Source organism: Lagenorhynchus albirostris, chromosome 12 (assembly GCF_949774975.1).
Source record: "Lagenorhynchus albirostris chromosome 12, mLagAlb1.1, whole genome shotgun sequence".
Lineage (NCBI taxonomy): Eukaryota > Metazoa > Chordata > Mammalia > Artiodactyla > Delphinidae > Lagenorhynchus > Lagenorhynchus albirostris.
The window spans coordinates 57,457,295-58,034,010 of NC_083106.1; the positions used below are offsets into that span (position 1 = coordinate 57,457,295).

The 576,716-nt window shown below is 40.6% G+C and overlaps 7 protein-coding genes, 1 long non-coding RNA gene and 1 pseudogene across 39 annotated transcripts; 6 read left to right on the plus strand and 3 right to left on the minus strand.

Annotated features, from left to right (window-relative positions):
* Positions 1-114,601: 114,601 nt before the first annotated feature.
* PRDM13 (PR/SET domain 13) lies at positions 114,602-122,445 on the minus strand. Its single transcript, XM_060168131.1, has 4 exons — positions 122,285-122,445; positions 120,619-120,750; positions 120,205-120,325; positions 114,602-116,526 (listed from the first exon to the last, which is right to left on the minus strand). Exons 1-4 carry the CDS (start codon positions 122,426-122,428, stop codon positions 114,785-114,787), a joined length of 2,139 nt encoding a protein of 712 aa, XP_060024114.1. The 5' UTR covers positions 122,429-122,445; the 3' UTR covers positions 114,602-114,784.
* A 36,385-nt stretch (positions 122,446-158,830) lies between these two features.
* On the plus strand, positions 158,831-182,935 carry CCNC (cyclin C). Of its 2 annotated transcripts, none has more exons than XM_060167501.1 (12): positions 158,831-159,101; positions 164,170-164,276; positions 165,126-165,210; positions 165,412-165,481; positions 168,162-168,213; positions 173,793-173,848; positions 174,743-174,778; positions 175,454-175,545; positions 176,318-176,385; positions 179,172-179,251; positions 180,086-180,204; positions 181,058-181,524. In XM_060167501.1, exons 1-12 carry the CDS (start codon positions 159,070-159,072, stop codon positions 181,107-181,109), a joined length of 849 nt encoding a protein of 282 aa, XP_060023484.1. In that variant the 5' UTR covers positions 158,831-159,069; the 3' UTR covers positions 181,110-181,524. The 2 variants fall into 2 exon arrangements, with proteins under 2 accessions (XP_060023484.1, XP_060023483.1); XM_060167500.1 differs by lacking the exon at positions 181,058-181,524 and adding an exon at positions 181,694-182,935 and having other exon boundaries at positions 158,832-159,101.
* On the minus strand, positions 165,542-190,709 carry TSTD3 (thiosulfate sulfurtransferase like domain containing 3). Of its 2 annotated transcripts, XR_009543770.1 has the most exons (5): positions 190,575-190,709; positions 187,130-187,303; positions 186,874-187,033; positions 186,391-186,578; positions 165,542-165,902 (listed from the first exon to the last, which is right to left on the minus strand). XR_009543770.1 is itself a non-coding variant. In XM_060167502.1 (4 exons), exons 1-4 carry the CDS (start codon positions 190,645-190,647, stop codon positions 186,506-186,508), a joined length of 480 nt encoding a protein of 159 aa, XP_060023485.1. In that variant the 5' UTR covers positions 190,648-190,709; the 3' UTR covers positions 183,761-186,505. The 2 variants fall into 2 exon arrangements, 1 of the variants encoding a protein (XP_060023485.1); XM_060167502.1 differs by lacking the exon at positions 165,542-165,902 and having other exon boundaries at positions 183,761-186,578.
* A 3,949-nt stretch (positions 190,710-194,658) lies between these two features.
* On the plus strand, positions 194,659-258,674 carry USP45 (ubiquitin specific peptidase 45). 12 transcript variants are annotated; one of them, XM_060167858.1, is made up of 19 exons: positions 194,659-194,698; positions 196,416-196,459; positions 199,509-199,618; positions 203,037-203,209; positions 204,460-204,563; positions 207,241-207,341; positions 220,052-220,191; positions 220,630-220,725; positions 226,567-226,697; positions 234,193-234,280; positions 240,440-240,521; positions 242,666-242,757; positions 244,669-244,725; positions 245,433-245,576; positions 246,888-247,560; positions 249,185-249,282; positions 252,591-252,677; positions 255,735-255,888; positions 256,477-258,674. In XM_060167858.1, exons 3-19 carry the CDS (start codon positions 199,519-199,521, stop codon positions 256,605-256,607), a joined length of 2,451 nt encoding a protein of 816 aa, XP_060023841.1. In that variant the 5' UTR covers positions 194,659-194,698; positions 196,416-196,459; positions 199,509-199,518; the 3' UTR covers positions 256,608-258,674. The 12 variants fall into 12 exon arrangements, with proteins under 12 accessions (XP_060023841.1, XP_060023842.1, XP_060023849.1 ...); XM_060167859.1 differs by having other exon boundaries at positions 203,040-203,209; XM_060167860.1 differs by lacking the exons at positions 194,659-194,698; positions 203,037-203,209 and having other exon boundaries at positions 196,415-196,459.
* An 8,167-nt stretch (positions 258,675-266,841) lies between these two features.
* Positions 266,842-291,377, plus strand: PNISR (PNN interacting serine and arginine rich protein). 8 transcript variants are annotated; one of them, XM_060168190.1, is made up of 13 exons: positions 266,842-266,951; positions 273,547-273,627; positions 275,386-275,524; positions 276,977-277,165; positions 278,546-278,769; positions 280,223-280,394; positions 281,739-281,929; positions 284,807-284,944; positions 286,104-286,203; positions 286,932-286,985; positions 288,057-288,227; positions 289,704-290,790; positions 291,037-291,377. In XM_060168190.1, the coding sequence occupies exons 3-13, from the start codon at positions 275,437-275,439 to the stop codon at positions 291,065-291,067; spliced, it is 2,445 nt and encodes an 814-aa protein (XP_060024173.1). In that variant the 5' UTR covers positions 266,842-266,951; positions 273,547-273,627; positions 275,386-275,436; the 3' UTR covers positions 291,068-291,377. The 8 variants fall into 8 exon arrangements, with proteins under 8 accessions (XP_060024173.1, XP_060024170.1, XP_060024176.1 ...); XM_060168187.1 differs by having other exon boundaries at positions 275,406-275,524; XM_060168193.1 differs by having other exon boundaries at positions 275,406-275,524; positions 289,704-290,348.
* A 2,025-nt stretch (positions 291,378-293,402) lies between these two features.
* Positions 293,403-322,621, plus strand: COQ3 (coenzyme Q3, methyltransferase). 5 transcript variants are annotated; one of them, XR_009543890.1, is made up of 9 exons: positions 293,403-294,529; positions 303,655-303,781; positions 306,727-306,879; positions 309,413-309,512; positions 312,801-313,043; positions 316,004-316,163; positions 317,398-317,592; positions 321,365-321,468; positions 321,554-322,621. XR_009543890.1 is itself a non-coding variant. In XM_060168197.1 (8 exons), the coding sequence occupies exons 1-7, from the start codon at positions 294,418-294,420 to the stop codon at positions 317,568-317,570; spliced, it is 1,068 nt and encodes a 355-aa protein (XP_060024180.1). In that variant the 5' UTR covers positions 293,403-294,417; the 3' UTR covers positions 317,571-317,592; positions 321,365-322,620. The 5 variants fall into 5 exon arrangements, 4 of the variants coding, with proteins under 4 accessions (XP_060024180.1, XP_060024183.1, XP_060024179.1 ...); XM_060168197.1 differs by having other exon boundaries at positions 321,365-322,620; XM_060168200.1 differs by lacking the exon at positions 321,365-321,468 and having other exon boundaries at positions 321,554-322,620.
* Positions 322,622-330,058: 7,437 nt separating this feature from the next.
* On the plus strand, positions 330,059-405,932 carry FAXC (failed axon connections homolog, metaxin like GST domain containing). Of its 8 annotated transcripts, none has more exons than XM_060167716.1 (7): positions 330,097-330,182; positions 330,944-331,065; positions 336,335-336,470; positions 353,271-353,467; positions 362,640-362,863; positions 394,754-394,870; positions 404,875-405,932. In XM_060167716.1, the coding sequence occupies exons 2-7, from the start codon at positions 330,959-330,961 to the stop codon at positions 405,162-405,164; spliced, it is 1,071 nt and encodes a 356-aa protein (XP_060023699.1). In that variant the 5' UTR covers positions 330,097-330,182; positions 330,944-330,958; the 3' UTR covers positions 405,165-405,932. The 8 variants fall into 8 exon arrangements, with proteins under 8 accessions (XP_060023697.1, XP_060023699.1, XP_060023703.1 ...); XM_060167717.1 differs by lacking the exon at positions 330,097-330,182 and adding an exon at positions 330,339-330,468; XM_060167714.1 differs by lacking the exon at positions 330,944-331,065 and having other exon boundaries at positions 330,059-330,468.
* On the minus strand, positions 380,250-380,662 carry LOC132530657 (small ribosomal subunit protein eS12-like; annotated as a pseudogene).
* Positions 405,933-415,573: 9,641 nt separating the features above from the next.
* Positions 415,574-446,823, plus strand: LOC132530527 (uncharacterized). Its single transcript, XR_009543806.1, has 4 exons — positions 415,574-415,673; positions 444,164-444,289; positions 446,441-446,522; positions 446,620-446,823. It is a non-coding gene; the product is annotated as an uncharacterized LOC132530527 (long non-coding RNA).
* Positions 446,824-576,716: the final 129,893 nt, after the last annotated feature.

Genomic DNA, 576,716 nt, shown 5'->3' on the forward strand with positions numbered 1-576,716 from the left:
TCCTATGAAAATCCCTTCCTTTTTAAAATTTTTGGGTGGAATTAATTATCCCATTAAAACTAATATTGAAAAAAATATTACTGAGGTTACCATGTAGCCAGAGGGATGAATTGAAATCTTAGCTGTTCCATACAGGATATATAGCTTTGGGGAGTTCAATTCACTTCACTGAGTCTATTTCCTTATCTGTAAAATGGGGATAATTGCCTCCATAGACTCATGAGGATTAAATAAATGCCCACAAAAGCACTTTACACAGCCCCTGCCACATAAGGATTCAATAACTGTCTGGTTCTGTTTCCTCTTCTTTTATAGAAGAGGGATTTTTAACGAAAAAAACAATATAAAGCCAAAATTAGTATTCATGTCACATCCAATTCTGTCCCTAGCATGTGTCCCCATTTGCTTTTCCATGTGTTGGTTCCTCACAATACTAATTAGGTCACATCAAACATGCCATAATTGACCATGGCACTTGTGCAGGTTTACATTTTCACACACAAAAACTGAAAATAAATTAATAACCAGCAATTTTGACAATTATGGTCAATTAAATTGTCAACATAACATTTGACATATATACTTTGTTTAAAAATAAAAAACTGTCTATTAAAATGCAGATTAGCAACCAACGACAAAGCTCTCACTCTTTTCATATGAAAATGGAACTAAAGATAAAAAGCATATATGCAACTGTGACATTATCTAAACTTTTTGCTTTGTTATTTATTTTATTAAACAACATAAAATTAGAAAGAACCTAAACATCAAGTAGTAGGAGTATGTTTATGTATATTATAGCACAGCCATTCTGTTGCATTACTAGCATTAATTACACCTTATAAAGAGTAGGAAGTAACCTAGAAATATTAGGTTTTATATTTTATTTACTGAAAAAGAAACCAGAAACCATATTTTTTATTGAAAAAGAAAAATACAAAAGTGTATATTTGCTTTCATTTCCATTAAATTCATACAGTATATAATACACAGTGGAGAAATGACAACATATAAAGTAAAAAGATTAGGTTACAAGTTAGTATGTACAGTGATCTTAATTTATATTATACTTCATATATGTATTATTTCTTATTTGAACTTTTATTTTCCAAATTTTCTTCAATTAATTTACATTATTTGGAAATCAAAAAATAATAAATTATTTTAAAATATGAATATGAGAAATAATTAGAAGGAAATATTCCCAAAAATACCAGTATTTATTTTAGGGTAATGGGATTAGATTTTTTTTAATATAAATCAATATATAGTGATGATGCTGAATCTCAACAACAGATACAGGTCCCTCTGAGGTCCAACAATCTCCTAAGAGAAGCTGGGGCCCTTCCAACTCTGGCCTACCAAAGCCAGAACAGACTCACTGCACATCCCACTCAGTGGGAAGGCCTGTCTCCCATGTCCAAAGGAGGAGAAGCAAATGCCTCTTCTCATGGCCACCTCACAGGCCCAGATGGAGAAAAGGCTGGGTATGCCTTTAAGAGCTTTCAAACAAGCTAGTCAGTATATTTAATACTAGGAACAATTTTGAAAAATAATGGCAATAAAACATAAGTAAAACATAAAATAATCCAAACAATAGGAAATCATCACATATACGAGCTACTACATGTTTGGTTTAAACACAGCCTCTTGTAAACTGCAGAATTTACTGATGTTGAAAATAAACTCAGTTAATGAATCTCAACAATGACTACTATTTGGTAATAAAAAAATGAAATGAAAAGGACAGACAAACAGATGCTCATATGACCTTTTCCACTGATCTTCATCATATGCATCAGTAGACAACAGTAGCAGCAACAAAACTTTGCCATGAGTTAGCATCAAGCCCCAGGAATAGACCCAACACTCCTATCACAGGTACTTTCAAAAGCACAAGTTTAGTATGACACCATGCAACTCAAACAGAATTGTCATTAGTGCTACCATGCACAAATGACAAAATAATGTTATACAGAATATTTGGTGCAAGCATGTGGAAAGTCTACCTGCATAGTTACTTACTGATTTCATCTTCCAAAACCACTGTGTGTTACTGAATGATACCCTTTTTTTTTTTTTTCAGGTAAGGAAAGTGAGGCTTAAAGAGAGCAGATTAACCAGAATTCAGCTTATGAATGTGGAGCCAGGATTTGAATTCAACCCAGGATATCCAGCTCCAGAGCACTCATTGTCAGCCATAATGATATAGTGTCTTGATTTTTAACTCCAAAATAGCCTGTAATGAAGATCCAGACAGGAAGAACATTGAAATCTAGCCTCAGCACTCATTGAAAGATAGGCTAATAAAGATGAGAGTCTTTATTTGCTGGTATTTATGAATACACATACTTTAGCCATATTGGACTATACACTATCTCCCAAAAATGTGTCTGCTTGTAATGTTTCCTCCATCTGGAACCTCCTTTACCCTTTTCAGCCACATCTGACTAAACCTTACTCATCCCTCAAAGTCATTCTCAAATGTCCCCTTTTCATTAATCCCACCAACTGATAACTTTCTCTATGATATCCTGTAGTATTTTGTTTGTATTCTGCCTTGTATTTTAGTTATGCTTTCTTATTTACTCCACCATATTATTATAGTGGAGCTACACCTCTTCATCTTAGTAAATAACCTTAGAGCACCTGACACCTGCTATCGCTCCTTCATTGACAAGTGGGATCCATGTTCCCACCAAACAAATCTTAAAGGAAAATACAAAAGGGCAAACGTTTTCCAAGTAAATTAACTGTATCCCAAAGCAAAACTCAAGAATATTTATAGGAATGTAAGAGTGTTCAGCACCCAACAAGGTAAAAGCCAGTGTTTGGTACTCAATCAAAAATTGCCAGATATTCAAATGAAGAGAAAAATCAATTAATTGAAACCAACCCAGAGCTGGCACAAATATTGGAATGATCAAACAAGAACATTAAATCAGTTCTTATAACTCTATTCCACACAGGGCCACATTCATGACCATGAGACCTGTGCGGTAACACAGAACCAACCTCATGCTAGAAAGACGCTACCTTTCATTTAATGCTCTGCTGTCACCGTCTTGAACTTTTAATAATTTTGAACAAGGGGACTTACATTTTCACTTTTCACTAGGACCCACAAATTATACAGCTTATATATATGTATATGTTCAAAAAGATTTATAGAAATGGAAGATATTTTCAAAGGCCAAAATTAAAACTTCTAGAAATGAAAAATACAGTGTTTGAGATAAAAAAAAATATATCGAATGGGAATCATGATAAGTTAGACCTTGTAGAAGAAAAGATTAGAGAAGTTGAAGACATAGCAATAAAAATAATCCAAAATGAAACACAAATAGAAAAGGGAATTTTATTTTTTCTTATATATTTATATTTTTATGTATTTTATTTATTTTTTTAATTTACTTTTGGCTGCGTTGGGTCTTTGTTGCTGCGTGCGGGCTTTCTCTAGTTGCGGTGAGTGGGGGCTACTGTTCGTTGCGGCGCGCGGGCTTCTCATTGCGGTGGCTTCTCTTGTTGTGGAACATGGGCTCTAGGCACGTGGGCTTCAGTAGTTGTGGCACACAGGCTCAGTAGCTGTGACGCATGGGCTTAGTTGCTCTGCGGCATGTGGGATCTTCCTGGACCAGGGCTCGAACCCGTGTCCCCTGCATTGGCAGGCAGATTCTTAACCACCATGCCAACAGGGAAGTCCCAAAAAGGGAATTTTTAAAATAAACAAAATATTGGCTAGCTGTGGAAAAGTCAGAATAAATCTAATATATGTGTAATTTAAGACTCCAAAGTGGAAAACATAAAAAATATTTGAAGAACTAGTAGCAAAAATTTTTCCAAATTTGATGAAAACAATAAGCACACATATTCAAAAAGGTCAAAAAACTCAAAGCATAAGAAACATAAGGAAAACTCTACCAAGACACTTCATAATCAAATTGCTCCAACAGCAATAAAGAGAAAATCAGATAGAAGCAATCAGAGATGAAAGACACATTACATACAGAGAAACAAGGATAAAATGACAGTAGATTTCTCATCAGAAGCAATATGTGCAAGAAGTCAGTGGAACAACATCTTTAAAACACTGAAATGGAAAAGCTGTTAACTTAGAATTCTATACCCAATGAAAGTATCTTTCAAAAAATAAGGAAAAAAAATTTTTTGAGACATTCTAAAGCTAAAAGAATTCACTACCAACAGACCCACATTACAAGCAATATTAAAGTAAGTCCTTCAGGAAGAAGGAAAATGATACCAGATGTAAGTATGGGTTTATGCGAAGTAATAAAGAACAGCAGAAATAGCAACCACATGGATAAATGTGAAAGTTTTTTTCTTATTATTCAAATCTCTTCAAAAGATAATTGAATGTTCAAACAAAAATAATAAAGTAGTTTGGGGCATATAAGATTTGTCAAAGTAAAATTATGACAATAGCACAAGAATCAGGAGGGGAAAAATGGAAGTATACTATTACAAGGTTCTTATGCTATACATGATGTGGCATAATATCACTTGAAGGTAGACTATGATAAGTAAAAGATATGTACTGTAAACTCTAAAGCAACCACTAAAATAACAAAAAAAAATAGCTAATAAGCCAACAAAGGAGATAAAACTGAGCCATTTAAAAAATTAATTTAATCCAGAAGAAGACAGTGGAAAAAGGGAAAAGGGAATATATAACACATGGAGCCTCTAAGGAAAAAGAATCTGAAAAAGTTTCATATATATATATATATATATATATATATATATATATATATATATATATCACTTTGCTGTACACCTGAAAGTAACACAACATTGTAAATCAACTATACTTCAATATAAATAAATAAATAAATAAATAAATAAATAAAAGCAAGTGGCAAAATCTTTTTAAAAAAGAAAAAAACACACATGGGGCAAAAGGTAGACTTGACCTGGAGGGTATTATGCTTAGTGAAATAAGTCAGACAAAAAAAGACGAACACTATATGTTTTCACTTATATGTGAAATCTTAAAAAATAAAACAAATGAATAAATACAACAAAATAGAAACAGACCCACACATACAGAGAACAAACTAGTGGTTAACAGTGGGAAAAGCAGTGGGGGGAGAGGCAAGACAGGGATGAGAATCAAGAGGTACAAACTACTAGGTATAAAATAAATAAGACACAAAGATATAATATACAGCACAAGGCATATAGCCAATATTTTATAACTTTATATGGAGTATAATCCATAAAAATTTTGAAACACTATGTTTTACACCTAAACTAATATAATATTGTAAGTCAATTAAACTTAAATTTGTTTAAAAAGATAGATTTAAACCTAACCATATCAATAATTACATTAAATGTAGTCTAAACCCCATTTAAAAGCAGAGATTGTCGAATTACATAAAAACGTAAGACCCAACTATATGCTGCTTACAAGAAACAAACTTAAAATATAAAGACACAGGGCTTCCCTGGTGGCGCAGTGGTTGAGAGTCCGCCTGCCGATGCAGGGGACACAGGTTCGTGCCCCGGTCCGGGAAGATCCCACATGCCGCGGAGCGGCTGGGCCCGTGAGCCATGGCCACTGAGCCTGCACGTCCGGAGCCTGTGCTCCGCAACAGGAGAGGCCACAACAGTGAGAGGCCTGCGTACTGCAAAAATTATATATATATATATAAAGACACAAAAAGGGTAAAAGTAAAAGCATGGAAAAATGATATATCATGATAACACTAATCAAAATAAAGCTAGTGTAGCTATCTTAATATTAGACAAAGTAAATTTCAGGACAAAGAATCTTACCAAAGATAAAGAGGGTCATTTCATAATTATAAAATGGTCAAATGATCAAAAAGATATTAAAAATTCTAAATATTTATACACCTAATTACAGTTTCAAAGTATGAAGCAAAACTGATAAAACTGTATGGAGAAATAGACAAACCAACAATTACTGTCAGAGATTTCAAAACCTTTCTCTCTATAATTGATACAACAAGTAGATAGAAAAATCAGTAAGGTATAGAAGATTTGAAGAATACTAGGAAACAACTTGACCTAACTGACATTCATACACTCCACCCAACAAGAGCAGAATACACATTCTTTTCAAGTGCACTCAGAACTTTTACCAAAATAAATCATATTCAGCGACATCATACCAAGTATTAGAAATATAAAAGGATTCAAATCAAGTAAAGTATGTTCTCTAACAACAATGGAATTAAATTATAAATCAATAGCAGGAAAATGTCTAAACAAATCCCCAAATATATGGAAACTAAATAATATACTAAAGAACCATGGGTCAAAGAAATCAAAAGGGAAATTTTAAAATGTTTTAAACTAAATATAAATGAAAACACAACATTTCTAAATTTATGGATGCTGCTAACATAGTACTTAGGTGAAATTTTAAAGCAATAACCACCTACATTGGAAAAAAGAAGAAAGATCTCATAAGACAGGTTTCTTAAGAAAGGAGAAGAAGAAGGAGAAGGAGAAGAAGAAGAGGAGCAGATTAAATCCAAAGAAAGTGGAAAGGAAATGATAAAAATTGGAGAGAAATCAATAAAATATAAACCAAACAAAAAATAATAATAGAGAAAAATCAATGAAGCCAAAGCTACTTCTTTGAGAATATTTTCTTAATTGATAAACCTCTAGCCAGACTGATCAGTAACAAAAATAGAAAACACAGTAATGAGAGAGGTAAAATCACTACTAATTCTACAGATACTAAAAGGATAATAAGGGAATATTATGAACAACTTTATGCCAATAATTCAACAACATGGACGAAATGGACATATTCCTTATACAACACAAATTACAAGAGCTCACTCAAAAGAAATAGGACATTAGTGGGAATGGAGAAGCAAGGACATCCAAAATTCTCTCCTCTGTAAATGCAACAAGAACACACAAAAATCAACATTTCAGAACTCTGGCAATTAACCAAAGGCTTGTAGCAATCTGCAGAGCAATTATTCAAGACAAATGGCTGAATATCAGTAAGAATGGTGAGCTTTGTGGCATTTTAACTTGCTGTACTTCCCTCCACCTCTCTCCAGTTCCGCAGTAGCCTTGAAAACTAACAGCCCACAATCACACCTGGAAGTCAGTGGAGGGGGACAAAAGAGGTTTGGCGTTCCTCCAAAGCCTCATTCTCAAGAATTATTCTATCTGTCTGGTGGTTCACTGGAAGGCCTCACTCACAGGGATCTTGTCTTCATTTGTCCTGTAACCAGCCTTTTTACCAGGGGTATTTACTGAGAAAAATAAGTGACAATAGTTTGACATCATGGCTGCCTGATGAAGTTAGACTACAGTTGGGCAAGCAATATGTTAATCAAAACACTTAAAAGGGAAAGCTGGGGAATGATGTGTCCATAAGGGATGTTATGAACTGAATTAAGCCCCACCCCCCAAATTCTTATGTTGAAGTCCTAACCCCCAATACCTTAGAACGTACTGTATTTGGACATAAGCCCTTTAAAAAGAGGTAATTAAGGTTAAATGAGTTCATAAGGGTAGGACCCTAATCCAATATGACTGGTGTCCTTATAATAAAAGGAAGAGACACCAGGGATGTGTACACACAGAAAAAAAGGTCATATGAGGACATAGTAAGAAGGTAGGCATCTGCAAGCCAAGGAGAGATGCCCCAGGAGAAATCAAACCTGACAACACCTTGATGTTGGATTTCTAGCCTCTATAACTAAGAGAAATAAATTTCTGTTGTTTAAGAAACTCATTTTATGGTATTTTGTTACAGCAGCCCTAGCAAACTAATACAGGGGGCTTTGGAAAAGCCATGTACATGTATAAAGCTGTGTACATGCCCAGAGCTGTCTACATGCCAGGAAAGACCTGAGAAAACCATAAGCTCTCATCCCTAGTGGCCCTTGAGACTCTGTGCAAGAAGTGAAGGCTAAAGCAGTGTTGTAAATTGCGTGGGTGTTGAAGGTATGCCCCAACATGCACACAGAATCCCTCAAGAAAGACAAAGATTTATTGGTTCCAGGAATTTAAAGAAATCACCATTCAATCACTAGCTGAACACTAAGCTGAGTTGAAATTTCAGTGGTGACACATGACAAAGAATACAGAGTTTACAGAATTAGTTCATAAAAGTCATTAAACAAGCAGCAATAACAAACCCTGATGGCACGGCAGGGGTAAATCTGATTTCCAAAGTTGACACGTTATATTATTTAAGATGTATAATTCTCAATAACAACAACAAATTACAAGACATGCAATAGAAACAAGAAATATTTCACACGGAGGAGGGAAAAAAGCATTGAGTAGAAACTGTCTCTAAGGAAGCCCAGATATTGACCTTCCTAGACAAAGACTTTAAATCAGCTATATTAAAGATGCTCAAATAACTAAATGACATCATGTCTAAAAAAAACTAAAGGAAGTATGAAAATGATGTTTCACCAAAGAAAGAATATCAATAAAAAGGTAGAAATTACTTTTTAAAAGAACTAAATACAAATTCTGTCATTGAAAAGTATACAATAACTGAAATGAGAAACTTACCAAAAGAGCTCAACAGGCAGAAGAATCAATGAATTTGAAGTTACATCAATTGAAATTATACAGTCTAAGGAACAGAAAGAAAAGAGAATGAAGAAAAATGAACAGAGTCTGCTCTGAGACTTGTAGGGCCCAAAAGAAGAAACAATCTAAATGCATATCAATTGATGAATGATAAACAAAATATGGCATATCCATACGATGGAATATTATTCAGATATAAAAAGGAATGAAGTACTGATATATGCTATAACACGAATTAACACTGAAAACATTGTTAAGTAAAAGAATCCAAATACAAAAATGCCACATGTTGTATAATTCCATTTATTTGAAATCTCTAGAATAGGCAAATCCATAGAGACAGAAAGTAAAAGTAAACTAGTTGTCTCCACCAGCTGGAGGGGAAGGGGGAAATAGGAACTAACAGCTAATGGGTATGGGGTTTCTTTTTGGAATAATAACAGTTCTGGATTTAGATAATGATGATGGTTGTATTACTTTGTATATATATTAAAATCCTCTGAACTGTATACTTTAAAAGGGTAAAACTTATAGTATGTGAATTATATATCAGTTAAAAACTTGTATGAGAACAAAATGATTAAAAGATGAAATAGATAACCTGAATAACTTTGTATCTATTAACAAAAGTAAATTTGTAGTTTAAAATATTCCTAAAAAGACAGGGTCCATGGTGAATTCTACCAAACATTTTAAGGAAGAATTCAACACAAACTCTTCCAGAACACTGTTAAAGAAGTAATACTTCCCAATTCATTCTATGAGGCCAACAATATCTTGATATTAAACCCAGACAAAGACGTTTCCAAAAAAGAAAATCACAGACCAATAGCCCTCATCAAATGAGATGTAAAAATTTAGCAAACTGAATTCAACAATATATAATAATGTTAATATATCATGATGAAATGGGGTTTATTCCATGAATGCAAGATTGGTTAGACATTCATAAATTAATAAAATTCATCATATTAATAAACTGTATATAATTACATTAAGATCGAGATATAGATATATATCAATAAATATAGAAAAAGCATTTGACAAAACATCCATTCCTTATTTTTTTTAACTCAAAAAAGTAGGAATAAAAGAGTACTTCCTCAATCTGATAAAGGGCATCCATGAAAAACCTACAGTTTATATCATACTTAATGGTGAAAAACTAAATGTTTATTCCCTAATATAGGAATAACACAAGACATTTTATCTCCCCATTCTATTCAATACTGTACTTGGATGTGTTGGCCAGTACAAAAAGAAAAAAAAAAAAAAAAGAAGGTGAAGGAGGAAGGAAGGGAGGAAGAGATGGAAGGGGGAAAAAGCATCCAGATTGGAAAGAAAAAATTAAAACTGTCTTTATTTGCAGACAATGTGAGTGCCTATATAAGATGGAATCTACAAAAAAGCTGTTAGAACTAATAAGTGAATTTATCAGGGCTGTAGGATACAAGTTCAAGATACAAAAATCAATTGCCTTTCTATACACTAGCAAAAGAACAATAGATAAATTAAATTTTTTCTAAAAAAACAATGTCATTTACAATGCCATCAAAAATATGAAATACTAAAGGATAGATCTAACAAAAGTTGTGCAATACCTGTTCACTGAAAATTATAAACATTGCTCAGAGAGGACCTAGATAAAGAGTTACACCATGTACATAAGTTGAAATACTCAGTATTGTTAAGATGTCAATTTTTCCCAAATTGATCTATAGATTTAATGCAATCCCAGTCAAAATCCAAGAAGGCTTTTTTGTAGAAACTGACAAGCTAATTCTAAAATTCGTATTAATGCAAAACACATAAAATAGCCAAAACAGTTTTGAAAAAGAACAAAATTAGAGAACTAACATGACCTAATTTCAAAATTTACTACAACAATACAATAATCAAGGTAGTACAATGACAGATCAATGGAATGAAATACAGAATCAAAAAACAGACCCACACCACAATTGAGTTTTTACAAGGGTGCAAAGAAATGCAGTGGGAAAGAATAATCTTTTCAACAAATTATAATAGAACAATCAGACATCTATATGCAAAAATGAACTGTAATCCATACCTATCCATACCTCACACCATATAAGAGATTAACTCTGACTGGATTGTTGACCTAAATATAAAACCTTAAACTGTAAAACTTCTGTAAGAAAACATAGAGGGAAAAATCTTTGTGACCTCAGTACAGGCAAAGGTTTCTTAAATAAGGCACCAAAAGCATAATCCATACAAGAAAAAAATGGATAAACTGACCTTCATCAAAATTAAGAACTTCTGGCAATAAATTTCTAGAAACATACAATCTTCCAAGACTGAATCATAAAGAAATAGAATATCTGAACAGACCAATTACTATTAAGGAGATTAAAGCAGTAATCAAAAACCTCCCAACAAACAAAAGTCCAGGACCAAGTGGCTTCACTGATGAATTCCACCACACATTTAAAGATTTAATACCTGTCCTTTTCAAACTCTTCCCAAAAACTGAAGAGGAGGAAATGCTTCCAAACTCACTTATTGAGGGCAGCAATATCATGATACCAAAACCAGACAAGGACTTCACAAAAAATAAAATTACAGGCCAATGTGCCTGATGAACATAAATTCAAAATTCCTAAACAAAGTATTAGCAAATCAAATTCAACAATACATTAAAAAGGATCATACACCAAGATCAACTGGGATTTATTCCAGGGATGCAAGAATGAGTCAACATCCATAAATCAATCGATATGACACACCACATTAACAAAATGAAAGATAAAAATCATATGATCATCTCAATAGATGCAGAAAAAGCATTTAACAAAATTCAACATACATTTATGATAAAACTCTCAACAAGGTGGGTATAGAGAAAACCTACCTCATAATAATAAAGGCCATATGTGACAAGCCCACAGCTAACATCACACTCAGTGGCTAAAAGCTAATGTCCATACCACCCAAAGCAATCTACAAATTCAATGCAATCCCTATCAAAATAGCAATGGCATGTTTCACAGAACTAGAACAAATAACTCTAAAATTTTTATGGGGACTTCTCTGGTGGTCCAGTGGTTAAGAATCCGTCGTGCAATGCAGGGGACACTGGTTCGATCCCTGGTCGGGGAACTAAGATCCCTTGTGCCGTGGGGCCACTACGCCTATGTGCCACAACTAGAGAGCCCATGTACCACAACAAGAGAGAAGCCCATGCACCACAACGAAGATCCCACGTGCCACAACTAAGACTCAATGCAGCCAAAAAATAAATAAATATTTTTAAAAATAATTTAAAAAAATAAAATCTGTATGGAACCACAAAAGACGCTGAAGAGCCAAAGCAATCTTGAGAAAGAACAAAGCTGGAGATATCATGCTCCCTGATTTCAAACTGTACTACAAATCTACAGCAACCGAAACAGTATAATATTGGCATAAAAACAGACACATAGATCAATGGAACATAAATGACAGCCCAGAAATAAACCCAGACATACATGGTCAATTAACTGACAACAAGGGAGCCAAGAAAATACAATGCGGAAAGGACAGCCTCTTCAATAAACAGCATTGGGAAAACTGGACAACCACATGCAAAAGAACAAAACTGGACCACTCTCTTAAACCATATACAAAAATTAACTCAAAATGGATTAAAGACTTGAAAGTAAGACCTGAAACCATTCAAAATCCTATAAGAAAACATAGGCTGTAAGCTCCTTGACGTTGATCTTGGCACTGAATTTTTTGATTTGACTCCAAAAGCAAAGGCAACAAAAGCAAAAACAAACAAGTGGGACTAAATCAAACTAAAAAGCTTCTGCACAGGAAAGGAAACTTTCAACAAAACTAAAAGGCAACCTACTGAACAAGAGAAAATGTTTGCAAATTATATATCTGATAAGGGATTAATATGCAAAATATATAAAGAATTCAATTTAATAGCAAAACAAGCAAACAAATAAACAATCCAATTAAAAAATGGGCAGAGGATCTAAATAGACATTTTTCCAAAGAAGATATGCAGATGGCCAACAGGCACATGAAAAGATGTTTAACATCACTAATTATCAGGGAAATGCAAATCAAAGTACAATGAGATATCATCTCACACCTGTTAGAATGGCTATTATCAAAAAAAGGAAAAGGAAAAGAAATAACAAGTGTTGGAGAAGTTGTGAAGAAAAGGTAACCTTTGTGCATTATTTTTGGGAATGTAAATTGCTGCACCCACTATGGAAGACAATATGGAGGTTCCTCAAAAAATTAAAAATAGAACTACCACATGATCCAGCTATTCCACTTCTGGGTGTTTATCTTAAAAAAACCAAAAACACTAATTTGAAAAGATATACACACACCTATGTTCATTGCAGCATTTACCGCAATAGCCAAGATATGGAAATAACCTAAGTGTCCATTAATGGATGAATGGATAAAGAAGATGTGGTACATATATACTACTACCAAGCCATAAAAAAGAAGGAAATCTTACCATTTGTGATAACATGGATGGACTTTGAGAATATTATTTGAGTGAAATAAGTCAGACAGAGAAAGACAAATGATTTCACAAATATGTAGAATCTAAGAAACAGAACAAAAAAAACCAAAACTCATACATACAGGGAATGTTTACAGCAGACTGCCTTTGGACTGCAACTCTTCCCAGAATCTCCAGCCTGCCAGCCTACTCTATCAGATTCTGGGTTAGCCAAGCCTCCGCAATCATAATATTTTTGGAATTCAAGAATTTAGAGACCTAGGAGGATCGATAAAGGTGGCAGAGTAGGGGACATGGAACTCACCTCCCACCATGAACATATCAAAAATACATCTACATGTAGAACAGGAGGGCTCTAGTCCACATCACATAGATTTATTCAGGGATGTAGGATGAAGGGGCAGCAGCTAGCAAAGAGCAGATGCTTAGTGAATTCATTCCTTCACCAGGCAATATGGGAGATAAGAGCAAGAAACAGCTTGATAAAGTCTATGTACACAACTGGAAGATGATGTGATGGGACCCTAACAGAAATAAAGATCAAGCACTGTCTAAGTCCACTGGAAGGTAAAATAAAACCACACCCATGGTTGTGATAGATGCGGCATTCAAGACAGGCATTAGAGAACAGGTGTGGGGAAGTGGGGCAAAGGTCACTGAAAAAATTAAGAAAGTAAAAAGTGATATAGATCCTTTCATAATATCTCTGGGTGAATGGAACCCAGACATTGTGGCAAAATTCATTACAAAATAAATGCCATTTCACCCGTACGTTTAACAGTTTCTTTCTCTCTCTCTCTCTTTCTTTTTTTTCTTTTTTTTTTTGCATGTAGTAGTAGAAGTAGAAATAGTATCTGGAAAAGTATAAAATCATTATGCTCGATTATTTGAACCAAAGTCAAAATGAGAACTACCATGAACGTTAGCACGTTTTTCAAATTCTATGTGGAATTGGATGTATCGTGCTCCAATGGAATTCTGAAATGAGGTCAACTTCTGGCAGGTCACACGACTAACTTTATTAAGCCACTGTTCTGTGATTGGCTCCATATGCGGCACCCTTCTGCTAGGTAATTTTGTGCTCAGGCTAAAGATGTTATGAAAAATAGCAAAATCTTGGTATATTGTCAAAGTTCACACAGTATTATAAAAATCAAGGTATAAATGTATAATTGGTTCAAAATCTGAGAATAAAACATCACCTCACTTAGAGTTTATCATAAAATTATTTCTTCTCCCAACAAAAATCAAGGGGAAAAAATTCTATTCTTGCAATGCATGAGCCTTGACTGTACCTTGGGTCAGGAAAAATTAAAATAGCTATAAAAGATATTTAGGAGTTAATTGGGAGAAATTTAAATATGAAATAGATTGTTTTACGGAATTACCATTCATTTCTTAAGTTTGATCATGGTTTTAAAGTTACTTAGGAGAATTTCTTTATTCCAAGAAGATGCAAGTGTCATGATGTCTGCAACTTACTTAAAATATATAGAGAGGAGGGTAGAAGGGGGCATAGGGGTAGAGAGAAGGAAGAGAAGAAGAGGGACATAGGCTGAGAGGGAGAGACAGGAGGAGGGAGAAATACAGAAACAGAATGCTCAAATGTAGCCAAATGTTAACAATTGTTGAATTTAGGTGAATACAAGTGTTCATTCTACCATTTTTTCAATTATTCATTATATTTGAAATTTCTCAAAATAAAAACTTAGGGAAATAAAAATATTCTATCTTTATTAAATCTAATTTTAACTCACATAGAATGACAAGATTTACAAGAAATTTCCTGCTTAAAACGACAAACAGAAAGGATTCATGAACAATTCTGGCATGCTTTCTGATAAGTACTACATATGCCTGGTGAAAAAAATTCTGAGGTTAAAAATTTTGTACCTTTTGTCTTCCCTCTGCTGCATTAGTATCACACTGCTATGTGTACATTTGTTGATGGAGTTTGATAACAAATTCCAAACTTGATGTAACCATCTCACTCTGTGCCATGTGCAGTTTTTTGTACTAACATTTTAGTTTTAGTTTTGCTATGAAATTACCATACACTATCTATAATATACTACAAACATTATTCCAACCGAGATCAATTTTTCTAAGAGAAATCAGTATTACTCACAGATATTCTTCAATGAATAGCTTAAAAATTAGGATTAGATCAAACCATGAAACTAAGCAGTTTTATACAACAAATGTCCAGGGGAGAAGAGAGAGATGAGGCATAGTATTCAACCCTGCATCTCTGTCATGCCACAATGCTGGTGCAGCTACACAGCAGTGCAAGAGCCAGTGTGGGGATAGAGATGCGCATATTCCTCAAGGTATGTATTCCCTTTCTGCATAGTAATCAATGCTGCTGGTAAGCAGTACGTACAGATATATTTGCTTTGTATGTACAGTTCTAGCCATAAAGTCGTATTTCAGTTTATTTACTCCAGTTTATTTAAGAATGCAGGGATAAAATTTCTGAATTCTTTTTACTATAGAAAATGAATTTCAATTAAGGGAGTAGACAAACATTAGCCTAAAATAGTCTGTGGCGGAAAGGATATAAAGGTCAGAAAAAAGTATTACAGCATTCTCCACATTCACTGTGAAATGTACAAACATAAAAATTTACGTTTGATAGTCTCACATAAATTTTCAGGCTGATGTGCAATGAATTTGAATTTTGTTTAAAATATCTAAATATACAATGAGTGAGCAAATGTATCATATGCTGTGTTTAAGATATAAATTACTAAAAACAAGATAATGATGCGACTCTCCATATATTAATGTTCACAACCTTTTATTAAATTATCAAAGATAACTCACAAATAACAGCTCGACACTGGAGTCCACAAAAAATGCTATGCCATTTCTACAATTCTGTTCAGAACAATAACTCAGTCTAGATGGAAATCCTTCATGAAGTGTTTGGAAATGGAAATCATGACTGGAAGCCTGATTGCCAGTTGTTTGCATATGTGGCAAATATCACATTCCCTCACCCGGGACCTCCTCTGCCTAGAAATGTCAGTTTCTTGAGACTGCATACTTAACATTTGGATAATTCTGGATTTAGTCAGAAGAATGATAATGATAAGAAGTGCCCCCAAGTACAATGACCTGCATCAGGAAGTTGTGAATTCCCCTTCACAGGCAGTGTTCAAGCAAAGATCAGACAACCCCTTAACTGTAAGTTTGTGGTGGGGATGTAAGCACCAGATGGGGAATTGGATCTCATCCCTTAAAACTCGGTAAATCTGTTGCTCTAAGATTCTTAAAGGTCTAAAGACATGAAAAATAGAATAAAATAAAAAAATAAAGATATGAAAAGGTGAACTTTTGTGGTTTTGAAAGTCTAGATATTTTTCATTTTTAGGAAATGCAAAAGTTGCCTCCATTTTCTAACTTTTCTAGAAAGAAGATAAATCTGAAAATGGTCTTCTCTTTTAAGCTCTTGATATTAATCGGACACATTTGGGGAATAATATAATAAATATGATCTTTTCTCATTTTACAATGATAACATATAATGGTGGTGTCAGAAATACATTAATACACTGTGAGAGCAGACCTCTGACCTGCAGATACTGACCTAAACGAATTTACATGTGAATGAGGTAAATGGTGTGCTATCACACAAGAACAAGTGAAGCCTGCCTCTTTCACTGGTTTTGGAAAGTGATTATTATTGCACCAATGGAGCTTGAACAGAACTGGAATTAATATATCATGTTTCCTTACAAACATGATATATCAGTTTCTGATATATCATTTTAAATAATTATTTCCAAAATTGCTTTGATTACCTAACATCAACTTAGTTCATATAATATGAATGTTTCTATGATTCCACAAATTCTCACATTTTCCAAACTCAACTTTTCACGAAAAAAAGTAAGTCCTGATAGTCAAGATAAAGGATATTTGTATCTACACTAGAAGAAAAGTATGTTGATATAAAGTGAAAAGCATAATCACCTTGGATTCTGACTCCAAAGATCTCAGTTGCTTGAAAATAATTATGATGGAATTTTTCACCTTTCACCTTGTTTACTTACAACCAGGGAAAGGGTAACCACTCAGCCCAGATAGTTTGTTGGCGCACAAGACTGATTCAACTGATCATCCAAAGATTTAATTATTTTTCTAGCTGGCCTTTGAACGTAGGCCACTTCTCCAGAAATTTCTCCCCATGTGAATAATGATTTGGGGATTTTGTTTTCAACATTTCACTTTATAACTTGTCAGTTTCCTCTCTATCACACCTTATTCTCAAACTTTTTTCCTAGAATCATCTCACACATCCAAGTCAAAACTGCTAAATTAATTCTAGTTTGCCATTTTTTACATCTGATAATCCCATGGAAGGGTTAAATCTACCTGAGAGTTTAAGAAAATGTGTTAAAAATCTACTTAGTTCAGCTTTCTATATGCTTATAGGTGGTTTCATTTTTAAACTTATCAATTCATTGGTATTTTTATTTCAAAGACAATTTTCATGAAAATTTTTATTATATCTCATATTTTTATTATGAACTGCTATGAAATGCCAATAACTTCTATATATCACTGTAAGATGTTAGAAATACAAATATACACTTGTATTTTAATATCATGAAATGTTCATTGCACATATATTTATGTCAACAAAAAAACACGTTTATTTCATGTCTCTTTCATACCCATTATTTCTGTTAAGAATTCTTAATAAATAGATGTTGTATCATCTAAAAGCTATATATTTAGATAATCCTGGACATAAATTACTGTATACTAAAGGCACTTAAAATAATTTTCCTATTTTTAGAATTTTAAGCATAAAACCAAGAAGACAATAAGATGATAACGTTCGTATTTAGGAGCAGCATATGAATATGCATTATAATACATTCAGATACTGAGCCTATGTTATTTGAAAATGATTCAATTACCCACTAATACTACCACAGAATTTTTTCCTCTAGAAAGTTGTCAAGAAACTCAGTGACTATTTTTCAAGGCCAGAGCTTACTAAGGAAAAGTGAAAAATTTAGTCACATTCAGATACCAATAGTTAATAATCATTATGTAACAATTTGAATACTTTTTATATTCATCCCTGATTCAAGAATTTACATCTTAGTGAATAAGGCAAAAGATTCAGAACTTTTTATTTCTTTCCTTGCATATTTGAACACCAGTATATAGATTCATAACCTGATGACTTTGGAAAATAATAAATTAAACAATTCTATATTTAAGAAACATTACTCAAGTTATCAATAATCATAAGAATATAAATAAAATTAATTGAAAAACTAACCTCATTAATTTTTATTTATATTTCTCAAGTATTCCATAAGAAGTTATTTTTTCCAAGTACATTTTTAAATATATTATTTAAAGAATAGGATACATGAAACTCAAACATTATCACCCTGAAAAATGTTCTATCATAAGATTATGAGATTGTCTGAGAGCCTAACAATTAAATTTTTATATCGAAGATCTATGTTAGGTTCACACAGTTTGTAATTTTATTTGAAAAAACAATAATAACATACTTTTGATTTGCAGGTTTAAAACAACACTGAATTTGTAAGCAAAAAATAGAATATATGCATAAATATAGACAGCCTTATGTATTTGTATAAAAAATATCTGAACATATAAAAAGTACAAAATTAAATTAGATTTTAAAAACCAATCATACTCAGAACTTGCACAATCGAAATTCTGTTAGCATTACACAAAGTTGTCTGAGGAGGCTGCACTTACTGCAACGATTTGCCATTGCGCTAAATATTTTGGAACATTCTTCCCTCTCTTCAATAGTGGCAAATCTCTGTCTTTGAAAGAGGATTTGGTTTAGAGAAAATCTAAACACATCTTTGACAACCAAGTTGTCAAATCACTAACAAATTTTATACTGAAATAAGATATCATTGATCTTTTGTGTGCTTCCTAAAATTATTTTAAGGCATTTCTAGAAACGTTTTGAGATATTTGCATCACTAGAATAAGTTTTTAGCTTCCTAAAATGGTCACCTTGAAAAGAATATTCATCTGGAATCTTGTCTTGAAATTTCATTACCTTCCATCTCAAACAAATGCATAACACTTTTTTGTTTATATATTAAGGAAGAGGAAAATGAGAAAAACATCCTCTGGTATTTTCTATAACTATGACTTGTTGATTTCCTCAATATTGGAACTTGTTTTCTCACATGAAAGATGAACTACATAAGAGACAGTAGCTGGACCAGCTCACTGTTTCTCAATCTCAATACTATTGACATTTGGGGTTGGATCATTGTGTGCGAGCGGCCCTCTGGATTGTAGGTTGATAGCAATATCCTTGGCTTCTACCCACTGGATGCCAGTAGCAGCCCCTCAGATGTGATCATCGAAAATGTCCCCAGACATTACCAAATGTCCCCCAGGAGACGAAATCATCCCTAAATGAGAACCACTGGATTGGGTAATTGGAATTGTCCTTTCAAACCCAAGAGCCTATGATTCATAAGACAATATAAAATACATAGAGAGAACATTGTTACACATTCTAAATATCTAAAATTAAATCAATAAGTATAAAGAATATTATTATAATTTTTCTAGTTACACACATCTTCAAAGACAACTTTGTAATAAAATGATAGGGTGAACACTTTTAAAATGTATTGTCATAAGGCACAGCCTAGTAATACACTAAAAATATTAAGGTACGTATAATATACACACATTTAGAAATATAACTATAATGATGTTTGTGTAAATCTATAAATCTATGCATACTCATAGCAAAGAATGCCTCAAAACAATATGATCATTTAATTCCTATTTAACAAACTTCTCACGCTAGAATAGTATACATTTTGTTATAATCAATAGATAAATTTAAAATGACCACTCCTAAGGGAAAACTAGATAAAACAAACATGGCAGTCATTTATACAGAACCCTCCTGTGACTTTTAAACTCAATAAATGGTGAAATGTATTACTTGCTTTCTCAGTAACATTCAAATTTCTATAGAAATGCTGTCTTTTTATATCTACCATCACAGTTACTGACAAGAACTAGACTTCAATCAAGTAAGTAATACATTTCCTAAGATTTGAAATTTCTTTCCAGTTACCATTTTTTTCTAAACTTATACTTAACATAAAAATCACTTGTGACAAATTAACATTAAAGCACTACTAAATACCCAACTGAAATAACATTTTGATGAAATAATATAAAATAGAATCATTATGAATAATAGTAGCCCAATATTTTTTTGTTCAAAGCAACTTACCTCACTTCTGATTTAGACAATATAATAAGTCCACAGATTACCTTGCAGGGCATTTCTACTGAGCTAAGACCAATCACGAGGCTCAGTTTAGATCTACTGATTATTGAGCAAACATTACTACTAAAAACCCTTATTATAAATGAATAAAAGATTCCAAATGGTTAGAATTCCCTGTTTACTGGAGAACACCATAAAGCACAAGTTATTAAGAGTATAGTATTACGGATAGTGACTGCCCCTAAATAAACCTGAAAGCTTGTCATAAAGTTGAAATGATATTCTTATAAATTGACAAAATTAATATACAATTTTAAGTCACAACTGTTTAACCATAAAGAGGGCTCATGGGTGTGCTGCTCTTCTTTTAATTCAATTAAAAAGTCTACTCTGTAGTTATTGATGTGTGAACATATTTCCACAGAGAATTATTTAAATGAAGAGAAAAGCATTCAAGTATAGTCAAATGTAATTGTTTAAAGATACTATACATTCATTCATTAGCAGAGTATTCTAATATAAAATCAAAAGTAAAGCATGCCATAGGTAATTATTACTGGCTTAGCTGTCAGTTAGTCAAATCAACTAAAAGGCCAATTATTCTGAGGATACTCAGGGTGGAAAGCTCATGTTGGCATTAGGTCATTTTGAGATAGTTATGGTTCCTTTTTATAGTAAATTAATTTCCCAGCAAAAATATTTGGCATGTAACTGCATATGCTATGACTTAGCCTTGTGTTTTAAATCTTTAACATTTGGAGCAAAATGTAATATTACCTATAAAATGAAAGTAAGATAGTAAAACAAAAACAGATAATAAAAATTTCAGATTAAGTTAGAATATTTCCTTTTTTTCTAGTTTCATCATCAGTATGACTCAAGAAACTCAACATCAAAGGAAAAGTTTTCAACTTAATAATCATATCCATGGTTGACTTCTCAGTATGGATTTGAAGTTGTGTGTATATGTTAAAATAATGCATTAAAAATACTAAAAAAAATTTAGGAAGTGTTTTCAAATTAGAAAAAGCACTAAATTACCACATATTAGAAAGCCTACGATAAGTATCAGAGGTAGAAAATGCTGTGTCTAAAACTGAGATAATATATTTATAAGTATAGTCTTCCTTAATCTCAAAATTTAAATTGTGCAGTGACCCTGGTATATTAAGTTCCTTCCCTAGGCTCTGCCCATATTCAGCATCAGGTTATTGTAAATACTAGCACAATGAGAAATTGTTTTGGATGGTCAGTCCCTCCTGGATACTACCTGGGGTCCCTATTCACTGTCCACCGTGCCACTTAGCACCAGATCGTCACCAACTGCCTTCCTGTCTCCGCGGTGGACTGTATCCCAGACAGCAACGACTGTGACTTACTCATTGCTCTAACTCCAGCACTCCAACTCTTAACACGAGTGTATTTGGGTTAAATGAAATAAACACCTAAAAAACATGATAGTCAATGGTTCTCAAATCTAGCACCATGATAGAATTACCTGGAGAGTTTTTAAAATGTATATGCTCACACCACTTAAATGTGAATCTCTGGGGTGGGAGGCTCTTGGGATCTGTTTTAAAAATCTTCCTAGATAACAGGAGCTGAGGGGAGTGGGAAGGGCGGTTGTAATTTAAGAGGCATAGAGTTTCCGTTTTGCAAGATGAAAAGTTCCGGAGGTCTGTTTCACAGCAATGTAAACATAGTGAACACGACTAAACTGTACACTTAAAAATGGTTAAGATGGTAAAAATTTTATATGTGTTTTCTACAATAAAAAAAAATTTTTTTAATCTTCCCAAGTGATTCTACCGTGAAGCCAGGGTTGGGAACCACTGTTAAGTATTGAATACCGGGAGAAAGTTAGTGTCCCCCACAACCAGTGCTGTTTGTTGAGTGGGAGGGAGGGAGAGAAGAGGAGAGACTTCAGTCTTTTCTAATCAGTTCCCCAACTGTGTACCAAAAACCACTTGTTCCTAAAAGAAGGAGTCTAGGCCTAAATAATTTCAGAAAATCGAAACCCCTTACCCAGAATCAAAAGGCATGTTGGAATACTTAAAAAGTTAGGAAATCCTGCACTCAAGAAGCCTGTTCAACTTACTTGTTTCCAGGACTTATTTGACTATACAGATCTCCCTCAACTTACAATGGGGTTACATCTGGAGAAACCGGTTGTAAATTGAAAATATCGTAGTTTGAAAATGCATTTAAGTCCGCTCACCTACTGAACATCATAGCTTAGCCTAGCCTACCTTAAATGTGCTCAGAACACACACATTCTCCTACAGTTGGGCCAAATCAGCTAAGACAAAGTCCATTTCATATTAAAGCGTTGAATATCTCATGGCATTTACTGAATACTGCACTGAAGGTGAAAAACAGAATGGTTGTATGGGAACAGAATTGTTGTAACTGTACCCACTGTTTACCCCCATGGGAGCAAACTTGTTGTAAGTGTATCGTTGTTTACCTCCCCTCCCCACCTCCTCCCCCAGCCCCCTCCCAGTGATCACATGGCTGACCGGGAGCTGAGGCTCACTGCTGCTGCCCAGCATCACAAGAGAGTATCTCAGTGCATATCACTGGCCTAGGAAAAGATCAAAATTCAAAATTCGAAGCATGGTTTCTACTGAATGCATGGTTTCTACTGAATGCACGCTTTCACACAATCATAAAGTCGAAAAATCGTTAAGTCAAACCATTGTCAGTCAGGGATTATCTGTATGATTATAAAGAACACTTCCCATCAAAATGGCTTCTAATACTTGAAAATGATATGCAGCACAGAGCAAGGCTGACTCAAAGAGCAGGAAAACAAGACAGTAGTGATTACAAACCATCCCTAACGCAACATACTATCTATAGTGTCCAAACATGCATTCACAGTTATTGTACTGTATTACTTTATTCTTTTTGGATGCTGTTGTTTTGTGGTGGAGATACCTACTGCCCTGACCCTCTATCATATATTCACAAGGCAAAGTTCTCACGTGTCCTGATGAACACGGCACTGGCCTGACCCTGAACGATGCTTCTTACCGTTACTCACAGCAAGTTGCATACCACGCTATATTCTGTTTCAATTCAATGCTCCTTCCTTACATATATCACAGGACAGTGTCATACATGAACTCAGCTGTTGAACAATACATTCACATGTTAATCAAAATTTGTGGAGTTTTTTTGGGTTTCTTTCAGTCCTATTTTATGTTTTTATTTTATATTGGAGTATAGTTGATTTACAATGTTGTGTTAGTTTCAGGTGTACAGCAAAGTTATACATATATCTATTCTTTTTTAGATTCCTTTCCCTTATAGGTTATTAGAGAGTATTGAGTAGAGTTCCCTGTGCTAAACAGTAGATCCTTGTTGATTATCTATTTTATATATCATAGTGTGTATATGTTAATCCCAAACTCATAATTTATCCCTCCCCCCCTACCCCACCGTTCCCCTTGTGAGACACAGCTTGAGAACTGCACCAGAGGAGGCTGGACCTGTTTTAGATATGGCTATATCTGCCATGGTGTGTATGTGTATAATACACACTGTGGGTGGTTTGGGGAAACACAGATTTTGCATCTGTCCTTGCTACCCTTAAACCAGCACTTTTGTGACAGTGATTCTACAACAATTTACTTGATTCTATGCCATTTCTCTCAGGAAAGGAAACAGCATCTATATTCTAAAACCAGAAGCAATGTAGTCATGAAAAGGAACCTATTATAATGCTTTACATAAATATTTTATTGCCTTTGAATACAAAAGAGATACAGACACTTTTCAAATTTTATTTGGTCAAGGCATAAATTCGATGAAAACTACACGACAGAGTAATATTATAAAATCTGTGCACTGCTAAATTCTGTGGTGTATTTGAGAGGTGCATAATTGGGTTCCTTCAATCCAGGCTGCAATCCATTGTGTTCTTTCTTTCACAGTGAACTGCACGTGAGAATAGCCACCAAAAAAAAAAAAAAAAAAAAAAAAAAAAAACCATCATGATAACCCTGCTTTTCTGTTATTTTGAAACGTGCCTGATACTGCAGTCAACTTTGCAGCGTGGTTATTTAATAGAAGTGAAATTATAACAGTACAATATAAAAGAGTCCTGACTTGAACCAGGAAAAGCAATCCCAAAACTTAAATCAGTTGAAATTTATAACTCCCCCAACACCACCATAAGTAATGAAGACGTTCATAATATAATATTAAATATTGAACATCTATCTTAGGTAATTTTAATGAGAAATGATACTTTGAAACCTAATTGAGAATAAAATTCAGCGACGGTTTTTTTTTTTGCCACATCTAGATTAATAAGTGGGTTTTACCATTTTTACTGGGTTCACCAGTCAAGTTAGCAGAAAAAGAGAGAGAGACAGAGAGACAGAGAAAGTCTACACACTCATGTATACAAAAAGATCTTAAGCTCATTGTTTATCTAGTTTGACTGTAGACAGAATTTTTTTCACTTATTTGAAACACCCAACTGAGGTTGATGTAGTTTTAACATGTCTTAGTGCTCTTTATGTTTCTAATACTGACACCTTTCTTTTTTCAGATGATATGCAAACCATAGGTAATAGATTAAAACACAATTCATTCATTGAGAAAAGTTAGATAATATTAGAAAATGCAATCATTGTTCATTTTGTTGCTATTGAGGAATTAAAAACACAATCACTTTATTTCATGAGGTTGAGTCGTTGCAAATTTTGTAGATCATCTCTAATTTTTTTAAAAAATACACAATGTTAGAAGCTGAATTAAATAAAGGTTTGGGGGCTTATGTATCTTAACATGTATGCAACACATGTATTTGAGGAGTTTGATTACATCGGTATCTTGATTTCTGAGACCTGTCTTAGAATCTGAAGCTGTTAAATTCAAGTGTTAAAAAATATAAAAACCAAGCAAGGGTCTGTTCTCTTAAGCAATGGCTTTGTTCTTCTTAAGTTATGTTGTTGTATTAAGCTATATTGTCTCTGCATGCAAGTGGAGAAACAGAGATAGCAATTTTCCCTGGAGTATTTAATACCTCCCCCCCTCAAAAAAAAAAAAGTAACAATTTTAAAAGTAAAAGAATAGGAATTCCCTGACAGTCCAGTGGTTAGGACTCAGCACTTTCACTGCCATGGGCCTGGGTTCAATCCCTGGTCGGGGATCTAAGATCCCGCAAGCTGTGTGGCCCCAAAACAAGAAAATAACAATAAAAGGAAAAGAATAGCAGTGGATTCATAAACTAAATATTCTTAAACACATTCACTTACTTGCATTATAAACATTGCTCCAATAAACTAGATCTGATTGACCGAAGAAAACATAAAGTATCCTTATCATTACTGTATTAAAGGGTATTTTTCTTACAGAAAAACACAAATTACAGTTTTATACAATAACCTTAACAAGTTTCACAAACATCGCTCCAAAGTCCATCATCCAATAAGAGAAAAAGTAATTTTCTTTTTCAAGGTGGTGCACATTTCACTCTGGGAGGGGTCAGCAATTTCTGGCTCCAAATACTAAGGCACATTCTGGCTTGTGCCCCAAAAGGCCATGTCATTCTTACACAACTTAATCACCGGCTACACGGAGGAAAGCAACACTGCAATCTTTCTCATCATTTTAATGAGGACCCCTGGCTATTCAGTCATTGAAATATAATTGATTTGCTCCCCTCTTATTTTCATAATAGACACTCCAACCTAGACCACGTTTATTTGGCTATAAGAAATGTCAGGAAGAATTGGAACTTTTCTATGTGTCCCCATTAAAACTGAAAACATGCCACCCTGTCTTTTACATGAGCTGCAATCATTTTGCGTTGGTCTCATTATGCAATTCAAGATGCAAATGTTCCAGTCGCCCTTCTTACCGAACTGCAAGGCCAGGAAAATAAGCACACCAAAAATGTCTAGTTCTATCTGTACCTTTTTCTTCCAGTTTAGTGTTACTTGCTCAATATTTTAGAAAACAGGAAATAGGAATAATAAGTATAAATGTTACCAATGTTACTGATTTTTAGTAATATTGCAAAGTAGGACTGACATTTTTCTTTTTAATAATTAACCTATTTTTATAAAAATGCAAAATTTTCTTCCTCAAAATTACATAACCTAAGGATTAAATAAATGTCATCTGCAAATTAACATTTATGCTGAGAGTCTGAGTTTGCAAAACTGATGTGCAAAATTAATTACTGTAATCTTTAAAACTATGTGAGCCCTGTGAATTATTATTTTATATTGTGGAGCTTTTAAACTTACATCAGTTAAAGCTTAAACAATCAAAAACTATTTGATAATGTAAAACTTTATATAAATACAAATTTACTAGTTAGTCCACCATAGAAAATAAACCCCTATAAAGGAAGCTAAGCATCTTGCCATCAGAAATGTTTTTCTTAACATGGAATGTTCAGAGTTGAGATGTCATCCATCAGATTAAGTAATAATTATTCCATTTAGTTCTATTTCAGTTAAGATAAATTTCTACTCATTATTGGCAAAAGTGTTGGGGGAAAAAGATTGCCATATTGTTACAAAATTTTGGAGGGGAATTTAGTAATATTGGTTATTTTAATGGTCATTCTTTTTTACTCAGCAATTCCACTTCCATGAATATATTCTTGAGCCGAACAACTGCATACACGCATACACACACATATACACAGATGTTTGTATACACAGATACATATACACAGATGTTTGTTGCACCATAGTCCATATTTGCAAAGAAAAACATTGATAACAAACCAAATGTACGGCCACAGATATACTGTTAAGTGAAAGACAACATTGCACAAAGTACATGGAGTGTAGTCTCTTTTCAAAAAATCATGTACAGGTAAATGTATGCATTAAAAATCCAGAGGAATATACAACACATTGTTACCAGTGATTATCTCTATGGGATTAAATTGAAGAGTTCTACTCCATACTGCTTGAACATTTGTGATTCATTCATTCATTCAACCAATATTTATTAAGCACCTACAATGTGCCGAGTAATTTTCTAGGTGCCAGGGATATAACAGTGGACAATACAAAGTCATGAGCTTATGTTACTATTAAAATCAAAAGAAACAATAAAAATAAAGTTTAGGAATTTCAGTTATTACAAGAAAATAAAGGGACTTCCCTGGTTGTCCAGTGGTTAAGAATCCGCCTTCCATTGCGAGTTGCAGGGATGCGGCTTCGATCCCTGGTCAGGGAACAAAGATCCCACATGCCACAGGGCAACTAAGCCCGCGTGCTCTGGAGCTCGCGCGACACAACTAGAGAGAAACCCGCGCATTGCCACGAAAGATTCCAGGTGCCGCAACGAAGGTCCCTCATGCCGCAACTAACACCAGTGCAGCCAAATAAATGAATTTTTAAAATTCTTTAAAAACGAAAATAAAGAAGTAATAAACATTCATCTCATTATTCCTGTTGAAATTCTTTTCCCTTGTCTTTTTGTTGTTCAAAACTTTTTTTCTAATATTAGACTAATTAATGGCCAAACCTTAATAATAGAAGCCATCATTAAAATAATCTCTTCTAGGGACTTCCCTGGTGGCACAGTGGTTAAGAATCCACCTGCCAATGCAAGGGACACGGGTTCGAGCCCTGGTCCGGGAAGATCCCACATGCCGCAACTAAGCCAATGAGCCACAAATGCTGAGCCTGCACTCTAGAGCCTGTGAGCCACAACTACTGAAGCCTGCTTGCCTAGAGCCGGTGCTCTGCAACAAGAGAAGCCACTACAATGGGAAGCCCAGGCACCGCAACAAAGAGTAGCTCCCACCCGCTGCAACAAGAGAAAAGCCCACGCACAGCAACGAAGACCCAACGCAGCCAAAATTAAATAAATAAATAAATAAAATTTATTTTTAAAAATCTCTTCTAGGTCCGACAATTTTATTAAAAAAAGATTGCATAATATTTTATCATCCAAAACTTAAACAGTTTTGTTAGTAAATATCTGAAAATGCAATTATATGAGTAATGAAATACACTTGAGATTTCATTAGAAATACTTTATTTATATGAAAGTGATAGGATAACTAAGATAGACAAATATGACTATGTAACCACACCTGTGAATATTTTAATAAATCTTAAATAATAACCATAGGTATTTTCACCTATATAACCACAAGATAATATTAAGTTTATGGGTCTGTAATATTTCAATACCCCCTTAATTTACCACTAACACACCTTAGAAATTTTTAAGACCGATATTAATATTGCAAGAGTGTAGACAATTTTATAAAAACTATTCTAAGTTTATTGTAAAACATATAAAGGTTAATATTAATTCATATGTTTCAATTTTATTAAAATCTGGTAGGTAGTCCCTCACAATTTTCCTAATGTCATATTTTCCCTCTTAAATTAATATAAAGTATCTAAAGATTTATTCTTATAAGTTATTTGATTTCAGTGAAAACTCATTAAACTTACTAAAGATAAAATTTTTAGAAAGCACCTAGGGTTCATATTCAAGATGTTCTAAGCAAATTATAACCAATCACCACCAGAATGGCCTAACAGACAGATACAACATACATAAAGGGGGAAAATCAAAAAACTCTAAATACCTACTAAGCAACCTTGTAATATAATGCCATGGTCCACTGACAGTGAGACTAATAAATGTGAATGGAAAGGATTTTACACTTAAAACAGCATCTATTCAGCAAGCAGATTCATTTGAATAAGACGAATTACCTAGCCATAAACTCCCCTAAATTCAAATACTTGTGCTGCAGCTAGCTGTAATTGAAAGAATTGTCACTAGATGGCAGTGTGGGTCGAATAGCCAAATGTTTACAAGTTAGCTCTTCAAATTTGGTACCCGACTCAGAGGGTAGACTCTTTGTTATCATCAAAATTAGGTCTCTTTGTGAATAAAAAACACATAACCAAAACATAAGAAAAATAGTATGTAAAAGAGCAAGATTTTAAGGAAAAAAATACTCTACGCAAGTTGGCTGTGCTGTTTGCCTTTCTTAGTGTCTCAAACTTGAGAATGTTTTTGACAGCCCTGAGAAAACTGTTTAAAATTTTCATTTCAAGTCCCTGCTTCTACCCTTGAGATTCCTAATCAGAGGTCTTAGATGTAACAGAGGCTCCATTTTTAAGAACCATTTAAGGCCATTCTAACACAAGTGATCCATGAGAACCACTGCTCTAAAACTTGAATCCCCAAAGAAGTGGCACATTCGCATAATGAGCTCCAATCTAGTCACTCAGGAGGCCACAATCTCCAGCCTCAATCCCTTCCTGCATTGTCTACACATTTGAAATATTGTATTCAAATATCAGCAGACCAGAGAAACGACCCTGAAGGGGTTCTCACTGGCCAAGTTAGAGATAATTTGAACATTAAAATAAATCATGATAGTATGGGATTTTAGCCTTCTAAATAATAAGACATCAAAAGTTCCTACATATTTAAATAAATGAATGAATAAGTTGGAAGTTTGAAGAACAGGATATTTACTTTGGTTCAAAGTACCTCCATACAAATATTTATTAATCACAGAGGGGACGAGAGTAACTTTATAATGGATAAGCCTGGCAAACACCACCATCACTGAGTGATCAAAGAGAATGTCACTGTTGGACAGCAAAGGAAACCATAAACAAAACGAAAAGACAACCTACAGACTGGGAGAAAATATTTGCGAACAATGTGACCAACAAGGGCTTAATTTCCAAAATATACAAACAACTCATACAACTCAATAACAAAAAAAAACAAATAACCCAATCAAAATATGGTCAGAAGACCTAAATAGACATTTATCCAAAGACGACATACAGATGGCCAATACACACATGAAAAGACACTCAATACCACTAATTATTAGAGAAACAGAAATCAAAACTACAATGAGGTATCACATCACACCAGTCAGAATGGCCATCATTAAAAATCTACAAATAACAAATGCTGGAGAGGGTGTGGAGAAAAGGGAACCCTCCTACCCTGTTGGTGGAAATGTAAATTGGTGCAGCCGCTGTGGAAAACAGTATGGAGGTTCCTTAAAAAACTAAAAATAGGGGCTTCCCTGGTGGCGCAGTGGTTGAGAGTCCGCCTGCTGATGCAGGGGACACAGGTTTGTGCCCCGGCCCGGGAGGATCCCACATGCCGCCGAGCAGCTGGGCCCATGAGCCATGGCCGCTGAGCCTGCACGTCTGGAGCCTGTGCTCCGCAATGAGAGAGGCCACAACAGTAAGAGGCCCGCGAACCACAAAAAAAAAAAAAAACTAAACTAAAAATAGAGTTGCCATATGATCCAGCAATCCCACTCCTGGGCATATATCTGGAGAAAATTCTAATTCAAAAAGATACATGCACCCCAATGTTCATAGCAGCACTATTTACAATAGTCAAGACATGGAAGCAACATAAATGTCAATAGACAGATGAATGGATAAAGAAGATGTGGTATATATACACAATGAAATACAACTCAGTCATAAAAAAAGAATGAAATAATGCCACTTGAAGCCACATGGATGGACTTAGAGATTATCACACTAAGTAAAGTAAGCCAGAGAAAGACAACTATCATATGATATGACTTTTATGTGGAATCTAAAATATGATACAAATGAACTTATTTACAAAACAGACTCACAGACACAGAAAACAAATTTATGGTTACCAAAGGGGAAAAGGGGTAGGGGAAGGATAAATTAGGAGTTTGGGATCAGCAGATACAAACTACTATATATAAAATAGATAAACAACAAAGTCCTACTGTATAGTACAGGGAACTATATTCAATGTCCTATAATAAACCATAATGGAAAAGAATATGAAAAAGAATACATACATATATATACATATAACTGAATCACTTTGCTGTACACCAGAAACTAACACAACACTGTAAATCAACTGTAATTCAATTAAAAAAATTTTTAAAGAGCATATCACCAGTGATAATCAAAATTGTGTGTCGCTCAATAATATGCAGTAGGAAGAACACTGTCACCGTTCTTCAAAGAGTATCTTTGATATTCCTGCCAAAGATGCACAACTTGAATCTAATTATGAGGCAACATCAGACAAATCCAAATTGAGGGACATTCTACAAAATAACTGTCCTATAATCCTCAAAAGTTTCAGGTCATGAAAGGAAAGACTGAAAAACTATTACAAACTGAAGAAGACTAAAGATACGACACTAAATGCAACATGTGATTCTGAACCAAAGGTTTTTGCTATAAAAGACATTATTGGGGCAATTGCTAAAACTTGAATATTGTATGAACATTCAATGTTGTTATCTATCGATGTTAATTTTATGATATTGATGGTTGTATAGTGGTTATGTGGGGAAATGCCCTTATTTATAGAAAATACACACTAAAGTATTCAGAAATGATGGGTCATCAGTTTGGCAACTTATTCTCAAATGGTTCAGGACTTTTTTAAAAAGTTATTTTTACTGTATTTCCAACTTTTATAATTTTGTGATTTTTTTCAAAAAAGTAATTCATCAATCTTTTTTTTTCCAAGAAGAAAATTAATACATGCACATTGTAAGCAAAGATGTATAAAGTAAAATTTAATCATCTTCCTTGTTCTTTGTCCCTATGCCCCACAGAAATAATGTTACCATTTTGATATTTATATGAACATATATAAACATTGAGAGAGAATTCTTCTTGAAGAAAAAATCTCCAGATCCCTGGAAGTAGCAGAAATTAAAAGATACACAAAATAATCATCATGTACATATCCTATTTAACAAATAAGATGGGCCTTGAAACCTTGAAATGTATAACAAAATTCTAAAGTCTATCTGTGGTTTCCCTTAGGTTTTCCCATTAAGGGCATTGAATTATGGGCCCAAACACACAGAATGACTGCATGGAAGCTTCTGAGATTTGGAAAGGAGAGAGGGACACACAGACTTCTGAAAATGTGGAAACTGGAATATAAGACATTCTCCCAAATGGGGTCTGGCCAGGGCCGTATGGTAAGGTGCTCTCCTCCCACTTGCTAAAAGTATGTGTATTCCTATTTCTATTAATGCGGTCTTCTGCTACTTTCACTTTTTTCCCAGCTACCTCACCCTGCAGATTCAAAACATACTGATTTCACTAAAATGCCTACTTCTTAGAAATACATGCTGCTACCAAACCACAATACTCAACTCCCATCCTCTAAGCACAATTGGTGCTAAGGGTTGTTTTTTTTTTTTTCCCTGTCATGCTTTTTTTTTTGGATTCTGATTTTGTTATGCCAGTTTTACATCATCTCTGACTTTAATCAGCATGACTTCGTCATGGCAATGACAGAACTACTGAAAAGATGGGTCTGAGGACAGAGTCCTGAGGCTTGCCCCTGGAGACCTCCCTTTAGCGGACAGGTAGTCATCCAGGCATGTAAAAGTCTAATAAATGAAAATGTCCTGCAACCCATATTTCTCTATTTTTGATAGCAATAATTTTTTAAAGATATATTAATGTCAAGTGCCAGGCTAGAAAACAATTAGACTATACCTGCCATATTTTTTCTGACCGATTTGTCTACTAACTCTAAGAAAGGTAAATGAAATAGTCTGCCCCAGCTTATTTTTTTTTATAACTTTTTTTTTTTTTTTTTTTTTTTTTGCGGTGCGCGGGCCTCTCACTGTTGTGGCCTCTCCCGTTGCGGAGCACAGGATCCGGACGCGCAGGCTCAGCAGCCATGGCTCACGGGCCCAGCCGCTCCGTGGCATGTGGGATCTTCCCGGACCGGGGCACGAACCCGCGTCCCTGCATCGGCAGGCGGACTCCCAACCACTGCGCCACCAGGGAAGCCCCCCCGCTTATTTTTAATGCAACGCATTTTCACTGATGCTTCGTAAATCTTGATTCTGTTTCTAAGTGCAACTATGTCAATTTTACAAAAATCTATCGTAAATCTTACCCAATCTTCTTAGTAATGAAAGAAATGTAAATTAGACAAGAAGTGATGGGACTCCCCTGGTGATTCAGTGGTTATGAATCCGCCTGCCAACGCAGGGGGCACGGGTTCAAGCCCTGGTCCAGGAAGATCCAAAATGCCACAGAGCAACTAAGCCCGTGCGCCACAACTACTGAGCCTGCGCTCTACAGTCCGCAAGCCACAACTACTGAGTCCGAGTGCCAGAACTACTAAAGCCTGCGCGCCTAGAGCCCGTGCTCCACAACAAGAGAAGCCACCACAATGAGAAGCCCGCGCACCACAACGAAGAGTAGCCCCCGCTCACCGCAACTAGAGGAAGCCCACGCGCAGCAGTGAAGACCCAACACAGCCAAAAATTGATTAATTTTTTTTAAAAAAGAAAAGAAGTGATAATGCATCTTTCACCTACTAAATGTTCAGTTTGTGGTAAATTTCTAGTGTTGTTGAAAATGTAGGGACATCAGACTTCTGTGCAACTAAAGGTGGCCTCTCTTGATGACAATCTGGCAGAAGTATCTAAAGCCTTGAAAATGTAGATTTGCTTTGTCCCAAAATTTCCTCTTCCCAGAATTTATCCTCAGGTCATCATGGATATGCACAAAGATATAGCTACCAGTACATTTACTCAGCATGTTTAAAATAGGGAATACAGGATAACATGCTAAAAGCCCTAAAACAGAAGATTCGTTAGATGTACGTCTATACAATGGAATACTAGGCAACCACTTAAATTATGTTGTAAAATGCTTAATATCCTAGAAAGGTGGACACAATTGGGGGGGAAATGCAAAACAGAATACCTAATACGATCCTATTTTGTGTGTGGGTGTGTGTATATATGTGTTTGTGTGCATGCACGCACAAGCGACTAAAATGTATGTATCAAAACAGGCAGAGTGTTTGTCTATGGATGATGAAGTTAAAGGAAACTTTTTATTTCATTCCATTTGATTACCTATGTTTTCTAAATATTCAATGCCCATGTATTTTATAAGGAGAAAACGCAATTAACAGCCACTGTCTATTGTAAACACTGTCTATTCCTACAGGCATGGCTGAAACTAATACAGTGCAAGTGACCTGTTCCTCTTTTTCTCCTCTTACTATCCCTTGTATTTTGTTCTAACTTTCTTATAGCCCTTTCACATCCTGCTTCATATATGCCTTAATATGATTTTACTTCCTTCCTAAATAGAAGAGTGTTTGAAGTCTAAAAATGGATTTTACATCTCTTTATATCTCCACCACCATGAAGCATATTATCTTATTATATGAGAGAAGATACATAAATAACTTCTGGAAAAGGGAATGAATAAATGAATACCTACTGAAGTGCAGATTAAATGGGGATAAACACTTTTCCAAAAGAAAAATCCATTGGTAGTGTCTATGGTATCATGGGTGTTTGACATTCAAAACTGTTGAGGGGGCTCAGCTTTCTAGAAAGAAGAGGGTTAAGCAGATCTGAACTAGGGGGCTTCTGGACTGCTAAAGAACAGAGGAAAGGGAAGGGGGCTCTGGCGGTGGGTGTTTTACCTCCAGGGTCTCAATGAGCCTCCCAGCATAACTGCCTGATAATCCACTACAACTCCTGTTTGCAGACAGGTGAGCCACAGACATTGGCCTACTCTTGCCTCAGGTGTTTCCCGAATCATCCCATTGGTAAAGCTATGGACCTGGGATACAACTTCTGTGCATGTGCAGGGAATATCCACACTCTCTTGTTTCATGGCGAGCCCTTGTCAACCCAGGAAAGAGAGCTCCACAGTGAGTATCTTATGATCAAGCACTTCATCTCCCAAAAGACCTCTTTTACTGTAGCTCACCTCTCTTCCAGGTTCCCAGCTCAAATTAAAAAAAAAATTGTAGTTCTTGTTAATCTTTTTCCAGGCACCTTTTTTCTATTTCAGGCATTCTTATAAAAATAAGACTTCAGTTCTAAGGGCAAGCATTTGGTCCTTTCTGGCAGGGACTCCTGCCCTGGGCAAGCACACTTGATGATCACACAGTACATGGTCCCTTCTCTCATGACCATCTGCTAGACTGGCTTTCTGCCCATTTACAAGCTCACTGAATTGTTTCACTAAGACACAGGTGCCAGACTACCATGGGTCTAAACGAGCAGCCCACATAATAGAGCAAAATGTTCCTCTCCCCTTCAGGAAGATCCTTCCCCATGAGAGCCTTAAAGTAGTGTCACCACATGACTTCTGAAGCTTGATTAAAGCCAGAAACATGGGGGAGCCAAAGAAAATATTGTAAGAATCAAACCCTGAGAGACGAAGGGTCACAGAGCAGAGCAACAGTGGCTGTGCCAGCTATGGTGCAGGTAGAGGTATGGGGTGGACAAGAATCCTAGGGCTCTAGAAGGAAAGAAGTCACTCCCACACCCACCCCCGAATTGATTTAAAATCAAGGGAGAAAATATGAATTGTGTGTGTGACTCTGCCTTAACCTACAGCAGAGAGAAGAACAAGTATCATGGGAGTTAAAGCCAAAGACATGAGTATGTGACCCAACTCTGCCCCTTGATGAGACTTTCAGGCAGCCTCTGAATCTCAGTGTTCTTAACATTGCCTTTTATGATCCACCCTTGGAAGTCACATCATGTCACTTCCACATATGCTACAGGTAGAGGTAGTTACAAAGCTCTACCCCACTGACTCATGTTGACTCATGTCAACAATGAATTATAAGAAGAGCATGAGGGATGAGATATAGTTTCTCCATCTTCAGAAAATACAACCTGCCATGCCATACAAGGTGGATATAAGGACTGAATGAAATCATTCACATTCATTTTATAAGCTGTAAAGCACCATATAAATGTTAGTTATTTTTATTACAATAGTAGTAATAAAATGTTATATCTTTTATTTCAGCTTACTACAGGAATTAATTTCTAAAGATGGGGTGAAATGGGCGCAGTGAACTTTAATTAAGAGGGAGCTAAGGCAGGGCTTCCCTGGTGGCACAGTGGTTGAGAGTCCGCCTGCCGATGCAGCGGACACAGGTTTGTGCCCCGGTCCAGGAAGATCCCACATGCCGCGGAGCGGGTGGGCCCGTGAGCCATGGCCGCTGGGCCTGTGCGTCCGGGGCCTGTGCGTCCGGAGCCTGTGCTCCACAACGGGAGAGGCCACAGCAGTGAGGGGCCTGCGTACCACAAAAAAAAAAAAAAAAAAAAAAAAAAAAAAAGAGGGAGCTAAGGCAGTAGTAATAGCACAGGAGGCATCTTTACTCAAAGACCAGTGGGACATTATTTAATACCAAAATTTTAAAAGAAAGGTTAATATTTGTCCCGTTTCCTAAAAAAGAAATCACCTGGCCTTATTTCTATCTTGTCCTTTCCTGCAATTTAGTAGAACCCAAATGCAAGTCTTAGATTTGCTGCTAAATCAACAGGACACGTATGAGGGAGTTGCCTTACTTGGGAGTCCAAATGACCTTTAAAGTTTCTATAAGTTCTAGGAAGTGGAAGAGTCAGTTGGATTCTCCTTGCTTAGTCAATGCATCAAAATTCTAACTATTTATACAGGTCCAAAATTCCAATTTTCTTTTTTTTTTTTTTGGAAGCAGTAGTATAGTAAATCCCCATGAATCCATTAATTAGCTTCAAGAATTATCAACACATGGCCAATCTCATCTCATCTAGATCATTCTCTTATTCCCTTTCCATTTTTTTATACAGTAGGTCCTTGTTGGTTATTTATTTTAAACATAACAGTATGTACATGTCAATCCCAAACTCCGTAACTATCCCTCCCCAGCCCACCCCTGTAACCATAAGTTCATTCTCTAATTCTGTGAATCTGTTTCTGCTTTGTAAATAAGTTCATGTGTATCATTTTTTTAGATTCTTCATAAAAGCGATATCATACTATATTTCTCTTTGACTTACTTCACTCAGTATGATAATCTCTAGGTCCATCCATGTTGCTGCAAATAGCATTATTTCATTCTTTTTAATGGCTGAGTAATATTCCATTGAATATATGTACCACAACTTCTTTATCCATTCCTCTGTCGATGGACATTTAGGTTGCTTCCATGCCTTGGCTATTGACGAAATTCCAATTTTCAACTTACAAATGTCCTTACTGGAAGAGTGGCAACACAGATTAAAGAGGATGAAAGAAAGGAGAGAGAAATATTGCCCATACCCAAATGCTCCCTGGGTGGGTGGATGAGAAGATTTGCAGGGCTTGGGGTTTAGGTCGCATCTAAGGTGAATCCTACAGAATGGACTGATCAAGGGGCTGGGGGGGTCCCATTAAGTGCACCTAATTAAAGGAAGTTGGGATCTAATCCCTACCTGAGATCCAATATCCTCAAATTATTCTCCTGTTTCCTTGGTAGTCTCTCTTCCCATCTCAGCCCCCTCAGCAAGATAAGTATTGGAAAGATAGAGGTTTCCTGAGGCTGTAATTATTTGACTGTCACCACTGTTAGCATTAGAGAACTCTGCCTATCAGCTGTTAGTAATCAAAATGACGCAGGTGGTTATTTCTCAGTGAAAAAAGCAAGCTTCAGAATAGAGTATGCAACCATTTCTGTACAAAGAAAATAACATATATTCATATATACATATTTATTCATTCAATCAATAAATACTTGACAAGTGAATGTACATGCGTCCATGTGCCTAGAACATCTCTCTGAGAGGGCACGTAACAAACTGGAGGCAGTTGTGCACTCTAACAAGGGCAACTGGGAGGGCAAGGAGACAGGGGAAAGGAGGGAGACTTTGTTTTCACTAAATTTACTTTTGTACTTTTAGACTTTGTATAATGGACAGATATTACCTATTTTTAAAAACTGTTGGAAGTTACTCTGGGATAACTTGTGACCAGTGTGGTTGCACATGTACTCGCATAGGCCTCCCTGATAGGAGAAAGAACCCCAGGCTTCTCATGCCAAAGTTTTTTCTCATGGTAGTTTTGTACTGGTTTCTATTTAAAGTGCCTCATAAAAAGTAGCATCATAGGGACTCCCCTGGTGGCGCAGGAGTTAAGAATCCGCCTGCCAATGCAGGGGACACGGGTTCAATCCCTGGTCTGGGAAGATCCCATATGCCTCGGAGCAACAAAGCCCGTGCACCACAACTACTGAGCCTGCGCTCTACAGCCCGTGAGCCACAACTATTGAGCCCGCGTGCCTAGAGCCCATGCTCCACAGCAAGAGAAGCCACTGCAATGAGAAGACCACCCACCACAACTTAGAGTAGCCCCTGCTCACCGCAACTAGAGAAAGCCCGTGCACAGTAACAAAGACCCAATGCAGCCAAAAATAAATAATAATAATAAATAAAGTAAAACACTTTAAAATTTTAGAAAGTAGCATCATAAAGAGTTTTTAATTTGTCTTAGCCTGGGTTATTCTGAAAGCAGAACTTAAAACAAAAGCTTAAGTGTAAGCAGTTGAATTAGGAGGTGATCCCAGGTTGCAGAACGCAGGAGAGGGCAGCTAAGGACAGGAGGGGAAGCCACTCCAACGATGAGCTCCTAGTTGGCCTCAGCTTGGACCACTGTTCTCCATGACCCTGTGCAAACGTCTAAGAAGGCTTATGAAGAGCATGTGAGAACCAGGCTGGGAGATGAGAGAAGGAAGTAGTTAGCCATCAGCTCTCATCCTTCCTGGTCAAGGTTTGCCCCCAAAGGCTTCCTGTACCTGCACATGGACACTTACAAGCACCTACAGGATTTCCTAAGATTTCCCACCTGCAGTTGTCAGCAAAACCCCGGACAGGAAGCAAGAGGTGCTCACTGCACAGGCCTGGGGTGAGGCACTGTTCGGATGCACCCGAGTGAGGCTGGCTGACGCCCACTCAGAGCTGGTCAGCACGGCAGTGGCTGGAATCAGAGGGGAGGCAGAGAGGTGTCTAATACATTCTTAAGAACCTCCTTCATTGTCTAACTTTGTATTATTTTCATGTCCCTGGCCAAAAAAAAAACAAGCATTAATTTTGTACTTTTGAAGAGGAATTTAATATATAAAAATAATGCCAATTGTTCATATACATAAACAGTATTTCTGGAAGCGTACTCAAGAACATTTATACTAGTATTTCCATGCAGGAGAACTGGAGGTCAGGGATGATTTGCACCATGTATCTTCTTACATCTTGAATTTCAAGTCATGTGAATGTATTATCCATATTACACATTGAAAATAAAATTACTTTTAAAAGATAAAAATATAAAACACATAAAATTAAAACATCACATTTTAGAAATTTTGCACAGTAGTAAAAGAAAGAAAAATACAGACTTTTTATTAAAAATGGAAATTTGAATATATACATTTATCCCCACTCTATCTAAAACCCTATAAAATGAGAGTAAAGCACTGTTTTAAAGCATAAACCAACAAAACAAAGGCAACAAAAGAGAATAGAACATTAACAAAATTTTGGAAGCTGGACAGTGGATGGATGAATGGTACCTGACCTATTCAACTGGAGAAAGCTGAAACCTAGGTGAGCAGAGGGAGAAACCAAAATGTACACAGATTTGCATCATAGAATTGCAGACATACTCAGGAATTAGAGGAATAGATACCAATGAAAGAAGAGTGAAGAGGGGCTAAAACCAGGATAGTGGGTTTAAGTCAGTTTAGGAAGAAGGTGACCTTGGATTCCCCTCTCACTCCATGCAGCTAGGGCTGCCCCCTCCCATCCCAGTAGAACAACGGAGAGGACGAACCGGAGGGACTCTTGTCTGCTTTGAGGGACACAGGGCAGAGCTGGGGACAGAAATATCTATTAGAAATGAGGAACTAAGTCTATATACTGAAAGGTGAAGCCCCCAAGGCCCTTCCCCCACTCAGCTCCGAAAATGCTAACAACTAGGAATTTCTCTCCTTGAGGCAGGAGACAGGAAGGTTCTTCTCCAGAGAATCTGAGCAACCTAACAGAAAAGACCGAAAGATACTGACAGCCAAAGATTCCTCCCAAGAAAGAGCTGAATTAGATCACCCAGAAGGCAAGCCCACACAGCCACAAGCCCTTCTTCCTCCCTACCCAGAGCTTCTAGTCAGCTTTGTGGTGGCCCTGTTTTCAATGAGAGGACTGCTAAGAACCATCTAACACTGAGGAAAGCCAGAAACCAAAGGAACTCAGGAGAAACAGACAACACTAAAGAATTCTTTTTTAAAAATGTAAGCAAAAATCTTTAGTATCCTCCAAGAAATCAGAGAATATAATATTGTATCCACAGAACAAGAACATCGTGCTATAAAAAAAATATTCAGAGAAATTTCAAGAAAAGTGTTCTTGAAATTAAACGTTATGATAGCAGAAATGAAATTTTCAATAGAAGGACTGAGACTCAAAGGTAAGACAATCTCCCAGAAAGTAGAACAAAAGGTCAAACATATAAAATATTAGAGAGGTTAAATTAGTCCAGGAGGTCCAACATTCAAACAATGGAAGTTTCAGAAAGAATATAGAGGGCTTCCCTGGTGGCGCAGTGGTAAAGAATCCACCTGCCAATGCAGGGGACACGGGTTCAAGCCCTGGTTCGGGAAGATCCCACATGCCGCAGAGCAACTAAGCCCGTGTGCCGCAAATACTGAAGCCCCTGTGCCTAGAGCCCGTGCTCCACAAGAGAAGCCACCGCAATGGGAAGCCCGCGCACCACAACGAAGAGTAGCCCCCGCTCGCCACAACTAGAGAAAGCCCGCGTGCAGCAATGAAGACCCAACGCAGCCAAAAATAAGTAAATTTTTTAAAAAAGAAAAGAAAGAATATAGAAAATGAAGGGGGAGAAAATTATTATTAATAATTCAAGAACAATGCCCCAAACTGAAGGATAAAAGTTTTCAAACTGACAGGGCCCACTATGTGCTCAACACAATGGATTAAAAAAAAAAAACTCAAGGCATATCAGTGAGAAATTTTGGAAAACTAGGAAAAAAAGAAGATTAAAAAAGCATGAAGAGGAAAATAGAGGAAATTAGATAGGCATTAGATTTATTTGACATTAACACTGGAAGCTATAGAGTAATAGAGAAATGCCTTTGAACTTCTAAGAGGAACACAGTCCCAACCTAGGTTCACTCAGCCAAATTATCAATAAAGTAGGAAAGGTAAATAAAATACTTTCATATATATAAGCTTTCAAAAATAAACCTCCCATGCACTTTCTCAGGAAGCTGCTGAGAGATGTGCTCCTCCAAAATGAAGACATATACTTCTGGAAAGAGAAGTCCACCTCAAGAAAGAAGAGAGGCAGTCCCCCAGATGAGGATGAAGAGGTATCTGCATACAGGCCTAAGGTCAGTACAGAGGTCCTAGGAGAGAAGTTCTTCAAGAAGACAAAACAGAGAAAACATATGATGTGTTTGAAAGTATTGAGAGAAACTTTAGACTTACGGTGAAGGGATTAGGCATAAATTAGTGAAGAGTACACAGACAGTGAAATGAATGAAAACAGAGAACAATGATCAACTCCAAGAAAAACAGAGTACAACCAGAAAGGAAATATAATCACGAGACCATGTATCGTGTCATGGCTCAACTGTGAAAAATATTTGTTTACATGGTCATAATAATATAAACAGTGAATGCTGGCCTAACCAAAAATCTTAAATGACTATGTTGGGGCTGGGAGTGGGGGGATTGATAAGTAGCTGAAGGGGTGGCCATTCACATAATTTAATTAATTAACTGGCCAGATTTTTTTATTCCTCCATGGTAAGACTATAGACAGTGTTTAAGCTGAAATATAAAGATTCTATTCATAGATATAGAGGTAAATATCAAAAGGAAACCAACTGAAGTCATTACCTCCAGACAACAGGAAAATAAAAGGGAGGGGAGAAGATTGAAGAGAACTGATGTTTTATTTAGTAAACCTTGCAGAACGTTCTGAATGATTAATCTATTCGTGCGTTAAATTTTGATATATATTACTTTTAAAAAATTAACAGAAAATCTCTATACATAATTCTTTAACTCAAAGACAACTATTACTGTATTTTATGCTTCCTTCCAGCCTTTTTTAATATAGTCTCATATTTCACACATACATGAATTTTGTACTTTTACTTAAAATATTTTGAGAAATTTTTTTCTAATTCATTCTTCCCATTCTTTTAATAACAATTTCAAGTTATCTTACAAATCAAGCAATAATCAAGTGATAATTACAAATTTAATTTGCTTAGGATAGTGCCATGGACTGAATGTGTCCTCCCAAAATTCATATGTTAAATACTAACCCGCAAGGTGACGGTATTAGGAAGCGAGGCCTTTGGGAGCTCATTAGGTCACAGGGCAGAGCCCTCATGAATGGAATTAGTGCCCTCATAAAAGAGGCCAAGAAAGCTCTGTTGCCCCTTCCACCGTGTGAGGATACAGTGAGAAGATGGTCTAAGAGGAAGCAGGTCCTCAGCAGACACCAAATATGCCGGTACCTTGATCTTGGACTTCCCCAGTCTCTGGAACTACGAGAAATTTCTGTTGTTTATAAGACACCCAGTCTCTGGTATTTTATCATAGCAGCCCAAATGGACTTAGATTTCAGATATGAGACTTACTGAGTTAAAAGGGTTTAACATTTTTATGGTTGTTATACCATATTTTGCATCAAATTTTTGATGGGAAACCATTTAATATCTAAATTAACAATTTAAGTTATTTTAGCGCAGAGAAAACCACGTCTCAATTCTTTCATAGCTAACATGCTCAAAAACACAGCCACAAGGAGTTCAAGAAAGTAAACCATGAAACTTAATCAGAGAAATACAATAAAATTACAGACCGTCCCCAATTTAAGATGGTTTGACTTAGCGATTTTCCGACTTTACAGTGGTGCAAAAGCAGTATGAATTCAGTAGAAACCATACTTCGAATTTTGAATTCTGATCTTTTCCCGGGCTAGCAATATGCAGTATAGAGCTCTCATGTGATGCTGCGCAGGGGCAGTGAGCCACAGCTCCCCGTCAGGCAGACAATCACGAGGGTAAACAACCTATACACTTACAACCATGCTGTACCTGTAGAACCATTCTGTTTTTCACCTTCAGTACAGTATTCAATAAATTACATGAGCTATTCAACACTTTATTATAAAATAGGCTTTGTGTTAGATGATTTTGCCCAACGGTAGGCTAATGTAAGTGTTCTGCACACATCTAAGGTAGGCCAGGCTAAGCTATGATGTTCAGTAGATTAGGTGTATTAAATCCATTTCAATTTACAATATTTTCAACTTATGGTGAGTTTATTGGGATGTAACCCTATCATTAGTCAAGGAAGATCTGTGTAAGTCTGTAGTTGTTACAGAACAGATATTTTTTGCAAATGAATGTTTCAAAAGGTATCAAAATATGTTTATTTTTACTTAAATTGAAACGCATATATTTTTCCAAAAGCAACAAAGGAGATTCGTCATTGTCCTTCAGTAGTTCTCCAGTTTCTTACCAAAGATTCCCTGTGACATCTGTCCTGACCTAGGTCTGTGTGTGGAGCTGATTTCTGTGTGGGAAGAAAGGAGTCTACCCTCACCTGGGAGATGTATAGGTGATGACAGGTGAGGAACACCACAGGGATTGGCCTTTCCCTGTCTCTACAGACAGGCTCCCCTCTAACATTGTGGGGCTCCGGGGTAAGAGTACAAATAGGGACCCACATATCACACGTCCAAATACTTAAAACTTTTAAGTCATGCTAACACACTGCTAAAATGAAATATATTCTATATTCCCATCTAGTTAAATGTAACAAGCAAAACAACCTGGAAGGCCAAGTTCAAGTTTAGAATTCTCAGACTCCTCAGAACTCTGCACCAGAATGTGGTGCAGAAAGGAGAGCAGACACCCAGCCCAGAGCCCACCCTCCTCTTCACCACGCTTCGCTCCTCCACACACCCAGACCGGGCAGGTCTCACATGTACAAGGTCCAGGCTCTGACCTCCACCACCCCACACAGTCACCTGGCCACCCTTCGGACTACATAACAGCAGGGACCCACTCTTGGTAGAATGAACCAAAGTAAAGTCTTGTACATACCCTAAAAGCAGGCCCCAGCTATTTAAAAAGGGAATTCCTGAGAGAACCAGGGTCTGGATGAGCATCTCCTTGGCCCCCGCAAAACTCCTCATCCTGGCGGGGAGGGACAAGGCCAGAGGAGGACCAGAGCAGGGCTATCTAAAGCACGGGTCCAGAGTACAGAATTCTCTCCTTATGGTCTGGGGCCAGTACTGGCCACAGACATGCACTTCTTACCTTGGGAGAGATTTCTCTGGATTAAAATATTGTCCTCAGATAGCATGTGTTGAGGCTATAAGTACCTTCTTTAGGATCAGTTTACCTGACTGATTGCTTCTCATTTAGGAAAGCAGAAAGAGGACTTTGGGAGAGGATGTACAGAAGAAAGGGCTGCCTGAGAAGCCAGGCCAGTGGGCACTGGGGTAGCAGAGTGCAATCTGGGCTCCCTGTGCTGCAGGAAAGGAAAAGAGGCTTTGACTACAACTGGCCCTGCCTCACTAGTCTCTTCCTGACCACCCTGGGAGATGTAAGCCGATTAAAACACAGGAAGAGAAAAATGAAACTGGGAGGTGGGGAAATCTCCACGCTTGTATCCAGATCTTCATCTCACATCCACCTGCACAGCAGGCTTATCTTACACCTGAGTAAAATACAGGCCGACTACAGTGGTGCTTCCCAGCCGATATTTTTCAAACCCCTAGAGTTTAAAGACAATAATGGCATCAGTTCTGTTTCTATTTTGCAAGAATATCAATACATAAAATACTAATCTAAATCGTTTCCCCAATAAAACAGAATGATTTGAGAGCCTGTGAGTATGCATCAAATGAGCAAGATGGACAGTGAATACTGTTGCTAAAGTCCTAGTGAGCCATTTATCATAGCTAAACACCAACCTTGAGGTTTTGACTATTACTCAGTTTTAGATACTTTCAATCTTAGTCACATATTATTTAATTTATAAACAAAAAACAGTCATTAAGAACAAGTATAAAGGATACTGCCATTGAATACAATAAGTTGATACAAGGAGCATAAAAACGAAAGCAAAATTGTACAAAGATGATTTTTACCCAATAAATAAGTTGCAACCATCTGTTCATAATTCTCAAAAAGCACATCAAGATGTCCGTAAATTTTTTTTTTATGTCAAAGGGATAAAACAGTAACTATCAATTTGTCTTTGCATCTGTAGGAAAGAAAGGCTAGTCACACCATAAATGTGCTCTTTGAATTGGAAAACTTAGAGAAAGCAGGCTAAAGCATTCTGCCTTATTTTATCTCTCAGAAATAAAATTCAAATTATTAAAAACAGGTTAAATGGTTTTAAGTCCAAAATACAAGAATTTTAACAGTCATAAAAGGAGTTTTACCTATTTTGTTTTTTTATTTAATTTTTATTTTACATTGGAGTACAGTTGATTTACAACGTTGTCTTAGTTTCTGGTATACAACTAAGTGATTCAGTTACACATATACATATATCCATTCTTTATCAAATTCTTTTCCCATATAGGTTATTACAGACTATTGAGTAGAGTTCTCTGGGCTGTACAGTAGGTTCTTGTTGATTATCTACTTTGTGTGTGTGTTCCAATAAAACTTTATTTATAAATAATAAAATTTGAATTTCAATAAATTCCATGTCATGAGATATTCTTCCTCTTACTCACAGGCTGTACAAAAAAAGTGATAGGCTGTTGTTTGCAGGCTGCTGCTCTACGGTAGCCACTAAAAGTTTTTTGTTTTGTTTTTTTTAATTTTATTGGGTTGGCCAAAAAGTTCCTTCGGTTTTAAAGTAAAAATAAAAGACACATTTTTCATTTTCACCAAGAACTTTATTGAACAATGTATTCACCATTTTGTTCCACTACCTTCTGCCATTCTTCAGGCAACTTCATAATTCCATCTTCCCAAAACTTTTTATCTTTTTGAGCAAAGAACTGTTCCAGGTGCCTTTTACAGTCTTCCAGGGAATTGAAATTTTTTCCATTAAGAAAATTTTGTAAAGACTGAAATAAATGGAAATCCGAAGTTGCAATGTCTGGTGAATATGGAGGATGAATCAGAACTTCTCAGCCAAGCTATAACAGTTTTTGCCTGGTCATCAAAGAAACCTGTGGTCTTGCATTATCCTGATGAAAGATTATGCATTTTCTGTTGACTAATTCTGGACGCTTTTCGTCAAGTGCTGCTTTCAGTTGGTCTAACTGGGAGCAGTACTTGTTGGAATTAATCGTTTGGTTTTCTGGAAGGAGCTCATAATAGAGGACTCCCTTCCAATCTCACCATATACATAACATCACCTTCTTTGGATGAAACCTGGCCTTTGGTGTGGTTGGTGGTGATTCATTTCGCTTGCCCCACGATCTCTTCCATTCCACATCACTGTACAGTACCCACTTTTCATTGCCCGTCACAATTTGTTTTAAAAATGGAACATTTTCGTTACATTTAAGTAGAGAATCACGTGTGGAAATACGGTCAAGAAGGAACCCAAACGTCAAAGCAATGAACATGACCAAGTTGGTGCAAATGATTTTTCAACGCTTGATTTGCATATTTTGAGTATGATGGCTATCTCCCGTGTGGTATAACATTGATTGTTCTCAATGTCTTGATTTGATCACTATCAACTTCAACTGGTCTACCCCACCGTGGAGCATCATCCAGCGAGAAATCTCTAGCATGAAACTTCACAAACCACTTTTGACACATTAGATCAGTCACAGCGCCTTCTTCATATACTGCACAAATCTTTTTTTGCATTTCAGTTGTGTTTTTACCTTTCTTAAAATAATATAGCATAATAGGCTGAAAATGTTGCTTTTTTTCCATCTTCAATATTAAAATGGCTACACAAAAATTCACCAATTTTGGTAAGTTTTTTTAAATGCACGCTGATATGACAGCTGTCACAATATAATCTACAAAAATTGTTTCAAATGAAGTTAAAGACAACTAAGGGCTACTAGAGCCATCTTATGGAAAAAACTGAACGAAGCTTTTGGCCAACCCAACACACTGGAGCGTAGTTGATTAACAATGTTGTGTTACTTTCAGGTGTACAGCAAAGTGATTCAGTTATACATATACACGTATCTTTTTTTTTCAAATTCTTTTCCCATTTAGGTTATTACAGAACATTGAGCAGAGTTCCCTGTGCTACATGGTAGGTCCTTGTTGATTATCTATTTTATATATAGTAGTGTGTATATGGTAATCCCAAACTCCTAATTTATACTCCCCCGCACCTCTCCCCTTTGGTAACCATAAGTTTGTTCTCTAAGTCTGTGAATCTGTTTCTGTTTTGCAAATAAGTTCATTTGTATCATTTTTTTTAGATTCCACATAAATGATATCATATGATATTTGTCTTTCTCTGGCTTACTTCACTTAGTATGATAATCTCTAGGTCCATCCATGTTGCTGCAAATGGCGTTATTTTATTCTTTTTAATGGCTGAGTAATATTCCATTGTATATATGTACCACATCTTCTTTATCCATTCCTCTTGTCAATGGACATTTAGGTTGCTTCCATGTCCTAACTATTGTAAATAGTGCTGCAGTGAACATTGGGGTGCGTGTATCTTTCGGAATTATGGGTTTCTCCAGATATATGCCCAGTTTTATCTATTTTGATGCTTTAAGATAAAGTCAGATTTTCATATACAAGTAAATACATATTCAATACCTTAAGCCAAAAGTAGTATGTCACTTATTTGTCAATAAATCATCCTTTTGTCACATAATTAATGTAAATTTATACACAGTTACCATATATAAAGAAGAAAGATGTCAAATTTTTCCTTTACATAACATAGTCATGAGGATTAAGTTATAAATGAACTTTATAATCTAATCTTAAATAATATACTCTCCAAAATTAACACATTTTTACTTAAAATCCTTTCTGTAGAATATCCATGTAATAATAACAAAAAACCCCTGAAGTTCTTAAAGGGATTTGCCAGATGATAAGTGACTGTGAAAGGGATTCATAAGTTAAAAGTATTCAAGAGACAGTTGTTTATAGGGTTAATGTCAGGGGTTCCAGAGACCCTGCCACTATGTGCTGTCTGAAAGCCCCTTAACAATACCAAAGTCTTTCTGTCCAGCATTAAAGTCATGTGCGGTCAGTCAGAATTGTGTTCTATTAAACTGTCTAAGCTTCAGATTCTACATTTATAAAACGAGATCTCATTCCCAAGATTGTTATACCCATTAAGCGAATGGAAGTGGCTAATAGTGATTAGGCATATGATCAGCACTCAATAGATTACAAACACTTGTGTGTATAAAACTTATACACATAGATATATATCCCCAGAAGAAACACACGAACTCAAATTCTTACTGTGGTCTAATTAACTGATATCACAACTTTCCTGATAGAAAAGAAAGCAGAAAGTTAAAAGATAAAGATATTACTCATTGGGAGGAAAAGGCTCAAAAGTGAAGACAAAACAGGCCAAACACGTACTCTTGCCTAAAGAATATTCAGGATAAACAAAATATCTGCAAATAACATAAATACACCTTCCCCCGTCTGAACTAGCATGCACCTGAGGGCCTCGCACCCAGGAAGCAGTCTAATGGAATAAGACATGAGAAGGAAAGACTGAGTCAGCACCAACACCCAGAAAGTTGCTGCCACGTAACCAAATACAATCACTAACTAAAATACAACTAACTGAATACAATCACAGAGCCACAGGATGGTGCAGCTGAAAGGGACCCAAGAGGCCACCTAACCAGCTCCAACACTGCGCAGAAGGCAAAATTAAGGGCCTAGGTGACCTGCCCAAGGTCACACCTGATTAGAGGCAGAAGCCAAACCTGAATTAGGATTTCTGGTTCAATGCCCTTTTTTGTTTGAAAAAAAAAAAGCTTGTGTGTATGCATCAGGGAAGGAGGGGGATAGTGGTGTGGTACAGCTTCTGGAGTGTACAAAGCAAAGGTTTCTAACGCTGCAAACAGCATGTGCTTGGCTGGCAATAAGGTCCGAGGTTGGCAGGCAGCAAATCTTTCCCCTAAGAACAGAAAACATGCTACATTCTTTGTCCTACAGAATGCAAGACATCCCTGCTGTCAAAATGACCATTGCTTTCAGATATGTTTTCCATATACCCTTTAGAATAGAAATCAGCCCAGATCCCTTCCTCGGAAGAGTTAAGCACAGAATCATCACTCAAATGGAGCAAGCAGCTTGCAGAACGGCTGCAATGAGTTGGTTCCCTAGTAAATAGATTGAACATTATCACTCTACTTCATACCTTCAATGGAACTCCATCCCATGAATGGAATGGTATATTATAACTGGCAAAAAATAGGCCACCACTTTAGTTACAACCCAGGATTGTCCAAATAAACAAGCATTAATCATGCACATTATGTAGAGCATAATGCCTCAGAGAGCTTCTGCAAGCAACTCCAAATGAACTCGACCAAATTAGACCATCTGACAGCTGTTCCGTGACCTGTGGGAAATGAGTTGGTGGTCTCAGTCCAGTTCCTAGTGGACAGGTGTCCAAAGCACAAAAACTACCTTCACAATTGGGCCTAATTAGCAACCTGGTTGTTGCAGCCGCAGTAGAACCTGGAGCCCATATCAGCGCCGTGCTGTTGAAGGCCCTTTTTGACCTCAGGTGGCACGCGCCAGCAGCTTAGTGCAGAAACGCATAACGCGGGGCCTGCACAAAGCGCCATTGCTTCAGGAGAAACACAACTGGGTCCAGGACTGGCTCTCTGCCTCTCGCCTGACTCCCCCAAGCCCAGGACGTCAGTAACAGGGCACTGCTTTAATCCATGAAATGAACATGTTTGTAACACTTAAGTGTTATGAGCTCCCACCTTTCACAAGAGCAAGAGACTCATCTATCACACAAAAACTTAGATTTCACTGGGTTCCCAACCATTCCTCAAAGTCTCTCCCTTCGCCTCTTTGCCTTCATTTAAACCTGCCTGCTTCTGAGGATACTGTCTCTCCCGCAGCCCTCCCAAGCGTGCAGTTGCTGTTCTCTAAGGAGAACACAACTCGGCACCAGGTATGGGGAAGGATTCTCCTCGTTCCTAAATGTCACTCCCAAGGTCATCCATCCCCAACCCCTGCAAACTCCTTCTCTAACACCCAAAGTATTCGGCTCTGCCCCTATCAATTGACCTTCCATTCAACCATCCCGTTCAGAAAAGATGTTCACTCCTGGCTTAGAGTCTTCCTCTCTTAACCTCTCTTCTGAAATCATTAGTGGTGATTTCAACACCCACTTGGGTGAACCATAAACACTCTGGCTTCTCAGCCACACATTCCCATAGCTGTTCTCCAGACCTTGTCATTACCAGAAACTGCACCACCTCCAAAAACCTCAATTCAAATATTACTCTCTTGGACCACAACCAGTCATTTCTAGCTCACTGTGATATAGGGCCCTTCTCTACAACTCTCCCACCACATGTAGATCAATCCATTGGTGCACGGCCTTCTCACTATTGACTCCCCCTCCGTCCTCTTCTCTCATGTCATTATTGGCGCCTCACTTTCCCTCATCCTTTACATCCAATCTAACATCAAGTCCTGTCAACTTTATCTCCAAATTATATTCACTTATTTCTTAACTCACCACTGTATCCCCAGCTTCTGGCTCATAATACAGACTCAATATAATATTATAAATCAACTACCCTTCAATAAAATAAGTTTCCGGCACCGAAAGGGGATTGATTCCATTTTTATAATATTCTGGAAAAAAACAAAATTACAGGAGAGAAATCAGTTACCAGAGCCTGGGGAAAGTGGGAGAGGACTGACTACAAAAAAGGCACAAAGAAATTTTTGAAAATGATGGAACTATTCCCTATCTTAAATGCATTATATGACTTTATATTTGTTAAAACTCATCAAACTGTATATCTAAGGGTGAATTTTACTGTATTCTCTCTAAATTCATGTATATTTTTACATTTTCATAATAAAACATTTTTTAAATGAATGCCAGTATCATGCAAATGTTCTTCAGCTTGTATTTGTAACACACCCGTATACTTAGACTGCAAATGCAAGAATGCAATGCAAAACAAGGCACAGATTGGCAGCAAATGTTTACAAAACACATTCTGATAAAGGGCTTGTGCTAGAATATATAACGAATTTTAGGGACTTCCCTGGTGGAGCAGTGGTTAAGAATCCACCTACCAATGCAGGGAACACAGGTTCAAGCCCTGGTCCAGGAAGACCCCCTCATGCCACAAAGCAACTAAGTCTGTGTGCCACAACTACTGAGCTTGAGCTCTAGAGCCTGCGAGCCACAACTACTGAGCATGCATGCCACAACTACTGTAGCCCACGTGCCTAGAGCCCATGCTCCACAACAAGAGAAGCCACCACTCAGCACAACTAGAGAAAGCCCATGTGCAGCAACGAAGACCCAGTGCAGCCAAAAATAAATAAATAAATTTATTTTAAAAATAAAGAATTTTACCACTCAATTATGACAGATATATATATGTTTTATATGTTATACATATTTTATAAGTATATATACATATGTACATGTTTATGTGTATATGAAATCTTAGATGTAGGAAAATCTTGCTCTAATGAAGGTTCGTGGAGCGAGAAGAGTCTAGCAGAAAGCTTTTGCTAAACTGAGATTTTAGTTTCAATATTCTCTTTCCATTAACAATAATTCATGATATCCCAAATAATTCCAAGCTTACCCCAGTCCTTATTCAAGAGCTGTGAAGAAGATAAAAACTTTTCAATTTTATAAAATGCATTTGGATACCAAGGCATCTTGAGCTATAGGGAACAATTAAGGAAAATAATTATATGAAGTTCATTAATTTGCATCTGCCCCCAAATTTCCACACCTAGAACAATACCTTATGTACAAGAGCTACTCAGTTACATTTTTCTTAAAAACATGCATCGTATATGAAAGGGCGAGCCGTAAGGCAAATCTGAGAAATTATACACTGTTATTAAGTGAGCTTTAAAGAATTAAGTCTGGGGGCTTCCCTGGTGGCGCAGTGGTTGAGAGTCCACCTGCCGATGCAGGGGACACGGGTTCGTGGCCCGGTCTGGGAGGATCCCACATGCCGCGGAGCGGCTGGGCCAGTGAGCCATGGCCGCTGAGCCTGCGCGTCCGGAGCCTGTGCTCCGCAACGGGAGAGGCCACAACAGTGAGAGGCCCGCGTACCGCAAAAAAAAAAAAAAAGTCTGTCAGCTACGAATTGGCATTTTCCATTGGCACTCGCCATCTACCTCTACAAGGATTAAATCATGCGCTGCTGCAGCTGCTTTCAACACCCCCGGAATGGAGCTCAGGGTGGAGAGCAGAAATGAGGCACTGTGCTCTGGGAAAAACTGTCAGAACAGGTCTTCAGATAGTTAGATATTTTCAGGAGCCAATTTTATGAGCCTACTTCTCGTATCTCCTCGCATATAGAAAAGCACTAAAATCCTTCATGGTGACGTCAGCTCCTCGTGACTAGCAGTAACCCGCACAAGACTAGCAGAAACCTTCTGTAAAAAATATGTGCTTGATTGCACGTATTCCCCCCTTCAACAAAATCACATATATACTGACCTTCCCCACTGCCTCTCTGGAGCAGTTTCTCAGCGCTATCTGAGATGCTGTCTCCCGGGCTGCAGTTCTCATTTTGCCCCAAATAAAACTTAACTCGCAAATCTCACGTTGTGCCTTTTTTTAAGTCGACAAGTCTTATAAATGTGTGCCTGTAACAAAAGGTGCCCACTTTCTTCAAGACGTATGTAGTATCTATAATTTTATCTTAGTGTAAAATCATATAACTGTGTCAGTGTAAATAAAATCATGCCCTTTCATAATTTTATTGAACTGTCTGCAAGATTACCAGGGCCAACACATACAGCTGTGTTAGTTGCATCTTCAACAAAGGCATGCGGCCCATGCAGAAGCGCTTTGAAATCTAGTCCTTACTCTGTTGCAAGCCTTGTGTCATCACTGATGGGAAGCGGCACCTTTTTTCCTAATTATCCTCCTAAATAGGAACCTTTATATAATTTGTGAGCTCAGAAGGTACACCTTTTTTAACACACACAAAGGTATTGTGAATACTTGAAGTGGTCCTAAGAACCATTACCCTTTCTTTAAAAAAATCTCAGAATAACCACTCACGCTAAGAATTAAATACTCCAAGTTCTCCATTCTTTCAATATATCATATATAGAATATCTCTGACAAATATAGGTAGAAGAGAACATTAATTTTGCTTAAGAAATGACTGACAATCTTTAAATTGCCATGTAATCTATTTCATGCCAGTCATTAGCTAACAAACAAATAAAACCCCTCATATACATACAAAATTCAATTCTGATATAAGATCTTCCCATCTTCCCTAAGGATGGCCAAATTTTTATTGCTCTCACTGAGCTGTGAAAAGTTGATCATTCTGCGTACACAGAAAAAAAAAAAAGCCTGAACTTGTAGCAAAACAAGATTATACAGATAATTTACAGCCAATTGCAATTAATAGTACATTTTGCTTTGGGAGACCAGATAAAAGTATTACAAATATATGCCACCACTCTCATCCTGCCTTCAGCAACTATGACAATAACTTCTAAAATCTTTTCTTCTGATGTATCTGTAAACAATTAGCATCTCTTTGTTAAACTCTAATTGCTCTTCTTACACAGCTGTGCCACTGTACAGCTCAAGAAAGAGGGTCCAAGTGTTAAGGCAGTTATTAATAAAATAGTGCCATAACAAAATGAAAGGGTTTGGGGAATTCAAGAAAAACAGATCTCCCTCACACCCTTTGGAAACCCAAACCACAGACTATATCTTAAATGCTGAGTTTCTCTTTGTTCCTGCTCTCTTAAATATATATCCTTTTCTCTTAAATATAAATCCATATTGGGAGGCACAAGAATGTAGAGGTTGACTCCTACAGTGATGGTGGGAATGTAAATTGGTGCAGCCACTACAGAAAACAGTATGGAGGTTCCTCAAAAAACTAAAAATAGAATTGCCATATGATCAAGCAATTCTACTCCTGGCGCATATATCCAGACAAAACTATAATTCAAAAAGATACATGCGGGGCTTCCCTGGTGGCGCAGTGGTTGAGAATCTGCCTGCCAATGCTAGGGGACACGGGTTCGAGCCCTGGTCTGGGAAGATCCCACATGCCGCGGAGCAACTAAGCCCGTGCGCCACAGCTACTGAGCCTGCGCGTCTGGAGCCTGTGCTCTGCAACAAGAGAGGCCACGACAGCGAGAGGCCCGCGCACAGCGATGAAGAGTGGCCCCCCGCTCGCCGCAACTAGAGAAAGCCCTCGCATGGAAACGAAGACCCAACACAGCCAAAAATAAATAAATAAATTTAAAAAAAAAAGATACATGCACCCCAATGCTCACTGCAGCACTATTTACCATAGCCAAGATATGGAAACAACTTAAATGTCCATCAACAGATGAATGGATAAATAAGATATGGTACATATATACAATGGAATACTACTCAGCCATTAAAAAGAATGAAATAATGCCATTTGCAGCAACATGGATGGACCGAGAGATTAACATACTAAGTGAAATAAGTCAGAAAGAGAAAGACAAATATCATATGATATCATATGATATCTCTTATATGACACAAATAAACTTATCTATGAAATAGAAACAGACTCACAGACATAGAGAACAGACCTGTGGTTGCCAAGGGGGAGGAGTGGTGGGGGAGGGTTGGGAGTTTGGGATTAGCAGATGCAAATTATTATATATAGAATGGATAAACAACAAGGACCTACAATATAGCACAGGGAACTATATTCAATATCCTGTGATAAGCCATAATGGAAAAGAATATGAAAAAGAATGTGTATATATATATAACTGAATCACTTTGCTGTACAGCAGAAATTAACACAACATTGATTTCAACTATATTTCCATAAAATAAATTTTAGAAAAAGAATGTAGGGGCTTCCCTGGTGGCTCAGTGGTTGGGAATCCACCTGCCAATGAAGGGGACACGGGTTCGAGCCCTGGTCTGGGAAGATCCCACATGCCATGGAGCAACTAAGCCCATGCACCACAACTACTGAGCCTGCACTCTAGAGCCCACAAGCCACATCTGCTGAGCCCACATGCCACAGCTGATGAAGCCCACACGCCTGGAGCCCATGCTCCACAACGAGAAGCCACCACAATGAAGAGTAGCCCCCACTCACCTCAACTAGAGAAAGCCCACGCGCAGCAATGAAGACCCAACGCAGCCAAAAAAAAAAAAAGAATGTGGAGGTTGAGAACATGGTCTCTTGAGTTAGACTGCATGGGTTTGAATTCCAGCTATTCCACTGACAACTGTGTGACTGGGGCATGTTACTCAACCTCTCTGGGCCTCAGTTTCTGCATCTATAAAATGGGGCTAGTGAAAATTCATAATACTGTGAGGATTACATGTCTTAACACCTATAAAGAGCTTAGAAAAGTACCTTGCATATATTAAATGCTCAGTATGTATTAGATAAACAATGTTTGTTTTTATTTACTGATGTATACCTTCCCTTTACCAGTTTGTTTGGTTTGTTTGTTTTGTTTCGTTTTTCAAATTTTTAACTCACACTTGCAAACTACCCACACATCCTCAGTTACTGGCAAAGCTGAGGACTAATATTCAAGTCCACACAAACTACACATTAGTACTTCAATATCACTATAGCTAAAGCAAAAGAAAAGATATTTTTTTCTGGGAAGTAGTTGCAAAGGGCTGGCAATATTCATTGAAAATCCCAAGTCAGTTCTAAACCTTAGAGTTTTTCACCCTTCAAAGTGATACAATATAGAATGACAACATTCCCATCCCTTTTTACTTGAGAAACTCCAAAAACTATTTGTCCCAGAAATATCTTGACATGTTGGAAGTTTTCAGCTTCAGGAAATGAAATGTTCTACAGTAGAGGATTGAGATATCTGCAAATCTGACATGAAATTACTTCACTTAGTATAGAAGAGAACTACTCTTCAAGAAGAAAAGCCTGAGATGAAGCCCCTGTATATTTTAACCCACATTTAGTCTCTATTTGTATGCCCCACAGTCACACAACTTATTTGGCAAATTCAGTAACCAACAATATAGTTTCCACACTGAATCACATAAGCTACCTCTGTGTGCTAGTAACTCAATCCCTAGCCAATAGTGGATTAACAGGAAACATATTTAATTTTTTCACAAATAGGCTGTAAGTAGGTGGCTTACTCCTTCCTCACTTTCTGCCATCCTCAGCAGCCATCTCCAGCCTCAGGTTTGCTGCCTCATGGCCACAAGGTGGCTGCCTCTGCTCCAAATCATGAACTCACATGGCACATTCCAAAAAAGGAGGGAAGAGAAGGAGCCTCCCTTTGGCATTTCTCTATCTTTTCCAGCAGCACACCTCACCCCAGTCCAGCAGATTTGAGCAGAACTGAATCATATGGCCACCCTCTGCTGCAAGGAAATATGAGAAAGTAAATTCCTAGTATTCCCAGACTTTCATGGGAAGAGGGAAAGAAGAAGAATGGCTATTGAATAAGCAACAACAGCATCTACCACAAGTGCCTATAATAGTCTTTCCCTGATTTTCCTTCTGGAAAATTCTTATTCATCCTTTAAGACACAGCACATATGCTACTCCTTTGGCAAACCTCCCCTGACCCCATCCCAGGCAGTGCTAAGTGTTTATTCCTTAGTGATCTGACAGTTCTGTATACATGTGTACATAAATTAGAACCACTTTGCATTGTGATTGTCATTAACGTTTGTTTCCTCACCACATAGTCAACTTCTGCAATGGGAAATATATATGGTAACCACTGTATCCCAAATGTCTATGACAGTATGGCTGAAAAAATTAGACCTGATTATTTAAACTATGATGATAAAACTAGTCCCAAATGATCACACATATTTTGTGCTAGATTAGACAGCATATGAAATCACCAAATAATGCTCTGAAAGACAGGAAAGAAACTAAATGTAAGGGCAAATTGTGTTCATGATCACCCAGGTAATTAGAGTCACTCTTTTTCGATGGGATTTGTCTGGAATAACAGACAAAGAGATAGAACATCCAGCGTCAGCCCTGGCTCTACCCCAGGAACAGGGCTTTTAGAACTTCAGAATATGGACCACATGACTCTCATAATGCCTGGGCTCATAATACAAGCTTCTGTTACTGATGTCTCAGAGAAGACATATTAAACACTCCTAGAGCCCCCAAAACAATGACCAAACCAGTAGCACAAAAAATCCAGGACTCCTTCCAGGTCTAGGGCAGGAAAAAAATGTAAGATAAGTCTAGAACCTCTTGTCCTACCAGATAGAAGAGAAGCTATCAGGCACTACTAGGGCCACATCAAGACAACTCAGGATCCAACTTGAAATGACTCACTGGCCAAAGGTGGGACAATTTGAACATCAATAAGAAGAATAATTGCAATAGATTGAAACACATCAAATGTGTTTAGAATTACAAACTCCTAATGATACTTTAAATAAGTCATCTTTAGAGGATTCTAGGGTATCACTGTAAAAACTGATGGGAAAAGAATCAAGTATTTATCTTGCCTTTCTGACAATAATTTCTTTACCACTGGGTACCAAATAGCAGATGAGGGGAAGTTTCTCTTTATAAAAGTATTAGACCCAATTATAATTCCCTTAATTAATTTTTAAAAGATTGATAGGATTAGAATATCACCACTTTGCAATCCCTAATGAACTAACGACCTAGGCATTAATCATCCACAGCTGTTAACGTTAAAAAGTGAGAGGACCAAACATCACGTGCATCCTAATGGAAGAACAACTCTATGAAATAGTATTGTCACAAAGAAAAAACATTGGAATGGAATCTGATCAAGCCTCTAGATATAACTTCAAAATTTAGCAAAAATACAGAGGAAGAAGGACAAGCTACTTAACACCTTAGAGACACAATCAGCAAAATATAGACCATGGGAAAGTCTATAGGACAAAGCAGTTTCTTCAACCAACAAATTACAGGAAGAAAAAGCAATGGAGGAGGAAACTTGTAGATTAAAAATGACTTAAGAGATATATCCACTAATTGCAACGTATGGATCTCATTTGGATCCTGATTCAAAGAAACTGTTTTTTTTTATTATTACATTTATGAGACAATTGAAATATATTTTAAACACTGGATAGATGTTTATCATATTAAGAAATTACCGCTTTAAAATATTAGCTGTTGGGCTTCCCTGGTGGCGCAGTGGTTGAGCGTCTGCCTGCCGATGCAGGGGACGCGGGTTCATGCCCCAGTCTGGGAGGATCCCACATGCCACGGAGCGGCTGGGCCCGTGAGCCATGGCCGCTGAGCCTGCGCGTCTGGAGCCTGTGCTCCGCAGTGGGAGAGGCCACAACAGTGAGAGGCCCGCATACCGCAAAAAAATTAAAATTAAAATAAAATATTAGCTGTTGATAATGATATTTGGTTGGTTTTTTTTTTTTAAGTTCTTGTCTTCTGCACGTACGTACTGAGATATCTGCAGATGAGGAGGTATCACGTTTGGGATGTGCTCTCGGGTGATCTGAGGAGGAAGGACGCGGGGGTGGATGGAGCCGACTGGCTGTGATTTGCAGGCTGTTGCAGCTGTGTGGTGAGTGCATGGGGATCCGTTATAATGGTCTATCTACTTTTGTATATGCTTGGAGTCATCTACAGTGAAACATTTTTAAATGCTTTCCTAATTCAAAATATTAGTAAACAACAGCAACAACAACAAAAAAAAACGATTTAGTTGCCCTAGTTCACTAAGGTAATAGAAATTAGACAAGATTGGGCAAGACAAGGTGTTAGATGGAATTTGACCAGCAGCCTATAAGGAAATGACTCATTTTCAAAGGTGGGTAAAAAATCAATACATTAGCTACAGCATTAGTTTGTTAGGGCTGCCGTAACAGAGAACCACAGACCGGACAGCTTAAACACCAGAAATCTATTCCATTACAGTTCTAGAGGCTAAAAGTCCAAAAGCAAGGTGTCGGCTGGTTTGGTTTCTCCTGAAGCCTCTCTCCTTGGCTTGAAGATGGTGCCTTCCTGCTCTGGTCTCACACAGCCTTTTCTCTGTGCGTGCATCCCTGGTATCTCTCCATGCGTCCCAACTTCCTCTTCTTTTATTTTTAATTTTTATTTTATATTGGAGCATAGTTGATTGACAATGTTGTGTTAGTTTCAGGTGTACAGCAAAGTGACTCAGTTATACATATACATGGATCTATTCTATTTCAAATTCTTTTCCCACTTACGTTATTACAGAGTATTGAGCAAAGTTCCCTGTGCTGTACAGCAGGTCCTTGTCGGTTACCTATTTTAAACATAGCAGTGAGTACATGTCCTCTTCTTATAAAGACACCAGTCAGATTGGATGAAGGCTCACCCTAATGACTTCATTTTAACTTCATCATGTCTTTAAAGCCCTATCTCCAAATATAGATACATTATGAGGAAGGGGGGGGCGGGGATTGGGGCTTCAACATATGGATTTGAGGGGGTCACAATTCAGCCCATGACAGCTGCCATACGCAGCAATCCTACATCATGAGCTAACATTCTGGGAATCGGTCTGGCAAGTCAACCTCCCTCCACAGACCTGAAAAAATGTCAGGCATTAAGTCAAGGGTGGTGAAATGCTTCACTTCAATTAGCTCCGTAAGGATTCCAGGCCTCCAAGAAATCAAACCAGGTCTAAAGATATTCTGCCTAGAAGAAAATAAGAATATTCCATGGAGAAGGATTAAAAAGGAAAGTCTCAAAAATATGGTGTGCAGTTTCCCATCCAAACCCAATAAACCTGCCAGAGCTTGGATAACCAATGTCTTTCTGCCTTTGCTTGAAGTACCTTATCCCATGCAGAGAAGGGAGGTGTGCAGAGAAAACATCTTTGCCTGCAAACAACGCTGCAAATAGTCAATACAAACCCCTCTGTGCACCATCTGCATTAACAGGGAGAGACGCAGGAAACTTCCCGCCACGAGCAACAACAGGGCTTACCCTCCAGCACCCCACAATCCCCCAAATGGCCCCCATACATGTTCTCTCCACCCGGATTCCCTGCCCACATCTTGTTCAAGGGTTTGGCCAGAACAAGCAGGGCATTCTGTTCACAGGTGGTTTGGTTTGTCCCATTCCAAATTTTCTAGGCATCTAAACAAATCACAGCACTCTGCCCTCTTTTACCCTCCCTCTCCCATCAGTCTGCCAATGAGAGACAAACTGTGATGGTTTAATTAAGGTGGCATTGTTTTGCCACTTTAAATTAGGTTACATTTCCAGGGACACACTCCCCTAAGCCCTCCACTTCCCTATCCTTTATAAGAACTTACTTTACTCCAAGGTCTTAACTAATCAAACATACTGGCTAAGCTGGCATCATCGTCAGCGCTAAACCAACCACTGAAGCCTGTCAGACCTACCTGCATCGTGCTTTACCTTCTCACATCAGCTGAAATGGAAGAAGAGTTTTTTCTAAAACAACTCTGCACAAGTTTGTACCTTCATGTAAGGACTTGCCCAACCTTGTTCAATCCCTGCTTTCAGATATGCTAAGTCTTAGGTTTCTCCTTCGTGGCACTTACTGCCACAAAAGGGTCCTTGGTCCTTCATTCATCAGACTGACATAATAAGTTACATATTCCCCTTTCATAAGACCACTGGCATTCCTGCAGCCAACAACCCCCAATCGTTTTGTATTCCCGAGTTCCCCCAAACTCCTAGTCTAAATCAATCCCACCAAGTAATATCTTGAAAAAGCTAAAATGCAAGGGAAATATGCAATACGCACTGGAAAAAGGCTAGAGCAGAGGGTCTCACGGACATGGGGAAAAGGAAGAGACCTGAAGCCTGCAGTATTGGAGAGAGCCACACATACCCCAGGAGTTCTGCTGGAGGGAGCAAAGAAAGGGTTGTGCAGGAGAGGAACTGGGGTGATGAGCCGGGGGACCCTCCACCGAGGTGTGTCAGCAGAAGGTGTCCTTGTCCCCAACTTCCCCAACCACACTCTGCTCTCGAGACCTTTCCCGCCATGCTGTCCAGATTGGAGCACAGACTCTTGGAAATCAGGAATCTGGGCTTTGATTGGGGCACTATCAGCCAGAGCAAAGGACACCGTGGGAAACCATTACATACCTTCCTTCTGGGTACAGTGGAAGCATGGAAAGGACCTGCACTTTGGAATCAGGCAAATTTGGTTTCCAACCCAGACTCTTCTACTTGCCATCTCTATAGATTTGGGCAAATTACTTAACTTCCCTGAACCCCCATCTTCTTATATGTAAAATGGGATAATACCATCAAAAGGTTACTTAAAGGATTAAATGAGATATGTAGATAAAGCACCTGCCACACTGTATGGTTCAATAAATGTTTTCCCTTCTAGAAAATCTCCTGAGAGTCAAGACAAAAAGGGAATAATAATTAACTATGATATCTCTCTCATTATCTAATAACAGGAACATATCAATATCTCAGAAGAGACAAACGTTCCCTTAATCCTAGAACGCTGAGATAAATGATTAGATTAAAATGTATTAAATTAGGGGCTTCCCTGGTGGCGCAGTGGTTGAGAGTCCACCTGCTGATGCAGGGGACACAGGTTCGTGCCCCGGTCTGGGAAGATCCCACATGCCGCCGAGCGGCTGGGCCCGTGAGCCATAGCCGCTGAGCCTGCGCGTCTGGAGCCTGTGCTCCGCAACAGGAGAGGCCACAACAGTGAGAGGCCTGCGTACCGCAAAAAAAAAAAAAAAAAAGTATTAAATTAAACCAGACATTTAGTTCTTCCGTCTGCCACATTTGGAAGAGTTTCAATAATTGTGGAATAGAACCAAAAGCTTAGTGGGTAAGGGAAATGTAGACATTTATCTTCTGCAGCGTTCTTTGGTTCTAGGTGTCAACAACATCAGTGTAATGTAATGCACCAGAACTAAGATACAGCCCAGCTATCCAATTTCTTGCGGTAAGACCCTGTGTGACTCCCATAATGATCAACCATGGCTCTGAACTGTGACTGCACAGGCCCCACCCCAGATCAAATAATTCAGGACCTCTGAGGGTAGCACATAGGCATCAGTCTACTCTAAACCTCCTTAGACAATTCTAATGTGCTGCCAGACTTGAGAACTTCTGGTCTACAGCATCAGCAGAAATGTGGTTGCAGAGGTCCCTGGGAAGCAAAGAAGGCTGTGCTGCCATCTGACACCAGGGAAGCAAAGAAGGCTGTGCTGCCATCTGACACCAGGGCTGCCAAGGAACTGGGTTCTAAAACTCGAAACAAGTTCACAGCAGAAGAAGGCTCAGAAGGGCTTGAGCAAAGGGAGAGATTTACTGAGAAGTTAACTGACCTACAAAAACGCCTTTCTAATTTTATAATTGACACTCTATTTAATGCTAAAAGAAAAGGTAAAAATAATTTTGCTAATGAAAACAACTAAATGTCTTTCAATAGAGAAATTGATAAATAAATTAGGATATTTTATAGAAGTTAAAAATGAATGAATTAGATTTCTGTGTGTTAACATGGATAGATCTTGAAAACACACTGAGTTAAGAAAAACTGTTGAACGATACATAAACTATAATACCACTTAAGTAAAATTTTAAACACAAAACAGTATTATATATTATTTTAGATATATAACATATATAGCAAAAGAAAAAACATAGATCTGACAGGTAAACAAAAATAAGATATTGATTACTTGCTGGGCAGAAAGGTACTAGAAAGATAGAACATTTTTCATCATAATGCATAAACTTTAATTGGATATTTGTTCAGGGCTGGGGACAAAGATTAGCCATAAAAGGCACTCTTGAACAACTAGGGGAAGTTTAACATGGACTGAACGCTAGATAATTTCATCAAGTTACTGTTAATTTTTTTAGAGATGATGTTATTACGATTTATGTAGAAAATAAACCTTAATAATAAATCTTAGGAGATGCATACTGAAGTCGAATGATGTCTATGACTTACTTTCAAGTGGCAAAATACGTGTCATATATATATATATATATACATATATACACACACACACACACACACACACACCACACACCAAACAGATAAAACTGCCCTAGGGCTTAGTAAGCTAAAAAGAGTAGACAAGTCCCTATGCGGCTGCCTGAAATAACTACCACAGTGGTTGTTTCTAGGAGATCTGCAGACGCATGTTGATGTTTCCAGACCCCAAATCCCCCAGTAGGAGAGTGAAGGCCAGAAACCCGAGGCTTGTTTCTCTAGTCAAGCCTACGCTTGGATGATTTCTACTACCTGCAGGACCAATCTGTCCTCTCAGCACACTCTGCTCTCTGCCATTACAGCTCCAATTAACACACAGAGCAATTTTCTGTTTATTTGTCTATCTCCCCAACCAGTCCGGGAGCTCCGTGAGGACAGGGACCATGTCTGTCTTTTTGCTGTTGTCTTTCTGGCACCTAATACAATGCCTGCCACATAGTAAGTACTTAATAAATATTTGTTTAATTAATCATCTTCCAAGGGGAGGATGCCCCATCGCTTCTCCTTGTCTACCCGTCCATGCCACAAGACACAACAGGTTCCATAAACATGCCCCTTAGAGTTCATTTCTGATCAACAAATGCTTGTTAAAGTGCTGTGTGCACTGAAGTCGCAGGTGAAGCTGCCACAATCCCTGTGCCTGCCCAAAAGTTACTTTAAAAGGTGTTTATTTGCAGCTATAGAAAAAGCTTGCGTGACGTGATTTGATTAACCTAAATATTCTTTACTCTCCTGCTCATCCAGAGCATTTACTATCTCTCTGAAGTTCTAAGGACAGTGCTAGGCAGACACAATCATCTGCTCATTTACACATGTAAATTAATTAGGTTCAGGAATTCTTTATACCATAAGTGAGTTATAGGCTGAGTAACCAGACATTTCCCCCTTGTAATGACCTAATGCCTGGTGCTTGTATCCTCATTTAGTGTTCACAGTCAAATACTGTATCCTTACTGTACGTACTGACAACTTAAGTACACGTATTTCATTCAAAAAGTTACCTGGAACACTCACAGTTGGGTAGCCAGGGGTATTCTCAGTCCCTTATAGGGGCTAAGAGAGTGTCCAGAAAGACCAGCCTGGCTGACCAGGAAGGTATTACTAGAGAAGAGATGAAATAAAGGAGAAAAGAGAGATGAAATAGGTCAATAATGAAATTCCCCTAAAAAATTAGCAGGTGAGGAAATATACGAGTTATATTTCAGCAAGAAATATGATTCTCCAGAAATATGGAAAGACAAAGGACAAACGGAAGAAACAAAAGGAGGAAGTAAAGAATGAATAAGCAGAACTCATGATCAACACAATGAGCAGGTCAAAAATACTACTTTGAGGGATTTCCCTGGCAGTCCAGTGGTTAAGACTCCACACTTCCACTGCAGGGGGAACAGGTTCGATCCCTGGTCCGGGAACTAAGATCCTACATGCTGCGTGGCCAAAAAACAAATACTATTTTGAAAGACATGTCAATAGGTACAGGAGGTTGATACACCAGGCCTTCCTAATTCAAACCTTCCTACCTAACACAATCAACGAGTGAGTAAAATCTCTATCAACTGCATTATTTATGAATGTATGAGAGTTTACCACTTAAAGTAGTCCTTTTGGTAAACTATAATTTTTTAATAAAGAATCACTCAGCGGGCTTCCCTGATGGCGCAGTGGTTGACAGTCCGTCTGCCAAGGCAGGGGACACGGGTTCGGGCCCTGGTCCAACAGGATCCCACATGCTGCGGAGCGGCTAAGCCCGCGTGCTACAGCTGCTGAGGCCTGCACGCCTAGAGCCAGTGCTCTGCAGCAAGGAAGGCCACCGCAATGAAAAGCCCACACTCACTGCAGCTAGAGAGAGCCCGCGCACAGCAACAAAGACCCCACGCAGCCAAGGATGAAATAAATAAACAAATAAATTTAAAAAAAAAAAAAAGAATCACTCAGCAATTTATCTTCCATGCTGACACATTTTTGTCAATTCATTTTGCTGGAGCTCTAGAACACCTGTAATTTCGCTATTCTCTCTGAATTTGTAATCAAAATATCAAAATTCTCTTCCCAGAAATCCTGAAAAATTTTTGAAATTTTCTTCTGGTTATTTGACATGAGGAAATTGACACTATTTAATCCCTTTCTTAAACCACTGAATTACAAACAAGCCCTCTTAAAAGTTAGAGAGATGTAATGTTCTTCATTTTAAAAAATAAATATTGCCCAATTAACATAAATACCAGATGCAACCTATGATTTCCAATAAATCTTCATGGAAATACATTTCCAGTATATTTACTAGCTCCATCACCTGAAAAAACTTTAAATCTCTTATTTTCTATGTTCTTAATTAATACAGTCGACTTCCCTTAGAAAATAACTTTTGAAATGTAAAACTAATTACACCACCTAGATTAAAAACAAGAAAGCATTTTTTTTATTTTCAAAAGAGACTTTTGAACATAAGCTACAGTAGCAATAATCTTTTGCCCCCCCAAAAAAGCCTCATAGCTATCAGGCTTCAGGAAAGTTCCTCTGTAGCAACCTGTGGGCTGCCCACGAAACTTAATTAGTTTGAGAGATCATGATATAGAACCTCTTCAAACTGGATAGGAGTGGTAGCTCTCTGTGGAGAAATACAGCAAGCTTTTGTACCAGGTAATTTAAGGAGCAGCAACAGGCTAATATGTAGACAAGAGAGGGTGTAGCATGTGGTGTGGTTCTCAGCAGAGCAGCAGGCCTCTAATGAGGCCCAGTAGTGGATAGCAGCTGGTAAACTTGGGGCTCAAAATAGGAGGGTCTGAGGGCCTTTATTTGCTAACAAAAGACTGAAAATTGCTCAAAGGCCTGAGCAGGCAATGAGAACATGTTCATATGGTGAGCCAGTATATAAACTTTCAAAACAAATATTACAATATATGAATTTACATTGCAATGAGAATCAGAAGAGTTCCATGATTGGAGACATTTTGGTAAGAATAGGTACCAAAATTGGCTACTAAATTTTGTATAAGAAAATCACAACCTGCTCTTCCGTTTCTTCTGGAACACCCAGACTAAAAGGCACTCAGTGTGTGTTGTAACAGTTTGTGTAACCACACCGACACTCTGTCTGCTCCCTCAGATGAATGACAGTGAAAGCACGATATGGTTTACAGGGCATTACAGAATTAATAGAATGTATACATGATGGAATTACTTCCCAGTTACCCAATAATAAATTAATAACGTAACAAATCATATAAACCACAAGAAAAAGCTCAAATATCTTGTGAGAAGAGCAGGTGACCTCTGACCTGGATCTTAGGAACTGATCCTAAACAGCTTCCTATGGATCCTTCACACAGTTTTCTTTTCTTTTTTTTTTTTTTGCATTTTATTTTTTTATCTTTTTTATTTTACTTTTTAACATCTTTATTGGAGTATAATTGCTTTACAATGTTGTGTTAGTTTCTGCTTTATAACAAAGTGAATCAGCTACACATATACATATGTCCCCATATCTCTTCCCTCTTGCATCTCCCTCCCACCCTCCCTATCCCACCCCTCTAGGGGGTCACAAAGCACAGAGTTGACCTCCCTGTGCGATGCAGCTGCTTCCCACTAGCTAGCTATTTTACATCTGGTAGTATATATAAGTCCATGCCGCTCTCTCACTTCGTCCCAGCTTCCCCTACCCCCTCCCCGTGTCCTCAAGTCCTTTCTCCACTTCGCACAGTTTTCGAATAACAAGCACTGACTTCAACAGTCCTACCGCCAGGGAAGCACAACCAGGGATTTCCAAAGGAAAACCATTCATATGAATATTAAATATGCTAATTGGGTAAACACTGAACTTTTTCACTTGTCATTTCCTAGCACCACTGTGAGAAATCTCCAAAGTTTGTTTCTACAATTCTGTATCTCCTGAGTAAACATTTTTAAATTTTGAAGAAAAAGCCCCAGTATAAGTAGGAATCATTCTGTGTGTGCTCTTTTAAGTTAAAGGAGAGCACTTCTTGCCTCCATTACAGACCCAAAGCAAGAAAGACTCCTACATAAAAACACTGTCACAGGTCACTCTTCTCCATTCTCTTATAATAACCTGAACTGCCATTAATTGCAGAGAAACCCCCTTAGCAATTCCTACACAGGCCCTCACTGAAGGGTTTTCTTCTTTGGAACCCTATAATTGTTAACTCCATGATTTCTAACTGGTGGTTATTTCTGACTCACATTTTTCCCATCCTCCCTACATCTAATGCTTCTCCACGTTTTTTTCCAATCCTTCATCTGAAACCTATCTCACGTTTGTAGCCATGCTCCCGTTCTGGCCCCACCATCTCAGCTCTGGAGATGGAGTCTCCATCTTGTCCTCATCTTGTCAATGCTGTTCGGCCCTCGAAGGCCTCACACTCTCTGCTCTACTCTACTGCGTCACTCCTTGACCAAGGGCTTGCAGGGGCTCCTTACTTCCTGAAGGAGCTGTCTACTATTAAAGCCTTCTCCCAACTGTCCTAGAGTTCACACTTGCCATTTCCTGGCAGGCACTGCTTCCCAAGGAATCCTCTGCTTCCTCGTGTAGTCACCACATACTGCCTAACTCCACCTCCATACCTTGCCTCAGCCCATCTCCCGTGCAGTGGTTTCCTAACTGTTGCACGTGTCTGATATTCAAACTAGGCTGTAGCCAAGAAATTAGTTTTCTGCTGGCACTCAAGTAATTTAACAAACATGTATTGAGGGCACTGAATGAATCAAGTATGATGTTGTTAATTCCCAGTAATCCAGATAGACACATATGAAATGCAAGTTACAACCCACATCCTATATCAGATACAATTTTTTTTTTTTTGGCCGCACTACAGGGCTTGCGGGATCTTAGTTCCACAACGAGGGATTGAACCTGCACCCTTGTCAGTGAAAGTGCAGAACCCTAACCACTGGACCACCAGGGAGTTCCCTCAGTTTCTTCCTCCATTTGGGATGATTCCTGCACAGCCTCTGTCCATTAGAGAAGATAATTACATTGACCAAACAATGACTAATTTTTTCACCTCACCCAATACACACCCGTTTGTTCAACCCCTCTCTCTCCCCTCCCCTTCAACTATGCAATTCATTAAACCTTATTCATTGTTCACAATATTGTATGCAACAGCCTCATTGGAAAGTATCTCATCATTCATTGGTGAATAGGGTAAGTATTCGATCAACAGAAAATGTAAGCAATAATTAGCTTAGGGGAAGAAGGCGAGGACATGTAGGTTCACCCTTTTCCTGTTCACGCCAGTACTCCCTACCCAGGCAGACACTGCTTCCTTCCAGACAGATCGTGGTGTCCATGACAGACCAGGAGGAAGAATCCTGAGATCCAAGGAGAGTTGACTTCTATACACAGTGCACACAGCAAGCTGTTCTTTCCAACCAGGAATTTTTTCCTGCTTTCATTCATCATTGTCACTAAGCACACAAATTTTTGTTTATAATCCATGCCGCAGTAAAACTGATAAGACCCCTTGCTTCTGATTTGCTTCAGCAAATGGCCGCAGAAGCAGAGCGAGAAGCAAGCAAGTGCGGTCCACGGCTGCCATCTCAGACCCGTCCCCCACCATCCACTCTCCCTCGTACAGCCCTCTTCAAATCCTGATGAGATGAGCCCATCAAAAGTCTCCAGTGTATGATCCTCATTCAATTATAAAGTCCATTCGACGTTATTATAGATCATAATGAAAATACCTGCCTCGGGCTAGAGGAGTGGTCCGGTCGGAAGTGAGAGAATAGGAGCCACTCGGCAGGGGTCAAGCAGAGCACCAGGCAGCCAGGGTTGGTGGCCCAAGGGGTCAGTCATTTGTCACAGTGAGCTTCTGGCGACATTACCTAACCTCCTTGATGTCACACTGCAGTTCCCCTACTGACAGATGGAGCCCTTGGTTAAAATATTCCTGGGCTTTGGTAAAAAGACTTACGTCTGGTTTTTATATTAGCAACTTGCTTTGACTCATAAAATGATCATTTCTAAGATTGGTTTTGCTCCGCGATGGTCTTTTATATGCCACATTTTACTAGGAAATCCCAACATTAATGCGTGTGACCTCAGAGTTATTAGCTTTTACTCCAGTGTGAAGGGTAACACTCAGCTGACGTCTTCTCTTGTGTGTATGAGTGCTCAGACCGCCACTATTATTTGAGAATAACACTGCTAAGCACACCCGTACTCACATACTAGTTAGAATCCCCTACTGTGCATAACACAAGTATAATTACCTTTATAATTTCTTCCTTCCCTCGTGGATAAGAAACTCCCAGGGGGAAACGGGATAAGAATCACCTGATTTGTTCATCAACATACACACAGCCCCAAAGACAATGCCTGCCCATGAAAAAAGATGTTTGCTGAATAAATGGTTAAACCATGTAAATCACATATTAACCTCAATCCTCATTTTCTACCATCAGGATAGATATCTGTGTCCAGTATTTGGATATAAGATAATGCCTTCCAGGTGTTCCTTAGCTTAATATCTAGTAGGACGAATCATCACCAGGAAATATACCTTATTCAAATATAGAGGAAAGCCAGGAAAATTCCAGGGGAATGGAGACTCTCAGCCACATCCTCTCAACTTTCTGTATTGTTATCTTTTTAAACAACAAGATCGCTTTCCTCCTTGCCACCCTTGGGTCTTGACAAAGATAAGTTGTTCCTACCACCTCTCAGGAAGTCATCCAGCCTGAGTTGAGTCTATGTGTGAATAGGATACAGAGATGCAGCTTCAGCCTTCTTTGGCCTCAAAGTTCATACTTCAGCAGTACCAAAGTACCTATAGTTTATACCTCCATGCCTATGTCCTTCTTTCCTCTGCCTGGAAAACCTGCCCTCAATACCATGTCCCTCTTCATCTAGTTATTTCCTGCTTGTCCTTCAAGTCTCAGTTCAGGTTACTTCCTCAAGGAAGCCTTCCCTGACTACACTAGGCTAGGTATGGCAACCCTCCCTATAATTCCCATAGTACACTGTGCTACCTCTATCATCACACATCACATTATATTAAAATGATGTATTTGCCTGTCTCCCCTAGATTATTAGCTCTGAAAGTGCAGGGATTATGTCTTACTCTTCTTAATTTCCTCAGTTCCTAACACAATGCTGAACAAAACGTAAGTGCTCGATAAATGTGTAATGAATTGATCAGCCCAATAACTTTTGCTTAGGAAGACATAGAGATAATAAGGCAGGGGAATATCCATAGGCAATACACTTAACATTTGTCTAGAGCAGCAGCAGGGCATGGGTAACAATGAAACTGTGAAGAGGCAGGGCAAGGTCAAAAAGGTTCTGAAGGCCCCAGGGGGCAGTGGGATTCTGAAGAGGGGGAGGAAGAGGGACAGAAGACATGGCCCTGACTTTCATCCATTGAAGGCATGAGCTCAGTCTAGCACATTAAGAAACAGATTGAAAATATAAACCAATTCAGAAAAATTCATGAACAAGAGGTTAGGATGGTCACTCAGATTATATAACTAATTTGTCAAAAAGGACATACTCTTGGGACTTCCCTGGTGGCGCAGTGGATAAGACTCCATGCTCCCAGTGCAGGGGGCCCAGGTTCCATCCCTGGTCAGGGAACTAGATCCCACACGCATGCCACAACTAAGAGTTCGCATGCCACAACTAAGGAGCTGGTGAGCTGCAACTAAGGAGCCCACGTGCTGCAACCAAGACCCAGTGCAACCTAATTAATTAATTAATTAATTTAATAAAAAAAGACATACTCTTGCCAAGAAAGACCGCTGGAATGGATGGGCCACAATAAAACACTGTGGAATCTGAATCTTGAAGCACATTTTGCTGGTAATGGCACTTTTGTTACTAACTGTGAAACTGTGCACCTCAGATTGGAACTTGAACCCACGTGCCAGGACTCAAACCTGGCCAAAACTCACGGTCTTCTGACTGAGATCACACACCTGGTTTTAGGACTTAATGAAGCTCAGGTTCTTGATGTCTCATGGCAGAAAGGATTCGGTGAGAGACAAAGTGATAGGTAAGAAGTGGATTTATTTAGAGAGAAACACACTCCACAGACAGAGTGTGGGCCATCTCGTAAGGCAAGAGAGGCACAAGGGTATGGGGTTGTCATTTTTATAGGGGTGGGTAATTTCATAGGCTAATGAGTGGGAGGAGTATTCCAGCTATTTCAGGAAGGGGCAGGGATTTCCAGGAATTGGGCCACGACCCACTTTTTGATCCTTATGGTCAGGCTTGGAACTGTCATGGCGCCTGTGGGTGTGTCATTTAGCTTGCTGATGTGTCACAATGAGCGTATACTGAGGCTCAAGGTCTAGTGGAAGTTGACTTGCCTGCCATCTTGAACCCATTTGGTTCTAATCAGTTTATGTCATGTCCTCAGGCTCTGTCATTCTTTCAAAGGTTGTGACCTGCCCCCTTCCCTCCTGTTTCAACTGGGTGATTTTCCATTTGAAAGTCCTGGCTTATCAGGAAAGAGTGAGAGCATCTCATTTTTCACTTAGCCACCACCACCTTTATTCACCACCATAGTCACATTCTTACTTCTGCGTAAAACGGGCAGAATAAAGTTTGGAAAAAATTCAAAGCATTAAGTATCAAGATCTCTATTAAGACAACCTAAATCAGAAGTTACATACAACTTACATTATCTCCACGACTATGAAGTCTTTTTGTTGACTAATTAGCACCCAGTACAAGAGGTTCATCACAACAACAGAGAGAAAATTTGCTTTGCAAAATGTATTTGTTGTTGTTTTATCTTTTTGTTTGTTTGGGGTTTTTTGGCCATGCCATGCAGTTTGTGGGATCTTAGTTCCCTGACAGGGATTGAACCCGGGCTCCCACAGTGAAAGCGCTGAGTCCTAACCACTGGACCGCCAGAGAATTCCCTGCAAAATGTATTTTATCATGAAAAGAAATAGCTAAGTCAGAATTTTTTTAATGTATTATTTTTTAATACAAATTCCAGAAGATGTTAGGAAATAAGGGTTACCTGTAGGGTTCTGGGGTCAAATAAATTTCAGAAATACTGAATTAAATACAGACAGACAGGCTTCTTTACTGAAGGACTTCTCAGAGTACTTATTATGTTAACATTCATTATAAATCTCTAACAGGATAGTATCTTATGCAGTAGTTTGTCAACTTACTTGAAAGCCCTTTTTCATAGCATATACTTTGGGAAACTAGGCTAAATTTCTAGAAAGGCGACTGGATATTCCTAAACCAGTTAGTTGGCCAGTAGCTAGCGACCCACGATGTAAATGGTAGATACCAGTCTCTGAAACCATATGCTGGCTTCACAGCTGTCAGTCCCCTTACAATACATGATAACCCTGGGCATGGTCTGCTCCCAGCTTCCCAGAAACCCCACAGAGTGGCAGATGCCAAGAAGAATCAGCTGCAGTCAAGTGCCTGCACCCTTGGGCAGGAGGAATGGGAAGGTAAGTAGTGCAATCAAACACACTAACGTGTCAATATTGCCAAGGAAATCTTAACAGATATCTATTATCCAGTCACCCACCTTTCACTAGATTGAAATATCAAAGGAAAGCAAGACTGCACCAGAATTTTAAATAGATCATCTAGTTTTATTCCAAATGGAATTAAATTGAAATTATGGATCAAAAGTGCCCTAAGGAAAATCTTCTAAAATTTCTGGGCACATAAGTTAATTTGGAGGAAAGAAAAATAAGGAAAGGCAGCAGCACTAGAAAAATCACAGCCAATTGCAGAACGGGCTGGAAAGTCAGCCAACAGGAGCTGGAGATAAAGCTGTAAGAGACAAACCTCGGTAGACTCCACTGATTTTCTGGGTCCTGCTTTACGCAGAGCTCCGTTGTAAGGAAAGCAGCGACTGCCGACGGATCGCACACAAGTTGCTTCACACTGCAGGGCAAGTGACCCTACCACACGGGCCACAGCTAAATGGACTGGTGATGGAGCTGAACTCAAAGGTGGCCATCTGTAGACCAGCCACAGTGAAGACAGGCCAGGATGGAAATCTTACTCCCCCTTGCTTTCTCATCTTTCAGATGGAAAATCCGATCTTCTTAATGGAAATGCCTCTAACTTTGAGAGAAGTTATGTGAACTGAAAGAATATAGGCATGAATAGAGAAAAAGATTTACCTAATTATACCATTCTACTCTATCTTATTTCTCTTCAAAGTCTAGAAATTCTCAACCACATCTACTGATTTCCTCTATTCAAAATGTTCAGTTAATGCACTTTGTATAATGAAATTCTCAGTTTTCTCATTCCCCTTAATAAAGGGTTAGTATCTTAAAAATGTGGAGTTGTAGAAGGAGATACATTTCACAACTATTAGCCATGGGGGAGGGGAATATTCTTACATGATTTGGTTTCTTATTTATTCTAAAAACAGATAAATTTTTCAAACTCAATTTCCCAAAAGTTTCAAATATAACCATTGATTTCAATTTTCTTCTATTCTTTATCAAGCTTCAAAACAGAAGCTGACTGCCCATCCTATGTCTGGGTGGAAGATGGAGAGCCAAAATAAATAGAAGCCATGGATAACCCAGAGCCATATGCATATTCCATTTTTCCTAAAATTTCTATTGTCCATGAAGTAACTCTCCAGGCACAATCAGGTCATTGATACATGAGGTAAGATGATTACAACACTACATCAGTGGAAGCCAAAATTAGACCCGGTGTAACTTAAAATAAAGCATTGTTTGTAATACATTAACCTATATTTTTTTGCATTCTGTAAGTACCATGATAATATGCAGTACCTCCTCCAAATTTATTGGAACTGTTCATCAATTTTCAAATCACATTACATTTTTAAATAGGCTTTCATAAAAATTAGTCATTTTCCCCAATGAGGCTCTTTCTTTATTTATAATTCATTTCAAAAGATTACATAAAAATAGATATATTACCCCCAAATTTACAAAATGTTGCCAATCTCCAGATGAGTAGCTGCACACACTTGCAGTTCTAATACGGCTTCTCTTGCTCTGTCCAGGAACCAGTTTCCACTGTTGGAAGTCAGCTCCAAGCAGCCTTTTGTTTGTTTGCATCTGCCAGAGGCAAGGCCAGAGGGCCCGGATGTATAAAAGTATCTCACATTCAGAAGGAAGCCCTCAGGCCTTTGTGCCAGTAGATGTGCAAAGAAGCTTAAGTAAGTGTGGGAAAACAGCAACTGTGGATCAGAATTTGCCATAAGGCAAGACCTAACACAGTTTTTTGTTGTTGGTTTTTTTTTTTCTGGTTTTCCACAGACAGATGGAATAACAGCATAATAGGCTAGGCAAAGGGTCTCCTGAGCTATTCTCTCCATTGTACACACACAACGGAGACAGTAAAGACACAAAGAGACAGTACTTAGGAAGGAAGTGTCTCCTTAAGAGCAAAGCCCTCTACTGTTCATTATTTTCATCAAAAAGTTGGAAAGAGGATTGGTGCAAAATGCTACTATGCTTCCCCCTGGAAGGGCAGTACATTTGTTTCTGAGGGTCAAACTTGCCCCATGGGTACCAGTCTTCACTCTGCGCAAAGACAGGCACTAGGGAAAGGACAGCCAAGACTTTTGTAAGGCTGTATCTTAGCTCAGTGTCACCTAAAGACCTAAATCATGCCCTTTGGAAAAACAGCTGGATATCAGCCACTGGACATCATCAAGGCAAAGGACAACCAAAAGAGCCACAAGGAAGGTTTTGGCCACACCCCTCCAGCTGAACCATAGCTTTACAAGAAAACTGAATTGTCACCTGAAATAACTGAGAACAAGGACAGAGAAAGTTCCTAAAATATTCTCTATTTCTGCCTCACCAAGTACATTTTTTTTAAATTTTATACAGCAGGTTATTAGTTATCTGTTTTATACATATTAGTGTATATATGTCAATCCCAATCTCCCAATTCATCCCACCACCACCACTCTCGCCCCCCGCTTCCCCACCTTGGTATCCATACGTTTGTTCTCTACATCTGTGTCTCTATTTCTGCCTTGCAGAAACAATGGTTCATCTGTACCATTTTTCTAGATTCCACATATGTGTATTAATATACAATATTTGTTTTTCTCTTTCTGACTTACTTCACTCTGTATGACAGTCTCTAGGTCCATACACGTCTCTACAAATGACCCAATTTCGTTCCTTTTTATGGCTGAGCAATATTCCATTGTATATACAAAGTACATTTTTTTAAATCACTGTTAAATTGTGACTGCTAAACAAGTGAAGAAAGAATGGATAGCAGAAAAGACACCCTTTTCTCAAAATGACTTAAAGAGCTGAAATAAGATTGGCCATGAATTTGTCATTGCTGAAGCTAGGAAATGGAGGCATGGGGCTTCAGTATACTATTTTGTCCACTTTTTTGTACATGTTTGAAATTTTCTATGATGACAATTTTTTTATTATTTTATATTTGTATAACTTTTCAGTTTTTCAAACAAAATATAGCATTGCTATACATAGTATAATGCTCATTTTTAAGTTTTCTTTTAATCTGAGGTTAAGAAAATAGCCTGATTAAAATAAGAATCTACTCCCAAACACAATTATTCCCATAAAATAAGTTGCCTGTAGACACCTAAGAGGGAATGATGTAACTATATTATCCTTTCAGAGAGGTTTAAAAGGGATTTGGGCAGTTCTTCTAAAGTTTTTCTAAGTTTTTCTAAGGAATATGATCTTAAGTCAAAATCTGTGATATGGAAAGAAACTAAAAATCACTATATTCCTATCCACTGAGAAGCTCTGCCCAAAAGCAAATGTCTCTAAGAAAGTCATCTGCTTTCTAGTGTCCACTAATGTAGACTGATATATACAAAACACACTGCAGCATAATTTAAATTTATTCTCAGCATAAATGTTTCAGTTCAAAGAGGAAAGCCTTTTTTTTTCTCTTTGCCAGCCTACTTCTATATGTCTGTACATACTCTGAGTGTCGTGTATATGATCCTTTTCTTAATTAGATTTTTTCCCAGCTTTACTGAGGTATAATTGACAAATTTAAATTGCATATATTTAAGCCATACAATTTGATGTTTATACATATATATAAATTACCACAATCCAGCTAATTTTGAAGTTATTCAGCAGTAATATTCAAGCACTAAAGATTTATTTTAAAGCCCTTATTTTTTCAAGCAGATTCCATTTACAACATTCAATTGAAGAAAACTTTTATGATTTAATGCTACCAATATATAGTAATGCCTGTGGGCCAGGAACTACAATAACATGGCTTTATATAAGACTAATGAGACAAGATTTCCAGTTAAGCCTAAAAGTGATATTTGGAGTGAAATACATAATAGTTTAGAGAAATGGCTGGATTCGTTTTGCCTAGGTTAATTAAAGTAATGAAATAAATAAAATTTTTTCAAGAATAGGTAGTGACAATTTTCAGCACATCAACTTAAACAATAACGAAGAGATATCCTCCACTCTGTTAAGAAGGGGAGGTAAAAATAAAAATTGTCATTAGAAATCTTATCTAAAACATTAGAAAAAAATGAAAAATGTTGCCATTTACAATCATCAGTAAAATAAACGCATTGTGTCCAGCAGAGGAATCCGAACCAAGTATTCAGAAATCAGAGAGACAATACTGTTGCCTGCATAAGTACATCTGACGGTGAGACATGTAAATAGACACTGACAATCAGTGCTCCCTTCATTAAAAATACAAAGTTGGGAGAAGATTGAAATGTAGTTTCCCTGGCAAGCTCCCTATTCATTACTATAAAACTTAATATTTTAACGTTCATATACCAGGGGTTCTATGATTATGATTTCAATTCTAAGAATATAATTTTAATAAATAATAACATTGCTATCTATTAGTAACGATTTAAAATATGTAATCTAGTTGATTCGTTGATGTATTACCTGTATTTTCTCACAAAACAAAACTGAAAAACATTCACATCTGTTTTCATTATAGTCGACTTCATTTTTTCTCACTGTATTGAGAGCATCCACACCTGAGTATCATTCTCACCATCTTCTTATATTTTGTAAAGAAGAAAGAACTAAGAAGTGGTCAGTCTAGTAGCTCCCTGCAAACAACAATAACTCCCCGTGGATCCAAGTAGGGGAGTTCAGGGGAAACAGCAATAGATGTACCACTTAGCCACACAGCATCACAAAAGTAGTAATTACCTACGAAATCTGCTGCCTCCCGCTCTTCTTTCTGGTTTGTTATTTTTTTCTGTCTTCTGACATTTCCAGTGGTGTGGACCGTGAAACAAACAAGCCTCCCACTAGACCAAGGAGAATTAAAACAGACTTGTATATTGACATCTAAAAAAGAAGGGGAAAAAACAAAAAAAGAAAAACAAGGTAACATGAGGGGAAGTATTTCTATTATTGTGACACGAAATACAATAATAGATATAACTAAATATATGTTATTAGTTGAGTTGAGCATTAACTTCCATTGGTGTATATAGTGTGAGCTTCACTATATATAGTGCCATTGTCACTGGCAACGGACTTCTGATAAAAACCAAATTCCAGAAGCCTTCTCCAAATGCAATGAAAGAGGTTTCTGAATGGGATTCCAGTATATCTGTATCATTCCTCTCCCCTCAAAATGATACTCATAATTCTTAATAATAATGGTAAATATTTACAGACAGGATCACAAATATTAATGCACAGTCATCTTATGAAGTAGGTACTACCATTATTCCCATGAATACAATGTTATTACTATGTGGTGTGACAGGTTAAGTGTGGCATCACTCAGCTCTTCCTGGAGGAGAGGAAGGACGAGGGAAATCTCCAGAAGATATACCTTGAGCTGAGACCTGGGGGGTAAGTCAGAACCCAACAGTTAGATGTAGGATGGGTGAAGGACATCCAGTCAGAGGGACATCACGTGCAGACAGAAAGGTACGGGTAGCTACACATGGCTGCAAGAAGTTATGTATGGCTGGAGCAGAGAAGAGCACTGGGGGCAGTGACTAGAAATAAAGTTGAAAAGAATGACAAAGACCTTGGCCCACCAGGCTAAGAAGTTTCAGTTTTACGCTTCAGACGCTGGAGAGTCACTGGGGGCCCTACAGACAAGTGGATGATGAGATCTACATTTTAGACAGATCACTCGTAGTAGTTTAAAAAACAGATTTAAGTGAAACCAAACTGAAAACAAAATAAGCAATTGAGAGTTTAGTTTAATAGTCAGTCCAGGGTAGAAATGATGAGGGCTTGACTAAAGTAGGGGCTGGAGAGACAAAGAAAAGAGATCCTTAGGAGACATATGATGGAGAAATTCTATATAATTTCTCCAGTTCTAACGTCATAATTGTACTTCAAATGTGTTCACAAAGCACTTTTTTTTTTTTTTTTTTGGCGGTACGCGGGCCTCTCACTGTTGTGGCCTCTCCCGTTGCGGAGCACACGCTCCAGACGCGCAGGCTCAGCGGCCATGGCTCACGGGCCCAGCCGCTCCCCTGCATGTGGGATCTTCGCGGCCCAGGGTACGAACCCGTGTCCGCTGCATTGGCAGGCAGACTCTCAACCACTGCACCACCAGGGAAGCCCCCACAAAGCACTTTTTTACATATTGTATCACTGATCCTTACAACAATCCTATGAAATAAGTAGGGAAAGTATTGTTATCTGAGTTCTACAGATGAGGAAACTGAGGTTCAAAGAAATTAAGCGGCTTGCCCAAGTTCCCATGGCCAGAAAGCAGTGGAGCTGGGGATGGAATTCACGTTGTCTGCTTCCAAAGCCCCTTTACACAGAAAACTCAAAGGCTTAACGGAAGGGCTCTACACAAAAGGGAAAAAAAAAGCATGACGTTAGAGTTGCTCATCAAAAAAAACTGTGTCAAATCATCGTGTTAAGACAAAGTACGTGTTTTGTCACAGGGTAGAGTGTAAATAGCTCACTGAAATTCTGACCCTGAGAGGTGGGGGCCAAGCCTTTCACTGACTGAGCACCTTCCTGAGCTTCAGGAAGCTTCTTTAGGAGTGTGGTGCGAGCTCTTCATTATCTCAGTCCTGCTAGAGGTGGGAGACACATGACTTGGAAAGCTTAATGCTGGGCTCTCTTGTAATTTCCTCAGACCTCTAACTTGACCATAAACGTGAAAAGGGTTTAATGTCCTATCATCTTTTTTTTTTTTTTTTTTGCAGTATGCGGGCCTCTCACTGTTGTGGCCTCTCCCGTTGTGGAGCACAAGCTCCGGACGCGCAGGCTCAGCGGCCATGGCTCACGGGCCCAGCTGCTCCACGGCATGTGGGATCTTCCCGGACCGGGGCACGAACCCGTGTCCCCTGCATCGGCAGGCGGGACTCTCAACCACTGTGCCACCAGTGAAGCCCTTTATTTTATTCACCTTACCCAAACACAATCTTTTGCATATTTGTGAACAATTCTGCCCTCAAACAAACATACAGAATATATTATACACAGGGACTGATTTCCACCTTTGAAATACAATGTTTAATCTACTCAGATTGTCATCAATCTCTTCTTCCTATGTGCATCGTTTCTGCCATATGGGTCTCATAAAGACACGAAAGACAACTCTTTTAAATTACAACCAATTGATGTATTTTGTGTTGCTTTCCAGCCTTTGTGATTGATAACCCCTCTTTTAATTCTGAGAAGGGAGGTCTTCCCACTTGGCTACAGATTTCTTCAATAGCTGGAGAGGGGGAATTACTTTTCCTTGTCTCTGTTCATCTCTGCGCCCCACCCAGCAAGCACAGTTTTTGGAAAAAACAGATGATACATATTTCACTTAGTTAAATGTAATTGTCCTAATACTCTTTTCTGACACATAACCTGTCCATGGTAATCATTAGCCATGGAAAACCACTGTCCTGAACTATCAGTAAATATTAGTTGTTTTATAATTTTCACCTATATAGTAAAGATTCATAAAGAAAATATATATATATACATAAATATACATAAATATACATATATATATATATATATATATATATATATATAGTCCCTTTCTCAAGAGGAAAGAGCCAAAAATAAATCTAGGTTAATAGCAAACTTATCAGAGCTCCAACAGAAGCAAGAGGGGCTGGTACAGACCAGACATCTCCAAAAAAAAAAGTGCTAAATGAATGTTAAATTAAAAGATTAGGGCTTCCCTGGTGGCGCAGTGGTTGAGAGTCCGCCTGCCAATGCAGGGGACACGGGTTCGTGCCCCGGTCTGGGAAGATCCCACATGCCGCCCACGTGGCCCGTGAGCCATGGCCACTGAGCCTGCACGTCCAGAGCCTGTGCTCCACAACGGGAGAGGCCACAACAGTGAGAGGCCTGCATACCGCAAAAAAAAAAAAAAAACATTACAGATGGATATTTAGGGTACTAAAATCACTTCCATCAGGAAGCACCCCTGATTAGTTTTAGGGCCTTCTAAGAGAGAAATACTATTGGGGGCTTTCATTCCTATGTCAGAGGAACAAAAGGATCAAAAACAGAAAGAGTTTCTGGTCTTAATATTTTTAAGACATTAGCTGACTTAGCAATTTTTTCCTTGCATTTTTGCTATGATGAAATTGATTCTTATACTTAGCTTAAGTATAGATTATTAAAGTACAAATATGTATATTGTTTAACAGAGATGTTATTTTCATAGACCAAGCTTAATTGTGATTTATTCATTCTTAATTAATTTTTTATTGAAGTATATTTGATTTACAGTGCTGTGTAAATTCCAGCAAAATGATTTGGTTATACATACATAAACATTCTTTTTTTATATGCTTTTCCATTATGGTTTATCATAGGATATTTCATACAGTTCCCTGTGCTATACAGTAGGACCTTGTTGTTTCTCTATTTTATATATAGAAGTTTGCATCTGCTAACCCCAAACTCCCACTCCATCCCTCCCCCACCCCACCTCCCTCTTGGCCACCACAAATCTGTTCTCTATGTCTGTGAGTCTCTTTCAGTTTCACAGATAGGTTCATTTGTGTTATATTTTAGATTCCACATATAAGTGATATCGTATGGTATTTGTCTTTCTCTTTCTGCCTTACTTCAGTTAGAATGGTAACCTCTAGTTCCATCCATGTGGCTGCAAAAGGCATTATTTTGTTCTTTTTAGGACGCAGTAGTATTCCACTGTATATATGTATCACATCTTTATCCATTCATCTGTTGATGGACATTTAGGTTGTTTCCATGTCTTGGCCATTGTGAATAGTGCTGCTATGAACATAAAGGTGCATTATAGGGTTTTTTTTTTTTGAATTATAGTTTTTCCAGATATACACCCAGGAGGATTGCTGGATCATATGGCAACTCTACTTTTAGCTTTTTGAGGAAGCTCCATACTGTTTTCCATAGTGGCTGCACCAACTTACATTCCCACCGGCAGTGTAGGAAGGTTCCCTTTTCTCCACACCCTCTCCAGCATTTGTTATTTGTAGACTTTTTAATGATGACCATTCTGACTAGTGTGAGGTGGTACCTCATTGTAGTTTTGATTTGCATTTCTCTAATAAGTAGCAATACTGAGCATCTTTTCATGTGCCTATTGGCTACCTGCATGTCTTCTTTGAAGAAATGTCTATTTTTCTGCCCATTTTTCAACTGGGTTGTTTTTTGTTGTTGTTGTTGAGTTGTATGAGCTGCTTGTATATTTTGGAGATTAAGTCCTTGTCAGTCGCAGCATTTGCAAATATCTTCTCCCATTCCGTGGTCGTCTTTTTGTCCTGTTTATGGTTTCCTTTACTGTGCAAAAGCTTGTTAAGTTTCATTAGGTCCCACTTGTTTATCTTTGCTTTTATTTCTATTGCCTTGGGATACTGACCTAAGAAAACATTGGTACAATGTATGTCAGAGAATGTTTTGCCCAGGTTCTCTTCTAGGAGTTTTATGGTGTCATGTCTTATGTTTAAGTCTTTAAGCCATTTTGAGTTTATTTTTGTGTATGGTATGAGGGTTTGTTCTAAATTCACTGATTTACATGTGGCTGTCCAACTTTCCCAACAACCCTTGCTGAAGAGACTTTTTCCCATTGTATATTCTCACCTCCTTTGTCGAAGATTAATTGACTGTAGATGTGTGGGTTTATTTTGGGGCTGTCTATTCTATTCCATTCATCCATATGTCTGTTTTTGTGCCAATACCACACCATTTTGATTACTGTAACTTTGTATTATTGTCTGAAGTCTAGGAGGGTTATGCCTCCTGCTTTGTTCTTTTTCCTCAGGATTGCTTTGGCAATTCAGGGTCTTTTATGATTCCATATAAATTTTAGGATGATTTGTTCTAGTTCTGTGGGAAATGTCATGGGTAATTTGATACGGAATTGTAACTTGTTCTTGATTGCCATTGTATTTACACAGAACCAGCTTTACTCTCTGCCTATAAAAACTAATATGACCTAATATGGTATAATGCTATTGCCCAAATTTAAGATTATTCTTTTTTTTTTTTTTTTTCGGTACGCGGACCTCTCACTGTTGTGGCCTCTCCCATTGCGGAGCAACAGGCTCCGGACGCAGAGGCTCAGCGTCCATGGCTCACAGGCCCAGCCGCTCCACGGCATGTGGGATCTTCCCCGACCAGGGCACGAACCCGTATCCCCTGCATCGGCAGGCAGACTCTCAACCACTGCGCCACCAGAGAAGCCCAAGATTATTCTCTTTTTTTGAATTTCTTCATTTTATTTTATATATATTTTTTTATACAGGAGGTTCTTATTAGTTATCTATTTTATACATATTAGTGTTTATATATATCAATCCCAATCTCCCAATTCATCCCACCGCCAAATTTATGATTATTCTTTAAAGGAACAGTCCAAACTGAAATGGGTGTTATAAGGATCATTAGTATTCCCTGAGCTGTTAAGAGATGTTCCTGAAAGAAATGGCTCCACGGTTAAAAAAACTGGAAAATGCTGTTATTCCTTCCACTTAGAAAATCATATTTCAGTTAAGAATTCTATTTAACTATGTTTAACTCAGTGTTTCCCAAAAGTATTTGACCATGGAAACATTTTTGTCAAATAACATCTATTAACATCCTATGAAATCTTGGATAACACAGACTAAAACAATTCCCCCTTATTTTAGTAAGTGATTCAAAGCACAATTCAAGACAGGTGCCGTGTGCAAATAATTGAGTTACCAGAGTTAGGGGAAAAAAACTACAGACATAACTCGAAACTTATGCACCAGATTCAGGCATGCAGGGAAATTGACTTGGCTGCCAAAAGGCCAGTGAAACGCTATGTCTAACTGTGAGAGGTAGAAAGAGATCTAGACTCCAGGTAACATTTGTGAAAAGGGAAATGCAGAACTGACCTCAAGTGACTCTCCCTGTACACTAGACAACAATAATTAGATCAGACACAAAGGAAATCTCCAAGCCTGAAAGACAACTGATGCCAAAAGGACAAGGTAAAGAACAACAGGGTCCCTGTCACCAGGCTAAGCTTTAGGGCTGAGTTACAATTCTACAAGGGAAACCATGGTACTCATCAGAAATCATGACCAACACTGGGTAGGAGAGAACTTTATCTACAAGGCAAAATTAGCACTCAAAGCTCATGGCTAGGATGCCAAGTCATAAAGATGATCAGCAAAGTAGTCACTAAATCCAAAAGCCAGGAAGGTGCACACGATGGCACGGCCACGTTGTTGATAGACACTCCTTGTCTCTGGAAGAACAGGCTCATGTGGTTAAGACTCAGCACAAAACTGAGAGGCATGAGTGGTTCTAGCTCTGAGAATATCAAAAGGCAGAGGCAGGAAAAATGAGGTAGAGGCTGGTATTTTGAGATTGCCATTCATTTCTTAGAAAGAAAAGGGGGGAAAAGTTGCTATGATTCAGAAAAGATTGACAGCCCTGTTCTTTTCTTCCTAAACCATTCCTATTCTTCCTTCGCTATTGTTCCCATTCTGCTCTCAAAAGACAATGAAAACGAGAACAAAAACATAACCTTCTCCCAAATTATCCATACAACGGAACAGAACATCTCAAAAGCACTCTGGCATGTGTTATTCTAGGAGAAAACCCTATTCTGTGGAATCACTGGCCTATCATGCTTACCAGGTCACCTAGTTCCACTGTCTTTCATTTAATTTAGTAGTCATTTATTACCTGCTTACTATGACCGCAGCAATGTAAAAGGCACAAAAGGAGAACCAAAGCAAACATAGGCTCTGGAAACTTAGAGACTAGTTAGAGTCAAGAATTTATAAAAGACAACTTACAGTCAAGTGCTAAATAGTCTCATCGTCATTCACTGTGAAAAGGTGAGGAATTCCTTCCTAAGTAAACATAGAAACCACAGAAGTTACAGTAGAAACTAGATATACCAACAGTTTCTACAGAAGTTACAGGAGAAACTGCTGATACATCTAGTTTTATGAAAACATTGATATATTTCCCCATATTCTATAATCCAAATTGCAAATGTAGGAGAAATAAGAAAATAATAAATTTAAGCTAGAACAATAGGAAAGAGTTTCATGAAAAGTAGTATTTGAGCTAAGCTTTGAAGGAAGAGCAGAAGACATTCCAAGTGGGAGACTGACATTCTGAGTGAGAGACTGAAAGAGCATGGCATGTGCAAGGGACAGAAAAGATATTAGCAGAGGTTTCATTTGGGGGATTATGGAAACAGCAATAGATGAGACCAAATTAGGAAGAACTGTATATAGAAGAATGGGGAGTTGGGAATTGAGAGGCAGCACAGTAGTAAGTTCTTAAGGATAAACTCACAGAACCATTGAATCAGAGGACCTCAGGGTTATAAAGGACTTCAGAAATCATGTAATACAACTTTCAACTCAGTGCAATAATAATACCCACATGTGATCATATAGCCACTGCCAGAAAATTTTCAGTGAGAGAAATCAAATGTTCCATCTCTCAAGAGAAAGACTCAAATTGTTAGAAATGTCTTCTTTGTGGAGTTATCATTGTTCTCTTAAATTGATCTATGAAGATATATAATATTTTTATATATGTCATCCCATTTGCACATGACGGGTAAGTGCCAAGAAGTTGGTGTTTATGGCACTGGTCAGCAGAATATATTGGATAGTGACTGTCAGTTCCAAAGAGATCCTAGCACACAGCTCCAGATCCACCTCAGTCCAAGAGACCACTAGAAATTGGGTCTATTCAGACAAACTCATTATTATCATGAGATAAATTCATATCTGAACCTCTCCAAGTTGCTCAGAATTAGGCTGAGTTTGGTGTCACACAAAACATTAGAATTCTCCCCAAATGTAATCTAATCTCAAGAAGTAAAAGATGTAAGCAGCCTTTGGTCAAAATATACCTAGTTACAACATTCATGGACCATGTAATTTCTCCCTGCTGGTGAAAGAACGCAGATCTATTAAGGAATTTGTTGGTGATTCTGAAGCGTGTCAGAGTTTAGCATAGTAGTTCCATTACACTTCTGCAACACTAGGCAATAAATGAGTTTCTACTTTAATTATAGGAAGACGGGTTGTTTTACATTTTTATTCCTTATTTTTTATCCATAAAGAGTCCCCATAGCAGGGCATGGAAAATCCATTCTCTTTGCGATACCAATTTTTCTACTGAATCAACTATTCTCCAAACCATATAAGTAACTGACTGTTGAGGAGGGAGAAGATTAAATATGCCACAGTGGTCCCTTCATAATCATATGAAGTAGGGTTTCTCAACCATGGCACTATCGACATTTGGGGCCAGATAATTCTTTATTGTGAAGGATTGTCCTACGTACTGCAGGACGTTTAGCAGCACCCCTGACCTCTACCTACTAAATGCCAGTAGCACCTTCCCTCTCCAGTCATGAAAATCACAAATATCACCAGGCATTGCCAAATATCCCTTGGGAGTCAAAACTGTCCCTGGTTGAGAAGCACTAATATAAAGATATGGTCTTGGTTAAAACCCACTCTGGGCTCTGCACTCCAGACACATTTCGAAAGTGATGGTGGCTGCCTTTTCTGGCTCACATCCACATAAAATCTGCTGTTTATTCCAATCTCTTCATAGAAAAGTGTTAACACTCCGTTTCTTGACAAATGACTTTGATTATTAGATTGCACCACAATGTGCATCAAAGTACAAGGTCAGAGCTTGAGCTCCGCTGTCAAGACAACCGCTGCCTCTTCAAGCAAAAGGAAAAGCAAAGACTTGTAGGATGCCGGTTGAGTCAGAACCTTGAGCCAAAGGCAAGTGCGGTGGCCACGACTGAGCACCTGGCACTTCCCTATGAGAGCTGAATACTCAAGAAAATTGAGACTTCAAATGAGATTCCACCTAACAAGCTGCAATTTTGTTTCATTGGGGGAGAGTCAGGGATGAGTTAGGGGAAGAAACCAGAGGAGAATTCAACATGACAGTCCATTTGCTAATTCAGTGAGGAGGAGTCCAAGACAATCCTCAGAATTTGACAAGACAAAAGCATCATTATGTATAATTACTGCTTACCAGTAGCACGGATTGATAACAAGCTTCCTCTGCCAATCTTACCCCGCCATTATGAGAAGAGGTGATTAAACTAATTAACAAATCAACTTTTCTGTGCAACAGTGGGTTCAATAGCAGAAAATAATGAGAAAAGCTAGTTATTTGAAGGGATGAAATGAGATAGAAATCTGAAGTTAACAACAATATGGATAGGGACCTTGACTAATTGGCAAACATATACATTTTGACATTAGAAAATCTGCACATTGGGAAATACTGGACTATTTGTTTAAAGCCACAGTTTAAATAGAAAATGCTTTATTTGAACATGAAAAGTATATTAATTATAACAATCATGCACAGCTCTGTATATGTCACACGCACAAATATAAAATAATACCTCACTATCGAGAAGTCAGATTGTCAGGAACCTCAGTCACCTTGGTCATGGATACTAAGTCAACAAGAATCCAAAGTCCTTTCAGCCATAAAGTCACACTACTCTATAGGAAGAGGCAAAGAACTACTACTCTCAGACCATTTGCTATATTCTGTACTCCTCTCAACTCCCTTATTCCTTTTTTGTTTTAATTGGAGTAGAGTTGATTTACATTGAGGTAGGCAGGGACACCGTGTTTTATAGCCCTGTCTCTAGTCTAATGTCTTTTATACACCGTAGTAGGGGCTCCATAAACATCTTAAGCAGTGTTGACCAATGTGACAGGCACAACTACATGTGGCTACTGAGCACCTGAAATGTGCCTGGGGCAATTTTATTTAATTTTAATTATTTTAATAACAAACTGATAATTTTCTCATTGGAAAACTTTAAAATGTATTTGGCTATGTGAATCTATTTTTTAACTATAAAGTTTATGAAATCTAAGTAAAGAACAAGTATCTAATAAAAATTTTAGCACTGGAATTGAGATGTGCTATAAGAGTAAAATACACATCAGATTTCAAAGATTTGGTATGAAAAAACTAATATAAAATACATTATAATATTTGTACATTAATTACATGTTGAAATGATAATACTTTTTACATATTGGGTTAAATAAAATAAATCATTAGAGATAATTTCACCTGTTTCTTTTTGCTTTGTTTAACTTGACTACTAGAAAATTTTAAATTACAAATTTGGCTATTCAGTAGGACTAGTCTATAGAGTGAATGAATGATATACAACATACAGCAGCATAGCAGAAGCAGTAAGAGAATACTCACAGCAACCAAAAATAACATCTACTACTTGAGGGAGACCAAAAAAATCAACCCAGCACAATTATCTGGAGCCATTTAAAGTTTGAGTATATATCTCGACCTATTTCAGAGGGTCCTAAGGGTTCTACAGTTATTTATGTATTATAACTCAACCACAAAAAAAGGGGGGTATTCTATCTGCCTACTGTGTTTAAGAAGACATGATGCTGAATCTTGTAAATATTTTAATGTTTAACAATAAGCTCCATTTATCTAAATATTTCACTAATATTTAACAACTCATTTAATTCCCACAACAACCTTATAAGATAGCTATTAGTATCAACTTCCTCATTTTGTAGGTAAGGAAACTGGGACTTAGGTTAAGTATAATTTGTCAAGGTTATATATATTTACTACGATATTCTATTACCTCTATTACAATTCTTTTCTAGTATTTACATGTATCTGTGCTTGACCAAAGTGCTGTTCTCTTCTGTCTTTGAATATTGTCGCCTTTAATGGCCTGGAGAGGTTTAGCCAAATCAACCCTGGGGATGAAAGTTCTGCCAGATGTCTCATGTAGACCTCCATCACATCCTCAAACATTAGTAAATTAAGTCCTGTTGATGGAGGGTCCATAAGGAGATGGCTTATAAGGTCTTTCTCTTAATTTCTGGTTAAGAGTTGCAAAATTTCTAAAATTCTCTATACTTCTTCCACATGGTGGATAATATCCTTAGCAAAGACTTAACAATGACACGTGAAACTGTGAATGTGATATTTGTATTGCATTATCTGGTAATGACATACCCAAAAAAAAGATAAATATTGTGATTTTTTTCAGGTAAGTAAAAATTATCCTTAATCTCTGTGGCTTCCGCTAATATATAAAAGGTTCCACTCAGTGAAAGGTTAGTGAGAAGAATTAAGATGTTTTAGGACACCTAAAAAGATAAAAGGCTGATTGAGACTAGAAGAGGGTGACAACTAAGAAGGCTAAATAATTAAGCCAACAGGTTGAATGAAGAGAATCAGGAATCAGAAGGCAAAATGCTACAGAAAGATCAAAAGATTTAAACCCCATGTGAAATACAAGGGAAGTGAAACTGAGCAGCTTAATAAGGAACTGATTTAGAGGAGTAATAGCAGCATGCAGTGGAGAAAATGAAGCACTTTTTAAGTGTGAGCATTGTGTAACATAGTTTATTAGCACAGAATGCTTAATGTGCTATGTGTTGAGCTGTTTAGTTTCTCTATTTTCTATTCATGGCTTTGTTTTTCCTCTTTGATGGTTGTTTTCTTTTTCTAAACAAAAACAAATTAATACACTGAGTCAAATATTATAATTTCAAGACATGGAAAATTAAGCATTTGGAATCAAGATTCTTAGTTTTTGTAAAAGGAACATCAGAACATCATCTCTTACTTAACCACTATCTGTTTTTAACCTATTTGATATTATGAAGAGTGAGAAGAGCTATTCAACAGGTTTGTGGACTACTGAATACCCAGGATTCTGTAAATGGTGACCGCTATTCCGCCTTTTTCTGTTGAGTGCCTTGGGAAACATCATCCTATGTATCTTTAATTTTCTTCTGGTAATTTCAGGATCACTTCTGGGGAATGAGCCTGGAGAAAGGAATCAAGTTTCTCTTTAATCTCATTAGGTCCCCACAGTGCAGACAGACTTTCCCAGAAGCTGTTTAGTGATTTTTATTTGCTGTATTTTTCCAACAGGAGATGCTTTAAAGGAAAGACGTACCGCTGGCCTGTCAATTCTGGACACTCTACCACAAGGCCTGGCTATCACCACGAGGGTTTACCCAGCTGGCTCTGCAGGGCAGGTAACCCGACCAGAGTCACTAAAGAACCAATACCTGAGAGTCCAGCAAACACCATGACACAGAGCAAAATCTGGTATGACCAACAATTCATGCTGTTCTCAGATCCTTTGACAGAAAAGGCTGGAATCAGAAAAAATTGCTCTATGGAAAATTTAACGTAAAGGACTTTTAAACCTTTAACTGAAGTTTCCTTATCTTGAAATGGTATCTTTCTCAAAGTTCTTTTTATTACATAATTTTCACAGATCTCCTTATGGTTTAGTCCCTTGGGAAAAAACATGTATCTTTAATATATTATTTTTTCAAATCCGTTGTGTTTAAATGCTAGAAACAAGTTATTAAAGAGTCATGACAGCAACTGCAATTCCAAACAACCTTAAGAAATCCACAATTACAGATATGTTTGCATTTGATTATTTGATATTTCTTGGTGCTTATAAATATTCTAAATCCTTTTCATCTTGTTTCTTTTAAATTAGCTTTTGGGTCTTCAGAAAGAATATACTTTTTTTGCTTTCTTTTGAACATCTTTTCTGGTTTAGAACTTGTCTCAAGGGAAAACCTTGAAAGAATCAAACCTTCTTTTTTTAAAGCCCGCATCAATTTATTAATATTTTAAAGCTTTTCAACAGAGTTGTATTCACAAATTGGATTTGTACTGTTTGATATGAAACAATTGTTTTATTCCCACTTCAAGTGCTCCACGGTTTTCAAGCTTGTTAATTAAATGTTTTATTTTTAAAAATGCCGCACAAGTTTCTCAAAACTTCATCTGCACCTGCTCTGTAAATGAAAAGACGTCCTTGGAACAAATCCAGTTTATTAAGTGGAAAGCCATTTATTCCACACAAGAATTCAGTCTTTTACCTATAAGCTTTAACATGAGTTACTAAGCATTGTATTCTTTCACCTTTTATCTTCTGTCAATTAATACAAGCATTTTCAGTGCATAGAGGGGAAAAATGACATGTCGTTTGGAACGTCACGTCCATTGCCTGATGCTCCTAGGTGTGTGCTCAGCTGACATCTCTGTAAAGCTATTTGGTGGTTTTATCCTTTGGCCTGGCCCTTTTGGTCTTTCCCATCATCCTTTTCCCAACAAAATTGGGTAGTGTGATCTGATGAGATACAGGGATTGTGTGGAGCAGTAAAACTGCTACAACTTCTCAGAAATTTTCATAGCAGAGCCCAAATTAATGAACTGCTTTCTAGCATAGAAAAGAAATGGGAAAGCTGGAATAATTTGTTTACAGATTGGATCTGGAGCATGAGAGAAAGACAGGAGTTATGGATGACCCCCAAATATTGACCTGAGTATCTGAAAGAAATGCCATTTACTAAGGAAAAATGCAGGAGGAGCACATTTGGGGGCAGAAAATCAGGACTTTAGTAAAAAAAAAAGAGAGAGAGAGAATAAAGAAATGAGACACAGTGAATCCTATAGGACCACTAAGACCTTATGCATTCTTGCCAGAAGCATTTGAAATTGATAAGATTAAACACCACTAAAGACAAGTCCTCAATGAATGAATTTTGGTCACAGATCAATTTAAGATTTCGGAATATCACAATTCCAGTGCCCATCTACCCTTACTTAGCAAAGAAGGCTCATAACGTCTGCTGAAAGAACTGCTAGGACTCAAAAATATCAGCAATATACAATTGTCCCTTGGTGTCCATGAGGGATTGTTTACAGGTACCTTTTATAAAATGGTGTAGTATTTGCATATCAACTATGACCATCCCCCCATATACTTTATTTATTTATTTATTTTTAAACATCTTTATTGGAGTATAATTGCTTTACAACGTTGTATTAGCTTCTGCTGTATAACAAAGTGAGTCAGCTATATGTACATACACATCCCCATATCCCCTCCCTCTTGCATCTCCCTCCCACCCTCCTTGTCCCACCCCTCTAGGTGGTCACAAAGCACTGAGCTGATATCCCTGTGCTATGAAGCTGCTTCCCACTAGCTATCTATTTTACATTTGTTAGTGTATATATGTCAATGCTACTCTCCCAGTTCGTCCCAGCTTCCCCTTCCCCCTCCCCGTGTCCTCAAGTTCTTTTACTATGTCTGCGTCTTTATTCCTGTCCTGTCCCTAGGTTCCTCAGAACCTTTTTTTTTTTTTTTTTAGATTCCATATATATGTGTTAGCATACAGTATTTGTTTTTCTCTTTCTGACTTACTTCACTCCGTATGACAGACTCTAGGTCCATCCACCTCACTAATAACTCTATTTCATTTCTTTTTATAGCTGAGTAATATTCCATTGTATATATGTGCCACATCTTCTTTATCCATTCATCTGTCGATGGACACTTAGGTTGCTTCCCTGTCCTGGCTATTGTAAATAGTGCTGCAATGAACATTGTGGTACATGTCTCTTTTTGAATTATGGTTTTCTCAGGGTATATGCCCAGTAGTGGGATTGCTGGGTCATGTGGTAGTTCCATTTTTCATTTTTTAAGGAAACTCCATACTGACTGTATCAATTTACATTCCCACCAACAGTGCAAGAGGGTTCCCTTTTCTCCACACCCTCTCCAGCATTTATTGTTTGTTGATTTTTTGATGATGGCCATTCTGACCGGTGTGAGGTGATACCTCATTGTACTTTTGATTTGCATTTCTCTAATGATTAGTGATGCTGAGCATCCTTTCATGTGTTTGTTGGCAATCTGTATATCTTCTTTGGAGAAATGTCTATTTCAGTCTTCTGCCCATTTTTGGATTGGGTTGTTTTTTTGATATTGAGCTGCATGAGCTGCTTGTATATTTTGGAGATTAATTCTTTGTCAGTTGCTTCATTGGCAAATATTTTCTCCCATTCTGAAGGTTGTCTTTTCATCGTTTATGGTTTCCTTTGCTGTGCAAAAGCTTTTAAGTTTCATTAGGTCCCATTTGTTTATTTTTGTTTTTATTTCCATTTCTCTAGTAGGTGGGTCAAAAAGGATCTTGCTGTGATTTATGTCAGAGTGTTCTGCCTATGTTTTCCTCTAAGAGGTTTATAGTGTCTAGCCTTACATTTAGGTCTTTAATCCATTTTGAGTTTATTTTTGTGTATGGTGTTAGGGAGTGTTCTAATTTCATTCTTTTACATGTAGCTGTCCAGTTTTCCCAGCACCACTTATTGAAGAAGCTGTCTTTTCTCCATTGTATTCTCTTGCCTCCTTTATCAAAGATAAGGTGTCCATATGTGTGTGGGTTTATCTCTGGGCTTTCTATCCTGTTCCATTGATCTATGTTTCTGTTTCTGTGCCAGAACCATACTGTCTTGATTACTGTAGCTTCGTAGAATAGTCTGAAGTCAGGGAGCCTGAGCCCTCCAGATCTGTTTTTCTTTCTCAAGATTGCTTTGGCTATTTGGGGTCTTTTGTGTTTCCCTACAAATTGTGAACTTTTTTGTTCTAGTTCTGTGAAAAACGCCATTGGTAGTTTGATAGGTATTGCATTGAATCTGTAGATGCTTTGGGTAGTATAGTCATTTTCACAATGTTGATTTTTCCAATCCAAGAACATGGTATATCTCTCCCCCCGTATACTTTAAATAATCTATAGATTACTTATAATACCTAACACAATGCAAGTGCTATGTAAATAATTGACAGCGTGCAGCAAATTCAAGTTTTGCTTTTTGTAACTTTCTGGAATTTTTTTTTTCAATTTTTTTTTTTTTTTTTTCGGTACGCGGACCTCTCATTGTTGTGGCCTCTCCCGTTGCGGAGCAACAGGCTCTGGACGCGCAGGCTCAGCGGCCATGGCTCACGGGCCTAGCTGCTCCATGGCATGTGGGATCTTCCTGGACCGGGGCACAAACCCGTGTCCCCTGCATCGGCAGGCGGACTCTCAACCACTGCGCCACCAGGGAAGCCCTTTTCAAATATTTTTGATCTTTGGTTGTTTAAATCTGTGGTTGTGGAACCCACAGGTACAGAGGGCCAACTCTATTGTTAAGTTTTTAAAAAGTAGATTACAAAAGTATATAAAGTCTATTTTTATATAAAATCACATTTGTCCATATACATGATAGAGAAGAGTCAGGAAACTAATAGACCAAAGCATTAACACTGTTTTTCACCAGGTAAAGTGACACTGTGGGCATTTTTTAATTGTCTTCTTCTTGCTTGTCTGAATTTTCTGATTTTTCTGCAATGAATATGTACTTCTTCTATGACTTAAAAGAATGAGCTTTTTAAAAATGTTTTTTAAAGATGCATTAGACTGTGTTATATGGAATACAAGGAGTATATAGTAGAAAAACTTCTCTATATTATTAACTGAATCAATGAAATAAATCAAGGAAATTCCATTTTGGAAGATATGCATATTACTTAATAAACAGCTTTAAAGATATTTTGATAATCATAAGAAATTGTATTATGAAGTGTTTAAGGATAAGAAAATATCCATGTCTCATTATCTTCCTTTTTTTCTTTATGTCATAAGTAACTGATATTGTTTTATAACTAAATGTTTTTTACAACTTGCTAATCCAGATATCTGAACCCATCCTGGACTCCCCAATATCTCTTCATTTTCTCTACCATTACATAATCTAAAAAAAAAAAAAAAAAATCAGGTATTACTTTTTTTAAATATTCTATGTTAAAGACAGATGCATCTTTTCCATTATTAAATGGGGAGAAGCTCTTTCTTAAAATTAAGAAAAGAAAAGCTTCATGTGGTCTTCCTGAACTATAACTGATACTGTAGTACTCAAGGTGGTACTCTTATTACAAGGTGGGTCCCTGTACCAAGATCATATTGCCCAGAGAAAGACTGGAGGGTTTTTTGTTTTTTTGTTTGTCTACATTTTAAATTTTGTGGTTGTTGTTGGAAAATAAAATAAAATGTACCATATAATCAAGTTTTATTCTACTGTCAATAGCGTTAAGTATAATATATTCCCATTGTTATGCAATAAATAGCCTGCATATCTTCCAGAACTTCTCCATCTTGCTGAACTAAACTCTATACCCTTTAAACAACAACTTTCTATTCCCTCCCCACAGCCACTGATAACCACCATCCTACTTTGTTTTTCTATGAATTTGACTACTTTACATACCCCATATAAGTAGACTCATAAGTATTTTTCTTTTTGTGACTGGTTTATTTTATTTAGCATATTGTCCTCAAGGTTCATCCGTGTTATCGCGTGTGACAGTACTTCCTTCCTTTTAAAGGCTGAATAATATTCCATTGTGTATATAAACCATATATTGTTTATCCATTCATCTCACGATCAACATTTGGGTTGCTTCCACCTCTTTGCTTTTGTGAATAATACCGGTATAAACATGGGTTTGTACATCTCCCTTTGAGGCTCTGCTTTCAATTTTTTTGGATATGAACCTAGGATTTGGATTACTAGGTTATACGGAAGTTCTATTTTCAATTTTTCAAAGGACCGCCATACTGTTTTTCATAGTGGTTGGCTCCATTTTACAGTCCCAGCAACAGCACACAAGGGTTTGAATTTCTCCACATCCTCACGAACAGTTGTTATTTTCTGCTTTTTTTTGACAGCAGCTATCTTAATGTGTACAAGGTAACAGCTCATTTTGGTTTCGATTTGCACTTCTCTAAAGATTAGTGATGTTGAGCATCTTTTCATATGCATATCAGCCATTTGTGCATCACCTTTAGAGAAATGTCCATTCAAGACCTTTGTTCATTTCCTTTTTTCTTTTAATTTATTTATTTTATTTATTTATTTATGGCCGCGTTGGGTCTTCGTTGCTGCGGGCGGGCTTTCTCTAGTTGCAGCGAGCAGGGGCTACTCTTTGTTGCGGTGCAACAGGCTTCTCCTGGCGGTGGCTTCTCTCGTTGTGGAGCACGGGCTCTAGGCACGCAGGCTTCAGTATTTGTGGCATGTGGGCTCTGTAGTGGTGGCTCACAGGCTCTGCAGGGGCTCGGCCCTGGCTGACAGGGGGCTGGGCAGCGCCTGGAGGGGCAGGAGCGCCATGCCACCCAGGAGCCTTCTCCTCTCCACCCCCCTCCTCCTCCTCCCTCTCCCTCACTTCTTAATCAGGTTATTTGGTTAATGTTGTTAAGTTGTAGTAATTCTTCATATGTTTTATTAACACCTTATCAGATATGTGATTTACAAGTATTTTCTCCCAATCTGTAGATTATCTTTTCAATCTTCTGATTGTGTCCTTTGATGCACAGCAGTCTTTACGCTTGATGTAGTCTCATTTGCCTATTTTTGCTTTTGTTGTCTGTCCTTTTTGGAAATCACTGCCAAATCCAAAGTAAAGAAATTTTCACCTGTTTTCCTCCAGGAGTTTTATAGTTTTGCATCTTATGTTTAGGTCTTTAATACATTTTTGAGTTAATTTTTGTATATGGTGTAATGTAAATGTCCAACTTATTTCTTTTGTATGTGGATCTCCAATTGGCCCAACACTATTTGTTGAAGAGACTGTCCTTTCACCATTGAGAGGTCTTGGCATCTTTGTCAAAATCATATACATGATGGTTATTTCTGGGCTTTCTATTCTCCATTGCTCTATACGTGATCCTTGATTGGACCCTGGATCTCTCTATTATAGAACAATCACTTCCCTCTTTCTAGGGATATGGGGACAGCATTCTCCAGGATTCTCCAGGATTGCATCAGGTCAACTCCACTTCCACACTCTTGGAAAGCCATGCCATGCCTCAGTACCACCTTCTAAATCTCCTCCTAAGTGTCAACTGCCAGATCTTTCCTCCCATGATCTTGGCACCTGGTTACTTTCTTTCCTCTGCCTTGGCTCCTTTCATCATTCTTTGGGACTTCAATATCCATATTTAAAAAAAAAAAAAAAACTTTTCCAAAGCATGGCCAAGATGGCAGAGTAGGAAGACCTTGAGCTCACCTCCTCCCATCAGCACACCAAAATCACAACCATTTACAGAATAACTATTAATGAGAACAACATGAAGACTGGCAGAAAAGATCTGCCACAATTAGAGATATAAAAAAGGAACCACGATGAGATAGGTAGGAGAGATGGAAATACACTACAGTCAAGACCCACACCCCCAGATAGGCAACCCACAAATGGGAAAATCATCAAGATTGCAGAGGTTCCCCCAAGGATCAAGGGGTCCAAGCCACTCACAGGGCTCTCCAGCCCAGGGGTCCTGCACCAGGAAGATAAGCCCTCAGAATGCCTGGCTTTGAAGGCCAGCAAGGCCTGCACACAAGAGAGCTAGAAGAAGGTAGGAAAGAGAAACTCACTCTTAAAGGACACACATAAAATCTCACACACTTTGAGACCCAGAGAAGAAGCACTAATTTGAAAGGATCCTGGCTCAGACCCACTCACTGATCTTGGAAAGCCTCCCAGAGATGCAGGAGACAACGAGGACTCCCCGCTGGGGACACAGGTGCTGGCAACTGCCATTTTTGGGAACTTGTTCTACCATGAGAACACTGGTACTAGCCAGCACCATAATGGGGTCTTCCCTCCAGCCTATTAGCACTGGGGGTTTACCCACCCTGTTGCTAGTCAGCAACAGTCTAAGGACCCCCCCAGGCCTCAACAGCCAGCCACACAGGGAGCTGGCCCTGCCACCCCAGCAGGCCGGCAGCCTGTGCAGGAGGAAGGGTCTGGCAGCCAACTGGGCCGGGGGCCAGCCCCACCTACCAGTGCACCCACACAACCCACGTAGGGCATACCCCTAGAGCATATAGCTCTGGTGACTAGAGAGGAGTGTGCTGCTGAGTCCCATAGAACATCTCCTATATTAGCCACTTCTCCAAGACTGAGAAACATAACCATCCTACCTAATATACAGAAATAAAAACAAAGAATTAGGCAAAATGAGGTGACAGAGGAATATATTCCAAAGGAACAATAGAAAACCCCAGAAGAAGGAATAAGCAAAGTAGAGAGAAACAATCTGCCCAATAAAGAGTTAAAAGGTAACGATCGTAAAGATGCTCAACAAACTTGGGAGAAGAATGGATGAATACAGTGAGAAGTTTAACAAAGAATTAATAAATATAAAGAACCAAACAGAGATTAAGAATATAATAACTAGTTTAAAAAAAAAACTAGAAGGACTCAAAAGTAGATTAGATACAGAGGAACAGTCAGTGAACTAAAAGACAGTAGTGGAAATTACCCAAGCTGAACAGAAAAAAAAATTTTTTTTTAATGAGGACAGTTTAAGAGAACTTTGAACAACACTGAGCATACTAACATTCTCATTATAGGGGTCCCAGAAGAAGAAAAGAGAGAGAAAGGGGAGGAGAAGTTATCTGAAGAAATAATAGCTGAAACAAATATAAATTTATGACTTACTAAGTTTTCTCATCGGCAAAGTGGAGAATAATAACATTACCTAACTCACAGGATAATTATAAGGATCAAAGTAGTTAATATGTATAAAGGGCTTAGAACAGTGTCTGGTACACTGTTTGCTATTATTATGATTTGTTAAATGAATGAAATAACAAAAACAAAGAGTTACCAACCAGTAGAGAAAACTTTGCCAGAATAACCACATACTGACTCATTAATTTCATTTTTAAAATATGTATTACTTGCCTGCTATCTTTCTGTTGCTATAAGTGGCACTGCAGATATAAAAAACAATAGGTAGTTTCAGTCCTAGAAGAGCCCACATTTTAGTAAAGATGACAGGTTCATAAACGAAGATTTAAGATGTGTTACACGGGGCTTCCCTGGCGGCACAGCGGTTAAGAACCCACCTGCCAATGCAGGGAACACGGGTTTGAGTCCTGGTCCGGGAAGATCCCACATGCCACAGAGCAACAAAGCCCATGCGTCCCAACTACTGAGCCTGCACTCTAGAGCCCGTGAGCCTCAACTACTGAAGCCCGCATGCCTAGAGCCCGTGCTCCACAACAAGAGAAGCCACAGAGAAGCCCGCGCACCGTAACGAGGACCCAACTCAGCCAAAAATAAATAAATAAGTAAATTATATATAAAAAAAAAGATGTGTTACAAATACTGTAATACAGATATGTACAAAAGGCAGTGGGAATAATTACTACTACAAGGAAAATCCAGGAAGTCTTCACCAAAAAGATGACACTTGAGCTGGACCTTTCTTCCACACTGAGGAAGGAACAAGCATTTGAAGCAGAGGTAACAGCATTAGCAAATATCAGTCCATGCCTCAGTTTCCCTGCACTCCCCATCAGTCCCACTCATCTTGCCATCTTTAAACCCAGTCCTACTCCTTCCGCAGTAATGAGGTGGCTCAGTGACATCATGTTGGGTCCAAGGACACAAGAGACCAAGTGGAACCCTCTCTGGGTCACCTATTCATTTCACACTGAAGCAGGTAAGTGTGTGCCTGCCCAGTCTCCCAAGCACTGTCTCCACAACCATGCTGGACCCCTGGGATCCATCCTGCCATCTAATACACGTGGAACAAATGAAAGCCTCCCTCATCTTACTCTGAAAATAAATCAGTATCAACACTAAGTTGAGAACTGGTTAATCACTCCTTCTTTTTGTACTCCTGTGACACTTCGGATTTCTGAAATCCTCGTTTACCTGCCTGGGTCCTCTCCCAAACTGTGTACTCCTTAACAGCCTCCCACATAGCCTTCCTGATTCCACTCTTGCCTCACTCCACAATACTTTCTCCACTCAGCAGCCAAGGTGAACTTTTGACCATCCATGTCTTTGTAGCTTTTGTGACTGCGCAATGCCTGGCATTAACCAGGCATTCAGCAAATATTTCATGAATGAGTGAATCAATGAGTGAACAGAAGAATCCACAAATGAATGAAAGTCAGACTTTATAATACATGTACACATGCTTTTATTTTTACAAATAATAATGTGTATACATATGCAAAGATACTGTAATATATATAATATCCCGCATATCAATATTATTTCACATGAAAAATTAGAAAATATTAGGAAGAATTTAATAAAGATACTATGGTATATGATATCTGAACATACTAAATACAAAAATAAATTATGTTAGCTAGCTATAGATAATAAATCTATGAAAGGAGAAAAAGCTATAAGTTTGTTTTTAATTAAAAGGAAAATTATTACTCTATTATTGCTCTTGCAATGTATAGACAGTAGACATATAACCACCTGATGCCATCACTAAACAGGAAAAAAAACTCTGTTTTGTGTCTTCTGCCTTGTTTTCAAAGGATGTTTTATAAAGGATGAAATAACCAATGAAGCCAAAGTTAATGGGAAAAAAAGTACATGTTTATATACGATGTGTTATTATCTGCCAATCAGAAGAGTTGAAGGTAATTAGAAATTGTTGGCTTAAAGATACAGTGTTTTGTTTGTTTTTTGTTTGTTTGTTTTTTGCACAGGGTGTTTTTCCCAATTTTTATTTGTATAAAGATACCACGTTTTTTGATCAAGAGCCACTTCTCCATGTACAGACAGATTTCCACTAGTTTGCCCAAATTCTGTTTGCTTGCACTGGGTCTGACAGGCGAAGAACACAGCCAGCTGGTTTCCAGAGCAATACGCTCCCTGGTCTGAGGAAGGCCTGTGAGACATGTCATAAAACAGCTGCCTCTGTCTCCCCAACCAGCCAGAAATAAGCTGAGCAGAACAAAACCTGGAATAAAAAAACCTCGACTTTTCATGCAAGGACAAAAGGTGGTTATTAGGCATACCAGGAAGGTTCTTTTATAGCTGGTAATTACAAATAAATTGGGGACATATAACAAGAAAAATCATTTCCCTCTTCATTTACTTAAAAATGTGACTTCTGCAGTCATTATATAATTACTGGTATTTTTCAGTAACATTATTGGGAATAAATGGGCTACTGTTTCTGAAATTATCACAAAGATAAAAATACTGAAACTTCCTTTTTAGAACTGGTTGTTGAATAGGTGGAAAGGGAAAATGGTCCATTTCTTTAAAACAGCAAACTGAACTTTCTTCTTTGGCAAAAGGGATCAATCTGCTATTTTCCACCTTTGAAAAAGTGATTCCTCCTATTTCTCACATATTCTTTCAAGCCCTCCATCTTGCTTAAATTCCGCCTTCAAACTTCTTGTTCTTTATTACTGCTGACCTGTAAGGAAAACTCCCCTAGACCCTAGTATCCCTCTGTTTCATGCTTTCCGGACAACATGGTAGTCAAGAAAAGAATAGGAAACAGAGTCTTGCTTTTGTTTTCTACGCTATTTCAAGGGCTTAAGCAGAGTCATCCTCAACAAAAGTACAAGGCAATGATTTGTTTTCTCACATCTTTCAACATTTTTCTTCCCCTGCCTTCGACCCCCTCAACAGCCTTCATCCTTGGAGACCCTCACAGAAAAACCTGAACCAAGCCCCAGGTATGCACAGTATCTGTACCAACGGAAACCTCCTTCCCTCACCCAAGCTAATAGTTCCTTCCATTCCCAGCTATGTGCTCCAGACCCAACTACAGAGACGACAGGTGGTAAGCAGCTAACAATAAGATAAGCAAATTCCTGCCAATAGGTTCATTCGTGTGCTGGTCCCATCCTCACTCCCAGATAACGTCATACCTTAACCTGGTTACTATTCACGAGTCTGCAGAAGGCCCTTATGGGAGAATACCACTGCTGGGGGTGTCAGACACCACAACCAGAGAAGAGGAGAATATTTTCATCAAGCCGTCCTTTCAACTCTTCTCAAAGCGTGCCACACAAACATCAAAACTATGCCACGGCATGAAGCTGACACTGTTCATAATTGTCATTACCTCAAAAGTTTACAGTTTTCAGTGAGAAAGGAGTAAGGGAGGAAATCTCCCTCTGACTCCAGGCTATTTCTCAAAGCAGCATCAGAATTACAGCAGCCAGCGTACAGCTGTGCCAAGAACTTAGCCACAGCTCCTAGGGGAAGTGTGAGTGAACTGGCTAATGCAACCAGCTACAGAGACTTGAGATTTAAAAGATAACATAAGAAATAGCACATGCAGAAGGAATGGTAGAACTAGAAAACCACTATTTTGCACCCCTAACGAAAGAATGGATCTAAGCAAGTTTCATCAACGGCTGCAGAAACCATTAGTTGGAAAGATGATGACTACACCTGGGACTTCACTGCAGTGGTTAAGGCTCCGCGCCCCCAACACAGGGGGCCCGGGTTCCATCCCTGGCCAGGGAACTAGATCTCACATGCTTGCCACAACTGAGTTTGCATGCCACAACTAAGGAGCCCGCCTGCCGCAACTAAAGGAGCCCACATGCTGCAACTAAGGAGCCTGCCTACCACAACGAAGAGCTGGCGCAACCAAATAAATAAATAAATAAATAAATATTTTTTTTAAAAGATGATGACTACACCTAAATCCAATCATCGATCTTCACCTCACTAAAAATGGGACATGCACACATTCCACACCCCCTGATGTGATATAATAAGTATGTAGCATCACCTATGAATTATTCCTGCCCCCTCCCCCAAATAAAAACACTGGACCCTAATCTAATCAGTCCTCTAGCTGTAACTTCCAGTTTATAGAAAATATGAGGGATAGAGGAAGGTGTTAAATAACACACTGGGGAAACAACCCGGCAGAAGGCAGATTCAGAACGTGGTAAATTATAAAGGACAAATGACCTGATTTCTTCAACAAATGAAAGCGATGGAGTGGGGGTGAGGGAGAGAGAGGGAGAGCCATTATAAATGTAATAGGACCTTAAAACCATAAAGCAATGCAATGAGTGGACCTAGTTCAGATCCCAATTCAAACATATTCAACCTTAAAAAGACATCTTTCAGAAAACTGGAGAAATCTGAACATGGACTGGGTATTAGATGATATTAGTGGAAAACTGTCAATTCTGGTGGGTGAACTGATACAATGCTGGGAATTTATTTTAAAATACTCAAAGCAAAAGCAAATGAAACAAGGTTGGTAAAACATCGGAAGGCTCAATTTACCATTCCCTCAACTTTGGGAAATTTTAGAAAACTTCCATAGTGAAATGTTTTCCGGTTGCTTGTTTGTTTGGGGTTTACCAAGTTACTGTACAGCCTTGATAATTTTATTAGGTAGTCATATCCCTCATTGTCATTTTTTTAAGGCCTGATTTAATTCAGAAGATCCAGATAATCAAAAAAAGAGACAGTTCTTTGCACAAACCATAGAGAAGGTAAATCAGCAACTCAGCCAGGTGTTTCAGAGCCAGCAGCAGCAAGCAGAGTAGGGAGGGCTGTGTGAAATCTTAGGACCTTCCACAACTGGCTTGACGAAGACAATGTTTCAAAGTTTCCCACCCTGAGCACAGACCTGCTGGCTGGTTTCCCACTCCTCATTGCCAGCTGGCTGCAAGAGTCTCAGCGCCTGTGCCCCCGGCTCCCGGGAGCAGAGGGCAGGAAACAAGAGGCAGCTCTACTTGCAGATGGAGCCGACCATCTCTGAGCCAGCTGCCCTCCTCCTCCTCCTAGGGCTCCACACAGAGAGGCCCAGAGGGTTGACAGCTCATCGCCCCGAGCCCGCCAGCCTGGAGACACTCACTGCCATGGCACCAGAGGCCTGGGACCCAGCCACTCTCCAATCAGCAGTGAACAATTCCACCGGACGGAGCAGACTGATCAAGTTATTTCTTTTTTAAAAGAAAATATGAATTGGGAAAATAAACGTGTCTGAGTACTAGATATTAAGGAATTAATTTTGCTTGATATGATAGTACAGTTATGGAGGAAAATGTTCTCAGTGCACACTAAACTATGAAGGGGTAATATGTCATGATAACTATAATGGACTTTACTTCAGCAACGAAAAATACCAACATGTTAACAATTATTAAATAACATCACAGAACTAGACTTGCTAAAGTAAAATCAGAAAAGTCAGGGTAGTGCACGTAAGAATATGTATAAGCACAGCACAACTACTTTCATATTTTGCATATTACTTCCAGTCTTTATCTAAACAAATGCATATTCTGTAATAACTGCAATCATAATCATATTCAGCTTTTCTCAGTTAACACTGATATTTTCGTTAAGAGTTTTCCACTGTTTTATCTTAACAATTATTTTTAACATTACTTCATAATATGTCATAATATTGATGTTCCCTAAATAACCATACCTTAATTTGAATATTTCATTGCTTTTTTTTTCTATAGGATTTATTGCTGCAGTGAAAAACCACATGCATATATAACTTTATGCTTTTGTTAAACTGTTCCTCTAGAATAAATCCTCAGAAATGAGTTCTGAGCCCATATATCGATATATAGCCCTGGCAAATTATCCACATTGCTGGACAAACACCTTTAGTGACATCAGTAAAATGTACTTGTATCAATTTCAGAAGATTACTGGAATTTTCTTAAATTTTTATCTAATTTTTATATTTAAGGAGCTTTTCATGTGCATCTCTGATTTCTACGAAAAAGAACATGTTTGTGCATCTTTGTTTACCAGAAACTTGGTTAATTCTTATCATTTGCGATTTAATTACTGGAATCATGAAGCTTTCTCATAAATTTTAATGAGCTATTTATATATTGCTATTACCTTCGGTTATTGGGAAAACTAATATCTTCCTTGGACTACAACTGCTGTCTTTATTTACAATAATTTATATATTCAAATGCATTGGTCTTTTTTCTTTTCTTTTTTAGGCTTTATTTCTCAACAAAACAGAACACCTCTAAGATCATCTTTACCTAAAGTGAATTTGCCAAAAGCCCATAGACAGTGTGATACTACTGAACACTTTGTAACCGTCCTATCATGAACACTCTTGACTCTCTCTCTTTCTCACACTCCCCCATCCAGTCACAAAATCCTCCCAATGTTACCTCCTAGATATTTAACTTATCCTCTCCTCTCCATCCCTTTTCCCAATGACCCACATCATCTGTCACCTGAAACGCTGAATGCAACTGCCACCTAGCTTGTCTCCCTGCCTCCAACACAGTTCTCTTGCAATGCAAACCATCTGTCCACATGGCTTACATCTTCCACAGACCCTCCTTTTATGGCCCCTGCACAACTGTCCAGTCTCTCAAAAACAATTAGCCAACATGCTTTGAATGTTTACTCTGTGCTAAGCACTTTGCAAACATTACTTCAATTAACCCTCACAAGAACCCTTTAAATACAATGCCGTCGTTGTTCCCATTTTACAGATGAGTACACTGAGGCACATAGAAGTTACATCACTTGACCAAGTACCCATGGCTGGGAAGATGCAGAGCCAGGATTGCAAACTTAACTCTGCCTAACTCCAAAGCCCAGGAATACCTTTTTTTTTTTTTTTTTTTGCGGTATGCAGGCCTCTCACTGTTGTGGCCTCTCCCGTTGCGGAGCACAGGCTCTGGACGCGCAGGCTCAGCGGCCATGGCTCACGGGCCCAGCCGCTCCGCGGCATGTGGGATCTTCCCAGACGGGGGCACGAACCCGTGTTCCCTGCATCGGCAGGCGAACTCTCAACCACTGCACCACCAGGGAAGCCCCCAGAAATACCTTCTTAACCACTGCACCACACTTCCTCACACATGGATCCTCATCTCTCAGCAATACTGCCTGCCTGCTGCTCTGCCCACCAGTAGCGCTGCACTGCCTGGAATTTCTCACATCCATCCGTGCTGCTTCTCCACTCAGTCTCTTCCCTCATGCTATCCTGTCTGTTGGAAATGTCCTTCCATCTCTCTTTACACTTGACCTATATGACTCTTATCCATCTTTTAAGACTTAGTTCAGGCGTCACCTCCTCTGGGAAGCTTTTGCCTATTTAACTCCTTCCCTGCCCTTACCCTCTTCTTTATTTGATCAAAGAAGTGTCCTTCCTCTGTGCTTATCTCCATCAATATACCCAGAACATCGTGTTATCAATTTCTGTTCCTGCCCTTGCTTCCTCCAGTAGACCACCAGCAGCCTGAGACAATCTTAACCACCCTGTGTCCCCAACCAGTACAATGCCTGGTATTGTAGCAGGCACTCAGTGCTTCAACATAGTGTTCAGAAGAATGAGAAATTCAGAGTATTTAATCAATTAATTCTCGAATATCTGTTGAATACCTATGCCTAAGTATTATACCAGGGATATTTTAAAAAGCAAAAGACATATTCTGTGTGCAATATATGCCTTTGACAAAATAAGTGACAAATAAGTCCCATAGACCACTTGCTGTGGAAGTTCGAGGAGGAAAAGACCACCTTGGGCTGGGACAGTCAGAGAAAACTACAGAGGACAGGGGAGATTTTAAATAGGGGTTGAAAGATGAATGAGGGTCAGAAAGCAAAGCCACATAGCAATCATCTAAGTCTAATGCTTGAGGAAATGTCTAGGCTGGGGACCACGGCTAGCAATGAAAGACACAGCCGAGAAGATGTTCTTCTTCCTCTTGATCCTCTAAGTTCAGCTCTGTAAGTTCAACCATTCCCTTTCCTAAGCGCAAGATGCCAGATTCAAGTTTTATTGCAAGACACTTAGCCTTTCAGTGATGAGCATCTCACAGAACTCTCAGACCATCTCCTAGGACAGAAAATCATGGAAATGTTTCTAAATAAATTAAAAACCTAGAGATTGTTAGAACATGAGATACACCAATAATGATAAAATGTCAGAAACATGTGCAAATCCAGGTAATGAATTCAGCAACTATCCTAAGGTCATGGATGTCTTCCTGCAAAACACATGTCATTCTGTTTACATCAAACACAGAAAACTCATTTACAAGTGAATGTCATTTTCATCTTTGTTCCATGGCCAAGTGCATCTCAATTGCCTTCGTTTGTTTCCCTACTGGAGCTACTGGAGTGCTTGCCACTGTTCTACAGCTGGTGTGGGTTGTGCTCTGTACGTGCTACTTACCACAGGCCCACACTGCAGTCATCCAGTTACAGATGTGAATCATAATCCCAAAGATGGTTTTGCACAAGGTGTTTTTAAATAATACACATCATAGGGAAATCAAAATCTGAGGGTTGTGTAGATAGAAAAGAACTTTAAAGATTCAAATGCTAGCACACACAAACACATGTTTTCCATGTTAGTGTAACATTAGGATTTCCATGTAGCCTGGCCTGAAGAAGTGCAGTCCTATAGCTAAGGTCTCCCATGGATTCTTTGCCAAATTCCCAAGAGAACACAAGAATGGGATGGAAGCCCCACTGCTGTCTCCCTTTGAAGAATATGGTCAAGAGCTAAAGGTACTCTGAGTTTTCTAACCACGGAGAAAAGGAGCAAGTTGAGCAGTCAGCTACTCATCCATCTCCTAGAGGTTGGTCTGGTTCTGATACTATCCTGGCCAGCTCAGTCCTCACTGACCACCTCCCCACTATAATCAGAGTAGTGACACCTTCTGAAAAATAACTGAGTCACACCTACAAAATCACTTAGCACAAGTTATTCACTGAAGCATTCTTTATAGAAAACAACCCACTTGTCCATCAACAAAACAATGGTTGAATAATCTATGAATGTCTACACACTAGAATACTATGCAGCAGAAAAGAAAAAAGAATGAGGAAGCTCTCTTTGGACTGCTATGGAAAGACCTTCAGAGTATACTACTAAAAGATAAAAACCCAAAAGGTACAGGGAAAAAATCTTCAGCTTAATAAAGGGAGGAAAATAAGAATACATCCATTCTTGGGTGTTTATACTTATAAAAGAAACACTGGAAGTACACAAGAAATCAAGTAAATGGTTACAAAGTAAAGATCCAGATTTCGTACCTTTTTTGGGGGGGGGGATCACTTTAAGAAAAAGAAGACAAAATTAGGTACAAGTCTTGGAAGGAGCTTGCACCAGAGAGCTTCACAATAAATCTACCCCTGAAATTACCTCTAGGACTGGAGTGCACAGTAATGAGGGAAGACTAAGACTCCTAAATATAAACCTATTTATACCTATTTATCTTTGAACATGTGAGCATATTACCTATTTAAAAACCAAAATTATTTTTTTAGAAAATACCGATATCCAGGCTCCAGTCATTCAAGGTCTCACTCCTTCTCCACCTCCTTCATTCTACCCCAACCTTCTTGTTCTAGTTTGGTTTCATTCTGCTTTTTATTCTGCTGCCTGTATCTACTGAGATTCTGCCTCAGCCTGGCTCTTTCCAGATGGCAATGTGCCTGACATTCTATTTTGATTTTGCCCTTGTATTTCTCTCTTTCTGACCACCCTTGGTTCTACCATCAGCAGAGCAGCTTCAGGGCATCCCAGTGCCACCCCTGTACCCCACGTGGCCTAGACTCCCAGGAATCTAGCCTGCTACATGTGAAAAAGTTTGAAAATTGACTGAAGTACACCAGAGGTGATCAGTCCCAAGGGATGCTAGGAGACTGGGAAAAAATTTAGGGACTTACTTGGGAATTGGGTGATTCTCTGGTAGTACATAGTTGGTCCTGAAATTCTCAACAGAATCAAATTATCATACCTTCCTTTCTAGGGTCCTCAGGATCACAGGTGGGACATTCTAGACTCACCTCTATAGATACATCTTTGTGTTTAACAAGACCAAGCCAGGTTAGACTAAACGGAACCCAGACTTATAGGGATTTACGAGAATTCAAATAATTTCAAATATATAACAAGGCAAAGATGGTCTCTAATTTAACTCTAGTTCCAGCTGAAAAAGTCTAGGCACCATTGTTCTTTCAGCTCACTGCATCACTGTCCTAGTAAAACATTCACTGGATCCAGTTAAAGGATTCAAACTGAATTTCTGGATACTTCCTACAGCAGATGACTGTTTTAAAGAGGACATATAGAATGCTGAGAGTCAGGCTTGGATTCGACAAGCCTAGGAATGCATTCTAGGACTATTTCTAGCTGGCTGAGCAACATAAGCTTCATTTCCCTTATCTGTAAAATAGGTTGTTACAAAGATTAAATGAGATGATGAAGATGTAATGAAATGAGTTCTCTCCCAAAACATTCTCAATGCAAAGCTAATTTTTTTTCTCACTTTATAAGGAGACTGCTGGCCAGTATGTATATCAGGAAGTCCCAAACTACCAATTCACGACAGTAATACACACATTGATTTTGGAAACAAACATAAGGCACAGTATATACACAAGCACCTACAGTTGCAAAGCCAGTATCCTGAGCTCACATTTCAGCATGTTTACTTTAAATAATTCAGAAAGCCTACCCTATAAAGCCCCTAATGGATTTTCTTTTCTCTGTGTCTTCTTGGCTGCTAAGGCATTTCTTTCTCCAGCTTTCTGAAAATCACAAATAGGCTTATAAAATGCGACATCCTGCATTGACTCATTTCTCATTGGACTGACTTTTAGCATACCTGAAAGCATTTTGTTGCTCACAGATGTGTTCTGCTATGGTCCAATGCACTCAGGTAAGCTTAAACCTGACCTGGTCATGTCTCATTTTACCTTAAGGTGATAATTCAGGAATCAACTGCTCAGTGTCAAGTACAGAATCTTATCTTTCTGCCGGTTGTCAGGGATATTTTAAAAAAGGATTAAAAACTATCTTTGACCTTCACTACGTTCTTATGTAAAGCCATCTGCTGTTGCATCTCTCTTCATTGTATCTCCTGTCACATAAGACATTTCCACCTAAGGCTTTCTACTCAAATCACTGGAATTGAGTGTCTCCCATTCAAATACAACTTGCCATGAAAAGCTGGATTTTAAATCACTCTCTACTTAAACTAACCTCCAGGAACATTTCTGTACTGCCAACATCAAAAATAGGAAATATGTATAGAAAGCCATTTCCTACAATACTGAATTATGCAAAAGTGTATGTGGATACCAAAAAAAAAAGGAGAGGAATATTCATGATATTGGGATATCGGATTTATTTTATTTTTAATAGTTTCCTCTGTATGAAAACGTTCCTCTCAGTCTATTTGATTCGAATTACCAAAAAAATCTTTTATGCTATCACTTTTATATTGTTTAACCAACTTGTGCTTTAATTTTTATCTACTTACATGATACGCTTAAAACTGAAATTATTAAAACATACTGAAATAAAATCAGTCTTTAAAGGGTTTATACGCATACATAGAGTCCACCCAATCTCAGTCACTTTTTGAAGGGCCCTAGGATCGTTTGCAAGGCAAAGGCATTAACAAGTTGTCTGTCTTACAGCGGTTACACCTAATTTGAATTAAACTACAGTCGCAGAGGACAGAAGCGCTCCTTTCATCTTTTGTAGGAAGGTCACCCAGCCCAGAGCGAGTGCCACACTCCTTCTGTAACTAAACACATTGGCCCCACCGTCTGTTGAGTCCTCCCCTTCACAACCCACACCTGGGTGGCCAAGGGTCACGGCTGACCTCCCGACGGCGCCAGCGCCTCTTCGCTCTTCCCTTTGGGGAAGCAGCAGATGGCGAGGGCGCGCAGTGCTGGTGCCGCAGCTCCCCGCCACCGCAGGCCAGGGACACCGAAACAAGGACTAGTTCGGCGCCTGGGACTCCCCGGGCCGCCTGCTGGGCGCCGCGGGGGTTTCCCGCGTCTCTCTCCCTTCTGGGCTCCCGGACTGTACACCCAAACGCGGCGAGACTCCCACCCTTGTGCCCGGAACCCAGACCTGGAAACCCTCATTCCCAGGGGGAGACACACACACACACACACACACACACACACACACACACACACACACACACACACTGACGGCCACACACACACACACACACACACACACACACACACACACACACACACACACACACACACACACACACACACACACACACACACACACACACACACACACACACACACACACACACACACACACCCCACACCCCGACGCCGCAACACTCACCCAAGCGGCGCCTGGGCCCCGGGTTCTCGCGAGCCTGCCCGGATCTTCGCGCGCGACCAGCCCGCTACCAATAGCAACCCTGGCTCCAAGGGATGAGCCAATGGGAGAGCTCGAACTAACGGGAGCAGCCAATCACCGCCCTCCCGGCTCTGGAACCCCGCAACCAGTACCACTAAGCTCTCTTCCAGCTCCCGCGAACTATAGTTCTAATCTGGAGGCCCGCCGCCGCCTGCCTTCTTCTCTCAATCTAGGCGGTAAATAAACTTTCCCCACAGTACAGCCTTGGGGAATTGTATCTCCTGCCTTGTACTCCGCCCTCTGCTCCGCTCAGGAGGGAAGATGTACGCACGGTCACCTCCTTTGCATTCTTCTACTAAAACTCATGGCTCACCGCAAGCACAGCCAAGCATTTCAAAAATTAGTGACAACAGACGAAGAACACTTTTCTTCCCGTTCACGTAACCACTATGAACCATTTGAACCAGTGTCTGAATTTTAAATGGAAAGATGGATTAATAAGGAGCTTGAAGAAATTTCTCTTTAGCAAAAGTGTGAGTCCTTTACTGAAATTGTTGAGAGTTTATCAGGGCTAGAAGTGAACCAAGGGGATAGCGAGTGCCCTGCAAAAAATGCTAATGCTTATGAAAGGGCATCTCCCCTTATCTCGTTCGTTGATGTCTTCGAAATAAAACCACAAAGAGTTGCTAGAGGTTTGTAAATACTGTTAGAGAACTCACTGTGTGTCAGGCTTGATTCTAAAAGGAGTTTAACTGAATTAACTCATTCAGTCTTCACAACTACCTTATGGCTCATTTCAACCTGTTTTACAGATGAGGAAATTGAGAAAGATTGGCCCAAGATGCCAAGCAAGTGAGAGAAGGCAAGCCTAGAACCCATGTCTGGATGATTTATCCAGCTTAGCAAAACATTTTCATGTCTGAATTAACTAGACCTAAGCAATCTAGAGTCTTTCCCTTCTAAAAGGTATGAATTCTCCTATTTTTAAAAATATCTTTTGGGACTTCCTTGGTGGTGCAGTGGTTAAGAATCCGCCTGCCAATGCAGGGGACATGGGTTCGATCCCTGGTCCGGGAAGATCCCACATGCCACGGAGCACATAGCTACTGAGCCTGCACTCTAGAGCCCGCGAACTACAACTACTGAATCCCGCGCGCCTAGAGTCGGTGCTCAGCAACCAGAGAAGCCACCGCTTGCTGCAACTAGAGAAAGCCCGCGCGCAGAAACGAAGACCCAATGCAGTCAAAAATAATTTTTTAAAAAATCTTTTGTTACAAAATATTCAGTTAAAATCTCAGGAACTTCCAGTGGCTTTAGTGTAACCTTCACAGTTAGCTGCGGATATCAGGATGAGAAGAATTGAGGGTTGGGGGCTGGGAGTGGAGAGAAAGGGATAGGAGACTGAAGGAAGTGACCTGAGAAACATTGTCAGCTGAACCGCTTAAAATAAGTAATATTGTTACTGATTGTATATCACTGATTTGATTTCATCATTAAAATAAATAATTGCATTAATTATGTATGATAGTGTGCACACCCGCGGACAAATATAGAGGTTATCTGAGGCAACCTATGGAGAATTATGAATGATCTATGATTGAGAGCCTTTTAAATCTGTATTCAATTTTCATTTTTATGTTGGAATTTATTCTAATAACATAGTAGATATCAATTATAAAGGGGAAAACAGAAGGCTGGAGTTGTTTTATTAAATATTTATCAATTTTAAATGTATTTCCTTTCCAAACTATTTTTAATTTATTTCTTTAAAGGCTATTTTCACACAAAACAAGTTATAGGACTGAGTACTGAGCTAAGAAATGGGAGAAGGAAACACGACTTTTATAGCTGTTAAAACTTCCTGTGTTTCAAATCTGGGCAGCCTTTCTCACTTTCCTTGAGGACTTACACGATCTGATTTCAGAAAAGTTTTCCAATATTTCTCTGTAAGTGTGGATTTGGTTTTAAGCTTTGCTTCAAAGGGCAGGACCATAATACTAAGTAGGCAGTGATAAGCCCTGGGCTCCTAGAGCCCAGGCTGAACTGGCAGATGCTTGGGTTCACTTCCAATTCTGTGTGGCAAGGCCATCACTAAACCTTGTTCCTCTGCAGAGAAGAAAGAATTGCAAATAGCATAAGGATCAATGGTAGTATCATTGTCACCATATGTAAATGTTAATCCACACATATATTTTGTTTCTCTTTGGGCTTTCTCTTACAAAGCAAAACATTTTCAGGTCAGCTGACACTAAAAAGCCTATAATTCCCAGCGTAAGTTTTCCCATAGAAGAAATCTTTTTTGCTGATCACCGCCCATAGAACTTAGATGCCCTTCATCTCCCACCCATGCCTCCTGCCGCGATAGGTTAGAGAAAGTCCCTGCCTGCCACCCAGTGACTGAGGCCGTGTTCCCAAATGGAAGACAGCAGGTGGAGACTGCCACAGTACTCAGGATGCGGAAAATAAAGGACATCTTTAACTGAGTTAAATCATCAGGGTCATATCCAAGATCCTTTGGTGACCCACTAGATGCTTCCCACCAACCTCTGGGAAGAGCGCTGCAGACCTGGGCTGTTAGGGTACCTACCCTTAGCAGAGGAGTGTGACTTGTCCTCCTCTTCCTAGTAACTGCAGTGAAACCCCAGAAAGCATGTGGGGAGAGGGAATGGGAGGTAGAGGAGGTGTTTTCCAATTTTAGCCCACAAAATTATATTCTTTGTGATATCCTTCCATTAATTAGCATTAATTTTTTATACCCATAAATAAACTCACTGCTTCTAACTTTGCCTTCTAATTATGGGCCTCCCAGTAGTGACCTTGAAGAGTATACTTTCTCTTCTGTAAAATGGGACCCATTCAGACAGCAGGAGATTGTTGAAAGGTGTACATGGGAGGCGGGGGACCTACATAAAGCAGATAGATAGCACCTCCAACAAAATAGATCCTCCTTTAGTATTTGTTGAATGAATATTAAAGTGTACAAATCATAAAAGCACCATTCAAGTTTCCTTTTTCTTGCTTCCCATGGGAAGTTCTGTTGAAGTGTACGTAACAAGAAATAGTGATTCTACAGTTCCACAGTTCTTTTTGATGAGAAATATTGTGTGTGGGTGTGTTTTTCCTTGAAGGTCATTAGCTTTTTTCCATAGAGATGAAAACACTTAGCATGATTAACAATGGTTTCAGAAAACAATTGTTTTGCCTGCTAGCTGGGAGCCTGTGAAATGCACGTATTAAAAATTGTATATTTTCCTATTACAACAGTACTTAAAATTTATTTAATGAATAATCAAAGTATTCAAGTGTCCTCTAATTTATTGTATTATGGAGTCTCCTTGAAAACCGTTTTCAAATTAAACTATTTCTTTAAAAGATCTGCTGAAATTGCTAAGTGAACAAACTCTCATTCTTATCTTTATTTTTATTAAAGATTGCACAAACTGGAACCAAGACGAAAATACTGAATCCACTGTACATCATTCATTATAAAACAACATACATCACATTTGTACTCTACCAAATAGGACATTTTCTTTAAAATTATATATTGCGTGCTCTTAGATTCATGCTTTAGATATTTTACATTTGTCACTATTCTCTTATAAATAATTGCAACTTGACCAATTTGTACACCTGCTACCACTATATCTTCAATGCAGCGAGGCGCAGTCCTTGACACGAAAACAGATGAAATGGAAACAAGTGTATGGATGTCACATCTACCGAATTGTGACTACTGTTTTGCCTATGCAGTGAAATGCTAATGTAAAATACACACACAAAACGTCGTTTCAAAAGGCACAATTTTCTCCACAAAAAAGAACAATTTAAAAATACGTGGCGGAAAAAAAAAAGAAAAAAAAATACGTGGCGGTTAAATTCGGCACCCTCGAGGGCCCTGTGGCTTCACATTAATGTGCTCCTAAACTCCGAGAGCAGACCGCCTGGCTTGGGGGGTGACGGAGCCTATTCGCGGAGTCCAGGAGCCTGCAGCGCGCTGAGACCCGCGGCCCTCGGTACGCTCGGAAGGCAAGATTTCTTTAAGCCACCTCGAAACCTTTGCTCAGAGTTTCAGCATCGGACCAGCGATTTCTCACCGTTCCAAATGCGGCGCCCAACCAAAACAAAACCGGTTTTGTCCGCTGGGCCCTTCTCACCACCAGCAGTTCCTCTTCTCCCAGAACAGAAGCCCCTCTTCTCTCTCTCCACGGCCCGACACTCCCTGCTTCCCAGGAAGACTCGTTACGAGTCGCGCTCGCCACCGCCCCCGGCCTCAGGGTCGCTCTGGTCGTTGGTGAAGCAGACGTCCACGTCGCTGTCGTTGTCGCTCTTGGGCTCCCCCGGCTCCGGGGGGTAGTCAGGCTCCGCGCCCGGGCCGTCGGCCGCCTTGGCCAGCAGGTTCTGGCCGGGGTGGCGGGACTTGACGTGGCGCTCCAGATCCCGACGGCGTACAAGCACCTTGCCGCAGAACTCGCAGCGGTAGGGCGTGTTGCCCTCGGCGTGCAGCCGGATATGCTTGTTGAGATTGCTGGGGTCGCCGAAGGGCCGCAGGCACACTTTGCACTTGAGCGGCTTGTAGCCCGTGTGCGTCCGCATGTGGATCTTGAGCCCGTACTTGCGCGAATACAGCTTGCCGCAGTAGAGGCACAGGTGGCCCGTCTTGGGCTTGCCCGCGCCGCCGCCCCCGCTGCCGCAACCCCCAGCGCCACCCGCCGCCACGACGGCCGCGGGCAACGTTCCCGCGTCCAGGCGGCCGCGGCCTTTCCCGGCCGCCATCTCCGACAGTTGCTGCGTGTGCATGGCGATCTCTCGGTCGATGGTAGCCAGGGAGCCCAGCTCGGCCGGGCTCAGAGCGGTCGCCGCCGCCGCCGCCGCGGGTCCACTGAAATAAGAGAGGGACTCCGGATACTTGAGCAGCCCGCCGAAGTGCAGTTTGAGCGGGTAATAAGTGGCAGCGGCCGGTGAGCCGTAGAGTAGCTCCCCGTTGTAGACGGTAAAGGCCGGCATGACGGCGGGCAGGTGGCTGCACTCGCCACCCGGGTAGCCTTTGAGGCCGCCTGCGTCGAGGGCGGGCAGCACGCAGCGCTCAAGGGGCAGCCCGGCCGCCGGGGGCAACTGCGCGTAACGCGCTCCCGGCAGCTCGGCGGCTGCGGGAGGGGCGCGCTCCACATGCTTGAAGGCGGACGCTTCTTCTGGGGGCCCGGGGAGCAAAGGGAAGCCGCGCAGAGCCCCGGAGCAGGGCAGGCCAGGAGGAGGCGGCGGGTCCCCCGCGAGCAGGCATTTGGGGTGGTGGTGGTGGTGATGGTGCGCGTGGTGGTGATGGTGGTGGCCCGCTTCGCCCGCCGCCGGGTTCTCCCCGCTTCCCGGGCGCCCGCCCACCCGGCCCCCGCCCAGCAGCCTACTTAAGGCCAGGCTGGCCCCAGGTTTGCCGCCGCCCTCCTCCCGGTAGGGGTCGCAGTGCGCGGCCGCGGCTGCCCTGGCCAAGCCAGCGGGCTTGAAAGCCGAACGCACGCCAGGATAGAAAGCCAAGCCGCCGCCCCCCGCTGGGGAACCTCCCACGATGCCGAGGAAGTGGCCGTGTCCCCGGGCGGCACCACTCATGTCCAGAATGCGCTCCGGCTGCTCCTTGCCCTTCTTGGACGGCCCCCACTTGGCCAGGGGTGGCGAGGTGGCTGAGGGCGCGGAGGAGGCCTCGCGCTTGATGCTCTCCCGCGCTCCGCAAGCCTGGAGGGCCGGCGGGACCTGCGGGTGGGCCCGAAGAGTGCCCGCCGGGGCGGCCGCAGCGAAGTCTGGCGCTGGGGGTTTCGGGGAGAGGCGAAGGCCATCCGCGGCCGGGGCAGCTCCTTGGCGAGCCGTGTGCTCGTGGTGCAGGTAGGCGCGGCCCCCGCCGCTGCTGAGCACACAGTGGAAACGTAGGTGCGCCTTAAGGCTGTTGGGGTATCTAAACGTCCTCCAGCAGTACCAGCAAATGTAGCGCTCCTCCCCTGGGCGAGAAAAAGTGAAAAAGCGACCCAGTGAGAAGCAAGCAAGCGAGAGAGAAAAAAAGCGCCAGCGCGCCCAAGGCAAAGCCCAGGTTTTGACCAGCAGTATGGGAAGAAGCAGGAGTATTCTTGGGTTCCGGCGAATAAGTGAGTTCGGTAGCCCCATTGTAGCGAGGACTCCGAGAAGCCCCAAATGGCCAACTTTGTCACCATCTCCATCCTCTGAGACTACTCAGGGGCCGAGAGGGGTGACCTGGGCCTTTCCAACGAAGACTTCCTCCGGGCCATGCGAGCAAATCTTCCTTGGGAGGGCAGCGCTCAGGCAGGCTGGCCAGGGAAGAGCCGAGAGCAGCTGTTGCTTTAAATCAAGTGTTTGGGGCTGTGCTGGGCCTGGGCCCATCTGTTGGCGTTTGCAGAATAGGTGGCGTATGTCAAGGAGTTTGGGTAAACTGAACAAAGGCCAATCTAATGGTCGTGAGCGCCTCATTACCAGGCGAGACAATATCCTGTATGTATGGGCCATATGTAATCATTCCTTTTCATAGAACAATGTCTTTTATGTCCACTACCCACCCTCCCCACCCCCTCCCAGCCTTAAACACTTTGCCTGAGGTTTTCCTGGAGCGTGACCAACTGAAGGACCACATAGGCACTATGATTTGCTATTCTTCAAAATTATTTGTATCTTTATTTCCTCTTTAACTCCATTTAATTTGATGGGAGAAAAGAAAAAGTCTTATGTCCCGATATTCTAAAAACAGAAGGATGATGTTGCATTACCTTGTCAGTTGTTCCACCTGGTAATTAATTAACTCCTAGATAGCTGCACAAATCCAAGCTTAGTAAAGTCCTTGTAAAATATATATGATGTATGTATGTGTGTGTGTGTGTGTGTGTGAATAATATACTCAACTTTTGATAAGTGCACCATTTTATATCAGGGACTATATACATGCTTTTGGCATCAAACCTTTTTTGTGTGTTTAATGTTATTAACAGTTGTTTTTAAATTTTGCTAGGGTCTATGAACACAATCAAAAGACACATGTATGAAACAGATTTTGATCACATGGTAGAAGTTAATTTTTACTCAAAAAGGTCATGTTACATCCCTACAGAGAACAACGAGCTTGCAATTGGATGTCTTTCTTTTTTTTTTTTTTTTTTTTGCTGTACGCGGGCCTCTCACTGTTGTGGCCTCTCCCGTTGCGGAGCACAGGCTCCGGACGCGCAGGCTCAGCGGCCATGGCTCACGGGCCTAGCCGCTCTGCGGCATGTGGGATCTTCCCGGACCGGGGCACGAACCCGCGTACCCTGCATCGGCAGGCGGACTCTCAACCACCGCGCCACCAGGGAAGCCCTGGATGTCTTTTTAAATGCTGTGGTTGATCAATAATACTGAAGGGAAGGATGTCTATGAGAAAGAAGTTAGTTGAGCCACAAGGAAGTATCCAAAGTAAATGTCAGTTTCATTAAATGTAATGGGAAAGTTAAATTTTTCCTCCTTGCACACAAGTAGCTTAAACTTCTAAAACATTACTACAGAAACAACAATGGGGGGAATTTTCAGATATTCCTCCCTTCATGTATTTTGCTTCTGAATTTGTATAAAGCAAGTAGTCCTCCCAGATAACTAAGGTGGAAGTTCAAGTAAGGAGCAGATTATTCCAGCTGAAGCCAAGGTAGAGCAGAACGAAAAAGAAGGGAAGAGGATTTGCCTATGTGCCCTATCCTAATTATTTATGGAAGACTTAAACAAAAATCAATTCAATATTTCTGTTGTATTGAACAGCCATGTAAAATAAATCTTCATAAAAAGAGAGGGAGAAGAGACTTCCTGAGTTCTCTTGGTGGGTATGTTGATTTAATATATTAAGTAACCTTCTTCCTGCTATGTTCAGAACCTCCCTCTCATCACCCCTTTTTAAAGACAGCACTTTCAGAGGCTGCCCTAGAGTGACTCAGCTCAATGCAAAGCCAAGTAAGCTTTGTTCCTAAAACAAAGAGTCAGTATTTTTGTTAATCTTACTATGGAATTGAAACCCACTGGGGTTAGTCAATATTGGAAGAATAGCAGTCATCCCTACTTATTTCTTCCTCTTTTCAAGGTTTAAGCAAATGTATGTTTTCTGTTTCACTGTGTTTTTTTGTTTGTTTGTTTATCCTAATGAACTGACATGTTCTCTGGATCCTGAAATCCAACCTATGCCAAAAGTACCAAACACACTTCATAAGTGATTTTGCCTCCTCTCCTGGATGTAACTCTAAGGTGGTCAAGATTTCAAGCACCTCAAAGCTGTGGAAGTCAGGGTTCAAAGTAACCCACACATTCCCCAAAAGGAAAATGGTGTCTCTTTTGATATCTGTGACCATATGATGTTTATAGGCTCTATTGACTGAAATGAAAACATGAGGGCCACCACTCAAAAAAGTTGCTTTTGTACTATTTGAGAGTGTCTAAAGAAGGGTGTTCTGTGCAAAAATTCCTGGCCCCCAAAGGCCAGGAGTCCTTGAAATTGTTCTATAGTGGCAGATTTGAGAGTTTTCCACTATGGGGCTTTTGTCATGTTTCCCTTTTACTGGAAGAAGTTGACAAGAGGATGTAATGTGATGCAAGGAACAAACTAAGATAACTTTTATGAATACTGTACATACAGATCTACCCACAAAATCAATAGAATTAGTTTACAGAAGACAGTGACACTCTGAAGTGAAGTGATTCATCATTTTGAATTAACTTCATTCTCTTATTCATTAATTGTTTCTTAAGTCCCACACTAGTATTGAGATCTTTAACTCTATTTCTAAAGGAATGAGATTGAGCAGGAAATTCAGGAGAATGTGTTAAAATAGTTGACGGCATCCATGATGTTGAGTTTAAATATAACTGTGTCTTTAGGAGAAATTACAAACAAAAACAACTGGCAAAGAACAAAGAAAGTCATGGAAGTGTTGTGCAATAACAAGGAGTCTCAAGATCTTAACTATTTTAGCACCTCCCAGCCTTTTTCCACAGGAAGTGTTCCTCAGTGTTCTAGGGAAGGTTTGAAAATGTTTTTCTCTTTAGTTACTGCACCTTAATTTGCATAAATCCGCTCTTGGCTTTGGAAGGGGTCAAATAAATCTGAGAAGAAACTGGGATACATCCCAGTTTCGATTTAAGTAGGGAGAGGGAAATGAATAAATACCATTTAAATGGAAGGGCCTCAGTACCTGCCAACTGACCAGCTGTAAGTACCGTAATGCTTCTAAAATGCTGTAGAAATACGTTACTTTCCTCCAAACCAGTGAATAGATGCCCCTCGGTTTGAGTTACACTTTTTGGAGCTCATGAGGTGGTTACCCTAACACTACGTTAAAGCATCTTTATTGATTCTTAGGTGAGTAAATAACTGTCTCTTTGGGTATGCAATCAGAAAGGATGACCTGCATGAAATTCACGAAGAGTATTTTTTCCCTGCCATCGAGAGCCAGATTATTATGGTTTGTTTTTATCATTTACTGTTGATTTAAAGGAGGTAGTGATGACGTCGCCTCTGCCCACTCCGACAGGGAGTATGAATTCAGTTTTACACAGCGCAGGAAAAAGGCCCTTCAAGTCTAGGGACGGGCCCAAAGACCGGAGGAGGGCTGGACTCTCGCCTACCCGCGCTGAGCCGAAGGCTTTCTCAGAGGCGGTACCTTTCTCGTCATGCGTCGGAGTTGCAGTCGTGGGGATGTCAAACCACTGCGCCAAGGAGTTGGAATACCACACGGTCAGCTCCTCCCCTGGCTGGACGTCTCGCAGCGCTCGGTAGAAGATCTGGGACGCAAGGAACAGGACAGCTTGCTGTCATTTCCTGGGTAATCGGTCAAAAAACAACTGAGAGGAAAGGTTCGATTCCGCGCCCTGACTCTGTGTGACGCTGGGAAAACTATTGGACCTCTCTGAACCTCAATTCCCTCATTCTTCAAACCGGGAAAATAATAGTATCTACCTTATAGGGTTGTTGGGACGTTTAAATGAGACCTCTAGCTAAAGTGCTTTGCTCTTAATATCAGTGACTGTTCGGTAGATAGAACTGGCAGTGGGGTGGGGGGGGAAGCCCACAGTACCTGTCCTCCGGGTAAGTCTGCAATAGCTTCGAGAGTCTGTTCCTGGGGGTTCCTGGCTGCCCGGATTAACCCTATCCACTCCAGGGGGGAGCCCCCCGACTCGTCCACCAGCTCCCCTCTCACCATGCGCACCTGCAACACAAGCAGTGGTCGTTCTCCCCCGTGCCACGACCAGGCCCACAACCCATCGGGCAAGTGTATCCTCCACCCCCAGCCGACTCAGGAAAATGGTTGTGCTCATGTTGGCCAGACCGCTGTGGGCTGCTGGGAGGAGAGTAAGTCCTTAGGACCCTTGCTTGGGGGAGGGAGGAAGAGGGGAGGCTGGCTAGTATAACAGTTCCCCCCCCCCGCCGACACCGCCCGTCTTGTCCCACTTTGACAGCACGAGGAGTGAAAGCATCCTGCCCAAGCGCCTGGGCACATCTCGTGCCAAGACGTCTCCCACCCCCACCGCATCTCTCCGTCTCGCAGTTTTAAGAGCAGCCCCGACACCGGGCTAGAGACGTTTCTAAGTCAGTCCCAGAACGCAGGGTGTCCCGCGCCTCTTCTCTTGCCTCCGCATTCCAGTGGCACCGCACCAAAACGCGGAGCTGCACGCGAGCCCCGCGGCGAAACTGTCTGAACAAAGCGGCCGCGCGCTGGCCGGCCATTTAAAAGCAATTAAAGCGCATTTAAAGAAGATGGAGCGGTGCACGGCGAGCCCGGCTATACTACTCTGGGGAAGAGGATGATTGCGTGATGAGCCAGATGCGGGTCCCGTCGACCGGGCCCGGAGCAATTCCTTACAAGAAAGCTGTAGTCTAAAGTCCTCTTCCCAGTCACCCCTGCCCACGCCACCGGACTCCTGCCTTCATTCCTGGTGTCAGTTGGCCGACCTTCGCCCGCTGAGACGCCTCGGGGCGGGCGGGGGCCTGTTAGAACCTCTCTCTGGTCGGGGTTCGCGACGCTGTTCGGGAAGTCGGAGCGAGCGTGTTGGCCCTGACGCCTCCCAACTGCGATTCTGGCCCCTCCGAGCCCGGCTGCAGGCGCTCAGCCCCGGTGCCCCTCGCGGCTGGGCGCTCCTCGTCCTCGGAGTCTGCGTCAGAGCCACCACCTGGCGCACCCTCTCTCCATTCACCCCGAACCCGCAAGCAGACACCCGTGGAAGGAAACACCTGGGGAGGTTCTAGGAACTGAGAGTACCCAAGGATAAATTTTTCGGAGACGATGAGATCAAATTATTTGAAGTCAAATTTAAGCCTCAAATTAGCTCATTGAAGGGCAGAAGGTAAGAAAAGTCCTCAGCGCCTGTGAGTTGTATAAAAGAGAAAAGGCATATTTGCCAAGAGAGGAGAGATGCGGCGGGAGGAGGGGTCGCCTCTGCGAAGAACACCTCAGCGCTCCGGGGAAATCGGGGGTTCCGAGTGGTCCCGGCACGTAAAGAGCCCCACGCACCCCACCCGGGGGCTGTCCCCTCTCGGCCACGTCCTCTCCCCTAGCCCGGCCCACGTCCAGCTCTCGGCTAGTGCGACTTGTGGGAAATGATCGGAGTCCCCTTCCAACTGGCAGAATTGGCAGATAACGACTCAGTCACCCCTTTACTCCCCTGGCCCTATCCACCCCTTTCCTGGAGGGGATAAGGGGAGGCGAACGAACGGCAGGGGGCGGAGGTCGGAATGGCTAATACCTTTTTCTTGGGCCCGGGTTCCCTGCGGTCTGACAGGTACTTGCCCAGCTTGAAGGTTCCAGGCACCGGCCCGAGGCGCAGGCCGGCCGGGATGCAGCAATCGGCACTCACGCTGGTGGCCGGAGCGCGAGCGGCTCCGTGCATTGCTGCCGCCGCCGCCAGGCAGGCGCTCGGGCGCACTGGGTCCTCGGCAGGGCGCGAGCGACAGAGCCTGAGCCGCGCGCTAGCTGGCTAGCCGCGCCCCGACGTGCGTTCTCCGCCCTCGGAGTGACGCGGGCGGGCCGGCACTGCGCCTTTTCAATCTGGGCGGGCGCCTTTTGGCACCGCTAGCGCAAGGGCGCGGAGTTTGGTGAGAGAGTTGCGCTGCAGAGCAGCTGCAGAGTCCCACCCGAGAGGGTCACATGGAATGGTTCCCTCAGCCCCCTGCATAATCGAGGCCTCTGAATGGCTGGCGCACAATGGTCCAGGCGACCTTCCCATTCCTAAAAATCCAATTTGTCAAGGGCGAAGAAAAGGCGCTGGTGAATCAAAGGTCCGGCGGGACCATTAATCCTCAGCATGGGGCATTGTCCTCGAGACAGTTACGATATTTTAAGTGACAAATCCACTGTATAATTTCTCCATAAATTTTACTTCCTTTTATTGTTCACCGACAAACCAGTTTTGGGAAATAAGTGACTACTTTAAGTCTACTTGGCTGATTCCTTTGAGCCTTGGTCTACTTCAAAGATTTTTAATTCTCTCCCCTTGGCTTTATTGTAAAGGAGATTAAACAAAGAGATGGGGACTGTTTGGAGGACTTGTTAACTTCTATTGATTTCTGGCGTGTGCCATACAGAAATTAGGCAGGTACTTGATGGGAAAACACCAGAAAATACCTACACTTTTTAAATAACGGCCGTATTACCATTTCAGGGGATTGGGTTCAGGCCAGTCCTCTATTTAGAACCGCTTTACCGTTCCCTCTGTCCAGTTTCGCCCCGAAGTATGAAGCGTCCGGACTAGTTTTGGGAGACGAGGTCAGTTGTTCATCTCTGCTCCCGGATGCACCCCAGGGCCACACTTTCTCTGGAGAATGGGAAGAGGCCGCAGGACCGGACGCTGCGGGGGTTCGCGTGCCCTGACCGCACCCGAGGTTTGAAGAGGGGCTCTGCGGGCTGGGTTTTTAATCATGTCTCCCCTGCACACCAACCGACGACTCAAGTCCTGCACGCTTTTTTTGTATTTTTGAATTTTATTTATTTTTTATACAGCAGGTTCTTATTAGTTATCTATTTTATACATATTAGTGTATATATGTCAATCCCAATCTCCCAGTTCGTCCCACCACCACCACCACCCGCCACTGTCTCCCTCCACCCCTTGGTGTCCATACTTTCTTCTCTACATCGGTGTCTCTAAGTCCTGCACGCTTTTAAGTTTAAAACGAGGATGAATTCCTTGGGGCTAATTTCCCCAGAACCAACACACCAGACTTTTCCTTTAAAAAAAAAAAGGAAAAGCACTATAGCAAAGGTCACAGAAAAGAGGGCGAGGTGGGCGTTGATAACCTCTGCCTTTAGCCCAGTTCGTAAGCTAGGAGAACGAGTACTTCGTTAAACTAGAATGTTCCTCGTTTTCTTTTAGGGAAACCTCCGATTTGCGTGGGGACAATTATTTTCATAAGTTAGGCGAGTGATCAATTTCATTAGATATTTGTGACAGTTCTGCCCTCACCTGCCACGTGCTGCTCACCCCGAGCACCACTTCCCAAATCCAGTGGACCGGGACACGAGGCCGACGTGGTATTCCTGGAGAGGACTGAATGACTCTGTGTTCGGGCCTGGTGTTGGAGGCCCAGCCACTGTACAGATGGGCAGAGGACTCCCCGCTGCCGCCACGCCGAAATCTCCACCAAGCTCTGCCCGCGAAACTGCGGTTCTTAGGCCACTGACGTGGATGACTCTGATTAACAACGGCAGCAGAACGCAAGGTGGCGACAGCTGTATTTTAACAGTTCGTCCCATGAAGCCCTCAAAGAAGCTACGTGTGGCACCCTTCGGTGGAGACCTGAGTTCGCAGTACTGGACAAAGTCAAGAGAATGGGGGTCATTCAGTCTGTGCTCCGTCACTCAAGCCTCGAGGAATTACTTCAGAGCCTCAGTCTCCTAATCCGTAAAATGGGAACGATGATGCAGACTCCTGGCTTCCATTCTGCGATTCACTAGCGTTTGTGCGAAGGTCAACAGCAATGATCTGTAGAGTGAATGAATTTAGGGCGCTCCAAAACTCGCGGTTTGCCTAATAGGGGAATCCAAGCCAGGTCAAGGGTCTCAAGTCTAAGCATCACAAGTCAGGCGGGGTGGTGACACATGGATGGCCGCTAGGTGGTAACTCCAAGGCCTGTGTAGGCGCGGCAGCTGGAGCAGAAAAGAGCCGCTCGGCGGGTCTGGGCGATCATACGCTGCGGTCCCTCTATCCGTGCATCCACACCGTGCCCAGGGCCACTTTCTGAGGGAGCTACCACTGATTTTTTTCCTTCTTAACCCTCCAATTGCCTCTCTTCGGGCCGCGAAGGCTGCCTGATACGGAGAGGAGGGAGCCTTTGATTCAGCTGCCCATGAATGGCAAAAGCCGGGGGAGGGGAGGAGAGGAAGCCGCTCCGAAGAGTTGGAGGGCAATAAATTTAAGCCATGAACATGTCCCTCTAACCTCTGGCCTGGCGACTCCAGGATGACACCCAGTTTAAATTACCAGCACTGCGAGCGGGAAGGGGCGAGTGCGGGGCCTGGGTTCGGGGCTCCTCCCCGGCCCTCCTTAATGAGTGAAAAAGCGTGAACGACACGCGAACAATTTTATCAATAGGACCATGTAAAGGCCGACTGTGAGGAAAGTTATTTATTAATATAGCCAATTGTGGCTGGTTCCCAGCCCCACCAGAAGAAAGGGACTGCGCCAGAGGCATTCACACCAGCTCGCCCAGTTTTATTCTGTCCTGTGGCTCAGAGTTGAAGTTCCCCAAGTGAAATAAATTGTCCACAAAGGAGGAAAGGAACACATTTTCTTTTATTTTTCCTCCCCTAAAAAGCAAGGGTGAAACCAATCTAATGTGCCCAGTGGAGCAAGATGGGCCGTGAAAGGCTGGGTGTTAAAAGTAAAAGCGGACTGTGCAGCAAATGGGATGGAAAATTAAATGAAATTAAATAGCTTGAACGGCCGTATTGTCCCTTATTAAAAAGACACATTAATTACATGGTCTCAGCCTTATTCAAAGACAATGTTGAGACTCAATCAAAACATTCCACTTGGCTTTTTTATGGACTGAAAATGGACGTCCAGAGGCCCCGTTAAAGCGAAATCCCTTCTGCGCCGAGGTGCGGGGCCAGGAGGGTTTGGGGGCGGCCCACCGCGGAACCGCGCGGCCAATGTCGCGGCGCGGGTAACAGGTTGCCCCTAAACAGGCGTGGGCGCGGGAGAGCAGCGGCCCTTCCGCCACAAGGGGAGCCTGCCTGGAGTCCAGTCCCACCGCGCCGCTGCGCTCAGCGGGCCTGCGCCAGGGGGCGGCCCCCGCCCGCGCCTGCTGGCGCCGGAGCGCCGGGCTGGAAACGCTGCCGCGCCGCGCACGTGTGACCCTGCTGGGCTCCGCCTAGAGGGAAAGAGCCCCAGCAGGACTTCTCGCTGAACTGCGGGTCTCCCGGGCTCAAAGTCCTTGGGCTTCGGATCCCCAGGGCGGCGGAGCTGGCTGCTCACCCCCCTCCGTGGCGCTTGGCCTTGAGGACTCGGTTGTTGGGCAGTCACCAACCCCACCCCACTCCTTGGCCCACGCGCAGATCCCGAACCCCGGGTTGGAGGGAGCGGTGCGGGGTCAAGGACAGCAGGCGAGACCCGGGCGGAGGCAGAGGCCTGGGTCTCCACCGAGTTTGGGCCGGAGGTGGCCTGGCCGCGCCCCCCAATGGTGTCCGCGCCGGCCGGCCGGGCGGGTCAGCGCGGACCAGCTGCGCGGCCCCCGAGGCGCGGGTGGGACATTAAGGCCGAGTCTGAATAGGGCGGCGGCGACGACGGGCTCTGGGAACGCCACCAGATGACACGCCGGCGACGGGGCCGTTTTCCCCTTAATTGCGAGGCCGGTGGGTGCGCCGCGGCCGGGAGGCTCCAAACGCGCGCCCAGGACTCAGCCGGGACGCCGCTGGTGGGTTTTGTGGTGCCTTTTTTGTTGTTTTTTAAGTCCTTCATTGGAAGCGGCTCAATAAAAGTATTCAGAGCCCCTCTCAAGTTGCCTTTTAACCGGAGTTCCCCAACTTATTTCTTGGTTCTTTCGGTTGACATGGTGCAAAGAAAAGTCAGCGAGCTGTGTTGCTGAATTGCAATGTCTCGGGGCACCTTCACATTCAACGCTCCTCTGCCTGCCGCTGCCGAATGAGCCCGCACTCAATTCGATTTTCCTTGCTGTTGGGCACATTTAGGAGCGCCTCTATTTGTGAAGTTCATTTCTAGGCAAATGTATTCAAGAGCTGATGGGAATGAATAGGACCGTGTGTCAGCCGCCCCTAATTGGGATTAAAGCACTTAGGAGCATATGCAGAGAGTGACAGAAATTCTCAGGTTGCATTGTGTTCAGACTTCCACCCGCTTGGACACTCCTCCTCCAAAGGAGATTTATAAAGCTTGCAGGGAGAAACTGAGGAAAGCAAAGCGAAATGGAAAAGAACCGGGCTAATGGCTCAGGATGGGGCTGTGGTTCAGCAAGTGGTGGTGACAGCTTCTGAGAAAAGATGCTGGGGGATAATTGAACGCGGGCGGGGGAGCGGGTCTGAACTCTTTAATCAGAAAGGCGGAGAGTTAAAAGGCAAAATAAAGATGTTCTTGAGATTCCCAGACGGTTTTCCCCCCTTCCCCCCGCCCTTGAAGAGCTCGGCTTTCTTTCTCTTTATCTCTGCCTCCCATCCCCATCCGCAAAGAACATACCCTCTCTTGGGGCAATAATAAGAACAATTTGGTATTTGAATGGGGGGGAAGAGTCAAAAGAAACAAAAGTATCTTCTTTTGTATGTTAAAGAGAACTTCACACCCAAATAAGTCAATGAAAATATTTGCTGATGTATGTGTAAAATATACACACACTATGTTAAAACACAGGCATAATGATAAGTATTCTTGTACATTCAGATGTGTATATAGATGTATATTCTCTTGTAAATCTCCACTCCAAGGTGGCCGCTGGGTTTGAGCTGAAGGAGACAAGGCCTTTTAAAAGCTGAAAATCAGCCTGAGTTGAGGCTGGGACAGTTGTCTAAGAAGAGAGCAGTGACAGCCTCTTTTAGCCCCTGAGGAGCAGGGAAGCCAGAAATGACAGATGAACACTACACAAAAGAATAGTGAAGGGGAATACAGATTATCTGAATTTCCTTGTTTCTAAGCTCAGGGACAGATGGGGACCTCTCACTTTAGGTGTCATTTTGGTACCATAAGAATGTATCTCCCACCCCACCCCCCCAAAAAAAGAATGTGTTTCCAATTAAAAATTATTTTGAGATTTAATTTTTTAAAAATCTGCATGGGGCAAGAGAAAAAAGAGGGAGAAAAGAAAAACAGTTGATGTGTGGACCTCAAGAAGGAATAATAACCAGTGGTTTTTGTAATAAATTTCTACTCAAAATTAGGTTCCCAAACTCAATATCTCTAGGGACACTTCCCCCTCCCTGCCTCCTGCCTGGTGGGAAGGTGAGTTCTCCAGTTACAAGGAGGCTGTCTGGGCCGAGAAGATGACCATGTGACAGATGAACAATCCCCATTGGTGAGCCGTAAGTCAAACATTTTTTCTCTCTTCAGTTCCTCCGCAGGCTAAAACCCCTTCTCCCCAAGCGAGCCCACCTCCTGAAGAAAGAACACGTATGTGTTCTTTCTTGTGTATGTATGTATGAAGAAAGAACATATGTATGTATGTTCAGGAGACACAGAATTTTCCTTTAACCCATGACCCAGTGGTGCATAATGGGAGGAAACTATCCTAGCAGATACCTGTGTAATCCCTAGGACAACCTGTGAGTGATGGAAGTTCATCAAATGGTCATTATGATAGCAATAGGAACAGAACAATAAAAATACCCAGCTCAATGTCACAACTAAAAATCAAACTCAGGTTCATAACCAGCATCTCTGAATAACAATTAGTAGGTTCACTAGTAGGATCCTGTGTACTATCCTAATGTCACCACGAATTATGTGTTTGATTGAAAATGCGACGCCATCGCTTGTGTTATTCGTGCTCACATTATTGTGTCCATGACCAAATGGTGATACATTTTAGTTTCCTGAAAGCATGTTTGAATTTTATAGTAGGGACTTCATTTTATGGTAGGGATTCACATTCAGAAAAGCTTTCAAATATATATATGATCACAACATAAAAATTAAGTAAGGTTATGAAAGGTACGTTTTTATACATATATACAAAACATTTTTCTTAAACAGTTTTATTGAGATATAATTCACTTACCGTACAATTAACCAAATTAATTCAATTGTATAATTCAATGTTGGTGGGTTTTTCTTTTTTTAGTGTATACACAGCATTGTGCAACCATCACCACAATCTGATTTTCAAACATTCTCATCTCCCCTCCCCAAAAGAAAGCCCATACCCATTTCCTATCACTCCCCATACGTTCCCAAATTTCCTAGGTATAGGCAACCACCAGTGCATTTTCCGTCTCCAAAGGTTTGCTTATGCTGTAAGCATAAGCATTTTATATAGATGGAACCATATGATATGTGGTCTTTTGTAACTGAATTCTTTCACTTAGCATAATTTATCAAGGTTCATCTATGTTGTAGCATGCATCAATATGTCATTCCTTATGTATGGATAATATTTTATTGTATAGATATATCATATTTTATTTATCTATTTATCAGCTGATAGACCTTAGGATTGTTTCTTATTTGCTATTATGTATAATGCCACTATGAACATTTGCACACAGCTTTCTGTGCGCATATATGTTTTCATTTCTTTTTGGATATGTACCTATGAGTGAAATTGCTGGGTCTATGTTAAACTCTTTGAACAACAGTTTAACTGTTTTCCAAAGTGCTGCACCATTTTACATTCCTACCAGTGGTGTATGAGGGTTCAAGTTTCTTCATATCCTCCAACATTTCCTATTATCTACCTTTTTTTACTATACCCATCTTAGTGGGGGTGAAGTGAAATCTCATTGTAGTTTTGGTTTGCATTTCCCTAGTGACTAATGCCCAATCATCTTTTCATGTCCTTCTTGCAATTTGTTTATCTTCTTTGGAGAAATGTTTATGCAAATCCTTTTCCCATTTTAACTGTGTTGTCTTTTTATTATTGAGCACACATACATTTTTATAACTTTTAAAATGCCCAACACAAAACAGGCTGTTAGGTTTAACCATCATAACAACACTATGAGATAGATTTTTTTGTGAGGTAGATTTTTTTTTTTTTTTGCGGTACGCGGGCCTCTCACTGTTGTGGCCTCTCCCTTGCGGAGCACAGGCTCCGGACGCGCAGGCTCAGTGGCCATGGCTCACGGGCCCAGCTGCTCCCCTGCATGTGGGATCTTCCCGGACGGGGCCACCAGCAGGCGGACTCTCAACCACTGCGCCACCAAGGAAGCCCTGTGAGGTAGATTTTATTATTTATCTTCTACCAATGAGAAAAGTTCAGAGGCGTTAAGCAGCTTGCTTAGAGTCACATAACAAATAATAGACAGAACTCCTCCCACACCTTCTGAGTTCAAAGCCCAGTCTATTTTCACTTGACCACATTATATTCAGAAGTTTTAACTGACTTCACATATCTGCTCTTCTCCATGAGGATCATTAAATTATCATGGGATGTCCTAGTGATTGAGAGAGTGGGCTCTAGAGTCAGACTGCCTGGATTCAAATCCTGCCTCTGACACTTACTAACCGTGTGACCTTTAGCAAAAGGAAACTTTCTATTCTTCAGTTTCTTCATCTGTATAATATGAGTAATAAGGAGACCTACTTCACAGCGTTGTTGAGAAGATTATGAGATGTTGATGGAAAGTGCTTATCATAGAGCTCAGTACAGAGGATGTACTCAAGAATGTTAGTTAGTAATATTTTTTAATGATACTTATGGTACTGTACTGCTAGGCTGGGAATTGTACATGATAAATTAAATGGAGCAGGACTTCTGACACCAGAGGCCACTTAGGCAGGCAGTCACATAAGATATAGATATGCATATCTCAGAGCAACAAATAATGCATGAGGGGAAACCTCACTTTATAGACATATTCCAGCTAATAAATGAAGAGTTCAGGAACTCAAATATAATTGTTCTGCAACCCTTCATGGAATAATGGATGCAGGCAATGATCTCCAATGATGACTAGCATCGCAAAGAGCAAGGCTCCAAATGGAAATATGCAACACTGCCTATGAAACAGACTTGTCAGTACAAGCAAGCAAGCAAACGAAATGAAACCTGTATCTGATTTCTCTGATAATAGGAAATAGAGAAGACAGATGAACTTGATCAACAAATCCTCGGATATACGGTCAGAAAAACAGGCTGTGGAACGCTCTACTGGACAAATGACCTGTTTTTATTTTATATGCATATTTTATATGTCCACAGATTCTTTGACAGTCCTCCCTTCTAAAGGTGGAGCCTCGAATGTGAGTCAGATTTAGTAACTCGTTTGTAATGAAGTGACAGTGTGTGATTTTCAAGACTAGGCCATAAAAGGCATTGCAGATTCCACCCTGATAATCCTAGAACTGACTAAATATTTAATGATATGAGAGAGTAATGTTAATTACAAGTGGAGTAATTATAGTATGTTTAATTTTTTAGTCCTTATTTTTCAGAAATACACACTGAAATATTTAAAGATTAAATATGATGTCTAGGCTTTGCTTCAGGTAATTCTAAGGTTGGGGGCAGTGGGTACAGGTACAGATAAGGATTTTTCAATCTCAGCACTATTGACATTCTGGACTGATAATTCTTTGTTGTGGGAGCTGTCCTGTGCATTGTAGGATGTTTAGCAGCGTCCCTGGCCTCTACTTACTAGATGACAATAGAATCCTTCCCCTAATTCTGACACCAGACATTGCCAAAATGTCTGGCAATGTCTGAGGGTCAAAATTACCCCAGGGAGAACCACTGGGTATGGATGAAACAAAATTGGCCATAAATTGATAACTGTTGGATTTGAGTGATGGTAACGTGGGGTTCATTACACTATTCTCTCTACTTTTGTATGTGCTGGAAATATTCCAAAATAAAATGTTATTTTAAAGTAAGATTTAATTAAAAGAAAAAACAGTAAGGCGGAAGAGATCAGAGGCAAGCAATGGGTATGTATATGTTGCTAATAGCCCACTGAAATCCATGGGGAAAAAAATAGGTTCTTTGGTTCTATGATCTTTTAAGAAGCTGTACGAGGGATGAGCCAGAGGGAATGTGTTGAGTTGCAGAGTCTGTGATCTAAATGGCCATCTGGAATCTTCACAGCTACAGTGGTGCCCCACCAGGCTTAAGAACCCACAGGTACAGTGTCCAAAGCTCTCACAGTCAAAAATGTTAATCCCGTGTCACTAAATAAAACTCTTACTCCTACTCTCAGTTGAAACAGAAACCACCAAATGTGTTCCGCACTTAAGACAATTATAAATGGCCTACATTCATTCTATTGGTACAAATACCTTCTCTTAAAAGAAATCAGGGGCTTCCCTTGTGGCGCAGTGGTTAAGAATCCGCCTGCCAATGCAGAGCACACAGGTTCAAGCTCTGGTCCAGGAAGATCCCACATGCCACGGAGCAACTAAGCCCATGCGCCACAACTACTGAGCCTGCACTCTAGAGCCCACGAGCCACAGCTACCGAAGCCCACGTGCCTAGAGCCCGTGCTCCGCAACAAGAGAAACCACCGCAATGAGAAGCCTGCGCACCGCAACGAAGACACAACACAGCCAGAAAAAATTTTAAAATATAAAATAAATCAGTGAAGTTATTTTACATCCATCCTTGACCTTTGAAGTCTTGCAATTCTGTTTTGGAGAGCAGTAGAAGGAAAGAAGGCAGCGGGGAGGAGGAGAGTCTTCTGTATTACTACTGAGTTTGGGGGTACTGTGCCCCTAACGTGATGTCCTAAGGCATACCTTCATCAGTGAGGGTTATGTATTGTCATGGGTTGAATTGCTCCCGTCAAAATTCATACGTACCACAGAATGTGACGTTATTTGGAGATAGGGAATTCACAGAAGTAATCGAGTTAAAATGAGGCCATTAGTGTGGGCCCTAACACAGTACGACTGGTGTCCTTATAAGACGGGGAAATTTGGACAGAGACATGAATATAGGGAGAACATCATATGAACAACCATCTACAAGCCAAAGTGTAAGGCCTGAAACTGATCCTTCCCTCACGCCCAGGGTTGTTCAGAAGAAACCAACTCTGCCAGCGCTTTGATTTTGGACTTCTGGTCTCCAGAACTGTGAGACAATAAATTTCTGTTGCTTAAGCCACCCTGCTTATGGTGCTTTGTTACAACCAGTCTAGCAAACCAATCCAGGTACAAACATCAGAAAGCGTGTCTTAGTGGTTGAAGCAGAAAAGGATATGTGGTGGTTTCGATTCTAAGCAATACCAGAAGTCTAGCTTGGAGGCTACTTCCCCAGGAAAACTACCCAAATTAGGCCACTGGACGGCTCCATTGGAGATACAACAGCCCACACACAGGACACAGGCCCCACAAACTGTGCTGTCAGCTCTTGGTGTGAACCTCTGCCACCGCTGCCTCAGGAAGTGTGCTCTCTGCTGCTACCCTCACAAATGGATTCCACATAGGCATTGGCTTTTACACATTATTTACTTCCAAATTAAAGTCCTGGGTGGTGGTGTCTGACTTAGATTCTAAGCTGCATTGCTATGCCCTATAGATTCTAAGCTGCATTGCTATGCCCTAGATGCAAAAAGAAGGCTGAGAAAGTGAGTTTTGACTTACAAACAGGGAAAGGATGGAGCCACAAAGTAGGATATTCCCGGTCACAGTTTCTCGTAGAAAAAATAATGGTAATAATAATAATATGCAATTTCACTACATTGCCTTATTCATTGTAGCAAAGTCTTCTATTTGTCTCCCAAGTATCCATTCTCCCCATCTTCTAAGAGAACTCTGATTACATTCCATTCCAGCTGGTTACAGTGCTGGGGCACAAAGGCTGTGTGTCCCAGCCTCTTTGTAGCTAGATGTGGTTATGTAAAGTTCTGGTTAATGTGATGTAAGCAGAGTGTTATCTGAGACTAAGAAGACAACTCAGCCCCCTTTTTCCTTTCCTCATGCCTGAATGCAGATGCAATGGCTGGCACTACGGCAGCCATTCTTGTTTATGAAATGACCTTGTGTATGGAAGCCATGTGCTGAGCGTGCCCAAACAAAACATAGAAGAAGCAGGATCCCAGATGACTTAATGGAACCACCACACCAAACCTGGATTACCTATGTCTGGACTTCATTTAGGTGAAAATGAACACTGATGTCTTTAAACCATTACTTTGGATGTGTGTGGAGGAGGAGGAGAAGGGAAGAGGGTCTTATTACTCACAGCTGAAAGCAATTCCTCAGTAGTACTACGGACAACTGGAAGATGTTGGTTTGTCTCCTTTGGGGTTTTGGCTGTGTGTGTGTGTGTGTGTGTGTGTGTGTGTGTGTGTGTGTGTGTGTGTGTGTGTGTGTGTGTGTGTGTGTGTGTGTGTGTGTGTGTGTGTGTGTGTGTGTGTGTGTGTGTGTGTGTGTGTGTGTGTTATCAATGAATTGCCTTTTTAGATTTACTTGTAATTTGGGTCAATTTTTTTTTTTTTTGCAGAGGGACTGCCTTTTAAAAATTTATTTATTTATTTTTGTTGTGTTGGGTCTTCGTTTCTGTGCGAGGGCTTTCTCTAGTTGTGGCAAGCGGGGGCCACTCTTCATCACGGTGCGCAGGCCTCTCACTATCACGGCCTCTCTTGTTGCGAGCACAGGCTCCAGATGCACAGGCTCAGTAGTTGTGGCTCACGGGCCCAGTTGCTCCGCGGCATGTGGGATCCTCCCAGACCAGGGCTTGAACCCGTGTCCCCTGCATTAGCAGGCAGATTCTCAACCACTGCGCCACCACGGAAGCCCCGGCTCAATTTTTATATTCAAGAGATATATAAACAAATAAACCTTTTAAACTGAAACACCACTGATTTTATTTTACTCAAAATACCTGGACAATAAAAACAAAACTTCAAATTATTTTAAAACAGGAACCATTCTCCTGAAAACTGCCACTTAATAGTTTTAAATTAAGACATCCTTTGAATCCAGTACCACACTGCCATGCATTCATGGATTTGTGGTCTGTGGTATAAATTATGCACATTGTCAGCTGAGCCAAAGTTTAAATATATTTTAGTAGCTGTTTAATAAAAGACATCTGACTATTTGCATAGCATCTATCTTCCTTGGTTTCTTATTTTTCAAATTTTACTTATTTATTCCTAACATCAAACAGTTGTGTGACAAATTTTAGGCTTCTCAGGGAAAAGCAACAAATGCAAAACTGTGTTAAGTGCAGGACGTAAAAACAGGTTCCCATCAATGAACAATGAAGGAGATACTCTTACTGGTTTCCAAGATCAACCCAAAGGACATAACTGTATAATTTACCACTGATGGTGACAACAGAGGACTTTATTTAATTTCAGCTGCTTCACTTTAAATCATGTGAAGAATTCAGTTGATTTGAGAGAGAGGAATAATAACAAAGAGAAATTAGGAGAGAGAAGTAGATGATAAAGGGGCAGGAGAAAGGAAAAGGAAGAGAAGGGAGGGAGGGATGGAGAGAGAAATGCTGTTAGAAAGAATTCTTTACATTTGAACAACAGAGACAGATGAAATGATGTGCTGATTACCAGGACTGAAAACATGGCGAGAGATGGATTCTGCCAAGACAGCATCTGGATTTAGTACTTCATAAGCAAAATATAATTCAGCAAATATTTTTCTCTTCTATGGTGACTTAGACATTTCAGTGGCCACAAAAAGAGTGGTTTAACAAAAGAACAGCAATCAGAAGCTACTTACTCCCTCATAATTATACCAGAGCAGAAAGGACATGTCTTTTCAGGAAATGTAGCCAGGTTATTAATGAAGTTGACAAATTGAAGACAACTTTCTGGTTCTTGTTTTAATAATGACTTGACTTTCGTTTTCACAACCCAATGATTCTGGGTAAAATAAAACGAATAGACAGAGACTAAATTAGGACAAAGCTTGGTTGCTTTTGTACATGTAAAATATCTAGGAAGATGCTTCATTTTTATCCTGTCCCTGATTCTATTGCCTTCATCCATATTTGAATTCAGTTTTAGATAATTAAATCTTATTAATTTAAAAAATATATAATAAAGCATACATAGCAAAAGTTTTATTCTGCAGACTTGGCCCTCTCATTTCACTCAGTCAGAGCTGAGAGAAGTTGTATAGCAGACCCAAAAGTATGGCTCTTGGATTTTCACAATTCCTCCAGTGATGTTTCTTTTCTCTTCAGTGGTTCATCTCCTGTGCTAAACTGTTACATCATCATCCCCAATGAACCAAACCTCCTGGTATCCATACTCTTGAATAGTGTCCTCTCACAAAAACTCTGGGTTTGGCCATGTGACTTGCCCTGCTCAATGGGACATCAGCAAATGTGACACGATCAGAAACTTGGTAAGTATTTGCATATTGGAGCTTGCCCTTTTGGTGCACTGTTGATTACCATGTGAAGAAGCTGATCTAGTCTCCTTAAAAATGAAAGATCACGTGGAGAGAGAGACCCAGCCCCTAGCTGCCCACCAACGATTACAGCCACTTGAATAAGCCTAGGTGACACCAGCAAAGGATCCATTCAGGTAAGTCCAGCTCAAATTCTGCAGAACTGAGAGCAAAAAAACAGTTGTTCTATGCCACTAAGTTTCAAGGTTGTTAGCTATTCAGCAACAGATAATAGATAAACATCCTGTAAGTGAATACAATTAAATACAACAGAGACAAATGGGGGGAACTGCCTTGAGTCAAATGGTCAGCTGCCTAGAAATGTGGGAGCACAACCTATAAGAGATGGCCAAGAAAACGGGAGTTTCGGTGGATCACAAGGGTGGAAAACACTATTAAGACGTCCACCCGACAGCCGTTGTCTCTACTTCTTTTTTGCTAATAGAAAAAAGTGGTCAAGTACTTTTGAGTATAAAAATGGTCAAGTACTTTTTTTTTAATATATTCTTTCAGTCTTTTTTTTAAAATTGAAGTATAGTTGATTTACAACGTTGTGTTAGTTTCTGGTGTACAGCAAAGTGATTCAGTTATACATATATGGTGTGTGTGTGTGTATATTATATATTCTTTTCCATTATGGTTTACTCCAGGATATTGAGTATAGTTCCCGGTGCTATACAGTAGGATCTTGTTGTTTGTCTATTTTATATATATATGTATATATATTAGTTTGTATCTGCTAATCTCAAACTCCTAATTTATCCCTCCCCCACCCCCTTTTCCCTTTGGTGACCATAAGTTTGTTTTCTATGTCCGTGAATCTGTTTCTGTTTCATAAATAAGTTCATTTGTGTCATATTTTAGATTCCACATGTAAGTGATATCATATGGTATTTGTCTTTCTCTTTCTGACTTACTTCACTTGGTATGATCATCTCTAGGTCCATCCATGTTGCTGCAAATGACATTATTTCATTCTTTTTTATGGCTGAGTAGTATTCCATTTTATATATATACCACATCTTCTTTATGCATTTATCTGTCGATGAACATTTACAATGCTCCCATGTCTTGGCTATTGTAAATAGTACTGCTATGAACATAGGGTTCATGTATCTTTTCAAATTATAGTTTTGTCTGGATATATGCCCAGGAGTGGGATTGCTGGATCATATGTCAATTCTATTTTTAGTTTTTTGAGGAACCTCCATACTGTTCTCCATAGCGGCTGCACCAATTTACATTTCCTCCAGCACTGTAGGAGGGTTCCCTTTTCTCCACACCCTCTCCAGCCCTTGTTATTTGTAGACTTTTTAATGATGGTCATTCTGATCAGTGTAAGGTGGTACCTCACTGTAGTTTTGCATTTCTCTAATAATTAGCGATGTTTGTCTCCCAGTCCATAGATTGTTTTCTTGTTTTGTTTACAGTTTCCTTTGCTGTGCAAATGCTTATAAATTTGATTAGGTCCCATTTGTTTATTTTTGCTTTTATTTCTAATGCCTTGGGAGACTGAGTGGTCAAGTTCTTTAGAGAATGCTAAGTCCCTCCAAATCCCAGGAACTAGGATTAGTTTACATCAAATCTTGGAGTGAGTCAAGATTAGTTTACATCAAATATGGCAGTTCCTTTTCTCTTGCTTGTGATTGGCTTAGAAATGTGCATGTGAAACAATTCTGGCCAAAAGGACATGAGGGTAAGTTTTCTAGAGATACATAGGAAAGGTGTATCTTGATCTTTAAAAGGGTGTTCAAAAGGTAAGGGCCCCATTAGTTCTGTCTTTGAACGTGTGAGGATGAGATTCCTAGAATAGTTACAATCAATCATGAGGGAACAAACCTGAGGACAGAAACCAACATGGTAAGGAGGCCAGAGACTTATCATTAAGCCATTCTGAGACACTGAGTTAACCAATCTTAGAGCAGTTCTGCCTTTAGATAAATAAATAATATCTGAGATGGTAAGTGCTATAAAAAAATAAAGCAAAGCAGATGGTGAAAGACTAATGGAGGAAGGTGTTATTTTATATGGGATGGCTAGGAAAGGTCTGTCTGATAAGATGAAGTTTGAGACTCAAAGGAAGTGAGGGAGAAGGCTATGTGAGGTATCTGGGGGATATGCAAAGGCCCCAAGGTAGAGGTGTACCTAGTAACCTCCAGGTATAGCAAGGCCGGTGTGACTGGAACAGAGTGTGTGAGAGGAAGAGTGGTAAGAGATGAGATTAGAGAGAAAATAATGGGGCCAATTCATATAGGGCCTTTTGAGTCATGTTAGGGACTGTGGATTTTTCTCTGGTGATATGGGGAATCATTATAGGATTTTGAACAGGGGTGTGACACAACTGGAATTTTACTTTAGAAGTATCACACTGGCTGCAATATGGACAATAAGCTAAAGGGGACAAAGGTGGAAGCAGAGACCAGTTATGAGACTCTAACAATATCCAGGGGAGATGATGGTGACTTGGACCAGGGTGGTGGTGATGATGAGAAGAGGCAAACTTCTGGAGATGTTTCTAAGGCGGAACCACCAAGATTGGCTTAGGATGTGAAAGAAGGGTATGTCCTAGGTTTTTGGCATAAGCAAATGGTTAGGATGGATTTGCCATTTACTAAGATGAAAAAGACTGAAGGAGCAGAAACTTGGGGAGAAACATGAGTTTTTATCAAATTTGAGATGTCCAGTAGCATCCAAGTGGAGGAGAAGTTAAGAAGAAAGTTGGAATATACAAATTTAGAAAAGCAGTCAGGCTAGAGATGTCGTCAGTGTAGATACTGGGAAGTCAATGGGGAAGTCATCAGTGTACAGTATGCATTTAAAGTCATGATAATGATAATGGATGAGCTTGTTAAAGGAATGAGTACATATAGAGATGAAAAATCCAAGGACTGGGCAATGGGGCACTTCAACTTTTAGAAGTCAGAGAGGTGAGCACCGAAGACAGAAGGAACAACTAGTGAAGTAGGAGAACTAAAAGAGTAGTGTCCTGGAAGTCAAGTGAAGTTTCTAGAAAAAAGAATTATGATCTCTTCCAAATGCTGCTGAGAGATCAGGTAAGTTAAGTATTTAAGAGTTGACCATTAGATGTGGCAACATGGTGGTCACTACTGACTTTGGCAGAAGTTTCCATTGGACTGGTGGGGGTGAAAGTCTGATAGGGTGGGGTTCAAAAAAGAATGGGAGAAGAGGAAGCAGGGACAGTGACTATAAACTACTCTTAGAATGATTTTTGCTATAAAGGGAATCAGAAATATGGTAGTAACTGGAGGAGGATATGGGATCAAAGACTTTTTAACAGTTGGAACAGTTGGTAGATGCTACAGCAGGCTTGTACAATGATGGTGATAATTCACAAAAGAGGAAAATATTAATGGTGCAAGAAAAAGGAGAGGACAACTGCTGAGTTAATTAAGAGTTAGATCAGGATGGATGACAATATATCCCTGAAAACTTGTAGCATACTGGGAGACAGGCTCAACAATTCAATCCCTAATACTATTCCTCCTCATCTCTCATCAAATCACAAAACTGGAGGCTTTAACCATCATCTAGTCCAACCTCTTTTATTTTATAAAGGGAAACCGTGGCATAGGAGGTAGCCACACTTGCTCAAAGCCATATAACCAGTGAGAGGTGCAGCCTGCCCTTTCCATCTCACCAAGCTTCTTCTAGTGTAATTTAAAAGGGAGGAGGTGAGAGAAGCAACGTCCCCTTTTCATCTTGGTCCTCTCATGCCTCCTCTTGGAAGTCAGAGGGATTGGCCCTATCCCTTGCAGTCCCCTGCTGCAGGGACGGAGGCTGACTGCATGGCCCATCAGCTCTCCTGCAAGCAGCACTGGGGCCCCAGTCAATTTGGGTGACCAGGATCTAAATGAGCTTTTAGATGCATTCATATAAAAACTTTTGATTCTGGGGTCTGAAACCAAGATAGTTTATGGTCTAGTTTGAACTGATCATTTCCTCTGAGCAATCATTAATTTTTCTCCCAAGCCTTGCTGAACTCGCAACCATTAACACAGCCTTACCAAAACACTGACATAACGTAGTTACTAGGCAACTCCTAAAAGCCATTTGTATTGTGTTTCATGAAGCCAAGGATCTCCGAACCTTGGGAGATCTAGAGATTCCAGGTCCCAACCTTCATATACTTTTATGAAATAAAACATATATATATAGAAACAAATACGTCTCTTCTAGGTTTTAGGTTGCTGAATTAAATAAAAGCCCACAGGACGTCTTGAATTTATACTTACTGATACTGGAACAGGTGACCATCTCAGAGATACAGGTTCTTACTTCTGTTCCCCTCTTCATTCCTCTTCTCTAGGCACATTTGATCTTCCTTGATCTCGATATTTTATGGTCCAAGAAAAGAGAGATACTTCCTTTCTCAGTACAACATATAAGTTATGCCAAAAGTGGGGGGAATCGCATGCAAAGTCACTTTAAAGGCATCAAAGCACAGGCATAAATTCAGGATAGGTTATTATTTCCAATAATATCCCTCTATAGAAACACCTCAAGATCCTGGTGTGTTTTAGAGGAAAACAATTTAAAGGCTTAACTTGAAAACAACTGAAATATTTAAAGAGTTATAAAATGTGACAAAATGTTTACAAATGAGAATACTGAAGATATAAGGTACATTTTCTTGAATTTTATTCAATTTTAAGGAACCATAGCTACTCAGTCAAGGCTAAATTGACCAGCTATCCAAAAAAAATTTTTTAATTATTGATATTGTTTAAATGTTGGATAGCATTATCCTCAAAATTCTAATTTTGATTATTTTACATGATGTAGATGATGAGAGTAAATAAAGTAAATTCAGTATGTGTGTTGACCACTGAAACCATTCCTACTTCTTTCATACTGTCTATATAATGGAGAATGAATTTTCAAGGCTTCCCATTATTACAAGGGAAGGCCAAGGAGATAACATATGGAAAAGAAGATTAAATATTGCTTAATCTCAGGAAGAAAGTTACACCCTCTTCCAAGTTGGAAAGAATCTGTGAACTAAAGATGGTTGTGATTTATTCAAAGCCCTAACCTATTCTCGGCACCCAAGACAATAAACATGGGAGAAAATGAAAAATAAGAATATACAAAATTGGGACTTCCCTGGTGGTCCAGTGGTTAAGACTCTGAGCTCCCAATGCAGGGCACCTGGTTAGATCCCCGGTCAGGGAACTAGATCCGCATGCTGCAACTAAAATACCCTGCCTGCTGTAACTAAGACCTGGTGCAGCCAAATAAATAAATATTTTTTAAAAGAATATAATCAAATTTATTAATAAATTTACTTATTACCAAATAAAGACTAAAGATATTTAGATCTGGCCAACTGAAATATTCATTTTAAAAGAAGATATTTGCATAAAATGGTGTTACCTTGAAGAGGAAAGAACACCTTTTGCTCTCAGCATCATAAACTTATTCCTTCCAAAACATATTCCGAATTAGGCTTGGTAGATTTGTTTTATTTTGCTTGGTATATTTGTTCCATCTGAGAAAATCAAGGAAGGTTTAGCTTAGATATATAAATTTTAACGAACCGGGGTTTCTACTGTTGAAAAGTCCTGTCCTAAGGAAGGTTTCTGCCAAACTATTTAAGCCTAGGCAATTAGACCTCCACATCAAAGAAAAAAGAAATGGGTGTTTGAGTAACTTGGCAACAATATCTGTAATCTATCGAGAAAAATTAAATTAATTAATTTATTTTTGGCTGCGTTGGGTCGAGCAGGCTTTCTCTAGTTGCAGAGAGCAGGGGCTACTCTTCTTGCCGTGCCCGGACTTCTCATTGTGGTGGCTTTTCTTGTTACGGAGCATGGGCTCAAGGCATGCGGGGTTCGGTAGTTGTGGTTCGCGGACCCTAGAGGGCAGGCTCAGTAGTTGTGGTACACGGGCTTAGTTGCTTCCGCGACCAGGACTCGAGCCCATGTCCCCTGTATTGGCAGGCGCATTCTTAACCACTGCGCCACCAGGGAAGTCCCAATATCTGTAATCTAAGTGTGAGATGTGGGTATTTCGCTTTTCTTCTTCCTCTTGCAAACTGGGGATTGAAATAAAAGAAAGAAAATTGCTGGGAGAATATTTTTAAAGGGGGACCAGTTTTCATTTGCTGTTTTAACTGATTTTTCTAATAGTTTCCCTCCTGCACTTGCAACTAATTTACCTTTCGTCATTGTTTGGTCTTTCAAAGACTAACTAGAAATTTGTAACAACATTGCAACTCTTAGAAAATATATTCAAACAATCGATTCTACATTCTGGCTACACCAAATGTTACAGTGAATGCTGGAATCTCAAAAAGATTTTTCTTTCTGGAGCAGTGCATTTAGCCGGATTTCTAATGACTAAATGGGTCAACTCCGACAAGAAATGATTGATTGCTCAAGGCATGAGATTTTACTTTATTCCGTCAAAGTGACGCTCAGGTTCAGAAAGCTCTATACATGCGCCCTTTGACAAACACAGACGTGAGAGTGGAATGAAACGTGAGACTCCATCAATTCCCCCATGCGGTCCTTCAGCCCCCTGGAAAAACTGTCTGACCTCGGGCATCAGCAGAAAAGCAGAGGGATTTTTGGAGGAGGAACGCTGGGGATTTCTGCGGGTCCGGCCGAGGCCCGCTCCCCGGCCGCCGAAGAGGGACGCCCCAATCCCTGGTGACCCGAAGGGCTCCACCCGACAGCCGGACTCAGGCGCAGAAGAACGGGAGGTCTGGCTTCTGCCCCACGTCCGGCGCCCCAGGGAGGAGGAGAGCCCTGGTCTCCTCCGGGACTTGGAAAGGACCGGGCGCCGGAGTCCTTCGTCTCTCCTCCTGGGTTTGGACCCGCCAGCGAGCCAGGCTCTTTTCCGGCGCAGGCGAAGAGGAAGGGCTCACCCCAGACCTCCTCGCTGGACCTTTGCCTCTTCCCGTGGACGTCTCACGCCGCCCTAACGCCTTCTTAGTGGTCGGCGTGCGTCGCGGTGGCCCTGGGACTACGCGCTCCTGGAAAGTCGCGCGCGACAACAGAAGCAGTGGCGGAAGCGCGCGTACTCGTGCGCCTCAGGGCGGACTCCTGGAGCTGCAGGCTGAGGGCGGGCGGAGCTGGGCGGCAGGTCTGCGGACCCCGCCCGCTCCTTGAGCGGAATCACCCTCGCGCCCCGCATCCTGCTCTGCGCCTGCGCCCCGCACGCTCCCCAGCCCCGAGCGCCGCTAACCTGTACAGCGCAGGGCGCAGCAAGCCGGACCTCCGGGTCCGACGGCCGCACAGCTCCATGAAGGTTAGAGCGGGTTTGGGGGACTTGGGTACCAAAATCGGAGCGAGGCAGGTGCCGCCGTGACTGTACCGGGCTGGCGAGGGACTTCCAAGGTAGGAAGCCTTTTATAATAATTCCTTTAAATGCTTTTTACTGATACAGACATAAATGATAATAAAAGAGAAGCAGGAGCTCAGACTTGTCCGTAAAAGTTGGAGTAACCGTCCTCTTGGTGTGAGCACCCTAGGTTAATTCACGCACCACTCATGCTGTAATGAGCACGTACCGTGGGGCAGCTCTACTTGTGCTTGACAAGCATCATGCTAAGCCCTCCCAGGCCCGTCAAATATCATCTTTCCCCACGTTTTCAGGAGCACTGCAAGGTAATTGTTACATAGACAGTTTTCACGATGTCTGGAGAGCTTCGTGACCATTACAAAGGCGCGATCACGCACAGGAAACGTTGTCCAATTCACTTGCAGGGTCCCAGGCTCATGTCTGTCTGGCCCAGGGTTTTTTTTTTTTTTTTTTTTTTTTTTTTTTTTTTGCGGTACGCGGGCCTCTCACTGTTGTGGCCTCTCCTGTTGCGGAGCACAGGCTCCGGACGCACAGGCTCAGCGGCCATGGCTCACGGGCCCAGCCGCTCCGCGGCATGTGGGATCTTCCCGGACCGGGGCACGAACCCGTGTGCCCTGCATCGGCAGGCGGACTCTCAACCACTGCGCCACCAGAGAAGCCCTGGCCCAGGTTTTGATACTTCGAAAAAAATGGACCAAAGTCAAGGGCTTGGTGCTGCCTGGAGGAAGACCAGGAATCTAAATCAAAAATGACTATTTTTGTCATGATTGTTGTTTACTTAAAAAAAATTTTGAATGTAAAATTAAGTCCATTTAGTCAAAGAACTACAACTACAGCTGAATAAACCTGTAGTCGATATAAATATTCATATCCTAAGGAAAAATACAGAAAATTGATGAAACTGTGATTGTAAAAGGTAGTGATTGGTTTCCTGTGCCCATAGTGGGCAGGTAGTATGATTCTGTATATTATGAAACACAAGAAAGAGTGCTTACCAAGACGGAAGACTTTTCTTTTGGAAAATGTTGTAGGTGAAAATGTTGAAATTGTCAGGTGATGTCCAACATTATCTTTAAGTAAGACACAAGTGGCAGGAGGGTACAGATGCAGTATTCCCGGTGGGAGTTTAACTCTTCTGGTAGTCCTCCCTCCCATTCCCCCCCCTCCACCCGAATTCACTACACAACAGTGGCAGAGCTGGCAGTGTTTGGGGCTGTCAGGCAGAAGTAACAGGGCTTCATAGCTCTTTGCTTAATTAAAAGATGGTTAGTACGTTCCCGAGTGTCCGAGGACGGGCAGGTTGGAGACACACACACCGCCCAGCTTTTGGCTGCTGCTACTGCCGTTGCTGTCACCCTGCCAGTTCCGACGCGGCAGCCGAGCTCCCTCCTCCAGATCTCTTGCAGCTGTTGAGGGTTTAAGACACAAGGGGAATTTCAAGTTCTCTCTGGAATTCCGCCCGTGAGACTGGCCCCTGAGCACTGAGGGTTCCTTTGGCTCCAGCTAACCCTGGCCGGAAAAGGAAGCCGCGATTTGACCCTGCCCGGACCGAAGTGAAAGCACCTCTCGGAAACACCACCGCCCCCTCCCCCCCGCCCCCTTGCACCTGGCGCGGGCCGGCGGGAAGAAGCGCGGTGCGGTGCAGCGCCGCCGCTGCCCTCTAGGCTGCGTCCCTCGCACTTCCCCGAGCTTGGAACCCGCAAAGCGGAGCAGGTGAGGTCGCAGTGAAGAATTTGGGGGGTTGTTGGGGACTCCGCCGCTGTTCTGGTTCGCAGCCTGGGGATGGGGGGAGCATCGCTCCCTGGAGTTCCGCAGGCCTGAGACGCAGCTGGGACGGCAGGTGTGTGCTGCCGAATCCCGGAGCACCGGGAAGCGTCTGGGAGCGAGAGAGGAACGTCCGGGCGCTAGTCCGTCGGGAGGAATCATCTGGCATTCAAGCAGCTCCCGGGTCCGTTGCTGGCGCTGCAGATCGGTCCGCGCCGCTGGAGCCAAAGGAGCGCCAGGCCAGACCCTTGCAGACGCGCACGCCACCCAGCGCCGCCTTGCGCTGGTCTCAGCCCAGAGTTCTTTCCCTCCGTTAGGCAGAACACTAAGCGCGTCTGTTTTTGTTCTCCAGTGCCCGCCTCCACAGGAACCGCAGTGTAGTCGTCACCTCCCTGTTCGTAGCTCCTAGAGTGGTACCGGCACACAGAAGCTCAATAAAATGAATGGTTCATTCATTTAACAAGTATTTGTTGAGCGCCCACTATGTGCCCATGTGCCAGGTACCGATACAGAAGTGAACAACACAAACGAGACATCTGGCCTCAGCAAGCTTTTATTTCCAGTTGGCTGAATGAATGAAAAAAAAATCAGGTATCAAGAGCAGCGCCTCTGAACAACCTTCCCATTGACCATCTGAAAAAAGACAGGAAAGGAAAACAGGACCAGGGAGATAAAACCAGAACTATCCCCTCCCCCTTGTGTCTCTAGGGATGATTGAAGGGATCTTCTTTAATGTGTTCAATGGGCAAATTACCTACTTTCTCATGGTATTCAGTGCTATGGTCTGAATGTTTGCATCCTTCCAAAATTAGTATGTTGAAACTTAATGTCCAATGTTATGGTATTAGGAGGTGGGCCTTAAGGAAGTGCTTAGGTCATGAGGGTGGAGCCCTCATGAACGGGATTGGTGCTCTTATAAAAGACACCCCAGAGAGACCCCTTCCTCTTCTGCCACGTGAAGAGACACACAGGGAATAACTGCTGTCTATGAACCAGGAAACAGGTTCTCAACATACATCAATCTGTCCCCAGTCTTGATCTTGGACTTCTCAGTCTCCAGAACTGTGAGAAATAAATGTTTGTTGTTTTTAGGCCATGCAGCTTATGGTATTTTTTTACAGCAGCCTAAGTGAACTAAGATGTTCAGTATATTTTCCATACTGAGGAGAGAGCTTTGTCTTTTAAGTTCTAAACATAATCTGTCATTCTAGTCTCATGGAAGAACACCCAAAGAAGACAAAGTCTTAATAAATAAGGTGAAGAAAAGGGGGGTGAGTACCCAAGCAGTTCAATGATTAGAAACTAACAAAAAGAATATTGGGATTAATTAACATCAAGTCCTATTTTCCCTTCTCACAAAGAAGCATTGTGAGTTTAAGTCATGTGAACTCTGCACTGTTTTTTTTTTCTTTTAACATAGATCAAAATCTGCCAAGTAAAGGAATTAGAATCATAAAATAAATATATCCTGATAACCTTGCCCTGAAGTGGAAGTCATTATTTGATAATACTAAGTACTCTTCTTCCTCTTAAGGTACTTTAGCTTCTGGCTTTGAAAAGACCTGCTGGCCTGTGTTCTATGCCTAGGTCTTATTTATAAAGGGGACTGAGTAACACCACAGAGAGGTCAGTGCCACTGAAAGAAAAGTTTAATGTTACTCACGATTTCCCTAGAAACAAGAGGGACAGCTCACCACACAGGGCCACAGAAGCAACACCAGATCTTGACCATGAAGCAAAGGCAGGAGTGAGCAATATGTTTAGGGCAGACTTTTTATTAGGGTTCCTGTGAGAAAGGTAAGGCAGGGCAGGGTGAACAATTTAGGTTTGGCTAGTTTGAATAGTTTCCTTGAGTTTTAGGCTATAGCTGAAAGCACAGAATGCGTTTCTGGACTCACTTGAGCGTAGGTTCTTCTGTGTCGGTGCAGAAAGAATTCGGCGAGAGGCAGAGTGACAGGTAAGGAAAGAGTTTATTAGTATAGGACACTTGTGACATTTACAAGCAGGCAATGGAGTGCTGCCCTGAGAACCAAAGGGAAAGTGGGGAGGGGAAGAAGACCACCTTCCTCCTCTTTTTTTTTTTTTTTTTTTTTTGAGGTACGTGGGCCTCTCACTGTTGTGGCCTCTCCCGTTGCGGAGCACAGGCTCTGGATGCGCAGGCTCAGCAGCCATGGCTCATGGGCCCAGCCACTCCGCGGCATGTGGGATCTTCCCGGACCCGGGCACGAACCCATGTGCCCTGCCTCGGCAGGCAGACTCTCAACCACTGCGCCACCAGGGAAGCCCCTTCCTCCTCATTCTTGAGTAGACATCAAGCTTCCATCATCAGTTTCTCCTCCACATCGGGCAGGGGAGTCTTCTTGTCCCTACATGGTCAAACTGGGACTGTCATGGCACAATGGAAATGACCAAAAATGTGGTAACATATACTAAAATATGGTAAATCATCTCAAATTTCAGTATAACGTCACCTTTCCCTTATATTTTTGTTTTTAGTGTGTGCAGAGGAGCATGTCCTAGGAATCATTAACTTACTGACCTCGCTGGGCAGGATAGGGGTCTCATTCCACCACTGTTTTATTGTTTTGGGGCATGTCTCATGCTTCTGCTGCACAGGTTTTGTTGCTAAGCAGGCCTGCTTGGTTTTGTTGTTAAGCAAACCTGTTTTCTTGAGTGATCATTAACTTACAGGGGGTCTTCCATACTTTTTTCTTTACTTATGATTCCCTAGGGGGATTAACTATTTAATTGCTACTTTGTCCTTTACTCTGCCCCTATCATAGGGGTGGTCCCTAGTTGCCTGGCACCTAGCCCTGTGAGGATTAAGGCAGAGGAATATTGCCTCCGGGGGTGTACGGGCCAGATTGCATAGGTATGATGGCTCTGTATTCGTTAGTTTACATGTCAGAGGCATGCGTCTCCTTGGACCCTTTGCATTCTCTAAGAATTGGCTAGCCCTGATAGGGGCAGTCTCTTTCCAGCCAGAAAGATTTTTTAAGATGTCAAAATGCCATAATATACTTGCTTCTCTTCAGCTCCAGAAAATGACTTTGGAAAAGAAGCTGATTAGTTTGTGTGGAGGGGTGATAGAATCAAATAAAAAATTCGGAGAAATAGGTTCAGAGAAGTAGAATCCAATGAAGGGATGAAGTTATTAGCTAGGCTTATGGTGGGCTGTTGAGCTTGGTTTACACCATGATCAAGTCTGTGTAGCAGTGGTTGAGCTGACTTTTCCAAAGGAGTGGGTTCGCTATCAAATGGGCCTGTTTGAACTTAGAATTTGAGACTGTAAAGACTTTCTTTATTTGTTCAACAAATCACGTTTTCCAAAGACCGCCTCCATATGTGGTCCCAACATTGGAAAGTAGGCCCAGCAGGTATTGTTATTCTGGTTTGTTCCTTCTTGGCACTGTTGGTATAATACAGAAGTCATACCCACTCTAGACTCACAGACTGGTATTGCATCCTGCCTGGCTCCACCATACCACACTTGTAGATCTGGGCTCATTGTTTAACCTTTCAGCCCAAGTTTTCCCATCCATAAAAAGAGCATAATAATACCTACTTAATAGGCATGTTAATAGGATTAAGTAAAATATGTACATGTGACTATTATTAACTATGATTTCAGGTAGCTGAATTTGATTTTATGGAGATAGAAGATCAAGAATTGATTACCCAGCAGCTGAATAAGGATTTCTGTATTCAAAAATGTGCATTTAAAAGACTGCTCATATTAAGTGTTTCTAATCATTATTAAATGTACAATGTGTACGGAGAGAGAGCAATAGAGCATGAGCTCACCAAATTCAAGTATTTTACGATACTGTGTTAATTTCTGCTGTACAGCAAAATGATTTAGATATAAATATATATCTTTTTTATATTCTTTTCCATTATGGTTTATCACAAGGAAAACTTTTTTGGCTGCGTTGGGTCTTTGTTGCTGAGTGTGGGCTTTCTCTAGTTGTGGCGAGTGGGGGCTACTCTTCACTGGGGTGCGCAGGCTTCTCATTGTGGTGGCTTCTCTTGTTGCGGAGCATGGGCTCTAGGCGCGAGGGCTTCAGTAGTTGCAACACGTGGGCTCAGTAGTTGAGGCACGCAGGCGCTAGAGCACACGGGCTTCAGTAGTTGTGGCACATGGGCTCAGTAGTTGTGGCTCGTGGGCTCTAGAGCGCAGGCTCAGTATTTGTGGAACACGGCTTAGTTGCTCGGTGGCATGTGGGATCTTCCCGGACCAGGGATCGAACCCGTGTCCCCTGCATTGGCAGGCGGATTCTCAACCGCTACGCCACCAGGGAAGTCCCACAAGGAAAACTTTTAAATCAGCTTACGCAAGGTATTTCTCTTACTGGCCATGGATGCCTGAATCTCTTGCCTCCAGTGTTGACACTAGTCTCTTATTAAATAGATACTTTCCATAAGATCATTTAAAGCTTTTCACTATGCTTTGTATTCCTTGATTTCCTCCCTCCTATCACATTAGAAAGAGAAAAAGGAAAAGAAAAATATGGTAATGTTTTTCTTTCTCCATTTTTTCCTGCTCCCATTGTTTTAATAATTAACATAAAAAATTATTTTCCAAGTTCAGTTCCTACAATTTTTCTAAGTTGCAAATTTAAAGAGATCATGCTATTTTTCCCCTTTTCAGCATTTTCAGTGTCTTTGAACAGAAAAGTTTCCTCAAAGAATATATAAAAAGTATAATCCATGCTTCCTAATTTCAAGTCACAAATAAGTTTTATTCTATTTTCTGAGAAGTAGAACAAATAAAATCAGTGCAGTTTAATGTGATGGAAGTGCCCAACTGAGCATCTGAACGACAGTTGGAACTTGTTTTGGAGGTCTTCCCAGAGCAAATAAGATTTCAGAATCAGTACAAGATTGGCCATTTCCTCCTGCCCTGGGAAACTCTGCTTACAGCCACACCACAGTTTTTGTCCTAATCCTTCTCTCTTCTTCAGTGTCAACTAGGATAATCTTGTCTGTGGATATCAGAAATAGCAACTGAAAGTTGTTTAAACAATGAAGGGACTTATTATTTCCACATAACAAGAAGTCTGAAGGCAGGTTCTTGAGAGTGGGTTAATTCCACAATGAACCAATTTTTTCCCGTCTTTTAGTTTTGTCATTCTCAGTCTGACAGCCTTGTCCTCATAAGCATAACACACCTGCCACACATTCTTCACTAAGGAAGACATCTCTTTTTACCCATTTACTTATTGAAGTAAACATTTGTATCAGTATGGATTCAGGATATTTACTTTATTCTTTGGGTTACAATAGTACATGATTTTGTTGTTGTTATTGCTCAAATATTTCCACCTTAGGCTATCGGGGTCTTTTTCGGGTTGACTCCTGTGTCCTTTTGATATATTTCCATCCTTCTGTATTTTTGAGCATTTCCTTCCTTACTGGTAGTGTGACTCAGGATCATCTTGAATTTCCCCTGCTCAGCCTTAGAATTAGCCATTTCTCCAAGGATCCTGCGTTCCTTTTATTGGAGAATAGTATTTAGAAACCAAGATTTGGTGTGAGTGAGCTCTTTGCAGTTGGGAGTGTCACTGCTTCTAGCTTCTCTCAGTAGGCAGACTAGGAAATATATATATGCATACTAATCCATGTGTACAAATATGTATATGTCTGTGTATATAATAAGCTAAACAGAGTTAATTCTGTGATCTCTGACTCTCATTCATTACCATAGAGTTCAGTCTAGCCTTCCTCCCTTGATTGTGTGTAACTTCTTTCTCTGACAGTAAGAAACCTGGCTCCCATTATCTACTATCCATTTACTTATTTGTTCAACCTCAGCATGCATGTAAAGCAGGTTCAGAATTGTTAACCTATATTCTTATGAGAAACCAGAGTACAATGTTTCTACAGTTCTTTTTGTTTTTAACCTTACAGTTTCCAGTGGAGAACATCTTTTAATCAGAATGTTAATACAGAAAGAGGCCCCACAAAAAATTTTGCCCAAGACCCCATATCTTAGCAGTGGCCCTGTTCTAACTATCCCACTAATCCCATTATCATTTTAATGTCAAAGCATATTCTTCCACGTTTTTCTCCTTGCTCAAACAGGCATATAAATACATGTATGTGTACATTCGTTCTACAGAAGGTTTTTGTCTGGAAGTAAAGTTTGAGAAATACAATGTTTTAGAAACCCCCCAAGTAACTCTAAAATACAGTCAAGATTAAGGACCATCCTCCAAGCCAGTCATGGTCATTCTAATCAGGACTGCCCCTAGCTGTGTAGAGTCCCAGAAAAATCTTTTGTGTGTGTGACCTCTATGTATATAAATAAACAAAAGAAATAGGGAATGAAGTAGAGTGGAAGTGAAGCTCAAACTTCATGATGTAGAGAAAAGCTGAAGGGCACAAAAATTAAAGTTACAATGAGCAGAGACTAGGAAGTAGACACAGAATGGGGAGATAATACAGGCTAGCTGGGAACAAGGAAACAGAGAAAACATACAGAAAGAAGTATGCCTCCATGAAAATATGTTCAACATTGCTATCATTAGAGAAATGCAAATCAAAACTACAATGAGGTACCACCTAACACCAGTCAGAATGGCCATCATTAAAAAGTCTATAAATAACAAATGCTGGAGAGGGTGTGAAGAAAAGGGAACCCTCCTACACTGGTGGTGGGAATGTAAGTTGGTGCAGCCACTATGGAGAACAGCATGGAGGTTCCTCAGAAAACTAAAAATAGAACTACCGTATGATCCAGCAATCCCAGTCCTGGGTATATATCCAGACAAAACTATAATTCAAAAAGATACATGCACCCCTATGTTCATAGCTGCACTACTCACAACAGCCAAGACATGGAAACAATCTAAATGTCCATCAACAGATGAATGGATAAATAAGATGTGGTACATATATACAGTGGAATACTACTCAGTCATAAAAAAGAACGAAATAATGCCATTTGCAGCAACATGGATGCAACTAGAGATTATTATACTAAGTGAAATAAGTCAGAAGAAGACAGGTACCATATGATATCACTTATATGTGGAATCTAAAATATGACACAAAGGAACCTATCTATGAAACAGAAACAGATTCATGGACATAGAGAACAGATTTGTGGTTGCCAAGGAGAAGGGGATTGGGGGAGGGATGGAGTGGGAGGTTGGGGTCAGCAGATGTAAGCTATTATATACAGAATGGATAAACAACAAGGTCCTACTGTATAGCACAGGGAACTATATTCAATATCCTATGGTAAACCATAATGGAAAAAGTATTTTTTTTAAAAAAAGAATGTGCATATATATATATGTGTGTGTATATATATATATGTATATATAACCAAATCACTTTGCTGTACGGCAGAAATTAACACAACATTGTAAATCAACTATACTTCAATTTAAGAAAGGTATAAAATGAAACTTAGCTCAAAAAGACAATTAAAAACTGCCTCAATCCTGTTTAGTTTTCTAGTTACAATTCTGGTGTAAATACATATTTCTTTTTATATTGAACTGTAAATTTCTGGAAGTAACATTAGCAATCAAAAGCATCTAATTAAAATGTACAGATTTGAAATAAGAATGACTGAAAAGATGGAAGGAAATTGGTCAGTGTTCCAGGGATAAAGGATGTGATGGGAGCAATTAGGAGAGCATTCAGTCCACAGCCAGATAATGAGATCCATTTTGAGTATCAGTTTGAAGAGAAAAGTATATTAAAGTCAGATTTCAATCATTTGGGAAGACCACTGAGACAGATGGATTTCCTCAGGGTCTGAGGATCTGCCTTTTATTCTTGCAGATTCAGAAGCCTGAGCTGCCAGCTTACCAAGTCTGGACCATCTCTTAGGTTTGGACACATACTAATCAAGCACACAGAAATTCATATATTAAAAGGCCAATATAAATTTATTAATGTGTGAGGATAATAATAATTACCAAATTGACCAGATACTTTTGTTCACTGCTCAGAGTATTATATTTCTATAGGCAAATCCATGTGAAAAGCCAAATTATTATTGGAAGATTGCTTGGTAAGTATACAATCAGATCAATAGGAGTTGCTATCAAGCTATATCACTCTGAGGCATTCACTTCTATTCTAAGCACATACCTCTTGAAGAGCCTAGATATTTAACTCTGTGAGCCAGAGCCTTTGAACAATCTGAAGGCACTGCAGAAGTCAGAATAATGCACCCCCTCCAAAGACGTCCACATCCTAATCCCCAGAACCTGTGACTAGGTTAGGTTATATGGCGAAAGGAAGTTAAGGTTGCAGATAGAGTTAAGGTAGTTAGTCAATTGGATTTAAAATAAAGAGATTGGGACTTCCCTGGTGGCACAGTGGTTAAGAATCCGTCTGCCAACGCAGGAGACACGAGTTCAAGCCCTGGTCCAGGAAGATCCCACATGCTGCGGAGCAACTAAGCCCGTGCGCCGCGACTACTGAAGCCTGCGCACCTACAGCCCATGCTCGGCAACAAGAGAAGCCACCGCAATGAGAAACCCGCGCACTGCAACGAACTGTAGCCCCCGCTCGCCACAACTAGAGAAAGCCTGAGTGCAGCAACAAAGACCCAACACAGCCCAAAATAAATAAATTTATTAAAAAAATAAATAAAATAGATTATTCTAGTTTATCCAGGTGGGCCCAATGTAGTAATCACAGGGTACCTTAAATGTAGAAAAGGAAGGCAGAAGAGTCAGTGTCAGAGTGATGCTATGTGAGAGTCAACTGGCCATTGTTGGCTTTGAAGATGAAAGGGGACCATGAGCCGAGGATTGTGGACAACCTCTAGAAGCTGGAAAAGATAAGAAAAACAGATTCTCCTCTAGAGCTTTTAGGAAGGAACACAGCGCTAGTGACACCTTGATTTCAACCCAGTGGGACCCATGAATTTAGGACTTCTGACCACTGGAACTAAGATAATAAATCTGTGTTGTTATTTACATCACTATGTTTATGGTAATAAACAGAAACTTTGCCAAATTTGATCTTCCTGACCTCCAGTTATATATTCCACAAATTTCCCTTTCTTAAATACCTTCTTTTTTAAGCAAAATGATACAATAACTTGATGTAAACTTTTGGTTACAATCACAATCCAGACAAGCTTCCCTAGTTGGTTCACCTTGACTGGGCTTAAAATGTTTATTAATTATTTGGACATTTTTTGTTCTGGACAGTCTTCTTGGAAATGTTCCGTTTCCTGGTCCTGGGAATTTTCAGACAATAGGGATATTTGGGCTCTGACTCTAACATTTATAACTGACACATTGTGTTCTCTCAAACGTCATTCCAGACTAACTGAAACCAGACTAACTGAATTCCGGAATCCCCCAAATTGTTTGGGTATTCCAAACCTAGGAGCGCACAGGGCCGAACAATGACTGATGATACGAGTAAGCTGGCACATTGTAAATCAGCACATTTGGTTCCTTTCCTGTGGAGTACAAATGCATTAAACTGTTAAGGGTTAGTGGTAAGAGATAGAGTACATCTTTCTTTGCATCAAAGTAGCACTAGTTTCCTTAACTCTGAAAACAAAGTTCTTTATAGTCCAGCTTGTAGAATCTAAACTTGTTTTAAATAATAAACACTGAGTTTAAAAAAAAGGTAAAGGGCTTCCCTGGTGGCGCAGTCGTAGAGAGTCCGCCTGCCGATGCAGGGGACATGGGTTCGTGCCCCGGTCCGGGAGGATCCCACATGCCGCGGAGCGGCTGGGCCCGTGGGCCGTGGCCGCTGAGGCTGCGCGTCCGGAGCCTGTGCTCCGCAACGGGAGAGGCCGCAACAGTGAGAGGCCCGCGTACCGCAAAAAAAAAAAAAAGGTAAAGGGTAAGAGTTATTGAGCTCTTACCATGTACCAGGCACTATTCTAGTTTCATTTAAGGTTCATTTAAACTTCATCAGAACCCTATGACTTAGGAACTACCATTAAACCTGTTTTTACAGATGATGAAACTGAGGTTAGAGTGGCTAAATAGTTTGACCAGTAGTAGTTACTTTTATAGACTGAACATATGTGTTGCCCCCAAATTCACATGTTAAATCCCTAATCTTCAGTGTGATGGTGTTTGGTGGAAGGGCTTTGTGGAGTTAATTAGGTTTAGATGAGGTCATGAGGGAGGGGCCCCCTTGTTGGGATCAGTGTCCTTTCTCTGCTATGGGAGGACTAAGAAGGTGGCCACGTGCAAGCCAGAAAGGTGGTTCTCACCAGAAACTGAATCTATTGGCAGTTTGATCTTGGACTTCACAGCCTCCAGAATTATAAGGAATAAATGTCTCTGTTTAAGCCATCCAATCTATGGTATCTGTTATAGCAGTCAAAGCTAAGACAGTTGCACAACTAATTTGTGGCAGAGTTATTACTTGAAGGTTCAAGTAATCAGTCTAGTTTAGAGACTGAGTTCTTAACTAGTATGTTTACCATAAGTTAGAGGTTTAGCCATTGTCTACAAATACAGATATCCATGAATTAAAATAAAGGGAGGCACAGTGAATGACTAGATAGAGGACATTTTCACAATAAAGACTGTTAGTACCAAAGCAAATTACAATAGTAATTTGATTAAAAGTGAGCGGATAGTCTCCAATAATAGTGTTTGGGAAGAGAAACCTCTACTAAGAACCTGGAATAATGTGGGTTTTTTAAAATATAAATTTATTTTATTTATTTATTTATTTTTGGCTGCTTTGGGTCTTCGTTGCTGCGCATGGGCTTTCTCTAGTTGCAGCAAGTGGGGCTTCTCTTGTTGCGGAGCACCTGCTCTAGGCACGTGGGCTTCAGTAGTTGTGGCACTTGGGCTCTGTAGCTGTGGCTCGTGGGTTGTAGAGCGCAGGCTCAGCAGTTGTGGCGCACAGGCTTAGTTGCGCCGCGGCATGTGGGATCTTCCTGGACCAGGGCTCGAACCCGTGTCCCCTGCCTTGGCAGGTGGATTCTTAACCACTGCGCCACCAGGGAAGCTCCTAGAATAATGTGTTTACAGTACTGTTGGTCATTACAGTTTTATTGACGCTGTACAGTTGGGTGAAAAGCTCATTGCATTGGGAATCAGAACTGTATTCTAGCTGTTCTTGACACTAACTAGCTAAGTAAGCTTGATACAGCTGCCAAATTTCTAGGCTCTAGTTTCCAAGAAATAGTATTCATGCTGCTGGAGAAAGCACTACAAGATAAATGATAAATACTTTCTTGTCACAAGATAATCAGTATTAGTACCAAGAATTTACTGTTCACATCCCTATGTGAAAAGCACAAAGCATAAATTAGAAGGGACAAGATTGATTGATTTCAGTGAGTTTAAATTATATGGGTAGTGAGGACTGAGAAATAATACTCCTAAAATCATAAAGAAAAGTTTTTTTTAAAGTATCAGAAAACAAAAAAGCAAACTAACATGGCTCATCATCTTTTGCATCCAGGTAAGCTGAGGTATCTAGGCATTCTAACAGCCTTTATAAATTGCTCTATTCCACCAGAGATATCCTAAAATGAATTTGCTTTTGGTTCAAGTCAATTCAATTCAACCTACATTTACAGGGTCCCTCAGAGATACTTTGAAACTAATGCAGCCTAAGCTTCATGCCCCTGACTTGCACAGCCATTCTGTGCACTGCAGGCTGCTGGTCATTTGGAGTTCTGGGTAGGAAGCAGACACCAAGTTGCACACAGGAAGCATTTCTATGTAGCATTTCTGGTAAATTGCCTATAAGTTCACAGAAGGAAGCCACCTGAATCTCCAAGGCTCTAGTACCTTGTTGTGATTTCTTTTTCTTTCATTCTTTTGCACTCACTTTTCAACGTAATTTTGTCCATAATATTATATTCTTTTTTCTTTAAGCACACAGTACCCCACCCCCCATTGTATAAGTCAGGTTCAAATACCAGTATCTGCTGTGCCTAATAAGTGTTATGCCCAGAACTAATGAAGATACAAAAATGAAGGGGCTCACAGTTTTGTGGGAAGAAGAGTGCAGAATTAGGTATGAAACAGAATGCTAGTCTAGTGGTAGAAACAAAGTGTTACAGGGGCACACAGGAAAAAAACATTGAACAATGCTATTTTGTTGCAGTATCCTTATCTTCTGAAAGATATCAGGCTGACCAAAAATTACGAGAGTTGAAGAAATTCTGAACTTCTGTAAGTAGCCTGTGGCCTGGCGTTTCTTCAGCTATTGCCTTTCAAACTTTCTTGACTATGATTTGCAGTGTAGCAGACAGTAGTGTTAGCCATGCTTCACGCTCCCTACATCTCTCAGCCTACTTTGAAGTTAAGTTAGAGGCATGTGCCTATTCAGGTCAACAGGTCATAAGAGAAGGTGACGGCGTTGTTTCAGGTTCAAGTCTCTTATCATTGATTAAAAGCCCCAGTGAGAGTCCTCTGCACTCTCTCTAGAAAGATTTTAAACCTGGAATCAAAGATTCAAGATGGAGTATTGTTGACCCTTGAACAACTCAGGGGTTAGGGGCCCAGAGCTCTCCCACCCCCAGCCCAGCAGTTGAAAATCAGCATATGACTTTACAGGAGGCCCTCTGTATCCTCGGTTCTGCAACTGAGGATTCAACCAACCTCAAACAGGTTCCGCATCAGAAGCTTCAACAAACCGCAGATCATGTAGTACTGTAGTTTGTATTTTTTTTAAAAATCCACCTATAAGCAGACCCCTGAAATTCAAAGCCCTGTTGCTCAAAGATTAACTGTAGTTGAAAGATGGAAATATACTAGATTCTTGAAGATCTGGAGGAGAACCAACAATGAGAGCAGTCTAATCCACATCAGACTTTATGGGAATGACATGTGACATAAAATACTTTTATGTTAAACTACTAAAATGCATTTCACATCTTGACCTAATACCCATATACATATATAACTGAATCAAAATTTTCAAATAATACCCTTGCTATTTCTGACATACCTGATATTTCATTTCATTTAGTAAAATGCGTATCATACTCAATTTCACAACCTAATTGGTCCCCCCCCCCGTGTGGAAAATACTCTTAAGCTACCTCAGAACACTGATCGTCTGTGAAAAACTTTCAGGTGTGTCAACTTATTAGATTAGCAGCTTTACAATAAATGCAATGTTACGATAATAGAAATGTGAAATACAGATTACATCGCGTAAAATTAAATTACTGCATTTTTGGCTCTATGTTTCTCCATTTGGTACACATATGTGAACATACACACATACATATATATGTAATAAAGGAAAAATGTTTTAGGCTGTTCTGCAAAACTGTTAGTCTCTAACATTAAAAGAAAACATTGCTGCTCTAAAAGTTTGCGCTTCATTCCAAAAGAACTCCATTAAGAACGTATTTGGCTTGGTGCCGGTAGGTTTTGGTAAGTCTTTGAGGCCAAAATAATCTTTATGTCTCTTTCCAAACACAGGAGGAAGAAATGAAGTCGGGAAATCGTATATTTTAGTACAAAGCCATTGTGCTGCTTTGGAAGCCTGCAACCACGCAATAATAAAAGCCCGAACACGGCGTCAGCCTTCCCCATTTCATCCCTTCTCGACGAATTGGAGCTGCAGCAGAAGACCGAACAGCGCGGGGTCCCGGCCGAAACCCACGCGAAACTCTCGCGAGAGCCTCCCGACAGCCGCGAGCCTTCGTGGGAGCTAGTTCCCGTCTCCTTTCTCGGGGCTCCCAAGGGCTGTCTCCTCCCCGCCGGCTTCCTCCGCTACCGCGGGGCGGGCCGGAACTTTTATGCATAGGAACTGATTTACACAGTAGAGTGTTGCTGGCCGGCGTCAAGGAGAATAGGGTGCCCTCCTCTTCCTCTCACCGTCGCCGCCGCGGAGCGGAGCCGTGCAGATCAGATCGAGGAGCGCGGTTACCGGGAGGGCTGGGTCTATGGTCGCTCCGCGGGCCGCTCCGCCGGCTGGTGCTTTTTTATCAGGGCAAGCTGTGTTCCATGGCAGGGAACTTTTGGCAGAGCTCCCACTAGTAAGTGATCTTCCGTCTTCTTGTCCGGGGCTGGCTCTTGGGGGTGCTGTGTGGACGGGGCCTGCGACTCCCCTTGGCCTGGATCCCGGCCCATGTCCCGAGCGCCGCGGAGTCTCCCGGGAAGCGGCGGCGGCCGGAAGCGTGATGAGCTTTTTTCGGACGACTCCCCTCACCCCGCCCCCTGGCCGGGTTTCGTTGGGGGGAAAATCTCTTGCGGGGAGGGAAGGGGGTTCAGTCTCCGGAGAAGGAAGGTTCGGGAGTTGAACTTCTAATTCTTGGTTTAGCTAGGCCGGGGGGTGGTGGGGGGAAGGAGGAGCGGAGCCGGTGAGGGTTGGGATGGGATGGGCACAGGTATGGGAAATGTGACACAGTGTAGAACTGTGAGGCTGGCTCTTCAGGACAGTTGTGGTTCGCTTTTGCCTGGTATTTCTAAAGTTGGTCGGCATCGTAATCTTTTGTCATTCATCTTCTGTCTTGTGCGGATTTAATATTACTCCGAGGAGAGGAGGGAGTCAGGCTTGTTTCTGCTCATGAACCGCTTTCTGCCACTACCTTAAACCTAGATAGAGTTTTATGTTTGTAAGGTGTAGGACAACTGCTCTCAACATTTGTCCATTTCGTTAGTCTGTGTCTCATATTTTGTTTTAAAAGTGTATTTTCCAGGGACATTGCCAATATCTTTAACGTTTTTTCATGAATTTTTGTTTCTGTCAGTACCATGGAAGAGCTAGAGTAATATTGAAAACATTTCTCCCTAAATACATCTGTTTAAGCAGGTAGGAAGGTGGGTGATAGGACTAGTTGAACTTTGGGTAGGCTGTACACTGTATACTTGAAAGATGAACAGAACCTTATAAAGATGATATCTTAGTGTAAATAATTTTTAATGTTAAGAGAGCATTAGTAACTAAATTTTGAGTGCGAAGAAGATGGATTCCTATATTGTTCATTCGGTTTTTTAGCCTTTTGCACTAGAAAAAAGAAACAATGGGCTTTGAAAAGCAGGTTTTCTTCTTGCTATAAGTGATCCTGTGGAGATGTGATGCTATAGAAGCTTCACTTCTGATCATATTTTTATTTTGCACTGTGTTCATTCACTGAAATATTTGCTTGGGCAAAATTAAAATATGGAAAATTTCGGTAGTGAAGAATAGGTATTCTGGAAAACTTTGAAAGAAGCTGAGAGAATTGACAGGTAGCTAGCTGTTGATTATCAGAAGTTACAGCCCTTTTTCAACTTAAAAAAAGAAAAGATCCTGCCCCCTTTTGATAAGCATTTTCATTATGCTTTCATTTACTGTCGGCTTATCAAAAGGGGGCCAGGATCTATTTTATAAAACCAACTGTTTTTTCACTTTTCAAATATAAAATACTATAATATTAAATGTGCTTTTTTGGAAAACTGTCCTTGCCTCCCAATTCAAATAGCCCTGAAGGAAGGAGCCACTTTGTCTTACTCAGATCCCTTGAGAATCATGGAGTCCCTCATCTGCAAAAGGTGACAAATATGAAAGACAAGACAATCAATTCAGTAAAAACAAAAAGATTATGAAAGCCATTGTTTTAGGTGATTTTGGTGAAAGAGGAAAATTGACATGAAATATGCTGTTTTCATGGCTTTAAATTGCCCATTTTAACATTTCTGCTATGAGCATGACAATTTTTTTTCTTAGTAACATATGAAATAATGGTGAGTCTTACAATCAGTGTAATCTTTTTTTTTTTTTAATAAATTCTTTTACTTATTTATTTTTGGCTGCATTGGGTCTTCGTTGCTGAGCGAGGGCTTTCTCTAGCTGTGGCGAGCGGGGGCTACTCTTTATTGTAGTCCATGGGCTTCTCATTGCGGTGGCTTCTCTTGTTGCGGAGCACGGGCTCTATGTGCGCGGGCTTCAGTAGTTGTGGCGCACGGGCTCTAGAGTGCAGGCTCAGTAGTTGTGGTGCACGGGCTTAGCTGCTCCACGGCAAGTGGGATCTCCCCAGACCAGGGCTTGAACCTGCATTGGCAGGCAGATTCTTAACCACTGTGCCACCAGGGAAACCCAATCAGTGTAATCTTAAATTTGGTGATATGTGGTGTTAATTGGTTTATCTTCCATACTGCATGCTGTGAGGAAAAATTTTAAATATTTGTGAAATTTATCTTTTTAAAAACATAAAATGACTGTGGAGAAGAAATTGATAATTCTGGAACAGAGAGAATCCTAGTATTTTCCAGAAAGTTAAAGTAGAACACAACACATTCTTTGATCGTGATGCAGTAAAGCTAGAAGGACACTAAACATTTGCTGGTCGACTGACGACTGACGTAATGAACAGGTAACAAAAATTAAAACTACAAAAGCAACTCTGGATACTTTATTGTATCAAAGGAAATTGAAAACAGTTACATATTATCTAGGAAATAACATAATGAGATCAATATATATTCATGTCTATAGGAGGTGGTAAAGCCAAATTTATAAGAAAACATCTTGAATAACTGAAAAAGAATAAAAATTAAATATTTTACTTAAGAGTATTAAAAGGAAACAGTGAAATAAACCTATGGAAAGCAGACTTAATAAAGTTAACACTGATATTAATATATTAAAAGGGAAAAAATAGTCAGAAATTATAAGAGCTGGTTCTTTGGAAGGGAAAACCAAAACGGTAGACTAAACTATGCTAGCTGAATAAAGGAAAAAAGGGACGATACAGAAATACAAAATTAGGAATGAGAAAAGTAAATAATCGCAGATATACCTTTGGGTTATCTCCATTTTCAAAATAAATTTGAAAGCCAAAACAAAGTTACCAGAAAGTTACTACTTTGTTTTTTTTTTTTTTTTTTTTTGCGGTACGCGGGCCTCTCCCTGCTGTGGCCTCTCCCGTTGCGGAGCACAGGCTCCGGATGCTCAGGCTCCGGATGCGCAGGCTCAGCGGCCATGGCTCACGGGCCCAGCCGCTCCGCAGCATGTGGGATCCTCCCGGACCGGGGCACGAACCCGCGACCCCTGCATCGGCAGGCGGACCCTCAACCACTGCGCCACCAGGGAAGCCCCCATACCAGTTTTTAATCACTCAATTTTATGTTTTAAAATAGCATCTCAGAGACTTCCCTGGTGGTCCAGTGGTTAAGAGTCCACGCTCCCAATGGAGAGGGCCTGGGTTCGATCCCTGGTCAGGGAACTAGATCCTGCATGCCACAACTAAAAAGATCCCGCATGCTGCAATGAAGATCTTGCATGCTGCAACAAAGATCCCGTGTGCGGCAGCTGAGACCTGGTGCAGCCAAATAAAAACTAAAAAAAAAAAAAAAAAAAAGGATGGCATAGGAACAAGAAAAACAAATTAAAAATAGGAAATTATAAAGAAGATCCACATATAATGACAGAATTATATTTCTTGAAATTCTTTGGTGACGTTTGGATAACCATTTAACAAAACATTTAGCTGGATCCCTACTCTACCCTGTATTAAATTCCAGATTGATCACAAATTGAAAGAAAAAAGCCTTAAGGTTATTAGAAAATATGAGGGAATTTTGTTTTTAAATCATTTTGTGTCAGGGAAGGCCTTCCCATGTGTGACAAACACAAAATCAAAGTAAAATATAGATTTGAATAAATACGTGATTCAGATTTCTGCATTGCAAATCATTAAATACTGAGAGATCATGCTAAACTTGGGGAATGTCTAGAGCATATTTGACAAAGAAATGATTCTTTTATCCATAATGCACAAATTTTAGATCATAAGATTATCTTAATCATAAAATGATGACCATCCCATTAGAAAAATGGTCATGTTAGAGTTACGATGTACGAACTATATTTGACCAATAAAGGCATGGAGAAATGTTTAACCTTAGAAGTAAATTAAAAAAAAAACAGTGAGATACTAATTTGCCTTTAAGTTGTAAAGTATTTAAAAGATTGGCAGTGACCTGTAGGGTTAAGTATTTTAAGACACCCTTATGTGTCACTCCTCTGAATGGAAATTGGTGTGGAAGGCAAGCTGACAATGCATATCAAAATTACCAGCAAAACTGACCCATTAGTTCTAGGAAATGATTCCAAATATTAATCAAATACACAAGGGTGAATTACAAAGATGTTCATTAAAGCATTACTTGTAATAGTGAAAAAGATAACTTACATGCCCATCAACAGGAATTAACTAAATAAATAATGATCCATCCATAATGCTGTGCAGCAATTTAAAAGGATGCTGAATAACAAATTCATTGATGTAAAACTTCCAATACATACTGAGTGACAAAAGCATGATGCAGAATATTTTGGGGGATCACGTCAATTACATGTCTGTTTAAAAATAGACTAGACTAGGCAGGAGGTGGAGGCTATTGGTAAAATAAATTTTGAAGCAGCTTTTTTTTTTTTTTTGGTACGCGGGCCTCTCACTGTTGTGGCCTCTCCCGTTGCGGAGCACAGGCTCCGGACGCGCAGGCTCAGCGGCCATGGCTCACGGGCCCAGCCGCTCCGTGGCATGTGGGATCTTCCCAGACCGGGGCACGAACCCGTGTCCCCTGCATCGGCAGGTGAACTCTCAACCACTGCGCCACCAGGGAAGCCCTGAAGCAGCTTTTAACATGATTGGAACTTGTGAAGTAGGAATATTACTCTAGTTACTCATGAACATCTGAGAGAAGATATACTTCAAATCTAAGGCATCGTCAGTCAGTGTCAGTTTCACCATTATTTATCACTAAGAAAGTGTAAACATTACTGCCCATTAAAATGCTAGGCATCACTGAAGATGCATCTTGATTTCAGTCTTAAAGTCAATGAAATACACTATAATAGTGACAGAGGTCGGGTGGGGAGAGATAGACTGAGAAGGAAGAGAGAAAAGATTAGAGCAGAATTTTTTCAGGGCATATTTACATTTATTAGTTAGGTAATTCTCAGTGTCAGAGTTTCAAGAAATGTGAAAAATATTGTCTTTCAAGGTTACTTGTATTTTGTACTTCTCAGAATATTAACAACCTCTTCAATCTTAGAATATTTCCTGTAACTTTGTTAGTTGATTTTCTGTAGGATGTCTGAATCTTTGCTTTTTCTAGTTTGCAGTGGATTTTGGATAAACAAGATCTGTTGAAGGAACGCCAGAAGGACTTAAAGTTTCTCTCAGAAGAAGAGTATTGGAAATTACAGATATTTTTTACAAATGGTAAAGTTTTTCTTTAATTGGTTGAATTGGTACAGTTGGTTACCTGTGAATTAAAATGTTTTTCTGTAGTAATTTGTGATGAGCTGTTTTAATCCCTACCTTACATTTTTATTTACATGTGTATTCTTTTTACAACTTATATATCTTTTTTTAAAGTGATTTAAAGTCTTTTGTGAATCTGACGTGTCAGAGACACTCAAGATGGTCTAAAAATATTAATCTCCCTAAGCTTTATAATGCATCATTAAACCTAATTTAAGATTGGCTAAAGCAAAGTACTTTGAGGATAAATGATTCTTTGGATTGACATCCTGTATTGGTCACTCCTATCTTACAAGTTTGCTTTGGATGGAAGAGTTTTAGAGTTAAAAGATCCTTGCTCTGCCACATGGTAACTTTGTCACAGGATCTTTCTCACCCTCAGTTCACTTCTATGCAAACCTACCTCTCTGTTGTTTTGAGGATTCATTTTGGGTTTTTTATAAACTTTATTAAGCAGTAGTTATAATGCTAATAGGGGTCTAATAATAGTAATAATATGAAGAGCATTGAAAATACTTGGAAGATAGAGGGGAAATACCTATCATTCAACCTCCTTGATTCAAGAATAGATTTTACTATGAGGCAGTTTCTGTTTTTTTGTTATTGTTTATGCATACCTATATATTTTTTAACAAATTTGCAATCCTAGTACTAGACCACTGTGATCCAAGTAGAGCTTTATAGCATGTGAAGGTTTTTCTCTTTGTTAAAAATGAATATAGTCATGATTTAACTGCATTGAAGTTATTGTTAAATGTTAATATAATGATTTCAGAAATACATTTAACTTTACTATTTTTCTTTTAGTTATCCAAGCATTAGGTGAACATCTTAAATTAAGACAACAAGTTATTGCCACTGCTACGGTCTATTTCAAGAGATTCTATGCCAGGTAGGGCTGTGTTATTTTGGAAATATGTTAATGCTTATTTGAAACTCTTATCTAATGTTGATGAACCTTATATAAGTGAATCGTGTGTTTGCCATAGAGTTGTCCTGATTTTTTTCCATATAAATGTTTTCTATATGAATTCTATTTTCATATGTGTTTTTCTGTATGAATGACATTTAACTTTGTTTAATCATATTTTAGGTATTCTCTGAAGAGTATAGATCCTGTATTAATGGCTCCTACATGTGTGTTTTTGGCATCCAAAGTAGAGGTATGAAATAATTTTCTTTTTTTTTTAAATTAATTAATTAATTTATTTATTTTTGGCTCTGTTGGGTCTTCATTGCTGCGCGCGGACTTTCTTTAGTTGCAGCGAGCAGGGGCTACTCTTCATTGTGGTGTGTGGGCTTCTCACTGCGGTGGCTTCTTTTGTTGTGGAGCACGGGCTCTAGGCGTGCGGACTTCAGTAGTTGTGGCTCGTGGGCTCCAGAGCGCAGGCTTACTCATTGTGGCACATGGGCTTAGTTGCTCCACAGCATATGGGATCTTCCTGGACCAGGGCTCGAACCCATGTCCCCAGCATTGGCAGGCTGATTCTTAACCACTGCGCCACCAGGGAAGTCCTAGTTTTCTGTTCTTTATCAAAGTATAGTCAACGTGTATTGGTTAATCTGCCCCAGTTTTCACATTAACTGTGTAAAAATAATAACGGTGATTTATATAAAATATTGAAATTTATACAAAATCAAAGAAATATATACATATTTCTGTATATTCAATTAACAAACACTTATGTAGCATTTTACTATGTACCATGTGCTATTCTGACTCCTCTTACAAATTATGACTTAATCCTCATAACAGACTATGGGCTACATAGTTGTAATCTCATTTTATAAGTGAGGAAACTTAGACACAAAGAAATGAAGTTCACATAGCTGATAATTGACAGAGCCAGTATTTAAACCCTGGGAGTCTAGTTCCTAATCCCATGCTCTTAACTGCTTTGCTTTTCTGCCTCTGAGACATTTATTGTTTGGCAGTAAGAAGTATTCCATGAATGCCACAGCTTGTCTACTATAACCTGAGAATGTTCTTCCGTCTCCTTCATATGCTTCCTGTGTTCTGCTGTCTTCCCTTCCTGCCTCCTGATGATTGGCTGCCTAGCAAGCCATAGGGAAAGCAAGAGGGAAAGCAAGGATTGGGGTGGCTATAGCAATATATGTTCTAACGAGGAATGGTTTGGGTAGTGAGGGTTGAGAAATTAGGTGAGGGAGAGAAGAGAGATGGGAACTTGCAGCTGAGACCAAATCTCTGCTCACCTTATTTACCTTTTTAGTATTTTTGAGAGAGCTCAGCTAAATCCAGATAATAATAGCCGATATTATTAACTGGTCTTCATAATAATCCGTGTAATCTTCAGTAATATGAATCCTTTGTATTATATTTCTATTTTTAGATGATGTCTTCAGATTAGTAATTGTATTCCTGAATATTAATTGTAATTTAATTGTAAGTGGTAATTTAAGGAGGCAGAACCAGCTCTGTTGTTTTTAAGTTCTTTAATGGAAAAGAAGGTGTTTATAAAAGGCCCGTATTATGGGGTGGCTTTTCCAAATATTACCATGTAATTTTATGTATCTGAAGGACAACCAGTGTGAGAAACCAAGACAAAATCTTTATAAACTTCTACTCTTGTAGATTAACTTGGAGTTTTAATTTGTCTTATGTGTTAAATATCTTTTGTTACGTGATTTACTGAATAGAAACCTATTTTATGATTTATTAGGTGAAAGTTTTTCCTTTAAGAATTTGGGGTAAAGAATTATTCCTGGAAAGAGATGTATCCTTTCATATTTGGTTATACCATTTTTTAAAATCTTTAACTATGACCAAATCTTTCTGTGTTTTGTCCAGTTGTGTGAGAATTGTATTGAAATGGCATTTAAGAAGATGTCTCAGGCATTTAATTTTCAGTATCAGTTATTATGGTGTGAGGTTTAAATGTAAATATAAATACATACACAGGCATACATATCCCCCACCCCCCACAAACACACACAGTTAGATAAGGATTCAGGTTGAAGGTTTTTGAACAGACTGTATTCAGTTTAGTTTCTTCTGTTGGCTAAGGAACCAATTCTTGATTTTTCAGCTTTAAAAATTAAGGCTTTGGAGAAATTCCTAGTGGTTCAGTGGTTGGGACTCCACACTCTCACTGCCAAGGACCTGGGTTCGATCCCTGGTCAGGGAACTAAGATCCTACAGGCCACACCACACCGCACGGCCAAAAAAAAAAAAAAAAAAAGAAGCCTTTAATAACTTTATAAGGTTAATCAAATTAAACGAGACTGTATGTAAGGTGGATCACCTCATAAATTTTTGTTATTTTTACAGTGGCAGTATATTAAGTTCAAAGAGGAAATGGGAACTGACATCCGAAGTCTTATGCTAATCATTCTTGTCTTCCTGTTCCAAAAAGAAAAACAATTGTTTGTACGGTCTTTTGAGTTCTTTTGGTGTTATTAAAGTTTATTTTCTTCAGATATTCAACTGTTTTATTATTAAATTCCCTGAAGTACCTGTTTGTTAGTCCAGGTTCAACTGAAAGGAAGCATACTTAATACTTATTCTGGCAACTAAGTATAGAATCTAAAAACTCTTGGAAACTAATTTAAGTGCAGAAAACTGGCACTGTCACTTTAGGGTCTGGTTTCTAATTTGGTATCTTCCAATAATATTAAATTATAAAATTATTTAAGCATTTGTGTTAAAGTGTAGTACTTTTAAGGAAAGGTCATAAATTTAGAGATTTAAGTACATCATTCCTCAGGTAGCTAACTGCAAACATCGGAGGAACATAGGAAATGCTCTGTTTTGAATAGACCTCAGATATACTTAGGTTCATTGGGTTACTATGTACCTAATCTTGTTTACTTTTCTTTTTCTAGGAATTTGGAGTAGTCTCAAATACAAGATTGATTTCTGCTGCTACTTCTGTATGTAAGTGCAAAAAATATATCCTGCTTTAAGATTGTAATTCTAAAGAAAGCTCCATAGGACATAGATGTTTTTCAGTTTATGAGACCTATGAGAGATTAGTTGGGTCTATTCAATCTCCTGAGGTGAGATCACCTTTATGCCTAATGTATTTGGTTAAAAATTTTAAAATACAAAAAATTTTAAAACCACTTAAAGTATTATCTCTAAGACATTACTTTTTTTTTTTTTTTTGGTGGTATGCGGGCCTCTCACTGTTGTGGCCTCTCCCGTTGCGGAGCACAGGCTCCGGATGCGCAGGCTCAGTGGCCGTGGCTCACGGGCTCAGCCGCTCCGCAGCATGTGGGATCTTCCCGGACCGGGGCACGAACCTGTGTCCCCTGCATCGGCAGGCGACTCTCAACCACTGCGCCACCAGGGAAGCCCTAAGACGTTATTTTTAATGCTAAAAACGGGTAGTAACTATTGAGCCAAAAACATCAACTCTGTGGCTCTTAATTTTATAATAAGGTTAAGAAAGAATTTTTATTTTTCAATTTTATTGTACTTTATTGCTTCATAATAACTAGCTATTGTGTCATTCTTGTGGGTGAAATAAACTATTTCTTTAGCAATTGTAATTATGTCTTTGATGGGGATTGCGTTTTTTCCCTCTTTATGGAAAAATATGGCACAGAAAAATATTCTGACTCTTTAGTCCGTAGAGCTGATTCTAAGCACCAGTTCTGTCTCTAAGCAGCAGCTGTATAACCTTGAACAAGTTGCTTTACCTGTTGGCCTTAGTTCTTTACCTACAAACATGGGGTTTACGTGCCTATGAATCATGGCATTAAAGGAAATAACATTGTAAAGTAGCAATCGTAAAGTATTGTACACAAGGTAATAATATTATGCTGTGTTCCATCTTCATAGGTTAAGCAAAAAGATATCACCTAACAAAAGATAATTAAAATTATTATTTTTTACTTCTGTGATCTTACACAGAAGAGGCAGAGGCATTTTGTATTAAGTTTCTGAGCCAGAATTTCGTGTTTTTGGGGTCATTTCCCTTTCTGAAAGGAGTGTAATAATCTAATTCAATCTTTTTCATGTCATATCTTATTTTGAGGATAGAAGAGTAATAATCAGTTTTGCCATAGAATTTAATATGTCAAATATATCCCATTGGTGAAGTATTGAATTGCCCTCTGGAAAATCAAAATTATTAAAAAAATTGAAAAATGACTGCAAGGAAATGTACCAGAATGTTAGCAGTGCTCATCTCTGAGTAGATTATAGGTGCCTTATTTTCTTCTTACTTTAGTCTCTGTTTTCCAGATTTTTTAGAAGGTGTATATTTTTGAAAATGTAAAATACCTATTACCAAGGTTTGTTTTTTATTTCTCATGCAAAGGCTAAAAGGCACACTCATATTCATTTTACCAATGAATAGGGAACTTTATGGTAGACTATTTTACTTATTTCATAAATTTTACAGTGTATTATATTGCCCAGACAGCTTAGTTTTCAAATTTCAGCCCCAGTGCTTTTGACATGACAAATTAAGCAAAATATAATCTCTCTGCTATATGAGGATATTAATAACATCTATGTCATACGGTTGTTGTGAGGATCAAATAAATTAATATCAATAAAGCTCTTAGAACCGTGCTTTGTTCAGTGTGTTAGTTTGCTAGGGCAGCCATAACAAAATGCCAGAGCCTGCGTGGTTTAAACAACAACAGTTTCTTTTCTCATGGTTTTGGAAGCTGGAAGTCCAAGATCAGGGTGTCAACAAGTTAAGTTTCCTGAGGCCTCTCTCCCTGGCTTGCAGATGGCTGCCTTACTGCTGTGTCCTCTTTTGGCTCTTTCTCTGTGTGTGTGCATCCTTAGTGTTTCTTCCCTTTGTAAGGATACCAGTCCTGTAGAATTAAGGCCCCATGCTTATGACCTCATTTAACCTTAATTGCCTCTTTAAAGGCCCTGTCTCAAAATAACAGCCACATTGGGGGTTAGGGCTTCAACATGTAAATTTGGCGGGTGTGGGGGGCGATAATTCAATTCATAATACTCAGTAAACTAGCGGTTACTATCATTGTCATCAACAACAGCATCATTATCACTGGAAAACACCATACTGGATGCAGTGGTGGATATAAAAACAAAGAATTTAAGGACAAGAAAATAAGACATCAATATACAAATATTAATACAGAAGAAACTAAGTGGCATAAGAGAGTAACAGAGGATGTAATGAATGTTTTGAGTGGGAAAAGTTGATTTGTTAGATGAATCCAAAAAGGCTTAAATAGAATTTGGTGAAGAAAGAATGATATTTGAGGCTTCATACCTGGGCATTGGGAGGTGAAGGTGGTACTGGAAGAGGAGAATGAGTTGGTTCTGAAAAGAATTAGATTTACTCTTCAACATTCTGAGTGTAAATGTATCAGTAGAACATCCTCTTAGAAATGTGAAGCCAGTGATAGAAATTTGAGACTTGATACCTTTTAAGAAAGAGAGCTGCATAGTGTCTTTTGCTGCATAGAAGATGTATACCAAATAAAAAAACCAGACCTTTGGGTTTGTGATCAGGCAGGAAACATACAAGGTGGACCTAGAGCATCTTATAGTGCCAATAAGTAAGTAAGTACTCAAAAAAAAACACAAAACAGGGCTTCCCTGGTGGTGCAGTGGTTTAGAGTCCACCTGCCGATGCAGGGGATACGGGTTCGTGCCCCGGTCCGGGAAGATCCCACATGCCATGGAGCAGCTAGGCCCGTGAGCCATGGCCGCTGAGCCTGCACGTCCGGAGCCTGTGCTCCGCAACGGCAGAGGCCACAACAGTGAGAGGCCCGCGTACCGCAACAAACAAACAAACAAAACCAAAAAAAAAGACCCAAAACCAAACCCCTCATTAATGGGGGTATGTCGAAGACATATAGGAGCCAACTGAAAGAGCTTTCAATGGCCAAAGCTGGAAGAATTTGAGCAACAAAATAAAAAAGAATAATACTGCATTATAACCCAAAGTATAACCCAAGTATAAAATAAATATTCATGCATCCATACTGATATAAATAAATGATAGTGTAAATAAATAAATGGGGGGGAGACAAATCTCCCATACAGAAGAATTTCAAATAATTTATATAGCTAACTCCCCCCTCAAGTAGAGGAAGCATAAATTCCTACTCCTTAGGTGTTGGCTATGCATAGTGACTTTTCTTCTAATGTGTATATTATGAAAGAAGGTGGGAGTATAATTTTACAGTGGAGAAACCTGACAAGCACTATCTCAGCCAGGTGATCAAAGTCAGTATCAACAATGATAAATGACATTAATAGTATGTACTTTTGCTGTAATATAATGAAATGGCACTTCACCTCTGTGGTCTTCTTTCTGAAAACCCCAAACCCTGGTCCAGTCATTAAACATCAGATTCCAATAGGGAATCAACCCACGGAATACTTGACTGGTTCTCCTAAAAACTGTTAAAGTCATCAAAGATAAGTTATGTCTGAAAAACTGTCACAGCATACAGAACCTAAGGAGACATGACAAGTAAATGTAATGTGGCGTCCTGAAAGAGAGCCTAAAACAGAAAAAGGACATTAGGTTAAAAACTAAGGAGATCAGAATAAATTATGGATTTTAGTTAGTAATAATGTATCTATCTTAGTTCATTAATTATAATAAATGTACCATACTAATGTAACATGTTAATAACAGGATTCTGGGTGAGGGGGCGTCTTGGTCTGCTTCAGCTGCTATAGCAAAACACCAAAGTCTGGGTGGCTTAAACAAGACATTTATTTCTCACAGTTCTGGAGGCTGGGAAGTCCAAGATCAAAGTGCCTGCCTTGATCAGTTCCTTGATTGGCCATGATTAGCTTCCTGGCCTCCAGACAGCCTCCCTCTCAGTGAGTTCTTACATGGCAGCCTACTCAAGAGTCTTACTTTTAAAAAGTAGAGGCATATAATTTGGTAGAGGTTTCATTTGTTTTGCTTTTAAGGGAAATTTGAGCATATTAGTAAGTGATAGGACAGATTTATTGGAGGAGGAATGGTTAAAGGTGCAAAGGAAAAATGTTGACTGTCAGTTGAGTAGATGAAAGCAAATGTACAAGTGGTAGGGGTAGCAATAGAGAGGAGAGATGCATTTTCCTCCAGGTCAGAAGAAAAGGATTAGGAAGTAGAAAATCAAAACGCAGAGCAATTTTATCATGGAATAGGAGAGAAGTTGACAGCATCAGGTAAAATCTAATTCAGTAAGTTAGGTGTCAAGGTCCAGGGGTTAGGGATGTAGATTTGCTTTGTATACAGAGATAATTTTACCTTGTTAATTGGTTAACATTATGTAAGTACCTGTTTTGCTTGTACACTTCATATCTTGCTTACATTAAATGGATTTGTGGGGACTTTCCTGGTGGTCCAGTGGTTAAGACTCTGTGCTTCCACGGCAGGGGTGCAGGTTCAATCCCTGGTTGGGGAACTAAGATCCTGCTGCCATGCAGCATGGCCAAAAAATAAAAAAATTATAAAGGGGGGGGATTTGTAAAACTCAGTAACCTTGATGGGTACATTTTTAAATTAACTAAAAGGAGAGGAAAGGAAAGGTTAAGTAGACATTTCCTAATGTCAAGTTTAAATGGCTTAGGTTTCAAATCTTGGCAAATGTTACCTATCTAAATTAGCTGTTAGAATAGTTAATTCCTACCATTTTTGAGGAGATAGAGGATTAATTAACAGTTTTTTCGTTTGTACTTTCTTAGTGACTAAGAGTGTGTGTGTATATATTTGTGTGTGGTTTGAAGAAAGTCCTAGAGACCTTTGCACATATATTCATGATTTTATTAAAATATGTCTTTTGGTAAAGAAATACCTATTATAAAAAGCTTAGAAAGTTCAGATTAGTAAAAATCCTTAAATCTCAGAGATAACTACTGTTAACATTTTTTGGTTGTATTATCCTTCCAATATTTATATATATAGTTGACCCTTGAACAACACAGGGGTTCGAGGTGCTGACCCCCTGACCCTCTGCAAAGTTGGAAAATCTACATATACAACCTTGGTTCATGTAGTACCTATTTATTGGAAAAATTGGTGTATGCGTGGACATGCATAGTTCAAACCTGTGTTGTTCAAGGGTCAACTGTATATATTTACAAATATAAACATATATATATATATATATATATATACTTGTGAACACATATATAACCCATGTTCCTTTTAAGCTAAATTACTAAATAGAGCAATACCATTCTAGAGCTGGAAAGATTTTAGAAATGATAAAAGCCAGTGGTTTTTTTTCCATTTCCTTTCGTTTTTAAGCAGCAGAACTCTTTCTTAATATATTAAATATATCATTGAAACTCTCTAATTGTAATATAGATGGGGACCTAGGGCTTCTTGGCACTCAGTCTTTCCCCTTGCCTGAAAACAAAAAAATCTGCATCCCTAATCATATTCAAGAGCTCCTACTAAAAATTAAAAATGATTTAGCTCTACCTCTAATATTTTACATTGTATTAAAGAAGTTTTGTGTTTATTCACTCCCCATTTTCTCAGTTTAAGTTTTTTTTTTTTTTTTCTGCAGTGAAAACTAGATTTTCATATGCCTTTCCAAAGGAATTTCCTTATAGGATGAATCATGTAAGTATATTGTAAAAAATAAAACTACTTGTTAAAGCTGTATGTAAACTGGCAACATTTTATATTAAAATAAACTGAATAGTCTCCTAGAAATGGCAGTTTCAGAGTCTACGAGAATATGGATTTTATTTCTAAATTAAAGCTAAAGTGCTTCTGCCATTTAAAAAAATACTTTGTAGCAGTGGTTATCAACCCTGGGTGCCCATTAAATCACGTTGGGAGCTTTTTTAATAATACTGATGTCAGGGCCTCTCTGGATCAACTAAATCAGAATTTTCAGGCTTGAAACCTGGACACTGGTATTTTCTAAAGCTCCCAGGTGGGCTACTAATGTGCAGCTGGGGTTGAGAATTACTATAATGGAACAGAATGAAAAACATACTTGAAATTTTACATTATTTTAGAAGATGCATTTCTATTGCTATTTTAATAGGCATGTTTTTCTTTTTCCACCTTGCAAGGGATTTTTTCATTCTATTTAAATTGTATTTTTGTTTCATTTTCAGTATTCTCTTCTATTATTAATTTGTAATATAACAAAAATAACAGTTAAGTAGAGATAATTACATTTTTGCATTTGTTGAGTGGGAAGTATATTGGAAAATCTGAAGCTTATACAGGATTATTTTAAATAAAAATAAGTAATAAGAATACTTACATGAGGCCGGCTTTTCCTTACAAGGATTAAAATGTTTCATAATCACAGTTGCATGCATTGTATAACAAGTAATTGTTTATAGCATATGTTCATTCTGATATAAGCTATTGTGTTTTCTTGATTTAAAAAAATTTTAGCAAAAATTTTTGATAAATCCTAATTACATTCTTATGTTAGACTAAGTAGACTCATCTAATTTGGTTTCATGTTGACATTTATAATCTTTTTTTTAACAGATATTAGAATGTGAATTCTATCTTTTAGAATTAATGGTAAGTATATTTCTTCCTTGTGATTAATAGAGTAAAACTTACTTTCAAATTTAGTGAAGTCATAAATTTAAAGAAATAATTGTAGGGAGGTGCATTTTAAAACCACCCAAGTGATATGTGATGGTAAATCATAGTACCTAGTGGCATCATCACCTATATGCTCTTGGAAGCCTGTAAAATAGTTTGTATATACTACTTAGGATGGGAAATTTATTCTGTTCTATAGTAACTATAATAAGAGGATTACAAGCAAACCAGTCAGGACATTAAACCACTGTAAATTATTTGCACAATTTGTGTATGTGTGTGGTGTTATTTAAAGATAGATTATGTCTTTGGCAGAATTCTGCTCCTCCAGTTGGGAATTACGGATTTATAGGCTAATAAGAGGTTTCAGTGTGTTGCAGATGTGACACTTTGAGTCTCTAAGGGAATGGATGCTGACTGACTGCCAACCGATTTACCAAGGTATATTTCAGAGAGAGCACTGCCTTCACTATTACAGTAGAGTTTAGGGCTGCCATACTGCTTGCTTAAGACAATAAGAGGGAAGCAAGCATGAGTTAGAAAAATACATTTTGAAATACACAATTAAAAATCAGTTGGGTAATGGTAAGGTTTTTGTGTTATAATAAATCTGTTTTTATACATACACATTTTTTAAACTGTTTCTAGGATTGTTGCTTGATAGTGTATCATCCTTATAGACCTTTGCTCCAGTATGTGCAGGACATGGGCCAAGAAGACATGTTGCTTCCCCTTGCATGGTAATTAGAACAGAAGTTATTCATAGTGTAACATGTTATTAGCTAGGAAGGTTGACAATTAAATATGAAGTTTAGTATTTTTAAAGTAATTAAACTAGTGCCCCAAGATATTTTATGTTGAGTGAAATATCTGCTTGTTGAATTCTAATAACTATACTGGTATAAATGCTAAAATGATAGATCTTTAAATTATCTATTTGATGAATATTTCCAATAAAATTTGATTCTTATGAAAAACACTGTTTACATGAAAATTAAGATTGTTATCTTTAAATTATAATGGAAAAGAATATGAAAAAGAATGTAAATATATGTATAACTGAATCACTGTGTTGTACAGTAGAAATTAACACAACATTGATTTCAACTATATTTCCGTAAAATAAATTAAATGTTATCTTTAAAATAATCAGAATATTTTTGGTGGTATTCAACATATATATTAATTCATTGTATAATTTCTGGTTTCCTATCTGATTTTCTAATTTTTGGAAAATTAGAAAAATGTTTATCTTATATTAAAATTTATTGTGAGGTTTTAAAATTTTAAATATATTTAGCTGTAATTTTATTCATTAAAATATGCTTATTCATTGTCACATTCATGTATCCATCTTTTTCCTTTGTTGTTCACCTTTGTATCTGTGTTACGGTAATATAAAAGAGATATAAATATATACAGATATGGGAAATCTGGCCCTCTCTGGAGGGTAATGTACAGTCATATGAGGTAGTTCTGCTTTCAGTAATAATATGATTTACATTTCTATAGGAGGATAGTGAATGATACCTACAGAACGGATCTTTGCCTACTGTATCCTCCTTTCATGATAGCTTTAGGTATGTAAATGTGGTATACCTTTAGCAGCTAAATTGTTGTATACCTATTTAGGTCATCCTAAAAGAAATTTCACCCTATTGTACTTTATGTTTTTATGTTCCTTGAAGTAATAGACTATTCCTTGCATGTGAACTTTCAATAATATGAACTGCAACTATCACAAATCAGGATTATTGTCCCCCCACCCCCCTTTTTTGGTAAGTTTTTTTTTGAAATCGTTTAAAATAATTTTAACCAGTGTCTGAATAGAACATTTTTGTTTGTTTAGCGGGAGAAGTTTGGAATTAAGCCTTCTAATACTAGTTGTAACTTATATAAATTAACTAGGTCTTTTATTTCCTGAGCCCAATTAGGTCCTCAGCAGTCAAGTAAAGGAGCCTTTTGTGGTCCTTAATGCCTTGCTAGAGGGAAAGTTAGCCACCATTCTATTATCTGTGGAAGGCAGTACTGTCATGAGTTAGAACAGATGGTCCTAGGTTTAAACTTTTCTTTCTTTACAATTGTGGGAAAATTATCTAACCTTTCTGAGTTTGTTTCCTTAATTGTAAAATTGGGGGAGGGTACTAAAAACTCAGTATAGTGTTGTTACAAGAATTAAACGAGTTATCTTTTAAATAATGCTTGCCATATGTTAGGCACTTGTTAGTTTCTATTCCCTTTCTGTCTTGTATTCATTTCTATGACTCTGTCTTCTTGGTTTTCCCCCTATTCTTTTACCAGTCCAGACTAATTTTTGTTGGTTTCCCTTTATTCAGTTACCCCTTAAATGTTAGTGTTTCTCCACCTTCTTACATGAGGGGTGGTAAATAGGTTATACTTCTGTAGTACTGGAGGCTCCCTGGAAGGATTCTGAAGTGTCATCTGGGTTCAGTGGGAAGGAATACTGGGATCTGCATGGGTAGGAAGGCCATGTGCCACATCTTTGTCATCCTTGCTGTTTTTGTTCTTCCCAGGCAGTCTCACTGAGGCCCATGGGTTCTGCTATCTCTTATGTGTTGAAACATTTAAATTTCTTTATTTAACCAAGATCTTGCTCCTGAACTGGCCTTTATATCAATCTCTGCCTTTTGGATAGCTTCCTTTGGCATCTCACTGGCCTTCAGACTCATGATTAGGACTGAACTCATCAGTTTGCCCCCAAATACACTCTTTTTAATGTCTTTGCTATGTTGGTGAATAGCACTAGTTGCCTTAGTTGGAAACCCAGTAGTTAGGCTCTTTCATCTTCCTCGATACCTACATCTAGTTGGTAACCAACACCTGTTGTGCCGCACTCTTTAGTAATCTCATAGCCACCTTCTCATTTTTATCCAGGTTATCACAGCAGTCTCCATCCTGGCTAGTTGGCCTCCAGCATCCCTGTTCTCGGAGAGCCAGTCTATCCTTCACACTTGAGCAAGGCTAGCAGTTCTCAGCCAGGGATAATTTTGTTCCCCACAGGACTTTTGGCAATGTCGGGAGATGATTTTGGTTGTAACTGGGGTGGGATGCTACTGGCATCTGGTGAGTAGAAGCCAGGGATGCTGCTAAGCATCCTGCAGTGCACAGGGCAGTCTCAAAGAATTGTCCAGTTCATGATGTCAGTAGTGCTAAGGGTGAGAAACTCTGAGCTAGAAAGAGCTTTTTAAAATGCAGAATTTGTGCTTCAGTTAAAATCTTTCAGTGCTCCTCCCAATTTCTGGATAAAATCCATAGCTTCTTTTTACCATTCATGTATATATCATTCTCTGCTCCCACTCTCACCTTTTTTAAAGACTTGGCTCAGATATCATCTCTTTAGTGACACCGTCCCCAACTCCGCACTCTCTGCATCACCTCAGTCTGGGTTTAGGATGTCTCTTTCCCTAATTTACTCTATGTATGCCCTGTCGTGGCATTTTCCACTGTATTTTTATTACCTATTTTTATAATTTGTCCTTTAGCCTCTCAATCCTTCCTGAACCTAAGCCCTACTTTATAGCTTTCTTTAACTTGGGGCAACCAGAATGTTCATGCACGTTTGAGTTGCTGTTTGCCTAGAATGTCATTCTTAGCAAAGTCATATGGGTAACCAGACCAGGGAACATAACATTTAACAAGCTTGTGTGGGATCAAGGTAGGCAGGCTGCTTGGGAGGAATTATATTAGGCAAACTTATGATGTAGACTGTTGTCTTTGGGCTCTTTCACTATCTTTGTTAGTTTATGTTGTAAGTAATGTATATAATTATATTGTATGCAGGGCATTACATTTTTTCTCTCAGCTCTGTTTGATTACAACACTAAACTCTGTACTAGGGTGCCCAGTTTTCACCTAACTTCATCATTCGCTAATAACTTTAAAAAGCAGAGGCAACACTGCTTTTAATTGAAATACCAAAACACAGTAGTGTTGAAATTTATCGGTATATTGATTGGCTGGTTTTTTGGTTTGTTTGTTTTGTCACTCTGACTTTTGGGTGCATTTTGACCACTACTGTGTACTGCTATGCAGGGATCCTTTCCCTGCTCTGATTTCCTCAGTGGACTTCTTCCTCTCTGACGTGCCCTCTCAAGGCACCTGCATCATGACTAGCTCACAGTGAGAGCAGGTGTAAGGACCTTAGTATATATATAGCCCAGTAACTTTTCCTCCCTGTGAGATTAAGTTGATGGGATGGTCAGTGGTAACTATTATATGAATCTATATAATTTTTAAAAAGAATATAAGAAAATACACATAAAATTTAAGTGAATATCTTGTTCTGAGTCCGTACATTCCATGTTTGCAGTTAAACATGGACCTTTGTGTCTCATTTTCTCTCCAGCTTGCCTGCATGTAGCCTGTGTTGTACAGCAGAAAGATGCCAGACAGTGGTTTGCTGAGCTTTCTGTGGATATGGAGAAGGTAATCTTTAAGATTCCCTTAACTGAATATAACTTGAACATTTTAAAGTTAATGTCATATTTACTTACCATGAGCCTAAAATTCTTAGCCAGGCTAAGAATATTTTTGGTAAAGAAATGTTAAGAAATGTGTTGGCAAGAAGAACTGATGTTGACCATTTAGGTTATATTTTTCTTCAGTTTAGGATTAAACAGAATGGTAAATATATGTTTGATTGGTTGCAAAGTCACCTCTAATTGCCAGGGTTATTTTAAAAGCTACCTAGTGACTACTGTAAACTTCTGTAACACAGACTGTCTCCTGACAAAGTGATTTTTGTCCTTCTACCTTTTCTGCTGAAATGTTCTAGAATCAATCCAAGGTTAGGTCTACTCAGATGCAGAAGAAGGGCTAATTTGGAAACTGGATTTGAGAGATTTGTATAGCTGCCGGTTTTTGAGCACCTTAACTCATGTGGAAAGTAGTTAGTAGAGAATCAAAACAGTCTTTTGTGCACTACCTCCCATTAAATTGTTTGAAACAATTGGTATTAGAGGAGTGTACTCTATAGTGACATACTCTTTCATGATTTAGACCTCTATTTCTAGTACCTCACTATTTTGTTTTGGTTTAAGATATCAGTAGGTAGAAGGAAACCAACTACAGAGATGGATGAGGATAGACTGAGCATACATATGCTTTCACATTTATCAGGATTGTCTAACCTAATCTGAAGGATAGAGACTATCTTTTCACGGTTTTCTAAGGGATGTCTAGGATATGATGTGTGTTCCTTGTATGCTAAATGTTGCTTGATAATTTGCCATTGAGAACTTTTCAAATATTTTCTTCTAGATTTTGGAAATAATCAGGGTTATTTTAAAACTGTATGAGCAGTGGAAGAATTTTGATGAGAGAAAAGAGATGGCAACTATTCTTAGTAAGATGCCGAAACCAAAACCTCCTCCAAACAGGTACTTTGTAGACTTTAGTTATTGATTTTATTTAATTATATATTTCATATGCATTATCATAATTTTTCATAGATTATGTTGTTTTGTTTTTGTAAAATTTCATCCAAAACTTCATGACATATTTTTTCTTAATTTGTGACTTGATAGATTGAGAACGTCTCATTTAAAAAAATACATTAATCTGATCATCTGTTAAGTAACTTTTCCTAATGCAATGGCAGGTCTATTACAGGTATCCCTCAACATATGATTATATACTGTACATAAATTTAAACAGAACAGAGAGAGGCAAGTTCATCTAAAATTCAGGGATAAAGAATTCTGTAGTAGTTCCATGTCAGTTTGACTTTTTCCCCCCACTACTGGCTGTTATCCTATTTATAAATTTCAGTAGCATTTTTCAAAAACATAGATGATTGATCTGATATTGTAAAGGTAAATAAATAATTTTGGCTTTTGAGTGACTCAAAGATCCATTGCAAACAGTAACATAATTTTGCTAAGTATGAGTCACTTGTCCTAAAAAGGTTTTTTTGTTGTGGTGGGTTTTTTTGTGTGTTTTTTGTTTGTTTTTTTTTTTTTAATAGGATCTGTTCATTTAAGTTCAGTGGTTCTCAGCTCTCACTGTACATCAGATCGTTTGGGGTAGGGAAAAAAGGTCAGAAGGGAAACAAAGAAATGCTACCCATCTTAATCATTTATTAAGAAAAATAAATAAGTTATATAACATTAAGATAGATTTGTAGATCTGATATGTTAATGTTACCATTTGGAAAAAATTAATACTTGACTTATACAAGGAGCTGTTTAAGGCAGTCATTCAAACAGCTGCCTTTGGATGCATTTTTTGCAGAAATTCCCTGAGTGATTCTTCACTAGTGGCAGGGCCTGAAGCTGCAAGATGATGATGGACAAGATAAGGCAATAATCCTATTGCCACAGTTACTGGTATCTTCAGTTTTAGTTTTTATTTTAAATATTCAGCATTTTCCAGGAAATTACCATATTTCTTTCTGACTTTTAATTATAAAGATTTGCTGTACTTACGTATGGTTTTATTACGCCTTTGGACAGTAATTTTTTTTGGAAGAACACTTCTTGATTTTCATAATTAGTAGGAATAAGATTTTCTATGTACGATTTAATTTTATAGGAAATTTGTCTAGAAGAAGCTCTAATCTCTATGTTGAGTGATACCTGTAATGACAACAAAATCCCATACCCTAATTTAAATTTTGGAGTGTAATGGACACTAACTTCCAGAATGCTTGTTATGTGTGAGGGCACTAAGTTACATAAGAATAAAAACATAAAACCAAATGTTAGTCTTCTGGATTTTAATTTTTCCACATCTGTGTCTTATAATTGGGAACGTCTTTGTTTTGTAGAGTTGTAGCGTGGAATAACTTTAAAAATTAGTAGGTTTATCAGGGTGTTGAAAACGAGTCTTTTAATTGGTGTAAAATCTCTTTCTTCCCCACTTGAACAGTGAAGGAGAGCAGGGTCCAAATGGAAGTCAGAACTCTAGCTACAGCCAATCTTAAAACATTCCGAAGAATTCTGTAGTGGACCAGTTGGAAATAAACCATTGGACAGATTTCAATAATGTCTGCAATGGAACACAAATGAAAATGAATAGCTTGTTTCTGTCAAGCATGTTGGGAAGTGATTTTATTTTTGCAAAATAAGTTTTTCCTTACCGAATTTGATTCTAGTACATGATTGATTAAAATCTATTGTTTATGAAAGTTTGGAAAGGTTCTAAGGGGACCTACAGACAGACATACATAGACATTTGAAAGTTAATAGCTTTTGATTAGTATAATTTTTCTTAATTTGGATAATAGAAATTGTTGCTTTTTATTAAGCCAGGAAAGATGAAGCATAATTTGTTTAAAATTCTCTTTGGTCATTGAGCGACCAAAAAAGGAAATAAAAAGTCAAATATATGAGGGTTTTTTTTTCCCTCCTTAAGTTAAACTTTGAAACTGTATTTAAGGAATCAAATCTTACAAAATCCTGGAAGGTTTTGATAATGATGATGATAATTTCAGGGAAATTAATCAAGTACCTATTGATTTTAAAGCGTATTTTATTCAATAGTTTTGGTATCTTGCCATGGAGGATACTAGCCCAGCCTAGCAGAAAAGTGCAATATGTATAGCATATTTTGACATTTTAAAAGTTATATTCCATAACCATTTTGAAATGCTGGGCAAACATAAAAAAAATCCTATACAAAGTTATTTGCATTTAATTCAGTTAATCAGGCATTTTGAAAGCGAATTGGATAAAACACCGTAATATGATTGAAATTTGGTAACATTTTAATGTTATTTTTACTCTACTGTGAAAAGTTTTTTATATGACATACACACCCTAGTTTATTTTTGTGTCTTAGTGTGGACTTACAAATTTACTACAGGTATCCTGAGCCAGGAACACAATCAGGTTGCAGGCCAGTTTGATACTGGCTATTCTTAATTCTCATATGAGTGTAGGACTTCAGACTAAATGTTATGTCAGTGGGACTGTGCTGTCTGTGGAAGTTAATAAATTACGTGATCATTTTCTTCAGACTTGAAGGAGAGTGATAAATAAGATTTGGAATCATAGGATATTGATGTACAATTTAAGGATTAAAATTTTTTATAAATCAATTGTGAACAATGGATTATTAAATGTTGACTTCCTAGTATAAAACTGCAAGAATAAAAGTAAATTCTCCAGCTATATTGACTAATGTCTTGAATTTATCTTTTTGAATCTGCCTTATGTTGTCTTCTGAGTCTTTCTTCCTTTGGATAAGTATTAAAGCCTTCATAGTTTATCAAGTGGGTAATTAATTTCAAATGGTTTATAACCAGACTTTTACAGTTCTGCTTCCTTGTGGATAGTATCACATAAGCTGGAAAGAGAGATTATAAAGTCAGTACCAATGACAGAAGTAGGTCTCCTAGGCTTATGAAATAAGAAAAAAAAGCTCTCCTCAGGTCTGAAGGAATTAAGATTGGGCTTGGGTTGGAAGGGCAGAGTGATTATATATTATAATCATTGACTTCACCCTAATTTTTCCTTTAAGCTTACCTATATTTCTAAAAAAATTTTATTTTGAAAATACATATGCCTAGTAGTTTTATTTTCAACCTCTTATTTAAGTAGAAAATTTAACACAACATATACAAGAGTAGATAAAATATTGTAATGAACCTCCATATACCTGTCACTCAACTTTAACAATTATCGACACATGGCCAATTTCATCTAAACTCCCACCACTTCCTCCAACATGCATATTATTTTGAAGCAAATACAAGATATCATTTTGTCCATAATTATTTCAGTATGTAATCCTAAGAGATAATGGCTCTTTAAAAAACAAAACAAAACCCCCAAAAAACCCAATAGAAGTCTTACTGTACCCAAAAGAGTTAGTCAAAATAATTTTGTAATATCAAATATCCAGTGTTTACATTTTCAGTTATCTCAATATCATAAATGTTATTAAATAATTCTACATAGGATCTAAATAAAGACCACACATGCAATTCATTGATAAATCTTTTAAAATTCATGGATTTCTCCTTTATTTCATTTAAAAAATTCCCCATTTTGGTTTGCTTGTCCACTAAGAATTTCCCACCATATGTATTTTGCTGAGTGTATCCTTGAGGTGCTACTTAACATGTTCTTTTCTTCTCTGTATTTCTATAAATTGGTAATTGAATGCAAAAGCTTGATCAGGTTCAGGCTCAAATTTTTTTTTTTCCATTATAGACTACTGTATAAAGTATCTCCTATCAGGAGGCATATAATGGCTGGTTGTCTCTTTCTGTGATTTAGCAGCCATTGATGATGTGTGTTCTTTCTAAACATCAAATATTACCACAGGCTGCACTGTCCAGTGAGATAGCCACTAGCCACACGTGGCTATGGAACACTAAAAATGTGGCTAGTCTGAATTGAAATGTGCTATAAATGTAAAAACACACACTGGATTTCAATACTTGGTACAAAACAAAAGAATGTAAAATATCTAATTTGTTTATATTGATTACATGTTTTAAATGATGATTTTTTAGATACATAGGACTAAATAAAACACTATTCAAATTAATTTCACCTATTTTACTTAAGTGTAAGAAACCTAAAAATCACATACTGGCTTGCATCATAATTCTTTTGGACAGTGTTGCTATAAGACATAAGGGAGATGTTAGGTCCCAGTCCCATTTTCCCTGCTTCTTATTCCTGCTCCCCAGAGCAACTATTAGTCATTTCTCTGCTGTTGTGTTACTTCCACACTTCCAAGTAACAAGCTTATAATTATAGCATTTATTGAGCACTTATTATGTGACAAGTATATTCCAAGCTGTCTACATTATGAAGTCATTTAATTCTCAGAACAATCATTTCAGAGATGAGGAAACTCAGGAACAGAAGGTTAAGTAACTTACCCAATCACAAGTAAGTGACAAGAGCTTGGATTAGAATCTTATTAAAACCTGGGCATCTGGGCTGCAGGTCCCAGGCTCTTAAACACTTTACTGTACTCCTCTTCTGCTTACCCTCCAGTTTCCTTTTGCTTTTTTTTTTTTTTTTACTTGTAAATATTATCTCTTAACTTCCTACTCTGGAAGATGAAGATTTTACTTTCTCACACACCTGCTCTCCACTTCCAGCTCCCACCCCCTCCCCGCCCCCAAACTTGTTCTACCCTGGGACTTATAGTCCCATCATCCTCCCAATTTAATTGCATAATTTTTGTTAAACTCATATTCAGTATATATTACATATACATAGATAATGTTGTGTTCTTTAGTATTTTCTTTCTTTTAGAATATTTTTTGTCTTTCTGGAAAAGCCTGGTGTGTTTCCCCAGACTCTATACCCTGGTGTATTTACCTGTTCCTGGTTGGGCCCAGTACTTCAATGGTGGTTCACTATCTATAGCTTTTCTTCTCTGTGAGCTTGTGGCTCTTCAGATCCTCACTTCCTTAATATATATGCCCTAGTAATATTTGTTTATATAAATATATAAATAAAATTTGTTTAAAGGCATGAAAGAATTACAAAGACAGCGAGGATTTGAAGAGTCATGATCCTGGGAGAAGGAAAGCTGTAGAGGATGAACCAACATTGAAAAGTGTGTGTGTGTGTGTGTGTGTCTGTGTCTGTGTCTGTGTCTGTATTATGTGTATTTTCCAGCTTTTCTAGTTCTTGTAGGGAGTTTGCTAGAAACTAGACTGACATATCAGAAATAGAAGTTCAAGGTGATAATATCACATACCTACCACAGATTCTCCAATGGCTTAAGTCATTTAGGACAAAACCAAGTCCTTATAGTTTACTTGCCAGGCCTTACATGTTCTGAATGACTGTATAAATGAGAGTAAAAACAGATGGGTCTGAAGAGACATGGATGGAAGAAAGCACAAATTTGTTTTACCACTCACCAGTGCACTAGTGTACTAACGAGTGTAGGACTTAACATTCCAAAGAAATATACTTATGCTAGTGGGAGTCATTTGCATTTAAACTTTTCTTCTATTTTCATTATTTTTAATTGAGATGTAATTACAGATAATGTATAGTTTTAAAGTGTTCAATGAGTTTTGGTAAATGTATATACCTAAGTACCAACACCTCAATCAAGATATAGAGCACTTCCATCACCCTAGAAATTTTCCTCCTTGATTTTCCTGTTAATTTCTTTCCTTCAACAGAAGCAACCAGTGTTCTGATTACTTTCCCCATAGATCATATTACTTTTTTAAACTGCAAATTATATCACTACCATGCTGGTCACAGTGCCATAAGTCTTTGGATATTGCTAATGTATTTTCATTGTTCATATTTCACCTACTTTTCTGCACCCCAGATTCTTGGTGTTTTAAGGTTAAGTTTTAATTGACTGGTCTAGTTCATAGCCTCTTTGAAGATTATAGGCACTATATTAACAGAAGTGATCACACATTATGATTAGGTAATACAAGTAACCAGGTCTTTTGGAATACTATTGAACTGTACTAAACTATTTAAAAATTAATTTTTAGAATCCCAACCCTTATGTTTCCATGGCAAGTCACATATATAGCAAGCCTCATTAGCCTTTGGAAGTAGGCAGGGGGAAGTGGTATTCCCAATTTATAGGTGAGAAAAAGATTCAACAAATAATTGACTTACACACAGTCCCCTTCCCATTAACCAGTGGTTCCAGGGCTACATTTTGATTCTTTTGCTTATTCCACTATCCTAGGCTGCACGTACACAAGGAAAGGGCCTGCTTGTATGCCAAAATTCAATTTCCTTGTTTCTTCTCCGAAAATTCATAGGTTGCCCATTCCTTCCATCCTCCAGCATAATGTTGAGCACTAAAAACATACATCAAATAATTAGTTCTCCTGCTTTACAGCACAAGGTTCATAGGAACTTTAGAGATAAGAAATTTAGAGATTTAGAGATGCAATGGCTTCTCACCATACTATTTAGACTTTGAGCCTATTTGAAAGATTGTAGGATGAAAAGTAGAGACTCAGTCTATAAGAGTCTATCCTGCCATTGCTAACATAGTAATTATAAGAAATTCTTCAGTAGGCCAATAAAAATATACCCATGAAATACTGCAATACATACTCTTAAACCCATTTTTATCCTTCATCTACACACCTGTTAAAGCCCAGAGATATTGCTGTGTCCATAGCTTTCTTGCTTCTCACTCCAGCTAAACAAGAAAACACTAGACTGTCAGATTTGGATGGCTTTACTTCATTGTACTTCTCTTTGAAGTCTTTTGGGTTCATCTGTAGAGCTTCATCTACGTTATCCACTGAAAGAAAATGTTAAGAATTTCGATTAAATTTTAGATACAGTCAGTTACTGGATATATATTTCTAATGAATCAGTTAAGACACATGTCACTTACATGGTATATTGACAGACCCGGGGATTTTTCCATACTCAAGAATTTCCCATGGTTCTCTAACATCAATTAACATAATTTTTTTGGACTTCAAGAGGTTTTTAAGTTCCATATAAGTGACATCTTTACAAATAGCAGTACAAAAATTGTTGCAGCTTCCTTTTAGTGACTTCAAACCTGGAAAGAATAAAATAATTTAGGTACTTTCAAAATGACATCTCTATTAATATCTGGAAAGAGTAGGTCAAAGGAATTTTCCCCATTGTTCCGGTCAGCTAACCATATTGATCTTTTGACTTTACTAAACTGTATAATCAATGTATATATTTTGCATACAGCCTAACTGAACAGTATAAGATGCAGCCCTATCCTCCTGCCCTGCATACTTATGGCTGGTCTTGGGCCACCTCCAATATTCTACTCTCTCCAAGCCCTTTAATTGGAGGGAGAGTTTATAAATACACATTCAACATTTGGTAACTGAATTTTGCAAATAGTTTGTAAATGTTACCCTAATCTAAGTTTTTCTTGTATAGTAGAGTCATATTAAACCGACGTTTAACTTTCTCTAATTCAGCAAGGAGTGGGGTGGGGGGGGAGGTGTGGAGAACAGGAAGAGTAATCAGTAAGACTGGATTTCCTGCCTTTCCACTTGGTAAGCAAAAGCCTGAAGCAAGCATGGTCCCTTTAAAAAAAAATTTTTTTTTATTTATTTGGCTGCACCGGGTCTTAGTTGTGGCAGGCGGGATCTTCATTGCCGCCTGCGGGATCTTCACTGCGGCATGCAGAATCTTTTTTTAGTTGTGGCACGTGGGATCTTCGTTACAGCATGCGGGATCTTTAGTTGCGGTATGTGGGATCTAGTTCCCTGACCAGGGATCAAACCCAGGCCCCCTGCGTTGGGAGCGCGGAGTCTTAGCCACTGGACTACCAGGGAAGTCCCAAGCATGGTCCCTTGATGAGTCTCAGTTCCCCCAAGCCTCTCACGGTATGAGTCTGTACTCCACACTAATTATTTAAAGCTATAGTGTGTGTGTGTTTTTGTACAACATGGCTTCTACTTGTAAATTAACCACTTCATCTGATGCTCAACCAAAGAAACAGTGGACTGCTCCTACAGTGAAGAAAAACTGGCTGTTTGGGAAACACTGAGAGATGATGTGTGGTTCTCTTGAGGGATTTTCAAGAGTAATACACGCTATACCTAATTTTCACTTTTTGAGCTTAAACTTTGAATAAACTCCAATTTTGCTCTTTCCACACTGGTAGATCCAACCTCACCTGGTTACTCCCTGCAGCCTACATTACAGGATTCACAGTCCAAGCTTCTTAGTATGTTCTATAATGTCCTTCAACCCCCCCCCTTACCAATATAACTTACCAAACCTCCTCCTCATTCCTTCTCTGCCCCAATTATCCTACCCTCCAGCAACATAAAAAGTATACATGTGCTCTAATCTTATTTTTATAGTGGAAAGAGCAGGAATTTCAGAGTCAGATAAACCTAGGTTCAAATCCTGGCTTGCCCACTTGGCTCTGTGACCCTGGGCAGATTACTTAAACTCTCTGGTACTTAGCTTCTTATTTGTAAAATCGAATAATATTATTTAACCTTTTAGAGTTGCTGTGAGGTTTAAATACTCTATACAGTGCACAATAAATATCTATTTTCACATTTCCTTCATGATTTATGGACATTGTTCCCTCTGAAGGGAATACCTTTCTCTCTCTAAGTCTCATACTCTAAGTCTCTTTTATGACCCTGTTAAATGTCACTTGTCACCTCCCCTTTGATACAATTCCACTTCTAGGTATCTATTCTTGTAAAATACTTGTACATATGCACAAAGAAGCATGTACAATGATAATTATTGAAAACTTTTTATAATAGCAAAAAAACTTGGAAACCAAAATATCCATCAATAAGGGACTAGTTAAATAAACTGTGGTAATTCATAGTAGGGGATATATGCAGTGGTTAAAAGAGTTATATGTGCTGCCATAGAAAGCTTCTGAATACCTAGGTGAGAAAAAAAATTACAGAAAAGCAAGCACAGTGTAGATCACATTATATATAGATATCTATAGTATATAGTATATATATATATCTATGGTGTATAGTATATATACAGAGAGATAGATACTATAGATATCCATATATACTAATCTATTATATGTATTAACACACATAGTATTTTCATGTGTACATATATTTATGTATACTCATATCTGGGGAGAGTGCATAAAGGGGACTCATGCTGTGCTTTATTGTTTGTTTTAATATAATGAGAATATAATCATGTATTACAAGTAGAATTTTTTAAATGAAACAGGCACCTTTTCTCTAACACCTTCTCCAACTCAGTCCTTTCCATTGCAGTCTCATTCGACTGGGCTGTGTGTGGTGATGGTTTGTGTGTGTCTAACCCCAAAATGGTGAAGTAAACTGTATCCCCAGCAGGACGTCTGGCAGATTAGGAGCTCAATAAATGATTGCTGATTAAAGGTAAAACCAAATAACAGAGTTTGCAGGAATGACACCTCTTCAACTACAGAGGCTGTACCAAGAGTTAAAATGGAATAACTGGGGCGGGGCGGGGAGAAAGTGTTACGCTGGGGCCCCTGTATCTTTATCCACAAAGGTTGTTGCTAAAGGAGAGGCAGCACGTAAAGCAAAGAGAAGGGACTGGAGGCCTGCTCTGGGTTCTAGACCCACCTCCTCCACTGACCACCTTCGCTTCTCTGGCTTCTGTTTCGCCAGCTGTAAAATTAGGGGTGGTACTATTACAGCCCTAACGTGGCAACTGTAGGTTTCATAAGCCCATGAGTGCTGCCCTCTAGTGGGTCACAAGTATAACTCGCAAGACTGGGCTCCTCATTGCAACTCTCCCCGGCAGGAACTGGCCACTGAGCTCACTTCTCTGAGTCGCGAACTGACCTTCATTGTTCAGTCAAGCACCCATACATTTATAACTGCCTTCCCACGCGAGCTCCCTGGAGCAACGTTTGCCCCTCTCCCTCTCCGTGCGTACCCCGAGAGCAACCCCGGAAACTGAAGGAACAAGAACTGCAAGTGGGTGTTACATTCCCAGGTGCCAAGTGTACTGGGTCTGACTTTTTTTTTTTTTTTTTTTTTTTGCGGTACGCGGGCCTCTCACTGCTGTGGCCTCTCCCGCTGCGGAGCACAGGCTCCAGACGCGCAGGCTCAGCGGCCATGGCTCACGGGCCCAGCCGCTCCGCGGCATGTGGGATCTTCCCAGACCGGGGCACAAACCCGTGTCCCCTGAATCGGCAGGCGCACTCTCAACCACTGCGCCACCAGGGAAGCCCTGGGTCTGACTTTTAACTGGAAGCCTTTAAAAAAGAAGCGATCACCCTCACCAACGCCATCCCTTCTCAGGGACCCGAGGTTAGGCGTTCTCCCTTTCCCCGGGAACCCCGAGCTCACCCCAGAGCGCAGTCTCTGCGGACCCGAGGATCGCCAGGCGCCCACTCAAGTGCAATAGTTGCAGCAGCCTCATCTCCGGATCGAGCCTCGGGGCTACTAACCACTTCCTCCTCCTGGTCCTCCTCCTCCTCCCGCCGCCCGGCGAACAGCGCCGGGCTCTCGAGCGCCCTCCAGCCAGGCTCCGGCCGAACCGGGTAGTGCCACTAGGAGTAATCGCGGACGGAAACGTGCCCTGCTGTAAAACTGCCTGGTAAGAAACTAAGGATTGGGTTTGCTTTTTTGTTTATGATTATTATTTTTTTAAGGAGAGACAAAGTTTAAAAGTGGCAAGAGAATATAACAAAGATAGTATTTAAATATATAAAGTAAATAAATTTCTCCAATTTACTTCATAACAGGATTCTCATGCATTGAATTAAAGCAAAGCACATGTGCACTTTTCTAAGAATTGCTCTTCACTCCCATAGCTGGTTCAACTGATGTCAGTATTAATCTCATGCTGTCATCTTTTCCCCCCAACATGATGATATTTGACTATATTTGATGATAACTCAGAGTCAGGTCCAACTAATTTATAAAATGTGTTAGTTTCCAATTGCTACTATACCACAAACTTATTGACTTAAAACAACACAAATTTATTATGTACAGTTTTGAAGGTCAGAAGTCACTAGGCTAAAATTAAGGTGTCAGCAAGCCTGTGTTCCTTCTGAAGGCTGTAGGGGAGAATTTCTGTACTTAAACTTTTCCATCTAGGAGAGGCTGCCTGCATTCCTTGGCTATTGGTCCATTTCCCCATCTTCAAAGCCAACAGTTTGGCATCTTCAGATCTCTAATTCCGACCTCTGCTTGTGCTGTCACATCCTCTTCTCTTCCTCTCACCCTTCTGCCTCCCTTTCATAAGGACCTTTGTGATTACACTGGGACCACTGGGATAATCCTGATTTAATCATATGCACAAAATCCTTTTGCCATGTAAGGTAACATATTCATAGGTTCCAGGAATTAGAACACCTTGGTGTGTGGTTGTGGAGGGAGCATATTCAGCCTACAGCATATAAAGTTTCTTATTACCTTGTTTTTACTTTATTCTCAACTTGGTTCATTACCTTATTTTTAATTTATTCTCAATTTGGTTCCCAAGGATAATGAAAGCCATATTTAACTGCAAATGGATTCACAGTCAAATTTTTTAAAATTAGTTTCCAAATGGCATTATTAAAGTATGTGTTCAAGGAATAATTTCATTAAGCATGCACTTTTAAATTATTCAGCTTTCAATAATTTAATAAAAAAATGACTTCAGATTTCTATACCAATGAAAACATTTACAGTTATGTTTTCCAAGTCATTTGAAGTTTAACCATAGTCTCTGTGTAATCTACTTTGTGGATTGACTTTGAACTAAGATGTCATTAAATATTGTAGATTCATGTACTCTCTGTGGCATCCACATCATAAACCACAGGTAGTATGGACACAGATATGGAAACAATGTACTTGGCCTCAATGAATCACATTTAATCTAATTTACACTTTTGCAAGAGCACATATTACTAAACAATTCTTTTCAAGTGTTCATGACTGATTATTTGAGAAATATTTTTCTGTAGGATTTCTTTTTCTGAAAAGATGAATGTGTCCTCCTATAACTAGCACAGTGCCAAACTTGGTTTATTAAAGAGGGCTTAGAGCAAAAAGATCTTGTCAAACAGGAGTACTGATCATTGCTCCTTGGACAAATGTCCAAGTTCTTCCTTCAGAGTAAGTGTGACCAAGGGAAGTAAGGCTTGAAGTGGAATGAAAGGCAGAGAAATAATGTAATGTTTTCTGGGAAAGGTCTACTAGTGATGAGTTGATATGAGTCATTAATTCTCAAACAACTCATTTTATTTTTCACCACAATGCAAGTGAAAGACAACTGGAAAGGAGAGGATTTTTAAGAGACTTGGGATTTTTCCCATTTCTTTCTAAATCCACATCAAGCCTGCAGATTTTAGACAAATCAAATGAAGAATTAGGAAATTTATTGCCTTTCATGCAACGTTTTTTCCAAAAGTTTATCAAAACTTGAACATCTTTTTTTTTTAATTAATTTATTTATTTTTGGCTATGTTGGGTCTTTGTTGCTGCGCGCGGGCTTTCTCTAGTTGTAGCGAGTGGGGGCTACTGTTCGTTGCGGTGCGTGGGCTTCTCATTGCGTTGGCTTCTCTTGTTGCGGAGCACGGGCTCTAGGCACGCGGGCTTAGTAGTTGTGGCTCGCGGGCTCTAGAGCGCAGGCTCAGTAGTTGTGGCGCACGGGCTTAGTTGCTCCGCGGCATGTGGGATCTTCCCGGACCAGGGCTCGAACCCGTGTTCCCTGCATTGGCAGGCGGATTCTTAACCACTGTGCAACCAGGGAAGCCCTTGAGCATCTGTTGACTCAGCATTTTCACCGCCAGTAGTTTATCTACTGAAAATATCTGCACAAGTAGGCAAAGATAAATGTACATTAACAGGGGACTGATTGGGAAAAAATGATACATCCATTCACTGGAGTTCTAAGCAACAAGTAAAAAGAATGAGGCTGGTGTGGAGATATGTCCAAGATATACGATCAAGTGAAAAAAAATCAAGTTGTAGAATAGAAAATAGACCGTAATTTAACCTGACTGTGTTCTCTTGTAACAAATGGTAATCATATAAAAATGTAGTACAAAGGCATATTGTATGTGCAAAGACAATTCCTGAAACTATACACAAGAAACAGAAAATAGAGAAGAGGAAATGTTACCTCTGAGGAAAGCAAATGGGAATGAGGGAAGGAGGAAAAGGTGAGGAACTTTATGTGAAACTTTCATGTATTACTTTTATAATAAAGAATGTATCTTTTAAAATACACGATAAAACTTAATATATGTATAGCCTATAGCTTAGCAAAGTATTCCATACATTTTCAGACAGAACAATGACGGTAAAATTAAGATACTTAACATTATTTGAAATGTATACAGAGCTGACCTTAAGCACATTTATATTTCTATTTGATGTTTTGTCATAATGTCTTTGCAATAGCACTAAAAATATACTTACTAGGTACCATTTAAAAATAATTTCCTTCCTTTGAAGAATCCATCAAATAGGAATCCAAGGCTCTTTCCATAAGGCCACACCTGTCCCCTGGCTGAAGAATTGTGAAAGATTACAAGAATCGTAGAGTTTATCTGTAACTAGTGTTGATGTCTGCAATATCATTCAAACAAAGTATTTTCAACCAATTACTTTTACTAAACATATGCAAAGTGCAAACCAGTTTAACGGGTAATCGAGCTTCGAAGAGGTCTAGGTATAGGTCAGGAAATTTTCTAATAAAGAAGTGAAGGAATTCCCTGGTGGTGCAGTGGTTAAGAATCCACCTGCCAATGCAGGGGACACAGGCTCAAGCCCTGGTCCGGGAAGATCCCACATGACGGGGAACAACTAAGCCCGTGTGCCACAACTACTGAGCCTGTGCTCTAGAGCCCGAGCTCCGCAACAAGAGAAGCCACCGCAATGAGAAGCCCGTGCACCACAAGGAAGAGTAGTCCCCACTCGCCACAACTAGAGAAAGCCGGAGCGCAGCAATGAAGACCCAATGCAGCCAAAAATAAATAAATAAAAATAAATTTAAAAAAAATTTTAAAAAAGTGAGAACAACAGGTAAGACAACAATAATGAGAAAAAACAAGAAAATATATGATGTCTGATGTGATTTTATTGCACAGAAGAATGTGACGGCGAGAAGTCGGAGGCTGTCCGGGCACGCTGTCCAGCAACAAGTGGGACTTAATCCTGACTCCAAGAACACCTCAGCTGCGCGAACTCCAGGCCACTATCAGGATCCAATTAACAGTCCACTTAACATTTTTCTAAGATTAGCCGGGGCCTACCTAGACCTGCAAACTTACAGGACGCAGGCGCGACGCGAGTCGGCCCCTCCCCGTCCACGCCCAACTCCGGGTGCGCGGCCACGCGAGGGGCGGCCCCAACCGCCCACCCACTGAACGTGGGGGCGGGCACACGAGGCCCCGCCCCTGCCAGCGGGAGGGGCGGACGCGCAGGCGCAGTCTCTTCCGATTGTAGAGGCGGCCGCCGGGCCTGGCAGGGTGAGTTGGGGCTCGGTGCTGGGGTCGCCGCAGTTTCTCCGTCTTCGTTTCCACAACCCCGGGCCCTTGTGGCTTGACTGGCCTGGGAAAGAACGCCCCCCGCCCCTCCCAAGCTCCCTCGCCTTCCCGATCCTTGGGGGCTCCAGGCGATCACCGAGGGCCGCGTGAGCGTGGCCGGGCTGGCCGGGTGTCCCGGCTGCGGCGGGAGGAGCCGGCGAGGTGGGGCGGGAGAGGAGCCGCCTCACTTTGACCAGGGTCGCGACGACCCAGCACCCTTCTGGCCTCCTTTCCGCGCTCATCCTCACGGCGCATTTTCTCTTCAGAAACTTGGGATGTTTTTGTTAGAGACCAGAGGACGAGTCTTACCGCGGGTGTCTGGCAGCATCGTGTAGTATTAGGAACCCTGGAGACGGACTGCCTGGGTCCAAATCTCCATCCACAGCTTACTGGCTCCTGGCTTCTGCAAGTCACCTAACTACTGTGTGTCTCAGTTTCAAGTATAAAATGGGAGAAATAATAGTAACCTATCTCATAAGGTGGTTGGTGGTTGGGAGGATGAAGTGGGTTAGTATCTCTTCAGTGCTGAGAACCGAGTGCGATGCACAAAAAAGTATGTAAGTGCTGGTCATCTTTCTGAGCTTCTAAAAAGAGAGTTTTGTCTCTTTCTTCCCTCCCCCGGCATCCACGCCGAAAATAATCGCCCAAGAGTAGGGAAAAAAAGAATTTTTTCTTTTTTGAGAATATGGGCTTTTGCACGGCCTTTTAAAAAAATTAAACATTTGTAAACAGTTGCACATCCTACATTAAAGAAAAGACAGGTGTAGGTAAACGCGGAAGTTGAAAACGAAAGTTTTGTTTGGGAAACCACGTGAGAAAAATGGCCAGAATTTATTTGTGCTGAAAACACTTAACATAGCGTGCCTGAGACTGCTGTCCTTAGAAAGGTTAGCGCTTGCTTGGCATCTGGGAACAACATGTTTTATGTTGTAGGGTACGGTTTATGCAGAAGTTTCTAGCCCCCTAAAAATCTGCACCAGTGAGTCTGTAATGGGCTTCCCTGAGCAGAAACGTTTCATAGACATTACTGGATTTTACTTATTGGGGGAAGAGTGTGGTGACCCCTCTTGGGAGGGAGAGAACGATAAGGAAGCCTGCACTTGGATTCCTCTAGACTTCACCTGTGTCTTTTTCATTATGATCAAGCTGTACGTCCATACTACATTGCTGTAATAAGTGTTAGCCATGAATACAACTATATGCTGGGTTTTGTGAGTCCTTATAGTAAATCTCCAAATGAGAGGGTGGTCTCAGAACTCCCCAAACACAATATTGATGATAGACAGTATTTGAAGCTCCAATAATCGGACTTTAATTTTGTCTCTTTTTGCCTGAATGGGGAATTGAAGAAGAAAGCTATACAGATAAGTGACTGCTAAATAGTGGGTTACCATCCAAAATGGCTCTGTATGTTTAGACATGTACACGTGTCAGAAAAATCACTGGAAATTGACTCTACATTGCCAAGTTAAGTATGAGTCAGTGTTTTTGAAAAAAGGCATAGGTGTTTTATAGATTCTAGGTCAGCTACCTGGTTCTTTTGGTTATTCTGCCAGTATTAGCTATGTGTTAATGCTCATCTTTATCAAGAGTTTACCTGTGCAGGGGGTGTAAAAATATGACCAATTTCTCATGGGCCATTTTTCTTGGATTCTCTTAGTTACACCTATCTCTTTCCAAGACATCAAGTTAAAAGAGTTGGAGGTAAGTTTGTAAATTGGGGGGTAGAAAGATCCGATTTGCTATTTGATTACATCTCTTTTCTCTCAATCAAGTAGAAGACCAGATGATAATTTGGAGGAGTAGGGAGAGGAGGAGTTGGAGGTTTGGGAGAGTGAAAAAGATTTCAGAAGACTGTGTGAGGAGTATATAAGTGAGTTGGCCAGAAGGTGTAGTAGATAATGGAGTGTCTTGATCCGTTTGTGGTCATGATTATGAATTTAGTGGACCCAATCTCCTTTCTTACAAGACTTTATCCAGCCTGATTGGATGCATTCATGGAGAAAGTGGTTAATTGGATTTGTCTAGGATTGGGGTTCTGTTAGAGGGGTGGTGTGGTAAGTCATTAAGGCTGTGCACACATATTCTGTTCTTTCTGGGTACATGTTAAGGTTGTACTCTTTGTACACTACCCCCCGTGCCCCTCCCCCTTTTGTCTGTTTGAAGCTAAGTGTGGCCATATGACTTGCTTTGGCCAGTAAAATACACTTGCAAGTGAAACTTTAAGAACGAGCACTCGATTTGCCACTTCCCTTTCTCCCTTCCCTGCTACAGTGAGCATGGAAGCACTTGTTGAGATGCAGCCTCTTGTCAGCCTGGGCACTAAAGGAGTATTGGGGTGGCTGATGGAAGCAAGCCGGCAAAACTTGAAGTTGTGATCAGAGAACAGAATACTTGAATTAGTGATTTTGCAAGGTGGAACTGTAGGGATAAGTGGATGTGGCAGTCTGGAGGGTGAAGGCAGTCAGAAATGAAGTGGTCAAGGAACTTGGAGACCTTCTGCATCCCTAAGGCCTTAATTTATTGCAGCCTTGTTCAATAGTGATGATCCTTGGACTTAAGGAAATGGCTCTTAAAATGGTAAACTCAAAAGCTTCCTTATGTGGAACATAGTATGACTAAATCAGGATTCAGAATTTGTTATTGAATTGAAAGATTCTTCCACCTTGATCAATGAAAGCAAATAAACAACCACAAAAATTACAGTATAGCTTAGCCATGGAGTAGCATGGTATTAGGTAGGATTTAGGATATAGTGGTTTAAAAAAATGCATTAACTTGTATCTAAAATCTTTAGAATTAACTTTGAGTTTTTAAGAAATAGAAGGGATTTCTTAAAAATATATTTAGAGGAGCTTCCCTGGTGTCACGTGGTTAAGAATCCGCCTGCCAATGCAGGGGACACGGGTTTGAGCCCTGATCCGGGAAGATCCTACATGCCGCGGAGCATGGAGCAACTAAGCCCATGCGCCACAACTACTGAACCTGCACTCTAGAGCCAGTGTGCCACAAATACTGAGCCTGTGTGCCACAACTACTGAAGCCCATATGCTTAGAGCCCGTGCTCCACAAGAGAAGCCACCACACTGCTTCCCTACACTGCGGTGAGAAACCCGCACACTGCAACAAAGAGTAGCCCCCACTCACCACAACTAGAGAAAGCCTGTGCGCAGCAACAAAGACCCATCGCAGCCAAAAAAAAAGTTTTCCTTGTGATAAACCATAATGGAAAAGAATATATATATATACACACACACATATATATATATATATATGTCTCTGAGTCACTTTGCTATCCACATTTTAACAAGATCTCCAGTTTGACTCACGTACTGGCCTGATCTCTTTAAAAAAGCCAGTGTCTTAGGAAAGTAAGACAGTATTAGTTCTCCATTTCTTATGGGAAGAACAGTTGTAGATTAAAAGATACTAACTGACATAACCAGTACAAAGTGCAAACCTTGATTAAATCCTTATTCAAAAAACCAGTACAGATGATACTTTGGGTCAGCTGAAGAAATTAGAATATGATAGGATATGAGATGATATTAAGGAATTACTGTTAATTTTCTTAGAAGTGATAATGATAGGACGGTATAGGAGAATCTCCTTAAGGCAGTGGTCCCCAGCCTTTTTGGCAGCAGGGACCGGTTTCGTGGAAGACAGTTTTTCTATGGGAAGAGGGGGATGGTTTAGGCGGTAATGCGAGCGAGGGGGAGCAGCAGATGAAGCTCCGTTCGTTCGCCCACCACTCACCTCCTGCTCTGTGGCCCGATTCCTAAAGGTCGTGGACCGTTAGCAGCCCAGGGGGTGGGGACCCCTGCCTTAAGGGATGTGTGCTCTCTGCAACTTACTTTTAAATAGTTCAGCAAAAAAAAAAACATACATACATGTATAGATATGTCTATATACACATTGATATTTAGATAAAACCAATAGGGCAAGATATTTGAGATGTGGAATCTAGATAGTATATGGGTGTTCATTATCCTGTTCTTGTAACTTTCTTGGAAGTCTAAAATTTTTCATAATAAAAAAGTGGGGGAAAAACTCACAAAAAATGCAAGAGCTGGGCTTCCCTGGTGGCGCAGTGGTTGAGAGTCCGCCGGACGATGCAGGGGACACGGGTTCGTGCCCCAGTCCGGGAGGATCCCACATGCCGCGGAGCGGCTAGGCCCGTGAGCCATGGCCGCTGAGCCTGCGCGTCCGGAGCCTGTGCTCTGCGGTGGGATAGGCCACAGCAGTGAGAGGCCAGCGTACCGCAAAAAAAAAAAAAAAAAGCAAGAGCTTAAAAAGGTAGAAATGTATTTCTCTTTAAGTAGTCCAGTGCTGGGCCGCCCAGTGCAGGGCCGCTCAGTGCAGGTAGGGCGGCCCTACTATGCTTGGCACTAGGCCTCCACCCCTGGCCCGTTACGGCTCTTGCAGCTCTGCCTGTCTTCTACCTGGTGAAACGAGAGAAAGGGCAAGGGAAGCACAGGAACCAGAAGCAGCGTACACTTCAGGTTTTTTTAATTGGAGGTCATACATGTAGGGAACCGTTGGTAAAAGTCAAATGTAGTTTGACTTTTTGTATAAAAAAAGTTTATTGGTTTAATAAAGATTTCTTTGGTTTCAGCTGGTGCTCACTTCCTCCTCTGTTAATTTACTCGGCCCGTTAAACTTGAAGTCATTTCCATTTTAATATGCGTTAAGTAAAATACATAAAGTTTTAATTTTGAGGATTAATGTGTATTTTTACCCCCAACCTTTTCAGTAAGTAACAGATGCGGGTGAAAGAGCCATCCAAAGCTTTACCTGAGAAAGCCAAAAGAAGTAGAAGGCCTACCATACCTCATGATGAAGACTCTTCAGATGACATTGCTGGTAAATTATGATGTCTGGCATCCTGAATAGTGTTGCAGAAGAGAAATAATAATATATGTTTTTAATGACTGTTTTCTGCATGAACTTTAAAATCAGCTTGTCTAGATCCTGTGGGCATTTTTATTGAGATTTTGTTTATTTTACATTTGACTTAGAACTGGCATCTTGTTGTTGTTGTTTGTTTCTCCTGGCTGTGAAAACCAAGCCCTCAAGCCAGTGAGGTTGGCAGATGACCCTGGGGAGCTGCTAGCTTCCTGGCTTGCTTTTCTTTTTAGCCTCACGTCTTGGGTTTTAGCTTCTGAGGATTTTCCTTACTGACTTACCAGTTCAGTTCTCCATTTAAAAAGAGGTTTTTAATATATTATTTCCATTTTTAAGTGTTTTTAACTTGGATAATGTTTCAGGATAGATTGCTGTATTGAAGGAAGTCGGAATTATGTCTTTAAATATTTGTTCTATTCTGTTAATAAGGTTTCTTCAGGGATTCTTATTATTCTTATGTTAACTCTCTTTTGCCTATCTTCCATAGTTATCATTTTTTCTCAAATCTTCTAAAACTCCTATTCCCTTTCCCTTTGCGTGCTGTTTTCATTTTTATTTTTTACTGTGTGTTCAGCAGTGTTGCTTTCACCTTACACTCTTTTAAATTTTGCATTCGTTTTTGTGGTGTTATTTATTTATTTTTTGATCCTAAACTCTGCTAGTCACTTCCTATTGCTCAGCCACCTGATCCTAAAGTGTTTGCTTCTTTTTTGTGGTTTTATTGCGTGGCAGCGATTGCTCTGCCATTTTTCCTTTTCCTTCCTTCCTTTTTCTTATATTATCTTAGCAAAGAATTTGTGGCTTTGGTTTTCTTTGATGTAGGGTTGCTTTTCCTGGGCTAGTTCGTTTTAGAACATTTGTGTAAGAAGGAGGGCCAGAGCACTGTTGAGACCTAACTGTTGAATTTGAGCTCATATAGGCTTTACTTCTTTCCAGCCACCAGGATTATGCAGCCCTGGGTTTTTTTCAGAATCCAAATTATCTCTTCTTTCCAACTGCTATAGAGATAAGGCTGTCCCCTGCAATTATGGCTTGCTTTTTTCTTTTCACTTAGTGAATGAGAAATCCCCTTCTTTCGATTCTTCTCAAAACAAAATTGGATATAGGGGTGCTCCTGCCACTGTTGTTGCAGCACAGAGATTTAGGTTTTGTTCTGTGTCTGCAAAGCATGCCTTGTTCTCTGTGAAATCTACTGCTGCAGTGTTCTCTCTGCTTCCTTCTGTGCGCACCCCTGTTTGATCTCTGCTGCTTTGAGGTGGGAGGCTTTCCACTTAATTTGTGACTTGGGGCTTCAGCTGTCTCCTGGTTTCTCTGAAAATGAACTCTGTATTTTTGTTTTCTGTTCTTTTTCCCCTTGGGTAGTTTTGGGGAGGAGAAAGGGGAAGTGTTAATTTTATGCCACCATTTGCAAACTGGAAGACTCCTTGTAAAATTTTTATTAATATTTAAAGTAAAAAATATAGAGATTTTGATTATTGTTTTTGATTTGTTAATGTGAAACAACTCTAGACTTTAATACATTTTTATATTTTTATTTAGGAATCTCTAGAGGACCTATTTGCCAAATGAAATTTAGACAATTGTATGATTAAATGAATTGCAGAAAACTGAGGAAATTTACTTATTAACGTAGAGGATATTTTTCACATTTTCCCCCCACAAAAGATAGTGAATACTGTTTAAACACTGGTTAGCTTTTGTAGGAAAACCTCAGACTTTTGAATTTACTTATAAAAAGTATATATGGTTGAAATATTTAAAGCTAATAGATTTAATTTAGGGGTCTAGAAGCTTTTTTATCTTGAATTCACTTATCTCTGAATTCATTAAGTTTCAGTTTCATAAGTCTAAATTGTAGAATCAGAGAATGGTTAGTTTTACTCTGGTCAGATCCCACGCCAGAGATGATATAGAAGGTGTGTGGAATGATTTTTCCCTTAGAATTTTAAAATATAAAAACTCAAAGCAATGACATTTGGTAAACCATTTCTAGGTCCTGTACTTGTGTGGTCAGTTTTGTCGGTCTTGCCCTGAGCAGCCCTTTCTTTAATGGCATGCATCCTTGCTTTTCAAACATAGGACTTCAGAATTACTCCTTTTATGTCTATTCTTATAACTTACTCTTGGTGTAAAATTAGAAGTTTTAATCTTTTATCAGATTTACATATTATTTTTGTTGAAACTATTTATTATAAGTAATTTGTCAGGAATCACATTCTTTATCTTCAGAATGAAGTGGAACTAATGCCTAGTCCCTAGTTAACCAGTAGGTGAAAAGGAATGCTTTGCATTCAGAAAGGGAAGTGGAGAAAGTTGAAATGTACATACTCCTTTTGTTTCCCTCTTCAAGGTATTCAGCCTCTGCTTTTGTTGTTTGGTTTTGGCAGATAGCTGTAGATTTGGTGTTTGGGATATTTGAGGGTTAGAAATTGAAGTGTTCAGGTATTTGGGAGGAATGGAAGTGTTATTGAACCCTTGAGAGAAGAATATGGTTATTTGATAAATTAAAAACATATTTGCTCATTTGGGCCATTTGTCTCCACACAGTGCACACAGTAAGAATCTGTTATAAAGGATAATGAAGGACCATGCAAAATCATTTGTTATTTGGGAATAGTCATTAAGGAGAATTCTGAGGATTCTTGTTCCTGCAAATTATGCCTTTGTTTGTTCTTCTCTTTTCTTTCTCGCAACAATGGTGAAAATAGTATCATAGCAGAGCTAGCCCATGAGAAGATTTTACTTGTGTATCTTAGTGAAAGAAAATACATTCAAAATGCTTGATACATAGTAGCTGCTCAATAAATAACCTTCTTATTTATTAAACTTTTAATTTTTGAATTAATCTTAGATTTACAGGAAGGTACAACATGTATACAAGGAGGTCCCATTCAACCTTCATCCAGTCTCTCCTGATGTAACATCTTGTATTTCTATAGCACAGTATCAAAACCAGGAAACTGACATCGGTACAATCCTTAGAGCTTATTCAGGTTTCACCAGATATACATGCACTTGTGTGTGTATGTGTGTGTGTATATATGTATGCAGTTTAATTACATATGTAGCTTTCTATAACCACCAGTCAAGATACTTGATTACAGTATCACCATCTTGAGTGCTAGTTATTCATAGCCCCACCACTGCTCCCCATCTAAAGCCCCTGGCAACTGCTAATCTGTTCTCCAACTCTATAATTTTGTTATTTCACAAATGTTTTATAAATGGAATCATGCAGTATGTATCCTTTTGAGTTCTTTTGTTTTTTGAATCTCTGAGCTTTTTAGTTATAGCATTTTAATATTGTTGACTTTTGCTTGCTAATGGTATCACTTTGGTTTAGCAAAGAAAGTGTTCAAATTTTTGTCTTATTCAGTAGGTTTCACTTGCCAACATGTAAGTCATGCTATCAGTGTGAATCATGTGAAAAAAGCAATAGTTGAGAATCTGTGGTCAGTTTGCTTGGAATGTTTAAAAGAAAGAAAATTCTATGATGGACAGCCAGTACTTCCTTCTGATGTTTGGTTGTGCCTCAAGTGTGGTTTTCAGGTGAGAAAAGTCTCTTTTATGTGAGAGTTTGTCTCAAATATTTTCCTTAAATCTTACTGTGAGCTCTGACTGTTGGTCATGCTTAGAACTTAAGATTAATTTATTCTGTGTTTAGATGTAACTCTCCAAGGCCGAGCTTAGAAATGTTTAAGGTAAAGTAAAATGTGTGTATGTTCAGAAATTAATCATGTGTGGTTTATAAATACTTTGAAAGGGAATCCAGCCCACTTGCAGTAGTTCTCATATGTGGTCCTGCCTTTACTTATTTGTATTTACTTAGGAAATGGATCCAAGTTTTGGGGTTTTTTAAAAATCTTTTTGGATTCATTTTTTTCTCTATGAAAAGTGATTATTCTGTCTTTTCTTTCTTTTTTTTTTGCAAAGTAATTTCTCTTAAGAGCTTAGAAGCTATTGGTATCTTTTTTTTTTTTAACTGGAGTATAGTTGGTTTACAATGTTGTAGAATCTATTGATATCTTTAATAAAGGAATTTTTAAATAAAATTAAAAGTATATATGTATTTTTTAGAATAAGAAGCATCTTTATTATCTCACATAGAAAGCCAGAAGTAGGGCCACTTAAAGTTACTTGCTTCAATGGAAAGAACATTAAAAACTGAGATTTCTTCCATTTTTCTGCTGTGCCATCCTCAGTTTCATGGTTTCAGGATGGTAAAAGACGTTTGATGCACAGTGTATCACACAGCAATCCCCAAAGGCCAGAAAGAAGGCAAAAAGTACATCCCTTCCCTGTGTTCTTTTTTAAAATACGTAAAACTTTTCCAGAAACCATTAGACTGCCCCTCATGGGACGTTGACTGGAATTGAATCTCATTTCTTTACTTACCTGGTGATGGAAGTCACTGTGATTGGTCTGAGTCTCACTAGTTTTCAGTGGAGTTGGGTGGACGTGTGTAGGGTGTTAGGAAATGTGTGTATAGGGGAGGGGCACCACTGGCCTGTGAGGATGCGCCGTGTCCCACCATGCATCAGACAGAGAGCATGTACACTTTTAAATGGTATGGAAATTAACTTGGCTCATGACTGTTTTTCTGTGTAACAGAAGCAAGTTAGCCTCTTTGCAAGAAATTGAATTTAATGAGAATCCTATTGTTTTCTGAAACTTTTCCCTCCTGCTTGAAACTAAAAACAAAACAAAACTTCTAGTGTGTTTGAGTATGATTTAAGTTTTGATTAATTTGAAATAAACTTGTATGTAAATCATACAAAGGGTGTTCTGTTCATCTTTAGGGATGTGGTAAAAACTCAGAAAGCCAGCATTCATTGAAGCACTTCAAGAGCTGGAGAGCAGAGTTACACTGTATTATAATTAGTCTGAGCACATGGATCATTTGGTAAGCTAGATTTTCTTAGTACTTGTGTTCACTATAAAAACTGTCTTTGAGTTTTATAAGGTATGATATTTAAAGATGATATATCAGCTTATACTTTTTAGCCTAAACACAACCTATGGAATCATTTAAGAAAATTAACAGTATCCATGAATATAAAATTTAAGTAAAAAATTTAGTCACCCCTGTAGTTTTCTTTAACACTTTCTTTGTACAGTAAAGAAAAATTGTTGCTAGTTGACTTTTTGGTAATGAACTTGCTAAATTAGAATGTCAGAGTTCTAGTGGAGGAAGGTACTTCAATCAGTCAAGCCAGTTGGCCATTCTCTGCAGGGGACAAGGAAAGCCTAGGCATAGATAGTTTGTAAAAACTTCTCAGGGGATTCTACTATTTAAGCCTGGTTGGGTACTAAGTCCAGTTCCCTCATTTAATATGTAAGGACACTGAGCATCATTTATTTACCTTTTTGTGGTTACAAAGTAAAGATCCAGGCACTAAAACAATCTTTTTGATTCTTTAGTCCCTTACCAGCATACCACACTGCTTCAGTGGTTTAACTGGACACTGTATTGAAAAGCTTTTCCTATATTTCACAGCAAAAATTTTCTCATGAATTTATAGACTCCTAGGGTTATTCAGATGAACTTTCAGGCGTTTTCAAGTTTTAAGACAAAAATATTTTAACTTTGTGCTTCATTTCAGGGTTCTAGAATTAATATAAGGATATTTTGGTTTGTAGGAGAGACCATCATCATATAATTTAATTCAGCCACAGGGTTGGATGCCTGCTTCAGTTGTGTTTTTGTTGCTGGCCCCAAGTAATAAAATTGGGGTGAATGAGGAAAGAATTGCTAGAACTTAATATGTAAATGAAGCATTGGAGCCAAGGGAGAGGGGTATGATCCCACAGTGTGGCGGGTCAATAAACATTTCTCTGTAGTCTGAATAGAGCAGTGGTCTGCAGCGATAGGGTGTATCAGAATCACTGGGAGGCTTGTTGGAATAGATTGCTGGGTCTCAGGCTTAGAGATTCTGATTTACTTGTTCTGGGGTGGGGCCTGAGAAATTGCATTTCTAACAAGTTCCCAGGTGTTGCCAGTGCTGCTGGCCTGGGACCATAGTTTGAGGACCACTGAAGTAGAAAGAAATGGTGGGAGAATTGAGTGGCACCTGGTAAAATAGGTTCATCTCAAGTGAATCTGAATTGGAATGTCTGTTGTAGCTCTTAGGACCCCGATTATGGTATGAATCATGATTTAATTTCAGCAAAAAAGCCTTACCTAGCATAATCAATTAGGGTTGTTTTAATTTAATTTTTTTTTAAATTTTATTTAAATTTATTTAAAAAATTTATTTTATATTTAATTGTAATTTTGCTTTCATAGTTATATAGAGTTACAAGGATGGTGAATTTATTGAGTTTTGTAAGATGGATTTGTGAGATTTATATTATACTGAAAATAATTTTAAGTCACATTTGGGGGTCCATAGAATTACTTCTCTTTCAAAGAAAGAAATTCAGGTTTGTCACATGCATTTATAGAAATTTAAAGATTGTGAATATGTAAGGTCATGTTGGTATAATGCATTACATTTACAAAAAACTCAATATGGTCAAACACTGTTCTTATTTGATCATTGGATCTCATTAAGATGAGAATAGATAGAAGAAACCTTTATTAACTATATGCACTAATGAGTAAACTTAGTGGAGGGTAGTTTTCTGAAAAGGAATGTGCTTTTCAAAATCTCTTCTCTAACCCCCTCTTCACAAATAAACTCCAAACAAAATAAAACACCTCATCCAGTCTTCCCTGTCTCTGTAAGTGGAACCTCCATCGCTTGAATATTTAAGCCAGGAGCCTGGCAGTTGTTTTCTTCCCCTTTTTATCTTACTTTATTTTTCAACCTTTTAACAAAAGTAAACATATGGTATAATGAATTCCTCTATATCCACCACCCAGCTTTAAACACTATCTGCTCACAGGATATCTTGTTTCATCTAGACCAGGATTTCTCAGTCTCAATACTGTTGTCATTTGGGTTGATAGTTCTTTGTTGTGAGGGGGACTGTCCTGTGAGGGGACAGGATTAGCTCTGGCCTCTAACCACTGGGTGCCAGTAGCAGCTTTCCCAGTTGTGACAACCAAAAATGTTTCACAATTCTGCCAAATGTCCCCTGGGGCACAAAATTGCTCCTGTTTGAGAATCACTGACATACCCACATCAGCTTCTCCCTTTCCTCTTCCTTATCTTTTATATCCAATTCGTTAACTGCTTCTACCTGAAAATATATGTCTGTTTATTTCTCTCCAGATCCACTGCATCTGCCCTGATCTCTCTCTATTCCTGATGCCATCCAATCTGACATTAGTCAGAGTGATGTTTTCAAAATGTAAATTGGATCTTATCACTTGCCTGCTTATTAAGCCTCTCGTGGCACTCCGTTACACTTAGGATAAACTACCAAAACTCTAATTTGAATGCTAAGGCTCTGTATGAACTGTCCCCTGCTTATTTCTGTAGACTTATTTACCTCATTTCTCTTGCCTCACCCTATATATCCCCCTTACCCCATGACTTAAAGACAAAAGTAGATAAATACCAACTTTATTACCTGATGTGCAAAATTATTGAAGATGCTTTCATAATATTTGCTAACACTGTATATTTTTTCAGGTGTTATGAGTGCGATGAAAAATTATCAACACATTGTAATAAGAAGGTTTTGGCTCAGATAGTTGATTTTCTCCAGAAACATGTTTCTAAAACACAAACAAGTAAGTTAATAGCAGTTGCTAAAGAAATTTGTATTAAAGTATGATATTTTATAATTCTTATAAAGAGATAATAAATTCATAAAGAGTACTTTGGATTTTACTGTGACCTCTCAGTACGAGTGCCATGAATTCTTAGGTAGCAGTTTTGTGATGTTATCTTGTGTTGTATTTACATAACTAATAATGAGAAGCTGGAGAGGATAGTGACTGGACCGTGGGCTTTTGAATCAAACAATGCTGAATTTGAATTTAGGTTCCACCTAAATTACCTACTGTCTGTGTGACTTTGACTCCTTAGTTTCCTTATGTAAAAAATTAGTACGATAATTCTATCAAGTGGGAATGTTGTGAAGCTTAGGGATGTTTTCTAAAGATTTAGAAATAATGTGTGTAAAAATACTTGCATAGTCCCTGACACATTTATGAAATGATATCTGTTATATCATTGGAATACTGTTCTGACGCTAACTACCTGGAATTAGGCTAACCTTGCAGATTAAGGGCTCAGTTCCCCCAAAAGATTGCCCTTACTTCAGACACCATTCTCAAGCTAGGTGTTCTCAGGACGCCCCCCCCCCATTTCCGACCAACTGGCTACAGGGGTTCCCACTGTCCTCTTAATTCAATAATTTGCTAGAATGACTCAGAAAACACTGGAAAGTGCTATACTTACAATTACGGTTTCATTATAGCAACAACAACAAAAAGAAATAGAAATCAGGACCGGCCAAAAGAAAAGACATGTAAGGTGAGGTCTGGGAAGGTACCAAACATGAAACTTTTCTGTCTTCTTCCTGTGGGGTCAGGATGCATCACCTTCTCAGCACATTGATGTGTAACAATACACACAGACTGTTGTTAACCAGGGAAGCTCACTGGAGTTTTGGTGTCTAGCGTTTTTATTAGGGTTTCATTGCATAGGCATGGCTGATTGAATCATTGGCCACATGATGTAACTCAGTCTCCAGGATCCCAACCCTCTAATCACACGTTTGGTCTTTCTGGCATGGCTGGCTCCCATCCTGAGTCATCTCATTCGCATACATTGTCTAAGGTCCCACAATGAATAAAAAAATACTTTGTTAACATAAACTATCAAGTGTGGTCTGAGGGGCCCACCATGAGTAAAACAGACACTCCTGTCACTCTGGAAATCCAAGGATTTAGAGGGGGCTTCTCAGGAACCTGGGACAAAAGACAGCCAAATCCTTTATTATACAATAGTAACATTTTATATATTGTACTTTGTTGTCTAACATATAAGCAGTATATAATACACATTAATATAAATTACGAATATATAGGGAAGGAGTTTCTTCATTCAAAAATATTAAGTACCTACCACATGCCATGCTTTATGCTTTATTTGATATGTAGTGGTAAAGCAAAAATAGTTTTTATGTTGCCCTCATGAAGTTTAGAGCATAGTGGGAGAGACAGACAGAAACATAACACATATGTAACTTTGATAAGTGCTACAAAGGAAAAGAACAGATTGCAGTGATAAGTAATAATCTCATGGTCATAGTGATCAAGAAAGGCCAATATGGCTGGAGTGTGGTTTGCTGGGAGAAAGCAGAATGGAGTAAAGTTAAGATGTAGGTGGGCAGGTCATGAAGGATACTGTAAGGAATTCCATGGTAAAGAATTTTTATTTTATTGGAAGTGTAATGGAAGCTATTAAAGTGTTTTAAGCAGAAGAGTAATAGTCATTTCATCTTTTTAAAAATAAAGATAACTCTACCAAATGGAGAATAGACTGTTGTGGGTTAAGATTGGAGGTGGGGAGATCCTTAAGGAGGTAAAAGGAGGTTATTGTGGTAGGGCGGGTGAGAGATGAGTAGGGGTTCTGGTGGAGAGTGGGTGGACTAGGTGTAATGAGTGAGGGAAAGTAGGAGGAATCAAGTACATACCTCAGGATTTTGATTAACTAGGTGAATGGGAATAAATGGCCATGGTAATTTGGAAATGCCTTTAGAGCAGGAATTGAACTGCTCAGAAACTGAAAAATTATATAGAAATATAGTTTTCAGCTGTATTTTCTGTAGCTCAATATAGAATGATTTTTGGTAGCTGTTGCTCTGAGACAGTAATGATGAAGACATTGGAGGAGGAACTAGAGGAGGTAAACTCAGATTCTTGGACAGCAGAAGAAATGATTAATTTTATCACTCATTCATTGGAAAATATGGTGGTTATAGGCATTTAATACTTATAGAACAGAGGTTGGTCTTAATGCTGTCTCCTGAAAGCTGCCCATTAGTTTTGTTGGCCATAAGAAGAAATGTAGGGGGCTTCCCTTGTGGTGCAGTGGTTAAGAATCCGCCTGCTAATGCAGGGGACACGGGTTCGAGCCCTGGTCCAGGAAGATCCCACATGCCGCAGGGGCAACTAAGCCTGTGTGCCACAACTACTGAGCCTGCGCTCTAGAGCCCATGAGCCACAACTATTGAGCCCATGTGCCACAACTACTGAAGCCCACGCGCCTAGAGCCCATGCTCTGCAACAAGAGAAGCCACTACAATGAGAAGCCAACACACTGCAACGAAGAGTAGCCCCCGCTCGCCGCAACTAGAGAAAGCCCGCGCGCAGCAACAAAGACCCAACACAGCCAAAAATAAAATTAAAATAAATTTAAAAAAAAAAGAAGAAGAAATGTAGGGATATGATGGCAAGGGTGGCAAAAGTACAACTGTAGAAGTTATTTTCTCTGGACTTTTTACGTTAGAGTTTCCTTGAGGTTAAGAACAAAGCCAGTCTGATTCCATTCAGTTTTACAGATTTCTTGAATATTTATTATCACAAAGGATGTAAGGTAGGGAGTGTGGAATGGTATGGGAGAAAAACCATGGGCTTTGAGTCAGGGGAGTCTGGCATTCAAATTTGACTCTTTCAATCACTAGCTCTGTGACCTGGGGCATATTACAGTTTGTCTGATCCTCATTTTCCTCAGCACTTTCTCCCTCTTTCCCATGGGAAGAGAGATTGATAAGACCTTTCCTAAAGAAGTTTAAAAAAGGTGTGAGATTTAAAAAATGATGTAAGTCGAAAAGAATTTGTATTTTGAGTGATGTTCAGAGTTCTTCAAATATTCAAAGAGGGATGCAGTGTTCAATTGAAAGGAACTCAAAAGGAATCGTGGAGGAGCTGGCTTCCAAGCCGACCCTTAAAGGATGAACTTGAGTAGGTAGAGAGGAGAGAAGAAATCATTTCAGGTGCCGGGAAGGAAACACCAATGGAAGCTTTAATTGTGTTTATGCAACCATGGGTAGCACCTGGAATGGGGGAAACAGGTTCTTGAAGGAGTTTGAGAGTGTGTAGAGCCTTTAAAGTTAGGGTGAGATAGGGCTTACCTGGTGGCACAGTGGTTGGGAGTCCGCCTGCCGATGCAGGGGACGCGGGTTCATGCCCCGGTCCGGGAGAATCCCGCGTGCCGCGGAGCGGCTGGGCCCGTGAGCCGTGGCCACTGAGCCTGCGCGTCTGGAGCTTGTGCTCCGCGGTGGGAGAGGCCACAGCGGTGAGAAGCCCACGTACTGCAAGAAAAAAAAGTTAGGGTGAGACGTAGTTCTGAATCCAGGGTTTCCAGAAGTTCTAGGGCAAAATGTTAGTATCTTTGTGTTCCAAGTTACAGCAGCTCTCAGGCAAGTTTGACTTAAAATAATATCCCTTGGTATTTTAGAAGTAAGTTTTTTGGGATAGTAATATTTTTATAAGATACTTTACAAATCAAATATGAAAGTTGCTATTGAGGTTTGTAAGAATGCTGGATATGATTATGTAGCTATTTTAAATGATAATCGAGAAGATTGTAGAAATGTAAAAATGTCTGTATATGGTAATTCAGAAAGACTATGAAACTGTATATATTGTTTTCAAATCGCAGGATGAGAGTGATTTAAATGGAACCTTTTTATATTTTGCATTAAGTAAAAATAACTACTGAGAGGAAAGCCTGTACCTGTACCTTAAACATGTTTTTAAGTTATACGATGCCTGGGCTAATTTCACGTCTGATACATCTAATTCAGCTTCTCTGCTCAGTGAATCTCAACTTTTGTTCCCAGTAGCCCTTTAGACTCTTAAAAAATTATTGAGGACTTAAAGAGCTTTGGTTAGGTAGGGTATATCTATTAATATTTATATTAGAAATTAAATATAAAAAATTAGAATATTTATTAATTTACTGAAAAATAGCTGTAATTCCATTACATGTTAACACAAATAACATATTTTTAGAAAAGATAACGGTTTCCAAAATACCACAAACCTAATGAGTGGCATTGTTTTACATTTTTCCAAATCTCTTGAATGTCTGGCTTAATAGAAACAGCTGGATTCTCATATCTACTTCTGCATTCAGTCTGTTCTGATATCACATGGCCTGTAGCCTCTGTAAAACTGCTTTGTATAATTGAGAATGAACAAAAGTAAGAAAACCAAATAACATCTTGGGCTTATTATGAAAATATCTTGGAGCTTAAGGACACCCAAAAGGGGGGGCTTGTCTTCAGATACATTTTGAGAACTGCTAAACTAGCACATTTCTGTCTTTATAGTTTCTGTCTTCAGTCTTTCTTGCCCTAAGGCTCAGCTCAGATCCTACTTCAGTGACACTTTCCCAATCCTTTGTTTTATCTCTGCTTCTATGTAGCATACTTTAGAATCTTAACACTTGATTTTGTGGTGTTCAGCTTTCATATGTATCTGTATCTTGTTTATAAAACTGTACATGCCTTGAGGATTGTACCCTGGCCTATATTCTTTTTGATTCTCATATGACTAGGTAGTAAATACTGCTGAATTGAACTCAACTAGCATGTGAGCAGTTTTTACTGAGGAAGTAGATACGCTTTGCATTTTCACCAAAACACCCCTGAATATTATCAAATTATTTTATTTATTCATTCAGTCTATTAATATACTTGAGTTTCTACCTTGTGCCGGACACTGTGCTAGATATTGGAGATACTGTGGTGAATGAGACAGATCTATTTCTCAGTTCCTGCCATTATTGATCTTTTGGTTAGTGAGGGATATTGACAAATCACAATTATAATTGCTGTTTAAATAGTGCTGTGAGGAGCAAGAACAGGGGCCTGTGAGAGCACTTTGGAGTAGTATCTAATCTGGACTAGAGGATCCAGGAAGGTTTTATTGAGAGGAAGAGATTTCTAAGCTGGAATCTGAAGGATAGCTAGATGTTAGGAAGGCAGAGAGGGAAGGGGTGTGTGCTCCAGGCAGAGGAGATAGCCCATAGATGAGGGAGCCTGATACGTTCAGGGGATTGTATAGAGCTGCAGGGTTGAGTTTTGTGATGAGGGCGGGGTGGTGAGTGGTGAGACTCTGGAGGTAAGTAGAAGCAGCTATTGAAGGGCCTTGTAAGTTTAGAGTTTATCCTGGAGGCAATGAAGAGCCACTTATAGGTTCTAAGAGGAGAAGTGGATGATCAGTTTTGTATTTCAGAAAGATCACTTACTGTACTATGGAGATACACAGGAATGCCTTAATATGTATACCTGCCCATTCATATGTCAATATCAATTTATTATATGACCAAATAAAGATTTCTAAGGCTAATGGTTAACTAGGAGTTAGTGGAATTTTGAGAACAAACATTTGAGGTAATTCTTAGTTGGTTCCAAAGTAGACAAGTAGTGGAATAGCAAGTTTTTCCTTTTTACTCTTTAAAGATTAAACTTCTTTTCAGCTGTAGAAATGGGCAAATTACATTAATACTACATGACTGGTTTAGGTAATTGCATTAAGCAGTTGAGGGAATCCCAGTGCTGGTTCCCAGAAGAATGCTTACAGCTGTGTAGATGCCACATCTGATGCTAGGATTTGCTTTAAAAAAAATAATCTCTCCACACTCTCCCCCTCAAACATATACAAGAAAACTAAAAACAACAAATAAAATCCCCATATAACGAAAAGGTCATATAACACAAGATTGAAAAAGAGCAAGAAAACTTTCTTGTGAGACCCACCCAGAAATATGTGTTGTTAAAAGTGGGCCAATATTCTCTGACGGGCTTATTTCTCACTTTGGTAGTCTAGTAAATGTCATGCAAGTGTTCTACAAACACTTATAGAATACGGGAATTCCTGTTGAAATTATATCATTGAATATTGGTTTGCTATGTGTGAACTAGACAGATGATAGATAATCCCACATTCTTTTCTAAACCAATAAATTTGGCCCATAATTTTAATACTGGTGGAATGCCATTTTCAAAAAACTTAAAGAGAGCATAAAATATTATATTCTGTTAAATTCATTAAGCTTATGCTCTTGGTATAAAAAGCCATGTTATATGTTGGTTCTTTTGGTTTTATTAAGTATAAGTTTGCTGTATCTTTTTTTTTTTCCGGTACGCGGGCCTCTCACTGTTGTGGCCTCTCCCGTTGCGGAACACAGGCTCCGGACGCGCAGGCTCAGCGGCCATGGCTCACGGGCCTAGGCGCTCCGCGGCACGTGGGATCTTCCCGGACCGGGGCACGAACCCATGTCCCCTGCATCGGCAGGCGGACTCTCAACCACTGCACCACCAGGGAAGCCCTGCTGTATCTTTTTGAAATAAGAAAGTATGGTACATTTGGGATCTGAAATAATGTATCTGAGAATAAATAATATTGTACCCTTTTACAGTAACAGTTTGTAATGTAATACTTTGACTTCTCTTTATAAAGTAATACATTTTGTTCTACTATAAAGTGACAGTCCATATGCCTAAGAAATTTGCATTTTCATAAATAAGTGCTAAAAATAGTTATTTCCATATATAAAAGGGGTTAGAGACAAAAAATGTTGATTGAACACTTCAAAAACAATTTGTTTTACCTGTAGGGATGTAAATCTGTGGTTCCTCATCCGAACTACAGAACACAGAGTTACTTGAATGACTATTTTCTCAGTTCCCCCCCCAAAATGGCACTAACTTGTGGATATATATAGGGAGAAGTTAATTGGGTACAGTGGGTACCTATGGCATTAGGGCTTAATTTTTTTTGACGAACCCTTTGAGAAGGGCTACTATAAACTTTAATAAAACTGTAAATTCGGGCTTCCCTGGTGGCGCAGTGGTTGAGAGTCCGCCTGCCGATGCAGGGGACGCGTGTCCGTGCCCCGGTCCAGGAAGATCCCACATGCCGCGGAGCGGCTGGGCCCGTGAGCCATGGCCGCTGAGCCTGCGCGTCCGGAGCCTGTTGCTCCGCAATGGGAGAGGCCACAACAGTGAGAGGCCCGCGTACCGCAAAGAAAACAAAAACAAACTGTAAATTCACACACCAAAGGCATCCAGCAATTGATTACATCCAGCTTTTGCTTAAAAGAAGTGTTCTTTTCTTTCATATCACTACTAGCATTTCATTAGTGTCTTAACTTGTCACACGTATTAACCTTATCATCCATTGTTATACAGACAGATAGCAGATCATAATGGTTAAGTGTGTGGATTCTGAACCCAGACTACCTGGGTTTAAATCTACTCCCTACACATAGCTGTGTGCCTTCGTTTGATCATCATCTTTACAGTGGGGAAAGTTATCAGAGGAGATGATGCTCTCAGACTTTTTCTTTAAATAAGCAAACTGCAAAATAGGTTTGCTTTCCCTGTGCCTATGAGAAACTTGGGATGTACCAGTGTTCCGTTTCTGGTTTAACCAAGGCAATTCACAAATATTTATACCTTTGAGAAAAGAGAGACATTTAATATTACTTGGCAACAAATCCACTATTGGTTGTTTTCAGTTTTCTCCAAGATGAGCAAAGCTGCATCTCTGTGTACTTATTCTTCTGTTTCTGTAGGTTAAATTTTTTGGAATTTCTGGCCAATTTATAAACACATCTTAAATTTTGATTAGTGTTGTTTAGCTGCCCTCCAGAAAGATTATACAACGGGTATAGTTGACAAGAATACTTGTTTTTCCATGTTTAACTTTGTTTATAGTTTTTAGGTTTTTTGGTTTGGTTTTGGGGGGGCAGTAATGAAGTTTTTAGTGTCATTGTTGCCAAGTCCATCAGTCTTTTCTGTAATGGTTTTTTAGCCGTTGGGGTCATGCTTTGAAAGTCTTTTGTACTCCACGTTTATAAAGATATTCACCCACAGTTTTCTGGTACATTCAGCGTTTTTAAAAATTTATAACTTAATATCTTTAAACTTGGTTTAAAAAAATAATTAGAGGATCTTTGTGTTGGAGTCGTTTTTATGGTAGAAAAATTTGAGGTACTTAAGGTTACTTTTTAGATATTAGATAGACTTAGTCTTAGCCAAGTGTGAAAACAGTGTTTTTCTTCTCTTTATTTTGGCTTTGCTGGTGCTTCAGCCAGTTTTCTGTCTTATAAGACTTGAGTTATGTACAAAGCCCATCAGGTCTGCTCAATTAACCAGCTACTCTTTGAGTACTCAGATTATAGGCTTAAAGATATATAAGACCTATAAAAGACCTATAAAAAGATAGGGATATAAAAGACCTATAAAAAATTTATCTAGAATGCCTGAAGTTTCCTCTTAATGTTCTTTGCATTCTGGGGTCTATGTTATTTTATTACATAAGTGCAATACCTGATGACAGTGTTGGTAATATAAAGGAGATAAGTAAGGTGAGATAATGATATATATATATTTATATATTTTATTATAAATATATCTTACATATATTTATATATGTGGTATATATTATTAATAACCTTCTAACCCCGAAATTCTGTGAAGATTCTTTTTAATTACAGGCATTTCATGGGTTCAGGTAAAACTTGAGGAAAACAAAACAAATGATCAAAATTTTGTATAGTTTATCTTTTTTGTTATTGCTGTAGCAGCTTTGTCCTTTTAATTATATCATACTTCAAAACATCTTGAAGTTCAGTCCTTAGTGCATTCATTCTGTGTTTGTAAAGGAAGGGTTCTTAAAGTGAATATGATCTAAAATCACTGCCATATTAAGAAAGCTTTGCTGTCTCTAAAGACAAAATGATCAGTAATTATTCTTCATTGGAAGTAATAAATTGCATTTTACTAAAACACATACCTGTTTGTAGGTCAGATAATTGAGAGACTGATTCAAACATGCTTGTTTTAAACTAGAATCTTAAACTCTCAGCTGACAGTTTCTTAGTGAGCAAATGTACATAAATACTTAGTTTCTAAAAGTTTTACCAAGGTGTTATCATGAATTTAAGGCTTAATATCTCTATGCTGTTCACTATATGTCCTTATACTCTAGTCATAAATCATAGGCAATTAGTTATAAATAATTACAGATAGTGGTTCATATAGTACCTGGTACACAGTGGACATTTGATAAATCAATTTTATTTGAGTTGTTACATTTTGTAAACATGCTACTTAGTATTAAGAAAATGAAAAAATTGCACTTTAAGATACATATAAATAGTTCTTAGAAAATGTCATTCTATTTTCTAGTTATATTATCTGATTTATTTAATGTTCAAGTCTAATAGCATAAGTAATTTTGAGCATATTCTCACAGACTTAATAAATGTAAAAGTCAACAAACAGACCCTTGCCACTTGTGTGAAGTGGCTATTTAACCATGAACTAAACTATTTTTATTGCCATTGCCCCGTGGATATGTTCTTTCTGGCAGTGCTGTCCATATTTGGTGGCTATATGCATGGAGAGCCAGGTGGTGCTGAAAAGCATCGCACAGTGAAGCGTGGATATATCTAGGTTTGACATTTGTCATCCCTTACTGCTGAAGGGAAGGGTAAAATCTGTTTTTCCATATGCTTACACTTGTTTTGCCTGCAGTTTTGACCAGATGGTCTTATGAACATTGTTTACTTTAGGATGCTATCCCAGATGTTTTGAAAACTGATGGGTAAATGTGGTACACAGATACATAAATCATTTGCATATTATGGTTTAAAAAATGCTATTTGGTCTTATAAGACTAAAATATAATTTATTTCTGGAAGTATTTTTCCAAGTGAATAATAAATATATATTTATGATATATATTATATATTTATATATAGTTAATATAATCTATATAGTTTATTTTCCCCAACCATTCTGTTTCCATATTAATAAGCTAAAAAATATTATGGCAACATTTATTAAGGATGTTAACGAAAGGAAATACTTTTGAGAAGGCATGTTTGTTTGTGGTTGCATATACTCAAATCTATAAGAATCTTTCCTGCTACTTTTTGTAATTCTTCTCATTGTGCATAAATCACTGAAGAGAAATTACCTGGCAAAATGACAACGGATTTATAATCAAAAGATTATCATTATAACCTTGGGCAAATCACTTAACCTGTTGGAAACTGAGTTTTGTTAGCGTAAAATCAGAGTAACAGCCTTGCCCCAAAAGATGGAGCACTGCTTGGATTTAATTACTCTTTCATCTTAAATCTCTTAAAAATCACTGTGAAACCCTCTAGCGGCAACAGCTATAATGTGAGCCTGAAACCGGCTAATTCTGGGCTTTAGTTAGAATCTCAGATATAATTAAGAGGTGGATTGCTCTCGTTTGCAAACCCAGCCAGGATCTGTATGGGGCTTCCTCTTGTTTGTGTAGTGCTTCTTACGCACTGGCTGGCTTTTTTCATTTGCTTTTACATTCCCTTGTAGGTTTGAATACTGTCTGGCCTTTTCCTGCTTTTTTTCTGTGCCTGGACTCTGCACCTCAGTGACCTTCTCCATTGATTGTACCAGCCTTTGTCCCCAAGCTCTGTAATGGGGTTTAATTTTTATCACTTATTTTAATATCTGAAGGACAGGAGAAGAGATCTATTTTGCTAGTGCTTTTCTCTGTTAACTCAGAATTCTAGGGTTGGGCGTTAAAAACAGCTCTTCATTATCTAGACAACAGATATCCAGTAACAACCAATAATGTTTAAAGAATAAACAAATAGGAATAAAGGAGAAAAACAGGTAATAGAGTTTATGATAAAATATTGCATCACAGGATAAAAGTTAAGAGTTGAAAGAAAATTTTTTTCCTTGTAATAGATTTGCTTAATGAAAGAAACATCTGAGAAACCACCAATTTATTTCTCTCAATGAGAGGTTTCCACGTGTCAGAAAGAAAAGCCAGGATCATGAAAACCACAAAGTCAATGTAAAAGGCAAAACTCATATTAGCAATTCAGAAAATCCAGTTAGAAATGAGATAAACTTGAGGAGAACACCCCCAGAAAATATAGGAAATGATAAAAGAGAGAAAAGTGAGAGCAGATAAACAGGGGACATGAAGGATAGTTCTTGAAGATACGGATTTTGGCACAAATAATTTCGGGGGCCTCTCTGGGCTTTTTTTCACGCTCTTAAATAGTGCTTAGCATGCCAGGTGCTTTGCAAAGCAAATTTAACTCATTTGGGCCTTCCCTGGTGGCACAGTGGTTAAGAATCCACCTGCCAATGCAGGGGACACAGGTTTGAGCCCTGGTCTGGGAAGATCCCACATGCCTCAGAGCAGTTAAGCCCGTGCGCCACAACTACTGAGCCTGTGCTCTAGAGCCTGTGAGCCACAACTACTGAGCCCACGTGCCAAAACTACTGAAGCCTGTGCGCCTAGAGCCCATGCTCCGCAAGAAGAGAAGCCACCGCAATGAGAAGCCCACGCACTGCAGTGAAGAGTAGCCCCCCGCTCGCCACAACTAGAGAAAGCCCGCATGCAGCAACGAAGACCCAATGCAGCCAAAAATTTAAAAATAAATAAATAAATTTATTTTAAAAACATTTAGCTCATTTAATCCTTATGAAAACCGTGGGAGGGCTTCCCTGGTGGCGCAGTGGTTAAGAATCCACCTGCCAATGCAGGGGACATGGGTTCGAGCCCTGGTCTGGGAAGATCTTCTTTTTATTAGTTGGCATTCTCTTGTAAGGAAAAGCTTTTTCTTTTATCCTCATTTTAAAAATCTATTATCAGGGCAGACTCATTCTCATTTTGTTCAGTGAATAATAATTTATCAGTACCCTTCTTTATTTTGATATTCAAATTGTTCCAGATTGGACCACTGGGAACCTGTTTAAAATGACGCCTGTGTGTTTTGATGTACCTTGTTTTTTTTTGGAGCACTTCCTTATTTTCTGGCATAACAAAAATGTTGTAGGCTCATTTGCCTCTTTTGCTGCCCCAGGTTTAGAATCAGCCTTTCCTTCAAGGGGTCTTCATTCCTTTTAGTGGGAATGGTGTTTAGAAACCAAGATCTGGTCCTTCCTACTTTTTCTTAACTTCATTTTAAAATATTTTATTTTATTTTATTTATTTATTTTTTTTGCGGTACACGGGCCTCTCACCGTTGTGGCCTCTCCCGCTGTGGAGCATAGGCTCCGGACGCACAGGCTCAGCGGCCATGGCTCACGGGCCCAGCTGCTCCGCTGCATGTGGGATCCTCCCGGACCGGGGCCCGAACCCGTGTCCCCCGCATCGGCAGGCGGACTCCCAACCACTGTGCCACTAGGGAAGCCCCTAAAATATTTTATTTTTAAATTCATCTGGAATTTATTCTACAGTGTGGTCTGAGGTACGGATGTGTATATTAAGATGAATTAAAATTAACTGCTTTAGCAGTAGGATACAAAACAGGAGATCCTTCTTTGCGTTTGTATTCTTGCCCTTCAGGAACATTGATTCAGAGGAAAATCTTATTTAATTTTAAATAATACATTTAAATTATGTCAAATGATATGTATTTAATTTTAAATCTCATGTCCATTTTGTTTTCTCTGACTTAGATGCATTTTCTAGAATCATAAAACTTTATGAAGAAAAATGTGAAACAGGTGATAAAAAGGGAAGAAAAGACAGCAGTGTAACATCTGTAAAAGGAATTACAAATTTAGGAAATACTTGCTTTTTTAATGCAGTCATGCAGGTAAGAGCCATGAGAAAACTTTGTAAAATGTAATTAATATTATATTATATTAAAATTAAAATAATATAATATATTAAAATTATATTAATTAATTTGTGTTTATTGGCACACCTGTGGACTGTCACATGACTGCTAAATGTTCGTCTAGAAGTCTGTCTGTTTTCTTTTTGATTGGTTAGGCTATCTTTAGCCATTGTCATACACATACATACTCCTTCTTTTTCCACAGTGCTTCTGAAGGATCTCTGTATTTTACCATGGCTCTGTCAGTAGTAGTGACACTTATTAAATGTAAAATGCATTCAATTAAATTTTCTAAAACTTAAAAATATTTTTGCTAGGCCAGATGACATTTGAAGCTTTGGGAGAGTATTTATTCTGTAAAATCAGAGGCATATTATAACTGAATCAGAAGATGTTGCTTTTGTTTTCTTTCAGAATTTGGCACAGTCTTACATTCTTACTGAACTGATGAATGAGATCAAAGAACACGGTACAAAACTCAAGATTGTTCCTTCCTCAGACTCTCCACTGGTGAGAAATATAATTAGCTGGATAATAGCTCTGTTTAGATAAGCCAGTGATGTTGCCAAAACCTATCTTTCTTATTTGTCACAACTATCAATTGAGATGGTAGTCAGAGAATTTGAAAAAATAATTCAGAAGCATTTTGTGAAAATAAACGATAAGATTTAAAACTTCTAAAGTCATAGCTTTAAGGTATGTTATAGTTCAAACATATCATGGGTCAGACAGCACAAAAAATGTTGAGGCAGCTTTCAAACAGACATACTAGAAAAGACAAACGGTTTTGCCTTTTGTTGAATGAAATGTCTAGGATTCCTGTTTTGTAGTTACTGGTGACAACTACTTAAATACAGCATTTTTGCTCTTTAAAGGTAGATTTAATTTTAATAGTGACCATCTAAAGGTTTTTTGGAGCCTAATTTGACATTGGGTTTTTAAACTAATGAGAAAGGGGAAAAAAGGCAGCCTTTGACATTCAGAAGCTAGCCTGACACCCACAGTTAGGCCATGTTATTCAAAGAATCTCACAGAATACCAGACTCGAGCTAGGTTACTCCAAGACTGTTACGATGAGACAGAGCAAGGCCACTTCATAATTTTCTCTAAACACAAACTCTACCACTTAGAAAATCCCAAACACCCTCTTTTGGCCTAAATGAGTCACTGCGACTTTTTTTTTTAACTAGTTACAGCTTTATCCTCATTCTAGCCTCCTTTTATTGAGATGTCCAGTTGTAGAAATACCCTCACTTTCGGACAGCATCCAATTGAGAGCAGACCTCTGCTTCCTTAGATTATTTTCCTTAGATTAACTTCTTCCCTAAATAACGCAACTAAAGCCCAAGTTCTACATCAGTTCTTTTGAATACCCTCTGAGAGACACTCCATGGTTCCACATTGTGTGTGTTCTCCCTCAGTAGAACAAGTATAAACCCACCTTGTTCAACTACAGATGTGTTCCTGGTGGTCTTGGGCTGGAGGGCATTTACACTAATAGTTATGATTTCAGTTAGAAATTGATTTGTGTGTGCATGTTTTAGAAGAACAGAGAGTGAATGTATAGCTCATGATCTGGTTTTTGAAATACTTAAGAAAGAGGAGTTCTAAAAGTTCTTAGCCCAGTGTAGTAATCTTAGATTTTTCTTCCAAGGAGGCAATTTTTAAAGACAATATTGTTGTATTTTTTTGTTGAAAAGGCAGTCTGTAAACTCATTGCCTGTTCAGCCTCTTAAAATTTTTATGTTAGAGCCCAGTGCCCTCTTCTAGATTGTAGTGAGATAGTGAAGACTACTTTACTAAATGGAAGTTAATTCTAGTCATTTGAAAAGATTTCTTATTAACTGTGATTGGATGTTAGGTTTAAGTATTTCACATATGGAGCTGTGAAATTACTATATATGGCAATCATATTATAGCTGATCACTGTAGGTTTGTGTCATTCTAAGAGGGGAATTTTCAATCTTAGGTCTTAGTTTTTTAGGACATACAGCAGACCTGGGCTGTGGGACTATCAGTGTAGATCACTACTCTTTCAGTCACCAGTTTTATTTGGTCCTTCGTAATCTGTATGCCTTTTCTTTCTTTTCCTTACTTTATTGTGCTGGCTCGAGCCACCAGTAACATGTTGAATAGAAGTGATGAGAGCAGACATCCTTGCTTTAATCCCAAAATTAAGGGAAAAACACTCAGTCCTTCATTATAAAGAGTAGGTACAGGGACTTCCCTGGCAGTCCAATGGTTAAAACTCTGCACTCCCAATGCAGGGGGCATGGGTTCTATCCTTGGTTGGGGAACTAAGATCCTGCATGGTGAGGCCATAAAAAAAAGAAAAGAGTAGGTACAAAATAAGCTACAAGTTATATTGTACAACACGGGGAATAGCCAATATTTTATAATAACTATAAATGGTGTATAACTTTTAAAAATTATGAATAATAATATTGTACACCTGTAACTTATGTAATATTGTACACCAATATACTTCAATTTAAAAAAAAAAAGAAGAGGATTTAAGGCTAGACACTGCAGGGGCTTCCCTGGTGGTGCAGTGGTTGAGAGTCTGCCTGCTAATGCAGGGCACACAGGTTCAAGCCCTGGTCCGGGAGGATCCCACATGCCGCGGACAACTAGGCCCGTGAGCCACAACTACTGAGCCTGCGCGTCTGGAGCCTGTGCTCCGCAACAAGAGAGGCCGCGACAGTGAGAGGTCCGCGTACCGTGATGAAGAGTGGCCCCCGCTCGCCACAACTAGAGAAAGCCCTCGCACAGAAACGAAGACCCAACACAGCCAAAAATTAATTAATTAATTAGTAAACTCCTACCCCCAACATCTTCTTAAAAAAAACCAACAGACTAGACACTGCACCGAAAAAAAAAGAATGAACTTTTAAATTAATTAATTAATTTATTTTTGATGTTGGGGGTAGGAGTTTTTATTAATTAATTAATTTATTTTTGCTGTGTTGCGTCTTCGTTTTTGTGCGAGAGCTTTCTCTGGTTGTGGCGAGTGGGGGCCACTCTTCATCACGGTGTGCAGGCCTCTCACTATCGCGGCCTCTCTTGTTGCGGAGCACAGGCTCCAGACGCGCAGGCTCAGTAGTTGCGGCTCATGGGCCTAGTTGCTCCGCGGCATGCGGGATCCTCCTGGACCAGGGCTTGAACCCGTGTCCCCTGCATTAGCAGGCAGATTCTCAACCACTGCGCCCCCAGGGAAGCCCAAAAAGAATGAACTTAACTGTAGGTTTTTCACAGGTGTTCTTTATAAGGTTGAGGACATTCCCTTCTATTCCTAGTTTTCTGAGCATTTCATCATGAATGGATGTTGAATTTTGTCAAGTGCTTTTCCAGCATCTACTGAGATTATCATAGTTTTTCTTCTTTATTCTCTGTTAATGTGGTAAGTTACATTGATTGATTTTCAAATGTTAAACCTATCTTGTATTCCTGGGACAAACCCCTGTCAGTTATGATGTATTCTTCTTCTATGTTGCTGGATTCAATTTGTTAGTATTTATATGAATATCAGCAGTGTGCTTACTTTTTTTTAACATCTTTATTGGAGTATAATTGCTGTACAATGTTGTGTTAGTTTCTGCTGTATAACAAAGTGAATCAGCTATACGTATACATATATCCCCATATCCCCTCCCTCTTGTGCCTCCCTCCCACCCTCCTTATCCCACCCCTCTAGGTGGACACAAAGCACTGAGCTGATCTCCCTGTGCTATGCGGCTGCTTCCCACTAGCTATCTATTTTACATTTGGTAGTGTATATATGCCAATGCTACTCTCTCACTTGGTGAGCTTCCCCTTCCCCCTCCCTGTGTCCTCAAGTCCATTCTCTACGTCTGTGTCTTTATTCCTGTCCTGTCCCTAGGTTCATCAGAACCTTTGTTTTTTTTTTTTTACATTCCATATATATGTGTTAGCATACGGTATGTGTTTTTCTCTTTCTGACTTACTTCACTCTGTATGACAGACTCTAGGTCCATCCAGCTTACTACAAATAGCTCAATTTCATTTCTTTTTATGGCTGAGTAATATTCCATTGTATATATGTGCCACATCTTCTTTATCCATTCATCTGTCTATGGACACTTAGGTTGCTTCCATGTCCTGGCTATGGTAAATAGTGCTGCAATGAACATTGTGGTACATGTCTCTTTTTGAATTATGGTTTTCTCAGGGTATATGCCCAGTAGTGGGATTGCTGGGTCATATGGTAGTTCTAATTTTAGTTTTTTAAGAAACTTCCATCCTGTTCTCCATAGTGGCTGTATCAATTTACATTCCTACCCACAGTACAAGAGGGTTCCCTTTTCTCCACACCCTCTCCAGCATTTATTGTTTGTAGATTTTTTGATGATGGCCATTCTGACCAGTGTGAGGTGATACCTCCTTGCAGTTTTGATTTGCATTTCTCTGATGATTAGTGATGTTGAGTATCCTTTCATGTGTTTGTTGGCAATCTGTATATCTTCTTTGGAGAAATGTCTGTTTAGGTCTTCTGCCCATTTTTTGATTGGGTTGTTTGTTTTTTTGATATTGAGCTGCATGAGCTGCTTGTAAATTTTGGAGATTAATCCTCTGTCAGTTGCTTCATTTGCAAATATTTTCTCCCATTCTAAGGGTTGTCTTTTCATCTTGTTTATGGTTTCCTTTGCTGTGCAAAAGCTTTTAAGTTTCATTACGTCCCATTTTATTTTTGTTTTTATTTCCATTTCTCTAGGAGGTGGGTCAGAAAGGATCTTGCTGTGATTTATGTCATAGAGTGTTCTATGTTTTACTCTAAGAGTTTTATAGTGTCTGGCCTTACATTTAGGTCTTTAATCCATTTTGAGTTTATTTTTGTGTATGGAGTTAGCGAGTGATCTAATCTCATACTTTTACATGTTGCTGTCCAGTTTTCCCAGCACCACTTATTGAAGAGGCTGTCTTTTCTCCACTGTATATTCTTGTCTCCTTTACCAAAAATAAGGTGACCATGTGTGCGTGGGTTTATCTCTGGGCAGCAGTGTGCTTACTTTTAAAAAACTTTTTATTAAAGTATTCACACAGAGGAGTGTACATCATAAATGTAGAGTTGATGAATTTTCACAAACTGAATACACGGAACTGAAACTAACCAACATTTTTCTCAAGAAACAGAGCTTTACCAGCAGCTAGAAGCCCCCTTCAGGTTGCCTTCCATTCCCTGCCTTCCTCCCTCACAAGGATAGCCACTAACCTGGTTTCTAAAGGGCAGATTAGTTTTGCCTGTTTTAATATTATATATAAATGAAGTTATACAATATGGACTCTTTTACATTTGGCTTCTGTCAACATGTTAGTGAGATTCACCCATATTTCATTCTCATCAATAAACTTGCTTTTGTTTTCAAAATTTAAATATACTTTTAAAAACAGGTTATTTACTTGCTCAGTTCTGAAGTTTTTAAACTGTCTCAAAATACTTAAGTTGGGAGCAGGGGATACTGCACCTTAGTGCTTGAGCTTTGAAACTGCCTTAGATTTTACTTTTGACCCTTGAGGTAGCTTTCAATTTACTGAACATTGCAGAAATCACTTATGATATTCAAAAGCTATAGAAAATTATAGCCTGTCTTTTCTGTGGTTTTAGCCAGATGGCTGATTTTTAAGGATAGTTGGTATGAAATATATATGTAATTTGTATTTCATGAGTTTATGAATGAGACAACATACGTGATAGTTGTCTTAGAAGATAACATTCTATAGAGTCTGAGGATTATATTTGGGATCTGCTTTTTATTCATTGTCTGTAAGGAGAGGGGTTACTAGCAAGGATAACATTTTAGAAGATAAAACTTGATAGGGAAAAAATTCTAGAATAAAGAGTGTTGCTTCTTCACACAGTTGTAGCTGCTTTTGTCAAACTGTATGTCTCTCTCCTTTAAAAGAGGGAGATAGTGTACCAATTTGTGACATAATTTCTCATTCCTTATTTTGTTAGTAAAATATTTGGGGAAAAGAAGAGTATGGGGTTTTGCTCATAAATGTAATTTGTGATTATTTGTGAATTTGTACAAATTTGTGAATTTGTACAAATATCAAGTCGATGAGTAATTTTATTTTAGGAGAGCACATTAAGGGACAGTTACAAGCTGGTTTTTCACTCTTAAGCTAATAGTTTTATTAAGTAAAGGGCAGAGGATATGAAAATACCTGTATTTTTCAAGGTAAGGCATTTAATTTCATTTTTTATATATTCATCTTATATACACTTAAGGTGATTTAGTCATCATTTAAACAGAGTATAACTTAGATTTTAAAAAATATTTTATTTAAAAATTGTGTATTTCTGATATAGAGTTGATCATGTTTTTAAAGGACCCATTAGTGGTGGAACTTTCAAGCCCTGGACCATTGACCTCAGCCTTGTTCCTGTTTCTTCACAGCATGAAGGAGACTGAAAGAGGACCGCTTTCTCCCAGAGTTCTTTTTAATCAGCTTTGTCAGAAGTGGGTACATCTACATTCTTAATATAAATAATCATGAGTTACAAAACACTAACGTGTTTATCACTTAATATGAGTAGCTTGACTCTGACTGTGACATGGCTGTTATTGCCTAGACTACCAAGAGAAAGAACTAACATTCGTTTAGTTGCAGCTGTGTGCCTTATCTAAATTATATCTCATAATACTCTGAAGAAGTGATTGTTTATCTCCATTTTATATATAAGGAAACTGAAACCCCCCCAGAAGTTGAGTAGCTTACCTTGTTTCATGGTGACAAAAATAGGGTTTAAATAGATATCTGTCCTGACTCAGAAGCCCATGATGTAATACCATAAAGTGAGAAAATTATAGAATTATAAAATCTAAGAGTGCTATAATAGATCATCTAACCTAGTTTTCTTATTTTTAAAGATGAGCTTTGAGGCATGCAGAATTTAAGTAAATTTCCCAAGATATCACAGTATATTTAAAAACAAATTTTTTATTTGTTCTATTTATCCCACAGACATACTCTCGTAAGTGTGTGTGTGCTAGAATACTTGTGTGCCTAGAAATAAACACATGTCATAAGGGACCTGACATTCATTTATTCCTTTATAGAAATTTGAGATCAACTACAAGTAGTTGCTAGAATCCAGGGGTACACAGCTTATAATTTATTAAAAACAGACCCTTTCAGGAGCTCATAAACTAGTCCAGTCCACAATTCGTAAAATATGTAGAAACAAAATTCTTTAAATGTGAACTTGCATTTTTGTATATCTCCAGGTTTTAAAATTTCATTTTAATTTAAGCTAGTTACCTAAGCCATGGTATTGTATTATATTTTATTGCATTTTATTTTATCTCATAGTATTGTACCAATGTTAACTTTCTTTTTAAAAAAAGTTTATTGTGGGGCTTCCCTGGTGGCGCAGTGGTTGAGAGTCCGCCTGCCGATGCGGGGGACACGGGTTCGTGCCACGGTCCGGGAAGATCCCACATGCTGCGGAGCGGCTGGGCCCGTGAGCCATGGCCGCTGGGCCTGCGCGTCTGGAGCCTGTGCTCCGCGGCGGGAGAGGCCACAACAGTGAGAGGCCCGTGTACCGCGAAAAAAAAAAAAAAAAAAAAAAAGTTTAGTGTGGAAAGAACACAACATGAGATCTACCCTCTTAAAAAAATTTCAATTGTACAATGTGTTATTGTTGACTGTAGGTACAGTGTTGAACAGCAGATCTCTAGAGCTTATTCATCTTGCTTGACTAAAACTTGTTCATTAATTAGTAACTCCACTTTTCCCCTCCCCCCTTTCTAGGTACCTCATATAATTGGAATCATGCACTATTTGTCTTATTGTAACTGACTTATTTCACTTAGCATAATGTGCCATGGTATTTTAAATGTAGTCCAAAATATGGAGGGTTTATTATATGTTTCATTTGGTTGCCAGGTGCTGTTTTTTCAAAGCCTAAAGAACAAAAAAGGCCTTTAAAAGTCTCAGAGACCTGGGTGCCTCATAGAGTTAAAAAGTTTTTAGGACATTATGTACTTTAGAAATCTGTTTTTGACTCTCCCCAAAATAACTTTGTTTTGTGTCTTTTTTATTTTCTGGTTTTATAGAGATTTGTAAACATTTTCTAATTATTATTAAAATGATAGGTGCTCATAGATAAAAATTCAGACTACTGTTATCTGTTTTCTTTATTCTATCCAAAAGTGATTATGCATACATAGACATAAAAATAAATTGTTTGCAACTTGCTTGTTTTGCTTAATGTGTTTTATACATCTCTCTATATTAGTACATGTGGCTATAACTTATTTGATTTTACATATAGATATGTGTGTATATGTGTGTGTGTGTGTGTATATCATTGCACTTACGAGGGTATGTCTGTGGGATAAATAGAATTACTGGATCAAACGTTATTTGAAAATATTTTTAAATTGCATTTTCTTTTGCTTTATTGTATTTATTTTAAAAAGAGATATGTATATATTAACAAAAGTGATTAAAAAGAAAAAGTCAGGTGAAGATTTAAGCCATATATGTTGGGTCTATTTTTGGACTTTGTTCTGTTCCATTGATCTATATGTCTGTTCTTACCCCAATACTGTACTGTCTTGATTACTATAGCTTCATACTAAGTCTTGGAATTGGATGGTGTGAGTCCTCAAATTTTCTTTTTTTGGGGGGGTGGGTTACTGCTCTAGGTCCTTCACTTTTTTATGTGACTTTTAAATTAGTTTGTCAGTTGGGATTACATTGAATGTGTAGATCAGTTTGGAGAGAAATGACATCTTAACAATGTTGAGTCTTCCAATGCATGATTATCAGATACCTTTTCATTTATTTAGGTCCTTGATTTTTCCTCATCAAAATTTTATGTCTTTCATCCTATGAATCCTGCACCCATTTTGTTAGATTTACCTTAAGAATTTCATGGCTTTTTTTAATGGTAGTTATTGTAATTTGGTACTTAAATTTTTTTTCAATTTCTAGTTGCTCATTGCTAATATAGAGAAATACAATTGATTTTTGTGTATTGACCTTTTTTCTTGCTTCCTTGCTCAGTTCACTTACTGGTTAGAGTAGCTTTATGTAGATTCTTTGGGATTTCTTATGTAGACAATAATGTCATTGGTAAACACAGACCATTTTATTTCTTCTTTTCCAAGCTGTATCCTTTTATATATTTTTCTTATATTGCTGGCAAGGATCTCTAGTGTGGTGATGGAGTGATATAATGGACATCCTTGCTTTGTTCCTGATATAAGGGGCAGAGCATTCAGGCTTTCACACATAAGAATGACAAGAGCTGTAGGTTTTTCATAGATGCCTTTTATCAGGTTGAGGAAATTCTCATCCCTAGTTTTTTCTGAGAGATCTTATCAAGAATGGGTATTGGTATACCTTGATTCCTGGCCCAGAGAAAATGAGATAATAAATGTTTGTTGTTTTATAAGAAAAAAGAATGGGTATTAAATTTTACTGAGTGCTTTTTCTGCATCTATTAAAATAATCATATATTTTTTAACCTGTTGAAATAGTGAATTGTATTAATGGATATTCTGAATAGCTTTAGTGAACATATTTGATTTACAATAAACTGTATGTATGTAAAGCGTAATATCAGTTAAGTTTTAACATATGTATACACTTATAACACCATTGCCACAGTCAATATGATGAATGTATCTGTCACCCCTAAAAGTTTTCTTGGGCCCCTTTGTAATCCCTCTCTGGACTCCTTCCCCAAGCCCCGCCCCAGGGCTACCCCTTACCTATTTTTTGCCACTATAGATTAGTTTGCATTTTTTAGAATTCTGTATACAGTTGACCCTTGAACAACACAGGGTTTTGGGGCACCAACCCTCCCTGAAGTCAAAAATCTGCATATAACTTTACAGTCAGTCGGCCCTCCAGATCCCAGGTTCCACATTTGTTGATTCAGCCAACTGAGGATTGTGTAGTACTCTAGTACGTATTTACTGAAAAAAATCTGCATGTGAGTGGACCCGTACTGTTCAAACTTGTGTTGTTCAAGGGTCAACTATAAATAGAATCATACAACATGTACTCTTTTTTTGGTTTGGCTTCTTTCACTTGGCATAATTATTTTGAGATTCTTCCATGTTATATGCATACATTGATTGATTTTTGAAAGTTGAGCCAATCTCTTGAAGATTCTGTTATAATGGTGATTGTCAGATACTTTGACCACTTGTGATGAACTGTTGGGAGCAAGTTCTTCAGCTTTCCTCTGGCTTTTTTTTCCCCTTCAGTATCTTATTTTGCAATAGTTTTGAGACTCACAAAAAGTTACAAGAAGGGTACAGAGTTCCTGTGTACCCTGCATCCAGCTTCCATCAGTGGTAATATCTTATATGATAGTAGTGCATTGTCAAAACCAGGGAATTGACGTTAACATAGTACTATCAACTCCGGTATAGATCTTATTTGGGTGTCACTAGTTTTTACATGAACTCTTCCCTGAAAGGTTCAGAGATGCTAGAGTGATTCTATGTCTCCATTCTCATTCATGCCCATTTTAAAAAAATATTTATTTATTTCGTTGCATCGGGTCTTAGTGGCTGCAGGTAGGCTCCTTAGTTGAGGCTCGAGGGCTCCTTAGTTGTGGCATGCAAACTCTTAGTTGAGGCATGCATGTGGGATCTAGTTCCTGGACCAGGGGTCGAACCCAGGCCCACTGCATTGGGAACTCGGAGTCTTAACCACTGTGCCACCAGGGAAGTCCCTCATTCATGCCCACCTTTTTGCTTCCTTTATTCCTTCATGTTGCTAACTAGTATTGATGTGCTGAGCTTTCTTTGGGTTTTGTCCATGAAGAAATTACACACACACACACACACACACACACACACACATATATTCCTAGTTTTGTGATATTCTGTGGTGTGTCACGTACCTTAAGGATGCCATCAAAGTCTCAAAATAAGTTGAAAGTTCAGGGACTTGCCTGGCAGTCCAGTGGTTAAGACTCCTCGCTTCCACTGCAGGGGGCATGGGTTCAGTCCCTGGTTGGCCTGGTCGGGGAACTAAGATCCTGATTGCATGGCGGCCCAGCTGAAAAAAAAGATGAAAGTTCAGTATGCTATATAGTATTCTGGGTATGTTCTTCAGTATTATCTTCTAATTTACTAATTTACCCTTCAACTGTGTATAGTTTAGAGTTTATCCTATTTTTTGTATTTTTATATCTGTAGTTTTATTTTCTTCTAATATTTTAATTTGCTATCTTATATCTACATGTTCTTATTTAAATTTTTTTCTATTTTTTGTAGTATCTGGGCTCTTATTGGCAGTTATGCCTTTATTTTATGCTTTTGGACATTCTCAACATATTTATGGCAACACCTTTGGGACGGTTCTATGCAACTTATTTGGAGTGAAGTAAATTCATTTCAGTTGTTTTTAACATTAGATTTCTTTATGTGTTTTATAATACTGGATTGTAGTCTTCTTTGGAGTGAATTTTTTGTTCTTCTGCTCCTGTCTTCAACTCCTTTGCTTTCTCCCATCCTCTCCCTTCCTCATATCCACCTCCTCTTTCTGCCTAAAAATTTTGAATTTTATGATAGCCTCACCCCTTCCCTCCAGGCTGGCCTTGGAGATCCAGCTCTCTTAATGATTCAGTTACCATGCTACCCTGGTTAGCAGATGGGAGAAGAGTCTGTAGAAGGTTTGGCTCAGGTTCAGGTCCCTAGGCTGTGCCTGTGTTCTGTTGTAGCCTTAGGTAACACTTGCCTAAGGGCTTCCTTTCAGGCTCTTGGTAAGATCAACCATCCTTAAACAATGATCCTGGCTCTGGTCTCTGTCTGAAGTACTTCTGGTTTTCTTTACCCTTCAGGGCTGAGCTCTTTCAGGCCTAGAGCCTGTCAAGTCTGTTTTTTAGTCTGCCTACAATTTCATGTTCTGATATTTTTGTTCTGTGAGATTTTTTTGTATTGAATCCCACTTAAGCCTTTTTCGTTTGTTTGTTTTCTCTTTTTATATTTTGTTATGTTTGGAGCAGAGAGAGTTTTTGGATTACGAACAGACTGATTCATCTGCACCCAGAAGACATCTCCATGAAGTCTCTCTCGTTTTAAATTTCTTTGTCTTGGCAGTCTGTTCCTGTTTTATGAGTGTGTATACATTTTCCTCTTAGAATTTGAGGTTTCTGAAAGTTCTCAACTCTTTCCCACAGTAACGCTTTCACTAAGGCACAGTTCCTGTCAATGTTTAGAGTTTCCCTTGTTTTGAATAGGGTGAATTTTTTCATATATTTAGTGATTTTTCTATGTTTATCCTTCAAGTTTGAAGGTCTCTTTTGGTATTTATTGGTAGAGATTCTATAAGTCATATGATTTGTTCCCCAGCCCTAAGTAAAAGAAGAAAGAAAAAAATCTAGGTTTGTTAAATGTTCTTCAGTGGTTTAGAAGGCAGTAAGTGCTTTGTGCATGGTTGAGATGGAGCTATAGGTAGAGACCTGGTGAAGACAGTTTCTCCTTTGTTTGGGAACTATTTCTTTCTGTGTGTCTGCTTCGAAAGCCATAAACTATCTCCTCCTGCCTGCCGCCTGGCTGTGAGGCTCTCTGAAGGATCCCCATTTCCCCTCCCAGTCTTCTTCTACTTCCCAGACCTTTCCTGATACCTACAGCCTAAGTGTAGTGTCATGCAATTTCTGCCTTTATGAATTCCAACTGGGGAGGCCCTAAGGGGGTTGGAATTTGTATCCATCTTGGTTTCTGTCCTCATCTGTGATCTAGGAGGTGGGCACTATCCACCACACGCAGAAAGGGAAGCCCACCAAGGGAGTAAGTGAGAGTGTTCTCTACATCATGCTGCTATTTGCTACTTCTTAGCAAGAGTGAGTAACTGAAATGATGGTTCCTGTTGCAGGCTAGATTCGCCAGTAGTTCAGAGAGTGTTTTAGCACCAGGGACTCATGCTAGTACATTACTAGGATGAATATTCATTATGAGATGATGAGGAATAATGCTTAAAGTACTGGACTCAAGAAGACCTGGATTTATGTCAGTGGCACTCAACTTGTTCTTCAGTTTTCTCAAGCGTAAAGCGGAGTTCGTATTACAGTTGTCACTTGGTATCCACAGGGGGTTGGTCCCAGGACCCCTGAGGATACCAAAATCCATGGGTGCTCAAGTCACTTATATAAAATGGCGGAGTATGTATTTATGAATTCCTTAACAGCACTGTTGTGTACATCAAATGAAATATGTGGTATATATCATAATAAGACCATTGTAAACTTGTACTACCATGAGATAGTCTTACTATTTTGTATTATTTTGACAAAATTCTTTCTTCATCTTAGCTCAGAGCACTTTTTAAATTTAGTAATTGTTTGCATTTAAGGGAAAAATATTCATTTTAGCATTGAGTTAATTGCAGTAAATATTACTTTTTAAAGTTACTGAAATCAGCTAAACATTTGCTGTGCTGATTTCTCCATGAATAACCCCTTATCCTTTTATTTAATTAATACACAGGAAATCTGATTGTCAAATTCATAAAATGAAAACCTTCATAGAGATAACAGTTTATAGTTCTTTATATTAATATAAATAATCTCTTGCTTTTCTTTTGGTTATATAAGGTAGGAAGATAATAGATCACAGTAGCTTGGGTTTGAATACTGCTTTTTTACCTGCTGTGTGACCTTGCAAATTAAATAGTCCCTCTGAACCCTCATATATAAGCTAAAGAAAATAGTACATTCCAAGCTTGTTTCAGGATTATGTGAAGCTTAACATATGTACTATACTTGGCATGTAGTAGTTGCTTAATAAGTGTTTAGCCATATTATTCTCAGTGTACTGAAGATCTCATCCTAATTGGAACAGTAATCACATTTTGTCTTTCTATTTATAGAAAAAGGAGTAAATTGAATCTTTGAATATATGTTATTTCAAGGTGATTTTAAATAATAATAATATATCGTTGATAAAATGTTCTTTTTTTCTTTCCTGTTTTGTTTTTAAATTATAGGGCCCCTGGATTTAAAAGTTTTCAACAACAGGACAGTCAGGAACTTCTTCATTATCTGCTCGATGCAGTGAGGACAGAAGAAACAAAGGTCAGGTTTCTTTGTGTTTATCACATATTCTCTTTAAGAAGAGGGTACAAAACTGAAGGAATTTTTACCAAAATTTTAATGTACGTTTGAGAGTAATTTGATTTTTTTTTAAACTTCTATTTACTCTTCTCTTCCCCCCACTTTTTTGCCCCTTCTACCAGAAGATTATTTTTTCACTCTTTCGCAACTCTGTTACCCTTTATTAGTTAATGCCCTTTGGCTATAAATAACAGAAATTAATTACTACTAGCTTAAATAAAGAAAAGGGAATCTAGTAATCCAAATAAAGGGGGATATAGGACAGGAAGGTTCTCAGGAATCCGGAAAGTATTCTCCTTTTCCCCCCAGTTTCTATGGCTCTATAGATTTTCTTTACCCATCTCTCTGTGGACAGAGTAGTTTCTTTGTTTCCCTGTCTGAAGGGAACACCTGACCACCATGGCTTGCTGCTTGTGAATCCCAATTCTAAATTCCCAAAAGAGAGAAGTCCCATTATCCCATGTTGGATTGCAGTCCACTCAGGAACCAGGAAATTGGGGTCCCAGCCTCCTGGATCAGGGACTGTTTCTGAGTAAAAAAGGACTGGTTAGATTTCCCAAACAGGGTTTATTGTAATCCTGTCCCTTAATTGATTGGCTGTTGGTTGACTTTAATATTAAGTTATATTCACCTTTTTTGGTGGGGTCGTATGCAAATAGTATACAATTTTTCAGAGAAAATACAAGATATTAAAGATGCAAGATATCAAATACACAGCACATATCCTCCACTTCCTCCCTTTCTCTCTCATAGCAGACCCTGCTCATCATTCATAACAGTTCCACTGAGTCAGTGTTCAGTCTCAGAATCATTCTCAACACAGCACTCTGGGTAGCCCCTGCCAATCATAATTGTTAATAACAGGTGAAATCCTGTTTTCTGTTCAAGGTGAATACCCTTCTTAATCTAAATATTAATATGGTAGTAGAGCAACCAGGTGAAAATGAAGTGCTGATATCTTTGTGGTAGGTGTTTACTATGTTACTAGGCAGGGTGGACCCTCCTTTTTTTTTTAAAATTCTATTTTGTTTGAATTGTACATAACATTGTAGTGTTTCTTTACTCCTAATGGCCAGTTTTCAGTGAAGAGAGAGTTATGGTTCTAATATTTTTTCGTAAATTATCTTAAAGAATGAGTTAAGGGCTTCCCTGGTGGTGCAGTGGTTGAGAGTCCGCCTGCCGATGCAGGGGAAACGGGTTTGTGCCCTGGTATGGGAAGATCCCACATGCCGCGGACGGCTAGGCCCGTGAGCCATGGCCGCTGGGCCTGCGCATCCGGAGCCTGTGCTCCGCAACGGGAGAGGCCACAACAGTGAGAGGCCTGCGTACAGAAAAAAAAAAAAAAAAAAGAATGAGTTAATTACACCCTCCTGCTACCAAACAGTGTATATTACAATCCTATCCTTAATTGGCTGTTGTTAGACTTTCATAGTAAATTAGTTGAATTCAGCTTCTGAAGGTGTCATTCCTTTTCTGCCATCTATTTTATATATTTTGGTTATGAACCCTACTACCTTCTATTTAGATTTACGTCTATCATCTCTCTTAGATTGTGGTCTCCTCAAGGAATGGTATCCCATGTGCCTTGCACACAGTAGTGCTCAGTGAATGTTGAATATGTTGTCTGTGCTTACCCCCCGCCCCACGCCCTTTTTTTTTGGTTGGCCACGCCTCATGGCTTGTTGGATCTTCGTTCCCAGACCAGGGATCCAACCTGTGCCCCTGGCAGTGAAAGGACCGAGTCCTAACCACTGGACCACCAGGGAATTCCCTGTGCTTACCCTTTAAATGGACAGTATTTCTTGAGAATTTGAATTGGGAAGAAAACAGTCTCTTAAATGATTTATACTAGCTAGTTACTTGGGGATTTGCAGTTATTTTGAATATGTTATAATTTGAATAAACTGTTAAATTTACAGAGTAATTCTGCGTTATGTTTTACCTGTAATTTGTTTTGAAAAAAGTCAGTAAAGAGATTTGTAATTAGTTAAGTTTTGGGACATTAACACAATCTCCCTGAGCTAATATTTGATCACATTTTCTTAGATCTAGAAACTGATATCAAGAATGGAGATTCAAACTTAAGTCTTTCTGACCTCGAAACTAATTATCTAATTTTATCCAATACTGCTTATTAAAGTTTAATTTTAATTCTTGGTCATCAGTGACTAGTATAAATAACCCATTTTTTAAGCTTGCTATTTAAAATTTAACCATAATTATTTCACTATTTGAAAAAAGTATTAACTCTGATTTAATAACTATGATATATTGATACTCTTATTGAAGGGGTCGATGCAAGGTAGTAAGGTGGAAAGAGATGCTCTGTCTTTGTGTTATGAGTAGTAAATGCATTTTGACCTTCTGAGCCTACAGATGACATAGTAGTTACTTTAGGATTAATTCAAACCATCAGTTGCTAGAATAATATTTTTTCCCCTATGATTTGCAGGATACATTTGCTACATGGTGGTCATGTATCATTGTAAATGGAATTAAAAGTCACTCTTTGCAATGTTTTTCTCTGCTGATATTACAAATAAAACAATAAAATCTATCCTTATAATTTTTTTCTGTTTTACTTGTATTACTTGATGGCATTCTTTGTTACAATTAAATTATTCTTTTGTCATAATGATACATTATGATGATTCACAGTATCTTGAAAACTCAGGCAGTACAGCAGGAAACATTGGTTTTTGAAAGCTCTTATCTTTCTTGCTTTATTTGAGGGTTTTAGATGGTGTGGCAGAATTAAAATGTCAAGTCTGTGGATCTATTCAGTCTCGTAAGCAAGGACAGTCGTGCCAGTCAGTTACAGTGAGTACCCAAGCAGGAGTTGCATTGTCTGGCCTGGGAACTCCGCAGCTGTTAATCGGGCTGCTGTTGTAGTTTGTCTCTGCCATGTGTTTTTTGCTTGAAGGAAGGTTACAGCGGTATGTCTGCCACCAGACTCTTCTAGTGATGATTAAAAACTACTGACCTCTTTTCATATTGTTTCACTAGGGTCTTTTTCTTATGACTCTGAAGTCGAGGAATATAACTCGCTGAGTAGAGAGCTAAAGAAAGGGATCATTTGTGCAAAAATTCTAAATTTTTTATGTGTGAGATAAACAAAATAAAATTCACAATAAGAACTTCTTTTATAGGCAGCCTTTTTACCTTAGAAATATATGCTTCTTTACTTTTTTCCTTTTAATTTGAGCTATCTCTAAATGAATGATAATTACATTAATTACATGCATTATCAAAGATATATCGCTTTAATACATTACTGGGTAAGATTATTTTAAAGGTAGAATATCTCAGCTAACTTAAATTATGAGTGTTTGCATTATTTTTGAAAGAAGTTTAACACGGAGATTTGAACTAGTCGAACATGGGTACTGCTAAATGATTTATGTGCCGTGGTTGTTAAGTCACTCCCTAACCAAAGTCTTTTTTTTTTTTTAAACCTAAATGGTTCAAAGCACAACAATGAAAGGCTGGAGATGGACCTAAGCCTATTTATTTTATTCAGCTTGATGAACTACCTATTAACTCTTTAACAGTTTAGGGCAGAGAATATAAATTTGTGGCTAGGATAAAATAAAAAAGCAGAAGTCTAATAGTTTAAAAGTCAATCATTTCAACAGCTTAATTGTTTTTACTCTTTTTTAAAAGTGTGATATCATAGCTTACATTTTAGAGTATGGTAAAGGCTCATTCAATTCTATTGAAAGTCGTCTGAATGTTCCAAATTGTAGAATAAATTTACAGACTTCTAAGTTGAATTAGAGGCTTTATCTTTAGTGGCTGGAGAGGCCTTTTACAGTTATATTAAATATTTGTAGGTGAACATGGGTATTTATTGGCATCTTTCATTTAAGTCCATTAAAAGTTTCTCTTACATGGAATTCACACCATTCTAATTTTCATATTTTAGTTTAATAAGTTCTCTGTTCAAGGTATAAAAGTCAAGTTTAGCTTGGACAATATCCAAATTATATAAACTTTCAAGTTTATTGAGTCTGAATTGGAGATTATTTCAATACTTAATAGCTTCTGGGACACATTATTTCAGTTTCCTTCACATATAAGTATATTTCAGGAGAGTGTGACATGGTATGGATTGCTGTATGTTCACTTTTATACCCTACTTTGTATATATGTAAGGTATACATTGCATTAACTTTCAAAACAACACTTGAAGAGAATAGTGAGCAGTTCTAGGAAATAAAATGTGCTGATCATAGGCTAGTTAATAAACAAAACTCACTTTCATAATTATTGGGGGAGGGTGTTAAAAACTTATTGTAAAACATCACACATACAGAAGAATGTGTACCAATATACATATAGTTTAAAGCATAATATTATTATAAATATTATTAGCACTTCTCCCTACCACCACCCCCAGAGTTAAAAAAGAAAAAGAATGTTATTAGTACCATAAAAACTACCTCTTTTTTTCAAATACTTCTTCCTTATCAGAGGCAACCGCTATTTTGACTTTTACAGAAATAATTCCATTGCTTTTTCTTATAGTTTTTGAGAGCTACCTCTGTATGCTTAAATAATATATTGTTTAGTTTTATAAAACTGGGGGGGCTTCCCTGGTGGCGCAGTGGTTGAGAGTCTGCCTGCCAATGCAGGGGACATGGGTTCGTGCCCCGGTCCGGGAAGATCCCACATGCCGCGGAGCGGCTGCGCCCGTGAGCCATGGCCGCTGGGCCTGCGCGTCCGGAGCCTGTTGCTCCACAACAGGAGAGGCCACAGCAGTGAGAGGCCCGCGTACCGCAAAATAAAAAAAGTCAGCTTTCGATTCATTTATTCTCTTCAATTTCTACTTTTATCTTCATTAACTCTTTCCTTATACTTTTGTTTGGTTTGATGTCCTTTTCTAAATTTATAAGTTGGCTGCTTAATTCATTTGTTTTTATTCTTTTCAACTGATTTAAATATATAAAGCTGTGAATTTTCTTCTGAACGGTGGGAAGTATCTTGGATTCTGATATGCAAAGTTTTATTATTCTCTGGGAAGTCTGCAGTTGGGTTTAATTTCTCTGACATAATAATTTTTTGACAGCAGATTTATGTATCATTTTCACACCAAGAAGTCCAGGTCTAACAGTGGTTTCACATATATGAAAACCTGTGATTAAGACTTTACTTAAAAAATATATTTTGAAGAATAATTAATAAGCTTTCCCCTCACCCCACTGTTAAAATGTGAATTAAAGAAGATTAAATTCATCCACTAAGTAGGACCATAATTAGTGTAAAAGATAATTTATTAGCTTAAATGTCTTTATTTTTGGAATATATATAGTTTTATTCTGAGAGTTTTTTGTGAGGTTGGATCTTTCCTAAAACACATGCAAGAGATGTGGAACCATAAACCTTATCATTTACTAAGAGTTGCTAATGACTTTAACACATGATTGTTATTGACAACTAAATTCAAATAAAACAACAGTTAAGATTTGGGCTCTTGCTGTGGAGAATATTCTGGACTTTAGTCATCTATGTATATAAGTAAAATAATCTACATGGAGGTCATAGTGACCAGTTTAATAGCTTCTTATATATTTATATTAAGATTTTCTTCATAGGTAAGAAATTTCCTATGGTCTATTTGTTACTTTTTGTCCTAATTAAGGAGTAAATTATTTTAGGGACAGAGTGGGGGGAGAGGAAGAGAGGGGGCAGGAGACAGGGAGAGATAGGGGAGAGAAGGGAAAAGGAGAACTTACTCTAAACCTATAAGCAAAATGAAACTAGGCTGCTTGCTTTTTGTCGACTGAGGAGAATGCTTTAAACCCAAGAGAGAACCTAAACTTGGGAATCTTGACTTTTGTTTGGGGGAGGATTTGGCATTAGAGCATTATTCATTAATGGAATTTTAGAACTAGAAGAAAGGACATATTTGATTTTTTAAAAAATTCAGTCATTTTATTTTACTAGGGAACTGAGATCCACTGTACCTTGCTGTTTGAAAGTCCTCCTCTTATTAAGAGGATGAGGCTTGAGTTGATTGGCACTAAAGCCAGATTCTATTTACAGGAACACAAAATAATGCTTTGAAAGAATATATTCTAGTATAGATTCTTAATAAATTCTTATTACTTTGTTTTATAGCGAATACAAGCTGGCATTCTCAAAGCATTTAACAACCCAACTACTAAAACTGCTGATGATGAAACTAGAAAAAAAGTCAAAGGTATGTTGACTCTTTCACTATTAAAACTTCTTTCTAGAAGAAAATATTGTAAGTTTCTTTTGGGGGCAGGGAAAGGAACTGAGCATTATGTGAACTAATGGCCTTAAAAGGAGGGTGTACTTACTCCTGTGGCTGCAAGATAGTCTAATGAGTCATCGAAAGAAAATGTTAGAATCCATGTGAATTTTAAAAAATAAAAATAATATCAAATATACAGATTGACACTGATGCCCTTAAGAGAAGTATCTTATGGGAGACTTGAAAGGTTGTTGAAAGTAGCAACGTCGCTTAGAAGTTCACTTTTATCACATTGTATCATTTTGCAGTTGAAGTGTAGATAGGTGGATTTTTGGATATTGTCTAGTCTTAACTAGACAAAATGCTTCAGTGCTCCAAAAATTCTCCAAAAATTGCTCCAAATGCAAGGAAACCATTATTTATGAGAGTACTATTAAATCAAGCATACATGTCTACTCCTAATGTTGAGTCTTCATCAGCCAAAATATGAGGCAGAAACAATGATTAACTAATCAAAGATGATCATTTACAGTGATCAGTATTTAAGTGTGGATTTATATCCCATGTTATTAACGATTTACCTTGTCTGGAAAGTATATTCTGCCTTGAGATAGTAACTAGTGGTAATGTGTAGTCATCATTTATAGAAAATGTTTAAAAATATTATTTGTATTTTACTTTCTTTTTTAACATCTGGGTTTTTTTGGTAGCATTATGTGTACATACTACACGTCTGTAATTTATAAACAAATATACATACATTATGATTGTATATGACAAACTTTATGTGCAGTTAAAGGTTCAAGATTTTGAAAAATACACTCTCAAGTATACTTGTTCTCTTGTTTTCAGATAGTGCCATCTAGTGCATGTTTAGAATAACTGCTCATTTATTCCTTCACTTCTTTCCAGTTTTGTAATCTTAACCTATTTTCAATCCCTTGTACAATTTTTGTTAATGAAACATCTTAGTTTAACATAACTTCTAAATAGTTATCATCATAATTAATAAATATTTATTGATATATCCAGATAAAAGTCTGCTCTGTCATTCAGTGCTTCAAGTAATGTTCTAAAATGATTTAAAACGTTTGCATGAAATTTGAAGGTAGAGATCAAAAAACGATAGAAGAAAAGTTTGAAAGAGGAGTGAATACGTTTTTTTAATATGTTTTTCCCCATGGTTTACTATGGAAAATTTCAAACTTCCATTAGAGAGACTAGTATAATGATGACCATGTACCTGTGTGCCCATCACCCCGCTTAAATTACATTCAATTCATGGTGTATTATGTTTCATCTGTTCTCCCCCAACTACATATTATTTTGAAGCAAATCATAAGTACAATTTTCTTTTATTTATAAATATTTCCCAAAGAGAATAATTTTAACATTTTTATGTAACAGGAGTTACATATATATATATATATATATGTGTGTATATATATATATGTATATATATGTATATATGTATATATATGTATATATATATACATATATATACGTATATATATGTATATATATACGTATATATATGTATATATATATGTATATATGTATATATATGTGTATATATATACACATATATATATATGTATATATATGTATATATATATGTGTATATATATATATTACATATATATATATATATACATATATATAACTGAGTTATTAATTGCCATGTTAGTTCTTTATCCTATGCAGTGTTTACTTGTCTTTTACTACTCTGTTGTTTCCATAGTTATGGTCCTGGCATCTGTAGTCCTAAATCATAATCTCTTTTCCAATCCCTCTATCTACCTCTAGGATAGGCACAGAGGCTTTAAAGGGTTTGGTTGGAGCAGTTGAGTGTGGTATGAATATGGTTAATACTCTAATTATTTTACTTCTTAAGTTTAAGAACAGTTTGCTATTTCTTTGAGACTACAGTAGTTGATAGTCACATTTTCTCTGTGGAATTGTAAAGGAGAAAGACATTATAACATCATATAGTGAAATATATTATTAAATATGGTCCTGGATATCTGCCTTATTCAGATTTCTTTTGATTCAATGGAAAAAAAGCCTATTACATTGTTAGGTTAATGGTTGACATGTTTTTTGCATTAAAAGTATTATTTTTACAGCATATGGAAGAGAAGGTGTGAAAATGAACTTCATAGATCGTATCTTTATTGGTGAATTAACTAGCACAGTCATGTGTGAAGAATGTGCAAATGTAGGTACTTTGGAATTCACTTCAACATGGAATAGATTATGGTCACATTGTTTTTATTGTTTTCTTTCACATGTAATCATCAGCAGTCATTTATTTTTATTTGTCACACATGACTACATAGTAGTTTTTAAAAGTATTTTAAAAATATATCCTTCACTCCTAGAAAATAAACATAATGTATAATATTTTTAAGTAAACGTGTTATCTAATTTTTCCTCTTGACACACCTGTGAAGTTCATTTAGCCTATTTTAATATGCTCCAATGTGTTAGCTACTCATTTGGATTGAAAATGAAAGAGAAACTTCTGCGAAGAGAGTAACTATGTTAATATAATTATGTATTGCCCTAAATTGTAATCCCAATAGAAATAATTTAATGTCATAACACAATTTAGGCTGATCTACTTTTTTTTTTTTTTTGCGGTACGCGGGCCTCTCACCGCTGTGGCCTGTCCCGTTGCGGAGCACAGGCTCCGGAAGCGCAGGCTCAGCGGCCATGGCTCACGGGCCCAGCTGCTCCGTGGCATGTGGGATCTTCCCGAACCGGGGCACGAACCCGCGTCCCCTGCATCGGCAGGCGGACTCTCAACCACTGCGCCACCAGGGAAGCCCCAGGGAAGCCCCAGGGAAGCCCCTGGCTGATCTCCTTTCAAAGTTTACATTTATTTGACTTGTTGGAGTTGTTTTTAAGCAGACTTGACTCATCTTTGAATTTAGTGATAATTTTCATTTTGAATGCCATCTGTACTTTAATAACTTCTTAAAGAATGTATAAATTTTTAGAGGTTTCCAGTTGCTTGGTAAGGAATATTTCTGAAAGCATGTGACGTATGATAGGTTTCAACTTCTGTCAGATTTTAATCATAAAAGAGTCTTTATGTCCATCTTCCTGTCCCAGATTATGGAGTACATTTCCCCTCTAGTTTTATAAAGTCAGGATTATATATTATATCTCCTTCTAGCCTGTCATACTGAAGCACAGAATGTATCATCATGATATTACGGTTGATCCTTGAACAACATGGGTTTAAACTGCAAGGGCCCACTTATACGCAAATTTTTTTCAATAAATGCTATCAGTACTGCAGTACCACACAATGTGCATTTGGTTGAATCTGCAGATGCGGAACCCTGGATACTGAGCACCAACTGTAAAGTTATACTGTGATTTTTGACAGTTGGGTGGGATGGGGATCAGCATCCCTAAGCCCCGCCTTGTTCAATGGTCAAACCCCACTTAAATTTTTAGTATATTCAATGTAGAAGTTAATTTCTTTTTCACAAGCTAGAGAGTATCTTTTTTTTTTTTTTTTTTTTGCTGTACACGGGTCTCTCACTGTTGTGGCCTCTCCCGTTGCGGAGCACAGGCTCCGGACGCGCAGGCTCCGCGGCCATGGCTCCCTGGACCGGGGCACGAACCCGTGTCCCCAGCATCGGCAGGCGGACTCTCAACCACTGCGCCACCAGGGAAGCCCAAGTATCTTTTAAAATAGAATTATCCTGAAGAATCTACAAAACACAGTCAAGCTCTCTGGCTTTTTTCATGGCTTTTTCTTAACATTTCATATTTTATTTATGTTATGGCCATAATTTCACCAAAAATATGTTTATATCTTCAGTTAATCACTTTTATTAAACACAGTTTATTTTAGTTACTTTATGTATTACAGGTTAGTCATATTAACAGTATTATAAAATTCAGTTGGGTTGCATTTATTGACGTTTTGGGATATCTTGTTTTGATTAACAATATGTATTGCTATACCCAATTAAATTACTGTTGGTTCCAGGAACGTTTTTTAACTTAAGATTTTAGTTGCCTGGGAAGTTTGATTTCTTTAAGACTTTACAAAACTACATTATCTATGTTAGAATTCTAACTGAAGTTCTCAATATGTTTTCTTTTTAAGATCTCCACAGTAAAAGATCCTTTTATTGATATTTCACTTCCTATAATAGAAGAAAGGGTAAGGAGAAAAAAACTTAAGTCTTTTTGTGAAGGGCATTTATAAATTCATATATTTAGGCATTTGTTGAGTATATTATTAGACATCTGAGCGTCATTACTTTTTATATACAGTAATTGAGTTTGTACAGTGTATGTGACATTGGAGTTTGTATATGTATGCGTAAAGTATGATATAGTTCTTCTTTTATATATATATAAATTTATTTATTTATTTTTGGCTGTGTTGGGTCTTCGTTGCTGGGCGCAGGCTTTCTCTAGTTGCAGCAAGCGGGGGCTACTTTTCATTGCAGTGCACAGGCTTCTCATTGCAGTGGCTCCTCTTGTGGCAGAGCACGGGCTCTAGGTGTGTGGGCTTCAGTAGTTGTGGCACACGGGCTCAGTAGTTGTGACTCGCGGGCTCTAGAGCGCAGGCTCAGTAGTTGTGGCACACGGGCTTAGTTGCTCCGCGGCATGTGGGATCTTCCTGGATCGGAGCTCGAACCCGTGTCCCCTGCATTGGTAGGCGGATTCTCAACCACTGTGCCACCAGGGAAGCCCCTATGATATAGTTCTTATTCTCAAGGAATTTAAACCTTTATGCTTCATATTTTGAGAATTAATGTTTAGGAAATTACATTTCAGATGAATTAGAAATTTTAAAAAGTAGATGATATCCAGAATTTATTTCCTAAAGAAGTTTTGTGTTATATATATGGTATCTAATAGGTTTCAAAACCTGTACTTTTGGGAAGAATGAGTAAATATAGAAGTTTACAGGACACAGATAATGGTGAATACAGTGGCACTATTACTATAGAAAATACTCATCAACCTAGAGCCACCAAGAAGCATTCTTCATCTAAAGATAAGGTAAGATTATATGCATTTGTGAGACATCTGTTTTTTAAAACTTTTTATTAAAAAAAATTTCAAAAGTACACAAAAGTAAGGAAGTATGATAAACTCCCATGTACCCATTTCTCAGCGTCATAGTCATCATCTCACAGCTAACCATGTTTTATCTGTATCTATCCCACATTTTCCTCCTCACCATCCTAGATTATAAATCTATATTATAAATCCCCAATATATCATATACTTAAATGTATATCTCTAAAAGATGCTTTTTAAAGACATAACTATTGTATCATTACTGTACCTAAAATATTTAAAACTTCTTAATAGCACAAATATCTAGTCATAATTAAAATTTCTGCAGTTGTCTCATAAAATACTTGTTTTTGCTTTTGAAAGCATATTTGAATTTAGGATCTAAAAAAGATCTATAGATTGCCATGTCTTTTAAATGTCTTTTAATCCACAGATTCCACCTTTTTTTTTTCTTTGCAATTTATTTGTTGAAGTGATCATATCATTTTTTTCAGCCGTCTCTCACATTCCCACATCAATAGTGTTTCATTTTGCATGTTATAGTAATTCAGTTTGTATGTTGTGGTAATTCATTTTGCATGCAGTAATTCATCTGCATGTTGTTAAGAGGTGCCTCTGTTCCCTTTGTTTCCTCTCTAAGGCAGTTAGGGACTTATTAGGTTTAAGTTTGATTATTTATTTAATTTTTGGCAAGAAAACTTTTAAGTGGTGGTGTATATTTCCATCATGAGGTGCACATCATGTTTGATGTTTCTCTTTCTGTAATGTTATCAGTCATTGATGACCATTGTCTAGACCCATTATTTCTCTAGGGACATACCTGGTTGATGAATTATGCCGTATACATTTAAAGACATCAATCTGAATTTGCACCTCATTAAAAAAAAACTTTTTTACATGATATGATTTGTACTAACTTGGCAAATTGATGTATTACCAGATTTAACTTACTCTGTTAGAAGGTCCTTTAAGGGGCAAGACAACAGAGATTATGCAAAGGTTTACACTTGAAAAGCCTCCTTCATAGCACTGTTCTACAAAAGTCCTGTTCCCTCTCCATGAATAGGTAACCATTATTGTCGGTTTCTTGTGTAAAAGTTTATTTTCAAATTAGAGCTCTTTGTTAGCATATCTTCTATTGATTGTACTTTGGGTAGATTTAGGAAATGGATTTCAGAGGTACTAGAAATAGTATTTTAGAAATTGTCGAATGTTTAAATAAGACTTACTGGCATTTATTTTCAGTAAGGTCACAAGATTCTTTTCTCTGAAAACACTATCAACTTACAGAATCAACTAATTCATGGCAGAAAATGTACAAGGAAATTGTCACCTGGGGAAGATAAAGCTGTTGTCATATACCAGAAAAATGAAAACCTTGAAATGAATAGAGACTCCTCATCGTCTGCAAGCATCGTGAACACTGAGTCGACTCTGACTGAAAGCCCTACCGACGGCAGTGAAAAAGAAGCCAGCCTTTCTGAAAGTAGTGTTGGTGCCGACAGTGAGGCTTCCGAGTCTGAAAGTGCTCCTAAGCAGACTTTGTTGTTGAGATCCAGCAGTGGATACTTTGTGCACACAAATGGACACCTTCGCCATCCGTCAGAGAGTGAACCACTCACCAAGGAGGGTGACGGTGGTGATGAGGGAGTGGCTGGAGCTATTTCTGAACTTCATCTGAGCAGCACTGTAACTGGAGATAGGGATTTTGACAGAGAAAATCAGCCACTAAACGTTTCAAATAATTTGTGTTTTTCAGAGGGCAAGCATATGGTGTCTTACAGCCCCCAAAATGCTTTTCAGACCCTTTCTCAGAGCTATATAACCACTTCTAAAGAATGTTCAATTCAGTCCTGTCTCTATCAGTTTACATCTATGGAATTACTAATGGGGAACAACAAGCTTCTGTGTGAGAACTGTACTGAAAAGAAACAGAAGTACCCAAAGGAAACCAGTTCTGCAGGTAAATATTTAGCTTAATTTTTTAAAAGTATTCATGGATTATCTGATAAACAGTGATAGTGGGTTATAGATCCCACAAAGAGGAGCCTAAGAACCTTGTCTGCGTACTTTAGCTGCGTGGAGGCAGGGGTTGTCTTATCGTATTTGTACCTCAACACTGAAGACACTGACTGGGCAGAGTAACTTTTCAGTAGATTTTTGTTGAAATAAATTGAAGGACAGGAAGTATCCATTTCTGCCTCGAAAATGCAAACCCACATAATCTTATTTCAGGGAACTAGCTATCTGAAATCTTTGCAGAAAAAATTTCTGTAAAACTTAAAATTACAACACTAGTGAGATTAATGTTCTTCATAAATCCCATCAATCTAGTATAAAGTCATATCATAAGATACAAATTTGAAGATTTTAAGTAACTGTATGTTATAAAGCTAGCAATATAATAACTGTGTTTTGTTGACCAGAGAAAAGTAGAAAAGGGGGATTTGTCAAGTAAGAAATTTCTGGTATACCTCTAGCCTTGATTAAATGGAGAGAACACTCTGATTACTTAGTGACTAGTTGTTTCAAAATGCAGGTTTTATTATTCAGGTATGATGAGTCTAACAGATAAGGAGACTATTGCCACTGAAAAGATAGTTTATTACTTATAGTTCCCAAGAGGAGGGGGCATTTTAAGCCACGCCACACAGGGCCACAAGGGGAAGCACCAGGGTTGGTCAGGAGACAGAGGGAGCAAGGGGGAAAATGCAGGCAGGAGCCTTTATTGTGGTTTCTAAGGGAAGGAATGGATGCGGCAGGATAGACAGGCTTAGGATTGACTAGTTTTGAAAATTTCAGTGGGCTCTGCGGTATAGGGGCTGTCCCTAACTGTCTGGTACCTGGCTCTGTTGTGATTAGAGCAGGTGAATAGTGGCCTAGAGTTATTAGAGCTCAATAACGGAGGTGGTTGGGATATGGGTTTTGGATTGGTTGTTTTGCATATGAAAGGCACACTTAAGTTGTTTAGTATCTAGGAATTAGCTAGATCTGGGAAAGGCCCTTTCCAGTGTCAGCAAGGCTCCAGATGTCAAAGCATCAGAATAAAGACATGATTAATACATTAGTAATTAAAGAAATGTCTATATGGGAGAGGAAGAAATGCCAGCTTACATTAATCCAAGTTAAATATGCAATTAGCCATATTCAGATCCTATCACAAGTCTTTTCTAACAACCTCTTATTGAAATGACCCATCATTCCCATGATACATGATCTCTTTTCACTGCAATGAGTAATGACCCAGTTTTTTCAACTACAGGTGTGTTTCTGTTGTTCTTTGACTGGCGGGCATTGACATAAGTCACTACTGGTCTATTTGCTTTCCAGTTTCCAAAATTATATTGCAAGTGTCACCTCCCCTATTCTTTCGCCTTATAAGTGTGTGCCTTAAAAAATACTCCCTTTCATATTAGTGGAGTTTTGGGAACGAGTAGAGGCTCCCTGTAATCAGAGGTCTAATTTCTTTTTTAACATTTTTGAAAATGTAGTATGATGCTTCTATTTAAATGTTTACTGTATTATAGGGTAGATAATGTATAAGATGGAAATTTACAAGGAACTTTGTTATCTTGTATTTTATGCAGAAAAGAAAGCAGGAGGGGTTTATACTAATGCCAGGAAGCAATTGCTCATTTCTGCTGTTCCGGCTATCCTAATTCTCCATCTTAAAAGATTTCATCAGGTAAATTCCCTTTAGTAACACTATACAAATTTTCATCATATGTTTTGCAGAGCCCTAAGTCTTGTTAATTACTGTCAAGGATTAGACAGTAATTTATTGAATTTAAAAATTTGTCATATGAGGGACTTCCCTGGTGGTCCAGTGGTTAAGACTCCGTGCTCCCAAGGCAGGGGGCCTGGGTTCCATCCCCGGTCAGGGAACTAAGAGCCCACATACCGCAACTAAAGATTGCACATGCCGCCGCAACAGAGACTTGGTGCAGCCAAATAAATAAATATTAAAAAAAAAATTTGTCATATAAGATTTATTGCTTTTTCATCCATAATAGCTTACAAGACTTTTCTAAATAAGATTGTTTAATTCACAATATTTGAAGATTTAGGTGGTCGGAACCTCAGTGGCATGCGTGCGTGTGCACGCACGTGTGTGTGTGAATGGAAAATAAGATTTATTAAGAACCCTTAGAAGCAGAGAAATAACAAGGTGCACATAACTTTCTGAGCTTTCATTCCAATGAGAGTTGTACGTGGGCTGGGTGTGGTTGGCTGGGACCAATTGCAAAAAGGGCTGCAAGGCAGGCCCCACTCTTGTAGGACTAATGGGAGAGAAGCTAAATATAATGTATCAAGTTTTTATCTAATTGTTTATAGTTTTAATTCAATGCCTTGTCTCTCTCTCTGTTTTTTTTTTTTTTTTTTGCATTTGATAAAACGATTTTAAAGTTTCTCTGGAAGAAACTTTAATAATTAAAACAGTATGGTCAGAATTGTCAATAAATAAAATTTGAGTATAATTTAAAGCTCTTTTGTTATGATACAGGATGAATCTCAAATCAGTTGGGGAAGAGGCTAGATTACTCAGTAAAGGACTTAGGAAAGATGGGTGTTTGAAGAAATAAAAATTTAGAGCTTCCTTCCAGACCATATATATCAATACTATTTTCAGATAAATGTTTTTTAATTGTATGAAACAAATTATCAAAAGACTAGAAGAAAACTTGATGAAAATTATTAACCTGACCTCTGTGTGAAAGATTTTCTAAGTATAAAACCCTTGAAAGAAATCTCAAGGGAAGAGATTGAAAGCTTTGAGTATATATTTGCAACATTTCAGGTGGGCCACAGATGGGCAGGAAGAGATTTTTCTCTATACCCCCATCCCTATCCACGGAAATTCGATTAAGTTCTTGATTTTCTATAGCCAACATTACAGAAACCGAGTGGAAATGAAATGGCCATGGAGAGCAGAAGCAGATGTATTGAGTCTCATTACATCAGAATGTGAAATAGAAGGTGTATATCTGCAGTGACTCTGTGTGAATGAGATAGGGTCATGCCAGATCTGAGAATGATGTAGCAGTTATTTTATATTTGGTACTTGCATCCCTTTTAAGAACAACTTACAGAAAGAATTCATGCCCTTAAATGGAGATTTTTATAGATATCTCGGTCCCTTCTTGTTCTCAGGCTAAATGTAATGTCTGCAAAGCCACGTTCTCATTCTCTGGGACTGTGAATTTTACGGATCAGATTCTCTAAGCAATGTCTTTGCTTCTAGTTTTTCAGTGTCCCTGAAAACCTGTTTCCCTGTAGTAACTTTAGAGTTGTATATCAGAAACATCCACAACACTGAAAGGCAAATCTCAACAAGATAGAGCTCTTTGTCATAAACATGGCAAATGATTAATATTGTAAGTATGTAAAGAGCTCTTAAAGATCAATAAGAAAAATATCAAGACTCTAATAGTAAAATGGTAAAGAACATGAATTGACAGTTCATAGAAGAAGTAAAAATTTCAAGAAAGTATGAAAGGTCCACTCTTTCCAGCAAAACAAATGCAAAATAAAATGGCGGTGAGATTCCTTTTTTAGCCTGTCCAAATTGGCAAAGATTATAATAGTGTTGATAGAAGTCTCTTCTAATAAGGGGTAATTTCTCAATAGCAAAGTACCGTCTGGGGAGGACACATTAGCCTGAAATCATCTCAGACAATGCTGGTACCAGCTGCTTATAGAGGTCACCTGATGAGAAGAAAGGAGGCAAACAAATTAAATACATATTAAATAATTATTCCAGACATATGACTTCATAATTTCATGTCTGATATCATGTTAAGACTTCTGAAGATTACTTGAAAATACAAATCACTATGTGGCTATATTTTGGTCAAAAAATAAGTTTTGTTTTGTTTTTTTTCTTTAAAGGTAAGAAATAGGCAACAGAACTGTAGTAAAAGTTATGTGATAAGTATGCAAATAAAATGACTAGTGGTTGAAGTAAGTCATGAAAGCTTTGCATAAAAGGTTGCATCTGTTAATTTTGTCTACCCAAACAACTCAGATTTAAGTATCTTTTTATTCCAAGAGAGTCTGTTTCTATTTGTGGGTTTCTTATCCAATACCTTCGGTGGTCTATCAGCAAATTTTTATCATTACTTAAATGCAAAGTGTACATTTTTCAAGGCCTGCCTTTGGAAACTAAAAATAGGAAAGAAATAGAGCTTGCTTAACAACATGAATATTCATTTTGATTTATATAATATGTAATGTTTACTTTTACTGTTAAAATGATTTGAGTGTTCAAATTTTTCTCTTTTTAATGAATGACTGTCACTGAATTTTAGAACTGAAGGGACCTAATATAATCCATTTATACCCGTTTTCTGCCTTGATCTAGATGAGGTTGTCTAGAGTCAAGACAACGGTTAACCAGTCGTTGAGTTAGGCCTAGAACACCAGACTCCTGACTCTTCAGTTGAGTACATTTTTATGATAGCATATGTATCAGTAGCTGAGCTTTTATCACATTGAATTTATTTTCCCGTAAGTGTTGAAAGGCACAGTGAAAGCGATTATTTTCATATTGTTTGTGGTAAAAATACCCATGTAAATGAATGATCTTTGCAGTAACAGTTTATGAAACCTAATTGAGAACTTAGTCATATATCAGTTTTGGACTGTTCATTAGTCATATTTTTATATCTATGAAAAAAGGTCAAGGATTCCTCTTTTTTTTTTTTCTTTGCGGTACGCGGGCCTCTCACTGTTGTGGCCTCTCCCGTTGCGGAGCACAGGCTCCGGACGCGCAGGCCCAGCGGCCATGGCTCACGGGCCCAGCCGCTCCGCGGCATGTGGGATTCGCCCGGACCGGGGCACAAACCCGCGTCCCCTACATCGGCAGGCGGACCCTCAACCACTGCGCCACCAGGGAAGCCCTAGGATTCCTCTTTTGGTTTTAATTAACAAACGCAATGATCTAGATTAAGTTTGTTACATTAAGAAAATTTTTTTTTGTTGTTTTTTTTTGAGGCTGGCCTGAGTCTTCGCAAAGTAAACAGACATGTAGATTTCCCACTGACGCTTGACTTAGCACCATTCTGTTCTGCTACTTGTAAGGTATAGTATATTATTAAGATATTTAATTGTCATGCAAATAATATGCTTCAAAATATCCTATGTATTGTTTATTAGGCCATGTCTTCCTCTCTCCCTCCCACCTTCTCTCTCTCTCCCCCTCCTTCCCTCCCTTTCTTCCTTCCATCCAACATTTAACACACTATCACTTTTGTCTTTTGGGAGATAGAATAAGTTGAAAAGATGCATAAAGCATGAGTGAGGCACGATGTTCATGAAGATCAGAGCTGCTTGTAAATGCTACTAGAATCAGATAGCTGCTGAGAGAAGTAAGCAGATTTTGTGCCCTCTCCTGTTCCTTGTGAATGTTGTGCTTAACTGACAGTAGTTTCAGCAGTTGAAGAGTTCTTTATCTTTTGTAAATCGATATACTAGTGCATTGTTTTTCATGCCATTTCATGTACACTACTGAGAATAGTGTACTTGTGAACTGAGTATGATACTTTACAATTACTAATACTTTAATGCTTAGATATAGAAAGCAAATTGGTTTATAATTGCTCGTACTTGTATGTAAGAACTCTGTAGGTGAAATTGATGACTTTGTTTTCTGTGAGGGAACTACACAGTTCTAGGGTAACTAACATGTTGTCCTGCTCACAATTACTGGTTAGCAGTCTAGGATTTGTGGTACATAAACTTACTGAACTTAGTACTTTCAATGCATTGATCAATCAAAGCGAAATATCTTAAATGCAATTTTTCAGTGAATCCAATTCATCTGCTATGGAATACTAGCACTATCTGTCAATTATTCACATTCAGTATTCACAGAATTTGATAGTATGGTAAACAAAATATCTAGCAAGCTCTGTATTAAACTTACAAAAACATATTTTTTAGAAGTACCTATTATGGAGAATTTCCAACATACATCAAAGTAGACAGAACAGTACAATGAACCTCAAGCACACATCACACGAACCTTAGATATATGGCCAGTCCTACCCCATGCACATGCTCATCTACTTCCTCCTCTTATATTATTTTTTTTTCTCTTACGTTATTTTGAAGCAGGTATCAGACATCGTTTCATTCATAAATCTTTTCCTATACGTGTCTCTAAAAGATAAGAATCACCCCCACCTTTTTAAATGTAACCACAATACCACTTTCACACTAAAAAAAATAACAATTTTTTTCATATCATCTAGTGTATATATTTCCAGTTGTCTAATAAATGAAATTTTCAAAATGAATTAGTATCAAAGTAAGGACTACACATCATGATTGTAAAATATCTTTTAGTCCCTTTTAATATACAGTGTCCCTTTCCCATCTCTGCCCCTTGCAATTTATTTGTTGAAGAAACTGGATCATTTTTCTGGTAGTTTCCTATAGTTTAGATTTTGATGATTATTCCTCTATCCTCTTTATTTCCTACAGATAGGTAGTTGGATCAAGAGAGGCTTGAACAGATTCAGGTTTGATATTCCTCCCACTCCCGGTAAGGCTATTTCATAGGGAGTGTTCTGTTCTTTCATCAGGTGGCACATAAATGCCAGTTACCTTTCTGTGATATTAGCAACCAGCGTTGCTCAATGAGCTCATTAAGAATTACAGAATGGTAATCCTGTTATTCTTTCTTCATTTATTTGCTAGAATACTTCTATATAAAGAGAAATTCCTTTCATCTATTTAGTTATCTTATGGTATAGTTCTTATAGAAAAGACAGGGTAAATGCTCAGTTCTCTCCCCATCCCCCTTTTAAACCAGTTTTCAGAATAATGAATTAATTCACTGTCATCCTCAAACTGTGATCAGTTAATTTATCATTATGAATTCATGGATTTAAACACATTAATAATATTTCAATTTACTGCACTTTTCTTTTAATTCATGGTCTAATACATTAGTCTAATGGGTCTGTTGTTGGCTACTGAGAGCCACTTCAAGTTGGCTCCTGGGTTCTTTTGACATGACCCTTGTGGTTGCTCTCTGAGTGATTATGCCACCAACTGGATATTCATTTGCTTGATTTTTAAATTTTCATTTTTAGGGATTGTTACTTAAATTTAAAAATTTTGTTTAATAATTACATAAAATATTTACGTAGTTCCAAAGTCAAATGTATAAAACAAGGTAAATTCAAACAAGTGTAGTTTTTCTCCATGTCTGTTCTACTTGTTTCTTTCCTCCCTTTATAGATAACCATTTTTTCAAATTATTGTTTATTCATCTATTATTTTTTTAAATGTAAACAAATAGGTATATGTATCTGCATCTCGCCTCTTTAATAATAATAGCTTACAGTATGTATCCTTTTTTCTACCTTATTCTTAACATTGTATCCTGGAGATTATTTCATAGCAATATTTAGAGATAGTCTGCCCTCCATTTTTCAAATAGCATAGTACTCTATTGTATGGATGCATTATAGTTTATTCAACCAGTCCCCAATTTATGGACATTTGAGTCTACTCCAGTTTTTTTTTTTTTTTTTGCGGTACACGGGCCTCTCACTGTTGTGGCCTCTCCCATTGTGGAGCACAGGCTCCGGACGCGCAGGCTCAGCAGCCATGGCTCACGGGCCCAGCCGCTCCGCGGCATGTGGGATCTTCCCGGACCGGGGCACGAACCCGTGTGCCCTGCATCGGCAGGCGGACTCTCAACCACTGCGCCACCAGGGAAGCCCCCAGTTTTTTGATATTACAGATAATCCTGCAATCACTAGTATGGTACATGTCTTTTTGCATATTGCTCATGTTCCTGTGAGATAGAATCCTAGGAAAAGGATCGATAAATCCAAGAGTAATACCTGTGTAACTTAGCTAGATAACGTGAAATATCCCTGAATAGGGGTGTACCCCATTGCGTTCCCATATGACAGCATTCTTTTCCCTACAGCCCAGCCAATAGAGAATGTTGTCAAGCTTTTTCATTTTGCTGGTCTAATACAGGTGGGAACGTATGCCAGTGTAGTTTTAATATGCATTGCTCTTATTTTAAGTAGGACTTGCATTTGGCTTAATTTTCCTTATAATAAGAGTTTACTAAATATTACTAATTAATTTGAGGTTTTTTTCTTTGTCTAAAAGAATGTAAGTGTGGGAGATAAAGTTCTCTATGGTCTCTATGGCGTAGTGGAACATAGTGGCTCAATGAGAGGAGGCCACTACACCGCTTACGTGAAAGTGAGAACACCCTCCAGGAAATTACTGGAACATATCACTGGAAAGAAAAATGTACCTGGTATGCCATCCTAAATTTATTTTATTCTTAAAAACAAATGAATTCATTCTTCCTTTTCTGGAGGAGGTAAGTTCTTTCATGGATACTTCAAGTGGATTCACTTTAAGTGAGGAAAACCTTTAAGAGTACCTAGATAATCTTAAATATCATAAAACTGTACCCTTCAGGTCATGTGAAGTGACACCCAGTTTTTCAAGGTGTTAAGTCATTGTGTATTGCAGTGGAATAGCATTTTATTTAACAATACCAATAGTTTTTAAAGACATACCAGGTCCTCAGACTAGAGTTGGAGTTGAAAATTTGCTTCAGCAAACTAACTGTGTATTTTCTTCCTTCTCTTTTAGTGCAGATGCCCTTTTCCTTGAATAAATAAATATTCATAAGACTATCTAATATTTCACTAGATATTTAAAGTAAATGATACTAATATTAATGCTTTGAAAGAGTTCATTTTGGAAGATGTTTAGCCCAAGAAGAAACAGCCTTATGCAATAAAGTCTAGCATTAGAGTTTGTGATAAATGTGTTGTCTTTAATGTAAGGTCAGAACATACTTATTGTAAAATTATATTTCTTTTTGTTTTGTTAGGTTTGAAAGAACCTGACAGTGAATCAGCAGGCCAGTGGGTCCATGTTAGTGACACTTACGTGCAGGTGGTTCCAGAATCGAGAGCACTTAGCGCACAAGCGTACCTTCTTTTTTATGAAAGAATATTATAATTATTTGTTGATTGTTAATGGTAATGGTTATTTAGATCACTTTTATTTAAATGCTGCAGCGACAACCATTATATGCAATGTGTCTTTGTAGTCTTTTCTGTAGGAATGGCATGTCCCTCAAATGCTCCTGGACATGTTTACCATTTTGGTGAATCCTTTTAAAGTAAATTAAATTTACTAAAGCTTTCAAAATTATATTCTTAAAATAAATGTAAGCACATGTTTAAAAACATATTTGTCCTGGCAAAAAAAAAAACCCACAGAATTTACAGTAGTAGAGGAAACTCCTTTATAATGTGGCTTATTACTACAAGCATTCAGAAATGATGCTGGCTAAGTCAAATCATTCCTTTAAAACAGTGTTTCCCAAATGTGAGTCAATACCACCTTTCTGTTTTCATATATATATGTATATATATCTCCTATGCCATTGTTTACTTATTATTTTTAAGCTTTTTAAGGCTTTTTAAGCCTATTTTTAGCCTTTTTAAGCCGTAGTCTTATTTTGAGCATATTCTACATTTTATGTGCTAGTTACATTTTTTTCTAAGAAACATTAAAATAAATATATAACTAAAGAAAAATTGCTCATTCATGTAGCACTTCACTAAAAATCATCTCAGGGCTATCCAGTGGTATATTACACTGCTGTGTGGGACACATTGCTATAACATATACTTACACAATTGGCATACTGACCTTGTCATATTTTGTATGATTCAACCATATAAAAAGGTACCACTGTAGCTTCAGTAATATGGATTTACAAATAATATACTGGTTAGCTTATTGCTTTGAGGTTTTGAGAACTGGAAAAATACTGAAATATTTTATCAACATATTATTTGCAGCCTATTCATGATGGAGTTGAGAATAATTTGCAAGTGATTAGCCAGTCAAAATATATTTATAGATAATTGTTACATGCAGAATTGGTAAATAGAAGTTGTTAATCCATATGGGACCATAGGATACCTTTGAAATGTAAATTACCAAATCATATTTGTAAATGATAGAGAATTATATTCTTATTATGCTTAATAGGAAAATGTAATACATTTTCTAGTTCTGTAGATCAGTAAATATTAATCATAGTTTTGGGGTTTTGAGATCACCTTTTATCTTCAGCAAGCATCATCAGTAAGTTCAAATAGGTTTAGTTTTTATTTTAATGGAGCATAAAGTTGGCATTTTGGATTTTCTTTTAAAATAATTAATAGCAAACATATGGTAGTTTTTCCCCCCTAGAAAACAAATTATTAAGCTGTCAAAACTTGGCATGAAAATGTTACCATTACTTAGGCTTAAATTTTAAAAAAATGACTACTTTGGTGTTACATTATTAAATCAAAACACATAACTGCATGGTTCAAGCATCCTAATCATTAGGGCTAACGAATGATAGTACAGGCAGATGCTGGGTAAGTGCCTGGTCCTAGTTCATTCTCCTCTTGTTAAGGAAGGATAAGAATAATGGCTGTAGTTAATGTGTGGAAATATTTCATGAAGACTCTCACCCTTCTTAATATTTAAGTATATGTAATATTATCAAGGTTACCAGTGCCGCCTTTTGATATATGGATGAATGGAATTGTGATTAGTGTTAAAGATGGTAATAATATACGAAATTCAGAGCTTAAAAATGTCATTGCATAAATTGTATTTTCAAGCTGTTGAAATTTCAATAATAGTGGTTTTCTTGATTTTTAACAGTGAAATGATGGAGAAATGTATCTTTATAAGTTAAGCTGTAAACTCAGGTTGTGTCATGTAAAAGGTAAACAGTGTTTAAAGTGTTTTCTGTTTAATTGTAATGCGTTAACATTGAAGACTTCAGTACCAGAGCAGTGAAATTTTTTGAAAACTATTAGTTAATCCTCTTTATTCAAGTCAACCGTCTTGGTAATGACAATTACCATCCCCTCCCCCAAATGTAAATATTAAATTGTCTCATTTTTCTCCTAGAAAAGATACCATTAAGAGGCATGCACTTTTCATTGGATGGTCACCTGCTTCTTATTTCATTGATAGATGGATAGATGAAAGAGAGAGAGAGAGAGAGAGAGAGAAAGAAAGAAAGAAAGAGGGAAAGGAAGAAAGAGGGAAAGGAAGCAAGAAAGGAGGGAAAGAAACAAGACCATTCTTTTCTGTTGCCTCTTGGCTTATCCCTTACAGAGTTAAGTAGAGATGGTAAGTGATAAGTGAGGGCAAGAATCAAGGAAAGTGCCTAGTTCCTCTTTTCATTGGATGCCAGGAAATGAACTAGTACTAAATTTATCAAATTAGGAGTTCTTTTAAGCTTTATTCTGAATACCAGTTAAGACTGATTTTTCATTAAGTGAGTGATACATTGTAGCTTCAGAACATTACCTCAGTACTCAAATACCACAGTAGTTTTTATGCTTAACTTCACATTTATTCATTAAGTATATATTTATTCAACATCTACTAAGGGTCAGGCCCTGGGCTGACACTGTTTTAACATGTTTTAAAATGAGGAGGCCTATGTAAGTTTTAGACATTATTCTAGAAGTAATAAGATACTTTTATTTTCATTTCCACAGTGTTAAATGAGTTAATTCTGAAATCTGTTTTTTTATGGCCTAAAGTTTATGAATGCTTTGCTTGTCCAGGTCCGCTGGTAAGGGAATAAATTTGATTTTGAGATCTAAGACTTTCCTAAAGATAGCTTTTGTAATAGAGAAAGTATGTTAAGTTACACATGGATCTACATTTAAATTTTTGTTTTTATTTTGAGTATTTCCAAAGCACATTTGCAGGGGTACTAAATTGTGAGCTACTTTAGTAACAGTGGCTTCCAGATGACCTCAGGAAACAGTACAAATCAGTGAGAATGTTTACAGATCCTCAAAAAAACTACTATAGTGTTTGGCGAAATGAATTTAAGAAGTAAAACAGGAGTTTAACTAGCTTTATTTAGAAACTGGTTTATATCTAACCTCGGGTTCCCCTAGTTTTTCCATGTTTAAATGATACATTTTTGACTATATGCCAATTACGTGAATATTTTTGACATAACCAAATGTATGTTTATATTTAAGATTTTGTCATTTAATGTTTTTAAAACTGATGTGAAGGCCACCTTTTTGAGTGGCCAGGGAGAGTGGTGTCAGTTCTAAGAGCAGTTGATACCTGTTTTCTTATTGTAAATGTGCCAACAAAACTATTTTACTATGATACGTATTTAAGAGCTCTTAGTTCGCATGTTTGACTTTAGTCAATGATCTTATATGATATCTGAATAAAATTTCCTGAGGATTAAGCTGTGAAATATATCACCTTCATCTAATTTTTGAGGTATAAAATAGTATCTTGCCTACTTTTATTAAATTCATACTCATAATTTGTCTGCGTGCTACCTGAAAAAATAAGCCTAAACCAGATATGTTATGTGCAATAAAAGTGATTCTTTATATATTATCTGCTGCATTAAGAAAGACTATTTTTAGATATTTAAAATGTTCTGGTTCATGTAGAAATCCATCAATTCAAATCTATTTAAAAGATAGATGACTATATTTTTAAATTTTGAGTAATAATTGATTATATATCATTCCTACCATTTTATCTTTTTTTTTTGCAGTGTTTTTGGAAAATAGCTATGTAACTTATGGAGTATTATTTTGATGTTACTGTATAAACATGCATAAAATATTAAATTCATATTTACTTTATGTTTCAAGATTGGTCCTGGAATTTTTTTCAATGCACATTATTGACAGAATATTTTGTGTACAAACACTATATTTGCTTACTTAGTTATATTCAAAATATCCTTCCTATTTCAGAAGTTTATCGTTTCCAAATAAAATATCTCATGGGCCTCTTTCATTCAGATTTCAGTGTCTGCCAAGGGTGAGTCTTCATCCTTTCAGATGTTTCTTTGAGTTTTTTAGGCAAGATAATTCATTAGGAAACATTTTGTCTACCTTTTTGTATTTAACCTTTTTTAGGTCATGAAGCTCTTTGAGATTATAATGAATGTTATAGACCATCTTTCATATTTATTGAATATCTGCTGTGTGGTAGGCATTGGGGATACAGCATTGACCACGGGAGATAGAAATCTCTCCAAGAAGTGAGGAAATAGACATTCTAAGAAGTGAAGATTAAAGAAAAGATATTTCAAATAGTAAATGATATGGAGAAAAATCAAGCAACATTACCCACAGAGCCATATGGGAATTAAGGTCCATGGGATGAAGGATGTTCTAGGGATAAAAGGTGTATGATATTAGTCCTGATAGTCCCAAAGAGAAGCTATGAGTGTTGGAGGAAGTGGAGGGTTTTAATTCTGGGGCCCTCTCCTCACTCCTTCTAATGGCAATAGAGAGGCTGGGAAGGGAAATCTTGGCACTTACATCTTCTTAGAAAAATATATGCCCTAGATTTTTGTATGTAATTTCAGAGGCTCACAGACCCCCTGAAGCCATTTTCATACATTTTTTTTAAGTTGCACTCAGGCAGAAATATCTAAAATGTTTGCATTCCCATATGTATTAGAATAGGCTGTGTTATGCTGCAGTAACAAATAACTTCACATCCCAGTGGCTTAGCACAACAAAAGTTTATTTCTTCCTCACCCAAAATCACCGTGAGTCTGGTCAATCTGCAAAAGCAACTGTTTTCCAACTGGTGAGTCTGTAATCCTCTGGCTGATTGTCTTCTGGCTCTATCATTTTAATGCCAGGCCTCTTCACTGGCAGGGGAGGAGAACACCAAAGGTCTTGCATCAGCAATGAAATTCTTCCACTTGGATGCGTTGCGCACAACCCAGTGGCCAGAAGTAGTCACATGGGCCCTGCCTAATTGCAAGGAAGGATGGGTAGGAAAGAGTAAGTCTCCCAGGGCTCAGAAGAAAAGGAGAATGGACTAGAAGTCTCTCACAGTCTACCCTCTGGTCACCAAATACTCAGCTCTTCTTTCTACACGTGGAACACAGTGACTCCCTTTTCAAGAGAAACAGCCTCAAAGGACCATCCACCATTCCAGAACCAGGCTCTTTGGAAGTGCTATGTCAGGGCTGGGTGTTGCTCCCACTGGTCTGGAGACCCAGGAGCCAAAAGAATATGTTCTGTTTTCTACAAACTTACTGTACAGCGGTGAAACCAGTGGAACTATAACCACAATCAACATTCTAATTCAGAAAGGGGAAGACGAATGGAGATATTGTCAATCTCTTACCCTGGGCATGGGGAATGTCCATTGTTAGACCTTTCCTCTATTCCCTAAGAATTCCCTTCTCCACTGTTCTCTGTGACTCCAGACTTCACCCCTTGGAAGAATCTTTTTTTTTTTATTATCCTCCTTGGCTACATCTGAATGGCTGTTGAGGAATATGCCATCCTTGGAAGTTGCACAGCTTTGTTTCAATCTGTTTCCTAGATAATTGGGGGCTGAAGTTGTTTGTTTGTTTAAAGTTTGGAATAGTCACAATTTCTGTTAGCCAAGGCTTATGGTTTCTTTTCCAGTACCACTCTTAAAAGCTTAGTAGCCCTCTTTGTTGACGGTCAGATTTATATGCCAGTAACCATACCATTTTTTTGAGACAACTAGTTCTTGGGTTGATTGTATTTCTTTGATTTCCTACCTCCCTACCTCTCTCCTGACCTTATGGCAGGTACCTTCTGTCTATAAGCTTTGATGGGAGAGCCATCCTCTTAACCACATTTCCATCCTTAGGTTTATTTTTTTTTCCAAGTGAGAAAAAAATTAAGGTTACCTTAATTACATCCTTAATTAACTCACTGAAAATTTCCAAAATAACTATGATGTTTACACCCTTCCTTAGGATCTTTGCTGCAAGGCTGAGTTTTAATGATCCTTTGTCATTTAAAGGCTTTCTCAAGTTTATCACCTACTGCTTATCTCTTACTGCTTGGAGTTGAAAAACACAAACGTGAGGCTCAAATTCTGGTTGCCTCTATTCCCTCGCGTCAGCTTCTACAAATCAACCATTCCTCTCTGAGCTCCACTCTTTCTCATAATACCGTGCCAAATACATCCAATAGTACCCAACACACACTTATTTTTCAACTTCTTCCCCTAGCTCAAAAGTCAGTAGGTACATTTTCTGCCTCTCAGGTTATTGGGGATGACAGTTATATTAAATTTTTTACCATTGCATAATGTGATGTCCCTGTATCTAGCCTCCAATATCAGTTTCCTATGTATACCAACCAACCTCTACGCTAATGCCACATATTTTCAGTTCTTTGAGCAGCACCCAACTCCTGTTACCAATATCTATATGTGTCAGGCTAAGTTAGGCTTGTGCTTTATTAACAAATGTCTCCAGAATCTCAGCAACTTATTTTGTGGTCATTGCAAAGTCTTTCGCTGATTTGGGGCTCTTTCTGGCCACTGTTTCCCATAAGGCAACTTGGTGATCGTGGCTGACAGAGAATATACCAACCTGTAGCTGCCCCTTTATCTGCCTGTAGACTTCTTGGTTGATGTGACAATGCTTACAGTTCTTGTAAGCTTAGGTCCAGAAATAACTGTCATCACTTAACCCACAGCCCATTGGCCAGAAGTAATTCATTGAGTACTACCTAAACTTGAAGGAGGCTTAAACCTTCTGTGTGCTGTAAGTCAGTGGAGAATCAGATATTGGTGAATACTAATAATGTCTACTACATCATACAAGTGACTTAAGTATAGAAACAGTTGTTTGAATCACAAAAGATTTTTAAGTAAGAATATGCCAGTCAGTGAACATAGGTGTACCTTACTTTCTCCAATCTGGTCTAAATGGTCATTACATGCATAAAGCCCAGTTTGGTCCATTGTTTTTTTGGGTTTTTTTCCTTAATTTATTTTACTGAAGTATAGTTGATTTACAGTGTTGTCTTATTTTCTGCTGTACAGCAAAGTGATTCAGTTATATATTTGTGTAAATTCTTTTTCATTATGGTTTATTACAGGATATTGAATATAGGTTCCCTGTGCTATACAGTAGGATCTTGTTTATCCATTCTATATATAATAGTTTACATGGTCCATTGTTAAATAACTGAATTATTATTGTATGTTCTCATATTTCATTATGACACATTCTCACTACTTTCTAGGAGATGCTTGAGTAAGAATTAAAAGAGTTGTAACTTATTAAGAATTTAAACAGTTGTTTTAAGAATTATTATTTAAGAATTAAAACAGTTGTAATTTTTAATAATTTGCTTGTAGCATATTAGCTTTATATACTTTTTAATCCTCCATTGTAGTTCTACTGTGGTAAAGTAGATGTAACATAAAATTTACCGTTTTAACCACTTTTAGGTGTACAATTCAGTGGCACTAAGTACGTTCACAATGTTGTACAAATATCACCATTTCTAGAACCCTGTCCTCATCCCCAACAGAAATTCTGTGCCCATTAAATAATAACTCCCTATTCCTCTCTTCCTCCAACCCCCAGCAACTGCTCTCTGTCTCTATGAATTTGCCTATTCTAGGGACCTCATATAAGTGAAATTATACAACACTTGTCCTTTTGTGTCTGTCTTGTTTCACTTAGCGTAATCTTTTCAAGGCTCATCCATGTTGTAGCATGTATCAGAATTTCATTCCTTTTCAAGGCTGAATAATATTTGATTGTATGTATATACCACAGCTTTAAATAACTTTTTATTATATAAGTTTCATATATACAGCATTATAATTCAACATCTGTATACACTACAAAGTGATCACTACCACAAGTCTAGTTACTATTAAATAATTTTTATTCTTAAATTTTAAGATGGATGTGATATGGAACATAATAACACCTTAAAGGTTCAGATCTCAAGAAGTAGGAATATTTAATTCTGTTTCTTTTCCACATCTCATTTAACCTTTTTCCACTTTACCTTAAGGATAACTTGTTTTCATAATAATGCAAAGTACTAACTTGAATATATCCTCCCCTTCAAACACTCTGCAACGAGGGCAAGTTAATAAAAAATTTAACTTACGAAGCGCCCTGATTGTTAGTCATAGACAGCAGATTGCTAAGACTGGCAAGATGGCAACTGTTACTGCACTTTCTAATCAAGGTGCAGAATGACTGGACTGCAGCAGCTCGTGTACACAATAGCTGCTCAAATAGACACTTTAATACAAAAATACATTGTGAGAAAGTCTGGTGTTGAAATACAAGTGCCTGATGATGTCTCCTTCGAATCCTAAAGTTACAGGGAAATCCTAGGTGAAAGTAATGAGGGAAAGGGAACTATGGGACTGTAAAACTCATTTCCTGGTCTGGCAAACAGTGATTGCTGAGAGTGCCTCATTAAACTGGCAGAAGGAACAAACGTGAGTTATTTAATAATTCTCTCATTCGACAAATGGAGAACTTTCTGTATGCTAAGCAGTACGCTGGCCAGCTGGAGCACAGAGATGGAAAAAACAAAAAACTACCAGAAAACTGCTTCAACTTTACTAGGGAAACAAGCAAACAAATACAAGATGATTATAGAAAGTAGGAACATATGAAAGTTTCTCTAGGGCAATCAGGTTTCACAAGGAAGATAGAATGTTTCTCTGATTAGAAAGTTTCTCAGAGAAACTTGAAAATCAGGCCCTGGGCAAAAACTTGGAAAATAATCACAGAGCAAAATCAGAGACGACCACTGATAATATCTGGTAAATGTCCTAGTTTTTGTTCCATAAAGTGATTTAAAAAATCATACTAGGGAATTTCCTGGCGGTCCAGTGGTTAGGACTCTGTCCTTTCACTGCCCTGGGTCCAGGTTCAATACCTGTTGGGGGAACTAAGATCCCACAAACCGCAGGGCTGGCCAAAAATACCCCCAAATAAATAAAAATCGCACTAGACTGTTGTGTCATCCTTTTGTGTGTGTGTGTGTGTGTGTGCGCGCTTTTTTTGTGAAATTATGGAAAGGGTCAAAGGAACCAAATTTTCTTTTTGCCTCCAGTAATACTATGCCCTCACATTATTGTGTTGGTAGAGGTGTAATTAGTTATCGTTTCTCCCAAGATGAAGTTGTATTTTGTGGGCTACTTGGATTTGAGGACCAGCGAATCTTTAGCTATTGAGGACTTTGTTCTAACGCTGATGCAGGAGAATCTTGGTTTCAAGTGTTTCTTCAAGAAGACTGGATTTCATGCAAACAGGATCTATTCTCACGTCTATCTTTATCTTCTTTATCCATCTAGCTGTATTCGTAATATTTTATTTCTACTGTTATTTGCTCTTTCTTTTGCACAATTCCCAATGAAACAATTTAGATACTTGGTGCGCAAAAGTTTCATGTTACTCTCTAGAAAGGCACTTTCCAATATTTATTTCCTATATTTATTTTCCAATGTATCTTCGGAACAGTTTTGTTTGTAGCTTCTAGCCTGGAAATCGATACTTTTGATACCTGAACGTCGTTCATATTAAAACACCATGGAATCAAAGTATTCCATTCGAAGAACTGAATTGCGTAAGTCCTGTCGGGAGGCCATCTTGTGGTTGAGAGAAAGGGGCAGCAGGATGGAAACGGAACGTCTCCGCCACTTTACCCTAAAGGTCCTGGGGAAGGAACGAAACAACAGGACTAGCAGGGTGAGGCAGAGCTGAGCAAGTGTCCCCGGAAGGGGGCGCTATGTTTTCGAGGTTAACAAAGAGTGACCGCTGCGGGGGTCAGCTAAGGTCTCTGCTATAGCTACCATCTACACCGGTCACTTCACCAACGTCCCGTCTCCCTGGAGGCGGAGCCCTCGGAGGCGCTCCATGAGACCCAAGTCGGGAGCATTCCGGAAGTTCGGGCCAGACTCTGGTCGGTGTGAAATACGGCTAAGGGCGCACCGAGCAACCCGCCGGAGTCGGTTCATTTGACCCTGGGGCCCCTCCGTAGTCTGAAAGGAGTGCCGCGAACTCAAGCCATCTTTTCGGAAGGGAACATACCTCCCCTTGAAGGGGGATCACGTTGCTAAAGTAAAAATTTTGAGCGCGCTCTGTACAGAACACTCAAACTCTTGGCTTTCTGCCCACTGTAAAGATAAAAGTGGGTCGGGCATGGCGCTGGCTACGTTAAAAGGTAACGTACAGGAATGTCCAGACATTTGCATGGTGTTGACTACATAGTCGAGGTGGTTTTGCCCATAACAAAAATGGCGTTGAAACAATGTTAACCGGGTACAGTCACGTGGTCAAAGACCTGGCAGTGGGACAGTATGGCTTCAAATGACAAACGGATGTTATTATTATTCACTTCCGGGTGAGACTAATCGGGCGCCATCTTGTCTTGTTCGCGAAGAAGTAGAAGCATCGAAAGGGTTGGAGAGGTATTATAGGAACGGTGGCGACACGGTGTTCCGGAATCAGAGTGGGTAAGTGGTGGAGAACGATTAGGCGTGGGGACTTTCCGGGTCATTAGAATCTTCTTGGTTTCTGTGGCGAAGGTAGCATAACTTAAACACGTAGGCTGCGTACGCTGCTTGGCGCGACCGCTGGAACCTCATCTTCCTTAAAGCGGTGGCGTCCGCCTGACTTGGTGAATCATGGCGCTGCTGCCGGTTTAAAGGAAATGTTCGTATTAAGGAGAGTGCTCGCGACCTCTCCCTCTAACTGTGAGAGTTCCCTCTAGGAAGAGAAGGGAGTGATTGTTGGGCTCCCGACCGGCCGTTAAGCACTGCGCGTGCGCAGTGGGAACCCTCCCCCCCCCGCTTATGGGGAGGGGGTGCAGGGGAGCAGAGGAGGAAGGGGCCCGGACCTGGACCTTCTCTGCTGTGCACCTCCGATTCCGCAGGCGCAGCGAAGGGCAACTGTGTCCTTTTAACTAACTACAGTTAGGTTCCTTAGTTTGTATTAATGTGTTTTTAAAGTCATAGACACTATGTGTTAAGTAAGCTTCGGGAAAGAAGGAGGTAGCTTCCAACGTTTCAGTTTTATTATCCTGTGATGGATATTATTGTCATCTGAACATCATGGGTACTCGACACATTTTGGTTGTTGGTGGTTAATTCATAGAACAAAATAAACTTGGAATTTCTGGTTTGAGTGCAGCAAGGCAAACGCAACAAAAACCAGAACCTTGAAGGTGTTTTGTAAGGTGTTACGTGGCTGTAGGTAAGGTAACAGTAAATCAGTTCTTTTAAGATGGTGTTGATTGAGACTGTATGTTAAAATTTTGTTGTTGTTGTTAATAGACTTTGCTTTTTTAGGACAGTTTTGATTTACAGAAAAATTGAGCAGATAGTACAGCTTTACCATATGAACTACCCCCCAACCCCCCTCAGAGAGTTTTTCCTATTGTTAACATATATTAGTGTGGTACATGTACATTTGTCACATTGAATGGACCAATATTGACACATTATTGTTATTTAAAGTCCATAGTTTATTCACATTTCCTAAGTTTAAACCTAATGTCCTTTTTCTAGCCCAAGATCCTATTTAGAACACCCTATAACATTTAATTGTCATGTGTCCGTAGTCGTCTTTGGTTGTGACAGTTTTTCAGGCTTGTTTTCTATGACTGTTACAGGCTGAAAATTCTTACAGTGAAGACCTAACTTCAGTGCCTCAGAATATGACTGTATTTGGAGACAGGGTCTTTAAAGAAGTAAAATGGGGTCGTTAGGGTAGGCCCTGTGTGCTATAATGGTGTCCTTATAAAAAGAGCAGTACACAGAGGGAAGACCACATAAAGACGAAGGTAGGAGACAGCCATCTACAAGCCAAGAAGAGAGGCCCCAGAGTGAAACCCACCCTGATGACAGTTTGATCTTGGACTTCTAGCCTCCAGAACCATAAGGAAATAAATTTCTGTCGTATGAGCTACCCAGTCTGTGGTACTTTGTTATGGCAGCCCTAGCAAAGTAATACAGTGACCTTGACAGTTTTGAGGGGTACTGGCTAGGGATATTGTAGGGTGACCTGCTATTGGAATTTGTCTGATGTTTTTCTCATGATAAGACTGGTATTAGGGGTTTTGAGGAAGAAGATCACAGAGGTAAAATGCCTTTTTCATCACATTCTATCAAGGCTACATACTATGAACATGACTTATCATGTTGATATTGTCCTTGATCACCTGCTTGAGGTAGTGTTTGTCTAATTTCTCCACTGTAAAGTTACTCTCCTCTGTCCACTCCCTCCTTTCCATATTGTACTCTTTGGGAAGGAAGTACCTTTGCACAAAGGACACTTAAGGAGTGGAGAGTTAAGCTCTCCCTCCTTTAGGGTGGAGTATCTACATAATTTATTTGGAATCCCTCCGCATGGAAGATTTGTCTCTTCCCTCCAATTTATTTATGTCAGTAAGGATTCAATAGATATTTATGTCGTAATTTGTGTTATAATCCAGTAATACTTTATTTTATTGCCCAGATTGTTCCAGTTTTGGACATTGGTAGCTCCTTCAGTTGTCTACTGTGCACCTTTGACATGCCCCCATCTTCCTCCTCCCCCCTTTTTTCCCCTCCCCCTTTTTCCGAGCATCTTCTTACTTCCTGGCACTACAAGATGCTCCAGGCTCATTTTGTATATTTCTTGCCCTAGTTCTAAGAATCAGCTATTTCTCTAATGATCCCTGATTCCTTTACTTTGTTAGAGAATGGTATTAGAACCAAGACATGTGTCCTTTTTGCCACTGAGGGGTTGTATCCTTTAGGCTTTTTACATTTCTTTTTTTTTCTTCCAAATTTATTTTTCAATTATCACTTTTTTTTCGGTATCTATAACCAAACTATTCAATTCTCCAATATTTTTTGACTACCTTTCTTGAGCTGCAGACTACAAAGTATTTCAATATATACTAAAATGCATGTCACATCAAATATCAAAAAAGGTTACTACATTTCAAATAATTACAAGATTAACTTTGTTAGTGCCATTTCCACCTAATCTGAATTGATCCAAATGATTTCTTTTTGACTTTGAGATCCATTACCTGGAGTGTAAGACTGAAATGGCAGGGGAGAAGAGGATTGTTGCGTTTTGTGGTTTCTAAACTTTGTGTTTGATGTGAGAAACATTTCATTATATGCACCAAAGGATGGGTGTGTTACTGTATTTCTTTGATTTTGAAATTGATGCTTAAGGGCTTTAAAACAAGCACTACCGTTTCATTCTCATTTATCTGTCACACAGTCTAAGGGATGACTTTTGCAAATATTAATGTTTGTCATTTAAGCAAGTAATTTTAAGAACCTCAAAGCAATGAATGTTCTAATATAGAGTCATGTAAGAAATAAGATAAATGACAGTCATTTTTGGCTGTGTTAGTTTCTTAGGGATGCTGTACCAAATTACCACAGACTGGCCTTAAAACAACAGAAATTTGTTCTTTCACAGTTCTCCAGGCTACAGATATGACTGAAATAAAGATTTTGGTAGGCTCATGCATGTGTGCTCGACAGCCCTCTCTCTCTCTCTCTCTCTCTCCCTCCCTCCCTCCCTCCCTCTCTCTCTCTCTCTCTCTCTCTCTCTCTCTCTCTCTCTCCCCCTCTCCTTTTCTTTTCTTTTCTTTTCTTTTCTCTTCTTCTCTCTTCTGTCTCTCCTCTAGGGGAGGATCCTTCCTTGCCTCCTTCTAGTTTCTGTTGGTTCCCAGCAATCTTTGGCTTTCCTTGGCTGTAGACACTTTATTCCAGTCTCTGCTTCTGTAGTCATGTGGCATTCTCCCTGTCTTGTGTCTTCTTCTAAAAGCACTAATCATTACTGGATTAGGACCTGCTTTAATCCAGTATGACCTCAACTGGACTACGTTTGCCAAGACCCTATTTCCAAATAAGGTCATGTTCACAGTTAATGGGAGTGGAGGTAGGACTTCAACATATCTTCTAGGGGGACACAAGTCAATCCATAACACTGGTCAAATTCATAAACTAGATTTTTATAGCTCTGTGCGATAATGTGCATAATCTGCAGCAAATCCTGGTTGTTGATCTTTCTGTTCTTCCCAAATCCCAGTTGTTTCCAAGGAAATAGCAATTAATTTAACCCTGTAAAGGGAAAGTCTTGTAGCCTGGCTCATCAATAATCACATTTCTCTAAACTTGAGAAATGGAGCTTAAGAATCTTTAAAATTAAAGCTAAAGGAAGAATGAATAAATTGGAATTGATTTTTGATGTTATAAAGTCAGAGTAGCAGTACTAGAGTTTCATCTTCATTGTTGAATATTAATATATTTACTTGATAATAAATTTCAGTGAATGAGTAAAATGTTTTACCACTTAATATGGGCAAAGCACTTTGGAGAATTCAAATAACTATTAAGACATTTCCACTGCCCTCAAGAAGATTCTCGTTTGAGCCAAGACAAAACACGTGAAGATTTTCATGACCAGCTTCCTGATTCTTCGTATCTTTAAAAATCTGTAGTAGATTTATTTTAAAAAATACACACTCATGGTTAAATAATTCAAAGAATATAGAAAGATAGTGAATAAAAAATTAACGTTAACTCATCTCTGTTTTCCCTCTCCAGAGCTTACCAATTTTAAGAGGTTTTTGGTAATTTAGGAATTTTCTATACTAAATTGTGTTCTTCTTTAAAAAAAAGGAACTTCAAGTGGCATCATTATTCATCCTGTATCACATGATTTTTTTCACTATACAATTCATAATACAGTTTGTACATCAGTGTATGTCAGCATATAAAAGTCTACTTTATTCATTTTAATGGCTGAATAGGAGTCCACTGTGTATGGTTCACTCTTATCTCACCTACTGCCCTTTGAGTGTCACTGAAAGCAGATGTTCACTGTTACAGACATGCTGCAGGTTTTTGAGTTACATGGTGTGTATGCTCATCCATGGTTTTAAGTCCTTGAAGTGGAGTTGCTGGGTCAGAGGGATGATTATTTACAATTTTGATAAAATACTTTAATGCTAACTTGTCTTCCAAAAAGACTGAACATTTGGTGTTTTACCTACACCCTTGTTCAACACACCCTCTGTAGCCAAATAAAGTTTCTCAATTGCAGATTTAATTGAAGCATTTTATTAAATAGCTTCTAACTTCTTACTTCCTTGACTTTTACTGTTACCTTCTTTGCTGTGTTTTATTCTGCTCTGTTTCTCACAGTTTTACATCCTTTCCATATTTTTCTCAGCCTAAGTGTATCAATCATTGTATTTGAATAATAGCTTCTATAAAAACTTTAGGGGGAAAAGAGCTTTGGAAAGCATAGTAAAACTAGAAGCGGTTGGTTTTAACAAACAAAAATGGCTACAAATAATACAGATCACTCTTGAAAATATGCAAGTAAAAGCTCTTTGTGCGTAGGAAAACATGGAAGTTTTTGTTTTGTTTTAATAAAAGCTGCAACCTATGATGTTGTGAGAAGTAGGGACATTCCAAAGATAAAATGAAATCTGGATAAGTCTTAGATTGCTTTAAGAGAAGAAAATGGAATTGAGTAGAAGTGGATTGGCTTGATCACCTGTCCCCACCCCCAGTTGTAAACTTGAGTGCTATCAAAAACAATACTGAGAAAATCTTAGTGGTGATATTGACCACTACTTATTGAAGCTTTCTGTGCCAAGTTTTTATATGTTTCCCATTTAATCCTCACAGTAATCCTATGAGGTAGACATTTATTACATTCACCACTTTACAGATGAGAAAACCAAGGATTAGAGAGTAGTTAATTTGCGCATATTCACACAGCTATTGAGTGGTATAGGCAGGCATCATGAACCAGGGCTTGTGTTCTTAAGTCTAGGTGACAAGTGGTAATCAGAAAACTTAAAAGGGGAATTGAAAATGTTGGCCATGATAACCATTAAACAGGAGTAAGTAAAAGAAACTTAGTTTAGAGTGATTTCTAGAAAAGTAAATCTATGTATTGGAAATGATGATAGGGAGTCAATATACATCATTTTCATCGTTAAAGTGGTTTTATTGTGTGCACATCTATTTGCAACTCCAGTGCGCACTCTGTAGCGCTAGTTATAATGCCTACATTGTATGAGTTTACAACCTACGACAGAAAAATCTATGCAGTGAACTCTGATGTGCCATTAGAGCTTTGGAAAACATAGCAAGCTCTGCTTACACCAGCTTTTTTGGTTCTCCTGTATATAGGTCAACAGCTTTCTTATCATTAACCTTTAAAAGTAAACAGGGAAAGAAGAACCTGTAGACCATTCGTTTCTTCATTTGTTGCTTAGTGACTGCTGGTCACTTGCTTTAGGGCAGCAAGAAGCTGTCTGGTACCTTTGGAAGATAAAAAGATGAATACATTTGTCTTTCTATCAGCTTTAAAAAGGTATTAATCTGGGTATTGATCTGAGGACTTCCCTGGTGGTCCAGTGGCTAAGACTTTGCCTTCCAGTGCAGGGGGGTGCAGGTTTGATCCCTGTTGGGGAGGTAAGATCCCACATGCCTCATGGCCAAAAAACCAAAACATAAAAACAACAGAAGCAATAATGTAACAAATTCAATAAAGACTTTAAAAATGGTCCACATCAAAAAAAATCTAAAAAAAAAAATTAATCTAATGGGAAGAAGATGAAACCGTTTGAGGGACAAGTTGTTCTCACCTTGCTGATGTAATTTTTAAACTTAGAATTCCATAGAAAAATCTGAATTTATTACCTTATTTGTACCATTTAAGTTCATGTCAGATGGATGAAATCTTTTAAAATGTTTGTTGTTCCTTTTTTTCTCAGCATATATGACAATTCCTAAATTGCTTGACATTATTTTGTATTGTTAATGAATTGTTCAAGTAAATAAAAAAGATATTTTTGAAAGAAAAATGTTTTTAAAGCTTTGCCTTCTCATTTGTGATGTACCTGTTTCCCTTAACTTTATAATGGTAAATCTTTTCTCATTATAAAATTAATGGAAGAGAAAGTTCAAATTAATTTGGAGATGATCACACTTCCGTGTTGCATCTCTAGAATTTATTTTTATTAGTTCAAATAGCTCTTCATAATTTAAGTGCAAACATACACTTTTTTTTTTTTTTCAGGGCATAAGTAATCTTGCTGCTATGCTTCCAAGCTGTAGTTCTGAATCAACCTAAATTTTAAACAGAAGGTGAACCTCTGAGGTCAGTCAAAATAGCAGTTGGTATTTCTTCTGGGTGTTCCTCTTTATTTATTTAGTTACTTTTTAATTAAAGTTAATTAAAGTTTTCAAGAGTGCTAATGAGTTATTGGTCTTTAAAGGGCTTTAAAGGTATAGTAAGTATTTTTAGCTTGGAATTGATACCCAGTACAGTTGTTGGCCTCAGGTGTGGTACTATTTAGTGCCTATTTTGCCGTATTCTAATAATCCCATTATAATAGAATATATTAATACAACTAGAAGATAAGTGCACTTGACTCATAAGTAAACAAGGTATAACAAAGGAATGCATCTTTCCTAATGTACAGTGTTCTTCAGTTGAGAGGTCAGGATCTGCCATTGACAGAACTATGTAACATTCTGAGAATGCTGCAAAGACTGTGGTTGCAAGCTCTAAGAGCCTGGATTGTAGTAGCCAATTGTCGTATTAAAGTTGGTGTCTGTTACTTCCTTAATATCTGGCTTTCCCACTTTTTGTGACCCTGCAATAAATACTAAGGCGTAGTTTTGTATTATTTTTAGAATAGAGGAAAGGGTCAGTCTGACAGGATTCATTTAGTAAACATTTATTTAATGCCTGCTATGTGCTAAGTCCTGGGGTACAAAAATGAAGAAGCATACTCTACTTTACTATGTGTGTCATCGGTACTTGAATAGGGTTGTATATCAGTGTTGGATGAAGTACAGAGATAAAATGACTGTAAGCATTTAAAACTTTTTACTATGGACGTTTTCAAACTAGTTTACAGATAAGTAAACTAGTGTGATGAACCCCCCTGCCCCCATACTCATCACCTAGATTTAATAGGTATTAATGTATGTTTTTCCCCTCTACTTTTCCATGTTAATTATATGTTAAGAAACCTGGTCTTGGGTAGTTCCCTGGTGGCCTAGTGGTTAGGATTCCGGGCTTTCACTGCCGTGACCAGGTTCAGTCCCTGGTCGGAGAACTGAGGTCCCACAAGCTGTGCGATGCGGCCCCCCACCAAAAAAAAAAAGGAAAGGAAAGATACCTGGTTTTGTGGACTGTCTCACCTTCTAGATTTGTCTGATTGTTTCTTTTGATACTATTTGGCCAGTACCTTTTTCCCCTAATAATTCCTTTACACTGAAAGTGAGAGCTGAAAGCTCAGTTGGATTCAGGTAAACATTTTTGGTGAAAATATTCATAGTGCTTCTGGGGATGTAATTTTGTATCTCGTGAGGAGACACTTAATAATCTGTAGGGATGATATTTCGGCAACCTTTGAATTTTTGATTTCCCATCAGCTTTTCTTCAAAGACTGCCTGAATCAGCTGTTTTTATTAGGTTTGACAATATGGCAATGTTCTAAGTCTTTTCTACCTTATGCATTCATTAACTATAATTTATAAGGAAGAGTTTTCCTTCATTAGCTAGAGCTATCTGGTTATGCTCTTCAGTGAGCCTTGGTTTGAGGGAGGCTAAATCACTTTTTTTTTATAATCTTCAAAATAATTACATTTCCAGAGAGTTATATTGGGAAAAATTATATTTTCCCCCTTTTGAGCTAAATTGAATAGAGCTGTGCTTGCCCCCAAACTCTTGACATCAGCATTAACATGAAATTTTATACTCTTGCTTGCCAACTAAAAAATTCCAATTGTCTTTGGCAACCTTTTGAGCAGAATTTTAGAGCTCTGATCACATAAATGTATCATCATATAATAATTTCTGATGTGTGAGCTTTAACATTAAAGAACACTCATTGTCATTTTTAAGCTATGTTTATTTTGTTGAAGACAGAAAATCAGATACACTTTAAAAGTCAGGATGTGGGATCAAGGAGGACAGCCTTGGCAGCAATGGCCCTTGAATCAACAGCAATGGATGCAGTCATTCCAGCACCAGCAGGATCCAAGTAAGGAAACAAATTGAATTTGGGGAACGGGGGAGGGGGTTGTCTAGAGATGAGTGGGACATAGGCACTGGAATTAAGGGAGGTAGAGTTGGGATTGGTTTATTGGATCATTTTATGGTCAGATTTTAATTTTTTCTTGTAAATAATCTTACCTAGCATACATATTAGGGAATGGATTTCCCTTTGGAAGATTTCCTCAAAGAGTAGAAAGCTTTATGTAGATTTTAATATTTTTAAAACTGATTTAGTTCTTGTTTTCTAAAGAAGGAGGAAAGTCTTAAATGTGTTGCTTAATCATACTTTTGTTAATTCGGAATCTTAAAATTCTATGTAGATCATAGTCAACTGATGGTATGCTGTATCATTTTTAAATTTCTCTTTAATATGGAATATTTCAAGCATATACAGATGTAGAAACGAGTATAGGGAGCCCCCATTTATTACTTAGCTCCTGCAGTGGTTAATTCGTAGCCAATTTTAACCTGATATGACCCCTTCCACTGTCCTGCCTTTACTGGGTTAATCTTATCCTATTTCTTTTTTTTAATAGCTACATAGCATTCTGTTATAGGACTGTACTGTAATAAATCCACTTTTAGATGATAGATTGTCTGTGACTTTTTGCTTTTTGAAGTCATTCCCATAATTTTCTATATGTACCATTATTACTTGTCCAATTATTTTCTTAGGAAAAAAAATCTAAGAGCTAGGTTTGATAGATCACAGTTGTACATTTAAAAGTTTTAGATGTACATTGTCAAGTTTAACTTCATTTTCATCAAAAGGTATGAGAATATATTTATTTAATCTTTGCTAAACTGAGATGTAAAAAACTGTATCTTAATCTACTTTGTTTACTTTATTAATAGAATTAGATCTTAAAATGGTAACTAGATATTTGATGAAAGGAGGAACTTTAAGATAGCAGAAACAATGAATTTTGAATAAAGAATGGCTAAGAAGTTGTTAAGGAGATATATTTTGACTAGAGAAGGGAGTTAAAGATGCTAAAGAAGGGTGACTGAGAAGGAACAAGAATAGCTATCTATATTCACGTGAGGTATATAGGATCCAGAGTAGACCTGGATGGGACCTGTTAGAGAAAGAGTGAGGTTAATCATTTGTTTTTATAGTGGTTTAAAAAAGGAATAAGAGTTTAAAAAAATTCAGTAAACTTAAGGTGCAGGGAATAAATTTTCTTATGAGTTAATATTAGAAATTGGTTAAGTGTTTTTGTGGATGTCTTAAGTAATTTTCTGAATGTCTTAAGTAATTTTTATTATTTTATAGCCTGAGTATGGGTTAGTTTTATGTATTATTTTCAACTATAACATTGTGTAATATTTAAAATCTCTAGTAAGGAATAACTGAGAAGCTTGTTTTACATAGAGGCACTGTTTTTTTAGCTCCTACATTCTGAATGCCAAATTCTGCTATGTTAAATTATGTTAGGCCAGATTGACTGGGCTGCATTGGCTCAAGCTTGGATTGCCCAAAGAGAAGCTTCAGGACAGCAAAGCATGGTAGAACAACCACCAGGAATGATGCCAAATGGACAAGATATGTCTACAATGGAGTCTGGTCCAAACAATCATGGGAATTTCCAAGGGGATTCGAACTTTAACAGAATGTGGCAACCAGGTTTGTTGTTTATGTTTTCCAAATTTTAGGACTATTTTTAAAATAAAATGAGGATTAAAATTAAATTGTTTAATTTGCTTAGTTTTATGACTTCTTGAAATTAATGCTTCTTAAAGACTAGGCAGTTTCAATTATATTTGACCTTGAAATTTTGTGGTTAAAATTATTCTATACTCATCTGCTAGCATTGTGGCACTCAGTTTGATTCTTTTCTTGGTTCTTCATTCCTAGGCTGACAGGGGCTGGGAACACTGGAAACCTCACTTGGCATCTAGGGAAGAGAGCATTCTATGTCTCTCTGTTGCAACCTCTGGCCTTTTCAGCAGCAGCACTGGCAGAGCAAAACATGTCTAGTCTCTAATTAAAGAAAAATTGTGTCACTATGTGACAAATTAGTCTGTCAAATATACTCTGCCCCTACCATCCACCCATCTCTCTCTTCCCTTTTTTTCAGATAGTGAAGATCTTCCATAAGTTTTTATGTTTATTTTTTTTGTTTGTTTGCTTTTTTACTTCGCAGTATGACTAGGTTCCTTGATGCTAGTTCAGTTTTCTATGACTTGTGTTATTAATTATTTAACAGTCACTTCACGTTTTTATAGGTGAATCTTATTTTGATTATGCTAATGGTGAAGTCATAGCTCCTTTTCTTTATTAGTACTTACTATTGTTTCTCAATGTAAGAATGGAAAACTCAGGAAGTAATCCTCTAATATCACTTTTAAAAGAATAACGAATATTCTAATCTTTAATACTGAGAAGTAGTTCATTTCTAGTTTTCTGGAGTCTGTGCCAAATTTTCCCACATTTGAAAATGTTTTGGTTCCTAAGTTCATCAGTGATTCACCCTGGCATTCCCACTTCCCCAACCCACTTCCCCAACTTTACTCTGCTGGTGTTCTTTGTGTCCCAGGCAAGTGATTTACCTCTGTGTGCCTCAATTTCCCTTCCTGAAATTGGCAAAAATAGTACCTGATTTCTCCCTACCTCACAGGGATGTTGTGAGGATAAATGTGTTCATGGAAGAAAGGAATTATATAAAAATCTCAAGGTATTATTTTTATGGTATTGTTACTGAACAGAAATAGAAAAATTCAACAGAAGATTGCTTTGGATTTTGTTATGTTCATTAAAAATAATTTTGGGCATTTGGTTTCCATTTGTTTAGGATATGAATTAGAGTGGAAGTTAGCTCATTCGAATTATTTATTAGATTAATTCATTGCTTATTTTTAAGGTATGCAAAAGAAATTGGACCAAGAAGTCATAAATTTTTTAATCTTTCTTTACTGAAAAATGTAGCTTTCTTGAGATCTTAAAGATGTGTGTTGATTTTGTTATAACCCCTGTTGAATGTTTTTATGCCTAAATCCTGAATAGAATGGGGAATGCATCAGCAGCCCCCACACCCCCCTCCAGAGCAGCCATGGATGCCACCAACACCAGGCCCAATGGACATTGTTCCTCCTTCCGAAGACAGCAACAGTCAGGACAGTGGGGAATTTGCCCCTGACAACAGGCATATATTTAACCAGAACAATCACAACTTTGGTGGACCACCCGATAATTTTGCAGTGGGGCCAGTGAACCAGTTTGACTATCAGGTGAAAGATATTTTGTTGCTTTAATATTGTAGATGTGCACGTAATCCATTCTTTGGAGGTGTCTCATCAAGAGTACCTAAGATATGTGTTTCACTTTTCAGTCTTGTACAGATAAGCACATATTATGTCTCAAAAAAAGTTATCAGTTTTTGAGTATTAAAATCATTAGATTTTTATTTTCTGGTTTTTGATTTGCTTAGGAAAATGGTATAAAGGATTGTTAGGGAAAAATTTGGATAAAATGCAAAATGTGTAAGTGCAATAGCTATATGATGTTTTGTTTTCTAATTTCAAGATGGTACCTTTAAACATTAAATAAAGTTTAGAAAATGCACGGTAGTTGAATACATTATTTATCAAAAATTATGGTTAAGACATGAATAAAATACATGAAGAACATAGCTCATCTTCCTAAATGCAGTTCCTTCTGCTATGTAGAGTTAAGACATTTTCTAGTGTTGTCGTTTTTTTTCCATTCTGACATGACATGTTAATGGAATTGTACATAATTTTCTTTGTAGCATCTAATTCATTCCTAGGGACATAGAACTCTATGGGGAATAGTGTCATTAAGAGGGGCTATATTTTCTCTAATCACTCTGCCAGGGTCCACCCTTAAATTATAGTGGTAGGTGTCATTTTGAAATAATTGATTGCAATCGTTACCTTTAAACTGAGCTATCATTTAAAATTTTGGGAAAAACCCATGTTATTTCACTAACTGTATGGATAATGGGCATAATCGTAAACAGTATTCACCTTGAGACAGTAATCCTCTTAATCATTCAGATACTTTTTGTATATGAATATTTGGTATACAGATAGGACAGTTTCTCTTTGTTTTGAAAAAATGTAGTAGTGGGGAGCTTCTACTTAGACAACATTTGCTTGGTAGGTCCCCATGCTAACAAGACAAAGAGCTCTGCTGGCATCTGGCTTAGAAAAGCATCTGAAAATGGCAAAATTACAAAAAAAAATATAATGTTATGATTCAGTAGCTTTTATCTTAGCTTAAAATAGATATTTCTCGCAAGATGATAGAAATAAGTTCATAACTAGGAAGTTGGAATTGATTTAAAACTTTTTTTTCCTGTGGTTTTCTAGTTACAGAAAAACTGGCATTTATTTGATTTCTTGGTAGTGGAAGGATATAAATGGATTCAGAATGAAAAAGCTCATTTATATATCCTTTTTTATACTTCTTGAATATAGTATATTATCAGCTGGATTTTATATGGCTCTTTGCATTTACGTAGGCAGAAAATCTTTATCTTTCTTAGGAAAAGTAAGCCTAGGTTCTTGGGGCTACAGAAATATCGGTGGATATTAGAACCATGGAATTCTTGGATTTGCTGCACACATGGATTTCTACTGTCCCAGTTCATAACACACGTGTGTCCCAGAGAGTATGTTGTATTAATGTGAAGAAAAATAAACTGCAATACTCTTTCAGCATGGGGCTGCTTTTGGTCCACCGCAAGGTGGATTTCATCCTCCTTATTGGCAACCAGGACCTCCAGGACCTCCAGCACCTCCCCAGAATCGAAGAGAAAGACCATCATCATTCAGGGATCGGCAGCGCTCACCTATTGCACTTCCTGTGAAGCAGGAGCCGCCACAAATTGGTAGCTATTTAAGTTTAGTGAACCACAATTGGCATGATTTTTTGATCATGTAAAAAGGATGTTTTATTTTCTTAAATTGTTCTAATACTCTGATATGTTAGGAAATGATACTTTAAAATCCTATCTTTTTATAGTCATAAACCTTAAAATTACAAAAAAGATGCATGCTATCTAAAATCTTGAAAGTTTTGAATATGTTTCTTTAAAATGAATCTTTACCTTAAACTCCAGGTTTTGTGATGAAATTTAAATTTATTGTGACCATAGCATGTTGATATTTCTTCAATGTTGATAGCTACATTATGCCAGTATATGATCAGTTCCCCCTTTAAAATCTCCTGTTCTCTCTCTATGGACTCTTTGCACTCTCAGTTCATCTGATAATACTGCTGTCAGATTAATTTCTTTATTTCACTTTCCATAGTGTTTGGCAGAAAATTTTAATTTTTAAATAACATAATAGAACTGGTTTATTGCAACTGACAAGTTACATATTTATGTTCCTTTTTATCTGGACATCCAAATCTAGCACTTAAGTCTTTCTCTTTTTTTTTTAATCACAAAGTAGACATTTTAGGAAGATTGTAACTTCTGTTTTAACTTAAGGAATAACATTAGTTCAGATGAATTCTTACTGTGAAGGCTTGTGGTTTTGTTTAATTCTGTTCTGTTTTCACATTTTAGGAAGCAGCATAGTATAACAGTTGGCTGTGAATTAGCCCACATCACTACTTATTGTCTTTGTAACCTTGAGCACATCACTTAATCTCTTTGAGCCTCGGTTTCCTCACTTAAAAAGAGATGGAGTAATAGTAGTGCTCTTTTAGGGCTTTTGGGGATTAAGAGAGATGATGGACTTCCCTAGTGCCTTGGCACATTATAAGCATTAAGGCAGTGTTCACTCTTGCTATTAAAATTGATGATTTTAAAGAAAATCATTATGTTTAGTGGATTTTTTTTTTTTTTTGGCGGTACGCCGGCCTCTCACTGTTGTGGCCTCTCCCGTTGCGGAGCACAGGCTCCGGATGCACAGGCTCGGCGGCCATGGCTCACGGGCCCAGCCGCTCCGCGGCATGTGGGATCTTCCCGGACCGGGGCACGAACCCGTGTCCCCTGCATCGGCAGGTGGACTCTCAACCACTGCGCCACCAGGGAAGCCCTAGTGGATTGTTTGTATTACCACTGCCTTGCTGGAGAATGATAGTATTTGTCACTAGCACTCAAGTGGCACCAGAATTATTTTTTTTTAAGTTACAAAGATTGTAGAAATTTAAGAATAAGAAACTCATGCATTTACAATTTTTACTTAGCTGACTTATGAATATTTTGTCCCACGTGAAACAGATGCAGTAAAACGCAGGACTCTTCCAGCTTGGATTCGAGAAGGTCTTGAAAAAATGGAACGTGAAAAGCAGAAGAAGTTGGAGAAAGAAAGAATGGAACAACAACGTTCACAGTTGTCCAAAAAAGAAAAGAAGGCTGCAGAAGATGCTGAAGGAGGAGATGGCCCTCGTTTACCTCAGAGAAGTAAATTTGTAAGTAGACACTCCTGACATAAAACTCCTTGTGACATCTGTGTGAAAAGTTAGTTGACTTTTTCTGTCTTATTTGACTTGGTATGATAATCTCTAGGTCCATCCATGTTACTGTAAATGGCATTGTTTCTTTTTTATGGCTGAGTAATATTCCAATGTGTGTATATGGAATATTACACATGCACACCACGTCTTCTTTATTCATTCATCTGTCAGGGGCCATTTAGGGTACTTCCATGTCTTGGCTACTGTAAATAGTGCTGCTGTGATCATGAGGGTGCATATATCTTCCTGAATTAGATTTCATCTTTTCTGGATATATGCCCAGGAGTGGGATTGCTGGATCATATGGGAACTCTATTTTTAGTTTTTTAAGGAACTTGCATACTGTTTTCCATAGTGGCTGCACCAATTTACATTTACAAATATCATATGATATCATTTATATGTGGAATCTAAAAAAAAAGATACAAATGAACTTATTTATAAAACAGAATAGACTCACAGACATAGAAAAACTTATGGTTACCAAAGGGGAAAGGTGGGGGGTGGGATAATTTGGGAATTTGGGATTAACAGATATACACTACTATAAAATAAACAGCAAGGACCTACTGTAAAGCACAGGGAACTTTGTTCAGTATCTTGTAATAACCTATAATGGAGAAGAATCTGAAAAAAATATATACTGAATCACTTGCTGTACTCCTGAAACATTGTAAATCAACGATACTTTAATTTTAAAAAAGTATTGAAATAAATAGATATTAATTTAGCTTATACAAAAGTATTAGAGTAATGTCCTTGAGATTACTTTCAGTAAATATATTGGAGATTGTTTTTATGTATGTATTGTTGAGGGTAGTAAGGAGAAAGGGGACAGCAAATTTATAAAACATTTCATTCCAGAGAGAAATTATTCATTGGGGTGCTAGATAATAGGCTTTACCTTGACAAACAAGTCTGTGTTCTTTTGTTGTAGTACAGCTAACTCCCTAGTGATGGACTATAAAACAAAACTATACTTAACACCAACGGATGTAATAGCTTTCATAGTTTTTGACATAGGCACTGAAAGTAACATAAAGTTTTAACTCTTTAATAAATCTCCATCAGTGGGCTTCCCTGGTGGCACAGTGGTTAAGAATCCGCCTGCCAATGCAGGGAACACGGGTTCGAGCCCTGGTCCGGGAAGGTCCCACATGCCGCGGAGCCACTAAGCCCGTGAGCCACAACTACCGAGCCTGCGTTCTAGAGCCCGCGAGCCACAACTACTGAGCCCACGAGCCACAACTACTGAAGCCCGCGCACCTAGAGCCCATGCTCTGCAACAAGAGAAGCCACCGCAATGAGAAGCCCACCTACTGCAGCGAAGAGTAGCCGCTGCTTGCTGCAACTAGAGAAAGCCCGCATGCAACAGTGAAGACCCAGTGCAGTCAAAATAAATAAATATTAAAAACTAAAGAACTCCATCAGTTAGATGGCATTGAGTGGCTTAGAAAGTTTTTTGTTTAGCAGCAGTATGCTCCTAGATGGTATGACAGCCACAGCACTGGCCAGTAATGCAATTCAGGAAATGGTTCTTCCTCCCAAGGCCATTTTCTGCTTCAGCAATAAGTCTCAAAGACAGCAGATTAACTAGACTTAAGCAGATTGGCTTTGCTTAAATTCCATGAATGCCATAAATTACTTTTATTTTTTAACAAAAGAACCGTGCCAAAGATGTGATTTTATTCTGGGTGTTATATCGGTAAGAAACAACAGGCTGCCACTATTAAAGTTTACCTTTAACAAAGAAAAAAAAATTTTTTTCAAAAAACATGAAATAGTGGATTTTCAGGTTTGATGTTTTTTTTTAAGTGTCAAAAAAACTGTTTGGAGATTATCCTCCCTCTTCTCCCTGGTGCTTTTGGACTTGTGTCACATGTATCTTCCCCTGGTTCAAATAGTCTTTCCATAGTTGTATTTAGGTGATCACCTTGTCTTTTACTTAGTAGGATTGTTAGAGTGACTATGGAATACTTCTTTGCCTAAAGAAGTCCCCTTTTTAAGGTATGCTCTCTGGATACTGAAAACCTAAAACCATTCAGAGAGACAAACTGCTGGTATTTCCTCTATTTGAAGTAGACCTCATTTCTTGCTTATCTGTCTGTTACGTAGCTAAAAAAAGCAAATTTCACTAGCTAGCTGATATCTGGAAACTGACTTTAGATTTTTAAGTCACATGATTTTAGGTAAATAGCTTACATTTACAGCTGTAAAAGTTACACTGAGGGCTTCCCTGGTGGCGCAATGGTTGAGAGTCCGCCTGCCGATGCATGGGACACGGGTTCGTGCTCCCGTCCGGGAAGATCCCACATGCTGCGGAGCGGCTAGGCCCGTGAGCCATGGCCGCTGAGCCTGCGCGTCCGGAGCCTGTGCTCCGCAACGGGAGAGGCCACAACAGTGAGAGGCCCGCGTACCGCAAAAAAAAAAAAAAAAAAAGTTACACTGAGTAATATGACTGTGGTGCATTTATCCAAAATTCTACACGCCACTCATGTCAGGACCATCATATATAATGGATATTAATTAAATCAGTCTCTGGGCCTGATGTGCTTCTAGTTATTTATAAAATAAGGTAAAACTTAGAAAAAAAATTGAAAAATAATTGAAATTGATTCTCATAAGTCATCTTGTAGTCTTAATATTTCCTCTCAGGTAACATTTTAAATTATCAAATGAAATCTATAGCACAAAAATGTAATTTAGAGAAATTTCATTTTTATATATGTTTCATAGACTTTAATTTGGGTTTTAAAATAGAATATATAAGATAATTATTTTATATTATAAGCATGAATTTGGGCTACCCGAAAGTGCTATTACTTTTTTTAGGATAGTGATGAGGAAGATGAAGACACTGAAAATGTGGAGGCCGCAAGCAGTGGAAAAGTCACCAGAAGTCCATCTCCAGTTCCTCAAGAAGATCAAAGTGAACCAGAAATGACCGAAGAAGAGAAAGAGTATCAAATGGTAGAATGTTAAATTTCTTACCTTTACCATGTACAGGCTTAAAAAAATTTTTTTTAATTGAGGTGTAATTGACATGCTACGTTATATTATAGGGTTTATCTTGTTTATAATTTTTTAAAATTATTGGTTGGCTATCAAACTTGAGAGAGAACTTGTGAAACAGTTATAAAATGTATATTTGCTGGGTGATAATGTCTGCAAAATCCAAGTAACATAATGCGAAATCACAGCTTATAAAGCAGTTATTTAAGCACATTTTTAATTAAACAGTGTTTTACTACATGAGACCCAAGAGAACATTTATTATTTTTCTAAAATGTGTGTTTTGAATACTGAAAAAGATTAAAAGGCTGCGTAGAAGTATAAATTTAGGAAGCACTGGATTGAACACAGTTAAACATATTTCTTCATTGCAAGATTTCTCAAAGACTTCAGTGCCTATAATGTGTATTGTCAGTTTCTGAGTTTGGGAATATAATGTGCTGCGTTTCTCATATTGAAAGACCAGTGATATTTGAAATGTCTTTAGATGAAGCTGATTCAGTATACTCTTATTTTAGTAGATGAGTAATCTGAATCCCAGAGAGGCCCACATTTGAAACAGCTGTTGGTAGCCAAACCAGTGCTAGAATCCAGCTCTTATTTCAAGTCTATTGTACGCTGTGCTATAGTAATCAAGAAAAAAAGGACTTCATCTCACAGAATGGAATGACTGCCTTTTTGTTATTTTCCTTGTTTTTTTCCCCTCAGATTTTACTTTGAGCTGAGGGTTAATGTAAGTTCCTAAGTGACATAAGAAACTAGTATTGTGCTGCTTACTAATAATATTATTAAATGAAGGGATATTCCTCTCAAAACACTTGTGGAAACTTTTATTAATAGGGACTTGAAAAAAATACTTTGTCTCTAGAATTAGAATTCAGTTTCTCTACTATACAGATAAATTCATATATATATTTTTTAATCCACATGATTTTAAAATTTTTAAAGTTTTGATAATACAATAATTTTCAAGATACTCTTTTCCTTGGAATAGCTGGTCTGATCTCTTCTCTAAAAATGTTTTATAAAATGGCTTTGCCTTTTAATTTTTTTGAAAATGTCAAACTATCAGTAGCTAGAATAAATTAGAAAAAAAATATAAAATATCCTTCCTTAGATGTTGCTGACAAAAATGCTTCTGACTGAAATTCTACTGGATGTCACAGATGAAGAAATTTATTATGTAGCCAAAGATGCACACCGGAAAGCAACGAAAGGTATATTGTGGGTGTTCTTGGTTCTCTTTTTCTGGGGGTCTTTTGGTTTTGGTGGCTACTTTGGACTTTTTTTGTTGTCCTTGTTGAATTACTAGCAGATTTTGAATATTCTCTTGCATGTTTTAACTCTTTGGGAAAGGTTAGATTTGTAGACACCATATTAAAAACTATACAGATATTTTTGTTTTATCCAACCTACCTGAGCACAGATTAGCAGTTTTGCTGTTGTTCTATAAAATGTATTGTGGAAAATTCTTGATGTTCAATTTCACCTGATTTTTTTTTATATATATAGATACCATGGTATTGGTATATGATTTCTAATACAACTAGTTTGCCTAATGAATTATGAACCTTCAGAATTTTCACAGTTTACCACTTATAATTTTTACAGAAGCAGCTAATGTCCCCCCCTCCCATATTTTTAGTAACACTTAAAAAGTATATTGAAAGAAAAATTTGAATTATGGGCCATACCTAAAAAAAAAAAATACCAGTGTACTGGTCAACATTTTTCCTCATTATCAACCAATTACAGCTCACATCAGAATTATAATTTCAAGGCCAGACATGCTACTGGTTTAAAATGAATGTTATGTTTTTAATGTTTCTTCTCTCCCCAAAAAGCAGCAATAGTAGTAGATTTAACAATACCATAGACTCTCATGACTATGAAATCGTGGCTATTTGTGTTAACATGTTGTTCCTGTTGTTGATGTGATACAAAGCTCCTGCAAAACAGCTGGCACAGTCCAGTGCACTGGCTTCCCTCACTGGACTCGGTAAGTATTCTCCTTATTTGTGAGAGGGCCTTAAAGGGAAAAATGACACTTACCTGTCTCTCTACGTGTTCTGTTTTGAAACTGTACTAGTCCTACACAGTTTATAAAATTTAGGTTTTAGGGTTATAGCCTCTAAAAGGTTTTTTTTCTTTTTTTTTTTACTAAAGCATTCACAATGGGATTATTATAAATGTGGTGGCTAATTCATAGTTTATTAGTACAAGTTATAATAGTTCATAATTTAGCCATGATAGCATTTAAGCTCACTTTCAGAATTATTACATACATGCCGTAGGGAAAAACCTATCCACTATTGCTCTTAAGGACCTTTATTTAGATTGTGTTGCAGCAAGTCAAGTTTTTACATAGAGGAAAGGGTTTATCTTAAGCATGATAGTAGTGATGTGTTCGTAATTTGCAATTTGCATGATATATTATCAAGTATATAAGAGCTTGAATTTGCCTTTTCCACATCATCATTTCAAATTAATATTTGTGAGGGTCAACAGAAATGGGTAAAACCAAATGCCCATGTGATTTTGTTATGATTACTATTTAGATCACTTCAGGGTGGGGAGCAGTTTTAGCACCAAAGCATTTCTGTATCAGTGAGAATTACAGTATTCCAACTTTGTTAGGAAAAAAATATTTAGCATCCCTTGGATTTCTAAGCTTTGAATAAAGAAAGAGTTAATTTTAGAAATATTTTCAGGATCATCATAAATTTGAGTAAGGTAGTTTGAATTGATTATGCTTTAGTAAGGCTTTGTTACTGCCCTATTAAATGGCTTTGTTGGTTAGCATGGACAGTAAGACAATAATTTTCAAGATTCCCTTATGGTGAGAAATATATGAAATATTCTTGAAAGAATAAGATACTAAGTATCAGTTTTCTTGAGGATTCTGTGTTCTCCTTAAGCATTGTAATTTATACTCCTCCCCACCCCGAATAAGCATATTCTTCCAAGAAAAAGCAATGAAAAAAGAAATGAGCTTTCTTCTCGGACCTTAAAAAGTTTTTAGTGCCTAGAATAATTTTTACATATGATAGACTGGGCTTTATGCACACAGGTGGACTGGGTGGTTATGGATCAGGAGACAGTGAAGATGAGAGGAGCGACCGAGGTTCTGAGTCATCTGACACTGATGATGAGGAATTACGGCACCGAATCCGGCAAAAACAGGAAGCTTTTTGGAGAAAAGAAAAAGAACAGCAGCTGTTACATGATAAACAGATGGAAGGTATATCTTTTAGACTCAATGTTTGTACAGTTCTGTTCGTATTTCTTTTTTTAAATTTTATTTATTATTTTTTTTTGCGGTACGCGGGCCTCTCACTGTTGTGGCCTGTCCCGTTGTGGAGCACAGGCTCCGGATGCGCAGGCTCAGCGGCCATGGCTCACGGGCCCAGCCGCTCCGCGGCATGTGGGATCTTCCCGGACCAGGGCACGAACCCGTGTCCCCTGCATCGGCAGGCGGACTCTCAACCACTGTGCCACCAGGGAAGCCCCATATTTCTTTTTATTTTATAACCATCTTAGAAATACCAATGATAGAATCAAGGCTAGATTATAAATAATATGTGATGTAACTGAAACTAAGGTGTTTTGGCTCATTTGCAGTTTTTATCAAAGTCAAAATTGATTGTAAAAAGTTATAGTTTATAAAAGTTTTTTTGTTTTGTTTTGGGAGACATTAGTTCCATTGGCTGTAAGTTAAGCTATTTAGTGTATTTTTATTTCTTATTAAAGTTCTTAACAGGACTACCCTGGTGGTCCAGTGGTTGAGACTTCATCTTCCAATGCAGGGGGTGCAGGTTTGATTCCTGGTCAGGGAGCTAAGATCCCACATGCCTCAAGACCAAAAACCCAAAACATAAAAACGAAGCAATGTTGTAACAAATTCAATAAAGACTTTAAAAATGGTCCACATCAAAAAATCTTTAAGAAAAAAAAAAAGTTCTTAAAATGAAAAAACTTTTGAAAGGGGAAATATATTGTAAACTATTGAAAAGTAATTTGTGCTAGCATATTTAAGGATAATAGAGGACTTTTTAGAAGTTTTTTTATGTAAAATGCTGTACATGTATACAGTTCTTAGTTTATATAATGATACTAGGAATAATGAAAGAATATTTATTTAGAATTTCTTTTTTGAAAAATCTTATTTGGACAATTTGAGAAGTAATTATTAAGAGTTAACAGCCAAAAATTTCCTATAAATTACTTACTTACCTTCAAGTTGCCTTACTGTACAAAAGGGAAATCTTTTCTTACTTGCTTTACTGTACCTCTACACTTTGGTACTCTATTGCTGTACTGTCCAGGAAGGCAGCTAACTGCATGTAGCTATTGAGCATTTCAAATGAAGCCAGCCCAAATTGAGATGTGCTGTAGGTATAAAATACACACTGTATTTCAAAGACGTTACATTAAAAAAAAAAAAGCAGATTATCTCAATATTCTTTTTAACTGATCACATGTTGAAATGATAATATTTTTTATATGTTGGGTTAATAAAATATGAAAATCAGTTTCACCTGTTTCTTTTTACTTTTTAAATGTAGCTGTTAAAAAACCCTGAATTGCTTATTGCATTCTATTTCTGTTGAACAGTGCTGCTGTATTTTTGTAGTCTGATAGCTTGAAATTTGGTAGCATGGGAGTTTTTTCATTGCACGTTTGCCTTTCTTACTGTTTTTGTCTTTTTCTGTTTCAGAAGAAAAGCAACAAACAGAAAGGGTTACAAAAGAGATGAATGAATTTATCCATAAAGAGCAAAATAGTTTATCACTACTAGAAGCAAGAGAAGCAGATGGTGATGTGGTTAATGAAAAGAAAAGGACTCCAAATGAAACTACATCAGTTTTAGAACCAAAAAAAGAGCATAAAGAAAAAGAGAAACAAGGAAGGAGTAGATCAGGAAGTTCCAGTAGTGGTAGTTCCAGTAGCAATAGCAGAAGTAGTAGTACTAGTAGTACTGTCTCTAGCTCTTCGTACAGTTCTAGCTCAGGTAGTAGTCGCACTTCTTCCCGATCTTCTTCTCCTAAAAGAAAAAAGAGACATAGTAGGAGTAGATCGCCAACAATTAAAGCTAGGCGTAGTAGGAGTAGAAGTTACTCTCGCAGAATTAAAATAGAGAGCAATAGGGCTAGAGTAAAGATTAGAGATAGGAGGAGGTCTAATAGAACTAGCATTGAAAGAGAAAGACGAAGAAATCGAAGTCCTTCCCGAGAGAGACGTAGAAGTAGAAGTCGCTCAAGGGATAGGCGAACCAATCGGTCCAGTCGCAGTAGGAGTCGAGATAGGCGTAAAATTGATGATCAACGTGGAAATCTTAGTGGGAGCAGTCATAAGCATAAAGGTGAGGCTAAAGAACAAGAGAGGAAAAAAGAGAGGAGTCGAAGTATAGATAAAGATAGGAAAAAGAAAGACAAAGAAAGGGAGCGTGAACAGGATAAAAGAAAAGAGAAACAAAAAAGGGAAGAAAAAGATTTTAAGTTCAGTAGTCAGGATGATAGGTTAAAAAGGAAACGAGAAAGTGAAAGAACATTCTCTAGGAGTGGTTCTATATCTGTTAAAATCATAAGACATGATTCTAGACAGGATAGTAAGAAAAGTACTACCAAAGACAGTAAAAAACATTCAGGCTCTGATTCTAGTGGAAGGAGCAGTTCTGAATCTCCAGGAAGTAGCAAAGAAAAGAAGGCTAAGAAGCCTAAACATAGTCGATCGCGATCCATGGAGAAATCTCAAAGGTCTGGTAAGAAGGCAAGCCGCAAACACAAGTCTAAGTCCCGATCAAGGTAGTATACTTTTTAAAGTATTTTGTCTGATTTTTAAAAAAAAAAATTTGACTGAATTTATGCAAAGTTGAAAGTGTCCTTTCTCTCTCTCTCTTTAATAAACTCAGTTTGGTACTTGATAAATGATCATAGTCTTAAGTAATTTTAGAAATCCTATATAATATTATTTATTTGAAAATTGCAGATTCTTTAGTATAAAATACATTTTTATTTTTAAATTTTATCTTTTCCCTTTCTTTTTTTCAGATCTACAACCCCTCCCCGTCGTAAACGCTGAGGAATGATGTGGCAAGAATGCCATGATGTTTAAAAAATTCCATGAGTTTTAAGGGCTTGTCTCATTATAGAGGCACATTGTGGCTGTGTAGGTGAAACCAGAATTTTTTTTTTTTTTAATCTGTAAATAGGTGTACTTTTTCCAAATGCTGCTCCAAGTTACTTAATAGGATTTCTTTGTATTACATTTTTTCAAAAAATAGTGCATAATAAGACTATAAACATGCCATTCTCTTTCAGCTGTAATGTTCTTAAAATTATTCTTGAATGTACTGTGATGTCAATAAAGCTCTTTAGTTCATTTTTGTTAACCTCTTGCACATTAATTTTATGATTTTAATCTAAGGAACGTACTTTTATAAAAAGGCAGCTGGAGTTTTGTATAACAGATTTTAAAGGTACTTCCTCTCATCTCCCCCAAAGAAAATGGTTTTAAATTAATAGTTTGTCAAAATCTGTAAATTGTACCCATGGATTTTTGTCAAATTTTAACTATAAGGGTGTAGAAGAGGGCCAGAAATAGATCTTTACGTTCATTTGGAAGCATTTGACAGCTTTCTAAACTTTTCTTCCTGTTTTGGGGATTTTTCAAGTAATATGTTCTCTGTGTGTATAAAGTATGGTTCACTCCTGTAAAATGAAATTGCTGGATTCAATCAGAGCAGTGCACCATTAGAATTATTTATAAGGAATTACTGTGTTTGACAGTAACAGCAGTGCAAGTCTGGAACTATATTCTGCAGTTTCCCACTTCTGTTTTAAAGCATATTTTAAACACTTTGGGGTTACTATAGAACTAAAACTCACAATTTGATATATTTATTTATATTTTTAAAGTATAATATGACCTCAGCTCAGTGGAGGAATACTGTATTATTCAGGTTTGTGTCAGTTTCATAACATTAAAATTTGGTTTTGTCAGTTTCTTAAAATTATGATCAGTGAGTGGTCTAGCAGTTTAAGGCAGTCATAACTTATGAGTAAAACGAGGCTCTGCAGGCACTGAAATGCTCAACTGAAATGCTTTTAGGGTCCACTTTATATGATTACTCACTTATGCCACAATAGATAAATCTTTGAAAACAAATGCTTTTAAATTTTAAGTTAAAAAGGAAAAAGCAGGTTCAGGTCACAAGAGTTTTAGAGTATGCCTTGTTACCAGCAGTAGTTCATATTAAAGTAAGCCAGGTTTTTGCCAAGATCAGTGTTTCCTCAAAATGAAGGTAGAAATAGACTTATAATAGTGTGCTCTTGTACCTCTACATAGGTTCTTAAATAATTTTGAGCAGTTACGCATTTATCTAGAGGAAGTCAACTGTGAATAAATGCATGTTTACCAAAATGATTGTTTTACAGTGCATTTAGTTCTGATATTTATTAAGTTGACATTTCACACAATAACTTTTAAATAGTTTGGAATTCTATATAGTTTAGACATCAGTCACATCTGAGATAAGTAAAGGAAAATGTGCAATATTTTTTATGTAGGTGAGCTAACACAGTGTACCTAATTGCAGAATTATCTGATTAATTTGTAATAGATAAGTTGTATAACATTTTCATATCTAAAGATGTTTTTTAGATCAATCTCAAGTGAAATAATATTTTCAGAATAAAATTCTACAGAAAAAGTCTACTGGCTATGATATGCACATTTTTAAGCAAGATATGAACTAGAGCCAAAAGTAGCATTTGACAGTTTGATTTACTCTGCCATAATATGCAAGCTTCTTATCTGTAGATATTTTTTAAAACATAGTCATGATGTATGTGATTATTAGTAAATACATCAGTATTATAATTAGATATTTGGGTTTTCAGTTTAGAGAATTCATCATTTCACTGACATTAATGGAGTATGTTTACCTTGAATGGTAAGATTTTATAAATAGGGCTTCCATGATTTGGGATATGAATGCTAAAACTTATACGTAAGTTAATTAGATGTGTAATTTGGTTATGAAGTCTTTTCTAAAATGATACCACCAGAAAATTAATAGATTAATTTTTTGAGACAATCATTGGTCTGGATTGGTTAATAAAAACTGTCTTAAGAGGTTTTCTTTTCAAATATTTCTAGTGTATTAATCATACTTGTTTTTGTGGAATGGGGGTAAACCACACCATTAAAAGAATAAAATGTAATTTGGAAAGAGGTAATTATAAGATTTGTTTCAGGCCCCAAAATATAAATAAAGATTGGTGTGGAATTTCAGTGTATATGTTTCCTGCCCTTGTAAAATGTCTTTTTAAAAAAGCATCTGTTTCTAATGGTATAACACAATAGGTGAATCTTTTTTTTAATGTCTGAGTTATTTTGTTTCTTCAAAGGAAGACATGAAGTATAAATAGTATTTTTAATTTATTGAAGTTTCTAAAATGTGCAAAGCATGGTTTAGTGGAAATAGTATTAGATTCATTGGATTGTCCTGCCTCTGCTGTTTGATATACTTTGGGCAAATCAGTTAATCACAGTGGAACTCAGTTTCTTCAGCTGTATAACGGTGGAATTAGATTATCTCTAAGGTCTTAAGTTCTTCAGTTTTAAGTAGAATTTGGTTGTAATGTCTAAACCTTATATGAGAAAATGGGCTTAAAATAACTTAATAGCCCTTAAAATAACTCATGTGTGATGAGTTACATTGATACCATGAAGGTTTACTAGGTGTCATCCATAGAGTTTTCCTATAAAAACACATAAATCTGCCACATTCTGATTGTGGTAATGTTAAGATAAAATTATCTTAAGTTACCAATTTATTGAATATATGGAATTTTGTAAATACAAAAATTTACCAGTTAAACCTAAGTGGATGTAGTAGTGTTATCATTTCAAAGAGGTAAAACTGTGTTAGCTATAAGGGAGCACTTAACCCTTAACTTTAATGAAAAAAGTTTATATAAAATTGAATTTCAAAGTATTAAATAGATATTTAGTTTTATAGCAAAATAAACTGTAGACTCTAACACGTTTATGGGTGAGACCATGGGGATGATCTGAGAAATATCTCACAACAGCCATACATCGCATTATAGCTGCTGTTCCTCCAGTACAACTTGGGTTTAAGTGTCATTGGAAGAGCCTTTTATTGATATTTGTAGAGAAAAGTACTGCAAGCTAGTTTTGCTTTTCTGAGCCAAACTAGTGGGTATTTAAGAGGCTTTTGTTTCCTATTGGTATTAAGGCAAATCACTGATTGCCTTTGTTGAACTGAAAATGTAGTGGAGAGGCTCTGAAGCCCAGTGAGGGGAATCATTCAGAGAAAGTACATGTAAATCAAGCTCTTAGAACTTTAATCATACTTGCACTTTGCTTTTTCCTGGGATCTGTCACTCCAGCAGATATAACACATGCTAAATGTTCTTTTGTGCAGAGCTTTCTGCCTTCAGTTGGAGAGATGGTCATGCATCTTGAGGAGCTCTGAAGACAACTTGAAAAATCTGCAACCACTCTTAGGAGGAGGTCAATATTTTACTAAGAAACCATAAGGGAAAGACCATTACTGAGCAGTAAATTTGACTAATTCAAAGAACCCTTTACCAGTCTGATCCTGCCTGTTAAAAATGTATGATTTTGTCTTTGATGTTGGACATTTATCATTGTTTGTACCCAAGGAAAGGCTGTTACACATTTAGAAGTAAAATGTTAGGTTGCCTGTTCTAACCCTTAAGTGAAGTTTGCCTAGCCTGAGTGATTAACAGTTTCCTGCTACGTAATGTGTGCCCTGTCGGGAACATTATCAGGTCACTCACAGAAAACAAACTTTCAATATAGACTTCTGGCCCTCTGACATTTGAGTGCCTTGAAATGGGAAACAATTCTCTTAGGGAAGAAGTGCTTCGGATCTTTTGTAATTATAAGTTTCGGTCAGTGTCTTACAGGAGTGTCCTTGGGAGACATCTGTTTAATATGAAATAATTAGAGCTATACAGGAATAAAAGCTAGATCACATAGCTTGAAGTATCATTACTGATGGCTACTTTGAGGTGGTCATACAGGAATAGGCATAATGGAGGATCTTGAAGTTAGTTTATGACAACAGAAACATTCTATAGTTTAACTGCATGCACAATTTGACATGTTGAGCGTTAAAAGTAACTACAGTCACACATCTGTAACACCCATCACTGCGACCATGATTAGTTTGGCTCTCGGAACCTTTCTGTTGGGGATCTTTTGCGGGAGGGACCGGAAGAGGTGGATCCTTTATGTCACGATGTGGGGAGGCCGCAAGCTGAGCTCCTCCGGGAGTCGATTTTTAGGAGCGCCTAGGTCGGCGTTCCGGGGCACACAGGCTGACTGTCCTCGATTAACGACGTCGGCGGGTGAGTGTGTGGGTGGGGGTCACTCGCACGCAGCCCACGGCGCGGGACGGCTGTTCTGCGCAGGCGCAGGCGCGGGCGGCGGGCTGTCTCGGGAATCCGCGCGGGGTCAGCCAAAGACCTGTACGTTAGGTCCTGGGCCTCGCTGTCCGTAGAACGCTCAGCCTGGGCTCTTACCGTCCCTTACCCAGAGGCTGGGAAAAATAGCTGAGGACTAGAGGTCCTGGCCGAGGAGAGCGCAGCCTGCGGGCCGCCGCCATGTATCCAGTGACCTTTGTCTTATTTTCGTTGAGCTCCTGCAGGAGCCGGCCGCCGCTGTGCCGGCTGGAGTCTCAAGGTCATGTGCCTTTTTCCTTTGCCCCGGCGGGAAAGGACACCAGCTGTCTCATAGTTATCGCCTTTTGTTTGTGTTTTGTTTGCATGTATCTTGCCATGTTTCAGAATTTAAGGCAGCAATATTATTTTTTGATGAATAGGTTAATTCAACACATTGTATTGGCAAATAAGATCAAGAAAGTAGCACACCGAACCTGATCCTTGTAGAAGACAGTTTGATTATTTAACTCCCAATATTAACCAGAACGTTAAGTTCATTTTTTACATGAAACTCATTTAACAAATACTGCTTGCCAGGCACTGGGAATTTTTAAAGAAGTGATACCTAAGGGCCCCTTTAAAAAAACGTCAGGATGGAACTAAGATCATCTTATAAAGAGCAAAAACTGGGAAACTTAAAGGCCTCCAATAGAATTGACAAGTTGTGGGAGTTCCCTGGTAGCCTAGTGGTTAGGCTCCCGGGATTTCACTGCGGTAGCTGGGGTTCAGTCCCTGGTAGAGGAACTGAGCTTACGCAAGCTGTGTGGCCTGGCCAAAAAAACAAAAACAAAAAAAGAATTGATAAGCTGTTACTCTCAATAGAGTGAAAAATAGTGCAGCCAATAAACATGATTTAAATCAATGTGTAGCCACATGGAAAATGATTAGATGTAGTGTTAAGAAGGTAAGTTACAGAAGACCTAAATAGACATTTCTCTGAGGAAGGCGTACAGATGGCCAACGGGCACGTGAAAAGATGCTCAATATTGCTAATTATTAGAGAAATGCAAATCTACAGTGCGTTATCACCTCACACCAGTCAGAATAGCCACCATTAAAAAGTCTACAAATAATGCTGGAGAGGGTGTGGAGAAAAGGAAGGCTCCTACACTCTTGGTGGGAATGTAAATTGGTGCAGCCACTATGAAGAACGGTATGGAGGTTCCTTAAAAAACTAAAAATAGAGCTACCATATGATCTTGCATTCCCATTCCTGGGTATATACCTGGAGAAAGCTCTAATTTCAAAAGATACATGCACCTCAGTGTTCATAGCAGCACTATTTACAATAGCCAAGACACGGAAGGAAACTAAGAGTCCTTTGACAGATGAATGGATATAGAAGATGTGGTATATATACACAATGGAATATTACTCAGCACAAAAAAGTGAAATAATGCCATTTGCAGCAACATGGATGGACCTAGAAATTATCATACTAAGTAAGTCAGACAGACAAATATCATATCGTTTATATGTGAAATCTAAAAAAATGATATAAACGAACTTATTTACGAAAACAGAAATAGACTCACAGACATAGAAAACAAACTTACGGTTACCAAAGGGGATAGTGGTGGTGGGGGGGAATAAATTGTGAGTTTGGTATTAACATATACACACTAATATCTATAAAATAACAAGAACCTACTGTATAGCACAGGGAACTCTATTCAATATCTTGTAATAACCTGTAATGGAAAAGAATCTGTCTGAATCACTTTTCGGTACACCTGAAACTAATGCAACATTGTAAATTAACTATACTTCAATTTTTAAAAAGGTAAAAAAAAACCTTACAAATCAGTTTGTATTATGAACTTGGAGATACATATTGAGAATAGAGATACATCAAAATTTTAACAGTGATTATCTGAGGTGGAGTTGGTGATCTATCATTTTATCATTCGTTATATACTTTTCATAATTTTTTTCAGTAAATATGTCTTATAATCAGAAATTTAGAAAAAATACAGTATAAATATTTCCAAATTTTGGAAGTGAACATAGAAGGAATAAATATTTGGGATGAGGGAAACTTCTTAAACAAGATATTTAGGGAGCTGTCTTGAAGTTGTCCAGTTTTAGAAGAAGTTGGAGTGGCCAAAGGACCAGCTTGAGTATCAATGAGGAGGTTTCTAGGAAACTGCGAGGTGTTCCTTGAAAAGTACAGTGTGGCTGGAGGGCTGGAAAAGAGGGCAGAGAATGGCCAGGGATAAGACAGAGTTTTTAGGCCATGACAACTACACGAAAGACCACGTACACCTCCTGGGATTGACTTTCTCTTCAAGACAGTGGGAAATTATGGAACGAACAACATACTCAGACTCGTTTTTTAGAAATAACACTTGGCAGCTGTGTAGACAGTGGGACGGAGGCAGACAAGACTAGGCTCAGGGAGGCCTTAGAGTAATCCAGACAATAAATGATGAATGCTGGAACCACGCCGTTGGCACGGTAGAGGGCTTGTTCACTGTCAGCGTGGTATCTGATAGGTGCTGCTAAATGACTTTTTGAATAAATTAGATGAAAATTTTCCCCATTCCTTTAAAATTTCAAATACCAGAATGATCACAGATTCGAGGTAAAGAAGGAATTGGTAGCATTCTATTAATACAAACTTGATTAGTTTCTCTCAGTTATGGTGAGGTAGATTTTAAGGCCCTTAAGAATTCTGGCCATACTGATGACTGAGGGACTAAATTTTCCAGAAATAGGGGAGGTGAGAGGGAGATTGGGGTCATCACTGACCAGAGAGCAAGGACTGTGTTGAAATCTTTGTGGCTCAATTTCATGATAATACCTTACACAGTTGACCCTTGAACAACACAAGTTTGAACTGCACCAGTCCTCTTAAATGTGGGGAGTTTTCTCCCAATAAATATGTACTACAGTACTACATTGCCTGAGGTTGGTTGAATCCAAGGACGTGGAGCAGCAGATGTGGAGGGCCGACTGCAAAGTTATACCTGGATTTTTGACTGCATGCGTGCCTTGGCGCTGCTAACCGCCACATTGTTCAAGGGTCAACTGTAAATCCTTATCTGTGTATCACAGTCTACATAATTCTCTGATATCTCATTTACCTACCTAAAGTCATAAGGGAGGTGATATTTGACCTGGGTCTTAAAAAATAACACAGATAGAAATGGTGGAAGAGAGAATAACTTGAGCTAAAGCCTAGAAGCACAAACTTTTTTTCTGAGGATGTTAAAATGAATTTTGGCCAGGCTGTGAGGTCCTATGAAACAAAACAAAATTTTAAAAACATAAAAAGCTCAGGAGAAAAATGTTCAGAGACTATGAAAAGACAAGACATGAAAAATAAATGACCATTTGTCTTAGTCCATTCCTACTGCTACAGCAAAATACCACAGGCTAGGTGGCTTATTAACAAGAAAAATTTATTTCTCACAGTCCTGGAGATTGCAGAGTCCAAGATTCGGTGTCTGGTGAGCGCTCACTCCCTGGTTCATAGGTGGAGCCTTTTTGCTCTCTGGGGTCTCTTTTTATAAGGGCACTAAACCCAATTATGAGGGTTCCACCCTCTCAAAGACCCCCGCCTCCTAATACCATCCCCTTGAGGGTCAGGATTTCAACATGTGAATTTGGGGGAGACACAAATATTCAGACCATAGCACCATTAAACTTAAAAAAAGACACTTAACCTCACTCATGATTAATTAAGATTATAGTGAGATACCATTTTCACCTATTGGATTAGCAAAGATAAAAAAAGTTTGATAATACACTGCATAGGTGACTATCAAAGTATTATCAGTGTGGGGAAACCAACACTAGAAACTCATAGTTTCTAGTGAGATTGCAAATTGGTTCAACGTCTAAGAAAGTAATTACAAATTTATAAATGCACATGCCAATTGACACAATTCTTGCGGTTTTACATACAGGTACTCTCAAAAAGAAATTACCTATGTAATTCAAGCTTATGTTTTCAGAATAGCAAAAGATTAGAAATAATTTAAATAAATGTACATTAATAGGGCACTGCTTAAGGCAGAAATAGAGACACATGTAGAGAACAAATGGCATTTACCAAGGGGGAAAATTGGCGGGGGGTGGTGGTGGTGGTGTGATGAATTGGGAGATTGGGATTGGCATGTACACACTGTTGTATATAAAAGGATGACTAATAAGAACCTGCTGTGTAAAAAATAAATAAAATTCAAAAAAAAAATAGGGCACTGCTTAAATAAATGATGAGTTACAGCCATACAATGGATTACCTTGCAAACCTAAAAAAAAGGAAGTTCTTTATGCTCTATTATGAAAAAAATCTCCAAGATACATTGATAGGTGGAAAGAGCAAGGTGCAGAACAATGAGTATACTGTGCTACATTTTGTATAAAATAAGAGAGAAATTGATACACAAAAATGAAATATGTATAAAATATCTGGAGGCTTACATGCAAATCTAGTAACATTGGTTGCTTGCAGAGAGGGAAGTTGGATACCTAGAGTCAGGGGGAGGAGAAGCACTTTGTAGTGTCCACTTTTATACTTTTTAACTAAAAATTTTTTATTTTGAAATAGACTCATAAGAAGGTGCAAAAATAATACAGAGAATTTCCATATGCCCTTCACCCAATTCCTCAGTGATAACATCTTACATAACCATAATACATTGTCAGAGTCAGGAAATTGACGTTAGTATGATACCATCAACTAAACTACAGTCCTTTGGATTTCACCACCTTTACATGCACTCATTGTGTGTGTGTGTGTGTGTGTGTGTGTGTTACCACACATAGAGATTTGTGTAATAACCACCACAATCAGGATATGGAACTGTTCCACAATCACAGCGAAACTCCTGGTAATACTCCTTTATAGTCAAATCTTACCACCAACCTTAAACCTTGATCTATTTTCCATTACATTATATTATTATTTCCATTATAATTTTGCCATTTCACAAGTGTTATGTAAGTGGAATCTTACAGTATATACCTTTTGAAAAAATGTTTCTGCACTCAACATAAATACCCTTGAAATCCATCCAAGATTTTGCATGTATCAGTAGTTCATTCCTCTTGATTTCTGAGTAGTATTTCATGATATGAATATGCCACAGTTGGTTTAACCATTCATCTATTGTAGGATATTTTGATTGATTCCAGTTTGGGGCTGTTATGGATAAAGTTGCTGTGAACGTTGATGTACAGGTTTTTGTGTGGATGTAAGTTTTCACTTCTCTGGGATAAATGCCCAGGAATGCACTTGCAAAGCTGCATGATAAATATATGTTTAACTTTATTAGAAACTGCTAAACTGCTTTTCATGGTGTCTGTACCATTTTACATTCCCACTAGCAATATATAAGAGATCTAGTTTTTTCATGTCTTGGTCCACACCTGGTAATATCAGGGATGGTTAAATTTTAGCCAATTTGATAGGTATGTAGTGGCTTTCATTTGCATTCCTCTAATGGCTACTGCTATTTAACATCTCTTCATGTGCTTATTTGCATCTGTATATCTTCTTTGATGAAATGTCTGTGTCTTTTTATAATACCCGCAGCCATTTTAAAATTGGATTGCTTATTTTGTTTTTCTGTGGGAGGTTTTTTGTTTTTCTGTTTCGTTTTACTGTTGAGTTTAAAGAGTATCTTTATATATTCCAGATACAAGTTCTTTATGGGATATATGTTTTACAAATATTTCCTCCCATTCTGTGACTTGACTTTTCTTTTCTTAACAAGATGTTTTGCTGAGCAAAAGTTTTAAACTTTGATTAAATCCAATTTAATCAATATTTTCTTTTATGGATTGTGATTTTGGTGTCAGATGTGAGAACTCTGTGTGTAACCCTAAATCAGGAAGAGCTTCTCCTATATTTTCTTCTAAAAGTTTTATAGTTTTCAATTTAGATCATTTTGAGTTCAGTTTTGTATAAGATGTGAGATTTCGGACAAAATTTTCTTTTTTGTCTATGACGTCTAATTGTTTTAACACCATTTACTGAAAAGACTATTCTTCCTCCTTTGAACTGCTTTTGCACCATTGTCAAAATATCTGTTGGGTGAATTTTTTTTTTTTTCCCTCTTGACACTCTTGTTGCATTGATATTTCAGTCTGTCTCTCCTCCAGTACCACACTGTCTTGATTACTGTAGCTCTATGATAAGTCTTAGAATTCGGTATTTGATTTCTGCAGTTTTATTCTCCTTTTTAACATTGTTTATTCTGTCTCTTTTGATAGAAATTGTTTCAAACATATAGATCAATTTGGGGAGGATTTATGTTGACTCTTCCAATCCATGAACACAGTATGTTTCATCATTTACTAGGTTGTCTTTGATTTCTTTCATCAGTGTTTTATATAAATTTTCAGCATACAGAATCTGAACATGTTTTGAGGGATTTATACAACAATGGAAATATTCTTTCTTAGACTGATTTTAAATAATAGAGCATTTTGAATTTTGCTTTCCAGTTGTTCATTGTTAATGTATAGAAATAATTGACTTTTTTGTGTGTTGAATTTGTAGTCTGTTACCTTGCTGAACCGACTTATTCCAGGAGCTTTTTATTTTTATTTTTTAAAGATTTCTTGGGATTTTATACATAGACAATCATATCTGCAAATAGGGACCGTTTAATTTCTTCCTTTCCATTCTGTATGCCTTTTATTTCCTTTTCTTGCCTTATTGTACTGGCTAAGATTTTTAGTAGCACATTGAATAGGAATCATGAGAATGGGCATTCTTGCCTTGTTCTTGATTTTAGGTGTAAAGTACTTAGTCTATCACCATTAAGTACTTTGTGAGCTATAGAATTTTTATGGGTGTTCTATCAGATTGAAGAATTTCTCTTTTATTCTTAGTTTGCTGAGAGTTTTTAGTCATAAGTGGGTGTGGAGTTTGTCAAATGTTTTGTCCACATTAATTAGTAAGCTATGTGTGTTCTTCTCTCAACTATTAATATGGTAGATTACACTGATTGATTTTCTACTCTTGAACTAGTGTTGCATAGCTAGAATAAATCCTACTTGGTTATGCTATATTTTTCCTTTTATATGTTGCTGGATTCTGTTTACTAATTATTGAGAATTTTTGTGTCTTTTCATGAGAGAAATTGGTCTGTGGTTTTCTTTGCTGTACCATCTTTGTCTGGTTTTTGTCTGGTTTTTGCTAGAGTAATTTGTCTTCTTGGTGGATTCTCTCTCTCTCTTTTTTTTTTAATTGAAGTATAGTTGATTTACATCTATATATGTAGATTTATATATAGATGTAAATCTATAGATTTACATCTGTATATGTAGGTTATTACATGTATATATAACCTATATATCCTGTATATAACGTATATATCCTTTATAGGTTATTACAAGATATTGAATATAGTTTCCTGTACTATATAGTAAATCCTTGCTGTTTTATCATAATGTAATGTCCCTGGTAGTTTTCTTTGCTCTAAGGTCTACTTTGTTTAAATGTTTATTGAACAACTGAATGTTCTGCAGCAGAGTAACTAGTTCATAAAGCAGATCCCTGTGTAAGTTGGAACATATAAACTGAATGACTGTTTATTTTAGGAGATATATATAAGTGCACATTTTTTTTCCTCTGTAAAATGTGTTGAGCATACATATAAATCCATTTCATGTAGCTAACATGAAAGTGACATAATTTGAGCTGGTTTTGATAAATAATCTCAAAATTAATATTACCCTAGCTTGTGGGAATTCCCTGGTGGTCCAGTGGTTAGGACTCTGCGCTGTCACTGCTAAGGGCCCGGGTTTGATCCCTGGTTGGGGAACTAAGATCCCACAAGGTGTGTGGTGTGGCAAAAAAAAAAAAAATTACTCTAGTTTAAAAGGTAATGTAGTTTTAATTTGAATATCATTTTTTAATAATTTTGTGCAGCATAATATGTATGTAAAAACAAATGGCATGAAAAACTTTACCATAGGCATTACTTATTTTTGATGATTATTATTTCAGAAATATGTGATTGGAGTTAGATGGCAGAATGCAAGATTTTTATTTTATAATTTAAAGTAAAATCCAAAATTAAGGGGAAAAAACCCTTTTGTTTATCAACTGTAATATAAGATTGCTGTATAAAATAGTTTCTTCAATTACATGCATATCAGGGATTCATACTGTGCAATGCTTTCTCTAGACATTTAATTTTCTTTTTTCAGCTTATTCAAAAAATCAGCTCAGTTGGACTCTACAAATTAAACCATCGGTTTTCAGTGAATACAGAAGCATGTGTTTCAAATCCTATAGCATGACTTTTGCCTGCCTGAATAGGATGAAAAGTTACAGGTAAGTTTATTCATTACTGTGGCAAATATTCACATAATTATGTGCAAGAATAGTTTCGTATTGATTGTGTTTAATAAACTTTGTCAGTATAGCTCATGTGGTTTGATTAAGGTAGCTTTTATTTATTTAAATATTCTTATTTTCCCAACAGCTTTTAAATTTGGGAAATTTCAAACCCAGAGAAAATCTGTAATATAGTATACATCAAGTGCATGCCTTTCATCCATATTTAGCGATAGCTTTTATTTTATTTTTTATATATATATATATTTTTGCAGTGCGCGGGCCTCTCACCGCTACGGCCTCTCCCGCTGCGGAGCACAGGCTCCGGACGCGCAGGCCCAGCGGCCATGGCTCACGGGCCCAGCTGCTCCGCGGCGGCACGTGGGATCTTCCCGGACCGGGGCACAAACCCGTGTCCCCTGCATCGGCAGGCAGACTCTCAACCACTGCACCACCAGGGAAGCCCCCGATAGCTTTTATTTTTAATGCAAGGCTATAGTACTCAGAGAACTACTTTTTACTTACTCATCCTTATGACAGGACACAAATAACACAGTGCTTAGATCATAAATGATTTGGGTGTAACATAAATATAAGGTGGTTAAGTATACATTCTAGATAGTAAGATTGAATCAAAGTAATATCTTTATGTATTCATGTATTAGAAACCAATTTCTAACTTCGTGAAAAATATTGCATTGGGTTAAGGTATAAGCTCTGTTTTCCAAGTGCATGCTCTGCTTCTCATAAATGAACTGGCTCTTTTAAGATTGGATGTCTGTAATATCATTCTTACTCAACTGAGCAACCACCTACTGTTAACTATTGTAAGTTAGTCCTTTTTTTTTTTTTTTTTTTGCGATAAGCAGGCCTCTCACTGTTGTGGCCTCTCCCATTGCGGAGCGCAGGCTGCGGACATACAGGCCCAGCGGCCATGGCTCACGGGCCCAGCCGTTCCGCGGCATGTGGGATCCTCCTAGACCGGGGCACGAACCCGTGTCCCCTGCATCGGCAGGCGGACTCTCAACCACTGCGCCACCAGGGAAGCCCAAGCTAGTCCTTTTTAAAAAAAATTTATTTAATTTATTTTTGGCTTCGTTGGGTCTTAGTTGTGCATGTGGGATCTTTTGTTGTGGCACACAGGCTTCTCTCTAGTTGTGGCGTGCAGATTTTCTTTTTCTCTCTAGTTGTGGCGTGCAGGCTTCAGAGCACGTGGGCTCTCTAGTTGAGGCGCGTGGGCTCAGTAGTTGTGGTGAGGGGGCTTTGTTGCCCCCTGGCATGTGGGATCTTAGTTCCCCAACCAGGGATTGAACCCGCGTCCCCTGTGTTGGAAGGCAGATTCTTTACCACTGGACCACCAGGGAAGTCCCTGTAAGTTAGTCCTTGATTACTGAGGCTTTGCATGAAGCATGAAAAAGAGGGTAATATTCATAAAATAATATTAAAGAAGAGTGATATTGAAATCTTAAAAGGATACTAAGTAATCAATATAGAATGTAGTCTATGTAGCTTAGAAAAACGTAGTAAAAATTTAAATGGCATTACCTATGCTAATGTAACAACCTATTCTCTTTTACCCAAGAATCTCTGAAGGATTTTCCTATCATGTACTTTGACATGGGACCTGGTGTAGTGTCTGTCTGATCCCCATTTAGTCCCTATTTGATTCCATTTGATTAAAAAATATATTTACGTGAATTATATGCTTTTCTGGGGCTTCTCCTTCAGATTATTTATTTGACAAATGTTTCCCGAGCACCAACTGTGTTTTAGGAACTGTGCTTGTCACTAGGAATAAAATGGTAAGCGAGACAGCTTATGTTCTAATGGAGAGACATGATCAACTAATCACATAGGCTCACAAAGAAGTACAGAGTTGTAGAGGAGTTAAAATAGGACAGTATTAGATGGCATTCCATTTAAACTAAGCTCTAAAGGATGAGAAGAAATTAATTAGGTGTGTAGAGGAGGGAGGGGGGAATGTGAGAACAATGTTCCAGGCAGAGGGAATGACATGTCCAAAGTATCTGGGGAATGAACAAGCATGGCCAATTCAAAGAACTTAAACAAGGCCCATGTGGCTGGAGTGGGGAGGATGAAGAGAGTAGTGGGAAGTGACTTTGGAGAGGGAAGAAACTTGGGACCAACTAATTCAGAATACTGTATGCTATGCTAAAGATTTTGGTCTTTTTCCCAATGTCACTGGAAAGCCATGGAAGCATTTTAAGTGGGAAAATAGCATGATCATATTTATATTTCAGAACAGTCACTCTGGGTGCATTGTGGGGAACAGATTAGAGGGGGATGAAGTCCTAAGCAGGCCAACTAATTAGAAGGCTAGGACAATAGTTCAGGCAAGAGATGACGGGAGCTTGGATTAGTATGTTCAAGCAGTAGAAATGGAGAGAAGGCTGAGGCATCTGAGTTCAAATCCTGGCTCCACCACTTAATCTCTCTGAGCCTTCCTTTTCTTGTCTGTGCACTAGAGATAATAATAGTACCTACCTTATGGAGTTGCTGAGGATTAAATAAGATGACATATGACATATAGAGATTTCTTAAACAAGCAGTACCTGGTATTTAGTAAGTATTCAGTAAATAGTTACTACTACTACCACTACTACGTGACCCAAAAGGCCAAGTTTTATAAAGTTTCATTTTTGTTGTAACTTACTTCGAAAGCAAATTAATTTGTTTCATCTGTGACTATATATATATACATATATATATATATATACACACACACACACATATACATATATATATATCTATTTATAAGCAATGTGATTATAAGAAAACTTGTTTTGAAGCATCAAAAATGAGCGATACATGTATTTAGAATCTAGTAAATTGCAAATTAGAATATCTTTCTACTTAATATATCCTATGTTACATTTTTTTAAATGGCAGTTTTTGCCTGCCTCTTCCTTCTGATCTCTTAGGCTCCCTTGGACAAGACCGTACAGTACTTCCCGGACCACTGTAGACAGCAGTGAGGTGAAGACCTTCCTGGCCTTGGCGCACAGGTGGTGGGACGAGCAAGGAGTATATGCACCTCTTCACTCTATGAATGACCTGAGGGTGCCGTTCATTAGGTAACATTACAGAAATTCTAGATCTTTTAAAATACAACTCTTTTCAATAATTCATTTTCTTTCGAGTTCATTTTTCTCTCGGTTTATGCCTAGGTTCAAAATGCTGCACTTTAACTTTGCTTTAGAAATTAGGGAGATTCTCTTCAATATCCATTGTTTGACACTATTAATTTTTTTTTTTTTTTTTTTTTTTGCGGTACGCGGGCCTCTCACTGTCGCGGCCTCTCCCGTTGTGAAGCACAGGCTCCGGGTCCGTGGCTCACGGGCCCAGCCGCTCCACGGCATGTGGGATCTTCCCGGACCGGGGCACGAATCCGTGTCCCCTGCATCGGCAGGCGGACTTTCAACCACTGTGTCACCAGGGAAGCCCTAAATATTTTTTTAAATTTATTTTATTTACTTATTTTTGGCTGCGTTGGGTCTTCGTTGCTGCACACGGGATTTCTCCAGGTGTGACGAGCAGGGGCTACTCTTCATTGCAGTGCACAGGCTTCTCATTGCGGTGGCCTCTCTTGTTGCGGAGCACAGGCTCTAGGCGCGTGGGCTCAGTAGTTGTGGCTCACCGGCTCTAGAGCGCAGGCTTAGTAGTTGTGGCACACAGGCTTAGTTGCTCCGCGGCATGTGAGATCTTCCCGGACCAGGGCTTGAACCCATGTCCCCTGCACTGGCAGGTGGATTCTTAACCACTGTCCCACCAGGGAAGTCCCGAAACTATTTATTTTTTAATAGCATCACTCGAGTTCTACACTGTTTCGTAAATTAACTTGAAGTATTTTTGGATATTATCGAGTTAATTAGAATTAAATCCATATGAAAAGGAATTAGGGTCCTATGGCATCAAGGTCATCTTATAGCATCTTTGGCCTTTAGGCAGTTCTGATAAAGGGAATAGTACTGAGAAAGTTCAATTCAACAGATATTTTTTTGAGAACTTACCTTGTACAGAGCTTGGGGGCTGGAATCTGTAAAAGCTACTGAGATATTCAGCATTCAAAACACAGTCTGTGTGCTTCAGGAACTTAGAGTTTGCCATGGGAGATAAAGGCAAGGGTTCATCAGACTCCACTTATCAAGACTCCACTTATCAATTGTTCATTCGTTCTTCTGTCCATTTATTTATTTATTTATTAAACATTTTTGAGCAGCCGACATGGGCAAGGCACTGTGATAGACACAGAATATCAGATTCAGACTGCCCTCAAGGAACTTCCTGATTGGTTTTTGCTGGTTTTATCAGTGCAGCAAAAAGGAAAACATTGGCACATTCTTATTACCACTGAATTAGTGGATCATTGAAACACTAAGGCAGAGAAAAGCAGAAATGTCATTCTGTTAGGCTAGATCAGTGGTTCTCAAGGTTAGCCCTGGACTAGCAACATCAGTATCACCTGTGATCTTGATAGAAATACAAAATTCTCAGGTATCACACTGGACCTACTGCTTTGGGGGGTCAGCAGTCTGTGTTTTCCTTCCAGGTGATTCTGATGCACGCTCAGGTTGAGAACTACTCTGTTCCAACTAATGTGACACTACTAGTTAGACATCACACTAGAAAAGACCATCCAGGGCAGTACAAATTATGGTTAGAAGCTTAGATTTTATTCTGATCATAATGAAAACCATTGAAAGGGAGCAATGTGATCTAAACTATGATATAAAGAGGTCATTTTGGCCAATGTGTGAGGAATGGATTGGATTTCATTTGAAATGGGTCCTTCCTGTATATTATAACGTTCTGAAATTATCTACTTAACCACTGTCTAGGTTTTTCTTAGAAGTCAATTAATTTGAATAGCAATAAAAGATTTCCTAAGATGTCCTTATTATATATGACGTTTATTTTAATATAAGTATAATTAGAATTTGTATGTAGTCCAACTTAAAAGTTTAGTTTACGATACTGTTAGCTGTATATATCTGTGTGTGTATATGGATGTGTATGTGTGTGTGCTTACATTTGTGTATGTGGGAAAATATTGCTATAATTATCTTAGAATTAAGTTTACTTGATTTGGGTGCCTGTTTACATGATCATGAAAACACCACTAAGAAGATGAAAAGTGACTCAATTTAGAAGGGAATGTAGGCAAATTCTGCAAATATAGATCTCCAGTCTGCTTCTACTAAACCCTGTAAAATAACCTATTTGTTGCTGATATGAAATGGGTCTAGCAAGTACTAGCAACATAGCTAATAATACCTCAGGTGACATGATATCTCAAGTGAATAAAATTAGGTTAATCTAAATTACATTGTTTTTAAAGTTTTTCTTTAGATTATTACTAAAGTAATAGTTAAGTCATAATTATTACTAGGTTATTTCAAGAACTTTAAACCTCCTGCTTCTGATTAATAAAAATATCTTATAAATTAAGCATAATGGCATTTTATGCTGAAAATAAGTTTTTTTACCCCCAAAATCAATAGTCTATTTAAAAAGAGAGTTTAATATGTCTTTGAAAATTATGCACTTTTAAGACTTTATTGATAAAATTAATGATTTGTTTTTATATATTTTGAATTTTTTTAAAAGAGACAATCTTTTAAAAACAGTTGCTGATCACCAGCCAGGAAAACCTTTGTCTGGGATGAAGATTCTTGATGTTGGCTGTGGTGGTGGATTGTTAACGGAGGTAAGTGATTTACAACTTTCCTGGCATTTTTCTTTTTTTTTTTAAAGGGAACTTTATATTTATTTATTTATTTATTTATGGCTGTGTTGGGTCTTCGTTGCTGTGTGGGCTTTCTCTAGTTGCGGCGAGCGGGGGCTACTCTTCATTGCGGTGCGCGGGCTTCTCATTGCAGTGGATTCTCTTGTTGCGGAGCATGGCCTCTAGGTGTGCAGGCTTCAGTAGTTGTGGCACGCGGACTCAGTAGTTGTGGCTCTCGGGCTCTAGAGCCCAGCCTCCGTAGTTGTGGCGCACGGGTTTAGTTGCTCCGCGACATGTGGGATCTTCCCGGACCCGGGCTCAAACCTGTGTCCCCTGCATTGGCAGGCGGATTCTTAACCACTGTGCCACCAGGAAAGCCCAACTTTCCTGGCATTTTTAACTGGGGAAAAAAAAAAATTGAGAAAATATGGGCTTATGCCTCTTTTATCCTTTTAACAAATAATATTGTTCATTTTTAAAACAGGAAGTGTATAATGTTGTTTTTAATATTTTTATGATTATAAACTAGTACATGCTTTTTACTTTCTTAAAAATATATAAGTATTTCAGAAAATTATAGTGAGGATTTTTTTTTTTACACAAAAATGGGGCACTGGTAAAAATAAATAAATGGGACTAATTAAACTTAAAAGCTTTTTCACAACAAAGGAAGCCATCATCAGAACAAAAAGATAACCTACTAAATGGGAGAAAGTATTTGCAAATGATATGATTGATAAGGGGTTAATATCCAAAATATATAAACAGCTCATACAACTCAACATCAAAAAACAAACAACCAGGTCAAAAAACAAACAACCAGGTTAAAAAACGAGCAGAAGACCTGAGTAGACATTCTTCCAAAGAAGATATACGGATGGCCAATAGGCACATGAAAAGATGCTCAACATTGCTAATCATCAGAGAAAGGCATGTCAAAACCACGATTAGATATCACCTCACACCAGTCAGAATGGCTATCATTAAAAATTCTACAAATAACAAATGCTGATGACGATGTGGAGAAAACAGAACCGTAGTACACTGTTGGTGGGAATGTAAATTGGTGCAGCCACTACAGGAAACAGTATGGAGGTTCCTCAAAAAACTAAAGGTAGAACTACCATATGACCGAGCAGTTCCACTCCTGGGTATACATCTGAAGAAAACAAAAAAACTAATTCGAAAAGATACATGCACCCCAATGTTCATAGCAGCACTATTTACAAGAGCCAAGATATGGAAGCAACCTAAGTGTCCATCAACAGATAAATGGATAAAGAAGATGTCTCTCTGTCTCTCTGTCTCTCTCTGTCTCTGTCTCTGTCTCTGTCTCTGTCTCTCTCTCTCTCTCTCTCTCACACACACACACACGCACACACACACAGGAATAATAGCCATAAAAAAGAATGAAAATTTTGCCATTTGCAACAATGTGGGTGGACCTAGAGGGTATTACACTTAGTAAAATAAGTCAGACAAAGACAAATACTGTATGTTACCGCTTATGTATGGAATCTTAAAAATAAAGCAAACAGGGCTTCCCTGGTGGCGCAGTGGTTGAGAGTCCGCCTGCCGATGCAGGGGACACGGGTTCGTGCCCTGGTCCGGGAGGATCCCACATGCCGCAGAGCGGCTGGGCCCGTGAGCCATGGCCACTGGGCCTGTGCGTCCGGAGCCTGTGCTCCGCAACGGGAGAGGCCACAGCAGTGAGAGGCCCGCGTACCGCAGAAAAAAAAAAAAAAAAATCAAACAAATGAATATAACAAAACAGAAACAGATTCACAGATACAGAGAACAAACCAGTGGTTGCCAGTGGGGAGAAGGAAGGGGACAGGTGCAAGACATGGGTAGGAGGATTAAGAAGTACAAACTACTATGCATAAAATAAATAAGCAACAAGGATATATTGTACAGCACGGGAATATAGCCATTATTTTATAATAACTTTAAATGGAGTATAATCTATAAAAGTATTGAATTACTATGTTGTACACCTGAAACTAATATAATATTGTAAATCAACTATACTTCAATTAAAAAAAAAGCACTGGTCATTTGAATAGCTTTGGAAATTTTGTTGTCTCTTCTCTCCCAAGATATTAGGCAATTTCCACTGGTTTAAATGCACTGATAAGCTGTCCTTTTGCACTTGCTTCAGTATCAAAACGTAACAGAATTTTGCCTGCTTTGGGGGCTCTCCCCTTCTTAGGTGCTCTAGAGTACTTCTCCCTGTGAACAATACTCGCTTTAGCTGACAGAATATTTATGCCCTACAGTTCTATTTTGTAATATCCTATCAGCACAATAACTTTTTGTTTAAATGCTGCATCATAATCTTTGCTTGAAAGATATTTTAAGCAAACAGTACAGGATACAAATGTAAGTGAAGATACAATGGTGTGTGTTACTGTCAAGGTCATAACAGCCAAGTTGACAGTGAGGTTAACAGAGGCCTTTGATACATAGCTAAGTTTCCATATGCACAGAAAATGTGTTCTTCATATGGCAGTGCGCTGGTTTCTCTTGACATCAATTATAAAATTTCAGGAAATGTAAAATATGTGAAAATACATCCCTTAGAATCAAGAATATAAGGTGTATCAAATTGTAAATTAGTACACTTTTACTCTATGTGTTCTATGATCTTCTCCGTGTATTATTACAGATCTGTGTCTCTAAAGTTAAAATAATTTGATTTATACTTTTAACTTATTAACTAAAGAGTTATAAAATAAATGCTATGCAGTTTTGATCAAAATAAAGGCTGTGTTTAAAAATTGGGCATGTCATGGGAAGTGACTGACTATAAAGGCTGAAAGAAGAATTAGCTACGAAGAATCGTTTTTAGTCAGTCACAAGAGAAACTATGGAGAAAAAAATGTGCTTCAGAGAATTTGAGTATTAGAAAATTTTGCTCTTTTTACAATGACATGTTACATTTATTGCACTTTAAATATGTTAATACTGTACTGTGTGCCTGTAAATATATCTAGAGAATGTAGACAAAAATCTCCTCACTATGCTTAAGCAGTTCCTGATAAGTTTTGTTGTTGTTGTGATTATTGTTCTCACTTTTAAGCTTTTTATTATGGAAATTATCAAACATGTACAAACTAGAGAAAATGGTATATTGAACTTTCGTGTACCCATAAATGATCTCCAGCAATTAACACCTCGTGCCTAATCTTGTCTCCTTTTTGAGAAGCTTTTTATTGCTAACGTGTGTTCTATTTTCTTCCTGAGGGTAATGATTTCTTATGCCATTAGCCTCTAGGGCGGCTTGGGGCTTCAGTTATTGGAATTGATCCTGTGGATGAGAACATTAAAACAGCACAGCACCATAAATCATTTGACCCAGTCCTGGATAAGAGGATAGAGTACAGAGCATGTTCCCTGGAAAAGATTGTGGAAGAAACTGCAGAAACATTTGATGCTGTCGTAGCTTCTGAAGTTGTAGAACATGTGATTGATCTAGAAATGTTTATACAGTGCTGCTGTCAAGTGTTAAAAGTAAGACTTACAGAGTTTACTTATTTGTTTTTTCTTTTGAGTTTGTGTATGTATCCATAGCAATAAATGTTTTATAATACTTGAAACCAGGAAGACAGGATGAGGGGACAGCATCTCTGCTGGAGATTACTTCTGCCTCTCAGCCTGCCCTCGATATCTGGGGTTTTCCAGATCTAGTATCTTGATGTCCAGGGATCTTGAAAAATGTTGGTGCTGAACACTACAATACAAACAATAGATTTATAGTGGTGTTTTTCTTTGGTGTAGTCTGGATTAATTACCTAATAGGCATTGAATGACAATTACTAAGAAATTGACTTGGATTAATACTTAAAAAATAAAATACCATTATTAGCATAAATTGGTTAGCCAGCATTTGTTAAGTCACTCTGTATATGTGATATGTGTAACAGTTATCAGCTTATAAAAGAGTACTTCATACAAATGATCTCATCAGATCTTACCTACAACCAGGTGAGGAAGGTAAGGCAGGCATTATGACCTCCTTTGACCCAATGAAGATCAGAATCTGAGGTGTCAGAGGTCACATGGTCTTTAAGTCAAAGGTCACTAGGCACTTAAGTAGGGCTTAAGGCTACATCTTTTTATCTACTCAGCGGCATGTGGGATCTTTCTGGACCAGGGCTCGAACGTGTGTCCCCTGCATTGGCAGGCGGATTCTTAACCACTGCGCCACCAGGGAAGTCCCTACATTATTATGCTTATATAATTTGACACAGTCCTCTGAAGGTGGTTCCAAATTTTCTTTTAATAAATATTTCCAAAGTATTATTATTACTATATCAACTCTGTTGTTTATGTATTCGAGAGGTAACTCCCTAAGGTCAAGAGCTAAAAGAATTAAATGCTTAGCCTTTATCTAAATAGAGCTTTTAAAAAATACTTTTAAAATAATTTTAGATTTATAGAAGAGTTGGAAAGATAGTACACAGTGTTCCCACTGTGAAGGGTGGTGAAGGGTGCCCTTCACCCAGTCTCCCCTACTGTTAACATTCTACATAATAAGGGTAGGAACTGGGGTGAGGCAGGTGTGGCAGAAAGTCAAAGGCGGCACTCGCTATTCTGCGCCAGTCCTGCATTTGCATGCCCCAGAGAGTGAGTGCCTCCTTGGATTCTGTGCCCTCAGTACCTCACTTGCCTCACCGTACTCCTAGCCCTGTATGTAGCCCATGGTATATTTCTCAAAACTACAAAATTAGTTGACATTATACTATTAACTACACTACAGACCCTGTTAAATTTCATTAGTGTTTCCACTAATGTCATTTTTCTGTTGTAGGATCCAATCCAGTATTCCATATTGCATTTAGTTGCCATATCTCCGTAGTCTCCTTCAATGTGTATAGTTTCTTGGTGGTGTTTCCTCTTAAAAACAAATTTTATTAGGTATACCTCCTATTTTCCAAGGAAAATTCCCTAATTATTTCTTTTTGAGTAGTGTCTCAGTCAGTGTGTATGGATGGAAGTTCTCACATATATTAGGGATACCGGCATCATGGAATTTAAAACTAATTTTTGCTTTAATGGAAAGACTATTTTAAAAAAAATGACCAATGCTCATCACTATTTCCTTAGAGTAAGATTTTATGAAACACAGATTAGATATTTATAAGTAATTTTTCCCTTAGCTCTACTGAGATATAATTGACACATAAGTGATTTTTTTTTTTTCGCGGTACGCGGACCTCTCACTGCTGTGGCCTCACCCGTTGCGGAGCACAGGCTCCGGACGCGCAGGCTCAGCGGGCATGGCTCACGGGCCCAGCCGCTCCGCGGCATGTGGGATCTTCCCGGACCGGGGCACGAACCCGTGTTCCCTGCATCAGCAGGCAGACTCTCAACCACTGCGCCACCAGGAAGCCCACACATAAGTGATTTTTAATGAGATATTTTAGAATACTAGAGTTTCACAGAGAAAAGTTATAATGTGTAATGAAGTAGTGTCTGATATTTTAGTCTTAAGGGCACATCCCAATATTTCAGGGCCTTCTCTTATCATTTTTATTTTTGGTTTAGAGTGTTATTTGAGATATTTTCATACATATATATCTTAATATGATTATTTTGGAAGGGGTCTTAGGCATTTTATCTCCATCAGGTGCTAATGAGAATGTGTGGAAGAGACATTAATGTTCTTGCCATTTGTGGGAGTACATACAGGAAACACTATAAATATAGTCACTAAAAAGTGGCAGACTAAACAATCCCGTAAGTGGTTTGCATTCACTGAAGTTCTTATCTTGATCTCTTTATATTCTTTATACTAATGAAATCAAAACAAAACAAAACACTTTCATACCTTAATCATTAAGGCTTTTGTCAGAGAACACTAATTGGCCTTGCCAGCCTGCACAAACCATGGGGCAGTGTGCGCTGTACCAAACAAGTTAGGCAGACTTGGCACCCAAAAAGAAAGCAGTGTTGACACATTAAGACATCAGTGTGGACATGTAACAAGGAAGAGCAGCCGGATCTCATTTCTATATTTTTATTACAAATTATTTGATATGTACAAAAGAATGTATAAATATAAACATAAATCATAGTAATGTATAATTTTAGGAGTTAGTTGTAAGCACTGTTGCATAAACTCAGTACACGCATCTGTAGTGGACTGCCCATAACAATGAACTTCCCGAGAGAAAAAAACCCTCTATTTTGGTAGATTATATTTTATTCACACTTGTGGGTTTGTGTTTTGTTTTTTTTTGACCGCGCGGTGTGGGATCTCAGTTCCCCGACCAGGGATCGAACCTGTGCCCCCTGCACTGGGAGCACGGAGTCTTAACCACTGGACCCCCAGGGAAGTCCCCATACTTGTGTATCTTAACTGCACTTAAATTGTTTGGAAGGAAGGAGGAGGGTGGGGGAAGCCAAGCCTTTATCTAACTGTTACTCCTAACATTTAAAATTTTACTTCTACACATATTTTTTTTTAGCCTGGTGGTTCTTTATTCATTACTACAATCAACAAAACACAGCTGTCCTATGCCTTGGGAATTGTATTTTCAGAGCAGATTGCAGGTATTGTACCAAAAGGTACTCATACATGGGAGAAGTTTGTTTCACCTGAAAAGCTAGAGAGCATTCTGGAATCAAGTAAGTATTAAAATTTTTTCCAATTTCCAAGGCCTAACTGAACTTTCAATGTGCCTATAATTATTAATCACATTAACCTAGCACTTAATGAAATAGGCCACTATTCTTTGGATGTTGGTTTTCTCTCCTCAACTAGATCATAAACGCCTTGAAGTTAGGATTACGTATTACATCCACTTTTCTCTCACCTATGGCACCTAACCCAGGGCCAAGCAAATCATAGATGATCAATGAATGCTTTTTGGCTGTTTAGTCCTCACCTGTTTAAGGATGAGGTACAAATGTCTTTTAGTTACACATCCTCAGTTTGTCCTATTGAGGCCGTGCTTGAATCAGCTTATTTTACGTATTACTTCCTTCATAGTCAGATATATTTTGAACTTCCTTGTCACTTCTTTTTTTTTTTTTTTTTGCGGTACGCGGGTCTCTCACTGTTGTGGCCTCTCTCGTTGCGGAGCACAGGCTCCGGACGTGCAGGCTCAGTAGTTGTGGCTCACGGGCCTAGCCCCTCCACAGCATGTGGGATCTTCCCGGATCGGGGCACGAACCCGTGTCCCTTGCATCGGCAGGCGGACTCTCAACCACTGCGCCACCAGGGGAGCCCGTCACTTTTTATGTAGTGTTTTATGCTAGTTATAGCATGCCTTATAGTACGGTTATTTTAGTGTTCTTAACCTCTTTCTGGCTTGAAGGCAAGACTGTCTCCTTTTTGTGCTCCCCACAGTGCCTAGCTCTGCTTTACACCTTGTGAGCACTTGATTTACCTGTTGAATTCCTGTCAAGTAATAACACTTGTCAGTTCATTTATTTGGCATTTGGTATTCCTCTTAGGCTCATGTGTGTCTCATGCTTTTTGTTCACGTAACAGTATATCAATAAACTTGATTTTACTTGGAATAATATTATCTGTCCAATGAAATGTGGTAATTTCTTCTCTGCAAGTAACTTTGTTGAAAATAGAGTAGAAAAAATATTTTAAAGATGATTGGAACAGTCAGTTTTTGGCCAGTATTTTCTAAAAACAGCTAACATTTATTGAGTACTTACCAAATCCCAAATACCGTGCTAGAGTTTATGTTCTGCTGCAGTAAAGAATGAGCTGTACATGGCTACAAAGTATTTGTGCCTATTGAGTTAGGAATCCTTTTTTAATTTGGAGAGTTGCATGAGACTCTTGGCATGTGGAAGGTAAATATTTATTAAATATGCTCTGTCTGATATTTTTTTTTCTCAGACGGTCTGTCAGTTCAAACTGTGGCAGGAATGCTCTACAACCCCTTCTCAGGTTACTGGCATTGGAGTAAAAACACCAGCCTTAATTATGCAGCTCATGCCGTGAAATCCAGCATGCAGGAACACCCAGCTCCTGCCGAGTTTGCTTTAAAGGAGGAAACAGAAGAGCTCTGAATTGAAACCTCCACCAACTCAGGTGTGCATGAAGAGCTGAAGAAATGAATTGTTTCTAAGGACTGTAGTAAAATGGCTTGAAAGTCTGATGTTTACAAATACACAAAATATACCATTTGTCTTTTTTTTTTTTTTTTTTGGTACGCGGGCCTCTCACCGCTGTGGCCTCTCCCGTTGCGGAGCACAGGCTCCGGACGCGCAGGCTCAGCGACCATGGCTCACGGGCCCAGCCGCTCCGTGGCATGTGGGATCCTCCCGGACCGGGGCACGAACCCGTGTCCCCTGCATTGGCAGGCGGACTCTCTACCACTACGCCACCAGGGAAGCCCACCATCTGTCTTTTGAGACGGGATAAAGTCAATAGAAAGGGCTAAAACCTTAGAAAAAAGCTTTTGTTGTTTCATCTAATAGCTACCTTCAAGGGATTAGTCTATGGATTAAAAAAAGTTTTGATGAGGTATTATGTGATCTAGGAGTTTAAGTTTCTCAGCCTTTGTTATATAAATAGGGTATACATATTTCACTTCATCTTACAGATTATATGATATTTTTCCCGCATGTATGCACATACATATATACTGTAATGTTTTAATTTAAGTAAATTTGTATCATCTAGGTTCTTCTTTATTTGGTTTTAGTTAAAGGCAGTTATGCTTCTGACTGGTTTTATTTTATACCACTTATATTTAGGAAGATAAAATGTCTTTTTTCCTTTAAATTTTGGTTTTTGGAAAGCAAATTGATTGTTAAATATATACTGGGTTTGGTCAAACATTAGAATCAAGAAATTCAGATTATGTTGGACATTTTTCTCTGTACAGTTCTATAAATGTTTCGTGGTGCCTTTTTTAAGTAGAAAAGATTTTTGAACTCAATTTAAGAGTTTAGTTACGGAAATTTTCTTTTTCGGCTAACATTTTGTAATTAGAGGGACTGACTTGAAATACTTTCACGCATCTTGAAGTATGTGATTTTTTGGCTTTTTCTGAAAGTCCAGAATGTATAACGACTTTGATAGAGGGTGTTGACCAAATATGAGAAATATAGGTTGAACACCTGTGACTCATATAGAAAGGCAGCTTTTACTTTCTAGCCTTTCTCACCATTTTTTTTTTTTTTTTTTTTGGCTGCACCCCACTGGACCGCCAGGGAATTCCCTAGCCTTTCTCACTTTTAAGCTCATAAGCTTTCTGTATTTCTTTGTCAATGCCTGTTGGATTGGGCTCACCACGCAAACAATTCCCAACCATCTTAGCTTATCATTTGCTTCTCAGTGGCATTCCAGGGAGGAAACTGAAATTTAAAGGGTTAAAAGAAATTTTAACTTCAGTTGCTAATGTCTAATTAGGACACTAAAAATCAGGAGTTCCCACTGGGTTTCATTTAAAAGTTTGATTCTTAGTCTGAATTCTAGTAGTTTTGTTACCAAAGCAAAGCTTCTTCATTCTATCTGTTGGGAAAAACGAAAAGTGTTGGTATTAATCTAAATGGAAAACCAGAAACTGTAAAACTCTTAGAAGAAAACATAGGTGGAATACTCTGACATAAATTGTAGCAATGTATTTTTGTGTTTTTTTTGGTCTCCTCAAGCGAAGGAAACAAAAGCAAAAATAAATGAATGGAACCCAATTAAACTTAAAAACTTTTGCACAGCAAAGAAAACCAACAACAAAACAAAAAGACAACGTACTGAATGGGAAAAAGTATTTGCAAATGATATGATTGATAAGGGGTTAATATCCAAAATATATAAACAGCTCATACAACTCAACATCAAAAAAACAACCAGATTAAAAGATAGACAGGGCTTCCCTGGTGGCACAGTGGTTGAGAGTCCGCCTGCCGATGCAGGGGAAACGGGTTCGTGCCCCGGTCTGGGAAGATTCCACATGCCGCAGAGCGGCTGGGCCCGTGAGCCATGGCCGCTGAGCCTGTGCATCCGGAGCCTGTGCTCTGCAACGGGAGAGGCCACAACAGTGAGAGGCCCGTGTACTGCAAAAAAAAAAAAAAAAAAAAAAGATAGATGACCTGAATAGACATTTTTCCAAAGAAGATATACAGATGGCCAATAGGCACATGAAAAGATGCTCAACATCGCTAATCACCAGGGAAATGCAAATCAAAACCACAATGAGGTATCAACTCTCATCTGTCAGAATTGCTATCATCAAAAAGTCTACAAATGACAAGTGTTGGCAAGAATGTGGACAAAAGAGAACCCTTGTACACTGTTGGCAGGCATGTGAATTGGTGCAGCCCCTACAGAAAACAGTATGGAGATTCCTCAAAAAACTAAAAATAGAACTACCATATGATCCAGAAATTCCACTCCTGAGTATTTATCCAAACAAAACAAAAGCAAAAATACTAATTCAAAAAGATATGTGCACCCCAACGTTCATAGCAGCACTATTTACAATTGCCAAGATATGGAGGCAACCTAACTGTCCATCAACAGATGAATGAATAAAGAAGATGTTATTTATATATATGTATTGGGTTGGGCAAAAAGTTCGTTCAGGTTTTTCCACCCGAACAGTTTTTTTTTGCCACCCTAATACACACACACACACACACACACACACACACACACACACACACAATGGAATACTAATCAGCCACAAAAAAGAATGAAATTTTGCCATTTGCAACAACATGGATATTGTTGGAGGGTCTTAGATGCTAAGTGAAATAAGACAGAAAGATAAGGTGAAGGGGCAAGATACAAGAGATACAAACTACTATGAATAAAATAAGCTACAAGGATATATTGTACAGGGACTTTCCTGGTGGCACAGTGGTTAAGAATCCGCCTGCCAATGCAGGGGAGGTGGGTTCGATTCCTGGTCCAGAAAGATCCCACAGGCCGTGGAACAGTTAAGCCTGTGCACCACAACTACTGAGCCTGCGCTCTAGAGCCCGTGCACCGCAACTACAAAAGCCGGCAAACCTGGAGCCCGTGCTCTGCAACAAGAGAAGCCATTGAAATGAGAAGTGCGCGCACTGAAACGAAGAGTAGCCCTTCCTCGCCGCAACTAGAGAAAGCCTGTGCACAGCAACGAAAACCCAATGCAGCCAAAAATAAATTAAAAAGTTAAAAAAAAAACGATTAATCTAAGGACTGTGTAATGAAATTGATTAAAAAGCAGCCCCCAAACAAAGGGCATTTATTTTAGAAAGAACACTCTTTCAGTTATTAAAAATATACATTGTTAAGTGATGGAAATTCAGTATGATTCAGTAATAGCCCCATTAGGTAGGGACTACCGTCCACTCCATTTCACAGAGATGTTAAGTGTATTCAGCCTCTCACAAGTAGTAAGATGCAGACCCAGGCAGTCTGATTGCTGAGCTTGTGCACGTCACCACTTTGATACTTGTACCTAGTATCTGTACCATCATATGGTCATCGTGGTAGAATAACCACACACAACTGGATTATTATCACGTATGTGAATTGTCTGTATGCAAGGTAGCACCTTCAAAAGCATTTAAATCAAACAGCATCACAAAATCTAGAGTCTGGGCTATTTGCCTCAGTTCTCTTAGAGCTTCATTGCCTTTCTATGACTATAACAATTACATGCTACTGATGGCAACTTAATAAAATGCTTTAAAGACCCCAAATAAAATTATAGCCTTACTTTCTATTATAGTTACAGGTTTTACTATTGTATTAATTATAAATTGAAGAGAAGTATTGAATTCAAGTACTACACAACAAAAATATCTCAGTCAAGCAAAAAAGTAAAAAATTTTGACCTCATTTGAAATGTCTTTTTGACGTGTGCTAGGGACACTCAACGAGGGCTTCTGTGCTACCGTTGACCTGGAATACACAATATTGAGAGGCATCAAGTAAAGTTTTAGAGAGACTGCTCGGTAACGAGGCATAGGAGTAAGTCATGCTTACTGGAAATAGTTTTTAAACCTGGATTGGCAAGGTCCCTGCAATTCTGTAAAACATATTTGTATAGTTACAGGCTTACAGACATTGATCCAAAAATCTACGAATCCTAAGAAAATGTCAATGGAGAAATAAAGACAGAAACGAAACCAAATGAAAGTGTTAGAACAGTCAACACATAATTGCTTTCATTAACTTACAATGCGACTCTATTAGAAGGGAGATTCTTACTTGACTATTACTAATGAGATGCAAATGACATGCAAGTCTTCTCTGTATCAAAAAAAAAAAAAGCCAAAAATCCTGACACTGATGGTTTGCATGAAAATCAAGCAAAAGAATTTATTGTGAGATCAATAAACCTCTTGTATCTCAGCAAGAAAAGGATGCAGCACATATAAACGAGCCACTGTCTAGGAACTAAAATCCACCAATTGGAGCCAAAGGAAGAAAATATGTTCTCAAGATGATGTGAACAGAACTGAGAATGGGGGTGGAGAGTTACAAAGTAAATATCGACTCGAGATGTTTCCACTCTGATAGATTTGATTTTGTTTCCCGTTGACAGATGGGACCCAACAGACATAAAGTCACTGACATCATGTAAGATCTGCACATGTCTTTCTGACTCTAAAACAGGCTCTGTATCTGGGGTCCTGATACAGGCTTCTGAGGTTCTAGGAGCCCCCTGAAATAGGGAACAAAGTTTTGCGTGTGTGTGTATTTTTCTGCCGAGAATGTCCCATAGCTTTCATCAGAGTCTCAAAAGTTTCATGACCCCCCAAAAAGGTTAAAGGTGACTATAGTTAAAATACTGCAGTAGGGAAATATAGTCTTTACTTGACAGAATATGTCAGGAAAAGAAAAATACGGTCACTGTCTTCTGCTTATATTTTGTAAAAGTGAACATGAAGGGTGTCACTAGCTGTGAAAGGTGAAAACTGGATCATGATTTAAATTGCCTCTTTTTGGTCATTCTTTTGATATTAAATTGAAGAGACATTCTGGGATTCTGTTTTTAGACTTAGTTTTGTCAGGATGGGATGGTAGAAGTCTAGATTAATTAACAATCAGATTTATGCAACGTTTAAAGAATTTCAACTCATTAAAAAAAAGGATTGATTTTATTATTTATGTATTTATTTATTTTTTGGTCGCGCCCTTGGCAGTGAAAGCACAGAGTCCTAACCACTGGACCGCCAGGGAATTCCCAAAAGATTGATTTTAAATAGAGATAAATAGTTGGATTAGCCACCTAGGTAGCAGGCTAGGTGGGTGGATGGATGAGAAATGTGCAACCCAATGTTATCAAAGAGCCTAAGGGAACTGCCTTGTGCGGTGGGATGTCCCAGCAGCTCTCCTCATCTTCATCTGCCCCCACCCTCACACACACCACCAGGTAGCACCCAGACTCACCGCATAGTAACGAGGGCTTTGCGCTCTCAGGCCTCTGCTTGTTTACCTGAGCACCCACAGACCTGGCAGTTTTGCTCTCGTTTTTCCCTGAGAACCAATCAATGGATGCTGAACCTTAACTCTTCCAGAGGCAAATCTCTCCGTGCTCTTGAGATGACATCTTCCTCTGAGATCAATCAGTTCAGGCCCAGGTGACTGGCACTCTACAGACCTGCTGGGGCCAAATGTTTTTGACACTCTTGTAGCCTGATAAGGATCCCTGCAATCCCTAGTCGTTGCCCAAGATTCAGACACCCACACTGATTCTCTTCTATAATCTCTCCTAAGACTGTTTCTTGAATTTGTCTTCCCTGACTCAACCTCCCGCTTCTCCCTTCTACACTTTTCTGCTGTGACCTCTATAAGCACCAGTTCATGATTTATCAACTACCCTACTTCTCAAGTCTGCACTGAAGTTTCCTTTACTTTCTACCTTAACTGAAACCTGGCTTTCCTCTGAGGATATGATTTCACCTGCAGCCATTCTGAGAGGAAGTTTCATATTGTCTATGAACCTCAGAGTTGCGAGATGGGATTTGAGTCCTTTTCACTCACTGCCATTACTCTTTTTTCTTTTTTTCTGCTTTTTAAAAATTCTTTTACAGAGGTGGGCTCATACTACATATGAGGTTTTATAAATGTACTGTTTCAAATTTATTTATTTATTTTAGGCCCCGCCATGTGGCATGTGGCACCTGGTTCCCTGACCAGGGATTAAACCCGCACACCCTGCATTGGGAGTGCAGAGTCTTAACCGCTGGACCACCAGGAAAGTCCCACTGCCATTACTCTTTTTTTTTTTTAATATTTATTCATTTATTTGGCTGTGCCAGGTCTTAGTTGCGGCATGTGGGATCTTTAGTTGCAGCATGCGAACTCTTAGTTGTGCATGTGGGGTGTAGTTCCTTGACCAGGGATCAAACATGGGCCCCCTGCATTGGGAGCGAGGAGTCTTAGCCACTGGACCACTGCCATTACTCTTGAATAAAAGCTCTCATGTCTCCAAGCCTCAAGTCTAGCTCTCCTAACCTCTACTCCCCATTTATTGCCAAACTCCACTTCTGGCCACAACCCTCAATCACAGTGTCTTTGTTCTTACCTACGTCCTCCCAGCTTCCTGAGTAACTCCAACGTCTATGTGGATGGTTTGTGCATTACCTCATCAGCAACAGAACCTTGTCTCTAGAGGCTTCTACCATACCTTTATGGTCAACACCTGAGGTTACCTAAGAACATCTGAAGCCATAGATTGGAACATCCCACTCAGAGGAGAAGGCCTCTTTGAAACTATGATAGAAAACCAAGAAGCCATAGAAGAAAAAATTGAAAAATAGCAAGCTGGGGAAAATGTTTGCAAACTAATTTACAGAAAAAGAATTCTCTTTCTCAATTAGGACCTCATATAAATCAATGAAAAATACTAATAACCCAGTGAAGAAAATGAACAGTTCGTAGAAAAGTCAATACAAATGCATCTTTCAAAAAAATGTACTCAACCTCACACGTAATAAGAAACACAAATTTAAAACTACGAGACTGCTTTCTCATTGACAATTAGGAAGGATCAAAATATTTAAGAATATGTGTAGTTAGGCTATGTATGAGAAAAGAGACACTTTCAAAACACTTTCAAAACTAAGAGTGTGTATTGCTCTTTATGGAGAACAATATGGCAGCATCTATCACAATTACAATGCATGGCTCTTTCGACCCAGAAATTCCATATATATATATATATATATATATATATATATATATATATATATGTATCTGTGGTATTCTATGAAGAAAGAAAGAAAGAAGGAAAGGAAGGAAGGAAGAAAGAAAAACGAAGAAAGAAAAAGAGAATGAGAAAGAAAGAAAGAGAAAGAGAAAGAAAGAAAAAGAAGCTTGGAAGTTCTATGTTTACGATAAAAAAGAAAGTAAGGTGCAGGACAGGCAGTTAAATGATACAATTTGTGTAAAAATAAATAGGAAATGCTTTTATAATGCATAGAATATCTCTGGGAATAAACACAGAAGCTGATGGTTGTATTTGTCTCCGGGGAGGGGTCTGGGGAACAGTTAGGAGGAGACTGTATCCTTTAGCGTCCCAGCAGGAAACTGAAGGCACATGCAAACTGGATATTTTGAGGACCATTTAATAAAAGGACTATTTACAAAAATGCAGAACCCCAGCTCTAGCAACAGCAGGAAGCCATTGCCAGCCCTCTGGCTGAAGGAGAAATGTGTGGACTTAGTTCCTGAAACCCACAGAGGGAGCCACGTGAAGAGAGACACAGCATGGGGCAACTCTGCAGGAAAAGATACTAAGGATTTGTCATCCCTTCCTTACTCCCCTCCGGTCCTCTGATCTCCATCACAGGCAAGCTCCACGACGGCAGCTTGGGTACCCACAACCGCTGCTGTCCTTCACGAAGGTCAGCATCTGGGGCAAGGAGCAGGGTGCATCCGGAGGCGACATTGGTGTGTGTGTGGGGATATCTGGGTAGAAATTGACTTTTCATTGCATTCTTCTCTGTAGCTTTTGAATTTTGTACTGTGTTTATGTATTAATATCAAAAATAATGCATGTGATCCCTTTTTAAAAAGAATGGAGAAATATTTATTCCCCTCTCTGACGATCAACCTTTGCTTCCTCCTTTCACAGCCAAATTCATTGTGGGTGTTTTCTGCACTTACTATCTCACCTTCATTTTTCAAGCCTGGCTTCTGACCCCCTGACACTTGAAAGTGCTCGCCTGCCAAGGTCAGTAATGTCTACGCTGCTGGGCTAAATTATTTTACTTGACTTGTTAGGAGCATATGATGCAATTGATCCCATCTCACACTTTCTTGAGACGCCCTCTTCCCTTGGCTTCTGCGGCCCTACACCTGTCCGGCTTCCCTCCTGGCCTCTCTTTTCTTCTCAGTTTCCTGGTTGGTCCTATCTTCCTCTGGCCATCCTCTAACTGTGGCATTCTCAGGGCTCTGTCCTTGGCCCCTGTCTCTTCTCACTTAGCATTCACCCTCACATTCTCATGTCTACCCTTTAATGACCCCCACCTGTCTCATTCCCAGGCCCAAAGCTCTTTTCTAAACCCACACATTCTGTTGCCATCGGGCATCTCCATTTAGGCATTCAATAGGCTGTTAGGGGTTGAACTGTGTCCCCCTAAAATCCATATGTTGAAGTCCTAATCGTCCAGTACCTAAAAATGTGACTGTATTTGGAGGTAGTGCCTTCAAAGGGATAATTAAGGTAAAATGAGGTCATTAGGGTGGTTGTAATCCAGTATGACTGATGCCCTTAGATAAAGAGGAGATTAGGACACAAACGTACAGAGAAAAGACCATGTAAAGACACAGGGAGAAGATGGCCATTAACAAGCTAAGGAGAGAGGCCTTAGAAGAAATCAACCCTGACAACAGCTTGATCTCAGACATCTAGCCTCCAGAACTGTGAGGAAATAAATTTCTGTTATTTAAGCCACCCAGTCTGTGGTACTTTGTTAGAGCAGCCCTAGCACACTAATGCACTGCCCAAGCTAAAAATCTTCCAAACCCTTTCATGACCCACCTTCTTAATTGCCCCTCACTTATCTGAGCCTGGTTATTATTTGAATATCTTTTCTTAGCATCAAGTCAATCTTCAGGAAATGTTTTCTGAGTGTTGCATACTGATTAATAAAATGCCCAAGTCCAGTGGATCAGAAAGTAGATAGGCAAAGTCACCTTATGGTGACAACAAGCTTCCAGCTATAATGTTGGATATCTGGGTAGGGGAGTATTAGATCTCTTCTCCACAAATCAAGCCAAGAAAGCAGAAGCTTTACAGTAAAATTCAGGGTAACATTTTCAAGTAAACTTTATTTTTTGAATAATACAGAGATATTTTAATAAAATAACATTAAATTTCATTATATAAAACCAGCAATAATGCTAACATCACATCCACCTTTTTAAAAAATATTTATTTGGTTGCTCTGGGTCTTAGTTATGGGAGGCAGGCTTCTTATTTGCGGCAGGCAGGCTCCTTAGTTGTGGCTCCAGGGCTCCTTAGTTGTGGCATGTATGTGGGATCTAGTTCCCTGACCAGGGATCGAACCTGGGCCCTCTGCATGGGGAGCATGGAGTCTTATCCACTGCGCCACCAGTGAACCCCACATCCACTTATTACTACAAGAGCAGGATCTTAAATCTCTTAAGCTATATTTTGAAGCATGAAGTATAACATTCTTGTGAAAATGTTGTCCAGGATAAAAGAAACTTATAAAATATTTTATTCACTTGTTTATGCTCTTTGTGTTGGTTCCTGAAAAAAGGTGCCATGATGTCACTACTCCCCCAGGATACTCCGTCTTCTCCCTCTTCTCCATCTAAGGCCCTACCCCACCTCTCCTGCCCCATGGCTTCCGCCCTCAGCTCCTAGAACTTGAGCATCAGATCAGCTTCTCATAAGGCATATGCATTATTCTCTGTTCTAATTGCTTTTCTTGAGTCTTGATTCATTTTCTTTCCATTTCTGATTCTACTGCTGCCCCAACCCTTTTATCTGTGTGTCTAGTGTCCAGACTCAGCAAGAATGGTGACTTAATTGGGTTGGTTAGGAACCATCCAACATGGGGTTCTGTCTCTTTGGGGCAGAGTTTTTGTTTTCTTTTTTCTTGTGTGCTTCATTTTTTTCTTTTTTTTTCTTTTTAAAACATCTTTATTGGAGTATAATTGCTTTACAATGGTGTGTTAGTTTCTGCTTTATAACAAAGTGAATCAGCTATATGTATACATATATCCCCATATCTCCTCCCTCCTGCATCTCCCTCCCACCCTCCCTATCCCACCCCTCTGGGTGGACACAAAGCACCGAGCTGAACTCCCTGTGCTATGCGGCTGCTTCCCATTAACGAGCTGTTTTACACTGGGTAGTGTATATATGTACATGCCACTCTGGGGCAGAGTTTTTTTTGTTTTGTTTTGTTTTGTTTTGTTTTGTGGTACGCAGGCCTCTCACTGTTGTGGCCTCTCCCGTGCGGAGCACAGGCTCCGGATGCACAGGCTCAGTGGCCATGGCTCACACGCCCAGCCGCTCCACGGCATGTGGGATCTTCCCGGACCAGGGCACGAACCCGTGTCTCCTGCATCGGCGGGCGGACTCTCAACCACTGCACCACCAGGGAAGCCCTGGCGCAGAGTTTTTGATGCCCCTCATAAGCTAGTGTTTTAGACCACTGATAATCAAAGTGTGGTGTGGCTTCACCTGGAAGCTTGTTAGAAATGCAGAATCTCAGACCTCACCCCAGAACTCCTGAGTCAGAATTTGCATGTGAACAAGATCCCCAGTGATTTGTATACACAGTAATGTTCGAGAAACACTGATCTAATTGTCCCTTTTGATCATTGTGGCAGATTCTCAGATGATACGTATACAAAGTTTGGGAAGCACTGATTTATTTCTCCCTTGTCATATCATTATGGCCAGGCTGCAGAGTGACATGACACAGGCATAGCAATATCTGCGTAAAGGAACGGCCTAAATCTACCTTTCTCAAAAGGTGATAGCATAACAGGCAGGTGTTTGAGGCTTTGTAGTCATTGGATTTAGACGTGGTTCAGAAGACTGAGCCACAGACCGATGGCCTAAAGAAGAAATACCATAGACAGCACTCCAGCACTGGTACCTGGGATGAGAGCCATTGTAGGTGGTGGAAAGCCCAAAGGGCTGCTGGTGTGGGACACATGGGGTTTGAATCCTGGCTCTATCATTACCTAGCTCTGGGACTTGAGCTTGTTAACTTACCTCTCTGAGCCTCAGTTTTCTCATTTGTAAAATAGGGATGCCAATAGTTATTTAACACAGATTGTTTTGGCGAGTTACTGAAAAATGTATCATCACTAGACAGACAGGTGTTCAATAAATATTAGCCCCTTCCTTTTTTTTTTTCTCTCTTGTAATACCTCAATAGTTAGTAAAACAAGTTTCTTGAAAAAATAAAAATAACAAGATGCCTCTAGCTTGGAGCTAATGTCATGGTTATGACGCCAAGGCTTTCAGAATTGGCTGTGGTGGTGGTAGGGGTGGAGTAAAGACGCTCACTCTGGCTCCCCAGGTCTTCATACCATCTCACTAGGTCCTCATGGCTGGACCTAGACACTCAGGCCAATAATTAGGTACAAACGGATATTCTTTAAATGCTGGCTCAACATTTAAATGGAGCATAGGCGGATGCCATGGGGGAAGAACAATGGAGGATCCCTGGTGCCAGTGCTTCTTGCCCCCTCCCTGTACAGAGCCTTTAGGTCGGATCCCAAACCTGTCCACTCTGCTTCCTATGCGGCCTCCTGCACTCTCTCCCCGGAAGACAGTCTGGTGACCACCTCTGTCTCTCCAGCAGGCCCTTGGGTTCCACTCCTTGCAACCTGCCCGTGGAAGGTTCACTTCCAACCGCATGCTCTGCTTCTTGCTGAGAGGTCGCATAAGCGTCTGCAGGGGTGTTTGAGACCCCTCATGTGCTGGTGCTTGGGCGCCAGCCTGGCTGCCCTTATCTGGTGGGGGCTGGCACCGCGCCCCACGTTATTAGCTGTATGACCGCCCTCATTGCCTGTTCTAAGGGGCTGGGGCGGCAGGGGAAGTACAAGGGCGTGTCCCCCTTCACTCCAATGTCGGCTCTCTCACGCAAACGCGTGGAGGCTTCCTATATCCATCCTTTCACCTTAAGAGTAATAACCGCCGCCCCCCCCACCCCGCCACTTGAATTTTTTTTCAATTCCTTCAAACGATTTTAAACTATCCATGCTCTTGCTAAAATTTGTGTGTACATCATACACTTGTATGAAGCACGGCCCTATTCTTTGTACGTAGGAACTATTAAAAATGATGTTAAAGGGAAGAAAATTGATCACACAAACACACACATCCACGTTTGACAGATTTTCTGCACCGAAAAGGAAAGGAAAAACAACAGCAACCCCCCACATTCCCTGAGTTCCCTGGTAATGATTTCCAAGGGGAAAGACTAGGACTTGGGCTGCGTCTGTCGGAGGGGAAATCGCTCTAGAGTACATTTTTGTTGTTATTTATCAAACCAGACATCCCTCCGTGGGCACGCTGCCGAGACTTAGGTAACTGTGTAATGTAATAAGTGTTTTTATGAGTTATGCAAAGACACAGCGCTTTCCTGACGGCCGGAGCAACGTAATTCGCGACCTTGTCCGGGCCCCGGTTCCCGGCTCGCGCTGGGCGGTGTCTCTGCCCGAGCTCCGCGCGGCCGCAGGTGAGTCCTGCGCGCACCCCGCTCTCGCGCCTGCGGGAGGGGCTGGAGCGGAGGCGGAGGACTGGCCGGGGGTGGCGGTGGGGGACGGAGATCCGGGCCCGACTGCAGCTTCCTCCGGGGGGAGCCGCATTTCCAGCCACGTCCGCAGCCCTGCCCTCGCGCGCCGAGCCGTTCCCGGCCGTGCCGCCTGGAGGCGCGGAGCCCGCCCGGCTCGCCCAGCCCTGCAGCTCCGGCCGGGGCGGAGGCCGCCGGACCGCGGAGATGCGGGGCGGGGGCAGGGCGCGGGGTAGGTGACTTTATCCCGCCTCTGTTTCCCTGCCCCAGGGAGCAATGACATCACGCGGCCTTCTCCCGGCGCCGACACAAAGAGCGGCGCGGAGAGGCCGCTGCGGGGGGAGCCGGCGGCCGCCGCTGCCGCCCCGGGCCCCGGGGCCCCGCCGGCCAGGCCCGCCGCCCGCGGCCCGCGCCCTCCCTCTTCCTCCGCCGCCGCCTCGGTCGCTGCCGCCCGCGCCGCCCGCACCGCCAGTGCGCCGCTGAGCCAGCGCCCGGCCGCGCCGGCCCCTTCCCATGCGGGCGGCGCGGGCCCTGGGAGGGGCGCCCGCAGCCAGCCGCGCAGCATGCACTGGGGGGTTGGCTTTGCCTCGTCCAGGCCGTGCGTGGTGGATCTGAGCTGGAACCAGAGCGTCTCCTTCTTCGGCTGGTGGGCCGGGTCCGAGGAGCCCTTCTCCTTTAATGGGGACATCATCGCTTTCCCTTTGCAGGATTACGGTGGGATCATGGCAGGGCTGGGCTCCGATCCCTGGTGGAAGAAAACCCTTTACTTGACCGGGGGAGCTTTGCTGGCCGCAGCTGCGTATCTGCTCCACGAACTCCTGGTCATTAGGTGAGCCGGAGAGAGGGCCCCGCGCAGGGGCGCAGAGAGGGACACCTGGCCAGGGCAGGGTTGGCGCGAGAGGGGACCCGTGCCAGCCCCTCGGTCACAACGCCCAAACGCCCGAGTCCTGTCCTTCCCTTTCGCCAGAGGCAGTCCGTGGTCACCTGGCCGTGAGGGGCAGTTTGGAGTTGACAGGAGAATTAAACTGGTACTGGGAGGGAAAAACACTTGTCTCCCTATCATTCGGTGCTAAACGCAAACATTCTCTGGGCTGTTATGGAGCATAATAGTCTGATCTTAACTGCAGTGTGTTTGCAACAATAGAATTAGGTCCTGCAGAAATACTAAATTACATTTTTATGCAATGCCCTATTTGTTTATAGATGATAATGCTGGGATATTAACCACTAACCTTATATTTAATTAAAGGTTAGTTCTCCACTGTCCGTCCCCAAGTGTCAACATCATCAAAAGGCTGAAATTGCAAAAGCTTCAGAGACCTCCGGGTCCCTGTTAGGGATGCACAGCGGAGTGTGCAATTTTGATGCAGCCTTAACCCGGTTATGTGCTAATCTGGTATCTAAAGCTAAGCACCAGCTTCAGGTTTAAATACCATTGTTGTGCGAACAGGAGGAGATCCAGAGGACTGAACTAGCACAAGGGCCTGCATGGGAGTTGCCCCAGGCCCTAAACAGTTGCCTCTGCCGCCTGCAGCAGAATGTTTACAGGATTGACTTGGAAATACCAGAAAATGGAGGCCCCTGCTGTTGGTACATCCAGCCGGACACGAGATCTTTGTTTGAGTAGAATAACGCCATAGGCTGCCAGGACCAGTGGTTTGGCTAATTGATATGCCAGTTTACGGTTAAAATTTTCATGTGTTTGAGCCCTCTGTCACTGGGGGGAGGACCAGCAAAGAGCAGTTTTCAATAGCTCAGAATGTCCCTCTTGGCCAATATTTTCTAAAGAGTGAGAAAATGTGTCTTCATGGCTTCTTCCCATGGGGGAATCCTACACAATAGGTTTATAAACAAAGACAGTGGTAGGTGACCTTTAACAGGCCTGCAGGGATTCCAGGAGGACACTGTAGCAGCCTAACAGGTATTTTGAATATTTTTAGTCTCCGAGAGAGTGGAAATCATTTAGGTCTGGGGAAATGTATTGTCTTTCATAATTGGGAAGTTTTGTTTTAAGCTTATCATTGAATTCTCTCACTTAGCACAGTGTCTTGAATCTAGTTGAACCAAATTAAAAAAATTAAGGGAATTATTTCTCTAGATTATTTTATATATTTTCCAGTTTTAGAACTCTATTTCAAGCTAGGTTTCAAGCCATATGGAAAATGAAAACATTTGTGCAGTGCTTGAAATGGTAACCCAGTTGTTCTGAAATTCATATTCCAGTCCAAAGCCTTTGGAGGATTCCGAACCATGTGGCTTCTCACCAGTCTTCCACTTTGAGGAGGGAGTGAGGCACAGCTTTACAGGACTGAGTCTCAAACTTGCTTAAATGACCTTGCAGAAATGGGGAGGTGGGTGGGGGAGCTCAGAGTTGACCTTGGGAGCAGGCCACGCCCTGGTAGGTGTGGTCTCTGCACCCAGAAGAGCCCCTTGCCCACTTGGACACTTATTTGAAAAAGTGTTTTTAATCCTTGGTTTATTCACTTTTGTTTCTTGACAGATGTTTACACTGAGTTGGGAAACCCTGTTGTAATGCAAATAATAAACAAATGGCTGCCTGTTTTTGAGCCCTTAATAGGTGGCTCTGCTTAGAAGTGCTTTACCTATGTGATTGCATTTAACCTTCGCAACTGCCAACTGCCTTTGAATGCTTGATCTCCATTTCTTAGTTGAGGAAATTCAGGCTGAGAGAGGTTAAGCAATTCACCCAAGATCCCTTAGTAAGAGTAGTAGGATCCAGATTCAAATCTGAGAATGTGTGTCTGCGGAGCCCACACTTCTACTACTTTCTCCTAACAAGTACCAATTCTGGAATAAGTTTTGATGGCGGAGAGGAAGCGAACTGGGGCATTGCTCAGGGAAGACAAGTCTGTAGCACAGACCTGAGTTTTTGACAACCGCTAGGGGCACAGAGGGAATAGGGGAAGAAGACCAAAGAAAATGTGGCACTGGGATTTGCAGGCTACACGATAGAGACCTTCACTTGATGGGACATCTAAGTTTCAATTGTCTGTGTAGTTTAGGCAAAACACAAAACAATCTGAAATACGTGGGATGGAAAATCCATCTTGAAATGGCTACGCTGTCTGAGTTCACTGGCAATCATATTCTTCACCACAGTACTTGGATTTCCTGCTGCGTAGACTTAACCTTAATCTATGGGTACATCTCCAGAGTGGAAAGTAAAGTTGCCAGGTAAGAATTATTTAGGAAGTTTAATTAATGAGTATAATAACCAAAGTAGGTATTTTGGATTTTACTCATATTTTTCCCATCACAGTATTTTTAAAGAAATAGAGTCCCAGCCCTTTACTTTATCCTCCCCTAGTGGAGAGAGCCTTGCAGCTCTCTTTAATTCAGTCCAGCATTTGGAAATCTGTTGTTTGTAAATTGAATGACCCAGGAATGACTTGTTACCCATAGCTTGTTTGTACTTTAGGCACATGGGCTCAGCCTGCCCTAGAAAACTTAGGGAATCAGAGCAGCCCATGGGCCATGTGATCTCTATAAACTAACAGCCCATCGGCCGTACACAGAGGCATGGTCATCTGTGATATCCTTCACCATGGGCGTAGGGGTTAGTCTTGATGCTTGACAGGGGTTCTCTTAGACAGTCCTCACTATAAGGGCACTTTATAAAATGTAGCTGTCCAGATTACCTGCTCCTCTGGTCTTAAATTACAGAGAGAGCTTCCTGACCTGGAGGGAGGGCTCTAGAGCCAGATGGGGTTCAAATTCACTCTGCCTTTAACCAACCATGTAACCTTGGACCTGAGAGTAAGCTTGGTTACTCAGTTTTCTCATCTGTGAAATGGAAATATTAATAGTAGCCTTCCTCACAGAGGTGATTGCATGAGTTAACACATGTGAAATGCTTAGCCAGAGTTCGACGTTATAGTAAGCATTCAATAAAAGATGGCCATCATTAATTATTACAGACTTTCATCAGAAAGTTCCAGGCTTGCGTGGTCTGAGTCAAACCAGCTACTTTAATAACATTAACTGAGGTATTGCCCACTTTTGTTGTAGTCGAAGTGCTTAAGAGCTTGGGAACTAGCGTTATGAACAACTTGATCTTAAATTGGTATTCCTTGGGCAAGTTATTTAACCTCTCTGAGCTTCAGTTTCCTTGTCTACTGTAAAATATAAGTATGATATAATATTCTAAATTTAAACTATAGCAATATCCGCTCTGTAGTGGTACTGTCAGAACGAAATAATTTAATATGTATGATGTACACAAAGTCATTGGCATATGCTGGTCACATCCATTCTTATTATGACATGGCCCAAGTTAACCATCAGAATTAGATTGTTCTGGCCAGTGGAGCAGGGGATTTTACATGTATCTCCTCTCTTTCAGTTCTTAAATTTTTTGCCTGGCTAATTTACATGAAATTACCACTCTGAGTTGAATTACTTGACTGGACAAAGTCAGTTAATTGTCAAAGCTACAGTTTGCACTTCTTAGAAACATAGTCTAAGTGGCATCTTAATTTTAGTATCTGACCTCCCAAACATTTCATCTAAGTGAAAACCTTTGTTTTATAACAAGTATTGTCAGAAGGCAGCAAATATTTTTATTCTTTTGACTAGTATTTTCAAACTTAGTCATTCTTAACTCTGTAAGTGGAAAGGGCGCTCCGGTGGTAAACTTCTCCAAAAGAGTGTGTTTTACTGCATGGAGTTTCTGCAGGAAGTGGGCATCGTTGTGATGATGATATGAAGAGCTTGCCCTTGCTTGCTTGTGTAGAAGGAAGTGTGGGATTACGCTAGGAACAGTGTGAGGAACCAGAGGCTTAGGGAAGGCCAAGGGGGAAGAGTGAGGTTTATCTGACTGGGAAATGGTTGGGTAGAGTGAAAGATGGAAGTTGCAAAAGGTTCCCGAATGTGGTGTATGAGTGCCACTGTGTGGAATGAGATTTTTTAGTTTAAGGGGATAAGACCATGTCTCTTTGAATGAGAATAAAGTCCACCACTTAATGCTTGATAACTCACCAAATGTTTACAGAAATTATCTTATTTAGTTCTCACGATGATTGAGGCAGAATTGGTACTGTCCTCACTTTCCAAATGAGAGAGGAGGAGAGGTCTTGGGTGACGTGGCCAATAGGAAGTAGGGCTTGCACTTGACCCCAGGTATCCATAAGTGGTATCCAGCGTTTGATCTCCTACGTGGTGGCTATTGAAAAACTCTACCAGGGAAGTCCTCACCGCCCAGAAAAGTAGCCAAAGGAAAAGATAGATGTGTGGCTGAGACAGAAGAAAGGGAAAAGGCAGGGGTACTGGGATATATGCTGTGTGGTGAAAGTGGGGAACCTGTGAAGGTAGAGAGGAAGAGAGCACCAGAAGTCAAGTTCCTCGGCACCACAGGTGAAAGGTCAGGTGAGGGCATGGAGAGTTTGGAAGAGGGACCAGAATACACAGAGCCTCAGATTCCCTGCAGACTTGAGTCGTGGCAGAGCAAATCTGCACTGTTATTCCGAGGTCCTGTGGATGAATGGACTGTTTCATGGTACAGCCTCGTGGTCAAGAACATAGGCTCTGACTACCTGGTTTAGACCAAGTTCTGCTGTTTACTAGTAATGGCACTTTGGGAAAGTTTATTCTCTGTGCCTCAGTTTCCTTATCTGCAAAACATGGATAACGGTAGCACCTACCTCAAAAGGTTATTGTGAACATTAAATGAGATAATACCCGTGAAGCCCTCAGAACAATGCCTGATGCACCGTAAGCACAGAATATCTCTTTTTAGCCATCCAACTTGCCCCTGGCAGGTAGACATAGCCAGCTGGAGAAGAGGTGGACCTATACCAGAAAGTACACATCCTGCCCATAGGCCACAGGTACCACAAAGAGGTTGACATGTTATTCTCCTGAGCCCTTGCAGTTATGGTAATAGCAGAGTTTGTGAGGTTCTCTTGTGTGTTGACCAAGCTTTCCCCCTCTAAGTGCTTGCTGGTGAGGTAAGCCCCTGTGACAAACAGACCTGCTTGTCCATTGAGGAGCTCCAGCCCAGCAGGGGCCTCTAAGGAACTAAGGGAACTGCATGTGTAACACGTGGATTGTTCTTTTTTTTTCTGTTTTGGTTTTGACAGGAAACAGCAAGAGATTGACTCCAAAGATGCTATTATTTTGCATCAGTTTGCAAGACCTAACAATGGTGTCCCCAGTTTATCTCCTTTCTGTTTGAAAATGGAAACTTATTTAAGGATGGCTGACTTACCCTATCAGGTACTTTTGTGCAAATATGTTTTATCCTCGTGGCAGCAATATTGGCTAGGGGGGGAAGTACTTAATCTCACAGGGTGGGAAGGGCTCGCTCTTGGTGCCAGAGGGGTGGGTATGAAAGCAGTGGTGCCCAGTCCTTAGTAGATACTTAGGAGACTTGATCCCAGTCTGTTGATTTTTTACATCCGATTTAACGAGTGATCACAAGGGTCTGGGCTTTCGTAGTGTTCAAGGCCATGTTATTTTTTCCTGACATGGAGTATTCTTTGGTTAATAGTTTGGCCTACTGGGAACCTATAAATAAAGGTGAGCCTGACGTGGTTCTTTCCTTTAGGTTTCTATTTGTTGGAGGCATTATATTTATTTCTAATGAATCCTGGGGACAAACGTCCAGCAGGCCACCAAAGAGATATTTGTAGATTTTGTGAGAGTTTTTCCTACTGCTTCGTTGTTCTGTTTCGGTGACTTTCAGGGAAGCACTTGCTCATTTCAGCCTTAGAGAGGGAACAGAGGAATGAATGCGTTTAAAATATAAATTTTTCTCTGCGTAATGCTTGAGCTGTGTCTCACAAATTTGACAGGTTGTGTTTTCATTGTCATTCAATTATATTTTAAAAAATATTCCCTTATGTTTTTCTTTTTCACCTAAGTTCTAGTCATAGGCATTAAAAAAAACTTTGATTTTTGTTATTGTTTTTGAATTTTATGGTCAAAGCAGGTAGTCTTTGTGATATTAATTCCTTGGAATTCACTGACATTTTAGCCTAGTGTATGGCTACTTGTTTATAAATGTTGAAAATAGAATCATATTCCGTGGGAGTAGAGCTCTCGCTTTATCTACTTGTTTGAGTATGTTTAGTGTATTGTTTAGACCTGTTATATCTCTGTTTTTTTTAATTTAGTTTTTTAAATTAAAAAATTATTTTATTTTATTTATTTATTTTTGGCTGCATTGGGTCTTCATTGCTGCACGCGGGCTTTCTCTAGTTGTGGCGAGCGGGGGCTACTCTTCGTTGCCGTGTGTGGGCTTCTTATTGCGGTGGCTTCTCTTGTTGTGGAGCACGGGCTCTAGGCGTGCAGGCTCAGTAGTTGTGGCGCACAGGCTTAGTTGCTCCACAGCATGTGGGACCTTCCTGAACCAGGGCTTGAACCCGTGTCCCCTGTATTGGCAGGCGGATTCTTAACCACTGCGCCACCAGGGAAGCTCTCTTTATTTTTTGTCTGCCTCTTCTAGCAGTTTCTGGAAGGATTGGGTTGAAATATTCAAGTGTATTTGTTGATTTCTCTCTTTTACTGTCATTCTGTCAGTTCTTGCTTTAGGTAAGAGTATGTATCTATTCGAGGTTATATTGTTAGGTCCACATACTATGAAAGATCACATCTTTTACCGCTTTATTTCTTTTTCTGGTATATAGTACCCATCTCTGTCCCTTATGATTTTTTTAACCTTGAATTCTATATTATCAGATATTCAGATCGATTCTCTAGCTTTCTTTTGGTTCATATTTGTTTGGGATATCTTTCTTCATCCTCTTTCTCTATTATTATTACTTTTTTTTTGTATTTGTCTCTTGTAGGCAATGTATTAGTTATAACCAATCGGAGAGTCCTTAATTGGTGAGTTTAATCCATTTCACTTGCAATGATTATTTTATTAGGGCATATTTCTAACATGTTATTTAATATTTTTCTCCTTACTATACTTTGTTTTTTATTTTATCTCATTTCCTGCTTTCTAATAGGTAAAAATGTTTTCTTGTTATTTAAAAACAAATTCTATTTTTGTTGTTATGGCGGTTGCTCTTAAGATCCGAATTTGTGTTTATTTATCCCCACTCACTTCTTATATGGGTCAAAATCTGTGCTTTCCCTCTAATACTACAAGTCTGTTAGTAGGTTTGTGTGAACCTTGGGTCTCTTTCTTCCCAGGGCTTATCCCAGGTGTGTTGCTGTTATCTGATATTTTAATTCTGGAATTTTGGAAATCCTTTCTCTTTTTATGGTCCTTTTTTTAGGCCAGAAAACTTACAAAGTTATTTGACTAGCTTTATTTCCCATATATTTTATCCTACAGGATTTATTTATCTTTTTTATACAAGTACTTCCTTGATGAATATTTTGTATGAGCCTTTATGGGGCAAACTTGCAGTGGCTTTGCATGCCCAAGAACATCTTTATTATGCACACATTTGATACTTCTGTGTCCAGAGTTCGTTTCCTTCAGTGCTTTGAAAATATTACTCCATTGTCTTTTTGGTTTGCTGTTGCTATTGAAAAGTCTGATGTTAATCTGGATCTTTTTCTTTCTCTCTGGAAGCTTTTAGAATTCACATTGAATCTCAACATTCTTTTCTTTTTTTTTAATCTCAACATTCTTAAGTGTCATCATAACTGGCTTGGTGTGGGTCTTCATGTATCTTGTTTGGTCCTTTATAAACTCTTTTCACCTGAAGTCTTTAATCTCTTTTTGATTCTAAGAAATTATCAATGTTCTTCACGTTTCCTTTTTTAAAAAAATTATTTTTTATTTTTTTAATTAATTTATTTTTGGCTGCATGGGGCCTTTGTCACTGCTCACGGGCTTTCTCTAGTTGCAGTGAGCAGGGGCTTCTCATTGCGGTGGCTTCTCTTGTCGCGGAGCATGGGCTCTAGGTGCGCGGGCTTCAGAAATTGTGGCACGCGGGCTCAGTCGTTGTGGCTCGCGGGCTCTAGAGCGCAGGCTCAGTAGTTGTGGTGCATGGGCTTAGTTGCTCCGCAGCATGTGGGATCTTCCCAGACCAGGGCTTGAACCCGTGTCCCCTGCATTGGCAGGTGGACTCTTAACCACTGCGCCACCAGGGAAGCCCTCCTTTTCTTTTTTGTTTGTTTGTTTCTCCTTCTTCTTTTCTATTCCTGATTATCTGGATCCTGGAATCTCTGCTATTATTTTCTGTGTTTCTGAACCTATCTCTTTATTCTTTTCTTCTTCCTTCTTGGAGAATTCGTCTTTCTGAGCTTCCATTGCATCCCTCTGTTCTCTTCTTGTATCCATCCTATTATTTATCTCATCCATTGTGTTTAACTTCTACATTTTTCTTCTTAATATTTTCCCTTGTTTTGTATTACAATCTCTTCCTTTATCCCTTGGAGAATATTTCTTATGCTAATTAAATTTTTCGGTCTGTCCCAATCATTCTGCCTCATGTTGTGTATATTATCTGTTGCCCTTCTCTTACAGTAACTGTACCCCTCAGGTGTCTAGTTATTTTGGTTTGAGGTCTCCTTTTACCAGGGATGTCAGCTTCCCTGCCCAGGAATTTGCACTGGGCAAAGGCTAAAGCTTAAGACACAGGTTGTGTACCTCTGAAGGAGTTTAAGAAAAGTAAGGAGGTGAGCCCCAGGCATCCCCACACCACTGTGGTTCCTCCAGTTTGCTGCCACTCCTCCAAATGGCTCCCACTGGTCAGGGGTTCACCTTTAAGCTCTTACAAAGAAGCAGCATAGGGAGGGGTGGTCTTCTTAGCAGGAAGCAGAGAAGCTGGGAGGTTGGAGGGGGAAGGTTCCTCACCCAGCCAGGGTTTTGGCGCCCTGCTAATGATATTACCCCCCAAGTCCTGCCTCCCCATGGCCTGTGCTTTCTGAGCTGGTTTCTGTACAGAAGAGGGCATGGGTGTGGCAGTGATGCTCCTAAGGCAGTGCTGGGACAGTTGAATGACATGCTTAGCTTGGTAAGTTGTCCTCTGGGAATATGACACTGAATCTGGACTTCAGTTAGGGGATCTGACAGGCATGAGGTGTTTGGAGAACAGAAAAAGGGTCTTTATGACGGGGAACTGGAATGCAAGGGGTCAGTCTGGACAGAGAAGCAGGGAGATTATTCAGGACTTTCTAAGCCAGCAATGGAGGAGAAAATAGCAAAAGACCAGACAAGGCTTGAATCATCTACATACATTGGATCGGATTTGAGAGATCCTTGTTCAGCTTGGCGTTGGCTGTCAGCACTTGAAGATGTGTGTCACTGAGGGACTCACGTTGAGGGAAGAGACTGCTCCCTGCGGCTGCCTGTCTCTGGGCCGTTGTCACTCCCCACCAGATCGCTGCATTTAGCCAGGACAGCTTTGGGGCAGTTAGGGCCCCAAACCTGAGTTTCGTGCTCTGCAGCCTCTGGTGGCTTTCTGGATCTCCTGTGCCCCCCACCCTTGCTGAAGTCCTCTTGCAGTTGGCAGCGGCTGCAGCAGCTGCCAGGCTGTGGTGCCCTTTCCTTTCTTGCCTTCAAGCCATCAAGCACTGATTGCCCCAGCCTTGTCTCTGCCAGCAGCCTGACACCTCTGGTCATGTTTCAGAGCATGTTGCTGCACGGTTACGCAGTAACGGTTACGCAGTAACGGTTACGCAGTAACGGTTACGCAGTAACGGTTACGCAGTAACGGTTACGCAGTAACGGTTACGCAGTAACGGTTACGCAGTAACGGTTACGCAGTAACGGTTACGCAGTAACGGTTACGCAGTAACGGTTACGCAGTAACGGTTACGCAGTAACGGTGCATATACTGCTTTTAGTTAGTATAACTGGAACAACTGGATACATGCCTTGCTATGAAGCCTGGAGAGGCTTTCGAGAAGGGGACTGCTTACCCCCTTCCAAAATTAGTATTTCTTGTTAAGTATATTTTTTAGGAAAGGAGTGTTTTTTCTTCTGTGAGGTCTCTATGGAAAATAGACGAAGGGAGTGTTCAGCGGGGTAGGTAACAGGAAAATGGTTCTATGGCTTAGAAAGGGATGCCCTGAGTCCCCGGGGAGGGCAGCGGGGGGGGGGCAGGTGGCATTGGTGGGGGGAGGGACGATGCCTTGAGACCCGTGTGCCATCAGCGAGGGTTTGTGTGCATGTAGGTGGTTCCTGGGAAGTGCTGGTGGGGCTCATTGCTTGGAGGATCAGTAGAGAGGTATTCTGTCATAGACCCAGGGAGCTCTACCCTCTTCCCCTCCTGTGTCCTGTACCTTTTAAAAAAAGATTAAAATATCATCTTCCTAAGAGCACGACTTTAAGTACCGTTGTTTTTTTTGTTTTTTTTGTTTTGTGGTACGCGGGCCTCTCACTGTTGTGGCCTCTCCCGTTGTGGAGCACAGGCTCCGGACGCGCAGGCTCAGCGGTCATGGCTCACAGGCCCAGCCACTCCGCGGCATGTGGGATCCTCCCGGACCGGGGCACGAACCCATGTGCCCTGCATCGGCAGGCGGACTCTCAACCGCTGCGCCACCAGGGAAGCCCAAGAGCACGACTTTATATTTGAAGCTTTTTTATTTTTTAACATAAATGAGACGGATATGAGTATTTGATGACCATTAGTGAGAACTCACAAGGGTTTTCTTAAAAAGCCTGTTGTGTTGGTTACAGTTATTATCTTTTTAAAATCGGAATATAAATATTGGTGGGTCAATTTTTAGAACTTTTCATTTTGTTATAATTATAGATTCATAGGAAGTTGCAAAAAGTGTACAAGGAGTCCTGCAGATATGGCTAATTTTTTTTCAAACTAAAAATGGATTTACTGTTTCTTTGTTTTTTTCCTGATTACATATAGATGACATAAGGTCCTTATAAGAATTTCAAACACTACAGAAAAGTGTAAGGGGAAAATGAAAATCGCCTGACATCCTACTAGCAGGAGATTATCATCACTAACTCTTCCGACTATCTTTCCATACTTGTCTTTAGACATACATACATAAAGACATGGTTTGCCATAACTGGTTGTAAAAGAAGCATGTATTTGACACAGTCATTCTTTTTAAATACGAGAAAGAGAAAAGAAGGAAAATGGCTCCTTTGGAACTCTCTGCTTTGGCTCTTAGCCCTAACTTCTTTTTTTAAAAAATTTATTTATTTATTTAATGTTTGAATTTTATTTAATTTATTTTTTTATACAGCAGGTTCTTATTAGTCATCCATTTTATACACATCAGTGTATACATGTCAATCCCAATCGCCCAATTCAGCACACCACCATCCCCACCCCCCCGCGGTTCTCCCCTCTTGGTGTCCATACATTTGTTCTCTACATCTGTGTCTCAATTTCTGCCCTGCAAACCTGTTCATCTGTACCATTTTTCTAGGTTCCACATATATGCGTTAATATACGATATTTGTTTTTCTTTTTCTGACTTACTTTACTCCGTATGACAGTCTCTAGATCCATCCACATCTCAACAAATGACCCAGTAACGTTCCTTTCTAAGGATGAGTAATATTCCATTGTATATATGTACCACATCTTCTTTATCCATTTGTTGATGGGCATTTAGATTGCTTCCATGACCTGGCTATTGTAAATAGTGCTGCAGTGAACGTTGGGGTGCATGTGTCTTTTTGAATTATGGTTTTCTCAGGGTATATGCCCAGTAGGGGGATTGCTGGGTCATATGGTAGTTCTATTTTTGTTTTTTAAGGAACTTCCATACTGTTCTCCATAGTGGCTGTGTCAATTTACATTCCCACCAACAGTGCAAGAGGATTCCCTTTTCTCCACACCCTCTCCAGCATTTGTTGTTTGTAGATTTTCTGATGATACCCATTCTAATTGGTGTGAGGTGATACCTCATAGTAGTTTTGATTTGCATTTCTCTAATGATTAGTGATGTTGAGCAGCTTTTCATGTGCTTTTTGGCCATCTGTATGTCTTCTTTGGAGAAATGTCTATTTAGGTCTTCTGCCCATGTTTGGATTAGGTTGTTTGTTCTTTTAATATTGAGCTGCATGAGCTGTTTATATATTTTGGAGATTAATCCTTTGTCTGTTGATTGGTTTGCAAATATTTTCTCCCATTCTGAGGGTTGTCTTTTCATCTTGTTTATGGTTTCCTTTGCTGTGCAAAAGCTTTGAAGTTTCATTAGGTCCCATTTGTTTATTTTTGTTTTTATTTCCATTACTCTAGGAGATGGATCAAAAAAGAACTTGCTATGGTTTATGTCAAAGAGTGTTCTTCCTATGTTTTCCTTTAAGAGTTTTATAGTGTCCGGTCTTACATTTAGGTCTCTAATCCATTTTGAGTTTATTTTTGTGTATGGTGTTAGAGAGTGTTCTAATTTCATTCTTTTACATGTAGTTGTCCAATTTTCCCAGCACCACTTATTGAAGAGACTGTCTTTTCTCCATTGTATATCCTTGCCTCCTTTGTCACAGATTAGTTGACCATAGGTGTGTGGGTTTATCTCTGGGCTTTCTAACTTGTTCCATTGATCTATGTTTTTGTTTTTGTGCCAGTACCATATTGTCTTGATTACTGTAGCTTTGTAGTATAGTCTGAAGTCAGGGCGTCTGATTCCTCCAGCTCTGTTTTCTTCCCTCAAGACTGCTTCGGCTATTCGGGGTCTTTTATGTCTCCATACAAATTTTAAGATTTTTTGTTCTAGTTCTGTAAAAAATGCCATTGGTAATTTGATAGGGATTGCATTGAATCTGTAGATTGCTTTGGGTAGTATAGTCATTTTCACAATATTGATTTTTCCAATCCAAGAACATGGTATATCTCTCCATCTGTTGGTATCATCTTTAATTTCTTTCATCAGTGTCTTACAGTTTTCTGCATACAGGTCTTTTGTCTCCCGAGGTAGGTTTATTCCAAGGTATTTTATTGTTTTTGTTGCAATGGTAAATGGGAGTGTTTCCTTAATTTCTCTTTTAGATTTTTCATCATTACTGTAAAGGAATGCAAGAGATTTCTGTGCATGAATTTTTTTTTTTTTTTTTTTTGCAGTACGCAGGCCTCTTACTGTTGTGGCTTCTCCCGTTGCGGAGCACAGGCTCCGGACGTGCAGGCTTAGCGGCCATAGCTCACAGGCCTAGCCGCTCCACGGCATGTGGGATCTTCCCGGACCGGGGCATGAACCCGTGTCCCCTGCATCGGCAGGCGGACTCTCAACAACTGCGCCACCAGGGAAGCCCCTGTGCATTAATTTTGTATCCTGAAACTTTACCAGAATCATTGATTAGCTCTAGTAGTTTTCTGGTGGCATCTTTAGGATGCTCTATATATAGTATCATGTCAAATGCAAACAGTGACAGTTTTACTTCTTCTTTTCCAATTTGTATTCCTTTTATTTCTTTTTCTTCTCTGATTGCCGTGGCTAGGACTTCCAAAACTATGTTGAATAATAGTGGCAAGAGTGGACATCCTTGTCTTGTTCCTGATCTTAGAGGAAATGCTTTCAGTTTTTCACCATTGAGAATGATGTTTGCTGGGGGTTTGTCGTATATGGCCTTTAATATGTTGAGGTAGGTTCCCTCTGTGCCCACTTTCTGGAGAGTTTTTATCATAAATGGGTGTTGAATTTTGTCAAAAACTTTTTCTGCATCTATTGAGATGATCATATGGTTTTTATTCTTCAATTTGTTAATATGGTGTATCACATTGATTGATTTGCATATATTGGAGAATCCTTGCATCCCTGGGATAAATCCCAGTTGATCATGGTGTATGATGCTTTTAATGTGTTGTTGGATTTTGTTTTCTAGTATTTTGTTGAGGATTTTTGCATCTATATTCATCAGTGATATTGGTCTGTAATTTTCTTTTTTTGTAGTATCTTTGTCTGGTTTTGGTATCAGGGTGATGGTGGCCTCATAGAATGCATTTGGAAGTCTTCCTTCCTCTGTTAGTTTTTGGAAGAGTTTGAGAAGGATGGGTGTTAGCTCTTCTTTAAATGTTTGATAGAATTCCCCTGTGAAGCCATCTGGTCCTGGACTTTTGTTTGTTGGAAGATTTTTAATCACCATTTCAATTTCATTCCTTGTGATTGGTCTGTTCATATTTTATGTTTCTTCCTGGTTCACTCTTGGAAAGTTATACCTTTCTAAGAATTTGTCCATTTCTTCCAGCTTGTCCATTTTATTGGCATAGAGTTGCCTGTAGTAGTCTCTTAGGATGCTTTGTATTTCTGTGGTGCCTGTTGTAACTTCTCCTTTTTCATTTCTAATTTTATTAATTTGAGTCCTCTCCCTCTTTTTCTTGATGAGTCCAGCTAATGGTTTATGAATTTTGTTTATCTTCTCAAAGAACCAGCTTTTAGTTTTATTGATCTTTGCTATTGTTTTCTTTGTTTCTATTTCATTTATTTCTGCTCTGATCTTTATGATTTCTTTCCTTCTGCTAACTTTGGGTTTTGTTTGTTCTTCTTTCTCTAGTTCCCTTAGGTGTAAGGTTAGATTCTTTAGTTGAGATTTTTCTTGTTTCTTGAGGTAGGCTTGTATAGCTATAAACTTCCCTCTTAGAACTGCTTTTGCTGCATCCCATAGGTTTTGGATCATGGTGTTTTCATTGTCATTTGTCTCTAGGTATTTTTTGATTTCCACTTTGATTTCTTCAGTGATCTCTTGGTTATTTAGTAACATATTGTTTAACCTCCATGTGTTTGTGTTTTTTATGTTTTTTTCCTGTAATTCATTTCTAATTTCATAGTGTTGTGGTCAGAAAAGATGCTTGATATGATTTCAATTTTCTTAAATTTACTGAGGCTTGACTTGTGACCCAATATGTGATCTATCCTGGAGAATGTTCCGTGCACACTTGAGAAGAAAGTGTAATCTGCTGTTTTTGGATGGAATGTCCCATAAATATCAATTAAATCTATCTGGTCTTTTGTGTCATTTAAAGCTTCTGTTTCCTTATTTATTTTCATTTTGGATGATCTGTCCATTGGTGTAAGTGAGGTGTTAAAGTCCCCCACTATTATTGTGTTACTGTCGATTTCCTGTTTTATAGCTGTTAGCAGTTGCTTTATGTTTTGAGGTGCTCCTATGTTGGGTGCATATATATTTATAATTGTTATATCTTCTTCTTGGATTGATCCCTTGATCATTATGTAGTGTCCTTCCTTGTCTCTTGTAACATTCTTTATTTTAAAGTCTATTTTATCTGATATGAGTATTGCTACTCCAGCTTTGTTTTGATTTCCATTTGCATGGAATATCTTTTTCCATCCCCTCACTTTCAGTCTGAATATGTCCCTAGGTCTGAAGTGGGTCTCTTGTAGACAGCATATATATGGGTCTTGTTTTTGTATCCATTCAGCAAGCCTGTGTCTTTTGGTTGGAGCGTTTAATCCATTAACGTTTAAGGTAATTATCGATATTTATGTTCCTGTGACCATTTTCTGAATTGTTTTCCATTTGTTTTTGTAGGTCCTTTTCTTCTCTTGTGTTTCCCACTTAGAAAAGTTCCTTTAGCATTTGTTGTAGAGCTGGTTTGGTGGTGCTGAATTCTCTTAGCTTTTGCTTGTCTGTAAAGCTTTTGATTTCTCCATCAAATCTGAATGAGATCCTTGCCGGTAGAGCAATCTTGGTTGTAGGTTCTTCCCTTTCATCACTTTAAGTATATCATGCCACTCCCTTCTGGCTTGTAGAGTTTCTGCTGAGAAATCAGCTGTTAACCTTATGGGAGTTCCCTTGTATGTTTTTTGTCATTTTTCCCTTGCTGCTTTCAATAATTTTTCTTTCTCTTTAATTCTTGCCAATTTGATTACTATGTGTCTCGGCGTGTTTCTCCTTGGGTGTATCCTGTATGGGTCTCGCTGTGCTTCCTGGACTTGGGTGGCTGTTTCCTTTCCCATGTTAGGAAAGTTTTCGATTATAATCTCTTCAAATATTTTCTCGGGTCCTTTCTCTCTCTCTTCTCCTTCTGGGACCCCTGTAATGCGAATGTTGTTGTGTTTCATGTTGTCCCAGAGGTCTCTTAGGCTGTCTTCATTCCTTCTCATTCTTTTTTCTTTATTCTGTTCCGCAGCAGTGAACTCCACCATTCTGTCTTCCAGTGCACTTATCTGTTCTTCTGCCTCAGTTATTCTGCTATTGATTCCTTCTAGTGTCGTTTTCATTTCAGTTATTGTATTGTTCATCTCTGTTTGTTTGTTCTTTAATTCTTCTAGGTCTTTGTTAAACATTTCTTGCATCTTCTCGATCTTTGCCTCCATTGTTTTTCCGAGGTCCTGGATCATCTTCACTATCATTATTCTGAATTCTTTTTCTGGAAGGTTGCCTACCTCCACTTTATTTAGTTGTTTTTCTAGGGTTTTACCTTGTTCTTTCATCTGGTACATAGCCCTCTGCCTTTTCATCTTGTCTGTCTTTCTGTGAATCTGGTTTTTGTTCCACAGGCTGCAGGATTGTAGTTCTTCTTGCTTCTGCTGTCTGCCCTCTGGTGGCTGAGGCTACCTAAGAGGCTTGTGCAGGTTTCCTGATGGGAGGGACTGGTGGTGGGTAGAGCTGACTGTTGCTCTGATGGGCAGAGCTCAGTAAAACTTTAATCCGCTTGACTGCTGATGCTGGGACTGGGTTCCCTCCCTGTTGGTTGTTTGGCCTGAGGCAACCCAACACTGGAGCCTACCTGGGCTCTTTGGTGGGCCTAATGGCAGACTCTGGGAGGGCTCACGCCAAGGAGTACTCCCCAGAACTTCTGCTGCCAGTGTTCTTGTCCCCATGGTGAGCCACAGCCACCCCGCCTCTGCAGGAGACCCTCCAACACTAGCAGGTAGGTCTGGCTCAGTCTCCTGTGGGGTCACTGCTCCTTCCCCTGGGTCCCGATGTGCACACTACTTTGTGTGTGCCCTCCAAGAGTGGAGTCTCTGTTTCCTGCAGTCCTGTCGAAGTCTTGCAACAAATCCCACTAGCCTTTAAAGTCTGATTCTCTAGGAATTCCTCCTCCCCTTGCAGGAACCCCAGGTTGGGAAGCCTGACGTGGGGCTCAGAATCTTCACTCCAGTGGGTGGACTTCTGTGGTATAAGTGTTCTCCAGTCTGTGAGTCACCCACCCAACTGTTATGGGAATTGATTTTACTGTGATTACACCCCTCCTACCGTCTCATTGAGGCTTCTCCTTTGTCTTTGGATGTGGGGTATCTTTTTTGTTGAGTTCCAGTGTCTTCCTGTCGATGATTGTCCAGCAGCTAGTTGTGATTCTGGTGTTCTTGCAAGCGGGAGTGAGAGCACGTCCTTCTACTCTGCCATCTTGGTTCCAATCTTGCTATCCTCCCTTTCTTGAGCAAGGATTAAATTAGCCTTTTACATGTTAAGATTGAACAATCGTGATTTAACATTTTGAATATAGAAGCTAAAAATAGGTATTGTGAGGTTACGAGGTTAGGAAACAGAAGCTGGTCTTTCCCCTAACTTCTGATGTTCTATTTATTTGCTGTTTTTGTCTGTACACCACCTCCACCATCTTTTTATATCAGAATTTTTCTAAGCTACAGACAAGTTAAAAGAATAATACAATGAACATCCATATACTCTTCACCTAGATTCGCCAATTAGTAGCATGTTGCCTTCTTTATTTCTCTTTATATATACCTTTATGAACAATTTTTTTGATGCAACATTTGAACATAATCTGTAAGAATCATGACAGTTCCCCCCTCAATTCTTCAGCATGCATCTCCAAAAAGGAAGGACATTCTTCTACAAAACTACTTGTAAAGGGAAGTACTCAGATTCTTCCTTCCTGTGTAGGGAAAACCAGTTCCTCCCTCCAGTGTGTTTCTCCCCATGAGTATCGTTTACTACTCACATGAAACACGTCATTTCTGACATTTATGGTCAGATGTGTGGTGTCTTTTCCCCGCACCAAGTGATTCACTGACACCAGCTGGACATCCTACAATTTAATTCAATTCTGACACTACCCAGAGATAGTATCAGATCTCACAGGTTAAGGACTCAGTCCCACAAGACTGCGCCCCCACCCCGACCCCCAGATGCCAGTTGCAAGCCCTGATTGTCACCTGTGCTTCTGACCAACCAACTGTAGATCAGAGGTTTTAATGACCCCTCCTTAGGTCTGATTAATTTGCTAGAGCAGCTCACAGAACTCAGGGAAACAATTACTTACATTTACCAGTTTATTAGAGGATATGATAAGAGGTACAGATGAACAGCCAGATGAAGAGTGAGGTTTGGGAGGGTCCTGAGTGTAGGAGCTTCTGTCCCCGTGGAGTTGAGGGTGTCACCCTCCCAGTGTGATGGTGTTCACCAACCTGGAAGCTCTCCAAACCCGATACTTTGGGGATTTTGTGGAGAATTCCTCATGTAGAGACGATCAGTTGATAACTCCATGTCCAAGCCCTCTCTGGAGGACGGGGGAGGGGTTTGAAAGCGCTAAGCTTCTAATTGCGACTTGGTCTTTCTGGTGACCAGCTCACCCAGGCGCCTCCGCAGACTCGCCTCCTTAGAACAAGCGGTGCTCCTATTGCTCCTGTCACTTAGGAATGTGTAAGGGCTTTAGGAGCTCTGTGCTGGGAACCAGGGGCAGGGACTAATGCCTGTATTTCTTATTCACAATAGTGGTTGCGTGAATTTATTATTATTATTATTATTTTTTGCGGTACGCGGGCTTCTCACTGTTGTGGCTTCTCACTGTTGTGTCCTCTCCCGTTGCGGAGCACAGGCTCCGGACGCGCAGGCTCAGCGGCCATGGCTCCTGGGCCCATCCGCTCCGCGGCATGTGGGATCTTCCCGGACCGGGGCACGAACCCGTGTCCCCCGCAGGCGGACTCTCAACCACTGCGTCACCAGGGAAGCCCGCGTGAATTTTTTTCATTGTGTTATAATCCACAAATGTTGCTCAATTATCTCAAATTTAGCCAGTGGGAGACCTTTCAAGATGGTTCCAGAGGTGCAGTGAATGTAATGGATATAAATTAAGCTGAAAAGTTGGGGGCGCTGTGGCCAGTGTAGCATGTCAGTTTCCCAAGACTCCGGGATTTTCTTTTAAGGCCTCAAGTTCTCCATTTTGAAATGCTGATAGTGATGTTAATACTTCTGACGAAGGCACTCTGTCAAACACTTGGTGTGCATTTTCTCATTTAATTCAAGCAACTGTTATTATCCCCATTATATAGATGAGCCCGGGGGGATTAAGGGAGACCAGGGAGGTCCAAGGTCACAGAGTGACTAAATGAGGGAGCCAGATTTTTAAACCCAAAGCCTATTGCTTTCACTGCTGTGCTAATAATGTAGTGTAAGTGTAGATGCATTCAACTCATCTAGGACAGACTTGCAGGGGGAAACATCAGCTTGGAAAAGAGGTAAAGAGGATTTACCTCTTCATCTTTCTTCTCCAAATTACTTTCAGAAACTACTCTTGGTGGGCCAGTCAGACCCCAATTGCTTAGATAAAAATAGACCAGGAGTTCTTTAGTATATTTAAGGAAGTTAAGGAAAATTAAGTATTATTTAAAAATTATATCTATTTATTTAAAAAGTTATATAACCACATTCAGAAAAATTGAAATTCATGGAAAAAGATCACCTGGCTCTCACACATAGTTTTGACAATTATTTTGGACATTTTTATGTTTCTTTTTAAAAATATTTTTTGAATTCATGTAATTTTTAGATATACTCATAGTATCTCTAAAATGTTGTCTCCTGCTTTTTTTATCCAGTAAGGAAAAAAAAAAATTTTGATGATGAAAACCTAGTAGAACTTTCATTCCCATAAGAGTTCATCACTGATTTTTATTACCCCAATTAAAAAAAATGGTCTAGATAAAAATGTACCAAGTCCTCAGGGAAGGAATGGACTAGAGGGAAGGGCAGATGTATAAACAGCAATTCTGAAAGGGGAGGGGAATATACACTGCACAGTGGAAGCATGGAGGAAAGGCAGATAATGGTTGTGCCTTGAGGAAGTGGTTCACCAACAAGGTGAAATTTGAACTGAATTTTTTAGGATTGATAGGACTTGCAGAGGATGGGCAAAGAGATTCCTGTACAAGGTACAGGAGTGTACAAAGTCAGAGAGATGGCAGGACTTTGACTTGGTTAGGGGTGGGCAGTTGGAATTCAGGAAATCAGAGGCACTGGCAGCAGGGAGGCTGGGCAGGTGGGTGGCGATTAGATGGTATGGGCCTAGACTGCTTTGTGAAGGGGGTTAGACTGGACCCATTAAAGCCGTTGGGTAATTTTGAGCAACAGAGGTCCTGCACCTTATTTGCACTACAGACAGCTCCCTCTGATGTTGGTGTGCAGGATAGAATCCATCTGTGAACGACAAGAGTCTAGAAGGTGATGTGGAAGGAGGATATGGGTGGTATCAAGAGCAGTCTGAAGCAGATACTATGTTATATGGTAAATTCACATCTTTAGTGTACAAATTATAAAAATGTCAGATGTACTAGCAACTTTTAAAACTTGACATTTCTCAACTTCAGGAGTAATGTCTAGGGCTGCCATGTATAGTTGTGCAGGTTGTTCACTGCACAACAGTGCCTGGCCAAGGAGTGGGGGCAAAATCTGGACCCACCTCTTGCCAAGCTGTGAATCCTGGCATGGACTGTATCCACCCAGAGGAAGCTCCATTTTCCAAATTGCGCAAAAACAATGTGGCTAGCAGCAGCCCCAATAACTCCCTTTTCCAGGCTTAGGCCTAGAATGAATTTCTTTAGAATAATCGACGAGATAAGAAATCAAGACACCAAGAGTCAGAGAACAGTTAAAGTCCCCATTGTTCTCTACCAAATTCATTGTGTGTGTATCAGTAGTTCATGCCTCTTTATTGCTGAGTAGTATTCCATGGTAAGGTTACACCAGAATTCGTTTATTCATTTACCTCTTGATGAGCGTTTGATTTTTTTTTCCTGGTTTTGACAATTGAAAATAAAGCTTCTGTGAACATTTGTGTACAAGTCTTTGCATGAACATATGCTTTCTTTTCTCTTGGGTAAATACCTAGGAGTGAAATGGCTGGATTGAGTGGCAGGTGTGTACTTCACTTTTTAAGAAACTGTCACATGGTTTCAAAGTGGTGGTGCCGTTTTACTTTCCCACCAGCAATATTTGAGAGTTCATTTTCCTCCACAGGAACCAACACTTGCTATTAGCCCACAGTATCTGAACTATCGACTTGTATGAAGTATGAGGAAGAGTTTGTAATAATCTGATTAATTTAGTCTGTGTAGACCACCCAAAAATGGATTCAGATTTAAAAATCAACTTTGGGTTCTACACAATCCAAATTTACTGAGAAAAAGGGTTGAGTAAATGCAATCATTACCACAGAATCCCCTCCATCAGTGTGGTTAATATCTTTTAATATAGTGAGAAGCTGTTACTCTGTCATTCTCAGTGTCTATGAAGTGTGTGACTCCACCTCCACCTCGCCACCCAACCCCATTCTGGTATCAGAATCCCCTCTGAGACACTGTAAGCATCTAGTGTGGGTGTGAATCAAAGGGAGCTTGTCAAAAACACAGATTTCTGGGCACTTTTCCCTGGATTCTGACCCAGTGATCTGGGCAGGGGCCCAGGAATCTGCATTTTCACAGACACTGGAGTTAAGTCTGTTGGACACACTTTGGTACACCTAACTTATAATTTCTGGGACCACTTGTTTGCAGTGTAGTGGTATTAAGCATTTTCAAGTGTAAGCTACTGGGTTTCAAGTGAGGTTTTTGATCAGTAGCCTGGTCAGTACGAGCCTCCTCATGGTTTATGTTTACTTTTTGCATTTTTGGGTTGTTCATATATTGTAACTAGACTGACTCTTACCAGGATTGGGATCATTTCAACACTTCCCTTCCTCCCTGCTCTTTTTTTTAAACAGTAAGCCAGAACCCATGATAAAATCTATGGGAGTAAAGTAATATTTTCATGTGAGACAAATCTTTTTTTTTAAGAGTAACTACTTATTCCCTTAAGAGTTTATATGCTGAGTTCATTCACTTGAATAGTGCAGTCACCATCAAATATGCCGTTGGAATATTTGTTTCTGTAAATCATACAGTGAAGTTTAAATAAAACATTGCTTTTCTCTTTTTAAAATTTACTTTGCTTAGAACTATTTTGGTGGAAAGCTCTCTGCTCAAGGGAAAATGCCTTGGATTGAATATAATCATGAAAAAGTTTCTGGGACAGAATTCATAATTGACTTTCTGGAAGAGAAACTTGGAGTGAATTTAAACAAAAACCTTGGTCCTCATGAAAGAGCCATCTCCAGGGCAGTGACTAAGATGGTGGAGGAGCATTTCTATTGGTGAGTCCCCACGGGCGCCTGGGTGGGTGTCCAGGGCCTGTCCCTATCGTTTGGAGTAAGCTAAGTTGTTTCACTTTTTCAGACACTACCCCCCGCCTTTTCCAAAGTGTTCTACATTCTGACTGACTTAGGGGTCAAAGTTACGACTGTTAAGTTTCTAGGTATCTAGAGCAGGGTTGACATTTTCTGTGGAGGCCCAGCTAGTGCATATTTTAGGCTTTTTGAGCCATATGTGTCTGTGGCAACTACTTAACTCTGCAGTTTTAGTGCAAAAGCAGCCGCAGATTGTACACACATGAATAAGTATGACTGTGTTTCCATAAAACAACAAAAGCACTGAAATTTGAATTTCATTTAATACGAAATACTATTCTTTTGATTTTTTTTTCCTCAACCATTTACAAATATGAAAACTTCTTAGCCCATGGGTTGTATAGTTGGCTGACCCCTGATCTAAGTCACTGAGGTGAGGGAGATATTTCAGTAGACTGGGCTTTTTACCAGTACAAACTGCTGAATTAAAGTGATAGTACATCAGATTCTCAGAAGGAACAGAAGACTAAGGCAGGACAGAAGTCTCAGGTGACATGAATTAAGCAAGCTTTGGCAGAGTATCCTCAGTTTTCCTTGGATGACAAGAGCTTCTCTATGATCCAGAAGTAAAGCATACTACTATTTTCTGAGCAACTTTGCCCTGATTGGCTGACTGCTAGCCTGTACTTTGCTCTGATTGGCTGACTCCTATCCTGTACCTTGCCTTGATTGGCTGACTCCTATCCTGTACCTTGCCTTGATTGGCTGACTCCTAGCCCGTATTCCCTGAGTACGAAGCCTAACACACACTGTGTGGATGAGGTAGGTACCCCTGTGCTGCACCTGGTGTGCTGGCTGTGACATCACCTGAGTTAAGCAGACTTGGTTCTTCTTGCTTTACAAGCTCATTGGTATGTGGGTTTCTTCTTTTTCTTTCATCCGTCTTCTGGAGTTTTAGCATCTTTCTGTACACTCCAATAGATAAGAGACGTTTTCTCCCTGATTTCTGCACTTTATCTTGTTCCAAAGATTTAATAAAGAATTGCTGAGCCCACTTTTTTTGGCATTAATTGTTACTCCTGGGTTTTTGCTCATCGAGTAGCTTTTACCTCTTCCACCAAGGGATTCACTCGCTGTGGGGTTGATTGTAGAAGGTTTTTTGCCATCACATTCCTATTTCCTCCATTCAGCTCTCTTTCTAAATGGAAAACTTGTCTCTTGGATTCTGTGACCGTCTGTTTTTCGTTTTCTTTTTCCACTTTCAGTTCTTGCTCACTTTATTCCAGGGCTGACCTGAAGCACCACTTTCTTCCCCTTCTCACTGCAGAGGGTGGGAGGAAGGAGGGAACCAGACAGAGCAGAGTCAGGGGTGCAGATCAGCCTGGGAGTGATCACAGACTCCGTGTGCCCAGAATGAACTCGGGTCTGTTCCTTATAGTACCTGTGGAGAACTGCTGGCCCTCCCCTCTCAAAGAGTGCAGGGGTTGCAGTGTGGACCAAAATGCATGAGTGCAGGTGACATGCTTAGTCTCAGGGAAAAACCTTGGAGGGACAGAGTCGTCTCACCTGCTTGCCAGGTTCCAGTCCCCGCTTTGCAGCAATCAGGGAAATGAAGAACCAGCACAGGCACCCAAAAACCCTCGGTGTCTTCCCTTGCTGAGGCCCCCGTCAAAGTGCTATATCGTATAGTGGATGGGCCCATTAATGTGGAGAGCTAGCACTTTGTCAGCTGCCTGAAAAGCTGGAAGCCTTACATTTAAGTTGGTATTTTTCTACACTCTTTGTTTTCTGTAGTGGTTCATAAAATTTATATTCAAGTTAGAAAGATTTTGGTCCAGCTAGATTCCCAAGTACCACCCATCACTGCTTCTTGCTTTGGGTATTAGTGACATTTTATATATGTTTACTCTCTGGTAGAGGTTCATCTCCTGCTCTTCCCTTCCGTTCTCTTCCTAATGAGAGGGTCCCTGCTAACGAGATGGGGTGTGGTGGGGAGGGGTGGGAGAGAGAGTTGGGAGGTGGTACCCTGGTGGGGAAGAATCTTAATTTTACAGACTACAAACCCCCAAGTGCTTGGGAAGTTGCTTAGGTCATTTGTAGATTCTTCTTCTTTTAATTAAAAAAAATACTTTTTTTGGGTTAGCTACTGTTTCTCATTTGTGTCTCAAGGGTTAATTTGAGGAACAGATAGTGAAGGTGGGAGGTCAGGTCTTGACTGAGATATAAATATCCAGTGAACTTTCAAAAAAAAAAATCCGAATTCCTCCAATTTCTTTTAGTCTCTAGTAGTGGAAGGAAAAACAAACTTTCTTTGTTTCATAAACTTTCCAAACTTTTAGCCAACTTCTTGCTTTGGGGAGATCCCGAACAGGCTTTCCGGAGAGCTCTAAATCCCAGGGGAGAAAAGACAACCCCCCCCCACCCCCCTACCCCACCTCGCAGCCCCACACTGCCCGTGCAACCCATGGTAAGAAAATGTGTACCTGTGGAAACCGGGGGCCAGCATAGGGAACTGACCACAATATGTAAGAAAATATTACAAGTATGAGCTTTCCATGAGAGCTTGTTAAATTCTGACCATCAGCGTGCTCTAAGGTTGTGTTTGTACTTACAGAAGTGGAAGAAGTGGAATCAATTGTTTGACTCAGTTGATTCAATTATCTGGAGTTTTCAGATATGTTTATTTTGGTCTGAAACTTTAAAAATACTCCACTTCACATATGATTTTCTGAAAAGCAAAGACATTGGAAGGCTGTCATTATATAACATCACATAATTCTGAAGCTCTGAGTTAGGTCTGTTCAAATAAGCACACTCAGCTATAAAGTGGTTTTTCCTGAACTTGAAATCCATACACTTGCATTATACAGCTATTATTGAAGATGAGGGAGATGGGTTTTCATTCCCGTTGTTCCACTGGATGCTCAAGTTAGATCTAATGCAGGGAAGCCGGTGTAAAAGCGAAGTCTGATTACTGGAACGAAATTGAGTTTTGGTAACAGAAGCTATAGCTGCTTCTGTGTGACATACTGCCCCCTTGTGGACACTACTGAGTGTCTTGAGCGCCTTCCAACCCCATAGGGACGTGTGCAGGGCACCGTTGTCAAACTATCTATAGCCATAACAGTTTTACCCATAAAAATATAGGGGTTAGAATAGAGGATTCAAATTCATTTTTAGGTTGGCCATAAGCTTTAAATTTTGATTTTGGCTTTTGGTGAATGGGAGAGTTGGGATGCTTTAATAAAATGACTTACCCAAGATCTCCTTCTCTAAAAGCCAGGAGACACTCTCTCCCTGATTACAGCTCAATTGATGTGGTCCCTTCTCCTTTCTTTTTTTGTCCCCCTCCACCCTTACTTTTAGATGTAGTGAGGACCCCTGTTTGGAGAGGCTAATCTAATGCCTGTGAAACGTGGTGAAATTACAGAAGCATATCACATGCTCTCGCACCCTTGAGCATTTAGAGTACAAGTGAAAGATGGCAAGGATGTAGCATGACCCAGAAAAAGGCATTCTCATGGTTGGGAAGGCCATATGCTAAGACTCATTTGTCAAACAGTAGTTTGCCATGGTTTGCAGTTTCTCACATGTGTACTAATAGTCACTTCTGCTATGGGCCAGGCCTCATGTTAGGTTATAATGAGGGATATTGTCATTAAAACATCAGAGGTCTGCTTTTCTTTCCTGCCTTCCTAATCTGCTTTAAAAAGGTTTGAGCAGGGTTTACTCTTCTGTTCTAAGATAATCAATATTGAAAAAAGAAAAAAACCTCTCTGACCTCATTTTGTAGGAGAGACCAGATACATCAGTTGCGATAACGAAAATGAGTATCAACTTCCTGAGAGAGGCTCTCAGAATGAGAAATTATTTTAATTGCTCCACCTGGTCTAGTTCCCAAATTGGCCTTCCCCGTCCTCTCCAGTTAATAATTCATGATTCCTTGTGCAGTGGGCCTCTTCCCAGTGGAGAGTGAAGAGGCAGATCCCAGAAGAGAATGGTGGCAGCCCCTTCTTCATTCTCCACAGGCATCTCTCTTTCCATTTCTCTGTGTAAATATTGTCGGCCCTTAGAAGCACTACTTAGCAGAGGCTGGCTCAGAAGTGAAGGCTTTTCATTCAATCAATAACTCATTCTTTCAGCAAACTTAGTGAATGGATGACTACCCGTAGCTGGCACTGTGCTGGATGGGGGCGGGGAAGCAAGGTGACGAGATGCCGTCCCTGTCCTCAGGTGGCTCACGGGGGAGGCGGGCACCCAGCTTGCATAGTGGCCAGCGCCGGGGGAGCGTTTGAAGAACCGAGGCCAGGCAACCAGCACCTGCCGGAGCGATGAGGGGAAAGCTTCCTGAGGAGATGGTGCCACAGCAGAATCTAGGGCCGATCAGGGTGGCAGGCGAAGGGGCCAGGTGCGAGGGGAAGATGAGACACCCCAAGAAAGGGGTGTCTGGGGGGGCATGTGTAATTCTGTGTGGTGGGTGCACGGGAGGTGATGCAAGTGTTGGTGTCCGGCTGTGGGAGGGGTGGGAGGCTGGCGTGCCAAGCTAAGCAGCTATGGGGAGTTAATGGATGACTCTGAGAGGCAACGAGGTGGCCACGAGGTACCATTCGATTTGTGTTTTAGGAGGCTTTTTGTGGCTGCCTCGGGGGAAATGGATTTCTGGAGGGCCTTGAGGGGCTGTCAGGAGACCTGCAAGGAGGCCACTGCCCTCAGGGTTGAGCAGTGGTGCAGCCTGCACTGCAGTGTTAACTGAGTTGGAGAAAAGGGCAAAGCCACAGGGTGACTGGCTCTCAGGAGTGAGGCGTGGGGAGCGGTGAACAGGAACTCCTGGGGTTCTTTCTGGTTTGGATGAAGAGTAGCAGAACTGGAGGAAAGGAAGAGGGTGAATCCAACTTTGGAAATGTTGGTTTGAGCTCCCGAGGCTCCTTCACATGGATCCGTGGACCTCAGGGCAGAGGTCTCATGGGCAGTCCTCACTTTGAAATCATGAGTGTGAAAATTAGATCACCCTATGAGTGACGTGTAAGAAGGTGGAAGGAATAAAGAGAAAAATCTTGGCAACATGGAAGAGGTGAGAGGAGAAGCAGTAGAGACGTAAGCTAAGGGAGAATTCTAAGAGGATGATAGTGTTGGCTGCTGCAGAGAGTTCAAGAAAGATAAAGATGGAAAGAAAATGTATTTGAACTTTGCAGTAAGAAGGGATTGTTGACTTGGACGAGAGTGGTTTCGGTGGAGTGGTGGGGATGGAAGACCCACCACGTGGAGAGTTTTCAGGAAGCTTGGGTGTGGGAGGACATGGATTAGTGGTTGTTATGATATGGAAGCATGCATGAGTGATGTCTTTGACCTGTAGAAGTTGACCTGACATCGTCGTTTATACACACTTTATGGGACTCGACCCTGGAAGAGCCTGCCTGGCCCTCATTTGCTTCTCTTCCCTGATACTGGTCTGTAATTTGGGGCACAGGGAGTGAAAGAGAGGAAAGAAATAGAGAGCAGGGTGGGAAAGAGAAGGGAAGAAGGCCAGACAGTTTCTGAGGTTACTTTTAGCTGCAAAATTCTGAATCAACCCAGTGTTTCTTCTCTGCCCTGCATCTGACCTGCTAACGCAGGTGGAGAACCTTACACCATTGCATCGGGGCCGGGAGGCGTTTCTCGTCCCTGCTCAGCTGTGTGGCCCAGACAGCAGCTGCCTCCTCCCTTCCCGCTTGCTCCTCTAACCTGTTGGTCTTCTCAGACTCTCTTCTCAGTGCTCCGTCCTCGTCTTCTGCCTGCGCCCTCATTTCCTGCTCTCAGAGGAGACCAAGTTCATCAGGCGGGAACCTGGAACCTCTCTGCAGCCCCTCACATCTCCATCTCACAGAGAGCGGTGTCCCTACTTCTCTCCAAGCTGGCCCTTCCAGCCTGGCCTTCTGGTCTTCTCACTTACCCTTGAACTAGGTTTCTCCCAAACCACTCCTCACCCTAGAAACTTTCTTAGGCGACCTCAGCTCCTCTCACAGCCTTGAAACTGCCACCGCCATGCCCCTGCCCATAAATTCTTTCTCTTGAGTCTAAACCTATCTTGTGAATTCGCAACCTTCGGGACATCCTCCCTTGGAGGTTCCATGGAACCTTCAGATGCAACAGGTTAATTCATCTTTGGTCACCTAAATCTGTCCCACCTCGTGTATGCTGGTACTGGTTACCATCCACTCCAACCATCAGCCTGGGAGATGACGTCCTCTGTGGTTTCTCCACTTCCGGTCCTTTCCTCACCTTGCCACACATCTGATTATGTTTCTCGTCTGCTTAAAACCTTTTGGTGGTTAAACTTTGCTTTCTGAATAAATCTTAGCACCCTTTGCATCACTCCTGACCCAATTCTTGCCCACCCTTCTAGCTTCAACTCTTACAAGCTCCCTCAGGCATCCTGGACCCCGCCCGCCCGTCCTGAAGTTCTTGCAGTTCATAGAGCAGCCAGGGCTCTTCGTGCACATGCCTCTGCCTCTGCTTCATGCTGGTGAACTTCTGCTCATTCTTCAAGATCAGTTGTGCTTGTGATAAAGCCCGTGCAATTTGTCTACAAAGAATGTATTCTTTTTCACATCAACCTGTCCGTTTAGAGCCACCATATTCCTCATTTTTATGCTTTAGATGCTTCCTGGATGCTATCATTACCTGGTCATACTTAACTTAGGATAATTTAGTTTTATTCTCAGATCACTGACTTCCAAAATAATCAAGGATGGTAGAGGCCTTTTATTGTGAATTTAGATCTAGTACAGTTAGAATCAAAGTGCTGATTATTCCGAAGAAATTTGAAAATTGACACCCTCGTGACTGCAGGTATAAAAAGAAGAGGAAATAGAAAAATGTTTTGTTTGCATGTGTATAAAGAATCTATTAGGATAAATGAAATCTTTTATATATTAATTAATATATAAAATATACACATTAATATTAACATAAAATATACATATTGATATAAATACATAAAATATATGCATTAATATTAATTAATATCAACATATTAAATATACATACTAATATTAATTAATATTAATACACACATTAATATTAATTAATATTAATATATAAGATACATATTAATATTAATTACACATTAATTAACATATTAATTAATCACCATTGCAATATACTTTTTCTACATATTAATTAATCTACATATTAATCACCATTGCAATGTACTTTTTCCTCTTTTCAGTCAAAATTTCTTTCCTCCTCAATACTTTATTTTGAGATCCTTAGAAGAAGAGGTACACAAATATTTCTAACAAGATTTGTAAGCATCTTTTAAAAAGCTAATAAAGAAGAGTTGTGGTTGTAGTACAGAGTATGTTGGAATTGGTTGTGGGACTTTTCAGTAAAAATCAGGAAGGCTTAAAAAGATGAGAGAAATCTTTTTTTTTTTTCTTATTTTCATACTCAGGAAAGAGCACTGAAAAGAATAGAACTATATAAAATGATCAACATTTCAGGGCCTTATTTTCCGCTTTTGTTTCTTTTTCTTGAGGTGGAAAGTAGCTACAGTTGGCTATCAACCCTTGCGTTCTCTCTGTAAAAAATATTTTCATTCCTCTGATGTTTTCCAACTGACCATTACTGCTGTATCAACCAACAGTGGGAGTAGGGATGACTCCAGTACAGCTTTTATTGCTCACTGTGAGGAAAAGCTAAAACATCTTCTGCCTGTACGCCTACAGCTACGTTTTTCTTAGCCTTCAGTAGGAAAACCTTTTAATTTCTATCTACCAACACTATGAACCATAAACACATTCCTACGATTGCCCAGGTTCAGAGAACAAACTCAGCAAAGGCCTGGGTATTGCAACCAGCATAGCACATGAGCAGTGAATAGCTGCTTAGCTGTACACACATACTACGCAGGAGCCCCGGGACGGGTGGGTGTTTGCCATGAGCACCACCCAGATGGGAAGACTGATGCAACCAAGTTCCTTTGGTGTTCATGTGCACTCTAGGGTCCTGGAGAGCAAACCGAAGCAGAGAGCTGCCTTTCTGGAGAATGAATCATTTATGTACTATTTATAATTTATATGGTTACAGTAAACATAGACAGCTATACCTATTCCCTGATCCTGTCAAAAAGGCAAAAAGATTTCTCTTTCAAAAATCCTTTCATATCAGGAAATATAAAATGCATACACAAAGTGTATAAGATAAAAATGTGCAGCTTAATTAATTAACACAGGGCATAAAAAAGAATAATGCCATTTGCAGTAACATGGACAGACCTACAGATTATCACACCAAGTGAACTAAACCAGACAGAGAAAGACAAGTATCATATGATATCGCTTATATGTGAAATCTAAAAAAAAATGATACAAATGAACTTATTTACAAAACAGAAATAGACTCACAGACATAGAAAACAAATTTACGATTATCAAACGGGAAGAGGGATAAATTAGGAGTTTGGGATTAAAATACACACACTACTATATATAAAATAGATAACCAACAAGGACCCACTGTATAGCACAGGGAACTAAATTCAATATCTTGTAATAACCTATAATGGAAGAGAATGTAAAAAAAGAACACATGTATATAAGTATATATATATATATTTTTAAAACTGAATCACTTTGCTGTACACCTGAAACTAACACAACATTGTAAATCACTGTAAAAATTAAAAAAAAAAAACCCACAAAGCACAGACCTTTGTAACCATTACTTTGATCAAGAAAGAATGAAGCCAGCACCCCAGTCCTTGCTGCCTCCTTCCCGATGCCCCCCACCCCGCCACGTAGGTACTCACTGTCTTGTCTAAAAGCCTTTTAAAGTGGGTGTCTACTTGTTTTCTGTGGGGCTGGCTGAGAGAAAGCAGAAGCATGGCCTTGGGGGCTGGGGGATCTGTGGGCAGCTGCAGTTTGGTGGGATGGTGGCATGGCAAGCTATCTGCGTTTGTCACTGTTTCTCCCTCAGGCCCTAAGTCCAGGCATGGACTAGAGTCTGTTGTAATATCTGCCATGCAGACTGCTCTTTGGAAAAGCTGCAATGATTCAGTCCTCCAGAGTGTGCTAAATTCCCAACCCCTCACTGGAACTTGACTCTGTGGACCTGCTATATATCTAACGCACAGTAGTAACTTGTTTCCACGCAATTGCAGGACCTTAGCTTATTGCCAGTGGGTGGACAATCTCAATGAGACCCGGAAGATGCTCTCTCTTAGTGGTGGCGGTCCCTTCAGTAACCTGCTGAGGTGGGTCGTGTGCCACATAACGAAAGGAATCGTGAAACGCGAGATGCACGGCCACGGCATTGGCCGCTTCTCAGAGGAAGAGATTTACATGCTGATGGAGAAGGACATGCGGTCTTTAGCAGGGCTTCTGGGTAACGTACCATGTCTTCTATTCTATATTTTCTATCCTTACTTTTTGCATGATTAGTAAAGCACTGTTAGTTTACTGACTTAAAGTTTTATTTTTGTTCGTTTCTTTGCTTCCACATGTAGGTTGCAGTCGCACCATTTAATCAAGTCCCCTAATTTTCAGGAGCACATGTCTCTCTCTTTTTTTTTTTTTTTTTTTTGTGGTACGCGGGCCTCTCACTGTTGTGGCCTCTCCCATTGTGCAGCAGAGGCTCCGGACGCGCAGGCTCAGCGGCCATGGCTCATGGGCCCAGCCGCTCTGCGGCATGTGGGATCCTCCTGGACCGGGGCACGAAGCCGTGTCCCCTGCATCGGCAGGCGGACTCTCAACCACTGCGCCACCAGGGAAGCCCACTTGTCTCTCTTTTTAATCACTAGAGCATGACTGTTTCTAGTGTGGCGTGGCCTCGTGTAAAGAGAACGTGGAACATGGTGTAGCATTACTAACTGGCTGTAAGTGATGCTGGCATTTCTGAATGTGTCGTGAGCCAAGGGGGATTTTGAGCAAGGAAGCTCTTCTATTTATAAACAGGTCAGGGTAAAAGGCTGTTTATAAACAGTCTGCTCAGAAGATGCGACTGGGTACTGCCAACATCAAGCTAAGAGAGATGCTGACCCAGCCCGAGTTCACGAGTTCACGTGCAACATTTGACATTTTCTCACCTCTTTCATTTCCCTTTGTAATCCGAATCCTCCTCTTATTAGCATGTGTTAACTCTTCCGATTTTGTATTTACTGCACCCAGTGGGTTTAGCTTGTTGGGAAGCCTCTCAGAGAGAAGCACAGAGCAGCCTCTGTTCGTGGGTGGGTGAGGGTGCTTAGCCGAGTGACACTCCCTTGCTCACCTGGTCTGCTGGAGGTGGCTGGGCTGATGTGACTTTGTACTGGACAGAGTTTGCGTCTCAGCTCTGACAGGTCACAAGCAGATCATTCGAATTCAGGAGCTTCAGTGTGTGGAATGACGGCCTCTCCTGGGAAGAACTAACGTATACGGAGCCAAGGTCATAGGACCTAGTCTTTCGGGGCTGCTGGTTTTGTCTGGGGACAGTGGGTTTTCACTGACCCCCTCTCAGTACCCTCATTATCCATTCTGGAGCACACTGGGCACTTCACCTCCTCCAGGAAGTGGGGTTTGGGATTTGTTTTGTTGAAACCTACCTGGTGCCGAGGAACGGGGGGCTGTGCTGGGTGTAACGACCCCTGTGCAGGGTGGCCCACTCTCATGGGCTTCTTCATGCTCTTCGCTCCACTTCCTGGACCTGGAGTCCTCCCCTGAACATGGCCTGCAGGGGGAGAGCCCAACAGGGCATCCAGCTCTTGGCCAGCCTTGTCATGTGGGGGGTTTGACGCCGCTGGGCTCCTGCTCAAAATAGACACTCAGGAGCCCTGCCTGGCTTGGAGGTTGATGCTGTCTGGACCTCCTGGTGCTTTGCCTCCCTGAGCCCAAGTGGGCCTGCCTGATGTAGGTATGAATGGAATTTGCCTCGAGTTTGCCTCGTTCCTTTGGAAATTTAGTATCAGACTCTCGGCCTCACACAGAGCAGGTGCACAGAGGGCCCTTTCCTCCTAGCAGCGGCTCTATCTGCTCCTGGCTTCCTTCCCAACTCACGCTGTTGGGAGCCCCAGAAAGCCAGGAGTGGAGACCCTGAAGTGATGACAGCTCATCTCTAACAACAGTGTTCGTTCCTTAACTAGAGTGGGGTGATCGTCTCCCTTCTATAGAGCATTTTTGGTTGGGAGAACCTGGGGGCAGGGTGATAGCAATAATAACGATAACGCCAGTGTCCCTCTGGTATTTAAAGACTCAGAAGAATGCTTCCACCCCAGTGATGGTGAGATGGGAGACAAGTGAATCACTGATAGCTAGGCTGTCAGTGGCAAGTATTCACGACAGCATCCCAAGTCCAGGTGATTTTCTAGGGTGAGAAACTGAGTGGGTTACTTGCAAAGCTGGATTTTACTAGAGTTATATTCTGTACGGGGGCCCAGGGAGCAGTCTAGCTTTGAGCTCTATCACAGGAGAAGCACTTTTTCTGCATTTGGGGAGGGAGAGGCTCTGGGGCTGAACATCATAGTTTTTCTTACTAAATGAGGCAGAAAGCAGCTATTTCTCCCTTCACCCAGGGTTATAGTTACTTTTTTTTTTGCGGTACGCGGGCCTCTCACTGCTGTGGCCTCTCCCGTTGCGGAGCACAGGCTCCGGACGCGCAGGCTCAGCGGTCATGGCTCACAGGCCCAGCCACTCCGCGGCATGTGGGATCCTCCCGGACCGGGGCACGAACCCGTGTGCCCTGCATCGGCAGGCGGACTCTCAACCACTGCGCCACCAGGGAAGCCCTGTATAGCTTACTTTTAATGTCCAGCTGCCTAAGAGACTCAAAATGCAAAATGACTTTGTATTGAATTATTTCAAGATTTGGGGAAATTGTCCAGGGATGTATTTGACTCATTAGGATAAATTAGTTATTGCTGTTTCAGTTCAACTGACTTCAGTGATTTGACACCTTCTATGTGCCAGGAGCTGGGAGATTGATTACAAAGATGAGTTAGAGCTTGTTCCCACTCTCAAGTGCCTATAGTCGAGTGGGAGGGATGAACCTATAAGCCAGGAGCAGGCAAATTACAGCCCATAGCTGGTGACCTATTGTTGTTGTTGTTTTGTTTTTTTAAATGGCCTGTGAGCTAAGAATCATTTTTACATTATTACAATGTAAGGAAAAAATCCAACAGAGATCAAATGTGGCCTGGGTAGTATCTACAGTTTTTACGATCTGACCCTCCATTGAAGAAGTGGTTACCACGCACAAGTGCACGAGTCGGGCTGCGGTAGGGCCCGTGATAGAGGTCTGTGCTCCCAGGGGCAAAGAGGCAGGAGGACCGTGCAGGGCTCTAGGAGAGGTGGCAGCAACTGTGTTGGCTCAAGAAAGTAAACAGTTGTCCCCATGCAGAAAATAAGGAAGGGTCTCCCAGGCAAATCACGAGAAAAGGAGTCCTGGGTGAGGGGCATTTTGGGATCATGGTTGAAATGAAGATCAAAAGGTAGTTGGGGCCATATTATAAAGGGTAATAATTATCATGCTCAGAGATGTATACTTTATCATACAGGAAACACGGAGGTGGGAGAGCCTGACAGCATAGCTGGACAACATGAAAAAATGATATCTTCATGTCGGAAAGGAGGAGTCAGAATTATTATTTACTGAAATTAAGAGATTAAGTAGCTAAAATAATGGAGAATCAACTAAAGTTATAACAGCTAATGGGAGTGTCCAGTAAGTCTGCAAAGGTTACAAGCATGCAGACATCTATAGTTTTCTTGAGTATGCCAAATAAGCAATTAGAAAATATAATTAAAAAAATCCATTCACAATGGCAATAAAAATTTCAAATATTAGAAATAGAATTTGTCAGAAATATTTAGTATCTAGAGAAATAAAAATAAACAATCCTAATAAGAGAGAGAAGGATTTTTAGAAAATGGAGGGTGTACCTTGATTGATTGATTGATTGACTCATTCGAGAGTGATGACCCGAGAGCCAGAGGCAAACCCCAGCTTCCTCACTAACTAGCTCTGAGACCCTGGGCACATTTCTTAACTTCTCTAGGCCTCAGTTTCCTTATGTTTGAAATGGGGACAATCACCACGAGAAGAAAAGTAATACATGTAAAGTGCTCAGAACGGTGCGTGGCATGTTGGAAGCAATTAAACAGCAAGCAAGTTAAAGTACAAGGAGAAGAGGAAATTCAGGAAGGAGAGGTTCAAGGTGCTGTGAGAGCTGATAAGGGGGTCGCCTAGTGGTCAGTGCCAGTCCCTGTTTAGTTCTGCGTAGTCCCCTGACCCCTCTTTTACTTTTTAAAATAAATTTATTTATTTATTTATTTATGGCTGAGTTGGGTCTTTGTTGCTGCGTGTGGGCTTTCTCTAGTTGTGGTGAGCGTGGGCTACTCTTCCTTGCGGTGTGCAGGCTTCTCATTGCGGTGGCTTCTCTTGATTCGGAGCACGGGCTCTAGGTGCATGGGCTTCAGTAGTTGTAGCATGTGGGCTCAGTAGTTGTGGCTCACGGGCTCTAGAGCGCAGGCTCAGTAGTTGTGGCCCATGGGCTTAGTTGCTCCGCAGCATGTGGGATCTTCCTGGACCAGGGCTTGAACCCATGTCCCCTGCATTGGCAGGCAGATTCTTAACCACTGCGCCACCAGGGAAGCCCGACCCCTCTGTTGAAAGCAGAGATACCCTCCACGTAGTAGGTGCTTGATTGTCACCTCAGGCAAGAAGGGCACACGTTGTCTATTTCCATCCTCCGCCCCAAAGGGTAAGAGTCTGAAGAGAATGAAAGATGTAAAAATTAAAAACAAATGTTAGGTTTTGGGAAGCAGTGTGGGTGGAGGCAGGCAGCCTTGTGGCCGCACAGGAGGGAGTTCTGGAGTCAGATCCCTGGGCTCAGACCTTGGGCTCCACCACTTGCCAGCTGTGCAACTTCACATGAATAACTTGTTTTTTTCACCTGTAAAATGGGGGTCGGAAGCTAGAGAGTGTGAGGACTAAAGGTGCTAATTTATGCAATATACCTACTACAGTGTCTGGCACATAATAAATGCCAAATAAGTATTAGCTATGACCATTATCACTTTTACAGATTTTGTATGTAATACAAGTTCACTAGGAACATTGTTTTCTGGGGAAAAAAATGTTTGTGAAGAAAATCTTTTTTCTGATTTTTAAATTTATTAGTTAATTATAGAAATTTGAGGGACTTCCCTGGTGGTGCAGTGGTTAAGAATCTGCCTGCCAGTGCAGGGGACACAGGTTCAAGCCCTGGTCCAGGAAGATCCCACATGCCGCAGAGCAACGAAGTCCGTGTGCCACAACTACTGAGCCTGCACTCTAGAGCCCACGAGCCACAACTACTGAAGCCCACGTGATACAACTACTGAAGCCCGCGTGCCTAGAACCTGTGCTCCACAAGAGAAGCCACCGCAGTGAGAAGCCCGCACACCGCAATGAAGAGGAGCCCATGTTCACGGCAACTAGAGAAAGCCCGCGCGTAGCAATGAAGACCCAACGCAGCCAAAAATAAATAAATAAATAATAAATTTTTAACAAAAAAGTTTTTAAAAATATCAGAAAAGTATTTAAAAAAAAGAAATTTGGTAAGGTTCAGAAAAGCATAGAGAAGGAAGATTAAGTCCTTAATCTTATAATGTACTGCTAACCACAGTTACCATTTTGGTGTGTATCTTTCCAATATTTTTATGCATAATTTTGAATCTTATATATGATTACCTGTATTATATATGTGTGTGTATTTGTGTACACACACATATATAATCTTCCAACCTGTCTTTTCCCTGTTTAATATATTGCACATATTTTCCTCTATTATTAAGTATTCTATACCATGCAATTCCGTGTGACTGGTATCACATTTGATGCCATAAAAGCTGACTAAGATTCATCAGTAAAACTCTGTTTTGCGCTCTGCCTCGCTCATATTTCTGTCCTATTATTAATCCTGAGTCTACAGGTATGCACATGAAGTGGAAGGAAAATAAGACAGCATGAACATAAGAAATACGTAGCTGTATCCCTCATTAGCATAGAGATCCCCAGCTGTGGCCATTAGAGGTGAGATTAAAGTAAGAATAGAGGATGGAATCTGGTATAAAGAAACAGCACCCCTTTGGCTGATGAGGAAACCGAGGCACAGGAAGGTTGAGTGACTTGTCCACAGCTGCGCCAGTCGTAGAAAGTGGAGGCAGGAATCAAATCCAGGCTGTCTGACTCTAGTCCCCTGCTATTTCCTGGCCCAACAGCTACCCTGCAGTTCCTTGGGAGCTGAGACTTAAAGTGGAGTGTGTGTTATGTTATGTCAGGATGACTCCTTTAGAGCATTGTCTGAAGTTGCCAGAACTTTAACTGGCAAGTTAAAATGTCATCTCCAAGGTACAAGCTGTTTTATGATGCTGATCTTGGAGGCTGGGAGCAGAACAAACTATGGAGTCTCATCATTGATGTCTATTTCCTGGGCTTTGTGAGTTGAAGTCACCCCCATCCTGAGGAGGCTGGCTCCCAACAGAGATGTGTTAAAACTCCAGGCTGAAGTGTACAAGTACTTGAGGAGAAAAGGTCTCTTTTTTAGGAGCTGTTATTGAAAGAGTCAAGTAATAAGGTGGAATTTGTAAATGAAAGTGAGAAAAACAAGCTGATTCCCAGCCAATTATACTTGATTAATATAAAGTGAAATGCACTTTCCCCTCCTGGCCTGAAGCCTTTTGTTGAGTCATGAAAATGGCTTGGGGAGTCTTTACTTTTCAGAGTCTTTGTTGCCATTGGGTTGGCACATGTCAAAGAGCCAAATCTGGGCTTCCCTGGTGGCGCAGTGGTTGAGAGTCCGCCTGCTGATGCAGGGGGCGTGGGTTCATGCCCCTGTCCGGGAGGATCCCGCGTGCCGCGGAGCGGCTGGGCCCGTGAGCCATGGCCGCTGGACCTGCGCGTCCGGAACCTGTGCTCCGTGGAGGGAGAGGCCACAGCGGTGAGAGGCTGCGTACTGCAAAAAAAAAAAAAAAAAAAAGAGCCAAATCTATTGGTTATTTTAATAAACACCAATGTGTGATCTTGGCTATCTATTAAAGAGGAAAGGGATGCAAAGTAGTGCTTCCTTTCAAAGGCAGCAAAGTGAGTCACTTGCCACATGTGCTTCATGTCACCCTTTTCAGTGTGTATAGTTACAATGTGGTATAATTTTTCAGAATGATTGTATTTTGCTATTGAACTGAAAAATAAAATCATTTAAAATTTATTTATTTGTTTATTTTTCAGGTTGTAAATAATTTCATTTTTTTTTTTTTTTTTTTTTTTTTTTTTTTTTTTTTTTTGTTTTGTTTTGTTTTGCGGTACGCGGGCCTCTCACTGTTGTGGGGCCTCTCACTGTTGTGGCCTCTCTCGTTGCGGAGCACAGGCTCCGGACGCGCAGGCCCAGCGGCCATGGCTCACGGGCCCAGCCGCTCCGCGGCATGTGGGATCTTCCGGGACCGGGGCACGAACCCGTGTCCCCTGCATCGGCAGGCGGACTCTCAACCACTGCGCCACCAGGGAAGCCCATAATTTCATTTTTTAAATGCATAGATATTCAACTGATCACTTAGTTCTTTAGTTAAATAATATATAGAAGATTAAAACTGGCTTTGTGATTAGTAATAGAAAATCTCTAGCCCATTTTTAATCAGAAATGCCTTTGGGGTTCCATCCCTCCAGACTGAAAAACCTTGCTATGGAGCAGAAGTGGTGATGTGGTATATTAACTTTGTATCCTGCAACTTTACCGAATTCACTGGTGAACTCTAGTAGTTTTCTGGTGGCATCTTTAGGATTTTCCATGTATAATATCATGTCATCTGCAGACAGTGACAGTTTTACTTCTTCCTTTCCAATTTGGATTTCTTTTATTTCTTTTTCTTCTCTGATTGCTGTGGCTAGGACTTCCAATGCTTTGTTGAATATAAGTGGTAAGAGTGGTTATCCTTGCCTTGTTCCTGATCTTAGGGGAAATGCTTTCAGCTTTTCACTGTTGAGTATGATGTTAGAAGTGGGTTTGTCACATATGGACTTTATTATAAGAGAGCTGGTTTCAGAGAGCTGGGACTCCAGAGCAGGAAGCCGGGCTCGATAAGAAATAGATTAGGGGTCTTGTAGCTGCAGCACGGGAGCTGCTATCTTTGGGGAGTGTGGCTTAGTTTGTTGCCAAACTTTTTCTGCATTAAAAAAAAAAATTATCTATTTACTTTTGGCTGTGTTGGGTCTTCGTTGCTGCACGCGGGCTTTCTCTAGTTGCAGCGAGTGGGGGCTACTCTTCATTGCAGTGCACGGGCTTCTCATTGCGGTGGCTTCTCTTGTTGTGGAGCACGGGCTCTAGGCACGCAGGCTTCAGTAGTTGTGGCATGCGGGCTCAGTAGTTGTGGCTCGCGGGCCCTAGAGTGCAGGCTCAGTAGTTGCGGCACACGGGCTTATTAGTTGCTCCACAGTATGTAGGATCTTCTGGGACTGGGGCTTGAACCCGTGTCCCCTGCATTGGCAGGGATTCTTAACCACTGTGCCACCAGGGAAGTCATTTTTCTGCAGTTTTATGCTCCATGTCTTGTGGTTCTCAAGCTTCTCCTAGTCACAACGTAAGATTGCAGTATGATGCTTTTGGAAAGCAGCTTTTGTCAGGTGGACCGGAACTAAGGGTTATTAAGGAAAGTTGAGGTGGCAGCTCCTTGTGTGTGGGCGTTGGGGGTGGGTTGAGGCTGGATCTGAATTTCTTCTCTTGTCTCTAACTCACCCTCGGGCTCAGGCTGGGGAAACAGGCCGCAGGACGGGGGTGTCGGTGGTATTGATAGTTCAGACTATTACAAAGGGGTCTTAAAGAAGCTGTCCATTTACCTGATTGTGACGAAGCAGCACAGAGGACTGAACTCTAATGTTTGTTTGCTTTTGACTGGACTTTTATAGACCCTGCATGGTGACATAGCACTTACGTCATGGGAAAAGCAAATGAATAATTGGCAGCTAGAGTTGATTTGGGAGACATAATCATATGGGGGAGAATAATAAAGGTACAGTTTCAGTTATGAGGCTCAGCTGGGCACTGTTGGTGGGCAATAAATAACTGCTGGATGAATGAAGGAAAGAATGAATGAATGTCAGGACACGTTTAGCAGGTAGCCAATGTGGCAGTCCAGGATCTGTGGATCTGAGAGTACTTTCTGAGTAAAAAATTGAAATTTGTGAGTGCTTTTAAGAGCATTCATTGTTTGAGCCCAGAAATAGTGCTGGGCTCTCTAGGTGGAAACTGCAATTTCCTATCAAAGAATGTTCTTTTCAGCCATGGCCAGAGACCTTAGGAGGGAGAGTATACTTGTAATAATTAGAATGCAGACTGAAAGATAATGCCTTTGACTTAGGACTGTATGAGTCTGACTGTATGGGCACACATGCATTCAGCTCTTTGAGAGGGGCTGTGAGCCAGGGACAGCCCTGGCTACTAGAACTGCCACCTGAGGGAGATCTTGTAATATTTATAATAGCAACACTCGTGAGAAGTGCCACCCTGGAGAAGTACCAGGTGCAATGAGGGCATTTTTGGCAGGGGAAACTGATATGGTCAAGACTACTTTGAGGGGATGACATTTAAGCTGGGCTCTGAAGATAAACGGGGGTTAGGCAGGCATGTGTGTGGGGAAGAGGAATTGGATGCGGCAGGGAGGAGATGAGCATGGAACGTGGAAGGAACTTCGCCCGTGAAGGCTCTGAGTAGAAGAGCAGCTGGGAGCCTTCAAGGAATGAAAAGATGGCCAGTGTATCTGGAAACTGTGTGAGAGCAGAGGTGTGGCATGAGGTGGAGGTAGGCAGGGGCTAGATCATACAGGCCTTCCACGTCACGTAAAGAACGCAGGCTTTGTTCGAAGAGCAGTGAAAGCCATAGGAGGTTGAAAGTAGGGAAGAGGCGGGACCTTATTTATGTGTAACCCGCTGGAGGGGCCGAGGTTGGGTTCGGGGCCCAGTGAGGATGCTGGTGCAGTCCAGGAAAGGTAAGATGGCGTTTGGACTACGACCATGGCCATAGAGTTGGGCATAAAATTTAGTGATTTTAAATGTGTGTGTGGGGGTGGGAGGTGGTGATGGAGAGGGCAGGGGTGAGGAATAACCAAGTTCTCAACACGAAAATTGAGTAATAAGCAAAGTAGCCATTCCCAGAGCTGGGGATCACTGGAGAGAAGGGGGCAATCACGAATTTCAGTTGTGGATATGCCGAGTTTGAGATCCTGGGAGACAGGTGCATGAGTGGAGAGGAAGTATATGAAAATGGCAGCCTTTTGAATCAGTGGAGAAAAGATAAATTAATTCAGTGAAGTGGTGTTGGGACAGCTGGCTAACCATCTGGAACAACATAAGTACAATCCAGACTTTGTCATATACCTGAATAAATTCCAAATGGATTAAGCACTTCAGTGTAAAAAATAAAACTGTAAAGATGCCAGGATAAAATACGGGAAACATTTATATAATGTTAACTTGGGAATATTTTTCTAATAATGTCACCAAAGGGAGAAACTATAAAAAGAAAGGTTGGATTGGTGGATTACGTGAGAAAAAGAAAGCAAACATCACCATAAATAAAGTTAAAATTGAAATGGTAAGTTGGAAAATGTTTGTGACATGTGACAAAGCAATATTACTGAACTTGTGAAGAACTTCTGCAAGTCAGTAAGAAAAGTGAGTGCCTGAAAGGGAAAATTGGGCAAAAGACATAAAAAGGTAATTTGCAAAAATAATACAAATAATAAACACATGAAAAGTGTTCAATTTCTTTAGTAATCAAAGCAGTGCAAGTTAAAAAACCAGGCACCACTCTGTCAATCAAACTGGCAAAGTTTTTTTTTTTTTTTTTTAATAGTGTGAAGTAGCTGCAGGGGTGTGGAAGAGGCACTAACCTCTGTTGGTAGGAATAAAAACGAATACTTCGGGCTTCCCTGGTGGCACAGTGGTTGAGAGTCCGCCTGCCGATGCAGGGGACACGGGTTCGTGCCCCGGTCCGGGAAGATCCCACATGCCGCAGAGCGGCTAGGCCCGTGAGCCATGGCCGCTGAGCCTGCGCGTCCGGAGCCTGTGCTCCGCAACGGAAGAGGCCACAACAGTGAGAGGCCCGCGTACCGCAAAAAAAACAAAAAACAAAAAACTAATACTTTCTGAAGTTGAGTTTCACAGTTTCGAAAGTCATAAAATTGTACATATTTATCAATACAGCCGGCTGTCTTTATCCACCTGGGTTCCGCATCTGCAATTCAACCAAGCGTGGCTCCTGTACTATGTTTAGGATCCGAGATTGGCTGAATCTGTAGATGCGGAACCTGCGGATATGGAGCGTCGAACAATGGACTTGAGCATCCGCGGATTTTGATATCTGCGGGAGTCCTGGAACCGATACCCCGAGGTACGACTATTTACTAAATAATTAAGCCTGTTGGGGTTTTTCCTAAGAAAAATATGACAAAGATTTTTATCTATAAAGAAGATTATAATACTGAAACATTGAAATCTTATGGTTATTAATAGTATGGATTTTTTTTTTTTTTTTTTTTTTGTCCAGAGTGCTCGGTTTTTGTTTGAGATGGTAACAGGAAACTTAAGTTACTAGGCACTCACAACTCTCTCTTTCCCCACCCTCCTCTGCCCCCCTTATATTGTCAACTTTCCCTTCTTTTAGGGCAGCTCAAGGTTTAACCATGGCAGAGCACATAAAAATTGGTATATCCTTAGGTGCCCACTTATGGATCGTTTGTGAGTAATTTGCATTTTTCTCTAGAAAGAGTGATGCATTTCATCAGTTCTCTTTGGTCACAGGCATACCCAAAGAAATTATTATTACTGCCAAGGGTGCTCTATAGAGCTGAGCAGAAAGCTGTAATGTCAGGAGACTGAGGTTTGTGGTTTGTAAGAGAGCTCAGGACATTTAAAAGTTTTTTTAAGGATACGAAGTTAAGTGACAGCAAGGATAAAGTCTTAACACTCAACTCATAATTTGCTTCTATATAGAATGTTGAATTGAAATCTAAACTAGGTGAGAAGGTCAAAAGAGAGCATTTCAGTATTTTTTAACAACTAAAGACTAACAAGCAAACTATTTGAACATTATTTTTGTATCAGTTATGCACCGGGTGCTATGCTAGACTCTTGGGAAACAAAGACGAATAAAAATGGTGTTTACTTTTAGGAAGCTTATAATATAGCAGAGCTCACGTTTCTAGGCTCAAACAATATCCTTGTATGTGAAGAATTTCCCATGTGATCTTGGAACTCTGATTGTAATCTTTCAGAAATGAGGAGGCCAGGAAAAATGTCAGAAGATGGAGATAGGAAATCATCCCTGTTTCCGAAAGGGGATGGAGAAAGTAGATTCTCATAATTAAATAAAACACTAGAATGAATTATTGAATAGATGGCTGGTTTTCTTGAAGGACTATTATTGGCTCATTGTGAATAAATCATACCAAAAAGGACTGTAGTCATCCCTCGGTATCCACTGGGAATTGGTTCCAGGACCTGCCGCTGATACCAAAATGCTCAGATGCTCAAGTCCCATAGTTGGCCCTTTGTATCTGCGGGTTCCACGTCATTGAATTCAACCAACCTCGGGTCACGTATGTATATAGTGTATTTATTGAAAAAAATCCGCGTATAAGTGGACCTGCAGCAGTTAAAACTCAGTGTTGTTCAAGGATCAACTGTACTGTGTTTTCGTGACTTGCTGGTCCTACTAACTGGATAGACGATCCCTTGATTTCTTCAAATCACTGGAGACTCTCTCTCTCTCATGATATGCTTGTGCAAGATGGCTGGTTTTTACAGGGGGCTTCGTGGGTGCATATGGTGTCACCAAGGTTTCTTGAGAGGTCTGGTTGGGGGGTGGGGAGAGCGAGCCCTTGATGGATGGATCTTTCCACCCTTTCTTCACCTAGAGCAGCTCCTCTGTTATCTGTTTATGTATTGGGAATCTCTTTCATTTTGTTTGATAGAGAACTTCTCCTACCAAAGAAAAAAGTTTGAAAGCCCCTGGATTAATTGGTGGTGGGTGCATGCTTGGTTGAGTATCTGTAACCTCCACAGTACGCATTAATGGACTGATATCACCTGAATCTCCAGGGACACTGCTCTTGACTTTTCTCAAAGACCTGTTGACAACTTCAAAGACAAGCTTAATGGTTTTTGAATGACTCCACGTGGAAGGATAGCTAAAAATTGGACAGAAAAATCGGGAATCAAAGCTGTCAACCTTAAGAAGAAGAAACCTAATAGGAATAAATGTCAAATTCTGTACTTAGGTCCCCAAATTGAATTGCACAGGGTGGGGAGAGGCATATGAAAAAAGATTTAAGGATTTTAGTTGACTTCGATCTCAGTATGTCACCAGCCTGATGGGCTTCCAGAGGTGCTAATAAAAACCTAGCCTGTTTAAACAAAGCATAATGTCTCGGCTTAAAAGTTGTTTCCGGGGCTTCCCTGGTGGCGCAGTGGTTGAGAGTCCACCTGCTGATGCAGGGGACGTGGGTTCGTGCCCCGGTCTGGGAGGATCCCACGTGCCGCGGAGCAGCTGGGCCCGTGAGCCATGGCCACTGAGGCTGTGCTCCGCAATGGGAGAGGCCACAGCAGTTAGAGGCCCGCGTACTGCAAAAAAAAAAAAAAAAGTTGTTTCCTCAAGGAAGCCTTTCTGGAACTTTCTCCCAGAGTGTGTCAGGCAAACCTGTTCCATGCTCCCAGGCCCCTGGTACTTTCTTCCCCAGAGCACTTCCTGTACCTTCTCTGCATGGTAGGCTTGACTGTCTCCTCAGCTGGACTGGGCACCAGGCCTGGTGGGTTGGTTTCTGCCTCTAGGGCCTGAACAAACGCCTGGCACACGTTAGGCTTTCAGCAAGTGTTTGTTGAACAAAGGATGCAATTGTCAGTTCTGGGAGCCATCTTTTAAATGGAATGTGGCCAAACTAGGGTGTATTCAGAGAAGGGTAGTTAAGAAGGTGGTTAGTCTCAAAAAATTTTCCTATGAGGAATTTGAATATACTGGGCATGGATAATGTGGAAAAGTGCAGATATAAGGGTCATAAACTAGCTTTTTTCAAGTGTTGAAAGTGGGTAGTGACTTAGGCATTGTTGCAGGTGATGGGCGTGTTTGGGCAGAGGAAAGGAGGACAGAGGGGGACTGGGGTGTGTATGAGGTTAAATAACAGATTGCAACTCAGGGTAAGACAGCACTGTAGAGCAGACCCATCTAAAGTTGGGAGGGCTTGTCTTATGATGTGGTTGGAGCTGCCGTTTTTTGGAGTCACCCCCTGAGGGTGAGAACCACTATCAGAATAGCTGAGGAGTCTTTTTACAGGCAATAAGATGTTTAAGTAGAAATGGTCTCTGGGGGTCCTTTCATTTCTGATGATTTGGTGATTTTATATTCATTCTCTGGAGAGAAGAGCAGAGACAGTTTTCCAAGTTATAAAACATATAAAATATGTTTGTCATTTACTGTAGGGCGGGTGTGGGTGCTGGAAGGAGGACAGGTGGGTAAAGAGCCATGGAAGGGGCCACATGAGGGAACTGTCTTGGTTAGGGTGACCCTGGGTGGGTCTGTCTTCATGGTTCTTAGCCCAGTCCTTCCTTCTTTCCGTGTCACAAACCTATTACGCAGACTGCAGGGTTTTTTTGTGTGTGTGGATAAATTTTAGACACTGTTTTTAACAGCATCCTGAAGATGTTGTAGTCTTACAGCACCCCTGAGAGATAGTTATTTCACAGAAGGGAAAGCCAAATGAGGGTCAGAGAGATGAGGGAACCGGTCTCGGGCTGTGCAGCTAATGACAACGCGTTTCTTTTGCTGCAGGACAACTTCTGTATATTTGCATTGGTGGTTTGTTAAAATCACCTGCAAGAATAGTAATAATTTGGCCTGGAAACCATAAATTCTATTTTTACCTGTATTGATTGGGTCCCCGTGAGTGCTTAAGCTTTTTACAACTTCATATCGGAATCCGATGCTAACTGAAGTGAACTGATCTACTCTGAAAGATCCTTACATATTATTCAGTAACTCTAAATTGCTTGCAGTTGCTAATGGAGAGGACCATTAGATCAGATGCTCAGAGAGCAGCAGCTCTTCTCTTCAGGCATCGCATCCATTCCAGACTTCCAGAAAGAGGGAGCAATGGAGGCCTGGGGGCCTGGCCATCTTAAAGAACCAGGGATTGGGGGGGGTCAAGCCCTGCTCATCCTAAAGTGTTTGCAGGACTTCCCTGGTGGTCCAGTAGTTATGGCTCCGCGCTTCCATTGCAGGGGGCACAGGTTCCATCCCTGGTCTGGGAGCTAAGATCCCACATGCCCTGCGGTGCAGCCAAAAATAAATAAATAAATAAAGTGTTTGCATCGTTATGGGGAAGAGGCAGTTGTGGCTCATTTCTTTTCCAGGTTCACTGTTGCTATCTCAGTTGGTAAAAATATGTTGATTATTCACGAAAACAAAAAGAAGTTACTTTTAGCAGATTAAAATGAAATGCTAATCAGTGCTGAGTTCTTGGAAATCTTTGTGGCTTATTTAGCAACACAAATTGGTTGATGTAATTCTGACAGAAGCAGTCTGTTTTTTGCTTTATCCTGGGGGTGTTCCAGCTGTTTCTTCCCTGAGAAAAGTGACTTTGTGTTTAAATTTTCAGGGTTCCAATTCCTGAATGATTAAAATAAAAGAAAAAAGAGGAAAAAGATTCACAAGATAGTGCCATGTAGACAATAGATTCTTAAATCTTATGTAAGTATGTATTTGTTAGGGATGAGCACAGAATGAGAAGGCTCAGTGCTTTTCCTGGGTCACCAGATATGGAAACCCTCCGCATTTGTGTCGTGGGATTGGGGAACTTTCCCTTTCCACTCCTCTCTAGTTCTTGTGGCTGGACTAACACACAAGACAGATTAACAGGAGAAAAAGAAATTTTCATTTGCGAACATGCAGGTCTCATAGAAATGGTACCTAAGAAGTGGCCAAGGAAGGGAGCTTTTATATTTTTTAGACAAAGAAACAATATGCGAGAAATTGACAGGACAAAGAAACTTGGGTTTTGGGTGCTCAATTAGTGAAGAATCTAAGCAGGGTTTGGGCTTGGGGTAGTCAATTAAAGACATAATGAGGTTTGTTTATACAGGCTTCTCAGCCCTGAATTCCCTGTCTCCGAGTGGTAAGGGTGTCCTTCTACTTCCAGAGGCAAGGAGTGCACCTTCCACATGGGAGATTGGTCTCCTGTTTTCAGGAAGACAGAGAGGAGGGTCAGAGTGTCCATCTTGCATTGGCCATTTCTTAAGTGACTTTAATTCAAAATAATCAATATGCCACTGTGACATATTTTGAGTGGCCTGCCCTGAGTCCCAACAGTGTTCTTTTGGGCTGATTTGACTGAATTTGACAAAATTCATTGACTAGACTGCCTAACTCGGGAGGAATTATAATTAAATGGTGACTTGATGTATCCTAGTACAGTAAGTCAGTTGCTTGGTCCTTGGTGAACCAATCAACATATCTTAGCCCACCTCACTCCCACACTTCAGCATTGATGCCTCCAGACCTCAGGCTTCTTCCTTCTTCCCCTTCCCCCCACCCTATTATTTCATTTGCTCCTTCCCAAATTTACTTCCCTCCCACTCAGCCTAGCCTGAGATCCGTCAGGGAAGCTGCTATCTCCCCAGTGTCCTCCATCCCTCAGCCCAGCCCTCGTGGTCTGCATCCGGCAGTGCTCCGGGCAGCTGGGAGGCCTCCCTCTCCTCGCTGCACTCAGTTCCATCCCCTCCATCCCTTCCCCTCAAGTTATCTCTTCCCTCTTTCAACCCTTCTTTCTTTTTTTTTTAATAATATGTTTTATTTTTAATTTTTTTTACAGCTTTATTGGAGTATAATTGCTTTACAGTGGTGTGTTAGTTTCTGCTTTATAACAAAGTGAATCAGTTATACATATACATATGTTCCCATATGTCTTCCCTCTTGCGTCTCCCTCCCTCCCACCCTCCCTATCCCACCCTTCCAGGCGGTCACAAAGCACCGATCTGATCTCCCTCAACCCTTATTTCTTTACAGCCTCCTTCTACTTACCATATAAGTCTTCCCTGTCTAAAAAAGATACCACTCCATACCTCATTATTTTGTAATAACCTATAAGGGAAAAGAATCTGAAAAAGAATATATATAACTGAATCACTTTGCTGTACACCTGAAACTAACACAACATTGTAAGTCAATTATACTTCAATTTAAAAAAAGTTAAAAAAAATACCACTCCACTTCTGTCCTGTCTCTTGCCTTCCCTTCACACAGAAGTTTTTTATGAAATGAATCAGTAATCATTCTCTTCACTTATCTCCCATTTACATCATGAACCACTGTATCCTGACCCCTGGCCCCCAACCCACCTGTCTGCAGAGCGCTCTTGAAAGGGTAAATAACACCCTGCCTTTTTGCCAGATCTTATTAAAGCCAGATCTTATTGCCTGCCTGCTTAAAAGACGTATTTTTCTTTTGGCCTTTTAGTTATTAATTATTATTATTTTTCAAGAGCCAAGTTTTTTTATTTGTTCATTTTTTTTTTTTTTTTTGCGGTACGCGGGCCTCTCACTGTTGTGGCCTCTCCCGTTGCGGAGCACAGGCTCCGGATGCGCAGGCTCAGCGGCCATGGCTCACGGGCCCAGCCGCTCCGCGGCATGTGGGATACTCCCGGACCGGGGCACGAACCCACGTCCCCTGCATCGGCAGGCGGACTCTCAACCACTGCGCCACCAGGGAAGCCCTATTCGTTCATTTCTTGCATTTGAAGTAGTTCTCAGTGACATCCTCGGCCTGACTGAGACTCTTTGCCTTAGTCCTTGGCCACCACGCAACTGCAGCAACCACTTTACGGAGCTTCCTTCGCTTGTCGGTTTTACAGAGGCCCCCTCATTCCCCTAGTTTCTTGTTGTCATCAACTTGAATTAGGCTGATTTGCTGTTCAGCAAAAACAGCCTCCACCGGCTTGACCCACACAAGCTCATCACACGAAGATGGACGCGAGCACGCAACGATGGGCTTGGCGCTGGTCTAAGGCTTTGGCAGCTTCCCGAATTCCGCGTGCGAGGCCATCGGTGGGTGAGGGTGGTCTTCGGTACCTCCTGTAAAGTGTTCTTAATGTCTGTTACGCCTTCCAGCAGCAAATCAATGCCTTCCTCAGCCATGGCTGTGGGTTACAGGTGGAGCTGAAACTGGAATACACCCGCCAGCTTGGTGGCAGCAGGGAAAGAGAAACTTTTCTTTATTTTAGTTTTTAATTTTGGATTTTTAGAAGTAGGAAACTTTTACCTGAAGGAGAGGCTTTGAGGAGTCTCTTCCCTGCTGTAAGGCTGATGGAAATGACATTTCTTGGGTGTGTTGAAGTACAGAGGATTCAGGCTTCCTCTTCCCCCGGAGGCTTCATCCTCCATTTCAACTCTACAGATTTCTGGGCATGAGATGAGGAGGCATTAGTCTCCTGCTGTTTCAGGTGTCGCCGGATTGTTGGCTGGGGTGTGTGTGTGTGTGTGACCTTCTAACACATGCAGGTGCATACTTTTCATGTATTAAGTCATTTACTACTCACAGTGATCCTGTCCGTGGGGAAACTTAGGCACAAAGAGGAAACTTGTCTGGGAACACCCAGCTATCATGGATTTGAACGGAGGTAGTCTAGGAGAAGCCAGAAATCATTGCCGAACACTTTTTAGCCTTTATCTTCCTCATTGGCTCTCTCTGACCCTTTTTCCCTGCTCCCCTTTTTAGGTTCCTTAAATGTTGATTGGTCTCAGAAGTCAAGCCCCCCACCCTCTATTCATCTCCTGAATCCAGCTGTTTTCTGTATCTTCACTTAGACGTCCCACAACCACGTGAGATTCAGCACATCCCCAAACAGAAAACCCCTCACCCTCCCACCGAACCAGCATCCCCTCCTGTGGCCTCTCTCTGTGAATGGCACTGTCCTCCATTCAGTTATTCAAGTTGGGTGCCAAAAGTCCTTCTAGATTGCTCCTTCTCTGTTGTCTTCCACCTGGCTTTCAAAGCCCTAGACTGCCTGGGCCCTGCCTTCTTTCCAGTCTCATTTCTTAACCCTCACCCCTTGCCCACTGTGTGCCAACCATCCTTGTCTTCTCTCCGCTTCACAAACACAAGCTTATGCTGACCCTGGGGCACTTGTCTTAGCTGTTTCCCTTGCCTGGAATTCCCAGTCTCCAGATCTGTGCATCGGTAGATCCTTCTCGACATTCATGTCTCTGGGTAAATTTCAGCTCCACAGAGAGGCCTTCCCTGACCACCCAGTCTAACACAGCTGTCAGTCACCCTCTATCACATCACCTTACTTTAATTCTCTACATTGCACTTATCACTGGCTGATGCTTTCTTATTTATTGATTGATTTGTTTATCATCTCTCCATGGGATGTAAACTCCGTGAGAGCAGTGACCTTGTCTGTTCTGTTAGTCCCAGGATCCCAGTACCCAGAGCTGTGTCTTGCATATAGTCAAAATAATATTGATAAGAGCTGACATTTGTGAGCATTTCCAGTGTGCTTAGGCAGATAGTAGTACAATATATAATACCCTCATGTGGTAATATGTACTTTCATAATAATATACGGTGTGTATATTAATTATATAACATACAATATAATACATATATATTACACATATGATATATGTATACTATGTAATATAAAATACCTACTATATACAATATATATCATATGTACATTATATGTGTGTGTGTATGTATATCCTCATGGTAATATAATAACAATACCTATCCTCATATGGTTTGGTGAGAATTAAATGAGGCAGTATTAGTAACATCTTATTATGATTATGATTGTCATTAGTATTATTATGCCTGGTTTGTAAATGAGCAAACTGCGGTACATAGTGGTTAACTACCTTCACAAGATCGCGTGGCTGAGACGTGGTGGGGTCAGGCTTGGACCCAGGAGTCTGGCTGTAGAGCCAGATGCTCAGTAAGCTCGCTGGGACCTCACCGAACACCTTAACCCCTTAGCTCCTTTCAGCCCCACAGCCATAGGAGGGGCGCCCAATGTCTGTTGCCTGGATTTTGCCACAGATTCTTAGCTGATGTCCCAACCTCCAGGTCTGCTTTTGAATTCTACTAGCGTGGTCAATCTAAAATGTAAATCAGAACTGTTAGGCTCCCAGATCTCTTAGACTAAAATCCAAACTCCTTTTCTTCATAAGCTGAATTCTCTTCACATCTCTGCCCGTATTTCCTACTTCTTCCCCATGTGCACCTTTATTCCTAATGCACCAAATTACCCTTGGGTCCCTGAACACACTGTGCTGTTCTGCAGCTTCCTGCAAAACAGAGGCTGTTTCCTTTGCCTTGCTTAATTTGACAGATTCTCAAAGCTTGTTTCTACTAGAAACTTTCTTAGTGTTGTTCTCCCTAACCTCCTCCAACCCCATGGGGCTGCCTACATTGGGTGTTCTCTTCTCTCCTGTTTCACTTTGTGCACAGTTCGGTCATGGAAGTACTATATTGTACTCTTCTGGGCTCCTGCTATGCTCCCCTACCCCCCAACCTCCAGCCTTCCCTCAACCTTTCCTGTGGACGTTATCATTTTGACTGGCTTCCCTCCACCCCTGGCACCTAAGAGAAGGCCTGGTAAATATTAGGCACTCAGTAACTATTTGCTGAATGAATACTAACTTCCTAAAGGAATTTGAGGCAATCCTATATAAGACAGAGCATTATAATATATTCAACATTAATACAAACATTTCAGAAACCAACTAGAAAAAAATTATGTTCTTGGAATGAGTTTATTCCTGGAATTGGGCACAATTTAACTTTGAGGTTTTTGGCTACCAAGATAAAAAGGGAGGTGTGTGGGGGCAGTTTCATCTTCATTTTCTAGGGAAAGGAAAAGGTTCTTCCACTGAGACAAGCTTTTTCGTGGTCCTGAATTCTAGGAAGAGATTCTTCCACGGAAAGGAGATTGGATTTCCTTAAGGACAGTATTTTTGAATGTAAACATTTGTAAAAAATTTTTCTTAATAAAAGCTCAAGGTTTAACGTTGAATTGCAGCTCCAAAGGCATTTGTTTGGGGTCCTACTTTAATACAGTGCCTGTATTTTTTTTTTTTTTTTGGCGGTATGCGGGCCTCTCACTGCTCCGGACACGCAGGCCCAGCGGCCATGGCTCACGGGCCCAGCTGCTCCGCGGCATGTGGGATCTTCCTGAACCGGGGCACGAACCCGCATCCCCTGAATCGGCAGGCGGACTCTCAACCACTGCGCTACCTGGAAAGCCCAACAGTGCCTGTATTTTTTATTTGGATATATTTATTATAGGGGTGGAGCTTAGAGAGCCTAGAGATTTTGATAACTTACCCAACAACCATAGCCCAGGCACCTCTTATCAATAGATCCACTTTCCAATGTAAGTTATTTTTTGGGAGGGGAAGTGTGTGGGTTTAGGGCAAGCTTTGGCAAGTCCTGAATCAGCTATTTTACAGTTGGGTCTTTGGTGACTACCAGGGGTTTAGCTTTTCCATGTTGTTCATTGAAGAGATTTCTTGCATTAGACACCAGGTGGTCGGTCCACCTTTGGAGGATCTCTCGTCAGAACTTAAGGGCCTGCACAACTACTGAGCCCGTGTGCCACAACTACTGAAGCCTGCGTGCTTAGAGCCCGTGCTCCGCAACAAGAGAAGCCACCGCAGTGAGGAGCCCATGCACCACAACAAAGAGTAGCCCCTGCTCGCCACAACTAGAGAAAGCCCGCATGCAGCAACGAAGACCCAACACAGCCAAAAAAAAAAAGAAAAAAAAAATTAATTAAAAAATGAAAAAAAAAAAAGAACTTAAGGGCCTGGCTTGTGCTGCCTGGTTCGAAGGCCATCTTGCCTTCATGAAACAGTGAACTCCAGCAGTGTGGGGCAGGGCCACTCTAGTTCTTCACAAACTATTAGCTCAAGCACCTATATAAGCCCCGGCTGGGCCTCAGAGTTGTACATCCTAGAGTTCTGTGCCATCAAGTATTGGGAGGGATAATTTTGTTCTAAAAGATTTAAGGACAAAGTATTATAAAATAGTCTGCATTCACTGAAAAATATATTTACTGAGCACCTGTTGGGCGCCGGGCACTGGTGGGTACTGGGGGATACAGTCTTAGTGCCCAGGTAGAGCTCACCGTCTAGTATGATTTCTGTCTTCACCGATTTTACAATCTAGACAGAATCATAAGAGAACCATTCTGATGAGACTGTCAGGGCATCCATGTACCAAATAAACTCCTAGGTAGCTGAGTTCGTTCACCTGTTAGATGAGGATGATTTAGGATTGTCCATTTAAACATTGGAGGGTGTCTGCCAAATGTTATCATTTGAGATTTAGCATGGTCGATACAGTCTCTTCCCTTAGCCCCTTGTCAGTGAACAAGATCAGGTATTTTTTTGTTTTGTTTTTTCATTATGAAAATTTTCAAACACACAGAAAAGTAGAATAGTAGTCCAATGAACAGCTTTATAACCATCACCTCTATTCAATAGTTGTTAACATTTTGTCATATTTGCCTCAACTTCTTTTTCTTGATGTGGATGTGTTTTAAAATTAGTTACAGATATCATGACATTTAACCTCCAAACACTTTTGAATGTAGCACTGATATTTTTGCCATGTGGTCAGCAGCCTCCAAGGTGGCCCCCAGTGATCCCTGCCTCCTGGGATTCATGCTCTTGGGTAATCCCCTCCCATTGAGTGTAGGCTGGACTTATTGATTTGCTTCTAAGGAATAGAATATGGCAGAAGCAATGGGATGTCCCTTCCCAGATTAGGTTATAAAAAGATTGTAGCTTATATCTTGGGCATCCCCTCTCTCCTGTTCTTGATCTTTCACTTGCTGTGACGCAAGCCAGCACGGTTGTGAGCTGCTCTGTGGAGAGGTCCACGTGGCAAGGAACTCATCTCTGGCCAGGAGCCAGCAAGGACCTGAGGCCTGTTAACCATGTGAATGAGTTTGGAAACATCCTCCCCTAGTCAAGGCTTGAGATAACTGCAACCTGGCTGACATCTTTATTTTTAATATTTGGGATTTTATTTTATTTTTTTAATTAAAAAAAATTGAAGTGGGCTTCCCTGGTGGCTTAGTGGTTGAGAGTCCGCCTGCCGATGCAGGGGACACGGGTTCGTGCCCTGGTCCGGGAAGATCCCATATGCCGCGGAGCAGCTAGGCCCGTGAGCCGTGGCCGCTGAGCCTGCGTGTCCGGAGCCTGTGCTCTGCAACAGGAGAGGCCACAACAGTGAGAGGCCCACGTACCGCAAAAAAAAAAAAAAATTGAAGTATAGTTTATTTACAATGTGTTAATTTCTGCTGTACAGCAAAGTGACTCAGTTATACACATATACAAATTCTTTTTTTATATTCTTTTCCATTATAATTTATCCAAGGATATTAAATATAATTCCCTGTACTATATAGTAGGACCTTGTTGTTTATCCATTCTATATGTAATAGTTTGCATCTACTAACCCCAAACTCCCAGTCTATCCCTCTCCTCCCCCCTCCCCTTGGCAACCACAAGTCTGTTCTCTATGTGTGTGAGTCTGTTTCTGTTTCATAGATGAGTTCATTGGTGCTGTATTTTAGATTCCACATATAAGGGATATCATATGGTAGTTGTCTTTCTCTTTCTGACTTACTTCACTTAGTATGATAATCTCTAGTTGCATCCCTGGCTGACATCTTCATTGCAGCCTGTGAGAGACCCTGAGCCAGAGGCACCCAGCTAAAGCTGCCTGGATTCTTGACTCACAGAAACTGTGAGGTAATAAATATTTGGCCTTTTAAGCTGCTAAATTTTTGAGGAAATTTATTATGCAGCTATCAATAACAAACACACCTACATAGCTCCAATCCCATTAATCCTAGTAGGAGCCTCTTTGAGCAGCTGCTGAGCTGTGAAGGGTACAGCCAAGTTGTCAAGAGGGAAGAGTGCTTATCCTGCTATGGTGGGCGGCAGGCATCGAATTTCAGTTGCCTCAAGTTGCATAGATAAAAGGTGTTACATCTTTTAGAAGTAGAATCTTATCTTTTAGTCTCTCAGGAGACTATTATTACTACCCATTCTGATTTTAGCAGTGTTCTTGTCTTGGCTCTGAAGAAACCTGGATCTATTTCAAGATTGTAGAGCTTGGCACACAGGAGGTTTCTGTCTCTGGATTCAATGATCTTTGAGAAAGTAGTGTGCAATGGGGAGAGAGTTATGTGGGACATTCTTAACCATCTAATGGTCAGGACACATGGACAAGAATGTTCAGTAGGGGAGTAATAAGGCCTCCCACAGAGTAGGAGCTAAAGACTCAGTCCTACACTCGGAAAGAAGCGTCACACAGAATTGTATGTGATATCCAGCATACTCATGTGAATATCATTTGAGAAGGTATCAGATTCCCATTTTTTTTTTTTTTTGGCCATTCTCAGATCCGGGATCGAACCCAGGGCCCGGCAGTGAAAGCGCTGAGTCCTAACCACTGGACCACCAGGGAATTGCCCAGATTCCCATTTTTAAAGATGAGGTCAATAGCAGTTTGGTTTCATCCAAAGGGATCTATGCCTATTGTGTGAATCTGAGTAAGGTCTACCACTCTGGGCAGGTGCTAAACAGTTCTGGTGGTTAAAGGTTTGCACCGGTTTTTGGTGATTGCTCAGATCTTTGAAAATGGTTGCAGATCCTGGATTCCAGGTAAGGTGAAACCTGGAGTCCATAAAATGATGACAGATCCTCCAGAAATGTGGAGTCTGCTTGCAGGGCCCTGATGGCCAGACACAAAACCTGCCATTAGAATCTGCTACTATTCGTCTTTCTTAAAAGAAGGATAAGTTCCTTATAAAAGGATTTGAATTTAAATTTCAGCATGACATTGAATTCAGTCTGATGTGTTGTTTCATTAATTAAACCATATTTAGGGGCTACCAGATAGTCTTTATTGAATAAAGAGACAGAACAGCTGGTTCCTCTGATTACCCAAATACAGAATAGCCAGGGCAGAAATGAAATTAAGGGGAAAACCTCTCCTGGGATGTAGTTTGAGTTGGGTGCTCTATATTCTTTACCCTCAGAAGGTGTACTTGGGAAAGTGAAACAGGGGAGACCCATAGAACTTTTATACCCCTCAAATCTCACTGTTTCAGTTGAATGTCTAGTCAGATTCAAAAGCAGCAATATTTCAGCAACTTCAAGAAGAGAGATAAATAAGAAGGCCGATCATCAGTGAGTCAGTAACGCTGCGTCATCATTAGAGATGTTAGCTTTGGTTCTTGAAGACTTCCAGAAGCTGCTGTTCAATGTTATTAAATTATAATAATAAGTGAATCTGAGCAGGCGTTTGCCTCCTGAGAAATATTTTCCTAAACTGGATTTCCTGTGTGTGAAATTTTTCCACAACTGGTACAAATCCTTTATCCAAATTTCCTAAAGTTACAGTATATGTGCATGAATGCTTTGAGTGCATGGAGTTCAGAAGGTGCTCAGAAACATTAATAGGAGGACTGAAGTACAGAAGAGCAAGTGCAATCCCAAGTGCAAGTGTATGTTCATCTTTGTCTCATCCATAGGGAATTTTAAGAGCTGGGACGTCAACAAAGAGAAGATTGGGAGAAAGAGGTGAGATGATTGGTATTGGTGGTTATTGGGGAAGGGGTCAAGATAGTTCATACTCTCTGGAAAAAATTTTCTTGTATGTTCTTCTAGAGAGTTTTGTAGAAGATTGGAGGAGTATCTAGTTGCCTTCCAGAATGAAATCTGAGGAGGGATTAAATTTAGGGGCTCCTTCTGGTATCCCCCCACCCACCTTTATTTTTTTCCAGAGTGTGAGCCAGTTGGTGCAACTAGTAAATGTCAGAAAGTTGTCAAAGTTAATGGTTTTAATTCTGATATTTACTCATAAGGACCATTAATAACCTCATATATAAGATAGCACCACCCCTCTCATAGTTGAAAGAATCACATATTCGGTGATTTTAGAGTATGCTGGGAATATGAACAAGAGCTCTTTAAAGGGAGTGGCCTGCCATGTGATTTCTGACAAAGAGAGGTCTGACCAGGAGTGTAAGAGAGACTAGAACATAGATTTCCTTCAGCTTTGCCCTCTGGGAGAGTCACATGCAGGAAAAAGAGCTTCAAGGATGTGTTCTTTGAAGGTTGGCTGGTAAGATTACTGTGACCTGTGCTATCCTTGGGGAAAGCACTCAAAGTCTTTGTCTCTCAAGTGTTCTTAAAGTCCCAGTTAATTAAAGGTTGAGAGGGACAATTAGAAATAGGAATGATATCAACATTGACTTCACTGGAGTTATCTGCTTATAAACCCATCAGTGCTCAAGTGTAGGGAACGCTAAGTAGGTGAAACTCGTAATTACTCTTAATTCTTAGATTAATAGAAAAATGAGTGCTTGAAAATCTTTTGACTATTAATCTTTAATTTCTCTCTAGAACGATATTCTCTCCACAGACAGTCTTTTATCTTCTGCCACTTATAGCATTTGGAAATTTAGCTAAATGGCAGGAATGGAGCTGACAGTGGCCAGTAAAAGCTGGGAGCAGAATTAGTAAGGGAATAGTGGATATAATTCAGAGGTTCATTTCTACTTCCAGTGCTCTGGAACAAACATTCTGCCCACTATCCCACAGTGATATATGTGAACACAAGTCATCGGTTTTTACTTAGAAGTATGTTAGTGGAGACTTACTTTCCTAGCGTATTGTGCAAAATAAATATGGCCGTAAATTCTTTGTGTGATTCCAGAGGAAAGAACTGGGATCAATGGTAGATGTACCAAGGGGACATATTTTGTCTCAGTGTAAGGAACTATCTAACCAGAGAATTGCCTGCCTTGCCCAGGAAATGAGGGAGAAGTCCCTAGAGGGGCTGCAGTTGGGGACTATCTGGTAGGGAAATGGGAGAAGGGATTTCTACACCGCATGGGAGGTTAGACTGTTCTGCCCACAGCTGTAGTACTTGTTCTATTATTGTTGACGAGTGTAAAATAATTCCTTATGTTAGAATAGCACCTTCTAGTTTGCAAAATGCTTTCACATTATTACATTTTTCAATCCTTATAATAGTTCTCTAATCTAAGAAAAGACAGATCAAACATACTTAAGGCTATCAACATCTTGACTGATGATTTCTACTGTGATAGGCACCAGATGGACAGAAAAGTAAAACAGAGGGTTACCTGCCCTCAAGGAGATTAAAAACTACTTGAGGAGATAGGACACACACATAAATAAGACTGTGAGATGATGTGTGGATTACCTAATGAGTGATCTAGACCAGTGGTTCTTAAAGTGTCGTCCCTCAGCAGCATCAACATTACCTGAGATCTTGTTAGCAAGGCAGATTCTTGGGTGCCACTCCATACCTACTGAATCAGAAACTCCTGGCTTGGGGTTGCATGGGGGATAAATCAGTAGTTTTAAAAAGCCCGCTAGGTGTTGCTGATGGATGCTCGAGTTTAAGACCACTGACATACTCTAGTCTGGACCAGTGGTTCTCAAACTTCAGCGTGCATAAGAATTATCTGGAACAGCTCTATTCAGAGTGTGGTCTAAGAACTGCAGGCTCTCCAGGGAATTTTTATGCCTCTAAAGTTTAAGAAACACTGACCTGGAAGCTTGTTGAAACACATACTTTCTCCCAGTCATTCTGATTCAGTAGATGGGACCTGAGCATGTGTGATGCTGATGCTGGCATCAGGTTATCCTTTGAGCAGCCCTGCTCTAAGCAGTTGTCCCTCTGGGGTTTGGCAGGGGAGTGGGCAATGAGAGGTGCTAGGGGAGTGGACAGTGCAGGTAGCCTTCCTGGACTGGAGGAGGGAGAACTTGATCTGAGTCATAAGGGAAGGGTTGGGTTAGACAAGTGGAGGTTATTTGAGACAGGAAGGATGGGATGAAGGATGGTGGTGGGATGAGCTCCCGGCATATTTGACTGAAGTAGAGCATTCGCATGAGGTAGACCTTGACTTGTCCTGCCGGGGCCTGGAGAGACCTATCTGCTGGCAGCTCTCATGCATCCTCCCCGAGGAAGAGGCTGAGAGGCAGGCAGGAGGCAAACAGCCTTGCTCTGTTTTGCGGTCCCTCCCTCTGGTGGGACTTTTAAGATCCATGTTCCTCTCTATTTGTCCTCTCCTCGTCCCTCGGCCCTTAGGGAGTCCCATGTGCCCTGGGTTCCTCACCTCCCAGTGTTTCTGATATTTTCAACCTTTATTTGCTCTCACCAATGGTTCATGGTCCACACACCAAATCTGGGGGCTGGCAGGGAGTTACAGGTGCTCAGATATCCCTCAGCTCCCTCTGTCCATCTCTACAGAAACTGGGGGGGCTGGTTTACCTACTGAAAATGAGGCTTGAGTTGTCTCGTCACCCAAGCCTGCTCCTTCAGTGCCCTTCGGAAGTGCCCGTAGTGTTTGTTTTTGCTAACACCCTCCACTAATGAAAAATGGGCTCACTTGGTGAAGCCTGGGCGTGCTGCAGACTTGAGACTTGGGCTTGTCCTCTTCATCTCTAAGCAGAGTCTAATCTAAACTCAGTCTCCCTCTTAAAAATACTTCCTGCCAAGCTCAAAAGGCCAAATCTGGAACAATTTGAACAGCAAAAAGAATAATGAGAGTACTGGATTATAGGCCATAGAATAAAATATATATCGACAAGTGCACACTTAAATAAATAATGGAATACGTCAGTAAATGGGGGATGAAGGGAGCAGTAGCATTTGGATCAATACATGTAGAAGGAGTGAGAGAAATAGAAAATCCTGATTAGGCAAACACCACAGTAATAATTGTTTCAGATGACATCTACTGATGGATACTAAAATTAGTGGGCCAAAGTTTGAGGAGAAACAGGGTATTTATACAGTCTCAAAGTTTCTCTCCCAAGGCTATTAACTGCAAAAGGAAAAATAGTGACATTACAGTGAAGAAAACTTATAGACACCACCTTCACCGCATGGTCAAGGTTAACATCCCCAGTGATATGGACATATGGACATTGTGGACCCCCTGATATGATGCCCCGAGAAGGGGTATTAGGGTTCTCCAGAGAAACAAGCCAATAGGAGATCTAGATGTAGATATCTAGATCTATCCATGTCTATTTCTCTTCTACAATAAAGTCATATTGACTCATACAACTGTGGAGGCTGACAAGTCCCAAGATCTGCAGGGTGGGTTGGCAGGTGGAGACTTGGGAGGGCTGATGGTGTAGTTCCAGTATGAACTGGCTCAAGACCAAGAAAGAGCCAATGTTTCCATTTAAGTCTGAAGGCAAGAAAAAGCCCATGTCCCAGTGCAGAGGCAGTCAGGCAGGAGGAATTCTCTCTTACTCCAGGGAGTCAGCCCTATCGTCCAATAAGGCCTTCATCTAATGGGACGAGGCCCACCCACATTAGGGAGAGCATTCTGCTTTACTCACTCTACCACTTAAATGTTAATCTGATCCAAAACACCCTCACAGAAACACCCAGAATAATGTTTGACCACATAACTTAGCACCCATAGTCCAGTCAGGTTGGCACATAAAATAACCATCACAGAAGGGTTCATAAAAATGCATGACTACTCTAATTATTAACCACCTTAGACAAACCCAAGTTGATGAAAATTTTACAAAATCACTGACCAGTATTCTTTAATAAAAGTGTCAAGGCTATGAAAGACAAGGCAAGCCTGAGGAGATTGGAGGAGACTGAGGCAACCTGATAACTAAATGCAGTGTGGGATCCTAGCTGGTACCCTGAAACAGAAAAGGATACTAGTTGAAAAACTAATAAAATTTGAATGAAGCCTATAGTGCAGTTAATTGTATTATATTGATGTTAATTTTTTAGTTTTGGTAAACGTACTATGGTTACCTAAGATGTTAATCTTAGCAGAAGCTGCTTGAAGGGTATACAGAAAGACTGGAGGATTTCTTAGTAACAGAGGGTATTTTTATATTCTTTAAATTTATAACTGTCTTGTGTGTATATATACATATAATTGTGTATCTACCATGAAGGCTAAATTCTATCTTTTTCTTTTTGGCAAGTTCCTTTAAAAACCCTTAGACTTTTGTTCTTTTGTTCCTTCTGTATTCTGTGTTCCCTCCTGACTAAAGCATCCTTTTGTAAACGTCCACAGCTCAACCCTCTTGCTGTTGCATGGAGGGTCTTTCTCTCTGAGGTGGTTCTGCTCACGGCATATTGTACAGAGCAGAGAGCGTCAGGCTGGGAGTCAGGAGGCCCAGGTGCCAGCATTTTTAGTCTGGTTCTGTTACTGACTCAGTACCCTTCCAGTTTTAACATTCTGAGTCAAGTGGCAAATTTGGGCTGAACACTATATGCGTTAGTTGATGTATGGACCCAAATGATTGTATTTAGTATTTTTTCCCTTTTATCAAGGTCTTAAGTGCTCAGATTTCCTAAGTTTTTATAAACTCATGTACGTTTTTTCCTCTTGCCCCCCAAAGTCTTTGGAGTCTACAACAGAATTCACAATTTACTCTGGCATTTCCCTTAGACTCTTTCCTTTTAGCCATTTAAGGAAATCAACATTTTGGGGGGCCAGGAAGCCAGTGTAGCTCTCCTTTAACTTGTTTTCTCCTCTCTGAAACTGGGTCATATGTGTAAAAGTGAGATTTGAAACAGGGCTGTCTGAACTGAAAGCTTCTATTGCCCTGAGACGGCTTTGACAGGAGGCTTCTGGTGGAAAGATGGATAGAATCTACCAGATGGAGAGAAGTGGGGGGCACAGATGGGTTTTGGGGGGCAGAGGTGTGGCAGTGGGAAGCATGAAGTGTGCTGGGGAGTGGAGCTCTTCTGGGTCTGCTGGGGTAAAGGAGGATGAGGGATGAAGCTGGAACATGGGTGGGAACAGAGTGCGATGAGCCTTGGATTCCAGGTTGAGTTTGGACTGTATTTCATAGCCCATAAACCATTGAAGGTCTTTGTGAAAGGGAGTGCCACAGTGAAAAGAGTGTCTTAGAGATTTAAGTATGGGTGGGATATGGAATGGACCGGAGAAACAGAGGGTCTCTCCTCATGAGTGCTGGTGTTTGATGAGTTAACCAGATACGGTGCTAAGTGCTTTACGTGTGTTATGTCATTTAATCCTCACAGTAGCCCTAAGAAATACCCTTAATAGCATCCCCATTTTCCAGATGGGAAAGCTGAAGCTTTGCGAGGTTAGTTAATGACCAGGCTTTCCGTAGTGAATAACAGTGGTGACAGGATGTGACGTAGGATGGATCCATTTCCACCTGGGCTGCCTCTTTATCCTGCAACACAGCGGCCTGGAGACGACCTGGGGCAATTGTAGTGGGTTAGATGTGATAAGTCCAGGTGATAAGGCCTGAACTAGGTCAGCCGTGGTAGAAAAGGAGAGCTGGGAGCGGCAAAGTGAGACATCCCTGTACGGGAGCCTGATCCCAGGGCTGGGTCTGCAATTTTAAAGCTTCTCTTCATGTTTGTTTCCTGCTGGTGCTCAGTGGTGAGAACTTTGCCAAGACCATGGAGACATCATGGAAGGCCTTGCCTCCAAACTTCCTAAGTAGCTTAGGCTTCTTGTTTTTCCCGAGGAAATGAATTAATTTAATAAAGTAAGTGCTGAGGCTGGGTGTGCTTGGCTGGGGTTACTAGAGATGGTTTAAGCAAACTTCCAGGTGTTCTCAAGCACCTCAGACTTTAATGGCTAGAGTTGGAGACAAGGAGGTGCCTCTGGAGGTCTGGGGGTGATCAATTCTTCCTTTTTCCCAGGAACCCCCTCTCTCATCCACGTATCTTGATATGTTTCCAGTTACTTCCCTGCTTTGCTGTTGTATGGGTTGATATATCACAGAATTGTTTAATTTGCTTTACTTTTGTTTCTAGTTATAAGTCAAAGGGGGTACGTGCATTTGGTTTTGCAAAGTTTTTTTTTTTTTTTTTTTTTTTTTTGCGGTACGCGGGCCTCTCACCGTTGTGGCCTCTCCCGTTGCGGAGCACAGGCTCTGGACGCGCAGGCTCAGCGGCCATGGCTCACGGGCCCAGCCGCCCCATGGCACGCGGGATCCTCCCGGACCGGGGCACGAACCCGCGGCCCCCGCATCGGCAGGTGGACTCCCATCCACTGCGCCACCAGGGCAGCCCTGGTTTTGCAAAGCTTTGGATGCACACTTAAACGGGCATGTAATGGGTGCGTGCTGAATGCTGTTGTGACGTAGTGGGACGGTGAGGGCTGGCCCAGTGACCTCTCTCTGCTCTCTCTGCTGCAGGTGATAAGAAGTACATCATGGGGCCCAAGCTTTCCACTCTAGACGCCACCGTCTTTGGACACTTGGCACAGGCAATGTGGACCTTACCCGGGACGAGACCTGAGCGGCTGATAAAAGGCAAGCCCTACAAAGCTCTTCAGGTTTGGGGAGTTGCAGGGGGCGTGGAGGATGGGAGCAGCACAATGGAGAATCCTAGGCCAATGCCCCTGAGCTTGGCTGTGCTTCATGGAGGCGCCAGGCCGTGGTGTGTGGGGCCAGGGTTGGTTTCCTGTGCTCAGGACATGTAGAGGCCGAGGAGAGACCCGGCTTCTCACCTGCCATCTCGCTCGGACCATGTTCTTTGCAAAGCTGACACAAATCCTGCCGCGTTCTACACCAGGGCTCTTCTTCCAGCTCCTTACGCAGTGGACTTAATACTTGTCACTGAAACAGGGCTTGCATCCCCCTAGTGCCCTTGTTTTGTTGGTCTCCCTTACTTTCCTTTGGACTGTGGTGGCTCACCAGTTTCTGGTTTATCCAGCACTGCGGCAGCCGTGGTTGGGTGGGGCTGGTGAGCTCACTGCCCATCTCACACGCTCCTTTTGAATCTGAACTGGTCTCAGATATCTCACACGTGCGTATAGGTACGTATGATTCTGTGTCATTTGAGTTCAAAGCACTCCCTTCTCCTTTTCCAGCGGGGTGTCTGTGGATCATACGCTGAGAGTAGTAGAGCTGGAAAGTTCAAGATAGTGGGAAAATGGGGAAAGTGTCAACAAATGCTTTGTAAGTCTAGTGCTATGTGAGGTGTTATTATTATACATGCATTTTGACCAAAGAAATGGTATCTTTGTTGTGCGATCTTGATGTAAGGCCCATGAGAATTACAATTCTAAACTGGAGGGGTCAAAGTGGGATGACTGGAACCGGAGCTAGAGGATGCACATATGTGTGGGGTAGGGATGGGGGTGGTTGCCAGAAGTAAAATTGGCAGTGGGGCAGGGAAAGTCAGCTCAACCTGGGTTGATGTCAAGGGACCAGATCTTCATGTGTGTATGTGTGTGCGTGCGTGCGTGCATGTGCGTTGGAGTGGGGTGGTGGGATATACATGGCAGCTGGGGCCTCTGGGAGAGGCTTCCTCTGCCTTGATGAATGGGAACCATTTTGAGTCGTCTGTGGTTTTAAACAGTACCTAAGCAAGTGCCCGGGGCCTAGGAATGTGGGCATCAAGGTTCCATATTTCGATTTGGGGAAGGGGGTTGACAAGAGTTAGTCAGAATTTTTATACCCCAGCTGAGAGACTGGAGGTGTACCTGAGATCACCAGTGAATAACATATAGAGTACTCTTAATTAATGTTGGATGGATTGATGGATGGATGGATGGATGGATTGATGGATGGGTGGATGGATGGAACCAAGCAAGACAGAATCATACAAGAAACTGAGGCAGGTGAGCAGTCATGTGTGGTAGTCGTGGGTGCGTGGGTGGGGAGGTTGGTGAAGTCTATAGGGGTGTGTGTGTGTGTGTGTGTGTGTGTGTGTGTGTGTGTGTGTGTGTATACTCATGTGCATGCCCAGAGATTCAGAACAGGCTAAAGGCAGCAGGAGTAACTCTCCAGATTGGTGGGGATGGGGCTCTAGATACGTTACCAGACTTGGTTGGAATGGATCAGGCATTGACTGAAGGTCTTTTAGAACAATAGCTAGGTGGGGACAGGGTTAGTATGGACTTATATTTAATTTCCTAAGTGATCAGTATGGAGGTGTTCCTTGTCTTATGATGTGTCGGAAGTTATCTAAATTGAATATGTTATCATATTGGTGATGTTTGTAGCACTTAAAGTAGTTTCCCTTTATTTTAATCAGGTTTTCCATGGTGGTCTAAAAGATAGTGATTCCTTTTCATTCATCTAGGGGTGTGTTTTGTATTTACTCTTGCTTCCTGTTTCTTTGTACTCCCTCCTTCCCTACCACACCACCTTTACACACCTATGAGTACACACACACTCACATCTACTCATATGCTTCTATACCCACATGCCGTGTACACACTCACTCGTACACATACATTTACATTTCTACCCAAGCACATACACACACACCCTATGCATACACACACACACACCCTATGTGCACACACACACACACACTCTACAGTTGACACTCAAACAACACAGGTTTGTACTGCATGAATCACTTATACGTGGTTATTTTTCAGTAGTAATGACTATGGTACCACACAGTCCATCTTGGTTGAATCCACGAATGCGGAGGAACCTTGGATACAAGGGACAGACTATAAGTTCTTTGCGAATTAACCCCCATGTTGGTTAAGGGTCAAGTGTATTGAGGTCATCTGTTATTTAGTCAGAAAGATTTAGGTATCCAGTATCAGTAGAAATCTCAGATTGTACAGAATCCCTTCTCGAAGAAATGAAGCATCTTTTGTGAATTTATTTATGACTTGACCCTTTCCTCTATTATTTCCTGGAGGGACTTGAGGCGTTTAGTGTTCTTTTTAAATAAATGATCAGTGTTTTTGGAGAATTGATTTTGAGTCCCATGCGGAGACGCACACATTTGGGGGAATCTGATGCTGTCACCTGCAGGGCACTTTGGCACGTAGATGCAGATTCTTAAAATAAGCCGGTAGCTTCCAGCTCTCCATGGGGACTGGAGGAGAACAAATCATTCAAATCCACAGCAAGCCTCTAAAGCTCATTTCAGTCATTATTCTATGCCCCTTTCTAACCTTTTGATCGGAGCTGCTAATGCAGGCAAACTACTAATTTGATCTCAACTTCTTTCTCTGCCTTTGCTCTTTTTGTGGTGGAGACCTTCAAAGGAGAAGTAGAAACAAACAACCAAGAGTCTGGATAATTTAGAACTGGCTCACATCCAGGAGTGGAAGTGGCTTGGATCTGACAGTTTTCTGCCTTAGCTTTGGAACAGCCAAGACACTATTGTCCTTGCCATCTGTGTGAGTGTGTGTGTATCAATATTAGCTTTTTGGTCCTAGATATTATTTAAAATAATCTAGCCACACAGGCTACTCCGGGAAACATCCAGAATCATGAGAACTTTTCCTTAATTTAGGTGAGTAGGAGGACAGACTTTGAATACTCAGCAGTTCTTAAAATATACATAATATGTTTGTGTATGATATGAAATGTCATTTCCTTGCTAGAGAAAATTTAGAAAAGTTAAAAAAAAATAAAATTAACTTGTGACCCCATCACCCGCAGAGAATATCCGTTAATATTGTGGTATGTTTCCTTATCTTTTATCAAGTACATGTATATATGTATGTTTAAAAGTTGGGATCATTATGTTGATATAGTTGTAACCTGCAGTTTTTTAAAAAAAAATATTTATATTTGGCTGTGTTGGGTCTTCATTGCTGCGCGCAGGCTTTCTCTAGTTGTGGCGAGTGGGGGCTGCTCTTCCTTGCGGTGCATGGGCTTCTCACTGCAGAGGCTTGTCTTGTTGCGGAGCACGGGCTCTAGGTGTGCGGGCTTCAGTAGTTGTGGCACACAGGCTCAGTAGTTGTGGCTCACAGGCTCTAGAGCACAGGCTCAGTAGTTGTGGTGCACAACCTTAGTTGTTTCGCGGCAGGTGGGATCCTCCCAGACCAGGGCTCGAACCCGTGTCCCCTACATTGGCAGGCGGATTCTTAACCACTGTGACACCAGGGAAGTCTGTAACCTGCAGTTTTTAATTAACTATGTATTATGGCCATTTCCCTTGTCATTAAATATTCTTCAAAACAGTGTATTTAGTAGTTGCATAATATCCTATCCCATGGCTACATTGTAATTTGTGTGATTAATCTTTTTCTGGACTTGTTTCAAATAATTTTTACTAACATTCTGTATTAACCACGGTGCCACCAGGGAAGTCCCGAATCTCAGTTTTATTATCAGCAAGTTTTTTTTTATTAAAATATAATTGACATACAGTGTTATATTAATTTCAGGTGTACCACATTCAATGTCTATGTCCATTTTGAAATGATCACCACAATAAGTCTAGTTACTGTCATCATACAAAGTTAATACAATATTATCGACTATATTTCCCCATGGTGTACATTACATCCCCATGACGTATTCTCTTTATAACTGCAGGTTTGTACCTCTCAACCTCCCCTATTCATGTCCCCACCCCCCGACCTCCCCTCTCCTCTGACAACCACCAGTCTGTTCTCTGTATCTGTGAGTCTGGTTTTGTTTTGATTTTTTTGTTTGTTTTTAATTAACAATTTTCTTTTTTTTAAATTAATTTTTAAAATTATAGTTGATATACAATGCTGTTTTTCTAGTTTTTTTATTATAGGTTTTTTTTATTATAGTTGATTTACAATGCTGTGTTAGTTTCTGCTGTACAGCAAAGTGAGTCAGTTATACATACACTGCTTGTTTGTTTTTTAGATTCCACATATAAGTGAAATCTTATGATATTTGTCTTTCTCTGTCTGACTTATTTCACCTAGCATAATACCCTCAAGTTACATCCATGTTGTCACAAATGGCAAGATTTCATTTTTTATGGCTGCATAATATTTCATACTATGTATGTATGTATGTGTGTGTGTGTGTGTATCTTCTTTATCCATTCATCTATCAATGGACACTTTGGTTGCTTCCATATCCTGGCTATCATGCTGCAGTGAACATAGGGATGCATGTATCTTTTTGAATTAGTGTTATTGTCTTCTTTAGTAAATACTCAGGAGTGGAATTGCTGGACCATATGGTAATTTTATTTTTAGTTTTTTGAGTAACCTCCATACTGTTTTCCATAGTGGCTGCACCAATTACAGTCCCACCAGCAGTGCACGAGGGTTCCCTTTTCTCCACACCCTCACCAACACTTGTTATTTCTTGTCTTTTTTAGCAGCCCTCTTAATGTGGAGTCACATTTGATTTTTTTGTGTGTGTGGTACATGGGCCTCTCACTGTTGTGGCCTCTCCCGTTGCGGAGCACAGGCTCCGGATGCGCAGGCTCAGCGGCCATGGCTCACGGGCCCAGCCGCTCCGCAGCATGTGGGATCTTCCCGGACCGGGGCACGAACCCATGTCCCCTGCATCGGCAGGCGGACTCTCAACCACTGCGCCACCAGGGAAGCCCACATTTGATATTTTGATCAAAGTATCCTTATTAGAGAATTGCATGTGGATTTGGCACTCTTTAAAATAGACATGGAGAGTTGGAGAGCCTAGAAAAGTGAAAGTAAAGCACAAAAGGGAACGGGTTCTGTCGCACAGCTGCTTGCCCTGGAGAGCCGTACCAAACCCAGAGAACCTAACACTGCTTTTCTGAATTTGTAAGGAACACAACCTTCTGTGTTTTAAGAAAAACAAACACTGTTCAGCAGCTCTTTTACCATCAGTTATTTATTGTATGTGGATTATTTTTTTTTGGCTTATTATTTGATAGATTAAAAGGTGGAAAAAATGCTGGATATCTTTGAGAAACATACACATATATGCCCACCCCATACTCTTACTGTTCTCCATTCAAAGTGTTTAGGAAGAGGTTGTGGGGGAATTCAGGTCTCAGGGAAGGGCTGGCTCAAATGATCTTTGCTGGTCTTTGTATCCTGAGATCTGTGAACTAGCTTCAGTGAGACTGGGGAAGGTGGGGGTGTCCTCATTACCGCATTCAAGTTTGCTAAGAACTTTTTTTTAAATATTTTTTTAAAATTTTATTTACGTATTTATTTTTGGCTGCGTTGGGTCTTCATTGCTGCACGCGGGCTTTCTCTAGCTGTGGCAAGCGGGGGCTGCTCTTTGTTGCGGAGCACAGGCGCTAGGTTGGTGGGCTTCAGTAGTTGTGGCACATGGGCTCAGTAGTTGTGGCTCGCGGGCTCTAGAGCGCAGGCTCAGTATTTGTGGCGCATGGGCTTAGTTGCTCCACGGCATGTGGGATCTTCCCGGACCAGGGCTCAAACCTGCATCCCCTGAATTGGCAGGTGGATTCTTAACCACTGCGCCACCAGGGAAGCCCTGCTAAGAACTTTTCTGAAGAGGAAATGTTCAGCGTCCTTGCTGCCTGTGTGACACAGCGTTATAGGGAGCAACGAAGGACACAGCCAGCACCTACCACAGGCGTGGAGCCAGGAGGTGCTGAGTAAATACTTGGAAACCAAAAGAATGTGTGTGAGCGCCAGTCCTAGGTTTTCCAGTATTGGCTGGTTAAGAACTCGGGGCTGACAGTGGTGCTGGGAAGAATTGGAGAAATATAGGAAAATAAAAGGAGTCACTTTTTTCAAAGAGCCATGGGGAATATTTCCATTTGAGAAACTCCAAGAGAAAAGCTCTTTATTCTGTCTGGGAGTGTCCTTGGGGTAGAGGGCCATTTGGCTTTCTGATAAATATCCTTTCAAGTTGTCTGAGAATATCAGTAATCACTCATTAGTCATTTTACTAATTTATTTTATTGGATTTTTAAATTAAAAAGGTAATACATATTGTCACAATAAGTTGAATTAAACAGGTATATTTTAAAAGATTTATTACCTTCCCCTCACCCATGTCCAGTGTCACTCCCATAGAAAATTAATATTAAGGATTTGGAGTGAACCCTTCTGTGCCTTTTTTTTTTTTCATATACAAATTTACATACGTGTATATAGCTGTTTTGGTTTGTTTTTATTGATTTAAAACTAAACAGTGGAATTGCATTATACACATTACTTTATAACTTGTTTTTTTCACTTAATAAAATATTATGTCTTTTTAACAGTTGCCCAATAGTCTATAGAATTGATATACCAGCATTTATTCAATCAATCCCTACTGATGGACATTCAGGTGTTTCCATCTTTCTTTTCTTTCTCTTTGTTTTTATTGACATAATACTGCATTCGGCATCCATGCTCATCTATCTTTACATACTGATGATTTTATTTTAGTAGAATAGAGTACTAAAAGTGGGGTCCTGAGCCAACAGGTAACTGAATTTAAAATTTCAATAGATAACATCAGATTACTTTCCTAAAAAGCTTATAGCAATTTATACTTCCACTAGCCATGTAGTATAATGCCTGACCCTCCACACTGGATGGTATTAGACTTTTTTACCAGTCTGATAGGTGACATTATCTGATTGTTGAGTACACTTTGAAAGAAACCCTGCAGTTTTAAAAAAATTATTTCACAAAGTTTACATCTTCAGTATAGGCATTTATGTTAACATGGGCATCTCTCTCTCTCTCTCTCTCTCACACACACACACACACACACACACACACACACACACACACACACATTACACATAGCCTGTTTGTACCGCTTACTTTTTTCATTCTTTTTGGCTGGTAGCACATTGAGTGGGTCAGCTGGTGGAGAATCTCGGAACAAGCAAGGATTGGCAAAACCAGATAAATGGAGAACTCAACTGTGAATTTTCACTCTTTGTTTCACTCTTTTTATCAGGGGCAGGATATGAGGATGGGCATGTGAGCTCGCAGCCCTTGCTTATCAAAAAGCACACCCTTTCTTCTCTGTGTGATAGAGGGATCTCTTCTTCGTGACAACCCATTATCTTTGAGTGACAACACCTGTCTCCTCCAAATTCTTGAGACTCCAGAAAGAATTACAGAAAAATATTCTGTAACAGGTAGTGGGAAGCTATTAATTCCCAGGCCAGGCTGTCAGCTCATCAGGAGAGAGGCAGAGTCCAGTCACGGTGAAGGGAATGGAGTCTGGAGACTGCTTGTGTCTGAATCCTGGCTCAGCCACTATAGAGTTACGTGACCTTAGGCAAGTTAATTAACCTCTCTGTTGCTTCAGTTTTCCTATTACAGATGGAGATATTAATAGCTCCTGCCTCATAGGATTGTTGCCAGGACTAGGGATGGGAGTTAATATAATTCAACAATAAATAAAGCACTTCAAGTAGTGCCTCGTACATAGTAAGGCCTATATACATGTGTGCTATTATTAATTTTTATTATTGCAGACTGAAGGGGTTCTAATGTCACACAGTCATGAAGGGGGCAGCTCTCCTGGAAGAAAGGTAAAGAAACAGACTGTAGAGAGAATGGCTACAAAAGAAGTAGAGACAGTCATATATTGTGTAGGTCCCATGGACATTGTGACTAGATTCTTACTTTCTGGGAATGGACCTGATTGAAGCAAACAGGGTTGTCCCCAGGGCCTGCTGTGAAGTGACCACAATTCATCTTTGATATTCCCTGCCCCCAATGGCCCCTTGCTGCTGCTTCTGCGTCTTTATCTAATTTTTGGTTACCAGCAATACCTGGTGAGGTGTTTTGTAACTGCTTCCCTGAGGGAGAAAATAAGGGAAAGTTTTGCGTGCATCTGCCCAAAAAGGAGCAATGATGTTGGCTTCTTAGCTTCCGAGCGTGTACAGAAAGTCTTTGAGTTGGGGGCAATCAGAATGGACTCATATAAATGTGAGTTGAACTGTTTTGATCTGAGAAGACTGAAAATGGTGACCTGGAACCAATACAAATCCACTGGTTTACAGGATCCATGAAGCGGGGGGATTTGCCTTATTATGTTTTGTAATGGATGTATTTAAGCAGAACAGCAATCAAGTTTTGAAAAATTTTAGTGGGAAAATGCTTATAATGTTACAGGAAGTGACAGGTAATGATAATAATGACAATAAATAAATAGAAAAAAATACTGAAAGAAATCACACCAAAGTGTTAATTGTGATTACCTTGGATTGGTGAGATTATAGGTGCTTTTGTTTTCTTCTTTATATATATATATGTATTATGTATATTTATACCATTTCTATATACACACTTCTAATTTTCCAAAATGAGCATATATTATTTTCTCTGGTAGAAAATAAAATAGAGTAGTTACAGGCTATAACCACTAGAGCTGTTAATATAGAAACAGCCTAAATGGCTATAATGGGAGATTGGAAAAAACAAAATGAAACTGTGGTACATCTGTATAATGAAGTACTATGCAATTATCAAGGTGGTCATGGAGTGAAATTAAAAGGTTTACATTATATGTTGCTAAGTGAAGAAAGTAGCATAGGAAACAGAATATATAGTAAATGCTATATAGCAAATGTAAATATATGTGAATGCATATATAAATATGTAAATTTCAGGAAGAGTTTAAATGAAAATGTTATGGCAAATGGGATTATTGGTAATTCTTTTATTTTTTGCTTATCTGTATTTTCTAATTTCCTGCAATAAAACATGGACTACCTACACAACAAGTGAATGTTTATATAACTTTTAAAAAAATAAACATCCAGAGAATATTCTTAGGGCAATAAAGTCCTATAAGAGACAGTGACAAATTATATACTTATGAGGAGTGTTGCCATCTGGTGGATCAAAAGCAAAAACTCACCCTCTTTCTACATTTTTCATTTGGAATTAGGAAATGAAAGCCACATACCGTGCCGTATTTCAGATGAATGCCTGGACAATTTTAGCAACTTAACGAAAATGTTCCTTTGATTCACAGGAAAAAGAAGTAGACCAACGACCAAGCCCAACGAACCCAATCGTGGGTGCACTGTTCAATTTTATTTAAAAAATAAAAAAATCTCTGTTTTATGAAATATGTTTACAGGCATGCTTGTCCATAAAGACAATTCTGAGTTACCTGTTTTATGGATGATTCAGGGCAAAATTTCCATCCTAACCTAATTTTTTTCAACTAGTTGGCGTACTGACCAGCCCATAATGACACTACAAATATTTGTGGAATGAAGGATCACTTCTGGCTGACTTAATCCAACTAACAGTTGGTGTGTTTTCGTGGGCTGTAAATCAATTTAGATATGAACCAGTCGAAGCACTAGTTCTCTTGATATGCAAACATAAAATGATAAAATACTTCACAAAGCCGAATGATGGTAGTTTAGCCGCCATTTTGGATAAGCTACCCCCTCACTTCTCACCACCATCAGACTCACTCGGAAATTTCATTCAGCCCATTCACTGAATTTAACTCTTCCCACTCACCTTTCTCCTTCTGTGTATAAAAATCTAAACATTTTGACGGTGCCTCTGTGGAAAAACATGGTTAATGCCTACTCTACCCCATCCTTCTAAGTTTCCCAGAAAGCCAAGTGGCTGGTAGATTGTTGCCTTTGAGAACTAACCCTCGCTTTCCTCACCACCTTGCAGGTGAGCTGATCAATCTTGCCATGTACTGTGAGAGGATAAGGAGGAAATTCTGGCCTGAGTGGCACCATGATGATGACAACACCATCTATGAGTCCGAGGAGAGCTGTGAAGGCAGCAAAACGCATACGCCCCTGCTGGATTTCAGCTCTTACTCAAGGACAGAGACCTTTGAAGATGAGGGAGCAGAGAACAGTTTTTCCAGAACCCCAGACACGGATTTCACTGGACACTCGCTCTTTGATTCTGATGTGGACTTGGATGACTACACAGACCATGAACAGTGCAAGTGACATTCAGCCCTGCTGACCCTCCTCTGTTGGAGCTGCCATTCCCTGGGGTCAGTCCAGTTTCCCAGGTAGAAGTCCATCCGAGCTGGGAGGAGATCTTCGTGCTTGACACAGTTCTCACAAGCTAACTGGACTAGAGCAGCCTTATTTCTTTTTTGTACAAACAAGACACAGAACCATTCCGATGGCTCCATTTAAAACAAACAGGCAGAAGAAAAAGTCAGCATGGTTCCTGAAACCCACTTTTGTTTTCATTAGAAAACTAAGATGGTGTGGTAGAGCAGGTGCAAGAGCAGGTTGTCCACAGATGGTGTGTACATCGATCCCCTGCAACCCGAGGGCTTAGGTGCAAGATGGATTCTTGAACATCCTTCATCCAGCAGGGTTCAAAGTCAGGAGAGATGTCGTCAGAAGGAATGTAGGAGATAAATGTTCTATGGTGGCTGCTTGTTATTTCCTGTGTGTATATTGTATGTTGAGATATAAGTCAAATAAAATCCATAGATATTCAGTGAACACCTACTACGTGCAAAGCACTGTGCTAGGTGCTAGCCAGTATCAGTTTTATCCTATGCCCTGCCAGTGGCTAGCTGTGTGATTCTGGGCAAGTCCCTTAATTCTTGTGTGCCTCATTTCTCTCACCTGTAAAGTGGGGGTAACAATAGTCCCCGCCTACCTACCTCACAGGGGTGTTGTGAGGATTCATGTGGTAACATACGGCGCTTTAAACCTCTCGGAAGAGGTGTGACATAAACACATTTTATTCTTTAATGTGCTTCGTGTGTGTGGAGATTGGAGGGCAAAGGAATTCCACATCTAGGCAACAGCGGCCACAGTCACTCGCCCAAGCGGAGCCAATGGAACACACACCAAGGCACAGTTAGGACTCTGTCATCATCCTCTTTGTGACCTTGCTTGAATCGAAATCTTTTGTTCAAAGAACCTTGGAAATGTTTCTACAGATCATCAACAGCTACAAACAGTCTTCAATTCGACTGTACGTTTGCAGAGAAGCCTTTCTTTCGTTGCCTGAACGCACACTGGAACCTTGTCCTTTGTTGATTCTGGAGTGTTAAGCTGCCTACGTTTGGTTTACTTGGGGGAATAAAGCTCAGGAATAGGATGGATTTAATAGTGGTGAAAGGGAAAGGATTTGACTGATTTTTGTAAGCAGAAGCTCGCCAACTTGTAATGTCTTTTTTGAAAACAAACCTTGCAAGATGTATTGGAAAGATGAAGTAGGAAGAGGATCATTGTAACGGGTAGCAGAGCACTTTGTGCAGTGTGGACCCTATGCAGTTTTATTAACGCAACTTTTCTGGTGTTCTCAGCCATTGTCCGGCGAGGGGAAGGCAACGCTGAGGAAAATCTTAATGTTTCTTAAGGATTTTTCCTCCCCTCCCCGTCCTCTCTCTCCCTCCCCATAGAGCCCCTGAACTCTTGCGGTTACTGTGTTGACTGAGGCACTCCATCTCTGAAGACATAGTTTTGGTTGACTTAGAACATTTTCTAGTGAAATATGGGTTGAAGATCCTAGGGTGATGGCTGTGGATTTGGGCTTCTGACCACAACTGACTGGGGAAGGGTTATTCCTTATGGGGTTAAAGAGGAACTTCTTAAAAAACAGCGTCTTCTGGTAAGTTCACGTACTTTACTTGAAAAAGACTCTCTTTGAATATGGTTTTGACAAAATAGTCCTAAAATGCTGTGGATTCACAAAGAAGTAAAAGGGGGAGAGTTTTTGAGGTTATTTACCATTTAAGCAACAGGGTAGGGCATATGTAACTGGGAAGAAATGCTGAAATACCCTAAGCTAGACACTTTTATGCCACAGAAAACTCAGTTGTTAATATCTTATTAAAGCCCTTCATCTTTTGAGAGGACTGTTCGATGACTAATAAGAATGTGTTGGAGGATGTATGAATGGTTAAGCCTGTTTTGTTTCCAGCATCATTTGGACTGTTCACCTCTCCTGTCTCTAGCTTAGTGTGTTGCAAGGCCAGCTGGTGGTAGTTCTGTGTGACAGGGAAGCTCCTGGCCTGAAAATGTGAATGTAGTGAACAGGTAAACTGTGGACCAATCTCCACAAAGACTGAGTTCCCCTTTCCCCACCCTCAGCTGGAAAGAGTTGTGTTTGAAATTTTGTCTACAGTTTATTCTTCCTGTATAGCACCAAGTGTGCTGTATCTTCAAGCCATGAATGATTACGTTATGAGTGTGTAGAAGTCACAGATATTTTTTATTGTGTGTTACTTGGAGGGCAAGTCCATGGAGAGCCAACATTCAAAGTGAAGTTGTAAGACCTTCATTCATTCTTTTCAGGAGCCTCCCGCAGGGACTTGAATGGACATTGCTGGAGTCCTGGGTACTCCCTGACAGCTCATGACCGGGTATTCAGCATTTTGTATGGGTAACTTGATTAGGAACCCTAGAGTAGACCCAGGTTTTACTTTCCCAAAGTTGGTTATGGAAACAAAATGACCAAGACAGAACCCACTGTGGAGTGGGTGACTGATGCACTCTTGATTGGGAAGGCTTTAATTTCCTGTGCTTCATTCTAAAGCTCTCCAGGTTTGACGTGTTCTCCAAGTTGATGAACAGGTGCTACTTATAAGAAAAATAAGAAATTAGGGGATATTTTGGTCATCTGGCTAACTTGTTCAAGTTCTGTATTTCTTTTTTACTAGAAGGTAACTTAAGGAAATGTGATCTTTAATGGTATTAGATGCTTTGGGATGGACAGAAGACCCATGGGCTACCTGTTCTTTTTTCTTACCTCTCACTGTAAAATTAAATTCTGCCCTTCTCTCCACTTCCCTTTGCCTCACCCCACCCCTGTCTCCACTCATCAGGATGAAGGAGCGGCATCACGCTTTGCCCTGCATAAGCCAGAGTAGATACAAGGATGATTTAAATGTACACAGAAGTAAACGATATTGTCAGAGGTTCCCATTTCTTGTTGTAACACTCATGAGTTGTGAATAGTGACACTACCAAGCCCACATGCTACCCAGATGACTGATCACAGACTTAGAGCAACTGGACTTGAATCAGAACTGCAGTCTGGTCCTCACGGGAGCCCTGCCTGTGTGCACTGAGGTATGAGGATATGTGTTTGTGAAACAACTAGGGTTCAAGGAAAGGAAGCGTTAAGGGTTATAGCCGTGGGGGTCTTGCCTAGGTTATTTGAGAGAAAGTATAGACTCATAGAAATGGATAGCTGGGCCGTGGATTCACTCTAGAAAGCCATATTTATTTGGAGGACAGGCCCGGAACGGAGGTCTTTCACCTTGCCTTTTACAGGGTTCTTCCCATTACATCACCTTGACTTGGGTTCTTTTTAAAACCCACCTCCCCAAGAGGTCACTCCATGTTCATAGAACCAGCACATCCCTAGTCTCTCTCTGCCAGTGCTTGGAATTCTCCACTCTTGTCCCCTGTATCTCTTCAGCCTGGTCTAGGCCAATTCAAAGGATCTTTCTTCGGTATCTACTCTGTGCAAGGCGCTGCTGGGCTCAGTGAATGATACCCAGAGGATGTCCAAGTCACCAAGACTCTTCATTCTTGGATTATATCTTTTAAGGAATCCATGCCCATATGGTCTCTCACTGGATATTTAGTTACTCACTGGTGAGTTAATAGCCACCTACCCTGTGCCTGGCCCCGGGATCCACACTGGATATAGATACAGTGGTGAACAGAACAGACATGGCACCCTGGTTTTAGGGTATTCTCTTTTACCTAAGCTTCTGTGTTAGCCTCTTTTACGTGCTTAGCCACTTCCCTGATCCATTCCACTCATCACCACTAGATTAATATTTCTAAAAAGCTCTAATAGGGCACCGTATTGCTCCAGGCTGAAGTATTCCTTAGAGCCTGGTGTTCTCACCTCTTTCTTCACCTTGTTTCCTGGGGCTCCTCCACGTGGTCCATCCAGTGCATCCAAGCTGGTCCATTTGCCATTGCCTAGACATGCCTCATGTACCTGTGCTCATGCCAGCCCTCTCCTGAAATGCCTGCCCTTCCTCTCCACTGGCGCAAGTCGTATGCACCTCACAAGGCCCAACTTGGTCAGTTCTGCAAGAAGAGGTCTCAGCTCATTATAATCTCCCCTTCCTCTAGAAACACAGCTCCCATCATTTCCTTCCCTGAAGGCTGCATGGGAAAGGTATGCCCAGAAAGTGGGCCGTACACTAGAAAGTAATGGTTTTTAATTTTTTTGTCTCCATTGATAATCTGATTCAAGTCCTATGCCCTAGTCCAAGAAAAATACGTATATGCAGATATATGAAATTTTACATGTAAGTTCAGGAGATTTAGAGACACCTTGACATTATCCGTGGATTCCTTAGGGGGTTCATGGACTGCAGGTGAAGAAGCCTTCTTCTAAAGAGTCTTTAAAAGTCACTGTTGGGGCTTCCCTGGTGGCGCAGTGGTTGAGAGTCCACCTGTCGATGCAGGGGACACGGGTTCGTGCCCTGGTCCGGGAAGATCCCACATGCCGCGGAGCGGCTGGGCCCGTGAGCCATGGCCGCTGAGCCTGTGCGTCTGGAGCCTGTGCTCCGCAACGGGAGAAGCCACAACAGTGAGAGGCCTGCGTACTGCAAAAAAAAAAAAAAAGTCACTGTTGTTTAGTGTTTGTTCTTGCTTGCTTTTATCACAGCCAGACAGGAGACAAATTGGAATGGGATGTGCAAGCAAAAGTGATCTCTGTCATTATCCCCGCGGAGAGTGTGCTGAGTGACAGGGGAGGAGGATAAGGCCTCTCACATTAGTTGAGAAAATATCTTTGTTTTGACAAGTGTGGTATTTTGAAAGTGACAGGGTTTCGTTGTCATCGTCATTGTCATCTCCCTTCTGACCACCCAAAAAGTTGATTTCGCAAAATCAATTCAGGGCCAGGGGAGCTTCCCTTCAGCCCTGAAACCCACCACTTCTGCTGGCCGACCTGGGCTTAAGGTGGGAGAGAAGACGCTGGATTTTTCCTTACAGGAAAAAGTTCTACACAATCAGGTTGTTCTGCATTAATTAAGCAATTAATTAATTCTTAGAACAGTTGAGTGTATTTTCAATAAAAGGATGGTGCCTTTTGTTGATAGGGAACAACTCAGGTTCTTCCTCTTCTTCTTTTCCTTCCTCTTCTCCTTTCTCCTGACCCGCGCCCCCCCTTCTTCCTTTTTGTTTTCAGGGCGAAGCTCCTTTCGTATGACCCAGGATCCTTTGTTCTCCTTTATATGTAGTGCTGTTTAAGATGAACACAGACTGATGAAGGTACATCAATGACAAATACTTCTTGAGTCTAAATGCTGAACTCTGGCAACCCATTTCTAACAGGTCCGGGATCGACGGCTTGACCTTCCTTCACTTGCTTCTGGTGGTCTGGATGCAACTTGCAAAGTTCAAAAGGACCCCTTGGTGGATGGGACCCCTCCTCTGGCCGGCAAAACCCTTGCTAGTGCTAGGAGTAAATGCAAATGGATGTGAGGCTTTCCTCATTTAAATTTCTTACCAGAAATTTAGGTTTTTAGTCCCTGACTTCAAAGAATATCTTAAAGATATTTAATGTTCTTTAGTCTTTAAGGTAACTGGAACCAGCAGCACATTGGCCTTGCACCTTTGAGAAGGTTACAGAGAATATGAAAAATAGCGTAAAAGGAAGCAACTCACTGTTTTGGGGCTAACAGTGTGACCTTCTCAACCATTCTGGCTCTTGCCAAAGCAGGGAACTTGCCCCCAGACCAAAGCTTCTCTGAAGCTTCTGCTGCTGGCTAGACCATTAGGATGGTCTCAGTGTTCAAGAGGATTATTGCCCCTAATTGTCAAATTTGTAGACAGTAAAGGGGACCATTGCAATAGTAAGACAACTTAGGAATGTGGTCCAGCCAGCACCAGCACTCTTGATTATTTCCGTGGGGAAACAAGTTATCTAGAGCAAAAGATTGGTACAGTACTTCTGGTGTTCAGTACACAAATAATTTCAGCAATTAACTTGATGGCCTTCTTGAATATTTTTCAATTGCTGTTGTTCCTAATTACAGCTTTAAATATTTTGAAACAATTCACTAACTATAGAGCAATATATATTTATGATGATATTTCATTTTATGAAAAGTAGTATTACTAAATATGACCAATTCACCTCCTTCCCCCCATCCATTGGCAAGCATCCTTCCCCACCCCCCACCCCCCACCCCCCCACCCCCCGCTTTTTTTTCTGTTTTACTTTTAGCTCTAGAATAGAGTAACTTTTATTTATCTGTAAAATTTAAACCTTCTTTAGCATTAAAAAAAAAAAGTTACCCCATGGCTTTAAAAACAATAGGATTTAGCTCCTGAATTGTCAAGTTAATCAGCAGTGGCTAAACAGATAGCAGAGGGAATGTGATATAATTGGAGGCTAGAAAAGAGTAATGCTTTGGGTATTTACTACCTCCCTCCCTTAAAGAAATACGACAATCTATGGACTTTTCTCTTTAATAGTTGTTCAGAATTGGAAGTGTTCTCTCATATTTGCTTCTAGCCCCCAACAAGAGATCACATTTGGCTTGTTAAAACATCAACGATGTCCAAATGATTGTATTTTTACCTTTAACAAATTATATCTGAAATTTTTTGCAGCAATAAGACTAAAGATAATGCTCGACTTTTGGAGGGGTCTCTGCTTCAGTAGGGGCAACATGTTTGTGTTACTTCTGTCAAAATGATTTTACCTCGGGCTTCCCTGGTGGCACAGTGGTTGAGAGTCCGCCTGCCGATGCAGGGGACACGGCTTCGTGCCCCGGTCCGGGAAGATCCCACATGCTGTGGAGCGGCTGGGCCTGTGAGCCATGGCCGCTGGGCCTGCGTGTCCGGAGCCTGTGCTCTGCAACGGGAGGGGCTGCAATAGTGAGAGGCCCGCGTACCGGGGGAGAGGGGGGCGCGGAATTTTACCTCAAGTGATCAGTCTCACAGGATCATGCTTATTGTAAACATGTTTTTTTCCCAGCCCTCTGTATCCTGCTGAGTGTCTGACAACTCCACCATTGATAAGGGTGACGGTTCCTCGATGGTGGTGATTGAAAAGATGAGGGTCCGAGTCCTTCATCTGGTGGTATTTGAATTTCACTGAGTGGGAGGAGAGAAGGAATGATGAACAGATACTGGGGCTTCAAGCAACCACGAGGTGTGGCTGTGTTAGAGATGTGTCAGGCACACTGAACGTTTTCTGGGTGGTGGCATCTTACTAAAACCATCCAAGGGACTACGGGTTTAAATCAGAAACAAATGCAGTCTGTAGGGAAGGATTGTCTGTGAATAGCCTGTTCATCTTTGTCCTGGTTTCTGGCTTGTTCTCCCGGTTTGCCCCGCCTGAGGCTGGGCCTGGGAACTGGAGGAGTGGTCCCAGGGTGTTCACTCCTTTGATTCCGGAACTTCCTTCTAGTCTCTCAGAAGTGTTTGTGGCATATAGTTGCCATTTTATGATAGAAAATGTACAGATTATATTTGTATATTCGTTTTATAGAATACCTTTAAATGTTTAGAGACACCCCAAAGGATCCCTATATAGGCAGTGGGCTCCAAACCTTTGTGCCACTGACCTCATCAGTAAAACTATCTGAGCATGCCCTGCAGCTTATTTATTTATAAACACACACACACTGCTCTACTGATATGTTATATACATTAAAAACCATAGCAAACATAGAAATTTACAAAGAATAATCTCTACTCAATAGAGTTTAGATTATGGGGCCAGGAAGGCTTAGGCGTAGCACCCAGGATGTGGCAGTTGGTAACGTTGGTGGGAAAATGGATGTAAAATAGGCATGGACGCATGATTTTAGGTCAAGGTTATTCATTTATTCATTCAATCTTTTTTTTTTTTTTTTGGCCATGCCGCACAGCACACGGGATCTTAGTTCCCTGACCAGGGATGGAACCCGTGGCCCCTGCAGTGGAAGCGTGGAGTCCTAACCACTGGACCTCCAGGGAATTCCCCATTCATTCATTCTTAAAACAGGCATTTTTGGTTAGGAGAAGAAAAGAGTGAATAATTAGATATGACGTTTACAAGAGCTCTTTTAAGTTCTGTTTTTGGGACCACTTGATCTAGAACGTCTTGTCAATTCCTGCAAGATTTCCCAGGACACTGATTTAAGCAAAACAAGAAAAGAAAGGAGGGGAAAAATCCCCATTAATGCAGATGCTGGCTCTAATGCCTGAGAATTTCTGAATCTGAAAAGCAAGTTTTGATAATTCCTGGTAATCATCATCTCACTGATCATGTGTCTTTTTTCTTTCCTTCTTTCTTTTAATAGATCTTTATTGGAGTATAATTGCTTCACAATACTTAGTTTCTGCTGTACAACAAAGTGAATCAGCCATATGCATACGTATATCCCCACATCCCCTCCCTCTTGCGTCTCCCTCCCACCCTCCCCATCCCACCCCTCTAGGTGGTCACAAAGCACCGAGCTGATCTCCCTGTGCTATGCGGCTGCTTCCCACTAGCTATCTATTTTACATCTGGTAGTGTACATATGTCCATGCCACTCTCTCACTTCGTCCCAGCTTCCCCTCCCCCCACCCCACGCCCTTTCTTCTATTTGTTTATTACCCTGTGTCTCCAAACGTGTGGAAGATGTACAGATTTATTTTCAGATATCTGAGATAGGAAGGACCAATGTTGGTGTGATTCAAACCCACATTTCAGGTGCTAGGGGGCTGATGGGTGGACACTGCCTGGAAAACATTTACCTGCCCCATCTGTTTTGCGAACACAATGAATAGCATCTTGCTGAACGAGGGCCTCAACGTGGAGGTGTTTATTTCTGGACCTATGAGTTACTTTAGCAGTTATTGTTAGTAGTTTATAAAGCCATATTTAAACTTGTACACTTGACTGTAAGATAGATTGGAATTGTGCACTATGTTGATTACTGTATATAAATGTGGAAATTCTGTATATCTGGTCTTAATGCTGTATGTATTTGATGTGTAAATGATAACTAATGGATATGAAATAGCTGGCTGTGAATGTCTTTATTCCAATTCACTTCTCTTTTGCAAATTTGAATGTTTAAACTTTACACCCATGGGGAAAATCTGAGATTTTTGCATCTAATATACTGTTAAGTGGTGGTCTCAGATGATTGGGAGAATATTTTAGTTGTAAGGCTCTTGTATAATTAGAACAGAGGTAATGAATTTTTTAGGCATTATGACTTTCTGATAGAATTTTAAATGAATGTTTTTTAAGTAGAAAAACAGGTCTCTGGATGATGTTGTCTTTACTCTCCTGCCTTTGTTTCATGTCCAGTGTTCCCGTTGGAGCCCTGTAAGGACTGATGTCCACTGGCAGAGAGAATAAAAATAGGTAGAGAGACTGGAACACGTGTGAACCTCTACTGTGGCATCTGGGCCTGATGATAGACCAATTTTCCTTCTATATAAATATGTCTCAATTAGTTTTCCCAACTGTTCAGTGAAGTAATTCTGATTCCCATTTTGCAGATGAGGAAAGAGGCTTGGGGAGGTAAATTAGGACAACGTGGCTGAGATGCTCAAGTTGTATGTATTGGGATCAGAGATTCACAGCGAGGTTTTAGAAACACAAATCTTATTACTGTTTCACACACACGTGCCTGGCAAGGAACCGTCAAGGATAGCTGGGCCTGTGGGCATTTCAGGATGGGTAGAGATATCCGGGATGTTTGAAATCTGATCTACAAATTTGACCAACTATTATTCAGATGTTAGTTTCTTACCATGTAGAGCAAATTACATTAAAATCCCCAAATCCCAAACTCCCCCAAATATGGGGATATCTATTAAGTAACAAATGAGAGAACCCCCTAATCCCACATTCTAGAGATAATGGTTTGGTTTTTATCCTTTTAGAACTCCTTTTTCTCTTGACCTATAAATCCTATAAATATATATTTATAGGACCTATAATATATATAGGTCATTTATAATATATAAATGACCTATAAATATAAATATTCAGCTCTGCTTGTTAATAACACAGATGCCGACTGGAAATGCTTTGGGGCAAATCTATTGTATATCTACTTCTAGAACACGTGTGAGGTCTTACACCTCAAGCTTGGTGTCTGTACCTTTACGGAAGCTTTATTCTCCTTGCTTTCGGGAGGAAGGGGGTTGTTTGCCCTTCCAACGCGCAGTGCTCTCAGAAGCGTTAAGAGAAATACTTTGTGAACAGTTGTACCGAATATTGCATGAAGCCATTTTTCACATTTTTGTCCTTCTTTCCTTTTAGGGCAGAGACAGCATGGTCGGCCTCCTGTTCTCTCAGGGGCTACCTGTGTTTTTTGTAGATGGTGCCACTGTCAGCACCCATTAAACGCTGCCCAGCTGGGCTGGTACTCATTAGCAACAGACTTTTAAACTCTGCCAAGGTTAAAGTAGCTTATCCTCCGGATGAAAGGGGACTTTGGAAAACAAAGAGGAAAGAGAACCAGATTCCTTCCTCACGGGAATGACTGCATTGCTGCCCTGTGTGGCTAAGAGGTACCTGGTCGGTTTCAGTGATGGTGTTCTTATTGTGAAGACATGGGGGTCATCTCCGGGTGAGGGACCATCAGGGCTGGAGTTTACCTCCCTGGGTGTTTGGCCTGGGGGAGCACACTGGGTAACTCGTGCTCCACACGTATCCAGGAAAACCCTGATTAAAACAGCATCCCAGGCAGCCTTGAAAGGGAGGAGACTTGAGGAAAGGTCTGAGTGTGGGAGACAGCAGCCCCGGGCCTCTTCCCAACCCTACTGTGTCCTCGGATTTATTGTGTGGAAGCCCGGCTGCTGCTTCTCCACCCTCACAAGGCTCCTCCAGCTTTAGCTGGTGCATTCCAAGGAAAATAGCAGAAATTTTATGGGCTGCTCAGGGGTGTCAATAGTCCCGATTCACCGGTGGCACAAAAATGGGAAGGGGGGTAAGTGGGGAGGAAGGACTTGGGGCCAGACTGTTTGGAAAGTCATCCCTTGGGCGGTAAGGAGGGTTTCTGAGCAGGGGACTAATGTGAGGAAAGAATATTTAAATAAGATTCACTAATGACAGCCTGGATGCAGGACCAGTCAGAGAAGAGGCTGCAGCAGAGCAGCTGGACCTGATCTCAGTGGCTCAGAAAGAAGTTATGGGTGGGAAATGAGGACAGGGAGGGGAAATGTGGGTGTGGGGAGAGCAGCCACCATGCACAAGGACACACTGAGAGCCCCGGATGTGGGGAGCCCCGGGGGAAGGCAACGCTGGGGGATTGGGTTCGTGCTGCTGCTGCTGCCAGATATGGGAAAGATGGAGGAGGGGGAACTGATTTGAGGGAAGAGCAGCGTTTGGTGTGAGCCACCTTGAATTTGAGGAACCAGTAGGAGATGCAGGACGGGAACTTGTGAAGGGGTAAAAGTGAAAACACAGCCCCCGAAGGGATGGCTGAAGCAAACGGGCTGGAGAGAGAATCAAAATTATTGGCACCTTGCATTTGCATAATATATATATCTTTGAGATACTGTTAGAGTCAGTAACACCCGGACCGCATCACTTACCATCTTCGTTTACAAAATGAGGATCTTACAGGTTGATCTTTAAGAGAGCTTCTGGCTCAAATCTCCTTTCATCCTTCCCTGAGGCTAAAAACCACTTCTCTGCCAACACTGATTCCACCTCCTGCTTTGCTGATTCTCGAGCGCTAGAGGAGTTTTTTTTACCAAATCAAATAGTAATAGCTAATTAATTAATATTGATAATGTTCATATCAACTCTAACAATATAATTATAATGTAATATATAATTATTATACCATATTAATAATAATAGCTAATTAATTAATTAGCACCATATTAATTCCTGTGTACCAAGCGCTGTGTTCTTAGCAGCCTACTTCTACTTACTCATTTGCTGTTTGCCACAACCCTGTGAGGTTCTGTCATTCATCATTATCCTCATCACCACACCTTCATCCTCGTCATCACCATCATCACCATCTCTAGTTTACAGATGAGGAAACCAAGGCAGAGAGAGGTTAAGGAACTTTCTCTAGTCTCTGCCAGGTGATCGGCAGAGCTGTGGTTTAAATGAAGAGAGTCTGAGTTTGAGTCCAGCTTTAACCTAAGTGTCCATCGACAGAGGAATGGATAAAGAAGATGTGGCACATATATGCAATGGAATATTACTCAGCCATAAAAAGAAACGAAATTGAGTTATTTGTAGTGAGGTGGATGCACCTAGAGTCTGTCATACAGAGTGAAGTAAGTCAGACAGAGAAAAACAAATACCGTATGCTAACACACATATATGGAATCTAAGAAAAAAAATGCTTCTGAAGAACCTAGGGGCAGGACAGGAATAAAGATGCAGACGTAGAGGATGGACTTGAGGACACGGGGAGGGGGAAGGGGAAGCTGGGACGAAGTGAGAGAGTGGCATGGACATATGTACACTACCAAATGTAAAATAGGTAGCTAGTGGGAAGCAGCCGCATAGCACAGGGAGATCAGCTTGGTGCTTTGTGTCCACCTAGAGGGGTGGGATAGGGAGGGTGGGAGGGAGACGCAAGAGGGAGGAGACATGGGGATATATGTATATGTATAGCTGATTCACTTTGTTATACAGTAGAAACTGACACAACACTGTAAAGCAATTATACTCCAATAAAGATGTTAAAAAAAAAATCCACACTACAAAAAAAAAAAAAAAAAAAAAAGAGCCCAGCTTTGGGGACTTCCCTGGTGGTCCAGTAGTTAAGACTTCGCCTTCCAATACAGGGGATGTGGGTTCGATCCCTGGTCGGGGAGCGAGGATCCCACATGCCTTGCAGCCAAAAAACAAAACATAAAACGGGAGCAATATTGTAACAAATTCAATGAAGACAAAAAAAGAAAGTGTAAGAAAAATAAAAAAAGAGCCCAGCTTTTACACTACCATCTACCACTAGCTCTACAGCACTGAGGAGGAAAAGGAGGCAGAGGTATGGAAACTGGGCTAAAATGGACACAAGTGCCTCTGTGGTGGCAGCGACAAGGTGTTGCTCAAGAGACACCATGCCAGTTGCTTGGAGGCAGGTGGTGTGGGCAGATTGGGTGTCTGTGCCGTATGTCTTAGCATCAGTGAAGTCAACCCCTTCTCCTTAAAAGCAGCCTCCCCAAGTCACTGGGCAGCTTTTCTCTGTGAACGGAGCCCAGGAAACTACTTAGACAGAGCCCCAAGGATTGAGCACTCGGGGAGCCCCACTGCCAAACGCCTGTGGTCGTAGCTTCCTTAAACATTTGTTTTACTTCTTTGTTGCTGTTGATGGGTATTTACTCCCCAGGCAGGGCTCTGTAGCTGGCTGTAGGATGTCTTATTTCAGGTGTTGGATAACTTTAAGGGTTTAAGGCCTGCAGCAGCTGGAGGCCTTCAGGGGAGAGGCACACGGCAGCTCTCCCCATAGCTCAGTGCGTGTAGTAAATGATCAGTAAAGGCTGGTTACAGGAACAGACAGGTTCTCAGGTAAAAGACAAATCAAACTGCAAAGAAGTATCCAAAGTTTGAGGTTTGACAAGACAGACTGTGCAAAGGCGGCCCGTAAATTACTCATAGAACGAACCGCAGGTGACTGAAATATGGAGTAGTGATTTCTGGAGGCTCAAGTGGTTTATGCAGTCCTCAGGATCCCTAGATGGAATTATAGCCCCATAATTCAAACAGCTCCTATTTCCTTGACACACAGATACCACGCATCTGAATCCCAAATCCTGCCCATGGTTGGCACTGTCGTCTTCTCCACCCCCTCACTCTTATGTTGCCCAATAAATTCTTTTGTTAGAGTCTCTGGTGTTAGGTACATTCACCTGCTCTTTGTCTTACATTGTTTCTATGTATTATAGGATATTTAACTTATTAATGAGACTGCATACATTAAAACTCTGTGTATAGCTTTATTTTGGGGTTTTGGAAGCTTATGCCGTTTAGCTCTCAGTGTTTGCATCCTATAGGAAGCAGAGCGAGGTGAGTGATGCATTCTTTGGATTTAGCTTGAACTCTGCACATAAAGATAGAGGGAGAAGTTCCTGGTAGGTAGGAGATGAGTCTTCTTCTTTTACGTTTTTCTCCTCCTGCTCTAACTTTTTCTTTACATTAGGAATTTGAATTCATAGTAATATGCCATTGTTCTTAGCACTATTTCCTATACTGTCTCTTGAATATGTAACTAGTACCTTAAAAGCAGACATGTCAGGTACAATTATAAACTATTATTATTATTATTATTATTATTTTTTTTTTTTTGCGGTACACGGGGCTCTCACTGTTGTGGCCTCTCCCGTTGCGGAGCACAGGCTCCGGACGCGCAGGCTCAGCGGCCATCGCTCACGGGCCCAGCCGCTCCGCGGCACGTCGGATCCTCCCGGACCGGGGCACGAACCCGTGTCCCCTGCATCGGCAGGCAGACTCTCAACCACTGCGCCACCAGGGAAGCCCCTAAATTATTATTATTTTTAATAACTGCCCCTGCAAAGCCACTCCACGGTGCTAGTATTTCCCCTAATGTTGGATGAAATTTTAGGCAAGTCTCATTGTTTCTCTGTTCACTGTTAGACAATTGAAAGCTGGGGATCCCTCCAGTCCCTCAAAACAGTTGCAGTTCTATTATTAATATGTATAGTCAAGGGCAATAATACAAATTCTGAATTGCATTTAACGCTGAAGCTACTCCTCTGCTTAGCCTGAGTGTCCATCAGAAGAGGGGCATGGTCCTTTTTTTTTTTTTTTAAATAGTTGCTATTTTACACAGGGTCACCTGGGAAAGTCTTTTTATTTTATTTATTTATTTATTTTTGGCTGCATTGGGTCTTCGTTGCTGCATGTGGGCTTTCTCTAGTTGCGGCGAGTGGGGGCTACTCTTCGTTGCGGTGCACGGACTCTAGGCACGGGGGCTTTGCGGGCTTAGTAGTTGTGGCTCGCGGGCTCTAGAGCGCAGGCTCAGTAGTTGTGGCGCAGGGGCTTAGTTGCTCCGCGGCATGTGGGATCTTCCCGGACCAGGGCGTGAACCCGTGTCCCCTGCATTGGCCGGCGGATTCTTAACCACTGTACCACCAGGGAAGTCCGGGCATGGTTCTTTTATCTTCTTTATTCTATCAACTTCTCCCTCTCTCTTCCTTTCCCACCCCGTACATGCATTGGCCAGCTGCAGCTTCCGACCCTTCTAGGGATAGACCAGAGAAAGGCAGAGGAGTTTAGAGAGTTTAGAGGTCTAACTCGGCTGCCGCCAAAATGGTTGTAGATATTTGCAGGTGTTTAAAGGTGACTCTCTTGTGGGCACTTTCATGGGCCCTTTGAAGGCCTCCCTAGTATCAGGAAATCTTTCACCTGGATGTTCCCATGATACAGGCAAATGCCTCTCCTCTGCTGAGCCCTTATGACTCTGCCGTTGCCCCACGGCTGGGGTTGGAATTCTAGCACTCTTCCAGAAGGCCTCGTAAGCAAAGTCTCTCTTAGATGGTTCCATCATCTCTGTCTCTCTCTGTGCTAAAATGTAGACCTCTCCACCAAAATGTTGAGCTCTCCACCAAGCCCCACTCACAAAGCCTGAGGTAACTGGAAACTTCCCCTACCCCCTTGCCCCCCTCTGCTTATGTGTCTAAGACCCCACTGCAGAGTGGGATTAGTTGATGCCTACTGTCTCGGGGCCTCAGTGGAAGGTGAGGGTGCAGTCCTGTAAAATGTAGCATGTACGTGTGAATGAGAACCAGATAATTATTTTATTTTATTTTATTTTTGCGGTATGCAGGCTTCTCACTGTTGTGGACTCTCCCGTCGCGGAGCACAGGCTCCAGACGCGCAGGCTCAGTGGCCATGGCTCACGGGCCCAGCCGCTCCGCGGCATGTGGGATCTTCCCAGACCGGGGTACGAACCCGTGTCCCCTGCATCGGCAGGTGGACTCTCAACCACTGCGCCACCAGGGAAGCCCCAGATAATTATTTTTAGGTGAGTTTAATGGTCATGAGTCTGTGAATGTCCTCCACTGATGTCCTCACCTAAATGGGCGGCATTCTGGCGTCTCTTCTCAGGCTGGTTACGGGAGGCTCTTATCACAAGGACTCAGGGAAGTTATAATGATTTGTGTTTTTATTATGCCTGTGTATAAGATTAGGGTTAATAATCTGTGTATAAGATTAGGGTTAATCTAAGACTTGTCAAAAATAGTAGAAATCCATGCTTTTAAAGTCTGGGTGACAGCAGGTCACCAGGAACAAAAACCCACATGAAGTGCTGAATTTGTTAAAAAAAAAAAAAAAGTTAAAACTTTTTGACATCTTAAAATTATAAATGATGAATTATAATAACAAGATGAGTGGAAAAGATTATAAGTGCAGATGAGTTCCTAGTAAGTGAAGCCAGCATGGGCAAGAGATATCACTGGTGACCGTGGGGAAGATGTGGACTCGAGCTTCTTCTGGATGAATGAGTAGGATTCAGGCAAAAAACAGTGGAATGGGTGTTCCATTGGACTGTGGGTCTTCCAGAGTAGCACTCTATTTTATGACCCTTTCATTTTCACATCTAGCACAGAGCTGGGCACAAAATGTGTGACCATATATGTTTGTTCATAATGAACTGTGCATATGTTGGAAATAGAGAGCAGCAGGTTGACAGTGGAAAGGTCTTGTTTTAAGTAAGTGGCAAATGAGTCTGTAGTAGATCTGTGCAAGGCCATAGAGCCTGGCAGGTACCAAGAGGAGGACTTTGGACTTTGCGTGGGATGCAGTGAGGACTTTCCGGTGGAAGATTCGTAAGATGATGCAGGAGGATTAATCCAGCAGTAGCGTGCATTAGAAGGAAAGAGCAGAGCATCCTGTATATTTGTTCCTTCCTTTCTGTTCACATTGCTGCTCTCAACTTGAGTCCTTCTTGCTTCTTGTCAGAACTTCTTGCTCAGACACCTTTGGTGGCTCTTCCCCTTCTACAGAGTAGTCTCATCTCTTTAGCCTGCTTGTCAAGGACTTCCTGTACAGAGTTCCCCCACTATCAGAAAGTATGAAAACTTACATGAGCTGAAATGTTATAAAACAAAGAAGCAATTACCTTAGACCTCATCTTGCCAATGGCTGCAAAAAATAAAATGAGATAAAGCCCAGATGCTCAAAGACACAGTTCAAAGTTATGGCAGCTTGATGCTGTGATGCCAAGTGTAGTTCCCAGGGAGCAACTTGGGGAAACCACCCCCCCCCCGCCACCCGCCTCTGTAACAGCTCACTGCAAAACAATCACTGGACGCTATTTTCTCTTTTCTCCTTTTTTTTTTTTTTGTAAAAGTGAAAATCCTTTTTGGATTTCTTTTGTTTAGTGGAGATAAGTAGGTCTTTCTTAAAAGTGAAGTCGCACAAAACAAACTTTCAAAAAAGGGAGGATTCCTATATTTTGGTCCTAATGATTTCATTTTCCTACTCTTCAATGTGAACGCCGTCTTTTACCCAGAGAGCTGATTGACTCAAAATTGTGTCAAACTCGTGGCCACTTTCATGCCTTGGCTCATGGGATTTCCATCCTGTCTGCTCATCTGTGCCCTGAAACCCGTGTATTATGGCCATGTCAAACTCATCCTTCTCTGCAAGTCTTCCTGCTTTGAGAAGTGGCCCTTTCTTCTTAATTTCTGAAGCAATCCTTGTTCGTCTGTTCACTGATCACCTAGCATATGCTTACATGCTCTCCTAGTCACCTCTTGCTGTATACCATGTCCCACTTTCTAGATTATAAACTTCCAGAAATGACACCTGAGTTCTCGTGTTTTGTAAAATTTCCATTGAGGCTTCGTGTTGTCCAAAGTGGGGACAGTGGAAATACAGGGGAAGAGATAGAAGCGTGAATGATTTCAAAGGAAGAATTCACAGAATTTTGTGATTACTGCCTTATCTAAATCCTTCTTGGGGACTTATTTTTATTTGTATGCTGTTCAGACTCTTGAGATAATAGGCTCCATATACATCCACACTCCTGTGTAAAGAAATTCTTCCTTTTATTTGTCCTAAATTGCCCTTTATACTGATGATCCTATTTAAAGCATAAGGTCTATATGCCTTTTAAAGGTTAGGGCACTGTTTAGCCAGACGCCCAAATATTTATATACTGAGACCTACAGGAGTGTTGTCTGATTAATACCTGTCTTCTTGGGAAAGCTGTGAATAATGTCAACATGAACTACATTATTCCTGCTCAAAATTCATCCATTTAGTTTAACTTGCATGTAACTGACACCTGAAAGTCAGGAGCTGTTTGCTGAGCGCATTTGCAATACTGTTGTAGCTCATTCATAACAAATGGTGATGAAGTACCTTCAGCATATGAAATGGGAGCCTCAGCATAAATTGGAAATTTAGGGGCTCCTGGAAACCTTTAATATGTAATGAATGTAAAGGGAAAATGCAATGGGTCTCAGAGAAATCCTTGTTTTGGGAAAAAAAGACGCCTTTAGTAATAAAATTGAATTGGGTATTAAGACGATGGTATTAACCACATGCTTCATGTTAATGCCAGTGGAAATTTATCAAGACAGCTGAACAATAAAGAAGGTGGAGATGGGGGTGTTAAATAGAGCTAGGAAGGGCTGGGGAAGGCAGAACCTCTCCGTCTTTTCATCCTTCTCTTTCCTCTTTTTTGATTTCTTCTTTTCTCTCCTGTTACATGGTTCTGTTTATGCTTTTTCTTCCCTCTTGAAAGCTTTTACTTTCCTCGGTCCTTCATCAGCTGCACCTCTTTCCTCTAACTGCAGGTTCCTTTCTCCCCTCCCACTTCTTTCCTAATCTCTGTGAATCCGCCCTCCCTCCACTTCAGATGATCTGTTCCCCCTCTGTTGTAAATTATGGAGGCTTGCAATGAGAGGGACCTTGAGACCATGTAGTTTAGTTTTCTCTTCTTACAGATGAGCCTGAAAAGCCCAAGAGAAATTAACTTGCTTGCTCAAGTCACCTAGATAGTGAGTGACAGGATCTACACAAGCGGTACCACATCTCAGTATTGAAAGGGACTGGAATGTCATCTATGCCATTCTTCCATCCGATGCAGAAGCACTTTCTAAACTGTGTGGAAATATTTAGCTTGTTTGTGAATATTTCCAGCAGGACTGAGAGCCCATCCCTAGGTAGATTGACCCTTGACTTCTCTATAAGAATCTGGTGGCTTGACTGAGGTAATAGGCCTTGGAGTTATCCAGCTTGGTACGAGTGAGGGGAGAATAAGGAGAGGTTTAGATTTAGTTTCCAGAAGCTTCATGATGGAGAGTGGGGTGTTCTGATCTCCCATTTTCATCACCCTGTGTTTCCACCATTCTCCCATTGGCTGCCTGCTTAGATGTAGGCCCTAGAAGAACTCAGACAGTCCTTAGGAATAATCAGACCCAAAGCTTCGTTTGATAAATGAGAAAACAGAGAGGTTTTAACCTCTCACACAGCTAGTTAGGGCAGAGCCAAGCATTTGACTACAGGTTTCCTGTTTCCCAGTTCGATTCTTTTTCTCCAGATCACCCTGACCCTGAAGCTAGAGGAGGTGTTTTTTTTTTTGAGGACTGTATTTCAAACTAGGGTGGGATCAAAGCTCACATTTATTTAAAAAAATAATTATTTAATGAAATTTCCAAAGATACAATTACTGTTATTAAATAAGAAAATATTTTATAATCAAATATATTATGTATTAGTAAAAGATATTATTAAGAATAATTAATAAGTTACAAATATTTTATAAAAAATAAACAGCTATGGAATGACTCACAAGAGGCCAATTAACTGTCTAGTTGTGGGGTGGGGTAAGGTAGATCATGGAAAGCTGCAGGGAGGAGGTGACATTTACCCTGGGTTTTGAAGGATGAATAGTAATTCACCAGGTAGTGGGGGTGGGAAGGACAGGGGAGACATCCCAGGGAGATCAGCATAAGTGATGAGCTAGGGGGCCATGTAGTGGGATGTTTGGAGGAGTGGCCAGAGAGGAGAGTAAGAAGGTGGTGGGACCAGGCTGTAAAGGCCTTGTTTGCCTTGCCAAAAATTTTCGACAATATCTTATAGAAAAGTTCTGTTCAAGAGCCCCTTCTGATGGACAGGGCCATGTCAGGGGGTGTGTTTTGGGGTGTCTGTGAGCTTAGTACGACTTTAGACAGCCTGTCTGCAGGTGGGTGGGGCTGTGTTTCTGTCTTGCTCATTGTTTGGCCTGAGGCATCCAGCACTGGAGCTTGCAGGCAGTTGGGTGGAGCTGGGTCTTGGTGCAGAGATGGGGACCTGCAGAGCTCAAGCTGATTAATATTCCCTGGGGCCGGGAATTCTCTGGCGGTCCAGCATCCTGGAACTGGCGCTCCAACCCCAGGGCTCCAGGCCCGACACCCCGCTGGGGGACCAAGACCCTGCAAGCCAAAAAAAAAAAAGGAAAAGAAAATACACTGTCAAATAAAACCCAAGACAAATAACAAAAACTAACAAGCAAATAAACAAATAAGAAGGCCCCTTCTGTGGTCTTGGAAATGTTTGTCATTTGTATTGTCCAATATGGTAGCCACATGTGGTCACTGAGCACTTGAAATGTGGGTGATACAATGGAGGGGCTTTAATTTTAATGAACTAAAATGTAAATTTAAATAGACACACGTGGCCAGTGGCTACCATATTGGACAGTGCAGCTCTACAATATGTGGGACCATAGGAGATGCTAGGTAGGTGAGATGTATGTTTAGGGCTTCCTCCATCTGAGGAATCATGACTATGAAGTTGAATTTATGCGATGCTAGGACAGTCCATGAAGTAGGAAAAAAAAGAAATTCATTGATCAGTTTCTGCACAGACCAGCCTCGGAATGAAAACAACAGTGATCTTGGGATGGAGGATGCTCATAAAACAGGCATGAATTCTCATGGGATCAGAACGAATGCTGCTTTAAAACCACAACTCCAGCAATGGTATCAGTAGCCTTTGTATTGTGATATACCAGTAAGGAGATAATAGCAAATAAAACACTGTTTTATTAAGGTTCCCCTCTTTCCTTAGATTATTAGACTATGCGGCTGCATTTCTATAAGATTTCTGAAATTTCATGTATACATTAAGAATATAATAATTAAAAAGGATTCATTCCGGTTCATTTATCCATCACTAGTTAAGTTGCAAGCAATGAGTCGGCAAACGAGGGAATCTTCAATGTTTCATTAGCACAGGTAGTCTCCAGAGAGACAGCAACTTCAACACACATTCTGGATATATTCTAAGCTAGGGAGTATATCTTTCAACAATCCTAAAAACAAAAACCATTTTCTGAGCTCCTGATGGGCTAAGGTCTTGTTTGGCCCAGTGGGGATAAGACTGGGGCTGCAGTGAGTGTATAGCACGTGCTTCCCGCCCAGGCTGCCTTCTGTGTGGATTCACCTCCCCTCCAGCTCCCTGGAGCCTGGTTTGGTTTCATAGTTGATCTAGTCCAGGATTTCATAATGGGCCTAAGCCCATTATGACTTTAGTTCCACCCCACCCCCCCCATTACCCTTGGCTGGACCAAGGTTGGGCCAAGAGCCCAAATCCAGATTGTAGCACAGGAAAATTATAAACACTGTAAGTCAGACATTTTATTGTTTCTCCTCCTTCACCTTCCCCTCCAAGGCTAAAGGTATACCCAGACTTCCCTTGAGTACACTGAGCCTTGGCTAGAACTAGACCGATTTCCAGACACACATGGGATGGTTGGGAGCAAGCAAAGGTACAGTTTTTCCAGGTGCTTTGCAGAGGTGAGCAGAGCTTTGGACACCAAGTCTATGTCCCTCCTTTTTGCCTGTGTCTCATCTTGGAAACTGGAGGGACAGGATACCAAGTCACCCACAAGAGGGCAGCAAATGACTTCCATTCTAGTTTTGTTTCCCTTCCACAGAGCTTCTATTTAATCAAGAAATAAAAATTTGATGCTGTTGGGAGGAGCGGGACCTGGGGCTCATTTCCCTTCGCAGCTTTTGCACATTTTCCTGGGTATCCTTGTTAGTACAGCTTATTGCTGGAGTGTGGCAAGTCCTGGCTGGAGGTCCCCCGGGGCCAGGCACGCAGGATGGGAGGCCTGTGGGGATGGGGCCTTGTCTCCACTCAGTTTTCGAGGTCAGGGTTTATCCCTGAGGAAAGGAACATCACAGCCCTGCATTTAGTAGAGTATTTACACATTACCTCGTTTCACCTTCCCTTGTTCTGAAAGATCCCTCAGATTGTGATAATTTGGGGACCAAGTTATCAGATGCTGCTCAGTTGCCAACTTACCTACACAGGAGACTGAACTCGGAGCGGGAGTCTGGAGGGCAGAGGTCTTTGCCTTGGTGGTCATTGTCAGGAATCCACCCTGCTGGTGATGAGGTGGGATAATTACTGTGTTCCCACCACATGAGGCGCAGACAAGCCTATGCTGAACTGTGAGAGTGGCCCCAACCTGTCATCATTTGATCACCTCCTTCTCTATGCCCCTGTCTTGTGGGAGGGGTTTTCTATAGTCTCCAAATTCAAATCGAGGAAAATTTATTAAGCACCTCCACTGGCAAGTCACTGGGTAGATGCTGAAATGGCCATCAAGTGACACTAATAATAACTTAATTATTAAGTGTGTATGCTTAGCTCATTTCATGACTGCCCTAAACAAACCTAGCAGGTAGGTATTGTTCCCAGTTTGCAGATGAAGAAATTGAGGCTGGGAGAAGTGAAGCAGTTTGTCACTTAGCTGGTCAAGGGGAGGAACAGGAATTGGAACCCAGGCTTGGCCAACTCCAGGACCCTAACTGCACCGCTATATTGGTTTTCTTCCTAGAAAGGCCTTTAGTCTCAAAGACCTTGTAATTTACTGCAATGGGTTTTTAAACTGGGGTCTACCTCAGAATCACTTAGGGAGCTTTTAAAAATCCCAGTGCCAGGGTCTTATCCCAGGCCAGTTAAAGCAGAGTGTGTGTGTATGTGTGTGTGTGTGTGTGTATGTCTTGGGTGGGGGGATGTACTAGGCATCAGCCTTTAGAAAATCTCCCCCAAGTGTCTCCCTGAGCAACCAGATTTGAGGAGCCCTAAACGGAGGGGGAGGGATGAGTGATATAAAGTCCAGGCACCAAAATAACGAGCAGAATATATTTGTTTTCGCTGGGGTTGCCTGTCTGTGTTCCTGCAAAGATGGGTACCTGTGTCCAGAAGGAACTCCCAGTTAATAATGGTTATAACTGATATTGGTTTGAGTGCTTGCCCCTTGTGAGGCAGCTATATTAACTCTTTTAATCCTCACAAAAACCTAATGCAGGAAGTCCTAAGCGAGTCCAAGAGGCCAGGGTTCCAAGATGCATCATCATCAGATGTACACTAAGAAATAAAGAAAAAAACCCACCAATTCATTGTGTCACCAAAAATGATGATTTTTTTTTCAGAGATGTTAAAATGTGGGAAGACATGCATCCTAAAATTAATGGAATAAAAAGAAACAAAATTGAGTTATTTGTAGTGAGGTGGATGGACGTAGAGTCTGTCATACAGAGTGAAGTAAGTCAGAAAGAGAAAAACAAATACCGTATGCTAACACATATATATGGAATCTAAAAAAAAAAAAAGATCATGAAGAACTTAGGGGCAAGATGGGAATAAAGATGCAGACCTACTAGAGAATGGACTTGAGGATATGGGGCAGGAGAAGGGTAAGCTGGGACAAAGTGAGAAGTGGCATGGACATATATACACTACCAAATGTAAAATAGATCGCTAGTGGGAAGCAGCTGCATAGCACAGGGAGATCAGCTCGGTGCTTTGTGACCACCTGGAGGGGTGGGATAGGGAGGGAGACGCAAGAGGGAAGAGTTATGGAAACATATGTATATGTATAACTGATTCACTTTGTTATAAAGCAGAAACTAACACACCATTGTAAAGCAATTATACTCCAATAAAGATGTAAAAAAAATTAATGGAATGTGGTTGTATTTCCACTTATATATGAGGAAACAGAGGCGCAGAAAACTTCAGTAAGGTGTCCAAGGTTGCTCGGCTAGGAAGCATTGTAAGCATTCACCATGTCATTAGTATTCTTCCTAGACATTTTTTTTTTTTGGCCACACGGTGGGGCATGAGGGATCCTAGTTCCCCTACCAGGGATGGAACCCGTGCCCCCCTGCAGTGGAAGCGTGGAGTCCTAACCACTGGACTGCCAGGGAATTCCCTTCCTAGACATAATTTTTAATGGCAACAGTAAGCTTCATATAAATAAACCCTAATTACTCCCCTAATTTTAGTTGATTGTATCTCAATGTAGGTTTTTATATGTGTCTTTTCCCAGGGCATTGCCAACCATGCATTGGGTGCTGACTATTTTATAGCTGACACCCACTGGTGTGAGATAGATGCTGGGACAGTGCAAGCCTCCCGCAGAGCTTTCTCTTTTTCACCCGACTGAGCTGCTGATTGGCTACGCATTGGCTGGTCTCATTATGCAGCATCTCTAGTCCTCTAGCTTCTGATTGGTCCTCCCCTCTGGACTGAGCCAGTTAGTCGCTCTTTGAGACTGACTGATAATGATTATACGGTAAATCAGGTCTTGGGTGCATTGCTTTTCCTGCAGTTTTGGGAAGCGAGTGGATGATCTCCACTTGAGGGTTGAGCAGCACTTGATGATCAGGAAAAAGTGTCTGGGGCTTTCTGACTCCGGGAGATCCAACCCTCTTTACTGCAAACCCCTGTAGACATTCCTCCTGTGTGATTCCTTCTTCTACCAGAAGCATGACCCGTCTTTTGTAGAGTCTATCCTTTCCTCCAGCAGTGTGCTGCGGTTTGGAGTTCAGGCATTGATGAAAGCGACATAGTTCGTAGCTTATGGGAGAAGGTGGCAGGTTACCTCAGCTGGTTGAGGGTTTGGTTGGTGACACCTGAAAGCAGGTGTCTCACTATGAAGAAAATCAGCCAGACGCCCACTTCCCTGTCCTTTCTCAGTCGCCCTCTTTTAGCCAAGTGTTACAGTGTTTGTTCCCCACGCACTGGGATGCAGGCGATGTATCAACTGACCGCTGGTCGGTCATCTGGAAGTGCTGGTTATTTTCTTTCACCCAGGGTAGATTTCTGGTAGGTAGGGCTAACTTCTTGAGATCCCAAGACTATTTCTGATTTACCAGAACTGTGTGGTATCAGTTATTTATTATTGTGTAACAAACTTCCCCAAAGCTTAGGGGCTTAAAACAACCACTGTTTTATTATTTCTCATTTGGTTCTGTAGGTTGACTGGGCTCTGGGCTCAGTGGAGCAGCTCTGCTTGCGTCACTTGGAGTCTCTTTCAAGGAAGCGCAGTCCGATGGTGCATAGACCTCGAGTCATGGGGAGGGCTACCCTAGCTACCCTCAGTGGGAGGGCTGAGCCTCCGTCCCTCTCCACAGTCTAAGGACCTCTTCTGTCCATGGGGTCTCTCCATCAGGAGAGTCAGATTACCTGCATGGTGACTCAGGGATCTCCAAAGAGCAAAGGTGGAAGTTGCCAGGCTTTCTTAAGGCTTAGGCCTGGAACTGGTGTGGTACCACTTCAGTTCTTTGGGGAGTCACATGCCAGTCTAGATGCAAGGGGAGCGGTTCATAAATGACTTTTTAAATTTTTAATTTTTTTTTATTAAAGTATAGTTGATTTACAATGTTGTGGTAGTTTCAGGGCAGCAAGGTTATATATATATATATATGTAATGTTTTTCAGATCCTTGTCCCTTAAAGGTTGTTACAAAATATTCAGTAGAGTTCCCTGTGTTATACAGTAGGTCTTTGTTGGTCATTTCTTTTATATATAGTAGTGTGTATATGTTAATCCCAAACTCCTAATTTACCCCTCCCCCTCTTTCCACTTTGGTAACCATAATAAATGACATTTTTATGGAGGGAGTTACAAAGAATTTGAGGCCATTGTTACTCTGCCACTTATGTTCACATTTGGTGGTGATACCGGCAAAAGTAGGCTAAGAGAGGGATCTGACCCCAAGGGTTTTAGGGTGTGCAACTGCTTCCCTACTGTTGCTTTGATGAAGATGCCAGATGGGTCTTGTGTGCATTGGCAAATGTCTTATTAGGAAGAAACAGGAAAGTGTAGTGAACAGTTAGGGTGCCTGGTGGTCTTTCTGCGTTGGGCGTTGGCCGTCTCATCCAAGTACAGAAAGGAGAGTTGGGCACTTTTCCTAATTAAAACTGAATTCTTACCTCCAATTTTAGCTATAATTTGTTTGTTGTCATGTTTGCTCTGTTTTGGCCGGTGAAGCTCTTCTCTCAGTTGTTCGTGGCCTTGGAGAGCTCCCAGCAGAGCTGAGGTGATGCAAAGGGCCCTGCTAAAGGAGTTCTTTCCTCTGGATGGCTTGGAAATTTTCTCTAGCAGGACTGTGAAAGGACATGTCCTTTCAGAAGGCAGGTATGTGGGAGGCAATGGGGGAAACCATGTCAGGTTTTTTTCTATTTATTCTGTGCCAAATAGACCTCAGATATTTTCTTAAACATTCCTCACCACACACTCCCCTCCCTCAGGTGTGCTGGGATTCCATCTTTCCAGGTTACCTGTAAAATGGTCTCAGAGATTCCTTCTGGGGGAGATAGGGAATATGCTAATTTTGAAACTGCTTTGAGATATGGACAGATGCCATGATAGCCCACAACACATTTGAAGATCAAAGTGATGTTTGAAAAACCTCAGACGGTCAACAAAGATGAGAAATACTTGAAAAATCTATGTCTAAAGACTCTTTGCCACTTAAGGATATTATTTATTTTCATTCTTACCCGGCAAGACTTTCATTTTCCCAGTTCAATATGGTAAACATTTTAAGTAGTGTGGGGTTACTTCTAATTCTAAGAATATGCTTCTAGGTTCCCAGTAAAATCCTGTTCATCCTAGGAGCACTCAGTACTGACTGACTAAAGGGGAGATTATACCCAGGAAATCTCTGGCTTCTGCTGTAGCTGCATAGAGTTCAGTGTCTCCATTCCATCCGAGACACGTGGGCCCAGGACCACCATGTCCTCCATGGTGAGAGCTGTTACGGACTGCAATGGAAAGTGAACACCTCTGCAGGTTTACGACCTCCAACCACCCCCCGTGACTATCCAGATAGACAATATCTCCTCTTATCACATCCCTTCTGTCATAACCTGGGAGATAGTGGTCAGGGTCCAAATAAATGATACCACTGGAATTCAACTGGTGATTTTTGTATCACAGTAGCGATTTCAGGTATATACTCCCAAGCTCTATGAAATACAGCCTCATGTCTTTCCTGCAGAGGAACTGTTGATTCTTAACACTAATTTTCCAAATGATTGTTTTCCTTGGTCTTGTATTGCTGCAGACCACTCCCTAGAAAGCTAATATTATATCTTCTGCTTCTTTTAAAGTGGTCCAGTTTAGATAAGGAAACATGCTTTCAGATTCTTATCCAAAGCCTATGCAAACCACTTAGGTTTAGAAAATTGGTCTGTAAATCTTACAGGGTCTGGGATATTCTTGGGAACTTACGTGGTTTCAGGTGGGTCAGAAATTGATGCAGTGTGTCCTTGGAACTACAGCATTACTCTCTGAAGCCAGCCCGTAACTGCAAATACTGGGCAGTGTTACGAAAGGGAAAGGAGAGGTACCTGGATGCTTTGAACTCTGAAAAGGACTTCTGTTTCATTTCCATTTCAGCTTAAAGGTCAGTCCTCTCCAGTGGCAAAGCTTGTCCTCTGGGGCTCGGCTCGCCTCGATAAGAACAGTTTGCCTGCTTTCCAGGGGTACCAGCTGAAGGCAGCCAGATCGGAGGGACGCTGCCTCTGCCCTGTCTGCTCAGGTTGAGCTGTGGGTGGTACTTGTGGTAGCCAGTGACAGAGACAGTAACAACGATATGCAGGTTGCTGGTGTGCATGGCTTGTCCGGGGAGAAAACAATGATACCTGCTACCGTTTATTGTATGCTTACTGCCTGCTGGGCTCTGCGCGTTCGTTATGTCATTAATTCCCTCAACAGCCCCGCGGGGTAGGCATTGTCATTCTCCAGTTTTCTGCCAGGATGACACGGAAGGGCCTGTCAATACAGCTAGCTTGCAGTATCTTAGTTCCCTGACCAGGGATTGAACCCCCTGCAGTGGAAGCGTGGAGTCTTAACCACTGGACTGCCAGGGAAGTCCCCAGTAGTGGTGAAAATTAATTGGGGTGGTCTCCACTTCCAGCTTTATCCATCCCTTTAGTTTCTTTGTCCTGCCTCCCTAACCCTGCTTTACTCCTTGGGGGATCCAAGAAGGGCGAGAGGGGAGGAGGAGGGAGCAGAACAAGAGGATGGTGTTAGTGGTTCAAGCTAGGACAAGCTCTCAAGGAAGTGGAAGTGAATGGAATAAAGTTGCTCTGTCTTGAGTTCCAGGCCCTGACACACATGAGAGTTTTTTTCACGGGAAGGAGACATGAGTGGCCCAGCCAAATTCTTCTTTGAAAGAGCATGGAGGGCAGGGCTGGAGGAGTGGTTCCCTGGGGTAGGATCTCCTTGGCATCATTGCCAGCACCAAGGGTGCTGTGGTGTGGAAGATACAGGCATCTTCCATTAGCACGTGGGGGTACTCTCCTATTCTCTAGCGACAGACCAGTGACTGCCAGCTTATTAACATTCAGAGTTCAGGCAGTTTTTTTCACTTTTCTCAGTGCAGGGAGCCAGACTTTAGGGAAGCACTTCCTTTCCTTTGTTACCGACGCTCTGCTCCAGGGGTAAGGATGCTGCCGGATGGTGCTTCACAGAGCTGTGGGATGAGGTCCCACAGACCCTGGTTCTGGAAAGTCGAGTCTTCCTTCTGGAATCCTCCATGGCGGCTCTGGGTTTACAAGGCAGCTTGTCTCTCTTCTTTGAAACCAGGGTTATTTGCTAAGCAAAGGCAGCAGTATCACATCTCAAGGACGCTCCCAGCAAACATCCTCTTAAGCAAGTGCGAGGGGCTGGAGGCAATGCTGCGGGCGAAATATATGGAATGAAAACCCAAACAGCTGCTCAGCCTATGCCACTGCACATCAGAGGACACCTTCAGAATGCCGATGTGGAGAAGGCTCCTCAGAACTGCAGGTGGAAGGATGGGAGAAGGGGCTTCCCTCCATAAGAGCAAGCTGCCTCCATCCCGGGGCACTGAGTCAGTGACCTCAGCTCTTCAGCTTTGCCTGTTTGGCTGGAGAGAGGCTCAGCCATGGAGGCCAACTTGGATGAGGGCATAAGAGGACTGGACCTGGGCTGGAAAGGGAAGTGCCTTCTGCACACGGTGGCGCTTTGGTTGCAGCAAGTGGTATATCCGTGAGTCCAAATGGACCATTCCCATCAATTTTATTTGTATTTTTTATTTTTTATTTTTGCGGTACGCGGGCCTCTCACTGTTGTGGCCTCTCCTGTTGCGGAGCACAGGCTCCGGACGCGCAGGCTCAGCGGCCATGGCTCACGGGCCAAACAGCTCCGCGGCATGTGGGATCTTCCCGGACCGGGGCACGAACCCGTGTCCCCTGCATCGGCAGGCGGACTCTCAACCACTGCGCCACCAGGGAAGCCCTATTTTTATTTTTTAATTAAAAAAATTATTTTTTGGCTGAGCGGCATGCAGAATCTCAGTTCCCCAACCCCAGGGATCGAACTCGTGCCCCCTGCAGTGGAAGCGCAGAGTCCTAACCACTGGACCGCCAGGGAGGTCCCTCCCATCAATTTTAATAGGTGGCAGAAGTCCCTGCTGCTTGAATGTATGGTCTCTGTTTTGATTTTGGAAAAAAAAAATCCTTGGCTATTTTTCACATCATCTTTGCTCAGTCTTACCATTCCTGTCATCAGTTTATTCTGAATCAAAGGAATTCCCTTTCCTGATAGAAACCTGGGACAGGGCTCTTTGCACAGAAGAGAAGTCAAGGAATATTAGTGGCTGGTGGCGCTGGTGTTACTAGGTTACTAGAGGAATGGCGGCACATAGAAGTGGGACCACATGAGGATTCAAGCTCTCAACCACAACGCTGTTGGTCTGCTTTCAGATGACTGTTGGAAAGGTCCGTGGAATTCGATGTTTGCATTTTTCTGGAACTTCATCTCAGTTCTCCTTTCTCTTCAGTGGAGTTATTAGGGTCCTCTTGGCTTCCCAGCCTGTCTGATTTCCAGTCACAGTTGTCTCTTCTCCCCAAGGCTGGGTCTTCCTGAACACACCTGTAGTCTCAGCTCTGCCCTGGGCTCAAGGACTAATCCCACTTGCAAGCAAGAGGGATTTAAGGAGTTTCAGGTTTGAGCATCCAGTGGCCTTTGGTGCTGGTACAGCTTTGCCCTCATGCGCTGATTCTGATAACTGAAGTTGTGTGCTAGTCGAGACATCCATCTTACTCTGTGCCTTATGTCTGATAACTGAGCTTCTGTCTAGCACTCAAGACCCAATTGTTGGCATTTTCATTGGAGAGTTTAGTTTTTGTATTATTTGCCTGTTATAAAGTATTGTTTCAACAATCTCCCATTTATTTTTCTTTCTTCAGGGTGAGGATTCTCTTCATTCTCTCTCCCTGAATACCTTCTATCTGCTGATGGATATCTCTGATGCTGCCTGCCTGTCAAGGCTGCTGGGTTTCTCCTGTGTCCCTTTTATCCCCCGATTAGCTGCCTTTTTAGGTAGCATGCTACCTCTTTTTGGACTCTGAATCTGAGTGCCCATTCGTCCATGCATTCATCCACCCATCAACCTCCTATCCACCCTTTCATTCACCCATCTACCCATCCACCCATCTACCCATCCTCCCACCCACTCATCCATCCATCCACCCATCCATCCATCCAGGCATCCATCCATCCAAGCGTACCTACTGTGTGTCAGGCATCATCTTCTCTGACTATACCCTTTAGAGATGATATCGCACCTGTCAGGCTGTGTTTCCTCCCAGCGCTTATAACTAGATCTCTCTTTCAACTCCATTGAGTGGATGTAGGTGTGGGGCATTCTTCCCTGATGTCAGACCCTTCCAGCCGCTCTGTCTAGTTGTACTTTACTGAGATTTCTCATTTGCCCACAAAAGCCAGAGGCTTCAATTCAGTTTTTTATTCTTTCTTTTATGATTCTGATCACCATTATGAAAATATATAGTTTCACATTTTTAATCCAATTATTATTAACTCCATAGTATTCCTTGAACTTTATTAAGACTCTGGATCTGGTCAATGTAAACATAATTTTATTGTTTCAGATATGTTCAGATTCCTTCGAAGTTGTACAATTGGTTCATATTAATTCTACTCCTACTTTGGTCTTGATAAATTTTAATGTTGTATTCTTCTGAGAAATTTTGTATCATTCTATCAAAATCTCTCATATTTTCAATACACTTATGGAAAACACTTATGGAAAAAACAAGGTGCAAAAGAATAAATTTCTTACCCAACTCAGGCAACCTCAGAGAGTGGCAAGCCTAGAGAGAAAGCCATTCCATGTTCTCTCTTCAGAGTCCTCAATGGGTGGTTATTGCTCAGCTTTGCAAATGACTCGTTTAAAATGATTTCCTTTGAAGTGGCAGATTTGCCAAACAGTAAAGTGGCTGAAAGAGTTAACTTAAGAAGACATAATAAAATTATTAGGTTTAAAGGAGTATGAAAAGACATTTAATAATTTGAAAACATGGTGCAGGAAAAATTGTTTTAACTTAGAAATTGGTGGCCTACACAGATGTAGACAACAAATGTATGGGCACCAAGGAGGGAAGTGGGGTGGTGGGATGAATTGGGAGATTGGGATTGACTTATATACACTAATACGTATAAAATAGATAACTAATGAGAACCTGCTGTATAGCACAGGGAACTCCACTGTGCTGTACGGTAGAAACTAACACAACATTATAAAACAACTATACCTCAATTAAAAAATAATTAGTGACATAGGTAATAAGTGAGTCCAAAAGCAAATGCTAAATGCAAGTTAAGTGCTAAACTCAGCCAGTGGGTAGAATACATAAATCTCTCAAGGAGAGGAGATTGGTCCTTTTTGAGGAAGATTGTTGGAATCTGGGTGACATACTCAGGAAGGTCAGAGGCTCCAGGACTGGGGTGGAGACGTTTAAAGACAAGCAGACCCCACCGGAATCCTGGACACTTCCATTTATGCTTCCAGACAGTGTGTTCTGAACGAGCACTTGAATAGTTCCTCTGGGCAAAGTCCTTAGATGTGGTGGCTGAAAGCCAGTCCTATTATCTCCACAGTCGTCCTTCTCGCTCTTAACTTTATAACAATTCACTCGATTCCCAAATGAAATGTTTCTCACCCGTCAGAGTCTTTGATCTGGCCTGTCGGCGTCACATCAGATTGCGTCACCTGCTCCCTTCTCTCCTTGCTATATCGTCTTACTCTGTTTCTTCTGAACTGCATGTCCCTTCACATTTGGATGATTATGTTTGAAAACGCTGCCTCGACATTTTCCCTACTGTATCATGTGTCTCGTGCTCCCACTCTTTTGGAAATGAGAATGCACAGTTAAAAGAAACCCAAACATTTTAGTTAACAAGATAGGATGGAAACCTCCCTATGTGTACTACGCACTGGAATACGTCTGAAGAGACACCCTAGAAAAAAAGCACTCTTCTTTAAAGCATTGCATATAATTCATTTAGAGTAGTTAAAGTTTAGCAATCTCTAAATTCTGCATAGACTCTGATTGGTCCATTCTCTTCTGCATTTTGGCAAATTAAGACCTACCTGCTGAGTTACTCGGTTCTCTCTGCTCTTTATACAGCATAGTATATATTATTTATTATAGAATAGTATTACAGTGTGTTATATTGTTACTTAAGCATGATCACGGTCATCTGTATCCTCATCAAATTTATAATAGGTCCTACTTATTAAGCACATACTGTATGGAGTAGCGGTTTTCAAGCGTGGGTGCACCTCAGAATCACCTAGGAAGCTTTTAAAATTCCCAAGGCTGGGACTTCCCTGGCGGTCCAGTGGTTAAGACTCTGTGCTTCCACTGCAGGGGGCGTGGGTTCGGTCCCTGGTCGGGGAACTAAGATCCTGCTAAGATCCTGCGTGCCATGCAGCATGGCCAAAAAAAAGAAAAAAAAAGAAAAAATCTCAAGGCTCAAGCCACACCTCCAGATCAACTAAATAAGAATCTTGGGGCTGGGACCCAGTCATCAGTATTTTAAAAATGTCCTTGACAAGGTGTAGCCAGGTTTGAGAACCAGTGATATACAACCTTGCTCCTCAAAGCTTTGTCTGTGTACCAGCAGCACTGGTGTCACCTGGCAGCTTGTCGGAAACCTCATCCCAGACTTAATGAATCAGAATCTGCATTTTGTCAGGATCCCAAGAGGCTTCCTTATGCACTTTAACGCTTGGGAAACACTGATGGACACGGAAGGGCACTCTGCTAAGCATTTTAAGGCCATTCATTCACAAACAATTTATTATGCTTCCATAATGTGCTGGACACTGGACAAGGCTTAAATTCATCGCTACCTGGCAAAGTAGTCCTTGAGCATTATTTTATGAGGAAATTGAGGCTTAGTCAGGCTAAATATCTCAAAAGACACTCAGCCAGGATTTGAATCCAGGCCTCTGTTACTCTAAAACACAATTTCTGCCCACAATACCAAGCAGCTTCTTAGTTCTTGGATATTTTCTACAGTAAATCAAATAAACAACACTCCCTAAATCTTTATGCTATTAATAACATCTTTAATCTATTTATCAAGAACAGAATTAAAGGCAATTTCACCTGGCGAAACATGTATTTCCTCGCAGGGAAACAGGAAGGTGATGAGTCGTTTGTTAGTCACTGATGCAGAAGCAGGGGGCAGGACAAAAATATCCCCCTTTGGTTATGAGGGCGTCCCAGTGGACACACTGAATATTCATTTTAAAGATGAAATATCCTCAATTTAGTTACGTGGGGGCTCTAGTGTGCCAGACGTCGGGTAACAGGTCTGGAAGAACCAAAATTGCCTGTGGGGTAGCTTCGAGGAACTCGACATACATTCTTGTCATCTCACTCAGTTGCTTGCCTCAAGGGGATCATTCTGGGGTTAGCTGTTCGAAGATTTTGTGTAAGCAGTTCACGGGGACTCTGGTAGCTAGGATGTGAGGGATATTTGATATGACTGAAAATGTGCTCAGCGATGTATATTGTATGTATGGATATTATTTCAGCTAAATAATAATAATGATGATCTGCCACTGTCATTCTCTTCCACAAGTCTAATTCTTGGCTATCTCGTGTCAGTTTCCTTCCCAAATTAGAGACGGTTTTAGTGGGACATTTCTAAGTTATATTAGATGTAATAAAATGGAATAGGTAAAATAAACCCTTCCTTTTCACTTAATCACCCTATCATTAAAAACCATAAACATGCAATAGCTTTTCAAAATTACTGTTTAATATTCTAATCTATGGATACATCTTAATTTACTTCACCATCATCCTACTTTGGCTATCTCACTTTTTTCTGTTTTATATGAACATTTTTCTCCACAGACTTTTCTTCACCATTTAGATCTTTTCCTTAGGATGTGTTTCCTAAGTGGAGATGGTGGGTTAGAGAGCATAAACATTAAACTCAGAAAGGGAAGGTGTTCATTTACAATGAAAAAGATAATTATCAGAAAGACCACTCATCGACACATTCTTTCCTTGTCCTAGGAAAGTACAGATATTTTAAAGGCTCATGATCCGTGTTGTAAAGTTCCTTTCCAGAAGCTTATACAAGTGTGCGTCTGCACCAAAGAGGCGGCATTTGAATACCAGCTGCCCCTGCAGGGCTCGTGATGGTGATCAGGCTGGTGGAACAGTCGTCAGAACGGGAGCCGGTACCACAGGGAGCTAAGCCAAGCTCTGCCACTGGAGATGCACTGGAGACTTAAAATGGGGGGTCAGACTTTGTCTAGAGAATTAATTAAGCTTCTCCAGGAAAGTGATAGTTCTGCTGAAACCCAGAGGATGAGCTGCCTAGAGGAATGATGGTAGAGACTCTTTCAGGCGGAGGGAATAGCTTACGGGAGACATAGGAAGAGCTGGGGTTGAGAAGGATCACAGTCCATATAAAGAAGTCCAGGGCTTCCCTGGTGGCGCAGTGGTTGAGAGTCCACCTGCCGATGCAGGGGGCGCGGGTTCGTGCCCCGGTCCGGGAAGATCCCACATGCCGCGGAGCGGCTGGGCCCGTGAGCCATGGCCGCTGAGCCTGCGCGTCCGGAGCCTGTGCTCCGCAACGGGAGAGGCCACAACAGTAAGAGGCCTGCGTACCGCAAAAAAAAAAAAAAAAAAAAGAAGTCCAAAGTGGCTGGAACAGAGAAAACAAGAGTGGTGCAGGCCGTGGCTGGACAGGTGGGTAAGGGCCAGATCATGTGGGTCTTGGAGGCCACGGCAGAGAGTTTGTGTCTTGTTCTAAGGACAGTGGGGAACCACCTTAAGGTTTAACCAGCAGAGGGACATGATTATATTTGCATCTAAAAAGATCACTCTAGCTGAAGTGTAACTAAGAGACATGAGCAAGACTGGGGAGTGTGGAGTCCATCAGGAGGCTGCGGCAGTGGTCCAGGAAGGACAGGGCAATGTCTGAACCAGGTGAGGATGGTGGACGTAGAAGAAGGGGGAGAGGTATCGGAGATGTGGGAGACAGAATCAATAGGATTTGGATGCAGGGGAGGGGGAGGAGGAAAGGGTGCATTCGCTAGAGTGTCCGCCTAGATGACGTGCAGAGTCCTTTGTACCTCTGAGGTGATATTCCATGAGCCGGGGGCATATGCAGGGTCACATGAATTTGAAATTTTGTTTTTGTTAAGAAACACACTTGGGGCTTCCCTGGTGGCGCAGTGGTTAAGAATCCGCCTGCCAGTGCAGGGAACATGGGTTCGAGCCCTGGTCCGGGAAGATCCCGCATGCGGCGGAGCAACTAAGCCCACACGCCATGACTACTGAGCCTGCACTCTAGAGCCCGTGCACCACAACTACTGAAGCCCGTGTGCCTCGAGCCCGTGCTCCGCAACAAGAGAAGCCACCTCAAGGAGAAGCCCGTGCACCGCAATGAAGAGTAGCCTCGGCTCACCGCAACTAGAGAAAGCCCGCGTGCAGCAACGAAGACCCAATGCAGCCATAAATTTAAAAAAAAAAAAGGACTACAATTTCATAAGTTTTGACATATGTACATGACCATAACACCATCATTGCAATCAAGATAGCGAACATACCCATCACCCCAAAACATCTCCTGGTGCCCCTGGTGGTCCCTCCCTGCCACCCCATCCCCAGTCAAACACTGATCTCCTTTGGTTACTATAGATTAGTTTGCATTTTTTAGAGTTTCATATAAATGGAATCATGTAATGTTGTACTCTTTTGGGGGGAAGTTCTGGCTTCTTTTATTCATGAAACTCTTCTATATACCTTATCTGATTGTTTTAACAATGACCCTTTATCAAAGAATGGATCTTCAGAGAGGCTAAGTCCCAAGTTCTCCCAGCTGAACAGCGGCAGTGTTGGTCTCGGAGGCCATGCTTTCCCTGTTGCCACACACAGCCTGGCTGGCGCACCCCTGCCCCCGTAGCACGCATAGTCTCTGAGGTGCTTCATCTTCATGGCCTGAGTCTAGGAGGAGGGGCCTAGCCCACATCTCATGGATTTGGAGGTTGGAATCAGGACCTGGTGAATCTGAAGATGAGCCCCTTACCTCCACGACAGTGTACCTGTGAAGAATTCCAGTGGCAGAGAAACAGACATGGGTGGCCTGAAGTTTTGTAGGATCATCATTTGTGAAGGACACCAGAAGCCTGGGCTGGTGGAGACAGAAGGGATTAGAAGGGTGGGACAGATTGTCTGCTCCCTTGGTTTTGAAACAGAACCCAGTGCAGACCTGGGTTCAGCAAAAGGTAGGGGGAGGGCTCTGGCTGCCCACCTCTGCCTCAACCATAGCAGCTCTGTTCTACCTATTCCATACATGTGCTTCTGGGAAAGTTTGTTTTTTTTTTTTTTCCTCCGGCCATGCCATGCAGCATGCGGGATCTTCGTTCCCTGACCAGGGATCGAACCTGTGCCCCCTGCAGTGGAAGCACGGAGTCTTAACCACTGGACTGCCAGGGAAGGCCCCAAGACTTTTTTTTTTTTTTTTGACAGGAGACCTTCGTTCTTTAAAAAGTCTGAAAATCACTGATCTAGTTTAATATTCCATCTAGAGATGAGGAAACTGAGGTCTCAATAGAGCTGCCAGATAAACAGCAGGATGCTCATCAAATCTAAATTTCAAATGTACAAAGAAAAAGATTTTAGTCTATCAAAAATATTGCACGGGAATACATATTAAAAATTAGTCATTTTTGCTAACTCTGACGACCCTAAGCCTAGAGAGCGTAACTGCCCTGCCCAGGAGAAGGTCAGGGCTGGAGCGTAGGAGAGGCGTATGTGGCTGATACAAATGAGTAGCCTCCTGTCCGGATGTGGACCTTGGTCAGAACATGTTGTAGGAGTTCAGATCTTCCCATGCTGGAGGCCTGGAAGTTGTTTTCAGCAGAGCCACACCCCTTTCCAGGCTGGAGTGAGGGAGGTTAGTGGAGACAGAGCCCTGGGGATAGAGCAGCCCACGACACTTGGGGCGGTGGAGAGCCATGAACGGCTCCAGCACTGGCGCCTGCGGAAGGGGGCGCGCTGAATCCTCGGCCTGAGAGCTCCCAGCTTTCTCTGGAGCGGGGAGAGAGGAGAGGAGTGCTGGGGGAGAGAAGGGGCTGAAAGTTAACAAGCAAAGTCACTCAAATGATCTCCTGTCTTACTCTTCCCTGACTCGGCCTCATTAACACAAGGAGGCTAATATTTGGCTCCGGAGCGGAGGCAGGACCGAAGCTCTCTCCAGTGGCTCTGTTAAATGTCATAAATTGCGAGAGCGCAGCTTGAGGAGTTTGTAAATGGCATCTGAGCCCGAGGCCATCTAGTAATATTTATACTGTGGAAGTTCAGCCTTTTCCCCCTTTAGAAAAAGTTTCCGATTTGTTTCAGAGGATGTCCATCTTAATCACTGTTTCGGGCGCTCTAATGGGCAGGCTTCTCAGTTCCCGGCTGCCAGGGGAAGGGCGCGGAAGACGCGACACTCCGCACTGCGGCTGGCTGCTCGGTGGCGCTCAGATTGCAGACCTTTATTCCGCCCGATGCCGTCTTTCTCTTTGGGGTACAGTTAGGAAACAGATGTCTAGCTGTCGTGGGCCAAGAGAATCATACTTATTTTGTCTATAAAATCCAAAGAATGAATTAAATATGCCTGTTCAGCCATGTCCAAAGAGCGTGAAACTCCTCAGGTGGGTTGATGAATCTCACCAAAGATAAGAAAATAATAACATACCTAAAACGTATTACTTGCCAGGCCCCCTGTTCTAAGCTATATAATATATCATAGTATATTATATTAGCAGTATATATACATATATACTGTATATATTAGCTTAGATATATACGCTATATAAATGTATGTATTTTGATATACATATAATATATATTGTATATATATACATGTATATATATTACCATGAGTTAGGCACTGTTATTATGCCCATTTTAAAGGGTGAGAAACTGAGGCTGAGGTCTTAACTGCTAATCTCTATTACACATCCAAGTAGAGGGTCATGCTAGCTTCTCACACTTAGGCTGGCTTCTGAACCCCATAGTCTGGCATTCTAGGCCCCTCACAGTTTGTCCCTAACCTGTCTTTTCAGTCTTATTTTGCACACCTCATCTCTGGGTACAACTCAGCTGTGGCCCTACTGTCCCTGAGGTCACCAGGCACACTCCTCCTCTGAGACTCTGGGTCTACTGGGCATGTTGTGAATGTTGGCTGCCCATCTCTTCATAAAGAAAAAAATTCCATCCACCCTTGGATCAGGTCCTACCTTCTACCCAGACATCCTCATGGCCACTCCAGACCATCGAGATTTCTCTCTTGCTCTGAATTATTGGAGAACTGCTCCTCGGTCGGTTAAGCCTGGACAGCCTTGAAGTTGCTTTGTGCTGCCGCCCAAGTCTGATGCTGTTTCTTAATGACTCATCTCTTTGTCTTGTTCCCAAACTAGATTATAAGCTTCAGGAGGGAAGAGGCTTTGAATGAACATAATGGTCCCTTGGTCAGAGATACTGAAGGATAAGGGGCTGAGTGCTTTGTTTTACACTTGCTGACTCTTAAAAGAACCACAAAAGAGGTAAGTGGTTCTCTTCATGGGCAGTTGGGATGCTGCTGGTGTCTCTTGTAATAGGCAAGTTCTGAGACTTAATACTGAATATAAGCAGACACTTATGCATTTCTGGTCTTACCCAAATTCTATTTTCCTCAAATAATTCTATAAAGCCATAGTAAGATTTTAGAGTCACGGAGAGTTAGGGTTCTTTCAGGAACAAAGAGTCAACAGTCACAAGCAGCAGCCACTCTGAGCAGGGCTTTCCCTTCCTTTCTGGGATGATGTGGGTGACCACGGGAGAGTTAGCCTGGAGTATGTCAGTGTTATCCGTGTCATTGTCCTGTCAGCTGCCATGAGTTCCCGTTGATCGCCTCACTAAGTGCAGAGCACCAACTCTGGAAAGGCTTGAGCTCTGACTGCAGACGTAAGGGTGAAATCCAGCGATGCGAGCGCCCACTTTGTGCCTAGTCACTGATGGTTCAGTAGATTCAGCTCATGCTTATTTTTATAATGTGAAAGTGAGCTCTGATGGATTGAAAGGAAGAAAAAATTATGCTGAAGTGTTTTTGACTTTCACAAAATTTGAGTTTTGCAGGACTTTTGCTAACTGAGCATTTGGGTGTCTTAGGGAGCATTTGTCATTTGTGCATCTGGGTGAGATAAACCAAAGGTGAACTCTTTTTTTTTTTAAATTTATTTATTTTATTTTTGACTCTGTTGGGTCTTCATTGTTGCGCACGGGCTTTCTCTAGTTGTGGCGAGCGGGGGCTACTCTTCGTTGCAGTGTGCGGGCTTCTCACCGCGGTGGCTTCACTTGTTGCGGAGCACAGGCTCTAGGCACGCAGGCCTCAGTAGTTGTGGCTCATGGGCTCTAGAGCGCAGGCTCAGTAGTTGTGGCTCACAGGCTTAGAAGGTGAACTCTTTCTGGAAATGTGTAAGCATTTTGTGCCTGTGCCCTTTGCGACGTCTCCAAGCTCACACCCCTGGTTCTTCGGGCCTCCAGGCTTTTCCTCAACTTTGCTTATTGCCCAGAGAGAGCTGTTTGTCCTCATGATAAGGGGAGGAGACCTGCTGGGGACAGAGAGTGATGACTGCTTTTCTTTTGTGTTCATCCTAAAGATCGATAATCTGCATATAATTTCCACATTGGGCATAAGGAGGAGTAATTATGAAATAATTAAATGTGCTAAGGGTGGCCAGGACTGTTAAAAGAGCAATTATGGGGCTTCCCTGGTGGCGCAGTGGTTGAGAGTCCGCCTGCCGATGCAGGGGACACGGGTCCGTGCCCTGGTCCGGGAAGATCCCACATGCCGCGGAGCGGCTGGGCCCGTGAGCCGTGGCCGCTGAGCCTGCGCGTCCGGAGCCTGTGCTCCGCAACGGGAGAGGCCACAACAGTGAGAGGCCTGCGTACCGCAAAAAGAAAAAAAAAAGAAAAAAAGAGCAATTATGTAGCTAACTCCTCTGGGCTGCCTTCACTCCGAGTCAAAATGAAATAATTTGAAACATAACATCAGGTTGCAGAGTGAACATTTCAGAGTCCTCTTCTGTTACACACTGTTTACCTGTGTGTTTATCTGTTCATTTACTTAATGAACAGATACCAGTCTTAGGACGTCAAACCAGGGCAGAGACAAAGGGAATTCAAGACTGTGCCAAGATAGGGTCATCCCTACTGCATTTGTTCATGCTGCTACTAGCAGCCTGCCAGTCTTTCAACATCTAGTTCAAATACCACTTTGTCTCGAAAAAATTCCGTGATTTGAATTATCTTGAATCCCTCCCTGGCCATAGCACCTCCACTTCTATAGTAGAACTCTGTAAAATCTATCTTATTTTATGGCCTTTTGATAATAAACGTAATAAAAACCTTTCTAAAGTGCTTTGTAATTTATAAAGCATTTTCACATATCTTATCTCATTTTTATCCTCATAATAACCTGTTAACTGTACAGAGTATTGCAAATTTATAGCTGAAGAAACTAAAGCTGACATGACTTAAAACTTTTAAATTCAAATGCCCATAGGAGCTACGCAAATACAAACACAAAATAATCTCTTCAGGTATGTATCAGTCAGCATAAGCTAAAATATGGGCAGTAACAAAGTGATCCCCCAATCTTGGTGGCTTTTATCAACAAAGGGTTATTTCTCAATCAGGTTTTATGTTCATCGCAGGTTGACTGTGGTCCTGCTCCATATATCTTCACTCTGGGATCCAGGCTGAGCAGCAGGGGCATTGCTGGGAGTGAGACAAGAGGTAATATGGTGCAGCCGTGTGATGGTGTCTAACGATCCTACATGGAAGTGGTACACATCTCTTCTGCTCACTAATTAAAACGTGTCCTTTTCCTCAGACTTCTCTTGTAGATCTGTATGAACCAGACATTCATCCTGCATTGGGGTTGGCCAACTGATTACTGCTCATGGGCCGGATCTGGCCCACTACTTGTTTTTGTATGGCTTGTGAGAGAAGAATGGTGTTTAGATTTGTAAAAGGTTGAAAAAAATCAAAAGAAGAATAATATTTTGTGAGATGTGAAACTTACATGAAATTGAGATTGTAGTGTTTTTGTAAATAAAGTTTTACTTAGACAAAACTACTCATTTGTGTATTGTCTATGGCTGCTGTCACACTGCAATGGCAGAGATGAGTAGTGGTGGCAGACTATATGGCTCACAAAGCCTAAACTATTTGCTGTCTGGTCCTTTACAGGAAAAGTTTGTTGCATCCTGTCCTGTATCATTGGTCAGAAATCAACTTGGCCAGGTAGGAGCTCAGACTAAGTCTCAGCTGCTTTTTTTTCTTTACAATCTCTATGGACAGTGTGTTTGGAATCCAAGACCACTGCATACCTGGTGGGTGCTGTTCAAATCGCTTCCAACCTAACTAGAGCCCCTGAACTTGTGTGATGTGGTGCCTTGCTCCCATCAGTGGATGTTAGGGTCTATATGTAGAAAGTTTCTTACTTCTTACTTGGAGCACTTTCAAAATAGCATATAAATTATAACTAAGTAAATATCCTAAGTGATATTAAAAAGCAAATGTTAGCCTGTGGGAAATCCTGGCAACAAGTATGGTAGACCAAAGATGGATATTTTTAATGCATAAAGAGCTCTTAAAAATAAATAGGAAAAGATAAATACCATAATATAAACAATGAATAAAAGTTATAAATATTTAAGCAAATATCCAAACAGCATATGATAAAATGTTCAAGCTCACTAATAAACAAAGAAATGCCAATTAAAACAGTGTGCTCTCAATTTCACCTATTGAGTTGGCAAAAAAATTGAAATGCCCCCTATCGGCAAAGATGCAAGGAATAGAGCATAGACTACAAATATGTACAAATTTTTTTTTTTTTTTTTTTTTTTTTTTGGCTGTATGCGGGCCTCTCACTGCTGTGGCCTCTCCCGTTGCGGAGCACAGGCTCCGGACGCGCAGGCTCAGCGGCCATGGCTCACGGACCCAGCCACTCCGCGGCATGTGGGATCTTCCTGGACCGGGGCACAAACCCGTATCCCCTGCATCGGCAGGCGGACTCTCAACCACTGCGCCACCAGGGAAGCCCAAATATGTACAATTTTTGACGGGCAACCTGTTAATATAAACCAAAATCTTAAAAACATTCATACTCTCTGACTTTGTCTACTTCAAGGGATTTATCATAAGGAACTAATAAGTAGAGATGCACAGAGAGGTTTGTGCACGAGAACTTTTACTACTGATGTTATTTCTAATAGAGAAAATTAGAAACTACTTAAATATCCAACAGCAAATATTATACAACCATTAAAATTATGTTGTAGAAGAAAAATTAATGTCATGGGAAATTGAGATATTAAGTAAAATAAACAGAATACACATAGTCTATACAAAATGTTTCCATTTTTGTAAAAAACAAAAAACTAGGTGAGACAAATGTACATGCACAGAAAAAACACTGGGATGTATTCACTAAAATGTTAATAGCAGTGATCTCTGAGTTAGTGGATAACGATTGATTTAAAGTTTTACCTTTGTGCTTTTCTGTACTTTTCTAATTTTCTACCATAAATATATACTTGGTAATCAGAAAAAAGTTAAGCATGTTGGGACTGAGGAAACCTTGTACTTACAGGTTCTCATGACTATATTGAGGACCATATAATCCTCTTCATTATTTTCTTCAACTGGGAAGAAATCATTTTGGAACCACCTTTTAGGTGAACCATGAGCTCTGTCTTCCTTGAAACTAGAAAATGTGTGAGTCCTGATCACACCGGAAAAGGAACATCCTGATTCAGTCTCTCCACCTGGGTATTAAGATGTATTAAAGAGGAAATATTTTGTTTGGATGCTCTGAGGTATTTAGAGAATTGCCTCAGCTCAACAGACTACTTTATTAAAACAGCTATGGCTTAAGACAGTTGGAAGCCAGGGTGCTTTCTGAGATGCAGTGATCCAGCTTTGAACAGAAATGCTCTTCTAAATTGGGGTAGGACCTTGCAGCCTGTGGTTCTCATTGAGAGTCAGCATGCTTCTCCACCTCCCGAGATGAGTGGGCACCTGCTTGCCCAGCCCAGGCACGCCTGAGCATCAGGGGGAGCGGCCTGATGGGGCCTCCCTTTGGAAAGGTTGCCGACTACTACTCAAGAAAATTGCTTTTGTTCTCCAGCTCTTGTTACTGCTAGTCTGGCCCTGGGTGTCTGCGGTAAATGAAATTCTGCGTAAAGTTTGGAGAAAGTTGAATACTTTTCTTGGGTCTGAGGCTAGAAATCTAGAAGGTTCTGGGCAAAAGCCTGTTCATTTTTAGTTTGGAAGTCAGCTTTTGCTCGACCTCTTGCACGTGGTACCCTCACAGAGTCGATTACCTGCCGTCTCTGGTGTCCTGATGTTTCCTGTCCTTTTTGGGGACTTCACACTGCCCTGGATCAGGGGCTCACAGGCAGATGGGGCAGATTGAGGGAAACTGGGAAGAGGCCAGGAATGGCTCTTGGTCTGCTTGCAGCAGCCGAGGGAGGTTTGGTTTGGCCAGAGCAGGAGAGATTCCAAGGAGCAGGGAAATAGCCTGGCAGAGTCAGCCATCCAGCCAGCGATGGGAATCCAAGACAAGGTAGCTGGGGGCCCCAGCAGAGAGACAAATCCCAGCAGAAGGAGTTAGTCAGTGATCTGAATACCCAGTAAGCAGCCGGTCAGTGGGTAGCAGGGCACCAGACACCAGGTGAGGGCTCAGAGATGCTGGACCCTTAGCGCAAGAGAGTGGTATGGTCCAGCATTGGCCATGTGGTATGGCTGAAGGGGCATGGGCTTTGGGGTCAGACAGACCTGGATTTAATCCCGGCTTCACCACTGACTTACCATTGGTAAAGACCTCCGGTGTCTTAGCTTTGAGCTAATGCCAACCTAGCTCTGGGGGGTGTTGGGAGAATTAAGTAAATTGGTATATATTGTATAATGCATTCAGAGCAGACACACAAAGGGACCTTCTTAAGTTCTATTGCCCCAGCTCAGGATTAGAATTGGGAGGGTCCCTGAGCTTGCAAGTGGAGAACCAGTTGTCCCAGGCAGGAGACCTGTTGTGCTGATGCTGAAAGCCAGCCTGAGTCTCACACTTTTGTTGGAAATTTTAGGAAAATATTCCCACTGGATTTTTCTACTTTCTTTTCTAACGGCTTCTCTTTGGAAAGCCAAGGACTTTGATTTTATTTGATCATCATCTGAGATGATTAGAAGAAATGGGGGTGGTCTGAACAGCAGCTGAAGCTGGACTTGTGGAGAGAATTTCAAGACGCAGCGAGAAATTCCTGCAAAGAAATAAAATTATGAACGTCTGTGGAAAGGGACAATAAAAATGTAAAGATTATTGTTTATCTGACACATTGCTTTCCAATTTCAGTGAAAGAAAATGAGTATGGACCTATTCTTATGGTTTTAAACTCTTTGCAAATAATCTAAGAAGAGTTATTGAGGTCAATATTTTTTTTATTAGTTTGTAAAATTACTACCACTGTCACCCTTTCAGCACTGCATTAAGAAACTCCAGCTTTTCTATAGTCATGACATAATGCCCACTATGACATTCAGTGAAAATAAAATAAGGATGTTAACTCCTTGAACCTACAGGAATGTGCCACATTCACCTCTGCCTCACTGACTCATTAGCATAGCGCTTCTCGCTTCCTTGCAGGCTCTCAATAAAGGGTTGAGCTGAAATGAATGAAAAACAACATTTTAGGGCTTCCCTGGTGGCGCAGTGGTTGGGAGTCCGCCTGCCGATGTAGGGGACACGGGTTCGTGCCCCGGTCTGGGAGGATTCCACGTGCCGCGGAGCAGCTGGGCCCGTGATCCATGGCCGCTAGGCCTGCGCGTCCGGAGCCTGTGCTCCGCAGCGGGAGAGGCCACAACAGTGGGAGGCCCGCGTACCGCAAAAAGACATTTTATTTTATAGCTTTATTGAGGTATAATTGATTTACAAGAAGCTGCATCTATGTAATGTATACAGTTTGATGAGTTTGGACATATGTATACACCTGTGATGCCTTCACCACAATCAAGGTAATACACATACTCCTCACCTTCAAAAGTTTCCCAATAAACATCATTTTTAATTGAATGCTCCATTCTAAGAAAACCCAAAGAACATTGAGATTACCAAACAGATACATTAGATGATGGTGGTTTGGATGTGAGGAAAGTTAAAATTCATACTACAAATGGTTTCTTATTTTACACAGTAAAAACAACTTTAAAGAGAAGGTTCCTGTGTTGAGTTAAAAATAAGATTCAGCTTTGGGAAATTCATCTTTGCATCCCATTTTGGGGACGTGTTTAGTTTCATGAACTAAGGAACATAGATATTTATTTTTCTATTAAAGTCATTTTTTAAAAAAGCTTGATTTGGACTTCCCTGGTGGTCCAGTGGTTAGGACTCCACACTTCCACTGCACGGGGCATGGGTTCGATCCCTGGCTGGGGAACTAAGATCCTGCATGCTGCATGGCCAGAAAAAAAAAAAAAAAGAAAGAAAAAGCTTGAGACTTCCCTGGTGGCGCAGTGGTTAAGAATCTGCCTGCCAATGCAGGGGACATGGGTTCGAGTCCTAGTCCAGGAAGATCCCACATGCCGCAGAGCAACTAAGCCCGTGTGCCACAGCTACTGAGCCTGCGCTCTAGAGCCCATGAGCCGCAACCACTGAGCCCGTGTGCCACAGCTACTGAAGCCCACACACCTAGAGCCCGTGCTCCGCAACAAGAGAAGCCACGACAATGAGGAGCCCGTGCTCCGCAACAAGAGAAGCCACGACAATGAGAAGCCCGTGCACCGCAATGGAGAGTAGCCCCCGCTCGCCACAACTAGAGAAAGCCCACCACGCGCATCAACAAAGACCCAACACAGCCAAAAAAAAATGGTTGATTTCCCTTGAGGTGTCAGAGAATATGTAGTCTCTGACCGTGATGAGAAAAGGAGCTTTCCCAATTCTGCTATGGGCCTAAAACCTGAATTCCTAAGACTGAGATTCTAAACCCTTCTCTAATTCACCCACTGAAGCCTCTACCCCAAATCTGTGTCCTTATACATGTGGTGGAACAACAATCCTGGGGACAGAAAGTCCCTGGACAGGAGGTGTCGGTGTGTCAGTCTCTTGGCCTCCCAGCACTCGTCATTCTTGGTGTGGGAATTCTCTGCAGAGAGCTGAATGACCCTGGGGGTGCTGGGCTGTGGGGAGAGATTCTAGTTCCAGAGTAGCCAAGGGGCAGAGACAAGACCTCGGTATAATGGTGATACACTCAGAGAAGACGATTCCCAAACTATAAGGGAGGCAGTGGGTTATTTATGGTTCGGCTGTAAGATTCAGCCTTGTTTACATTGCCCTGAAGTATCTGTTTACCAGTGCTGAGAGCCACGCCCCTGACATATTTTGAAGCATCTTCTGTGGGGCATAAAGATTAACTGTAGTTCACCAGCAAGAGCGCTTCATAATCAATATTGGAGGCCACTCAAAAACACAATTTTAGCCACAAAGACAAGGCATATTCAATCTGAGCCTGCCTCTTGGTCAAGTCAAATAGTTTGCCATTGAGGTAGAGTGAGGTTCTTTATGCAGCGATTGAATTTTTTAAATGTCATCTATATTTCTAAAATGATTTCCAACTATCCACATTACATATTGATCCTATAACACGCTGATGTATAATCCAGCTCTCTCATACCTACCCTACTGCATTTCTCCCAGCCCCACTCTGTGTTATCCCGGGGTCCAGATTTGCTGAATTATTCACTGTTCCCTTCGTACAGCCTGTGGTTATTTGCCTCTGTGTCTTTGTTGAGGCTGTTCCTTCACCTGAAATATCCCTGCCCTCCGCAAGCCAAACACTGTCTTTCCTTTAAGACCCTGCAATGGGACTGAATATTTGTGTCTCCCCAAAATTTGTATGTTGAAACCTAATGCCCAACGTGACGGCATTAAGAGGCGGGGCCTTTGGGAGGTGATTAGGTCATAGGGGTAGAGCCCTCATGGATGGAATTAGTGCCCTTATAAAAGAGGTCTGACAGAGCTCCCTAGTCATTCCCACGTGTGGTTGCAGTGAGAAGATGGCTGTCGAGAACCAGCCTTGACCTTGGACTTGCCAGCCTCCAGATCTGTGAGAAAAAATGTTTGTTGTTCATAAGCCACCCAGTTTATGGTATTTTTGTTACAGCAGCCCAAACGGACTAAGACAGACCCTGCTCAAGTACTGATTCTCCATGAAGACCTTTGGAGCGCAGGCTAGGTGCCCCACCCCATTCCCTTACCCCATCCAGAGGACCCGCAGACGGGTCCTGTAAACACCGGAACTTCCTCTGGGGAGTATTCTCCGGCCACAGGCTGGGGTTTGAGCTGCCAGGCAAAGAGAGTGAATGTCCTAGGAGCTACCTTCAACCCTGAGCCATGAGAGTTGAGGGAAAAACACTCCAGCTTCTTCCTCCCTCACTGTGATGATTCTCAGGTGTGTTCAGGGCTCTTCCAGTGGCTGCCCATGGAGGTGAGCCCCAGCTGCTCATAATGGTAACCTACTCATTACAATATCTTGTTTTGGTCTTCCTCATTTTGCTGCCTTCTACTCCCTGTGCTTCCTGAGATCCTCTCCCCCACCAATAAACTACCTGCACTCAGATCTTTGTCTCAGGGTCTGCTTTTGGGGAAATAAACTCCCAGACAATTTCCCCGATATTCCAAATGCCAGGAATGTCTTTCCATTCCCAGGACACATGCCACTCTACTTCTTCTTTTATCATTGCAACAATTATATTTTACCTTATCTTGGAGAAATTATATCTGTGACTTATCTCCTCTATTAACTTTTTGAGGGCAGGATCCTCTGGTGAGCTCTCCTTTCATTTTCCACATTGCCTAACACAGTACTTTTCATGGAATAGATATTCAATATCTATCTGTTGAATAAGTGAATAAGTGACTGATGAATGGATGAACGAATGAATGACAAAGCTCCTTGTGCTTTGTCCTTATCGGTGGAGACAGAACACATTCCAGAGGCTCTGCCTCCCCACTCTTTGCACATGGGAAGAACTCAAAAGGTGTTAGTGGCAGGAAAGAAAAGCATATTTGGCGGAAACAAAGCGATCCTCAGGAGGGGCCAGAGTCTTTTACCAGGCCCGTGCCCAGCTCGTGGTAACTTGATCCAGTGGGATTCGAGAAGCCTGCATGTTCTGCAGACTCTAGAGGCCATTGGCAGCCAAACCCGGTTTGCTGGGGCCTCACAGAAACAGCCAGAACGGTCTGTCTGGGCTCTGTCCCTGTCTCTGTGAAGGAGCCTCAGGACTGGCCGTTGGCAAGAGGGAGGCTTGCCTCCCTGACAGCTGTCAGCTGCCCATGGATGGTAGGAAACCCACTCAAGTGGCAGCCTATAAAATTCAGAGTACTCTGAACCCCTGAAGGGAAGCCTTAAAACCCCTCATAGTGCCCTGGGGCCTGATCTCAGCCTGAAGAAACCCCTGTGGGGCCGGAGCTTGGCTGGACTCCCCTGGGATGCATGGGAGAGGGAGCCCAGAAACTTCTTTGGCTTTTGGGAGTGTGGAGGAGACACTGAGGCCCCAATTCAGACTCTCAGCTGCCGAAGTTTTTCATGCTGGTGGACTGTGTTGATACCCAGGGTCCAGGGTGGTAGAGAGGTGACACCTACTTCCGGTGTGAAGGGAATTGCTTAGTGTGTTAGGACAAGACCTCACCAAGGGCACTGAGTGACCGCCCAACGTCACCTCTTGGCAAGGAGTGGACTTTGGGAGTTGAAATCACGGAGGGATGGTAGAAAAAGACAGACCTAGCTCTGCTGCTCGTAAGCCCCGGGCCACGTGCAAGTCACATAAACACACTCGGCCACAGTTGCCTTCCCTGTTACTGGGAACAGTAATGATGACCTAGGACAATTAGGAGGATTGTGAAGGACAGGTATGTAAAGCACCTGGTCCACAGTAGCTGCTCAAAGCCTCTGTCCTTTCTTTTCAAGCTCTCCTCTCCTCTCCTTTCCCCCATTTCTTTCTCATTTCTGTTGCACCTTGAAAGAATAATAAACTAGAAAGTATTCTTGAAGTATCTAGTATTTTATCCTTATCACTAACAAACTGTCAGTTGACTTGTGTGTTTTTTGAACACCGCAGAGACTCATGCAGGAACACGTACATTCCAGTCACTTGTCAAGAGCAGCCCCAGGCAGGGAGCCCCTTGTTTGAATTCTTCTCCCGGCCAGTCTAGATCCAGGGCTTTGGGTGCCACCCTCTCCTCCCACCCTCTGTGCCTTGGCTGGGCCGGTTCTGACCTGAGACCCCCAAGCATCTACCTGAGAGATCTCCCGGGAAGCTGATGCTCCCAGGTACATCTGAGTCACCTGAGGCAGGAAGCTTCTGAAAGTGGAAGAATTCAGAAGCAATCTGGTTGATGGAGATGGTCTTGCATATTCCTGCCTTCTGAAAGGAAGCAGAGAGATATACTTAGTTAAAAAAAAAGAGAGAGAGAGAGAGAGAAGAGAGAGAGAGAGAGAGAGAGAGAGAGAGAGAGAGAGAGAGAGAGAGAGACAGAATCCCCTGGGAGCATCCCACACAACTTAGAAAAGACCTTAAAGGCGTCACAATTTCCCATGTTAAAAAAGCTTATAATTTAAATACCTACTTGATAACAGAGAAACAGAAATGTTACATTGATAATAAACTTTAACACTTTTATTTTTGTTGGGAGATTGGGAACAATGAGGGGAAAGTGAAAATTTGTAAGCCAAATCTGCTTTGTTAAGGAGAGAAAACAAGTTTTTAAAAATCTCTTGTTACAGTACTTCCCTGGTGGCGCAGTGGCTAAGAATCCACCTGCCAATGCAGGGCACACGGGTTCGAGCCCTGGTCCAGGAAGATCCCACATGCCGCAGAGCAGCTAAGCCCGGGTGCCACAACTACTGAGCCTGCGCTCTAGAGCCCGTGAGCCACAGCTACTGAGCCTGCGTGCCACAGCTACTGAAGCCCGCGCGCCTGGAGCCGTTCTCCACAAGAGAAGCCACCACAATGAGAAGCACGTGCGGTGCAACAAAGAGTAGCCCCCACTCGCCGCGATTAGAGAAAGCCTGCGTGCAGCAACAAAGATCCAACGCAGCCAAAAATAATAAATAAATAAAAAAATAAAAATCTCTTGTTACAGGTAAGTGAGAACTCTCTTCTGTCACAGCTTTGTTTTTAATATTGGTAGCTATACTTTCTATTACTTTATTAATTTCTCTATATCTTTTTTAAAGGATTCACATTTCAGTAGAGCAGCAAAAAGCTTTGTGTGTTTCTATAGATCTCTGTCAATTATGCTGAGGTAAAATACATTTTGACATAAAGATTATGTTATAGCTCTATCTTGTTATACGCATCTACTAATCAAATGTTATGGGTTAGATTTGTGCATTTTACTGTCATAAAGTTCCAACGAAAATAATTATGTTGACATTCCAAATACTCTTTCTTACTTTGGACAGTGAGATGATCTTAAAATGTTTATGTATTTCTCATGTATCTGTGGGGAGGAAGGTGATCTCCACGTCTTACTCTTCCACCATCTTCCCCCCTCCCCAAAATGTTTATGTAAAAGAAAGTGAGATGTCCAGAAAAAAATTATTCAATCTCTTCCAGTGTCATACATGTGAATTTAGTGGTTGCTTAAAGCTATCTACCATCTCGAATGGGAGGTGGATGTCTGTACCTGTGGTTGCCAAAGGGGCTTCGGTTGGTCTTGGGTGGAGGGCAGGAGGGGCTGGAGTGGGCATGCAGATAGATGGGCAGGGGCAGGGGGGACATTTCCATGAAGGTCATTAGAAGGTCAAGCCAAGATGAGGGAAGCTTATGTCTCCATTGTTGTACAGAACAAAAGATAAGTGCAGCCTCATGCAGGAGGAGCTGTAGGGGGACCAGGTTGGTCCAGTCTAATCACATGGATTCTTAAGAGTAGAGAATCTTTCCTGGCCAAGGTCAGAGGGCAATGTGACTACAGAGAGATGCAGCATTGCTGGTTTTGAAAGATGAAGGAAGCAAGGGGCCACAAGTTAAGGAATGCAGGTGGCCTCTAGAAGCTGGAAAAGGCAAGGAAATGGATTCTCCTCTAGAGTCTCCAAAAGGAATGCAACCTTGCAGACACCTTGATTTTAACCCAGCGAGACCTGTGTCAGACTTCTGACCTACAGCACTGTAAGAGAATAATTTGTGTTGTTTTAAGCCACCCAGTTTGCAGTAGTTTGTTACAGTAGCAATAGGAAACAAATACAGTAGTAGAGAACTAATAACTACAGATCTCTCAGAGTGAGTCCAGTTCTGGAATTCCTTAATCCAAACTCCTATATTATTAGACAGTTCCTCCTATATGAATAATTTCCCCATTAGCCTCCCATATTTCCAGACAATGTGACAGCATAAAATATTTAAGTCAAAACAAATAGACAATGAGTTGACTTATCTTGATTTTATAAACATTTTCTCATTGATCAAAGATAGTCTTATTTTTTTTGGCTGCGTTGCGTCTTCGTTGCTGTGCGCAGGCTTTCTCTAGTTGTGGCGAGAGGGGCTTACTCTTCATTTGGGTGCATGGGCTTCTCATTGCATTGGCTTCTCTTGTTGCGGAGCACGGGCCCTAGTCGTGCAGGCTCAGTAGTTGTGGCACACAGGCTTAGTTGCTATGCGGTATGTGGGATCTTTCCGGACCAGGGCTCGAACTTGTGTCCCTGCATTGGCAGGAGGATGCTTAACCACTGTGCCACCAGGGAAGTCCCCCTTTTCTTTTTCCAATTCCATTCACTCAGAATAGTCCCATCCAAATACACTTCTTCTGAAATGAGTTCACATGCATATCCCCTGCACATTCCCAGGGTTTTGTGCTCTAGGACCTTAGGAGATTAACTTTTACGTGTTACTTTTTAGATGCCAAGATGGGTCACTGACACCTTAACAGACAAGATTTAATTAAAGCTTAAATGAAAATGTACCAGTGTGCCACTGAGAGCAAACCAGTCTTGGCTGAAGATGGCTCAGGACAGCTCTGATTCTGAAAGTCAATTAGGGAGAGGAAAGAACTCGGGTACTGCAGAGCAAGGGGTCGTATTGACCCCAGTCTCACTGTGCTGCAGACACCACAGGATTGCTCTAGGAAGGGATCTCCCTTTAAAAGCAGCCATTAGGCAAAACATCCTAAAATAATTTTTAATCGAAGTGTAGTTGATTTACAATGATGTGTTAATTCTAGGTGTACAGCAAAGTGATTCAGATATATATATATATATATATATATATATTCTTTTTCAGATTCTTTTCTCTTGTAGGTTATTACAAGATATTGAATATAGTTCCCTGTGCTATACAGTAGGTCCTTGTTTTTTATCTATATAATTATTGGTTTTTAGGATTAAAATGAACATTTATATTCAAAAGACTAAAAGATTTTGAAAAGGTCATTGGGGTCTGTCTTATCCCTTCCTAGAGTGTTCTTGCTGCGCCATCTTGCAGCTCAGGAAGGAAGAGAAGGAGCAGCCATGCAGAGGCATCCACTTTCCAAAGAGAAAAACAAATTACATTTCCACTTTTCTACAGGTGAGAGGATCACAGCCACTGAATCACAAACTTTTTCAAACCGCTGTTCCTTAGACCCTTTTCTACCTCAAAGCTTTCTGGAATCTCTAGACAAGAAGATACATGGAGTGCATACCATTCCATTCTGTTTTATTCCATTTCACTGAATTAAATTCATGTTTATTGAGCGCCTGTCATCAGTCAAGCATTGTATCAAGAGTTGAGAAAACAAATCAATAAGATACAATGTTTACCCTCAAAGGACTCACTCTTGAGTGGGGAAAACAGCAAACAGATTTCAGTTGAGAGGTTAGTGCTACAATAGGGGTAAATACAAAGGGTAGAGGAAGCAGAGGAGGTGCCAAGCTGGGCTGGTTTCGTGGGCGTGGGACCTATGTAGCCGCGCAGGGGCCCACGTTTGGTTTCTGCTGTCCGGTCTTGACATTCTTAATAGTTTTAAACAGAGGCTGCTGCATTTTCATTTTGCATGAAACACTGCAATTTACGTAGTTGGTCTTGGTGGTGGGGTTGTCTTGGGGGCAGCCTGTCCCTTCTATGCCGCACTCCCCTCTTGCCCAAGGACTATGGGATCACACCCCTTCTTGAGGCCCTTTCTGGGGGAAGGGCCAAGGCAGCACTTCCTAGTGTGTCCCCAAGGTTCCTGGTACAGTGCCGGCCAAAATCCCCTCATCCACCAGCTCATCTGACCCTACTCTGGGGTGTTCACAAAGGTGGCTTTGGCATAGCCTCTGCCTCAGGGGAAGCTCACATGCTAGAAGCTGGAGACCAGTGCATATACATAATCAACTACACACTGATAGGGCCAGTGCTAGAAGCAGGGATGTAGATGTTCTGGGAGCCCAGGGAAGGATGAGCAGGGATCACAGTGTGTATTGAACATTTATGACCTTTGTGTGTGCTTTCCTTCTCCTGCTTCTCTCGGGAGAAAGAGTAATTTTTTTTCTCATGATTTTATTTCCATGAATGAGGGTCCAGAGAAGGGAAGATTTGGTAGTGCAATTCTTAAAACTCAGAAAGGCACAAAACTTGGACTTGTTTGAGCAGAGGCCTTCTGCCCCTGAGATTGCACAGCGGGTCCTGGAAGCCCTACTCCAGGGCTCAGACTGTGTGAATGGCTGTAGGTAACTCTATAGTCTGACAAACAGTCCTCTGTAGCCAACAGGGCCTTCATCATAAGGTCCTTCAACATATTTTCTAATAACTTGTCCCTGGGTAATCTTATCTTTTCCATAATATCTCCCTCCTCATTTGGAAATGTCTTGAGTGGTACCTTTGCTAGAGGTGGAAGGATTTTAAAGAGGAATCTTCATCCAGTGCTCTCAGTTATAAAATGTTTTCGTTGGCCATCCAAAGAAACAATCTAGGGGAGATTTAGGGTTTTTTTCTCCCTCCCTGACAGAAGAATTGTAAACAAATGTCTAGATTAAAAGGTGGCTCCCAATAGAAAAACTGCACTCTCTTGGTACTGAGCTCAGTAGAGGCAGGGCTCCTGTCCCATTGATCTTTGCTGTGCCTAGCACAGTCCCAGACACCTGGTCAGGGGCTCAGTCAACAGCTGGTGAAATGAAACAATAATAACGGAGTGAGAGTGAATGCTCTCTGGAACATGAATATCCAAACGCAATTTTTTTTTTTTTTTTTTGCAGTACGCGGGCCTCTCACTGTTGTGGCCTCTCCCGCCGCGGAGCACAGGCTCCGGACGCGCGGGCTCAGCGGCCATGGCTCACGAGCCAAGCCGCTCCGCGGCATGTGGGATCTTCCCAGACCAGGGCACGAACCCGTGTCCCCTGCATCGGCAGGCCGACTTTCAACCACTGCGCCACCAGGGAAGCCCTCCAAAAGCAATTTTTAAAAGTATAACGGAGCTTCCACAGCTTAAGTTGCTGAGAAGTAGCCAACTATATGGCAAGATCCTGGTCCACTCAGGATTCTGGACTGTATCTACCTTTAAATACCACGGTTATGCCTCCTCGATGCCGAGCAATTAGAGCTCCTTTTTCTCTTCAGTGACAGTGTACCCGAGCAGGACCCTATGGGGGCCTTCAGGGACAGACCCCTCTCCCATATCCTCTGTTGTAGCTCCTCTCTGAAGTATCCAGATAATAGTATCTCATGTATATTTCCTGAGTTTTTCAGGTGCTGAAAACCACCACCAAATGGAAGAAATTAACGGCTTGATGATTGCGACCGTGTAGCCCCCAGACCTTCTGGCGCCTAAGGGTTGATCGTGTTAACCTCCCTGTTACCTCACCATCAGCCAATCAGAGATTTGCGCACGAGCTGATCGCATATCCTGCAACGCCCCTCCCTCACCTGGCCTTTACAAATGCTTTGCTGAAACCCTGTGGGGAGTTCGGGGTTTTGAGGGCAGGAGCCCCCCGTTCTCCTGGCATGGCCCTGCAGTAAACCTTTCTCTGCTCCAAACTCTGACATTTCGGTATTGTTTGGCCTCACTGTGTGTCGGGCACACAAGCTTGCATTTGGTAACAACAGAAATGGAGGCCTGAGCCGCTTTCCAGAAGAGTTCCCGGCTGAGTTGCTTCACCACATCGCATGAGCGTATTTAACCAAGTGCCCTTTCCACGCAGAAGCACCAAACCTGGAGTCACTTACAGCCAAGGCACGGACATGCACGTCTCTAACGGAGCGCCGAGCTCTCTCAGAGCCAAATCCCACCTCCGGAGACTGACGACGCTCTGAAGTGACCGGGAGCTGGAGCCCATCTCCACGCAGGTCAGTCTGCGTTTTGATTCCAGTCGTGTTCTCCACCAGCCGAGGGAAGCGTTCAAGGTGAACAGACGCTCTGGGGAGCTGAACTGCTCCTTATTTCCTTACGAGAAGACCTAGGGTTTCTCATAAAATAACACCTAGCAATTGTTTTACTGGACGAGGAGGGAGAAAGAAAGCAAAACCAAGTAAAACAGAATACATTTAAAATAGAATATCTCTGTAGTTGAAAATCTGAGATCAGACTCCTGCCCTGGGTGTCTTTCTCCTCCTTTGTGTGAGAAATAGCAACTCACTGTTGATCAGATGACCACCATAGCCATTATTAGTATGTGGCAGTCACACAGCTCCAGAAACGTGCAAAGTGACTTACTCTCATGCTTTACAATTTATTAAAGAGAAAATAATTCTTTGAGGCGAATTGACTTTTCATCTGGGAAGTGTCTACTGATCTCTGGTTCACTTAACTCAAGCAGCCAAAATACGTGGCTCATTTTCACTCCGGAATCTGAGCACCTTTGTACACAACCTCCAAGTTCAGAATTTAACACTTTGGTGAAAAGTAAAAGCCAGATACAGTTTTTGTGAAAAATTTTTAGCCTTTTATAAAGACATCCCTTTGGCAGGACTTGTAATATTGGTAGTTAGAGTGAATTAAAATTAAAAAGAGAGAAAATAGGTTAGAAGGCAGAAGAGAATGACTTGAGTTGGAAGCAAATGTCGTCACCTGCACTACCGCGATCCTAATGCGGCGTTTAGATTACCTTGTGCTGTCTCCCCTCCGCCTGTCCATCCTCTACAGCGACGGGCTCCTAGAGGTGAGCATGTCTTCTCCTGCTTGAACTTGTTGATGGCTTTGCATTGCTACCCAGTGTCTGACACACAGTAGACAGAAAGCAAACACAAGTTGAATTTGTTTGTTGAGATTCCCATTTATGATACCCCTAGGCCTTAGGGGAGGAGGAGGGAAATAGAGATTTTTGACTGATTACTAATAAGGTGGGATGTTTTCCCTGTGCTTGTTGAATTTTTGTATGTGTGTGTGTGTGAATTTCCTGTACATTCCCTCATCTACTTTTCTGATGTGGTGCGTATACTTTTCTTTCTTTCTTTTTTTTTTTTTTTTTTTTTTGGTGGTACGCGGGCCTCATCACTGTTGTGGCCTCTCCCGTTGCGGAGCACAGGCTCCGGATGCGCAGGCTCAGCGGCCATGGCTCACGGGCCCAGCCGCTCCGCGGCATGTGGGATCTTCCCGGACCGGGGCACGAACCCGTGTCCCCTGCATCGGCAGGCGGACTCTCAACCACTGCACCACCAGGGAAGCCCTACTTTTCTTTCTTGATCTCAACATATACTGTTTAAACAGTTTCTGGTAAAAATGTGATAGGCCAGCTCTTAGCTCTCTTGGCAATGAATGTGCACTCGTGAGCACACACACACACACACACACACAAACACATATACACAGCTGTTCTGTGACCTCTGCTTTGCACCATCATTTGGTAAATTGTGCTTAAACTGCTTCACTAAACAAGTCCTAGACTCATATTCTTTTCTTTAAAACCTTGCCTTTTCTCCCTGTCCCAGACCTAAAGCACACATTAGCAGTACTAATATTGTCTAGGTGTTTAAGTCTCACCAACGTAGTCTTTTTTATTTTATTTTTAAAATTTATTTTATTGAAGTATAGTTGATTTACAATGTGTTAATTTCTGCTGTACAGCAAAGTGATTCAATTATACATATATATACATTCTCTTTCATATTATTTTCCATTGTGGTTTATCACAGGATATTGAATATAGCTCTCTGTTCTAGACAGTAGGATCTTATTGTTTATCCATCCTATATATAACAGTTTGCCTCTGCTAATTTAAACTCCCAATCCATCCCTCTCTCACTCCACCTTCCTCTTGGCAACGACAAGTCTGTTCTCTGATAGAGAACGTAGTCTTAAGTACAGCGTTTAAATAAATTCCTTCACTAGGGAGGCCTAAGCTGTGTTCTGGAGTGAGCACTCTCCCCTTTGCTGGGAGTCCTTTCCCAGGTCCCCACTCTGCCCATTGGCCCTATCTGCAGTCTGTTCCTTTTCCCATCAGCTGGGAATGAAGGATTAGGAAAGGAACTGATGTTCAATGAATGCACTAAGGAGCACTTCCTGCACTCTCATCATTGGGCAACTGGTGCAGAAAATGCGTTCCCTTCCCATGCCCCCACCTCCACCCCTGAACTTGACCAAGTTGGGTGGTTGCACCATAGAGACAACATACACTTCAGTTGTGAAAAAATATGAAGTGGTTAAGAATTTGAGGAACTGGTTTAGCTAATAAGTGCCATAGGAATCAGAGAAAGGTGAGATCCGTGGGAACTAAAAGGATGGGGAAATTTTGCTAGAGAAAATGGGACTTGACTTGGAATTTGAAGAGTGGCTAGTTTGGATTGCAAAGATGCTCCAGGTGAGAAGAGAGAGTCTGAAATGGGGTTTCTATTGCAGAGAATGGGGAGGTAGGTGGATTCATTGGGTGGGGCTGGTTATCACGTGGCCTGGGGGACAGGTAAAGCCTGAGCTCTGGGCTGAGGACCTGCTGGGGACTTCCAAGCAGGGCTGGTGGAATCAGAGTTTCAGGAAGATGACTGCTGGCAACAGTGGGTTAGCAACGAAGAGGAGAGAGCCTGGACAGTGGAAAACCTTCTCCTGGGCCCAGTAGTCCAGCCGTGCTGTTGGAGGAGGGTTTCATCTGAGGAGGGCAGCCAGAGCGGACAGGCTTGACCAGATATGGGGTCTGAGAACTGATTGCACATAGGTCAGAAGTTTAAAATGTGACTGTGTGGTGGGGTCCCTGACAATGGCACGCAGAATAGGAGGGAACTCTGTGTCTGGTCTTTGGTGAAAGAACCAAAGAGCTGGTTCAATTGTAAAGCTTTGAGGGAGAGTGTGCACTGGTCCTCCGAGGGCCAGGGCCTCTGTCTCTCAGTCGCTTCCCTGCTTCCACGATCACCCAGGATTGCTTCGCTGTTTTGGTGCCACCCTGGGCTGGAGGAGATTTCATGAGGCCATCAAAGGGCCTGTGACTTCCATGCCAATCCTGACACTGATTTGTCCTGCTGCTCCCATGCTTTCTTGGGAACTGGGTATGTGTGGTGAGGTGCTTATCAGCCTAGACACAGCGTGTGGCTCTTTCCTCCTTGGGCATAGGGAACTCTGCATCACTCTGCTGTTTCCCAGAGCTCTGTTCAGGAAGAGCCTAGGTTCCCTTTGCTCTCCATTTTTTCCAACCTATCATCATACCACATGCTCTTCCCCAGCACACACACACTCACACACACACACACACACACACACACACACACACACACGATATGAATACACTCTTTACTTTTCTGCACCTCCTTCAGCTCTTCCTTGATCCAGGCAAGAAGGTATTTATCTAACCCTGGGGTAGGGTATGTGGGCGGCTTTGCTCTTCTTCACATCGCATCTTTCCAATTATTTTGCCTAAGCCAGGGCAGAGCATTTGAATCAAGAACTGACTCATGTGTTTTCCACTTTTTGCTGTGTCATCTCTTCCCTGTGGTAATTAATAACACATCAGGAAGAGTAGGAGCAATAAGAAATATTACGGAAAAATCCTGATGAATAATTCAATATATGAAGCAAATTTTGGGATGGGAGTGTATCCTGCGATTTTACTTAAAATTGTATTTTCATTATTATCCTGTCTTATCAAATATTTTTCTAAGACATAATTTTTTTTCATTCATAATTTGCTTTTAATTTGGCTTTTCAGCATTTACCCATCCCCCCCATGCCATTGTTTTCTTTTTCTTTTTTCTCTATTTTTTTAACGTCTTTTTTTTTATATAGCAGGTTCTTATTAGTCATCAATTTTATACACATCAGTGTGTACATGTCAATCCCAATCGCCCAGTTCATCACACCACCAACCCCACCCGCCCGCCGATTTCCCCCCTTGGTGTCCATACGTTTGTTCTCTACATCTGTGTCTCAATTTCTGCCCTGCAAACCTGTTCATCTGTACATTTTTCTAGATTCCACATACATGCATTAATATACAATAGTTTTTCTCTTTCTGACCTACTTCACTCTATATGACATTCTCTAGATCCATCCAAATCTCAACAAATGACCCAATTTCTTTCCTTTTTATGGCTGAGTAATATTCCATTGTATATATGTGCCACATCTTCTTTATCCATTCGTCTGTTGATGCGCATTTAGGTTTCTTCCATGACCTGGCTACTGTAAATAGTGCTGCAATGAATATTGGGGTGCATGTGTCTTTTTGAATTGTGGTTTTCTCAGGGTATATGCCCAGTAGTGGGATTGCTGGATCATATGCTAATTCTATTTTTAGTTTTTTAAGGAACCTCCATACTGTTCTCTGTAGTGGCTGTATCAGTTTACATTCCCACCAACAGGGCAAGAGGGTTCCCTTTTCTCCACACCCTCTCCAGCATTTGTTGTTTGTAGATTTTCTGATGAAGCCCATTCTAACTGGTGTGAGGTGATACCTCATTGTAGTTTTGATTTGCTTTTCTCTAATAATTAGTGATGTTGAGCAGCTTTTCATGTGCTTCTTGGCCATCTGTATGTCTTCTTTGGAGAAATGTCTATTTAGGTCTTCTGCCCATTTTTGGATTGGGCTGTTTGTTCTTTTAATATTGAGCTGCATGAGCTGTTTATATATTTTGGAGATTAATCCTTTGTCTGTTGATTTGTTTGCAAATATGTTCTCCCATTTTGAGGGTTGTCTTTTCATTTTGTTTAGGGTTTCCTTTGCTGTGCAAAAGCTTTGAAGTTTCCTTAGGTCCCATTTGTTTATTTTTGTTTTTATTTCCATTACTCTAGGAGGTGGATCAAAAAAGATCTTGCTGTGATTTATGTCAAAGAGTGTTCTTCCTATGTTTTCCTCTAAGAGTTTTATAGTGTCCAGTCTTACATTTAGGTCTCCATTTTGAGTTTATTTTTATATAATCCATTTATGTCAAAGAGTGTTCTTCCTATGTTTTCCTCTAAGAGTTTTATAGTGTCCAGTCTTACATTTAGGTCTCCATTTTGAGTTAATTTTATATAATCCATTTTGAGTTTATTTTTGTGTATGGTGTTAGGGAGTGTTCTAATTTCATTCTTTTACATGTAGCTGTCCAGTTTTCCCAGCACCACTTATTGAAGAGACTGTCTTTTCTCCATTGTATATCCTTGCCTCCTTTGTCACAGATTAGTTGACAATAGGTGCATGGGTTTACCTCTGGGCTTTCTATCTTGTTTCATTGACCTATGTTTTTGTTTTTGTGCCAGTACCATATTGTCTTGATTACTGTAGCTTTGTAGTATAGTCGGAAGTCAGGGAGCCTGATTCCTCCAGCTCCGTTTTCTTCCCTCAAGACTGCTTTGGCTATTTGGGGTCTTTTGTGTCTCCATACAAATTTTAAGATTTTTTGTTCTAGTTCCGTAAAAAAATGCCATTGGTAATTTGATAGGGATTGCATTGAATCTGTAGATTGCTTTGGGTAGTATAGTCATTTTCACAATATTGATTCTTCCAATCCAAGAACATGATATATCTCTCTATCTGTTGGTATCATCTTTAATTCCTTTCATCAGTGTCTTATAGTTTTCTGCATACAGATCTTTTGTCTCCCTAGGTAGGTTTATTCCTAGGTATTTTATCCTTTTTGTTGCAGTGGCAAATGGGAGTGTTTCCTTAATTTCTCTTTCAGGTTTTTCATCATTAGTGTATAGGAATGCAAGATATTTCTGTGCATTAATTTTGTATCCTGCAACTTTACCAAATTCATTGATTAGCTCTAGTAGTTTTCTGGTGGCATCTTTGGGATTCTCCGTGTATAGTATAATGTCATCTGCAAACAGTGACAGTTTTACTTCTTCTTTTCCAATTTGTATTCCTTTTATTTCTTTTTCTTCTCTGATTGCCGAGGCTAGGACTTCCAACACTATGTTGAATAATAGCGGTGAGAGTGGACATCCTTATCTTGTTCCTGATCTTAGAGGAAATGCTTTCAGTTTTTCACCATTGAGAATGATGTTTGCTGGGGGTTTGTCATATATGGCGTTTGTTATGTTGAGGTAGGTTCCCTCTATGCCTACTTTCTGGAGAGTTTTTATCATAAATGGTGTTGAATTTTGTCAAAAACTTTTTTGGCATCTATTGAGATGATCATATGGTTTTTATTCTTCAATTTGTTAATATGGTGTATCACATTGATTGATTTGCATATATTGAAGAATCCTTGGATCCCTGGGATAAATCCCACTTGATCATGGTGTATGATCCTTTTAATGTGTTGTTGGATCCTGTTTGCTAGTATTTTGCTGAGGATTTTTGCATCTATATTCATCAGTGATATTGGTCTGTAATTTTCTTTTTTTGTAGTATCTTTGTCTGGTTTTGGTATCAGAGTGATGGTGGCCTCATAGAATGAGTTTGGAAGTGTTCCTTCCTCTGTAATTTTTTGGAAGAGTTTCAGAAGTATGGGTGTTAGCTCTTCTCTAAATGTTTGATAGAATTCACCTGTGAAGTCATCTGGTCCTGGACTTTTGTTTGTTGGAAGATTTTTAATCACAGTTTCAATTTCTTTACTTGTGATTGGTCTGTTCATATTTTATGTTTCTTCCTGGTTCACTCTTAGAAGGTTATACCTTTCTAGGAATTTGTCCATTTCTTCCAGGTTATCCATTTGATTGGCATACAATTGCTTGTAGTAGTCTCTTAAGATGCTTTGTATTTCTGCGGTGTCTGTTGTAACTTCTCCTTTTTCATTTCTCATTTTATTGATTTGAGTCCTCTCCCTTTTTCTTGATGAGTCCGGCTAATGGTTCATCAATTCTGTTTATCTTCTCAAAGAACCAGCTTTTAGTTTTATTGATCTTTGCTATTGTTTTCTTTGTTTCTATTTCATTTATTTCTGATCTGATCTTTATGATTTCTTTCCTTCTGCTAACTTTGGGTTTTGTTTGTTCTTCTTTCTCTAGTTCCCTTAGGTGAAAGGTTAGATTCTTTATTTGAGATTTTTCTTGTTTCTTGAGGTAGGCTTGTATAGCTATAAACTTCCCTCTTAGAACTGCTTTTGCTGCATCCCATAGGTTTTGGATCATGGTGTTTTCATTGTCATTTGTCTCTAGGTATTTTTTGATTTCCTCTTTGATTTCTTCAGTGATCTCTTGGTTATTTAATAATGTATTGTTTCACCTCCATGTGTTTGTGTTTTTTACTTTTTTTTCCCCTGTAATTGATTTCTAATCTCATAGCATTGTGGTCAGAAAAGATGCTTGATATGATTTCAATTTTCTTAAATTTACTGAGGCTTGATTTGTGACCCAAGATGTGATCTGTCCTGAAGAATGGTCTGTGCGCACTTGTGAAGAAAGTGTAATCTGCCGTTTTTGGATAGAATGTCCTATAAATATCAATTAAACCTATCTGGTCTGTTGTATCATTTGAAGCTTCTGTTTCCTTATTTATTTTCATTTTTACATGATCTGTCCATTGGTGTAAGTGAGGTGTTAAAGTCCCCCACTATTATTGTGTTACTGTCGATTTCCTGTTTTATACCTGTTAGCAGTTGCCTCATGCATTGAGGTGCTCCTATTTTGGGTGCCTAAAAATGTATAATTGTTATATCTTCTTCCTGGATTGATCCCTTGATCATTATGTAGTGTCCTTCCTTGTCTCTTGTAACATTCTTTATTTTAAACTCTATTTTATCTGATATGAGTATTGCTACTCCAGCTTTGTTTTGGTTTCCATTTGCATGGAATCTCTTTTTCCATCCCCTCACTTTCAGTCTGTATGTGTCCCTAGGTCTGAAGTGGGTCTCTTGTAGACAGCATATATATGGGTCTTGTTTTTGTATCCATTCAGCAAGCCAGTGTCTTTTGGTTGGAGCATTTAATCCATTCACGTTTAAGGTAATTATCTATATGTATGCTTCTATGACCATTTTCTGATTTGTTTTGGGTTTGTTTTTGTAGGTCCTTTTCTTCTCTTGTGTTTCCCACTTAGAGAAGTTCCTTTAGCATTTGTTGTAGAGCTGGTTTGGTGGTGCTGAATTCTCTTAGCTTTTGCTTGTCTGTAAAGCTTTTGATTTCTCCATCAAATCTGAATGAGATCCTTGCCGGGTAGAGTAATCTTGGTTGTAGGTTCTTCCCTTTCATCACTTTAAGTATATCATGCCACTCCTTTCTGGCTTGTAGAGTTTCTGCTGAGAAATCAGCTGTTAACCTTGTGGGTGTTCCCTTCTATGTTATTTGTCGTTTTTCCCTTGCTGCTTCCAATAATTTTTCTTTAATTTTTGCCAATTTAATTACTCTGTGTCTCGGCGTGTTTCTCCTTGGGTTTCTCCTGTGTGGGACCAGCTGTGCTTCCTGGACTTGGGTGGCTATTTCCTTTCCCATTTTAGGGAAGTTTTTGACTATAATCTCTTCAAATATTTTCTTTGCTCCTTTCTCTCTCTCTTCTCCTTCTGGGACCCCTATAATGTGAATGTTGTTGCATTTAATGTTGTCCCAGAGGTCTCTTAGGCTGTCTTCATTTCTTTTCATTCTTATTTCTTTTTTTTTTTTTTTTGTGGTACATGGGCCTCTCACTGTTGTGGCCTCACCCGTAGCAGAGCACAGGCTCTGGACGCGCAGGCTCAGTGGCCATGGCTCACGGGCCTAGCCGCTCTGTGCATGTGGGATCTTCCCAGACCGGGGCACGAACCCCTGCATCGGCAGGTGGACTCTCAACCACTGTGCCACCAGGGAAGCCCCCTCATTCTTTTTTCTTTATTCTGTTCCGCAGCAGTGAATTCCACCATTCTATCTTCCAGGTCACTTATCCGTTCTTCTGCCTCAGTTATTCTGCTATTGATTCCTTCTAGTGTCGTTTTCATTTCAGTTATTGTATTGTTCATCTCTGTTTGTTTGTTCTTTAATTCTTCTAGGTCTTTGTTAAACATTTCTTGCATCTTCTCGATCTTTGCCTCCATTGTTTTTCCGAGGTCCTGGATCATCTTCACTATCATTATTGTGAATTCTTTTTCTGGAAGGTTGCCTATCTCCACTTCATTTAGTTGTTTTTCTGGGGTTTTATCTTCTTCCTTCATCTGGTACATAGCCCTCTGCCTTTTCATCTTGTCTATCTTTCTGTGAATGTGGTTTTTGTTCCACAGGCTGCAGGACTGTAGTTCTTCTTGCTTCTGCTGTCTGCCCTCTGGTGGCTGAGGCTACCTAAGAGGCTTGTGCAGGTTTCCTGATGGGAGGGACTGGTGGTAGGTAGAGCTGACTGTTGCTCTGGTGGGCAGAGCTCAGTAAAACTTTAATCCGCTTGACTGCTGATGCTGGGGCTGGGTTCCCTCCCTGTTGGTTGTTTGGCCTGAGGCAACCCAACAGTGGAGCCTACCTGGGCTCTTTGGTGGGGCTAATGGCAGACTCTGGGAGGGCTCATGCCAAGGAGTACTTCCCAGAACTTCTGCTGCCAGTGTCCTTGTTCCCACGGTGAGCCACAGCCACCCCCGCCTCTGCAGGAGACCCTCTAACACTAGCAGGTGGGTCTGGTTCAGTCTCCTATGGGTTCACTGCTCCTTCCCCTGGGTCCTGATGTGCACACTACTTTGTGTGTGCCCTCCAAGAGTGGAGTCTCTGTTTCCCCCAGTCCTGTCCAAGTCCTGCAGTCAAATTCCACTACCCTTCAACGTCTGATTCTCTAGGAATTCCTCCTCTCATTGCCAGACCCCCAGGTTGGGAAGCCTGATGTGGGGCTCAGAACCTTCACTCCAGTGGGTGGGCTTCTGTGGTATAAGTGTTCTCCAGTCTGTGAGTCACCCACCCAGCAGTTACGGGATTTGATTTTGCTGTGATTGCGCCCCTCCTACCGTCTCAATGTGGCTTCTCCTTTGTCTTTGGTTGTGGGGTATCTTTTTTGGTGAGTTCCGGTGTCTTCCTGTCGATGATTGTCCAGCAGCTAGTTGTGATTCTGGTGTTCTCACAAGAGGGAATGAGAGCATGTCCTTCTACTTCCCCATCTTAGTTCCAATCCTTTTTAAGGTCTTTATTGGAATATAATTTCTTTACAGTGGGGTGTTACTTTCTGCTTTATAACAAAGTGAATGAGCTACACATATACATATATCCCCATGTCTCCTCCCTCTTGCGTCTCCCTCCCACTCTCCCTATCCCACCCCTCTAGGTGGTCACAAAGCACGGAGCTGATCTCCCTATGCTACGCGGCTGCTTCCCACTAGCTATCTATTTTATGTTTGGTAGTGTATATATGTCCATGCCACTCTCTCACTTTGTCCCAGCTTCCCCTTCCCCTTCCCCGTGTCCTCAAGTCCATTCTCTACGTCTGCGTCTTTATTCCTGTAAGACATAATTTTTAATGGCTGCATTATTTATTTAACTACCTTTCTGTTGTTAGGATTCATTGTGTCTTAGTCTGTTAAGGCTCCTGTAACAAAATACCATGGAATGGATGCCTTGTATAGCGGAAATTTATTGTTCACAGTTCTGGAGGCTGGAGGTCTGAGGTCATGGCGCCAGCATGGTCAAGGAAGAGCCCTCTTCCAGATTGCAAACTTCTCTTTGTATCCCGACCTGGTGGAAGGAGGCTAGGGATCTCTCTGGGGCCTCTTTTATAAGAGCACTAATCCCATTCATGAGGGCTCCACCCTCATGACCTAATTACTTCCCAGAGGCCCCACCTGCTAATACCATCACTTTTAGGGGTTAGGATTTCAGCATATGAATTTTAGGGAGACACAAACATTCAGATGATAGTACTTTTGTTTCCAAGTTTTTTTTCTTTATTTCAATTTCAAGTAACTGAGTGATGAAAAGCGTTGCACGTTAAGTCTTTGACTACATTTCTCTTTGTTTTCTTAACATGGATTCCTACAGAGGAATTGCAGAGTCAGAGCACATAAACGTTTGAAGGACTCTTGATAATTGTGTCTAAATTGCCTTCCAGTTAAGTGGTTCCAAACCCTCCAAACCACAGCACCTATTTATTCGCACTGTCAGCAGCCTTATTATACTGAGTGTCATCAGTTCTTAGAATCTTCTCTATTTTGAGATTCCATCTTTCTGTGTAGTTTTAAGTGGAATGTCTTTATTTGTAGTCAGGTTGGATATTCAAAAAGTATTGGGAAGCTCTCTGGAGAAGTGTGGGTTTGGGTTTGTCGGGGAAGAGGGCAAGCGCCTTGATAGACTCAGGAAGGGATTACCGTGGGTACCCAGGAGGGCAGGTGAGAATGTGGGGTGAGAAATGGGAAAATGAGAGCTTGGGCATGGTGGTAGGGTGGGAGGTCTTCCTGGGATGAGGGGATGGAGTCAGGATACCCAGGTGCCACCCAAACCTTCAATTCCTTGAGAATCTCAGCATAGTCACGCTCACTTTTATTTTGCAGCCACCATATTAAAAAAATGAAACCTCCCTGTTTTCTTTCTAAGTAAACGAGAAGACAGGAAAACTGTGAGGCTGACATACAGCACATTCCAAGCGGGACCCATTTGCTGGATTAGCAGTAGATCAGCACAAATTATGGGCATTTAGACGCGTTAACCTCCCTAGATGCCCTTGATCTTCCCCCTCCTGATTCCTGAAACACCACTTAACACTCTCAGTCAATACCAGAAAACATATGAATGTTTATGAACCCCAAAAATGTCTTTATGAACCCCATAAAGAATGTCACCCCTGCTCTTCACAGGACATTAACTGACCCATTCTGGCGCCCCTAGCGGGAGGCAACAGCAAATTGTAATGGAAAAGTTACTATCTTCTTATTTAACTTTCTGTATGAGAAAAAGATCCTTTGGATGTCTAAGAACAATACGAAAGTGTGTGTGTGTGTGTGTGTGTGTGTGTGTGTGTGTGTGTGTTGGGTCTTTGTGTTCTATCCCTTTCTCATTCTCATGCACACGTGATGCTCTGACTGTTGTTGCTTTGGTATAAGGGCAGCCTAATTGCAAAGGTGGGGAGAGGAGTGAGTACCTGGTGTATTTTGAGAATCATCCGAATAATTTCCCAAATGAAGCCTGAAATTTCACCATTGGTCAATCATCTCCCTGTGTCAAGTGGTACCCCTTCCTCAGGGAGTGCCTGTGTCACAGTAAGACTTGGGGAGTCTCTTAGCATGGATTAGTTCATCACTTCCCACTCTTTCCTCAAAGAAGAAGCCACCTTAGAAGCAGGGGTGCTCTGGTGACCTCCTGGGGATGGATGGCAGCACTGGCCCTTTGGCCGAGGGCTCTGTGCAGACAGTGTTCTCTAGTGCAGGCCTTCCATTCTCCATCCTGAGCCAGTGGTTCCCAGGACTCGGGGACTTTGCTTTCCTGTTCTGCCTACCTGTGGTGGGCAGAATGATGGCTGCAAATCTGTCCATGTCCTGAGCCCTGGAACCCATGAGTGTGTTAGATTACATGGTAAAGAGAATTAAGGTTGCAGACGGAATTAAGTTTGCTAATTAGCTGGCCTTGAGTTGGGAAGAGTACACTCGATGATCCAGGCTCAATATAATCATAAGAGCTCTTACTAGTGGAAGAGGGAGACAGAAGAGAGAGGATCAGAGAGAAGACTGAGTGGGAAGGGGTTGGCCTGATGTTGTTGGCTTTGAAGTTGCAGAAATGGGACCATGAGTCAAGGGATGCAGGTGGCCTCTGGGAACTGGGAAAATCAAGGAAGTGAATTCTCCCTTAGAATCTCCAGAAGGAATGTACCCCGTGACGATACCTTGATTCTAGCCTAGTAAGACACATCTTAAACCTCTGAGATCCAAAACTTTAAGACAATAAACTTGTGATAATTTGTTACAGCAGCAAAAGGAAATGAATACAATGCCCAAGATATCTGTTCTCAGCCTGAGACCCCAGTCGGGACATTGACTGAGTTCCCAATGTCACAACCCATCTAAGGTTGTCCTTAGTCTCTTGGCTGGTATATGCTGGTTATTTGGTAGAAGCTTATAATTGCCAGGAATGGGACACCTGGGAAGATGCTGCAGAATATCTCTAAACTGGACAAGCTGGGTTAGTGAGGAGATGGGAAAGATACAGGATGATACTTTGAGACCCGATGCATTTTTAACCTCATAAATAGTCTTTTTGTGGTCCCTGTTTAAGTCATTCAAATCCGCTGTCCATTTGAAATCCTCCTTGTGTTCTGTTCAGCCTAGGCAGTTACTCCAGGAGGTCTGTGCTATTCAGAATGCGGAGAATCATGAAAAGAAGATTTTTGTCTTCAAAGCATTGGGCTGACTGGAAACATGTATTCATTTATTTATTCAATGCAAATTAACTTAAAGTTTTTGGTGTTTAAGCTGGCATGAGAATACATACGTCTTGCTCAGGAAAGGCAAACTCGTGGGAAGGTTCAGCTTAAGGACATGGGATCTGCCCTTGAAGTACTTACCCTCTAGTTGAGGAACTGAGACAGATTAAAAAAAACAACCACCCTGATGCCGTTATAAGGAAGATTGTGACAACTCCCCAAGAAAGGTATTAGCAGGGGGCAATGTGAGTTCAGGCGATCAAAGACAAATGGATATGTTGGGACGTTGGAACCAGTCTTTAAAATGGGACAGATCATTTATTGCAAAGGTTCATCTCTCTTTGAAAGGAATTTAGTATTCAGGGCAAGTTCGGTTTGAGAGACACAAGTCTCAGTGCAGCCACAGGAGCACACCAGCCTTTATCCTGGGGGCTAGAAGAGCTAAACACATTTTTAAAATGGGTTTACTTTTTTCAGGTTTCCTGATAATGATGCAATGTACAATAGCAGCGTACCGTTCTTGAACAAAGGATCGGGGCTCTAAATACAAATGGTCAGAGTGTAACAGTGTCCTAAGGATGTGGCTCATAGGAGGGCAATTCCAGAGCACTTACAACTGAGTTGCTTTGTTGTCTAAGCTCAAGTAATGAGCCAAGCAAGTATCTGTGAGTCATCCTACTTCTGTTTCCAAAACAGACTCACTGACCTAATTTAAGAGGCATTAAAAGGGACGAAGTTGACATTTGCAAATATATTTAACTTATTTGTCTTGCAGGCAGAGAACATGTTGGGACAACTTTCAACTGCATTATGTGTGGTCCAGGAGCTTTGATCTCTTTATGCTTGCTTTATGTTGAAAAAAAGCTTTGAACTATTCTGCAATAATGAATATAATAGACGCTTGTTGTAATGGGTTGGTATGAAATTGATTTGACTCTACCGAGGGTCAACTCTTGTCTCCTGATGAATCCCTCACGTGCTGTAAAAGCCTTTTGCCTCCCAGTAACCTAAGAGAAGAGTGTTAGTCATTCTTCCTATTTTCAGCTCACGGAGGGATATTTTCCATTCGTTTCTCCTTCAGGTCTTTGATTAGATAGGGTATCTGTACCAGAATGGCTGTTGCATTGGCCAATGCAAGTGGAGGTGATGTGATTCCCATGCCTCTTCCTCTACGTGATGTTTTTGAGTTGTAAATGAGCTTTTGGAGCAACGCTGGTGATTTTGACATGATGCTTTTGCTTACGACTGTTCCATTGATCAGGGAAACTAAAGCGAAACCTAAAAATAACAGTCTCTTGGATTTGTATTGTCCATGGATCACAGATAGGTTTAGTTTGATTTTACTTGCCACTTCAGAGCACATAAAAAGTAAATCTTGTGTTTGATCAGCTGAGCATCTCTTTCTGAGCTCTTTGCCCAGGCTTTCCAAATTGGCTCAAAGAACTGGGAGCTCTACAGCCCCTGAGATCCCACCTTTGCTGGGCCTTGGGACTCAGAGCCAAGAGTTCCTGAAGTGGGGTGGCATGCACCAGGGGTCACTGTGACCCCTTGCCATTCTTCAGGAGACGGAACAAGGCTGGAGCGCATATGTGTGCTTCCACTAAGCAGGGAGAACTTTCCTTTTTCTCCTACTTCCTTTCCTGCCTCCCTCCTCATCCTGGTCCTTTCATATTCCCAGGCTTCTGGCCATGTGGCATCACCCTCTCAGAAGTAGAGAGGGGTATTTGGGAACAGAGCGCTCGTGGCTCCAGGTTTCTGTCCCCGTCTACACTGAGACGGCCCTGTGTGGCATACAGGAGTCTGCCTTGGTTTTGCCAAACACTTGTCTCTCTTTTGAGAAACGCTTATCCCATGGGATGGGTCATGCGCACCCACTGGATTTTCCATCTTCTGAGTGAGGCTAACCCTCTACAGTCGGTGCTGTGTTGAGAAGGGGGTGAGGGCGAAGTGAGGCGCCTAGGTAATAAGTGTCTCCCCTGTGCTGGGTGGGTGGGTGGGAATGTGTATTTATGATTTAGGGAGTGTGGCTGTAGACATAAATGGTGAAGACTGGAATTCCAACAATGAGACACTGGTCTTCAAGAAACTCCAAACAATCTCCTCTCACTGGATTGACTTTCACATCAGGAAGATCGGTTTGGGGCCTGAAATCCATTCACAGTGCTCCTTTAATGAGAAAAATAGGGACCTGGGATGAGGGAGGCCTGTTTCGAGCACAAATAGCTATTATTACAATTTTAGATAGCCCAGTCTAACAGAAGGCCATGTGATTGAAAGGAAAGATGATAGAATCTCAATATGAGCAGAGCCTGAGAATGCCCTCTTTCTTCTAGTGCTGACTGTCTAGTTGTGCTTGTTATCTAACCCTGTAATTAGGATGGCATTCAGAAAATATGAGGAAAGTTGGTATTCTTTTCATAACCCCCAAATCTTTGCATTGCTGCATGAAACTTTTGGCTTCAGTCTTTCCCTGTTCATTAACCATGCCAAAATTTTTAATCTAACACCACTGTTAAAGAGTGGCAGGCTTCCAGGGAAATATATCAGCCAGGCTTATTAATTTCATGCCAAGTGCTGGAGGCGTGAATGTAGAGAACGCTGTTTGACTTTGGATAATAGGAATCAGGCAGCTTAAAGGCAAGGGATAAAGATCAGGAGCCCTGGTCTCAAGAGGAGAAGCAGGTGCAGGCTTCAAGCAAGGCCTTCAGGCCCAAAGGGGCAGCCCATGCTTAAAACAATCTGCAGTGCATTTTTTTTTTTAATTTGGCGTGTGTCTCTCACAGCTTAACAGACCGCTGCTCCACAAAGAGGGGTAAACAGAGAAAGGGAAATTAAAAAGGGAAGTCCCAAGGTAGACAAAAACAAATTAGGGCAAACAAATTACACAGAGTCAACAAATAAACAAGGGAACATCTGTGAATATATTTCTTGGATTTTCTGATTCTGAACGCAACCTGAGAGATGGTAGCGGGAGGTGAGGATTTTAAACTGGAGCAAAGTCCTTTTTTGGAGGGAACGAGCGAGCTGATCACAAAAAGAGGGAGAGGTACCTGATTCTTGGCAGGATGCTGCTGGGGGAGATCAGAGATTCCCCAGGGGCGCCGAGCAGCCTAGAGCAGTGACCCCAGGTGAGCTGGTCTCCTATCTCCCTGCTGACACTCTCTCTCCCTTGGAGGACTGTCGATGCTGTAGTTTCTGCTGAGCTTCACATAGGAAAGGGCTGTAGAAGTAGAAAGAGGTTGCAGTCCACTCACATCAGCAAGACAAAGTAAAGCAAGCCACATTCCAATAGTGGATGTGTGCTCACCTAATCCATTTTCCACCTGTATTCCACAGTTACCTCTACCAGCCACTAGACACTTGCCGGGTGTTGGCTGGATAGTGGGACATATTTGAGTTGCTCCTTCTGGCAGTTTGGTTGCTACCGACACAATTTCCCTTTTATCCCAAAGCTGGTGAGATGGGCTCAAGGTTATAAAGGAAGTTCAGCATATTGCCTGCTGTTAACCGAAAGTGGAAACAGCGTTACTGAATTTAGAGACTATGTCTTTATCTAAAAAGTGGAAATTGGTTTACAGCATTGACCATGGATCTTCTCACTGTGGAGAGCAGGCAATTATAATACAGGAGTCAAGAAGTGATAAATATTTAATTTATTCCTTGCATAAACTCAAATGATACTCATGTAATTTCTAAAACTTCTCCATTTAGATTTTTTAAGCTTCGTGAAGTTTGAGGTTGCATAGGATCTGAACTACTGTTTTTTGTTTGTTTGTTTGTTTGTTTTCGTTTTTTTTTTGCTACGCGGGCCTCTCACTGTTGCAGCCTCTCCTGCTGCGGAGCACAGGCTCCGGATGCGCAGGCCCAGCGGCCATGGCTCACGGGCCCAGCCGCTCCGCGGCATGTGGGATCTTCCCAGACCAGGGCATGAACCTGTGTCCCCTGCATCGGCAGGCGGACTCTCAACCACTGCGCCACCAGGGAAGCCCTGAACTACTCTTTTTTAATCTTACTGTTCTAAAACCTAATTTACCTATCCCATCTTTTATCTTCATCATGCAGGTGATAGTAACCTACTAGAAACGTTCAACAAGGTGGAAACTTTTTTCGGTAAATGCAAGAAGGAAATGAGAGCCCAATTAATTCTCTCACTATTCCTCACCTATATAATTTTGCTATATTGCTTTTTCATAAATGGGACAAAATGGGTGTGAGCTGTGCATTAGAAGAATTATACCAGACGTTGTTAATTTGCAGACATAAGAATGGTACCACTATATTAGAAACAGTCTAGCAGTTAGGATTTTGTCTATGAAGTAAGCAGTGTAGGGAGTAACAGTAAGCAGAAAATCAATAACTCATTCGATGGGTAGTGGGGACACCCAGGCACTTGACCTAGCTGAGGTGGGCATGTGATGTGACCTTTGTTGAAATATTTGATTTCTGTGCTGTAAAATGGGCAGAGGCATATTTGTTTCTTCCTAGTCTTTCAAGAAAAGGTAAGAAGTCCAGCCAGTCTCTATGAGACACTTTCAATTCTGGTCAGAAATTGGCTATAAAAATGCCAGCCTCCATTTATTATTAATTCTCAAGTCACAGGGCTGCAAGGGGCCTTATGAGGGCAAGGGGGCATGAATTGGCCTTGAACTGGCCTTATTCTCACCCAGCTTGTGGTGCTCGTTATTTAGAATCTTGGAGAAGCGTGATGATGGATTATTCCAAATTCCTTTGTGTCAAGGAATTAAGATGAGGTACCCAATTACTATCAAAGCCCCACTAAAAACTCATCCTAGGATACAAGAAATCAATATCATCAAATATTTATTGTGCGTCTATTGAGTGCTTTGTGTTTCATTTGTAACTATTTACTATGATTTAGAGCTCAGGTCTACAAGCTCTTACTTATTTAGTAACTTTTCTCCCCATTCAGGTTTCTGGTTATTTTTAACCTTTAGATTTTTCTATAAGCTGAATATGCTTCTCTTGAAAGAATTTGTAAGAAATCCAGGTTTAATGCCAATTCTGGAGAGAAGGCATGGAAAAAACTGCAACTTCATAGGAAAAAATATCACTTCAAAGGCTACTGCTACAGTAAACCTGAAAGGATAAACAGAATATGGTTTGTAATATTGTCATGGCATCACTTACATGAGAAACCTGATTCTGAATTAAACTGCAGTATTTGTTGTCCTATAAATCTTATAGAAAATTATTTCACTGCAGTAGACATACCTCGTTTCCTTATGCTTTGCTTTATCGTGCTTCACTGATACTGCGTTTTTTAGATTAGAGATTTGTGGCCACCCTACATTGTAAGAGGGTGGTTAGAATTTTTTAATAATAAGTACTTTTTAAATTAAGCTGTGTACATTTTTAAAAGACATAATGCTATTGCACACAATAGACTACAGTGTATTGTAAACACAACTTTTATATGCACTGGGAAACCAACAGAAATCGTGTGATTCACTTTATTGTGATATTCCCTTTATTGTGATGGTCTGAAACCAAACCAGCAATATCTCTCAGGTTTGCCTGTAATTATATTTTTAAAAACATAATTTGAGTAGCCTTGATGCAACCTATATTTACTCTGCTTGATGAAGTACCCAAACCAGCACTTAGTACATGCTACATAAATTCCATATCCCTTTAGGTCACTAGAGGTTATGGGGAGTGACGTGCTTAATATGAACCATGGTGTACCTGAGGGGAGTCTATTTCCTAGGATTTCAAAGCACTTCAATGATTTTGCCAATCAGCATGTTAGTACTGTTTTTTTATCTAATTTCTCTGAATGGCTATGTACCTGGGAACTTGTTATTTTATCCATTATTCCATTTTAAAATTATAAATTAGAGCTGGAGGGAACTAGTAATGGTCCTTTTTTAATGTGTAGAAGGGCTTTGAAATCCTTGGAAGAATGGTGCTGTGGAAATTCAAGATGGTTATTAGTCTAATTAGCCAAATAATTGAATGAATCCAATTAGTTCTTAACTTTGTATTGCTTATAGCCTATTAAAAAGTAATTACCACTCCTGCTTTCGATTAAGATTGAGTAGCTAGTATCAGACTAACCTTCCTGCTAAGAGCAACTATAAAACAGATGTTTGAAGGCAACAAAGGGAAATCGAGGCAGCCAGGACTTGACAGGTCAAAGTTCCAAAGAGAAGGAAAACTCACTGAAGTGAGTCCTACATTCACTATCAATTTTTCCTTATAGAGCAATTGCCAATTGTAGGGCAGGGCACAGAGTCTGGACAGAAACTTTGCAGCAAGTGTGCTCATTAGGCTGGGAGTCAAATATTAGAGTTCAAGATTCCCGGGGCAGCCAGGGCTTGAGGATCTTAGAGATCTTAGAGGAAAGAGTGCTGTAGGATACTGAGCCCAGTATCCTGCCTGTAATTTCTCCTTGGGTCATTTGTCACATCCTAAGAAGTACACGCTTGGAATGGGATGCTGATAAACTAAGTAGAAAGTAGATGCAAGAGGCTAAAAAGCTAAGCAGAGAGGGTGGTGTCACAGTGCTAAGGAGACTGAAACTGGAATTCAGGAAGAGGGGGGCTGGGAATGAGCTATAGCTTTCAGTTGGGACTCCAGGAGGGTCAAGCCCTGGGACAAGGGGAAATCAGAAATAGACTCACCTAACCTGGATCAGGATGATCTCCCAGTTCTCTGTCTTCCAGGAAAAAAAAAATTAAATCCTCTCTGTGGAGTTATACACAGACAGGATTTCTCACACATTAAAATAAGAGATTACCAGGCATAATAGGAAACAGGACCCAAGGACCGAAAAAAAACCCCAAAAACCAAAAAAAAAACAAGGAAAAACTATAAAAGAAACAGACCCACAGGTGATTCAGATATTGGGGCTCTCAGACACAGGCATAGTTTAAAATAACTATGACTAATGTGCTCAACAAAATGGAGGAAACAATGGAAAATTTCACCAGAGAACAGGAACCTATACAAATGAATCAAATAGAAATTCTATAACTGCAATTACAATGAACTGAATTTAATAATTCAAAGGTGGGTTTAATAGCAGATTAGAACACATGTAAAAGAGGATTATTGAACTGAAAGATAGGTCAGTAGAAAATATCCAGATTGGTGCACAGAGGGAGAAAAAGGATGAAAAATATGCAATATGAGATATATATGGAAATGATGAAAAACTCTAAATGTATGTCAATTGGAGTCCTAGAAAGCAAAAAGAGGGAAAATGGGTCTGAAGTAATATTTGAAAATATATTGGCTGACAATTTTCATAAATCCATGGGACATCAAACCACAGAAGTTCTATGTATTATAATTAGGATAAATGCAAAGAAAACCGTATTTAGACATACCACAATAAACTGAAGAAAAGACAAAATCAGAAACAAAAATTTAAAAGGAGTCAGAAAGAAAAGAAACATGCCCACGAGCAAAAATACGACTAACACCTGACTTTTATGAGAACTAATGGAAGCTAGATAAAAATAGAATGGCGTCTGTTAAGTGGCAAAAGAAAGTAACTGTCAGCCTAGAATTTTCTACCAAGGAAACATTCTTTAAAATGAAGGTAAAATAAAAATGACATTTTGAGATAAACAAAAGCTGATGAAATTCATCTCTAGCATTTGAACATCAAAAGAAATGATAACAGTTCTTCAAGCAGAAGAAAAATGATCCCATGTGAATATTAATGAAATTAATATTAGATAAAGTAGATTTTAGGGCGAGAAGTGTTACTATAGAACAGGGCTACTCAATTCAGCACTACTGGTATTTTGGACTGGATAACACTTTGTTGGTGGTGAGGGGTGGTGGGAGGACTGTCCTGTGCACTGTAGGACACTTACCAGCATCCCTGGTTCCTACTCAGTAGACACAATAGCACCTGCCACCGCAAATTGTGACAACCAAAGTTGTCTCCAGACATTACCAAATGTCCCCAGCTGAGAAGCACTGTTACAGATAAAAAGAGACACTTCCTAATGGTAAAAGAGTCAACTTACAAGGAAGATAAAACAGTCATAAATTTAAGCTGTACTCTTCTTCCAACATAAGCATTAAGGTTATACATTTTTCTTTAAGCACAGTTTTACTTAAGTTTTATAGTGAATATTTCTTTGATTTGTGGATTAATTAGTATTATATTGCTTAATTTCCAAATGTTTGGTGATTTTCTAATTATTTTTCTGCTATGGATTTTCAGACAACAAAATTTAGTCAGCACATAAAAAATGGAGACAGCATGATCCACAAAATTTACCTAATTGCATACAGGGACTATTGTATTGAACGACTGCAGATATACACTTTCTTTTCAAGTGAATGTGCAACATTTACCAAAATAGAGTATATGCGGGGTCTTGACAGATTTGAAAAAATAAAAATCATACAGAGTATATTCTCTGACCATAGTGGAATTAAGCAGAAATTTTAACAGAGTGAAGGAGAAAAAAAATGAACACCTCAATGAATTAAGAAACTACATTTGATAAAATTTAATACCAACTTATGAAAAATCCTTAGCAAGCTAGGAAAAAAAGTAACCTTCTTTTTTTTTTGTGGTACGCGGGCCTCTCACTATTGTGGCCTCTCCCGTTGTGGAGCACAGGCTCCAGACGCGCAGGCTCAGTGGCCATGGCTCACAGGCGCAGCCGCTCCGCGGCATGTGGGATCCTCCCGGACCGGGGCACGAACCCGTGTCCCCTGCATTGGCAGGCGGACTCTCAACCACTGTGCCACCAGGGAAGCCCAAAGTAACCTTCTTAATTATAAAAGGAATCAAACTCCCCTCCCTGCCAAATCAACAGCAAACATCACTCTTAATGATTAAAGAGTGAAAATATCTCCCCAGATATCAGGAATGAGGCAAGGATGTCTACTACCACCACTTTTATTCATTATTGTACTGGAATTCCTAGCCAATGCAATAAGACAAAACAAAATATGTAAGTATTATATAGGAAGAAATAAAACTTTTTGTTTGCAGATGACAGAATTGTGTACACAGAGGTTTCAAAAGATCTACAAATGAACTATTAGAATCAATAATAGTTAATTTAGTAAGGCCACTGTATACAGTAAAGTCAACATATAGATATTAATTATATTTACATATATCAGCCACACCAAATTGGAAAGTAAAGTTTTAAAAAGATGCCATTTATACGAACATGAAAAAATATTAAGTAGTCAGGGAATATGTAATAAATGCAAGGCCTCTACACAGAAAACTATAAAATATTATTGACAGAAATGAAAGAACTAAATAAATGGAAGACTATAACATGCTCATGGATCTGAGGCTCAGTGTGGAAAATATGTCTGTTCTCCCCAGATTGATGTATAAATCTAATGACATGTTAATAAAAATTCCAGCAGTTTTTAAAAAATGGAAAATGACAAATTGATTCTAAAATGTATATGTAAATGCAAGGGTTAAGAATAGTGGAGACAATCCTGGAGAACAAAGTTGGAGGCTGTAGACTTTCAGATACCAAGACTTCTTATAAAGACACAGTAATTAACACTATTGGACCAAGGACAGACAAATTGACTAAAGGAATAGAATAGAAAGTCCAAAAACAGACCCACATATATCCCTGGCCACTGGATTTATGACAAATGTGCCACAGCTGTACAGGGCCAAAGGCTGTCTTCTTTCTTAAATAAATGGTGCTAGATCAATTGCATATAAATATGGAAAAAAAATAACTTTGGCCCCTATCTCAGACTGTACACAAATATCGGTTCTTGGTGGATCATAGACCTTAATGTGAAATAAATATTCTAGAAGACAACACTGGAGAATGTATTTAAGACCTGGGAATATGCAAAGATTCCTTAAATAGGGCACAAAAAGAACTAACTATAAAGTGAAAGTTTGATAAACTGACTTCATTAAAATCAAAAATCTCTTTTCTTACCATTAAGGAGAGTGAAATGAGAAGCCACAGAAGAAGATATTTACATTAGACAGGAGAAGATATTTACATCACAAATATTAAGGATTAGCACCTAGAATTTATTTAAAAAATTCTACAAATCAATAAGAAAAGAAGAAAATCCAATTAAAAATAGACAAAAGGCTCAAATCAGCCCTCTTCAAAAGGGAATATCTCACTAGCCAATATGCATACAAAAAGGTCCTCCTCATCAATAGCCATTAGAGAAATGCAAAATAATACCCTAATGAGTTATTCCCAACCACCATGAGAATGTTTAAAATTTTACAAACTAACAATACAAAGTGTTGTAGAGAATGTGGAGGACTGGAACTCATATATATTGTTGGTGGGAGTATGAATTGTTAAAATCAGTTTGGGAAACTGTTTGGCAATATCTTCTAAAGCTGAACATATGCATACCCTATGTTGCAGCAGTTCTACTCTTAGGTATAAACCCAATAGAAATTCATAAATGTGTGTACCAAAAGGCATGTACAAGAATTTTTATTCATAATTGCCCAAACTAGAAACAAACCATATGTCCATCAACAGTGGAATGGATAAATAAACTGTGGTATATTCATAAAAGGGAATAGTATACAGCAATGAAAAAGAATGACTTAACGACATCCACCACAACATAGATTCACCTCATGGACATAATATCGGAGCAAAAGAAGCCAGACATAAAAGAGCACATGTGGTATGATTGCATTTATATAAAGTTCAAAACCAGGCAAAGCTCATCTATGGTGATAGAAGTCAGAATTGCAGTCACACTTGAATGAGTTAATGTCTGGGAGGAGCTACGTGGGAGGCCTCTGGGACACTAGTAACATATTTTGCTCTGGGTGCTAGTAACACAGGCTGTTCAGTTTGTAAAACTTCACTAGCTGTACCCTTAAAATTTCTGCATGCTGATGTATATCAATTGAAAATTTACAAAAATAATTACTATCCAATAATCTGGATAGACCATGGGCTGCTTCTCCAGGGTAGTGGAAAAGTACCTTCAGAAGACTGAATCACGTCAGGTTTTTAACTGCAGCCTTCTAAGAGGGAAGATTGTCCTCAAGTCCCTCTGATCCCTTGTTTACTGAAATTTACCTGGTGATTAGATAGTCATGCTAAATACAAGGGAAGATTTTTTTTCTTTTAACTGTTCAGACTGATCAGTTGAGTCTGGTTGTTCAAAGTGTTGTTTAAAGCTTCTTGAGACAAAAAACACACTTGGAAATAACAAACTCTTTTTACTGCCTTCTCTCTAGAACTGGATGCTGAGACTGAATTGATAAAGCTTTTCTCATGCTTGGATTTTAAATCAAAGGAAAATTACTTCCAGTCTGGCATCTTTCAGGGCAAACAAAAGGAGACATGTGGGCAAGGCTAAGGGTGGTAAGCGTGGGACTGTGGATTGGGGATTGAGAAGGTCCAAGAGAGCAGGATTCAGAGCAGGTAGGAGAGAGAGAAAGGGAATGTCAGAGGCTGAGAGTTAAGAGGCAGTGAAGGAGCCTGGAGTGAATTGGCATTTGTTCATTTGGATATGTAAAGCACCTAAGGGAGAGGAAAACAGGTGCAATATGAATGCATTAATGAAATGAAAAATGAGGCTTGACCTATGAATAAATATTCAGAATAAAAGCATTTAAAAATGTATCTTAGTTTTAGGGCACTTGCTCTGTCTGGCAGCTAATTCAGTTTTCATGGTCACACACACATACATGGTTTGTTAGCTTCCTGTCTGCCTGAGACAAACTCACTGCAGTTCCCAGTGTCTGTGTGCCTCCTTCTTCCCGCTTTGCTGCTCAGTGTTGTTTCTCTTATGAACAGAGTCTGTCTAAATTGTATAAAACAAGATTCCTTATTATATAGACTCAGGTGGTCAAATTATGTCACCAAAAATCATGAGCTAGACCTAAAGCCCAACAGCAATCCTAACGGCTGGTTGGTTGGTCCATTTTCTCCGGAAGAGCCTTCAATGTCAGCTGCATCAAAATCTCACCAGAAACCAATGAAAGGAAAGGATATTATAAGTTATTTCCCCCTTAGAAATGTGGCTGGTGGCAGGTTGGGTGGAGACTCCCATAGTTCATATCTGTGGGAAGTATCTCTGAAACACAAGGAAATAGGCTTTCAAAATGCTTTCCTCATCCTGGAGATGTGCAGGGACACCAGGAAATTGAATTCCACCCACAGCTGTCCCTCTGGCCTGAGACGTGAGCACAGAAATGGGCCCTTCCACAGTTTAAAGGGCTCTACCCCTCAGCCCAAACATTGAAAAGTTTTCTTCTGACTCAGCGGGGACCCTTCTGTTAGGGACAAACTAAAATCCCTTAGGGCATCCAGGCTTCCATCTTCCCACCTGGAGGCAGTACTCAGCCTTCTCCATCTACAGGGATGCCCACAGCTGCCTCCCCTGTGCTTTGTCCCGTCTTATCCTACCTTCTCTGTGCTGGCCTTGAAGATACTAGCCAGCCTCAGTCTCTTTAGAAGTTCAATATCCTGAAGATTATAATAATTTTGATTTTTTTCCTGCTGTTATTAGATAATATCTTTTTTTTTTTTTTTCTGCACCACATGGCTTACAGGATCTCAGTTCCCCACCAGGGATTGAACCTGGGCCACGGCAGTGAAAGCCTGGAATCCTAACCACTAGGCCACCAGGGAACTCACTCTTTTCTTAATAACAGTAATAGTGATAGCCAACACATGTATTAAGTCATTTATATTTACAACAGCTCTATGAAGTAGGAACTGTTATTAGCCCCATCTCATAAAAGAGGAAGCTGAATTACAGAGGTAAGTGACCTGCGCAGGGTCACCAGCTGGAAAGTGATGGAGCTGACATTTGAACCGTTGCTCTTAACCACTATACTGCTTCTTTAAGAAGAGTCCTGAGCTTATCTTGATAAACTACAGGCCATGGAATCAGATAGGGCATAGATAATCTAGCCATAGAATTTGGAAAGCTTAACTGTCTCACTCCTATATTGTTTGGTTGATTAATTCATTCATTCATTTAAATAATGAGAGTCCACTATGTGCCAGACATTGTGCTGGGTGTGGGGAATTCAGAGATGAATGAAACAGGCAACCCATCTTGTAGGAGACGATTATGTTTACAATTATTTACTAAATAATAGTACACATGTGAATGTGGAGAAAAGTACAGCAGGCTTTTGAATCATCCAGGAAAAGGCAAAGGAAATCAGGGGAAGGTTACAGAGTTGACATTTGAGTAATGCGTAGTAAGAAAACAAAATAGAACAAAGACAATTATTCAAGAGATACATTTGCTGTATAAGAATGCAAACTGTGTATAGAGTGTATAGAATAAGAAGGGAAAAACTACCCCCCTTCCAGAGGGATCTATTAAAAGTTTAATATGACATTTTTCTATATATTTACATAAATGTACACATGCTAATACAGTTAGGACTAAAACAAAATGGGTGCATATTATACATACTGTCTGTATATTTTCCCCCCACCCCAACTTGATAATATCTTAGAGATTTTTCCATGTCATATCACATAGGTTCATCTCATTCTTTTCATTGTTGGCTAATAATTGATTAAATGGTTATAGCACAATTTATTTCCCATCGTACTGCATTTAGATTACAGTAGTACCCCCTTATCCGTGGTTTCACTTTCTGCAGTTTCAGTTACCTGTGGGCAACTGTGGTCCAAAAATATTAAATGTGAAATTCCAGAAATATACGATCGTGTAAGTTCTGAATTGTGTGCTGTTCTAAGTAGCGTGATGAAATCTCATTCCGTCTCATTGGGTCCTGCCTGGCATCCCCAGCCATTGACGTTGTCTGCTCCTAACATCAACCATTGACATCATCATGACTCAGGGATTCAGGATCACTGGAGCCAGATGATCTTCCTTCTGACATATGGTCAGAAGATCGATAGTAGCTTAATGCTACATCATTCACCTCACTTCATCTCATCAGGTAGGAATTTTATCATCTCATATTATCACAAGAAGAAGGGTGAGTACAGTACAAGATGTTTAGAGAGAGAGACCATATTCACATCACTTTTATTACAGTATCTTGTTACAATTGTTCTACTTTATTCTTGGTTCTTGTTGTTAATCTTTTACCATGCCTAATTTATAAGTTAAACTTTATCGTAGGTGTGTATGTATAGAAAAAAACACATAGTATATATAGGGTTCTGTACTATCTGTGGTTTCAGGCATCCACTGGAGGTCTTGGAATGTATCCCCTGCAAATAAGGGGGGACTACTGTAGTATTTGAGACATCTACCTGCCACACAGATCTCGGCAGTAAGCTATCTGTAAGTTAAGTGATGGATGTCATTATGTGTTTTGTCTTCTCCTCTCCTCTCTCCTCCCTTCCTCTCATCTCCTCTTCCATTCCCCTTCCCTCCCCTCTAGTTCTCTTTCTTTCTCTCCTTGTCTTTGTCACTTTCATGTTAGCTAATTTAATGGTAGCTTAAGAAGGGATAGTTAGCCAGACCCCATTTTAACAAATATATTTTGACTGCTTCAACTGTGAGACACCTTAGCTGTTTCCTTTGTGCCTTGGCATTTGGATCAAACAATTTTTTGGTTTATTTTTATTTATTTATTTATTTGCTGGGAAAGCCTCATGGCCCCAAATAAGCACTGATCCCAGTGTTACTGGACTCTCAGTGTTGGCTGGACACTCTTGAGCCTCTCAGTTTCTCTTGCCTCCCAGTTTAGATGACCATTGAACTAGGTACTTAGAGTAGCAGCGTGAGAAGGGTGGAGTGATGTGGTACTGGGGTCAGTGGTGATGTGGCATTTTAAATAGAGGGAAAAAAAGTGCAATGGGGTAAAGACAGGAGGAACACAGTGCCTGTGGAGAGTGTTGAATTGATGAGATTATTTTAGTCCTAAGGGTCCGGGTTTTACTATTAGACCAGCTCCATTACTTATGCTATGTGTGAACTTTTACAGGTCACTGAGACACACTTCATTTTCCTCATCTGTGAAATGGGGAGGCTAAGAGTAGCTAGTTCATATGATTGTTGTACAGATTAAGTGATGTAATACATGCATGCTAAGGACTTAGCACGGAGTAAATGTCAATACTGAAACTGTTAGGTTCTGTTACTGCTGTTATTACCATTCATGTTTAATTGTGAACTAAAATGCAGTTGGAACCATAGGTGTGGTCAGAGGATGACCCATGGTCAGAGCCGTAGGTATGAGAAACCACCAAAAAGAGCAGGGACAGTGACATGACTGGATTTGTGTTGAAATGTCTGTCTGCTGTGCTTTGAAGAACAACTTGAGTGCAAGAGACAAGGGACACGGCTGTGGTGTGTTGGAGAGGGTATGTATCAGATGTGAGAGCCAATTGTTAGGTTTTCAGGAATTTTCTGAGTGGGTTATTGAACATGGATGTTATTAAATATTAAATTATATAAAGTTACTATTAAGTTATATTGAAAACAAAGACAATACACACACAAAGCGTATCACTTCCTAATTATCTTGCTGCATTTTACCATTACCTATGCTCTTGAGGTTATCTATGTGCACTGTATCTGTATGGTGGAAACACTATATAATGATGTGCTGCTGGGCTTCTCTCCCCAGCACTGTCATTGTGGTGTCACACTTGTAGCTAGAAATGAGCCAGGGTGGGAGTATTTATACTATAGAAATTGGCAAATTCTACATATCAGGGCCTTTACTAACCTCCCACTGGGCCAGAGAGACCCATTTGAAAGCTATGGAGACAGTTCTGTAGAGAGATGTTTAGTGTTTGAATCTTAGCATTTGGAGTGGAGAGGAGACAGATTTGAGAGACACTTCAGTGTTAGAATGAGTAGGACGTACTGACTGACTTACTGAATGTGTGGGAAAAGAAGATGAAGACTGAAGCCTGCGTGTGTGGCTTGAGTGACTCTTCCTTGCAGTCTGATGGATCGAGCTGCCCTATTGTGATCAGACTTATGGAAAGGCCCACATGGACCTGAAGGAGGCTCCTGGCAGATAAGCCAGCAAGGAACTGAGGCTCTCAGTCCAACAGCCTGCAAGGTGCTAAATCTTGCCAGCAGCCATGTGAGCTTGGAAGTGGATCCTTCCCCAGTTGAGCCTTCAGATAAGCTTTGGCTGACATGTGATTGCAGCCTCTTGAGGTAGAGGACCCAGCCAAGTTGTGCCCAAATTCCTGACACATCAAAACTATGTGATAATAGATGTGCGGTGCTTTGAGCTGCTAGGTTTGTGGTAATTTTGTTCTGCGGTGGTAGGTAACAAATCCAAGGTCTTTAACTACTTACCTCTGGGGAGCACCTTTCTGCCCTGGGAGTTGAATTGGCTGGAGCCTGACCTTCAAGTCCACTGAGCAGAGTTCCACAGTGGAACCTGCGGTGGGCTTTGTTCTGGGTGACAGGTGACTTGGCTCAGAGCTCGTCACGCTGGACTCTGCTTTTCCTGTGTGCACCGAGTGAAGGCTTCAGGCTCTGGAAAGTGGTCAGCGGTGCCCTATTGGGCAAATCTGGGTAAGAGCGATAGCTGACGTGAGTCCTGCATTGTCAGGCAGAGCCACTCACCGATCCGGCATCGGCCGTGAAGAATTCCTCTCTGGTGATGAAGCCATAATCCTCCCTTTGTGGATGACCTCTGGGCTGGCCAGAATTCATGCTGGAAGATCTGCTCAATTTCCAGAGGTGGGAAGGGCCCTTAAGAGAAACATGGGTAATATTTAACATTAATTGTTTGACATGAGAAAGACCACATGCTACCAGACACTCTTTTTTTTTGCTTTTCAGCAGAGAGGACTTAAAAAACTTTCATGAAGATTTTGTTTATTTAAATTGTGCAGCATAGAGGAAAACAGAGGGTATACATTTTGAGATGACACTAGTCATAAAGGCATCTTTGAATGGGATTCGGAAACTAACTGGCAAAAGTGTGGGTCAGCATCTTGCTTCTGATTCCTGAGGCTGAAGAGAAGGTATGTTTTGACTTTGTGCCCCAGACATGAGGTTTAAGAAGGACCATGATCAAAACAGGAGTCTACCAAAGAGACATCTTCCCAGACTCTCATTTTTAAAACAGCAGTCTAATTGCCTGTGGGAATTTAAATAGCAAAAAATGTAATGTATTTTAAAAACTAATTACCGTCATTTCAAAGGCTCCTTCTGTAGGATGTCAAGCTGAACCCCTCATTTAAACGGACCCCTTAATAACACACCCATTGATTTTTTTTTTGCCTGAAACAGACTAATTTTAAATAGGTATTTTTGTTTTTTAATTTTTATTTATTTTTTTTGTGGTACGCGGGCCTCTCACTGCTGTGGCCTCTCCCGTTGCGGAGCACAGGCTCCGGACGCGCAGGCTCAGCGGCCATGGCTCACGGGCCCAGCCGCTCCGCGGCATGTGGGATCTTCCTGGACCGGGGCACGAACCTGTGTCCCCTGCATCGGCAGGCGGACTCTCAACCGCTGCGCCACCAGGGAAGCCCTAAATAAGTATTTTTTAAAGTAAGATTCATTTATTTATTAACGAAATATTTACTCTATGGCTACTTGGTGCCAGGCACTATTCTAGGCACTGTCTTTATTTCAGTGAGAAAGAAAAACAATAAGTAGACAACATATTATATAGTATGATAATATAATGATATATTATCAATAAAATGTAACATATACAATATGATATTAATTTTGAGTAAAATATGTTTATGACATAGAGTAAAATTAATCAATATATTGGCAGCAACTTTAATGGATTAATGAACAATAAATATAATTACAGTAATTAAATAACATAATGTCAGGTAGTGATAGATACCACTAAATTCATAAGCACACAAACTCTAAAAAATTTATTCCTTTGTGGTATCATGATGAAATGGAAAAAAAGATAATTTACTCTTCAGGAAAATAAAGACTATTAAATAAAACCTCTTTCTCAAAGTGGGAAAAGGATGAAGAAACTTTTAAAGGTAGCTCTGGCAAGACATTTGGTGGCCCTGTATGTTAAGTAGGAATGTTTTCGCCTGCATGTGACAGGAAACTCAGTTTACAGTGGCTCACGTAACAAAGGGTCAGGGAAGCAGGCAGCTGCTAGAGTTGGTTCAGCAGCTTGACAATGTCAAGGTCCGTTGTCCTTGTTGCCTCCTAGCCCCAAAATGGCTGCTCCAACATCAGATATTGCACTTACCTTCAAAGCAGAAAGATGGGGGGTTGGGCAAGGCCAGCTATATTTGCCTCTCTTATCAGGAAACCAAAAGCTTTCCCAGGACCATCCTCACCTCGGCTGACTTCTACTACATCTTATTGGACAGATCTATGTTACATGGTTAACCCTACTTGTAGAAAAGCCTGGAAAAGTACATACTGACTCGTTCCATGTTCTATAGTAGAAAGGACCAAAGGAGCAAGAAATTGGGTATGGATGTTGCATCAGCCAATCAGCAGGGTTTGCCACAGGAATCTCTGAGTTGGGGCCAAAAAATGCATTGACTTGTTCTCAAAGCTTTCCCTGCATCCCATCCTTATCTTTTTTCTTTTTTTACTAATCTTTTTTTTTTTTTTTAACGTTTTTACCATGCTTACCTTTTGAAGTGGAGAAACGCAGGAGCAGTTGGGTAGCATCAGCCTCAGGATGAACTATATACTTATTTTGGTGAAGGGGTTTTGGAGAATCATAACGATGGCATAAAATGAGAGGTTTTGGTTTAAAATGATAAACATAGTGGGGAACTGACAATAATGGCCTGGCTCCATGCTAGGGGTGAGGAAGACCGTGGATTAATGGGATTGTAAGAAACAAAACAAACTGCTACTCCTTGTCAGGAAAAGTGGAGGGAGGGATCATCTACTTTTAAGTCTGTATGATATGATACAGCAGAGGTAGTTCAAAGAAAACAACCGGTTGTGGGCAGTACAGAAATATGTGATTTGGATGAGAGAACCCAGTGCGGGGGGAAACCAGGTTGAAAGAGTTTTAATGTTGGGTTGAAACTGGGACTCTGTGGATATTGAGGGCTGGTGGAAGTAAAGCAGGAGAGATGCCACCCTTATTTATTTATCTATTTATGGCTGTGTTCGGTCTTTGTTTCTGTGTGAGGGCTTTCTCTAGTTGTGGCAAGCGGGGGCCACTCTTCATCGTGGTGCGCGGGCCTCTCACTATCACGGCCTCTCTTGTTGAGGAGCGCAGGCTCAGTAATTGTGGCTCACGGGCCCAGTTGCTCCGTGGCATGTGGGATCCTCCCAGACCAGGGCTCGAACCCGTGTCCCCCGCATTGGCAGGCAGATTCGAGATGCCACCCTTTTTTAGGTCATGGGCAGAACACCTGCTTGAGTACCAGGCTAGGAAAGAAATACAGAAAGACAAAAAGCAAAAGGCATCAGAGGATGTATGGGTCACACCCTATATGCTTTTAGAAACAAAGTAAGTGGAACAAATCCCACTATTATTCTTAGTAGAGTTAGATTTATATTGGTTCACTACATGCTCATTGAACTAGTTTGAAACAAACTTGGGTCACTGGCAAGGTCTGGCATGTGGGGATGATTCCCTAGTGTTTGCATGTAGGATGATCTTTGTTATTCAGAGATAATCTTTACCAATTAGCCGAGAAAGTGTTTGTCATGTTGAAGGAACCCCATCCAAACTCTAGAGAGAGGTTTACTGACTGACATATAAGAGTGATGACCATCAATCCCTGACACAGATACCTTGGTTGGAAAGTAGGCTCTTTCTTTGGAGGGATTACAGGTGTTTCGGCTCAGTTGATAAAGGTTAAATATGATCATAATTGGGAAAATTAATCTCCTAGGTTCAGAAGTAGAATTTTAGGGCACTTTGTAGGGTTATTGAAAGAATAAGCATTTTGAAGTATTAGAACAACTAATATGACGGGAACCCATGTGGCTTGCCTCATACTTTAAGAAACAGTCCAGCAACCATAAGAAAAAGTAATTTCAATCTTCACTTGTATCTCTTCAAGGATTAAAGAGAGATTACATTTATAATTTAGAGTACTACTTATTAAGATCTCCTTGAAAATTTCTAAATCTCTAAGATTCTAAATCTCTCTTTTTAAAAAAATTTACTTTATTTATTTATTTATTTTTGGCTGTGTTGGGTCTTTGTTGCTGCGTGCAGGCTTCCTCTAGTTGTGTTGAGTGGGGACTACTCTTCATTGTGTTGCGTGGGCTTCTCATTGCAGTGGCTTCTCTTGTTGCGGAGCACGGGCTCTAGGTGCGCGGGCTTCAGTAGTTGTGGCTCGTGGGCTCTAGGGTGCAGGCTCAGTAGTTGTGGCACACCGGCTTAGTTGCTCTGCGGCATGTGGGATCTTCCTGGACCAGGGCTTGAACCCGTGTCCCCTGCATTGTCAAGTGGATTCTCAACCACTGCACCCACCAGGGAAGCCCCCCCCCCGCTCTTTATGATGACTTTCTCCAACATTCAGGATGCTTTGTTCTTCTGTCTTCCTCATTTCTTGAGTTCTTCAGCATATATCAGGCAGATAAACTTAGGCTTCTTGTTTCATTTCGTTTTCCTACCTCATGGACTATTTCCCTAGACTTTCTACAACCTAGGAAAGACCAAGAACTGATCTAGCAAGTAAGTTTACATCCTCACCCCTTGAAATTTGGGATATTTGAATTTCTTTCAGCTTATAAGCCATGAGGAAAGTAAGACACTCAGAAACATTGCCTTGAGGCAGTGCCTTTGGTGATTTTATATGTCAAGAAACTGTACAAGGGCCATAAAACTAGGTATTCTGGCTTTGTCTGAATCTCTTGGCAGAAGGAATCACATCTTATGCTGGTGGGGTAGGGAACCGGAGCAGGGGGAGGGGAGAAGAGTTTGGTAACTTATCAAGTTCAAGACAATAAAAAAGTGCTTTATTTAGTTAATTTGAACAGGAAAAGCTTAATATAAAGAATTATTGATTTCAATAGGGGGTTGGAGCAATGAGGGATTAGCTAACAAGTGTAAAGAGAATGTGAAGAAATAGGAGTAGCAGATACCAGGAGCAGCTATCACCTCTCTTCTAGGGCCGAGAGAGAGCATCTCAGGAAGAACCCTGCCCCCCAACTCACCCCTCCACAGGGGGCCTGAGTTCAAGACTTGTTAGTGAGGGCTCCGCGGATGCAGGGCAGTTGCTGAGATGCTCTGTCGTCAGAGTGTGTTGGAAATCCTTCTTTCGGAATTCAGAAGAAAGCATCCACAGCGAGGTACAGCGTCTCAAAACTCACTGTGAAGCCACCTGAGGGGCTGCTGGGGGACTGGGCAGGAGCTCAGCCCTGGAGAAGCCACGTGCGCTGCCCCTCGTTTTATTTTTCTGCCAAGAAAGTACACTAGGTCTGAACTTGATGGTTTGTAAATCTCAGCTTCTCCCTTGTTGAATAATCAAGCAGCTGCTCTCTGCCAGGTAACTTTTGAGTCTGTGGAGAAACAGCAAAAAAACTCATTGCAAACTGTTTTCATATGTTCACATTCATAGGGGTTTCCCTTTGGCTTGAGGTTTTAGACTCTGTTAAAATGCAAATACCCTACGGAAGAAGTGGCATTTTAAAGCTGTCATTTATACCTTAGTGTTCATGAAGGTACTGTCTCCTTTCCAGAGAGCAAGGTTTGATGTGATAGTTGGGGATGGAAGGGAGATGAGATGATCCTGGACTTTGGAAAGGGATGCTCCCAACTGGAATGGACCTGGGGGTACCAGCCGTGACTGAGCCCACTTCACAGTGTTTGGCACTTCTGTCCTGACTGCGTTCCATCCACACATCAAATGCAAAATCCACTTCCTTTGTAGAACATTTCCCTTATGTTTCTTCTCTTTTCTTACTTGCTTCGGGGAGGTTTATGGTTTGAAAAATTAAAGTGCGGATCTATTTTCATTACCAAAGGATTTGCAAAACTGAGCTGGGCCTGTCTGAGCTCTCACATTTGCATTTGCCATCCCGTAAGCTGATTTTCAATGCTGAGCAGCTATTTTAAATGTTGTCAAGAGCCTCCTTTTAAACTCTTTTCCTTACTTATGTTATCTAGTTCTGCAGTTAAAAAAATTCCATTGCATGGGGATATATGTATACGTATAGCTGATTCACTTTGATATACAGCAGAAACTAACACAACAATGTAAAGCAATTAAACTCCAATAAAGATGTTAAAAAAAAATTCCATTGCTGATTCCTGGTGGAAAATCCCCATACGAGATGCCAAGGAAATGACTGGGCAGTTGGAGCAAACATCCCAGGGATGGCTTAGCCCAAAAGCCCTGCTGGGGGTGTGGCTGGCAGCAGATCTGGAGTCTCAGAGGATTTAGATGACTTCAAAGTTTCTTTATGGCCAGAGCAGTGATTGGCCCAGAGCTGGGACTCAAAAAATATTTGCTGACATGAATGGGATAAAGGAGGAAAAAAAAAAACTGCTGGGGAAATGAGGAAATTATCCATTGTTCAATAATGCTAGGTGAATGGCGTATTGGCTTCCCATTTCCTACAGGATAGACCATGTGAGTCCTCCGTATGGCGTGACGCTTCCTAACGTGGCTCTTGCTTGCCTATCCAGCCAAGTCTTCCCCCTCCCTGCTTCATATTTTGTGCTTTCCCCTGAAATGCTGCTGAGGCTTCTTTGTGAGGCCTTCCCTGACTCTTCTACGGCGTGCTGCTTCCCAGCTTTCACCACACCTTGTACATATTCCATTAAAATAATGGTCATCCTGCTTTTATATACCATAATTGAATTATAAATTTTGCTTATCTGTCTCCCCATTAGACTAAAAATTTGTTGCTTCTGGGCGTCATGTCTTTGTCTTTGAGCCCTTCACTATGTGTTTGTTGAATGAATATGTGAACTTGCAACCATCAACTACAAGCAGATTAGCAGAGCTGTATCTAAGTAGCCAGGATGCCTATGGCTATGGAGTTGGCCCCTGGGGCAGTTGGTGGTGAGCCCTGGTGCTTGGTAGTGAAAAGCCAGTCAAGGAGAATTATACAGCAGAAGGCCAACCCGATGCTTATTCCAGGACCAATTGCTAGCCCCAGTCTAACTGTCTGTGAGAAAATGATTATGGTTGACTTTTTGTATTTTTTTGTGTACCATTACTTGTGTAAGTTCATTTCCTTTTCAAATTTATTTTTCCTTTTTGGGTAGTAGCAGAAAACTTTATTTGTATGAACTCGTACTTGATAACCCAACCCTAAGAGAGAAAAAGGGGAAAGTCTCTGGTCAAAGCAGGGACAGAGCATGTAGAGCCTCCGAAACTGGTCCCCCTTCACTTCTGTGTGTGACAGACCCTCAGACTCCAAAGGAGCACAATTTGAAAATCACTGATTTGGATTAAGGAATAAAGTGAACACATGGGAATAAATCATTTCCTGGTATATTAAGTAGAAACCCTTTGGCAACCAGGTTATATATTTACCAAGCCTTTCATATGACTCAAAACTCTGTAACTCCAAATCAGTTTTTACAGCTTAAAAATTGGTATTGAAATTTTTACTTGGGTTTAATTTTAGAAAACTCAGGTCAATCACTATGTATGACTTTTAAGTTTAATCCTTCCTTTGGGGATCATGGAAGCTCCTTCCGGCTCCAGTGCTCTTTGATTTTCTGATTGTGAAGGGCAAGGTGGGAAAGAAATAAACAAGGTGACGAGGTTTCAAGGGCTAGCTTTCTTGGCATGAATGAGTAATTGGAAAGCCAGCATAATCAAAGTAATTTCATCCATCATGTACGGAAAGGGAAATAGAATTCAGGTTATTAAGGTTGCATGAAACTGCTTTTTAAATGTATGTACATATTTCTTCCTAGGGGCTAGGTAACGTTTCCCATTTTTATTTCTAAAAGGAGTTATGGAAAAAGACAACTGAAAATAAAACAGGAGCTGCAGTCTCAGAGCAAAACGAGAATCATTCATTAAAGAAAAGAAAAGGGTTTTAAGTTTCTCTTTTGAAAGAACAACCTCGCAAACCAGAATACCTGTTTTTAGTTCCTGAATGTCCCCTAGGCCATGATTCAGCAATGTCATTTGTGACTCCTGCCCAGGGGGGGAACCGGTCTTGAGAAGCTAACAAGAAGCTTAGTTCTTAGTTCCTCAGACCTTTGGTCTGGAGGAAGGAATCATGTAACTGACTTTTGGCTTTCACAATTGCCTAGGTGTATGACCTTTTGGAGTTTGGGGAAAACAAACAAAATGGGGGAATCGAGGAAAAGAAAACCTCTATTGCAGGTAAGAGAGATGGAGAAGGGGCAAGGAAGGCCAGATCCAGAAAGCAGAAGAGTGATTGCTAACTAGAGACAAGGAGGGGTCTTCCTGAAAAAGAATCCGCAGGCAAAGGCTACAGATCTAGACTCAGTGTCAGAGAGGTGGTGTAGGATAGATTAAAAAAAAAAAATCTAGGTTGACTTTCACTAACCCATGGGGAATGGACCTAAGTTATATTTGAAGCTTTGTTTATCTCATTCTTTTTAAAAATCATAAGATGGAGAATTGTTTTTCCCATTGGCACAAAAGCTCAAAACTGTAAGAAATTTGTTTCTTTTGTTCACAGCTGTGTCTCTAGTACTTAAAGCAGTTGTAGTTGCTCAATAAAAAAATTCTTATGTAAACAAATAAATGAACTTTTCCCCTGTATTTCCCCCTCTTTCGATTTTTCTTCCTTTTTTTTCTTTTTTAAAAAAGAGATTGGTATCGGTAGAGAAAGTGCATTCCAGGAGCTATGATGGTTGCATTCTGGGGTAATTCGGGGTGGGTGGATGAGAAGAGTATGGTTATATTTTCTCAGTGTTAAATGGGCCCAGACTGTTGAGCCTTCAGGGTTCTGCTTCATCCGTTATTATTCGTAGTTGCTACTCTCTGGTATCAGCTGGTCTAATTACAGCAGCCTCCCCATTTTTCTCCTACTTACTGTTTCAAGTTTGCTGCTTCTCCAAATCTAGGAAGAACTGAAGATTGTCTAAGAACATGTCACTAAATCTGTTAAATCGTCAACCTCATTTTATATACATTTCTAAGTCATGGCCAAGGGCAAAAAGTCTCCATCTTTTTTTTAAATTAATAAAGACAAATAAAAAGAGGGAAAAAGAAAACCATAAAGTTTTTTACATACATGTAATTCCATGTACAAGTACCAATTCTTTCACTTGCATAACCACTTGAGACTAGTTCTGGTAGCATCCTTCAAAGCCCAAGTGCATTAATTCCATGAAGTCTTTCCCAATTAGTCTCATTTTAGTTCGCCTTCTCTGAACAGCTATGACATTAATTTTTTACTTAATCATGAATTATGGCATACAATTCCCTAATTGATGTTTGTGGATTTTTTTTCCCCAGCTATATTTTAATTTCCTTGAGGACAGAATCCTGCCTCATACAGTGTTAAGATACCTATCTCCCTCGGCTCCCAAAACAATGCTCTGTGTATAGAGGGTACACGTTGGTTTGCCAATTTGTTCATCACACCAAATGCCCAGGGACAGCTTCTACAAAATTTTTACCAAACCAGGAAAGGACAGACTAGATTCTCTGGCCTGCCAAAACCCAGCATATACACTGGTCACCACAGCTTCCTAGTCTGTTAAGTCTTTCAATTTGTTCCTGATAAGAAAGGAGAGTAGGGGAAACTTATCTTCTCCTTGAGAGAGGCAAAAATCATGTGTGGGACCATCTGGCCCTCTAGCTTAGAAGATAATATTTGGTCCTACGTCAGGTAACTTTCCCTTTACTCAACTTGTTCTTGGAGTTTTCCAAATAATAGTAACTTATCCTTAGGAAAAATAAAACCCAAAAAAACAAAAACAAACAAAAAAACCCCCCAACACTGGGATCTAATAATACAAGAAGAACTTGTATTATTGTTATTTAACCATTGCTATTAATAGTTATATATTTTGCATCTGTCCCCGGGGACTGAAATTAACCCTAGACATCTTAATTACATATAATGTCACTCTCTCTAACCTGTTACGTTCCACAGGGTCCCTAAATTCTATGTAATGAGACTATTTCTGGCTTCTACATGTTTCTTCTTTCATCCTCATATTATATCTGGGCTTGCAAAAGCAGGAAATTTAAACAGCACCAAAGTGAGAGAGAGAGAAAGAGAAAGACACCTGGCATTGTTCCTAAAGACTGACAAGCTTTTTTTGAAATTCTGTTTTTCCAGCAAAAGTTTCAGATTCCCTTTGACTTGATTATTAATACCCCGAGGGTTCATGCATGATGATACAAAGATGATGTAGCCAAAATATAATTGTGTTTGAAACTTTTTAACTTAGTTCCTCACTTTTCTAATCTGTAAACCTCAAAATTATGAAAAAAATACCATGAATTTTATTTCCCTTGTTAATGTTATTTTCTCTTTAGTTACAAGATTAAAATCTAATATAGAACATCTGGGATTTTCTTTTCATTGAATTTGGACTATAGTATTTATGGGGAAATTGTCTTTTATTTGTTTGGTGTAAGATACATTGAAAACAGTAGAATATTAGAGCCATAGGCGGTTCTGGTTGCGTGTTAGCATTACCTGCAGAGGTTTTAAAAAATATGGAGATTCTGTCCCAGTAGATCTGTAATGGGGCCCAGAAGTTTGGAATTCTAATATAACTGGTCTACCAGTTATAATCTAAACACTGGTTTAGATTTTACTTTGTGGAATTCCAAAAACTGGTGTAAGGTACTGATCAGAAAGAGCTAGTTTCTTTTCCCCTGGATCTAAGTGACCTGTTGGTTTTAACTTCAACACTTTTGGGGCTTACATTAATGACATAAAACAAATAGCATGCACTCTGGGTGCACAGAAGCACTCCTGCCTGACTATTGTTAAAAATCACTGGAGCTCCTGAAGGTGTTTTTTTATATACAACCATAGCGTAGATAGCTGTTGTACTGGGAGAATCATATTCAGATTTTCTTGTTATTTTTCAGCAAAAGTAGTCAATTCATTCTAGGTAAAATAGACCTGGTTTTGCCAATGAGGGAAGTGTGAATTGCTTAGATTTTTCAAAAACCTTGATATTTTATTTTATTTATTTATTTTTAAACCTTGATATTTTAATAAATGTTCTAAGGGCTCTGGACAGGACACCTTTCAGGGAATGATTTTCTCAGAATAGCTGAGCTTCCAGATAACTGAGAGTTGCTCAAGACAGCCACCATCTCATTCTTTCTCCTTTATTTTTTTGTGCCAGGCACATTGCTGCTCCTCAAGAAATACCGATTAAAGGATAAGTGGATCAAGCCATAAGTCTCCTCTTATTGTTATTGTATATTATGGATATCTCTGCCTTTTAGACTATAAGCAAATGTAATTTAACTTTTTTTATGATGGCTTATGCCATCATGCTGAGCTCTAGTGCCCTCAGGGGTCTGTTGTAGTATGCAGAATGTTTTTATTCTACACTAAATGATCCTAAACTGCTGTGAGTTTTACTTCTTTTGTTTGCCTTCTATAGTTATTTTCCCCCCTGTTTCCATCCTTGCTGTTAAGCCATCAGCTGTCACTGGTTACTGTTATCGATGTGCCTCTTCTAGTCCTCTTTTTCTTATAATTTGCTGCTCTTATTGGGCTGTTTATTTGGAAATCGTATCACCAAGCCTATTAGAATTTCCAAAGAGGAAAAGTAGACCTCGAGTAAGAACCCTAAGAAATCCTTTCTGATAAAGCTCACTAATGAGGGTGGGTTCTGTGGTGTAGAGGTGGCTGTTAGAGGTCTCTTTTGTTCGTTTCTTGGTTCTCAGCTGTTTTCCAATAAAGCAAGTGCTGAGTAAACAAAGTGACAATGTGTCTTTAAAGAGGAGTGAGGTTCCCTCTACTCAATACTCTGTAATGACCTATATGGGAAAAGAATCTAAAAAAGGGTGGATATATGTATATGTATAGCTGATTCACTTTGCTGTGCACCTGAAATTAACATGACATTATAAATCAACTAATACTCCAATAAAAATTTAAAAAAGAAATAAAGAGGAGTGAAGTTCCCTTCTTCTGCATTTCAACTTCTTATACTTCTTGGCAATTAGAGATGGTTGGCAAGCATTTTTGTCTCCAAGCCTCTCCTTTCAGAAAGGATGGGCTTCCCTGGTGGCGCAGTGGTTGAGGGTCCGCCTGCCGATGCAGAGGACACGGGTTCGTGCCCCGGTCCGGGTGAATCCCACATGCCGCGGAGCGGCTGGGCCCGTGAGCCATGGCCGCTGGGCCTGCGCGTCCGGAGCCTGTGCTCCGCAACGGGAGGGGCCACAACAGTGAGAGGCCCGCATACCGGGGGGGAAAAAAAAAAAAAAAAGGAATTAGCTTGAACCCAACAAAGCAGTTCAGGGCAGTTTGAGGTTGAGACCCAGTCTTCTTAGGCCCAAGGTGGTGGAAAGGGCTGGCTCCTCTACATTCAAGCCTTTATGAAGCAGAGTGGAAGGGGAGGGAGAATTTCTAACCCTGGGAGGAAAGCAGTGCGGGTATTTCACACTCATTGATTACTCTCATTTTACAGATGAGGAAAGTAAAGCACTTGCCATAAATGGCCACTGGGACTCAACTTTAAACTTCTGCTAACATTAAATTCCACTGGTTGTAATTGCTTTACCTCATGGGCATCTCGCCCTCCCCTTATATGGTGGCTTTCAAGACTGGTGAGCATGTCCACTGGAAACTTCCCCTTTCCTGGGTTTTCCAGGAAAACCTGCCTCTCCTCTTTCTCCTCCTCCTTCTCAGGCCCCTCCTTCTCAGTCTCATGGCAAACTCCCCTTCCTCTTCCTGTCATCTGAACATGGATGCCTCCGAGAACTTCATCCTTAGTCTTCTTCTTCCCTTTCTCCTTACATTTGCCCTGGTGATCACAACCTAACCGTGGCCCTGCCTGATTTGATTTGCTTCTTAAAATCAATGACAATAACAACACAGAAGAAGACCCCCTGGAGCAGTTACCTAAGCACGTGGAGTCCCTGAGAGACCAGCAGGTGGCTTCCTCAGGCCCCTTTCCCATCTGCCTGCTTCCATCCTCCGTGTTCGTTGGCTACCATGGTTACTCTGTCTCCTTTGGCTCTAGCCTTTGGCTCCCACTTTCTGTCTGGCCCTTCAGATGTGGCCTGTTTACCAGGCTTGACCCTTGGCTTTCCTTTGGCGTTAGGTCCTTATATCCAACAGAATTCTAGACCTGGCCACCTGAATGCCCTATAGTAAGTTACAGCAAACTCAACATGTCCACAATGAAACTGGTTATCTACCACCTCAGCCAGTAACTTCTGAGTCATTCTTTCACTCACATCAGCTCAAACTCTACTTCCTGTCAATGCTTTCTTCTGAATCTACTACTTCTTTGTCTCCTGCTATGTATATCTGTCTTTTTTATATTGCTGCGTGAAAAACTGCCACAAATTCAGAGGCTTAAGACAACACACATTTATTACCTCACAGTTTATATGGGTCAGGATTTCAGCTTGCTGCCTCCTACCTGGAGGAGCCTAGAGGCTCCTGCAGATCCTCGCCATGTGATCCTCTCGTAGGCCTTCTCATAACAGAGTAGCTTGTTTCTTCAAGGCCAGCAGGAGGGTATCCCTGATGGTACCAGTCTCTGACCTCTATATACTTTTTTAAGGGCTCACCTGATTAGGTTGGGTCCATCCAGGATAATTTCCCCTTTGAGTAACTCACAGTCGACTGATTAGGAACTTCAATTACCTCTGCAAAATTCCTTCACCTTTGGTGTATCACAGAATGAAACCCATCATATTTTTAGTCCTGCCTCACACTCAAGGGAAGTGGGTTTCACAGGGAATGTGCACCTGTGGGTGGGAATTCTGGGGCCATCTCAGCATTCTGTCTGCCACAATATCTCATGACCTCCTGCCTGAAAACTGTAGCCCCTTCCATATAGATCTTCCTGCCTCTTCCTATTCTAATCTCTCTAGCCTCAAATCCACCTTCTCCACTATTAGCACAGTGATCTTTCCAATGGGTAAATATGATCAAATAATTATCCAGCTCAACTCTTCAAATGTTTGCTAAAAAAAAACACAAACCCCCAAATCCACAAAAAACTAAAATAGGATAAAACAGATTCTTTCAGGTAGCATATAAGACTCTTTATGATCAAACCCTTACTAGTTTCCAGGCTCATCTCTTACTTCTTTCCTGCCAAATATTGTGCTTCAGCAAGCAAGCACACAAGCAAGCATATATTTCCCTGAACACACAGTACTTTTTTCATTCCTCTAAGTCTTTGAATTGGCTGTTCCTCTACTTTCCTGAGATTCCATCCTCCAACGTGCACAATGATGGTCTGACTCATGAAGTGCAATGCATTTCTCAAATCTTATCTCCTTAGTGACGTTTTTCAGACTCAGCTGCTTTTTCTGCGCCCCACTGTACTTCCTCCACAACTGCACTGGTGCTGTCCTCACTGGAGCCCAAGAGGGAGTCATACTTGTCGAGATGTGTCTGTGATCTGGTGGGAGAGACCCCACAGAAATGTGTTGCCATTGAGGCTAAGGAACCTCCTGGGAAAAGAAGCCAAGCTCTGTCCTTTTCCAAGATTCAGGCAGGTTTGGGGATGTCTGCACAGCCAGTGGGGTGGCCTGGCTCAAGGTCTTTCCAAGGAGCCTCTTGGAGGCTTGGATTTGTCTCCTGGCCCAACGCACATTGGCCTCATTCCGATGAGTCTGAATCCTACGGGTCTGCAGGTGCCACTTCACTAAATTCTGTAAAATTTCTTTAGGGTCTACAACAAGGTGAAACACAAACAGGAGAGGGTTATATCCTCTTAATCTGCCACAGGCTGGTCTTGACTAAGGAGATTTTGGGCAAGGGGAGATGGGCGAGGGTCATAGAGGTGTGCAGGAGCAGTGTGCACTGCCTTGGTCACAGAAGCAGCTCTGGTAGAGTGGCAGGGGAGCCTCTGTCCTACAGGAGGGGTGGCAGTAGCAGCTGTGTCTGATGGGAGAGGAAGTGTTTGGGCCTCAGTGTGGGGAGCCTCAGTGATGAAGCACACAGACGGTCAAACCGGGGGAAATTCTGTTGCATACCGATTCTCATTTTGAGCCGTAATTGTTATCACGTTTTGTCTCTTCACTAGACAGTATTCGTTTTTGAGGATAGACACTGAGTTCCCACTGCTTGGTATACCTGAAATTTAACATATGCCGTGGATGAATGAATGAGTGACTCTTTTCACCATATGGAACTGAGCTCGTTGCCCTCTTAGGAGCACTGTATGCATAGAACTTTGAAAACAGATTGGGCCTGTGTACTTAGTCTTAGGTGAGAGCCTTTGGGAGGGCTACTGGATTGTCTATCGCAAACGTTAAAAATTGTCATACAATAGTGTGTGTTCATGTGTTCCTGATAGAAAAGAATAATTTTATCGGAAATAATAATAATAATATTTTATTATCTGTTTCAGAGATACTTAACCTCACTGGTCTGGCAGCTTATCCAAGGAGACTTCTTTTTCTCCTGTTCGCTATGGTGTGCATATTAGGCCACTGGAGGGAGAAGAGTGGACAACGTGGTGAGTAGTTTCAAAGTGGTTCTAGATGATTTGAAATGATCTCCAAGGCCCCCTCTCTGTTTCATATGTCCCCGGCAGCTGTTTCAAATTGATCCTCTTTGACCGTGAAACATGGAGTACTTGAAATCACCAGACTCTTCTATGCCTACCCAGGGGAAGAAAAAACAAAAAGGAAAAAGATTTCTCTTATTGGACTCAAAGTTTGGCCAGATTACAGATGTGATCAGGAGCTCAGGACTGGATGTACAGAGACATTGGTCAGCAAAATTGTCTATGATTGAATGGCTGGTTCCAATGTAATTCCATTAGCCTCATTTCTTTCTTTCTTTCTTTCTTTTTTTTTTGTAGAAACAATTAGAAAATTCAAATGCTGTATTCGTAAATTGCATTTGGGATTTAATGGTGGTATTCTCTCCCCAACTGGAATGCCTCTGTGAGTTGCCCTCTAATTCCCATTTATTTTTCCTTTATGCTTGAGCCCAATTCACATGTGGCTCAGAATAAAAGCACTTTGTGCAATCTTTTAACTGTTAAATTTGCCGTCCATAGAGGTCTTGGGGTCCTGACAGAATGCCACTCTTTTGACTGCTAATGTTAAAAAGGAGCTCTCAGGAAATGTGGCAAAAGGGCTGACATTTGAATGTAGCTGTTCTTTTAAAATATGTATTTCTATTTTAGTTACAGTCATCTTGCTATTGACTTAAGCTATTTATTTTTTGATCTTGAATGGAATCTCCCAGTGGTTATCTTGAAGCTAATAAACATATTTATTATGTGTGTTTGTATTAAAACAGCATTATTTTCTAAATTGTGTGAATTACATACAAAAACACAGGGGAATTTAGTTACAAAGCACAGGATGCAGGAGATGCAGTTGGGGATTTGAATGTAGAATCGTTTGCTCTTTATCCTCTCGTAGAGTCAATAAATAAAACGTTGTTGTTGTTTGGTCAGTTTATTGGAACTCTCCATATTTTACTTATTTATTTTTACCGTATTTCTTTGTCAGAAGAATTGAATTGGTTGTGGGTGTTTATTAGATTCTTGTTGACTTCATTTCAGGAATAGGTACTGATAGTTGCTCTCACCTAGAATTGGTCCATGTGAACTTTGGTTGGCTGAATCCCTTTGGCCCAACCAGGGAAACTTTCCAGAAATCAGGTCTAGCCAGGGTAAACATCATGTGAAATGAGCATGAAGAAGTAGCAGGTAAAGCCTACATGACTGAGACTAAGTGAACTCTATAGCTATAAAGGAATACTCCAGTGAATAAGTATTTGCTGAGAATTCACAACATGTCCAGTACTGAGGGTACATACGCTCTTCCTTCAGGAATCTAAGATATGCTGAAATTTGCATTCACTTTCACAATGAATGTGATATGGCACATATGTGACGTACACATATATCAGTGCAAAGAATATGGCAGTTGGAATTAAATAGGGATTTCAAATTCTGACTTGGCTACTTATTCTGAGTTACCTTTGTTAAGTCATTCAATCAACATGAGACTCTTTTTCCATTTGAATTACGTACCGACGACAATAAATACCTTCCTGGTTGTTGTCAGTGTTAGAGATAACGTATATACAGTATGTTGCATAGGGCCTGACCTATACGGAAACTTAGTGACAGATGATAACATGTAAACATGTTGGAAGTGGAGTTTCACAATTTCAGATAGGCTGAGAACACAGATCCACGTTGTTTATGATTGCTGATATTGTCAGAGCCCTTCTTCCAATCATACACCTTGATGAAAATTGTCAGCAACAGCGTTCTTACAAAAGCAGTCACACCCTAGCAAGCCAGGGAAGTTCTCCTTAGATGATCCTCCATGTCTCAAAAGACGAGTAGCTGTGGCTCCTTGAGGTGCCAAACATTAATTCATACTGGTTTTTTCCTGAGAATTTGTGCTTTGGACAACCAGAAATCTCTGCACACTTGCCGGGGGAGAAAGCGGGGTGGCCGTTCTCTGGGAGGGTAGGCTGGCTGAATCCCACCAAAGGCACGTCTTTCTTGGGAAGGAGCAGAGGACGTTTCCCCAATCCTTTTTGTCAACACAGTGGGAGTTATCTGAATTTCATTTGGGTATTACGTGCTGTGTGAGTTGGGTTTCTCTCTGTTAGAAGAGCTGCTGTTATTGGATTAAAACCACAGTTGTTGGGAAGCACTTAAGACTCCATGGGGGATTTCTCTAGCAAATAGCAGGGTCAGAGTTTTGTTTTTTTCTCTTTTCTAGTAACCCCACTCACCAGAGATTCCTGTTTTCGAGGTAACTATATCACATAGCTGAAGACCAAGGGGATGCAGAATTTCTTTCTTATTACCAAGGTGCCAGACTAGTCAGCCCAGAAATTATCCACAGCTTGACTTGGCCCCGGCTGTGGGGTGGGACCACAGCCTATCTGGGGACACAGAATTCAACCGTAGGGGAGAATTTCATAAGCAACAACCTCCAGGTAAAGCCACACATTCTTACGTTGGGTAAAAAGGCCACCTTATGAATATTATTAACTCACTCCCTGATTCTCCTGTGGTTTACATTCACTGTAGATTTTATCTTTCAAGACAGCCCCTGGCATTTACCAGAGCGATGTTCTCCTTTAGGTAAAAACTGGAGACCAATGCCAGAACCACTGGTATGTGCAGGGTGATACCCGCCTGCCCACTGGGCCAAGAAACTGAAAGCCTGCGTTCCAGCCCCAAACCTCGTCTGCCAGCGCTCAGCCAACAAATCTACCCGGTAAGGAGAAGTGCATTCAAATGCCTGGAAAGTTTAGCACCTGCTTCTCTTTGGCTCCTGCTGCTTTAGAAAAACATTCGGAAGTTTCTGCTGGATTTGGATGAGACCGAGAAGGTGTATGTTCCCATCTCCAGAAACCTGCGCCCCCCTCGGGGAGCTTCATTTACATGCACATCGGGTGCCGTCCGACTGCCTCGGACTGTACCTTGGAGCAGATCCGATGGGATCTCCACGTGCATGTAAATGAACCTCCCTTAGCCTGAGCCTCGCTCCAGAGAGGCAAAGAGCAGGCTTTTCTTGAAACTTGTTACCGCGACAATCTCAAACCAGACTCCACAATAAGGATTTTTTTTTTTCTTGCTTGTGTGTGTGCCAGGAGGATGCCACATAACTTGGTTTTCCAGACCGAGGTAATTTATTTAAACATGGATTATTTGAAAGAGGGGAAGGGATACAGGGCTTGATTTTAATCCCTGCTAACACAGAGAAAAGAATGCTCGTGTCACAACTCAGTGAGTGTAAAAATTAAAAAACGCTGAGACTATTGTTTGAAAACAGGCAAAATAATTTAAATTATTATGGAATAATCACATATCACACAACAACCTCCCACTCTTACGAGCAACAATCCAAAACAGCTCCTCCAAAGCGGGCCCAAGGGCAGAGGTTCTGTATATCATTCAAAGACCATCTGTCGTGCAATTCCTGTAGCGCCTTTGCCCTATTCTGACGGCAGGCTGAAATTTAGTCCTGGCAGTCCTCTTTCCATTTGCTAACAAACAGCAGTGATGGCAGATAAATACGGCAAACAATAGGCGTTTGTAATGAACTGGAAAGGGATGGGGAGTTCTGCATCCAGCACCAGAATCAGAAGTTTTGGGTCCTGTGCTGGGCTCCTGAGACCCCCAGGGCTTGTTCTTGCCATGTGGCAGCTCAGGCAGACATCTGCGGGCTGAGCGAGGTTTCCACGCGTTCAGCCAACCTGCTCAGGGCCTGATTTAAATAAAGTTCTTTTTTCTTAAAAAAATTAATAATCACAAGGACTCAAAGTTAGGGTTTGTTTTTGTTTTTTCCATCATTGCTGTTGGTCCGGGAAAGTCAAGCATGGCACATGGTTCCCAAAGTTGACTTTTTAGTTTGCAGTCTGTATGCGGAGGCCACATCACCGTCCGTAACTCCCCTCACTCATGTCTTCTTGTATCCTGTCTCATTCTGTGGTTTTACAGAGCTGGTTAGAGCATCATCTCGATCGTGATGCTCCGTGTGGTGTTAATTTTCCTTGTTTCAGAAGTATCAATTTGAGATTTGATTGTTTGACGTTGAATCAGGAAGGCAAGATATTGTTACATCAACCTTCAATAATTAACAGTTTTAAGTCACAAGTTAGTAATACCTGAGAAACTCTACATTAACGCTGTGGTTTTGAATGTTCAGAGCAAGCTAGGATTCTGACCCAATCCCTCTTTTAAAATCATTTGTTGGTCACTTTTCCGTGAACCGTATCTATGTACACACAAGCTCATAGGCTCATATACCCAGCTCTCCATATCCTATTTCTACCCCATTTCCTCCCCCCTCCCAATCTCTCTGTTTGTGTCTGTCACACACACACACACACCCACACTCACAATTCATTAGGCAGAAGTTTCTGGAACAGTTCCCAGCAGGTTCAAGAATAGATCACATAATGAGTAGAACAGTGTTATTTGCAATAGGCACAGAACTTTTAATAATTTAATTTCTAGTTGGAGTAATAAAAAGGTTGTTCCAGCTCATCTTGTAAAATTGACACTTCATGCCACAGAGACCCTTGTCTGTATTGATAAGGAGCCCATGTGGACCTTGAGTAGCAAGGCCGACCTAGACCTGTGAAGTGGACTCTGGGAGGGGTTGCATTTGTGTAGTCTGCGGTTCAGGCCACAGAGGAGCTGCAGTGGGTGGGTGTGGAGAAGTTCAGAGGCAAATCCCAGTCCTCCATGACTGAAATTACTAAAAGGCAAGGAGCTGATGTGGGGAGCTCTTCCCACACTGCCCCTGACTTGGGTTCTCACTGACAATTCTGTCAGAATGGTGTGCTCAGCTCCTGTGCTAAAGCCCTAATGACACTCAGGCTGTAATTCATGCAGGTTTTTATTTCCACCTCTACTTTGCAGCAAGCATAGTTTTAAATTCAAAACAACTGAGTGATTAAAAAAATAAATTCCGGTTGGAAGCCTAGGATTTTAGAGTCGTAAGGGACTCTAGGGGATTATTTACTTTATAGATGAGGCAAACTGAAACCTAGGAAAGTTAACATGATTTTCCCGAAGTCCTTCAGTAGAGCAACAAGGACTCTATTTGGGGCTTTCCAATCCTAGGTCAGTGCTTTTTGTCACACCACACTGTCCCTTTAGGTCTTGGTAGCATAGGTCCCTGAATCCTACCGTGCTTGGTGATTTAAACTGACGTACAAGTGGAATTTGTGGAATCACAGGATTGGAAGACCCCGACCTTTAGACCAATCCATGCCAGTATTACGGTAGTATGGTGGACAATTGAGACATCTCTTCAGTCTTTGTGAACTACTAATTGCTAGAGCCTTCTTTCGTGTGCAGTCTACTGTGTCATTTTAGTTGGTTCTGTATGTAACAGATCTGTTTACCTATCTGGCTGTTGGCAAATAACTATAATTCAGGTGACCTGGCTTCTAGAACAGTGTTTTTTCCCCTTCCCACTCCGCCATTTTTTTTCCCCTACAGGGTGGGGAAGATCCCATTAGTTGGATACTTTCGCCACATGTGATTTCTTCCCTGCCCAGTGGTGTGCTGGTGGGGCCACTCTTGAGAGCCAATTTTTGTCAGGAATTTTGCAAGTTAGTTGTTAAATGGCTGACAGCTTTAAAAGGACCGCGGCGGATTATTTACACCACAGAAATGGGCAAACATTACAAGTCAGGGCAACCCCTCCCCAGAGAGCTGGTTGTTCAACATTTACCAGCGCACGATGGCTCCTGTCCTTACTTTTCTATCTTTCCTAAGACCAATAGGTGAATTAAAAGATTTGCTATGTATAGCAAATCTGTACTAACCAAACAGTAATCTGACAGCACTATTGTTTTCATTATTGGTACTTGGGGCGGTGACTTAATTGGAGACACATAGAAATACTTATTTCTAGATCTTTCTAGAACTGTCGCACTGCTCGTATAGACAATATCTCACGAGCCATATCCATGTATGCTGCCAGAAAGGAATTTGTTCAGACTACTGAGTAAGTTCAACACATCTCCATGTAATGTCTGTGGATTCTTACCCTCTCCTTGTTTCAGACGAGGAAATGAAGGCCCTGGGTTATGCTAGCTCTTACCGGGCTTCCAGGGCAAGCGCAGGCTTTGTCTCTGCCAGGATAAGTCAAACTGGAATGCGTGCTGAAGGCAGATGCTGCTAAAAACCATACAGGGAATCGAGCTACTCCAGTACTTCCTGGGTGGTAGAGTCAAAGCAGCGAAGAGAGAGTTTCAAGCTCAATGCCGGGTCGACTCCTAAGTCAGCAAACCTGGTTAATAAATGAGCCGTTTTGTGAAAACCTACGTGTGCATCTCTGGATAGCATTCTTTCTGGTGAGGCTTCCTCTTCTGTCCTCCTGTCTGAACTCGAGTGACTACAGTGGGTTATCTGAGCACCACTTTTCCTTGAAAGCGATCAAGTGTGAAATTTCTTTCCCTGTCCAAAACAGTGCATATCCTAACTGCTGGCAATGTTTTGCACTGGAAAACATAGAATAGAGGAGAACTGAAACTTAGTTCTGGTCTGTTAGTGCTGGACCAGCCCTGTGGCACTGGGCAAATGGGCCAATCACTTAAAGCCTCAGTACGCTCATCCCTAAATGAGATTAAAACTACCGGGTCTGTATGTATACATATGACAGCAGGCTGGTAATTTTCTAATGCAACCACTTGGGATCCCTTCTTCCCATCCTTCACATTTTCTTCATATAACTCATCTATTTTTACATCTCCCATACCTCTTTTAATATTCTAAATGAAGTCCTCTATCTTTATAGCCGTGATTCTTCAAGAGCGGTCTCCAGACCAGCAAGGCCAACATCACTTAGGAATTTGTTAGAAATGCAGTTCTCAGGCCTGACCCTGGATCAGCTGAATCAGAAACTCCTTACGTGGGGGCCTCGCAGTCTGTGTTTTGACAAGCTTTCCAGGTGATTCTGGTAGACAGTGTCAGGCAGCCAGGTCGAGGGGTGGACATGAGGAGTGGCATGATACGTGTGGGGAGCAGCCATCTCAAAACCCCTCTGGTGGGCTTCCCTGGTGGCGCAGTGGTTGAGAGTCCGCCTGCCGATGCAGGGGACACGGGTTCGTGCCCTGGTCCGGGAAGATCCCACATGCCGCGGAGCGGCCGGACCCGTGAGCCATGGCCGCTGAGCCTGCGCGTCCGGAGCCTGTGCTCCGCAACGGGAGAGGCCACAACAGTGAGAGGCCCGCGTACCGCAAAAAAAAAAAAAAAAAAAAAAAAAAAAAAACCTCTGGCGATCAAGGCCAAAGTTTTCTCTAAAGCTGGGCACTTTTACCCAGTTTTCAGAAAGCATACTAGGTACCAGCTTGCAAAAGTGAAGAGTCTGAGATGACGATCGTTAATCGTAAAAGCAGTAATGATGTGTGTGTAGTGCTTTTTACATTTCAGTATTTTTACCTCATTTTCTCCGTTGGGGCTTGGAGCTGGCAGCTAGAAGAGTGATGGTGAGAGGCTGTGATACTCCGCGTGGAGGCCTAGCATCTTAACAGGCTGATTTCCATTCAAGGAGCAATGTGGTCCCTGCTCCCAGGCCACGTTCCCTGGAGTGTGGTGATGGGCAAAACGCCACTGGTGTCACACACAGATTGTGCTGCTCTCTCGGATTTGGATCAACAATCTTTTCTGGGGAATTGTGGATCCAGCAGACCGATAATCACATATCTCAACCAATGACAGATACCACAAGGGAAATGATTTTCACATTTAAGTCACCCAAGTCCGTGACCAAACAAGTTACAGTGTAGATGGAAAAACTCTTGTTTCTGCAGCTCGTGGGTGAGAAGAGCCTGCTGACTGGGAATTATTTACACCGCAAGTCAGAAGGGGCTGCAGAATCGGGTGACATATGGCCCTCGGGCCTCTCTCTCCTGTGATTGGCAGGTCACACTCTCTGGTTTTTTGACTAAGGCCTGTCACAGTTGAAAAGACAGCTAGTGAGGGCGATGCCACAGGTCACCCAACGCTGCTACCCCAACAGTGAAATGCTGCAGTGCCTCTCCATTAAGGACGGCGCTCAGAGTAGTTTCACTCTGCTGTGTGTTCCTGCTGGATGAAATGGTTGCCAGAGGGACTAACGGAAAGAAGAGGAAACGCTGCAACTTACACATATTTGCCAAAGCCGACAAGACGATGTATTATTTATTAACAGACTTACAGGGAAGTTAGAATCACAACGGAGCAAATATGAGAAGGAAGTGTCCAAAATAGGTTGTTTTGGACAAGAATTAAGAAACAAACAAGAAAACACCACAGCAACATCCTGCTGAAGTAGGAAATTTATAAGGAAGATCTAGAAACTCAAGAGTATCTTTCAAGGGATACATTTGATCTGATTTGATAGAATCTGAAGTACAGTTGGTGGCAAACCTCTGCAGAGTTTCCCTGGCTTGTACACATCACACAAAAGCATATATTCATTAATGCAAATACATATTTAATTGTCCTTAAAATGAAGTTATATAGCATTTAGAAATGAATAAATGCATAGCCTTTGGGATTGTTCATGGTGACATCTCTCGTTCATTTTGTGTGTGTGTGTGTGTCTGTGTCTGTGTCTGTGTCTGTGTCTGTGTGTGTGTGTGTGTGAGAGAGAGAGAGAGAGAGAGAGAGAGAGAGAGAGAGAGAGAGAGAGAGGCCTCATTCTCATCAGTGATGGTCTTCTGTGGTTTCAGAGAAGGATATGGTTCATTCTGGACATGTGATAGAATTTGAAACGGTAGGGAGCCTGGACCCTGTGTGCATTTTTCTAAGCAACACCTCCCTTCTCTCTTTCTGTTTTTTCCTTTCTTTAAAGTTTTTAACTCTTGAATTGGTGCTCAAACTCATCATGGGACGTGATTAGAAAAACAGAAAATAACGTCAAATCTGATAACACTGGCGAAACATATCTTTAAAGGGATTAAAAAATCTAAAACCACATGAATGTCTTATCTAGCTTTCACATCTCTGCTGCACCCTATTTCAGAGAGCACACTGATTTTTGAGTGTCGTCCTTGGTGCAGCTGTCGAGATCAGGAGATACTGCGCAGTTTGTTCATCACAGGAAGGGCGGGTTCCCAGAATGGTTAAAGAGCAAATTGCACTGAGAGTAGTATATATTTGGTCAAAATAAAACAATTCTATGGAAATGAAGATTTCTCCTTTTGTCTCGCCTTGTCTGTCTGTGGTTTCTACAAAATTTTTCAACTCTTATTTTTCTTTCTCACAACTACTGACAGAAAAAAAATTAAACTTTGACTTCGATGTTTTAAACTTTCTGAGTGAGTTGATTGTACACATCATAAATAAAGACCAAACACTGGCTGATGTCCACCTGGTAAAAACCGATGGTGAATTAATTAAACAGAGTGCTTTTTATTCTATATAATCAAAGCTAGTTAGTCATTTCTGCTATTATGTGAATAAATGTGAAAACAGTTAATCTGAAATCCATAGATAGGTTTCAATTTAATTCCTATTGTAGCTGACAATAGGGACCCAGGCTCCATCAGTGTTTTTTTTACAGTGAGACTTTTTGTTCAACTTAAAGTAACAAATGATCATCCTTTATGTTAAAAGTTTGAACTATACCCACAATTCATGCATGATTGTTTCCTGCCATGGATGTTATGATTAGATGTTATTATAGCGGTTTTATATATGCATGTTTGACGATACATGCTAATTTATAGGGTTTATCACCATCTGAAATCCACCCTCCCCCCACCCCTTTAGTCAGTTGGTGGTCTTTATTCAGAATGTCCTTTGCTTGTTGTAGGCCCAGCCTGATCCATTAGCAGCTGTTTTTTCTTGTGTTTGTCCTTTCTCAGACATTTTGGTTTTGGCTGTTTGCACGTGAGGTCAAATGACAAAGAAATTAAAAATCCTGCCGTCAAGTAAGCAAGTGCCCCAGTTGACTTACCGAGTAAATTTGTTTTTGTGTAGTTGTGCACAATACAGCCTGACTGTAAGACATTGGAGGGAAGGTGTGTCTATACTTCTAAGAGGTATATTTCACCTTGATCTTGAGTTTGAAGGTCATTCAAGTTGTGGCTCGCTCTTTCCTTCAGCAAACCTGTGTGATCCAAAAGTAGGCAGACTGGGGTAGGTGGCGGATTCCATCACCTGCCCCTTTGGCTTTCATTCAATTAGCAACAAGGCCACTTTTGCCCATTTCTGCCATAGAGCTCAGAGGGCAGGTTAGATATTCACTTTGAAGGGTCTTAAAGATTTGTGTACATGACACTCCCGTTTTTTCACCCTCTCAGGATACCTTTCATTCTGAATCTCTAAGCAAACTGGAATAAGTTGAAACAGCTTTTGTCTAGTGAGTAGTGTTAAATAAAAATTATTAGCAATTCCTGACTTGTATTAATTTCAAATATTAAAAGCTCTGTAAGCCTTTGCTTTTTGGTTATATATAACCACTCTATCTGTTTTGGTGAATAGTGTACTGGTCTTCCAAATTCTGACCTAGTTCCTGAGATAGCTGATGATGTCTTTTTTCTCTGTTGGAAGAACTTTTTGAAGAACAGTACGTGCATCTTACAATATTTCTCTTACTACAGAATTAAAGTTTATTGTAGAAAATATAGATTATCGAAAAGAAGACAATAAACATCACCTTTAATTTTACCTTCTACAGATAAGCACTCCATAGTATGAGGAATTCACTTCTAGACATTTTCCTCTATGCATATAAAAAAACGAATATTATTTCCTTATCAGGGCTTAAGGGGTTAAAAGGAAAAGAGGATTATTTCACTTCTTGCTTACATTTTCAGCTCCCTCAAGGTCCCCTCTTTAACAGACTGTCTCTGGAGTGATTCAAGATGCCGAAGCAGTTGATCACTGAATAAATCTTCCCTGACTCTGAAAATGTTACAGTATAATGCAGCGCACACAACGCAGGTTGCAGCTGAGCTGCTCTGTGGCCAGAGATGATCTCTGGGTAAAGAAACTGCTTGGAATTACCCAGGGGAGTTTGCATTTCTGTAGCGAAATAGTGAGCACAGAAATGGAATTGAGTAACTTGCTCAATATTTTGGCCATATAAACACTAAGCACTGGCTGGGGGAGCAGAAGCTAAAAGAAATCTCGGTACCTTTTGATTCAGGGAAGAGAAGGATACCTTATAAATGTCACTCATTTGCAGAGCCCCAGAAATGGGCATTTCAAATACATCATCAGACGGCTGGCAGGATGGAACGTCCTGGAAGCCCCATGTCTCTTGGTGCCACCGTGAACAAGAGAGCCATGTAGCATGAGGTAACGTCTGCTTCACAGAGCCTCGGAGCTTCAGATGTCGGCCTGTCCTCTGTGTCGATGTTGGGATGTGAGAGGCGGGGTGGGCAGTTGGCTGGGGAGGAACACTTCAAACAGATTTTCTGAGAGATTGGTTTTCTCAGCCTTCGGACAGTGAGCAATCAGTTCTTGCACTTGGATTTCAAGGAATATTTTCATGCCATTCTGACCATCAGAATCATTTTGAAACCTATCCCTCCAAACTGTGAGCTACTGGTCTTATTCAATTCTTGTATTTCCTGTGCTGAGGCAGGTGCCTGAAACATACTAGACGCCCAGTAAAAACTTACTGAATGAGGAAATGAGTGAATGTGTGTTGTCAGCAATGACTTAGGTTTAGCTACAATGTGTGAAGGGCATGGCCATACACAGCAGAAGATCCTTTTGTATACCATCTCTGCTTCACGTACCAAGAAACGTAAACCCTTAAGTACAGCCACTATGGTCTAGTCTATGGAGGTTGCAAACTGTCAGTGTCAATTCAGTACAGAGACCTGTTTTCCAGGGGCGTGAGGTGGGGCGAAGGGTGGCAGAGGTGTCTCAGAGTATTAAAAAATATTCTCAGTGTAAATGCCTTTGGAAGAAATACTTATTTTCTTAGACACATGCTTACTTGTGTTAAAAGACATCGCCCCATATCCCAATTTACTTGCCTTTCTTGTGAAGACATGTGAACTTGACAGCCTTGGTGTGGTGCAAAGCTTCCCCATAGACCAAAATGTACTGAACCTGACTCTCCAGGGGTCAGCTTTTATAATCTCCAAGCATTTATAATTTCAAAAGCTCTCCAGATAACGTGGATACGGGTGGTCTGCACACAGGCATTTGGGAACCAGTGGTATAGAGGAAGGGCTAATGTGGCTTCCCCATTTTTCTATAATTTATGTAAACCATTTAGTCTTAATGTCCAATTACTATGCAGTGCCATAACAATTACCACATGTATGTTGTTAAATGTGTGCCTGATTAACTTTATTACAGGTTGTATCTGAAATAGCAGTAACTGTACCTACATGGGGTCTCGGTCTTCAGAGATTTTATGAGCACAATATTAGAGACATAAAGGGAGCACAGTTCAGGGCCCAACTTTGTTTTTATGTGTATCTCTGTGTGGAAAGTTAAGCTGTAAACACTTTGTCCTCATTTTTTAAACCTTATTTTTAATCTGTAGAATATTGTTGTTATCTCTTTCATGGTACGTGGACTTTCATTTCCTTTGTGATGAATTTGGGAGAAAGGAGAAAGATGATCTAAAAGTATGCAGCACAAGCAAAATTTTGTTGTGATGGCAGTCTCCCTGTTGATCTAATATCGGACCATACAGCGGTACCCACCTGCCCACCTGGTGACGGGGGGACAGGGCCAAGAAAGCTTGAACCAGAAGCCATATTGAATTCAAAGTTCCATTCCAAGGAAAGAAAGAACATTTTGCTCAGGACAGACTCTATAAATGACCGATGTGTCCCTCATTCTACCACAGAACTTTACTACACCAGAAATTGCTGGCCACGACTTGTTTATAGCACCCATGACACCAGATATGACCTTTTCTGACAGTGGTCTTGAAGTCAAATTTCAGCCAGTTACCACCATCTTGTCCCCTTCCGGTAAAAAAAAAGAGGGGGGGAAAAAGGCAAATTGAAAGGACTATATGGATGAAATAAGCATACAACAAAGCACATTTTTGGAGATGGGTCATTATTTTACCTAACTATTGAGGATGGTGGATGGACAAGAAAGGCCCCTTCCCGAGTGCCACAGGGGATGGAACAATGATGTGTCCTCACCTTCAAGAGTCCACAGTGTGTCAGGCTTCCTCTGGGTCTAACCATCAAAGGAATCAGCAGGAATATCACTTCCTGAATCACCCGGCCACTCATTGACACCAACCCCCTTCAGGTTTAGTGAAGACCCGAGCTCTGACATAAAGGAGCTGCTCTAGCTCCATTTCCACCTTGAGTGACCCCCCCAGGGAGGCCATGATGATTATTCAAGCCTGGACTTTGGTGCTCAGGACCACCTGACTTCACATTCCAGCCTTAATACTAACTTCTGGTGCCGTGCAGGGCTGGGTATGGGAGCCCCGTGAGCCTTGTTTCTGTAGGTGATAAACAAAGAGGACGAAATCCACCTTGCAGTGTTGCTTTGAGGATTAAGTGGGCTTGTGTAGGTACAATGCCCATCACATGGTCATTACTGAGCGAGCAGTGCAATTTTCCTATGCAAGGGGCTGTGGAGCTGGCTTAGGGGGTCCGGACGCCACCATGGATGGTTCAGACTCTGTTCCAGTGCGGAGGGACCAATGTGGCTTTCCAGGGGAGGGCATCTTCTGCAAATCAACCCTCTCCCCCAACCCCCGAGGCTAACTGGGCAGTTGTCTGTAACCAGGAGCACTAGTTTGGATCTGGGGACCAGGTCTTACCAGAAACGTGTTACCAGTCTCACAGTTGCACGCTCTGTTAAAGTGTCATACAGAGGCCTGGCTGGCGCCAAAAGGGGCCAAGAGTGCGCTGCTTTCTGCGCATGCGAGGGAGAAGGGGCGTCAAAAGAGCCAGAGACCACTATGGGTCAAGGTCAGGAGGTGCTTTATGATTCTTTTAAGAACCTGCAGTTGTTTACAGCAGTGAATTCGAGGGGTAAAGCAGATTAGTCAGAGATATCTTACTGCAACGGGGCTGTCTTTTGAAGGCCTGCTTTCCCCTCCCTTCCTCTTTCCTCCTCTCCTTGTGACCAAGGCTGTTGACCCAGAACCATACCCCTGTCCCTCCCTCTGGGGAAACGTTCAGAAAAACTACCACCAGCCAGATCCTCTAGCTGTGCTCACAGCACAGGAATGAGAGCGTCTAACCACAAGGAAGCTGGTGCAGGCTGGTTCAGCTCCAAAAGCGGGACCAACCTTGCCCTGCAGCCCGTTACCGTCTCACTGTAATAGTAAGATCTCCGCCTGCCGTGCCTTGATGGTTTGACGGGCTCCTGACCAGATGCCAAAGGACCATACGAGGACAGAAAAGAGGTGGCATCCCAGTTCCCGGAAGAACCCTACCTATTCCCAGAAAAACAATACTTTTGCCTCCTTTCCATTAGCCTTGCCTTTAAACCTTGTCTCAGTTGCACCCCGGCTGAGAAGTTGATTTTTGAACTAAGTTCCCGCTTCTCTATACTCTGGCCCTCGAATAAAGCTTGCCCTGCTCGATCTCAGCTTTGGTTTCGTTTTCTGGCTGCGTGATTCAGAAGGTTAAAAAGAAGCTCCCTGGCCAAGACAGGGGGGTCTCCGCTCAGGCTAGGGCCCCAGTGGGGGGGTTCATACCACCCAGTTGGTGGCACCTTCAGGGTTTAACAGAGCCTAATGCAAGCATCCCCTTGGCGATGCATCCTATCCACATTTGGTCTTGTTCTTTAGTTAATCCTCTGACACTTTGCCCTACCAGTGATTTGGTGTGATATTTTGCAATGTCTGCTAATTATTTAACATGTTTACTTCTTATCTCCTTTAAGGAGGGGTACACTTTAAGGATTGTAAGCTTCAGAAGGGTAGAGAAGAATTTTCCATTTCTTTTGTCTTTCTTTCAGCTCCTAGTCAGGGGCCCTGTGCATACTGGTAAGTGTGGCAACAAATAATCTGTTGCATATACAAGTGCTCATGTTTCTAAAAGGTTGTCAGATGCAGTCAGTGAATTCTTATCATACGACAGATTGGAATTCACTGGGAAAGGGATATTCCTTTATTAACTCTCCCGGTCACCTTAACTTAGTGCAGAATATTCAACATGGTTGAACGTCACTTGCTAATCAAGGAAGGATGTCTGGAGTGATGAGCGGCACAGACCCAAAGTAATCCCTGGTTTTGTTTTCAAGAAGAGGTGTAACTTTTCAGACAATTCACTTCAGCATTTACTGCTTCAGCTCCCTCATCTGAGTTGAGTGTTGAACAGATAATATCTAAGTTTCTGATATTGTCTAAGACTTTGTTACCTTTAAGTGTTTTAAGGTTTCTCTTATGATTGTGACTGCTCCGTGTATCTCCCATAGCTGTCTTGGAAGACGCAGAAGCTGAATTATTCATCTTTTAAAAAAGTTACATTTCCAATGAACAATTTTTTGTTGGTTTTGCTTACTTTTGATAAAATTACAAAAAATTATCTGATAAAATGAAGGTTTTACCCAAGATGAGGATTCTAAAAAGATATTTTTAAAAAAATCAAGAATAACTTTCTAGTAATTTTTATGAAAAATATTTTATAGCATTTCTATAACTGTATTTAAAAATTTTGTGTTTAGTTTTAAAACTCAAAACTCAATGCTATAAATCTGTGAAAAGTAGAGAGACTAAAAAAATCTAATATCTAAATAAATTTTTTTTTTTCTGGTAAAATTATAGGCAGTATTATGAATGTTCTGCCTGATTAACTTCCGATTACAACATTCTAATTGGAAAAGTCCTTCAGGTAAAATAGGACAAGCTGTAGTATAATAATAGGCTGAGAAACGTGGCTTCATGGACACAGTCAGGCATCAAGTATTTAGCTGCTCCTGGGGTGTTGAGTTCTGGGCTGGAGACATAGCGAGACAATACATTTTGGTAGATTCTGTCCTCAGGGCATACATTCTGATGTAGGACTTGTATTTCCTATACAGTATAATATCTATGTTTTATATGTACCTATCTCTTTATTTCTATCAACTGAGTAAATAAATCCACCCAACCAAACTCTTACTTTAAAAAAGAAAACAAACAGACAGAAAAAAATCCCCCCCAAACATAAAACAGTAGTTTTGCAATTTCTCTTCTAACATAATTTTCAAAGTTCTACTTACTCTGAAAATTTTACATTGGCGGTCTGCACTTGAACCCCAGTGACTGACATTCTGATAACCCCTGGCCTGCCCAGATTCTTCTTCTTAGCTGAAAACACATCATTTGCCTGAAGACAACATCTCTGAGTTATTCTACAAATTTGAATTCCGTTAAAAACCAATCAGAAGGAAAACACAAAAGAGACCCAAATAAATTATCCTGATTTCTTTTAGGCCCTGGACCTAAGTTTATTTTCAGGCCCATCTCAACATTTTGTATTTATTTATGCAGAGTCTGCTTTGTTTTAAAAAGGACTTAAGGTTACTCTGTGTTCTCTAGTTTTAGTTCTCCAGCGGAACTAATTTGAACAAATCCACCAGATAGTACAAAGTGGGTCCTATGTTGAAGATGCGGCAAACACCCAACTGTCACTGAGAAATTAGAAGGGTGCTGAAAAGCCTTATGAACCTAGAATATTTTCCCCCTTTGACTTTCTCATGATCAGATTTCATTAGAATCACTTCTTAGGAATCTTCTGTAGACAGGCATTTTAACTGGGTGAAGATGTTACCTGGGAGAGGCGCCAAATAAACTAATCTGTGTTAATGTGTTATATATCTGACTAATTCATGGTTGCAAACACAGTGCCTCAGGCGCCAGGCCAGTAGCTTGCGAGAGGGCTGCTGACTGCGGTGGCACTGGACAGGAGTGGCAGGCCAGCTGCGGCCCGGCCCCTGCGAGTGTGTAGGACTGAGGTCCAGGCAGCCGTTTGCCTTCCTTTTGAAAAGATTAATGCCTGAAATAGACTGATGTTTACAATGTTGATAATTCATTCAGAATTTCTGGAAACCCTGCATGGCCTTACAAAATCTCTGTGGCCACCCTGATTTGGGCCGGGCTCACGGGCCTCCAGTTTGCCACCTCTGGATTAGCGCATTAGTCGTGTTGCATCGTAATGGCAGGTCCAGAATCAGGTGACTGTTCTAAATGGTCTGTGAGGGCATGAGTGGAGAAGGAGGTCTGGGGTAATACCCAATACCTGGGCATGGGATATGGGGGGCGCTGGGCAGGGCTCGGGTCCCGTAGACCTGACTGGAGTCAAGTCTGAAGGAGGATGAGGGCCTGAGGAGGGTTGGATGCATTGATTTAATTCCCAGTCAAGAATCTGGAAATACATGCAGGATCGGTAGCTGTTCTGCAGCTGCACACACAGAAACACCGTGCATGTTGCCTTTTTTTTTTTTTGCGGTATGCGGGCCTCTCACTGTTGTGGCCTCTCCCGTTGCGGAGCACAGGCTCCGGACGCGCAGCCTCAGCGGCCATGGCTCACGGGCCCAGCCGCTCCGCGGCATGTGGGACCTCCCCGGACCGGGGCACGAACCCGTGTCCCCTGCATCGGCAGGCGGACTCTCAACCACTGCGCCACCAGGGAAGCCCGCATGTTGCTTTTGTAATAAGGAGGAATCTAGTCTCCGACATTCTCTGCCTGGCTCCCTTCTTCCTCCTCAGCGTCATCTTCCTGTGCTTGTTGTGGACCCGCTACTGTTTCATTCTCACCAGTTAGCAGGGAATGGAAGAAAGAGGAAGTCCATGAGGTCGACTATGTTAATTCACCAGCCTTTCTTCGTTAAGCAAATAACAACAAACATCTTTGGCCAATATGAAATACAGATTTTGTGTAGGGAATTTGATGACCCAGATAACCCTAGGCTTTCACTAACATATGTAAGTATATTTCCTAAATAGCAATATCAGCAAAACATCACAGGCATTAAGGTGGGTAATAAGATTTCTTTAAAATGCCTAGGAGGGGAGCTTCCCTGGGGGCGCAGTGCTTAAGAATCCCGTCTGCCAATGAGAGGATACGGGTTTGAGCCCTGGCCTGGGAAGATCCCACATGCCTCGGAGCAACTAAACCCGTGCGCCCCAACTACTTGAAGCCCGCGCACCTAAAGCCTGTGCTCCTCAACAAGAGAAGCCACTGCAATGAGAAGCCCGCGCACCACAACGAAGAGTAGCCCCCGCTCGCTGCAACCGGAGAAAACCCACACGCAGCAACAAAGACCCAACATAGCCAAAAATAAATAAAATGAATAAATTTATTTTAAAAAAGTACTTAAAGTCATTTCAAAGCACTTTAATTGCCATGAAGTGATTCCACTTCCCACTTAACTTTTTCTGCCTCAAGGTCCCCTTTACTCAAACTGTCTAAGGCGTGATTTAGGTTTTTGGAAACCGCTGATAGTGGCATAAATCTGGCCAGACAGGGAGGGCGCTATGGAACTGGCAGTACACTCTGCTGGCCAGTATGCCCTAATGTCACAGGAAACACTCCAGAATGAAGCAAGCAGGGACTGCTGGGCACCCTGACCAGCGCAGACAGGTATATATCTGCCCTGGTATCCACGAGGGACTGGTTCCAGGACTTCCCCAATACCGAAATCCGCGGGTGCTCAGGATTCCTTATTTAAATGGCATAGCATTTACGTATAACCTACGCACATCCTCCGGAACACTTTAAATCATCTCTAGATTACTTATAATGCCTAATACAATGTAAATGCTATGTAAATAGTTGTAAATACAATGTAAATGTTATATAAATAGCTGCCTGTGTACATCAAGTTCAAGTTTTGCTTTTTGGAACTTTCTGGAAATTTTCTTCCCCCGAATATTTTCGATCCATGGTTGGTTGAATCTGTGGTTCTGGAACCCGCTGATAGGTAGCATCTACTGTATAAGGAAAGGAGAAAATGTTGGGTCCCGTGTTTAATTTGGAGAGGTACAGTTCGAGAGTAGTTTTGGCCCCAAGAGGGGCGATGCTAGAAAGGCCTTGGGCAGTGTTCCTCAAAGTGGGTTTTAGAAATTGACCAGTAGTGGGACTGCAGGCGTTTCAATCTCACCTCTGACCTACTGCACCAGAGCAAGGGAATGTTTGCTTGACAAAGTGTCCTGGGTGATTCTTTGCATACCAATGTTTGAGAACAACTGATTTAGGGACCCCAGGGCCACTATTCTGAGAGGAGAGAATAAGGAAGGGAGGGTGTGGGCCAAATACATCCCAGACCCTTTCACCTGCATCCTCATGTATCCTCAAGCGAGAGTAATGCCAGTGAAAGTACGGAAGCACAGAGAGGTTAAGCAAATTGTTCAAGGTCACACAGCTGCTAAGAGGCTGAGCCAGCCCTTGGTTTGGAAGTTAGTGTTCTTTTCACTAAACCATGAAACGTAGAAGATTTTTCATTTCCTTGTCAAAGAGTCCCCAGACATCACGCATTATAACCAGGCATGAAAAGAGTTTAATTCCCATTTGTTTACATTTGTTCAGTTACTTCTCCATCTCCTGAGAGAGGAATCTTGACATCTGCCAGCTGTGGAACAAACCCAAGCTGTCCCTCACACTTCAGAGCAGCCACGCCTTTCCTTGGGGCCATTCTGGAAACTTGGGAGAGAGGAAAGATGCATGCCCCCTCTCCAGGGAGAATTCAGACCCAACACTCCTGAAATTTTGTATTCTTCTAGCCAATGTGATGTAGCATGTCTCATACCAATCTCTGGTTTTCAATCATTCGTTGAAATAGAGATAAAGGCTCTTCTTAGGTGAATTTTAGGTGAAACTGCTCTCTTTGGAGGTTTGGCAGGATTCACTATTTTCAGAAGATTTTAATTTACAAAAGAAAAGCTCACTTTGAAAGGGGTTTTTCCAGGAGAATCTACCACCAGTCAAGGACCTGGCCTCTTATTTTTTGAGATCCTGATTTTAAAGCACCTGGGAAATGTTTCTCAGTGAAATCTTGCCTACAGCCTTTGTCTTTCAGATCAGGAGTGGAATCAGCACAATTTAGTGAAAAGGTTAGAGGCTCTGGAGGCAGACAGAAGCAAGCTATTGAACAGTTGTGGGCCCTTGTTTCCTCAACCATTAAATAGAGATAATAAAACCAACACAGAGAGGCTGTGATGATTAAATGAGATAAAGGGTGTGAAGGGCCAATCCCAGCATCTGGTGCACGGAAGGAGTCGAATGCCACTTCCTTCCTTGTTTCTGGAAGGTCGAAGAGACAAGTGATGACCATGGGCTGGGAGCCAGCAGTAAGGGAAGCTGAGGTCAAGCACAGGTGGGGCTGTAGGGAAGGGCACCAGCTGACAGAGACCAAAATGTAGGTATTTCACCTTTACAAGACAAGGGTTGTGCTCATCTCAGCTTCTTTGGCTCCAAGCTCCGCAGCCAGGCAGTGCAACTCTTGAAGAGTGCTTTGCAGTATGTAAAGCTCTGTCAAACTCACAGTTGATTCCTTGGGCTCTTATTCCAGCTTTGCCACTTATTCGTTGTGTGACTCTGGACAAGTTACTTTCTCAATTTCTTCCTCTGTAAAGTGGAGGTAATAATGGTGCCTACTTTAAGGGTCATGGTCAGGATTAAAAGTGAAATGCTTCCACAGTGCCTGGCATTCAGTAAGTGCTCCATAAATGCTATCTCCTTGCTTCCCATGCTGTGCAACATTTACTTTTATTATCCACAGAATGCAGTTGGAAAAACTGCTTTAACTCACTGAGGTCCTCTTTCTCTCCTTGGGGGTGCAAAGTGAAGTAGGGGCAAAAGGCATCACTTAGTGTTTAAAGGAGGAAAAGTGTGAAGAAGAAAGGTCACTTGCTGATTAATGGACTACATTCTTCCAAGTCTTTTTTGTTAAGGCTAAATTTGCTTCTATGTCTATAAAAGTCCTATCTTTAGCTCTTTTTCATAACTGTCCTACTAAGAAAATTCAAATTTCTCCTTAGCCAAGTTTTGTATCCTCCTTTGTCCCCTTAATAATTATATTGACACATCCAACAATGGCAGACCATCTTATTTTAGCCCCACTCTCCTGGTGAGAATGACTAGAACAGGTGGACAAATGTCACAAATCATTTGTTTGCAGGCACTGGAAAACACTGAGGCAGCAAGGTCTTGAGGGACCAAGATCCTGCAGGGAGGGCAAGTCCAGAGAGGTGAACCTGACATTGAATGGCAGGCACTTGCTTACCGAAGTGGCGGCTAGGAGGCCGAGGGGCTGAGCAGAAAGTGGTAGCTGAGAGCTCAGTAAAACCACAGCAGGCTTTCACAAGTATTGGGGAATAGTTTGGTGTTCAGGACCCACCAGGAGAAGGAGCTCTGGTAAACACCCCAGGACTTCAGCTGGGTCCCCTTAAAACTAATCTTTTTACTTGATTTTCTTCCTTTCGCCACTCAAGCTGCAATGAATAGCTGTTTGTAATAGGTTAACCAAATCCCGCCGTTCTTTTTTTTTAATTTTTTTTTTTATTGGAGTATAGCTGCTTTACACTGCTGTATCAGTTTCTGCTGTGCAGCAAAGTGAATCAGCCATACATATACATATGTCCCCTCTTTTCTGGATTACCTTCCCATTTAGGTCACCACAGGGCACCAAGTAGAGTTCCCTGTGCTATATAGTAGGTTCTCATTAGTTATCTATTTTACACATAGTAGGGTATATACAAATCCCACCATTCTAAACAACTGATAGGGGGCTGAAAAAAGCTACTATGTTGGTGAGGAGGAGGTGCTTCCTGGGAACAACAGCCCCTTCCTCTTAGCCTAATTGGCTGCAACTTTTTTTTTTTGCGGTACGCGTGCCTCTCACTGATGTGGCCTCTCCCGTTGCGGAGCACGGGCTCCGGACGCACAGGTTCAGCGGCTACGGCTCACGGGCCCAGCCGCTCCGCGGCATGTGGGATCTTCCCAGACCGGGGCACGAACCTGTGTCCCCTGCATCGGCAGGTGGACTCTCAACCACTGCGCCACCAGGGAAGCCCAGGCTGCAACTCTTGGTAAATCATAATCTCTTCATCAAATTGTGAGATCAGAAAGAGGTCGAATAGAAGTGCAAGATTTTTATTCAGGCACTATAACCAAGTAAAAGTTTCGGTTGAGTTGCCAACTGCTTGGATATTTGTGGGCTGTTCGTAGAGAGATATTACAAACATTGTTCATTAAATAAAAGAGAAGTCATAATATAACTTACAATAATATGTTTCTGCAAACTGTGTTGTATATCTTAGGTTGAATATTTTCAGAATGCCATCTATTGGATAGTTTCTTTCTGTGTTGGGATACTACAGGAGGATATATTTGAGCATAACTGGAAATTTCTAAATGTACAATAGAATTGCTTTAGAATCCCAATGTTGAAAAGTATTTGGCTTAAGGTAGCACGCAGTTTTGCTTTATCGTCTTTCGTTTATGCATGAAAATTTGTTAGGACAGTGCTTTATCGGTTAGTGATTGGGGAAGATTTTGAGTCGAGGATATGTTGCTTCTGGTAGAACAGATAAACTGCAAGTAAGTAAAACGCACCAACACATCTCTGTGTAATTTCCTGTGGCTTGAGCATCTATTCAAAGGAAATAAGCAAGGAAAATGCAGTGCTGACTTGAAGGCTTAAACATTAAAACAAATCTTTTTATTTGGAAATCATTTCAAACTTACAGAAAACTTGCAAGAATTAGGATAGTATGAAGAACACCATAAAGTCTCTGGCCATATTTACCTATTGTTAACATTTTATCCCACTTGCTATATAATTTGTGCTCTCTCTCTTTACATGTACATATATTTATACTCTCCAATATGATATATGTAAATGTATATATGCTCAGACTGTTTTTCTGGACCATTTAAGGGTAATTTACATATATTATGGTCCTTTATCCCTAAATACTTCTGAGTATATTCTTAACACAGTGATATTTTCTTATGTAACCACAGTACCACTATCAGCTTCAGGAACTTTAACGTTGCCACAGTATTTTTGTCTAAGCTAGTGTCCACATTTTAATTTTGTTAATTGACCCAATAGAAGCCGTTATAGCATTTTCCCCCTCAATACAAGATCCAGTCTAGGGTCAAATATTGCAATTAGTTGTCATATCTCCTTAGCTTCCTTTAATCTAGAACATTTCCAGAACCTTTCTTTGTCCTTTTGACATTGGCATTTTTAAGGAATACAGGACTCCATCTTTTCTTAATGGAACATTTCTCATTTTGTCAGATGCTTCCTCCTGGTTGGAAGCAGGCTATGCATTCTCGGCCGAAATGTTCCCTGGGGGAAGTTGTGGTACATCCAGAGGCAAACCATGGGCACCTCCCCTCCTCGGTGATGTTACTTGTGGTCACTCAGTCAAGATATTTTCTGGTTTCTCCATTTTATAATTACCATATTTCCCCTTGCAACTAATAAGCGGTCTGTGGGTAAGCATTTTTTTTTAACATCTTTATTGGAGTATAATTGCTTTACAATGGTGTGTTAGTTTCTGCTGTATATCAAAGTGAATCCGCTACATGTATACATATATCCCCATATCCCCATATCCCCTCCCTCTTTCGTCTCCCTCCCACCCTCCCTATCCCACCCCTCTGGGTGGTCACAAAGCACAGAGCTGATCTCCCTGTGCGATGCAGTCGCTTCCCACTAGCTAGCTATTTTACATTGGGTAATGTAAATGTATATATGTCCATGCCACGATCTCACTTCGTTGTGGGCAGGCATTTTAAGATCATGCAACTATCTTGCCCAGCATGGAAATTCCCTTTAGATTTCGCATCCATGGGTGATTCTTGCCTGATCCGATCTTCACTCTAATGATAATATGCAGGCTTTTTAATGGTAAATATTAGGCAGTGAGCAGGTCATTAGTTTTAGAATGTGTGTAGCCAATAGCCAGCGACAGCTTTGAAAGAGTAAAATCCCTTTTTCTTTTCTTTACAGTCCAGGACACCAGATCCTGTGGAAGTTAAAGCCATTTTTCCTGGCCAGCTAACACCCCTCTGAGATTTAGATGAATGGGCTCCCTCTCTTCCCTTGCGTTCCACCTGTCTTTCACTGCCTGACCTCAGGCTTGGTGAGGGTGGCGTTGATGGTGACTCATTACAGAGCTCAGAAATGAGTTTATTACCTGTTTTCTCTCCTCCTAGCCCCATCACAATGGATTGATCTACACCTGGGATTCTCAGGGTCTCCTTTGCTTAACTTGGTAGCTGGTTTCTCCTCCCTTGACCCCTCACCCTTGGAAAGGGAATGGAGTGGGCGGGCAGAAACACCGACTTGGCAAGTATTGACAGAACTGAGTGTAGACAGGATAAATAAATACATAAATAAAAGGAGGCAGGCAGCCAACTCGGAGGAGCTTGCAGTCCTGCCCCCTGCCGGGACTCTGCACTTTGAGGCCCCCAATTCGCACATTACAAGTAGATAAGTGGGGAGATAGCGATGCTGCACCTCTCTGCCTTGGGGGTGGTTGCTTTTCCTGGGGCAGAAACTATCTGTGCTCCCCAGTAAGTCCAGGAACAATCTCCACTTATTATACCAGCTCCAAACCCAGGACTGTTTACAGCCTCACACTGACCAGACACTAACCCTCACTCATTACTGTCACCGTGGGGACTGATCTGCACCATGCTCGCCTCGCATGGGGCCCACATTTTCATCCAGTAAAATCGCATGTTGTTAACTCAATATATACAGCGTAAACAGCATGAGTAATGGACTCTTTAATCCTTACCTCTCAAAATTAGATTTCCATTTTATCCTTCTCCCCTTTCCTCTCTTTTAAAACAATTTCTTCTCAGCGCCAAGCAGAATAGATGTTGTCCAAACCTTAGCTCTAAGCAGCTTCTGTGGTGTTTCCATTCCACTACCAATTTCGGGGTGGATTGATTGTGTTTCTTCCCCTGGTCACTTCACACGTGACTCGGGAGAAATTAGTATCATCCCTGGCACAGGGAAAGAGATGGGCCCGTTGACACTGAGTACGGAAATGGAGTGAAAACTTCATGTCTGATTAAACTCCTATCTGTAATATCAGAGCATGAAGACACACTCACAGCCTGGCCCTTTTTCTCAGTCTTCCTCTCGAAACAGATTTACTGGGTTGGAATTATTTTTGGTATTAAATCAGAAACCGGCAATATTAAATCACCTTCGAGGATGGAGTTTGTCAAAGACTGGTGTGGGGCATTAAGAAGCCTTTGTTAATATACGTAGTTTTTTTTTTCTTTTTTTGAGATTTAATTTATAAACATTAAAACACAGAGATCTTGGGCTTCCCTGGTGGCACAGTGGTTGAGAGTCCGCCTGCCAGTGCAGGGGACGCGGGTTCGTGCCCCGGTCCGGGAAGATCCCACATGCCGCGGAGTGGCTGGGCCCGTGAGCCATGGCCGCTGAGCCTGCGTGTCCGGAGCCTGTGCTCTGCAACGGGAGAGGCCACAACAGTGAGAGGCCCCGGTACAGCAAAAAAACAAACAACAACAACAAAAAAACAGAGATCTTAAGCGTACATGATGTATTTTGACAATTGTATGCAACTATGAAACCAACATTTAAATAATTATAAAGAGTATTCACATTATCCCACAATGTTCTCTCTTTATCTTTTGTTAGTCTCCTTGTGGAGAAAACCAACTACTCCTCTGATTTTTTTCATTATATATTCCCTTTGCTTGTTCTTGAAAACACTTGTTAACTTATGGTGGAAGTCAATAAAATAGAAAACAAAGAGGAAACAAAGCCAAATTTGATTCCTTAAAACGTACAGCAAAATTCTCAAACCAAGGTTGAGGAAAGGTGACAAAGCATAGGAGTTCAAGAGGGAACATTACTACAGATCCTACACGTATCAAAAGAGTAATAAGAGTAATAAGTTCATAAAACATTATGAACCCCTTTATGCCAATCAATTTGATAAGCTAAATGAAAAATATACGTAGTTTTATACAGCATGCCGACAAATACACCTAAGGGTCGTACCGAGGAGCGTCAGCTTGTTAAATTTTCATTATTCCAGATGTAGGCAAGTAAAACCAAATGGACCGGACCTGCGTTGGCTGTTAGGATGGTCAGCCTGCAGACACTGACTGTCCCTTCTTCCTGAAGGTTTAGAAATGGTCACCCACATTTCTAAAGTACCACAGCTCTGAACACACACACATACACACTTTTGCGTCCTATGGATAACTGGATTCCACATGCACATCCAGTCCTGACTCTGCCCCTATGTGCTAGGTAACCTTGGCCAAGTTCCTCATTTCATCATCTGTAAACTAGGGCCAATCATGAACCCTACCCTGCAAGGCTGTCCTAGGCACTGAATGTGTTAATGCATGTGAAGTGCTAGCATGGTGCCTGGCACATATACTAAACATGCAATAACTGTTAGTTGTTGTTATCAGAGAGGAAGTTTAGTAAAGAGTGGATGAATTCAGCTGTGGCTCAGATGATCCTGATCTGAAACCACAGTCTTAAAAAAAAACAAACAAACCCAATTAAAAGCTCTAGATAAAACCAGATTGATCTGTATCAACTGTCAAGGTGGCCAAGATAATAGATTGGTTAGCCTGTGATCCATTCATTTCATGAATTTAAATCTATCTGAAGAATTTCTATAGAAATACCTTAACAATGTATCTCTTTACTGTCACCCCCAGATCTTAAAGAGATAGATGCAATATTTTCTCTTCCAGATGCTTCTTTCTTTGGATGGCTTATTTTTTTAACAAATGAAAGCCTTGATTAACGTGTTTGGAGAGATGAAAGCCTTCCTTAATGAAAAGTTCTTAGTGGGAAATAAGTTGCAGCTCGCTACTGTGTGTGCCTTCCATCGTACAGGCAGGCCTTCGGAGTCCTGTGTAGGAGGCTGTCTATGCACTGCGGCAGCCCTGGTCCTCTTGGCTGCAGCATTTGCTCCTGCCACACACCGTCACATGTGTCTCTTCCTCATTTTAGCGATAGATTATCTGTGTAGAAGGGAGAAGGGCATGTGAGCTGGTCTGGTGCCCGGGGCCAAGCAGAGCCCCCGAGAGCACCACTTCCGGGGGAGTGGGAGGCCGGCCATGGCCAGGCTTGTCTGTTCCTGCAACACGTTGTCACTCCAGCAACGCCTATCACTTTGCACCGTCCAGGCGTTTTTCAAACACGAGCAAGATACCTTTGTCAGAAAAGCAGATGTTCCTATCCTCACTTCGTACAGAAGGAGATAAAGGTGGAAGAAAGGAGAAGATTCACCTCGTCCCCAGCCCTACCTGTGCTAGCACTGGCAGAGGAACCGATTTCTGGAGGTGGAAGGGGTCCATTTCGGCATTTTCCGCACCTGGGTGCCTAAGCCTTCCTTTGTGAGTTCATTACCTGTCAATCAGTTTATAACCAAGTGACAAAATGACCATGTCCAAAAAAAACACCTTTACGTGCGTATGGAGTCTTCTGAGTTGCAGTTTCAAAATCTCCTATGTGGCTCTGTTAGAGCAACAGGATCACTGAAGAACAAGTGTGTGCCCATGACCTTAAAGAGCTGTGTCCATCCATGAAGGTCCAAACAAGAGGAGATCCAAGAGGGACCAGAACAAGATGGAGACAGCTGCCCATCCTGAGGTTCTGAATTTCCCGAAGTTTGATAGTGTTACAGCATGACTGGTCACCTGTGGTGACTTCTCTGGTCTTTAGAGAGACAATGACTATAAGGTCAGCCTTGGTCTCCTCATTTGCCTTATTATTATCACGTGCGCTCTCCCCTCCCCCTCTCGCCCTCCCTCCTTCTGGGAGCACAGGCCCCCGGATGAGGTGAGTCGCCTCCCAGGAAATTGTGGAGCTCAGGGCTGCAGGGGCACGTTAGCAGACGGGCGGCCTTACAAGTGGCGCAGGACTTCCGTCCTAGTCCGTCCACTTCAGACCCTGCAGCAGATTTAATGACCGGGCATGTGATGTGTCATTGTCTAGCAATATGTCATTTTCTCAGAAACTAAATTTGGTTTAAATGAGGGTAAAGTTTCCGTAGTTGTTGTCCAGGGTCTTGTCAAAGTGTCCTTGTCCTGAAGTCAAGGAAGATGAATAAAGTGTGAAATTCATCCAGTTTTTATTAATTGGAGATATGTCCTCTCTGTATCCAGACCACCGCTCTCTCTCCCTCAGTGTAGCTTGTACCTATCCCTAGGGTCAGTGCCATCTGGCTTATAACTTCAGGGCCAGGGCGAGGTCCATTGAAATGGAGCTGAATAGCATCTTACATGCGGATGTGATTATTCTGATGAAGTCCTAGCTGTGGCTCCTCTATGGTAAGGATGTAATAAGGTGAATTCTCCCTAACTTCAGTGAGTTTATATTTAATTCTGTACCTTGACTCCATTTTGGAAGTGGGAAAAATAGATACAGAAAATGTCAAAATTCTAAAAAATAGAATACAGTAGTTAAATAAGGGTTAAGTAGTTTAAAAAGTGAAATCCAGTGCTTGTTTCTGAGTATGTAATGAATTTAGTGCATATCATGACTCTGTAGGTCAGAGGTGTGCTGAAATTCAGTTGGTTTTACTTTGGACTTTAGGAAACACCTTTTTAACAAAGGAAATCTGTCCTTTAACTATGCCTGAATAGCAAAGCATTTGTATTGATATTGCAAATATGGGTTAGTGCCAAATAGTCCCAATAACGGCATTTGTGGCATGGTTTGGTGACTGAAGAATATTATGTCAGGTGGTTAGTCAACTGATGCCCATGGGTTGAATTGATTTCTTGTGTGTGTGGGGTGTGTGAGCTGCATTAATTTAAACTCCCCTACGGTTTATCCAGCTTTGATTTTCCATAAAACGTGTGCTATTCCCTCATAAATTCAGCAGACCCTGTAAAGAAGGGTAAGCCGCTCAAAAGGTACAGAAGAGAGTCCAAGTTGACCCTTGGTGTGGTCACCTCTGTGCTGTTGTGTTGCCTCAAGATCTGGAATAAGTGAAAGGATGCCGCCAAGGCCAGTGCCTTGTAATTTTATCCAAACTGCTTATAGTGACAAGTCTCGGGAACCGTGAGTATAATACAGCACTCATGTAAGAAATAGGAGGTGTGGCAGTCCTTTTTTAAGGTACCTAATTTTAAATTCCTTCTTTGTCCAGCAGGGGACAGTCTGACACCAGAGTTGTTTATGAAAGGAGCGGAAAAAGAGCTCTCAATCTGTAGTCACTTAGCTGTCTTCACTGGAGGGAGAGCCCTCCAAACCCAGACAGATCTTGCTACCTTGGTGAATCAGACCTGTCACTCAAACATAATGTTAAGTGGTATTAGCACAAAGGCAACCACTCGGCTGTTTTAAACTGTCTTAAGTGCAGGTAAAAGAAAGATAACCTTAAGTCTCATGCATGAGCATCTCATGCTCTGACAGATCCACGTGTCTCTACTTTCCAAGTGTGTGTACACTTGGGAGTCTGTCCTTTAAGGTTAGGATGTTGGCCCCAGAGCCTTCACTTTTCAATCATTGCTCTGATGGGGGCTGTCACTACGGCAATGGAAAGTTTCCCCGCTCCTGCTGTCTTCTCGGTGGCTGAACCCAAGATTGGACCCCTTTTCTAGTTAAAGACAAGATGGTTTCCAATGTGCAAAACTGTTCTTAGATGTTAGAAACTTGAACATGTGCAGCATGTACTGATTCCTAGAAAACAAAATGGTCTATGTATAAACTTGAGTGTCTAGATTTGTATTGTCCAACACGGTAGCCACTAGCCACATGCGACTTTTAATTTAAATTCATTAAAACTAAACGTGATTAAACATTCCCTTCCTTAGTCACACTAGAACATTTTATTTAATTAATTTATTTTTACACTAGACACATTTTTTTAAACTTTTAATTTTATTTCATTATTTTTTCTTAATTTAATTTATTTCTCTATTTATTTATTGGCTGCATTGGGTCTTCGTTGCTGTGCGCGGGCTTTCTCCAGGTGTGGCAAGTGGGGGCTACTCTTCCTTGCGGTGCACGGGCTTCTCATTGTGGTAGCTTCTCTTGTTGCGGACCACGGTCTCTAGAGCACAGGCTCAGTAGTTGTGGCACATGGGCTTAGTTGCTTCGCAGCATGTGGGATCTTTCCAGACCAGGGCTCGAACCCGTGTCCCCTGCATTGGCAGGCGGATTCTTAACCACTGTGCCACCAGGGAAGCCCCCTAGACACATTTTAATGTTCAATAGCTATGGGTAGTGAGTGGCTATCGGATTGGACTGTGCAGGTATAGAACATTTCCATCATCTCAGAAAGTTCTGTTGAACTGAACTGGTCTAGAGGAAATATGTGGGTTCTTATTCTGGGTCCTGAAATAGAACAAAACAAAAGATCCCCCCTCCACGCTACTATTTCCATTAGCTACCTCACCAGGGTAAGTGCTGGAAGGGGACTTTTCCTTTGTAGGGGGATCTAGTCCAGCTCTCTCTATATGGACTTAAACTATTGATAGTGTGGTGAAAAATGTCTGTGTCTACAGGGAGGGACAGTCCCTAAATGCCACCTTCTTTGCGACTGCCTTAGTGCAGTCAGCTAAATACGGGCAGCAGAGAACACTGGGCTTTTTTTATTAAAAAATAACTGGAAAGAAGAGAGAAATTAGACTGTAAGTGAGCCTCGTGCAGTCTTTTCTCCGGCAGCATTTCTTCCACCTGAAGTGTTAGAAAAGGAGACTGATCTTGGGAAAAAAAAAGGCCGTCAACCTGGTACACATTTTTGTAGTTCCTACAAACCCTTCGCCATGCTCATTTTTTCTTTTTTTAACTTCTCTCCTAGTTCCTTATCAAAAACTAAGGTTTTTGTAACACTTGGACAGTGTTTAAATGAGAACACTTGTTTAAAAGACCGGAAAACTGATTTCTAGGCTAACTGAAAAGAACTGAGAGAAGTACAATTAGTGTAATGATTAATGGCACTGCCTTTCTCTCTCAAAAATGTCCCAATTGGGGTGATAAATTATACGGTCATGTGTATGTTGTGTAACAAATCCTAAATGTTTACAAATTGACTAAATTTAGGAATCTCGTTCTTTATATTTTAGTTTGAATTTTCCTCGGAATTGCCATGAAGCTGACTTTCAGCATCTCCAGGTCTGTTTTCCCCTCTCTGCTCTGATCAAAAATTTATCACCCCAGAAAGTCTCCCATCTCCTTTCAGACCCCATTCTTATTCCTTTTTCTTTTCCTGGGGCATCATCGTAAAACTCCGAGAGGATTCCGTGATTCTGTTTGGATTTACATACGTCTGAAAGAACATCAGTCTTGTCACCGTAAAACCGTGCTTTTGTTGTGATGTGGAATTTTTTTTTTTTTTTTTTTTTTTTACCCACTTTAACCAGTTCTGTGCTTTTGTGCTGCAGTTTTTCCATGTGTTAAGCCGGGATGTCGATGCTTGAAAACACCTCACAAGAATGTGATGGGGAGAAACGTGGTCCGTGTTTTCAAAAAAAAAAGTGCTTTGAAGTTGCTAGATGAAAGATATTGCCACCATTCAAAGCATTACTTAAGAAAGACACCAAATTGTTTTACATATGTATATCACTTAACATCTTGAAAACACAACTGTTCTGAAAATAATTTGCCCTTCCTGCCTTATTATGAGCCACTGCACTAGTGACTTAGGAGAATATCCGTGGACACGCATGCCCTCATGAAGAGCTAGCTGTGCTGGTTGTAGGGTCTTCCCTTTCCTCTCAAATACCTGCAGATAGAGAAAGAGGGGCAGATTTTGTCAGGGTACCCTAAGTCAGCAGCCTCTGATAGAAAGACAGCTGCCGAAAGCCTTGACTGGGGTGTGCGTGATTTCATTTGCATTTTGATTTCTGCGATTTCACTGAAGGCACGGATTGTCTATGCCAAATATCCCTGGCCTACCAAGGGATGCCAGGTAGAACTGCCCAGGGCAGCTTGCCTTATGAGGACCGCCACGGCAGCACAACCGGTGCATCCCTAAACATTCAGTAATAAAAAAAATCTGTTGTTCTTTGGTCGCCAGGATTTAACAAGCCTAATCCCTAGGAGAGGCGATAAAAATTCATTAATCTAATTAAATACTTCTTATTGCCAAAGTGACTTTGTTGAGTAGCTTTGCTGAAGGATAAGTGCAAAGTAAAATGGGGTCCCAGCAGAGAAACAAACGTTAGACTTGAGCAAGCTGGTGCACGCTTCATTAAACTCATAATTATCCTTTGGTTCTAAGTAGCTGCTAATATTTAATGAGTATCCAAGATAATTTAAAGAAAATGTTTACTAATGAGGTACAAACGGTGCCATGGAACACGGATACCTAGGGTGCCATAACCGTGTATCTTCCTGCTGAATCTTGTTCATTGGCTATTGGGAGGGAGACCGCAGGCATTGTGACAGGCGTTTGAACCCAGTGAAGTGCATTTGATGGTAAAAACACATGGCTAGAAGCCAAACGTGTCAAAAGTTCTAGACACAGAGAGAATGCTGAAGAGATTTATTATTGGAATAAAGAGTTGGGGAAATAAGATTATCAAGAAAAGATCAAATGCCACACTATGTGAGAAATAGTTGAAGCGCTTGGGTGTTTCTGATCTTTGCGGAGCTGTTCCATGGAAAACAACTAAATTTGTCCTCATGGACAAAGCACAAAATGAGGACCAATGGGTGGAAACTCCAAGGAGATAGATTTGTAACCATCTTAAGGAACAATTTTCTAATACTTATAACTGAATGAAAGTAGAATAGTCTTCTTTAAGGGGTGTTGAGGTGCTAAGCATTGGTTGGATGGCCATTTTGGGTAAATGATGAAGGGAATCTTTGGAAGTTTGCTAAATATTGCAATCCCCTCTCTCTACAGGAGAATCATACATCTCTTGACCCACTCAAGAGTGATCATATGACTCGTTTCGGCCATTGAGATGTGAGTACATGTGACATCTGCCCCTTCCAGGAAGAAGTTCTAAGCGAAAGGTCATGGTTCTCTATGTCTCTTTTCTGTTTGCCATACAACTGTCAAGGTGTAGTCAGCCTGGGCCCTGAATGAACATGGTGCCGAGCAGAACCACAGCTGACCTACAATAGACATGTAGCATGAGCAGAGACAAACCCTGGATGTGTTTTTTAAACCATTGGGATTTCGGGGATGTATGTTACTATAGCATAATATCCTATCCTGACTGATACAGATTATATTCTGGATAAAAAGACCTTTAAAACTACTTCTGCAGCTGAGGTGTTATAAAGATTTTCATTAAAAGCACTTAACTGTGTGATACCATCTATGGTATCTTTTACTTCTAGCTATTTAATTCCTTTACTTCTTTTGTCACAGTTGAAGTGTAACTATCAGAGGTTATAAAGCCAGTGAAAAATTATGAATTGTCAAAATTACCCTTGAATAATGAAAATGTCCATAAAGAGCTATATATATACATATATATATATATATATATATGTGTGTGTATATATATATATAAAATCTTCTAAGTGTTAGGTATGCATTTACATAAAGTGGTTGGGTTGCCTTTAAGGATCATGTTGCATGACAATACGTACCTTTCAGTTCTAGAATTTTGCACAGTGTAGCAGGATGCTTATATTTTGAGAGGTACCAGGAAACCAAGGCCAAACTAACTGAGGAAATAGAAATTAATGTCTCCCATCTCATGCTAATTGGAACATATGCTGACTGAGTGGAATGGCAGGTGGAAACATCCCCATGACTGAATGTTCTCTCTTTGTCTGTACCCTCAGCTCTGTGCATTAAGTTGAATTCAGGTAAGTTACATGTGCTCATGCTGCCGGGCTGTTGTACTGTACTTCCTGTCTTTTTATTGCAGTGTGGGTGTTAGAAAGCAAGGCTAGACCCTGAGTTCAAATTTCAGGTGGTCACAGGTTTTGGGAGATGACCATATGTGGACACTATCCTTTAGTGTTTATTCCCTACGGGGGATTTTCTGGGGGGAGATGTAGCCTTAAATTGTCTCCTGGCCCCAATCCTCACCTTGGCCAGGAGCTGGCAGAGCAATGGGCTCAAATAGCAGGGCAGCCACATTTTGTTAGCCAAGTTCATCTAAGAATAAAGAAGAAAGGAGACAAAGAGGGAACAGACTATGGCACACAAAAAAACCTTTTTTGTTCCTGAAGGCAGTGGATTGAGAGTAAAGCTAAATCATTGTGGCCTAAGGATTCTGTGAACTATGCTTCCTCTTCTTGCCTACTCACTTTAAAAGGAGACAAGTGAAATGAAGAGATGAAGCACTGTACACATTCCCCTTCTTGGTAACAGAGCAAAGTCAGTGTGTTGGGCAAAGAGAAGGTGATGGAGAGAGGATAAAAGTGAGTGGCAGGATTAAAGGGCAGACAGGGAAGGCCAGATGTCTTCACGTCTTCTAGCACCAATGCACCAAAAAAACCCAAACTTTTTGGCACAGATTAGAGGAAAATGTTAAATAAACCAACAGCCTTGTGTCAATCAGCAGTTGTACCAATGACCCTTTCAAAACCTGTGGCTACTCAAGGATTAAGGCATTGGATATTGCTATCAAATTCTAATCCCTGGAATTTGTACCTTATTCGGAAAAAGGGTCTTTGCAGATGTCTGTGGTAAGAATCTTGAGATGAAGAGATTATCCTGGATTATCTGAGTTAGTCCTACAATGCCACCACAAATGTCCTTATAGGAGAGAGGCAAAGGGAGATAGGACAGACAGAAGAAGGGCTGTGACCATGGAGGCAGAGATTAGAAAGATGTGGTCACAAGTCAAGGAATGCTGGTAGCCACCAGAAGCTGAGAGATGCAAAGAACAAATTCTCCTTGGAGACTTGATTTCTGACTTCTGTCCTCTGGAACTTTCTGGAAATTTCTGTTGTTTTAAGTCACCCAATGCATGGCAATTTGTTACAGCAGCCCCAGAAAACAAATCCAGATTTCAAATAAAAATGTGAGAGAATTCTTGGACCACCATTTCATGAATGTGGCTTTCTGGGCATCCAGCCTCCTAGGAAACAGGCAGAGATTCCCATGAAGGTTTTGCTGAATCCTTGCTCTTAATCAAGGACTCTGGTTTCATTACAGAAAACCTGCTCTAAAAGTTCATCCTCTGGGAAAAAGTGAGGTGCCCAATTCCTGAGGGTAATATTAAGCATAATCCGGATGGACCCTCATGATTCTGGTGGGCTGCTGGGTAGTGGGCTAGGGAGACCGACTCTGTACAAGAGGCAAATGGGTTGGGAATGGAAAACTTTTGATGTTTGCCACCTTGAGATGTCCTCTTCTACCGAAATGAATGTTTCCGGTTAAACTCTATATGCATGCAAATTTCAGCCTTTTCCAACCCAATGGGAGACTGGTTGCCTAATGTGGGAATTAGGGGGTCTATAAGCTGTAATGGTTTGGTTTCTGTTGCTTCACAAGAGGTGGAATCCTTGCTAATAACAGAAGCCTGGCAACATGACTTGATGATATTTTCAGAAGACTACATGTATATATATAAAGCTCATCAACAGGGATCAGGTAAGATGACTTCTTAATGGTACTCGCAAGGCTCACGACTGGGGGTGGTTTTAATGTAGGAAGGGTGTAATTTTAACAGCTGCCTTTCCTGCTTCTGAGAGCAGTTTTGCAGATGTGTTACCTATTGTGTGGCACAAAAGGTGCCGGCATAGTAAGCAGTCGTCAGTACGGACACAGGAGCTGCCTGTTCATATCCTGGAAACATAAGCACATGATAACGGCCTGAATTCTTCATCTTGTAGACACAGTGAGGTTCATAAAACTGTCTTTTAGCCATTTTAGAGTTGAATCTTTCTCACCCTCCAAAGCACTCCTTCAAAAACTAGCAGGCATTTTACAGTTGAGCGGAGAGGCTGATACTTTTAAAACTGCTTTAAGGGGCATAGTAAATGGAAATAGCTGTCTTAACTTCAGACCAGCTGGGAATGCAATCTCCATTTTATATAAAATGAAATGATACCTGGTTAGCTTTATTTTTTAATACTCACCTTTATTATTATTTTCCTGAATTTTATGGATGCTTTTGAAATATTCCACCTACAAAATTATACCCCCAACGTTAAGTTATGCAGAATGATTGTATAAAGCTGTTAGAAACTTTCGCATTCTCAGTTCACTCTTAATTCACTTGTCTCCTTCCCTCTCCCCCACCCCATCAGTAAATAGCTTTGCCCGTATCTATATTCGTAGCATGAAATGGAAATTTAAGGCAGTTTTCTGGGTAATTGAAAATGTAAAACCTCATTCGACTCAGGAAATACTTTGTTTGGACTGATTATCCAAATACTAGTTCCTTAAGTTCTCACTTTTTCAGTGATGACCATTTCAGTGCTACACACCCAAATTTCTTTCCACCTGCCTTCCATCCTGCTAATCAAAAAGTACCTGTGCTATAGCTCATTCTCTTCAGATCTTGTTCTCCACCTTCCAGTGTGACACCTAGGTTTTTTTTTTTGCTGGAAGAGATACTGCATTTTGTACTTAGTTTCCGGTGTCTGTTTAGAGAGAAAAGTCTTTCCCTCTGAGCTTTTATTGTTTAAAATATACTCTGTTTGGAGAAACTATGTTATACATATATCCTGCTATGGAGTAAAAAGCATGGGTAATCTACTCTCTGTTGTTTTAGATTTAAAAAGAAGTTTGGAAGCCTGGTTCTGAGCTTCCCCAGTCTTTATATGTAATATATTTCTTAAGAAGCACGTCTTGGCTGGGAACACGTGCATGAAAAAGATATGTTTCAATCCCAGGCAAAGCAAGTGCTTTCCCTGGAAGCTGTCCAATGGTGAGGGATGGGGGAAGAAGCACTGTACACATTTCCTCTCCCTTGAGTGAGAGGGTACAGTGATCCAGGCTGTAAAGAGCAAGATGAGATGAATTTCTGCAACATCTGTGGGCTGCAGAGACAAACGCACACCATTTAGAAAGAGGAAGTAGTTCAGGGTGCCTGTGAGAAGAGCTTACCTATGTTTACTCAAAAAGGACTACCATTCCTGAGTATAGATCCACAGCCTTTTGTTTTCTGGACATTCAGTCCTCCTGCACTACTTGAATTTTTACATTAACATATCCTTTCCACACTGTTCTTGAGAGTCATTTGACTTCCAGCAGATCCTAAAACGATTCCACCCTGTGCCATCAGCACGGACTGAAATGCACGCCTCATACACACCATACTATGCGTTCAGCTTTTGACTTTTCGATGTGGTTTTCTATTTCTTTTTTCTGATATGGAGAAAGCTCATTCTTTTTTTTTTTTTTTAACATCTTTATTGGGGTATAATTGCTTTACAATGGTGTGTTAGTTTCTGCTTTATAACAAAGTGAATCAGTTATACATATACATATGTTCCCATATCTCTTCCCTCTTGCGTCTCCCTCCCTCCCACCCTCCCTATCCCACCCCTCCAGGCTGTCACAAAGCACCAAGCCAATCTCCCTGTGCCATGCGGCTGCTTCCAACTAGCTATCTACCTTACTACGTTTGTTAGTGTGTATATGTCCATGACTCTCTCTCGCCCTGTCACAGCTCACCCTTCCCCAGCTCATTCTTTTTTATTCTTTAGCAGCTTTATTGAGATACAATTAACATATCACATGATTCACCTATCTAAAATGTACAATTCACTGTTTTGTAGTATGTTCCCAGGATTGTGTAACTGTCACCACAGTCAATTTTAGAATATTTTCATCTTCCCAAAAGAAACCACATATCCATTGGCAGTCACTTCCCATTTCCCCTCAACACTTCAGCCCTAGGCAGCTACCAATCTACTTTTTGTCTGTATGGATTTGCCTGTTCTGGGACATTTTGTATAAATGGAATCATAAAATATGTGGTCTTTTGTGACTGGATTCTTTCCCTTAGTATAATGTTTTCAAGGTTCATCCGTGTTGTAGCATGTATCAGCAAGTTATTTTCTGTTGTAACTGAGTAATATTCCATGGTATGGATATAGATGTGGTTTTCTACTTATACGATCCCACATTTTGTGTGTTGTATGCAATACCCAGCAGAGTTTGGCACTTTGGGCAGAATTTTTTGGTATAGATTAAATCTCATCTTAGAAAGGTCATTGTTTTAACCTGACTGACTTGGATTCATAATTTTTTGCACCTAGTCTTCCAGAGAATAGTTTTTGGTGAATAGTTTAAATTAGTTAACATCTTGAGTCTATGATGCTTCTAGACTTCCAGATTATAGAATTCCCAGAAAAGCTGGAAATGCTATTCCCTATCAGTTCTTTTCGAGCTACCTTAGGCAGGGCCACTTCAAGCAGAACAACCAGGTATAGCTAGATTTCACTATTACATTTAGATCGGAGCTTTTTTGGGTCACTGACTTATTTGAGAAGCTGATTAAAGCTACGGATTCTTTCGCAGTTGGTATAATTTGCACATATAAACAACATTTTATGGATTAAGCCATCTATGTACTTCCATGAATAACCCAGGTATTAGAGATATTGCATTTCAAAATGTGAAATGAAAAGAACAATGTATATCCTACACCTTCTATATCTACATCTAGTGGCTCAAAAATTATGACCAGAGGGTGATTCATTATCTAAGAGGTTACCTTAGCTTAACAGACTGGGGGTGATAGGGGTAGACCAAGGATTCCTGACCCTCTTTGTTACACTTAAAGCAAAGGAAATGGCTATGCTACATTTAGTGAACATACAAATATAATGTCCTAACCAACTGGACCTGTGGTGAACCATTTTCTGTTTCTCTTGTTTTAAGAAAGATATTGATGGAAATGTCTACTTTGCTGTGGTTGATATTTTTATCTAATACCGGATACCGGAGGTGTTTGTGCCATAGAATATAAAGGTTGAGAAGAACAATCTGGAACATGGTATATAGAAATTTAAGATTGATTATTATTTATCAATTCAACAAGTACTTTTGAGGACCCCTATGTGCCAGGCCCAGCTTGTTGCTGGGGATACGGTAATGAACAAGACCGAGATGACTTGGAATAAACTTTGTTATGTCTTTAAATAAATGGAGTGAGTTCTCCATTATTTAAAGAAAAGTTGATTATGAGGAGCAAATATGTATTTTTTATCTTTAAAAAAGATCAGCAGCTGATTTCTGAATTAGATGAAACGTGCTCTAGAAGAGCCCTTGGGGAAAACGGGAGGGGGAGGCCCATGTGATGAATTTAATTGCCAAAGTGGTAATGACTGATGGCAGGAATGGAGATTTGTGGTACAGGTTATTAGTTAAGAGAAGCCAGCATAAAAAAGTGAGAGAAGGGAAGCTTTCCCCAAGTCTGGAAAATTACCCTACTGCTTGAATTGCGAGAGAAGCTTACAATTCTAATAAGTGATAAGGTGAGAAGCTTTTTGAAAGACCCGAGGAAAGTCTAGTGAATCAATTATCCCCACAACCATAAAAGAGCCTCCTCCTTTGTAGACAAAGATGAGAAGAGCAATAAATGCGTGCAAGGAGCCGACACACCAGCTTCCAATAACATGCCTGCCTGTCTTATGGAAAAGGCTGACTGTAGGTGATAAAGCTGTCAAGGTGTAAAGGACACTTGCCAGGACTACAGAGGGGACACGTGGTGCCAGGGCCTCTGGTCTGATGTACTTAGTGACAAAAATAAGGAAAGGAAGATTTAAAAATTGCGAGGCGAGCAAAATGACATCAGTTGTTCTGTATATAGTAAAAGTATGACTGGGAAGGTTCTTGTTATTAATGTTGTTATTAAAATTAGTTGTATTTTCCTGGATTTCCTCTACCCCTTGGTGTATGGGGTAGCTAATTTTAGAGGCGGGATGACAATAAAGTAATGAATTACAAGTAAGAATCAGTGATAAAATTAAGTTTTAAGCCATATATTCATTATGTGTTTCAACAGCTGCTCACACGTTAGGTTGGCATCCTGAGAAGTTTAAAAATAACCAATTATGTCAAAGTAAAATATTTTTCCTTATTTTAGAAGTTAAACATCTACATCACCTCTAAATTACCTTACTGAGCAGTTTGGTACAACAACAGGGTCGCCAATTTTACAGGGGAAGAAATTCAGACTGGGAGGTATAGAGAACTTCTGTCAGTCAGGGTTGCCCAGTGTCTTTTGTGCACGAGTTTTAAATTTTGTTGGTTTCCTATATTGTGAGAATTGTTTTCTCAAGAGAGAATCCAAAACCTATATTTCCCAGCTGTTCTCTTCAGCTGGGGAACAGATATGTCACTTAGACTTTGTTATTCAGATGCATAAGAGTGAGACCTGAACGCAGAAGTGAGCAACACGAGTTGGTGTCCAGGTGAGGGATCCACTGCTCAGCATGGTGGTGAAGGCATCTGGCTCTCTAGATGTCTGGGATGGAGCCCCTAGATCCTTGGTTATCATGTTGATCCTGCTGTGTGGTTCATGACTTTGAGCCTGAAACTAGCCAGAGTGGATTCTGTTGTTTGCAACCAAGAACACTAACCAATATAAGAAGTTAAACAATTGTCTTGCAGTTACCTGGTAAATTAGAGAAAGAGTCAGAATTGGCACTAAGCTGTCTCATTTCCAAGTTTCAACTCCTAGGTGGAGTTAACATAATACAGTGATTGCAACTTTGTGTCCCCACCCTTATCACTTAGCTGAGATGCAGGCTTGGGCCTTTCTCCATTCAGTACTGTAGGCTGGGAGTCAGCAGACCAAACCTAGCCCACTACCTGTTTTTGTAAATTACGTTTTATTGAGACACAGTTGTGCCCATTTGTTTGTGTATTAACTGTGGTTGCTTTCACGCTATAACAGCGGAGTTGAATAGCCGCCATAGCGACTGTGTGGCGCGTAAAGTCTAACATATCCACTGCCTTGTTCTTGGTAGTCAGTCACTACCGGTCAGCAGGGTCTGGCAGGTGAAATGAAGCCTGTTTGGCATCCCTGGTTTAACGTGTACTGTTAGTCACGCACTGCTACTTTCGTTAGCAGCGTGAGCTTTCAACACGGGCTCTGACCAGAGGCTGGTGGAGATGAGGCCTGTACCGAGATAATAAGGGAGTGCATCCACATGTAGGGTAGAGGGTATGTACGCTATTCACGCTTTTGCCTCTACATGTATTTTTATTAAAATGGATAATTTAGGAAGCTGTGCTCTTACACTTAAGTAGGTTTTACCTCTGCAGATGATTAGGCTGATAGATTTCAACTAGAAAAAAAAAAAAAAAAGAGAGAGACCTGCTCAAGATTGCTTCCTTTCTAAGCTGGCATTTAGTAAATGTCCTCAATCAACGTGGACATTGGCCACCCTTAAAAATGATTGATTCAAGTCCAAGGGGGCCTTGGGGAAAGTCCATAGGTCATAGCTTCGGATCCAGAAGATCGATATTGTCTTGATGCCAGTGCCTCCGCTTCTGACGCAGATTGATCCAGATAACAGACATCTGGCTTCTCCAAACCTTAGGAGGAAGTTACTGAGTTGAGCACATCTCCGGTGGATAACCCCTTTGGTGGCCCCAGCCGTGTAAGATGACTGGCAGGTCCTGAATCTGCCAGTCTGTCTAGTGCTGAGGTTTTGCTCACGCTGCTGGCTCTTCTCTGTGGCACGTGCATTCTTCATCGCCTAGCTAGGTTCTCGCAGTCCTTTGAGACTCAAGCCCAGTGCCATCCCCGCCCGCCCCCGGCAGGTTTTCTGATCCCTGTCCTCTGGGCTCACTCCTGTCATGGGCTTTTCATACTACGTTGTCCATTTACTTCTCTGCCTCCCGAGGGTGACTCTGCTGGCACTGAGTGGTTTATCTCTGTTCCCTGCACACGGCCCAGTGCTTAGCGCACAAAAGCTGCTCAAAATATGTTTATTAGAAGAGATGGCATCCTTTTTGGGACCCAGAGGCAGGGCCTGGTGAGTGAAGCTGAGCTTTCCTTTGTGGCTTCTTTTTCTGCAAAGGATTACAGTGCAGCAGGGGTTTTAATTGGATTCTGAGCCAATTTGTTGATTTACTGTAAAATAAATGGAGAGAGAAAAAGAAGAAAATGCATCAGAATGCAATGCTATGCAATTCGAGATGGTGGGATTCTCAGTGATTTTGTTTTATTTTGTTTTTATGCTTTTCTGTATTTTCTAAACTTTGTATATGGGTGTGTGTGTTTAGTTTTACAAATAGAAGAATAGACATTAAAGGAATTAAAAAATAAAATAACCAGAGTAAGATGTCAAATAGATTAGTTATTGTTTATTATAAAATTAAAAATTTTTACCAAGCATGTTAGCCAATTTAAAAATTCGAAATATAATATTGTAACCAGGAAATAAAAATAACCTCGGTCTTTTTTTTTTTTTATAAAAGCTATATGATATGTTGAAACATTAAGATGGTTAGAATGAATATCTAGGATTACAAGCTTTGGTTTGGCCCTGGGTTAACTCTAGAGTGGGATGCTATGTTCACCTTGCCTTTTCCTCATTTATCCCAATGAGCACAGATGGACATTTTTTGTGAAACGTCTTTATTAACAGGGCTTCTCTATCCTATAGAAAAAATATAAATGGAAAGGTTAGGTTTCCAGGGCAAGAAGGGGAAAAAGTCATCGTCACACAGACTCAGGGAACACACACACTCAGGCAGGGGTTGTGGGTTGTAGCATTTGTAGCTCCAGCCGTCAGCTCCAGGGCTCGGGAGTGAAAATAGCCAGGGCAAGTGACCAAGTGTTGGTTAGTCAAGTGTTAAAGTTACTTACAGGCAACGCTAAAACAAAATACTCAAATGCAAAGCCTGTTATGAGCCTGAGTGTAGCACACTGAGGGAAATCTTAAAGGGAAAGTGCTGGTGAGTCTGATGAAGGCCAAATGCAAGCTTGCAGACACCCACCGAGATGGCTTGGGGTGCTCAACCAGGGGCTCATGCTTAGGTGCACGACACTGAATTCACTTATAAAACCCCTGCATCAGAGCACTCAGACAATAGCCAAATTGGTAATGGTTTATGTTTACCCCAGAATATCTTTCAAATTGTTTATAAACTCACAAGCTTATAATACTGTCATACAATGACTTTAACATGTATCGAAACCTCAGTTCTCAACTAAGCTTCTAGACAGAGATTTTTGAAATTTTATTTCCTCTATTACATGTTAATGCATGAATAAGCACATCTGAAAGCACAGATGAAAAATATACCCACATCAGGAATTCCTCTAGGTACACATTATTAAATGAAGGATATGGCAAAATGTTGGGGAAAAGATATTATTCCATTTCCCATTATTCAAATTTAAGAACTAAATTTTAAGTGTGTTGGAAAAGCCATTGACTCACTAATAATATCTCCTATATTAGAAATAATTCAGTTGATAATTCTATGATCAAATCAAAGAGTCCCTTTTATACCTGAGCAAAACTACATCGTAGAGTTCATGTGCCGTTTGCAGTAACTCTCACCACCACGCCACTCTGAACCTTGGAGCATTTGTCACCGTGGTATGGAAATTATTATGATGATGATATTAAAGGTAGAATTTGAGGGAGTATTTCAGACAGCACCCTTTGAAAGCAAGTATATAGAAATCAGTTGAGTAAATTAGATAGTTGAAACCCCCTGCCTTTCCTCACCCCCAATTTCATAGCTGTACGATGATGTATCCTGAAAATGTAGGCTGGGCGAAGCGTCTTTAACTCCCGTTCAGTTTTCAGTTGATGCTAACCCCAGTTCTGTTACTCAGCTTTGCTGAGGTGTCATGACTTTAACATTTTCTTCCGTAAAATTGTGACAAAAGATAGAATACTCTTGTACCGATGTGTGGTTACATTGTTTCTCCTTCTTAGCAAAATTTCACTTTTTAAAACCTAATGCTTTTTCATCTCCAGGGGACAGGTGGGATGACCTCTTTTCACCACTGTAGCGTTTTCCCCTCCTAGGCTGGAAGGCATCTTAGTGTAATTTCATGGATAGCTGCATTTGTCTTTGGAAGTCTTCTGCGTCATCACCAAACTACACTGCTTGTTAGTATTCCAAGCCCTCTTCATCTGCAAAGTGCTCACTCTTCACAGTAGCTGAGGAGGTAACTCCCTATTACCACATTCCAGATAAGAAAATGAAAACTTGGGGATTAAGTAACTTCCTCAGATTTAGACAGTGTCTGTCCACGCGTTGTGGAGTGGAGGATGGATGGGGCAGCAGATGTGTTCAGGATAGACCACAGACCTGATGATTCATTCAGACGTTGGTCTAGTCACCCCTCCCAGCCTCCTTAAGTCCCTCTTCCTGTGCCCCCTTGCCTCAGTAAGTCTTTTTTATTTTTTTGGCTGCGGCTTGCGTTATCTTATTTCCTGGACCAGAATTGAACCCGTGCCTTTGGAAGTGAGAGTGCAGGGTCCTAACCACTGGACTGCCAGAGAATTCCCAGTAAGTCTTTTTCCATGAGTTCCCTGGTAGTGTCCCAGCCTTCCCCTCCCTAATATTTCACTTTGCTCTTGTGAACAGAGGCTTAGAGAGCTGGAGATGGTGGACAAATTTTTCTGGGTTCTGTGTGATTTATAATCCATGGTCAGAGAATCTTGGGAAGAAGTTGGATACTCTTTCACTCTCGTCATCGGGCTTATGCAGGGTATCTGGCAAGGAGCTCCTTCAGCCCTGCTATTTCTTATTTGCTCAGGGTTTTTTGACTCCATGAGGATGAGGTTGACAAGGTAGCTTTGGGGCAACTATCCCTCACTGGGGATCATTGTGCCCAATCCCCTGTAAACACCATCCATCCATCCATCCATCCATCCATCCATCCATCCATCCATCCATCCATCCATTTCCTCACTCAATAAATACCATGTTCTAGGCATTGCCACAATGATATAATGGCTAAGAAGAATAAGAGCTAGTGGGACTTCCCTGGTGGTGCAGTGGTTAAGAATCCGCCTGCCAATGCAGGGGACACGGGTTCGAGCCCTGGTCTGGGAAGATCCCACATGCCGCGGAGCAACTAAGCCTGTGTGCCACAACTACTGAGCCGGTGCTCTAGAGCCCGCGAGCCACAACTACTGAAGCCCGAGCACCTAGAACCCGTGTTCTGTAACAAGAGAAGCCACCACAGAGAAGCCCACACACCACAACAAAGAGTAGCCCCCGCTCACTGCAACTAGAGAAAGCCTGCGCACAGCAACAAAGACCCAACGCAGGCAAAAAAATAAATAAATAAATTTATTAAAAAAAGGAATAAGAGCTACTGTGCTCATGGAGTTTGTTCTAGAGGGAGAGACAAACAATAAGGAAGGAAACGAACAAACAAGACAGTTCCACCTTGTGACATATAATGAGGAAAATAAATGGGGGACTTGACAGACAATATCCCAGGAGGTTGATTCCTTTAAATAGAGTTGTCCGCAAGACCCCTTTAAGGGGCTGCCTTCTGCACTGATGCCTGGCAGAAGGGAAGGGCTCAGCCCTTCTGGGACCTGGAGAAAGACCATACCAGGCACTGGAAGATGCTCAGAGGTGGAGCTGAGTTTGGCTTGTTCCAGGGGTTGGAAAGGGGCCAGTGTGGCTGGAGCATAGGGAGTGAGGGGGTGTGTAAGCAGTGGGGTAGGCTCAGACCTTGTTGGGCTTTGCCCGTAGCAGTGATTCTCAGACGGAACACACAGCACGGTCGCACTGGCCGTTTCCAGCGAGCATCCACTTGGGCTGTGCCTTGTGTTAGCTATTTAGACTCCTGCCCCAGAGATAGGCCATGGCAAGGACCACTGTACTGTAAAAGCATGTGTTTCACTATTTCCTGTTACTCTTCCCAGGCTGTCAACATTAGGTGAGCTGTTGAGAACTTAGGAGCTCAGCCCCTAGAGAGGCGACCATGTCACCCCCTGAGGACATACGCGGGAGCAGAGCACAGGTTGCCCTTGTTCCTGTTCTGACCTTCCTGTTTATCCAGAATCATTCTGAGACACTTGCGTTTCCTTTGGCAGCCCACATAGCACTTAACCTTCACCATGCAAATCAGTATTAATCTATCAAGGATTCAAGGCCAGCCCGTTTTTGTCCCCATTAACCTCTGGCTAGCCCTACACTTCTCCAATAAAAGAACTCCATTTCCTAATCAATGGTCACTTCCCGATGGAAATCATAATTATGGTTATGCAGCATTTGCTTTGCATACACAGCTTTTATGAGTGTGATTCATAGAAGTGAGGCAATGGGACTGAGTAGGTTGCGTGCCCAGTTGTTTTGCTCATCTCTTCCAGTTCTGTAGGGTGGCCATATACTTTATTGTCCAAGTAGGGGTGCTTTGGGGGAATGAAAGGAGGCTCTATTAATAATTACATCCTGAAAGTAGACATAAACTGAGGTGTGTTGTCTCCCTAGGTTTTCAGTATTTGGATACCACACACTGCTATGATATTTTCTAGGTTTTTCACATAACAATGAGTGACAGTCAGTCTTTCTTGCCCCGATATGATAATCAAGTACATTAAGTCCACGCATTTTATGGGTTTAAAGAGGAAGTCATAAAATGACTCTTTTATTTGTGGCTGATGCCAAGCATATGAAGGAAGTAGCTGAGCCTAAGCTTGTAACCTCAGTACTGCCCTGAGGCTCTGGATGGTTAGGAAAATGGCAGAGAGGTCGGAAAGCTTTTTGCTTCCCTCTCTTCCTATCCACGTCCCCGCATGAGGACAGCGCCTCTTGAACGGGAAGGGGTGGAGGTGGCAGGCAGATCATTTGCCTGATGGTCTCCGGTCAGACCACCTGTTGGTGACAGCAAACGTGGAAAAGGAGTGATTCCCAAAACAACGAATCACTTACCACAGTGAGAACCTGGTGTGTGTGCCAATAAGCAAGGAACTGTCTCAAGGGGAAGGAATGATTGGGGTGAATCGAATTGATCACTCTTGGCAAAATAGATAACGCTGTGTATCCTCAATTGGCAATAATAATTTTTTTATTATTCTTTAATTTATTAGAAAATCTTTAACAAGAGTCTCGGCTGAATGTTTGCTAATTTGCTTAAAGAGCACAAAACCGTGGGATCAATTTAACACTGTATCCTGTCCTCCCTCCTCAACCCACACGTAAGCCAAAGTCTCTCAGTCAAGTTAAAGGTTTTCTTCAGATACTGAGTCACAGTGAATCTGCTGTTAAGAGAGTCTTTCGACTGGGATGACATTCTTGAAAATGCAAATTATTCCTAAACAGGACCTGATGGTTTGTTTTTTCCAAGGACAACTTTTCTTCTTTAATATAAGAACTCACTGAGGCCTGCTGTGAAGAGAGTCTTTAGTTCAGTAATTTAGACTAAGTATTTATACCACAATTCCCCACGAGGGTTTTAGTAAGTCAGGTCAACGCGCTGAGATGTTGACATTTACAGGGAAGCTCACCTCATCCTCCAAAGACCCATCGCCTCCTCTTCTTCCTGCACACTCTTGTTCCTACCCTTTCCCGCTGTAGTTTTGGAGCCTGCAAAACCTGAGCCTCCTTCTGCACCGGGAGAGCTATTCCCTCAAACCCGTTTGTGCTCCGTTCAGTGCAGCTCCGCCTGGAAGCAAATCTTTTTGCGAAACAACTGGGATATAATTACATGACTAAGAAATAAGACAGGGATGGGGTTGTGGTTTGATTCTATGGAAAAATAACAAATTGCTGGTGTGAATCCATGGTTGCAGGTTTAAGGATGCTTGACCCTTGAGGTGTTTTGCCATCTAGACCAGTGTCCACGAGAATATAATGTGAGCCACATATGCAATGTAAAATTTTCTGGTAGCCACATAAAAACAGGTGAAATTAATTTTAATAATTTATTTTATTTAACACAATATGCATAAAATATTATCATCCTAACATGTAATCAATTTGCAAAGTATTAAGAGATATTTGACATTCTTTTTCATGCTAAGCATTTGATATTGGGAACACGTTTCAATCCAGATTAACCACATTTCACATGCTCAAGAGCTACACGTGGCTAGTGGTTACTGTATTGGAAGGGACAGTACAGATGTAGATCATTGCTACTCAAAATGCCCATGCCAAAGAAGACATACAGATGGCCAACAGGCACATGAAAAGATGCTCAACGTCACTAATCGTCAGGGCAATGCGGATCAAAATCACAATGAGATATCACCTCATACCTGTCAGAATGGCTATTGTCAAAAAGACAAACAAGTGTTTGTGAGTCTGTGGAGAAAAGGGAACCCTAGTACACTGCTGGTGGGAATGCAAATTGGTACAGCCACTATGGAAAGCAGTATGAAAAATCTTCAAAACATTAAAAATAAAACTACTATATGATCCAACAGTTCTACTCCTGGGTATTTATCCAAAGAAAATGAAAACACTCATTTGAAAAGCTATAAGCACCGCAAAGTTCATAGCAGCATTATTTACAGTAGCCAAGATATGGAAGCAACCTAAGTAGCCATCAACAGATGAATGGATAAAGATGTAGTACACACACACACACACACACACACACACACACACACACACACACACACACTGGAATATTGCTCAGCCGTAAGAAAAGAATGAGATCTTGCCATTTGCGACAACATGGATAGAGATGGAGGGTATTATGCTTAGTGAAATAAGTTAGACAGAGAAAGACAGATACTGTATGATTGCAATTATATGTGGAATCTAAAAAACAAACAAATGAGTATAACAAAACAGAAATAGACTCACAGAGAACAAACTAGTGGTTACCACAGGGGAGAGGGTGGGGGAGGGGCAAAATAGGTGAAGGGGATTAAGAGGTACGAACTGCCAGTTATGAAACAAACAAGTCACAGCACAGGGAATATAGTCAATATTTTATAATAACTTTGTATGGTGTGTAGTGTATAAAAATATCAAATTGCTATGTTATATACCTGAAACTAATATAATATTTTGTGTGTGTGTGTGTGTGTGTGAGTGCAGCTGTAACTTTTTTTTTTTTTTTTTTGCGGTACGCGGGCCTCTCACTGTTGTGGCCTCTCCCGTTGCGGAGCACAGGCTCCGGACGCGCAGGCTCAGCGGCCATGGCTCACGGGCCCAGCCGCTCCGCGGCATGTGGGATCTTCCCGGACTGGGGCACGAACCCGCGTCCCGTGCATCGGCAGGCGGACTCTCAACCACTGCGCCACCGGGGAAGCCCTAATATAATATTTTAAGTCAACTATACTTCACCTGAAAAAAATGTGATCTATGGACAGATGTGAGCTGTTTGCTACAGGTCCACAATGAGATAAATTCAGGAACTGAAAGGAAGTGTTTAAAAACTTTGATAGCAATGTGAAATTGCCATGACATCCAAGCATGTGATCATTTAAAAAGTAATCCACCCTTATTGTATTTTAAAGAATATTAGTCTGCAATTGATTGGAGGTGAGAACAGAGGAGCAGCTTGAATCTTCCTCACAGAGAGCTTGAGAAGCCTTGCTCTGGGGCTTCCACTATTCCTGCTCTGCATTTCTCAACCTCAGGTTAGCCCAGCAAGTTGCAGAAATGGATCCCTCAAGGGTCACTAGTACGGCTCACTGTGGAACTGTGGTGTCATTCGGGTTCTCATTATCCTCGATGTTTCGTGATATTTAACTGTTGATCATCTCTTTTTCTCTCTCCCTAAGATTAGTGGTTCTCTTATCTGATTTCTTCATCACCCTCCTACCTTCTAAATCCAGGTTCATTAGGGAGTAGCATGGTTGGAAGTGAGCTAATTTAGAAAGAGTAATTTGTCCATTGAGCCTAATATGGTGAAAGTGCGAAGCTGAGAGATGGGTCGGCAGGGAGAGAAAGAGTACATGTATTAGGATTCTCCAGAGACATAGAACCAAAAGGATATATTTCTCTGTATAGATATATCTCTGTTGATCTAGTTATCTGTCTATCTATCTATCTATCTGAGAAAGAGAGAGAAAGAGAATATAAAATATTGGCTCATGAGATTCTGGAGGCTGAGAAGTCCCAAGACAGGCAGTCGGCACAGTGGAGACCCGGGAGAGCTAGTGTGTAGTTTCATTCTGAGTCTGAAGGGCTGAGAACCAGGAGAGCCAATGGTGTAAGTTCCAATCCCCAAATCTACAGAGTCGAGACCCAAGAAGAGCCAAAGTTCAGTCTGGGTCTGAAGGACTCGAATGTCTCAGCTCAGAGCAGTCAGGCAGAGGGAGCTCCTGCTTATTCTCGGAAGGGTCAGCCTTTTGTTCTAGTCAGACCTTCAACTGATTGGACAAGGCCCACCCACAATGGAGACAGCAATCTGCTTTATTCAGTTTACTGATTCAAATGTTCATCTCATTCAAAACACCTCACAGACATACTCAGGATAACGTTTGACAAATACCTGGGTGCCTTATGGCCCAGTGACGTTGCCACATAAATTAACCATCATGGAGCATATGGAATTCAGATGAGAGGTGGTAGAGCCTGTGTACAGGCAGTAGTCAGGCGGTAGAGAGGAGAGGAAGGGACCAAGCTGGGAGACCCAGGGGATGGACAATGGCAGGATGCGTGAGGGAGGGAGCAGGTGAGGCTGACTCCAGCCTTGGTAAAGGGATTCCAGGGAGGGCCACATCCACTTTCCCCTGAAAGTCAAAGTATCCACAGTGGAACCCCTTCCCTCCTCCTCTCACAGTCCCTTCCTCTCAGCTGCGTCTCCTGAAGGCCATTCTGTGAATGACATCACCAGTCTCCCAGTCACATGGGCTCAAAACCTGGAGTCACCTTTGCTCCCCTTATCCTTTTCTGTCCCATCACTTGTGGCGTCCTATAGACTATTTCCACAGACCCTCTCTCTTCCAGCCTCTCGTTTCCCTTCACATTCCTTAGCAACCCGCTGGACTAGACTCCCTACCTCTAGCCAAGCTCTTGCAGTATTCTCCTAACGCGTTGTCTTCTTAGCAGCCTCTCTGTGCTCCAAACTACCTCGCGTGTCACTGCCAAACCATCTTAAGAAACAGCTTCAAGGCTGTCTTCCCTTCCCCCAGTGTGTCCACTCACTGGCTGCTAATGATGTCGAGTCTCCCTCCTCAGGGATCCCCCATGCCCTGGCGCTAGCAGATGTTTCAAGGCTCATCCTCCCTGTGTTACAGAGCTCCCTGGGCATTGGGCACTGTGTTCCTGAGGGTGCAGCCCTAATGGGGTGCGAGGTTGTGGAGGGAAAAGCAGGCCTCACTGGGAGCACATGGTAAGGGACTTTAACCTGACTCAGGGTTCTCAATAAGCTGAAGCTTAAAGAATTTTTCGGAATTAGCCAGGAAGAGGAAACCATACATGCTAAGGCCTGGACATTAGAAAGAATGTGATGCATTCGAGGGCCTAGAAGAGCAGCACGTGGCTGGATCCACAGAGGGAAAGGACAAGCTTAAAATGATGCCAGGGAGGGGCATAAGACAACTCTCTTAAGCACGTGGGCTTAATTCTAAGAGTAGTGGAAAACCGTGGAAGGATTGTAAGCAGGGGTGTGAAATGATCAGATTTGCCTTCTTAAAAGTTCACTCTAGCTGCTGTAGATTTTAACTATTGGTCACCTTTCTTCTCACCCTAAAACTTTCTCTAACATTTTTAACCCTGGGTTAATATCTCCACGTAAGTTAGGAATTCCAAAATGTATTTGTCCAAGAAACTATTTCATGTAACATCTCCCTTACACTCCCCGTGCGCTTTGGAACACCGTCTGAGAAATGCTGACTTAGATAACTTCCTCTGCCCGGGATGCCTCCTTGCCCTAGTGCCCCATTGAAACCCAATGTGGCTTGCCAGACCCAGATTCCACCCATCTTTCCAGTCCTGGCACAAATGGCTGGAGGCTCTCCCAGATACCACTGTCAAGTGTCAAGTCAGTTGTCTTCATCCCTGAAGTCAAGGCTCCTCTCAGATCGTAAAAGGCTGCAATTCTAGGGTATAAGAGAGCTCGGTCTTTTCTGAAGTCCCGCAGTGCATTGTTGCAGTATCTCTTGGGCACTCATCAGTAGACTGTGCATTAGTGCAGAATGTGTATCTGTCTTAATTCCCCATGAAGGCGAGGGTTGGGGGTTATTAGTTTCTGTATCTCTCTCATATCCCTACTACCTTGTCCAGGGGAGGAACTTGATTGCTATTTCATTAATTCTCTGCCCTCGAGAAGCCACATTCCCACTATTCTAGGCCACATATAAGTACAGCTTCCTTGTGTCTTGGGCAGCACAGCAAGCCTCCCACCTCATCTGGGAGTCAGTCTGTCAGCACCTGTGTCTGCAGGCGTGCTGCCGGGGAGAGCTTTCCCTACGCGCAGTCCACTGGGAGCCTGAAAGCCTTGGCAAACTCCTGCTACCTCCCCTCTATTTTTATCCTCATTGAGGCTCTGGAATGCTTTCCAGAGATCCCCAAGGACACCTGGAAAGCACAGACCAGGACAGGCATGCGAAGGGCTTGCTCATCTCTCCACCAAGCGCTTTCTCAGCTTCCCGGTCCATGAACCAGAGGGGAAAAGGTCTGCTTCCTGTCGTGTCTTTGGGTGTTTCTCAGCTTGCGCCTCAGAACAGGCATCCTTTGGTCCAAAGGGTATCACAGCTGCGTTTCCCCTTTTGTGATGGCATGTGTGTGGTGAAGGCAAGTGGGGAGTAATGGCTTTTGTCAAAGGGTCCATCCTCCCCCGCGTCAGCGTCGGCTCCCCTTACCCTGGCTTGTTCCTCTCGCTCTTTGTGGGAAGGACTGTCAAAGGATGTCAGGATAAATTCTCTGCTCCTGCTTGTGCCTTTTCTTCCTCTCTCCCTCTCTCTCCCTCCCCTCTTTTGATTCTGTCTCGATGTCATCTCTTCAAAGTATACTACCTGTAAAATATTGATTCACAGCAGGCTGCGTCTGCCACGATCAGATTTCTCTTCTGCTGGCAGCAGTAATAAACTACCACAGACACTGCAGACCCGGTGGCAGCTTCACTGCCGCTTCACACGCATCCGTCTGTCTTCTGCCTGACTCTACATAATGAAACAGCATCCGGAGACATTTCAGAAGTAGAGAAACCAAGTAACAACCAGTGGGGACGTAAAAGACCCAGAGGAGCCTGCAGACGGAAGTTGTCACAGGTATCACCCCAAGCAGCAGATGAATCACAAGCTCCCTGGTTTCCTGACAGCAACTGGAAAAACAGCAGTGGAAAACAAAGCTGCCCAGTTTACTGCTCATGGGAGCATAACGGCAAGGGTTCTCCACCTCCTTCTGACTTTCTCCCTTTCCCCCAGCGTCTTGGGCCAGCTTGTGGAATTCCACCTTCAAACACTGATAACGTGTGAGCCCTGCTGGGAATATCAAACCTAGAGGAAGCTCTTATGTAACAGAGACATGAATTTAGTCTGTGTAGAAAAAGAGAATTAATGGCGAGGCAGCGGGCTTGGCTTTGAAGAGCTTGGACTCTGGAGCCCAAGCCTGGGTTGGGTGCCTGGCTCTGCCACTTACCGTCTGTGTGACGTGGGGCAAATTACTACGTTTACATCCCAGTTTCCTCGTTGGTATTATAATGGGATTGTTACTGTGACAAGTTGCAAGGCATTTAGAATAGTGCCAGGCTTATAGCACTATTGAAATGTTTATAAAACACACTCACAGGGCTTCCCTGGTGGCGCAGTGGTTGAGAGTCCGCCTGCCGATGCAGGGGACGCGGGTTCGTGCCCCGGTCCGGGAGGATCCCACATGCCGTGGAGCGGCTGGGCGTGTGAGCCATGGCCACTGAGCCTGTGTGTCCGGAGCCTGTGCTCCGCAACAGGAGAGGCCACAACAGTGAGAGGCCCGCGTACCGCAAAAACAACAACAACAACAACAACAAAACACACTCACAAATTTCCCTGATGAGGAGTCAAAATCCCAGTTGGTGGGAACAGTGTGGGCTTTCCTCTTCCCTTTGGGGGATGTAGGTCGTCATCCAGAAAGGCTTCCGGAGCAGACAGGCAGCTGGAGGTTGAGCAAACCCCATCCCCTCAGGCTGGAGGGGGAGCCTGAACATTCTCCTCTTGCTTTGTCTGCAAATGTGCACTTGTTCCAAGGTGTCCCACTCTCTGAGAAGGTGACTCTTTATTCTAAAGCACAGCAATTGTGGGAAGAGTTTTCTGAATCTCAGTGGCGTGTGTCTGTCATTCGCATCCTGGCTGGGGAGGAAAGTATTAAAATGAGAAGCGGCCATCCGAAGTCAGTAAATCCGTCATCAGAGATGACAGCTGTGTGTCTGCATTCTGGTTTTACTGCGACTTTGAGCAAGTTGGTGAAGGTGGCAGTGGCATCCAGCTCTGGCCTGTGAAGAGTTATGATTTTCTACCGTATTAGCTACTGAAGGGACCCTACCACTTAGCACCCTCTGGGGAGCCTTCCGTTTGGCAGTACAGGGAAATTTACCCCTTGTGACCAACTGTTAAGCTTCCTCTGAAGCCTCTCTTAATTCAGATTTGGTTCAGCTCACGACGGCTTCGGAGTCAGTGGGGAAAACGTTTACGATATGACAAAGCTAGCAACCTGTATTTTTTACGTACCATTAGAGAAATCATGGGTCTTTTATTCTTGCGTCCTTCTGCTTTTTTGGGGAGAGATGTCCTCTGAGAGCCCTCAGTTCCTCACTTTATATTCTTTCTCCTCTTCAAGCCTCAAAGCCTCTGTGCACACAGTGGCGGGCTTCCCTTTGATGAGGCAGGCTGGAGAAAGTTTCATCTGAAGCCCGTCAGAGCCAATGGTCTGCGGGTCAAAAGGGAGACTGCTGAGTCAAGTGGAGCATCCGTCCCATCCCCGGGGGTTTAGTTCCTCAGACCAAGGGGGTTTATTTCCCTTCCCCGAAGGCCTCGAAGGGCACTGTGATCTCATGGGCTACGTGTGGTCCCAACGTGCCCAAGCTGTCACCCTCACCATGGCATGCTCCCAGAACAGTGCTGTTCTTCATTATGTCAGGATCCTGAATTACCGCATGTGTCTCTTTTTGGAGATAGAGCGGGGGATTTAGCACTGTGCAAAGCACCCAAAGGTGGAGCTGTGGGAGAAAGAATGACTGAGCAGAGAGTGGCAAGCGAGGGGCCAGCAGCAAGACACGGGCCCTCAGTCTTGACCTTGAGCCAGGGTTTGCTGAATATATGATGTGGAGGCTGAATATCCCCTATGAAAAAGGGAGGGAGGTCAAACCACAAGGAGGGGTACAGTGGTGTGATTCATGGCCTGGGTATGGAGATCACTTCTGCAGTCATGTGGCCTTGGGGAGAATGACTACACCTCTCTGTCTCCAGCTCATCTTCAGAATGGATTAGGAGGATTGGATATGATAAGCCATGTAAAGTGCTTAGCGCAGAGACCGATACACAGTAAGGCTCAGAGGAATGTTAAAACATGTTGATACAAAGAAGTATTGAGAGTAAGGTGCTCCTCAGGATATAACCCCTTGGGAACACAATGGGAAAACCATGGAGAAGGGATTTTTTAAAGGCCATTCAGTAAAGAACTTAAAAGTCACCCTTGGCTTTATCCATACTCTTCCTCCTATTTACAGCCTCTGGTAAGCAGTAGGCACTCAGTAAATATTTGTTCAATATGTGAACAAATATTCAGTCTCATATTTCTATCCATGAGTTCAGCAATCATCAGTAGTCTAAAAAATTGCACCTGATTGCAATTGTATTGCTCCTGTCAATTAGAAAGAAATCTTCCTGTTATCTATTTTGTGCTTTTTCTGGTCTGAAGCTTAGGAGTCTGTGTTAATTTGTATATCTGGGTTAACCTAACGTTAATGGTTTCCTATACATTTACTTAGCCAGTATTTATTGAGAATCTTCCATATTTCACTAGGTGCTACAGTTTAGTTTCCACCCCAACATCTGAAGTATATACCTTGATAAGTGTTGAGACAGATATAAATAGAAGCTGCTATGGAAATGCAAAGGGAGAGAGCTTTACCCACCTTGTGAGTGTGTGTGCATGCAGGGACGGGGGAGCTCAGGAAGGAGATGGTGGAGATGGTGGCTTCTCATACTCTGATAGTGATGCATTACATTTCAGTGAATAGGTGGATACCATGTTGAGAAAAAAATGTTTGGAGACTGACTAAACATTTAGTGAAATATACTCTGGTACAAAGGGATGAAAATCTTTGGATGTGGAAATGTGACTCTCAACATCCAGCCTTGCAAAATATAAAAGAAAAAAATACCTGTACTAAACTTCCCTAGTGTGAGTCTCTTAAACACTTATTTGTTTGTTTTGCAGCTTTGTTGAGATATAATTGATATCTTTAACCTTTAAAGGCATTTGGCTCTGTGATTGTCCTCCTGGAAGGTCAATGAGAATGTGGAGCAGATTGATGGGGAGAAATGAGTCTTTTATGATGAACTAAATTACAATTCCAGCTTCTGGTGGCAGGAATTAACCAAAAAAGGCAAGGGTGTTGTGTAGGACATTTCTTTCATAGTTTCTGTTCCTGAAGGGAGAGAACAAGAGAGCTTTCTTTTATATTGACTAATGTCTGTCAAAGAAGAACAATGCCAAGTGTTAAATAGAAATATCAGTATATCACTTTTACTAATAACATTGAAATGAGACACGGACTGCCTGCCATATTACTTAGGAAATTGCTTGGATAACGGAAGCCCTTGCACTTCATGAGTAAACACAGACAAGGGTACAGGAGTCACAGGGAAGCTAGTTCAGGTAATGGCCTGCCATTCACAATGGTAAAAAGAAGTGATGAAGGCTTGAAAAGCAAAGGGAAAACTCATCTGAAGAGTGAGGATCAATAACGTTTGCTAGCATATTTGCTCATCTGGAAAATGAGGAGTTTGGGACTGGATCAAGTCCAAGGTTCTTGCCATCTTTGACACATTACGGACCTATGGATCCAATAAGGAGCAGACAGGCAGCAGAGGGAAATGACTGACTTATTAATTGGAACTTAGTATACTTTTCTTCTCAAGAATTAAGGTTCTATAAACAATGTTCCAATTCAGGGCATTTTTAAAGATAAAAATGAAACTATAACAATATGCAGGCAAAAATTACAGAACACAGATAAGTGTCATACTATCAAACTGATGCTCCGATCATGTGCGGTTTTCCTCTGTGAGTGAGGTATACGGAAAGTTCATTAAATCTTTGGGGTATTGAAGAACTTTTAGTACACCATTTCTTTGTTGTGCTAAAGAGTATCCCTAAAACCTCAAAGAGTGGAGAATTTTAGAAAAATTAAGTAACTTATAATCATGGTGTATTGATATTGAGAGAATCTGCTTCAAAATAGAACATGAGAGGGCTTCCCTGGTGGCGCAGTGGTTGGGAGTCCGCCTGCCAATGCAGGGGACGCGGGTTCGTGCCCCGGTCCACGAAGATCCCACATGCTGTGGAGCGGCTGGGCCCGTGGGTCGTGGCCGCTGAGCCTGCGCGTCCGGAGCCTGTGCTCCGCAACGGGAGAGGCTGCAGTGGTGAGAGGCCCGCGTACCGCAAAAAAAAAAAAAAAAAAAAAAGAATATGAGATCAGTGCATGTCATTAGTCCATGAAAATTTCTATGTTCAGTTGAACATTTTTGGGAGAGCGAGATGTTCACCAAAATAAGTGCTCCCCAATCACAGAATTGTCACTGGAAAGTGTCTGCCCAGTCATGGACATCTTTGCCAAACTCCTTGCTTCTTGGTAGGATCACGTGACTATTCTTGTTGGTGGGCTATTAGTGGAAATGATATACATTTCTTGGCCCAGGGTATGGAGAATAGAGTGTGCCTTCACCAAAGTCTGTGTGTCCTTGTGATTGGATGTAGGGAACTCTGTAATCCTAGGGAACGGCAGAACCGCAGGATGGAGGAAGCCCAGATCTCTTACTCACTGAGTGCAAGAAACCTGCCCATCTACCAGGAATACTGCATAGTGCTGTTAAGTGAACAGGAAATAAACTTCTATTGACCTTTCGGGGTTTATTTGTTATAGCAATTACCTGATTGATATAGGCACCAAATCCCTTGGTCTTCTACAGGATGGTAAATGAGTTCATTGGAGAGAAACACACACACTCTGATGTATGAGTAATGGAGCCTATCGGAAATCCTGACACGTTCTGTGGTCTAAAGCTATGAGGAAAGAGAAATCAGTAATCCTTTTTCTTTTCTTTCTTTCTTTTTTTTTTTTTTTTTTTGGTGATGTTAGGATCTTGTAAAACAACTGGACTTCTCTGGCTTTTTTCTTGCCTAAGTCAAGGTGGGATATTTTGCTTCAGCCATTCAAAAGCATCAAAGAGTTGCTTCTTGATAATTTGCCACCTTGATTTCAGAGAGAAACACAAGTTTTTGACTTTTCTTTGGCCATACTTGATGAAAGGGGACAAGTATAGTCATTATGAGGTAGGCAAAAAAAATATGGTTGACTTGGGAAATAGCAGAAAATGCCATTTATTTTTATACTTAGTCCATGAGCGGAGAAAACGAATCGTAGAATCTTCAAGTGTCAATAACCACATTACATTTTTAATGTTATTGCTAGCATTAAAAAACACAATGGACCAAATAACATGTGTGATAAATATATCTGCTAGTCAAGGGAATTTCCTATTAAGACTCAATCTTCCCTCTTTCAGTCGGTACTCACTGGTCTTTGTAGCGGCTAGTAGTCAGTACTCTTTAAGTACTGAGCTAACGGAAACCCAAGAGTGAGATAAACAGTCTCATATAGTCTTAAAGACAAAACTCTATATTCTGGTAAAGTTTAAGAATTGGCACCATTGTAAAAATTGGTAGAAACTGATAATATCTAAAACCTGGGCAAGGGAAAATGGATCACTGTAAAAAAATGTTGTGTGGTAAAACAGTTTAATTGGTATGATGACAAGATGAAAGAAAAAGGGAATTGCAGTCAAATTGTTGTATTCACATCAATATATTAAATAAACCAGCTAGTTTGGGCAAAACTAATAGGAACCTATCTCCTAAGACAGAGATGAATGTTTCCAGATACCTCTGTGTTTTGAACACCTCAAAGAGTCCTGCTCTCTCTGGGATGACTGGTTTTGTGTATAATTCACAGAAAGGCTTTATCAGTCAATGTCTGCTTCACTCAACTCCCTGTTTGTGTGAAGATTAAATATTTAATCATTGCTCTTTGAAAGTTTCCAAAACAACTCAGCACACATTTTGGTAGACTATTAAAAATTTATTTTCATTTTCTTTTTTAATGATCAGGGATTACTTAGAAATAACAAGTTCCACCAGGGCCAGGACTAGGTTGAGGGAGGGAGGCAAGCAGGGTATACAGTTTAAGGAGGGACTTGTCCTCACCCTTTACTTGCATGACTCTGAGAGTGAGTTCTTCCTTAAATGTGGTGCCCTAGGCACTTCACTTGCCCCACCCTAATCCCATCCCTGAATGCCACAGATAAACTATCATGAAAACGGTATATTTGAGGTGTGCAAGGCAATCTGGGACTGCTTAAACATAGTTTACGTCTGAGTTTGGGTATCTGGTAGTAATTTCTTAATGAGAAATGCAGGAAAATCAGCTCCAATGTCAAGGTGAGTTCCTGCTGAGCAAATGACACCAGGAAAGAAAAGCTCCTCTTTTGGTCTTTGCTTGAATAATAATAATAATAAAAAAGATCTATAATTGGATTTCCTTAAAGGCATGGAGAACTCACATCTTTATAACTTTTCAGACTGAAAAGTAGTCCTTTTGAATTCTATTAACGTTGCAGCCTACAGTTTTTAGAAAGTAAGATTATGTAGCTTCTGAAGGAAACCAGGAACAATGAAGGGAGCGATATTCGCATTCACAAGTTATTCTGTGTTGGCAGATTGTCACCTATTGTAGAAATATCACAATTTTTCAAAAGGACCACTTTGAAGATAAAGAATTATATTTAATTTTTTTTGTTTGGCTGTTGTTAATAAAAAGTCATTTTGAATGCTCACTTTGCAATCGAAGATCCCATTGCCCTTTAGCATGGTGCAGCCCACTTCAGGTAACCGCACAGCAGTCAAGGGCACCATCCCCCTCTCATCTTCAACTCTGAGAGAATAATAGCCCACACGCACACCTCTGCCACTTAAGTTTCTAAAGATTCCTGTTAGCAGAGGAATGAGAACCCGGTCATCTAGGAAATTTTAGTAGTACAACATCTAAAGAGATGGCAGCTAATAGCTACAGTAGAAAAGAGTAGCTAGCCAATTTCATGCATGGGTCACAATTCTGTGTTTTTAGATTCCCATCTTAGTTTAAATTCCTAAACCTCCAAAACCTGTAACATGTGAGAAAGAGTTGGCTACACTTGGGTCACTGATGAGAAAACAAGATCTCCAGAAAGCTTGCCCTCTTATTCCTGACAGAAGTTTCAAGGGATCAAGATTGGTAGATTGAATCTCCTCTCTTAGGAAACTAGATTTTCACATCACATAAAAGATGGTGGCAGTTTTCATATATGTGATGTCACAGTCAGGACTCAGGAGGTGACCATAAATGTAACTGCTGTGCTGAATGCATGGCTTCTAGGATATGATGAAACCCTACTCTGCATTTGCTTCTACTGCTCCTTTAAAATTTAGGCAGGGAGGAGAATCTTTCTCTGCCCCTGGAGAGATGATCCCATGATTTTTAGGATTACTCTTAGATAAAAGATTGGTATAGGATCCCTTTAAGCTGAAAACAAAGTCTCAATTCAGAAATTAGATTTTCTGGCGCAAGCGGTAAACTCTTGCTTTCATCCTCTTGCAAAGGGAAGACTTCAGTGCTGAAGCCCCACGCCCATGTTAAGGCCTGTATTGACGTCTTTCATTTCCTACTTGTTTCCTGCTTCTCATCTTCACGAGGGGGAGGGAGGAGAAGTGAGAAGCTCTTTCCTGGAGGGCGCTTTCCTGGTTCTTCAGAGAGTCCCATCACCGGGGCCTCTCACCTGCAGTTCCCGCGGTGTAGGCGGGGTTCCCGTGGCCTCTTCCTGGGCTCCTGGGCAGTGGCGGATCGGCTGCAGACTCCTCCTGTTGGCGTCTAGGACCCAACGGAATCTCGCTCCATCGTGGCCTCCTTCGGGTGCAGGGGAAACATGGGCGCTGCAGGTGCAGACTGACCGGGCACCTGCTCACCCGGCCATCGTGGTCCTCAGCGTGTTGGGCGCAGCTCTCAGGGGCTGCATCTCAGAGGATGCCCTCACTAGGCACCAGGTAAAGGAGTCGCACCCCTGCTGAGGATCCTCACACTACGAGTAGGGAACAGGTAACGGCTAATGGCTCTCTCCAAATCAATCTCTTCACCAAGTCCCTTTGCTCTTCCTTACTTCCATCCCTGGTCCTTGTGCGTAGCAGCTCTCCTGCTAGGGCCTGTTGTATTAATGCCTCAGTCAGAACTGCAGCTGGAGGATTCCCATTGTAACACCGTGCTACATAAATGAAACAGAATGATCAGGAGATTTTCTATTAAACATAATTTATAGAATGTCTAGTGATTTAATGATTTTTATCTGCTTAATATGATCTATCTGGTAAAAATCCTTCGCTGAAGCCTGCTCCGTCCCGGCTACGGTACCGGTACAGTTAGGTGATGTGTAGTGTGAGGATCTTGCTCATGTGCTTTGACCCAAACGCTCTCGAGCACAGAGACATGTGCTCCTTATTCACCAGGGCCAGCCAGGATGTGGGTTCTCCCCGCCTCAGTCATTCACGCCCTGGCTGATTTTGGACAACCATGCCCACTTTCTCCAAACATGGAGGTGCTTTCTAAGTGCCTCTTTCTTTTAAAAGGCAGTAAATATTTCCCCCATCTAGACACTATATTAAGTCTATAACTCACAAAGAATAATTTCATAAGCTATCGGCCTAACACCCTTTACCTGCAATTTAGCGTCCTCAGGAAGGGTTCTTGTCAAGCATCAGTGACATAAATACACTTGCTAGATCACCAAAAGCTGCCATACCCATGCTTAGAAAAGTAAACCCTGGCTGTCTAGGGGGCGGGAGATGCAGGCTTCTTTCCCTTATGGGAATCTGGGACCTACTGATGTTTGAGAACGCGGCACTTCTGGACAAAAGAATTACCTAGGAAACCTGAAGGAGCTACGTAAATAGCTGACACCTAAAGAACTTTCCCTCTTCATACTTTCCTTCTTGTTTTTCCTCTTAGTTTTGGAGCTTGGAAGATAGCACTCAAAGAGTGTGTCAGCACTGTGGGGAGAAGCTGAAGCTGACTCTTTGGAAGTGCTCCTGGCTGGAGGTTTTCAGCAGGCAGTCGTTTCTGTCTAAGTTGTTCCCCTCAGCTCACCAGGGTGGGAAGCTGACAGGTACTGCAAAAAACACACAGAGAGAAGGGAGCCTAGCATAGAATACAGTTTTAAGGGAAATGGTAATTCACCCCATCAGTATTCAAACCGCGTACTTTCTGCTCGTGAAAGCTTTAATGCAGGGAAAAATCTTACGTAAGCAAAATATTTGCCTTGAAAGAAAAATATGAACAACCCAAATGAGGTCATTTCCTATAATTTTCTATTCTTTCCAGTAGACAATGCAAAACATTTTACTGAATATCTTCTCTACGCTCACAATGGAGACATAAATTTGAATAGGTTGCAGGCCCTGCCTTCCGGGAGCTTACAATGAGGAGGAGATTAACTGGTATTTGATAGTTAACCATCTACTGCTTTAAATCAAAATTGATTTTCAGAGCAGCAGTGAAACTACCGGTTTTCTACTATGTGACAATCATGACCAGGAAGATATTTCTAATGTTAATAATGTCTCCTACCCAAGGAACTCAGGGGATGTTCACAGCACAATGGCGTCTAAAACCAAAAGCCATAGAGCCTGTTCTTTTATTCATGAGAAAAGACTGAAAATTTACCTGAGAATACGTGTGTCCCCTCTTTCCAGGGACTCTTTTATTATTATCTTCTAATTCCAAAAGGATACTTCCTGTCTCTGTGATTTAAGCAAAAAGTTATTCCTTAGAGCTCATCCTCAGGGCTTATTCTTTCGTTTATTTGGTGAACCTCGTTTCGTGGCCTATCGTGCAACCCCATCATCCATTCTATAACTTAGCATATCATTTTACTCTTAGCTTATCCAGCTTACACGTTTGGTGTAGAGCAAATCCATCTTTTTCTCCAGCATAATGAAAAAACATGAACCTTGTGTTCCAATCAAGTGAGGCTCTTCGTCATCACATTGTTTGGAGCTTTCTTATCTCCATTCTTTTTTCTCTCTTCTCTTTTCTCTCCATCTCCATTCATTTAACTCCTTCCCACCTTTTATGTATAACCCAAATGCTATCTTTCCTGGTTAAACCCAGTAGGTCTCCCCTGACCTTCCCACCAAAACCAAACATTTGTGTTGTGAACGCCCATTGTGTAAGGCATTAATGCTGTCCACTGCATTTGTTTCTCTCATTTAGGGCTTGTTAGAAGATTGTTCCTCTCTACTCTGAGCTCAAGTGTGGTCGTGGCGCATTTCCAGCCAACAAAATGTGAACGGAAGTGATTGTGTCACCTCCATGTGGAAGCTTTACGAGCCAGTATGTGCTTTGTCGTATTCTCTGTTCCCTCTGCCATGACGACCGGTGATAATCCACATGGTGCCACATCAGCCTGGGTCGTAGGTTGACAGTGATCATGATGTGGAATAACGTTTGTTGTTTAAGCCATCGAGGTGGTGAGGTTGTTTGTTACTGCAGCAGAACCTCGTGTATTCTGACTGATAATGTGAATACATAATGCTGATGTCTCTTCGTTCAGTTCACTTCTCAAAGGTATGCTTGATATTCAGTCCAGTTGAGACTTCAGAGGATGGCAGCTCCAAGCCAGTGTCTAATTGCAACCATAGGAGGGACTCCAAGGAAGAGCTAAGAAGGAAAGCAGGGTTTCTGGTCACCTGTTTTCTTAGTGGCTATGGAATTTCTTTCCAAAGGAGTCCTTAATACATAAGGAGTGTGTACAAGTAGGAGGTGAGTAAGACAGACCTTCCTTGGCTGACCCTGTGAAGGCTGGTGTCCCCAAGGTTCTGCTCTTGACCCTCTCTATTCTCTGCACATTCTCTCTGAAAAATCTTATATTCCATGATTTCAATCACAAATTTTATGTCTATGACTTCCATATCTGTATTTCTAGCCCTAGAAAGACCTGCCCAACTGAGCCCTTTCTAAGTTTCTACGATATCATGAGCAACGTAAAATGTTTTTTTTTTCCACCACTAATTTTGGAATCATTTGTTATGCAGCAAAGTAACCAGAATAGTGAATTACCTTCATTGATCTTGCCCCTTCCCTCACTAGTGCCACTCCTGCAGCCTAGGGATGGGGCAGGCATCCTCCTTGACTTTATCCCACAGCCCCTTACCCATGGCCCCATCCTGACATGGACCCATCCTGACCTCCCCACGCTTGCTGAGATTCTGATTCTGAATAGGCTGAATGACATCTCAAATGTGGATGAATCTAATGAGTGCTTTGTGTTCTCAAAGCTCTTCAGAGTGGTGATGAGCAATTTTGCTTCCTTTCAGTGTATTGGTATGAAAAGAGGAGAGGTTTGGAGAGGAAGAACCTATATAGTCTCTGATTTTCCTTTGATTCTGATGGTAATAAACTTTAGGAAAATTTCTGAGAATCCATGTTCTGGACTGAATATCAGCATTTAGGAACATGGCAGCATGCCATTGCTCTGGAAAATGAGCTTGCCTTGGCCAAGTATCAATGCTGGTGGATAGTGGGAAATGGTGTCAAGATAGGGCTGTGGCCAGGATGGGAAGGATCTTGAAGACAAGGCTAAAACATTTCAGGTTCATCCTATGGGCATTTGGGAGACTTCAACATTTTTTAGGCATGGAAGGCATGATTATATGATTATAAGAAAGCAGAACTGGAGTTAGTGTGCAGGGTGGGGTGGATTCTAAGGGTATCAAGACTGGGGTCGGGAGACTATTGCAATAGTCCAGGTACCAACGTGAAGGGAATCTGTAGTAAGACTGGTGACAGGATAAAGAGGAAGGCAAAGACGTCAGAGACTCTGACGAGGACTGAGAGGACCTGGTGGCCACCTACATTAATATATGGGACAGGCAGTGGCAGAGAAGAGATCCAGCATTAAACCTCCTCAATATGTATAACTATTCCTACAATTAAACATTTGTACAGTGTGTACTATGTGCTGAGAACTTTATGTAGATGCTTATATTAATTGTTACAATAACCTTGGAGGCAGGTACTCTCAAGATCACCATTTTACAGAAGTAATTCAATCACAGAAGTCAATGCCCAAAGTTTTATAGCTTTGGGTAGAAAGCTGGTAAGTGGTAGAGTCAGGATTTGAACCCAGGCAGTTCACCTTCACAGCTGGTGCTATTCACCATTATTCTTTATCCCCTCTATTTATTTTCAGAACTCCCAGTCTTCTTTCTTTTAGTCTGATCACACTTGGAGGGCTTCATAAAACGTTATTTGATGCTGAACCTCGTTTTTCAATTGCTAATAAATGACCATCCTTCCCTGACCGAGGAAATAAATCAATTATATTCTGGGTCTGTGGAAGCATTTTCTGAAATAGAGTCTGTGTGGGTCAGCCAAGAACATATTAAGCTGTATAACAATATCATTACCAACTCTTTTACCAGTCTGATTCTATATTGCTAGATATTTGCAAAAATAATTGCTCTATAAATCCACATGTGAAATTTGCTAAAGAGAGAGAGAGAGAAAGAGAGAGAGAACGTCAAAAAATGTGACTTCTATAGAGTTATTTATACATAGTAAACACTTATGTTTCAAGGTGACCTACCCCACTAGTAGAAATATCATTCATGGAAAAGATGATCAAAAGCACAACTACAGACAGAAACAACCTGAAAACTGCATTGTTAAATATAGTACAATGAAATACATTTCTATTGTTCCCTGAAATTTGTGAGATGTAATCCAATAAACCAAAGAACTTTAATGATGAAAATGTATGTGTTTTTTGGAGGTGGAAACAGGCAAGAAGTGAATTTTGAAAATGATTTGTATAACTGCTTTACATATACCTGGTACCTTTGCTGCCAGGACTTTCACATACTTCAAGAACGACTTCTCAAATACACATTAATCATCCCAGGGTCCTCAGAGAATATGTGAGAAGTAAACAGTGTTTATCAATAAGTTTTGTTCTCTTGCAAAAAAGAAACCCAACCTCGGTAACAGAAAGGTGATAGCTCATTAACTGTGGACACAGCTGGAACATCTGGACTGAACCTGCCAGGTTCGATAGACATTTGAATGAAATGGGGAGAGGGGAGTCTTCTCCCTCCCTCCCTCCCTCCCTTCCTGCCTTCCCCCTTTTCCCTTTTAGGACATTTTCTGAAATGGCTCAGATTCTGACTAAGCACTGGAAAAAAAACTAGTTCTTGCTTTTTCTCTTTTTTCTTCCTTTATACTTAATATGAAAACACAATTTCATCATAGTAGTTCCTGATTTACATTTCTGCTCCATTGGTGGATTTTTCCCTCTGTGTTCAGCAACGTCTCACTCCCAATGACTATTTATAGCCTCCCAGGGTCTCTGTGGCCCTAAGTATCACCGTTGAATTTATCAGAGTTCTTGCCTATCCTGATTGCCTAGGTGCACCTGCTGTGGGATTTATAGCCTTGAAAATAAGTACCAAACACCTAGTGGCTTCTAAACTTTTTTAAAATCAGTCTTTCAAGACAGGTTGTTCCCACCCTTTGCCTCCTTAGGAGGTCCACAGTAGCTGTTTCTACATGATGTTGAATCATCCAAATGAAAAGTGAAAATTTTGCCAATCTCCTGTTCTCAGTTGTAGTTTAATGGAAGAGGCATTTGTGTGATTTTTGCAGTGAAAACAAGGTTTTGAGGAGGGGAAGGAGCGAGATCTCTGCCTCCAGGCCCTTGTGTCTCTCATCCTGAATTACTCGGTCCCTTCATCCCACCATCAGTACCTGGTGATCGCCTCAAAGAGGCGCTGTCTGCTTTCAAGACCAAATTCTGGGTACCAATGTCTTCTGTCCCCAAACCTGCTGTCCTGTGCCATGCACCTTGTCCTGCCACACAATCCTTCTCTAGTCCTTTGCAGAAAGGCTGAATATTTGTTACATGAATCTACTCCCTTTCCATTCACAAAGAATGAGGATCATCTCAGCTAAAGACCATCTGCCTGTATATGTTCTCCTCCATCTGTCAGTTCAGAGCAGGGCAAATATGAAGAATGAGGGACTTCTGATGAGAGATGGTGGATATGTTGTTTAATCAAAGATTGTCTGCTCCATTTCTGATGTGGAAATGTGGGAGATTAAATGCATAAACCCTCAGACCAAGCTGGTGAAGGGGGCTAATGTGGCAACTTGATGGTTTAAGAGATGCCAATGAGATCAACTCTGCTTTTCCATGTAGCCCCAGGACCAGTAATTCTGGGCATGGTCAGGCAGTGTGGCTAGAAGCATTTGAGAGCTCACTTCCACGCATCACCTGTGTTTCTTTTCAAAGCAGCCACAAGTCTGCAATCATATTCCAAGGACCGAGGGGCAGGCTCTACCATTTTTCCTGTTGGGCTGATCTTTGGGGCCTCATTATGAGCTGAGGGGTCAGGAATGCTTGATTTGATGGCCCCTGCCTATGGAAGGGGGACCCTAAAGCAGCATGACTGTTAAACTCTGAAGGTCCCCTCCTTCTGTAACTCCGACCTAATGGGAGCCTCCTGTTACATTCAAGTTGACAGGACTTAGTCTGTAACCGAGTTCATCCCACTGTTTTTGTCTTAAATAGGCAAATCTTGAGGTCCTTTCTGTCCCCATTGGCTTCTCAGTCCTTTGGAGCCCCTATCATATTTCTCAGAGCAAGTTCTTGCCATCTTGGGTATAGGCTTGTTCCTTTGGCTTTAGGTCACTGCATTCCCTACTGGAAGTACAGCCTGGCTCCTGGCACTTGGAGAAGAAGAAGGCTTGTCAGTGTCTCGTGGCTCAGCAGAGGCAGTGCCTTAATTCTATAGTCTGGGATTTCTTTCTTTTTTTTTTTCTTTTGTGGTACGTGGGCCTCTCACCGTTGTGTCCTCTCCCGTTGCGGAGCACAGGCTCCGGACGCGCAGGCTCAGCGGCCATGGCTCACGGGCCCAGCCGCTCCGTGGCATGTGGGATCTTCCCGGACCGGGGCATGAACCCATGTCCCCTGCATCGGCAGGCGGACTCTCAACCGCTGTGCCACCAGGGAAGCCCTGGGATTTCTTTGCCTCTAGTATTTAGGGACATTTTGCTCTCCCCACTGTCTATGCTTCCCTGGCCCAATATAAGCTTTGCAGTCTCCCTTAATGCTTCCTGTGAGTTCTGCTTTGCTTCATGTATTATGTCTATTTGAGCTTTTCTACAATACTCAGTGTAACTTACAACTGACTCTCGCTGCCCAAGCTAATCCCTTTCACCATCCCCAAGCTCTTCCCTTCCACTTTGCTCTGCCTGAGCAGTCCTGGCTTATTGCATTGATCCTGTGTTCTGTATCCAGGTAAGTGTCATCATCAACAAAGACACTCACCTTTACATGAACCATAAATAACTGTGTGTGGAGAATTGGAGTTTCTTCGCAAGTCTTGTAAAATGCGTTAGCACCAACACAGGCCTACGCAACCACTGAGGACCATCATACCAGAGGAAAACATCTGGCATGTGGGCTGTTGGCTATTTTTTTTTTTTTTTACTGTTCGAAAATTTTTTATTGAAGTATAGTTGATTTACAATGTTGTGTTAGTTTCTGGTGTACAGCAAAGTGATTCATATATATATATACTAATTTTCATATTTAATTTTGGTATTTTAACTGCAAATTTAGTGCTGTAAAGTCATAGACACAGTAAACAAGAGCCCGTCCAAATCTGCCTACCTGGTTTGATTTTGCCTTGTGGGCCAGACAATGACAGCAAATGACACCGAGGAGAAGGACATGTTGTGCTTTGGACTCTTTAAATAAGCTGTTCACAGTGATTTCACTTCTTACGTTCATTCTAATTACAGCAATATTTCTGAAATGACCATTCCTGGTGGTTTATTCTCTTAGGTTGCAACCTCCTCTACTCTGACTTTGTCTCCCCATATTTCATTCTTTTCCTGAAAGGTCTGAGATCTAGGAGTAAGCAGTCATCACATGCTTCCCACTCATCTTGAAAGAGGTTGGGAGCGCTGACATGGAGGGCTTTCTGCATTTCAGTTAATCTCTTCACCATTTCCCCTGCCATTTCAGCCAGAGTAGAAGGCTGGTGGATGTCTCAACACCCTTGAGGATGTCAACATGTGGTCTTGAAGTTGGCCAGACCTCCCATACAGTCTGCACACTTTGCTTACTAGTAACATTCCCAGAAAAGGCCCAGCAAAAGGGCTTCTAGTCCAGTTTCTTTTGGTAAGATACACCCAAACAATGGCATTAAATCTGTCAACAGATATGTATTGAATAATACCATGTGCCAGGCACTGTGCTAGGAGCTTGTCTTGAAGTTGATTCTTCTTAGAACTGCTTTTGCTGCATCCCATAGATTATGGAGTGTTGTATTTCCATTTTCATTTGTCTCAAGGCATTTTCTGATTTCCTCTTGGATTTCTTCATGGACCTATTGGTTTTTCTAGTAGCATGTTGTTTAGTCTCTACATGTTTGTTCTTTTCCCATTTTTCTTTCTGTAATTGATTTCTAGTTTCATACTGTTGTGGTCGGAAAAAATGCTGGATATAATTTCTATATTCTTAAATTTGTTGAGACTTGCTTTGTGGCCTACCATGTGATCTATCCTGGAGAATGCTCCATGTGAACTTGAAAAGAATGTGTATTCTGCTGTTTTTGGATGGAATGCCATGTAGATAGCTATTAAGTCCATCTGGTCTATTTTGTCATTTAAGACTACTAGCTCCAGGCAAGACCAACAGACTTTGGATTTGGGGATCTCTCTATGGAGCTGTTCATTCCACATGTGACTAAGTTAACTAGTTCACTGAAACTACTAATTTGGATAATTTTATGGGTTATTTGGATGAATTGATCAAATGCCCATTTTGGCTTCAGATAACCAGAGTAAACCTTAACCAGTTTCAAGTACCAACTAATATACTGTGCAATAGTTAAACTTCTTCTGACTTTTTAGTTTTTCAGCAAAGTAGTGGAAGTCCTAGATACAGGAAAAATGCTTTAGGCCCTCCTGGGATATTTCAACAGAATGATTAGCCTATTTGGAATTAATCTCTCACCCTTCACCTCCATTTTGTTTTATAAAGTCAGGCAGGTGTGAATGTCGGGTTATGTTTTGATTTCTGTTGAAGACAGGTAACGTGACACTTTGAACTTTCTGCTTTCCCCAGCAGTTCACTTTTTGCGCTGTTTCTCCCTTTCACTGAACCTTTCTGCCAAACACTCATCCTTCCCTTTTGCAATGCCCGATTCCTGCTCTGTCCTTGAAAGCATTCTTTGATCTTTCTTCTTTTTGTCAGCATTTCATTTTGTAGAGTAGCTCAATGAATTACTGCATAAATGCTCTTATAGGAGTCTGAAATTATATCCCTGGAGATCTTTGTAGTTTTCTGGTTTCAATGAATATTCAAGTACTTGTCCAAGAAGTCTCTTTCCTACTGCTGAGTAGTTTACATTTTTGCCATATGTAACTCAGTTCCAATTATGCACACACACACACACACACACACACACACACACACACAGTGTCATTGTTAGTGAGAGGGACACTATCCTGCTGTTAGCTATTGGCTTCACTCACTCATTGACAGACTTTTAATTCATATACTCACATTCCAATATAGTGGATGAGCTACTTCAAAAGGTGATTATAGCACCATATTCATTCAATAGGTAATTACTAAACATTCCTTAAATGTCAGGCCTTTGTTAGTCACTGGGGGTGAAATGTTGATCAGACATGATAAATGCCCACATTATTAGAAAAGATAGAATTTAATCCAATAGTTACACTAATAAATATAAAATTATACCCATAGCTGGAAAGTAGCAGTAGGTGTGATAGCCGGAAAGCCTATGAGAGATGATATGATCTAGCAAGGATGTAAGAGAAAGCTTCTCTCTAGAAACATTGGTTGAGGTAATACCTGAAAGAAGAGTGGTTACCACACAGGTGGACAAGGTAGGAATATGTTGTAAGATGGGAGAAGAGCATGTGCAAAGGCTGGGGG

What these genes read in the sequence shown, in the direction of transcription:
- PRDM13 (XM_060168131.1), bottom strand. Translation starts at nt 122,428, where the DNA reads ATGCACGGAGCCGCTCGCGCTCCGGCCACCAGCGTGAGTGCCGATTGC. An exon ending in CAGACTTACCCGGAGGACAG is followed by an intron (nt 120,326 to 120,618) that starts GTACTGTGGGCT and finishes CTTGCGTCCCAG; the next exon opens with ATCTTCTACCGAGCGCTGCG. An exon ending in TCCGACGCATGACGAGAAAG is followed by an intron (nt 116,527 to 120,204) that starts GTACCGCCTCTG and finishes TTTCTCGCCCAG; the next exon opens with GGGAGGAGCGCTACATTTGC.
- CCNC (XM_060167500.1), top strand. Translation starts at nt 159,070, where the DNA reads ATGGCAGGGAACTTTTGGCAGAGCTCCCACTA. An exon ending in TTTTGGCAGAGCTCCCACTA is followed by an intron (nt 159,102 to 164,169) that starts GTAAGTGATCTT and finishes TGCTTTTTCTAG; the next exon opens with TTTGCAGTGGATTTTGGATA. An exon ending in ATGTTGCTTCCCCTTGCATG is followed by an intron (nt 175,546 to 176,317) that starts GTAATTAGAACA and finishes ACATTTCTATAG; the next exon opens with GAGGATAGTGAATGATACCT.
- TSTD3 (XM_060167502.1), bottom strand. Translation starts at nt 190,647, where the DNA reads ATGAGGCTGCTGCAACTATTGCACTTGAGTGGGCGCCTGGCGATCCTC. An exon ending in CGCAGAGACTGCGCTCTGGG is followed by an intron (nt 187,304 to 190,574) that starts GTGAGCTCGGGG and finishes TATTCTTTCCAG; the next exon opens with GTTTGAAGTCACTAAAAGGA. An exon ending in ATATCTCTGGGCTTTAACAG is followed by an intron (nt 186,579 to 186,873) that starts GTGTGTAGATGA and finishes GTATGTTTTTAG; the next exon opens with TGCTCAACATTATGCTGGAG.
- USP45 (XM_060167858.1), top strand. Translation starts at nt 199,519, where the DNA reads ATGCGGGTGAAAGAGCCATCCAAAGCTTTACCTGAGAAAGCCAAAAGA. An exon ending in GCCTCAAGTGTGGTTTTCAG is followed by an intron (nt 203,210 to 204,459) that starts GTGAGAAAAGTC and finishes GTTCATCTTTAG; the next exon opens with GGATGTGGTAAAAACTCAGA. An exon ending in CTTCCTCAGACTCTCCACTG is followed by an intron (nt 220,726 to 226,566) that starts GTGAGAAATATA and finishes ATGTTTTTAAAG; the next exon opens with GACCCATTAGTGGTGGAACT.
- PNISR (XM_060168190.1), top strand. Translation starts at nt 275,437, where the DNA reads ATGTGGGATCAAGGAGGACAGCCTTGGCAGCAATGGCCCTTGAATCAA. An exon ending in TAACAGAATGTGGCAACCAG is followed by an intron (nt 277,166 to 278,545) that starts GTTTGTTGTTTA and finishes AATCCTGAATAG; the next exon opens with AATGGGGAATGCATCAGCAG. An exon ending in AAGTCTAAGTCCCGATCAAG is followed by an intron (nt 290,791 to 291,036) that starts GTAGTATACTTT and finishes TCTTTTTTTCAG; the next exon opens with ATCTACAACCCCTCCCCGTC.
- COQ3 (XM_060168197.1), top strand. Translation starts at nt 294,418, where the DNA reads ATGCTAAATGTTCTTTTGTGCAGAGCTTTCTGCCTTCAGTTGGAGAGA. An exon ending in GCTGCTGTCAAGTGTTAAAA is followed by an intron (nt 313,044 to 316,003) that starts GTAAGACTTACA and finishes ATTTTTTTTTAG; the next exon opens with CCTGGTGGTTCTTTATTCAT. An exon ending in AGAGAGCATTCTGGAATCAA is followed by an intron (nt 316,164 to 317,397) that starts GTAAGTATTAAA and finishes TTTTTTTCTCAG; the next exon opens with ACGGTCTGTCAGTTCAAACT.
- FAXC (XM_060167714.1), top strand. Translation starts at nt 330,059, where the DNA reads ATGAGTTATGCAAAGACACAGCGCTTTCCTGACGGCCGGAGCAACGTA. An exon ending in GGGCGGGGGCAGGGCGCGGG is followed by an intron (nt 330,469 to 336,334) that starts GTAGGTGACTTT and finishes TGGTTTTGACAG; the next exon opens with GAAACAGCAAGAGATTGACT. An exon ending in ACCTGAGCGGCTGATAAAAG is followed by an intron (nt 394,871 to 404,874) that starts GCAAGCCCTACA and finishes ACCACCTTGCAG; the next exon opens with GTGAGCTGATCAATCTTGCC.